Genomic DNA, 551,946 nt, shown 5'->3' on the forward strand with positions numbered 1-551,946 from the left:
TTTCTGAACACTGTCAACGTGAGTCTGAATTTAAGGTGTTGAGCTCTGTTGTGGGCTTTACTAACCACTAATACTAATACTTCTGAACACTGTCAACGTGAGTCTGAATTTAATGTGTTGAGCTCTGTTGTGGGCTTTACTAACCACTAGTACTAATACTTAGCTTGTTAGCTGCTAAATGTTCTGCTACTAGCTAGCCGCTAACTGCGTCCAAGATACTATGCTAAGGTTAGCGTTACCAGGCAGAAATGGAAGTTTTACTCCACTAATATAACAAATTCAGTTCCTTCTGCACACCTGCTTATTGAGTGGGCTATGTGTACTTTTTGTACTTTAGGAAGGAATTTTAGTGCTAATACAGTTGTACATAAGACCAAAAGGTTTTATATTTCTCCTCAAACCTTTTATGTGAGACACACATGTAAAGACCCAGATAGGCCTAAACACTTTATTAGTGGAGTATTCGTACTCTTGTTTTTAAGCAAGTACTTGCATTTCATTATTGATTTTTTTTTTTTTTTTTTTTTTTTTTTTTTTTTTGTGTGTACTCTTCTGGCACCTTTTGTTTATTTGATACAATGAAAGAGAGGAGCCCAGATCATATAGGGGGGCGAGAAAAATACTACTTATTTCCACTGTGGTCTGATGATGAAAGATATTTGTAATGCACCAAAATGTTATGAGATAAAGTAAAACTTAAACGATGACCTAAAATCTCCTACAGTGGAAGTAAGGAGTTCAAATCTATCTGCAAAGAAGGAAGCTAATACAAACAAACGAAAAGAAATCACCACAGAGTTGCCTGTTCTCCGCGTACTTCGAGTAGACTCTAAATTTAGGCCTAAGCCAAACCAGGAAGTCATTATTTGGCATGACGAACGCACGTAGGCGATGGTCAACTGAGATCAGATGAAGGCTGAGAGTTACGGACAAATCAAAGCAAATCAAAAATAAGCGACACGATGGGAGGGTGCAGCTCTGACATTGACAGACAGGGGAAAATGAAGGTGCCGGGGAGTGATTGCTCCACGAGGTAGTGAATCAGAGGGGAGAGTGAGTCTAGCCAGAGGTTAGATGCATGTTTTATAGGATTGGTCTGTATGCACGGCTTTCACCCGCCACTCAAGAGCATATTACAGTTCAGAAGTAATGATCTCACTTCTGTTTCATGTTTGAACCTCCCATGTTTTGTCCTCCACTGTATTATGCCACAAGTGTAGCAATCATAAAATCTAAATATAGGCCATTGTAAAGCAAAGGACAAATAACAAGATGCGTCAGAACCATAGTTTTTTTAATTTTTTTTACTGTGCCAATGCAAGGTCGTGAACATTGGATTTATTTACAGCAGAAGAAACAAGGTTATTAAAAAAATGGTAGAACAGTAGAAAGAAAAAAAGTTCTTTAATTTCCACCAGCTCAGTTGATAATATCTGACTAAAGAAAAAAATCAGATAGCCTAATGTTGTTCTGATAAAGTTAATTAAAGTTGTGATAAAGTCCTCAGTTGTGTTATTGTAGTAAAAACAGCCTTTCTTTTTAATAAGATCCTTCTGAAATGTATATTGATTTATGAATCATAAAGTTGTTATCACGTACCCAGAAGTTTTTTTTTTAAATAAATGCATTTATATAAAAAACCCAAATAAAAATAATTAGGGATCGAAAAAAAATGACATTGTGCTGTATAAAATAACAATAACATAATAGCTTGCAGAGCCAGTAGTAAAACGCTGGCAGTAACCATGCTAGCACATTAGCTTGTTAGTGTTAATGGAATCCTAACTACAGTACACCTGTTTGTCACACGAATCTCAACATATGGTCCCTCTGCTCCCCTTTGTTTTACCTTTGTCACTGCAAGTGACGAAATCCATTTCAGAAGCAAATTTGAAAATTTTGAGGAAAAAAAAACCCCCAAAACTTCTCTACCTTTCCCTTGGCACTAAGGATCAACAACTTCAAAACCAATTTCAGACCATAAACCAAAGTGCAATGTGCAATTCAGATGGTGTTTGTAGCCAGATGCCATTGGATAATCCCTATGGAGGAGCTAGACAGTGTAAGGAACAGGAGAACAAATGAACATAGCGTAAGTGTTTCTGAAGTACAACAAGCTTCTTGTAGCAAAGAATTTGTGCCTTGATATCTTCAACTGTTATTTCTTTGCTTTCAGCGAGAGGAGTCTCAGAGTTGGAGGGCAGTGTTCATCTCAACCAATGCAAACCTTTGCTCCTCTTTGTGACGTTTTGGGATCTGTTCCCTCACGCAATCTACGAAGCCATTTTGGCCGAACACTCCAAACAATTGTCCAAGTCCAGTATTGCAGGGCCAGATGTGAAATGAGCGAATCAAAAGTAATTTGTGAGTGTACAGTGTGGGTGGATTAAAACACGTGAAAAAGGAAAACAATTATAGGAGATTTACCGCTAAGCCACTTGTGTTGTTACAGATGGAGTGGGTGAGGCTAGCGATCATGCCCTTGTTGAGAGCATCCCCTGTTAAGAAGCAGCAAGTCTGTGGTAAAGCTGGTGTGTTGTGTTGTTTGTGTGTTGTTGTCCTTGGGAAGTATAGGAACCCAGAGCTGTGTGGGTGAAAAGCACCACCCATCAAGCTCACTGCAGATCCAAGAGCCTTACAGTCCATTGTTTAATGCACTTTACGTGACTGGTTAATTGGTTATTTATTTTTTAATTTTTTTTTACTGTATTTCAGTTCATGAGCGTGCAATGGAAACAAAGACATTATGACTGGAAAATGGTCATGCTATCAGTTGGTATTTTTTTTGGGTGGGGGAATCATCTCATAACAAGTTTAACATCTTTTCCCAAAGTCCATTATTTGTTATTTCCTTCATAGTGTACTAAGCAAGGTAAGCCGCCTCCAAATATTAACCTCAGTGCCCTCTAGTTACTTTCCACTAAGCACCAATTACATTATTGTAAATGTATACCTATTTATTGTTTCTGTTCTCACACAGGACATATTTAGTTCATAGAGTTGGCCGATTTAAAGTACTTAGTAATTTGATATTCCACAGGGCCTAAGCAGTAGTAGGTAAATGCTTGTCAATTCTAGACGCTTAATGTGAAACTGAAACACTGAGCACCAGTTGATAATCCATGTAGATGGCATTCAAATAAAGATGCACCATTGTTCCTGTATTGAAATCAGGGCTGGTTAGTTGTAGGGGTATGTATAAAATAAGAAATATATCAGACTTTTTATTTCAGTTAAAGTCAGTGACTCAACTCATATCTATGCTTGTACAAGCACCATTTACTGTTTGTATTTTCAAATTGTCTCTGACATCAGGAACAAAACCTGTATTTTAAAATTCTAAACATAATTATATGGATTCAGTAAGTGATTCAAAGGGCTATATAGCTCTGCAGATAAGATCATAATGTTAATGAGCATTGTGAAGAGGGATATGAGAGGACCTTTTGCTCCTTTGCTTCTCTCCATTTATTGTGCGATGTAGATTTGCTGCTTTTTTAGAGCAGGGAGTGAATTATTGACAATAGAAACTCCTCTGCAATCTTTTATGTGTGCCAGCCTGTGTGCTTTGGTGGTTTTGTCCTCGGGTTTCGGGTTGTGCATGTGTTAGTGTGTATGGGCTTGCATTCAGTTGATGTATGGAAAATATCACCTTAAATCAGACCCATTCAGAATCAGAGAACTGCACATCAGCTACTGGACCTTGGGAATGGCATTTACTGTTATTTTGTTTGAGCAGAGACAATGTCTCTTTATCTAGCAGTGTCATTTTAGAAGGTCATCTTTCTTCACAAAGCCTAAACTAATTAAATTTATTGTGTAGACAAACTGTCCCAGGCATCATACAGATGTGTGCAACGGGCCCCAGTTCCAATTTTCTGGTTGAAATTAGCAATTAAGATTTCAGGACAAAGTAAATTTATTCTAACTAAAATAAAGGAGTTCGGTTACACGTTCAGATATTTGGTGCCCAGGTGCTTCGAATATTTGTGTATTAGGATAGTTTTATTAATCCTTTCTTCTAACCTTTCTCCCCTAAGTTGCCACACTTAATCATTGAAGTGGTTTGGTGTGATGGGATTTTTAATATCTCCATTGCATCATCTTTTATGAAAGCTGCTCAAACACTAACATAGTGTAAAATTTCATTCTTGGAAATAATTTATGAAAGTGGAAACTATTGGAAATAATTGCTGCAGACCATGCCGTTGAACAAATAGCCACTCTAGGCTTACTTACAGGTTACTGTATGACCAAAGATAAAGGAGAAGATTATTCGTTATTATCAGCTGGCTTTAAAGCCAATGCTTTACCATTTAGCAAAATACGCTTTTGTGCTGAGAGTTAGATGAGAGGATTGATAACACTTTTGAGTCAGTTTCTAAATATGTCAGTTATCTTAGCTTAGCATGTGCCGTTTCTATGAGAGAATAGAAACACGTATCTCTTCCTTATCTTTTTTGTTTAATTTGCACAAAAGGTTCCAGGAACTTATTGCTACTTGCTTGTGGCCAAAAAAATATAGCCTAAAAGATGAACCATAAAAAACAATCTGTTGTTTTAACACTTTGATCTTTGTCTGAAACAAACAATTAGGGTTTTTTTGGAGTTGTCTGTTGTCATTGGACAGAGCCAGGCTAGCTCTTTCCCTCCATTTGCAGTACTCCTATAATGAACTGTGAGAAATGATTTTGCCTCTTCATCTGATTCAGCTCCTTACTTATAAATATTCATTATAACCAAAACTCAACAGACAAAGGAATCTCTCTTTTTTTGTTGGCTTTGCTTTAAATGTATGTATTGATCTGAAACTCCTACTACTAAGTACCACAGGGCCTCAGTATACTATGGATCTGATTTATTTACTCAGCCCACCCATACTTTTCACTCACAGGATGCCTTGTCATCCCCCTCATTTGAAATTAAACAGCTACTGAAGGAGCAGAGCCTTGGCTCTTTTGCTATGTCTTTAATGTCCCTGCAGTCCATCATCTGCTCACTACTGGCCGCACGGCTTTGAAGTTCATAAACTGTGAAGCAAAGGATGGCTGATCTGATGGTCATTGCAGCCGAGGCAGAAAGGACCCGCTCAATAAAGCCCGAGAGTGAGATGGCTTTTGCAGAACTGCAGGCAGACATTTAAGTAGGGCCGTAAAATCATGCATCCAAACACATTTTACCTCCTGCTCTTTTTCTGTCACTCTGTGTGAATGTGTTTGGGTGTGGTGTGAGGACTCTTCAGGGCTCCTTGATGGTAGCTGAACACTTATGAAAGTAGGCTCCTGCAGCTCACCATTGAGCAATTATTGTGATTTTTATTCCTTTATTGAAACTGGAGGCTGTCTTCCTTTGTGATTTTATCAATCTTTCATGAAGATTTTATACACAAGTGTTTTGATTTTTTTGCCCCTGAGATCATCAGCAGTCATATCACATGTGTGATTACTGATATGGAAGGTGGCCTAAAATGATAAGACAAACGCACAGGTAAATGATGTAAAAAAAAAAAATCTTTATGCCTTTTCTCACATTTAGTCAAAAAATGGAATGAGGGTTACCCGGACGACTCCAGCACTATCCCATATAACATAACTGCTGCATGAATACACCATGAGAGCTTAGAAAATCAGTATTCAGGACTACGCCACAAGCTGTTATGGGGTCGTTGTTCAGACATAATGAATGTGTTAGAGACCAGACTTCATGTAAAGTGAATGTGGGGAAAAAATTAAGTTCACTTGACCTCAATATATTCCCCCCAGCTCCTGGAAATTGCTTTTGCTTTGGTCCTTCCACTTGATATCTTTTTGCCAATCACAAAGAGTCACAAAGATCCGGCGAGTGTCCTCTCTGTCTGTGCACTGTCAGCGCTGCTGTCATAGCTAAGATTGTGCTTAAGAGCATGATGCACATGTGCCAACTCAGCAGCTGTCACCTAAAAGTGAGGAAGGCCAGAGTATGAAAAGAAATCTGTCCTTGCTTGACACTTTTCAAGTTGCAAGAATGGCAGAACACATTGGAGTGTCTATGTGGTCCAGTGGGTAAACAGACTGTCTCTCAAAACCCAGTGGCAGACTCAAGTTGCTGTTTTGGGAAGTGCCCACCCAGCTGAAGTGTTCTTGACCAAGACCCCAAATCCCTGACTGCTACAAGGTTGCTCTGCAAGCACCACAGCTACATACAGATGCCAAATATGAACTCAGCAGTTTTTTCTCCATTTAGGTTTGATAACTTAAAAGAATTGGAATATTTTAAGACCTTTGTTAACTTTACCTGACAAAACATTTATTTATAGTTGTTTAAAAAGGTATTGTTTTGTGAATATTTCTTAAATTAAGGTATCCGTACTTACTACTACCCTCACTGCAGATTTATAGATACGGTCTTCTATTAAGGAAATCTGAAAGTTATTTACATACATTATGTTATGTGTTTTATTGACAGATAAATCAACTTATTAAGTTGAGCCATGATGGATTTTGCTCTGCACCCAGACACCAGTCTTCAACCCTGACAAAAATGGCGGTAAGTACTATGTCTACTCTATGTTCAGAATTGAAACAGCCTCTTAAGACGTGTATGGATTTTATCACACATAATATATTATCTTAGTTCAGTAGTTAGTGAAATAATAAATATGCAGAAAATTGGACAGAACACAATTTTTGTCCATCTGAGTTCAATATTAACTGTTGGTTATTGTTTTTGGGGTTTTTTTTGTTTTTGTCTTTTTGCTCTTTTTCAACTCCTAAGAAAAATATTCACCTCTTCTTGGTTAAATGCTCCACTCTTTACTAGGTAGTTGGGCAGTGACATTGTCTCTCTGCAATTTGGTGCTTGGTAGGAGGGTTTATAGAAATTAGTTTGGTGGTAATTAGCATCATGGTCATCTCTTTCATAGTAAGCAAGTCATTTTGTTAGTGATTTTGAAGGGCAGCTAAGTTCTACAGGACACAGGTTGTTGCAAATCAAATAACATCTAAAAATATTTGCTTTCCAAAGATGATCGGTTTAAATTCTAATCTACAGGTTAATTTAGCTCAATCAGGTTTGGTTAAATCATTATTTAAATAAATGTAATGAATTTAAATATTTAAATGAATTAGACAGGAAAAGGACAAGTTTTTCATCCTGCACCGTGTGTGGAAGCATATTCACCTGCTGCATTAAGAAATGAATATTTTTTTAATGAGTCAAAGCAGCAATAAAAGAGATTTTATGGTGAAGAGCTGTAGTCAGTGTAAAGCTCAATTATAGCTTATTTCAGTGGCACCTATTTAATCCATATTTTAGCCCCAGTGTCTCCTTAAAATGCATAAGTCACCCCTGAATACACAAATAGAACAAACTGGAGACATGAATGACCTGAATGCAAAATATAAATAACATGACCGCAAGGAATCAAAAACCCTCTAACAATCTGGGATCATTGACAATCTCGTAAAACACGGAGCTACCTGGACTTTGAAGCCCAACGCTCTGTTGTTTACAAGACAAGTGGCTTTTACCTGCCAAGTCAGAGCATCTGCTCCTGCTCCATTTTCAAGTGCCGACTGAAGCAGCAGCGAGCTTTGAAGGATGATCGTTTCATTTTCTTCTGCACTGATTGACCAAGTTCCAATGCTTTGATTTTGGATTTCAGTATATTTATAGAGCGAGGTTTAACAAGTACTGCACACAGTTTGATCACATTGCTTTAGAATAAGAAAAACTGAAACCCAAAAGTGCAGACTTGTGCCCAGAAGATCTTACTGTATGTAATCTTAAACCATTTGGTGTTATTTTATTTATTATACTACATCAATCACAACCATCATCCTCATCACCCTCATCCTCTCCTACCCCTGCTCCTTCAATGCCCACATTCTCCACTTCCTTTTATTGTTTCTCCTTATCATGTAAGTTAATCACAGAGTGACATTATCATTTAGTGACAGTGTATTTCCCCTGTAAGAGGCTGCAGTGGCTGGTATGCTCATGCTCATTACCCAGACATATTGTGACAGCGTTAAAAACAAGCTGTTGGGAGGTTGTGGTAGAGTGTGACATCTGATGATCAGCTTGTCCTTCTCATGCAGCATATAACAGATGGGTTAGGGTTGCAAGTGATCCAACTAAATGTTTTAATAGGAAGTACAGGTACTTCTTACACTATTAGGCCAATAATGTATCCAAATGAGCAGCTGTATTGTTGAGGGGGCACATTGCTCTCCACTGATTGCTCAATGGATTTAAGACACAAGAAAAGCAGAAATGGAGGTGATGGAGACTGTATTGACGAAAGAGAGAGAACAGAGCTTGTCTTATTTTATAGCAAAGATAGTGTTAGCCTGGGTGAGGGAGAGCCAACAAACCCCACCGAAACCCTGAACTTTCTAATGGAGTCAGTTGCTGCAGACCCTGAGCAGTGATACAGTGATGAAACCCCCAGCTAGATTTAAAGTGTTTATTGTCATATGCACAGAAAAGCAAAGCATGTTTCCCTGCACAATGAATTCTTACTTTGCCGTCCACACTAAATGTCATACAGTAAAGTAAAAGAAAAATAGAAAGAAAAATTGAAATAAAACAAAATACAAATGAAATAAAAAAATAAGAGCAATAAAGGTAAGGTAGTGCAGTTCTTAATAATTCAATAAAAAGTGAGGTAGTGCAGTTCTGAAAAAATGTGATTCAATGTAAACAGTTATGTCCATGGTTGCAAACTCCTGTCAGCTGTTTAGGAGTCTGATGGCAGAGGGGAAGGAAGAGTTCTTCAGCCTTGAGGTTCTGCATTTCACACTTCTGTACCTCCGTCCTGAGGGTAGAAGTGTGAACAGTCCGTGCTGGGGGTGGGAGGGGTCTTTGAGGATGGAAGCAGCTTTCGTGTAGACTCTGCGGTGGTAGAGAGGGCGGTGGAGTCCTGGTGATCTTCTGTGCAGTCTTCACACCTCTCTGCAGGTGTTTGCGGTCTATGGCAGTAGTGCTGCCGAACCACACAGTGATGCAGTTGGTCAGGACACTCTCGATGACACAGCTGTAGAAGTTGCTGAGGATCTTAGGCAACATGCCAAACTTCCTCAGCCTCCTCAGAAAATACAGCCGCTGTTGGGCCTTCTTGACCAGCTGCGTGACGTGAGGTGTCCAAGTGAGGTCCTCACTGATGTGGACACCCAGGTATTTGAAGTTGCTCACCCTCTCCACTTACAGCTCCCGCATGTACAGTGGCTGATGCGTTCTCCTCTCCTTTCTCATGTCCACTATCATTTCCTTTGTGTTGTCCGTGTTGAGGGTGAGGTTGTTGTCTCAACACCATGACACCAGACTGGCCACCTCCCTCCTGTAGGCTGCCTCGTCACCACCAGCAGTGCGTCCTATCACTACGGTGTCGCCTGCGACTGTGGGTGAGTTTGTGGTGGATGACTGTGTTGAAGCTGTAGTCTATGAAGAGTATCCTTAGGTATGAGTCCTTATTTTCCAGATGAGAGAAGGAGTAGTGGATGGCAGCAGCAATGACATCAGAGGTGGACTTGTTGGGCCGGTAGTTATACTGCAGGGGGTCGATAGTGTCTGGTATGCTGCTCTGAATGTGGGCCAGCACCAGTCTCTCGAAACACTTGATAATGATTGGAGTGAGTGCCACTGGCCTGTAGTCATTCAGGCAGGTAGGTGGGCTCTTCTTGGGCAGGGGGACGATGGTCGTGGTCTTAAAGCACAAAGGAACGGTGCACTGGCTGAGGGAGAGGTTGAAGATGGAGGTGAGAACATCAGCCAGCTCGTTGGCACATGCTCTCAGGGCCCGCTACATGCTACTGTACATATTGAGGAAATCTTAAAGGAATGTGATGCAAAGCATGTAGAATATTTCATGTTTCTTTTATATTCTTTGTTAGTATTATGTACATCCTTATTTCAAAAGCATGTTGTGAAAGGACACTAACCTTAAGACTTACACAGATCAGCCACAACATTGCTGCCATGTGGTAGTTTGAATAATAAAATATAATGTTTTTATAAAAATGTTAAGAACTAATAAATGCGGATGTATCATTATGAATTAACCACCTGTCACCACATAATGTAGTTAAAATAAGCGTCACTTCTACCAATATTTGACCCATATTTTTTCATTAATGACCGTACATGTTTAGCCAAAATTACAGTACTCTGTATTGTTTGAAATACATTGTGTTCTTAGTGGAGTACTGTTACTTTTAGACTTTAAATAAAATTAAGATAATCTCCTTAGTAATTTTTCTTGTGTAAAAAAAAAAAAAAAAAAAAAAAAGTGGTACTTGCACTATTTCTCCAGTATTGAGTTTTTTACTTCTACCACCTCTGCACACAATGTTTTACAGTACATTTAACTGCATGGGGCTGTGTAGCTGCAGATAGCTCAGAGTGGCCATGCTTATCTTTCTCCTCCATGACAACACCACCAGGGCTAATGGTTGTGTCTGATCTGTGTAAATGTAAATATACTCAACTGTATAGATGATAGTAGTTTAAAATGTCCTGCCATCATTTAGGAGACTCTGGTAAATATTTAGAATGTGATAACATAATCAGAATATTGCATGCATATATTCTGCGAAGATAAGAAGTTGTCAGTTTATATATATATATAGAGAGAATAGTAGAATATAGTGTAAAGAAAGACCAGGAATACTGATTATATGTGGCAGTAGTCATTATGATTTAGTAACTTTTTATTATTAGGTATTTTTATGTTTGCAGGCTTGCAACTTTTGTATTGCTGTATTGCGGCTTCCTTTTTTTTAATGGCAACGTATCGTCTAAAAAGTAGCTCTTTTAAGCAGCAAAATACTGTGGGTAAATGTAAAACCCATTGGCAGTGCTCAGAAAGTATTGTACGTTCGTGTCCAAATACCCACATCAACTAACGACAACGGTGACACATCCTTTTTCTCTTGTCTGTATATGAGTGCAAGACACTGATTTGAGAGTCGGAGCAAGGGCGGCTTTTGTGTTCCCACAATCCAACAGCACTTGCTGTCTGGCTTCCTCAAGTGGAGTGAGTAGGGACAGAGGTGGTTAGCTATTGTTGCATAGACAGGTATAGTAATTACATTCTCCACCATTCAATCCCTATCTCTGTACAGCACCGGCATACTCCTCTCAAACTCCATTATACGCTTGCCAATTGGAACAAAAGTCTAACATTCAGTGGTTCTGGCACTCAAAATGAGACACTGACCCCTTCTAGGGTTAGACGTGAAATAGTGTCATGCTCTCAGCTGCAAACTATGACTTTTAATTTATGGTTTCAGAGTGGGGTGTTGTATCAGCCGCTGGATTATCCTCATCTTGCCACGAGTGCACTTGAAGGCCCTCACCCTCACTTTAACTGGTCACTTAATATGTAACTGTTCTTATTTTTAATGGTCCTGAAAGCGTTTGGGTAAAATTTCTCCAGTTATTGTGTAAAAACTTCAATATTTTACAAATGTCCTATAAGAACGAAAAGGTACGTTTGTGATTTACACTTCTAAATATGTTTAAACCAGCCTCTTATATGACCCTGTGTATTGTCAAGCCAATCTATAACCCCAATTCCAAAGAAGGAGGGACCTTGGATAAAAGCAATGATTTCAAATTATATTTGCTCAAAAAAGTTGAAAATGAGGCAACTAAAGGCTGGAAAAGTATTTGCTGCAAATCAAAACAAATGGAGGAGCATTTGACTACTAATTAGGTTAATTCACAACAGGTCAGTAACATGAGTGGGTATAAAAGGAGCATTTCAGAGAGGCAGAGCCTCTGGAACTTAAAGATGGGCAGAGGTTCACCAATCTGTGACAAAGTGCGTCTACAGACAATTGTTAAAAGAAAAGGGAATATTACACAGTAATAAACATCACCCTGTCCCAGCAGTTTTGAGATGTGTTTCTGCCATCAAATACAAAATGAGCTAATATTTTGCAAGAAATTGAAAAATGTCGAAATGAGTTTCAACATGTGATATCTTTGTGTTCTATTGTGAATAAAATATGGGTTGATGAGCTTTGCAAATCATTGCATTCTGCTATCATTTATGTTTTATACATCATCCCAACTTCTTTGGAATTGGGGTTGTACTATGACCTCTTCTGCCTGTACATGCTACATAATCTTCTACTCTGCTGTCGTCGTAATAACCGTGATTGGTGGAAGGCAGCTAACTAAAACGCTGAACGATGTGTTTTAATACCCCAGTCTATTTACAAGTGTGACATTTTAAATTCTTGATGTGTAATGTAAGCCAAACACACTGCCCTGTATTACAAGCTCAAAGACAGTTTGCACACCTGTCATGAGAATAAATATGAGTTGTTTTTTTTATTATGGCTGAAAATGTGACAGAAAAAAAAAAAACTTTAGACTAAGAACACTCCACTCTTGATTGTTTGTCACAGCCTGCTTTTCAGATGCGCTCGAAATTACCCTAAATTGAACTGTTAGGGCTCAGTAGACAATTCCTAATGAATACAAGGGCGACACACATCTCATGCACAGTAGCTTGAGAGTGCACAGATGTTATAGTGGAGCCTGAAGTAGCACACATAGCAAGGCACTTGTCTTGTCTGATGAGAGGACTCATTTGGAACTGCCATTAGTAGACATATGATTTATGGCTCTGTCTGCATCTCCTACAGAAACCCCCACTTTTAGTTCAGCAACACTAGCTCAGAATAGAGAGTCTCTCGCTGCTTCTGTCTTGTTGCTCAATTGTAGCACAGTGAGCTTTAGTGGTTTGGATGGATGGTAAAAAGAAGGCGTCGCATACCACTAAGGATGACTTTTTATCAGGTGATAAGATGGTGAATGGAAATGAAGGTACAGGAGCTAATGTTTTTTGTATTGGGTCATAGCTGTTGGGGCATTCTCTGCAGGCATTTTGTTAATATTCCACCTTTACAGAATGATAATATGAAGAGCAGGTGTAAATTGGAAAAGCGCAAACAAAGGCACAGTTCCTTGCTTTTGTTGAAGCTGTGTTAGATGCTTTCTTAATTTAAGAAGCTAATTAAAGAACTGTTGTGGGATGCACTTTGCTAAGTTGCACAGTACTGGCACAGGAAAGGGGGGATTGAATTTATAGTTGATGATGACACTTATGTACCAAAAAGAACCATTGCCCTCTGACCATCATAAGCAGAAACAATGAGTAACAGACAAATTACATGTCGTGACATGACATCATTTCATCTTGAATACAATCTTATCTGTGACATCCTTTGTGTTGCCAAATTCTGCACAGACAGGCTGTGTTTTTCTATATAATCAGCATCTCAAATCCCCAAACAACAAAGCTGTTATTTTTTATATATTTTTTTAGAACAGCATATTTAAAAAATATGTCAAACCGTAATGGTAGTTGCTTGTCACATCACCTGCTTTTATAACATACGCTGTTACCAATGCAATGTAAGTCTGATGTTTATTTTTATTTTTTCACAAGATTCTGCTTATGATATTTCTGATTTTATGTGTACAGGGGTAACAGGAAGCTTTGGGGTTTCCTTTAATTATAGTATGTTTACATAATAAAAACTAAAATCACAAAAATAGAAAATGACCAGATTTATTTTCAACCCAAGTGCATTTAGTTTTTTTAGAAATATCTTTTGTAGTCTCTCCTCTGCCTCTAGTTTTTCTCCCAATTTTTCTGTTTAGTCCCTGTGTAGGTGGTTTACTGTGTCCCTCCTATAGTTAAATTAAGACAAATATGAACCGAATTCAACTGCAAATGATTTTTGTCCGGCATGATCTGCATACTTATCGTTATTGGAAAGTCATTGTAATGACTATTTATGCCCTTAGGATAGTGTACAGGAAATGATTGTACTTTAAAGATTAGTAAGTCGAGACACAACTCTGGAATGACACCAACAATTAATCTTCATAAAGAGACAGTAAATTGTTCTCCAAAAGATTTAATGTATTTTGTTCTTGTACTTTTTTATTTGTTTTGGTAGTGAGTGTTTCACCACCACCACCGGCAATATATTATAATTTTGCAGTGGTGAGAAGCTTCCTGCCTTACACTATGGGACAACACTGTCCACTTATCCATCATTTTACATGCTGAAAACCGGCTTATGTTGTTGTTTAGTGAGGTAGAACTGTGAGTACCTGGCCAGCCCCAGAATCTGATTGGCCAGCCCAGGTAAAAGGTTGAATCTACCTACTGTAGCATTTTCCGCACATGGTCAACTGACCAAGTCTGATGCTAAAACAAATCACTATCATCACAAATAGATAAAACATAATTATTTTCTACTATTCCTATAGTTATCATTGTATTGTCCTACATTAAGTTTTAAGGAATATTATATATTTTCTGTCACATTAGAATTTAGTAGCAGTTTTAAAACAGTTTCCAAATGTGCTCCCAGCTTTGTATTGGAGGTAAAACTGGTAGATAACATATAATACATAGGTTACGTATTTGGCTTTTCTCTATTAATGCTATTAAGGCTTTCTCTATTAATGTTTATTATTACTAAAAGGGGTTATGAATATGAGTATCAAATGTGCCACCCTATTTTGAGCATATGCTCCAGTACGGTCTTGAGGTGGTTTTTCTTTTCTTGTCAGCCTCCTGAATCAGTTATTGAGTCCAGCTCTAGCAAGCCAGTGTTGTAAACCTAGGATGCACTTGTAAAGCATGCGCTATATCTGACCAAGCTACCGGAAAGCTCAGGGGCACTGCTTTTCAAAAAGCTTCATAGTAAAAAGCTGCCCTCAGGGAGCACGTAAACCAGGTCACCTGTCCCTAATATTTAATGTTTTCTCTGTAATATTTGCTCAAAATGCCAACCTGTTTTGACCAGCTCATAACAGGAAAATAAAAGCTGAGATATGTGTACTTTGAAAAACTAGCTAAAACTAATTCACATTTTATTTTTCTGGATGTCTTTCATAATTTCCTCTCTTCTTCTCTCTAAGTAGAAAGTGTATGCTGATGCTGGCGGGACCGAGGTGTTACTCGCTGCTGGGGTGCTTTGCCATGCCGCATCTGTCCCCCTGTCAAATATACAGGCCCATCAATCAAAAAGCTGTGAGCAGGTGAGTGTGAGGTACAATGAACAACCATTAATCACTCTAAGACACGGACACAAGTGAGGTGTGCAGAGTGGAGGGTGTTTAAGTCCTGTGATTGTGCTTGTGTGTGAGGTAACCCATGATGGGAATGTTTCATACCATGGTTTATCTCTTTAGCCTATGTTTTATTTTATTTTTATTGGTTCAACTGTGTAAAAATTAAGGGTGCTGCCACCACAAGCCTGATGCCCAGCTGCTTGTCTAATCCTGTGTCATCACAGCATCAAAGCTTCACAGTGTGACAGAAAGCAAATGCATGTATTATTGACTTAGTATAGTTTTGGTTATGATGATTTTTGAAAAATAGAGTAAGTGTAGCCTATTATTATGGTCCCATGCAAAGGATTTGTATGGATAACTAATTTGTTTACTCAATCCAGCTGCTATCTCATAACTGTGATGACATGGCAGGCAGGATTCTGGGGTCCACATGTATGATGGAGACTAGAGTGACAGGGACGTCAGGATAGCACATTTTTGGCAGTAAGTTGATTTGGTTTAACCATTTATGAGTAATTTCTCTAGATCATATTTTTAATAGCCAGCAGTGTTTGGCTGTCATTTACTGTAACACAAGCCCCTAAAACTTTAAATGGAAATTAACTGTGGTGGAAGCTTTGACTTCATCACCATCTGTGTTTGCACATACTGGGGGGTTTAAACTGCTTTTCTCTCAACCCTGTGGTATTTCTGTCCTCACACTGCTAATGGCATTGTCAGGACCACGTGCAGAGTCACAAGATAAATCTGCTGATTAACAGGGTCGACTTCAGCTACAATGAATGACATACATTTCTTGTGGACTCTGTATTTTGCGCTTATTTTTTCTGTGAAATACAGGATATTTTTTCTTCTTGAATCCTCCAAAGATTCTTCAAAGTAATGTGAGAGGAGAAAGTCACACATTGCATCCCCATGGATATATGCTGTGTGTGTGATTAATAGATATTGCTTAATTTTAAAAGTAAAACATTTAGAAATCATAGACTTTTATGACCTCGCTGTTATTTTAATTTTTGTTGTCCTAACAATTTGATCAAGAGACCCAAAACAAATCAGGCATTGGTCAATGTGAGCAAACCACAAACACTGTTTCTGTCTCAGGTTTAGTTCTGTCAGAAAAGCCACGGAGCCACATTTTATTCTGTTGGTATGATTCAGCTCTTGGGGTTGTTTCCTGCTGCGGGAGTTCAACATAACAGCATGAAATCTATAGCAAAATGTTAACTGACACTGTGGTAGCATTATAATAATCCACCAGTGGGAATTAACGTAGACAACACAGCCCTTCAGGGTGCATTCAAATGAAGCACAGCTGATGTAGGTGGAACATAGAGGTTTTTGTAGGTAAATGTAGCTGTGAGCAGACTTCTGTAGTAATGTGAGTTTGAGAGAGACTAGAGAGCTAGGACATGTGTGGTAGGATTAGTTTACAGTGACATGACATGTTAGCCAGACAGTGGTATCAGAAACAGTTAAAATATCAAACTGCCTTCTAGAAGTTCTTTCATTCTCCCCAGATTTACTGTACACACACCATTTGAGCTATGTACTGCACTTTTGACCTCCTCTCATGGAGCACAGAAGAGCCTTTGATGGCCAAAAGAAAAAGTTTGCTTACTTAAAAACAAAGTGAAGCTGAGCTTTGCTGGAATAAATGCAGATGCTCAGTCTCCCCTCACTGAGCTGAGGAGAGAGAAAAAGAGCTGAGCAGTAAATAGAGATGGATAGACGTATTTGACTGCTTTATTTCTGTTGTTATTTCTGCTCTTGTTGTTTTGTGATATTGTGGCATTTGAAGACAAAGAGTGGAGCGCGCGCACACACACAAACACAAACACACAGACACACACAAAAACAGTATCTCACTGACAATGTGGAATTTTAAAAAGGCAACTTTTTTCTCACAAAGTTGAATTGCTCACAGATTTGCTGCTGCACTGTGCAACAGTACTTAACTTTTTGACAGTAACAATATTTTAATGAGAGATTAACTGCCACACAGAATTTGCTCGGACTCTATTTCAACATTTAAAGAACATAAAACATTTAATATTATGTTAGAAATGCTAAAATGTTTTTTATTTGATATTCTGAAAAACGTTAAGAACTCTGCTCGCTCCCTAAATTGGCAGACGTAAAGAATTCATTTATTTAAGCAGTTACATATGCACTTTAGCAGTTAAATCTGCTTTGTATGTTTCTACCTAAGTCATGAACTGATGCCTACAAGTACAGTTTTAAAAAAGGACCAGGTCTTGAATTAAATTGTTGCTTTGCTATTTTCCTTCACTTAGACTGCTGTATGTATGGAATGTAAAGCATGGTCGTGCAGTAATTTGGTATGCGGGGAGGTCAGTCCTACCTGAGAATATTTTATCTTTAATAAAATAGACACCATCCAAGTTGGGCATCTTTCTAGTTGTAAAACAAAAAGAGTGAAGACAGACTCTGTAGCATCAAATAAGTGCAGAAATATAAATGTCAGTATTGTTAACATTTTAACTGTTACTGATGCCCTTTGCAATCTGTAAACATAATTGTGTGACTACATGTGTCAACTTGACCATTGGGGTGACTTTTTAAAGATGTAATGGTACACAATGGCCGATTAGCTGCGCTGATTGAAACAGTAAATTGCTGATAAAGGACATATTCATAATAGTAAAATGTCTTCTGCTGTGTAACTTGGAGCTCTTGATTTGTATGGCAAGAAAAATTGTGAGAGCAAAAAGAGAGAGATGGGGAGGGAGCATAAGGAATAGTCATTGAATAGAAGTGAAAATAGAGTGAAATGCAATTAATTTAGTTTATCAGTGATGTATAACTTTTATCAGGGCCCATCAGGTTTAGAAAAGGCCCTGTTATCTGCTTTTATGACGTTTGTATGTGTTATTCAGATGCACATTTGTGGCCTCTTTGAATGTCCAGCTGCTAAGTATTTGAATTATGTTCTTTTAGAGGATCTAACTACGCTGAGATCCCAGCTGGAGCTGCGTGTATTTTTCCCATCAACCATGTGTCCCCTATTCAGAAAGCCAGTGTCAATATTTTTGTTTAGCCAAGCAATTTGAAGCCAATGTTCAACCGGCAAAACTTGCAAAGGAACATCATGGTTTAGAGCACAATGGCTTTAGACACAGGCAGAAAATGCTCTTAGAGCTTGGTACTTGTGGGAAAAGTAAGTAGGAGGTTTAGGCTTGAGTTGTATCTTGTGCCATTCAAGACTTAGAAATAAGCAGTTGTTTTTATTGCGGCAGAGTAACAAAGAGACACAGATAATTCAGTGTCCATACAGTATGAGCCCGTATGAAGCTGTTTCATATAATAAAAATTCCTAAAACCAGACTTTATGTAAGATTTGTAACACTTTTACCCTCATTGTCTTGAGCAAGAAAGTTTTTGTGTTTAACAACCTTTGATTTTTGGCTCTAGTCTTTCCAGTACTGAGGCACGTCACACTAGTATAAGAGGGAGTACGGGCAGGGTGAAAAGGCATAGGAAGTGAAATGTGCTAGTGCTTGTTTGAACACCCATCCTGGTAATTGAGACGTGGAATGAAAACAGTGGTGTCAGCCCTGCAAAATCCTCAACCTATAACCATTTTCATAGTGGATTCTTTCAGAAAGGTCGTAATGAGGTTGCACCATGTAGTTTCAGCCTGAGTGGGACTCGTATCAGTGGCCTTTTTATTATAAATAAATGCAGCTGCAATTTAAAGTCTCCCCACATTCAAGTTCTGTAGTGCAGCAAAATTAGTATGGAGAGTAGTTTCTACTTAGACTTTCCAGGATGTGGCCCTGATTACATCTGGTTTATAAAATGTTATTGTTCATCAGTATAAATATAAAAACGTTAAAAAAATAAATTATAACTGAAATGTCAGTTGTTTCCTCCGTTTATCAGTTAGTTGTGTAGCAACTTCTGTAGTAGCTTCAGCTTTAGTTTTTTATATTTTTTGTTTGTGGGGGTTGAAGACTTCTAGGGATGTTTCCATAAAGTGACTCAGACATACTGTACTTTGGTTTAATAAACCAAAAATCTCAAGTACTGTTCTGTTTTTGTTATTACCAATGGTTTAAGAATTGTGTGGTTTAACCTCCAGATGTTTGTAAGATTAAGGAACCATCTCTGATTTGATTTTAACAAACAAGATTTTGGCCTGATGAAACCAGAATAATATACAATGACAAAAAACTAACCTTCGTGTGCACCACTCTTGATCTACTCAGATATTATTTACCTGTGAGACTATGGATGCTGTTTGTAACACAACAACTCAAAACTTGTGTTCAAGTGTCTTATTCAGAGCTGTCATCACGGAAATGTTAAGGCACAAGAGTCTTTGCATGAGTAAGTGGTATTAATCATGAAATCTGATCAATCAGTTAGTGGGCTGGAGATTAATAGGATTTAAAAAAGAAAACCAACGATCTCAAGCACTTTCAAAGTTTTGATTCACCAAGGGAAGAATAGATGTTCTTTCATTATTATAGTCCCGATGAATGGTTATAGATGTTACTCAAGGATGTTTTTTTACAAGTTTAAAACTAGACAACATCAGAAATGAAAGCCTTCATCTGAGGTAGTTTCATCAGTGTCGAAATCAAGGTCTGTTCACATAATATGCAGCAGTTTTTTGAAAAACTGTGAAGAGCAGAGGTGTATTTCTTTTGAATGGATTGACCTTCATTTCCTGTAACAGAACATATATTTTACTCATTTAAAATTGTCTCTCTGTTTACACACAGCAAATATGTGTGTGTGAGTGTGTGAGTGTGTGTGTGTGTGTGTGTGTGTGTGTATATATATATATATATATATATATATATATATATATATATATATATATATATATATATATAATTTTTTTTTTTTCATTCCCTCCCCCACTTTGGAGGGAAACTGGTATGTCTTAACTATACAGGGCTGTAAATCTGCTAAACATCAACCCACGCTTTATTACTATGAACATGTTTGCATGCTGACATTATCATTTAGCTCAAAGCAAAGGATCATTTAGGTTTAGAGTCTTTTCAGCCTGTGTCTTTTTAGTCTATCCGGGCATGTAATACTGTATTTATTTATTAAATGATCAGTTACTTACATGTCAGACAGAAAATGAGCAGTGGACATAACTGCAAAGTCCCTCCATACATCTGTTTGCCATTTTGGAGAAGACAAATAACAAGATCATTTCATTGTTTGTTTAACATGCTTGGTCTTTTCCTGTCATTACACTTAATTAAAACATTGCCTGTATTACCTTTTAAATTGCTTGGGACCTAACACTGCTTGCAACATTTACTCATTAATATTTTGCCCTGAACCTAAGACAGTGCAGACTGTTGCAGTCAGTGCAAGTTGATATTTAAGGCTGACTTGCACTGCAACTTAAACCCCATAAACTTAAAGCTGCATGAACATGATCATGAACATCACTTTGTTGCAACAATACTTGCTTGAAAATATTTTATTGGACTGTTTACTTGAACTAACAATAAGTTTCACTGTAGAAATCAGTGAATTTAGCGATCCTATGGTGAGTTACTAACGCAAACTACCGAATATTTCTGCCTTTCAACTCTCCTACTGCATAATCGAACTTGCACCATCTGATTTTCATCACCATACTTGCAGTTAGAAGTCTGTGGAAAAACCCCTGAATATTAGAAAGGCTGGAACCCATTTAGTAAGCTTCTCCACGCCCAACCTACCTGCCCTCATTGATGTAGCAATTTCACACAAAAATACAATAATAACACACGACCCAGGCCATCCACTCCACTGTCACTTCACAAAGGTCCCCTCTGGCAAATGATGCAGAAGGTTCGGGTGGTAAAGAGCCTATTTCTGCTGAAGCTTTGCACTGCCTGAGCGATACAAATTCTTAAGAGTGCCTTTATAACGGAAGATTTAATGGAGAGTTTTCCCATTTTAGCAGCATCACAGTGGATGGAGCTAAAATCTTTAACACACTTTAGGATATTCCCATTTTAAAAGGTGTACACAAAGGCATGTAAAATGATTTACCAGCAAACTCAACTCAACACAGAGAATGCATAAATTCCATTTTTTGGCATAAGAAAACCAAACCAAATATTTATGTGAACATAAATAGCATTTGAGATATACAAATGTTTACACACAAATTGAAACGACCATTTACCAAACATTATCTGTACTGCAGTTTCTGTACAGACAAATTCTCTCAGTATAGCAAAAGTAGTCTTTGTAAGGAAAAGAATACATTATTCATGTCCCTACATGCAGATAACCTCACTACTGTGTGTCTTTAGGTAAAGGCTGCAACCATTTATTACTTTGAAATGTATTGTTTAGTATATAAATGTTACAAACCACTATAAACCTAAAGAGATTGAAATGTTACGGTGAATGTAAGGTTACCTCATTTGAGAAACCATTGTATGAAAAGCAAAGTAACAAAATATTTGCCTGTTATGTAACTTTAAGATTAATTTTTTTTTGTTTCTTTTGACCTACTAATATATAAATAACTAATTATTTAATAATCCATGCGAGAGTGCTATTCTTCTGAGATATCTTGTCATATCTCAGCAAAAAAAAAAACAGTTTAAAACACAGTAACATGTTGGTTTTAAAAGCATATTCTTGTTATAAAGATAAATTATGGTTGATTTTTGTGTCTTCTCTATTTTTACAAAATCTTCAAGGCCTGCATAGACATTCATTTTCTCTGCTGTTGTGTCTCTTGCATGGTGAAATTCACAGCAACATTATATCACGGTTTGTGCTGACACTTGTTAGCAAATACACGATGAAAACCACCTACTGGTTCTACCTGTTTCATTCTTTTTGCTCCCAACTAATTGTTCTCTTGCTTGGACAGCATGCGCCCAGTGTTGCAAACTCAAATAAGGAAGCTTTTAATGTCCAAAATGCCTTTCACAGCTGGAATGACTGTAGCGTGTTCATCCGAGGCTCCCCAGGGGCCAAACAAACTTATCTAAACCCAACATTCCCTCCACAGCCGTACAGTATTGTGATGATTGTGGATGGTGGAAAGTGAACTAGTTTGTCACAGCTGGATACAACCGTACGGAGAACACAGAAGGAATTAAAAGATGCCACCTATAATTGAAAGCTGAAAATCAGAAAGGAAATTGTTTTTGAGGACTGGTATTGCATTGAAATGATTAGCTACTGCAAATAACGAAAATAGTCAAAGCCTAAAAAAAGCTATAGTAAACAGTGTTGGATATGCAGTGAGCTAATATTACCAATAACACATTATAAAGATTAGGTGCATTATAGCCTTAGTTTGTTGGATTTAATGTGTGAATTCTGTGCTAACATGATTTGATTGAGGTTGAATGCAGAACTTAATTTGGCCTCCTCACTTTCCGTTTCCAAGGGTCCACATTGATGTTAGTTTAATGACCATCAGCAGGGGATCACTCATTTGGAAAAGGAAATTCTGACTTTGGTCACCAGTACCACATAAATTGTGTTTATATAACACTGACACAACTTTACAATCAGATTGATTTGCTCCTATTATATAATTATATGCATTATAATGCATAAATCCTGCAATTTAACCCAGTGGATCTAGCATTGCAGTCATGCACCAATGACCTTTTGCACTTACCCAACTGTTTTGCAATGGTCCTATGTCACATAAAACATTAATTATTGTATTTATTGCAATGCATTGCAGCATTGTGGATGCAGTGCAGTTTCAGAACACCTCATGGTCTACACTAAAGATTTGAAATATACTGGCTACCCTGTAGTCCAAAATATATACAACCACAACCAAACACACTCACAAATACAGTATATAACCCCATGTTGATTGGCAGGCTTGATACATGGGCTACTAACAATGCACAGCATCCAACCCTAAACAACTAAATTATTAATACAACTTCATGCAGGTCTAGGGTCGTATACCTTAAGTTTGAAACCTTATTTTCAGCACTTATTAGATGAAGCACTGCACATCTCTTTGTCTCGCCGTTTCTCTATTGATTTAACATGTGGAAGTGTAAAGATAAAAGTAAATGGGGGTAAAATGTGAAAAAGAGCCCCAACATGAATGGAACTGTAGAAGATGTGGCAATGGGGTACTTTTTATACCCACTGGGCTAGTGTTTGCTCCTCATTGCAGGAAGAGAAGCTGTCACTACTGAAATGAAATCTTCCATAGAAAATGCAGCACAGCTACTAATCACGTAAACATGAACTGTACATAAGGTCCACAGATATTAAATCACCGTTTACTTTAGATTATTTTTAGCAACATTTTAGCCCCAGGCTTTTGATGTAATGTTTGTGCTTTATATTTGTAAATAATTCAGATCATTTTGTAGAGATTTTTGTTCTTTGACCTTTAAGAGTGTTTCCCTGTTGATAAGAATAAAACTATTTAAATCTACTTTGTGAATACTTTTTACCATCTTGCCTGGAATGAGTCCTCACAAAATGTGTGGTGCTATGTACATATAATGTAAATGTATGAAAGAAAAGATGGAAGGCAGTTCAGAAAATATGTTTACACAAGGTATCATATACAATTGTTAAATATTAAGGTTTTCAAAGTCTTTCATAGGAATTCTATGCTGCAAAACAACATTAACTTCATAATCTTGATGTGTGTAGTTTTTTTATGCTGGTAATGTGTTGCTTGATGAATTACCAACTGGGCAGCAGTTTGAGCCTTTAAGTGTAGAAATGCATACTTGCAAACAGTAATGCAGATGTATTGTTCTGTATTATTGCATTGAGTCACATCCTGTCCTGTGCTGTTGTTGCAGTTTGAGCTGGAATTGTGAGGGTAGCAATTCTGCAGTAAGAACAGACACTTTTAATATACACCAAGCTGAGAAAAAAAACATGCTGTTGTCCTGAGGTTGAACTTTCAAGGTCTGCTCCAAATCAGTTTATTCTAATTTCACACTGTCATTCTAAGTTGGAAGAAGGAGCCATCAAACACAGCAAGGCTAATGTGTTGTTTCTTCTCTAATGGCTGACTGCTTTGCTCCGATCTGGCCGCCTTTTGAAGTTGTGCTTCCCTTGAGTTGATATGTGTGACTAACAACCAACAGCGGGTTGCCACTGAGGAACAGCAATATGGTTAAAAGTAATAGAGGTGTTATCTCACTAATGCACTTCATACTTTACAACCGTTGAAAGGAGGAGGGGGCTGGATGGTGTGGAGGACAACAACTGATGCCTGTTAGCTGCATTTCAGATGCTAGTGTTATTTTATGAAGCTGCAGCTTGCCCAGCAGTCACTGTTTACTGAGGAGAAATAAATTGCACAACAGCAGTGCCATGTCTAATGAAAATAAATCATAAATGATGACTTGGGAGCCAAACTGAATTATATGGAGCAGCATCAATCCCAGCCTTTTGTGGGGTCGCAGGTTCTTGAACTCAGATCCTCTAGATTTAAAGTAGCTAATAAGTTTCTGGTTTCAATTCTGCAGAGAAATATGATGTAAATCAAAAATGACTCAGGGGGAAATGGTAGTACCAGAGCAAACATGGAAAGTTATTAGAAATGCCGCGTGGAATATTTTGGATGGCATTATGTAAATACTCATCTGGAGAAAATACTTAACGAAATTTTGTTCCTCTCTTCTCTCTGGACTCCACATTGCTTACAGCCAAGACAAGAACAAAAACTCCTTGGTAAATATTGTAAGTTTTAAGCCTCCTAATACCCGCTGATGAGCTGATCTGAAATTTTAAACATATATAATTCTGGAAAAACATGCAAAATATGTCACTAATTGTATGAAGTATATATAAAGTCTGAATTGTTTCATGATCATATTTATCAATATATTGATGAACCACATAAACAAACATTTGCTGCATGATTTCTTCAACCTTTGAGCAAAATCATAATGTTTTCCTTCGATTAAACAAATTGCTTGTATTGCCTAAACCTAACATACACAGTAAAAAGGAAACAAATTTGAAAAATTCTAACTGTAAAAATAAAATCTCAGTGTCCATGATGAATTACTTGTGGCTTGATCTTTAGGTTATGGCTCTCTTTTCCCTTTTTCTAGATGGCTATGTGCTAGATCAGAGATAAAACCCTCAAAATAAAATATGTATGTTCAATGACTATAGAGACGAGACTGCTGTTGTAGGTACTGTTCTTGGTAATAGAAATTTTATTAGCAAATTCAAAAAATGAAAAACAATCATTAAAAATAACCCTTGGGGTTCGGGCCTGTGAATGAGAAATGTTGTTGACACAAGTTGATCCTCTGGCAAAGCTTGGCACTTCAAATACATTTTAGATAATTCTTAATGACTTTTAAATCACTAGTTATTCAAATAAACCCCTTTTCATCCCCATTCAACCCTTTTTTACTTCCTGATTGGCTTCTTCTCTCAGCCCTCCATCTCGGTATGGTTGAAGGTGGGAGGGGGGGAAGTGGCTGGAGGATTACATCCCAGCCTGAGTACATATGTTGACTATGATTAATGACTGAGAGAGAGGTTCAAACAGTGATTACTCACCAGCTGGCATGCCTCCACTTTAACATCAACCCCTCTTTACCTGTGTCTGGGGGAGACATCTCCTGTACTGTCGTAATCTGTAAAGAGCTGAAAGGAGACAAAGTGAGATGGTACAGTAGGTTTAAGAAAGGGAAAAGCAATCAAGGCCTTTGTTGCCTTCTTTGCAAAGTGAGCATTGCAGCTGACCATCAGCTAAACCCCTCGTTCAAACAGCAGGGTTTATTTCTAACTTATACAAATACACAAAACTTTTTAGCTATTATAAAATATAAAGAATGTAAGGATTGATTGGTTAAACTGTGTGTTTATCCGCTCTAACGTGTTATCATAGAATTTCTGAGTAACTACTATGCTGCCTTGTAGCTAAGCCAATGAGAACATCATTGCCTAACTACAAAAAAGATTAGAAACAGAATATGGAAGTAGAATATTAGCAAAATTATTTGTATGTGTACAGGGATTTGTGCATCCGTACTTAGACTTGTATGTTTCAATCTGTGTGTGTGTACTCAGACCGGTTCATCTCACAGTGCGCTCACACTTAGTGAAGAACCCTGAAGCTCTGAGGTGGGTCAGCAAAGCCAATGCTAAACGGTTGTGCTGAGCGCAGAGCCGCCGCCACAGTCCCTCAGGTGAGTCTCACCTTTACCTGTCTTTGATTTGGCCGTGGTGTTTGGCTCTTGACTTTCTCTTGCTCAGCCAAACAGTGTTTCTAGTGTTTCTGTACTGTTAGCTACAGCAGATAAAGGTCAACAGCTACAGCTAGTGTAGCTAACAGCGAACAAACAGCAGAAGCTAACTTTACTCCTAAAAGTGCTGTTCAATAGCAACTGCAATTATGATTGAACAAACCTTTCAGAGGACAGAGGACACGGTCTTGGAGAACTACTAGCAGAAGTCCAGTTTCCACTGAACAGCACTTTGGGATAACCCTGACTTGGATGTCTCCCCTGGAGAATCCCCACAGACTGGCAACTTTACTGGTTTTTGTGACCAGTGACCAGATCTGTGTTTAGTCAACCTGCTTATTGCAGCTTTTATGGCCATTAACTCATCACTGAGTCTTTGCAAACATGTCGCTGAGTACAATTAATCTTACATCCAAAATGCTGTAATCAAAATTTCATATTTCAACATCAAGTTTATCACAACACTGACATTTGTCTTCCAGAGAAAACTGTCACTCAGAGCTCACTACCTGAAAAATATTAACAACATGTGACTTTATGACTCAGATATTTCCTTTTATTTTGCATAAACCAAGTTAACATTATAATGAAAGGAGGGACACATGGTTACTGTGTTGATTGTACCACATTAGTTTCTCATTTTATATTTAGAGTTAGTTTTTTTGAGTGAATACATTTGCTTATTATTTTACATACACACAAATATTATTTACAGTTACAGATTTGTGTATAGACGCACAAGTCTAAGTACGCGCAAATACACACAAATCTCTATACACATACAAATAAATTTGCTACTATTCCCCTTCCATACAGAATAACAACACTAGCTCTCTACTCTGAGTAAGTCAGAGCTGGAGGGTAGCAGAATTTAGACTAACATTAGCAGCTCAGTTCTTGTTTAGTATGGGACGTTTACCCTCATCCTGAAATCTCCAACTCTTGTAATGTGATCAATGAAAAATACACAGTTTGAAATATGAATGTAAGCTAAGCAGAACAACAGCAAGATAAAATTTTGCTATAATATTGATGTTTCATACCAGGACCAGAAACCAGGACTGCAGCTTTACATTGCATTTCAAGAGCAATGCAGTTTTTGCAAGTACATGCCAGTTGCTAACTGGTGAGAATGGCCCAACTTTAGTGTTGGTCTTTTAGCATAATAGTTTGTTTAGCGATCAAGTAGACATTTAAGACATCACAATATCGTTTTAAAACCTCTTAGTATTTCATCTGACATTGTTTTAAAAAGTACCACAAATTTTCGGGGATAAATTGCTCCCAATACAGTATGTTTGTAAATGTGCTGAGCAGGTACAGAGAACCTCATAGACATAGCAAAAGCTAATATCTTAGGGGAGCTTAATCAGAAATAAGAATAAATAAAATAAAAATAAACATTTCTTAATAAGAAATACAGATACTGCCATTTTTTTTGGAATATGAAGAAACCTAATTAAAGTACATTGTATTTGTTGTATTATTTGTGCTTCAAAGCTTATTTGTGATACAGATGTATAGAGCACAAGACAAAGGAGTAGTTTTGAGAGTACTGAGATGAAGACGCTTGACAGAGCTTTCCTATGATTAGTCTTGTTCAGCTAAACTTGATCAAAGTGATTGATAATTCCCTCATCAGAGCTGTTCCCATGGAAACCATATTTCTAAGCAGCTGTTTATGTCTGAGCTTATTCATATCCTAGAAATCATTACCTGTAGCACATACATTGAAATGGTCAGTAATCCATGTTGAAGGGGTAATTGGGGGTTTTGTCATGCCATCCTTCTCTGTGGCAGCTGTTTCGCTGTCTGTGTTCCTCAACCTGTCTTTGGTTATGGAGGAAAAAGGCAAAAGTATCAGTAGGTAGGACAGAATTTTTAAATGATAGTTCTTAACAGTTTACAAGGTGTAGTGTTTTTCAGCTCATTACCTTGGAAAAAAGCTCTTTTCTGACCTTTCAAGGTTCATTTATTAGCCTTTTCTGGAGTTTTCTCACACTATGCACCTGAAACCCCCAAAGAACGTAATAAATAGACCTTGATCCACAGTAAATGTATTCTGCTAAACACATTTGTTTTAATTATTGTCCTAATGAGCAGGTTTATGATTATTAAATATATTAAATCCATCCACCTAAACAATATGTATTGGGGCTTTTATTGCTTATGACAATAATGTTAAAGTTGAGTTCATCTAAATGGCACTGAGCTAGAAAATATTCACAGATTATCTTAAGGAGCTGTCCTTTTAAGAGTAACAAGTAATTTTTGAGAATGCCGGCTGATTGTTAACACTGTTGCTATGCTGATATTAGCATTTAGCTCATAGCAACATGGTCACTTGTTACGTTATGGAGCATTCACATTTATTATAATTTCATAAAGACCAATACCTGAAGCACTGGGCAGTGTGGCAGATTTCTAGGAGCTAGGTCTAGGTGCAGCACGGTGAATTAAAATTTTGATTCTTGTGCTAGAACTAAGAGGATCCGAGGTTTGAATCCTTAGCCGACTTTGGCCTTCTGTGTCGTTGGTCTCCCTGTGCTTTCCTCCAGGTGCTCCAGTTTCCTCCCACAGTCCAAAGACATGCATGTTAGGTTAATTGATGGCTCGAAATCGCACTTTAAATTTGAACGTGAATGGTTGTCTGCCTGTGTAGGGCTCTCGGTGTTGGCCCTGAGAGAGACTGCCTGTTCCGGGTGTACCTTGTGTCCATTGACAGCTGGAATAGACTTTAGGCCTTTGCGACCCTGAAGAGGATAGGCAATTACAGATAATGGATGGATGGATGGATGCAATGATGCTGGGACTAAGCTGCATATTGTAGTTTAAACTAACGCATTTAATCTTAAGATATCTTTTTTTTTTTCTCTTTCCATCTACCGACATGTCACCTATCCCTTATTTAGGGATAAGCTAGGAAAGAATGCATAAATAAAATGTGTAAAGTCTAAACTAGATTGAAAAGAAATCAATAAAAATCTTGATATAGAGAGGTGACAGAGCGCAGAACGTGCCACGAGGAATGAATTCACATCATGTCTCTCCACTGACTGGTCTTGTTTCTCTGTCAGTGATTTACACAAGCACGACATGTATAAGCTGGGGAGCAGGGAACAACAGCGTAACAGGAGTCTGACAGTCACTCCCTCCCTCCTTTTCTGCACCCATCACGCCTTCCCTCCATCCCTCCTCTGGTCATTCTCAAAGGAGTTGTCCCCTGCCCAGTGGCATGTGGATGTGTATAATGGAGATGGATGGTGGCTGGCTCTGCCGCGGTGTGGAACAGACGGACTCCTCCCTAAACGCCTGTCTGCCAGCCTCCATCAGTCTCCCTCCGACAGCCCCCCGGAATAGAGCCCAGTCTCGATATAGGCCTGCTCAGGTGTTTGTGTGTGTGCTCTTTTAAAAGAGATATAGGATTATGTTAACGTATTTTGTGTTTTAAAGCATGACTTTAAACATGGCTGTAAAGTACAGCCCCTTGTCACTAAGGTGTTTAACTAGAAAAATTTCAGTTTTCACTGCTAAATTCTTATAACATTTTTTAAGGAAATCAAGCAACACAATTAACGTGCACAACAAAAAGTGATGCCAGAGCAATCCCGGGCTGAAAACTGCAGCAAGCTCCCAAAGAGTCTATTTTGCAAAGCGATATCCCACAATCCTTTGGGAGCTTGTACAGTTATTGTTGTCTCTCCTCCTACACTTTGCTTTTCCCTCTTCAACTGCCTTCCTTAGCCTTTAGCTCTGTAGAACCATGAACTGTGTGTGCATATGCAATGATGGGTGAGTGTGTGTGTGTTTATTTGGGTGTCTTCAAAAGGCCGTAGTACCTCCTCTTGTTTTAATGCATTTGTGCCTTTGTGTTTTCTGTCTGGTAGGGTTCATACCAGATGCTGTGAACTTCAGTCACTATTCAGCCCAAGAACAGACACTCAGTCTTGTTTAATTAACCTGCTGGATGAATAAACTTTCTCCCTTTTAAATTTTTTTTTTTATCAATGCCAGCTATTCACTGTGGTTCAAGCAACATCACTAGAACCTTTCTTGGATTCACTGAAATACCCATTAAAAATCTATTAAGACAGTACTGGAAGAAAGGTACTGAGCTTTTAGTCTAGTAGATTAAATAACATTTTTGAAAATGTGGTGTTTTTTTAATGTTTTTTTAATTTTGCTTTTTTGTTATCCATAGAGATCTCAGACCACATAATTGTATTTCTCACTTTGTCACACATCCTAAAAAACTTATATAAACGCTGATGATTGGAATTTTTAGCATTTTCCTTCGTGGCAATAAGGTGGGTGGTGTTTTTCTTACTATAATCACATCCACTGTGTTAGTTTGTGCCTTTTTTCCATTCTCACTTGCCCAGCAGGATCGTAATATTGCATTCCAGGCCTTTTTGTTCCTATAAATCACGGCTCATAATAATATCTGTTTAATATTTTAAAAATATGTATTTACCTGGCACTGTAGATTAAATAGTGCATTTGCTGTGGAGTACTCTGAACTACAGATTAGCATAGTAACTACAGTCTGGGATCATGGTATCAGAGACACACGTCACCAGTACAACATTTTGGTGTGGCAACAGAGGTCCGTCCAACTATGACAGCATGGATGCACCTTTTTAACTTCTGTAAAAGGGAGCAATACACATAGACTGCTGCCGGTTATTGAGCATTAATTGTGCAGTAAATAGTGTGTCATTTTTGTAAGTTTGCGTGCGTGTGAGACAGATTTGAGAAGTGGGATGACACAATTCGCACATACAGTACATGAATGTGTCACTTATTATTTGACAAGCAATAAGGACTCCACAGTTGTTACTATAATTGGATGATGAGCGTTGTGTTTAAATGTCGGCTTGCTGTCAAGTCCTTTAGTTGTCTGCCTTTGTCTTTCAAGCAAATACAAAGCCAGTTTGCTTGAAAGACAAAGAAATTAAATTGATCCAAAGCCTGTTATTTATATTAATGGTAGTACAGCTACAAGTATTATAAAGGCTGCCATTTTGTAGAATAAGCTCATAGCTGTACTTTCACCTGTTTGTTTTTGCTTGCACTTGCCCTTAATATAGTGCAGCAATAGAAATTACAGACCGTCTTACCAGTGGCAATTGGGGTGTCGGTAAAGATGACTATTTCAGTTGATGGGACTTAAACAGTACCGTTTGAATTTTGACCTTTCATAGCTCAACTTTTAGCAAAAAAGGAACAACTGGCACAACTTCAGCTACTGTCAAGGTGCATGGATGAGGAAGGGCAAACTGAAAAGATGAAACTGCCACCAGCACTTGCAGATCATTAAACAACTATATTAATAATCCAGAATATTTTAGCATTGGTTCAAATATAATTGGGTATGATAAAGAAGAAAATATAGTTAAAAATGAAAGACATACAGCCATATACAAACGAGCAGAAACGCTGGAACATGTTGGTCCAATAAAGTTTGAAAATGTGCAAGTGTGCTCATAGTTTGATCTTTATTTGCTCATAGTTTGATCTTTACAGCTCAACTCTTTACCTGCATTTCTGTTGTTATATTTAATCCATGCTGATGAAAACTTTTCCTACATTCTCTACTGAGTGTTTTGTGCTTCCAGATACTTTCCTGCCAGTTACAAACTGGGTTCATGTAATGAGATTTGGAAGTGGGTGGTGGAGATCAGTGGTGCTCCAGGTACTTACTGCATGTGCTTTTGGCTACTAAATGACTCATGATAATTAGTCAAAGTTAGCTGTGAATAAAAGCCCCAGCTGTTAGGCATTGAGAAATCCAGTGTTTATTTGTGTGGCTCATTTGAAACTCAAGTACATTTTTGTGCTTTACGCACACGTTATTTTTTAAACCGTTGAACAATGAAAGATCAAGCAAACAACATTTACCTAGGCTGCACATCCCAAATAAATGTTACGTAACTTAAACACGTACTGAACACTTGTGTACAGTAATTTATGTTTGCATGTATGTACAGTATGTAGCATAAGATTAGATTTTGCTGCACATACCTTACGGTAAACAAATATTACTTTTCATTCACGGTAGAAGTTTCTAGTTTTGGTGGGTTAATGTGATGTCCAGTTATTGCTGTAACACAAATCAAGGTATTCTCAAAATCTTGTTGATCAATGAATTATAATACATAAGCCTGTGTTACATCATAACTTCATTTTCATTGAATTGGATATTGGTTATTAGCAATCCAAGGTAATAGCGTATATGAAAAGTGTTCACCCCACTTGGAATTTATTTTAATTTCATGCAGCATTAAATTATGGTCAATTTAATTTGTTTTTTGTTTTTTGACAAAACATTATCTTTACTTTGGATCTCTACAATGTAAAAAAATGTATTAAAAAACATTTAAAAAGTAAATAATTGATTGTAAATTTCACTTCAAACTAGTTTCAAAAGTCACACAGTTGCTTAAATGAAGATCACCTGAGTGCAGGGAATGTGTTCAAAGGAGTTTCTAACTGTGTCTGGACGGTACACTTACTAGAGAATCAGAATCCTGGCCAAAGCCTACAAGATGAAGACAAATGAATCACTCCAAGCAACTCCACAAAGCATAAGTCAGGAGATGGATAGAAAAGCATTTCCAAGTCCCTGAATATCCCTTAGAGCACAGTTAAATGCATTATTAAGACATGGAGGGAATGTGGCATAGGTAAATCTGCCTACAACAGGCTGTCCTCAAAAGCTGAATGACAAGGAGGAGACTACTGAGGGACTCCACCAGGACACCTATGACTCAGGGTTATAGCTTCAGTCTCTGAGATAGGAGAATTTGTTTTCCCTAGATTCTTCTCTCGGTTGAAGCTTTATAGGCAAAGAGGAAGCTACTGTTGATGATAAAAAGGTCACATTAAATCTCATCTCAGTTTGCCAGAAGGCATGTGGGAGACCCTGAAGTCAAGCGGATGAAGGTCTTGTTTTCTGATGAGACCGAAATTGAACTTTCTGGCCATCTGATTAGACGCTTCGACTGCTGAACGAAACCCGGGCAACCTGTAGCCAATGTGCAGCCTTTCCCATCTCAGCCACAGAAGATTGTAACTTCTCAGAGGAGCCATGGGTGTTGTGGTGGCCTCTTCTACTAGTCTCCTTTTCGTCATTGTGATTCAGTTTTGGAGGATTGCTCTAAATAGATTTAAATACGATTAGAAACATAGTAAATGCACAAATTCTATGAACACCTCACTGTGCTAAGTTGATTCCCATTAATCAATTTGAATTTGAAAACCAACCAACACTTTTATTAGTTTGTAGAGATCTGTTTTCACTTTGACAAGAAATAATCTTTTCCAGTCAAAATGACATTGACAATAGTGATTCAATGTTGTAATGTGATTTGGTGTAATAATAGCAATACACAACAAAACATATGCAATGGTACAATTACATCAACAGAACTAAAGACTAAACCATCTCACCTTCATAAATGTCTGAGTGATGCTGCATTTCTTCTAGATTGTCTTAGATGTTCTCAGTGGACTTGTTCAGTTCATAAATCTGTTTCTTCCACAAATCAGTAATATCAGATATAGTGTCAGAATGTTACTTAGTGCAGCAGGTCAATAAGCTAAATCAATCTTTGATTCAACAGTTTTTAACTGATCAGTAGCTGCACTTTGTGATTCCACAGATGCTACAGGTTGTTTCATAAGATTTTGTGTTGAGATGTCTAATGACAGATGTAAAATGATGTGAAACATATAGTTCTTGCTCTCAAAAGATTGTTTTAATTTATAAAAGTTTTATTTAAATTTATTAATAGTATTTGATGATAAAACTAACACTGGCAAGATGTCCTGTTGTTATTAGGGCAATTAGGAGCATTAAAAAGTCAGTTATAACCCCTGGAATGCATGCAAACACAGACTGATGGCATTTTTGGTGATATTTGAGTAGAATTCAACAATGTTCAACAATGGCATGTGGCTAATAGGCCTGCTGTCAGGGATTTCTGTCCTTCATCTGCCAGGCTAAAGACACTTTTGTTCATAAAAAACCCCCAAAAAACGTTTTTGTAGGAAAGGAAAGATTAAAAAAGAATGGAATAAAAATGAGAGCTGTAAGTGAAAGAATGCTTCAAATAGAGAGAAAGAGAGAGGCATCACTGACTTATTAGACCGGTGGTCTCGGCACTGGAGCAAGGCCAATAAAAATGCCGTCTCTTCTGGGGGATAATCCCAGCATTGATGGAACTGACAGGCCGCCTCTCGCTCTGGGATTCCTATTTGGGAGCAAAGACGACTGGTTTCTGTGGTTATATTCACTCATCCCTCCTGGACGCTCTGTACCCAAATAGGCCCTGCAGTTTCAGTGGCAGATGAGCTGCCACCTCTGTAAACACACAGCTTGTGTAAAGCAACTGAACGAATAGCAAAAGCAATACAAACATTGAAGGCAAGTCCTGTCAGCAAGTTTAGTCAAGAGAATAGACTAAATTGCTTTGTTTGTGGCTCTGTCTGTGTTTCTGGTGAGATGTCGGCTTTTATAGAACTCAACAGCCATCAGAATATCTGACTGCTTTTGCTGAGAGGCTCATGATTTTTTTCTTTGTTTGCTTTTTAATGTTTTTAATTATATGGGCAGTGGAAGTCATTTGGAAATTGTAATCAATCGTTCATTACACATTGAAAGCAGAACCTGCTTTTAATGATTTTTATAGCAGCGCAGCAAGCTGTAAACAACAACTACGAAAAGACCTATTATCACCTTAGCCTGTTCACACGTTTGAAAGACATAGAAACACCAAAAGCTGCTGAAAGTTTCAGGGCTGAACTGAAATTGTCAAATTGTGATTTGCTCTTCTACCGAGGGGTCAAAACCCTCAGGAAAATAAAGCCAATTAAGTCACTGATATGTCAGAGTCAACAGTCACATTTCAGGCTCACGTTTCTACACATTATTTAAAAGTCTCTTTCTGCTCCAATCTGATTGTTCTGCCGAAAGAGACTTTTAACGTGTCTGCTGTTGCATATTTGGATTCCTGTTTGTGGCCGTTCGAACAATATATGGCATTGGAATTGTTTTGGTCTCTATCCGACTCCTGTGGGAAATGCCTGGCTCTTTAGCTGCTATTTGTTCCACAGTGATTACCAAATAGCTGTTAACTTCTTCTGGCTGCTGTGTGGTTCTCGACAGGCAGCGCTTGGTTTATTATTTAGTTGTCTGCCTTTGAAAAATGTAGTACCAGTGAATCAAAACCGTAAAGTCACCATTAAAAACCAAACTTTGAACTGGAAGATGCTGAGAAGCCGAGCAGGGTTCAGGGTCTGTCAATATAAACAGGCACTCTTTTAATAAGCAATTATTGAATACATTAGTTATATGTAAATATCGATTAGTGTGGCTTAATGGTAGTGGAATTTCAGTTTATTACAGTCTGTTAGTCTGCTTTGTCATCTATTCTAAAAATAGAAACAGGCAGACAAAAGTTTATTTCAGAGCATAATGTTTGGCATTTCCCATTATAAAATGGATTTACTCATTGTTCACTGACACTTCCCCTGATGAATAATGGCACTGTTGCCATTATTATGTCTATTAAAGCTAAAAATCACGATTAATTAGAAGCATGGAAAACAACTGATAAGCTGCTAAATGTATTTATTGATGTGAATTGTAGAGTGTATGCTTGTAGGCCTGTGTGAACTCATTTTTGTTTCAAATGTTAACGGTTGTAACTCAGGAGAAGATCCTTCTTTTTACTTCAGCCATTGTGTGAGTTATTCCATTTGCAGAATGTGGGGATCATCCTGACAGTCACAAAATGAATACATTTTCCAGTCTGTGATTGCATTTTAACCTATTCTGGGGCTAATGCGGTAAAGTCTGTTAATACAAACACTGTTCAGCAATTTTCCCTCGCAAATTTAACTCACTCGCACAAGTGGAGCGCATCAGCTGCCAGAGCCCATGCAGGGAATTCACGAACCATGATTTTTTTTTTTTTTTTTTAGGTTGTACTTCTCTATCACAGGGTCTCTGGATTGTATTGGAGTTCACACAGTGATCTCAATGTCAAAGCTCTTGTGGAAAATTGGCTTCACACAGTAATGGTCCTTAACTGGTGTTTTCTGTATCATCCATCAAGAGCACACAACCTGTCCTCAAAATGCATCATCATCTCTACAGGGCATTGGTTGGCATTGTTGTTAGAAATATACAGTTTGAAAAATTAATGGAATCAGCTTTTATAGTACAGTTTTTATAGTAGGCTTTTTCATTCCACCCGGAATCTTCCTTATACATCCACATATGTAGTTGATTTTACCATAATTGAAAGCAGGCCCTTTGTTTGACATGCTATATCTAGCAACACTGCTAATAGTGCTACAGGGCTTGGGGGGTTCCCATCCCGTCATGGAAAATGGACTCTGTGGTAACACACACAGCATCCCTTCTGCTTCGGTTAAGCTGCCTGGTCTTTGACACAGAAAGAGAGCGGCTCTCTTATTTCAGTGCCAGACAATTTTCTTACCAGTTTTAAAGAATACTTGATGTGTGGTTAGCAGCTTCCGGCTTCAGAATGATTTGTGGATAGCAACTTTTTAAGACTGACTTTCCTGCTTCTAGTTATTGGCAAACCAAAAAAAAATCTAATTATTGATAAATGCAAACTATGGGTGTATGTGTTAAAGTAACTACATTCAGTTATGGTGTTAGTTCTGACTTTTTTGTAAAACTGACTGACTTCTTTTTTTTTACTACTTACTGCATTCAGACTCTAGACTAACACATAAAATTGCAAATACATGACACTAAATAAACACAATCAACTAACATATTTTACAGACTAAGCCTCTGTACTGTCCATAGTATACAAAGTAAAATGTTGACCTATCATGATAAGACATAAAACGTGTATGAAGAGACAGCGGATGGTATTAAAGTTATTCAGGTTTTTGGTTAAGTTATGTTAAAGCTCAGAAAAGAGTCACAGATGTCCGTGGATTAGAAAAAGGCTGAATTGCTCTTAAAGCTGTAACTTCACTTTGTGTTTAATTGTAAGAGTGTGAGTGTAGAAAGAGTTTTCAGCACCGTGCTGCAGTGAGACAGACAGACAGAGACTAGGCATGACAAACAGGACTTGTAAGAAAGCAGGCGAGATTACACTGGTTGCTAAACTCTCCATGGGGAAAATGTTAAGCAGATCCAATGGATGAAGTAATTCAATTTGAGCCCCTGAATAATAGCATCATTTGCCATGGAATTAGCATCCGCCACTATCAATCAGCATGGCGAAAGACTAACACAAGCTGCGCCCACCAAGGACACAGGCTTTCTGTGAAATTCAACTCATTTATCAGGTTAACTTGACTCTAGTCACCAGTCACAGCAGGAACACTGTGCAAGTATTTATGCAGATTTTTAATAATGAGCGCATTTTTTAGGTCATGTGCATTAGTGCAGCTGTGAAGTTGGGAGTGTACTTTACTCTTCTCGGTACATTTCGAAGCGGTATATGTATTTATTTTGAGCAAATCCTTGTCTGTAACTGTAGTAGTTATGTATCAAAACCACAAAGTCTCAACCTGTGCTTTCGGTGTGGCATCCTGAACTAAAAATGAAAAGTGAATAAGGAAATGGTATCCCACTACTTTCATGCCACTGTTGGAGTTGCCAGAGTTCACATCCTAAAAGTAGGCACTTGATGTTTTGAGTTATGATGATAAAATTCTCTAATCATGAAAATATGCCACGGAAATGGCCTAGTCAACAACATAAATTATTCTTGTAAAATCTCCATATTTTATGAGTCAGGTCTGTCCAATTATTATGAACAATGTCAACATCTGTTACGCTGGCAGTGTGCAGAAACCTTATTACATAACTTCGGCTCATTTATTCCTGACAACGTTTTGTCCCAATTTTGTCTTATGGAATTAAACGGGTAAATATGTCACTTTAAAAACCGTTGATAATTATAAGACAAGGTATGACCAGAATTAAAATGTGGCATGCACAGTAACTATGTGACTAGCAGGGTGCTCCATCAGTTAATTATCTTTTTAAGTTACTTTTTGCATTTTGACAATGCTGTCACTATACACAGTATTGCTTTATCTGAAGTCCCTTAGTTTCTTTACTTCCTCCAGTGCTTCCATGAACTGTATTGCACTCTTCCATGGGATCGCTATCATGTGATCACTGACTTCAGGGGGCTGGGTTTGATGTTGCAGAGGCGGACTCTTGATGTGATTTCTGCTAAATTGAAAATTCCTCTCCTGACTCAACAAATTGGTACCTTTTCAGTGGTGAAAATTGAACAAATTAGATGGTGCTGGCTGGCTTCAAAAAGCAGTAGACATGTTCCTTTGTAAAGAATTTATTTCATTGCGGAGAATGCAGAGTTGACAGATGTCTCAACACAAGGCCATTATTAGTGTCACTTTCTTACAGAATGTACCGCTGTGCATTGAAAGGCTGTTTTCTCTGCTTTCTTTTGAATTAAATAAAATCTAAAAGCACAAAGGGGCATGCTCTCTGATTTTGAACTAAGACCACAGCTTATTTTTTTTCAGTATCCTACTTTGGTTCTACATAGTAATTCTCAAAGCAAGTGACTTTGTAAACTGGACCAATTTGCTGGCCAATTGGTTACAAACTGTTACTGCTGAAAATCGCTCCATGTTCGAGCATGGAGGGCAATTTGTTACATTTGTGACACAGCTCTATGTAGGTTGCAGAAGTTTTTAAGTTAATAAATGCATTAGAAATTGGGAAGAAGGGAAACGAAAACCCTCTAGTTATGCTGCAGCTCCTCTTGGATTTCATAGCTCAAATATTGCTTTAATGGTTGCAGTATGCTTTTCTAAAGCTTCTTTTATCTATTATCAGTATGTTTTGAAGCTGGAACACAAAAAATATGTACTTCATTTTATCACTTAGTCCACTAGTAAACAACAAAATGAAGATCAAAACAGGCACAAGCTTGAAACGCTAGTCTCAGATTTGTCTTTTCTAGTACAGTTACTGTCACAAGACACTGTTCCTTTCTCTGCAAGGGCGTCCAGTAAGGACAAAGCATGTTACCTTATGCTTCAAAGAAAAGAAAGCGTGTAGAAGCTTGCAGCGAGATGACCGGGTCACCCTTATCACTGACCGTGGCTGCCAAAACGTGGCTGCCCCCCCTTCCTCCAATCCGCTTATGAGGAGGAGGATCAGCGGTGGTAAAATGACTTGCACTGCCCTTAGCAAGGTTTGACAGGACTCAGCAAAAGGAAGCTTACCGAAAACAACTGATGTTCAGAGGAGTTAATGATTAGCAATGCAGGTTTGAGGATTTCTAGATTTCACTAGCTGTTAATCATCTTCAGCGGTGTACCTGAAGAAAGGTTCTAGTCTCAGTATTTTCTACTACAAATCAACACTAGGAGCTAATTTAAGGGGGTGGGGAGTCCACAAGCATCTTGAGGGATGTATCTTAAAATGACCCCTACTTGACCGGCAGTTTGTGTCAAAAGACAAATGTTTACAGAGGCCCTCTTTTCTAGACCGAACCACTACAACACCGTCTAAATGATGAATGTCTGGGAGCTTGTGGTAAAGTTGTAAAATAATTATACTTTTTTAGGCTCCTCATTTTATTCCACCTGCCAGTCAGACATGTCAGCTTCCTGGCTGACAATTTGTCAGCCTCTGTCATGGCAAGAATGAGATCATCCATGAACAGAGGCATGGCTGAATGAAAAAGTGCAGCCTTTGTGTGAAATGGTTGCCAAGTTATACTTGGATAGGAATCTGACAATAAGCCTTCCACATCCAGAGAGTTTCTATTTTTGCAGCGGACAAGTGGAGACTATGTGAAGTCTAGATGCTCTTGTCTTTGTATCACTATTAGTGGTTCCACAGATTCGACAATTTTCTGTCACAAGTCAAGATGTTGCGGCGTGCAGTGACAATCCATGCAGTATAAAACAAAGGTAAGACCTGAGGGCATAACAGAGCTTACCATTTGTTTCATACTTTTACACAATTGTTGCATTAACTAAAATCCATGCTAAATGTGGTAAAATTAGGATGAGATTTCACGTAATTTCAGTCATTTCACGTAAGAGACAAACGTTTGTTATTTATAAGTCTTGGTCAGAGCAATGGGAACAGGAAAGCAGCACATTCGCATGCTGCTGTTCGATTTGACAAGCCAACATGTTCAGCCACAGTGAGACACAATGAGACACAGCAAGGGTGCAGAACTTTATCGCAACATTTATTGACACAGAAGCAACAAACTCATACATCATTCACAGTGAGCTGGGTGAAGCAAAATAAGAGAGACGCTTCACAGGCTGTTTCAGTGTTGCAAAGGAGAGAGCGCGGCTCATGGCAATAACAATTCAAGTTGTGGTTTGGCTATTTTTAGACTCAAAGTTGGGCTGTTTTACTTTTAAAAAGAAAAAATGTCACATTGACAGGTAATGAAAAGTTCCATTTGTAAAGTATTCAGGATCACCTTTGCTCAATTTTTCATACCCAGGTGTTTTTGGTGTGCAGCTAAATTGACTAACTCTAAAATAGATGCACCATTTATATTGATGCACATGTTGGCTGACTTTTTGCCTCTTGTGCACTACTACAATGTCACAGAAAAACACAAAGGTGTATTTAGAGTAGCTGCTGTACCCCAAGATAAGTAAAGTAAAAAAACTGGAAATCAGTAAGTCAGAGTAATACTGGGTAAAGATGCATTTAAGGTCGTTAAACGAGCATAAACGAGTAGAAAGCTAACTTGGAAGAGTTGGGACTAAAGCCTGGGTGATTGAAACCTAAGGCAAATCTTTATCTTTGCTGTCTATGTAGTGGACAGTTCCCTGCAGTGTGAAAGACGGGTTCATACTGTCAGGCATCAGATGAGAGGTCACTCTCACTTCTAGCACATGCGCAAAACAACAGAATTGACGGCAAAGGTTGGTGCTTTGTAACATAAACTGAGACAATTGTGTGTAGTTTAACTAATTAGCTGGAATAAACTTAACACTCTTTCTCCAGGAGAAGCATACCCTTGTCCAAAATGCTGGCCCTGCACTTTTTAAAACATCTCTGCTGCCTTAACCTCCCACTGTTTGAGTCACTCTGGAGAGATGATAGGGTTTAGGCTAATTGCTTTAATAGAGAAACTTGTGTTATTTCATTAGTATTTGAGTTGAATTAATTGGCTTAGCTCTGTGAAATAAATGGTGTTAGTTGGCATTGGTGAGACTTCATTGGTTACAGAACTGAGAAATGAAAAGTCCCAAACCCTGGCTTCCACCTGGTGTGTATTATTATCAAAGTAAATGACTTCAGATGTTTCATTTCTACTGAGAGATACAAGAACAGCTTACCGTTCACTTCTTCTTATAAAAAAGTGTCTGTGACAGACACTATGATTTAGCCTTGTTTGCATGTTGAATGAGTTTAATTTGACTTTTGCAAAGGTTTTAGGTTTCATTTTCATGCAGCCATATTTAAACATTTTATAGAGCTAGAGTGTTTGCTCTATGTCAGACTCCCTAAGCTATTTTAAAACTAAATTTGGGCCACAGAGGAAATGTAGGAAATCTGTAAGCAACATTTTCTTTGCCGGGGAATTGCATTGTGCCTCTGTAATCCTGATATGAAGTCGCTTGGTGAGCAAAGGCTGTGAGAAATATTGTTTATGCATAAATATGAAATGGACTCTGTCTTTTCTGTCCAGGCTGGTGATATCCTATAGTGTAGCATCTAACAGGAACCAGGCCCCTTCATAATTCAGCAGTTGATTTTAACTATGACACAGCTTACATGTACGTCAGTGTTGATGTCTGTCACTTCATCTTCAAGTTTGTCAACTGTCATATTTACTGGTATTTACCATCTGATATACTGATATTTACCATCATGTTGATTCTAGATGACCATTTGTTCATTTAGCACCATTATATGGACAAAATTTGTGCCTATGTGAACTTTTTGTTTTATGAATAAATAGCAAATTTTGCAATAAAACACACTGATCTAAGATGCCGAACATATGTTAAAAAACAGTTAAACGGCAGCATTTTAGCAGTTTGGGATTATAAACAGGTTAGCATAATACGTTAACACATTTGTTTTTAAACATCAAAAAAGGTAATATTGGTAGTAGTATAAAGATAGCCAGTTAATATGTTAATTAATAAAAAAAAAGAATGATGAACATGGGGAAATTTGCATTAGCTTGCTAATTGCTAATCCTAACATGCAAAACTAAATTGAGAAGCATAAAATGCAAGTCTAAAAATGCATGTTATCATTGTTTTTGCGAACATGTTCATTTGCTAACGTTCAAGATTAAGACCTGGTAAAAACTGTACTTTCTATTTATGAGTTTGAAAGCATAATTGTCAAGATTTTAGCATGGTAACATTTCATTCTGCTCAGGCTAGAAATTTTGTGTTTATGGTTGCAGCTGTTCTTTTTTCATTTACCTCACTATAATTTAGCAAAATGCTTTTTCCAGCTTGAACACAATCTTCAAACATAGAAGAAAATATACCAATAGGACATTTGAAAAACTAAACAATGCAGAAGTCATATCACACGGCCTCTAAAGGGAGCTTTTAAAGCCTCTTTCTCATCCAAAGTGCTGGGATAACTTGGATGATGCTTTCTTGTAAAATGAGGTTTGTAATTACCAGTGTTGCTGTGACCTGGGGCACAAATGACTTGCTAATTATAAATAATTGGAGCTATGCAGATTGAATAACTTGGCACAAACAAGTGTTGTTGTTTACACTAACAATATGAGTCAACCGTCCATCTCATTACGTTGCCAGTTAGCAGGGAAAATTGGCCAGATACTTTGGAAACTGTGATGGTATTTAAATAGATTTTCATTACCAGTTATTGACCTGTGCGAACAGATAAAGGTTGTTTGAATCCCTCAGCTTTTTTAGAGATGGATATTTGCGCCATGACAGACTTTATTTTTTACTTTTACATTTTATTCCAAAGTGTGACTTTTGGCTAAAGGATGAACCGTAATTAAAAAAAATACTGCCTGTAAGAGTTGGAAAAAACAACTAATATTTGGAACTGCTGCCTAAATATAAATCAGCACAAGCACATTTCACATATGAATTAAAATAAATACCCTTATACACATATTTTAGAACCTATGGGAGTGAAAGGCAAATCATCTATAGCAGAATTAATGTGTTATTTTTGTAATCTTAGCCTAGATTTGCAAACATGAGCACCAGAGCCAGGAAATCATCAAAAGGAAAAAACTGGAGCTTTCCCTTCTGTGCTGTCAGAGGAAGGCAGACCAACTTTTGTGGATACAGTGAATTTGCCTGAGGAGATTTTACAGGGATGTGGGCACATTTTCTGGTAAAAATAAGAACTCGAAGCAGTATAATTAAAGAAAGCTAATTTTAAATGGAAGAGCTCAAAGATTCAGGGGGTTCAAAAAGTCAGCGTGTGACTCATCAGCTCACATGGATGAATCTATGGTTTAAAATGTTTCAGCTGAAGTGACTAGTTGTTAAGTTATCATCTTGCGGGTAGATAACAGAAAAATATAGCAGCTGTTCACGCTGTCTGTCCATATTGATATTTGTACCTCTGCATGCTGTCTGATGTTGTACATTTGGGCTGAGCATCCTTGCTGTAAAATCAAACTTAATTGTTGACATTTCAAAATTTACTTGCTTATAAAAACAAACATATGATGACCTATGATATTATGATCAGCCTGGCAAAAGTCAACATTTGGAAAAGGTCTTATTCAGTCCAATTCATGTAGCTTCGCATTTGGTGAATTAAAATTTTTCATATGAATCAAAAGGATCCTTTCGTTCCGTTCATTTATTTAATGCTTCGAAAGAAAAATAAACAATATATGAACTCTGGATAGAAAAATGTGTCCTCATTGTTAAAATTGATAAACATAATCTTAAACTGAAATCCCTCGATCGCCCTTTTTGTACACACCTCTCAGTTTTGTTGCGAGAACTGCTCACCTGTCACTGTGCTCATGCTAAAGCAGACCAGACTGGCAGGCAGGCAGCAGATGTGTAACATTTTGGCAAAGATTCCCAGTATTTTAATACAGTATTGCAAACTGTTGCCCGGTGACATTGTAAATTTGACCCTGTTTGTAACTCCACATATCCGCTTTGCAAAAAATTGCCCTGTGGATTATACTAATCACCTATTGATAGTTGGCGTGGACACACCCAGGCCTAATTCTCACTCTGGTATGAATAGCACTGCTGCCTGGCAGTTGTCATTTTTTGGTGACATTTATAAAAGTTTTATTGCAGGAATATAAAACATAACATGGCATGCTCTCATGAATCATTTGTGTCATGGATCATTGCTTTAGAGCTAGACCAGAGTGCAAACGGGGGGGCGGTAATAGGAAGGAACTTTCTGTCTCCAAGCAGGTCTGTGTTTCCCTTTGTGACCGACAAACTGGATAATATGTCATACAGAAATAGTTTTTCTTCAGGTTTTGTTTAATTAATGGTTGTAATTTCCTCGAGTGCTTCTGCAAATTTCACATTTGTTTTACGGCCGACCCAAACGGAGCAAAAATGAGAAGTGAGGGCGATTTTCCTAGATTTTATATCATTCTTTTACAGAACGAAGAAGGTTAAGCATGTCTAATAGTGGGGTTTGGAGTTCAGAAAGAGAATAAATGTTCTCTGTTTGAACATCAAACAAGAAACGACTGTGTGTAACTTTACTTTTCAAAATGTAACCAACCTTGCATCAAATGTTTTATTATGTCAAGATCAGGGATGAATTAAGTATATATATTTGTATATATCTATATATCTATCGCTCTCGCTCTCTCTCTCTCTCTCTCTCTGTATGTGTTTTTATATATATATATATATATCCCAAATACTAATTATATATGTAATATAAATTTGGATGAATAAACATCTTGTGTTTGATATTGTTTTGATATTGATATTCTAGTCTATTTTTCCACAGTTTTCTACTAAGCATACAAATATCATGAAAAACTTAATAACACTGTATACACTACCAATGCATACTGCAAGATCAGATATTTTGGCAGAAAAGAAAATATGTTTTTGAACGATTTACTGACGTGTTAAATATAAACACGTTTGCAACTTTCCAAATGTATCTTGACATTAATAGAAAACATAAATTCCTCCCAATCTCTTTTGCCTCCAAAATGGGTTTTATTCAGTTGTATATAAGCATTATTTCACAGAGTTGCCCTGACACAGGAGCAAGGCTTACAGGGTTTGTAGTCATTTTTATGATCATTTTGTAGTCATTTCTTATTACTTTGTAGAAAATTTGCATCAGTTTATGATTGTTTTGCTGATTGTTTTGATTGTTTGGAGTTTGGTCGTTTGCTGTTACTTTGTGGGTGTATTTTTTTGTGATACTGTTGCTTTTTATAGTTCCTTTATATTATTTATTTGCTATGCATCTACTACTATGATCATTTTGCATTTCTGTGTAGTCCTTTTGCTTCTGTCTGTGATCATTATACCAAGACAAAAGCTGTTTTCCTTAATGTTTCATACATTTATTCACTAAAGATTGAGAGGAGATTGTGTATTTGATCAGATGTGACACTTTCAGTCTCTACCTTTTATGCACAGCTGCAGTGTGAAAAAAACATATAGATTGCCGGCCTGTGTGTCTCAGTACATAAATAAAAGAGAAGAAATGACCTCAATCTGGCATTAGATATCAAAGGTATTACTGTTTAGACTTCAAAAGTAATACAGTTTCCTTCAAGTGCCACATTTCACACCAAAGATAAAATTTCCGTTATTATCTCTTCCTACTACACTGGCTTTCCATCAGTGACAAAAAAGACACATTAGTGACAGTGTGGCCCTGTAAATGGCAGCCAAGCATGTGTGAGAGAATCACCATCCACTGTGAATGAGAAGAAAAAGGCTCTCTCATTTCTGAACTTTATCCCCTCCACTTCTGTCTGATCTATATCAACTACTCCGTTGAGAGTACGGCCTGCGAGGAAACGTTTAAGGGAAAACTACGAGATTCGATTTAGATTGTTGGCCCCCAAACTGCATCCCCAATGCCTTTATCACATGAATGGAATGGAGCACACTTTACACACAATTACATTTCCATTTGTGTGTTTGGTGGCCCAAAATGCATTGATGCGGGATTAACTTCAGCTACAGGAAAGCAAATTATTACAAGAAACGTAACTCATTCACATTCATTTCTCTCATTCCCAAGTGAAAAAAACATGAGTACATGCTTTGCTTTTGGCTTTACACTAAGCACAAGCTTGTTTTAAAGCACTCTATTGTTTAGTTTTTCTCAAAGACATGGCATGAAAATTAAAAGGGAGAGGGGTTAGAAGAAGCAGAGTGATACTACTGGAAGAGAAACACAAGTTTAACATACTGGAAAAAAAAAGTTTTTAGGCTACCATTGAATAAAAAGATGTTTGGAGTTAGACAAATTACAATTATATGGTTGGTTAAAATAATGTAATGGACATGAAAACTTTGGTTATTGAAATAACTCTCTCAGAGTCCGTTCTGTACTCCACTCTTTAAAACCCTTGCAGTCTTTGCATACATTTTTGTCATGTGTGATGATTTATAACATCCAGTTTTGACAGTAGGACAAAAGAATGGGAAACTAACCTTTTACTAAATCCTTGGGCATGTGCACCGTACAGTCTGTAACTAATATCTGCTGCTCTGCTGTAGTGTCCTTGAGCAAGAACTGACCTGTGTGCAGAGGCGGGCAAACATAAAGAGAATTTCTCTACAAGTGTCAGAGACGTAGCTGCAAACTATTGTTTTGTATTTATTATTATCATAATTAAATAAGCTGAATTTCTGCAGGTGTTTCTCTGTTAGAGATTTTTGTTGCATGTCACTTTAGAAAAAAAATCTTACCTTATTGTTTTTATGTATTAAATATTGTGGTGTGGTCTTAGAACTTGATGTTAAATCTGAGGTTATGTGTAGAGGGCTTCTAAAAGGTTGGCTTTGGTTATGTGTTGTGCAAGTAAAAGTCTATTCTTGTTCTTCAACTCACCGTTGCCTTTTTCTGTATTTCATCAAAGCCACACTCTTTCCCTATAATCATAACCATATCCTGTTGGTGCATAAACACACCATGATAATCATTAAACAAGCTGCTGTTTCTCTGAGCATCCTCCAAATGGATTCTGGAAACATAACATCTAAGAGACAGGAGTGTATTTTTTGTTCATCACATCTCTATTACACATTTTTATTGTTGTGACGGTACAATTACACCATATTGGTTATTAGGGATCACAGCAAGCTTAGGACATTGCAGCCCATACCTCGTTTATCGACTGCTGTGATAAAAATGATCCTTGGTAGTTGAACGGACTTTAATGTAAAGTCTGCCTGGGAGACTCAGTTCAGGGCAAAAGGTTGCAACGTGACTTAAATCTTAGATCATTTGCTGGATTTGGATTTGATTAAGTTCCCCTCTCTAATGTTTCAGTATTTACTGTTTAAACTGAACTTGAATTCTGGCATATTTAAAAAAAAAAAAACTTTATTAGCATTAGATGCAGATTATAAACATCTTGTCCAACCATAGTTATCAATCAATGTTTTATCAGCAAAATGTTGGACACAAATTTTAATGTTCACAAAAATTCATTTGCTTTAATATGCTCCACTGAATGTTTCAGCAACACAATTTTAAATATTCTTTTGAGGCAATTTCACTTGGATTTATCATGACATTTTAAACGTGCACAGATATATACAAGTGTGTACCTGTACCAAATAAGATTAGGCCTTAAGCATCTACCAAATTCTTTTTTTTTAAAGATTCTCTCATTCACTGTTTTCCTATATAGCATTTATTCTTAAATATTAAGATAATCTTTGCATACTCATCAACATACAACACCAACTGAGAGTGCCATGATTCCACTAATGGCCTCCGATGCACTGCTCTAGCTCGAGTAGTTGTTGGCAAGCCCGTGCTCCACAAGAGAAGTGTCTCTCTTATACATCAGTTGTTCTCCCTGTCCTAAACCTGAAAACTGTAAAGTTTTTTTTTTTCAGTTAGGAGGCCAGTTCTCTACCATCTTTAGATCTTAGATTTTTTTTTTTTTTAATGTGTGATTTGTCTCTACTTTCCCTGTCAGTTTTCTGCAAGGAATAATAAATAAATAGGAAGAATTAGAACACACCATCAACTTATAAGGACAAAAGGATTAATCTACGGTACGAACAAATTTACAGTTTGAGTCATGACTTGGACTTTTCTGAGGACTTTAAAAAAAAAAAAACAATTTCAAGAAAAACGAAATATTGCTGAATGAGGCCCATTGTCTTCCACCTTCATTTTAAGTCCCATTAAAATGAAATGGTGATGGTGATTTGGATTGTTTAAAAGACTGAGCAACAAGTGGATTTGAGGTAAAGGGGTATCAGACTACCATAGAGACCAAATTGAGTACTTCTCTTTAAAACTTGCGTTTCCAAATAACTTGAGCAATTACATAGTTTATTGTAAGTCACCCTCACACCTCAACCCTAATGTTAAAGAAGCCTCAGCGTGAGCTTGTAGCCAACCACTTAGCCACTGCAGGTCAAAGTAGGATTTTCTGTGCTCACTTAGGAACCAGGTAAGACTTTGATTACATACAATTTGATTTCTATACTGTATGTCACCCCATGATTACTTTGATTATTCCACAGTGGGTGCAGCTATGATTAATTTCCATAAAATTAGCTTGTGAAAATCTGTTTCCACTGTACAGACAAAATATTCGGTTCAGTAGTAATTCAAAAGAGCACCAAAAGATATGCAGAATATCGATTTAAAAATTGGTCAAAAATAACTTAAAATTAATCCGTAATAAAAAATAATAAATCTGACATTTATCTGTATTTAATTATAATTTTCTGTTCAGTTCTTCTTCTCTATATTTCTGCTGTGTTGGCTGTAGTCATCAGATGTGTGTTTTGGCTGTGGTGTGCAGCAGTGGCAACGAGAGACGGTTGGATGAGCATGTTTGGGCAATTCTTGGGCACCAGCTGGCTGCTTACAAGACTTGGCCAGTGTAGCTGATAACCAGAATGGACTTCACAGATCACAACACCAGAGAGAAGACAGAGTTTGGATCAGACATCTAAGATTCTTGTTTGTGGCCCAACAAATGTCACAAATAACATTAAGAATATTTTATCTGCAGCGATTAACCTCTTTAAATATTGATAATCCTGCATTTCTCTGTTGGGATCAAATAAACAGGAGCACATCAGAGGAAAAGAACACAAATGTTTTATTTTGTCTAAGGAAGAATGGTGCAGAATGAGCCTTTTAGGGACACTCAGGAGTGTTCAGCCTTTTGTTCTTTCTCTTCTCTTATATCCCTCATACCCAAAACAGGCTAAATTCTATCCCCAATATTATAGAATACTGTTCAATGCATTTTTTTTCCCCAGCATTTTGTTAGTGGATACATTACATATACATTTATGTTTAGCAATTGGAAATATTTTTTTTGTTTGTTTAATGTAGTAACTATATAGATCTATAGATGTATTTGACTCAGACCAGCTGGCAGCCATTGGGTAAATCAGTTCAAACATCTTTGAACTGAAAATGTTTATAAACATTGTTCTAAAGCTGACCGTATTATCTTAGATTTCATATTTCTAAAGGCCTGTCACAAACTAGAGACCACTGAAGCCTTTATTCCAAGAACATAGAATTTAGGTGATAAAAGTCTGAGAATAGGTGGAGGCGTTTCAGAGGAATAAGACCTGCACACTATCAGTCAGCTGCTGCAGGTTCGTCTTCTTCTTCCTCTTCACATTTATTCATTAGATCATAATACTACTTTTTACACTTCATAAATAAATAAAGCTAATTTTATGGCTGATAATCTGTCCTGCCCATTAGGAATCGCCAATTATGAGGAACAACCCAGTCCAAGGGTTGTTTAGTCATGGTGTAAGACATTTGATATTAAATACAATACAGTATAAATGTCAACAGTGGCTAAGTTGGTAGAGTGGCCGGCTACCGACCACATTTCAAAGTGTCCCTGGGCAAGACACTAAACCCCCAACAGCCCAGCCCCAGCCCCAGCCGAGCAGTGCCGGTCCCAAGCCTGGTAGAAATTGGGGAGGGCATCCGGTGTAAAAACGGGGCCAAATCAACATGCCGACAAATGGTATATGGTCTGCACTTATATAGTGCTTTACACTGCTTCTTATTCACCCATTCACACTCACAATCACACACACACTGATGGGGGAGCTTCTATACAGCTGGCCAACACTCACTGGGAGAAACTGGGCTTCAGTGTCTTGCTCAAGGACACTTTGACATGTGACTGGAGGAGATCGGACCAACCACTGTGAGATTGGTGGACAACCACCTTACCATCCTGCACCACAGCCCCTCCTAAAATGATCTGCTGTATTTGAAATATGAACTACATAGTCCCATACTCAGATGAGTCAATGAGGGAGGATATAAAGTTTGTTATGACTGGGTATCTGAAGGGATTTATCACATTAATATAATGTATCTAGTTATGTTATATCAGGCTACTAAATTCCTTTTGATGGTCTTCTTGGTTACTGATTATTAATTGAAAGTGCTTTTTACTCCTGTGAGATGCTTTTACAACTGGTATATCTCTTGATGTAATATTCTTCAGCATAAACCCTCAAAATATTTTTTACAGTAACTAGCGTTGTCTTTGACTCACTCTTTGACAGTTTATCTTAATTCTCTCATTTCCCCACCCTGTTAAGCATGTCATTGTCATTTTTTCACTTCACTCAGTTTGTATTTTTTTTTTTCTTTTAGACAAATCAGCTCCTCAGTGCCATTTATTTCACCCTTCCTTTTCAAAAAAAGAAGCAGTGTCAATTCTTTGGAATTTCCACTTACTGGAATATTTAAAATAACAGAACCTTTCTGAAATGTCTTACAGACAATGTACTGAGGGGTTTAAATTGTGTAAATTTTCAACAAGGCTGCTGTCACTAAAGTAAAAAACAGAATAATAATAACAGCTGGATATTTAAGTACAAGTGAAGCCCATTGTGGCTTTCAGGGTGAAAGTGTTTAACAAGATGATTTTTTTCTGTTTTTCCCAAATGCAGCAGCTTCTGTGTTCCCTTTTCCTCAGTGTTTGAAGCCAGTGATGATGATAAAGGTAACGTAAAGTTTCTTAAATCTACATGTATAATACCATATTCTCTTACTATTATTACTTTGGCTTTAAGCACTTCAATCGATGTGTGTTTACTGTAGCTTTAGGGCATTTTTTTAACGGGTCTTGAAATTAGATGTTGACTTTCGGTTTGACTTTTGGTTTGCAGTTACATTGTAACCTTAAATACACGTAGTTTGAATTTCATTAGTCCATAATACAGTTAATACAGTGCTATCACACCTATAATGATGGTTCTATATATCCATAGTAGTAGATCTGAAAATGCATTGTCTCACTTATGTTCCTGATAAATAGAGAAGTAATGAAAATAATCTGCTATAATATTTTATTTTTTTGCAGTTATTTACCTTAGTGGAAATAGAAAATGATAAAATTACAATCAAGAATGTAGTTGTCTTGTTTTATTGTTGTTGTTGTTGTTGTACAAATTAGTACATTTTGTCTTGGAGACAGGGTTTGTGTTTGAATGGATTCATGACCAGCAACACTTTGTTCTGTTTAGCTCATTCCCCACAATATGCAAAGACAAGATCCTGCTGTTGCATTCTGACAATCTAAAAAACATTCCAATTGTAGTTACAAAAAATGTAATTATAAGTACAAAGCAGAAACAATCGCATATATATTGTAAACTAGTTGCACAAGGAGAGGAGACTCCTCACCTGCCCTACTGTGAGACATCAGTGCACAACTAGGGACATGCAGCATGCAGGAGGAACAGCGGGTTTTAATTTTGGGTGTAGATCTACTCTGTAGGGAGAACTGTTGCCTCTTTATGCAAGTTTCAATAAAAGCTATTTATTATGCATACTGCTTTTTGGATCACACACAGGATCCTCAGATGTGATATTAGTTTTGGTTTAGGTTCTTACACCTGCTGTTCATGAATGCCTTGTTGCTGAAAACATTTCCTGATTTTCATTCAGTTAACGGCAGATCGTGCATGAATCTCCCCCTCTCAGTTTCCCTTTCCTTTTTTACTCCAGCTCAGACTTATAGTAAATCCCATAGTAAATACATTTGTGTAGCAGAAAAACTAATGTCAACCTTAAAATGTTCCAAAAAAATAAAATAAAATCGGATTTCAGTTTAGTTACATCGTAAAACAAATGTTACCAGCTAAAAATTGTGTAACTGGTAAGAGCAGCAAAAGAAGCTGGTGTTTTTTGACTGCTAACTTTTTTTTTCTGCAGCTCGCATTGTCTCAGCCCACACCTTTCCAGTTCAAGGAGATTATGAATACAAGCAAGATTAGTGTTGGCCCAACAGTGGACCAGTGAGTTTTAAATAATGCTGTAAATATAGAGCAAAGAGCAGCCTATAATGCACCGTCTGTACATGTATATAAGCCCCTCACTTAAAAAGTAATATACAGAGACATAGCTACATTCATAAGATTGAACTTCAGAATTTGGTTTGCTCTTAAATGCAGCATTTTATCACATAATGTCACATGTTTTTGCCTTGATCAAGTGAGTATTCATGCAGTTCCTTCATTTACATAACATCATGGTGAGTTTTTCCCTAAATCTGGCATTCCACAATTTTGCAAATAGCTCTTGTTTTATGGTAATAGAGCTCATTACTTTGCATTGATTTGTTGAATAGTTTCACAACTGGAAAATGCATGCGTGCCTTTCTTCTCAAGTGGTTTATTAGGAGCGTTTTCTCCTGATTTTACAATATGCCACATGATGATTTTACACACTAATCGGGAGCATTAGCTGAAAACAGCATGCTGTGTTTTTCACCACAACTTGCATGCTATTATTCATGAATAAAAATGTATAGGAAATGGGATAAACACATGTAAATTAAGGTGAAATAAAACAGCCATACAAAGCAAAGCATAAGAAGCAGCTTCATATGGGAGATCCATTTGTCTGCATGTTGCATATGAACCTTGTTTTAGAGTAAATGACAAACACCAGCTGAAGTTGCAACACAAACGGGTTGAATGTGTATTACAGAATAGACAACATAATGACTTCTCTCTGTTATAAACAATTCATACTTTTCAAATGTGACTTTCCAAACATAATGATAGGATGAAAGCTGTAGTTTATATTCTCATTAGGCCAGTGTTAAAGTAGAGTTGGTTGTCTTAACTTAAAATAAAGACTAGAAGCAGAGAGAGAAACGGCTTAGATGTGTCAGGAGGCATACGTTTATGCCTCCTGACACATCTAAATTTATGCTTACTAACACATCTGAAGTGAACTAATTAAAACCTGCTGCGGGTAGGGGATGAGTTCTGATAGCCGGTTCCAAGTTGGAAAAATTTCTAGACGCCTAAAACTCTGCTGTGAGTCTCTTATTGAACCTTCCAAAACCTTTGTTTAGTTCCATTGGCTTTGGACAGAAAAGAGAAGAAGTTGATAAATTGAGAATGACAGGTGCATCAGAGAATAATTTAAAAATTTGAACAAATTTTATTTTCGTTGTGCTGTTTTTACTTTTGCTTTTGCAATGGGGGGCGTAAAAACTAATGCCAGATCAAGGTGCGGAACTTGTTCCGCTGTGGCCCACCCCTGAAGGGACAAGCTGAAAGCCGTTGTTGTTTTTTTCCTTTCGCTTCAACACAGCCTCCCAAAGAGCAAACACTGTTCTCCCTCACAGTTTTCCTCACAGTCCCTCAATTGCTGTTAAATCCTCTACGACCTGAACCTTTTAAACCGAGTTGGATTTAATAAACAGAGTCAGCTTTAGATTGAGATTTGGTAAAAATGTACCTCATACCTACTGTAGCTACAGGTCTACACAAACAAACATGACTGGCATCGAGCTTCTCATCTAAATCTTGGAAGAATTTACAATTCCAACATGTACAACTAATTTCCTAAAAACTGAGACAAGTAATACTTGTTAAAAGGTAAAACAAATGCCCAATTAGTTGTTTAAATGACAAATTGATTCTGGTTTTCCCAGATGGATCTTGCAGATGTCATTTCCAGTTAGCTCATATTATATTCTCGTTTTCTTTGGTATCATAAATGGGTAGTCGGATTTTTAATGGGAATTACACTGATTAGTCTAAAAGTTATTCATGACCAGGAAGACTTTCTGGTTTCACAGAAAACATTTTGGTTTTGCTTTTGTACTTTTTTGGATATTCTGTTAAAGACAACAACAAAACCCTCATCAAACGCCACTGATAAAAGCAATTTGATGAGTTTTTTCTTCTTCATCTGTATCCTGCACCAACCTTTAATAATATTAAGCTGGACACTAAAGCCAAACAAAATGACAGAAATGTGAAATATGTTAATGCTTCTCATTAAGTAGTGTCACTTAGCTGTTATTGGTCTTTTGGACTTAATAGACAATATATCTTACCTGTTGGTAAGTATCATATGTTTGGGTAGTAGTAAAAAAAAAAAACAACCTCTCTTTTAGGCATTTAGTATTTCATGGCAGCAAAAATAGTCTCTATTACGGCTGACTGGAAAAAAGTGGGCATCTTGCTGTACTTGTGCTATACTAGTAGTTTTTACTTGTAAGAAAAAAAAACTTTTGTAGCAAATAACAGCTTGTATTTCTCCCAAAGGGAAGACAGTGCAGGCATGTGCAGCTTGTTTTTGTGTATGCATGTAGGCACCTGTGGTCTCTCTTTTTAAATGTTTGAACGGTCTTCCCAGCCAAACCGTAAAATAAATATTTAAAAGGAGTGGATCAAATCTTGTGCAAATCCTCTGTGAAAGTCCCTCATAAGTACAAAGAAAGGTCACCACACTTTTGTGACCGCTGCATGCCGGACAGATTAGTCATGACATTTTCTGGACGGCGACTTATTTGGTTGGGCGGAGGGAAATGGAAACAAGAATGATGGACGTCAATAGAATACAGTATACCAATCACTGTGCCATAGATCATTTCCTCCCAAAGAGAAAACTGGTTGCCATGGCAACACGGCCATTCGGTCAAAGTGGAGCTGATAACTTTTTTTGTTGCTCAGAGCTGGGTAATATCAGTGTAATCAGGTGTTTGAGTTCTGTCTGCTGTTTGCCTCAGATGTTCTCTTAATACGGAGAGCGATGCCTGACACAGTCACTTACCAAGATGTAAGTGTATTGTTTTTGTTTTTTTTTTGTTTTTTTTTTCTTTTGTTTTTTTTTTAAGCAGGAATTGAATAGAATTGCATTTACAAGCCTAGTTTTGGTCAATTGCAGTAGATGTATCCACATACCACAGCACTGGACACAAAATATCATATTTTCTGCCTAGATCGAGACACCTCTGATAGAAAAGCAGTGTCCCCTTTCAGATTGACATATTTCTTGCCACGCAATGTGGCTATAGTACCTTCGCTTTTACTATTTTGTGGTGATGTCTTCTTTTGGGCTCTTTTTTGGGATAACAATGGGCAAGAAGGAATTTATTATCAGTCCTGGTTTTAGACAATATGAAAAATGACATTTGCTTGAGCAATAGGCTCCTCTGGTGAGAAAACAAATGAAAGGACTCACATGAGAACAGAACTGGTGCAGCAGTTCACATTAATTTATATACATGGTACATTATAAATTACATGCTTCATGTGTTGTGTGTTTAATGACGCACCATTTAACATGCTGTTGCACAGCAATGGGTGGCAATGCGTTTTGGACTTCCCTTGAGATCAATCATACAGTTTAGTTCAAATTATGCAAAAATCTGCCAGCTGGGGAAGTACGGCTTGTGAATCCATATACATTATGATGAGGAACAGTTGAAGAACTGAATAATTAATGTTTTTTAGTTCTGCACATTGTTTCAAATACTCAATTGCAGTGAAAAAACCCCTTCATTTAATTTCATAATTAAACAAAAGGAGAGACGTATTATCAACAAAGTATGCTTTACATACATATACAGGAAAATGTTCCCTGTACATGCTTTATTATTGACATTATTTTTAGTATGAGTGCATTACTGTTAAAGCAGGAGCTTTATATCACTGTACTTTATTTACAGTCATATAGTTTTTATTCAGTGGTTCCTAACCTAAGGGTTCGACTCTTTCAATGGGTATAAATCTAAGAAGGTTATGAGATGATTTGAAAGTTAAGCTACAAAAAAGTACATTTATTCATTGGACATAAATAGTGTATTGCATTTTTAAACAGACTATGCATTGCGTTTCATCTACAGTTAAATAATGTGGAAAACATTATAGAGCTGTAACTATTGGCACTTTCTGCCACTGGTGTTGCACTTTTTATCTAGAAATAAGGCTTTAACCTGAGAAGATTCTAAAAAGAATAGTGGATGTAGGAGCTCAGAGGTCAAGATATCCTGACTTCACACTCTCGTGTTGGGCAAGCTCCAAAAATGCTGAATCATCCAGTACATTTTCCATAGTGGGTTGTACTATCTGTGTTGAGTAAAAATCACCTTTTGTGCATAAAATTGGTGAAGTTGAAATACAGCAGTGCTTTACATTTTCAGCAAATCCTCTAATTCCATCACTATAATCCATTGATGCGGAGATTTTCTCCACTCCAAACAGCAAGCAGAGATTCTGTCGCCACTGCAGACAACAGCATCTCTCCGCCATGATTTGAACCTGGCGTAATGACTCACAGTGTGTAATGATACCTCATTTAACCAGACATTACTCAGTTTCCCGTCTGTGGACCAGATAGATTTTACATCTGCTGTACACGACAGGGGACTGCACCAGTTTGAGGAAAGACAGACTTTAAATTGTGTTTCTGGACAGCACCCAGATTTAAAAAAAAAAAGCCTTTAGACTTCGACATATGGTCTCAAGCTCAGAATTATTTATTATATTGTCATTAGAAGTCAGTGTTAACATCTGTTAGTAAGAATACTTTAAGAAAACGATGCTTATTTTTGTTACTGAAAATGACAAAGTTTGGCAGCTTCAAATTTGTTGTTCTTACATTTAATGATTTTCAATTTAGCCATTACCCACTTTAAAACCTTGTCCTCTGCCCTTTGTTTTACTATATGAATGAAGTGCACCGGTGCAACAAGAAAGAGCAAAAAATTTGTGTTTAGCTTTCACAGCTCTTTATTGGATTGTTGCCACTTTGAGAGATAATTGATTTTTCTCCTCACTGTTTTTTAGCTGTTAGCATTAAGGCAGACAATTTCCCTTTTTATTTTTCCTCCGTGCACTTAACCATTAGAGAGATATATGACATTTTGGCAATTTTAGCAGGCAGTTTGTCTTTTTGAGATGCATTTTGACAGATGTCTGGTGTGACTTTTACTTCAAACATATTAACACTTCCATTTTAAAACACTTTAACATTGAAGCACAAACTATTATTTAAACACTGTGCTTTTTTAATCGGACTTAATTATTGTAGTAAATGAGGTATGTAATAGCCCATTTTTCCACTCAGGAAATTCTCCCAAATTATCACCAACCACTTTCCTTACTTGACAGTAACTTGAAAACAAAGGTTAGATTTCAAATCACCTCCTTGGTATTTTATTCTTATCAGTTCACGCTGGCATTCAGATAAATCTTTATCCACAACAAGATTTTATGTGTTCAATAAAAAGGCATACAGCCAACTGAAGGAAGCACTCTTTCTGTGTGCTGACTAGTTGAGAGGCAAACATTACGCTCTGATTGGTTTAATTAAATGTGCCAGAGTGACAGCACATTCAGGGATGGTCATTTTGAGAATGATCAGTGTAATCACACACTTGTTGTAATTGGCAATCTGATGCGACAGCAATTTCAATCAAATCACAGGATAGGCTCACTGGCACTTTGTTTATCAGATGCGTGTGAATTGAAAGTGTTTGTGTTGATTTTTGTTTAAGGGTGGACCTGATTGTAACTGGTGTTTAGATGCAATTTTACTTGCACTTTGCTTCACATTTGTGTAATTCAGAAATTGACTACTGCACAAGATACATTTTATCTCTTCTTCTCGGTAACAAGGAAGGTGGTGGCGGGTTTAAATTATTTATTTATTCCATCCATGCTAAATGTGAGCATGGGGAGACAAACCCACTGGGCCAAAATCCACAGTCCTCTTCCCCTGTTAAAATCTATTCCACAGTTTAGGTGAAGGCCTCAGCTGGTGTTAATGTATTGTGTGTATCTGGCCTATGTGGCCTTTGCATTTACATTTTCTAACAAAAAATGTTGCCAAGTCTTTGTTCTTACAACTCAGTAAAGCTTAGCAGCATCTTTTATTCGACCCTCCCAGATGTCCAGAGCTTTCAATCTTCCAGTTTGTAACACGTTGTACTTACATCACAAGTTGCGCCGCATAGGCTCCACACATTTCAGCTGCGCTCAGAGGCCAACAGAAGAAAAGAGACTTAAAACGTGCAGAGACAATGCAAGCGTGTGCAACTTAACAACCCTTTATGCAACCAGTGTAGACAGGCATATTGTAGCTACAGTGTATTTGTCGTCAGACGCAGAAATATCTTAAGTGATGTCAGGTTAGTATTTTTTCCAGACAAGGAAGGCTGTTTTCACAGGTGGTATAGTGCTCCTCCTGACCTCTACGCTGACTGACAACTTTACAAAACTGACTTGGCGGAATGACAAAATGACAAGAAGAGTTGTGTGTGAGTTATATGTCTTTGATGCAAACAAAGGAACAACTGTAGCTTGTTGTTCTTACGGCATCTGTAACTTATGTTGATATTTTTATCATTCATAAATACTGTTTGTGTAGTAACCAGTAGTAAGTAATCTGTTTTATTAAGTTTAAAGACTTGAAAAATGGCAGAAATCGTTGTGATGGTCGTTTTTTTTTCAGCAGTCTCTTATATGCAGTTGTGTAGTCTTACTTTTCCCCCTCGGGCCAATACGTTACGTGTTGGCATGTGGAGACAGTGTTGCTGTACTGTAAGTGAGAACATTGATTCCCGTTCACCTCTGCTGACTTTCTAAAAAGAGTTGGGTTGATTGGTTGATTTCACAGTCAAGTCACCCACTGCTCATGTAACAGCAGCTCTGTCCAGAAATAAAGAAAATGATCTCTTTGCACATTTCTTTAGTCATTTATCTGTCTAATGATGTTACAGAAAATTAGTTCTGCTTTTAAGCTCAGCAATGTATTGCAGTTTTCCTGCCACTGAATAGCCGGGACACGGGTCACTCTGCCTTCAAGAGTTTCTAAGTCATCAATCACAATTTAATTAGTTTGGGTTTCAGTAGACTTCTCCTTCCTGCCAGGAGCAGAAAAATCGAAAGAAACAGTGAAAGATTTGGTGTGAAGTTGGAGAAAAAATTCTGAACCCTGGCACAGAATATAGTCTACTGGCAGCTGAATACATATTTCTGACATACAGTACTTTTCTAAGACGACCAGTTTTACAAGCAATGATCGACTGTGACTGCGAGAACAGACGAGGAGACAGAGTGAGAGTGAATGAATGAAAGTCCCTCTGCAGCTTTTCAGTATGGGATTTTGTGGAAAGACCCTGAAGCCCACAGTGAAACCTCTGTTCAACTTCGATACGGCTTGAACTTCCACCGTGACTCAGTTTAGAAGCTCAATGAGGACTTAACGGTCGAGCTAAAATACAATAATAATGGCTCTACGTGATATTTGCTCAAATTGGATTGCATCGAGTACTAATTAAACTGGGTTCAATTAAATTTGTTCAGTCATTTCCAAAGTGGATTGGAAGTGCTGTGCTATCACACTATTGTTTTGAGTTCTCTCCTGGGTGTTGTTTTGATTGACAGGTTCTTGACTGCTGGACTGGCAAGTGATATGTAGATTAGAGTGCAGAGATCAGCTCATACATACAGTGAGGATATAAAACAAATATGGCTTTCAACTCTTTTTGTGATACTTTGTGATACCAAATGTGTAAATTTGAAAAACAAATCGTTGTACCACAGTAAAAGAAGTAACAGTTATGTAGTGAAAACCCAGAAATGTTGAGCGGACAAGTTTAAAAATGGTTTTAAATAATAAAGTTATCCACACAAAACATTAATAATAATTTGTGATAACATTAGTATGTTTTGACATCAAAACTACATTTTTACAAGACTAAATAGTCCGTGGGATTATTTTTGGCAAAAGCCTAAATTCTGTGTAACTGAACATGCAATCTGGATGCTGCATCCCACCTTGTGTCCAGCACCTTTAGATAGTGGAATGGTCCCCTTAACAACTCACCACCTTGGCACAACCCATTATTATGATAAACAATGCCTCCCTTCCTCCACATAATTACTGCTATTTGTATATTTCTTCATGTATGTAGTTGTTGATTTACTAATTTGTGATGTGGAAGTCTTTGTCAGAAGGCCAATTTTAGGATCCTTTATGATAAATGATGGTATCTTTCGGAGCCAGCGATGTGAGACCGGGTTATGACTAAGGTCGCTCCAGATGGAGTTTGTGGGACTATAGGTGCTTGCAAGTCGGTGTCATCAACATAGATCAAAGAGCCCCCCAAATGACCGAGCCGCCCCATCGCTTTTTAACTGCTGCCTACAAAGACAGAGAAGAAGATAAAGGAAGAGGTTTGTGTTTTTCTGCGTTTGCAGGTAAATGAGACAAATAGGGGAAGATGGAGAGACAACGGCAGCTCTGAGGGACTGCGTTTGGTGTGAAAAGTATAGGTAGTGGACTGGCTTGGCCTCCCTTCAGTGCCTTTTTGAATTATCATATAAGTGGAACATGTTAACTGCTACATTTATTGTAGCCAGATAGAATACCTATCTTTTCCTCCACCCCTACTCCACCTTGTGATCGTTATGTCATTTGTTTATGATCCACAGCTCTCTCGTAATTGCCCGTTTGGTGTAATGCTATCCATCAGTCTTCCCAATGGCCTACTTTCACATAGACACCTTTCTGTCTCCAATGCAATAACACAAAAAGTGTTAAACCAACGATTGACTTTGAAATAGTGATATAAGGACGTAGCTGTGTTTTCAGTAAGGCAGAGTCATTGCTGCTGAAAAGGACCATAAAGCCTGTTTGGCAAGTGCATCTTGCCTTATGTTTTTGCAAGAGGGGAAGTTCATTTGGAAAAGGCTCAAGGGAATCCAATTCTGATTCATCATGCATACCTGTAGATTACCAGGCTAACCAAGGCTTGTACTGTAAATACTTGTCACTGCAGCACAGACATCAGCTGGATGAAAAATTAACTTTTCTTTTGTATCTGCTCAACTCCCCGTGTGGCATTTAGAATTTTAGTAGTTTGTTTTTGCCAGACTCACTCAAGAAGGTACCTTCTCTTATCCTTTATGTTAGGAAATGTAGTTTGGTAACCTTGATAAAATTCCTCATTTCATCCAAAGGCCGTGACTTGAAAATGTCAAGGTATCACATAAATCACCGTACTATCTTACAGGGCGGCTAACACACCTTAAATTGTGCATGGGCAGAAATAGCTCCACATGAGCACAATATCTACTGACATTTGGTGCCAGTAGCCCAGAGATCAATGTCTGTTTTCTAGTAATGACCCACAGAATTATTTGAGCCTTCAAGCAATTGTATTGTATGTACCAAGAGGTGTAATATCGTGGACTGACTATTTCATTTGCAGGAACATGACCTGCCTCGCTTTACAGGTCCACAGCCACTTTGGATAGTGGAAATGTCATAATGCTCATGTGCTTATTAGCCACACTCAAGTCGCAGTGCCTGATAGGGCGGGGAGGCTCAACAAAATAAACCCAACCATTACATGGAGATGAGTGATGGCAGGGAGGGAGGACATGTGATACTGCAGTAATAACTAAAAAGGTGTAACTTTGTTTTATACATACTGAGTGGAAGCATACTAGCTCTTAGGGCAGACAATTAACAAATAAATATATATAAGTAAATATTCTTTAGCTGTGGACATTTGTAGGCACTAGATAATAATGGATTTCTCTTTGAGCCAAACTCATGAACTTCAGCTTACGCTGTGTTCTCAAATCACTGGAGTCAGCTAGCAAGCCGGTGACATCTTGCATATCACACACGAGAAGCTTTCATGTTTGGAGCCTGACAGAACTGTATCACGCTGTCTTGTAACTGGCATCTCACTGAGACGATGCCACTGATTACACAGTAGGAGTGATATGTTTCTTGGCTTTTCATGTTTCAAATATTGTGTGAGGTTCGTGTATCAGTGCAAAAAGTAGTGCTTCTATTTGGCAGTGTGGAAAGCATAGGTGTAGAAGTTGTGGTACTGCATGAGCCTGTATTGTATGATTGGTAGCAATGTCATAATTGCTTGTTTTAAAGTTTGCTTTATTTTAAGCTTTCATTTTATTTAATATTAGGGCGATTATAATTGATATGCATGTCTTTGTATGTAAATGTAGTGGAGCATTGAGAAACTAAAGAGACAGAAAAGTGAGAATCGGAGTCAAACTTGAAAGAATACAATGACAATTATGTTGCTATGCTTGTCATTCTTGGTAAAAGGGTCAGAATAAAGGATTTTCACCGCTCATACGAGAAAAATATATAACTACAGCTTCAGGCATAAGTTAAGTAGATGGTCAGATATTGTAACATGACACAATTACATGTATAAAAGGAACACACGTGTAAAAACTTCGGCTTTGATGTCTCGTTATCACTTGGAAATGTCAGTATCGACTCCTTTGATCGCTGGAAAGTCCAGTTTGTGATCCACATGTGTTATTGCAGGTGTGGGGCCATAACATCTGCAACGTGACATTGATGTGTGACTTCACTGACAATTTCTCTCTCTCTCCTTTTCATCCCTCCTCCATCATTCCCTGCAGCAGGGTTTTAAAGTGACCCATCTTGGAGTAAGATTTCATCTGGTGCTCTAGGTGCTCTTTGCTTCAGTGTTGGCCAAGATGTAGTGGAGCATGCAGGATTCCATGGGCTCTCATTAGGCATCCCTTATAAGCTGCTCTAGCCAGCACAGATGGTCGTTCACAGGGATGGAAACTGTGGTGGGAGAGTGTTAAGATGAATTGACATGTTTGAGTGGATTTACAGATGTACGCCAATACTTCCCATTTGGGGAATACATCCATTGGCTTTTTGTGCAGCAAACGTTGAGTTGAGGCTAGAAGGACTTCCTTTGGGTTGATTCATGGGCTGAAAAAGGACCCATAAGGACATTGTGTGGCTGCCAGATCACAATCCACTCAAAGACTGTCAAGAACATCCTGCCAGCATCATACTGTTGGTGGGGCACCCTCTGTGTTTGACTTCTTTGACTTATCCATAAAACAGCAGGGCAGCAATTGGTTTATGCCAAGGTATATACACCCAGACTTGGTGGGTCTGCACATCTTTGCAGCTCTGAAATCCTTCTACTTAGCCCAGCCCATGTGGGCTGTAGAGAAATGTGGCAGTAGTCCTATTGATTGTGATGGCTGTTTACCCGTAGTAAACACAAGAGCTTGCCAGCACCAGCAAGAGTAAGGGGAGGGCTGTAAGCAGATGGGCCCCAGGCTTGCACCTTCATTCTGCCCCATAATACATCATAACACCATCATGCGGTCGTCTCTCTCTCTCTCTCTCTCTCTCTCTCTCTCTCTGTATTAGGAGAAATGCAGGCCTGATCTTCCTAGAATCTCCCATTTTTAAGTAACATACAGTAATGCTTGAATGTATCTTCCAAGCTGCAAGTGTTTATTATGAATGTATCAACAGAATGTTGAGTTTCTTCCTGTTATAATAAACACAGCTAAAGCATAAGTAGGATTATACTGTATGGTTATGTTTAGGCCATTAAAGCATTGCTGCACTTTAAGATTCTGAAAATTGTGGTCAGGTTTGATAGTTGAAAGTGAACTCAACACGAGACACAGAATTCTCCACATAACTTTAAACAAAATAGCTGTTGAAAATGATCACATTCCTTTAAATACTCTGCAAATACAATTTAACTTATACACTTCCTTACTAGAAGAAAGGCTTGGATAGTTTAAATTTCAAATGCTGGAGATGTGTGTCTGTGTTACATTTAAAAGTAATAGAATGTGCAGCTTGTCTTTGTAGAGACAATGTCCTAGTTTCCTCAGAGCTACTGTTAACCCCTGTTATAGACCAACTTTACAGCAACGCAATACAATTCATAAATTACAAATGTTGCATATACATCTTATTTATTGTTGAACTGTTTCCCAACAACAGATGAACAGATTTGTATTGATAAAGCTCAGCCTTGTACCATGCTTGCTGTGTTTGTAAGGTAGTGTGAGATGCCCACATTACAGCGTGTACGTGCAAAAATATCAATTCTCCCGATAGATGATACAATATGGGACAGCCCTAGTAAGAATTTTTATTTTTTCCTCCTTTAAAAAAAAACACTGGAAGTCACTTTATATTCAAGGACAAAATCTTACATTTCTTGTCGGTGTCTTTCTCAGCCTCGAAACAGTTTAGTTATCCTACTTTATCCTACAGGACTCTCTGACGTCTCATGGTTATGCATTTTCCCGCCATAGAGGGGAGAAAAAAAAAAATCACAAGTGGTAGATGAGTTAAAGTGTCTTCCGGTGTCTTAACTGCAGAAACGGACCATGGACTTAATCATCTGTCAAATAGCTAAGATCTGTCACAGATGATGAGAAGCTCAAAAACACAAAGAGACAGTCTTAGACAGATTTACATTCTGCCTTGGTGGAAGTTTCGAGTAGAGCTTTTTATGCAAGAAAAAACTTCAAGGATGAGGACTCTCTTCTCTTTGGATTAAAAGTGTCTCAGGAAAACTTTCCCAACAGGATGGGTGGAGTCGTCTTATAATCAGGGCTGTCATATACTCGGGCCATTGTACTTTATGGCAAAGAAATAGCCGCGATCCATGGAAAATCTGGTTTTCTGTGTGGCCCTATTAGAGGATGAACTACTACTTTCTTTCCCAGTATGTATTTAACTTACTACCTTTCATGCTGCATAAGTAAACACTGTACTGTAGAATTTTGATATGCACATCAAATCAGACTGTTGAACTATAATTTGTTTGTGCTGCTGATGCACCATCACCACAGTAGGCTGCGCACTTGCTGTGACAGGCAGGTGCTGCTGTGTGATTTAGGCCAGCCTGACGAGCCTTAGCAGAGGCCCAGGCAGCTTTAGCATGTGTTCATTAGTGAATGCTGGGGAAGCTTATAACTCTGAATGGCCTCATTAGTGATAGGGATTAATATGCTGCAGGTTCATTAGAGAGACAGGCGGAGGAGTGTGTTGCCAGAATTGCAACAAGGCTGCTGGTCTGCACGAGCCCTCGCCTCTCGTGTTGTTACAGCTATTAACAACAGAGCCTCTGAAGAGTTTTGATCAATTTATTGTAGCAGATGACACACTGTGTATTAAGGCCGAAGATAAATAATAATGAACACTTGCTGAAGCGAAAACAACAAATTTTCCTATTGGTTTAATGTAGGTGCACTGTAGAAATTATTCTGGCTATTATTTCAGTATTAAGGTGAAGCCGTATGTGGACAAAATGCCTTGTGTTGTATGTATAATTGCTGCCATGACAGTGGGGGGTAATTGTAACAAATCACAGACATCACACTTTAGTGAGTGGAATATGGCATAATAATTTATTGGTGCATGTTATTGTGCTATTAAATCCACTAGGATTTATTAAGCAATAATGAAAAAAATAAAACATTAATGAAAATGTGCTATAGTATACTTGTGATTTCTTGCATCAGCCTTATCCCATCTTTTTCTTGCCATGCTAGTGAAGGTAAAAGTGTGAAGCACCATTAAATGATCCAGAAAATTTGGTGCATAATGGCACTTCTACTTACGTGTATGATGGCAGAGAAATATCTTTGAGCCTTTAGTTTCTTCAAGTTCGAGATCAAAACTGTATTTTACCCCGATGGAAATTCCAGTTACAGCAAAGCCATAAATATTCTGAATGTTAGAACAAGCTCTCCATACAGCAAACTCTCTTGTCTCTGGATTGGAATGGCTCAGAGCTGCTGGTGGGCCACTGCACACTATGCTAGTAGCATGCTGAGAAGGGGACTTGTGCTCCCCTCAACTGTGTGGCACATTAAATATTAATTGCAGCGCAACTGTGTGTTCTTCGTGTTCCTTTATTTATTAAAAATCTTACTAACTGAGAGTCAATGCCTGGCTGGAGTTAAAAAGTTCAGTGGAGCATGTACAGGGCTTTAAAATGCCCTTGGGTCCGAAAAAGCTCCATGGATACACTTTGCTCCATCTGTCTTTAAAGTGGACACAGAGGAAAAACTGCTTTTTTACTGACATATTGATCTAATGTGTTGACTTATGTTGTACTTCTGATTTTATCTGCTCTATTCTATGTTCCATCTGTTCTCTTTTATTGTGCATACAATATTGTGATACCTGTAGCTCTCGTAGAAGAGAAATTACAACTCCATTATTCCAGTCAGTAATAACTGCAGCATAATTAGGATTAAGATATAAAAAAACATATAAATGATGAGAGAAAATGAGAGCACCTAAGCTGCAAAGTGTGCAATGCAAGAATATATTTTATTTAATTATTATTATTAATTTAGAATTAAAATCATTTTATAAAATTGCTGAGTAATTATTTCTATTAAGGGTACAGTATCGCTGTTATTCAGAGAATAGCAGAAAAGGGTAAAATTGGTACTAATTAGTACTGACATTTGTATCACAATATTTTAAAAGGCTGTGTTTATAATTTTAAATACATTATGTTTATAATATGGCATGTGAGAAATTATGAATGAATACTTACAAAACACGCAATGAATTTTTAAAACTGGTGAAATTGCTAGAACAAAACATATGACTAAGTCTGTAAAGATGAACCCAGAGCTAAAACACAGCATCAAAAACTAGGTGTATGTATTTAGAAACGCAGATTTTATCTCCTTCATCTCCTAATTAACAAGCATATTCTGACAGACACACTTTGCTTTATTGGACATCATTCTGTACGGTGAATAGTTCGACCAGTCACCTTTTCTTTCAGGTTGTATTTCTGTGATGTAGTGTCAAATGTTTATAACATAGTTACAGTAAAATGATGTACAGTATATTCAACATCTGTACCTTGTGGTTTTATAGTAGTTATTGCACAGTGATAAAGCTATAATTCAATTTATTATTTACTCCCACAATGAAACCGTTGTGCTGTGTTCTACAGTTTTCATACTGTGTTTGAAAAAATACAAATCCATTATACTAAATAGTTTTGGTGCTTAGTTTTTTTTAAATTTACATTTATATAAACTTACAAGTGTTGATAGATTATTTTTTGATCCACTCTATGATGCTTGCATTAAATGAACTGTACTAGTGTTAGGACTGTAGAAAGACGAGCAAAACATTAATTCTTAACCTTCACCTCCTCTGTTCTAAATCAAAATACTCCTATTAGCTTGGTGTCACTCCCAAAAAGTGCAGAAAACCTCGCAGCCGCCCACCACTGAAAAGACATTAGTATGCTACAGATGTTGTGTGGCATCAGTGTTCCTCTCGCTCAAAGACTGCAACAGAGCATCAAAAACAAACTCAAACACAGATGTACTTTACAGCAGAAGCGAGAGCAGAATGAGGTTGCGGCAAGCCGGTGATGCTGGGTTCAGCGTGTCTGATAACTGTCTCTTTCCCAGGCAATGCAGTACATTCAGCTGCCAGAGGTAATACACTTGTTGTGGAAGAGAGAAAGCAGCTCAAAGTGATACAGATTTACGTGTGAGCCTTTCATAAATAATCAGCGCATACCGCATTGTGCGTAGCTCTAGAGCTGGAGGGATGTTTCTACAGTGTTTTAACGTTTACAAGCAGTGTGTCCTCCTTTTGCTTCATCTGTTATCTGCCCTCCGTGATTATGTTCTTCCCCTGATGCATTACTTTTGGTCACTACAAGGCACACGTCATTTTGGACTTTCATATGACATTCGGCTATGTCATGGCCTTCCGGATAATCCAACTTGATCCAAATTTAATGTGCACTGAGCGTCTTTAAGAGATAGAGGAGCAGTTTTTCATGCATAATTCCCAGCCGTCAGCATGAAGATGGAAAGCCAAAATGACCACTCAGAATCATTATGTTGGCTGTGATTAGTGGTGACCTTTCCTTCTTCAAGATGCCAAAACACAAGCCAGAGAAAGTGATTCATGCTAGTTAAGAGCTTCCAAGTCGTCTTGGAAGCTGGTGATGAGGTTATTTTGGTCACGGCCTGTATTTTGATGGAATTTCAGTAGCAAACAATTCCATGATCAAATGTGATGAGCTGCTATTTTCATACGTCCTTAAGTCTCTGGCTTAGTTACACTCTGCATCTGTCATGATCATCTACTTTGTGGCTGAACACAGCTATGATTCATACTGTTATTGTTTCAACAATTTTGGGTAACAGCATTCACATGGAAGAAAATGTGCCAAACATGAATTAAATATAACAAAAATAACGAGCAGGCAGTGGTTGCAGTAGCTGTATTATTTATTTATTTATTTATTTCACAAATAATGGGGGAATATTGCAGACAAACCTGCCTCTAGATTGAATTTAAATGGATGTGCTTTATTTATATGGAAATAAACTGCATGATCGGGAATGTTATAAGTTGGCAAATGAGCGAGTGATGAAAGTGCAGCAGCGCCTTGCTTTTCCAGCGTGTTCTTCCTCGGCAGACATATTAGCACTACCAAAAACTTTGACCTGAATAACAGCAACATGCATCTCTGCCATTGTAACGTGAGCATAATGGATTTTTCCCTCATAACTGTTTTAATGGACTCATTTGCATAAAGAAATGAGTAAATTCAGTATATGTGCTATCTAAAAATAGCAGTGAATGAGGAATTTCATTGGCTGTATAAAATTGAATTCTGAAGAAGATGAGTGAAGCTGACACCTGTGTCAGTTTTATTTTCCCTCTAGCCAACATGGAGCTCAGCATGTCTGACTCACAGGGATGACAGATAACTTTTTTATATTTTCCCCGTCGCAAAGTTAAACTTGCCGAGACATTTAACTGGCTTTCCCCCAGTTTCTCATGAGGCGGCGGCCTGATGAAGTCTGTTACAAGACGCAGGCCAGAGTTTTACAAGATTTGCAAGTCCTTTGGGAGCTGAACCTCAAGACAGTTGGGTAAGGCTGTTTCCTCCGCCGTGTTATTTCTTTTAAATTACACCTTCTTCTTTCTTTTCTAAACATATTTATTACGTGGGAATAAAACACATATTAATGTTGTGGCATTTGGGGTGATGAATGACTAAATCTTGCATCCATGTGGTCCAAATTAACGTTTCATTTCATTAAAAATTCAGCAGACTCTTGTATTATCTCAAGGTCAGGTTTTGTAATGGAGTACCCACTAAATATCGCCCCGAATAGTGATTGTGAAATCACGGCTTAGCAATACAACAATTATCCAATGTTAGTTCAGCAACCATAAAGCATTTTGTAACCTTTCTTTGATTTCTGCACGTTCTGAAACTGTTTACACGTGTAGTATGAGTAAAACTGAAGTGTCGGTGATTTTAACGGAAGCATGTTCAATGTTGGCATTTAGCTCATGGCTCCACTGCATCAAGTTACCGTACAGGAAAACTGTGTAGTGTTCTTACATTTTCGAACTATAACAAGGGTTATGCAAAAATAACCCTTTTATTTGGTAAATAATATACTGCAATTGTGTTAGCTTTAACTTTTGATCATCATACCATGATGTTTTCAGTGTCTCCATGCTCAAGAAAAATACGAAGCACAAAAGATTTGATATGTAAAGTTTGGTAAAAACATGATGTCACTAAATCAAAAAACTCTGTAGATACGTGTCTTTATGACAGGAGCGCTTTGAATTTCAGTCACTGCTGATGAAAAATGAACAAAGTAAACAGCTTAAGCTCGGTCAGAGAAAAGCTCTGTTTGCTTATCTGTGTGTACACATTTGTTATAGCAAACACAACATGAATTATAGAAACAAACATTTTGCATGTTTAACTTTGGAGAAGAGAAAATGGAATTCCAGCTGTTGAAGTGAAGTCAGAAAGACCACTGCCAAACAAAACCATTAAAAAAGAAAAACAGTTCAACACAAACAATCTTTGCAGCGGCAGAATTGCTTGTCTTTTACTAGTGCGGTGTAATTTATTTTGAGAACGTAGAAGATAAAGAACAGATCTATCTCTTTGGCATGACAAAAGAGGGCAAAAGCACAGATACGGACTTCATTACTAGCAGGCAGAAGTTAAGAGGGATAAGAAAGGACCGAAGCACAGCGACTCCAGAAATGTCCAAACACGTTTAAGCACAATGCACAGTGTCAGTAAGAGTTACATCATACTTCAAACCGCCTCAAGAAATTTCAGAAACTCTTATGAACAATGGTGTCCCCATTAATGGGTTTTGAACTTAGTCATTAAAGTGCACACACACGTTCACCTCATATTTTTACAGCAATGTGCTAATTTTGTTGTATTTTAAATTAAATATATATCTTAACACTGTTACTGTAACAGTACACAGCATCGTTCCTCTTGCTCTTCTAGTGACTGTTGTACTAGAGAATAAATCATTGTATAACGAGCAACAAAACCTTTTTATGTTTTTTTTTTTTTTTTTTTTTTTTAATATTGAAACAAAACCCCAACAGTTCCTCAACTTCAGCCTCCGTGTACTGTATTTTAGATCCCTGAACACATTTTACATTCCATTTAACTTACAGTTAGTCATTTAGTTAGGCGCCTATTATCCAAAGCAGCTTACAAGACCGGTACAAAGCACGAGCACCACAGTGTAACGTTTCGAAGACAATGATGGCATAGCCACTGTTCTCAGATGGATTAAGGGGGCAGCTATGGCTCAGGAGCTTGAGCGGTCGTCCACCGCTCCCCCGGTTTTTAGTTTGATCCCTTGTTCCTCCGGTCACACATCAAAGTGTCCTTGAGCGAGACAGTGAACTCCAACTTATTTGCTCCCGTTGAGCGTTGGCAGCTAAGTTGGGGTCCCCCGTCAGTGTGTCATTGTGAGTGCGACTGGGTGAATGACAAGCAGTGTAAAGCGCTTTGACTACCAATAGGTATGAAGACGCTATATAAGTGCAGACCATTTACCATTAAAGGAGATCATTCTGCTTTATTTCCACATCACTCTTGCCAAGGCTCTCCTGTGCAGTCTGACAGCCTATCCCTGACCCTCCATTACTGACAAAGTACAGTGTACTGTCACTGAGTGGTTTGTACACACAACAATGAGAGGATGAATAAATGCAGGAAGATAGAACAGCTTCGGGAAGATAGCTAGAGATAGATTAGAGATGTGGGATTATATTTTAAAGGACTATGCAATTGTTTATGTTGTATCTTTTATTATTTTTACATTTACCCCCAGTCCAGATATCTATGCACTGGTCTCAGAGTCTTAAAAGGCACATACAGTCCCAGATGACCGCAGTGCCTGCAATTCAGTTCCCAGCTGGGGGCCTTTTTGTTGCATGTCGTAATTCTATTGCTCTGCCCTCATTTCCTGCCATTCTCTACTGTCATCCACAAAAAAAAAAAAAAATGAAAATAAGCATTGGATTGGGAGGTTCCTTCAAAACAGTTTCAGAGAATAATTTTCAGAGCTCGTCTGTAGATTGTAACAGTAGTTATAGATTCCAACACGAAATTTGCCGTTTGAAATTAACCGAAAATATTATTTTTTATTGCTCAATCCAGTTTTTGGGCTGTAGATCAGAGATTGTGGTTGATTTGCATCTCCTTGTAGTCATTTTGCCTATCTCAGCAGACTTACAACCGACCCACTGTCCAAAGCTGTCCATTCATGGGTCCAGGTCACATTAACTGATTAAATATATTACAGTACACACAGCTGGAAAAAATACATAAATAAATAAATGCCACTAATTAAAGTAGTCTGCACACAGTGCAACAACCCTGACAAATGAACACTCGTCGTGATTATTAACAGTAATAATTTGCATAAACACTTTATTTATGGTGATTTGGTGCATTGCTGTTTTGTGACATCAAGTACAATGCAACACAAAAATATAATTCTCTAAAAGAGACATGCATAATGCAACAATTTGCACACATCCTATGATGAATACATCTGTAATCCTGCCTCAGAAATTATGGAATTACACTTAATGGTGGTGGATGTATCATCCAAAACACTTTTAGAACAGCTACTTTTGTTTGTTTTTGTTCTTTTCTTCCCCTACTAATGCAAAACACCATGGTTCAAGGAACGGGAGCAATTTAGTTTACCTCAATTTGTAATTACGCTTTTGGTGCTGCATTCAGAAATGTTTCAAACATGGCCGTGAAACAGCCATGGTTTTATTTTTTTGTAATGAACAAAGTTAATAATGTGAACAATTATGATACACTGAGCTATGAAAACAATAATTTTCCAAATCCTTGATACATGCTTGAATTATTAATTAGCACTTAAATTATTGAAAATATAATGTTCTGTGTTTTGCTTTCTGTTTTAATCTCAGATGGTAGAACCGGTTCCTGTGGAGGGTAAAGCCTATCCACGATCGAGCTTTCTTCAGGCATTATGTTTTTTTATACAAGTGGTTAGAAAATTAAATATGCAACATGTATAGCTCCTCAGTTGTTCTCTAAAGAATTAAATTGTTTACAGGTCTGTGTTTGCCAATTAAAACCCATTAGATCACAACAAATGAGCAATTTTCAAGCATTTGTAACTAATTCAATTGTAAGTCATGTTGCAAGTGCAGTTAATTTACACTACTTCCCCTCAAGGCAACCGGTAATTTGCACCCAGTCTTCTCTCTGCATACTGTGCCCCTTTGAGAAGTTCAGTACAATAGGCATGAAGAGGAGGCAGCGAGCAGAGAGGGCTTCTAGGCTGAGGTAATTGGTGCAAAGGGGAACGAACATGTTGGTGTTGTTCAAAATGTGCCTATGGTAAAAGTGCTTCTTTAGTTTTTCTAAAGTTGCATTTTGGGCCAAATAGGCTGAATCTGTATTTGAAAACAGGCTGTTTATTTTGGCAATTAGAGAAGGGCGGATTGTGCCAGCAGAAAATATCATTTTTACAACTAAAAGTAGTGTGTTGGTAATGAATTATTGTTTATAAAAGACAGAGAGTCTCCAACCATGTTAGCAGCTCTGCAGGACTGTATTAAAAGTCGATTTTTACCATCGTGTTATTTTCAGTTTGACAAGGCTTAAAATGTTATTCCTGGGTTTATCATGTAACCACCTGCACAACATTTTTTGCCAACTTCTTTTGCAGGTTTTCGGTCAGAAACTATTAGAGTAAAGTATTTGATGATTCTGCTACTTCACCAAAGTGATTATATATAATATTCAAAACATCATGAGAATCCGTCCACCAAAGTCATTAGGATTGATGCCCTATGAATGGCTGTGAATGTCTTTACCGTTTCTTTTTCATGATACTATTTATTCCTCAGTCAGTTGCGCGTCAGTGTTGGAACGTGGCCGGCCGTGTTCCTGTACCTTCAAGTAAATCTTACAAGCCTCTTTCTAACAGAGGTCAAACTTCAGAAGCACCACATAAAACATCCTGCAGCTGGACGATACAAATGATAGGTCAGATGGAAATGAGTGATGAGGGATATTATCACACTTCCGTACAAGCAAGGAGAGATGCTCCTTGGCTACATTATGGGCAAAGATGACCATCATGGCTGAAGTTATATTGATGTCAGTCAATCTAATACAACCTTGTGTATTAAAGTGGTGTTTATTACTGTCTTTCCCACAGGGTCATTGATTTAGAGTGTAAAAAAAGAAAGTTGATGTGCTACAGTTTTGACAAAATATTCTTTCATTTAATGCAAGGAAAACCTGTAATACATCAACTATTAGGGACAAAAATGGCTTTTGCTGATTTCAGGTTGGCAAACGTTTTGTTTGAATGCATTTCTTCTATTCCAGTCCCATGTTTCAATGGTAAATTATAGTTATTTTAGTTATTTTAAATGTTTAAATCAAATCCTATTAAAACATGCAGAACAACAATGACTTTGATGTCTCATTTAATAAAAGGATTTTACTGAAAAGTGTGATAACGGCGGATTAATTTATAAAACACCCTTTTGAAGGATTATAAAATAATGCATTTTGTTGGTGCATGATACGACCGCAGAGTTCCATTTAAATGTAAATTGTAGACTCGGATAGTTGTGCATACAAACCCAGGGAAGTGGTGGTATTTTCTATTAACACAGTGATGAAATGGGTGCAGTATTTCTCTCTGCTGTTTTTAAGTGCTCGTCCGGCCTCACGCAATGGTTTTTGAAACTCTTGCTCTTTTCTGCTAGTTAAAAATTAGGTGTCAATGAAGGGTACTTCTGTGAAATTAATGACACTGAAGGCAAGACATTCCTTGTGCAAGTGTTTCTCTTGTGTAAAAGAAGCTCTTTAATGCCATATAGGTGATCTGCCTTATAGCCTCTTCAGCCGGAGTTGTAAAATATTGAGTCTATGAGTATGTGTGAGGAGCTTTAAGTTATCAAATCACAACCTAGATTGCAAAATGAAACTTTCTTAAGTCCTAGTGACCACCAAAAGCAGCACATTTACATAATTCTTTTTCAGATCAGCTGGAATAAAGAAATTAACACAAACCACTTTGGCATATTGCAGGAAATGACAACAAAGACAACAATGGCAACATTAAGTACTGTTCATTTGTTGATAAGACAGTTCATGTTGCTATTTTTACTTATTTTAGCCCAATTTTGTACAGAGCTTTACATCCCTCCAGCAGATGGCATTAGTTGATGTAAATGTGGATAAAAGAAACAAACATTACACTTGTGGTCCACCCTGTACAGGTGGGATGGGAAGTTGCTTTGCAATTATAGAACCAGTCAACATTACTTCACGCTTGTAAACGCTTGTTAATGCATTGCAATCAAATCAAAATTTGAATGCATTAAACATATGGAACACATGACATTGTAAAAGTGGCATTAACCTTATGGAAGGTCTGGTCCCCTGTCAGCCCATTGTTGGCACATTGTGGGCAAGCTGATCACAATGAAAACATAAGTATCTTAATACAGCAATCAGTTAAGTGAAGCAGAGGTTTGTTTGGTATTTATTACCATGACCTTTTTTTCTAAAGGTGAAAAAGTTCAATTCTTTCACACTGCATAGTGTCCAAAGAAACTTGGATGTGTCTATAGGCAGACATCTTGAAATATTTGGAGTACCCTGTGTCCATCAGACTTTGGGTTTGGCAAGAAACCAGTGGCATTAAATGTTTTGCTCAAGGCCAGATCATCATTTCTTAATTGCTTTTTTCCCTATTAATGGTTTAACTAAAGGCAGGCCTGAGCTGTAAAAGGACTCATCATAAAGTACACCCACTTCACTGAACTACAGCCCCCCTGGTGCTTGTCATATCTTAGGATATACTGATGTAGGAAGATGATCTTGTACAGTAAATTTGTAATGTTGATTGCACTCTTCATTACTCACACAATGCTGCAGTGATGTGCACCCAAATTGGGTATTTGTTACTCCCCCACACGAACACTTGTAGACTAAAACAACAAACACACAATTAGCAGGTATATTTATCAGAGAGAGTATAATTACAAAATTGAAGCATGGAGTGGGCATTGTAACAAATTACCTACAGCACCACAAACTGTAACAGAAACTCCATGGGTAGAAGCAACCTGTCACAACCATCTACTTAAGGGCCCCTGTTTGGACAGAGGTGACATCATGTGGGCTGCAGGCATGCTAGACATCACAGCCCCTGTTCATATGAAGAACCGTAATGTCCCATATAGGTGCCGACAACATGTCCATTCTAGTCATGGGAGAGGATAAAACAATAAAGTCTGGAAATATGTCACGAAGATGTGACGCATGAGACAATAAGGGTGTTAATGTAGGTTTTCCACAATCAAAGCCTTTTTCATAAGGGGTAAGTCTCTTTGCCACATATCTCATTTTCCTATACAGTTTTGCTCACATTTCCTTTTGTCTCATATCCTTTTGTCTGTAGCTGATCCTTGGTTTCAGGCGACTTCACTAAGATTGACTTTTACTGTAGCTCCCGTTTCCTCTAGAATGACATATTACAGTAAGGATATGTTGACATTTAATGTAAATAGCAAGTTGCAGATATGTGTATATTAAATACATCAATAATATTTTCCAAGAACAATGTTTTTTATCCAACAGAATATAGGACTTTTCTGTACACCATTTGCTTTCCTTTCTATTGAACTATGTGGTCTTGTAGGACAGCATCCAGTTTGTCTGAGCAGAGCCTTATAATACTTTTGAAGGTTGTATTGCGATGCTCATGGCAGTTGGTTAGGGTTAGAGTAAGGTTGAATTCTGGCTTAATAGAGGCAAATATAACAAGCACATCACACACAACATGCTTATTTGCTTTTTAAACAAAGCCTTGATATTTCTATAACCTTAACCTAAGGGCTCTTCTTGCCTGAACTTAACCACACGTGGGACTCTGGACTTGAATGTAGATCTGTGGGAAGAGAGTCCTGTAGTTTGTACGCCCACCGCCCTCCCAAACCAGCTCCTTGCAATGTGCTTCCTGTTACTAAATGTAGCGCTTTCTTCATTGATGCAATTGAACATAATTATTCACTCATTATGTTTGCTTCAAAATCATAATCACATTTGTGGTTTTGATTGCATGGGAATGCACATTTTAGGAAACAGGGTTGTAGAAAGAGCTTCAGGTTGTTGGTTATATAAATGTTGTGCATAAACTGTTAGTAAGTTAACATATGCCATGAAAGAAAGAGTTTATTATCAAGCTTTAAAAATGACTTTTGGGAAGACAATTTATTATGTTATAAAGCTACCAGTGAATTTTAAAATCACTTACTCATTATAGTAGACTCCCAGACTCATACCCAGTGCTATTGTATATACTGTATTTTCTAAAGTGTTTACAGCCTCCTTGACTTCACATTAAGCCAGTGGTATTTACACACCTGGTTCACTGTGATAACAATTTAGGATCTAATGCTAAAGGAAGCAAGGACACTTTTTTTTTTTTTATATATATATATATATATATTTACCTGTACCATCGTCACAAGAATCTACTCTCCTCTCAGGGATAAGGCCATCAATCTTTCTCTGTCTCTTTTCCACTTTCTGTCTGCCTCTCTTTTTTTCCCCTGTTTTTTGTTCTCTTTCTCGGTCGATGCAAAGATGGACAAGGCTTGTTTTTCAGCCCACACTCATCCTATGCTAACACATACCAAAAGAGTACCTGGGATATTCAAGAGTTAGTGAGACCTGTTTTGTGGACCCAATTAGTTAATCTTCTATTTCAATAGGCCATGGTTATGAAAAGTAATTGCTGATATATTTTTATTACTGTTGCAAAAAGATTATAAAAGTATGAAAAAACTAAGCAGAGAGTAATACCCTGTATTGATTTCCCTTTTTCTTTCAGTTTGTCAAGGTGAGGGAAGATGTAGCAAAAATACTTAACCTCAAAAAATTACATTGCACCTACAAATCATGTCTCTGCTTCTCATTTGACCTTTTCAGCAATAACAGTAATTATCGGCAGTGTGTAGTGTAGTTAGGGTTTAATGGTACAAATGCCACAGAGATTTATACCTGAGATAAATGCTGCCAACATGCCTGGTAAAGAAAACTAATTAACTTCCTATGGCGTCGTATTGCTGCATCTTTCTATGAGATAGTAAGTGGGACAAATTCTTGCACATGTCCTGGCATTTCGACGCCACTGTTTTATCTAATTCATAAATATACCAGAAAAACAGGTGGTGGGGGTCACATTAGATTATCCGCCTAACAATAAAATGTGGAACCAGTTTGGCAACATAACAGGTTTTTATGTACGCAGGTGCGGGAGAGAATCATTTAGTGTTACATTTTTAAACACAGTTACTGATTACTCCTGCCAAAGGTGCTGCATCATTTTGTCCGTGTTAGGATACGCGCCTGTTGAAATGGAGAAAAAAGGTGGACACATGGAAAGAATTCTCTGTATTTCCCTTGACAGTTATGCAGCCATTATGCAGTGAAAATTGTATTTAATTTTGTAAGAACATTGTTTTAAGATTACATATCTTTATATGATGTTTATGAACACAACTGACAGCAACAGCAGCTGTGCTGGCAGCTGGATTCCAGTAAACATACTGTTTCAAGCAAAGCAAAACCTACTGGCACACTTCCACGGCAGTTTAACTGACATCCATCATTTTGTCTGATTTGAGACAACACACATATTGATGTTTTTTTCATTTTTTTCTATTTCCCAAATACCATTTTTACCACTGTTATAGCTGCTTTTTTATATACATTAGGTGTTTTGTATATTTTAATTTATGAGTAAATGTTCCTGTGACCATTTAATTGCCAACCAACCTAACCATTATTCTAGTACAACAAAATTACAACTAAATAAATAAATGAAATTTGACTGTTTCGTTAAATTCAATTAGATATATCTGAAATTATGGACATTTTAGTGGTTTGGTTATTATAAAGCCTTGCTGATTTCTGTGTTAATTGTTTTTGTGGTGTAAAAAATATTTTACTTTTGTAAATGCAGTTTCCTTGTTATTTTACTCTTTTCTTTTTACAATGCCTTTACTGTGTTTTACAGTAAGTGTTGGTCATGGGATTTCCTCTGTTTGTGTCATTTGTAAAAAACCACAAAGGTAATTGGAAGAGTGCTTAGCCTGTGTTCATTATTTTTTGACACATGTAAACATTGTCTGTGTATTAATGCAACTTTGTGTTACAATTTATTGTACCCTGGTGCGTACAGCAAGCTTATCAACCAATTAACAAGGTCAAATCCCTTGTGCAGTCGTTAACAAGTCAACCTAGCTTTGATTAAGTGGGCAAGCTGGAATTTAAAGGAGGTTAGTTAGAGCAAAAGGGATGTATTGAGAGAATGTGGACCTTTTATATCTTATTTATGAATAAGATATGAATATAAATATAAAGGAATGAACTTATTCACTCGGCACAAGTTACACATGAAAATCCCACATTTTGTTATGAGCCGAGAAGAAAATGTATAACTCATGAATATTCCACCAAAATGTAGTTGATTTTAGGAGCATTCATTGTGCAGCAATTCAAAACAGAGACAAAAAGATCCCAGAATGTCTCTATTTCCGAGCTTATTTCGTTTTCTCAGAGTAGATACTAAAACACACATCTTATTTGGCTTTGTCTTCACTCAAAATCTAACAAGTGAAAGAATTATGGAGTTTATCCGAAAAATTTAAGGAACAAGGGTGAGGCCATTACAGTTTAATGTCTGCTCTCCTCACGATTCCCTGTACTAAACATCACGGGTAGGCGGGTTGCTTACAACTTTTCCCCAAAGGGTGTTTTCTCAGTTTGGCATCCCCAAGGTTAACATCCTATTAACAGATCGGTTCATTTGAGTGCCAATGGACCAGAAGAATTTTGGAAACACACAGGCACAACATTATACTGGCTTCTGGTGGCAGCCTGTGTACTCCAGACCGTCCCAAAAAGGTTTGGTGTACACAAAAGAAAGGCAGACAGTGGAAGCCTTATGAGGGAGGGGAATTAAACCGTCACCTCACAGCATGTTTTTTGGCCATTTGGGGCTTTTCTACGTGAAGTTTACATGTGGTGGTTAAACTGTGGTTTCTTCCTTGTTGACAGTAAAAACAAACCAGGTCGATACTTCTTTGTTTGTACTCTTATCAGCACCAGGGAGTCTCATTTGCTTTCCGATTGAAACCTGAACTCACCCTTTATCGAAGCAAAAATTAATAAGCAACCATGAGTTTTACCCCCGTTTTAAAAGTTGGAAAAATAATTTCATAATAATAGGAATGGAGATGGGTTAAATTTGCTGCCCAAGTATTGTTTCCTCTGGCTGGGTTGTCGCCCACACAAAAAAACATTGTGTCCACAACACTGAGCAAAATATTTCAAGTCAAATAAGAAGATATGCCTTGTTGGCAGAAATGTTGCCGTGTTTAAGAAGATGTAGTGTAGTGTTTCCTACATTGAATCGTTGCTGTCATCGCAGTGTGCAGCGTGTAGAAGCACTAAATTCAGCAAACCAACTTTATAAATATATGTCTTTACCATTTGATCTGGAAAGTTCTGCTGTCAGCTTGATTTAATCCGAGCCTGTCATCAAAATGGCAAAACAAGCTTCTGGCATCCTCTGCTCATTGTTGAGGAGATGTCACAGCTTGCACACCAGCATATTCCCGACACTGAGCAAACAGGAGGGTGAGCAACTGGTAATGAGAGGGGAGCTCCAAGTTTCCTGCCGCTTCTTACCTTAGCTGTCTGTCAGGAGCCTCGTTATCTCAGCTTTCTACCCCTGGTTGGCCTTGTTATCCGTAAGTCCTGTCTATTGTCTTATCACTTCTAAGGCGAAAGAACTAGTGTCATATTAAAAGACTGGACAGCATCTATTCATAGAAGCATGAACCTAATTTCATCACAGTACCTAGCGTGTAGAGATTAGGCTGTAGAGCCAAAATTACCTGTTGTGTTATGGTGAGGGAACATCACTGGGATCTTGATAATAGAATCCAGCAATGCCCAGACATTGGATCCTCAATCTAGTCATCATCAGTCCAGTGTAGCAAGAAATGTCCCATCTGACACTAGATTAAATGTGCTGCTGTGTTGTCTGGCAAGATCAAAACCTTGACATCATCCTTCATTGTGAATGATGTCACTTCCTCTTCTAGGATTTATTTTGTAGCCCTTTCTCCACTTCCTGTTCCCAGTTGATTCCACCAGCTTTACCGCTCGTCATTGCTCACAATTTTTTACACCTGTTCCCTTATTTTGACCCAGCTCCCCCCATACTTCCCTGCCAGACGCTCGTCTTTTCCCCTGGATGGAACATCCTGCCCTCTGATTTGCCTGACTTGTCATCATTTGGACTCCTGATCCTGTTGCCTGCTTACCTTTGGTCTGAGGCTCCTTAATTAGCCCTCTTTGTTTGCAATGTTTGTTTTTTGGTTTTTTTAGCCCTTGTTGATCTGTCTTGGCTATCCACACACCTGGCTTTTTCCTTATACCTGTTCCCGAACTGCCCCGTTTGTCTGTACATTTCAGGTAATACCAATTTCCCGTGACAAGCTCTTTAGGTTATTTGTGTGTGTATATTTCAGATCTGCTCAGTTTGTTCCCACATTTAGGTTACTGTTCAAACCTGCCGTGGATCCTGGTATTTTGCCTTTGCACTGCCTCCCCGTTCTTATGAAAGGTCTTTTAGCCATTGTGTTCTATTTCCCTCTGATCTGTGTTTTTAGACGCACTATTATGCTCTAGGTCAAGTTAGTTAGTTTTTCCTCCTTTTCTGTAGTTAACCTCATCTAGACGTCCCGTGTTCTTTTTCTGTTTAACAATCACAGCCCCATCCTCTGGTTTACCAGCTTTTAATCAATGGCATTCTGTAGCTTTTTTATTCATAGTCCCACTACGACTCAGACTGTCAGTATCACTCGCCCTGGTTTCCCTTCTTAGTTCATATTCAGATTCATTGTTTCAATGATTAACGAATTATTAATTCCACGAGATCAGGTTTTTCTGTTTTTTTTTTTCTGAGACCTTTATCCCCCCGTCCAAGTTTCATGTTTAGTGCCTTTTAGTAGGTGTATTGTTTTTTTGTTTTTATTTTCTGAATCTACAGTCACCTCGTTTTTGTTAAGTTTTGTGAATATAGTTTTCCTTCCCTTCCCCAGTTGTTACACAATAAAGTCCACTATACTATAATCTCTCTCACAGCATCTACTCTTGGGTCGATTGTCAACGGTTAGATGGCCCACCCTGCAGGAGAATTTCACATATTCATGCTGTTTTCAGCATTGAACCAAAAAATATACCTAAAGCCAGGAGGCATTAGTTAACCATATTATTTAATTGGATGTGTTGAGGACTTTTGAGATGCAACTCTAAAGAGTGTAAGTAACATTAGCATCTTCACCTTGCTGTATATGATGCAACAATGTTGCATCATATTTACATTTGTTTTTCTTGTTCTTGAACTGAATATTTTTTTTTTTTTTAATTTAATTTCAATTTTTCAGATCAGCTTTGGCCTCAGTTGTTAGGACTTAAACAGTGTATCTTCTGTACCTACTAAATGGGTATAAAAGACTGCTTTTAAAAGGGTCTTTAAAAATGAGTTAGAAAATATAAAAGATTAATATATATTTAAGAGTAGCATTTGCAGACATCTATGCTTAAGATAAGAATTTAAAGCTTTGTTGAGGTATAAGTGAATTTAAGCCCAGGATACGTTGCAACTCATTTCCGTAACAGGAAGCATTGTTCCAAAAAGTAGTCAGTATGTGTGTAACACGTTCAAAGTTATGCACTCAAGTGTTTGAGTATTATAGTAATGTAATATGCACGTATGCAAGCGCCTTTTAGAAACTAGTGAGGAGCAACCACTAGGGTTCACTATGGTGAGTACTATAGTTATCTGCTAAAGCACTGTGGCAGACAGCAGTCAGTGGTTTATGAGTGAATGTGCTAGAATGAAGATACCAAATGGCTCCATAATCCTAAGAAGACATTATAGTGGCTTAAAAAAGAATGTTCTTGTAGCTTTCTTGCAATTTTTCTCTCAACTTTCTTATAGTGTTGGGCAGTTTCAATTACTTCACCCTCAGTTTCAGTTATTCAGCCCTATAGATTTGGTTGGGGAAATTTCACTACTAAGCCCTAGTGAGGACCACTCATTTTGTCTTATTAGAGTATAGAATAAGCTTAAGTTTAAACAGATGTTTGCAAACCATCAAGGGCAGTCTGAAGTTTAAAGAAAGCTTGGCTGACAGCAGAGCCAATGGCATAAGGTACAAGCATAAAAATGAGCAGTTTTGAATAGGAATTTAAACTTCATTAATCTACAGTGCAAAAAGTAATAGGCCTAGAAAAGATCCTTGTAATATATTGTTAACAGTGTCAATAGCTTTGGATACAGTAATCCACAAAGACGGCAGCACAGGGTTGGTTTTGATCTAGTGCATTTACAGTACAATGGCATCAACTGTAGCAGTTGCAACAGTCATTGTTAACCTCAAAACAAAAAAACCCTAATTGAGAGTTCACAACTGCTTTTACAATTTTAGATAGACAAGACAGTTTGGATATTGGTGGGTAGTTGTTGAGATTGCGTGGGTCACCACCTTTATGCAGTGGGAGCACCTAAGCACTTTTCCAAGATGGAATTATGCCTTAGAAATTGCCAAACAAAAAACTGCATTAAAGATGTGAACAAGCAGTGCAGCGATAAAAGGAGCACTAAGGCAGAGAACACATAATTCGAGGTTTCTTAACATTTACGTGATATCGGAACGATGCCATCCATTGCTGGTGGGTGCTTTGTCGACGAATTACTTTTAACATCTGAAATCTGCTCGGTTTTATTCACCACTGAGTGGATTACTGTAGTTTTGTGTTTTTAAAAACGCATTTTAAGAGGAGATGCATCTTTGCTTCTTTCTAATCTTCTTGATTATTTCCAGAATTCCAATTGACCCGGTGCCTGTGTGCGAATCGTCTAAGGTGGACTATCCCTTTAAGGCCTAAGTGTCACTGCTTTGAGCAGTGTTTGCTCAGAGAAGCAGGGAGCATGCCAGGCACTTTAAATTAGAATCATTTTCTCTGACAAAACACCAAGCCAATCATTTGAATAGCACTCAGACAGACTACATGTTTGATGAATGCCTTCCCTCAGTTTTCATAATAAAATGGATTTAGTACTTACAGAACTATTTTTTAAATTGATTTGGGTGCTTTTTTTTTTTTTTTTTTTTTTAAATAGTCACATTCACTGCTGCCAAATGCACTATTTAATATTTAAGTTTTTCAAAGCCTTCTTTATGTGAAAAGGGACTTTAATAAAACAAAAGGCTAAAACACTAGGCTTAAGCTGCTGTATGTCTTCAATGCTCACAGTCCTCTTGGGTTATCACAAACAAGCCAGTTGGAGGAGCTCAGTGGTCTGCTGTAGTGCATACAACACAACAGAGGTGCTCAGGTGTGCTAGATGGGCGCATCTAAGAAGAAATGAGCTAATCTTGAAACCAAAATTGAACGCATCTCCTAACTCTAAAGGCCTGGGAGTCTTTTTTTTTTTTTTTTTTTACAAGAGAGGCCACAGAGGAAAATAGTCCATTTAATCAAGGACAACTTTGTTGAATTTAAGTCAACGCCACTGATCCACATACCACCCAGCAGCTTCCATTCCAATTAGGAAACACATTAATTACACATTGCCATATCATTTAGCCCATCACCCCCTAAGTCTATGTTTCAGTGAATGTCTTGTCTCAAACAATTAAGCCAATAAAGATGGAAGTTAATTAAATCAAGGCCAGTGACGTGTCGTTTGTTGCAGTCAGGCAGCCTGGAGGGTGGAGGTTATTGACGGCTGTCTTTTTTGGGGGGTAGGTCAACCACCATGACTCACATTAAATGATGACTTGCATGTTGAAGAGTCTTGATTTAGCTTCGTGACAGCACATATTTATCCTTTAGCTCATTGCAGTTCACACTGTGAAACCATCTGTCTGTGTTGACCTCATGCCCTTGCTTTACATTTTGTTGTTTTCATATTTTAATTTCCAGATTTCACTAAGATGTAATTACAAATCCTGCCCAAAACATTATGACCCACATGTATAATTAAATTATAATCTTTCTGTTATTTTAGTCTGCTATAAATATTTGAAGAGAGAAAGAAGTCATAAAAAATAAAAGAAATATATTAATGTTCTGTCATGCGAACTTTTGTCCATGCACCAGTTAGTGAAAATAAACATCTGGTTTCATTATAAAAGTATAAAATGGGCTTTTTAAAAATAAAGTAGTAAAATGCCGTTTTTAACAATATATTCTATGCATATTCTAATGCAGCTTATTGCGGAGAGCATAATATATTTTTAATTAATGGACAAATGTTGATGCTATTTTAAATATATTAGTAATAAATGAATATTTATTGGGAGAAGAATATCTTTTTTTTCACTTTTAAGATTTCACATAAGAAAATTCCCCCCCACATTGTTTTTAATTTTGTATGGTATTTTCATGCTTGCAGTCGGACATTATGGGCCTTAATGGCAGAAATAGAGGAATCTATTGAACTACATAGGTTATAATATATTACCAACACATCATAAAGAATTAATAATGACTAGAATGCTGAGTTTGAGCAGCATGTTGGTGGAGTGATTAGCGATGCCGCCTCAGAGACAGAAGATCCCTGGTTTGAATCCTGTGGAGAATGCATGTTTTCGCTGTGTGTGGTTTGTTTCCTGCTACAGTCCAATGACGGACATGTTAAGTTAATTGGTGACTCTAAATTTCCTGTAGGTTGAATGGTTGTCTATGTACAGTATGTCTATCTTTGTCTGCACTGAGATATACTGGTGACCTGTTCTAGGTGTACCTCACCTTTCACCTTTCGCCCAAATGACAGCTGGGATAGGCTCCCGCTTTAAATAGGATAAGCGGTTACACATGATGGATGATGAGTTTATGATACTTATTCATATGTTCTAAGGTAATATAATGGAATTCCTGGTACCACACATCCTTAAAGAACAGATGTTGGTACTCCCCTGTAAGTGCTCCCATTTTTTTATCCATCATCTCTATTATTTAACACAATTCACCTGATATAAGTGTAGAGACTATATATTGGTCTACAAAGTGTAAAAAAGTCCATGACATCATTACATTTTGTTATTCACTTAAAGCCTAGCTGTGCAAAAGCAAGCCAGGACATTTTCATAAAATCAGTGGTACACGCATATTTAACCCACATATCAGTCGTATGCACATATTCCTAATTGGAGTTGAGAAGGATTAATGAATGAATTACATGCTTTAGTGATCCCTGCTGGGAAATTCTGTTTTTGCTCACCCCTCTCTGCAGGAAGGTCAAAGCACAGGGTCAGCTGCAGAAAAACACCCCGGGAGCTAATCAGGCTTCTTTCTAAAGGACAGTAAGGCAGACTGGATCCCTGCCAACATGTTGGACTTGACCTTAGTTTCATATGTGGACAGCTGGTCTCTCAAACCATGAGAATATCAAGAACCTGAAGCAAATATCTCCAAACTGAAATTAATAATGTAGGGAATATAGTACTTTTGCTTTTAGAGCACTGACTTTAATATTAATGCAGAAAATAAACCCTTCTACAGTCAACAGTCTTTCTGACATGTTAAAATGAGGTTTCCACCTCATTAAGGGAGGAACTGAACTCCAGGAAGTCTCAGTAGGCCTCCCCAGGGTTTTGGTTACCAGGGTTGTCCGCAGGTTGTTCAGCATCATCATGTGTCTGCGTCTCTCTGTGTCACCAGGCAAGGGAGTCCCATCTGCTGCCACACAGGGGGATAAGAAGAAAAAATGGCGCACCGTTTTTCCACTCTCCCACTTGGGTCTGACTCAGAAAAGCTGGTTTTGACACTGCCAGCATGCCGGTGAGAAATCATAATGTAACACACATTGTTCTCACTGCCTCTGCTCCAATTTTTCCCTCCAAGGCTGACTTTTAACATCTTCCATCTGATAAATTCCCTTTTCTTACGTTTTCCTGTTTCAAAGTTACTGCTTTGTGAACCATGACAAAATTCCCTAAACACCCTAATTTGCAATATTCTCTGTCAGCGGTTTCAAGTTATGGCAATGCATTTTATTATTTATTTGTTTTGCTTCGTTTTATCATAATCATCTAACCAGGTGGTTTAAACTGCACAGACATAAATGCAAATGTATTAATAACACTGTCTAAATAAGCAGCGAACATTTGCTGCAGTGACTGTAGTTAATGTTATGTTATACAAGTTGTTTCATATATTAATCATGATTCTACTTTGCAAAGCTGCATTTTAAGAAGGAAAGTTGAGCCAAAGGCTTATGAGACAGCTTGCGGGTCAGTGCTGACTTTTCATGAAAGTGAAGTCCTCACTCGGGTGGGTGGGTCATATTTGCAGCAAAGAAGCTCGGTCTGTTCTGGACAGAAGTGACATGTGGTGCCGTGGGAGGAAGGTTAAGGCTTCTGAAGCTGCTATTTCTTAGTGCTGCTATTTCCCTTAAGATTTTTTTGAGATATATTCTGCTTATTTTTGATGTGGAGAGGGAAGACTAAGAGAAGTGATAGGTAGTATAACGTGCAATAAATGTCCAAGGCCATACTGAAACTAACATCCACCTGGACACAAGAGTTGAGATATTTTTATTTTTTTTGTTGTGCTAAACAAACATCACTAGAACTGGCTTTCAAATAGACTTGGTTCATACCTCAATGGGCTCGGTTTGGCTTCTCTAAGGTCTCTGAAGACCCATATGTTTTTGACCAAACGTTTGTTACTGAGTCGTCTCAGCCTGCAGCACATCTGCAGGATACATTGTATAGGTTTCTAGAGGTTTGGGCTGCTGTTTGTTTGATTGTTAGCGGCTTTATCCAAACATTGTGAGGCTGCTGATGCGGAACTTTTATGTTTTTTTTAATGTACGTTTTAGGCAATGTTGGAGTTTCTAACAGTTCTCAGTTGCTCCAAACAAGTTCACACATCCACTACAGTTTACAGGCTAAAATGTTCCTTCTTTCTGCCTTTTATTACTTACAGTAAATGCATATGATGCATTAAACAAGAAGCTTTTCTTATTCAGGACTGTCGGTTCTGAAATGCTCTTAAGTGCACATAATTGCAATAAAATTGTTGTAATTGTGAAGTACCAGTACATATAAAGACTGGAGACTATTAAAAGCCTTTGATATAAATGGATTATAAGTGTCCTGAAATTATGAGCTTCAAAACCAACGCCATCGAGCTTTGCGAGCCAGACATTTCTGCACCTGTCCAAATAATTAAGGCCCAGGACATCACAGTTTTCATGTAGTGAGTTTTTTAACCAGTGCGCTGTGACAGGGAGCCAGAGACAGCGACGCTGAGAAGTCTCGATAAAGACTCCTCAGTGTTTCCTACTCCTGTGCGTGTCAGAGCGAGTAGGAGTGAATAAAGGTCCACTCCTACTCGTGCCAGTGTTGCAGTCCACCATGTTCTTCAGAAAAACAGGAGCATGTACAATTCAGTGACAAGTGGGTGAACATTTACTAAGGAATATCGTGTGACATGGTCAACAGCCCCCGAACAACCATGTGTTGGACATACTGTTGTGACTGTTTTGCAAAGCCTTTTTTCCCCCTAAAGTCAAGACCAGCTCATTATGTTTACCATGCAAAAAATGGGTTTCAGATCCTTTCAGAACATTGTACTTGCACTACAAACACTACCGATAAAGATAATTGTACTTTTTATCATTTTTATTTTGTATTTTATTCGTTTTTCGTCCTTAGACATTTATCCAGTAATCACAATAATACTCTTACTCTATTTCACACTTGTGACTGCCACATACTGTAATTTAAGGTCCTCAAGCACTTACATAGAAAACTAATTTAAATGCTAAAGTAATCATTAAACTGACTATGCTTAGTGCCTTTGCTAGTCTTTTGATAGTCTGCAGTCTTTATCCTGTTAGTTCCCATTAATGTTTTTTTTTTTTACATTGGCAGTGTGTTTATAGTCCTGCAGTACATCCTGGTGTTAGCTCACATCATGTTAGTAACCCCAGGGAGCTTGATGTACAGCTAGTTGGTCCTTGTTGGATGCTGATCAAACTTGCAACAGTTGCTGGCAGATTCCAAGCATGATGGAGCTGCACCAAACACCAACTGCCACGCCATATCAAACATAGTTCCTTGCCATTAACTCATCATATCCTCTCCACGGATGCCCACCCCTGGAGTCGCCATGCATGTAATAAAGATTGTGTCAGTCTTTGGCTTGATACGGTTGTCTGAGTCTATCAGGGTCCAGGTTCCATGGGGAGAAATGAAAAAGGATTGCAAGAAGCAGAGCTATAGAAGCTGGGTAAAATGAGATTGAGAGCTCTTTTCCTTTTTATGTCTAGATATTTTGAACTGATGTTCCACTTTATAACAGCATAATGACATAAGCGCTACAAATTCATAGGCATTGGGAGATAAGTGGAGGGAGTCATTTAGGAGATTTTAGACATGATTATTATAAATTAGGATTCTGGAGATACGTGTGGGCACATTTTTATAAGGTTGAATCTCTTCATTTGGAATCCCATAAATACATTTAAATGAATAGCTGCTGTTGAAGTTAAAAATGAGGGGAGGAATACTGATACCACTTAAAAAAACTACACTGCTGATAGATCTACATACAAGTAGATAGTTTTTATGTGCTCGACCTCCTCTTCTCAACACACGCCCACAAATCCACTCTGAGACAAAGTTGTTTGCCCTGAGGTTACTTGCCTCATTGGCTACGGGCTAATAGCGCTGACCTCAGCCACAATGAAAGCCTTTAAGTGCCTTGTACTTTCCAAACTCAAATGTTTCACAGACCTCCTCCTTGACACCAGTTTGCCTCAGATGCACATAATACAGTTGGCATCGGTCTAAACTTTATTGCACTTTTCCCCCCTTCCCTCACGGCTCTTTCAACCCTCCCTGAGAGAGGGAGGCATAATGTTTCATACAGGCGGGGAGAGTGACAGCAATAACACCAATTTTAAAGTCAACAAGCAGATAAGAGAGTGATGATGTGTCGAGCGGCAGGTTGTTCAAATTACAAGAAAAGCTGTCAGAGAAGGCTGACACATCAGTACAAACTTGCTGTAGCGCTTTTGTAATATGGTCTACTGAGACTGAGCAATGTATATTGATGCAAAGTGATGACTCTAGAAACATGCCCCTGCTCTTTAGTCTGAGCTGTTGTCAAAACTGCTACTTATCTTTGATGGGTTTTTTTTTTTCTGCTGTAGACTTCTGTTTTATAAAATATCTAGAACAAGGCATGATTCATAGTTTTTTTTTTTTTTTAAAGTTACCTTTAAAAAGCCTACATGATGCCTTTTTAACACTTTGCTAGACTTAAAATTAAAACAATTCAATTAAAATATGCCCACTCATTACAGCACTGAGAGATGCACCACTTACAAGGAAAAACATGTTAAGAGGGTGCATGTATAATTATTAGCATGATTAATGACGCTAAATTTCTGCTTGCTCTACTTGCTCCAGAGATTTCACAAGTCCTCCAATTTTAACGCCTGTCACAGTCCCCGTTTTTGGACTCTAGTTTCCTTTAGCTTTACTTCCTGCTCCTGGCTTTTATTTTGTTAATCCCTCTGCTCCACCTCCCAGTTAGTTTCTTTACCTTCTTGTTTCTTGTTAACTCTGATTGTTTTCACCCCTGGCCCCTTGTATTTATACCCCCACCGTTCGCTGCCAGATCGTCTCTCCTTGTCCCTAAACCCTTCCATGGACTGTCAATATGTGTGGACCCCGCTCTTTTACTTGTTTCAGTGTTTAGGTTTTGTTTTCTCTGTTGTTAGGTCCAGGTTTTGTGTTTCTGTCTTTTCCCTGTATTCCTCTCCCTAGCTTCTTAGTTAGTTCCCTTGCTTTCCTGGTAGGGTTATGATTTAGTGTTTAAGTTCTCGGTCTGTTTAACCTAGTTTATGTTTGCACTGCCCCTGTAAGTTGCTAGTCCATATTTTGTCACGTGATTGTTTCTTAAAATAGTGTCCCAAGGCAGAGAGTCAGGCTTCTGCAGACCTTGCAACCACTACGCATTTTGTGTATCGTGTCCGCATTTTGATTTGTCACTCTGAAGTATGCAAAAAGTGACACCTCATGAACAGGCTGGAAATGCTGCCCTTGCCCGTACATGTTTATTAACTGCTCTTTATTTGTAGAAATCGCACGGTTCCCTCACCAGCTCTGACAGAGGTCCTAGAATCAGTCAGATCCTTGGATCGATCTTGGCTGCAAACAACAACAATGCTGTAGGGTTACAGTCAGTGTTAATACATACAGCACAGAGAGTGTGTGAGTTTCATTCATCTATTAATGGTCTGCTAGTAACGGTGCATTTATAGAAACATGTTTTCTGGCAAACCTGTTGCCTCTACCCTTAGCTGAAGAACAGGATTTCTCTTACCACAAAATGATGCCCATGCTAATTCTGCTGTTCTAAATTATTTGTTATGTACCTGCATTATTTATAGTCAAGTCATTTGATGTGACATTCGTCATAATAATTTAGTTAAAACACCTAAAACAGTGGAAGGCTTAATAAGCAGCCATCATACATCTATTTTCACGGTGCTACAAAGGATGCTTCTCCTCAAGATGGCAGAAAATGGAGGAAATTTTATTAAAGAGACTCTTTGTTGTGAGTACAGATAAAGTAGACACCCTTTGTTTCGTGTATCATTGTCTAGGGAAGAACACAAATGGCCAACATGGTACAAGATGCCAATTTGTCTATTGGCCTTAATGCCCAGACAAGTGGCTTGTTTGCCCTCCTTTAAATTAGAAAATTTAAAATGCGCAATACCCGAAGTATAACTTCAGTTATTTTCTAAATTAATTGTATTTTCCACAATCACCATAGAGATGGTGAAGCCAACACTGGCTCCTTTCATCTCATATCTATTCATAGTTGTTAGTCTGCAGCCTGGATTTACTGGGTCGGTGGTGCCATCGACCACTACAAATCAACCAGACAGACTGCTCCACGTGATGACATATTTCTTCATTTCAAAACTGTTGAGCTTAATATTTTTTACCAAGGTCAGCACTATATGCTCCCATTTGACACATCCTCGTATTGCGACCAGTAAACTGCTCATTTGCAATAGTCTCATACTAGATCAGATTCTAAAACAGATGTTATCATTGTTCATTTAGCGACCTGCAGAAAAATCAGGCAGAAGATACTTAACTGTTGATATGCAAAGATAAGTTGCTTATTAAAAAAAATATCTCTTTGTAGCATTAGGTCATATTGGAGTCACTCTCCCTTCTCAAAGCACATTTGTACAGACAGGCTGGTTTATCCGAAGTTTGCTGGTGACTTCTCTCATTTGGTCTGCGACTTCATAGCTAGCTTTTTTTGGTTTGCTTGTTTTATTATTTTATATTAATCTTTATTATTTTCCCACCTTTGAGAAATACTAGACTTGTCACGTATGAGTCAGTTGTTGCGTCTGGGAACCTACTCGTTTGTAGTTGGGTCCCCCTGCTGCGGCTCAAATTCACACACGGCTTCTACAGTGTCAAAATCCTGCTAAACATGGTGTTTCTTTGAGGTATGATAGTAACAATAATGTAGTTATTAGCCATGATACTATAGAATAGATTGTACCTATGTGGACTGCAAACACTTTGCACATTGCACACAGGAATTTTCATTTACAATTTTCATGAGACGCTTGCTGTTGCTTTGTTAGTGCAAGAGGCAGCACAGACAGACAGAAGTCTTTAAAAAGACTTCAGACAGCTGGAGAGAAATTGCAAATCCATCTCTTCACTCTTTTCATTATCTAACATCATGACGAAGTGAGAGCACCCGAGGGACGTGGCAACAGATAGAGCGCAGAGTATCAATAATTCATGTGTTCATATATTGGACAAATATGAGCTCACTATTGTCAGGCAGTTAGATCTAATGTTACTGAAATGGAGAGGAAAAAGCCAAAAGCAATCTCAAATGGCCCAGTGATCATTATTCTACGGTGGATAATTGTGCTAATTCTAAGAAGACTAAGATAGGCCTCTGCTGGCCAATGAAATTAATGTATAGAGGAAGACGTCTTCTGTTGTGTAAGAAATTAATGTCAAACCTCCAGTGAAAAGTGTTTCCTTTGCATTTCATGCCTTCAATGTCCAGTGAATCTTGTGCTAATATAGATTGGGGTTTTATTTCTACCACGCGCTAATGGGACTTGCCTTTTACATGACATATTTAGCTGTACTGTACATAATGTTCCTAAAAATCTTTTTCGATAGCACTTATCCATAATTTAAATCATTTCCTCCCGTATTCCCAGCCATGCACCTCTGACAGGGTGCTTTTACTATTGTTCAGACATTCAGTAATGTTCCTTCCTGCTGTGCCTGGACACGTCTACTTCTTTTTCAACCCTAAGGGCTGCGCGCCTGGAGTTGAAGAACCATTTTCAAGCATCCAGGACATTCCAATGATGCCACAAATTTATGAAGATGTTGTTTTGAGAGCTGTTTTGACCCTAACATGATGGCAAAATACCCTAAGGATACCTGGTAATGGATCACATGAAACGTCCGCAGACCCACGCAACATCAGTCACCACCCGAGAGGGGAAACGAGATAGAGGTGCAAGGACTCTCATTTTGATTAGGAGGGCCTCAATCTCTCACTTGTTTTTTTTTTTTTTTTTTTTTTTTACAATGCCTGGGGTCTGAGTTTTGAGAGCATGGGACCTACAGTGATCTTCAGCAGTTTGTTTTTAACAAGCAATGACAAACAACATCAGCTCTTTTGCTCCTCCTCTGCTCTCACTCTCCAGGCTTTTATCTTTACTCCGCCTTTGAACCAGACCTTAAGGCAGCCACACTGAAACAGACACAGCCCAGAGGAAGCCTGATTCCTGAAAGGATACACTCTAATTCTGGCTTTTGTCTTACAACAAGTATATATGTATATAGATATGTGCAGTATGTGTGTATGCATACTACCGTGTCTTCTGTTAATCACTTTTGGATGTTAAAATGTAGACTTTAGACAAAGTTTTTAGTTCGGCCACAAATGTAAAGTCTTTGCCCATGCACCTTCTTTGGATGTTAACATAGCATTTAGTGTCTGTGACTGTTGTTATCAGCTACCTAGATGTTAGCCAATACTGTAGGTACCTGGTTTATGTGCTAGCAGCCTCAGCGGTTCATTTTATTTGGTATAATACACAGCAGTGTCTGTTTGGGGACAAAAAAAACACACATTATTGATTAGATTCAATCACAAAAACAGGGCAGTGGACTAATGATATTAGGACAAACTAATGTTTGTTTATTCAAAGTGCTGTAGTTTGTCACCTGCCTGTCCCCACTGATCTCCTGCCTGCAAAGACTTTGTTGACTATGAATCATGTCACCAAATGCAGCTCATTCTACTACAGGTGGTAGATGTCGCCAATTGCACACACATCTTGTTATTATTAATTATGACAGTTGGTGGCATGTGGCCTGCCAGAACATTAACATGGGCTGTTGATGACTGATATCGCTCCAGTCATTGCCATGATATTGCTAGAATTGTCTGGCCCATGCCATTTATCAGTTGCTGCTCTTTGTGGAGAGGTTTGTCCATTTTTACATTTCAAATTAAAAATTCACTCAAAGCATATACCGTAAGCTATTAAAATATAACACATTTTTCCAAAGAAAGCAGAGGGTCAGAATCTTTTTAAAGTGCTAAGTGTGTGGCAGTGTTACGTTTCCGATTTCTATTAGCTGCTCTTAACATAACTTCTTATATACCGTGAGTAACTCGGTCCCTAGTCCAAAGTTTCAAAGAAAGGCAATGATTAGATAATAATCATCCTACAGGTGTGATGCCTTTGATTTTTAGCGTGAATCACTTGGCATGTAACCCCTAGTTTGCGGGTTTGCGTCTCTGCTTGACCGTGACAGCTCTGTGTGGACCTTGCCTGTTCTCCACGTGCTTGTGGGGGTTTCCTCCCACAGTCCAAAGACATGCATGCTAGCTGAACTGGTGACTCTAAAGAGTGTGAATGGTTGTCTGTGTATTTCTCTGTATTGGCCTGGAGACAGACTGACGACCTGCCTCTCGCCCTATGACAGTTGGGACAGGCTCCAGCCCCCCCCAGCACTAAATAAGTGGTTTCAGATAATGGAGTGATGGATAAATAATTAGTTTGGACATTGTTTCATCATGGTCTAACATCGTCTCCCTCTCATTCTCGCTTTCGGAGCAAACGTCACCCTTTCCTTCTATTTTTGTTTTTTTTTTGTCAATGTCAGTAATTTCTCTAGTTAATTACCAGGGTTTAGCAGAAGAGGAGGGCTTGTGTGCTATTAGTCTAACATCAAGAGTCACGTGGAAAATTAAAAGGAAGTGCAAATGTGAATATTTGCATTGAAATCAAAATTAATGTCAATTGGTAGTGTGTTTCTGTCTCCCTTGTGCTTTTTGACTGACATTTAGTGTCACTTGCCAAGAAAGATATGAATATATTTGCCTGCAAATTGCGTGTAGTGCTTGGCATTTATCAGGGTTTGTGGAAAACAAATGTGTGTGTAAATTTGGCATAAGTCAAGAGAGAAAATAAATGTTCAACTGATTTTTATGAGGAATAAAGCAATAAGTGTAAACATTGAAAATCTATGCTTGACCTTTTGGACATAAAAATATGTTTAGTCGTCAAGCGTTCGTGTAATTTAGATTAATCTGGAGCCTTTAGGATGCACATTTATTACAGATGATTGAACGTGTTTTGCAGCTTCATCAAAAAACATTTTCCCTCAGTATTTGTCTGGAAATTTTAGCCAAAAACTGTTACATTTAATTGAGCATAAATCACTCTAAAAGCCTGAGCTAAGTAGTTAGTCCATTTAAGACAAATCACCAAAGAGCTTATGTACCTTGATGGATGCAGAGCCAAACAAACCCTAATGCTTCTACTATCATAAATCAAACACACGGCACAAAGGGGAAAGAAGACAATTAGTTCATTAGCTAGAAACTGTCAATGACATAGTAATTGCCAGCAACTGCAGTTGTATTGGTTTGCTGCTCACTGATAGACCCAACAAGTCCTGCAGTCTAAATTACTATAGTGGGTATTGTAAAGATAGGTGAAGGTTATAATACTATAAGTACTTTTTATTGTTAGAAATTAGAATAAAAAAACCCCCACATTGTTAAGGTTAAAGCACAGTTGTGCTAAAGATTAAAAGTGCTATTTTGTCACCCCATAGTCCTTCCAGCACAGACATCACGGACACTCCATTTCTCCCTTTGCTCCTGCCATAATTGCTACCGCTGCTACAGGTCTGTGTCACTGTTTCAGGCCATTGGATAACTCGCTCAACTGCTAGATGTGTCTTAACAACGGTGTAACAATGAGAGTTACACCCACAAGCTGTCGGATTTTTTTTTATAGGCAAAGTCAATCTGTATAGGCAACAGTGAATCAAAACCATATGTTATTTGAAGGAATGTTTCTGCTCCCAATCAGAACCATCTGTCATTTCTATATTTGCTTTCTCTGAGAGTTAAATGAGAGAATTAGTTTAAATCAGAATAGAGGTAAAATGGTCAGATGGAGAACTCTTCAAAACATAATCGTTTTTATATTTCACTTTAGAGGTGCTCGTTGGGGGATTTTGTTACCCTGAACTGAGCCAGGTTACTCTTTGACCCTTTTTCCATTCTTTGTGCAATGACTGCAACACAAAATCTAAAGTCAGAATGTTTTCCGAAGCTTTCAGCCTCGATCTTTATATACAAAATGACTCCGTGTCATTGAATGACTTAATCAACTGACAATACTTGAGCCAGTACATGTATTTGAACAACCTGTCTCCTAAAAAAATTACGTTGCTAAACTGCAAGTGCAAATATGTTTTTGTAGAGAATTTAAGGCTTGTATTCCAAGCCAACGTATTTTTTGAGTAAATACAGCTGAAATTGTTTCTAGATTGGACGCATTTTATTATGTATTATCTATACTCAACCCTAATTGTATGTGTTTTGAAATATTTATTTTGTTATTTCACACTTCTAATAGAAACTTCATAATTGTTGAACTTAAACTCAAGTATGCTGGATTGATTTCAGTGCCAAACATTTCAAAGCCGTTGACACATTGGCCTGGTACATACCTTTCTGTAGAGATGAATAAAATGCAAGGCGAACACTCTGAAATGGATAAAAACACATTAGCCTGAAATTGGCTGTTTTCCTTGATTTTTGCTCTATTGATGGAAGCCTAACATTCTTTCTGCATGCAGCTACTAGCTCCTGCTAGTACAAATCCTATTATTTGGATCAAACTAAAAAAGACTTCAAAACAAGAGCAGCCCTCATTTGAGCTCGGCAAAGGGAGCTTTAGTGAGTTCTCTTGTGGTACCTGGCCCACATATTTCATCAAGATATCTCAGCTTGCAGTGGACTCGCCATGCTTGTGTCTGATGTAGTTTGTGCGTTTTTTTTTCTTCTTCAAGTAGACATATCGTAATATTACATGCACAGGGACTTTACTCTATGTATGAAAAGCTTTTTTTTTCTTGATGCATTAAGAAAGAAATTTCCTATTTGGTTATTTGTACTTTTACTTATGCAGAATTTGAGTGCGTGACCTGTATTTTGTAGTATTTAAACACCCTATTCAAGTAGAAGATACAAAACCTTCTTCTAGCCTGTCTAGGTTTTTCCTTTTCAGAACTCCATTAAGTTTGTAAGTGAAATCCTTGCTTCTGCTCTGGACAAACATTCAAATCAAAACTACCCTTGAATGATTTTTTTTTTTTTTTTTTTTTAAGCAGAGAACCAAAATCCACTTTTGATATTTCTCATACCCCTTATTTCCTTGTCCCGCAGTTTTGCTGTATTTGACACGGACGGCAATAACTGACAAACGTAAACTGTAATTGAGAAAGCGGTGTAAAAAAACAACTTTGTTGTTGGTTAGATGTTAAAAGTGTACCCAGTAATGTAGAATGATATCATATATCCTATGACTCTTCCACCTGTGGATGCTCAGGCATTATTATATGCCAGCAATTCGTCTATAATTCCCTTTAGCATCCAAGTGAGTGTATTTTAAACATGACTGACTACAGACCTGCACAGCATGCTGGTCTAGTGAGTCTACCTGAAATTTCTGTCTGTGCCTCCACGATGATGGATTTCTCACTGTGTGATAATTGAACACTGGTGTGAAATGGCGGTTTGGAGAAGACGCTCTCACTCTGACACTCGAAGAGAAAAAAACAAAACATTTTTCCATAGATCTTTTAGAGACACTGCTTTAGAATCATCTTAATATGATGCCATGTTGTCTGTTTTTTAAGTTCTCTGCATTGCAAACCACAGAATAGACTGAGGACTGTGTTTCTATTCAGATATGGCAGTGTTAATATTTTGATGCTTTCTCCATTATTCCATTCCATTTTTTTTGTAAATAAATGAAAAATATATGAGGAAGCCTGAACCCTACTTTAGCTTTTTCACCTCTAAAAACAGTTAAAATGAGTTTGTCTTTGTAGGGCAGTAATAAAGAGCCTCCCGAGCTCTCTGTTTGTGTGTTTATGCTGATAGATGAGACAGGCTGCACCTTTATGTAAAACAGTTCAGCTTTTCTTTTCTCTTAGAAGTAAACCATATTGCGGATCATCACTAGAGCCAGCGTAGCTTGGATAGGGTCAGCTCCTTTACTGTATTCATGTATGCGTGCATTTCCAAATAAAGACGCACAAAATCGCCTTTATAAAAGGTCATTTTTCCACTTTAGGTCTAATAAAGATGTATGGGTTATTCTGTCATGTCTTTCAGCAGCTGAACAGGATGGAGTTTTGTGGTCTGTCTTTCTTGCGAAATCGGGCTCAGTGAGAAGACATTAGCTGCTGAAGAGGGAACTGACTTTTCTAACTTACTTCCTTCCATCTCTGATATTTACACACCGAACACACACTCTGAAATTAATTAGAAAACAACTTAATGGAGTGGCTGAGGGGTTCATAAGCAGGCCTAATGACGCTCGCCTACACCAGGCCATTTAGAGATTGAAATCTAATTCACACAGTACCTTAATCTAATTCAAACACCACTACAAAGATTCTCATCATTATGACTGGCATCTAATTATAGATGGTGAACGCGGTGATCGACTTAGATAGAAAATACTTGGCGAATTAAAAAGTTGTGTGGCATGTAAATCACGCTCTATTGAGGCTTTTCATCTGTCAGGAAAGGATTGTCTAAACAATTTTGGCTAAATGGCGATAAAAAGCCTAATGTCTAATTTGTCTTTAGTAAAGGAAAATAGATCCAGGCTGATTATAGGGCCTGTCACATTAGCAGCAGGCCCCAGTAGATATGTTGTTATTCACAGCTCCGGCAGAGTCAGAGGAAATGGAATAAAAGGTGGGAAGGGAGTGCATGCTTTCTAACGGGTTGTCAGCCGTGAACGATGACGACAGGAGCTCGCCGTGACAACAACCGACAGCATCATCCACTTCACCCTGTACTGTGTTTTCTTATCTGCTTACCATTTTGCATCATCTGAATCTTTTTCCACTCTGCAGATTCCAGTGATGTTGCAGCCTTTTAAAAAATGTTCTGGGCAAATAACAAGCAGCAGAACAATTATTTTTACAGTTTTATCCTGCATTTACCTTAGTTTCACAATTTTAGTTTGCAAAAGTTTGTTGCTTTCATTACTGAGATTAATGTCACTGTGGAGTTACTGTACTTGTTGCATTGGTTGTTACTATGACTCTAGGACATATTATCACATGTTTGTGACAGATTTAGCCAAATGTCTAGGTTTTATCTTTAGTCCAAGGAAGGTATAAGCGTTCAGTAAGAGAAAGAAATAATACACTTATATACAGACGTGTTCTTAGATACATAACAAACCCTTCGGCAGAAAGTTAAATTTATTTTTGTTCCTCTTGGTGGCAGCACAACTGCAATAGTGACTTATTATCGCCTAATAATGTTAATTATTACCATTTACTATTGAGGTTTACTTGACCTTTGTTTTGCTCTCAATGTTGGATGTGTCACTGAGTGGAATGCAGTGCAGAGCTACTGTTTGCTACGTTGTTTTACTTGTCGTTCCCTTTTTTTAACTGCATTTACTGCTGCGTAGGAAATAGTTGGCCGATGACTGGACTTATCGTGGCAACTTTTCTGGCAAAAACTGGCTTCCTATTTTTAGTCTCTAAAGTCCGAAATTTCATTCCGAGAGGATTTGGTAAATCGACTAGTCATCTTAAATGTATAATTTGGGCCAGATTATTTGTGAGAGACATTCTGACTCGTTCCCTGTTTATTTCTGCAGCAGTGGGAGTAAACCGAGCGCCGCAGCTCACGCAGCTAACAGGAATGTAGTCGTTAATTATGCCACTAATTACACCTGTGCTTTTTCTGCAGCGGCATGTCAAACTGTTTGATGTGAAAAAGCCTTTAAAGGAGGGCTGCACACACAAGTGATTACGGACAAATTAGACATGCTGCGTTGGCGAGAAAGCTCGATGCAATAAGATACATTTTATTGTATGGGCAGATACAGTTATAAACATTTATCTGCATTGAGCCGTTATGAGCATAAAAACCATCACAACACCTGTCATGGCCTGATTTTATAGATGTGTTGTTTTTTCTTTTTTCTTTTTATTATTGCCCTTCGCTTACCAGATGCATTACACCTCACGACAACAAAAGAAATGTAAAAATGCTTAGTGACAGCTAAGTAGTGATGCTGAGAGACTAACTAGGGCACAGTCAAGGGCACTGTTCAAAGACACCACTGAGCAAATCATTATTTTGTGTCAAAGCCCTTTTTAGGAACAACTCAGCTGCTTTGCCACTGTGGTTACTTTGTGGAGAATTTGCACGCAAACATTTTGAAAATTTACTTACAAGACGGCATGTGGCCCAGAGCAACACTGACCTGTATGATTCTCTTGTGTCAGGAACGGCCACAGTGAAGAGAGAGGAATGGTGAGACCTTCATCTAAAATAGTCTCAGGCCTTCTTTTCTGAGCATGCTGTCATGATTTTGCTCCCTTTCTGTCTCTCTGCTCTCTGTCTGGCATTATCTCTTGTAAAAGCAGCCTTAGTCTTTATGGTCGCTCCTGTCTGTGCCTTTGACTTTCTTTCGAATAATTACAGTATTTTTTTATTTTTTTTATTCCTGACCTTGCTGCGCGAAGGTCTGTGTTGTGTAAAGTCAAGTAATTGATGAGAACATAAATTCTGACTCCGGTCATCTCAACAAGTTCTCTTCGATCAGATCAAAGTATTTCACGATATTACTGTAAGAGGAGTGTTTGGACATTTTTTATTGATTGTGAATGATAAATTGGTGAAAATGAGTTGGCTATGACTCATCGACTCATCAAGTCAAACATCCATTAAAGGACAGGAATATTTTGCCTTTGGCTGATTGCCGGCTTCAGTAAGCTACACATCGCAGACCTTCTTCTGTGTCCTTCTCCCACTTTACAGTAAAAATCCACCCTTGCATATGGAGGATATGATTGTGCTATTATAATGGTGATTTTCACATTTGGTGGCTAAAACTGTCACTTGCAAGGCATCTGCCAAGCTTTTTTCTGAACTCCTGGTAACTTAACGTAACTTAAAAATATCTACGCCACACTTTTAGCCCATAGCCTGCAGAAATTCTGAATGCCATAAATATGTATTCATATCCAAAATATGTAAACATATTCATTGCTTTACTCCCCTCTATAAAGTGGACAAACTCTATTGTTGCTGTTCATTCAGAATAGTTGTTGAAGCTAGGCTAGCAACCATGGTGACAGGCTCTCCTCTCTGTAATTATTATGTTACATTATGTTTATGCACCAAGCTGTTTTGCTCTGTTTTTTAAGGGGTTTTACTGGAGTGAAAAGCCTTTATTTGCTCATGTCGATGTTTGGTAACACTGGACTACACACGGGCCAGTAGGTGGGTGGACATTTTTCCTGCTCTCAGCCTTTGTGCTCCCAATAATGAATCCCATTTCCTTATTCATAATCAGAAACGCTGCTGTATGAGTGAACACAAAAGCCCCATAGTAACCAGCTGCCGTTTTTTTCTTTTACTGTGACTTGATGAACTATTTATTCCTAAATTAGCTGGACAAAATCTTATGCTTAAAAGCATTTATCTGTGAGCACCTTATGAATTAATATTAACGTCTTATGTTTTTCTGAGGTGTCCTTTTGAATTGAATTTGGTGTCTCCAGAAAGTCCTGTCTTCTTCATTAGTTGCCTAGCAACTGTAGAATTGTTCCCCCCCAAAATAATTATTTATTTATTTACATGGTTTTATTTATTTATTTTCTTTACCTGGCACCAGTGCCTGATACACCTTGTTCAACATAAACAAACTGTTAAATAATCAAACCTGTGATTAATTTTATCCCCCCGAAAAGAGAAAATAAAAGACCTGAGTGTCTATTTTACTATTTTAATGACTATTTGAATTTAGGGTTATTGTTAATTTGGCTAAGCACTACAGCACATCCAAGTTCCAGAGTTTACTGTCAATGACAAACATCTCATATTTAAATTAGTAAAGTTGTCTTCAGGCTTGTTTCATCAAAGTCTAGACTGTGTAATGCGGACTGAAGAGACGAGGCCAAAGTGGTTCAGTAAAACAAGTAGAGGACATTAAATCACCGATGTAGCCTCAAACTTTCAAATGATTATATACTGTAAACCTCATAGTCAGCTGTAAATCCGGTTGGCCACAAAAGCCAGACACTAAATTTAATGTTTACCGATAAATGCAGTGATAAGAAATAATGTTTGATGTAAACACCAGCATTTACAATCACTGAAGCTCATAAAATGCTTCTAATAAGCAGTTAATATTTAATGAGTAAATGAGGCATGTGAGGACAATTATAAAGACAAAAGGAAGGAAATGAGATGCACAGCACAAACAGCATCTGATATTTGCCTTTGTTTTAGTGACATCTTTCTAATTAACAATGGATTTTACTAAACTCACTTTGGATGGCACGTGAAAGTTCACTTTCCTCATTTGTGCTTAGCACTTTATAGTACTACTAAAGGGCTTTCTGACTTTAATTATATATTTGCAAAAATGTGTTAAAGCTGCTTTCCTATTGCCAGGGCTTTGAGAAGGCACACACAAGGGCATGCACCACTTAGTCCCGAGCTGTATAAAATTATGAGTGAATAAAATAATTTAAAACTTGTTGTACATTTGATATTATATTAGAGTCTTTGTATTTGGGGTCTTTGGGACAATATGTTTTAATAATAAATTTTTTTTCTTTTTTCCTTTGTGTAACTCAGAAAGAGAGACATTGTGCTTCTCAATATGAAGGGATATGAGTTTGGCCAATCTATCGAGTTGCTAGAATGGCATCATTATCTGGTTCATCTTGTGGTATCTTCTCCACAACAAAGACTGCTACCTCTGCTTTTCTGAAATTATTAGCCATTGTTGATCGGCTGATGAGGCCTCGTGTGCTGCCCGCTCTCCATTAAGAAGCAACACAAAGCACCACTAAACCAGCTTTAACGAATAAGAGATCCGGGCAGCGATTCAGAGGTCTGAGGCTGTTCTATTTGGGCCTGTACAAAAGTACACGAAGAGTGTTTATCTACAATATGCATTTATTTGCAATACCTAGTTTTGTGTCAGCGTAGCAGGATTAAAGCCAATATAGCATATTAATGTTAATAAAGGTGAATTAAAGTCTGATTAGGTCTGAATGACAACTGAAGGCTCTTTTGTCTTGGACTTTACATGGCACCTTCTCTCAGAAGCTCAGTCTGTATTTCTGCTAATTGCTCAGTGTTGGCCTGCGAGAGGACTGCAGAGAAAAAGGAAAAAAAAAAAAAGAATGGAAGTATAATCACCATCTGTTGTCAAGGTCATTTGCCACACTGTAAACACATCAATCATGACCAGAAAATGTTCACAGTTAACGGGAAATGGAGTCGTTAGTCTTGGTGACATTTCACATTCAATATTTTGGATCATTGTGCAGTATAACAGTGTAGTAAAAACCAGATATAATCACCAGACCAGATATAATCACGTATTTGATCTTTTATTCATTATAGCTACAGCGCTGAAGTTTCTTTTCAACTAACAAAAAAATGGTGTGTTGATAAGTCGGCAGCACCAGTCAGTCTTTATTCTCTGCTGCTGTCAGGGTCCAGTACTACTTCCTTATTTGACATTCTTTATGTAGCCTCTTCGAGAAACATCTAGCCATTCAGGAGAATGCTCTCAAATCCACAACATCCTCTCAGTCACGCATACAATATTTCCGCTTTGTTTCATCTCAGATGCTAAATCAAGGTTGTGTTGTACTTGTGGCGAAATGCAGGTTATTTGGTGGTAAAATGTGCTGCAAATCTTTGCACATAATTATACTTTTGTTTTTCGTACCGAAAGAGCTATTCCTTTGGATCTGATTAATTTTAGTTTTACCCTACCTTATTAAAAGCAGAGCAGTGTTTGTAAACCCAAATGCGCATGGACCCGCACTTGTTTCATTAAACGGAGTTTAGTGACCTGCCATCGTGTGTGAATTAGAGATTTTCTTGGCAGGGATAGTCGAAACAAATTCTGTTCCAGGCTGTGTAACTTTAATTGAGCATGATGGACCTGACGCGCTCTTTAACATAATTTTCCTTCTTTTGTGTTCATGTCATGTTCGTACCTCTGCCAACGCAGTCAGGAAGCGTTTCACCTCAGCACAGTTGGACTGAGTTTGTGCTTGGTTCATTTAGTTGTTAAACTTATTTCCATAAGTAGAAACTTATGGCTGCTGATAGTCTGTCTCCTTTTTCTCTGGCTGTGGTTGCTTAGTGTTTAACATTCGGGGGCTTATGAGTGACTGGGGTTTGGACAAATCATTGAAATCATGCTGTCACTGGGTTTTTCTGTTGCTACTTATCTTCAGGTTTTTGGAAGTCCACTAATCTTTTGGATATGTAGTAGCACGTGGTACCAATAAGTGAGATGTTGTAGAAAAATGTATATGGCAGCCGGTCATGCTGTCTAGTGAGTATAGATAGAGTGGCAAAGTACCCCAGTTTCCTTGTCTGAGTACTTCTCAGACTACTACAGGCACTACTACTTTTTTAGTAGGAGCTTGTTGGGTATTTAGTGTAGGCGATGGCGTCACATTGGACGGACGACTGAGACCTGACAACATTGGAGTGTGCACATAATTGGTTTAAGTGAGTTTTGAGATATTTTACTTGTGTGGAACAACTTACTGGCATCTACAGTGTGTTTACCAGGGTTTCATTACAAAGTACTAAGTTCTACATGCTGTATCAGCTCCGTCTCATACATGCATAATTAAGGACGCTATTGAGTTTCATTATGGTGCCATACTTCAGAATAGACGTCAGGATATCTTAATCTTTGCTGCTTCAGTTTTGATTATTTAAAAGAAAATCTGTCTCTTGTGAGTTTCGCAACTTGATGGAGGTGCAATATTAAATCTGTGGAGTGCCCTCTAAATAATAATTTAGAAGTAAATGGAGTGTGGTTACACGACCAATGCCAATCCAAACCAGCAAAATCTAACCTGCTTTCTAAAAAGTCTAAAAAAAAAATAATAAAAAAATCCCAAATTAAGAGACCAGAATGTGCCTTTCCTTTCTTTTTATTTCGTTAATTACACTCAATTCCTTGCTCACTTAAGCATTTAATTTCCCTCTAACATTCAGTGTCCTCAACAAAAGCCAACACTCCAATCTACAAACACCATACAGAATGTGTCTAATTACTCCGTTTAGCTCTGCATTGTTTCTCTAGTTTAAAATTCATACATCAATCAATAACAATCCACACACCACCTATTACCTTTATATTTCTTTGGCACAAACTCAAATTCAGTCATGAAGCATCACTTACACAATTGGTTAAAAAGTAAGCCGGCTCCTAAACTGTCTTCTATAACCTGCTTTTAAATGTGCAAACATCGCTACAATGTCCTGCTTACATTTAGCAACAATGATAAATTGTCCAGAAACTTGCCAAAGGCTCTCTGTTATTGGTTTTTAAAGCAACATAAAGTCCCATCGGGGAGTGAGTCTGACCCAGTAACAACAGAAATGGATTTATGATAAAAAGGTGCAGGAAATGCTGCTGTGGGAAACCGAGTGATTGAGGCAGAGACTCTTCAGGGAGACGAAACAAACTGAAAACATAGATTTTTGTAGCGCTTCAAATTTTCCTTTATAATATCTTAAGGGCCAGACAGAAATTTAGCAGCCAATTTCAATAAAACATTACTGTCCATCATTATTAGCTATTGCTGTACCCAGAGAACTAGTTGCCTTTTGTTGTACTCTCCTGTTGCTTGCCGACTAAAAACATAACTTTAACTGGAGCCATGCCTTTATCTTGGCATCTGTACCTGAATACTTTTTAATTGTTCTCTTTAAAAGCTTTGGTCTTCATTCTTGACATAAATATCATTTTATCAGCTGCTAAATGATTTACGAAATACTCCGTTAATTGGAAACTGGGTCTGTTTGCTATTAGGTGTTGGGCAAAAAGTGTACGCTAGGATTATCACAGCTTTTTTCTTTTTTTTTTATTGCCTCAGCTGAAAACAGTTTGATGAGAGCCAAGACATGGTACCAAAACAGCTCATTTCAACAAAATCACTTAGCTGAATCAATCTGTAAAGCTGAGCTTTGCATTGCTTATAAAAGTATTACCCCTTTTAAAACATCATGGCACAAATATTTTGCAATGCTGAAAAATATTCAAAGTGACTAATCCAAAGCATCACTAGTGCAGCTAATTGCTTTTAGAAGTCACACAATTAAACAGTTAAATGAAGTTCACCTGAGTGCGGTGAATGTGTAAATATACCTGAATCCTGGAAAAAAAAAACTATACAATAAATAACATACGAAATATCTACTGGAGTACAGTTAAGTCCATCATTAAGAAAATTAAGGAATATGGCACAAGTATAAATCTGCTTAGACCAAGCAGTCTTCAAAAACCAAGGGAATTTTCAAGAGAAGGACTAGTGGGTGAGGCCACCAAGACCACCATAACTCCTCTGATTTACAAATTTCTGTGATTGAGATGAGATGGGCCAAGCTTTATGCGAGAGAGGCAAAGAGAATCCTGGAGGAAATATGCATTTTACAAGAAAACGTGATGTGGGGGATGATTTGTTTTCCAGCGGAAAAAGTGACCCCAAACATAAATTTTAAAGCTGCATAGAAATGGCTTAAAAAACACAATGGTAATGTTCTGGAGGGCTGGAGTTGTGCAAAGAAGAATGGGGAAAATTTGCTGTGTCCACAGTAGATGTTACAGCACTGCCAAATGTGCATCTACTAAATATCGACTTGAAAGGAGTAAATACTTACGCTGTCATTTATTTTCTGCCAATTCATTTAGATTAATTTGTACTTTTTCTTTGGCATGAAATTATATTTTTCTGTCGATCAGTGTAAACAGGCTGGCTGTAGCTCTGTTGGTAAGGGCAGTCGTCCACGGACCACAAGGTGAGTGGTTCGATCCGTGGCCCTGGCTACATGTCGAAGTGTCTCTGGGCAAGACACTGAACCCCCAACAGCCCATTCCCCTCCCCAGCTGTGCAATGCTGGTCCAAGCCCGGTAGAAATTGGGGAGGGTTACGTCAGGAAGGGCATCCGGTGTAAAAACTGTGCCAAATGAACATACGGACAATGATCCGCTGTGGGGACCCTGAACTTACGGGATAAGCCGAAAGGACAAAAAAAAAAAAAAAAGTGTAAACCAGGCTGAATTTTTAAAAAAAAAATGTAGAAACTCCCAAGGGGTTAATACTTTTGACAAGCACTGTACATGGGTGGGTTCATCAATAGCGATGACTCTCCCTTCACTCTTCACTCTGGTTTGGGATTAAACTTTTGTCACATTAAGTTGAAAACAACAATTTTAGATCAAAAACACCCTGTAAAATATTACATTATGTACAGTAACTCTCGACTTGTTCAGTTGCACGCTGATCTTTAAACACAATGATAAGCAAAAATAAGAAGCTGTGAGTACGCGTGCCGTTAAGACTATCTACTCTTAGTGCTCTTAAAGTAAATCCACTGCTTGCTGTCTGACTGAGGGCAGCGTTATCAAGCTGTCACCATACACTGAAGCTTAAACCCCAGCCTGACAAACCCTTGCTGCCCCTGGATATATGGTCAGTCAGGAAATAGCTCTGTCACCCACCACTTTCCCCTCACTCACCCTGTGTGCCTGCACTGTTAATGCTAAGTTGACGTATGCACATTAATGAGTGCTCTGCTCTGCCGCTCTCACAGTGGTGACACACGACTGTGAGCCGGTCGAGAGCGCTGGTCACCACATCATAGTATAGGTCAAACTATTCACTGACAAATTATGTGCACTGTGGCTGTCACACCGTACCGTTTCGGATGCATATGCAGGAAGATGTGTCTTGCTGACCCGTACAAACACAAATATATACACAAAGTACTACTGATCAAACACCCTAACACTTACATTCATGCACATCTACAACTCTCGCCTGTACTGTACAATAAACTGGCACTTAGAATAACATAATGTAATCATAGAAACATCATAAAATGCACACTTAGGCACACACTGAAATGCCAACACACGCTACTTAACTCCGAGTCATACCATTTCTCAATAGGCAGTCATGCTTCATCCCCCGCTGTGGAAGAGTGTGTTGGCATGAAAGTTTGATTTATCCTGGTAATATCCATCAGGTCAGTGGGACCTTGGGAAGGCTCGGTCATAAAATCGGGGCTCTGGCTGGGCCTTTTTAATACAGTCTCAGTAAAATGGCTGAAGGTCAACTGCACTCACACTCGATCAGATAGAAACAGTTCCTGCAGCTGGAAAAACCGGTTGTTGCGTTTAATTTGGACCTATAGTCAGCAGTAACACTGGCCTAAATAAAAGTTGTTTGTTCACCTGGTAGAAACAAAGGCTGTAAGACATTGTACAGTAGGAACACAGCTCTTAGCAAAGGATGTCTTCCCCACGGTGAAGCCATTACTCTAAGGTAAAACACATCCGTTGTGTAGTGAGAACACAGTTATAGTCGTGTGTTTTGCTGGAAACACAGCTCTGAGTAAAGACACTGAATAAGGGCTGTGTTTCCCAGTAGAAACACGGAACGTCTGTAACTGCATCTTAAGGGAAATTTGAGTTGCTTATTTACGTTTTCGCCTCATTTTCTGTGAAATGAATGTGTCAAATTCACAAGAGAGCTCAACATAAGGAAATAGATCCTTCATTATCAGTTTAACGTGGAAATCCTCAAAGAGACCGAGCTATTGTCGAGCTGTACGTACATGACCTGAATTTGCCTAAAATTCACTTAGAGGCATCAGCCGTTGCAAAGAGTTAATCAACTGGGCACAGGCTGGATGCGCAATGCTTCTCTTAAGGATTCATTTTGAAAAGAGTACATTGAGAGGAATGTGTTATTTACATATACATGACATTAGCAGACGCAATCGGGTTTAATCACAGCATTTTAGTTATGTTTCTGTTGTGTTTTTCACTCTAATACATTTAAGTCATTGTAGAGCAAACAGACTATTTATATGTTACTGTATGAGCCAATAATAGGAAGGAACAAACCTTGAGTTTCTGGATTATGAGAAACCTCGGTTCCTGTTCAGTCAAGAAGTGTCAGAATGTCACAATTTCTAAGAAGACAACTTACCAGAAGTTTTTACTAAAGCTTGTCCACAAGTAGAACCATCCTTGCACCGTAGTCATGCGATCATCTTAACTGTGTGACCATTTGTTATGTGTGTCTAACAGTAAAAGGTTTGCTCCATAGTAAAAAGAACAAATAAAATAATTGGGGCAAAATTACCTTTTGCGCTGCTTTTATGGTTTTGTTTAAAATCTGTCTTGTGGAGACAAGTAGAAACGGAAAAATAGGACCGACCTATTCGAAATACCAAACAAAATTGGTCTGTTCCATAGCAGGAACCCCGAATAAGAACTTTTAGTGTGAACCGGATAAAATGGGCTGGAGAAAAATCTACCTCATTCCAAATCCATTTAATTAATTAACTTGTAAGTTGGTAGCATCTGCAGAGAAATGGAAACATGCGTTTATTTGTTTGTTTTAACCATATTTTAATTAGGACACAGTTGGAATGACTCCTCATATTATTGAAATGTTTGTCTATGTGAAAAGCCAAACAGCTTCACTGTTTTCATATTCTTCTTTCATACTGCTATCTGATGACTTACTGAGGAGTTTCTGTTGGTGGCATCGTGTTTTGTTTTGGTGAAGAAATTAACATGTAATTCATGTGCTGAAAGCACACGCTGAAAAGTGCTGGTGAAAAACAAACCGAGCTGCAGTGAAGGCAATAGTTGTGGTTAATTGTGCGTTAATTTGCTTCCGTTAAGTTTTGGAGTGCCTCTGACAGATGAATAATGTCTGATGTTGCCTAATTATATATACAACGTGACGATCTGGCTGCCTTCAAATGTTCTCTGATCCATGATTCAGAAGGAATGAAATATGTTCTTAACCACAGCTGCCCTGCTCCCAATCATTCCCATCTCAGCCAAAGAAAAATGTGTACACAATACAACCTGTGAAATCCTTCTGCTGAATATTACACTCTTTTAGGTTCTTGTGTTTTCCAATCTGTGGTTTCAGGAAATGCTAACAGTTACGTTGAATTACTTACCTTATTTGTTTCAATATACAGCCTGCTACAGGCTCAACGTGTAGCTCACACCTAACATTCAGTAGTGACTCCATGGAAACAGCATGCGCTGTGCTACTATTGAAACTCGCAAAGCATTATGGGACTTATAGTTCCAAAATTAAGAACAGGACTAAAGCAAATAGAATTAGGAAAAGGGCAAAGTACTACATTAGTAATTTCACATTTGTAGCAATAGTTTTGACATGGCTAAGAATACTACAATATATAATAAAACAGCATATTTTGAGCTATGAGTAAGTTCCTATATCTGCATACGATCATATTATTAAGTTAGAAACTATTAATTGCCATTTACGTGTCAAATTTTTAAAATGATCCAGTTAGTTTATTGCTGTATATAACATGAATTATTAGTTTTTAGTAGCTGAAACTTTGGGAATTGTTTGCATAGTTGAAGACTAGTTCCACAAATCGTAACTGTGATTTTGCAGCAGTGGAAAGGAACTAACGAGACAAACGTCGGGTGGCAGTATTAGAGAAAAACTTGCCCGTTGTTAAAGGTTCAATCTCAGCAGCAGCCAGTGTCATTAATGGTAAAGTTTCCTTTTGACATTAAACACCTGCTGCTGACGAGAGACAGCTGAAACTCTAAAATCTGAAAAACATCAAACTATGGATGGCGAAGCTAATGTACTCCGAGAAACCATATGTTAATGAGAAAACTGCTGCTTGCTGCTGGTTGATAAAAGCGCATTAGTCTTGGTTCAGCATGGGAATTGTGCTACTTTGAGTGATCGCTAAAGAAAATGTATATTCCGCCTTGTGAGGAACTGTCAAGTCTGCTTACTGTCATTTAGATTGACCTTGTCACTCGCACTCAGCAGATCTTTGAATTACATCCCACAGCGTCCCCCAATGCTATCATTACCATTGTTAATGGGACATGACACAAGTCATTGCCACACATAACACTCTCCCACAACCGCGGAGTAATGGCTTTCCTCTGATGTAATGCTGGCGGTTTCTTAGTCAGTTTGTCAGGAAGTCATGCTGCAAACCTAACAATGCCAGTGTGGTGCAGGGGCTTCTCACACAAGCAATAAAATACAATTTCATCTGTGGGTGTGTGGCTTTGAATTAAATGCCCCCCATCTGCAATTTGTTTCAAACGCATCAGCCTTACCAATATTATGTGGACACTGATTGAAAAGGTGCTGCTGTCCGTGGTGCTGGAATTCATCAGTGGGCGTACAGTCGTGGCCAGTATCTCTGTGGGGCGTGTTTTGTCTGACTGTAAATCATTCGTGATTACATGTAAATTATGCAGCAGATCCGACATTAAATTGCTCTTTAGACATGAGGGGGAATATATCATAAAAATAAAACCTTAAACTGAATTTTAAACACTTCACTGCCTATGTGCAGATTTGTCTGCACACATGTGTGTGGCTCTCTCTCTCTCTCTTGCAGTGAAATTAGAAAGTAACAAATTGCTCATTTTCCTACAAAAATAGGTCAAATTCTAAACAAGCCAATATCAAATACATGTATACACTGTATTTTTAAATAATTCACTATTGAGATTGTTAATTTTGCATCACTGGGTAACTATAAAGTATGAAAGCCCACTACAACATAGATGATAAATAATAAATAAACTAATATACACATATAACCTAAAACTATGTGTCTATATTTATTATTTAGCAACTTAGCGAACTAGCTTTTGGAGTTTGTGATTGCAGAGCAATGTTTTTATGTGCGAATCCTGTTTGTGCTTGCGTTTGGAAATGCATTCAGCACCTTTGTTAGACCTCAAGGCATTTTGATGAGAAAACACTGAATGTAAACACAGGAAAACAATGTGTGGTGCCTTTAACAGAAGCTGAAAGTCTGTTTTTTTTTTTTTTTTCTGATCTGCAGTTGTTTAACTTTTCACCTTCCTTGTGAATGTTCTCCTGTGTTTGTCAGTACACTGTGATATCACTGGTGGATGCAATGCAGCACAGCACAGCTGACTTATGATCACCACAGTCACACCTAACAGTGACGCCTGTAGTGTAATTCTCCGGATTATACTCAATATCCTGTGATATTGTGTCAAATGGTGGCTTAAGACAGATAAAGGCATGATCACAGTTTTGTTAGAGAGACAGTTTTAAGCCCCCACATGAGTAATGCACATACTGCACCAAAATGATTAGCAACCTTTTGAGGGCTATGTTTCAAATGACAAGGCCCCTCATTTTTAATAATACTAGCTAAGTATTTCATATTAAAAGGAGAATACTGCTAAACTTCAGGATGGGAAGATTTGAACAATGTGCTCTAGGCAGTTTTTAGGTTGGAGTGAGCTCTCTTCGTGTAGGTGGGTGAAGGAAAGGGTTTAGGGATCGTGTGTTGCTTGTGAAAGCCATTGTGTTGCTATTCTCATTATGGGCTACATCATAGTGAGTGCACAGCTGCTATTTTTTCTGTGGTATGTTAAAGGTCAGATGCAAGCTCTTGCCTGTGATCCAGATGCAAAGTTTGGTCACTTAGATTAAACCCACATAGAATGTGGGAGCCTGCAGAATATATAAATGAATTTTTATGTAATCACTCTTCATTTAATTAAACTTTGACATTGGTGCAAGCACCCGTTGCAGGGATCATCAACATCAGATGAGTCTATAGCCACAGGCTTTGTCATAACTTTATCAGAACAGCTTCAGTTCAGCAGTTTTAAGAATGCATGTTTGGTGTGCAGGAAAGTGCAAAGAAAGACTGTTAAGTGCTGACATGCAACACAGCCCAATGTAGGAGGATAACTTGGCAAAGGCATGAAGAAAGCTCATTGATGATGATCTGTGTGTGATTTTAGTTTGTGAATAAAGGGCATTTTTCTAGGAAAATGTGAGTGATGGAAAAAGGTTGGCGTGTGAGGAAGTACCAGAAATTCACCTACAGATGAATAAATGCAAGAGATATTTTGGTTTTGCAAAAAAAGAACAACAACCAAAAAAGAAATTTCACTTTTGTTCATGAAACTTAAGAATGTGTGTACCTCCTTTCACCACATTTGGTAAAACAGCGCCTGATTTATTTAAGCTTTGGATTAGAAATGTCTTCAACAGGCAACCATGAGAGCCTGAGCCATCCATCATTTACATTTTTAAAGAGGCTTTAGACTTGGCAGCACTTGTTACAGCACATACCAGTTATCATTTCTCTGCCAGATCATAACACCCCGAAGATTCACCGTTGGAGATTGTTGCCGTCACTGTCGACCGTAGTTAAATGGGTGAATGAACAGTGGAGTAGAAGTAGCAGAAATTTCTCTGAAACTAATACCATGAAAAGTCACATCTGTAAGCAACAGATGTGGCTGCAACAGCCTCAATGCAGCAGTAAGCTAGAGGGTTTTGACTTTGTCTCTGTATTTTCCTTTTACCTTTGAATTTAATGCATCAGGTACATTTTACCAGACACTCAGATCCATTTCTTTGTTTAAATAAGAGGTTCAGTGTTCAACTTCTGGCGTGTTTACTTTTCAATTTAAGACTAAATCACACATGCATGCATGCAAGTACAGTGTACAGTGTAGCAGCTAGTTTATTCTCTTTGGGCTTGTCGCCCAGGCTCAGGTTCCAGCCTCAGTAAAATACACATCTCATCATTTGAAGCTGCCTTCCTTTACCTCAGAGCCTAGCTGCCACTCCAACACAGTAATTACCTCGTCCTCCTTTACTGCTAATGAGAAGGTAAAATATGAGCGTCTGGCAACCGCAGTCATTTGCGACCATAGCTTGCTCCCGGCAGGAGCAGAGAAGGAGCGAAAGAGAGAGAGAGAGAGAGACTAATTTCTACCCACAAGCCACCTCTGAATGATGCCATCTATTCTCAACCCACCTGTACAAGTTATCCTATGTAACCCTGGCTCTTTTCCGCACAAATAATCTACATTGTTCCCCATAGTATCCCCCATGTTTAAATGTGCTTCTACTTGCTTCTTTTCAGCGTTTTAATTTTTCTCAGAAGCAAGTATTAATACATAAAATGGACCATCCACTATGCTCTTCCTCCCCACTGTCAGGCTTTCTGTTCTCTGAGGATTCATAGGGAGTTTACAGTGATAACAGGGGCAAGATACAGTACATTCTGAAGTAATTTGAAAAACAGTGGGCCCTTTATTTTGGAAAGGAAGCTCATTCAGGCTTTTAATTTGTAGGCATTTGTAGCCACTGTGTCATGATAACAAACTGAAGCTACAGCAAAGCTGCATGTCCCAGGCAGAAAATACCATTGTTCGTGCATGGCAGTGTAGAGCTACATTATTTAGGCCAAGTGTTATGTATAAGTACTATAAAGGAAAAGTGTTACTAGAAGAAGAATGCTAATCATGTTGCTTTTTTCCCAGTCTTTTGTGCAGATGCAGTTTCTTAAAAAACTCCACTTTTAGACAGACTGTAAAATAATACCTTACATGATTTAAGAGTTAGCATAAATTACCTAATTGTGTGAATATGTCTCAATTTTGATCTCTCAAAGGCACCTTTCACCTCCTATCAGCAGCAAAACATGAACATTCAAACACAATCAAAATGGAATGCATGCTTTATGGGCCCGTTAGACTCTTCATTCACCAGCCAATACATATTCCCATCTCATCACGGCTGTCTTCTATTCCATTATCATTTTTTATCTGATAGGAGACAAATCAAGGTTTTTCCCAGTGTCAGGAACAAAAGCTATTTTCATGTTGAAGGTTATAGAAAAACACAGTGATGTAAGGGAAAAGATTATATTGGTGCCCTTCGGATAGACTCCAATGACACACATGAGGAGACAAAGAATTTCATCACAGCGGCAGTGGTTTTTGAAGGCAATCAGAAACATTTTATGCTTTTTTGCAGAGCTTCATATTTGCAATAAAATCTTAGAGATCGACTCCAAGCCCTTAACAGAGGGGTGAAGAAATCCTATTAGATTGAAAAACAGCAAGGGACATTGAAAACGTATTAGCAATAATAACAGAGATTGCATTTCAATGCATTCAGTATCACTATCTTAGGGAAATGATACAGCAAGGATATGATAAAATTGAATTCATTTCAGAGTATCATGTAAATGCTAATGTTTACTGGTTATACAGGCACGTCCATTAGAAAAGCATTAGCGGGATGATTACAATGATTAACTAAAAACTGACTTACTGCATCAATTCACTGATTCACTGATAGGGACTGTTATGCGATGTAGTTACCAGAATTTGAAAAGACTTGTTTCAGTAAACTTCCATCTCAATCTGTAGTAAAGTGGTTTGGAAGGAGGGGTCGGGGTAACATGATTTAGAATCAGAGATTGGTAAACGCAACATGTCAATATGATTTTATTACACTAAATCTCTTGGCCCCAACAAGAAAGGATTCAGCTCGGCCAATGCAATTACATGGATTTTATTGGAACAGTAAAGATGTTACTGCAGCTTTTTCTGCAGCTATGACACTTGGCTCATGTGCACTTGAACACATTTCAGATGAAATCATGGTTCAGTTCTCAGAGGTCATATGAAGGTTAATCCCTTATTGTTCCTGGCAGATCAAAGTGGACGCTGCAGCCTACTGTACAAACACAAACACACACACACATAGCTTCAGGCCCCTCTTACACAAAGACTGCACAAAACCACCCCCTATTTATTAAAGTATGTACTACTTTGAATGGAAAAATAGCTAAACATACATGTGTCCGGCAGAGTTGGGCCAGTTGTGGCAAAGTCTCATTACATTTGGCTGCTGCAAATATTGGGTTTCATTCATCAGGGTAGGCTGAGTAAAATCATGGAGGGGAGCCATTCAGTGAACAAGAGCAAGCAAATCGAATCTTCTCAATTTTATGCACAAAAGCTGGTAGTAAAAGGCAAGAAGCACACGCACACACAAAAAAAGCTTCCACCGGCAGCTACTCTGGTTATGGTTCAAACTCCCTGCTCTTCAGCAGGCAGAATAGCTTATTTATGGCTCTTGGCTTTAATTATCACATCACTTGCTCTATTTATCTTATTCATGAAGACATGTCAAAAAGATGCCAGCGTACTCAAACGGTGCGTGCTGGATTGCTCAACTATGTCTAAAGCTTCTCCCGCAATGTTGGAATTGGGTGTGCTGTGTCAACAAATTTCTGTGGCTTTTAAAAACCAACAATCCTGCATTCATGTCCACTTCACACAGACGTGAGGAGGTAAGAACGTAAGCAGAGTTTGAACTTATCTGGCAAGCTCTCTATTCATTCTTCACACACCTACTTCTATCACTTTTCATGTAACACTACAAATGTCTCCCTGGGATAAATGCCCCCGGTGTATCCACAAAGTTGAGCATCTATTGCATGTCAACTGCCTGTGGCTTTTCATCGTCATAATTTCCCCTCCTCTGTAGCAATAATACAAGATACACAATGCACACTGCAATATACAAGCTTGTCCTTTTTGAGTGTTCCCTTGCTGTAAACCCCTTCATGCTGCTGATGAAAGAGGCCCACTCGCTACCATTTAAGGCCTTTTTTGAGTCCTTCTAGCCATGAAAAAGTCTGTGCATTTGTGCACAAATTGAATGGATAAAATATATGGAGTTAACCATAAAATACTTTTTTCCTTTGTGTATCATCACCATCTCCTGTATGGGTCTGGTAAACAGACGCATGTTATTGCTAGACTGAGCCACTTTGGACACTAATGTTGGTGATACTGTCCATAATAAAAGTGACTTGCCGCAAAGTGCCTCAAAAGTTATTTTTGTTAATGCACTCCAAAACCTATATGCACTTAATGTATTGCCCCGCCTACCTTTTTACAGATAGTGTGGTATAGAAGAACTCTGTAAAGGAAAAACTGGTCATCTGTGGCTTTGTGATCACCTTGGCTCAGAGTGGGAGAGTGTGAAATAGCCTGATTAAAGTTGGCTGCATTTGTGCGAAAAACAAAATCTAAATTCTTAGCGAGAACGAAGCTGCTTCATATTGGCTATAGACACTGTACTGAACACAACAGGTGCTACTACTCTTAGTGAAATGTAAATGTACTGTTTACAATCAAGTGCTACTGACACGCTCTTTGTGGTCCCTTTTAATTATTCATCTGCAGGTTTATGCAGTTTCCCACATCTCTCGAGGCAAATTAAAAGTTAACAAGCATTTTAGAGAGAAAAAAAAAAAGCCTTTTCACAGACAAGCTCTAAGGTGTTATGCACTGAGAAAATAAACCGTTTCTCACTGAACCTCCCAAAGCAACCCCACCCCCACAATGCTTGTAATTAAATGGGAGCTTGTACATCATTGTGCGTTAGCATTGTTCGACTACCAATCAATTACCTGCACTTACCTTTGTCTGTCTCAGCTTTTTATCAGCCAGTGGTTCTCTAGTTGACCGAAAGTCCTAACTCTGCTGTTAAACTTCTGAATATAAGCAATGCAGATGAAGAAAGTCCAGTAGAAGTAAACGCACAGTGGCTGCTTCGCCTCAAGTGTAAAATGTTTCAAGTGGAAATGTTTGTTTTGTACAAGTAATTAATTCTGCTCAGTAAGTTTGGCCATTTTAAACCAGCCGGACAGTATTTTTCTGTGTATTATTTTACGTTATTATATATGTTATACATTTTCTTTTCCTATTTTTCTTTGTATGGGTTTCTACTACATGACATAATGTAAATGTTGCTTTATATGCCTTTTCACCCTTAATAGCTATTTAAGTCACTAATGTAGTCATTGTTGCATAACGGGGAGCAGTTGTTAATGGGAATATTTTTTCACAATTCTATTTAAAGTTTTTTCTATTATTATTATTATTATTATTATTATCATTATTATTATTATTATTATTAATTTTTTTTTTTACCTAATGCGACACTAGACGAACTGCTTCATTTTTAAGGGAGCAGAACATATAAAACACATTTTATGGCAGTTAACTAAAAGGTTAAAAACTAAAAGCAACTGATTTTGCCTTTAAGGTATGTTTGCTTTTTTATAGATTTAATGATTTGGAAAAGGTTTTGGTTTTGGGAGTTTAGTGTTAATCCCTCTTCCTTAAGTTTTAACACGTTTTAAAACTTTACAGGCACTTATTTAGTTCTCAAGGAAATTTCAGCTTGCTTGTATAGCCAGTCAAAATTAGCTTCTTATAGAGAGATCATCATTACGGTCTCCATCACAATTTAATTTGAAAATTGTTTAGGGCAACAAAAAGCCTCCAACAACCCGAGTGTAAATAAATTTAATCGCTCAAAAGCAAACCAAATCAGAAAATGACATCTCCCCATTTCGATTCCTGTCAAGGCTCGCAAATGAAATGCGCACAACTCTGAGCCGCAAGTACAAAAGGCTAACGACACATAGATAAGGCAAAACGTGACTGGTGACATGCCCGGCTTGCATGGGAAAGCAAAGCATTTTGTCACTCTACTCCCTCTGCTGCTAGTCACTTTACTGCTGTCAATTCAATACTGGCTGCTCTGGAGCAACACGGTGGCCTGTGAATACTATTTCCATATAATTATTCCTACATAAATGGCAGACCGCTTGCTGTTTCATCAACCTTTCGGACCACATGCTGGCAAATAGGTAAATAAATAAATAAGGTTCTCAAGTAAATATAGTGAAGGGGTGAGGGAAAGCTAATGGAATCGAGGGTCCTGCAAATAGGAAACAGGAAGTCTTTTGTGGCCGTGGTTGTGTTCATTGTTGGATGGGGTGACCCCTACATGGGGAAACATTTGACACTGGTAGAACATTTTTTTCTTTTCGGGAGACAGAGGTAAGACTGTGAAATCAACAGCTGGCACAAGGAAGATAATGGGTGCCTGGTATTAGGCAACATAAATACGCATTGTAAATGCCTTAGGCTATCAGGGTAATGCAGCTTGTTGTTTTTCCTCTAGTGCCGTATAGGCCGGCACTTACACAAAGTACTGTGTAACATGAGTTTGAACTGTGTGATCAAACAGTTTCTGAGGTTTAAAGACAGTTTGCTTTTAAACTCTTGCCCCCTCATCAAGACCAGTGACTTTTTCCTGCAGACTCTCCCCTGCTGTGAAGTTAAAAGCATTTGCATTTCACAGCCACACTGGTGTGACTGAAGCTTTTATCGACCTAAACGTCCTTTTGAATTTCTTAACATATGATTTGAGTATAAAACATCCTTCCCATCTGTCATTCATGGCCCAAACTCCTAACAACATGCTTCTAAAACTCAGTGCCTTTCATTAAACTTACATTGATGGGGAATAATTTTCTTCTTAGATTTGTCTCTAAGTTTCAAAAAAAAAAAAAAAAAAAGTCAAATCAGTCACTTGAGGCAACCTGCTGCCCACTCCACTAATTTCACAGTATTTGAGAGGCAAAGTGCAAACAAGCGTACATTTAAAGAAGAACAGTGACAGGTGAATCATTGCAGCATTAATCATATATAATAGAACCATCTCAATTAATTATATTAATAATTCTGCATTTATGCAGCACTTAAGTAAATGTCAGATTGATTTTTGTACAAACTAATTTGTACTGAGGGAGAAATTAAAAATAAAGTTCTGTTTTTATGAAGATGTTTGATCAAAGAGCAAAGATTTAGGTAAACAGATTCAGTATTCGTATAAATAGCACAGCGATTCACCATAAACCATAACTTTATTTGCATGGGCTTTTTTGCAACTAGCAGTGGTACAGAGGTCAGAAATTAATGTTTTATGCATCACTTGCTTTATTTTTTTCTTCATCTTTCTTATTTATTCTGAGATGGACAGTTTGTTTTGTAGCTTGATATTCAAAATAACACTTGGTTTGTTCAGTTGCATTTGCTAAGTCAAGTCAACTCCTAATTCCTAAACAAATAAATCACAAATTAATTGCTTTGCTTAAGTTGTCCCTTTCGTGCTGGTAAATGCATTTTTGTCAGGTAATATTACAACCTAGCAACCGTTAATTCGACAGTATTAATCTAATAATCTGAAAATTAAATCAAGACATCAGAGTTTTTATCGGTTCTTAAGGAGGCTTCAGCAGCCCTTTAAAGCATAACATTTTGATGTTTATTAGTTTTCTTTTAGATACATATTGCTGTAGTGCTGAAAATGAAATCCCCTACAAACGCAGTCCCCTGGCTTACGTCAGACCATAGTACGAATTTGTGGCAGTTTAGAGCATTTAGGCAAACATTCATGAACATTTTCTCAACTCATTTTGGAATAAAGAAACATGTCACCCATTCGAGCAGTGTGTCTGGCTAAAGTTGTACTTTAATTAAGGAGGTACATCAAAAGGGTTGACTAGCTGAATGTTAAAGCTATGACTCAGATTCAGAAGATTTTCATGGAATCAGACCACTTCTTTGATGCTGTTTTATCCTCACTATATCTTTCCTTGTTGCTTTTCTGTATTTATATGTGCTAATTATTTGTGTGTATGTAAAATAAATGCAAATGAAAATGTCTAATGCCACTGAACAGCACTTTGGGATAACCATGGGACCTGGATGACTGAAAATCCTCACAGACCGGCAACTTTACCGGTTTTTACAAAATGATCATCAGCTGTTAGATCGGCAGCTTACAGGCTTTTAGCTCATGCAGTTTCATGGGTCTTTATCGTTGTTATGTTAACCTGGTTATTGCAGTTTTTATCGCTGTTACCTATGACTGTTACTAAGTCAGGGCATTTTCTTTGCCACGATCCACATGAGGCTTAGTAAACAAAACACACACACAAAAAGGTTCTGGGATGATTAAATGTGTGACTGGACAAGTTCCAGGCTGTACTGTGCTGTGTGTCTTCTAACCTGTTGCCAGTTTTATCCTGGTTGGTTATCACCAGTTTATAAGGTGCAGTTGTGTGCAGCGTCAGTAATCCGTCCTCCATTATGACTGTCAGGGTGAACAAGTTTCTGCATCAGCTTTCCCCTGAAGAATCCGCCTACAAACAGGACGTAAATCACGTAGTACTTTAATTTACGTACCTTTTATTTTGGTGTACAATCTGCATCCGCAAACAATGTTGAAAGTGTACACATTTATGCACCCAAGGCTTAATAAATCAAAAAAAATACAAGTCAACACGCCCTGATTTGAATCCTGAATAGTTAGTTAGTGATAGTTGGGTTTACTGTTACTCTATGCAGCAGTGGCTAGAAAGCCAATTTAATCATATTACAGCATTTATGATCATTTCTGTGGCGAAACTAATGTGGAACATGTCCCTCCGTTCATTATAAGGAGGGACACATCTGCCCTCCTCCATTAAGCACTGGCTTTACTGACTGGCCTAAGAGCTTCACCCGTCTTCCCTGCAGCCTGAGGGCGGACTGTAAGGCACACAGTGAGCTGGACCGTGCTCAGCCTGTACGGGTGAGCCTGGGAGCCCGAGCTGAGGGCAAACAAAGGCTGGCGATTCAGACAAATCACTGTACACACAGACAAATCTCGCAGACGGCAGGATGGTAGCAAAAATCTATGTGTAAAAACACAGGCAATTGTGAGGCTTTCCAGCACTTTTAGTTAAAACCTAAGTGTTATCTTAGACAATTAGACATTTAGATTTAATTTTTAAGGGAATAGATTTGCACATTATTCTGCATACACACACAAATATTATTTACAAGTACAAATTTGTGTACAGACACACAAATCTGAGTGCGCATACACAAATCCCTGTACATACACACAGATTTAGAAACACGTCTGAGTACGCATACACAAATCCCAGCACAGACACACAAGTCTAAGTATGCATGCACAAATCCCTGTACACACACAAATAGTTAAGCTACTATTCTGCTCCCATACCTAGGGTGGCCCAGCCAGAGCCCTGATTTGAAACCTATTCTCTGGAGAGACCTAAAAATGGCTGTCCACCAAAGGTCTCTATTTATCCTGACTGAGCATGAAAGGATTTGGAAAGAAGAATATCAGAAAATTCCCCTGCTAAGTTTCTGCAAAGCTTGCTGCATCCTACCCAAGAAGACTCAATGCTGTAATTGCTGCCAAAGGTGGTTCAACAAAGTACCGAGTGAAGGGTCTGAAAAAAAAAAAAATATATATTTGAACAGCTGTATTATCAGGTTGCAACACAACAAAACTGAAAAAAGAAAATGAAGGGGATCTGAAAACTTTGCAAATGCACTGCAGTCAGTAAAACTTTATCAAAATGACTTTTGACACCAGTCATACATTTGTCATACTATTTTTGGTAATGTGATATTTTGAATGCATAACTTTGAATAGCATAGATGATTTACGTACTCGAGCTAATGATCTAAATACCTCTTCCACTACGGAGCAAGGAGAATCTAAAAGGTGCATGTGGTTATTTTTAAGTCCATTTTAAGCAGTACACTTGTCACTTACCAACACACATGTGACAAAACCGCAACCTAACAATATGCTTAGTCAGTATTGCACAGACGACAGATTGTGTTTGGCTTTCATATCCGAGTGATCTCCCTCTCCATCACCCTCTTCTCTTTCTCTGTACACACACACAATTATGTACTCCGCTCACAAACATCATTCACCACTACTCTTGCTGGCAGTCATTAGAGTCCCATGAGCTCTTTTGCTTGTACCTCCTCAGTCCCCTGGATCTCCATTGCCAATAATCGTCATAATTGATGTTTCCCTTCTAAGCCTCTAATAATGTTTTTAGTATTTATGGTTACGGACAGCCAGAGAAGCTGATTCATAATAGTTTCTTCCTGCCATTTTATTGGCATGGCATTTCTCACATTCACATCAGTAAATTAAATTTGACCAGGCAATGCCATATATCACGGCAAACCACTGCACACTGTCTCTTCGTGACCAGGTTTTCTTAAGCTGTTGTCGTAAAGAATGGTTTATCGATCCTCCCCCGCTGACGCTTTAATAAGTGCTTTGCATAACAAGTGTTTTACTGCAGGATAAATCACATGGGGCCGGCAGCAGCTGTCAGATGCACAACTACACACATATGTAGTCACAAAACAGTGGCAGTATGCAGAAATGAGTGACCAGTTTCAATGAGGAGGCATAAAAGTTTTTGCTTCTTTAAAATGAATAAAATTGTTCTCCAAAGGTGTATATATATATGTATGTATGTATGATTTTAAGCCATAAAAGTTTATTTATATAGGAAATTATATATTTGTGCAAAGTCCAGAAAACAGAAATACATACTGTGTCATAGTTCACACACTTAAATAATGTTCTGGCTGTTGCAAGTAAGCTACACAGTGCCAGTGGATCTGTTTAGGAATGGGACAAATTCAATCAGGGAGATCCATGGGCTAGTGTGAAGGACACTGACTGATATCGATGGCTTGAGAAGCAGGTCGAGAAGGGGGGAGCTCCCTTGGTTCAATGTTTCATGCCCATCCTGTTGCCACTCCTGTTCAGGGAGCATGACTCCATCTAGGAGGTGAAAAGGGGCGCCACAAGCACCATTGCATCCAGGTCGCACAGGCTCAATCCACAGTAGGCTTACCAAAATAACATCATTTTATGTCAGCAATGAGTGAACGTTTCTACGAGCAGGAGACGGCTGATTGACGGTTGGCGTAATGTTGTGAGTGCTACACTAGATTTTATAGCTAGGGGCACTGGTATCAGTGATGTACAATTTATCCAGCTCTCTACCTTCCCCCTATGCTTTTACCTTCTTTTTATCATTCAAGTGTTTCATGCTTTCTGAAACAAATGTGCATTTGATACAAACTGTGTGTAACATGCAGAAAGTAGTTTCATCCCTATGAAAATCTTAATAAGTCATGATGGTGTTCGGGCCATTTTATATGTATGTAAAACTAAAGGTAACAAATGAGTAAATAAAGAACTACAAATGACCATGTTCAGTAGTTTTCATACTAAAATCTGTCTAAAAAATCTAAAAATTTGAATGTTTTGTTCTTTTGGCTTATCCCGCACGTTTAGGGTCGCCACAGCGGATCATGTTGATTTGGCACAGTTTTTACGCTGGATGCCCTTCCTGACACAACCCTCCCCAATTTCTACTGGGCTTGGACCGGCACTGCACAGCTGGGCTTTTGTGGGTTTAGTGTCTCGCAAAGAGACAGAGACACTTTGACATATATAGCCGGGACTGGGGATTTAACCACTGACCCTGTGGTCTGTGGGCGACTGCCTTTACCAACTGAGCAACAGCTGCCCCCTCTGAGATAAAATTGGAATAAATATGTGAATTTAAGTGACATTGTTTGATTCCCCATTTAACATTGTTAGTTTTGCTAATAAATATTAAGAGGCGGTTGGCTCCAATTGCTCAGAAATAAGAAAATTACTGTGAAAAGCCTTTGAAAGTCCAAAAGAGAAGTTGATTGAGAGATCAATACCAAAACCTTGTAAAGATGCACAGCCTTCCCTTGAAGTGATCAGCAACCACTGGAGAAAAGCAAAAGAAATCAAAGATTTTGATTAGTCTGTTGATACAGCCATCTGTGAAGTTGAGAGTAAAAAATTAGGGCTTATAAAAATCAATCAAGCTGAAGGAAAAGAGGAAAAAAAACTGACAAGATGCAAGCAAAGGAGAGAAAAATAAAGAGTGTGGCAATGTGCATGTGTGCTTGTGTTTTCAAAAAGAATAAAAACAGGAAATATAAGGAAAACAACTTTTGATAAAGTAGAACTAGTCATTAGGTTAGAAGAATAGTATATTACTATTTTTATTGTTATTAAAAACGTATTTTTTTTTTTTTATACCCAGCAAACAGCAGTAATAATTTGTGTGAGATAGCATAGGGAAAATACTTTTGCTGCTAATTTGTCTGATGTAAGGTGCGGGCTGACTCCAGGGGTTATTGGAATTGTTGAAGAATGCAGATTTATGAGCAACTGAATGCTGTTTTATGCCCCTCGAAAACAGAAACATACAGCAAACACTTTGCTTTACAAAAACATGATTGATAATTTAGCTGAAAATGTGCAAATATTAATCATTTTGCTTGTATGGAACAGGGATAAATGGGTTTTGTTTTTTTGTTTTTTTGCACTGTTGAAATGTTATTTGTGACAGGTAGTAAACCTCAAACACTTCTATGCCCTAGTGAGGCAGAGAGCAGAAGCCTTGTCACAAGGCCAGTAAAGCTGAGACAAATAGGTTTTCATTTTTTCAGAATAAAGTATAAAGGTGGTAAAAGAACTGCCATATGGTCCCAATAACACCTACAAGGTGCAGATAATACACTGTGTTTACATAATATTTACAGAACACAGCATCCAGAAATTTGAACCGCTTAACTTTGTGTTCTACAAACATAACCCCATAATGAAAACGTGAAATAAGTTTGTTTGAAATCTTTGCAAATTATTGAAAATAAAAAAGGAAACTCAAACACTACTGACACTCAAAATTGAGCTCTGGTGCCTCCAGTTTCCACTGATCATCCTTGAGATGGTTCTTCAACTTGAGTGGAGTCCACCTGTGGGAAATTCAGTTGCTTGGACATGATTTGGAAAGGCACACACCTGTCTATATAAGGTCCCACTGTTAACAGTGCATGTCAGAGCACAAACCCAACCACAAAGTCCAAGGAATTGTCTGTAGACCTCTGAGACAGGATTGTATCGAGGCACAGATCTGGCGAAAGGTACAGAACAATGTCTGCAGCATTGAAGGTCCCAATGTACGTATCTATACTAGTTCTCTGTCTCATATGTGCTCTTCATTAAGTCCCTGATGACTGTTTATTGAACTCATTTCCCAATCAAGCAGCATGCGTTGCAGTAGTAGTTGGCTTTGCTTTGAGAAAGATTGTTTTTGTTAAACAGGATGAATTAAGAGTTTCTCTAAACTTTTCATTCAGCTCAGTGTTGTTTCCTATGAAACCATGATGATGGAGTTGAGTAGAATGCTGGAATGTGACCACCCCAACCCACTGAGATCCCTGACATCCTAATGTCAGGTTTTGTTTTTTTAAGATTAAAAAAATAACATTTGCCTAGAATAACTATATAATGACAATCACGTTTGTTGCTTTACTGTGGGTAATATTGACTGCTTGTGGTTTAGTTGTTACAGTGTAACTTATAGACTCAATCTCCCAATACATACATAGCAAGATCATAGTATTATAGCCCAGTGTATTAGCTATTGTACAAATATATTATTTCACAAAACACAATTAATCATGTACTGTGTAAGTCACATTTCTATTATTCAAATTCAAAATGGTGCAAACATGGCATAGTTTACTAACTTTTACAAACACAGGTGAGACAAGTGAGGAGGCAGAGAAAGGGACAAGCGGTGAAAACAGAGGGACTAATCAACATTAATAATGTGATGTTGACAGGGAAACAAAAGGACATAAAAAAGAGGAAGTAGGTTACGTGTGGATTATTTACTGCAACATTTAACCTGATTCTCTTGAGTTACTGCTTGACAGTTCATTTATTCTTCAGCCCACTGACAGGGTTTTATTGTTACCCAATTTTACCCCCAAAACATTTTAAACATTTGCTCGGTTTTTGGACCTTGGTATTTCTAAAAACCTGTGTACGGCCATGTACTTGAAATCCTGATCTCCTACGGTGACTTTTTATCTTCTGGTCATTGATCTGCATGGTATCTTTCCGTTTACTATTTTTTAGACTATCACCACTATTTCTTAAAGGACATCTGAATTAGTGTATGTATTCACCTCCATCACTTCTTTTCTTTTCGTTATAGCTGCCATTCAAATGTGGCCGGATAGGATAGAGTCTGTACAGTTCAGTGTAGATAAATATACTCAATCAGCATGCAGTGCAGGAAGAGGAGTTTGTTATAAAACACTGAGATGTGTCGGTTTATTGTGGCAATATTCTGCATGATTGTCCTGAATGTCCTTGTACGTGTGGGTGAGAGTCTGAATGTATAGCACATACACGCTACTAAAGTGGCTATTGTCAGTATGTAATTCTTTGTAAGGTTACAGTACTGTGACCAGGTTCACTGTAAATAAAACATCTAACGCAGAATGCAGTACAGCACTGTCATAAAAAGCAACAGTTATAAGTAGATTTAGTTGGTGGAGTAGGTGGCTGTGGATATGGAAACTAACCTGCCAACTTAATATGTTAATCTAGCTGTACCCTGCAGGCTATGTCATAATTTTGGTATTACAGTTAATTAAACTTATCGTGCTCGGCTTCATCGTGTGCTGATAAATTGTTATCAAGGAGGTATTAAGTTAGAATTTAAGTTACAGCCTAAGGTTTTTTTTTTTTTAGCCAATCCCCATACACACCCCACACAAACACACACACATATTTGCAGACACTGTTAAGTGATTGAAAATGCAGCAATTTGGTCATGAAGCTTTGTCAAGCATCAGATTTACATTATTAGGGGTAATTTATGCCAGAGCAACAAGCTGCAGAAACAGTAAGGCCTACACCTGAGGAAATTACCATTTCACTCACTGTCGAAAAATCATTTCTGAAAAAAGACAAATGTTTCATCAATATGTTGTAGGAAGTGAACACTTATGTGTGAGGCTTTATATTTATGCCCTTTACACCCTGTGCACTTCAAGTTGTTGCTTTATTCTTTGGATTTTGAAGAAATAGACAAAATCTGTCAACCATGCAAGCACTTCTAAGTTTATTGATCTTGCTCGTCGTATTTTTGTATTTGATCAATTTTCGATGTAGTTGTAACTCCTTTTGTGGTTGATTGTTGTTGCTCGGTAATTTATTAAAGAAAATTGCATTTTCATTGAAACTGTGACGGAGAATGACTTTGCTCCTGTCAGGTTACATATACAGTAGAGGCTTCCTGCTACTGCAATAAAATGTACATTAAATCATATTTATTACATAGCTATGACAGGACACACAGTGATAGTAAATGTATCATTTTTGGCCTGTTTGATGCATATTTTGCTTTTTGTGCTTTGTGTTGAATTTTTGTTTAAAAAGTATGATGGGTCATTATGGCACCTTGATTAAAATCTAAAAGCTTAGAAAGAATTTAGTTCCATTAATACACTCTTGCAATTTAACGAATTTTATGTTGTCATTCATTCCATCTTTCACAGTCACACAAGTTACACAAACAGACACACACACACACACACCAAGTAATAATCTTTCTTACTGCATCTTGCGATATGAGGAAAGCTGACTTTTCCACATCAAGATGAGTTGGGGGGGAGGCATTATCAGCCTCAGAGAGAGATAAGAGTTATGTCAGTGGGCCAGGAGTCCTGTGTAAAAATCCAAAGGTCACCCAAGCTTGACTTCACACCAGCAGACATGGAGACACTGAAGGTCAGAGAGACTGAAACGGTAATCCATTCACAAGGATGACAAGCAAACCTTCAGTTTTACTCAGGCCGATTGCTCCACGTCACCTTTTTCCTCTGAAGTTACACTTGCAAGATTGTATCTTTTTGTGTTTTTGTTTATGCCAGGTAGATATTTTTGTCTTTGTAAAAAGGACAAAATTACAGCTATTATCCATCTAGAAAGGTGACCAAGAAAAGGAAAAAGGCAGCAGCAGTGAATAAAAGTACACCTGAAGCAGATCACTGAACCCTGCTCGTATCAAGTAGCATATTAACTCTAGTGGAGCACCCTGGATAAGTGGGGCTCCTGGGTACTGCACACTCCGGATATAATCATAAAGTCAGTGCACTTGATAAAATAATAAAATATACAATATAATGCTAAGCTCGGAAATGAATCTTAACAATCCAGCCGTAAAGACAAATTGGAAATCACAAAGGTTTTATAAAATAGGGATATATTTTTCAGCTTGGAAATGAGGCATCCGTAATCCACCAGTCGTCATTGTGTTGCGGCCAAATTGAACCATCCACACGCTCGTAAAATTAAATTCTTGCAAAAATTTGAAGAAATGACTTTTCACAAACCACTTCCACAATTGAAGATGATCTGCATGTATATCCAGGTATGCGTTTATTTGTCCTTTGCTTGCCTCTTTTGCCTGTTATGCCGATTGTAGCAGTAAAACTGTCAGTTACCGTATAAATTATATTCTCAAGTGACACCTTATAATAGTCTACATATTGTTTTCACAGTGGAAAAGTTCTTTGTGTGCCTTCACATCCGGCATGTTTGCAGTATTTTTTGGACCCACATTATGGGCCATTTACTTCTTTAGTGCCGTTTGTTTGTGCCGGATAGGTCATTCAAAGCAAATAACAGCATTGAAAGGTCTGACAGTACAGATCTCAGTGCTTTTCCAAGCACACTGTGCTATGGTGCAGTTTGTCAGAGGAGAGAATGCAATACAAACTCCCTCAGTTTGAACTGAACAAACTGCATATATCCTCCATCCCTGAAATAGTCCACAAAACACAGATTTTTATGGGTGAAAGATGGATGTTGACTTCTGATAGCCAGCAATTGCTCATATTTGAAAAGCCTGCCACGAGAAAATTAATTGAGGGCACGTTGGTCTGGACCAATGATCATATTTAGCGATTTCTTCCCTGTGGTCTTTAATACTCTGAACGCCAGTGCAAGTAAAAAAAAAAAAGAAGAAGCAAATCTATAATACTCTCCAAAAGTGGGTATTGAAGTCAGCAAAGGCTGTCACCATATCTGGGTTGGTGGTTTTCATGGGAGAAATTCTGTAGTGCAGACAAGGATTGGTGAGACTTGGATCTGCCAGGAAGCTGGAGGAGGCAGAGAGAAGGGCTCCTAGGTTGCAACGGATGGATGAATAGATGAATCCATAATGCTTAATTACAGGGACTCCGTTACCAAGACAAGTTCGATAAGCAATCTACCAGTGAATGATCTTTTCTTTAAAAGTCACTGGTTTGCTTCTAATCAGACACTGTGAGCTCAAATAAAGCAAATACAGAACAGACTGCTTTTTCCCTCTGGTTTAAACCAAACAAAAACTAACTGCAGGTAAAATCAAACCTTTAAGGCTTTTAGTCTGGTGCACCACATTGTTAAGTGTCTTTAGTTCCTGGCCATTACCTGTGACATCGCTCCCAGCTTTCTGCACACTGTGGAGCCATTAGTAATGAAAAGTTCTCCAGAGGCTAAAACCCCTTAAGGATTTTCTCAGCCTTCTCTCGACCTATGACCGTGCATCATGTCGGCTGAGCCTAATCCGACAGGATGCTAATAGATCGTCTAATTAACATAACGTCCACCCATTAAGAGTGGTTAACCTTTAACTTATCACCCCGACAGGGATAATAGGAGAAGCCCAAAGAAGCACAGATGCTCATGTACTGTGAACTCATACTATTTGCACACTTCACAAACTCTGTACATATATGCAAGGAGGAATGCCAGTAAATCTTCTGACACACACACACACACACACACACACACACACACATTACTGTCCATGACTTCACGCTCACTAGTTTGTCCTATAAGCTATGCTATCAGCTTGAGCCACCATTGATGGTGGGAGCACAGAGCGGTCAGGCCAGTGTCATTTCACCTCACTGATCCACTGTCGTTTCACACAGCGTAAAAAACAAACTTGACCAGTTTCCACAGCCTTGAACTTTGGTTCTTCCTGTGTGCGTGCAACGCACACACACACACACACACACACACACACACACTCACACAAGTGCGCATACACAATAGCGCACAAACACGATGATCCTTCATGACGTCTCATTCCACCTCATTTCCTCAGACCCCTGCTTCTTTCTAATTGAGGCGGTAGCGAATACAATTATGGTGAGAATCATCCCGGACTGATGTGAGGACGGATTAACGGGATTAAGAAGATAATCTGCTGACCCTCTGGCCCCAGCACAGTATGAGGCTGGGAAGGCAATTTGAAGGAGAGAGAAGAGATAGGGGGCTTTAATGAGCGAGCTGACGAAAGCCTCTGACCACCGAGAGGCTCGCTTCGCGTGCCGCTGGGGGATTACTTTCTTCAAGTCTGCCTTTCACAATCTCACCTAACCCCTCACATCTGCCCCGCTGCCCACACACTCACTGCTGCATCAAGGATGTTCAGGAACAGCCCCGTGTTTGTTGCTGAGCGTCTTTTACATTTAAAGTAGTTCCTATTTGAATGATGAATGTTTAGATGTACGGCTGGATAAATAAATTGACTTTGCTAAATGTTTCTTGTTGTGAATTGAGTTCAATGTATGAATTGGGATCATTCTGAATAACAGCAGCCCCCCAGGTAATGGATATTGAATTTTGATGAACTCTTTCGGTTCAACTTTAAAGTTGATCTCATCTTTTGTGAACAAGCAGATTTTTCTCCGACGTAAAACACACGCCAAAATAAACATGCTAAATATGACTTTCACATTGAATCTGACTTCCATACTGCATCGGTCGGGGCACGGGTTAACAATGACCGCCACCAGTGCTGTTGACCTACAGGGTTGCAGGTGGACATCGGGTTACTGTTGGTTGAAGAAGGTGAGGAGGAGGCGTTTTAATAGGATAGGAAGAAGAAGAAAGCTAAGAATATAGGACTGACAGCAGGGACTTTCAATGTTGGGACTATGACAGGGAAGGCTAGAGAGTTGGTTGACATGATGCAGAGAAGGAAGGTGGACATACTGTGTGTCCAGGAGACCAGGTGGAATGGTAGCAAGGCTAGAAGCTTAGGAGCAGGGTTCAAGTTGTTTTACCAGTTATTCAGAGAAATGGAGTACTGAAGAAAAGACAGGAGGCAGAGCTGGAGGTAGCAGAGTTTAAGATGTTGAGGTTCTCTTTGGGAGAGACGAGGATGGACAGGATCAGGAATGAGGACATCAGAGGGACAGCTCATGTTAGATGTTTCAGAGATAAAGTCAGAGAGGACAGACTGAGGTGGTTCAGAGGAGAAACTGTCCTGCCAGGCAGGAGGTCTAGAGGAAGACCAAAGAGGAGATTAATGGATGTATTGAGAGAGGACATGAAGTTATTTGGTGTGAGAGAAGACAATGCAGAGGACAGGGTTAGATGGAGGTAGATGATTCACTGTGGCGACTCCTGTAAGGGAACAGTCGAAAGGAAAAGAAAAAGATGCAACTTCTTTGACATCACAAATAGAATTTCAACCTGTTGATAAAATACAAGTATTGATTAGATTACAGAATTAGATTCTGTATAGAGTTTGTGTGGGTTTATGTCCTGTACATTATCTTGTTTCATCAGGAAATACATTACATACAGTATCAAACCAAAATCAAACTGATACATGCTGTGTGGGTTGTGGGGGAAAAAAAAGATAAATGTATATTTGTAAAAACATAAATATTTGTTGCTTGTAGGTGTGTGACTTGAGGTTTGTAAAAAAAGCTTCACAAATGTTTTATCCCATGCCTCTAAATTGCTGCGTAATTGATGAGAGGATCCAGACTGCTTAAAGTCCTAATTGTGGAGTTAAATTAATAGCACAATTACCCCATAAACCGTGTAAACAAACGAGTTTTACCAGACAACTGACACACTGTAAAAGCTATTTATGGAGTCACAACAAAGGTTGCATTGCCACACACCTGAACATAATAAATACACTTGGAGTAGACCCTGGCAGCGTGTCATGGCTATTTAGTGTATTTCCATTTTTTGTTTCTATAAAACAATGATGCACTGTTGTGCTAAAGTGCTGAGACAGGTGCACCAGAATAAAAGATGAAGGGAAAAAAAAAAAAATTCTGTTACATATTGCCTGATAGAGTATTTTAATAATACACAGACAATTCAGTGTGACAATGATCCTCCTCGAGTTGTCTGTTCTGATCTTCAGAAGGTAAGCAGGATTCCCTTATCTTTTGTCCTGTAGTAAGGTATATTTCGGCTTCCTTTTCAGCATATGACCCGCAAGGTATAATCCAGTAGATAAAGTTGTTGATCTGTAGCACTTTGGATGAATGGAATGAGATTAAAAATGATGTTTAATGGATGTTTAATGGGTTTAAGTGATGTCCTCGACTTAAGCTGCAAATCATCTTTCTTTTGCTGTCTAGAACTGTCTAATAACACAAGAATAAAAGGCTTTCCTTCAGTGGGAGATTTTCATCCTTTGACACCTGTCATCTGCTTTTCAAACAATAATAAGTACTTAAAGTCCCTGCTTGACAAAATTAGCAATAAATGCACAGACTGGATGCTCTATTAAAGTGCCAAAAATCCTGACTGCGTCATTCTTTAATTAGAAATACACATCAGACAGGTTGATGGTAGTCATACATCCTCCACCTACAACTTTTACTTGTTGCTATGCCAACTCATGCTTTGATGATCGAATAAAATCAAGGTGGCGGTTGTACTGAAATGTTAAGACAGCTATCAGCAAAACGCATTCACAACTTTATCATTTTCCTTCAAGGTCAAAATGCATTCTTTAGTTTCCATAGTTTAATCTGATTATATATATAAAAGTATAGATATAAAAGTTACAACATATACAGGCTCCAAAGAGTTCTTAATTATGATTAATTATGATTTATGTTAGCATTGTTTTTAGTTGTACAAAAGATGAATTTAAACAATTAAAGCAACTTTCTTGAAAATTCAGACAGCAGCAACAGATAATGTTATTACATTAATTTATAGTGTAAATTGTTGTTATTTTCTGAGGTGTTTCCCTCATAATTATGGGTCATGCTAATGTAGCTCTCATTATATCTCCTGAGATTCGTAAAATAGCGATCACCAGCATAACAAAGCGAGCAATCTACAGTGTGCCAACATTCGAATTGGCACTTGTGAACAATCTCAATTTCGTCACACGTTTCTCACTATGTTCAAAATTTCTACCAACACAAAACAAATGATTAATCTGTAATTAGTAAATTAGCATTTGTTGGCTGTTGAGTTTTAAAAAAAAATGTTTAAAGGAGCTTCATCTTAGCTACAACTCAAAACTCCTGGGTTTACATTAATGAACAAGTAATATATTTTAATGAGATATTGTGCAGTATGGGGACAATACTTTTTATTTTACATTTTTTGTGATAGCCCTTCTGTGATATATTTACACAAGCTAACAATTGAAAACATTTCCATGTATCTGCATATTTTTAAAATACAGTTATTACAGCTTTAAACAACTAATTAATGTAAATAAAGTGATGATAATGCAGTATATGCTTTTGAGGTGCAGTGTTATACGCAATTTGGATGACAGCAAATGAGAGAACGCTCATTACAAAATACAGTAAAAGACTTTAAACTAATTTACTTTTTTTCCCTAATTTTTTAATTTAATTTAAATAATTTACCTTTTTTATTGTTTTAAATACATTAGTTGCACAAGAGTCGTCTAATGTTAAAACTGTTAAGGAATTGTTGGTGTTCCAGCAGTGACTGCTGTCCTGGGCCAGCTGAGGAAAAACCTAACCACTTGTCGGTGACAGACGTGTGAAAAAAAAGAAATGAAATGCCTGCAAGACCAACCTGTCAGCTTTTCACACGGTAAGCAACAGCATTTAAAACTCTTACAAAGCGAGGCAAAATGACAATTTTGTCATATTTTGGCTTATTATTGTCCTAAAGATTTTTGAACAAGACAAGCATAAAGAAAACGTGTTTATGTAACAACTGTGTTGTTTTTACATGTTTTACTCTCGTATACAGTAGAGATTGCAGATTTTTTCTGAATATCTAACATTACACTGGATATGGTGGGTGAAAAGTTTAGCATGACCCAAAGTCAGAGTGACCACAACTGTAAGAAAATGATACTACATTACGGAAATAACAAGAAGAATACCCTGATTTTGACTTGGAATAACACTGAAACTTCCCAAGTCCAGTACAAGGTTTAAAGAAACCACAGCTACATAGAAACATCATGTTATTCTGGTGACATTAGCTGAATTTATTGTGTTAGTGTAAATAATGTATTCAGTTTTGATGCAATGTTTCCCAGTTTTTTTTTTTTTTTTTTGGGAAACCTTGTTTTAACTCTATTTCAGGCTTTGGAAGTAAGAATAATGTGATGTTTGTTTCCTAACTTACAGTAGCCTGTATTTACAGCTGAAATTGGCACAGGTGGAAATGTACTGGACCTGAAATTCTGAAACTGTTTTCAATATGCACTCAAGGAGAAGTGTGCTTTGGACAAAAGGACAATAAAATGCAAGTGCTAGGATTCTGAGGCCTAAATCGAACTGATAAAATGTGTATTTGCTTCCGCACCGTGCTGTTTTGAATTTAACGTGAGAACTATTTGAACTCTAATCAAAAAGCACTTTGCTTCAAACTAATTTGCAGTAGTAGTCGCATAGCAACAAAGAAAGCCACCGGCAGCACTTCCCACAAGCATCTGTTTGGAGCATACAGTACTCACAGCCTGTCCAAATACAATTAGCAAAGGGATTTTGTAATTGATTTATGTGTGGAGGACCGAAATGTTGAGACAACTTATATCAACAGATGCTTTCCACATTCGTAGCATAGCCCAGCAGAGAGCAGGTTTGAGCGTGTTTCACAAGTCAGACAAAGTAAAAAGTTGTCTCTGGTGTTTATGGTCATTCGGGTGTCCGCTGTGTGCTGAGTCAGGAGGCAGTCCTGCGTTTTGTCAGTCACAGTCTGAAGAGAGTGACTGGTCCCCGGACTTGGCCAAAAATAGGATTGGTTCACAACTTTGTTTTTTGTTTTTTGCAAGTAGATGCAATACCCAGAGGGCAACACCACAACTGCACTTGAAAACAAAGAAACCACACATTTAGATCCTTACTTTGTTACTGCTTGAATTCGGGCTTCACGAAACAATATGCTGAGGCTGACAGTCGGAGCTAGAAGTCCCTTCGAGGCTGACAGACATTCAATTTATCTAAGTCTACATCACTTTGGTCCATTTACTGTATGCACACAACATAACCATGTGTAATTTTTCTGAATCAACAATGTTCCAGTGGCTCTGCTTTGTGTCATTTGCTTAAAAACATTCATGCACCACATTAATCATAATAACCCTGCTTTTCTTGGATTGAATATAAAGTGTTTTTTGTTTGAGGCGTAGCTGAGGCAAGCATTTTTTTTTTCCCCCTTGTTTTTTGCTGCTTCAATTTCACCAAATACATAATGTTTTCTTTGCACTTGAGAGAGACATTTGAGACAATGATGTGCATAATTGTTTGTTTAAAAAAAAAAGCGTCTAGCTCTCTTTCCATGCAACATCATAATGCCTAGTACTTTATCAACTGATGTTTTGACAGACGACATCCACAACCTCAATCCTCACTATGAGATTGCATTTTATATAAATTCATACTTTTCTGTAGGGACATGTTTAAAGATGAGAATAAATCTAAAATATTTTGACTTTATTGTGCGTCCAAGCCATTTTCTCATACCGGGTGAAGAAATCAGTGACTCTTTGTTGAGGATTTCTTAGGATTGACACCAGCAACACAAGTTATTTCACTAATGTACTTACAATGGAGTATTTTAAATTCAAAATACACTTGTCAATGCAAAACTACCACATTGAGAATGTAATGTTGATTTTGTGGGTTTTGTTGGGAGCCTTTCTGTTGGTGAGTAGGATCCTGTGTTTTCACTTTCTTTGGTGATTCGGAAAAGTGTTGCCACAGTAAGTCAGCGCTGCTGCCATAGCAGGTCAGTAGAGGAGGGCCCCGTCTTTCTTTTGCAAGTATGACTGTACTCGCAGTTTGCTGGCCGGTAAATTAGATCCTTTTTCTTCCTCTACATCTATTTCCATCTTCCGCCAATTTGAATAATAGTGTTTTTGCCAAACAAAAGATATGCAGATAACCCATTCTAATCATTGTAGCATGCACAGGTAAAGCAACTGCAAACCTCACAAGATGTGTGTTAGCCATCATGACATGGTGGTGCTAATGTTAAATACCCTTATTTGCTGTTGGCTGGGTTAATTTTGATCAAAATGTCAAATTTACCTAAACGTTTAGAGGTTGTGTGTAAAATCTTAACGACAAAGTAACAGTTTGCTAAAGCTGCTGACACAAAAAATAAGCACAGTGTTAACATTAAAATGCAATGAAGAAATACTCAGGTAGATGTGAACATACAAACGTTGGTGATTAAGCAGGATAACTAACATTTGTTCAGAACTAAGTATAATGAAAGCTTTTGATACTTAGCAAAAACTTTGCTGACTTTAAACATTATAAACAATTTTGTCACACTTCAAACAATTGCCATTGTCCAGATAGAGGCCGACCAACATACAGGATCCGAAATGCAACTGCTGCACTACAAATGCGTTTGATTCAAATCGCAGTGTGTGTCCATTCCTCTTTGAGGGGTTGACAATTTAAGTTGTCTAAACTACACAAAGAATTAAACAATGCATTATTTGTGCATGGGACTCCAGCATAAAGGCCACTTTAACTTGTTGCTACGGCAACTGAGTTCGCTCGGGTGACAGTGGTGATGACGGAGCGATCACTGACAGTCTGACTTCAAGACAGGCCACAAGTTCTTCCACTTGGTGCAAAACACTTAGTCTTCTCCCCTCAGCACAAAGGAAACTGTATTACGCAATAGCTGGCAACAGTGCAGTGGCGGTTCCATGCCACTGACATATTTGCTGTGAAATGGACTGTGCCTTGCAAACACATTTGGACATACCCTGACAACAGTTCATAGATTATTTATTTAAAGCGTGTGGAAAATGGGCCTGTTGGAAATACTGTAATGATGCAGATCGGAGTTTTTTTGCTGATAACACTCGGCCCATCACTGATCTGATCTCAGGTACACATTTTCTATGTCAAAGACACACAAAAACTTAAAAGAGATGCTTATATTCTAATGTTGGCTTTTCAGTTGGCCTCACCTGCACATCTTTGTACAGTATAAAATCAGAAGGAAACCTACATCAATCCAGAGAAGATATACAACACACTTAGATCTCCCATTTGCGCCCATGACCTTCCTATTGCAAGCAAACGTTCTCTTCCTTTTCAAACAATCTCATTTTATAAATGCCGAGTAGTTAATGTCAGGAGTATTTCACCCAGAGTTTGGATTATACTGCATTACAAGGTTTTTTTGCACGTTAATTGTCTAGTTAAAGGGCAGGTAGACGTTTTACATTACCAGATAGAAAAAAAAAAACCTTGAACTTTGCTGTTTCGATGACTCACAGAACTCTTAATGAAAAAAAAACAAAAAAACAATTAAAAGTATAAATTTGCCCTAATGCCATGTGGAAGCTAGTCTTCAGAGGGAACATTGGGAATTTGAACTTGTTCTGAAGCACTATTCTCTTTCTTTTGTAACGATCACACCTGAGAGCAAGAGAGAAGCTAGAAGAATATTAAAGAATTCTTAATGCAGCTGTATAAGAAAAAAGGAGGGGAAAAAACTAGTCTGACTTCAACAGGTCCAATGAACTGTTAGTAATTACAATTCTAATTAGATATTAAGTCACCTGTATTTCTGTTCACTTAAATTTGATCTGTAAGTGGAGCATTGCTAGGCAGATGCTCCCCAGCCAGGCCTGACTGGGAACAGTTGTTGATCTCCATTTTCACAGCTTCCCAGTTTCCACTTAGAAAGTTTGACACAAATTGTACCGTAACAAACTCTTGAGAGCCAACAATTCACCTCTAGACAGCTGTTAGGCAGGTCAGGACTTTTCCTTATCTGTCACAGTTACCTTCATTGCATCAGTCTGTCAGGCGACTTTGGGGAATTAAAGCCATGGAGCCCTTTTGACATGTGTCCGTTAGGAGCACAGCAATATGGGTCGAGTCACAGACCAGAAAATGAGTTGTTGTCCAGAACTGAAAACCTCAGAGGGTGCTAGGGATTGCAGCCCTACCAGTAATCAAACAGCACATTTCCTCTCAGACATTAATGAATGATTTCGACTAAATGTGCACAAATGATCTGACTTTTATTTTTTTTGTTTTTTTTTAGCTCGGCAACAGCATCTCCCCCAATTTTCAACCTGCATCATTCTCATCTGAGAGCTCAATAGATTTGATTTAATGTGTTACATCAGCTTGAATCCATGGCTTCATTTTCTTTCAAGAGAGAGGCCTCTTTCTGCGATTGTTATAAGCACTACCACTTCTAATATGCCTTGTTTCAATACATTATTTTTGATTTAGTCAGGTGTCGTAGCTTTGATCGACCATAACAGGTATTCAAATTGTGTTCTCTGCGGGTCACTTACATTAATTTTGTGGCGTTGAATCTTGAACAGGTGAAACTTATTTTGCCTAAATAAGTGATTTAAGACTAGTTTGTGCTGTTCAGAGCATTTAGTGAATCCGGCTTGACTCATAAGGCATTTATGATACAATACAAAAAATGTTGGCGATAGGTCTTTTGTGCTAATTGAGTTGAGGGAAAAGTTGGCCCTGGGGGCACCTGCATTATTCACAGAGGGCAGCATGTTCTTACTTTGCATGCTTGCCTGGACTTCACACGGAAATACACTCTGCTGTTTGAGGGATTATGGGAGGTACAGAGTGCACAGTGGGAAGGGATCCACAAATATTATGGAGAGCCACACTCCTGATAAGAGGCAACTAGAATTTCTAGTCCGTGTGACTAAATAGGCTTTCTTTTGCTTAAGATCTACCTGCTTTAACTTCAAAACATGTTTCCTTGATTTTCCTGCCTCTTCTGTTTTCCACCAACAGCTTTCAGCAGTGAGGCTGGAGAGAAGTGATGCTGGTGGTGGTGGTGGTGGTGGTGGTGGGGGGGGGGGTCCTCAGCGCAGAGCAGGCGCGGTGAACGAGCAGGGAGCGGGAGCGCGCGTATAGGAAGGAAGGGAAGGAAGGAGCTGGAGCAGATCACTCGCCAGCGGAGCTCAAGACAGCGGATGAACGGACCCGAGAGTGTGTGTCGCCCTTGCCGTTTTTTACAGCAGCTGAAAGCAGCGTCCGGCAGCCCGAAAATGATGCTCAAACTCGTCCATCTCTTTGGGGTTCTCGTCTGCGGCAGTCAAGGTAGGGATGCGTGCGGGAGTGTGTGAAACCCTCGAGCTTAATGACTTTGTGGACAAGTTGAGTGTATTGGCCATCGTGATCTGCAGCAGGCACAGAGGGCTGCTGGAGAGGGAGATGAGGGAGAGAGACATAGAGGAAGCGCCGAACTGAGAGAGAGAGAGAGAGAGGGGTGGATTGTTTAACTGGACGATGTTTTGTAGTTGAGGCACGTCTTGCAGGGGACCAGAACGCTTTCTTACTAAAAAGGGGGATTATGATGGGGGTTCTGTTTTTGGGTGGGTGGGCTGTTGAGACATTCACTCTGTACTCCCCGGACACAAACTGTTACCTTCTTCACATATCATTGCTCTGGAGTTTTTTTCTTTTTTTCTTTTTCTTTTTCATCTTTAGGAGCAGCCTTCACCGTGCTGCGTCTGGTTGTGTGGATCTTATTAGCAGCAGAGCCCTTTCCTACCTGGTTTAATCGCAAAAATCAATGTTGTCTCACAACTTAAAGTGGCCTCATACACGGAGCCAATCATTGAAATTCCATCATCCGAATCATATTTGTGAACATCGCTGCCCATCTTGTTTTCGCCCCATAGTCCACTCTCTCTTGCTGTATAGCTTATTGGAGATAACCTCTTTCTACAGGGTCTGCGCAGGCTGTGCATATTAATATCAGGCCCACGGTGCGGTTACAGAGTCTGAAATGCTTTGGAAAGTTTGGGAATATGAGCTGCGTTTGTGACAGCGCAGGGACAGTTCTCCGTTAATTGGATTTGGTGTGCGTGGCGCACCTGATCTCCCACGGAGGCACGTTGATTGTCTTTGCGTGCGTGCGTCCGTCCGTGTGCGCGGATGGAAAAAGAAGATGTTACCCGAGTCACTGCCTCTAAAACGCACCGATTGAAAGTGTTTACTCAGTCGCCCTTGGTCCTTTTTTTTTTTTTTTTTGACTTTGGTTTCTTAATTGTATCCTGGCCAGTGGAGCGCGTCACCGCGGGCTGAGCTCCGCGTGCACTGGCAAAAATGCCCAACTCCTGGAGCTGCGAATTCACTCACGATTCGTTTCCTTAAGCGAAAAGGATTTTTCTTCTTACAGCATCCGTGTACAAGCACGCACAGCAGACGGGTTAACAACGTGTTGCAACAAGTTAATTTGCATCGGTCATTAAACGGGTTATGTTTTTCCTGCTGCGAATGTCTTCCACTAGTTAAAAGTGAACTAACGCTCCCCAGACTGTAAAGTAAAACGATACTGTTGGTACACGGACAGTTTTTTGCAGCGCGGCCACACTGGCTTCCTGGCACACAACGGCAGGTGGGGGTAGAGCGCTGCAAAGTGGTGCCAAGAATGAACTCATAAGCCACTAGTCGTTAAAGCATGTTACATCTCATTCACTCACACTGCTTTGCTAAAGTCCTTCAGGGCACGGGGTCTCAAAGGGGCCTTGATGAGGTTTCAAAAGTTCCCCAAGAAACAAATGGAGAATCATAGAGACGTGTCTTTGTTTTACATGTGCTAGACATAATGCACGTTTGAGGACGTGTAAAGGGACAATGAGTTGTTTTTATCAAGCCACTCTGGACAGAACTAATGTAGGCCAATTAGCCGCGTCATAAAGACCACCAGGTGGTGTTAATGTTGTGGAGGACAGGGGTCAGCATGGACACTCTGACTGGCGTGCAGCCCCTTACACAGCAAGCTGTGGTGCTGTATGTTTACATAGATTTTCCCCATGCTGACCCAACATTAAAACCACAGTTTTATTGTTTTGTGTTTCTGTGGCTGATCACTGTATAATTTTAGCACTTCCAAGAAAAGTGGCATATAATTAGGATTATGAAGTCACGTAATGTGTGTTGTTTTTTTTGGTGGATTGTGGTATGAAAACAACAGCTGATTCCTAATATAAAGATACATAGAACACTGGAGTAAGATGCTTCTGGTCACAGAGACACAGACTTTGATTATGCCAAAAGTTTTATTAGCTCTGTAGTTTATTGGCAGTTCACATGTACACTGAATTTGTGTTTTCACTCATTATTATATTTAATCCCTATAAAGTAAAACAATGAGACTTAGGCTACTGTTCACAAACTGGACAATACATAGCTTTTTTTTTTTTTTTTTTTTAGTTTCCCTTTGTTGCAGTTGTGTTACATCAGCCTACCATCCAATTTCTATTCTCATCATGCTTTTCATGATGGCAAAGTCCACACAAATTGACCTATTAGATAATGCAGGGAACCCGCTGTAATGTGAATAATAAAGGTAGCTCTGAGTTGAAGGTTTGTGCTCGAGACTGAGGGATGCTCGTTGCTCAGTGTCTTTTATCACTGTAGGGCCTTGGAGCCGACACTAACCCATCAATGAAAGGACCAGAGCTAGAAAGCGCTTTTACTTGCTTTCGCCAATTCATGACGGCAACTTGGTTTTCTGACAGGAATCCGCTAGGTGCCCAAGCTGCCACCACGCTAACTGCAGATATCCTCAGTTCTACCGCCTTTGGCTCCTGAAGGAAAACATTTGCTTTTGAAGTCCCAGCTCACCGTCTAGCCTGCATTTGAGTGTGCCTCCTTGAAGGTTTATGTATTTGGCTTTTACTGATGCTTAGTACAATGAATTATATGCTTGCCTGGGCTCACCCAGGACTCGCTGATGTGATGTTAAGTGGCATAATTAAGATATTTTCTGTATCTCTGGGCGGAAATGTCAGTGGCTCAGGGTTTAAAAGATTTATGCCCCAGCGCTTAAGTGTCTCTCAAGGCACCCTGAGCACGGCCTTAAGCATGTTTCTGAGGTTTGCTTACACAATATCCGGTAGTGCTGGCACATGCTCATGTCAGTGAGCATAAATGCATGGACACTCTCACTTACCCACAGATGCATGCTGTACTAAGTACTGTAATACGACTATACCTTATGTCCTTTAAATATTTATGAGGATTGTACTTTTTTTTTTTTTTCCAGAAATTCACACAACTAGTGTTGGAAGAAAGTTTTTTTTGTGTTTTGTGTTTTTCAAAATCTACTCAAAAGTTTTGCTTTCCTACATTTCCTATCATGTTTATAACTTTATACTGGAACAATACTCTGAACAGTGCAGCGCCGGTCACAAACTCTTATTAAAGACATGCAAAGCTGTTAACAAAAGAAATGGCCTGTGTCTTGGTCCTGCAAGGTAAAATTGATTGTGTTACTTGATTAATAGACTAGGGCAGAGAGCACACATATACAGAGCCAGTGTGTATATGAAAATGGAATCGCCCCTTCGAGGCAGCTGCATATGAGAAATCAATTTAAGGAACGACTAGAGTCAGCAGGCCTCAGAATTGTACAAAGGGCAATCTCAGTGTTATGGATATGCTGTTTATTTGCCTGCAAGCTTTTGATTTCTCATGTGTGCCCTTTAACACTCAATCCACCGAGTTTAGGCCTTAGCATTGAAATTTTACACAGCATATAAGACAGGAGGAGAATGTAATATTCTAAACACCTGGATACATGAAAAAAGCACTGGCAAGCATCTGTGCTGCAGGGGTTGTTGTCAGCTTGCCGAGAAAGAAATGGCAGAAATAAGACTGAAAGGAAATGAGCAGTCATTTTAGATATGACAACCCCATATTTTTCAAACTCCTACCTGCATATGTTCCAGTCTATTTCCAAAGTCAGAGACTGAAGAACTATTACATTTTTAAAGAGTAGGCTGTGTCACTAAAACTAAATGCCTGGGTTCAGCAGTTCCAGAAGATGTATTTGCACTCCTTATAAATAACCATATCACCTACAAATAAACACGCATGGATTATAGATCAGGCTACTAGATGCAAAAATAAAAAAAAAAGTGACCGCAAAGAGACAAAAAACGACCACATTCAGATGCTGGTAAAACACACAGACACAGACATGCGTAAAAGACATGAAAACAAATACAGACACAACTACAGTACTAAGGTTTTTTCAGCTTATAAAATCTGTGGAGCAAATGTGCATACTAAGCGAAATTTACTGTTTTGGCACATTTTTAGCTTTTTAATTACCCCAGGCTTTAGCACGGATACTGACAGGTGAGATGATGCTCCAGCAACAAGCTTCAGTAGGTGAACATTTGGCATATTTTGAAAGACATTTAGTGATTTGTGATTCATGGAGCACAAACAGCAGCATGTTCAATAATGGCCTCTGCCAACCTCGATCTATTTTCACTCAAATTACCCATTATTATCGTGGAAGTGAACTAATGTTCTCCTCGGGGAGTCTCTCCAAACCAGAAGCCAAGAAAATACAGATACGCTAAGCAGTCAGGGTCCTTTTGTAGAAAGATTTTGGTGGTGCTCATTACGTTATATATTCTGAATCCCAGAAAGGGGAAAGTGGGAGGACCAGAGTGAGCAACCAGAAGATTTACACAGTGGAAGGAAGAGATTATGTTTAAAAATTCATTCAATTCAAGTGAATCTGATTGCATCTAGTTAAATTGTATTGCCAGAGATTGAATCAAACTCTATGGAGTCGCGCTGTGCCAAAATTAATAAAATGTAATTGAATCCTGTCGAGATGGAATCAAATTAGGCCAGAGTGACGTGATTGGAGGAGGCAGTTGCTGCATGTTGCCGTGTGCTCCTGTGGGTTTGTCTACTGTTTTGCATCAGTTTGTTTCTAGCCAAGCAGGAGACCCTTTGGCTCCTGCTTATTTGTGTCCTGCCAGTCTAAATGCCAGTCTAACTAGCAGGCTAATAGACAGAGCCAGGATGCCAGGGTGACAACAGAATCAGTGGGCACACTGGCTGACTGACAGATGGATGGGGGAAGTAGTTGTGTGGTCCTCCTCTCCCTCTCCAGTTGCTTACTGCATTCACATACAGACACGTTAATACCCTTCGGTCTGCTCCTTCGCAACACATCCTCTGATGGGACACAGGACTTTTGATCTGGGGTTTTATTTTTGGGTTTGGGCACTGACAGGCATGATTAAGTGAAGAACTGGGGGACAGAGACATGGCAGAAGAGCTTCAGAACCACTCTAGTTTGGGCTGCGCATGTCGAGTGACCCACTTAGGCCATATTAATAACTTCACTAAGGCCTTGGGGTTTCTTCACAGTGGGCTGATGTGAAGCATTTGTGAAATATAAATGGCAGAGGAAGTTTTCTGTGACATAATACGAACATTAACATTATTAAATAGTAGCAGGCTGTCTGCTTGTCCTATCCGTCTTCTTCTCACTTGGTTCAGTTGGCAGGATAGACCTTTCTATACAGTAGCTTAAAACCACAATCCCAGATTTCCATTTTATCAGATTTTTAGTGACCGTTTATAGATGTATGCATTAGGATTGGAGGGGTGAGAGGGGCAATAGTAATATCAGATGTGTTAAATAAAGTGATGTGTACAAACTTGCGCTTGACTAAACTGTCAGTATTTTAGGAGAGTTCGATTATCACTGACAGCATTGGCGTGTGAACTGGCGTAAAAATGGAGAAAACCTTGGCAGATGTTATGGAAAAACATGGAGCTGCTGTATGTTCTGATGTGAAATGTTAGTTGATTAGGTTATTTGAGATGTTGCAGTAATAGCTATATGCAATTACCATTTAGCTAATGGATTTTTCCTCCCGCTCAACATTTCTTTACACTGTAACAAATTGCCTGTAGAATTTAGAGTAATTACGTGGCAGAAAAGTTGCCGACAAAGTCTTGTAAAATGTGCGCTTAGTTAACGTAAAATAATAAAAATGAAAAAATAAAACTGTAAATGTGTGGGTGTTATTGTTTTTAAAATGACAGCAACGTATAGTTTTCCAACAGAAAAACAACAATCCATCTTTATCTTGTAATCAGTTAAAATCACAGAAATTACCTGGCAAATAAAGTAAATAGCTGTTAGTAGGTCACAAAACAATATGATGTTGTAAAATTGTTTGCTTTTTTTACGTTAGCAGCTTTTACAATATATATTCAGAAGTGTGTTAAATAAAACCTTTGTGCAAAAGTAATCGAAGCTCAACATTGGATTAGTGTCTCTTCACCTGTTAAATAAAACAGGAATCATAACTGCAATAAAAAAACAACAACTTTTATTTAAAGTCAATAGCTTTGACAACCTGTGATGAAAGAGTCATTATCCTTTGTACAGTATATGGCTTCTGCTAGAAGCCATTCAAGACCCTTTGCCTGAAAAAGGAAAGAGATTCCTCTTATGCACTTTTTCCCACTTCCTATGCTGACGCACTTGCAATGAAATATCCAAAAATCACATAAAAAGAAAGTTACTGACAAAAGTGATGACAGCTATTCTACATGTGAGCAAAGGCAAACTAATGATTTGCGCTTGCAAAATGAAAATTGGGCTGAAGCAGGAAGTAGCTCTGCAATACACTGACTTAATACAATGGAAATGTGGGGTTCTTAACAGTTAAAGGGATCATTTGAGTTTTGAGTATGAGTTCCTAACCAATAGCAATGTAGTTTTATCAACCTAAACTCTGGCTGGAGATTTCTCAACTAGCCCCAGCTCCGAGGGACAACAGAAGCATCAAACAAGTGCACCAACATATCATTTTTAGTACGCATTATTAAATATATATTGTTGTCAACGTTTAAATTTTTTTTAAATTTTTTTTTCCAGCTGTCGACCTACTTTGCTGCTGCTGTTGTTGTTGATGTAGAGATTTTGGTGAATTCTCTAACTGGTGAAACCAAATGACTTCTTTAAAAGCGGTCTCCTTAGTATAATGAACATCCCACACACAGATATATTTTTGTGCAAACCTTATACAAATGTTAAAACTATTTCAGAAGTCTTTTTGCAAGTTAATTCACCTAATTGTTCAGATTGACCTGTGTTTCTGTGAAACTACTTCCAGAAGTTCTGCCATGCCCTTGTAATACAAGTATTGCAAGTATTGAGTATTTGTGTGAACAACTGCAAAAAAATACCAGTTTTAAATGTGTGACAGATCATCAAGCTGCATTTTAACGTGCAGTGTGGACACAGGTCAAGAGCTGCAGAGTCACTGCCATGGTAAATATCATCAGCGACAGTGTGACACTGAACCGTTTAACGGTTTAACTTTTTAAACTTTAACAACTGAAATAAAAAAAAACTTTACCGATGATGCATTGCAATACACTGTTAAACTTTGTTAAATGACAGATCAAGAAGTTGTAAAGCTTCACTGTAGACATTACAGCAATTTGTAACAGTGTATTTATTTTAAAAAATACTACAAAGTAAAAAAAAAAAAAAAAAAATCAGCCGGATGGCTCATGTAATGTGGCAGTATTTGTGTTTCCATATTGCCTCCGATGTTCCAGGATCATTACAATTTATAACATTTAATTTGCAATTAATTCCAGTTACAGTATAGCATTTAAAATGTCATATTGTAACATATACTTTGGAGAAGTGATTGTTTCGCAGGTCATGTATGAGTTGGTTTATTTTTGACACCACTAGTTTGTGCAAAACTTAAGATAATAGTGGTACTGTATGTTGGTGCTTAAACTGATGGTGGCAGTAGCATGTCATTTCACATGTAAAAGCAGTTTGACTGAAGTCTGATTGATGTTTTATTTAAGCTTTTCCTTGAAGCCGTCGTCTGATTGTTCTCTGACTCAGCTGTAAATCAAAACATTAGCTGAAATATGCGTAGTGTGCTGGTTATATATATGCTGAAAAAGAAAAGCATTTCTTTTTGCTCTTTTTTTTTTTTTTTTGTGGATGGCTTTATGGTCAGTCCTGCTTGCCTGCCTGAAAGAAGAAACATTACCTATTTTGTAGAAAAAAGCTGATTCACCTTTTGTGCGTATACAGTATGTTGTTCTTTGTAAAAATAATATAGAAGAAGTTTCCTCCAAGTAAATGAGAAGCAGGATCTCCTTTAAATTGGGTAGATATATGGAGACTTTAAGAGGCTTCACTGCTCATGCACATGAAGAAATAATAAAGCCCCTTTATGAGTCATCATTGGAGTTTTTCAATACAGGACCGGATGCACAACAACACTGCAGAGGTACCAACACAGCGACAGAGGGAATTTACACTTAGAAGGTAGTAAGATGGACACAGACGAATGACAGGAAGTGGTGGCTGGATGACAGAGTAACAGACAGCTGAATGTGCTAATATTGAGACGTAGAGTGATAATAAAGGAAGCCATCTACTGACAGCAAACTGACAACATTATTCAACTTGTTCCTTCAAGATGTGGGCCTTGTGTCAATTAGGCATTAGTTAGGTTGAGCCCAAAGAGGCTGCTTGATGTCCCTGTGGTTCATCACAGTGAATCAGAAAGAGGATAATGCTAATTGTAGTTGTGCTGGAAAGCAGACACTAATAGGAAAGTGGCACAGGCTTTCAGACACACCGATGGGTGCGGTGAAATACGTCGTTTTATAACCGCTAGCAATCTAAAATGTGTGCGTGTGGTGGTAAACTTCTCTAAAAACCTCTTGTGCGTTTTGTCTTGCCGGTGTTTTATTCCCCCAGGCCACAGGACAAACCTGTTTAAAACTTAGAATATAATGTAGCAGCAAACAAAAGATTCAGTCAGCTCTCAGAAAATAAATGATAGCCGAAATGTGTTACCCAAACATTATGAACCACTCTCTATGTTGGCGTGTACTCAGCTGCTGTGTACGCTTTTCTCTGCTGGCTTTGCAGTCTAACTTCCCCTTTGGACGTACAGTATTAAATTATCTTCTGCCATATTGTGCTGCATTGTATCCATCATATTTCTTTGTTTCCATTCATTCATCCAGCCTTCCATTCAGACAGTGGGCCCTTGTCTTGTCATTCCTGCTGGTTAATTGAGCCAAATTGTGATTGATGGACTCTCAAGTGAATAGAGTGTGGTCTGGTTGCTGACCCACCAAAAGAAATCGGCCCAGCTGCCAATCATAACTCACAGTGGCCTTGTAAACAGTGTCTGTAACACTGAGGGCCTCTCCCACTATTACTTTTCATCATGAAGATGACATCAGATTTTCGTATGTCCTTAGAGGATTGGTTCTGCTTGGAAATGATGCCGAGACCATCCTGAAAAGGGATCAGTCTCCTCAGATTTCCTGTTTGGTGGCATATCTCTGTGTTCATGGGAGGCAGTAGTTGATCGAGTATAGAGGAGAGATGTGAGACGGGTGGGGAGAGGAGGACAGACACACTTGAGATGTGGTTGGGGTGCAGTAGAATAGCTCGAGTGAGACCAAACAGCCCCTGTTCTCCTGATTGCGTCTCCATGCAGAAGAATCTTCAAACAGAATCTCCTAATGTAATGTGGGCTAGCTTGTTTTTGTTTCAATCTCTTCTTGTTTGACTCCTCTCTCCTGCTTTTTTTCTTTCCCCCTTTTCATTTCTTCCTCTTTTCATGTGCTCACTCGGCTTCGTGGTCCTCCCACACTGGGCTCAACAGCAGTGCCTGTTGGGAAACGATATCCTGTCCTCCCCTACGTGTGAAGGTTTTCAAGCAGCACCGATGGTTAATGTCATTTGTTCAATATGCTTAAGAGCTCAATATAGTTAATAACACCTATGGATTATATGTTACTTGACTCTTCTGTAACAATGGAGGTCAGTGATTTTCAAGTCTATTTCCGGGTTGTTCTGTCAAGCGTGTTATTATCTCTCAGAGTCGTAATGATCGCCTTGCAAGCACTCAGAAGACGCACCAAGCCAACTGTAGGCGTATTTTTAATAACTCTGTGTATATGCACAACTCCCTGTGATTCCTAGTTGGCCCTACTCCGATTATGGGCAGTATGGGATTGTTGTTCCCCCCCCCAACTATTCGAAGAGTTCCCAAGGACGCGTGCCTCCTTGGGAATAAACAAAAGACTTCTCAGTAATTAAAAAAACCTGTCTCATATTTACCTAGATGGGATGGTGTATTTACTGACGTGCTGCCTCTCCAGGTGAAATAAGTTTACTCACGTGTCAGCCCCAGTCCTTTCTTTGCCTTTGAAATCAGTAGCTGAAGATATTTTTGGATAGCCTTCATTGCCCTGTCTACCCTCACGAGCTGCACAGAAAAGCTGAACACCAACAGACATATATACTGTATTTCCTGCTCAAACCTACCGATAACTATTTTTCACTAGTTGGACCACATTCAATTAGCTAATGTGTATTTAAACAAAGTTTAAGATAAGCAAGAAGGATTTGTGGAAAGTGCTCGGTCCTGAAATGATATCCTTGAGGGCTCGAGTCTTAGGAGTGCCTCGTGATCTTACACATGCTTTTGTTGCCTGTAACAAACATCAGAACAACAAAATACAACTGTCGCATTTAGAGAAATAGAAACATCATAAGAGTTTTCATACAGTTGTAAAGTATATCATGTAGTTTTGTTTCAGATTAATTCATAATTCAGTTGGTTTTGTGGTTTTGTATTTGTCCAAATTTGGCAACTATTTGCAGCACGTTGTGGTCCATAAAACCCCCCCAGCACCATCTTGTTAGCTTGAAACGCCTGGTATTGGGGATATTCTTCAACAGGACCTCTAGGGCATTGTAACAGAAGCAGATTAGATTTCTCAGAGCATGTCGTGTTGTAGCGAAGTGTATTCCAGCTAGCTAAACCCTGTATATTGCTCCAAGAACTAAGATTACTTTTATTTCACGCTGCTTTTCATCCATCCTGTAGAGTCTAGAGTAGGCGACCAAAGAAATGATAGATCGTCTCAGCACTTGAGGCGAAGCCACAGTCAGAGAAACATCGCAATGCAGCACCTCAGTCAATAAGCAACAAGTCGATTTGCTGGAAGCTGCAAAGGGAATGCAGTACTGACTGTGGCAGCTCTCTCCCCAAGGAGGCGGCCTGAGCCACAAATTAATAGAGCGCTCCCACATGATCAGGGAGTTTCATTTGGAACCGTCACGCTACATAAAGCCCCACAGAAATGAGGAGTTCACTGAGGTCCCCCTCCACTTCCCCAAGAGTCCCCAAATAACCTGTGTGATTGTAACATTCTGTCCGCTGCTCCAACAACTTTGCACCTCCCTCTTTGAAACTCCGGAGCAAGGTTTTACCCATGTTCATCTTACGACAACTTATTGTCTCCTTTTAGGAAATCTTGGATTACATACCATTCACCCCTTTACTTTGCAAATGTTTCTCTCATACTCGTACGTACTCATAAGAAAGTTCCTGAAATACTGTAATTGTTGTGCAATTTTTTTTTATATTCAAATCAAAACTTCCACAAAAAAGTAGGAAAATCTTTAAATGATAATGATTTATGAATTAGAAATATGTATGAAAAATTGTTAAATCATTTCATTAGGCTTCAAGTTGAACTTCAAGTGCATCTTCACATTTCTGCATTTTCTTTCTCCCATAAAAAGCTATTAAACACTCGTTTGACAACAGCGTGAAATTCGTAGTGACAAATGTAGAGAGTGGCGCGGCCCTGAGGCCTGCTTTGCTCTTATCATTATCTATGCAATGCCCAAGATTAGACACAGCAACCAACTCTCACAACAGCCTGCCTAAGAGCGAGGATTAACACAATGACTAATCACTAAACTCACTGGACACAAAGCACACAGGACTGACTCATGTTTTCTAGTACAAATACAAATGGGCGTAGAACATTTGCTTGTAGCATAACATAGCACACAAATATGTATATACTATAACCTGATCATTTTTGCACAATGGTGCACAATACAGTTTTTAAGACTTTTTGGCATCAATTTGGGACATACATTCTTGGTCTTTCAAAGGATTAATTGGGATTAATTTGGCTTTCGCTAAGTTTTCCTGTTGTGACACTAGACCCTTGACTTGTCTAATAAACCAAACTAATTTATGTTTGCATCTGCCTCAACTGTACTTTGTTAAATACTACTAGACAAACTCTGGCAAGGCAGCACAGTAAACTAATAATGGAAACCTGTTGAAGGTTTAACTGCTTATGACACCAATCAATAGGAGCTCATCAGCTCTTATCAGCCCACATGTATGGCTTAGAACGTGGCCTACTATATCCAGTTAGAACATCACCTGCTCTGCGAGAACTGTGGACTCATAGCTGATAACACACCATTGAATAGGTAAACATTAGATCATGACATTAATCAACAGATTCACATACTTATGCCAGCGGTTTGCCCAAAGCAATGTTGAGTCCAAATAGAAGTAGTAGTAGTAGGCTGCCAGCACGGCTACAGACTTCATCTTGTTTGAATGGAATTTTTCAGAGTTTTTAGAATAGGAAAAAATTCATCTATTTGTCTGACACCATTCTGTGTTATCTTTAAATAACAATTATACCTGCTTCATAAACCCGAGTAATATCCTGCTTTTCCGTAAACGCTTTTCTTGTAAAAAGGGGGAAAAGGAAATTTGAAACACATTTTGTGTTTCATTTTTTCCCTATTGAATCTATTCTCAGTGGAGAAGATCTTGAACAATGCATTATAAATCATAGAACATCTCTCTTTTTTGATTCGCAGTGCCTTTTGCTTAAATTGAAAGGAGCATGACTAAAAGCTGTTTTCATTATGCGAGAACGCTTTAAGGTGGATCATTTCATCACTTACTATTTGTATCAAGTGTAAACAATATTAAAATGACTACTGGGGAACGGCAGTCTCACGAGAGCCAGTGTGGTCAAGGTCACAGTTTTTTTGTTTCCTCAAGGCTTTACATGAAATAATTTTTAGTGAGTTTTATGAATGTGAAATGTAACCCAACAGAAACTAAGTGATTGTGTGACACAAAGAAAAGGGGACAATTTAGTGTTTGATGCTTTGTGTTGTGTGAGAGACAGTACATGGTAACAATTTTCACTGCACTACACGCTGGCCCTTTTGATCTATTGCCTCAAAGTGTAGCAAAGAAGTTTGCTTTTTTTTTCTCTTTCACTTTGGTTTTCCTTCTTCCGAGAATGACAATCTACTAGGTTTATGAATACTGATCACCGCTCCCCGCTGCTTCCGCCCGAGCTGTTGTCAAGAAATCTCAGCAATAAGAAAGGAATTGTCTTTTCAAAACAACAATTATTGTTGAAGTCCATCGGAAAAGTCGGTGCTGTAAAACAGAAAAACAGGACTTTGCCTTTTAATACTCACGAGTTGATGATTGACATGTCTTTCGTTATCATATATTTCATTTGTTACCTACAGAATGTCTAGAAATGTGGAAGCCATTATTTTATACTAACATAACAAGAAAGTGCGGCTGTGCTCCAACTTCCCAAACATAGGAACCTTGTTACAAACAAATCTAAGCACATCCCATAGATTTGTGTCTTGTCAAACATAGGGGTTACCTGAGTGTTACTGCTCTTGTCATTGTTTGTATTGTGGCACTGCTGCTTTGGCCTGGTTTTAGCACAGATCCTACATAACTGCTATAAACATGGGTGACCTGAGGAAACAGGAAACAGAGACAAAGTCACTACAGCATCCTAGGGTGCATCGCGTCTCTCAAACAAAACCATTTGTTAGGAGGAAAGGGAGCACACTTTTGGGTTTGTGAGGAGCTTGGTGTGCTGCACGGTCCAGTCTTTAACAGATGCTGTGTCCCTCCAAGGTTGGAGGACAATGGGAGTGTTTTGCCTGTCACAGATTTGGTGAACGTGACTTTGAGGCCTCAGCAACTGAGTGCTGCATCCTACTGACAGGAGCTTCTTTATGGGCCTGTGTGCAAGGGATATGAGCTCAGCTCGAGCTCATAGGTCATCCAACTGTGAAGTCTGACACAATTTGTGTGTAAATCAAATATGATTCTTGCAAGGAACTGCTAAAGTAGAAAATGACTTATAAAGGGGAGATAGAGCAGCTGTGAGTGTGTTTGTTTGTGTGTGTATTTATTTCAGGATTTTGCTTACTCTTTGATTTTTTCTGTTTTGGGTTTTGCCCCTTTCTAGCTCGAGGCTCTGAGTGTTGACTGAAGATGCTGTGTCTGTATCTGCTTGCATCAGCAAAACTATATGCAAAACAACATACCCACAAGCATGGGAGAATAGTTATGAGCACACGTTCATTTCAGATTTCCTGAAATCCCTACATCTTACATTACACTCCTGTCTGGTGTTAAATCTTGGCGTAATTGGGAAAGTTTTAATTTCATTTTCAGTCATGTGACGTGTGTCCCCCCCAAAATCAGTTCAAGCACCGAATGAAAATTCGGATCTACCAGCTAGCTTGCGTTTATAGTCCAATCATAACATCTTGGCGGGATTCCTCTTTGAGTAAGTGATCATCAGAAGGCCTGAGGGGGATGGACTGCTCATGCTCCAAATGATCAGACATCTGCGGTTTCTTCCTGGCTACACTGAGGGGCACAATTCCTGAAGTTCTGAGGAAAAAGTCGAAGGAGGCTATGAGGAATACTGTTTGAAAAATGAGTGTTAAAAGAGGTCAGCAGAACAGTGCTTACCACAGAACTCTGTGTGAAGTGTAAATGTCTAAATATATGTTATACAGTAATCGTCCTTTATCTTCTGGCTCATCTCTGCAGCAAAACTAAGCAGCAATTACATAATTTCAGTATTGCACAGTAATCCTGAATTCCACAGTATAAAGTAGTGAGCTTTTGATTTGATATGCTTATTATCTGACGGCATCAGCTGGGTGTAAGTTTGTGTGAAACAGGAGGCGTGAGTCGTGGCTTGGCATAAGCCTTCACAAAGCAGCTTGACATCTGAGCAGCAGGAGCAATCAGCTGCTCCCACCTCTGTTGGAGCTTTAAATTTCACCCTCGCCTTGTTTTTGACAACTATCTTTTAGTGCTATTTCACCTGCTGCTGCTTGTTGAAGAAACAGCCTATGTGCGATGATATCAAAGTTTCACCTCCTGATGCTCAGATCAAATTCTGCTTTACTCCGTTCGGCTCATAAGGAAATCCATCAAATTGAAAGTTTGTGTATGATAAGGCTGCAGAAGGTGAGAAAAGTTGGGTAATTCTTGAAAATTTGGATTTCTGCTTTCATCTGACTGCACTGCATGTGCTTCGACCCCTGGTATCAACTCAGCTCTGTGTGATTGTGTACTTGTGTGTAAACAAACGTTTGCCCGTTTTACACGAGTGAGAGTCGTGAGAAAAGCCGTGCGTAAATGTGTTAGACAGTGACAATGGCCATTGTTTGATATGCTGGGCCACTGATGCTATCACTGCTAATCTACTGACTGGGTTATTGTGCCGGGAGCTGCCAGAGGGGACGGCACCGGTCCATGTGAACTTCAGTGGGAGCCAGTTAGACACGTTTGTGTGCGTTGCATATAAGCATGGTGCAGAGCACGTGCACGGTAGTTGTGTGTTGTCACAATATGAGGCAAGATAATGCATAGTGTAATGAACCAATGGTTGGTGTCAGCTGAGTTTTGCAAAACATTTGAACATTTGTTACAATTTGCTACAAATGTCAGGTATTTTCATCAAGGTGTTTGATTTTTTTACTGACAGTGCCGTCATAACCAGGATATTGGTTATGAACTACTTAAATATAAGTACTTGTATGCGTGCGCAGTGTGGGGAAAAATGGTATCCGGACATCCCTATCTTTAAGTGATGTCGATAGAGAATTAATTCCCATGTATTAATTTAAAGCTACTATATGTAATTTTTTGGTAGAAATATTAATGTGAAGATGCTTCAAACCTCCAGTGATATAGATTCACACATCAGAACTGGTGGCACTATAGGGATATGCTCTTGTAAAGCCTTTTATCTTACCAGAAATCCGAAAAGCCATACTGTGTGTCACATACGGACATGAATGTGCTATGAATGAATGTGCTATGGTATCTCACGGGGCTTGACTCAGCATCAATATTAATTAATAGACCAAACATGTTTGTAATAATGAAATATAATGTAATAAACTAAGAAAATATTTGATAAGGATAAAGATCAGTGCAGACTCAGAGATTGTCCTGTTGCAGCCACCAACTTTCCACTTATTCTAACATTAAGAGTTTGCGTTGGCCCATTCGACCTGACCTCCTGTCATCCACGTGTTCCGTCACATGATCATGTCCTGATGCAGCAATTTTAGGGAGATGTAAACAATAAATGAGGCTGGTGAGGAGATTCAGGGCGAGAGTGTAAGGGGGACATGCATTAATGAGCTCTCTGCTCATCAATTGAATCACTTTGCTGTTGCAGTTGCAGTTGCTGCAGCATCTTGACATTATTGTCCTCTTTGTATTTTTATTGCCTTGTTATACGTACTAAAGTGCAAAATTAACTGTGGTGGTTTTTACTAGCACATGCATGTAGAGTATATTGTATAAAAACTTCTCAATATACCCACACATTGTATAAAAGTACAAACAGCCTAATATGCAGTGGGTTTATATGACAGCTAGACATGATGTGTAAGTACAAGTGTGTGTGTCCTTCAGGCCATCAAATTTGTTGTACAGTATATTAGTGTGTATTAAAAGGATGTGGCTGATGGCTCTATTTGAGACTTTGTGTGTGTGCGTCGGTGTACATGCGCGTGCATGTACATAGACCCATGTGAACAAGTGATTTATGGGCTGTTTTTAATCAGGCGGTAGAAAATGTTATTAGACAGCCTTTGCGCACTCCCTTCGCCTGCAAATGAGCCGGCCCCCGCTGCACCCTGGGATAGCCTCCTGTAATTAGTTCTGGGAACTCACCTGTTACAGATTGAGACTGAGTGAGACAGAGAGGGAGGGGGTGGGGGCGGGGGGGTCATGAAGGGAGGACAGAGTGAGAGGGTAACAAGCACACAGATAAACAAACAGAAATGAGAGAGCCTGGGAATGAGGAAGGTGGAAAGTGTACAGGAGGTGAGAGAGGTCGAGGGTGAAAGAAAGGACCATAGAGGTAGAAGAGGAAGGAGTGCAAGGATGAGGAAAGATGGAGGGAAACAGAAGCTGACCTCGACACCCCTACAACTTTTGGTTTGCTGGTCTTTTAACAAGCCTCTACCTGACTTCTCCAGCATATATTAGGATTGGCCCTTGCTAAAAAAAAAAAAAAAAAAAAACTGTCTGTACCACCTAATTTTGAGTACAAGATGACTTGAGGAAGAGAGGTGAAAAATACTCTCAGGTGTAAAGAACTGTTTTTAATTTCATTCACTAATAAGATACCCAGATAAACAACTGCCAGCAATGGTTTCGGAAACATTTTTGTTTGTCTCGCTCTGAAAAAGTAGGCAAGACTAAACTGGCTAAGTAATACTGTGCTATTGTTTATTGTTTGACTTTTCATTTTTGCTGGTGTTGAATCTGAACTCTAATCAACACCACTACAGAAAAGTAACTACTGCCTGTTATAAAAATTCCTGGGTAATAATTTAATACTTTAATTAAACACCTTTTAGAAGAATATGATAGTATTGATTGTTTTGTAGGGTTTTTTTTTGCAGATGATAATAATATCTCACATAGTATAGAATTACATTGTCAAAATGAATAATTCCAAGCAGATTGTGAATCTAACGCAGAGAAAATGGCTAATTAGGAGTTTGATATTAACAGTGGATCAGGTCATCTCTCTGTTTTGGTTTTACATTTTTTTTACTTTACTGTTAGAGCAGTAAGCAGCTGCTTTTAACAAAAATGCAAAACAAAAAAAAAATGGAAAAGCTGGTGGATTATTCAGCCGCTAAAGACTCCAGTATTTCTCTTTTGTGATTTGAAGAGATTAAAAAAAAGAAAAGAAGAAAACATTTGTATATGTGTCGGGTGGTCAAACATGTATCCAAATGCTAATGCTAATATTGCTCTGTGTGTGACCTGTTTTAGAAGAAGTTATGTGCATTTCAACATTATATGCACGTTTTTGGAGCACACATTTTATATTTTATGTGATGTGTCCAAAAATGTGAACACTTCCACTCTTGAGCAAAAGTTTTCCACCCTGTCAAGGCTCTTGACAACCAGTCACAACAGCAAGCTGCCACTCTCAGCCCCAAGCACACAGAAAATCCTAAATACAATATCCAAAAACAACAAAATGGTCAGAACACATCTATGTGATTTAAATCTGCACATATGCAAACCCAGGTGCAGTACAAACAGATAAACGTACGCTGCAGTTCTCAGATGTTCCTGACAGGCCAGTAAAAACATTATGAAATATTCAGTAAGTCTCACTGTAGTTTGGGTTTTACCTGCCTCAGCGTTTCTCGATGCTTTGTGTTTGTGTGTGCTTGCATGAGAGAGGAAGAGATACTGTCTGTGTGCATGTTGGCATCAGCTCCATTCAGACGTTTTCCTCCTCGTGGATATATTCAGTGCAAATATGTGTTCTTGTAGGAGAGTGCGTTGGTGTTTGTGTATGGTTGCACTCATCTCTCTATTCTTGCTGTCACGGTTGTGTGTAATTGGGTCTGAGCCAGCCGAACCTTTTCGTCTGTACTTTACCTGGTGCTTACATCAACTGTGTTGCTTCTCTAAATAGCCAAGTAAACAAACTTGGACTCAGACTTGCTTCCTCTTTGTTCTCAGCTCCAAGCTTATACCGAGTACATTGTTTTTCCTAACATCAGAAGGCAGCTATGGAAGCCAGTGACCATTTTCAAACTCAGATACACAAGATATTAAAATAATTACAGGCTTTGCTCAATATTGTGTGCACTATTGACAGATTTTTGTCTACGGATAAGATTTAGTTTATTCATTTATACATGTTCAACCGTAGCACTCACTGACCACAACTAACTCTTTATTGGCATTTGTGAGTGTGGATTCAACTGTGTTTAAAATGTGAGGATTGTTCTTTGATTGCAGTTTAATTTTCGTCAGGTTAAAGCTGTTATCTCCTCGTCCATTCGGGTTGGGAAAATTACAACCCTTCTATCCTCAGTGGCCATTGGAGAAGGCCTTTTGCCCAGTAATATCCACATGATTACTCATTTGCACATCTGTTCCCTCCCCCTTGACTTCACACTTTCTCTGTATCTGACTCAGACGGCAACTACCAGGGAAGCTGCCTGCTGATTAACAGACCATATCACCATTTTAGCACAGAGGAGGGAGCCACCTCATAGGTGTTTGTAAGAACACCAGACGGTACTTGTTAAATGACCACTGTAATATTCCTTAATTGAGTGGCAAAATGGACATTTATTTATAAGAAAGAGTGAAAGACTCGTAAATCATACTGCATAATAAAGCATTATATTTATACCAAGCTCTTGAGGAACCAATATAGAATGTAAATTCTAGTAGTAGTTAAGATAAGAAAGAGAGGATAAGTCTAAAAAGACAAAGACAGGAGGCAGAGCTGGAAGTAGCAGAGCTTAAGATGTTGAGGTTCTCTTTGGGAGTGATGAGGATGGACAGGATCAGGAATGAGGACATCAGAGGGACAGCTCATTTGGAGATAAAGTCAGAGAGGCCAGATTGAGGTGGTTTGGACATGTTCAGAGGAGAAACTGTGAATATATCGGTAGAAGGATGCTGAGGTTGGAGCTGCCAGGCAGGAGGTCTAGAGGAAGACCAAAGAGGAGATTTATGGATGTAGTGAGAGAGGACATGAAGTTAGTTGGTGTGAGAGAAGAGGATGGTGAGGACAGGGTTAGATGGAGGCACATGATTTGCTGTGGCGACCCCTGAACGGGAACAGTCGAAAGGAAAAGATGATTCTGCTCATTTATCTTAACAAACCTAATTTTGCATTTTATAAGAATGTAATATTTCTTCAGACATTATTTGGTGGTGCTCTTTATGCCAGAATATATGTTTTCATTATAAAATGTTACAGGAAATATCTGCAGCAATTTTCAATATGGGTTGGGGAAAGTACCAACAAATGAATCTTAAACTTTTAACAGCTGTGTAGTTTTGGTGGCAAGTCGTTCCTGGGTTTCCAACCTGATGTTTCCACGTTCCTCCATCTAGGTACTCCAGTTTCCACCAACAGTTCGAAGACATCCAGGTTATGTTAACTTGGACTGCATTGCATATAGACTGGCAACCTGGGTGCAACTCTCCTCTACACCCAGGCTAGATTGGCCCAAGCCCCCCAAAACCTTTACCTTTAAATTCTAAAGATAATGGATGGGAGGAAAATTCGGGAAATACACATTCATTTTTTTTATTTAGTTCTGTAATATTTATACCAGTCTCACATCTGTATGCTAAATATGATGCTAGGTAATAACTTAGCTTAGCATAAAAACTAAATACAAGTGGAGACTGCATGGCTTTGTCTAAAGATAATAGAACCCACCCACCAACATTTCTAAAGCTAAATGATTAACATATCACACCTTGTTTGTTAAGTCTTTACAAAGTGTGCATTTATGGGGGCTTATGTTCCAGACTAATTCTTGGCAGACACTTCTTTGAATGTCCTCTGATTGCTGGCAAGCGCTCCTTGCCAAGAAATAGTTTAGCACCTAGGCCGTAAAACTGCAAATTGTCACTTTTACTGTTAAGTCTCAAGTATGTATACACTTTTATTTAATCTACATTTTATCTGAGTAAATCAACAAATCTAAAAATAATAATGAGAGTGATTCAGTAAATCTGCAACAAGGCAAACACCTTGAAAACTATAGAGTCATCTCACTATAAAGTCACTCTGTTAGTGAACAACTTTGTTTGCTTTGTGCATGTTAACAGCTACATGAAATATATTCCAGACCAGACCATGAGGCAACTAGGTAACTGAACGTGTGTAAAATGTGAATTTGGGAAAACCTTAGTGAATCTCTGCACACACACACCGTTACACACACACAGACACATGCATTTATTTCTATATTAAACATATGAAATACAAACTACAGTCAAAAAGTAAAAATAATGTGTTTGAAAGAATCAACATCCCCGAGGAGCACAATGAGAGAGAGTGTACTGTTAAAAAGCCATCCGTGTCTGTCTCCCAGCTCCTGCTGTGCTTTGAAAGCCTGTTCCCATTCACTAAGTCATATCAGGCGGCAGAAGGCAAAACAAAATCTGTCAAAGGATGTAAAGTAAGTCATAGAGAATAGCTGATTTCTGCAGACAGTCTGACCAGTGTGTGCTCATCTGCCAAATGCTAAGGTTTTTAAAAATTTGACACCGTGTTTGTATTTGAGGTCTAGCGAAGGTTTTTATTCCACAATGACTTTCCCTTTGCAAGAATCTTTGCAGACACGTCAAGACAAGCAATGCCAAAGCACTCAACAGAGTAAAGACTGAACTTTCTGGGATTTTCAGAGTGTGGAGCTAGTGAAAAGGTTACAGACACACCTATTGTGTTTATTTGTTGTACAGTTAAGCATTATGCAAACTTTGCCTGTGCATCTTTTTTTGCTGAGTGTTACACGACAAAATCAATATAACGCTATACTGTCTAATAAAGTTATACACCAAAAGCAATTTTCTTATCTTAGCACAAAGAAACAATTACCCTGCGAATGTTCTTATTATCATTAAAAACATGATTTGAATTAACTTAGACAATAACCAAAATAAGGGGATATTAAGTACAGGAGAAAACCCAAGTAGTTGCTAGAAGCAGTAGTCATTATGTACCGTATATGGAGAAAGATCGCATACTAGTACTCAGTGTCAGACTGATGACACTTAGCTGCAAGAAGACAGCAGGGGGTCTCGCCTGATACTGTTGTCATGTGTGACCGGGAACTTGTGTGACCGGGAACTTGTGTGACTTGCGTGTTTGTCTTCAGTTCACTTCTTCATTTTAAACAAAAAACAAAACAAAACCAATCTTTTTATACACAGGGATGTTTTCCTTAATTCCTTAAAAGTAAGCATTCTTAAATAAACCGCGCATTATCAATTTTACCTTTTGCTAATGCTCACCTGGAACATACTCCTAGCTAACTCGGTGCCAAGGTGCAGAAGCAACGTATCCATGTAATGGGATTATATTGATCTACTATAAAAATACCAACTGTAACCACTAAAAAAAAAAAAAAAAAGCTCAGTAATCACATAAGTAGCTGATAAAAATATTACCTCTCCGATTAGATATTGTCAGATATATGCCATAACATAAAATGATAGTTTGTAGAGTATGCAGAGTGGCCAGTGCTGTATATATTTGCATTAAACATAACACATTGATTACTAGTCTGCATCTAATATGCTTTCACCAATCATTAGTACTTCTGGCGTAATGTCCGAGACCCCCTCCTCAAAGACAAAGTGATGGCTGAACACGGTCGCTCCATCCCAAACACATGTCGAGGAGCGTTCATTAGTCGCACCATTCTGAGAGGTTCATAAATCACAGCCATCTGGAAAGCTCTCCGTGCTGCCGAGTGCCACGTTCAGTGCACAGACCCCCCAGTACCTACCCTCCCTCCCAGTTTGTGCAGTTGGCAAACAGCCAATCAGATCGCTCATCCTACAGCGGCGCTTCGTGGCTGAGCCAGGCTGTGAGCAACATACAAACAACCTTAGGTAAAACTTTTTATTGTGTTTATTATAGACAGAGTTACAGTATACTTCATATGGATAAGCTGATTTCGAAAAGAGAAAAGCCTCGAACGAGAATAGATGCTGATTTTTAATCACAGACAAGCCAAAGCTGATGTCATTAGCAAAGGCTAATAACTTTTTACTCGAGACGCCAACACAGAGTCCGTGTTAAATTCCACTTTTAGTGCCTCATTTAACCCACATTGGTTGTCGCTGAATTGGATCACGTCACTTGATTTTTTAACTACAATTTGTTCAAGTGAAATTTTCCCAGGCACATTCACGGAGAGATTTCTTTTTCAAGTCCCAACACAACACTATGATGGCAGTATATACAAAATATACCAAACACAAAATGTGGAGGCTAAACCGGTTGCCTCCCCTCTTGTTGTATCCTAACTTAAACTATGTATAATATATGAAAAATAATGAATATGAAGCTCTAGAGAAAAAAAAACATTATGCTTGAGTCAATAATTGTCCACGTTACATGTGCATAAACGTATAAATACATATAATAAATGATTAACAAATGGCAGTAATGGCTGGCCACTTGATAATTGTTATTAGCATTTATGGCAAATCATAGTAGAACTGCATTCTTACCTGGAGCTTTCAGCTGCAATTAGAAATTTCTTATATTTCAAACAGAAATGATTAACAGCTTTTAAAACAAACAGATTTCAACAGACGCCGCACTTATGTTTCTACCTAATCCTCACAGACCAGCCCTATAAATCTAGTGACATTGTGAGCATGGAACGTTTACTTTCTCATTAAGAGTGGATAAAAAATAGTTGCTAAACAGCCATTGCCCCAAAATCACAGGACATTGTCTACAACTTCTGATTCATTTATTATGTTAATTGTACTGGAATTAGCATCAACACACACTGCACATTGTCTGTAGTGTTAGTAGTACTGGAAATAAATGATGGTAAGTAAAAGCCAGAATTGGGAATATCTGTGTTTGTGAAGCTCCTGATTTTTGTGTGAATTTGTCTGTCACTGTGTATGCGTATTCAGCCCAACACCTGTAGCTCATGCTGAGCATGAAATGGCCTATTTGCTTGCGGAAACTCAATCCTGATGTTTGTCATATGCATGGCATGTTTTGGGAGCTGAGCTTATCATTTGGCAAACAGAGCTATCTGACTGGGAACCGGCACACATGCACATACAGCTGCACGTATTGCTTGATATATATCTGCTTGATGTAATTTCTCTTTGATGGATCGGGCTCTGTTGACATTTGTGTGTGTGCTCACGTTATCTTCAGATCTGCAAAGCAAACGCCAAAGAGGAAAACAAATCAACGAAAGTGGGAAATATTACAGTATTAGGGTTTAAAACAAGCAAGAGTGAAAATTTTTATTTAATCTGACATATTTATATTGTTCCAGTCCATCTGGATGGCACTACACTGAGTGGAGCTTGCAAAAGACGAGGATACAGCACACAGACAGACAGAGACATTTTCAGCCACGAGCAAATCCTTTCTCTGCTACTGCTTCCCTCCTCCTCTCTGGGGAAATCACCGATAGGGGAGAAAGGAGAGATGTTGTTTTCTTTTCACTCAAGTGCTGTGTTACCCCCACTTTCTCTCTCTTCTCCGTCCACCTGTGCCCTCCTCAGCCTTTCCCGAAGCAAAATAATAATCCACCCATCTGCTGTAATCAAACTTTTCCCTCTTTCTCCTTGTTCCTCACTCTTTGGTGCCCTTATTCTTATCCACCCTTCATCTGACTTTGCACCATTCTGTCCTTTTTCTTTTCTTCTGTCTTTTTTACTCTGACCCCTCCCTCGCTCGCAGCCTCATCACCCCTTCCATCTTCTTCATTATCCACAAGCACGTTACCTCTTCTTTCCCCCAACCCTCATCTCCACTTCTCCCAGTGTTGCAGGCAGAACTCCAACAGGCGGTTATTGATCAGCTTAATCGGAGGCGTTAGAATGCAATTCCACCTGTCTTCTCCGCTTCATAGCTCCGTGAGCCATTCAATAGTGTTTAGATGCTCGGATGCAGATGTGGCTGTGTTGGTTGTCAATAACAAAGAGAGAGAAGAGGAAGGGAGGGATGGTGCTAACGATGAGCCGCTGTCTTTTCACTCCCTCAGTCTTTTTCTTCCCCTCCTGTCAAAACCAAATCTTTCTTTCTCTGTTTTCTTTTTTCTCCTCTTCAGTGTGTGTTTCTCTCCTCTTCCTTTGTCTTATTTACCCATCTGAGTCAGTGCATTTATCCCCGATCCCCACTTTTTTTCTTTTCATCTCCGATTTTCCCGTTTCCTTTCTGTTAACCACAAATACCCCGTGTCTCATTGTAGCCGAGAGGGAATATTTCCAACCGACCTATTGATATTCAAAAAATTTGTCTCTAGGTGATAAGAAATAATTATTGTCTCTCATCCTTGATGTGTAAACTACAATTCTCATTTTTCTCCCATTTACATTTTGCACGCATCAAATAAATCCCAGAGAGGCTGGTCATAGGGAAAGTGTTTTCCTTTCCATCAGCATTTTTTGCGCATGTACCCTTGGGCAAGATATTTAATCCACAGATTTAATCCCCAGTTTTGCACAGTACTCAAATATATAGGATTAGCAGTGTTTTAGCCCGCTTTCAGGTATGAATGCTTGTCCTTTTTTAGTATTACCTTGCGATACATTTGTATAAATCAGCATCTGGGAGCTGACCACAATCTGCTGCAATAGTGAGCCAGTCATTGGGCTGCTTAAACAAAGACAAACTTTAAAAAAAATGCTTAAAAAAAATGCCTACATATGTTTTCAAACTGTGATAAAGATGCCAAAGGCCTATTTTGTGTTGAAGAATTTAAATTCATTTCATGTCCTCATTTTCCCTCTGTCTGCATTATGCCTCCATTTTTTGCATGCATAATAATGTGATAAGTCCATGTGTATGTGTATATATTGCATTCATTGATGAATTACATGTTTAATCCGGAGGCAGGCATATATCGGGGCAGTGAGTAGGAGTTTTCAACACTGCATTGCTTTCTGGTGTTCTGAAGGCAATGTGCAACATTCTTCTCTTCATTTGACACAAGGGAACGAACGCAGCAGATAATTAGAGACACCTCTCAATATAGTACAGTACCATGACATATATGTTGGATTGCAAAGTGTATCTACTATAGACAAAGTACCCACTGGTTGTATAAATCAAAAGCCCTTGAATGTACACTCCGTAATACCATATGCCCAAATCTGCCACTTGTAAATCCCATGCTATGCTGTGCCTCTCCACTAGCTTTTAGTGGAATTTTCTTTTCAAAACTGATGCACAGTCTTGGTAAAGCCAGCAAATTACAGACCCAGTCCCTGCTAACACATCTCTTGTTTGTTTGTTTTTTCCCCATAGAACTACCTTTAGTGCAAATGCAATCACAGGAGAGACACACCTTGCAAAATAAATGCATATTGTGTATGTTTTTAGAATGCATCACATCAAGGAACAAAAGGAACAAAAGCGTTAGTGAATCTGTTTCAATTATTGTATTGTACTGTACTGTATTGTCAAATATCATGTCAGACATGTCAATGTCTAACATGAAATGTATTTGCAGATAATTGTTTTATGAACAAAGGTTTGGTCTTTATAGAGCCCTTTTCAATTGCAGTATTTCTGAGATACTGACACAAAAGCTGTTGCTGTCTTACAGAAATGAGAAAAAAAAAATCTGCAGTTACTGTCAGTTTTAGCTGCACTGAAAATTTCTCCACTGAAATCAGACAGCGCTTACAGCAAGAGCTGTTTGATAGCATTAATGGGCTTAAGGCTGTATTTTTCTTCAATATACTTCAATACAGACAGTAAACCCAAGCAAATGAATGATGAAACACACTCTGTATTCCAGTTAGAGTCACAGCAGTGAGCTTTTTAGCCTCTAACTTTGATTTCTCAGAGATCCCAGGCAACCCCTCTGAAGTGCTACTGTACTCGGCTCGCTGGGAGGGCCGGGTGGTGGGCTGAGCCTTCGCAGTGCGAAAGAAGCAGGTGTGTCAGCTTACGACGAGCCTCACTTTGAGCCTAATTCATGTGAATGCCTGTGAGAAGGCTCTGTCTGTTTGCATCAAAGCACACACAGCCTCTTGTTGTCTCACTGTCTGTGGTGATTAGTCTGACTCGCTCAACTTCACCAACACTTAACTAACTGGTTGAATCCTGCAGTTGACACTGTATGTTCTACTTGACTGCATGCTGTTCATGGCAAATCATAGATGGGGGGGGGCATCCCTTCACATCTTGGTCAAGAATAATCCCCAGCTTAAAGCATCTGTAAAACAGGTTTTAACCAAAGTTAAAAAAAAGAAAACTTAAGGAAATCTACTGTAGGTTCTGACAAGCCCGTTCCTCGTATGACTTTAAATCAACTCAAGAACCCTGAGCTAAGAGATTTATTGTATCATAGTGTTTAGGCTTCAACCAACTATCCATTTTTTAATTTCCTAATGTGTCTAAGCTTTTTTTTGAGAGTAACTACTGATGTGTGGAATTAAACAAAGCACAGATATCCCTCATGTATATTTTAAAGTGCAAGCACTTGACAGATATTTGCTAACTCAGAAACCCAGTCCTTTGCTCTTTTGTTATTTTTATTTGATTCTCTTTTTCTATATTCCTATTTTACCTAGGCTCATCTTTTTGTCTATGTACTTTTGCTCTTTGATTTCACACTGTCACTTTTGTGAGTTGCATTTTTGCTAGGCAGGCAGGACGCAGTGTTGCAGCAGGTTGTCCTTGAACCCGGCATTCTGTTGAAATCATTTGAGCTCCTCTCATTATTTGTTAGTCTCAAAGAATAGCAGCTTCCTCTTACCAGTTCTCATCTCAGTGACTTAATAAAAAAAAAAAAAAAAAAAAAAAAACCCTTGTCAAGGGAATTTTGACCGAGCTCTCATCCTCTGTTACAACTGTGCCCTCCTTCACACTCGCACTGTAACACGTAGTGACACCGTTGCTGCTCTTTATAACTGCCTCCTACTACTGTCGGAGACTAAGCTATTCCCCCTGGAGCCAAGTGGGGTTCAGTATGTTGCTCAAGGGCACCTCTACAGTAGATGCTAAGGGAGTGGAAAGCCTTTCTCACTCAATTTCCTCACACAGATTTTCCCAGCTGGTCTGGGACTGAAAAAGCTGACCTTGGCGTAGCAGGCTCAATGCTGAACCTCCAGGCCACTGTCCCACTGTACCACTGTCCCCAGACTGTGACTACAAGGTTCATAGGAAGGACAGCACTTGGTCTGCGTGTATAAATGTGTCTGTGTGTGTGTGTGTCTCTTCAGGGTCTCTTTTGTGTTGATATTTCAGATGAAATTGATAGTTTGCAGTGGAAGTCTTTTACGTCCTCCACACTCCACAAGTGTGTATAGTGGGTGATAACAGTGACCTTTGAGTTAATAAATGTTTTGTTTGACACTGGATACGAGGAGGAAGAGCTGTTTTTAATGTAAAAAGCTAACGCGACTTCAAATGAGCAATAATAACATGGAGATTATTGCTAGTTGAAAGAGCTCAGTCAAAAGAGACAAATTGACCAAAATGAACAACTACAAAAAGATGAAATGCATAATCTAAAATCCAAAAATAGCCAGAAAATTACCAAAAACAAATGTGAAGTATCAAAAACCTGACCATCAAATGTACCAAAAAATTCAATATAAAATTACAACAAACAGACTCTGACCAACTAAATGAAAGGGGTCTTGGGCCTTGTCCATTAACATAGAAAGTTGCAGCTTTTCACTTAAATGGTCAGTAATATGAAGTATCTCATATTGAATGTAGATGAAACTAACACTGTTTTGTTTTGAGGGTGTGGACTAGTATGTTTCCCAACAAAGGTATAAGGGTGAAAAGGCGTCAGTTCCACAAAAGAGATTTACTGTTCATTATCTAGCGAAAATGCCAAACTTCTGATTTACATCTCACTTTTTAAAATATCTGGCAGTGAAACACCACTAACAGCATTAACAGATGGTAAATGGTCTGCTTATATAGTGCTTTTATCCACAGTGCTTTACAATCTTGCCTCCTATTCACCCATTTACACATACTCACACCCACCAACCGGCGGTGGCTGCCATGGAAGCAGCTCACCTGGGAGCAACTTGGAAATCTGTGTCTTGCCCAAGGAGACTTCGATAAGTAGCCAGGAGGGGCCAGGAGGGACCAGAAGTCGAGCGACTAACATTGTCTTTAGTATGACACCATCATAGCTGGGCCAAACAAGGCTAAAGTTAGCTCACTTTACACAAGGTAATGTTACTATAGCTTAATTAAACTACTAGCAAACAAGGCTAAAGCTACTGTGGTTTACTTCACACAAGGTAGTGTTACTACAGCTTGAATAAACTATTAGATAGAATAAACCGCTCCTCTTCTTTACCCTCTACGCGGATATGGCATTTGTCATAGTTTTTGTTCTAAATGTCAGATTTCGCCCATAGGCACATTGAAGATCTGTCCGCACCATATACAAAAGTGCAGTCGGTGTTTTCAGGGAGCCTGAAAAAGTTTGGAAAACATTGTATTAGTGCAGAGCACATACACGGTGATACAGAGTTAGGGGAGTAAAGAATGTAATATTTCTTTAAGATTTTTTAAAAAATCCTTCAGTTCTTCTTCTTGCCTATCCCTGCTACGTGTTGGATTAGCTCTGTTTGTTTTGTCTTTATCTTTGATCCGTCTTCCGATCGTTTCATTCCCTGGCTTCCCCAGTGCCCTGACAGGTTGAAGATTACATATCTTTGGACCAGCTGGCCTCTTCTCCGCCCTGGGCATGCTAGGAGGCAGGCTGGAGGGGGAGCTGTCCAGCTGCCAGTGCTGAATCACCCCAGCGCGCAGCAGCGGTGCTGTCTGTGGTGCTGAAACACAGATTCCTTACCCTCAGAGACAGAGAGGGGAGCAGCTCAGTTTGCTTCGCCCGGCTCTGCCTGGCCCTGTCAGTGATGACGGCAGATGGGGAAGGGGGCGGATGTTCTGTGATGCTATTTTCATGTAACTGTGTGGATGACATGAGCAACACAAGCGCAGTCTCTTTTATTTTTTTGCATGTGGGGTGTCTTTTTCAATGGAACGATGGAGGCAAGGAGCATGAGGGAAGAAAATGTAGGAGGAAAGGCTTAAAGATTTGACAAGGATGTGTAAGTCTGACAGGAATACAGCATTTCAAGGCAGGCAGGTGAAACGGGTAAGAAAATGTTTCCTGCCTGAACACAGCGACTCTGGAGTCGGTGACACATGCAGCACTAGAACACCTCACTCACAGTAAGAGCTTGGCCACTTGTGTCCTAAGCCAGGAATGTATATCTGTGTGAAGAGGAAGAGCAAAACTTTTTTTTGTATCTACAGTAGAGTGTGTAGTTTCTTAACCTGAAAGTCTCGAAGAGGTGAGTCGCAGTGTGGCGCTGTGTCCTCAGTTTGACCCATCCTTCTGCCATCATATCTCATCTCTGGAGTGAAAGGTTTTAACCTTGTGACACGCTGTCAGAAAAACACAGGGAACATTTCAGTGCTGCTCTCCACCTTTACAGGTTTGTCTCATCACCAGTGGGACTCTGAAAGGGAATTGCTGGGCATTTCAGGAGACAAACTAAGCTGCTCTTCGATTCCGTGATACCGGAACGACAACTTGCTAGTGGAAATTGGTTGGCAAAGAGCAGCTTTGGAGCGAATTCCCTAATATTTCACCATCACATCATAAATATATAGATATATGTCTTGAGCTGTTCAGGATATGGGTTGTAGCTGCACTGGTATTTTTTTGCATTGCAAACTAAAGTTGCTTGAGCAGACTGAAACAACTCCCATTACTTGTTACTGGCTCCTTAAAACTAACATTTTCCACAAAGCATGCATTTTTTTCTGTGTAATCCATGTCATTTCTGCTTCTGGAAAGAAGTAAAGAGTGTCATCGGTACAAGAGTGACAGATTAACCCCCTGCTGATAATCAAACTCTTCTAACACAGAGGATGCCATTAGCGTTGACTTTGATTTACTTTGAACCGTCATCAGTTTGTACCAGAAATCCGTTATTTTTAACCACACACACTTAGATTTTTACACATCACAACCAGAGCCACATGTGTTGTGTCATCTTGTTGCCACAGCGTCAGCAAAACATCATTTTCAGATGTATTTCCGTCTTCAAGGAAATCGTCAAAGCTGTGTAATCGGCTCAGCCTGTTTGACTCATTTTGTTTCTCTCCTTCTGCCAAAATCAAAAGTCTCTATGATTACCATAATCGTACAAATCTGACAAGATGTTTAATCAAGATCAAACAGGGAAGAGATTAGTGTTTTCATTCAGATGTTAGTCTTTTGCACTTCATGTGTGGATGCGTTTGGCGGCAGAGGTAATCCATGAAAAATTAGTGTTGCTGAGCTGTTTAACGCTACAGATGAAAAGTCCTTAAAAACCTACGCACACATGCATCTGATAAAAACACGCAATGCCAACACGCAATTGTAAAAAGTCACAAATGCAAGCACACAAAATATTTCTTCAAGCTGCTGAAAATGATAAGGCAAAAAAAGGCAAAATCTGTGAAAGTGTAGAAGACCAAGGGAGAGCAGAGTAGGACTTCATTGATATTAAAGTTCTTGTTTGAATGTTTAATTATATGGCTCAGTGGTTTCTAAGCTCGTAACTTTCAAATGGAATCTGGCAGTTGAGTCCAGCAGAGCACACACAAAGCACATTTTATGTTGTTCAGTACAACTTTATACGGACGCAATAAATGTCACAGACAAGCGCGACTTTCACTTTAGCAATGAAATGCAACCCTTTAATCATTTTTATTTTATGAGGATTATTTCATTGTGTCTTATCATAAAGCAGCAGATTGATCTGCAACATTTATTTTAGAAATGACAGCCCCCTGCTGGTGTTGATAAACATGAAAGCAGCTTGTAAAAATTGGGCAAACATGCAACTAAGAGCAACAGTAGCTGTGAAAAAAACCCCAAAAAGGCTCATCAATCAGTGTCATCACATCAGATTAAAGGCATGTTTTGTGTTAGCTTCAATGACTCCAACATTTTCCAATTCCAAGCACTTTTTTTTTTTTTTTTTTTTTTTACAAGTTTTGCAAATTGCGTTTAATTATTCTTCACTCTTTCAAGTGAAGCTTGAAAATCTATGATGAGCAAAACTTTTTGACTTCATCGCTTTAGTTGACTTTGAATAGTAGCTGATATTTTATCACAGAGACCTGCGTTCCACTTTTTTACTGCATCTTTGTCTCAGCACCCTGTTTTATTGCCTTCAAGGGGAAAAAAGTTCGTACTGAGCTAATAACCGAGTCCGGTCGACACCCGTCCTTACTGGATTTACAGGGAAACAGAAAAAAAGAAAAGCTTTTCGAGAGGTTATCCTGGTATTAAAGACCGTATTTTATAAAGCCGTAGCAGACTGAAGCGTCACGAGAGGACAAACAACCAGTAGACTCCACTTGAAAGACAAACAGTTGCTTCAAGTGTGTCGTTCACTGACAGGTGACAGAATGGTGAGAATAAAAACAGATGCTCCCTTTTCTATTAGGTTGCCTTATGTAATTCTTAACTCCTAAGCAGCTTTGTTTCAGAAAGTTCTCTGGAATGGGGTTATAAACTTTGTTTTTGTTCTCTCTCTGAAACATCTACTGGCATCTTTTGCTCAGTTTGAGTCCCTCACTTTGAGGAGCTTAAGGAGGGATCTTCTATCATACTGGCCTGAAGTCCCTGTATTCACTTTTGTGCACAAACATAAGCATTAACTCTCAGCACACTGTTTTCTCTCCGAACCCTCCCCTCTCACTAGAACCCTCCCCACATGCTGGGGAGCATGTAGAGCTGCTACAAGAAGGTGCAGTGTCAGAGTCAAACAGGGCAACAACCGCAGTCGGCTCAAGGGCAAGCAATCGCACTCAGCCGAGCTTAAACTCCTGCATGGGGTCACCAGGGATAACTGCCCACCCCTCAGTACACCACCGCTACTATCGCCCTCAGAGCCCTCGCTTGTCCCTCTTCTCCCTATCATTATTAGCATATGGGAAGACAGGCGTAGTTCAAGGATGCAAATAAAGCAAAGTGCAGAGATGCATATTTATTTGGCTGCTGACGCTACGGTGAAGCTGATGGGGAAGGTTTGAGCACTGACCCTGGAGTGGTGTTCAATTTTTACATTAACCCAGAGACACTCACACGTAACCAGGGCTGTGTAGAAGGGGAGCCGGTCTCTTGGTGCTGCGTGTGATTCGTGACCCCAATTACCCATTCATGTTTGTGCCTGAGTCGCTCCTCTTGAGAGGTTACTTGCGTTTGTGTGGATGGTGACATCGTCGATAGATGTTGTGGGCGGAATTGCATGTCCCCTGATTGACATCACTTCCTTTTGTTTGGTGAATAATAGAGTCCCTTTGCATTTTATCCTAAAAACAGGACTTTGTGTGTATGCAACAGCTGGCTTGAAATCAATTATCTTTAGTGCCAAAAGTAATGGATTATTTCTAAACTGATTCTACAGTAACCAGTTTAGAATAACTCAGTATCCAGTAACAAGTTCTGTACTTCACCTGCAATATTTGGTTGTGGTTTCTGTGTTTTGCTGATTTTGTTGTGTGTTGTCCGATTGCAGTGGGCTTCTATTGAAGGGCTTGTGCTTTGATTTCAAAACAAAACAAGGTTTCAGATAAATTCGTGTGATGTGTGTGACGGCAGGTGCCCTACTGTGCTGTAATGTGCGAAAAAAAAAATTCTCTTGAGTCTTTTCAAGTTATTTAAAATTTTCAAATTTCCACCTCAAGTGCGAGCGTTTTTGAATCAGTACCCGTTGTGATGTTACTCAAACGTGAAATCAAATACGCGAGGATGAGCCCAACCCCTGCTAGCACTATGCTGAGTGCATATCTAACTTCTAGCAGTCAGTTGAGGAGCAATGCTGTCACTCGTATACACAAACAATTTCAATACTTCACACGCTGTAATTTTCTCTCGCATGTGCAGGTGAAATGTTCAGGGTTCAGAGCCTGGTCGTAGTAAATGAGAGAAGTATTGCAGCACTTTACCTTGAGATGAGAAGAATTATAGTTTATGATAGAGTTGCCAGCAGCAGGCAAAGAGGCATTGGACTCTCTTCGTACAGTATGTCAGCTAGCAGCTGCCCTCCACAGCAGCTTTGCAGACTCTGGCCGTCTCAGCTCTCAGGCTGTTATACCATTCATCTCCTTCTCTATATAGTGCTTCATTCAGCTGCTGTCAAGCGAGTGAACTAGTTCTGCTTTTCTCAAGTGAATTTTTAGACAGTGAGGCATTGTCTGCTGCCAGACTTGAATGAGAAAGCATGGGGTGACACCCACCACATTGGCACACTTAAATGAGGTGAGAAGAAGGGACTTGAATAGGCTGGATTGGTTGAAAGGTTTTCAAGCAGGCACGGCACTATCTCCTGTGGTTTCTGTGATTTCAAAAAAATGAAAGGGTCAGATTTAGATGGAGATGTAGCACTGAAGCTTTCCTTTTAATTCAACGAGCGAGCGTTTTCATCCAATGCACCTTTACATAATGGAGGAGGAGAAGTTTGCTACAGCACCACTAAAGAAATAGACAAATGCAGCATCCCAAGATACAGCGAGACATTAAAGAGACTGAGAAAGAAAAAAAAATACAATTTTACAATATTTTGACAAGCAATTTGTGAATAGAAAAGAAGAAAGGAGCAGGAAGCAAACTGAAGGCAGAAATCGTAATGTATAATGGAACATGTAGATAATAATTAATACTCTACAGACCCCGTTTTATGATGTTAGTGGGAGATTGCTGGGAAAGTCTCTACCCCTTTGAGACTGATTGAAAATCTTCAAAAAAAAAGTGCTGTATGAAACGGAGTATATATTTGTAAGTACCTATAATAAAGTACATCAAGATCCCTCCTCGGAGTATTAGGAAAAACTTTATTGTAATTTGTATAACTTTGTTTTCTCAGTTTTCATTTGTTATCCACTTGCTTTACGTAATCCATCACATGGGATTAAATATGTGTGCGTAGGGATGTTTTACACTGCTAACTTCAACTGCTGATGTCGATTTAAAATGTATATGCTTTTTAGTTCAGTCAAATCACAAATAGGGCCAAAATGATTTTAAATGATTCATAATGGCTAAGTTTAGCATCATTTTAGCATCACGTCAGCTGCCATTAGGACAGGGCAGAGACATCTTGCTGCTTGCTGACAAAGTTACACTTGGTAGGACTAATGAGTATAAATGTGTTATGGAAACACATGCATTTTCACCTTTTCAGCATCTTGCTGGAGTGCATCTCAAATGACCACTTTGATGCTATTTGTGTTGTGTTTACACTTTAGCTTTTTTGATCACGGACAGTTATCCAATCTGTCTGAGACTCAAGTTGAATAAGTCTAACGGGAAAGTGGTCACTTTTGTTGTATGTGTCATACAGTATGACAGAGTACAGATCTGACGCACTGTATATTACACTTGCAGGGTAATAAATGTTATTACCGTGGACCAGGATGGAAACTGTCCTAGGTGGTGTTTTTACTGACAAAGCTGGAACCAAAACACAGCCATCACAACGAGACAAATGTGTTTCTCCCAAAGGTTGCTGTCTATCAAATATTTTCAATTTTTATGTCTCCATGTGAAAGTCTTCTGCCTTAATTTTGCATCTATTTGTCATTTTTGTTTCATTTGTCTGAGCTCTGTCGCTCACTTCTACTTAAGATATATCAACAGTATTTTTAAAAAAAAGGAAAACCTGACCCCTCAGCACTCTGGGCCTGTGCCTGATCGCTCTGTTCTGTAATCCATCCATCCATATGGCTGACTGTGATCGGTAACTTCCTGCATCTCAAGCATGCTTCAAGTCTGATAATGCATGATAATGATACTGAAATGAATGGAAATCATTTTCTGCCTGGAACGACTAAAATCAATGTAAAACTAGAGAGATGCTCATGAAAATGGTAAGCAGTAATCTGAAGTAGACATACATAATTACTAACGTATCACTCCTTTAAACCGTGTTTTCAATCGCTTGTATGTAAGAAAACACAACTTTATGCATCTGGTAATAGTAGCTTATGCATATATTTACTGTACTGTTTGCTGATAACACAGTTTAAATGGAAAGTGCTCCATTTGCAAGCTGCAGGGCGCTGCTCCATTTTTGTGCTGCGCGGCCGCCGCATGTGGGCTGCAGCGTCCCTTTGATCGAAAGCTTGGGGAAAGGTTTTGGTCGGAGCAAAGATACATCAGTGTCTCTGTGGAGCTCCGAGAGGCGTGTGACTACTCTAAATTTACTGCTGAAAGTCGTTGTTAGTTATGCAATATTGCACAATATGGTAAACATTTGGACATGCATATCATTGAAGTTAAGGGACAAATGCTTACTGTACGCTAGGTGAATGTGGTAGAATGCAGATGTGTAACACTGCAACGACACACACACACACACACACACACACACACACACACACACAGAGTTAGAGATCATCATCAGAAAGAAGTCCCTGGCACTGTAATAAATCAAGCCAACAAGCTGCACGTAGTCATACGGCCCTGGTGCCCTCATGATATGATGTGTAGGATATTATCACCACCCAAGCCGCAGCATTTTTTTTTTTTTTTTTTTTTTTTTTTTTTAAAGTGTCTTTGGTCACATGGCTGGCAAAGAGGTGAAGCGCGCGAGGCCAAGGTGAGACTGATGAGGAGCAGGGCTTCACATGTCTGCACAGCCAAGGTGACTTTAAGAGGCACGAGCTGAGGCTGAGGACACAGCAACTCTACTGATCTGATGACCCAAACAATAGTAATACTCTAAGATGGGACTGCATCAAACCAAAGAGAGAAAAGGAAAGAGAGCGAGAGAGAGAGAGAGAGAGAGAGAGAAAGAGAGAGAGAGAGAGAGAGCATGTATAATGGAAATTTACTGAGTGGGTGTTTTTCTTAAATAGATATATATAATATATTAAGGCCTCGGATTAAAGCTTTTGTGTTTGCTGATTTTATGAACATATGAATTTGACCTGTGACTTGCCTGCTGGTGGCCAATATTCATTTTCTTGCAAGGACTTCTGCATATTTACTGTCTTCAGTACAACTGATGTCCTCATTCCTGATCCTGTCCATCCTCATCACTCCCAAAGAGAAGCTCAACATCTTAAACTCTGCTCTGCTGTCTCTAAGCCGAACAACATGTCTGGTCTCACCACCGTCTTGAACACCTTTCCTTTCATTCTCGCTGATACTCCTTTACCACCTTCTTCACCTCTGCTCCCTGTAACCTCACTGTTCCACCTGGGTCCCTGTCAGTCACACACATGTATTCTGTCTTACTGCGGCAAAGCTTCATTCCTCTGTTTTCCAGAGCAGACCTCCACCTGCTCCACCTGCTCAGAGTCGATCCTTGATGCAGACCCACCTCCACCTTGAACTCTTCTGTCACACCTACACCACACCTCACCACGGTCCTACAGCTCTCACACATGTCCTGCACCACTTTAACATACTTCTCTGCCGCTCCAGATTTCCTCAGACAATACCACAGCTCCTCTCTCGGCACCCTGTCATACGCTTTCTCTAAATCTACCAAGACACAATGCTGTAGTTGCCACAGCTCTGCACCAGTACACTTCTCCTCCAGTCCTCAGCGTCCTCTCACTCTCCAAGATCTTGTTAAACATCTTGTCAGAAACTCTACTGCCACCTCTCCTAGTCACTTCCATACCTCCACAGGTATGTCATCAGGACCAACTGCCTTTCCACTCTTCATCTTCTTCAATGTCCTCCTCACTTCACTCTTACTAATCTTTGCTACTTCCTGCTCCACACCACTCACCTCTTCTACTCTTCCCTCCCTAAAACATTACAACTACTTCTGGAACGTAGTTGTAATGGATATTGCTTTTTGTCTTGTCATAAGGGGACCAATTATTTGCCTTTGTGCCATGTGCCTGCTTGAGATGTGTTCAGGGACATTGTATATCAACCGTGTATCGAAAACTCTCATTTACATTGCAGTAAAAACAATACAAGCCTTTTAGCTGAGGGGTTAGTGCTTCCGGCCCACAGCTAGAAGGTCACCAGTTCTAATCTCTGGGGTTCCTCATTCTGTCCAATGACATGCATGCTATATTAATTGGTAACAATAAACTGCCTGTAGGTATGAATGTGAGCATGAATGGTTGTCTGTCTCCCTGTTTTCAAAATCTAACATCCAAATTCCAAAACTGAAACCAATTCCTAACCAGCAAACACATATCTCTATTGTTTTCCTTAAAACATTTTCTCAGGTGTATGTGTTTGCATATGTATTGTGTGTTTCAGTGATTGTTGTGTAATTATTTGTTAGATACCCTTTGTTTTAAAGACAAATAAAGAGGTAAGGAGTTTTGGGGTGTTTTTCCTTATTTAAAGGTCGAAGGACACAGGTTGTCGTCAGGCAGGTTTTAAAGACCGCTGATCTAAAGTGTACCTTTAACATATATATTCCCACTTTACTATCTGTTTTTGGTTTCTATCAGTTCCTCAGGGAAATACCTGTCTCTTTAACGGCTAAACACTCTAATATGCCACCAGCTAGTCTCTAGCAGTGTGTGTCTGCTGTTTCATGAGGAGGAATAGGGTACGCTGGGCTTTCTAATCCTAATATATCAGTGTCAGTATACAGCCTTGTAGTTGTGGAAAGGTTTTTTTTTTTTCTCTCTATCACCCAGCCTTCTCTTAAATGTCTTTGAAAGACACCGGTAAATGTCACCTTTGTCTCCCTGTGTTTATGTGTCTTTTTGCTTCCCACTACAACAGTTGTCGGATTTGATGTCAGAGAAGAGTTAGTTGAGGAGCTGATAACGAAACATGAAATAATAATTATTAGATTTGTATTCCTTTGCTGTTGCTTTCCTGTTGTGTGTCAAGTAAGATTAATGTTACAGAAAGTTGGATAGTCTGCTGTGATGTCTTGCACAGCTGACTGAAAGAAAAAGAGTGAACTAATCACAGAGGAGCATTTATATTATCTGCAAGGAGTAGTGCGAACAAATCCAGCGTTGTACCTGATGTGTGACTGCTCACTAACTTTGAATTCTCACTACAAGGTAGTACTTTTCATAAGTGTAAATTAGAGACACTAGACGGTTGCAGCTTTGTTAACGCGGTTAGAAATACTTTGGTATGGATTAATCATGCACACGGTGTAAAATAGCCTTGTGGTGTTAGAAGGTTAAAGCACGGTTAGCTTGAGAAGCTGCAAAGATCTGTTGTGTTTCAGGGGATTTTTAGCAAATGTACTGATAAATCATTTATAGCTTGTGACTTTGTGAGTACAATTTAACATTCATGACTAATTAAAGAGGCATTTAAGCATTACTACTTAATGTTTGATAAATTATTTAGAAATCATTAGAGAAAAAGAAACCTACAGCTTGGATTAAGGTCAGATTGTACATTTATTTAGGTTTTCTCAAAGATAAAACTGCCAACGGAATAGCACCCATTTGTCAAATTTCTTCCCAAATCTATTTAATGGTTACATATTTTTTTTTTTTTTTTTTTTTTTTTTTTTTACATTGATCATCATTTTCTAACTATTCTGAGCTTTGAACCAAAGGTTTGCACACACATAACTTAAAAGTATCAGTGTCAGGAGAAGATGGAAAATATGAGGCCGAACCTGGAGACATTTTTATACACTCCCAGATGGAGTTTATGGTCACCTTGTACTGTGCATATAGTAAAGAAACAAAACATAAAATTGACAGCTGGTAGATAAATTTGACAACCAGTGAAATAAAAAGCCAATGAAATAAACGGCAACAACCAGCTGTCCCTCAGCATGCCCTCCCTCTCCTGATTTTGCCTCGTCTTTTACCACGCGTCGGCTTGTTTCTCCACCCGTGCCCTGCAGATGAGACAGGACAAGTGTGACTGATTCAGATACATTGAGTCTGGGTCCCTTTGCAACCAGCCAGAACCTGCTGTCAAGTGTGTGCAGGATGGATAGGACAAGGAGAGCAGTGAAGAGAGACATTTGCCATGAACTCCCAGTGAACCTTGCACTCCCCCCTTGACATTTTACACAAACCTCTCTGTCCATACACACATTTTTACACACACTCATTTTTGCACTTAGCCGCTTTCTCACTCCTCCAAATAAATCACATCATTACACGTCACCCTGTCCTACACGCCCGCGTTTCACCTGTTTTTCAGCAGTTCAGAGCTGTAAGACGGTTAATAGGTTCCAGTGGTTGACTGTTCGAGCTGCATTTGAGTGTCATTTAGCATGATCAGGAGTGACAGTCTGTCCTAGTGGCACCCCTTGCCCCACTGATGGAGTAGGTCAGGTGTCTGTCAGCCACGGTCATTTACGAAGAGGCACGGGAGGGCAGTATGATGCTGAGGGTATTAGGAAAGATATACGATAGACGAGAGACGACCTGTAGCCTCCTACACTAGGAGTTTACAGGCAGATACACAGCTAAAACAGAACACAATGTCGGTGTTGAGGTTTTGCATGGAGACAAAGCTCCCACTCGGTGTCAGAACCACTTTCATCAGTTCAACTCAAATGAGTAGGATGAAGGCTCGGCAATGGCCTTGATTGTTGATGATCATTGCCAGTGAATCACTTTCTGGCTGCCGCTGTGACGCTCTGACTGTGTAATTTAAAGCACATCAGCACCACTGCTCGGAAGAGACGAAAGGCAGCTGACGCAAAAATGGATATGAGAATATTTTAAGGAACTTTGGGGACTTTTTAGAAAGTAACAACGGAGGCAATGAGCATGGAAATTGGTTGAAATCCTTTTTTGTGTAATTACCAAGTTTTTGACGTAGGTAAAGTAGGTGAAACATAAAATAAAGACTGGGCTAGGTATTTACAGCTTACCTTTTAATGATTTGCACTCATCATCTCTACGGTATCTCACAAAACCCCAAAACAGTTTTTGTTTTGTTGTTATTGTCATTGTTAATAGGCCTATGAAAGGCACGTAAATGTCTTATGGTTAGGCACATTCAAATTCTCTTTGAAGTTAAATTCATATTTCTATTTGGTTATTTCAATCTTTTTTAGTAATAATAAATATTAATACTATTTATTAGTTTTGTGGTGTTAATGGGATCTGTAACATAAATTCTTCAAAAAAAAAACACAGTTTACAGTGAAATAAAACTAAAATACTGGAACAAGATTTGTAGCATTTTTGTTGCAATCAACATATTTTCAGGTGTGATTTCTTTTTGATTGATTAGCTAATCAACTGATTGTTTGAGTTTTGGCTTTTGGCCTCATTTGTGAGATTTTAAGGTCTGAAAATCTGAACTAATAAACATTAAATTGTATATGATTTTTTTTAATGTTTATCATCATTGTACATTTCAAAAGCAAAATCATGGCTATTCAAGGTGTTTGCATTGTGTATCTGAAGTGATGTCTCTAAGTTATGCAACAAAGAAGAAGGAATGAAATTTGTGATTCAGAATGCATTTGTCACGTTCTGAGGGTTAAATACATTTTGAGTTTGGCTCGTACTTTATGTGTTTTTAATTGTTTTTGGATGACTGTGGGTGCAATGGGTGCCAGCTTTATCTCTTTTCGGCAGAATAAACTATATGGCATGATAAATTCAGTGTTGTTTCAGGTTTTTTAATTGGGTTAAAGTTAATAAATAAAGGACCATCTTTAAAATAAAACATGCTCAATCAAGATCTGAAGTGCTTTACCTTCCCTGTTGATTCAAAGCAGCTATTAATCAAATAAGTTCCCAAACAAGCCCAGACACTGTCGTCTTTAATGTCAGTGCACAACCATATGGCACCAGGCAGCACTTTGACCCCTTTTTGCATTTGAGATGAATCGGCACATTTGGTAGCGTGCAGCATATCCCAGAGTCCCTTGTTCGCTCTCTTCACACACCCACCCACAGGGATCTCTTTAATACTGTTCAGCGTTAATGAAGATGAATCATCCAATGAAATCAATCGATGATGGAGTCGCTGTACTCAAAGTCTCTAGGTTGTAAAGAAAGACACAAAAGATTACTTGCAGCATAACATGCTTGGATGCATATACAGAGGAGACAGCTGGAGGCCCCAGGACATACATGCACACAAACACACACACACACACAAATACTCAGAGTTGTGCAGTTTCACAAACTTCTCCACTTTCATTAAATTTAGTGGCACAAGCACATCCCGGATGTATACTAAAACTGTGATTTAAATTCACACTCAGTCTTCAACCTGTGGTTTCAGGACACCAAAACTCTTTTTCTACTCTTGAGTTGTGGCTGGTAGTCAGGAGGAATAAAGCATCAATGCCAGATCAAAGTGAACTCAAACTGCAGTGAGGGAAAGTAGGGATCTGAGCTTCAACCTGCTGCCATTGTGTCTGTGTGTGTGTGTGTGTGTGTGTGTGTGTGTGTGTGTGTGTGTATTTAAGAAAGTGCTTTTGGAAAAGTAACATTTTTGTTTCTTATGGAGTTTGGCACCTCTGTTATGCAACATGTTCATACCACTGTGTATGTAATCACATCACATATGATGGAAAGGTCTGACTAGCTGCCAACACTACAATAACCCAAGCATGAATGTTTTCTTTTTAAAAGCATTATTTTTGACAAAATCCAATTCCATCTCACACAGGAAAGTAAAAGATTGATTTCTTTCTCCAGCTTTTCTTGGTCGTTTTTATCTTTTCGGTTGAGATGGAGGATATGTTTCCTCCTGCACACCAAATGAATCAGATATTTTGTTATATTTGTTCTGTAATAACATATTCTCCTACACACATATGGGTAATCAAACTCAGAGGCACCAAAAGTGGGTTCTGGGGCCACTTGAGCGCCCTTGTGCAACCTCAAACAATGTGGGATGAATTCAGTTCAATACCATCTTATTAACTTGAAGTTAACAGTACAATGACAGAAACCTATTGTAGGAAGATGTTTCTTTCTTTACATTGTTATCTTGCCACCAACAGAATGTCCACACATATCACTTCTGCTTTAGCTGCAAATATCTTCTGTGAGTGGTTTCTGGTGACAGGCCTTTGGGCTTTTTTGATGTAAAAAAACAAAAATGCTGAAAGTCTTGGCTTACAAATGCAACTTTTTGGCTCACCTAAACTTTCTGGCTCACTAGACAGAATAGGTTTAGATTGTGGTCACAGAAGCATTATATTGTTAGAGGGAAAAGCACTGCCTACAGCATTTTATTAGGAGTATAAAAGACGAAGAAGAAAAAAAACCTTAGAGCAACAGACTGCCTTAATGAAAGGTTTAGAGGCAATAACTACGGTCGTAAACATTCTTCTTTAATTGTTTAATCTATGGATTGCTTTCTTGATCCCCTGAGTCCTTTATTTTGATAGCACACATTCTAGAGAGACAGCAGAGTAAGGAGAGAAACAAAGATGACAGCCCATGCCACCAGGAGGCTTAATAGATTCCCAAACGGGCATTTATGTTGAAAATAAGGCTGAAAGCAGTTATTTCCACCATAGGTGTCATGACCACAATGTGCTACAAGATTGTCTTTCCATTTGTGTTACTTGTGTGGTTCTCCCCTTAGACCTAGGTTAGGGTTAAAATGAACTCGATTGTTTCTAAGCCACTTACAATGAACGTTAGGGCTTCTGAGGACCGCTGACTTTCTCTACTGTGTTATTCCTTTATTGCCAAATGTTCATACTCCTAATGTTGTTTTAAAAGATTTAAAATTGCCGAGGTATTTGCGCGTCAAATGTATTTGCAAAATACAGGTGAGCTGTTCAATCCTGTGAGAGTGCTGTGATCATCACCTTCAGCGTACAGTGGGAACGCTGTAGAGATGATTATAGATTTTGCGTGAGTTAAGAGCGGATAACCACCTCATGAAATGGTCGCGGAACCAGCTGATGATGTGAAAATGTGAACATATGGCTGCTCTTGAGGAAATTCAAGTGTTAAAGCTGATTTTATTATTTTTTTTTTTTTTTACTGTATGCTGCAAGGGTTGTTTTGCTTCTTTTCATTTCAAAAACCATCAAAACAAGGAATTTGCTCAGTAGAGCTTAGGCATATTGTAAAGTCCTGAGGCTGTTCGACCTTTTTTGGTAATAACCTCTAGCACAAATTCTTTATAGTTTGATGTCTTTGTAATTATATATGGTTCCAAAATTATCCGTTTGATTGGGCTGTTTAACCACTGAAACACAGACCTTATTATTTCTAGCTTTTGTTTTTATGGTTCAGTGTATTTTTAAAATTTAATATATATAGAGGGTTTTAGTGTGATGTCAAATGTTTGGTGTTCACCTCAAATGAAGCCAAACTTCAGGCTTGATAGAAACAAGATGTTGAAGTGTTTCTTTACTGTAAGTCACTGTTGCCTGTATTGATTTATTCACTAACACAAATGTTCTGGACATTTAGTGCTTGGCAGGTGTTTAATTTAGAGACTGGTGGTTCACAAACCAGATGAAATTAGACTTTAATGATTCCCTAGGGGAAACTGGTTAAAGTTTACATGACTGACCTCTGTGTTATGGACATGTTTCCATTAAGCAATGTGCTTTCAGTTTTTTCAGGTTTTCATTTTCTTTTCTCACCTACCATACGCGCTTTACAATTGCAAGTCAGTCCAGGAATTTAGTGCCGGATTCATCCCAGCTCATTGTTGCCTGTTTTTCTTTCCAATCACAGAGGTATTATCCAAAACAGCAGGAATGGCCTTTATGCAATCAGAATCGCAAACTGTTCAAAGTCTGCTCCTACGTTGACACACTGTTTACAAAGTCACGCCAAACTAACCTCGAGCAATTAAGTCAGAACTGTGACAAGGAAAATTAGGAACTCAGAGAGCTAGAACTTGAATGTAATTAAATAATACAATAAAAATAATAATTAAATGCGTGTGAGAGATTGACAGTGTCTCTCATTTACACCTCACTGTTTCACTGATGATAAACTTAGGTTATTAAAGGCAATTAGTCATTTCTGAACAAAGGCATTTTTTATTTTATTTTTTCGTCAGTGTGAAAGTTTGCTCTTGTGGTATGATCTGTTTTTTACCATAAAACCTTTACAGTGTGACGTGCAGATTGAAGGCAGAAAGGATGGCAGAGCAGCAGGAGGCAGAGAATACTTCACACAGCTCGTGTGGCTGAACAAAACCCGATCTTTGTTATGGCATAACGAGGTGATTTCAGGTGAAAGCTGTGATTCCACATCACCTGTTATATTAATTTTACACGTCAGTGTCAGTGAAGATGTTGGGCACAAAGATGGAGGCATTGTAGACTGTTACTTTCCACAGATGTCTGCACTCAAACTGAAAATCGCTAAGTTGTTAAAAAAAAAAAAAAAAACTATGATGATAGCGTGCCAAGAAAAGTGTTGAGGCACAGCCTTCAAATGCACTCGAAAATATGACTTTTGCTTGAGTCTTCAAAATAGCTTCTTCTCTGACAGTGTTCTAACTGCCACCTTGAAGTAGTACAGATTTCTCCAAGATAAAGAGCCCCAAAGCACCTCAGAGTATAAAAAGAAAGAAAACCTCAAGGGAAACAAAACTTTCAGTTAAGATGTTGTAGGTTAATTCATTTCAATTTACAGTTCTACGCTTTATTACAGCATAGAGTTCACAGTTAAGGTGCAGCGTTCTGAAAAAATAGTGAGTGGGATGGAGGATGTTTAACACTTGTAAAATACTGCTTACAACAAAAGAACATTATTTACTGCTACAAGAACACTATGATTAATACATTTTACAGTAAACAGGTAGTAGCTAATACATACAAGGAAAAGTAGTGTAAAATACCCCTTTCCTGGCTTTGATTCTAACATAAATTACTTTTCTTTCGTCAGGCAGTGTTACTGTATATATGCATTTAAATTCCCATTTAAAAAGACTATGAATATGTCTGCGTCCGACAACTAGGCGTGAAAGGTGAACTCTGAGACAATTTTGTGTCAGCCAAACCGTACCTTCTCACCTCTCCATGGCAGTTAGGTTGCAGTTATAGAATCATTTTATTATGAGCCACTTAAACCAGTAACGAGGAACAACCAGGTCCTTTCTAAGAGCAGACTGTATTCACAATGAGGGCAACATTTTAGGAGAAGCAATGTCTGAACACACATCATACTGCAACATTGGAGGGACTTTGTTGTAAAGCTATGAATCATTTCAAAAATGTTTGAACAGAAATCCAGATAAATGGGGACACTGCTGATGCCGGGTGCAGTTCCTAAGCCTGGAGAGAAAAGTCAGTGCAATGCCAGTGCCTGGGAAATCTCAAAATCTTACCTTTGATCACATCCCTATATACCCATGGGTAGAAACTGCCTGAGTCCAACATCAAACACAACACACTGCTGAACTGAAAAAAGATCCTTCCTATAGCAGCGGGGAGAGATTTTTGAACATGAGGGGGCAGAAAGACGCTGAAGGAAACAACTACACATCCCCTGCGGGCCAAACCTGTGTTTATGGGTAACATATTTGCATACTATTAGCTCCTACACATCGATCAGAGGCACAGCGATGTGTGGTTCTTTTTGCTTTTGAGTCTTTGTAGCTTTCAAAAGAATGCAGGAGGGATAACCGTGACATTTTATGTGGTGTGGTTATCAAAGTGATACAAATAAGCCACTCTGTTGTTACACAAGCTTGTGTTGCCAGTATTGAAGACATATTGGATTAAGACCTTGATGGTCACAAGCTCTGTATTTGCAGACCTGACCTGCCATAAAAATAGCTGTATGTCCAGCTGGAGCCTCTGGAACACACGGAAACTATTTTGCTACCCACTGTTCTTAAGAGTTTGGCGCACAGGTAAACGAGCTTCAGGAATAGGAAAATGAATTTGGAGATGCTCCAAGTCAAAATGTGATTCCTATACTTTTTCAGGTTAGTACTTTCAAGGTACCCTACTAGTGGCATGTTTTTAACTCCAAAGCAGTCATAAAATCCAACCTGCTGTTCTCCCTTTAGCCACCAGGTGTCACAAGGTCACTTCCTTGTCCCCCAGTCCACCATTTGTTTGGACTATAGTCCACTTCAACTTGTTTTTGGAAGGAATGAAGTGAAATATTTATCTACAGACATGTAATGTATGACAAGCTTGTTTGTGCACTGTGCACCCAGAGCTTTTGATTTTTGTGAGAGCAAAACTAGACACTGAGTTTAAATGCAACCTCCGAGGTAACTTCAGGATACAGGTAAACTCGAGTCTCCCATATGAAAGAGCTTTACACTAAAAACACGCCAACATGCTAGATTTCTTTTTTTTTTTTTTTTTTGTAAATGTACAGTTCTACTTTATTCAATAGAAAAAGTGAGGCACTTATGACTGTTGTTGCACAAGAATGTTCTGGAGACAGGGCATCTGAACAAGTAATGATAAGTTATTGGTCATTTCTATTGTCTGTGGGATCACTTGATAAAGTCCTCTTAAATACAACAGGTTTAGTTGCTTTAAAACTTCTAAAACTGCTATACTGTATATATAATCTACTACCTTTTTAGTGTACAAATGCCGTGCTACCGGTACAGTACATTATAGTGGGGACAGTGATATGAACATGCATGAGGGCCACCTACAGATGACATACTGTAATAACATGCCATGCGTGGTAGACGCGGTAAACGGAGCAGAGGCCGATGCTTTGAAGGCCTACATCTGTAACTTCACTCAACTTGCAGTAAAAATACATGGATACATATTTACGGTAATTCAAAATTCAAATAAAATCTTCATTTGTTCATGTTTCATTTGTTCAATAATCTTTTAACTGTCTATCAGAACCTCTGATAGCACCGACAGAAGCATCGTTTGAAATAGGGCCCCTCTGCAGTTGGCGTACTTGATCTTGATCTTGTTGTTGTCAATTTCAAAACACACGGTTATGGTAATCGACACATTTTCAAACACATTTTGATTTGGTCGCAAAACTAAACTGGTACAGAACTCCTTTTGTTTAGTTCCATGAAAAGAAGCTAATAGCTACTTAAATAGCTACTTAGGTTTAGAAGGCCTGTGTCATCCTGGTTACAGTAAAAAAAAACAAAAAAATTGTTAAGTTATAGATTGGTCAAGCATATAAAACACAATGTTTTGCAATGGAATTCAACATCAGTCTCCTAAGGGAAAATTTGGGTCCATCCACCCACCACAGTTTCTCAAGCACTTTCTCACACTATAACTAAGCCACTTAACTTCTTCCTTTGCTTGTGTCACAATTACTCTTTTCACTTGAGACTGCCTAAGTATAACAGATTTCTAATAACTGCTGGCACAGAGAACATATAGACTCATTTTTTTACAGGAGAAAAAGACTCAGTCATTCATTAAAACCTTAAAACCTTGATTTTCACTGTTCCCCGCATAAAGAACTTTAATTCCAAGTGGGATTACCTGGCAGAGAAAAAAGAAAATCCAAAAGAAAAGCATCTCGTCAAACCAAGCACCCACTGTCTTTATATTAATGAAGAAGAAGAAGAAAACAGAGAAAACAGAGGAGTTTAGTGAAGTCAGCTTTAATCCATTGGGGTTTTTTTCCTCACAAGGCTTTAACACAGTTTTAGTTGACTAAACACCAGTCTGTCAAACTCATGAAGTTTGCAGATGACACCACCCTTTAGTCAATCTCTGTCTACATACTTCATATTTGTTGTGTGTCACACCTTTGCATTTTAACTTTAAATTATAGATTATGTTTATGCACCTGACACCAAGACAAAGTCCTAGTACTGTTAGGTGTTCTTAACAGTGCCTGGCAAATAAAATGTTTTTCGATTCTGATTCTGACATGGCTTCTTAACACTTTTTACATCTCTGTCTTCCCACACACACTACAAACAAAAGGGCAAGCTCTTGTTTATTAAATATAGTTGTCACAGCTAGAAGTGATATCAGTCAAAACCCCACAAGACCTATACTGGAAGACTGGCAACAACAGCTCTACCCGAGGAATGAGAAGTGATTGGGAGGTTGTGTGAGTATGAGTAAGTAATGGGAGTGTTACTTTCCGCCTATGACGGATTGATTCAGAGAGTGTCGAGTGACTAAGGATGGATGAATGTGTTAAAATCATGCATATTTTTGCAATGATGTCATACTTGTTTTGTCTTTATGTCAGCTTTCACAGTTGTGAGACTCATTTATTTTCCCTTTGTTTGCTGTGTTTTTAGAGATCACTAAACCATTGCTTAAATTAGGCTTATGTTATGTTTATTGCCTGCTTTATGGACCTTTTCTTTAGGTGCCTCTCTTATGATTACATTTGATTTATGAACTGTTATAATGTTCTCTTGTTTAGAGGCTAGCCAAGTTACTGTTTTACTATTATTGTGGCAGTATCTTTTAATTTTTGTAACAAAACATGTGAAGTCACAGCTTGTACCTGTGCGGGATGTGAGCACCATCTTGTAAGGATCCCTCTACCTCTACAGTCCCTTTCTTTTGGTGAGATAAAGGCTGTGCTTTGACTTTCTGTCACGATACTGAAAAGTGTCACTAAAGTAGGTTGTTGCTACTAACATCGGTTAGTAGAGAAGTGCCATCTTTCTTTTGCGAAAGAAATGTCCTGCGATATTCATGTACGGTGATCAGTGTGTTGTTTGGACAGCATATGCTTCAATTTCTAAAATCTAAAACATTTTTAAAAATTTTTGCTAAAACCTTCCCAAAGCCTACATTTTCTTGTAGTCTCAAAATCCTACGCAACTTTTTCTGTAGAGTTCCATTTTAAGATTCGACTCAAACGGCTTTACACTTCTGGATGAGTGTTACAGCGAAAGCACCCCACATCCATAATAACACTTGGCAGACACGAGCTGTAATTTACTTATACTGAGCTCCCTCATTTGCATACAAAGATGTCTCTCTTGCATAGCAGCTGTAATGAAATTAGCATGTAGTGTAAAGGCCCTTGGAGAAGTCTTATTGCGCTGCAGCAGCATGTTAATACTTAATGCATTCTGTCAACGAACTCCTTGATGGGTGTCTGTGGCACGTCACTGTAAACGTGGAAGGACTTAGCAATCTCCACTGCCTCTAATCTTCCTCCACTAGTGTCTTTTTCTTTCTGTCCTTTTCAAATCTGGTTGCAGACTTTCTGAAATCCTACCTTGTCCAAAAAAATATTGCCTTCTGTTTTTCCTTTTCTCATCTTTATGAGAAAAGTAGATTTTTTTTCTTCCTTTTCTCTTTCTTTTATGTTGTCTTGCGTTGTTTGTGTCAGCTGATACTTTGCCCTCAGGGATATTGAGTCGTACTTAGCTGAGTTCTACTGTAGTTATCAAGGACACACAGCTCCATTATATAAAAAAGCTGAATTGCCTCTCGGTAAAACACAAATTTGACTCTAAAAGGCCACGACTTGCCCTTGGCTGGTGTTAACATTATCCTGAAATGTAAACCTGACCTCCTCTAGTGTCAAGAGAGTCTTATTAGCTGACAGCTCAGTGTGTGTGTGTGTGTGTGTGTGGACTTCGAGAAAGTTTCCAGGAATCTTGCAAAGCAATTCTTTGTCTATAGTTGTGATTTTTACATCTTTATGCTGAGACTGAACTGATGCCATATTCTGTTGCTTTGTCTCCATCAATAAAATGTAATGTGCTAGCAAAGTACTTTGAACATTAAGATAAGTCATTTGAACCGATGACAACAGTGATGATGGTGTTATCGTGTGTGCTTTTTCGTGTTGGATTGTGTTAATTGATGTGTATAAGCTATATTGATGTGGGTGTGTCAGTCAGGATGCTGAGATGATGAAATGCAACCACCGGTTCCCATTTGCTAATAAATAAGTCCAAAGGTTTAAAGTGACGAGTAGGTTTGCGTAAACTTTTGAGAGATAAGCGAATCAACGATGTCTGCAGTGGCCGGGTGAGTGTAGACTCCCTAAATGATCTCCGCCTGGAATTATTAGGGTAGCAAAATTAATCATTAAACTGGGTCAACAGATGCCAGCCTCAGACTGCAGCGAGTAATATTAATTTGTAACAGCTATAAAATAATGAAATAACTGTCTTCCTGAGGCTGACAGAAATGATTGTGATTAATAGCTGTGATCATTATATTTAGCAAAGTAATCAAGAGTAGCATTTCTGACATAATCATGTAGTCCTGCATTCATTGTATGTCGGATTATAGTTAGATCTTTCAACTCTTGTTCATTATTTTGATAATATTGTAGTAATGACAAGTAGGATTCATTAAACTCTGACATAATGAGATGTCACCAAACACATGCTGTATTCTGAGACAGGGATGTGGACGAGAAGGCGAGAGGGAGGAGTGAAGATGGAGGGGGAGAAAATGTGAAATGACACACTGACAGCTTCTCAACCAGGCACAATCAGCACTGCACTTTATCATATTTACCTACCAGCTCTACCTACGGCATTGTTTCCATTATGGACCCAATTTTCTGCCTCAATCAATAGCAGCTCACAGCACCTTAATACTCAGACTGCTGGGCTGTGATGGAATGAGCCGTGGTCTCATGTTGCCTTTAATACTCCCTTAGGAAGACGTCAATATCCTCAAAAGTTTGGTTAGCGGTTGCTCTGTGTTAATGCCCCTTCAGTGCACTCAAGAAGGTAAGAGAATATGCGAGATGGGTGAAGGATAATGTGTTCTGTGGCCCATTAGTGGAACAGAGGGTTTGAATACTAGAACCTCTTCTGAATATTGCTCTTCATCTGACCTCCACATTAACAGCTCAAATGAATCGAGATATCCTGCAGTGTTTCTAAAGTGATTAGTGATGGCTGCCACACTATAACCTGAGGGCCGACATTTCACGGTGTGACAGGGAAGCTCACAGTGCTCTAAGCCTTTCTTACAAAATTAAAAGTACACACAAGAACATTTTTCAGTGCACGCTAACAAGTGCTGTAAATGTCCTCATGGTCTGAATTCCGTTCATTTATAGGAACAGAAACTTTACTGGTAAAGGCTAAAGCTGCACCTGCTAATGTGTACTTCTGAGATTATAGTCAAAGTTCATGGTTCCACAAAATTTTCCAGTTGCTGAAACCCAACCACGGTCAAGTCGGGTTATATACAGTCCAATCGGTGCATGTATGGTGCTGCTGTATTGCTTCATGTACTGTATGTATGTCAGTTGCTCTCATACTGGCTTTCAGCTCTGATCACATTGTTTGACACAGTCATTACAGGAGAAACATTTGGGAAGATCAAAACATATTACTCCCATTTTCAAATGAAACATCATGCCTTTTAATTCAAATATGTTTTTTTTTCTTTTGATGGTAATGCCAGTGATCAGCCGATCAGTTCACCACTTTGGTTCCAAATATAGTATTCCAATAGCTTTTGGATTGATTGAAATTACATTTGGTGCTGATGTGGTGTTCACAAAAGTAAAACCTATTATACTGCAATCTTTCAACTTGCTGTTTTGTTCAGCCCTTTAGTGTATGACCCCATATTTGCAAATCCAGTGACACTCCACCAGCCTCATCTTGCTTTGTTTTTCTACGTGAACTGTTGCAGCAGTCCATCATGTGAAATAGTTTAACTAAAATGTTTGGCCAGATTTAGTAATTAAACCTAAGCTAGTAATGACAGCCAGTGCAGAAATACCCAGCATTATACATTGCTCCATTCATGGACACAAACGTGTAAAAGCAGAGCACAGGGAGGTAGGCAGACACATTTTAAAAATGGACCCGATGTGAACATGCAATGAAAATCAATGTGTTGATGGAGTGCAATTTGGTTTTTGGAGTTGACTACTTTTGAGTGTCCATTTGCTTCCCGAGATGGTATTTGAGAGCTGAGAGCATGCACTATAAATTGCTCTACTGAACCCATCGACGAGATACTGGTCAGAAATGATCGGCATGATGGAAAATAAATGGGAAAATCACACCCAATGGCAAATTGACAGAGCAGTGCTGTAAACATCAGAATCCACTGACCTGTAGCCATGTTGGAGGTAATATTGTACAGGCCTTTGGGAGTAACTCCTAACAGGGTTGTAGTGTGTGTTTTAACAATGTAGTTAGGATTTCGGACACCACTGCCACTACAGGTTAGCCTTCTCGCGACACTCACTTGGTTTCTAGTTCATGTGTTCCCTCATTCCCAGGCCTATCAAGTCACCAAACATAACTGACAGGCAAAAGATGAAAGATCATCGTCATAATGAAAGCAGCGGAGATGATTGGACGGAATAAGCAGCTTTGTCATAGTCAAGAAAAAAGGCACATGGACCCAGGTGATAACTGAAGATGTCACATTTGTTCAAGAAGCTATTAACTCAGTGACTCATTTCCTTTAACTATTACTCTCTCTCTCTCACACAAAGGTGAGAGGTGAGTCTTCTGAACTTGTCTCTTAAAACTCCCTACTGCCGTTACACATTTTTAATATGTTAGAACTGAAGTTCCAGATTTAGTGCACCCAAATGTGTGAACATGAACAGGAGGTGTTGCCGAATAGCATGTATGCTCATTTTGCTTTCAAGTCACTTCTTAAAACATCTACTGCTACACCTCTTAGCTTGTGTTTTTCACGCAAGTGACAGGGAAAGAGCATAGGAAACCACACACTGACGAGAAAGAGTTACACAGCACATCAGCAGCATTATGTCTTTTACTAAAAAAGTGAAAACGAAGTGAGAGGAAATGTGGCATTTTTTTTTTTTTTTTAACCCACTGGTACTGTTGCTTTATACATACACACCAGGAGCTGTTATACATTTGCTACATGCATAAAAGCAACACATTTGGGAAGCAACAGCTTAAAATCTTTAGCATGCCAGAGGAGTGCATAGTCTTGTGATGTGAGAGTTATGTTGTGTTTCCATAGTAACCTGAAGGATAACTAAACAGAAAGGAAAAGAGTGATGTGAAGGAAGATGTGAATACTCCAGACTACTCCAGAAGATGGTGCTCCTTTTGTTGTCCTAGAATAATATTCTTATTTAAAATGGACATTGGAATTAACGTTTGCAGGCTCGGAATTGTCCTGTACTTTTTCCTACAGATAGGAGATAAACAGTAAAGATTGGTGGAAGTAGCCAGACGCTTTACTTAAAGGGCAACTTCATCAATGTTCAGCTTGCTCCTCATGGCTTTAGTTTACGGTGTGAATATGCAATAATGCTTTTGATGTTCCCTACACTAAAACATCTCTCTTGTTCTGGCTGAAAAATGCCTCCAGATGACATCATTTCGAGGAAGCTTCAGTTCAGATCATGTCCTCTCGTTGCTCACACTATGGAGGTTGTGATCACGGTCAACCTGCTTTGCCAGAGCTCCCTCAGATGATAGTATCTAAACTCCTAATGATGTAAAGGTCACAGCATATCACGAGATTTGAAAAACAATGTGATGCACACTTAAAATAACTATATTTGAACCTACAAAATAATAATATTTAATAAATGAACATTTTTGTCAGCTGCCACTCTACAGCATTGTATAAGAATGAAATGATCGAGCCTGTGAAAACTTTAATCTCTGTTTAGCATTAGTACCTCTCTAACATGCCCGTATAGCTTGGACACTTTCAAACGTTACCACGGTGTCAATTTGGCAGTTATTTTTGCAAGTGCTCCTATAAAAACTGAGAATAAACTGAAAGAATATAACATGTCTATGTCTTAGAAGTTATGTGATAGACTGAGAGGCGGTGTAAACACTGAACAGGTGTACAATGCCTCTCTCCTGGTGACAGCTGTGATTGGCTCCAGCCCCCCTGCGAGCTTTAACAAGATAAGTAATACAGGGGATGGATGGATGGATGGATGTCTTAGAACTGGAACACAGTTTGCTCACCGCCACAATTTGCCGTTCACTGCATTAAGTGGTGATTTATACCGGCTCTGTCACCACTGTTGTTCCACTTCTTAAAACCTGTTTGGCTCATCTCACATCCACTCAGCTCTTTCTCTATACATCATCTGCAGTTTCTCTCAGTCTCTTCCGAACAACACAACAAGGACATCAGAAGTATATCGGCAATCATTATGCCGCCTGCCTTGCTTCATTTTACAAGTTTGCTAATTACCACTTGTGCCATAGCCCGTTTCCCCCTGGAGCCCTCTCTCTCTCCACTACCTCAGCTCCTCTCCCCTCCATCGATCACGACTCGGAGAAAAGTAAACTTTCCAAGTGCTTATTCTTTTCCACTCTGATGATTCCCAGTTGAGCGGCCTGATTGTGAAAGCACTAGCAAAGATGCTAATTTGTTCTTGACTAGTGGAGTAAAAATCATTAAGGAGTACCTCAACACCCAAGAGGGGGGGAGGAGAGGACAGGTATGGGAGGAGGGATGCATGTACACTCCCCTGATTCCACTGAAGCTGTGGGACTTCCAAAAACAGTTTTAGATCAAAGATTGTCTAATATTTGAAAAGTATATCGCACTTTACTTTACTGCCTGATCGGATCATTGAACTAACACTCTCCTTCTCGTCTTTCTGTTTCATGCTTTCTTCACCATGTGGATTCTCCATGTAGGTAAGTCAGCCATTGTTCTTGTCATATACAGTACTTACACGGCCCTCTAGCTTTTGTTTGTCTTTGTATTAGCACTCACCAAATGGCTGTCACCGCTTCATAGCATCCACACCATCTGCATTGGAGAATCTGTCTTTCTCTAATGCAGGGTAATTGATACCTGTACGGCACATATGGGTTCGACAATAGAGAATGGAGGTCGATGTTCACATTCGAGTATGACAGATGTGTGTATCCTGTTATGAAGGAGCAGGGACATTTTGGATGCATGCAGAAAGCAATCCATCACTGACAGCTGTGGGGGTGAACTAGCTGTGACTGGGAGGCTGTCGGATTGAAGCGTGTGACATTTCTGGTGTATGCGTGTGTTATGGCAGTGTTGTCACATGTAATGAATTTTTATCAGCCATGAAGGAAAATCAACAGGGTTTATCAGAGTTTGTTCCAGAAATAAGCTTGTGTACTTTCTAACATGAAGCAGATTCCACTAGTGTTGACGGCAACAGCTGTACATCATGGTTTTTATTAATGGTATTTCTTCTTCTCCTAGCAAACTTTTAAACAAATTGTTTTTAGATTTAGTGAGTTTATGCAAGGTATCACATTTGTACCTGTAAAACTATGCTCAGGTAGGTTTTGCAGAAAAAGAAATACTTTAAAAAACACTTTTTTTTATTGATAAAAACCTTCACATTGTTTGTTCTATACTCATTAATCTTTCTGGTTCACCAATTAGTTTGGCACATATTGATTTCGGATGAGATATTTAGAGGTTTTCCTTCATTCTTTTTGTATTGGCCTGCTGCTGCAATAGATCTTAATAAGATCTTATTTAAAGTTATCCAATTAACATGAATATTGTGGAGATGAAAATATTTTGCCAAAAGTGCCATGACACACCTCACTTTGCCTGAGGTGTGTCAATGAGGAAATGTTATGCCAATAAAATGAAACTAAATTACTATGTATGATCAATTACATTAGCAGAATAAGATTTTTCTACATGTATTTCCCTTTGACAGGACAGTTCTACAGATGTTTCCTGGCAAACAATTAACATGTTACTTAAGACATTTCTTAAATTTGAATGATTTATTAAATTTTAGGTACACTAAAGGAAGGATACATTTTTGATACATTTAATCAATGTATCAAAAAATATATTACTCTAGTGGTCGGTGGCTTATCAAAAAGTTATAATGGCTAAAGTCGAGGACAACTGCCTAAAGCTCCAAAACGCTTGTTACGGCCTTGTACATTATTTACACTAATTTTTGTTTTTATTCTTCTTATAACACACACATTTAAATATTTGAATATTGTTATTGCATTTAGGGTCACCAATTACATAACGTGCATGTCATTTGGAGTAATTGGAGGAACATGCAAGCTCCGCAAAGAAAGGCCGCAGCCGTCTGGGTATTCAAACCAGGGTCTTTCTAGCTTGTGTGTGTGTGTGTATAAGGTTACATATACCAAAACAAAAATCTAAATATGTCACCAGTTTTATTTTTTTCTATAAAAACAAACGTGGTGGTGGTTAAAATTTTTTTACTGCAACTGTCTCCCTGTCTCTGTCTCTTCCTTATTTAGTGTTGCATGATGTCCATTTCTTTGCAATGATACAATTAGTTTCTCTAAACTCCCCGTCTGTGATTTGTTGTCAGCTAAATTGTGGTCCTGAGAAAGACCAGATTCGTTTTGCTGCACTCATGCAGCACTCCCTCAGTTAATAGCAACAGTAATCACTTAAACCACCACTGGTGCTCATTTGGCAATATGGTTGGATGGGCTGCAAGCTGTTCTGGAGATATTTGTTGTGCTCCTGACATGGTGCTTTAGGGATGCACAAGGAGGGGGATAAGAATAGGCTGTTAGACTTTTAAACGAATAAAGTTGATCAATGGACTTCTTCTGTGTGGATGCAACTCCTTCAAAACATCAAAAGTAAATCTTAAAAGAAATATGATTATCCCAATCAGTGGCATGAAAGCAAAATGTCTACATCGATTACACGGGAAAAAGCTTGTTTTGAACAGATATTCGTTCAATACTGATTCATCCCACTTTACCCCTGAATTTCTTTTGTGCCATACTTCACTCAAACATAGCCAGTGTAATAGCTGATCGTACCAGCCCAGAATTTATTGTCTGCCTTGTAATTTCCTTCCCCAGAAGTTAGAGAGGTTACCTTTTATCCTCAAAGATCGCACATTACTGCACTAAGTGCTTTTTTTACTGCCACCCGCTATCATCCAAGCTTAAACTGGCTGCAGATATATTAAAAGCCCTTTTTTAAAGTATGCTGGGTCATTTGAGGAAGCGCTGTAACTACAGCACTCTCCTCCCTTGCACTTCTGTCAGCGCTTTTTTGTTCTTGTTTTGTTCAGAACTTATATCTCACGTTGGCGAGGATTCTGTCTTGTCTTTATCGTGTGTTAGCAGATGCATAAAACTCAAGTGTTCTATCATAAAGGGTTCTGATTACACATTTGATACTGATGTTAAAGCAGGGAGAGGTGGATGAGAGCTAACTTGGCAGTCGCTGCTTTTCCTGTATTGGTGAGACACAAAATACTTCTGTTCACCTTGTGATTTTGTATTTACGTAAAAAAATTTCTAGGTCATTTAAAGTTTCTCTTTCATGCGGCAGCAGGTTTGCCTGGAGGTTTACGAAACAGTTGTGTCATTGATGATAGATCATTAACTTAACCAATGTGAGCTTAACAAGCAGCATGTGTCTTGTTGGACTTCTCTTGAACAAGACACACATTGTTAGTCTCACTTTCAGCTGATTCTCTCACCAAGCTTTAGCTAAATTCTCCAAAGGTCACTTGATAGTAACTAAATGAACATGTTGTACCTTAAAAGTTATGCAAATATCCCTTTGGGATAGCCTGAAATAAGTTTTACTAGGTCGTCATATGTGGTCTTTTAAATGCAACAGGAAAAGTGCAGAGTTACCATCACCTGCCCAAAGATAAGTACAAAGGGCCAAATGCTGTTCTCAGTTAAATTTCTCTATCTTGAGAAAACTTATATTAGTTCCCGCAAGAGACGCTTACTGTATATCAAATAATGTGATTTTTAGCACATGGTTAAACCGCAAACGGCCATTGTTGTGAGGTATCCGGTGAAGTCTCAACCAAGTTAGTAGTCCTCTGTAATACCTTGCTGTTTTCACACCTTGTTTCCATTTAGATTAAACGAAAAAGATATGCTGTATTAATTAGACAAACATTCGGCACATTTTCTTACATGTGGACCCCCTGTTTCTAGTCTGCATGCAAAGCTATCTGGCTGTTAGCTGTAACCTTTTATTACCAAAGAGATACAAGAAGACTGGTATCTAACTTTCAGCAGCCTTTCCATCTCACATTTGATGCATGATTTCACGTACTCAAAGGCAGATCATCTGCTGGCTGTCTTCTCAGTGGCATATGTGCAGTGCTGTCCCCATACCCGGGTTAAAAACTGAAACTCTCTCGTCTTAACTTTTCCTGTTAGCTCAATCTGATTGCACTGTTTGGAAAAAAAGTACTTACGCTGAAAACATTAGTGAGTTAAGGAAAGTTTCTCATCCACTTTACTCCAACAAGTATAATTTACTCAATATAACTTAATTAATTACATAACAGAGTAAGAGTAGCACCTTTGCACCCAGTAGTGCTCCATTTTGTCAAAATGTCTCAGTGCCGTGGTTGAAAAACAAATGCTCCTGAAGAGCAAGGTTTTAAGATCACCTCTGCCCTGGGGAAGGAAGTCACCATTTTCTGATCCCCAGGTATTGTATTGATTGAGGTCTCAGCTGGAGAGTAGTTTTCTCACCGAGTTTTCTGCTTCTCCCTTCTCATAGACGGTGAAGGTCAATTGCGACGGGGCCTGACTTTGTGAGTTTGACACATTTAAAGGAAGGATGATTTGAGGAATGTTTCTGTGGCCAAACAAGAGAGACGGATCGAACATAGCAATTTCTGACAGCTCCTCTACCGAAATGTTACAAGATAGAAAATCAAGCTGTGAAATAGACAGAATGGCGGTTTAAAGACGGAGAGATGTGCGAGGTTTGGAAGGATATAATGAAGGGCAGATTTCACTGGAGAGGTTTCTGGAAATTGGCTGGCCCTTTGGGGTCGGTGACATTTCTCTGAAAGTGCTTTGGGCAGCAAATGAAAGCACTTACCTCGTTGGCGTGTTATTCAGACGATACACTATGTCGTGCAAGAATAACCACCTTTTTATGGACTTCATTAGGACAAAGACGTGCATACAGTTCTTCAATCACACTGAATTAGTTATTAGTTTAGACATCATGTCGTTTTTTTTTATCTTCATGCACAGAAATAATTAAATAATAAAATACAGGTACACTGCATTTGTATTATTTACATGCAGAAATCAAAATAAATGAATAAAAATCAATTTGCCAAGCAGATAAATGCCATGTGATGGGTTATTAGTTTTATATACTCCAGCTTATAGTTTTGTTAATACACAATTTGCGGGTTTGGCAAGTGTTGTTGCAGACAAGTAGTAGTAGGTAAACAACAAAACAATGTCATGTTTAAATTAACTTTAAACAATTTTGTGATAGAAATACATCAAAAAACATTGTGAATCTACAAACCAAGTTATTTATCTCCTTTTGTTTCACATAGTGGATGTCGAAAGATGAAAATGACAGACATTCATGCTTTAGCCCTCAGGCTGTCTTCAGGGTTATGTCCATCAACCTAAATGCACTGTGCCCTGCAGCATTTCCCACACTGTGACATGCAGTCATGTGCAGTTTTTCCCCGAACGCGTTTGCCCCTGACAAGTGTAAACCTGCTCTTTTTTGTCACCATGCTGCACTTGGGCCCCGTGGCTATGGGGGTTTCCTTTAGGAGCGCTGTAAGTGCTAGTTTGAATTGGTCATTTGTTACATTGATGGTGCACTGAAGGCTTCCCATTGATTTCCCATCTATGTGTAGGTGAGCAGTAGATAAGCCAGCAGACGGGAGGAGATAAGCACCTGTCGTTTTCCCTGACAGCTACGAACGACACAAAGGACAGCACAAAGTCAAATGCCTCCCAAAGTCACTCACTGAGGATTGTAACCCTCCCCACGCCAACTTACATGCACGTACTCTCAAACAAAAGCTTTCGACATCTTCAAATATAGTCCAACCTCTTGCCGACGAGCGCTGCAAAGTTGCTATATTGAATTAACTATCGTCTCTGTCAAATTAGTAGTCGTCTTCCTGACAGCGCCGTATCAATCAACTGATTCATTCTTATTAGATTAAACTATGGGGGTGTTGTGTCGTTAATGTGAGAAATGGGTTGTTAGAGTGAGAGGATGGAAAATCTATTTCAACTAAGGGCCAAAAGTGAGAAGAGGAGCGTCAAACATTACTAATGGTAAAGTTTGAAGTCTGAGTAAGGATATTGATAGTAATTCAATGACACGTTATTCTGTTTTTATACATGGATTTCAGGTGTCAAAATTTTAAAAGACAATACAGTACAAACTTTGGGATTTTGTACCTGTTTTTACAGCAGTGAATTCAACCAAATTCAAAATAATTCCAAATTCCAATTCCAAAAAAGCTGGGAAGATGTGAAAATGTAAATTAAATCAAAATGCAATGATTTGCAAACCTCATTAACCCATATTTTATTCACAATAGTACATAAACAACTTATCAGATGTTAAAATTCAAAAATGTCACCATTTCATGGAAAATATTAGGTCATTTTGAATTTGAGGGCAGCAACATGTCAAAAAAGTTAGAAAGAGGGGCAACAAACGGCTGGAAAAGTCATTGGCGCAAAGAAGCATTTGGCAACTAATTAGGATAATTGGCAACAGGTCAGTAACATGAGTATGGGTATTAAAGGAGCCTTTCAGAGAGGGGGAGTGTCTCGAATATAAAGATGGGCACCAATCTGCAACAAACTGCACCAAAAAAGTGTGGAACAATTTTTAAAAAGTCTTCCTCAACGTAAAATTGCGACTTTGAGGATCCCACCCTTTTTGGAAACCATGAGCTCCGTGTCCTGTAGACTGAAGAGGACAGGGACCACCCAGCATCTTATCAGTGGACAGTTCAAAACCCAGTTCACCGACACTTGGCAGATCATAAAATGGGAAAATCCGGCGACAAAAGAGCAGCTGAAACCTCGCAGCACTTCTCTCCTAAACTCCAGCAACTGGTCTCCTCACTTCCCAAATGTTTACAGACAGTTGTTAAAAGAAAAGGGGATGCTACACAACGGTAAAAACCACCCTGCTCTAACGTTTATTCCAGTTTTACAGATCTTTCCAACTTTTTTGGAATTGGGGTTGTAAAGTACATCTTTGCCAAATGCAATGGTAAACCCACTTATACGAGTATAGTTTGACATTTAAAGATGTTGAAATGTTCAATACTGATAAATTTTCATACAAACCAACAGTTGGGACCATGAGGCATTTTTCTCAGATCAGCGATGTCTTACAGCAGATTGTACTGTGCATTGTTTTTAACCCATTATGGTAAATCATGCTTTTTAATGTGGTATTGATTAAACCATCCAAAAGTATCTAGCTACTACTGTATCAAATTTACTCATGTATGTTTTCTACATTTTTTTGTACTCAGAAGCAGTAGGCAGACTTTGCCTAAAAATAGTTGTCCTTAATATCTTTTTCTTATTCACATACACCAAATCTGCTTAGTCTTAAATCACTGAAAAGGCTCTTTTTGCCTGATGCATTATTCAAAGATTATCCTGCATGTTTCATTCTCAGCAATGCTAATTTTAGAGGAGAAATAAAAATATTTGACGCAAGTGTGTAATTAGATGTCCTCAAGCTCAGTTCAGAGACTTGAGAATGGCAAACCTGTCCTGGTATGTGTAGACAGTGACTCTGAAAAGTCAAACCACTGCAGACCAAGACATCCTCACAAATTAAACACAGCCGCTTGTCAAAGCGACCCGGCAGACGTGCACAAGAACTTTAGTCTTGAGTGGTTTTTGGCAGCTTGAATCATAGCTGAAAAAAAATGGCCACAGGCTTCTGGAACAAAGCAAGTTTCATACTGTGTTTTGTGCCAAATTTCACAACCCTGTAAATGGCCATTAAAAAGTGTTGTGAATAATGCAGAGGAAAGCTGGCCAGTTAATTGTTTTCCTCTGTTTCTGCATTTCCTTGGGCTAAATAATGGTGACTTGGAATCACAGGGTCAAACAAACTCAATCAGAGGCACTTTGTCTCTTCTCCTAGCTGGTATTGTCAGTCTAAGAGATGCATAGACATAACTTATTTTACCCTGTGTTTTTTTCAGTCTACTTGCCATCTCTTATTGGACTTAAAGACAGAGCTGGACTTTAGTAGAACAAAAAAAAAGGAATCTGACATCTGAAGTCTTCTGTCACACTCTCCTGTGGCTTCAGTGCCGCCTGCGGTGGGTGTCCATGTGTCTAATTTCCTCCCCTGGGTGAAGTGAGCAATGTTCGCCCACCTGGGCCTGCGCGAGAGCAAAGGAAGTGGGAGTCAGAGGGTGGTGATTAAAGGAATGGCAGGTTGGGAGAGAGAAAATAGGGTGAGGATTGGTGAAACAGGAAGAAGAAAAATGAGGTGGCTAGAGGGAGCTGCAGTGGGAAGTGTGTTGTGGCAGCAAAGAGGCTTTGGTAGCTCTTCAGTGGCCTCTTTTTTTTTTTTAATATATATATCATCCAAGTCACCACTCCCTGAGGGGGACTTTGAAAGAAGTGATTTGCCTCTTTTCTTCGACTTTGTTCCAGCCGCACACGCTGTTGGTCGGAACCACAGGGGAATTCAACATAAGGGAGCCAGGCTTTGTTGCCATATTTAAGCCATTATGTAGAGCCTTTTCCATGTACAGAACGTATGGACTGGATATTTGAAGACTTTCATGTCCAAAAATAAAGCTATTGCTGAAATTCGCTGGTGTATTCTAATAAGTGCGTTTTCAGCGACAGTTATGCGTTCAGTGCTATCAAAGTTTCATTCCAAAACAAGACAATTTGAAGAAATTGGAAATTACACTCCATCTGCACCAAAAACAGAACCTTGCACGCCCATCAGGAGATGCAATACTACTACAGCCACAGTGAAGTGTGTGTGTTTTCAGACTCGTTTAAATTAACTTGGACACTATAAAAAAAATCATGTGTTGGGATGCAAAACTGAAAAAAATCTTTAAAATCTTTCCCATTATGCACAAAAAAAGCTAAGTAAAGCTTGAGCTGTTACCGTAAACAGCTGACTTAATGTGCCAGATGTTTTCCTGGGTGGTGACAACCTATTAGCAATATACAGGGTTTAAAAGTGGCAAAAAGTGCCTTCACTACATGAAGAACTGAAGTCTTTCCCGGGAGTTAGAGGTTGTCCGGCACATTGTGATGTGTGTTTTAGGGCAAAGCCATAGCTGTGAGATTAAGCATTTTGGCGCGATCGTCACCTTTTGTGCCATTTGGATGTGTGACATTATAGCTGAATAATGAAATACAAAGCTATTTATGAAATTCTTTGGTTGTACCTTCCTTATTAGTGCTATTTACAAGATACACTGTGTTTTCAGTCTCCTGTACAGTTGACTGGCCCATTACCCCTACCCTACTTCTGTGGTGATATTGTGTAATTAGTGTTAGGTATGTAGCTGTTGGTTTGAATAAACAAATAAATAAATAAATAAAGCAACTGTGATTCAAAATGCCATTTACTGGTTGGAGCATATTAACATATGATAGAAACATGACTATAGTATTTTGGTCCTACAATTTCTGTTGTATCATCAAAGACATGAGCATTCTTTCCCGTTTTAGACAAAAAAGAAGAGACTAAATCTCTGTGTTCAGAAGAAGCTGCGGTTTTGGATTTTTTTACCTCTTTAGTCCCTCTGGTCTCAGTTACAGTAATCACAGACTGACCAGTGCGGTGAAGATGATAGTGTGGTTCACTGACATCATACTACACATCTTAAGGGTATTTGAGTGGAAATAGCTCAAACAGTTGCCTCTTACTACAAGCAGCCAGCATGGAAAGTTGCCTAGCGCAGCTTTAAATCCTTATTTGATAGATAATAATTACAGACAGAATCCTCTGTATTACAGGGATACAGCACAGCAGTTGCTCAGTGTGGCTCACAGCAAAATCCAGGACTCCTACAGAGGCTACAAATGTACAAATTGTATAGCCGGATCTCACACACAAAACACCCCTTCCTGGTTGCTAGGGAATAAAGGGCAGGTGTCCATGTGGTGGAGACACAGTTGCACTCTTGGCAGCCTCTGGCAGGGTTATTGATGACTCTTGGTAGCAGCAGTGATAGGATCGGCTTCATTGCTAAGCAGGAGGGACCTGCTGCTGCTGCAAGCGCTAAATCCCCTCATTGCATCGCACACAGTTCAATCTAGAGAAAATATATCCACATACTGTACATGCAGACGGAAGAAGCTTTCGTTTCTGTGGTTTCGTGCATTGCATTTACAGGATAGCTTACTTTGCCTCCTGCTTTTCTGTTTTCCATGCACACACACACACACTCCTCACATAACCTGCAAAACAAATTAAAATCACGCACACAGTCTCGGATAAGCACCACTAATCAGATGATACAACACACATGGGTTTAAGCCACTGTCTCTCATCGAACGGATTCCCTGTATCCAAAAAGCCAGATTCTTCTCATCTAGGGTGTAATCAGAGCTTTGGTCCCTCTATATGCTTCGCCTTTACACTGCCTTTCTGATTTCTGTAGCGCAGCTACGTCACACTAACTCCCCCACAGTGTGGGTCATTACTGTAGCTGCACTACAGTGATTTGTTGCACCGTCTTCCCCACCAGCATTACTGCTGTAATTGTGCGGCTTTAGACTCCAATTAGCATAGGTTTCCATATGTATGGAGGAAATTTCCATATATTATGACTATCGTCAGAAGAGCCCAGCATTCCAAGAGCTTACCTGTGATACTGTAATAGTTACTGGAGGCCTAGGGAGGGTTGGAAGTCGAGTGCCAGGGATGCAAGCTAGTGAAAGATGTGGTTTTGATTCTGGTTCCTGTCAAATGAATCTTGGCCTTGGGTGACCTAATTAGGCCAGTAATAAATCAAAGCACCCCACAGGCTCTCGGGTTTCTGTTGGTGTGAGATATGTCAGTGACCCTCAGGGGAGGCCAGGGCAACCTTCATCACTTCCTAAATCAAGGTTAGAACTGAAAATCAAGGACAGCTTTTAGTCAGACAGCTACACATAGCGGAACGGAACGTGTATTCTTAGTTAAATCCTGACATAGAAGGGTGGGATGATAAACAGTGCCACTGCTGAAAAGATTTTTAATTCAGGTAGTCAACTTCTGAAAGCTGTCTTAACTAAACAAAACCTTCACTTATCACTTTTTGCATATTAACACAGGGTCAGACAACTTTGTAGCTTGACAGGTATCACTCATAGTGATAAACCCACATAGAGTTATCACCCAATTCTGCAGTTCCTCTCAGCTCTGTGGAGCATTTTAGCACCTTTCAGTTCATTCTGTAGTTCAGCAGCATTGTTTGGAGGAGCAACAGGCAGCAATTTGCCTTAAAAAAAAGAAATTCAAAGACAATGTTGGTCCTGAATACACTTGGATGTTGTAGAGACAAATTGTTTCCCCCATACCTGAGCTAAAAGGAGAATAAATATTGGACTTATTTAATATTAAATTCATCATGATATGAACCTAGACATTGACAGAAACGTGGGTAAATTGCTTTGTGTGTGTGTGTGTGTGTGTTAGTGTGGATGCCTGTAGATACTGTGTATATACAGTACTGCAGTAATCAAGATGATAAAAATTTTTTCACACTCCATTTATCATATATCGGCTCCATATATCAGATTATAGTTTTTTTGAGAGAGAGAGAGAGAGAGAGAATGAGATAATTCTTTATGTTCACAATGCAGATGTTAAAAATACATCAGCATTTCTTTTTTTTCAAAAATGTTCTTCCAGTGCTTCAAATGGCTCATAGCAACCAAGATCTGCGTTTTGCTACTAGCTAAAGATAGATGCCCTGTGGGCATAGGAGGCTATGTGCACTATGATACACACAAGGTTACTACAAGCCAACAATTTTTAGTGTTTTACAGTTATTTCCAAAACAAGTTCTTTGTTAATAAAACCAGTTATGTCCTCTTTTGTTATCCAAAAAAGAGCATTTTTTTGCCGGTCTTTAAGCTGCATAGTTCTCTAGTTTGTAACCTTTACTGTAACACGTTGGGTTAGGGTTAACCCAGTTCTTAGCAGCTGTGTATAGAAAGTAAACAAAGTTAGAAGCGGTAAAACTTAAAAAGCCAAATGGTGAGACTTACGGAGAGACAGCTTTTTAATGACTGAAAACAGCACAGCAGCGCTCCTCAAGTGTAAGTCACTTATTGACTGAAGCCTCACCTACCCACACACAAACACACACATCTGCAATATGGCTCTGGATGCTGTATGAAAACTATATCGCCGGGAGGCTGTTAGCATAGATGGCGTTGTGGTGGGCTGACAAGTGTGACGGCCCTTACTCCCGGAGGAAGGAGAAGAAGGAAAAGGCAGCTAACAACCCTGATAGGCCAATACCTCAGCCCTAAGTCATCTGGGAAATGTCCAGCTGCTGGTCTTACTGGTGGAAAGATGAAGCTAACAGGCCTCAGAGAAGGGCGCTCAGTGGAATGCCTTGTCTTTTCCACTTAGGGTCTCTCTTCCTCAATCTCTTCTCTGTTTCTCTCCTCTTTTTACTCGCCTGAAAGTCTCCTGGTGGGTTCTTGAGCCTTTAAAGCAGTATTAGCTGTCATGTTGATAATAGAATCAGAAGCTTAAGTAATTGTCACGTAGAGGATATCTCATACGCTGACGCTATGATTCACAGTGCTAACGTTGCCTTAGTTTGGTATGCAACCTCTAACAGCCTTGTGGATTTGACTTGTTTGGATCATTTGCATATTTGTCTGCTGACATCAACACCAGGGCCCACATCATCCAGTATCTGAGAATCATGCTTAAAAACTCAAAGAAGCATGCACGAATACATATTAAATTGACTTTACTCATCACAAGGCAATACAATTGGCGTATAAAAGCAGTTCTTAGTGTACTAAACTTTAGGAGCACGTATGAGTCACCTAATTGACTGTAAGTAAATGAATCTTATTATACTGTGTGACCCCTTTAGCCCAAACGAACACTAAAAGTTTACTCAAGACCAGCTTAAGAGACCTGGATGCCTATTCTTGAAAATAAATAAATAAAAATCCCACTGTATTGTACATTATACATTTGTTTCCTAGGTGTTTGTGTGTGCGATTTTACTGCAGTTTGTAAAATAAACCCTTTGTAACGCCATTATAAAGTGTGGCTAATGTGCTATCCTACGAAATATTCTTCCTATAGAAATCCCCTCTGGTCGCACTTAGGTTCAAATTCTATTTGTCACATACATTTCAGGCTTCCGCTGGAGTTGGATTGTTCTATAATAGCTGTAAATGCTACTCCCACTTGTCAGACAAACACACAAGCACATACCAACACCAGCGCGTCATGCACGCACGCTTTACCCACACCGACCCATTTAACCTCTGGCTACAAGTTCAAGTATCTGACTCTGAATGAATTGTAAGAGTAGAAGCCACAATGAATTACCGTGTTGTCACTGGATGTTTGTCTGCTAATATCACAACCTCCAAAAGGCTTTCCCTGACTATAAATATGTGTACACAAGCTATGAAAAAAAAGTAAAGGTTTGAATGATTCATATGTAAGGTGAGAGATGCCTCAACAAAGAGAGGAAATGTATTCCAAAGTTGCATATCTGTTATCTCGACACAAGGGTATGTAAATGCACGAGTGCATAGTCAATAGGAGTAGACGTCAAATGACACTGCGGCGCATTGTGTCTTCCTCAATGTCAGCTAAAGCGAGCTTGTTTTCTCACAAACAATCGTGTTTCTGGGAGAAAAACGCTCAAGGTCGCTAGCTGCAAGTGGGGCGCCATGCTCTTCAGTATCCTTCACCGGGTTGGAAATCTGTGGCTCGCTGCTTAGTTTACTACGTAGCACGAAAAGGATGAAAGATAAGAGGCAGACAATAAAAGTAAGTAAACAGAAACGGTGTGAGGAAATGGGAGTAAGGGGAGCACTTGCACAGAAACACCAGTAAGACATTATGTCCTCATCTTTTGTGAACAGAATCCAAATATGCTGCAGTTTTTTTTAGACATCGGAATTTGACTGCAGAAAGATTGTTAACACATGAAGCAGCAATGAAAGATTGATGGGGACTGGATGATTCATTTACTGCATGTTTTAGTAGCTCTTTTTGCAGAAGAGCTCTCTTTTGGGGGCCTTAAGGGAGGCAAAAGTGACAGTGAGTATTTCTTAAGAGTAAAGTTTAATGCAATTGGTGAATATTAAAGTCCGAAGTAAAATTAGATGCTTTGAGTTATATTTTTCAGGATGTGAACCCACTTTCTCCCCTACAGAGAATATAAACAAGTGACATCATCTTCCTCTTGTTTTGCCAAGCCCCTCCCCTGTGGCTTTGAGTGACGGCACCTGGCGGCAGGGCCCCCAGGCAGCGAGTCTTAAACACAGTGCTCCAAGACACAGAGTCCCAAAGCCCAGGGCTACGCCAGCTGCCATGTTGATACCCCTCTGTGGGGTGCCAGCTGCATTGCTGAGTGGGTGTACGTGCACAGCTGCAAAAGTGAATGCGTGTACATGCACGTGTATGTTCGTGCTTTTTTTTTGTTTTTATGCGTTTGTTCTTGGCCTGTGTGTATGAGGTTGGGTTTGTATTTGTGTGTTTGAGCAAAGGATCAGAGACAGAGTGGCTGAGGCAGTTCAGGGTGTTTACTTTTAATTATGTTGTTTTTTTTACCCCCTTTCTCAGCAGTGAATGGGGGTTTTTATTAATTATACACAGGAAATGTGCTGTGGGTTTTCACTGAGATATGCCTTTTGTCCAGCCCCACATTTTCTTTCCACTGACGTTGAGCAGATAAACAAGGTATGTTTGGTTCCTATTCAGCGGCTGTCAGTGGATCGTGTTTAATGTCTGCTATTACGAATGATTAGCTTTGGATTAGTTGCAGCTTTTGTCTGGTCTGCATGCTTTGTTTTTCCTGTCCCTTTCAAACCCAAGTCATTTGGAGAAGTGCCTCTTTAGAATTGTATCTAAACCCAGTGAAAAGCAGAGACAAAAAAACCTTTGGGGCTCAGCTATTGTCACGGCGCTGTTTCTGATGGTGAGTCTTTGAAGACTTTGATGGTTAGACATGTTGGCAAACACTGTGGAACTTTACTCAGAGCTGAATGTTTGCTGAATATAAAGCAGGCTGCTGATACGGTCATTGTCTGCGGGTCTGTTGAAATATTGACAGTGGTAGTTGTTTCCGCTTATGGGTTGTTGTGGAATAATTTCTCAAATTAAAGACTAAATCAATAAAAAACTTTAAATGTATCCTGATTTACACAGCTAAAAGTGAAAAATCACAGATTATTTAGTAGGTTGTGCACGTACACAAGCCTTTTATACTGCCCTATTAACTCCTACAATTAAAAATAAATGGTTAATGAAAGGGCTATTGCGAGTGTTGCTATGCATATAAATCGGCTTGTTATTGATGGTGAAAATGAAGGAAATTAGACTAAAACTGGTAATTATATTGGCTTTCAAATAGAGATGAAAGATGAGCTAATATGTTTGGCTCTCACCTGAATTTTAACGTCCACATGTGGCCTATAGTGCTATCATCTTAAGAATATATGAAGAATGGAAAAACTTATGTCTTCAGCGGGATTTAGAAAACAATAGTGTTCATTACCTGTCTTGGTTTGCATGAAACATGATTAGATTCAGCTTCATAAAGTGGTATGAAGGCATCCACAAAAGTGAAGACCTGGCACAGTTGGAGCTTGAGGAACTACTGAAGCAGGCCAGTCTATTCGCAGTGCCATAGCAATGTGAGAGAGTGAAATCATTTCTCTAACAGTCAGTCCTGGGTTGTGTACACACACCAGCAAAATTGAATAAGTCACACAAAGCGTAGTAATGTGTCATTGTCATTCACTGCTTCATAACAATGACGCACCTTTCAGATAAGACACACAGGATTCTGCCCTTTTGCAGCAAATATATACTAAGGTGTGAACGTGCTGCTTGTGGTCTGTCGAGGCTGTTGTTTGTCAGTATTGGTGACTCGTTTCCTGTGATGTATTTCTCACCTCCATCATTCAACAATCATACATGTGAATCACACCGACCGTGAGTTAACAAGTTAAGAGCCTATAAAAATATGTGGGTTTTTTTTGTTTGTTTGTTTGTTTGTTTTGTTTTGTTTTTTACATTTTTGCAACTGTTAATTTGTCTGAGGTTTATTGGCTATACACAATAGCCAAAAGCATAACTCCATAGATCTGTGTAGCTACATGCCGATTGGAAGAACAGATACCCTTAGGTGCTGTTTGATAAGTAGTTCTCCATTGTAAGAGAGATTAGAAGCCATTGTTTGGAGAAAGTGTGGTAATTGATACAGCAGGCCTTGTTAGATAAACAATAAGATGACTTGCTTGTAGCAAGAGATGGCCAATTTAACTTGCGATTCAAATCAAAGTAAAGCAATTGTGAATTTCATCAGCGGATGATGTGGTAAACTGCACCCAGAAGAGACCTTTTTATTTAAAAGCATTCATAAAGGATGCTCTGTCTGTTTTAGAAAGAAATCTTATTACCTATATTAGTTAGTAAAAAGTTTCACAGAAGCCACTTTTATATTTGTATATTTGTTTTCTGCTTTTTCATATCTTCATATCTTTCTAATGTTTAGTTATATGTTATATAGACTTAGATGTTGTCTTTATATTGAGAGCAATCCGAGCCGTGGCCTGGCGTGTGTTGCCTGTGACTTCCCCTTTAGTTCAGCCGTAGCTTCATCCCCTGTTGTGTCGAGTCAACAACCGAGCTGCTATCATTGCAGGTAATCATCTCCATGCTCTGTTGCATTCTGAGAGGCGGGCCAAACACCTTTTCCGAGTAGCGTTAAGGCCACCTGACTGACCGACATGTGGCGATGTTCAGTAAACACACTCCTCTGTGTCGAAGAAGGACGCCATCCGCTCGGCGGGGGGGGATCCAATTACCTGAGCTGCGATTGGAAGTGAGGGGAAATGCCGACAGTGGTTAGCACACACATCAGTACCTGGGAGACAGTGAAATGCTCGCTTTTCCCAGTTGACTCTCCTTCCCATATATGAACACATGCACTAACATGCAGAGTTTAAGTTTATTTAGGAACTTGTTCAGTGAACCTTAAAGTCCCTGCGGGTCCTCAGTGCGTGGGTATGTCTGTCTAAATGCTTGTGTGTATCTGTGAGACAGAATGATAAAAAAACAAATATAGACTTGCTCAAGTGTGCATCACTGGAACGCATTTCAATTAGACTAACTTATCAGGCCTACAAATATTAGTTTCCAAGGTGGGACACATTGACATGGCGGCCGTTGGCCAGTTAGCATGTTTTCCGTTGTCTGATCTATTAGCTCTTGATGCTTAGATACTGATGTCATAGCTTCCCTCCTTTAGAAAGGATAAGCGTAAAGGGGAGGCCATTGTCAGTGTAAGCACCGTGTTCTATTAATGGTCCAAAGAGTTTCGCTGTGGCCATAGTTTCACATTCCAAGTCAAGGAATGTGCTTGTGTAAACGGGGACATACCAGTAGACTTTGAATATTTTTGATATGGTTGTAAGGCACATAGGATGCAGTTTGAATATTGGAGTATATTTTAAGCTCTGCAGAAAACAGAACAGAGTTCGTGTTTGACATATATATTGTATCCCAGAAAATATTGGTAATACACGATGTAGACCTTTTCCTAACGAAAACCGTTCACACCATTCAAATAGAGACATAATTTACATTTCCATGTTCCCATAGCATTTTCTGTTTTTTACTTTTATTTTTTGTTCTGTCAGTAGATTAACGTGGTCAGATCACATTGACTCAGCTGCTGAGATTCCCTTGAAACTTGCATGCAAACATCCATGCAGACACAAGGCATGGACAGGCATGAAACGTCGCCTGTTGTATGACCAGTCTAAAAGAACATAAACCCCTTTGTTTATTTAATACAAGTCTACAACTAACTACTGATGACAGGCGACTTAGATGACAGATTCTTCAAGGTACGATTGAAGTATGTCTGTGGACCCTACCAGAAATCACCAGATTGGAATTGTGTTTCTATTTAAGGAATTAAGAGGTTTCTATTTCACTTGAGAGCACGGACGACTCTTCTCTGTTCTCTTTGTTCGATGATAAATGCACAGTGTCAAACACTTGTATGGCCAGAGAAAAGTCTATTTAAACCCAATGCAGCGTGTTTGTGTTTGAGGGTGAAGGAGGGTGCCCCGGGTTATGCACCCTCTCCTCCCAGTGGTACAGTTACCAGTGGCCCCTGTCCCCACCAGTCCAATTAGGACGGTCATTTAAGAGTGCTTGTGCAGGTCATCAGACTGTCATTTACCGAACTGGCCTGTCTGTGGTCACACAGGTTAAATCGTTGACACTCACTCTCAGTGTCACTCACCCAATCACGTAAAAAAAACGGGAACTCACATGCAGCCTTTTTGACCCTCTGCTGATTATGTAGATTATGTGTGTGTGTGTGTGTGTGTGTGTTGGTGCAGATTCCCCTCCATTTCTCTAATTGCTTACAATAGTAGATAAAACTGTAATTACCACTCGTCTCTGAGAAAAGAACTCGTGGTGTCACTCTTCTTCTCTGCTGCTATTTTGCGGCTGATGGCCACTTATTTCAACCCACCACCATCATATAAAAGGCGGAAGAACTGGCCTGTTTATCACTAATACATGACAATTTCTTTCTTTTTGTTTAAGGAAACGTGTTTTCTTCTTCTCCTTCAATTCAGCTGACTGAGACGCTGTATGCAGTGTGAGGTGCAATCAAACGAGACATCAAATCAGACAGAAACAATGCGACAACATCCTCGTACATCCAGGAATGTATTACAAGCCAGGCAGATAAACACGTTGGTTAGTTTTACTTCATGTGTGTTCGAGCTGTGGTTTCAACACTTGATGTTTGTTTTGAACTTTCCAATGAACGTGAAACCATAATTTGGAATTTTCTTGCGACTGATAAATATTGTCTTCCAAGTCTTCCCACACCGACACTGGCCGTTAAGGAATTGTATTCTAAAAAAAACATATTTTGGGACTTTCATTGCAGAGCAGTTGCTCAATGACAACAGTGTAGTACAGTAAGAAAACATTGTTTTCGAGTGTCAGAGAAGATTACTCACAATATGAGACATGAATAGAAAATGTTACAGTGTTGACTTTGTTTCAGGTACTTTCTCTTCTCTGTGGTTGTTGTCTTCGCTGTTCTTCAGGCAAAAGGGCCACTTTATTCGCAGTATAGAAATAGGGGGGAAAAAAACAATGCCAACATCTTTAAAGTCAGTTTTCTATTTAGTTTCAGTGGAATGAGAAAGTTTTTAAACTTTTTACTTAGTAATTTCTGCTACATTTGATATTTCAGTTTGAGTCCAAGCCTAATTGGAACTGCAGGAGCTGTCCTTGGCACTGAACTCACAGCTGTAATGCTGGGCCCACCTCGGGAAAACATACTGTACTGTGACACACACTGTGTACACACTTTATAAAACCTCTGAAGGCTCTCTATTTCCTCAGTGCTGTCTGTACAGTACTACTCAGCCCATTACACCACTTCTGCAGCTTAATAGATGTCAAATTTAAAGACAAGCCTTATTTCTAGACGGTTATTTCAGCACAGTGTGTGTGAGTGGATATCAGGTGAATGTAATCAATGCTTTGATCTGTCTCAATGATTCACTGGGGGAAAAGTGATTCCTACTTTTGTTCCAGACCTGGCAGACGGTCATCTCTGATTGGCTTCCTTTCCCATGTCTGTCACATCTTATCAGTTTAAAAGCTGTGGCTCATATCGGTGTAACAAGGCAAACTAGAAATAAGACTAACAATACACATAGAGCCCAGCAGATTTGAAGATGGATCAGTTAAAGAATGAACATATTGATGATTGTAATTCCCATTTCACAGGCACAGGATTGTGAACAAAGTGAAAGTAAGTGTGAAGGAAGGTGTATGTGTGCGAGTGCCTGCTTAAATGATGCTGACAGATAAAAGGAGCTTAAGAGGGTGGTTTGTGGGGGAGAACAGCGGGTGAAAGGGGCTAGAAGGTACCCGCCTGCCGAGAGGAACCATTTGTAGTGGGCAAGAGCAGCGTGCGGCCACATTTCTGCACTTGTTTTTCTGCACTTGTTTTTGAAAAACACCACTTGTCTCAATGAAGAACACAATTGCAGAAGAAGCTGGATGTCCACTTGTGTTGACAAATGCACATTTATGCACCGCAGAGGCTCTCATGCACCCACACACACAGCAGGAGTAACATTTTCAGAGATGACCATGTGACACTGCATAGACAAAGTCACACACGGGAGGGGGCTCAGAGTGATCCATCAGTGGGAGTGGATGGAGTGCACATCAGACAAGCAAAATGACAAAGGCATCTCAGACAGATGAATCAGCCCAGTCCCTGTGAAAAGAGCGTTAAAGAGATGTTCACATTCATCCATCCATCCTCGACAGCAGCCAGCGGGCCACCCAGCCGTCCCCCAGCCTGACGCCTGACATATTCACCCACATACACACTACTGCGTTCAGACTACAGGGCCATGCACTGATATCTGATATCTCACTCAGTCACACATGCAAACATACTGTGTGGTTGTAACATCTACATGCTCGCAGACACAAACACACACACACAAACTGTAATGGGATGAGCGGAGTTAGCCACATCTTGTTGACATTTTCATAGGCACTAGGAGTAATTTATGTAAGGTTAGCTTGCTCCCAGTGCACTGGGCCTGAACACAGTAAAAGCAAACAGAGGGAGAAATAGAACAAATTGCTTTTTTTAAAATTGCTCATACAAGGGTGCTCTTTTTGCTCTATTAGGACAAAGTGCAAACACTGCTACAAAGCAGGGGGGAACCACAGGAGTGTGACTAAATCTAATAGAAATACCATTTGACAAGGTGGATACCAATGGGCTGTTGGCACCTGCAAGGAACCAGTCTGATCTGGAAGGCAAAGCGCTAAGCTAATCGGAGGTAGCTTCTACCTAAAATGTTGTCTATTTTCAGCCCACACAGCCAGAATTACTTTATCTCAGATAGGTGACGCGGGGAAGAGTCTTAAAATATCACGTGAAGCACATATGTTCCACTTCACATCATCTAGCTCAAAATGACTTTTCTGTAATATCTAAACATCAGGCTTTAAAAATGTGTTTGGTCTGAAGACTGTGAACAAGAACTGTCTCTTTTCCATTATCATTTGAGGGCCTCTCTTCTTGTAACTCACTGTTTTGTATTTACATACTGTAGATTTTATTTTAAATAGGCAACATGCACTTTACTTGGATGTAAATTTGATTGAATTTGAATTTGATTATCCCCGGTACTTAGCACACCCACCTGAATGTGTTCTTGCGTGGATGCTACATTTTCACTTGACCCCATGCTGTAAACACATCTGTTTCACATTTAATTGCTGGTTATCAACGTGTACTTTTCTCTCATTAGAGAGAGGCATAATTGTAAATAATTACAGAAAGCTATGATGCTTACAAGGTGCAAAGATAGTGATGTGCCCTTTGTGAATGCAGTACTTAGTTAATGACATTCTTAGGGTGCCCACTTCTGAGTAACTGATGAAAATAAACACAGGGACACATATAATCTTTAAAGAGGTTCCTAAAGTACAGTTTTGTGGTGTTAAAATCCATTAAAATCTTATGAGTGAAAACAAAGTAGTGCTGTCTTACTCAGCACGTGGTATGTTGAAGTTATTCGTTACCATGTAGATCACCAGAATAAGGCAGCACAGAGGACCTACATGCCAGTCATGCCTGGGCCGCAACACAGATGCTGCGTTGAATAATACTTGATCATTAGTTACTTTTTGCAGCAGACAAGAGAACAAAGCACGTTTCCTCCTGTGGAAATTAAAAGTGGCAGGCAGATTGAGCAACAAACAAAGCTTATTTTATTTTGTGGAAGCGGCTGATAGCCATGTCCATGTCCACACTCCCCGTCCCTCTTTGGCTGGTCGATAACGTTCAAAGTGGCCTGTTTCCTCTCCCTGGTTATCACAGTGCCCAACACCCCTGTGGAGAGGGAGTAGTATTGGCCCCCGTGTCCTGTCCGTGCCCCTATTTGGGCCAAACCTCAATGGATGGATGTAATCCTGCTCTGCTCATGCGCTTTTTTGGCCTCAGCAAGGACCCCTTTAGAGGGACCGTGACGTCGTATGGTGGCAAAAAGGACAAATGGCTCTCCTTGCATTGGACCATGCTCAAAAATGGAGGTCAGCACACTCACTGAGCGCACAGTAGAGAATCAGTGTTCAAGTGTAAAACGCTTTCCCAAATCAAATTAGACACAGCACGGGGCTAAAAGTTCTCACAGCTGACATAGTTTCTTGTGTTTTTCCTTCAAGGAAGAGTTTCAAGGAATTGCCAAAGAAGACTTGTATGTATATTAAGTAAAACAAGATTCTTCCAGGAAATTTTGTACGCGTTTCCGCAGGAAAGTATTTTTCATGGCTTTTTCACTGCAATTTCAAAAGCAAATATGCTTTTTTGCGTATTTGCTCTGGATTGAATTCACGCACTTACACTTACCAATGTTTTGCTTCAAGTGTTTGCATGCACATAGACTCCTCTATAGACCCAGAGTCCCTGTTTTTTGACTGACTCATTTTGATGAGCTGCAAAGCGTTGCCATGCACGGGCAAGCAGATGATTAGCATTGACAGATACTTCTCTTACTGGGGCAAAGACAGGCTTTCATCTCCAAAAGCATGCTAACGTTTCCCCACTTAGGCTGGTGTTAAAATGCCCTTGTGATCTTCCTTGCTAAACCCCGAGCTCTCGTGCAAGGTGTCATAAGTCCATCAATGTGTGCAGCACTGTCACTGCAAGGCTACGCAGTGCATTCTGGGTAAAGATGAGCTACTAAAAGCTTGGAGATTTATCTTTGCAGGTGATGAAATATACATTTATCAGAGGAGGACATACAGCTGGTCCCAGCGAATGAGGCATTTGTAACGATAAGACTATGATATACTCTGGGTGAAGTTCAAGAGGGCAAGTCTGCAACACATTAACTATGATGTACTATCTACTCTGCTAAAACAGAGCTGTGCTGCAGCTGAAGAGAAAAGTTTCTGTAATTCTTATTGGGGTGATTCGTTGCTATCAGATAGACGGGCTCATTAGCAAGATTAAAACCTTTTTCCCATAAGCATTTTTATATGTTTGAGTCAACAAATCAGCTTTGACCATTTGGGGACCAGCGTTTTGGATGTCACTGCCAATGTTCTTGAAATATGGATTGTGCTTGTGCTTTTAGTGTTACTGAAGTTAATAGTTTAAGATACTGCGAAGCATTATTTGCTTTTATCCATTGATCACTGCCATGCACGTCCTCCATGGCTCTAAAAATACTTCAAATATTGAAAACATATTTTAGAAAAAGCATACTGGTAAAAGCATGCATTACTTTGAGCTGTCAGTCTGTGCCTTAAAATCTGCTCCTGCGTGACTGCACATACAAAATCTGTTTACAATTTATAAACACAGTGTACATGGAAATTTTCTTCTAATATTATTCGTATAAATAACTGATTTTCTGTACCAATACTGCAGGCTTATATCTCAAACCAAAGGAGCTTTATTCCACATCTATAAGCCAGTCAGACAATCCTTCCCTTAACAAGGGTGATAAGTGTCCTGCTGTATGACCATGTTGAGGTAATCCTTCTCCCGCGGTCTTTTCCTCACTCTGCTCCTCCTGCTTCTTTTATACCTCCATCTTCCTGTCACGTTGTCGATTCTTCTCTTCTCCTGGAACAGTATGTTCCCCTCCGGTCTCTGTGGAAATATGAGGAATGCTGTTTTGCCGACAGCCAACCTGCATCAGAGAAAAGTGCTGTTATTTTTTTTTTGGTCCAAAGTAGACTGTAAAAAAAAAATAAATAAAAAAAACCCTGTTGGTTGTTTTGTAATTCTTGAGTTGGTAGCAGATTTGCTGTTAACAGATATGTTAGCTTTTCATGTATGTTTGTGGAGCCAGAAAGAGAGCTTTCGACTTAAACGATGTCCACCTTTTTCATTGAGACATGAATGTGGCAATGTTAAAATTGATTAAATTATACAGCACTTGACAAGTGCTATTTCATCTGCAGTAGCCATTATTGGAAGCGTAATATGCATTAGAGGGGAATTTAAATAAGGGCTTTCATAAAGTAGGTGGGCGAATGTCAATCAAACATACATTTAAGTTCTAATAATTGTGTATTAGTAATAATTGCTGTCTTTCATCATCAATTCTTGCCACAAATGTGTGAAATTATGTAGCCACTTGATGGTGACAGCCGTATTTCATTCATTGCCTCGAGTACTGAGTAATTGTGAGTCATAATTTCTTTTATATGGATTTGCCCCCAGAACTCTGTAATGTGGGCTTTCTAGACACACGAGGAGTGGGCCCCCTGCGCAGCTAAGGTGCCCTGTTGTTTTATGGCTGTCCACAAAACAAAGACAGCACATTCCTGACTTGGATATCAGTAACCGCTCACTTAATCCGCACCTTGATTTAAGCACAACTGAGCTACGCCATCTCTTAAACTAATGGCATCTCTGCGCATTTTATTTTATTAGGTTTAATGGCTTTAACTGTGTGAATTTTAGAAACCGAGGAACCAAAAGTTAGAGAGACCTGCATACTGTAGGTGGACCAGCAGGTGTGCACAAAACATGCTTTCCAAGCGTTCAGGCTTCCTTTGTGATTAGTAGGCGTTGCTTTCATCCAAGACAAATTGCATTGAGTGTGCATCAGGGTAATTATATTAAAATTACAAGACTACTGGCTTTACAGTGCAAGAACAAAAGCGACCAACACCGTAATGAAAGAATGGTTACACACCACAGAATGTGTTAAGTGTGAAGTAATGAATTTAAACAGAATAGGTAAGAGTTTTTTTTTTTTGACAGCAAAGCGGAGGAACTTGTGAAAGAGGAACACATTGGGGAATGACATACACAGAAGAGTGTGAAGCGTTTCAAAAGACGAGTGCTCAGCTTACATCTCTGTCTAACTGAGGAAGCTACTAAAGGCTGCCCACTCTAATGCCGTACTATCTCTTATTAGTTTAAAAATGACAGCCGCCTCAATACTGAAACGTTTGTGCACATCCTTTCAAAAGCTAATCGTCCGACTATAGCGGAGCATCAACAATTGCAGCTGAATTGATTGTCGCAGTGCAAACCAGTTTCTCATGCAAGCCTTCACTCATGGTGCCACTTGAGTGTTCACATCCACACATCATGCACAAAGCAAATGATAGACCTGCTGGAAATGTCAGATAAGAACTAAGGTGTCTATCAAGGAGTTATTCATGATTTCCATAATGGAAGGTTCATTTTGTAGCCACATTGTACGCTGTGTCTTTTCTAAATGGAAGCAAATGTCCAGAGTTTTACCAAATATAATAGCTCCATGCAGCTATGTACTTTTCATCTTTCCTGCTTTTGATCAAAATTTATTTTAGGCAAGTTGGTGCAAGTTCACTTCACATCCACAATTTAACAATTGCCTTAACCTTTTTAAATGGCAAAAGGAGTCTGAAGGAGTCTGACTAGCCAGTTGTTTTTTGGTTTTACTAGTTGTTCACTCGTTGTTAGCCACCCATCAAACTGTGTTATATTGTTGATTACAGCTTAGTCTGATTGATCTTCTCCCAGTCAAGCACAGGCTCTGTTCTGATTGCTACCGCCAATGATTGTAGATCATAACCTGATGTGTCCAAAACAACCTGCACAGATGTTTGGAAGACACTAAGGCAGTCTGATTGACACTTGTTTAGGACACCTAAGTGCAGTACAATTGGTCCCAATTTAGTAAAAACACATTTTAGCACAAAGAACCGATGTTCGATTAGAAGACTCTAGTGTAAAGCACTTTAGAAGCTATGGACCTTTAACAAGGCTTGTGTCTATATTTTCTTTCCTTCTCTGCCAACTTCAAAAGTACATAATAATTAATTGATGTTTTTGGCCACTTTCAACTATGCATCAAACTTTAAACTTGGCTGAATGCAGAAAATCAGCTTCACCTAGAGTCATTCGTCGCCACTGGAGAAATATAGATCTACTTTGAACTCATTTTATCCCGGTTTTAGTTTCCAACATAAAACCAATATACAATTCCGAAAAGTTGCGGTGATGAACCTAAATAAAAACAAACTTGCAATGCTTAACAAATCCCATAAACTCTCATTTTTATTCAGTAGAACATAAACAGTGTATCAGATGTTGAAACTGAGACATTTCACAATTTCATGGAAAATATTTGCTCATTTTGAATTTGCTGGGAGCAACACATCTCAAAAGAAGTTTACCATTGTGTCGCATCCCCTCTTCTTTTAACAGATGTGTAAGCTGCCCACGCTATAGGCACAAAATCTACCCCCATACCATTAGAGATGCAGGCTTTTGAACTGTCCGCTGATAACAAGCTTCATGGTCCCTCTACTCTTTAGTCCACAACACGGTGTCCATGGTTTCCAAAAACAATTTAAAATTTGGATTAATTTGACCACAGAAAAGTTTTCCATTTTGCCTCAGAGCATTGTAATTGAGCTTTGGCCCAGAGAACAGGCACCGTTTCTGGATCGTGTTCACATGTGGCTTCTTCTTTGCATGATACATTTGTGGTTTGCACAGCAAATTGTGTTCAGACAGTGATTTCTGGAAGTGTTCCTGAGCCCATGCAGTGATGTCAAATAAAAATTCATACCTGTTTTTAATGCAGTGCTGCCTGAGGCCCCAAAGTTCACATGCATCCAGTTTTGACCTTTGGATTTGTCCCTTGTGCACAGAAATTCCTCTGATTCTCCGAATCCTTTGATGATATTATATACTGATCTTCAAAGCCTTCACAATTTTACAATGAGGAACACTTCTGAAATTCTTCCACAATTTTTAGGCGCAGGTTGTCACAGATTGGTGAACGTCTGCTCATCTTTACATTCTAGAGGTTCTGCGTCTCTGAAATGCTCCGTTTATACCCATGTTACTGACCTGTTGCCAATTAACCTAAGCAGTTGTCAAAACCTCCTCCTTCTGTTTTTGATTTGTGGCAACTACTCCAGGCTTTTACTACTTTTTATGGTGTGTGTTGCTGCCATCAAATTTAAAATGAGCTAATATTTTCCATGAAATGGTAAAATGTCTCAATCTCAACATCTGATATATGTTGTTTATGTTCTATTGTGAATAAAATATGGGTTATGGGTTTCAAACCATTGCATTCTGTTTTTATGTACATTTTACATGTGGTCCCAGGTTTTTTTTTGTATTGAGTTTATACGTATACAGGAAATGTCTGTCTCTTTTGTGGTTACATGCATAATTACTAACCAGCTAACATTTGTGTCCACACTGTTATTTAGAGCAGAATGTAAGGTAGCACTTAAAACTCCTCCAAACAGCTTTGGGAAATGTATAGTGTTTATTTTAAGTGGGTTCTTCACTGCAAGTGCACAGTACACATCCTTTGCTGATACTATGTTCGTGCAGGTTTTATTTACATTACATTCATTCATTGATTACTTGAGTGTAGTCAGTACATCAGAGATACATATTACATAAAACTGTTACTGATCTATAATACCTTCACCCCTCACAGTAAAGCGCAATAAACTGGTTTGTGTTTGTCTTTTTAGTTTTGCTCTGATTGGTAATTCACTGCACGTCTACGCACCCAATAGTGGATTTTCCTTTAGACAACTGTGTGGTGTTCTAATTAGTAAGGATGGGCTGCATTCCCCTGCTCCTACCACACTCATTTTCATATGTTTACGTATCAAAAGTGTATGCTTCATTGTGTACAGCGCTACCCGCACACGAGCAAAAAAGCACCGGTCAATTTAACATAAACACTTTTTGTTCCATTTCTGTTTCTCCGTGCATCAATCTCTCCCACTCTGCTCCCACTGACATCAAAGACAACTTGCACAGCCACAACGGCAAGCTGGAGAGCTTTAATGCATAGTTGTAAATAGCAACCCGAAGATGAATGTTGCGAGCATACGTGGCATTATTACACTGATATTCGCTTGTCTATTGGGGACTATTTTCAGCAGCAGCACACGGTTATTTATTCCCCAGTGCTTAAAAGTGGGCAAAATAAACTTAATGTAACAAATACTAGTGAACGAGTCATATTTCATATGTTGCTTCTGTGTCTTTTATTCCAATAATAGATTACTGCTTTTAAAGGAAGCAGTGTCTCTCTGAGGTGGTTTTGATGTTGGAATAGAGCTCGAGATGCAGTAGTCTGAAATAACAGAAAAGAAAAATATAGGTGCGTGGGAAAATCAACAAGATTTTTTTTCGTTAGTACCCTGAACCACAGTGCTGTATCACTGAGTGAAAATGAAATCCCATTTATTATAGAGTGAGGATAATTTAATTTAAAAGTAAAAACAGCGACAGGAGTGCTCACACCATGTGTGGAGCAGTGGGAGAGTGTGGAGGCATTATTAAAACATCAGAGTTATGACTTTCAATACCTGAAATTTGCACTTCACAAAATGAATAAAAGTTGCTACATGGATTATCAACTGTGTGTGGCTGCAGTTGGAGTGATACTCCATTGCATTTAAAGATCTTGCTGTGGGAGTCTATTAGCTACTGTACCGCGCTCTCTATTAGACTTGCGAACGTTTACACTTCGCAGCCAGGTAGCGTCGGGTTTGCCAGGTTTGTAAGCAGTATAGCATATTTAGGACACTTCTAACAAGATTCTCGTAACTTTGGCTGATTTTCTTATTCTTAATTTACATTGTGGAAACGAGACCTTTTCTTTACCATTGACTAAAACAAAGGCCCGGTAGTTACTTACAAATTTCCTTTAGGTTTAGGTCTGGTTAAAATCCTGTAAACTGCATGCTTGAGTTGTCAGTTTGTGTGCGTAATCCACCCACATTCAGAACACATGTACTGTATATTAAATAGCAATTCAGCGTCAATTGTGCTGAAGTGCCTTGTTCAAGAGCACTTCAGTTATGTGGATGATGCAGTACTGGCCACCCACCAGTCTTGCACTAGCTGCAAAAACCATTCTGTTTTTTTAATGCTGCAGATGGTACCAGCAACCTTTTGGTTACTGGTCAAACAGCGTGTCTTGGCCAAGCTGCCTCCCACACGTTCAGCCATTGATTAAGTCTTCCTGATGCTGTAGCGTTTATCTGCACAGGCAAATTCAAAACAAGCTAGGAGAGAAAGAGACAGAGAGGAAGAGTGAGTGGGCAGAAGCTGTAGAGGGAGGAGGCATATTGAGGATGAGAACAAAGAGAGCAGAGAGGTGCAGTGAGTGAGGAAGAGCGTGAGAGACGAATGCAAAAGAACAGAAGTGAACCTTGGTTTCTAATCCTTCCTCCTTACCTAGTTATCCCATCTATAGCAAATGAGCAAAAACAGAGGAGGGCTATCTCATTTACATCCCAGCACATGTTCGCCTTCCAACAGCCTCTAGAGGATCTCTAATCAGACACAATTGGAGAGATGGATTTTTCCAAACGAGTCTTTGATGTGAGGGTTTAACGTTTGTTTTTTTGATCTAATTATATAATCGGCAGGCCAGCCATGTCAGGGGTAAAGCAGGCACATGCCTCTTCAATGAAACGGCATATGAGAACAATGCAGGTATTGTCTACTGGGAAACAACTGTGAACTTTTGTTAGGTAACACAATGATTTGCTTTCTTTGAAGTTTTTTGTTATGTTTGCTTGTTTCAATGCTTTTTATAGGTTAGTACAATATTCCTGGTTATTTAAATCAAAAAATATTAAACAGCAGCATGCAAGGACATCTCACATCTTTAAGGTTCCATCTTCTATTATTTTGTAGTTCCCTCTCAAACTAGGGTTTAGGTGATGATGCGTTTAGGACTAGTTCAAAATTGATAACGCACTAAAGAAAGTAGCTTTATTAATCTGTATTATTTACAAGTAATCCAAAGAATTAGAACAATATAAAGATTCTCTACTGCTCCAAAGTTTGCAGTTGCCTGAAAATGATTAAGAACACAGACATTAAATAGCACTAAGGAGCAAAGCTGTGGGTTTTGAAAAGTATTTTCTGTCTTTTTCCACAAGCTTTGTCTCTCAGTAAAGTGTTTGATCTGTGTGCTCTTTCTCTAAATCCTGAAGAATTTAACAACAATTGCTAATACTTGTGTTTTCGCTCAGTGCTAGAGCTCATTGGAATGATAATTCATACTATTTGTATTGTTTTTTGTTAGTTTTTTCTTTGTGTTAAGTAATTTCATCATTTTGGAATTAATATCTAAACAGCACAGGTATTTGTTAAATTATATACAGTAGAATTAATTGTGGTTGTTTATTTTTGATGGTGAGTATGATTATGATATAAATTAAATTGGATTTATTATTACACATTTGCAAAACGCATGACAAATCTGTGGCACGTGTGAGTTGAGAAACAAATAATATTTTAACAATTGGCTGTAAGAAGGTCGGTTTTTGATGTAACATTTGGATGCAGAATCAAATGTAGCAACTGTGAGTAAATTGCAGAGAACTACTAGAAGAGAAGTAAGTCTGCAAAATGTGGATACACTCAGTGTATTCAAATATACAGTATAGCAACACTAACCGAAAATATATGTGCACGAAAATGAAGAAATCCACTGTGAAATGTTTTTCTCATCATATTCAGCAGCTGTAGATTATGTATTTCACTTTCAATGAATGAATAACCTCCAGACATTCAGAGCATTTCCTCAAGGAAATGTGGTTCAGGGTGCAAACATCGTATACAAGATATTACAAAATGAACAAATAAGATTTCTGTTTTTCAAACAATATACTGTTTGTTACTATAATGTTGAAAAATGTCATTGCTGGAGGAATAAACTTTTCTTAGTCTTGCAGGGGTTTCCTCAAGATTTTTTTTTATTTTCTCATGTTGTCTTCAAGATAGTTGTAAACACGTTGACCCAGAAGAGTAATGATTCATTATCTCAATTATTGCAATCCCCCAAGTCACCTTTTTCTTTCTGGCTACACTCAGACATCAGATAATCAGATTTACTAAATCTTATTAAACAGTGAAACAAAGAAAACATGGAAAGTGCTTGTGATGTCAAAATTCAGTCAATTCCATCAGCTTTCCTTGAGCTTTGAAAGATTATGAATAAATTACAAAAAAATCAAACACAACTATTAACAGGCTTCTAACATACTTGCGAAATGGAGCTTTATTGATTATCTTTACCACAGTCGCTTAGCATTTACCAATAAATCCTTGTTTTTCAACATGTTCATTAACTCCTGTGTTTAAATCTTCTTGTACTGTAGGGCACGGAGTGATTTACATACCGTACTGCTATGTCCATTGCTGCTAGTCTTTACATATTCTGAATTCCTTAATATTTTCATCAATGTATCAAAGGCAAAGGAAGCAGACATTTTACTGTGGCGAACTCTGCTGTATGGTCAGTTAAGATTACGAAATTATAGGTTTTATATGGTAGGATGCAACATCCGTGGTGGTACATTTAAATACATAACAATACTGGAACATCCCTTGTAAAGATAAGATAAACCTTTATTTGTCCCACAGTGCTGCTGTAATTCCACAGTCATCACAGCAGCAAACATGTTTGCAAATGTAAAGTGACTTCATAAATGTCAAAATGCTTCAGAAACCTAACTAGTAGCAGTGGTTCCCTAAAGGATTCAGCAACATTCAAATCAAAGACAGTTGTGTCAAACCAAACCCAACCAACACAGACTGTGAGAAGCAGGTCCTAACCAGAATTGAACTGTATGTTACTGGGGTCTTGAACCTTTAAAGGGGTTTTAATGGGTAGGACATTGCTGTAGAAAGGCAGCGCTAAAAGAGGAATTTGTGGCAAGGTTATATAATTTATGTTTTTCCATATTACAAAAGAATGATGCTGCAATGTATGTAGCTGGAGGTTACAAGCTCCCTGCATTCCACTGAAACTTCTCTGCAGTTCACTGCCAAAGAAACAAATCAATTTCAGACACAAGGCGACCACACTCCCTCTCAGACCTCTCAAAGGAAACCAACTCAGAGCAACGCAATCTGTTTAGTTAAGTTCATTAGAGACAAAAGTTTAGGAGAGTTTTACTGCAGTTTTTCTTTTGTTTGGGTGGAGCTTGGGGAAAAACCCGTTGCTATTGTTTGTTAGCGCCATTCTCTTTTATCTCATCAGTGGTCATCTTATTTGTGCACGCTTTAATCTTGCAGTTTGAGTCAAGGCAATTATCCAAATAACTAATTTCTCAGCGGTCGCTCAGTGGGAACATAAAGTTTCAAGGATGATTAATGGAAGATAGAGATCTGTGGAACATTAGAAAAGTTTCACCCCTGTGACAACAAGTAATTGAAACATTTGAGGTGAGAGTGGCCGCTCTTTGTTAAACTGAATTTCTCATTTGCCATTATGTATTTCCCTCTGCTTATACAGATGCCACCAGTCAGTAAATTGAAGGTTACTGGAGCAGTTCACAGCTTGTTTGGTTTGCCTTTGCATTCACTTTCTGTTCTGTTCATCGCCTTCTTTATGAGCCTCACTTTGTTTGTGTTCTTACCAGTGCAAGAATCTCTGGTGACAAGTGCTGTCGATAAAGCAGTGACCTCGCCTCGCTTCCCTAGTTTGTTCTGTAGGAGTGAATGTACAAGGAATGAACAAGGCCTATGTATGTGATGAGACAGAGCTTTGTGACAGAGTCACACAAATATATACTGTATATCAGTATTTTTCAGAAGCTCACTTGAAGGCACTGAATGGAAATGGACACTGTTACACTCTTGTAACCGATATGTTGAAACCCTGTGTAGGACCTCCATCAGAAAAAAAACAAAAACACAAATCTGTTTTACTGTGCAGTCTACTTATAGATCTCGAAGCCAACTTGTCAACGTTCAAATGTGGCAAAAAATATCTCTTCCTCCCGATACGGTGTGCTCATGTCCTCTAGTGTAATTGGAAACGATTCTTGTCCACTAGTAATGTACAGTACAAGATTTGCACATTATAAAACCTTACATAAAGGATGCAGCTCCTGATATCAGCTTGGTCACTGGACAACAGGCCCTCAGCATCTCCCTCCCTTGATGTTTTGGAGATTCTCCATAATTCATGAGGAGTGCCAGAGGCTCCTGAGTGGTGTGGGTGGAATAGGGATCTGGTTGTGAGCCAACGTCAGGGTGACTAACCCAGGTGCTCACATGCCTGCAACGCTCCTGCTGCACCACTGTGCTCCTCAGACTGAGAGCATCTTCCTTCTGTGGCCTGTGTTTGTATGTACATAAACACGTTTTCTGTGTTTAGGTATGTGCCTTCCACACAGAGTGGAGTTCGCCTTTTTCGCCTCTTTGTGGTTAAAGGATACAAAAAGACTACTGTTGTCATAGTGACAACCTGTAAGAATTGGATATGTGAATTTGGTTGAGGTGAGATACACGTGCTATTTTTATCACCTTCCTCTGCAGCAATGCAGTTTTACAGGTTACACTTTGTGGCCGTTATGGTTTCACACAGGCATTGTCTGCATTGCTCAAGGGCACTTAAGCAGTGTTAGCGTTTGCCATCCCTGGGGCCTGTAACCAGGTTTATCCAGTTGAGGGATGGGACGCTCAGCTCAATTCAGCTCCATTGATCTCTCTGTCTGCCAGCTCCCTCCAGGCTAACATTTATCAGTTAATTGGGCTTAAAGCCGCTCCTCTTGGCGGCAGCACATTCTGGCAACAACTCAATACGGCCCAGGCGACTGGCTACAATGCAGCAAGGTTCGAAACAAAGGCCGGTCCAAGTCAACGGCTCCTGCCTTATGTGCCTAGAGTGGAGTCTCGTGAAAGTTTTGATCTTATCCAGTGACCATAAGGAACACTCAGTTGTGATAGGAAAGCATGATTCTGTGCAAAGCTTTTTAAATCCGTAGATACTCCCGATAGGCTTCGCAGCTGAACGTGGACCAGATTTTAAACTGATCTACATTGTCTCTAAAAGGGGATCCTAGTATGAACTGAAAATGTTGCTAAAAGTCCGTACAGTTAATGCATGATTAGTGGATGTGAAGCTGTTTAGGATTCAACACCTTTTCCCCTGCCCCTTTAGTGAATACCATTCAGATAGTATCACCAAATGCACTCATTGTCCCTGTTATTAGCTCGCTACTGAAACAGTCACTGTGTCATGTTACTCATAACAAGCAGGCAAGTGTATAGTGTGTGGTGCAGTCACAGTGGCATTTGGACTGCATTTAAATGCACCCAACATTTTGGCCACACTTACGCTCTAATTGCACAAACATAAATGCAGGACGCGTGGCTAATGCTAATCTACAATAGGACACGGCTATCATCCCTAATATTGTTTGCTGCTGGTACAGAGCAAACCACATGAGATTTCATATCTTGTACCCTTCACATTTGTCATGGCCACAACATGGTGTAACTTTTTAGCTGCTGTTTAAAAAGGATTATTCACATCAATGGAAGGTTGCCTTATCCCTTTGTTGCAGTATTGACCCTGACAACCACATAAATATTCTGACTGTGTTTCTCTTCTTGAGAGATTGTCAACAATTTCATACCATCAGAAATTATCAGTGGCTGGTGTGGTGAGAATGCATTTGTTGAATGGATTCATCAATGATTGATTTGTGGGTGGTGTGGAACATGCAGGCCCCTACGGAGCTCAGATTGTGTCTGCACTTGGCAGAGTTGCTACTCCGTTGCCATGGAGACAGCTCGCACTTCCAGGGGGCATCAGAGATGACAAGAGAAACAAATACAAATTAAATCACTGAGAATCAGCCTCGTTCCAATTGAGCCCTTGAGACAGGAGGCAAGCTTGAAATGCTTAGAAATGTTCTGAACAGCCAACGTATTTGTACTTGTGTTGTCAGCTGGGCATTGTCTGTACATCACAGGAAAGGTGTATTTACAGGACATGAACAGTGACTTGTAGACAGTGAGCTGTACCTGGAAGAAGTTTAAATTGACTCCGTTTTCCTGCCAGTAATTTCTTTGCCTTTGTCCCCTTTTGTACCTCAGCACAGTGCTAAAACTCTCCTTAAAGAGCAACTTAACTCTAAACATGCTTCTTTTTGTTTTTTCTTTTTTTTTTTTAGGGAAATGTGTATCCAGTCACTCTGTCAGTTAAACCTGGCCCAATGCTAAAGTGTCATTTTTCTTTTCTCACACAAAATTCCACAATTCTTTCCACACGACCTCCCAAATATTTTTGAAAAATCAAACATTCCCTGCCCCACCATGCCTGACAGTATTAAAACCTTTATCCATTGTAATGTGAATTTAAAAAAAAGATGGGAAATGACAAGAGAAAGACTGGATTACTATTAAAAAATATTACAACTTCTTCTTAAAGGGTGCTAGGTAACTGCTGTGAATATGGCTTGGACAGCCAAAATCACAGCTGTAGTTACTGTAAATCACAGTGCCCTAAATGTCATAAAAAGATATGAGCAGCCTTTGTTTTATGGCAACATAAAATCTGATGATTCTGTCTGAGGCTAAAACAGCCACGCAGAGGACTTTTCATTTTGAAAACCATGAGGTAAGGCTAATTCTGTGGGAACCCCTCATTATTGTGCACTGATGAATAACCAGATTTGAAACAGCAATATATTTTCAGATTAGTGTACATGTGCAGTGTGAGTGGGTGGTGTTTTCATTTGCTGTATGGAGGATGCATGTTTGTATGTTCAAGTCACTTCCTTCCAGTATGTGTGTGTGTTGCACTATTTGTCATTTATGTATTTTCTTTGAATTCCACTTTGTAATTCCACTTGCTAACATTTTAAATGGACAATGTGTTTGCCTGTTAATTGCTTTAGAAACATGTACAGTATCAAGCTTATTAAATACGATGCCTTTCGAATAGATTTAGCTGCCCAGCAGTGTGTATAATTACATCTGCAACAATTAGTTGATTAATCTATTAGACAGTTTACAGAGAATGAATTGGCTTCTATTTTTATAATTGTTAAGGTCATTTCTGTTGGAAATTAGTTTTTGCTTCGAGATACTTGTGAGAATCTGATTTTCAGTGCATGATATACAGTATTTTTACGTCATCTCATTGGCGATTTTTGTTAGATTAGAAAATAACAGTTAAATAGAAAAACCTTTGCAGCTATGTCCTTTTATCCTAATATTTCCTATTAGTGTATTCAGGAGGAATATTTCCTATTAATTCTCCTTACCTGAAAAAGTTAAGTGTTAAGTGAAAAGATTCAGAGTTTTTGTTTGTTTTGATTAAATGGTGACAGAAATAGTGAAGAAAATACTGATTATTTCATTAGTCTGCGCATTATATTCTAAATCAATCAACTAAATAAAAATATTAGAGAGCAAGGGATGACAAGGAGGCTTATTGGAAAAAAACACAAATGTTTGAAATCAGATTCGAAAAGCAGCATCTGGTGTAATGCCAAAGGTGCTATTTGTGTATATAGACAAACGTCGTGTTTGTACATGGGGCCAACCGTGAATCGATGAATCGCCATTTGTAGTAATCATTATAGTGCCTCTGCTTGGCCGTTTCCCTGGAATGACTTTGATTTCTCCGGCTCAGTTGCACAGATGTGTCACTTAAAGGAATTGCACCCGTTTTAATAAGTTGCCGGTGCATTGTGAAAGAATGAGCTTGTTAAGCCACCATCAAGTCCTGAATGTTGCGAAGAGACCATCTCTTTCCATTCATCACAAGACCCCGCTTGTTCTGCTCCCAGGAAACATAGCCAGGCACACCGAGATTCATTATGAGCACTTGTACTTGGTGAACAAAAAAATGCTCATTACTAATTGTGTCAAATTCAGCAGAAAATCTCCCCAGTAGACCAAGAGGGGAATGTTATGATTAGACTTAGCAGGCAGTGCTGCCATATCACCAGCGATTGCTTAGCTCCTCTCCTCAGTTTTTGTGGGGGGGAAGAAAACTTCATACTAACTTGTTAATACGCCAGCCTACACACAAACCCCCCCCCCCCCCCCCCCCCCCCCCCCCACACACACACACACACACACACAGGTGCTCTCATACACGTATACAAACGGACGCACACGCTCTGATCCCCATGCAGTCTACCAGAATTTTTGAACACTTCCACTTTCCTAGGGCTTGCTGGTGTGAAGCAAAAACATGAATCAATAACACATCTAGGCTGATCTGGGAAAGAGGGATGCTGCCAACTGAGACCATTTTTAACCACCGAGCAAAGGCAGCATCGGTCTCTTTACCATCCACTGCCTGCAGTGTTTGTCTTCTTCTGCACACTTGCTTTGACTTTTTTTTGATCAGTCAAGCAAAAGCACAGCCTCAGATCAGCGTTCTTTTGTGATTCTGCTCTCAAGTGTGCATGCACATGTGTTTGAGTATGTGTATTTGTTTGTGTAAGTGACAAAAAATGTTGCCAGGCTACTAATATTAAACCAGAGGAGTGCTGGAAATATGACCTGTAGTGTTACCCAGCAACACCTTTTATCTACCTGTTTTTCAGGCGTACTCATTGAATTCTTATAAAAAACATGCAATTCATTTAATTGCTCCGTACCTTCAATAGTGTAATTCTCCCCTGTAACCCAAAGCAGAATAGGAAGAGTGATGTAATACTGTGTAGCATCATGGAGCCAACTGTTTGCTTTGTGTCCCAGGAGTTGGGGTATAAGCTTTACTCTTACTCTACGCTTTTTAATCTATACTGAATACACCCAAGAACACCCGTGGCAGCATAAAGCCACTAAGCAGGTATAAATCCACCGCAGATCAAATGCTGGGCCAGCATATCTGCTGGGCGATGTAGCCTTTCAAGGTGTCTCATTGATTTAATTGTTTTGGTTACGGTGAAATGAAGTTGTTCGCCTCATTTTTTTAAAGAAAAGTCACAAATCGGAATGTGTTTAATTCACCCTTAACATATAGGACAGCGATCAGAGTTGTTAGTAGTTGAATGAAAAAGCTCATTCTTGACCTTGGAAATAGTAGTTAGTAGTAGTAGTAGTAATAGCAGCAGCAGATAAAAGCCACCAAATAAGCTAATGAATGGACCTTGAGTTAAGACTTTTACCGCAGTTATATACTGAAACATCATCCATGTTTGATTTCCAGGCTCAGACGTTTTCCCTCCACACCAGAAAACACCGAGCACAGACTGGGTTAATGTAGACTCTAAATCTACAGGCGGTGGAAGTAGAAGCCGATGATGTAGCAGTATAAGCAGGGATAGCAACAAGACATAAAATATAAAAGCACATGGGATCAAGGAAAAATATAAAGACTGTCAGCAAAATGTCTGAAGGATGAGTGTACTGTACCATTATAGTACAATACATTTGAAACTAGACAAGCATAGAATGCACACATTGATCACAAGGTAAAATATAAACCACAACTATTAATCTTAATAAAACATTAATAGTACTGGCATTAAGAAATGCAATATCTACCATATGTGCAGTAAGTGTTGACTATTATTCTATTTTTCACAGTTTGCAAAGGACAACAACTCTTAGTTTATTCACCATCCTTAGCAACTGTGGGATACTGGGATATGAATGCACAAACAAGCTGAAAAGCTTTATCTCCGGCGTATTCTAGGTCACGCGTGACACTCGAGAATACATCGCAGGTATTAATAACAATAACCTGCAAAGACGTATTTTTCTAATTTGCTGTGGATACAAAGTACTGTGGATTTAGAAGATTTTACAGCAATAGAGGACTGGTGTCCACTGGGACTAAATACTACAAGTCAGGGAGGATTACTGGGGCATTAGTAAGGTATCTGTAGCCAAACACACTCCAGCGATGTCTCTTCCTCCTTCCTCCTTCCTTTATTTTGCTGCCTGTTAGCCGGTGGCAGTGCTCGGCCCGTCCTCTCTCATCTTTTCTCTCACTTTTCATTCTTTCTGTCACTTTCTCCTTCTGCTAGGATTAGTTGTAATATCTACTACGGAGACTGGGCAAATGGAATTCCAAACTACACAAGCTTAATGTTGGAAAACAAGCATTGGAAATGGGGGTGGGGGGAGGGATTCATTATGAAACCATTCTGAGAAATGTGCACACATTGCTGTGTATGTGTGTCTTTGTGTACGGTTGTGCAGGACCGAATGATACCAAACACAAAGGAGTTGCATGAATAGGTAGAGACTAGCTAAGTAGCAAGCAAAGGGAAGGGGATAGTAAAGTGCTGCAGCCCAACCTGTTGTGCACTCTCTCATGTTCCACCACACACACAGTGTCACAGAGCAGAGACACCTGTAGGACGAGTCTTCTCCCTGACTGTATACAAGTCTGTCTATTGTCACAGACGTCTTACCCACACTCACTACTCCCCCTCCTTACTGTTTATTTGTAATAATAGCCTGCAGATACTATTAATTTCACATGGAGGGTGTAGGTGGAAGCATTCTACCCAGAGCAGTACTTCCAAAAAGACTCTACACATATACTACGGCTTAGTCTTTCTTATGCCAGCAGCCTTCTGTTTCTAATTTTTTATTTTTTTTTTTATTGGCCCAAGGTTTTGTGTAGTCATCTGAAATATCTGTTGCACTGATGACGACCCAAGTAGCAACACAGCAAGAGGGGGAAAAAAATTCAAATAAAATGTTCTTTGGAGCCAAAAAAGAAAGAAAAAAGCAAGCAACATAGATTCAGAATTAGGATTTTCTAATGAGGTGTCATTCTATTGAAAACAGCCACAACTGAAAAGATGTGTTGCCTTTTAGAGGAATTTGTTTGTGTGACACCATCATAAATTACTGGGTAGATAAAACAATATGGCACACGTTGCAGTGCCCAAATCAACTGAACAAGTCGACCCACTGAAAACGGCAACAATGAAGGCTTTGTCAATGATACTGCACAACTATTCTCATCAGTTTAATTACATCTTACTGTATAATGGTCTGTCTACAAATAAATGATTAGCTCTCAGTGGTGATACAGTGTCAGCTCTTTCACTGTTCAACCTTGGAAGAGAATAGAGGACAGGCTGAATGGCTTCTTTGTCTCCCAGTCAAGACAACATAGAGATGTGGTAATAGTGGTCATCTAACAAGCGACACTGAATGACCTTGGGTTGACAAGTGGCAGTAATCAATGGTTGCCTTAGAATAGCCTCATTTAGCTTTTGTTAAGATTTTTTATCTGCACATAAAATGTACAGAGAGAAATTAAAAACACAAGAGAGTAGTGGGTCAAATGTCGCACCTATTATTGACAGCTGCAAAGCAGTTGCTGTAGCAGTGTCCACACTAATGTTATTAGTGTTACCACAGGTTTCACCAAACAAATCAAGGATGCAGCTTAGTACACAGTCTCGTATTATGTAATCGAAATGTCATTCTTAATCGCTACAGAAAAAACCATTTGTTGATAGATCCGCAGGTGTGTTGCTAAACCGCACTGTCTGTATTTACTTATATGAGGATGAGCGCTGTTTATTTATTTATTATCATGTGGATTTTTCATGTCGTGTCTTAATGTTCTCTGATATTAGTTTGTGTTATCATTTGTCAGTGTTTTCCCGTTGATTGAAAAGACAAACAATACAAACAAACACAATATAGCTCAAACAATAAGTGTGAAATTTAAATTGTTTTCAACGATGCATTAGCTTGTTCCTTAATATCGTATGACTCACCCAACCTGTCCGCCCCAAACCTGTTTGGTACTGAAGATGTAAATGTTTATGATTGGATTATATGTACTTTCATTGTTTTCCATACAAATTGTGTAAGTCTAAAGCTCAAAGTATTAAACTATATCACCCTTTTTGTTGCATATTTAAGTCTCTTTTATGGGATTTGTTAATAATAATAAAAAAATTGGAACATCAACGGATTATCATTCGTAAAATATCAGTTATTGCTGTCGCTGTTAATATAAATATTACCACTCTGTAGTAGTCAAACAAGGAAAAAGAGAGAGGATTATTGTGAATAAATTTTAGCATATTTAACCACGATAGAAAATACATTGCAAATGTCAGCCGTTTATTTTCAGCTACGACTGGATTACAGTACTGTGATTAGAAAGCACAATATAACGGTACGAATGTGACAGTAAAAAGTAGCAACTAAACAGTCTATTAAACACTTGTAGCCTTGAGTTTAGCTTCGTGTAAACAGTGCGTCAGTACATAGAGAAAGTGGATAGAGCTCATCAACGTGCTGATGAAGTGTGAACGACATACAGTGAGGACAATGGCATTTTTTCTCAAAAACCAGAGCTTTTAATGCATTGTGTAAAACTACGAAGGCCTTTCTGTCGCAGGTTTGGCATCACATAAATCACAGTGAAAATGTATTTGTGTAGCTCACACATTAACAAATAAGGATTAAAGAAGAGGGAAGACATGTTGTGCTCTCACAATCAGCAACACATCCACCAAACAATCAAAGGACAAAAACGTAAAAAGTAAGATATGTAACCTCAAAATACCACAGTGAGAGGACGCCCACCTGGAGCCACAGAATGCAGAGGACAATTTTCACTTATTCTTCAAGGGTTCATTACTCTTTCCAAAGCTGCACTCCAGTGACTCAGTGGATGAGAGAAAGGACACCTGGAGCAGCAGGCTGTCCGATCAATACTCACCAGGCTTTGGCAATACCAGGGGTCAGGGTGCTGAGCGGTTGATTGGTGGAAAGCCCAAAATAACTTGCAGCTTGTCATGACATCTGTGACCCCATCATTGACACAGCACTTGGCCAGATTGGAGCAACATCAACAAATACAGACGCCAGAATGGAGCTATATTGGATTTTCAGCACCTCCGTCTTTTGAGTTTTATCCATTTTACTTTCTGATTTTTAAGTTGACATGCTCTGCGGTGCTTGATAGATTGTGCTTGTTTAAATTGTGCTTGTTTAAATTGCTGTGAAATTGTTATGTGTTTTTATGCCCACCGCAGAGAGGAAAATACATACCTTTATTGCATCCCTTTGTAAACCTGCTGTGATGTACAGCATAAAAGTTGACTCACTTCTCTGGATGGAGGGATCCCAGGATCCTTGTATAAACTTGTAACATGAAAGGAGTACACCGCTGTCCGTAGTGTTTACCTGATTTTGCACTGTTGGCATACAGCCTTCTGGTTTGTCTGTGTTCAGCCTCCAATGGCAACAAAAATCCCTTTGCTATTGTCAAAGGGAAAGCAAACATCAAAGCCAGGCAGACTTAGACACAGAGATTGGACTTAGATTCATCAAGCCAACAGAAACCCAACTTCAAAAAAATGCGAAGTGTAACTGTGTGCATCTGTTTGTTAGCATCCGTGTCATATTTATAAAGTTAGCATAACTTGCTTTGATGCTCCTGAGCGGCCAAACAATGGCAAAAAGCCAAAACAATGGAACAAATTATAAAAGTCCTAGTCCTAACTTGTGAAATGCTCTGTTGGGTAAACACGGAGAAGAAAAGGGCAAAATATGACCCCAAACTAAAATGCAGTGCAGCCATTAGGAGGTAATTTGTTTCATCCCGTCTTGCGTTGATTAGAAGTGTTTTATTCTGACGTAGTGAGACATAAAAGAAGCTAAGAAGCCAGTCCTCAATGAAGACAACCCACCTAGCTGTTTATGAGCCCATCACGAGACAGCCATCCTAACAACCAACACCCCCTTCCATTCTACTGTCCTTAACACTTTAAGTAAGTGTCTTGTCCATCTCAGATGACAGGATAAACACCATCTACCTTCCCACCCGTCAGAGGAAGCTGTCCACCCCAGGGGAGCAAGCAGTCACTTCCCTAAAGGGGCGATAAGGATAAGTGAGGGTTTATAAAGCAACAGAAGCTCTTTAGGATAGAGTGAAGAAATAAGCTCTGGACTTCATAAGTGAGCATTTGCCCCCAGATGAAGGGCAGTTATCATTACAAGTGTGTATGATAGCTGATGATAAAGCCATGCTCAGCTGGGTTTGCTGGGGGATTATTTTACATTTATCTGCATGTAATTATTTTTTAATTTATCAGGACAAACAGCCTCCCAGTGCTGGAATATGGCCAAAACAGTAAGGGATAAACACACACACACACACACACACACACACACAAACAGATACAGTACTGTGATTTCAAATACCCCCAGCAAAGCTATGCCGGAGTTTGATAACAGGAAATAAAAAATCAGCTATCTGGAGAAATCTGAATTTAAAAAGCTGTGGAGGGAACCATTTTCTCCACCAACAGTAGCCTCAATATGCAATTACGGAGGAATGATTTATTTTTCAAACAGGAAGCCAAAAAAAAAAAAAAAACAAGCAAAAAAAAAAACAAGACATAAAATCACGCACCCTGAAAAACAGAATGTCAGAATGTAGAACATCACCTATTTGAGGAAAAGTAGATAATCACAAAACTAAGTCAATCATTGCAAAGTGATGAATTATTACAGCTCTGGAAGCGAATGGGTTAAGCCACATGCTACATAATCGCAGCATCCAGTTTTAGGATGGTCGCTACATATTGTAACCCCTCTCCCCCCTGTGTTTCCCGTTAGCTCTCCGCTCGTACGCCTAATAAAGGCAGAAACGCAGAGAAAAGAAAGAATACATGAGGGTGGGATTTTACTTCCCCCTCGATTCTGTGCTAAGAAGTACCTCAGTGGCAGATTTACAAGGACATTGATCATTTCGTGTTCAGTCTCCCCACAGTCCTTGTTTTCCTTCAAGCCTCCAGTCTCAAGCTTGTTTTTAAAATCCATTTCCCTTCACACTCCTGCCTCTAAAGTCAACACATAAATATATTTTGTCATCGATCTGCCTTTGTGCTTTAGCTGAAAGACTGTCAAACATGATTAAAACACCACTGCCTTTTCAGTGTTCGCATCTTGCGTGATTTTTATTTTTATTTTTTCCCTTCAGAGACACCAGGCAGTCATTTGCGCTTGCAGATGTGAATTGGTTTTTGCATTTTTTTACAAATATCAAGCTCGAGCAGTTAAAAGCCCAAATGATATCCCTTGGTGAGGGAAATGTGTCATTTTCAATTGGGATTGGATAGTCACACAACACCTGTTCGAAATCTCCCCCAACTGTAATGAAGAGCAATTAAGTGTGCCAAATATGGGAGGAGAAGCACAACACAGTAACAGCAGATGTGAAAGATGTTGGGATGACTCGTGTGGGGATGTTCATCGGCGGAGAAGATCGGGTGAAGGACCGGTCATCTGTAAATGCTGTAAACAGTCATGGTGTGGGTTTCATTAGCTACTAAAGCAGATGTGACTGTCAGCAGCAGCGGTCATCACAGAATAAGACAGAAGCAGAGAGCTGAGCCAAGATCTCTAGTTAGATGTAAAGCCATTGTGACAGGATCGTGTGTTCCCTTTGCACAAACACCGTCTTCATTTGTTATGTTGGAAATTGACCTCTTTATACAGTACAGTAGCAGATGCATGGATCATTTAACACAATCCCTCTTGTCAATCTCTGGGTCTGTTCTACAAAAAAAACATTTGTATTTTAGTTTTTAACCTTGCGGATAAAAGGGTGTATTAATCCACTGGCAAAGATATCTCCCAAAGTTATTGTTAAAAGTTTTCACTGAAGTAATGGCACCAATCAGAACGATCTTTAGTGGACTGTTCAAAGTAGATCAGGATTTATGTTTCTGTGCTTGAGAGCAGAGATGCAGCTATGTGTTTTCTGCCATGAAAAACAATATCTTAAATCTTAAGATATTGTGCTTTTGAGAAACCTGTTTTGCAGCTTGAAAGATGAGTCTTTTCGAAAGGCCAAAATAATTAGCTATATTTTAAGAGCAATTACAGACATTTAAGATTTCCAGGTTTTGGTAGTTAGAAAAGATTCTAACTCTTTGTCTGCGCGGGTTTAATTTGACCTTGGTGTGGGGCCCACATTGGCACAGCAGGGCTGCTTAGACAGCGTGAGCTTGGGAACAGAGGAAACAGTTTGGTAGGCAGGTGTAGGCAGGGTGCCAGGACAGAGCTTCTTTGATATTCACAGCTCATGAGGTAGAGGCTTCGTGTTGAAATAACGACGAGGAGGGAAGAAGCAGACACAAGGAGAACTTGGAGGAAGAAAAAAAAAACCAGGGGAAGATGGGCGAGGAAATGAAGACAGGGGGACAGGCAGAGAGCAGGAAGATAGAGATCTGCTGTAGTTGGTTTGACAGCATCAGTGCCTGCGGTGGATAGAAGGAAGGGAAGATGGGGGTAAGGGGGGAGAGGGATGATGTTCACTGACCTGTTTCTAATATTATCTTTGCCTTCCCACTTGCCCTTTCTACTGTTTTCTCTCTTGTTTGTCCCTCGTGTCTTTTGTTTAATTTCCCCTCCTCCGTCAGTTCTTGTCCGCTATTCGCTCCTGTCTGCTTTCTGTCATCATCCATCTTTAATTTTAGTCAGTTTTATTTGTGCACCATTCTTGGATCTGCTGTCTAGGCCGACGCCTACATGTTCTCATTCATTCCCTTTTTACTGGCCCTGTTTCTTTCTCCCTCTTGTCATTTCCTCCATCTTCTGCTGCAGTCCCACTCCCACTTTATTACTGCAGAACAATGGCCTTGCACACTCCAGGGACTAGTTGTCCTTCACATACATAGGGGTCATGGAGGTACATCGCCCCCCACTCTCCCTTAACCTTTAAATACCTGTTAGCACTATAATGTTGTCACTTGGTCCACCATGACAAGAAACAGTGTCCTTTAAGATGACATCATTTAATGATACTTTAAATCCTGCATTACCAGTTGAAAGTGACTTGGTTTGAAAGTTAAGATTAGCACCAGTCATATTACACACTCTGCCTCACTGCTCAGAGTTTAGATATGTAGTTTAAACATTATAAAGGTAGTAGACTGGGGTTGGGCTATTGTGGGTTTTATGGAAAGACTGCAAAGCTCCAGTCTAGATCTCTAACATTTTCGAAATATATTGTATTTTCTTGGTCTTATTCATGATATTTTGGGACAAATGTATGCATTTGATAATGAATGTGTGTTAGTACTTTCTCATTCAGTTTTAATGCAGTCAACATCACAGCAAAGCAAAGGTTAGCTTTTGTTTTTTTGGTCTGAAATAGTGCGAGCCAGCAGATTTTGTAGTCACCAAAGGTCTAATATAGAAGCGCCCCCCCCCCCCTCATAACTTGCCAATGACCTGATGGAAGAAATACAACATAGTAAAAATATAGTAGTAAATGTTGTAAAATGTCCAGGTGTTGCTTTAATTTCGCAGAGGAAGCTGAAAGTGAAAGCAAGCAGCAGTGTGTGTGTGTGTGTGTGTGTGGAACTTTTGCACAGGGACAGAATCAAGGGGCGAGGCGCCAAATAAACATAGACAGAAAGCAACAAAAAGCACAATGAGGTGAGACAGCAGCACTGATGGAGGATGGTGTGTGTGCCCGTGCGTGTTCATGGTTGTGTGTCTTTGCCTGCAACTCTCTCATTAAGGGTTCTCTCTGAAACACCGGCCCTACTGTGCTTGCACACACATGCACACATGCAAAGAGACAGCACCCAATCCTGACGCATGCTGGTTGGCTAATTCTGCCGCATTAGTGGCTGACATGTCCCCCTCACTTCTCTTTAAGTTACAGAGTGAGGCAACTAATTAATGGACTCCATGTCCTCTCTTCTAAGGCCATTAGATTCTCAGCTTATTACTATTCAAGCTTACTCGTTTTCGGATATACAACTTCCATTATGGCTTTACGCTTTCTCGATAATCCAAATATGCTGTAATTATGAGTCAATGGTTTTGAAATATCTGAAACCCTACCAAGCAGTACCATCATCTTAGTATGCGTGCAGTGACATAAGCAATGTGTTTTCTGCATGCTGATGTGCATATGGTGCGATTGCTGTCAAAACACATGCACACAAATTGAAGGGACATGGAGTACATTGCAGTTGCAGGATTTGAATTGGGGTGAGACCTGTGAATGAGTTCTTAAAGAGCCACAGCATCTAATGCTATAAAAAAATACAAAAAATAGAACAGCGAATGTCAATAAATCCATCAAACTAAATGCCAGCCGCATGCTATGGAAATGTCATTTGCTGTTTATAATGGGAGTCCTATCCAGGGGGGTGAGGCTGCAGCACATGCTACCTGCTTAGATAGGCATTAAGTATGCAGAGACGTGGCAGGGGTGGAAACGCGCTAAAAGATGGCAGCTTAGGAGGGGGCAGCAGTTGGTGGTCATGTGCGAAACATTAAAGGAATAACTTTAAAAAAAAAAAAAAATTCATAGAAACGCTTTCATGAAAGTCGACATAGTCACATTTTTGAGAAACTTTCCAGATTGTTGAACATGTTTAAAAACTTAAATATTGGATTTAATTGAGATGGAAAGACATAAGAATGCGCCATAATCCCATTTCCATCCTCATGTGACTCGTCCCTGTCACGTTGGCAACGTGCCTGCCTATCTACGGGGCACGAGCGCTCATTGTTTATTTTTTCTTTGATTTATCACCTATGTGCAACAGTCTGTATACTAAAGTGCTGCAGCCTTGCTGAACAGAATAAATGGTTGGACGTGGTTCATGTATTGAGTTTTTTGGTTTCACACCACACACCCCTTTGTTTGCAACTAACACCTTCCTGTCCCCTGCAATTATATTGGGTGTCACACTGCCCGGGTCTGTGAACAACACAACAGTTAACTGCTATCTCATTAGCTGTTATTAGCTACCCTATGTATAAACAAAAATGCATAACACCAACCTTTTTAATGTATACACTTGTCTTGGGGGCATTTGTAACAGTGGCAGAGAAGCTGTAAGAAAAGGAATATTTGTGTGTTTGTGTGTGCATCCACACACAAACGGTTCTGTCATTGCGCTTAAGTGTGTTCACCTCCCTCCACCTGCATCAATGGCCTTTTTCACATGATACAAACCGACATCTACTGTAGCAGGTAGTGGCATTAATATGCAATGTGTGGGTATGCGCGTAGGCATATTCACTTGTGGCTTTTGAGTGTGTGTGTGTGTGTTTGCCTATTATCAGGAATGAATCCTTCGCAGAGATACTCAAATCCTTTCGCTGTCACCATCTTCGATGTGTATGCATTCGGTCACAGCAGTCACATCGCTCACTATGGATGTGTATACACGTTTACAGAAAATGCCAAGCCACATTAGCACTGTGTGTGTGTGTATGTGTGTGTGAGCAAAAGGAGATAGTAGGCTCAAAACTACCATGACTTTAGGCATGTACAGTACATTAGAAAACCCGAACCCTTTAGGAATTGAGGTCATTGAGAGTGCTGAAAACGATACAGTGGAGTATCAGACCTTAAAGCTGCTGTAAAATTATAAAACATTCATGTGTGAGCGTTGAGCCAGCAGCCGTACAAGCGACTTGGTGAGCAGAGCTTACATGTATCATCTTCAGGGATTATGCACAAATAGACTGCAGTATGTTAACATCGCAGCATGGTGTTCTTCATGTTGTTCAATGAACTAGATGTTTGGTTATTTGAATAAACGCTGCTGTAAAAGATTGCATTTGGGGATATTTTAAGAAATAATGGCGTCTGATGTATTTGCATTTCCCAGCACTTATTTTGATAGTTGACGTACAAAGAAAATAAAGTACTTTGAAAGAAATGGGGGAAATGTTTTTTTCCTTTTGTACCAGTAGAAAGATTAGTTTCATACCACTCTCTTATCTGTTAAACATGTCTCCTGGATGAAAATAATGGCTCCTGCATGGCTGCAAATTACAGACATTATCATTTGAAAAAAAAAAACAAGATTTCCTTTATTTCATTTATGCTTTAAAATGTCTATTTCCCTTTTCCCCTATGGCCTGGTCCTTCTAGAGTGTACATGTAGCATTTGGTCACATTACATTAGCATAGCGTGAAGATAGTGAACACCTGGCCTGACTCTGAAAATAGTTAGTATAAGTGCTGCTGGGCGGATTTTGTTACCTTTGCACATAGCCGGACTAGTTTCCCCCCTTTTTCAAGCTAAGTTAACAACCTCCTGGCTATAATTTCATATTTAGTGTACAGATATTAGTGATTCATTAGCTGTCAGAGAGAAAGCCAAAAAGGTTTTTCCTCAAATGCTAAACTATTTACCGCAATTGTCTTTTATTTTGCTAGATAAAGCCAACAAGTAAACCTGTCGGTGGGCCACGCCTATTAGAAATCAGTCGTCAATGCGAAGAAGGTGGCGGCTGATGAGGTCAGCCCAGCTGCGCGTTCTCCATCTGGCTTTCCAGAGCCGCTTCCTAACACCCGACGATTAGCAGAGAGTGTCAGTGTGGATGTTGTGACAGAGTGCAAGCAGCTGACACCCTGCTGTGCATGTGGAGTGGCTGCACTTGTTACGAAACCTACCCACCTCCGGGGCATTCTATCTTTGAAAATAAACACTCTTTGGCGAATTGTTTCTCTGATTATATCTCCTAGAAAAATAGACAAGCGCTTATTTGGAAACAACAATAGGCCGACTTAAAAGTCTCAGGGGTCCAGCATTCCTTTTGACACCAGATTCTGTGGACTGTGTAGCACGAAGGGAGGGGGGGGGGGGGGAGGGGGATATAGAGGCAGCACAGTCAAAGAACATTAGAGCTACTGGCTAAAGTGTTGCCCACAGGTCAGATTAACAGAATGTAAAGCTTGGAACCCTTACACTGCACTTTGAAGTGAGGCTTACATCCTCAGCTTTATCCTGTCAGGAAGTCACTGGTGAAAGGAAGCATCATTTCTGATGTATTTTATTTTTTATTTTTTTGTGTGTGTGTATGACATGTGGGTTTGCTTGAGGTGATGAGCAATGAAGCATCACAACAGTAAGTAAGAGCTGGCAGTGTCTAGGTCGGGACTCCAGCTGTCACTGAGAGAAGGCAAGTGTTAGCTGAGGGTAGGGAAGTTATCCCTGCGTTAAATATGATCTGCCTGTTCCTTTGTGCCCCCTGTGTTCAAGTGATAATGCATTACAGTACACATTTTAAATCCTCTATAAATACACACTGTATCTCTTTGGATCCTCCCGAGCCATCAAGCACCAAAGCCTACATCTCCTCAGCCCCAGAAGCAGCGCAAGTTTTCCGCACAGGTTTTTACCTTGAACAGGATTAGCAAGAAAAAGGAGCGGGGCTGATAAATGTATTCCACTTTGAAATGAACGGTACTTTTCAATCCCTCTATCAAAGCTAAAAATAGGCTTTCCTTCATTTTGTATATTTTATTTGAAATGCAATGTGCACTTTATGTTATGTTTAAATTATTCATTTGTTCAACTAGGCTGCCTTAGCTGTACACTATGTATATTGAAGGCGATGTCTGACGCCCGTGTCGGAAAAGTTGATATTCTTGCATTTCTAGTTGGTAGTCTTGCTCCACTCATTAAAAAAAAACAAAAAAACTTTAGACTTTTTATAATCATACCTATTATTATGCTTGGATATAATTTGAATTCTGAAAACTGGAATTATGTGAAATTGTCCACACTAATGTGGTTGACACAACAATGATCTTTTCTCTCCGTCTCTCATGATAATTTCTTTCTTGTGATAATTTCATCAATTTGACTTCCAAATGAGTTTTGATGCCACATGAATTCCCTCCCATGTTAACAGTGACACCGCTAACACGTTATTAAAACGCTAACTTTAGTATAGCACCAAATTATGACAACAGGTGAACTAATTTCCTGTGTTCATGTTCAAACATAATCAAACATTCTGACCACGCACTTAGACAGCTGTGGCGCCTCAAATAACTGCTTGGGGCCAATGTAAATTCTTCCTGACTCTTGTTGGATCCCAAGGCTCAAGCTTCCTAACCCAAATGACACAGTGTCATGACACATATAATAATGTTTTTTTCCCTCTAGTTCAATATCAGCCTCTACTTTGAAGTTATTGCAAAATAATGTGTGATGAATGTGTCCCATGAAGCGCAGCTTGGTGAAATAATGGTGAGGAAACTGAAGAAGAGCCATGACATGAGGCCTCAGTGGGATAATTCAGAGAAAATGTTTTTTTTTTTTAACTGTCCACTTCTTTTGTGAGCCTTTCTGAAATTTTACATCATATCCAACATATGCTATGGTAAAGGACAAAGAGACACATGAATCACAGCATGGAGAAGTTTTGCATCAATATTTGAGAAACGAAAAAAGTGGCATGAAAGCAGCAAACAGTAGAAGTGAGACTTTAATTTTATAAGAAGAGACAGAAGTTGGACACACTCCAGTGCCAGTGAATTAGAAATTGGCTCTGCAGATGACTAATGTAATGTTTGTTTGAACTGTCTAAACATTTGAGTGAACTTTATTTAACTATAGTGGTTTGAGTTCCTCACTGAAGAATGCAGCCAGATCTCTGTGAAATTACCTGGCTTTGCACATCCAGCATTGGACTCTCATTCAGTGACATTTAAGCAGCTTTAATGATGCATTTATATTATGTCAGTAGATGGGAAAATCGGAAGTTCTGTGTTTTTTATTGGAGAGATATGGAAATGTGCTTTCTGTTCTTTTGTCACTTTTACTACACAGTAACGAACAAAGCCACAAAATCCTGCTGAATTGCTGTTACAGAGTTTCCTTTTAAAAGAAATTGCTCCATGACTATGCAAGAATAAGAAAGCTGACTTCATACATGACTTTTTAATTGGGACATTGTGCAAACAAGAAAAGTCAGATTTGTGCTTTTGCTACAGTATTTGAATGAATTCGTACCATAACTTTAGAAGGGGGACCAAACATGGATGGAGGGGGTGTTTTAGGGCTAGTATCATGTTACAATTGGTATTAGAAGTCAAGCTTCAACTGTTAAAGCAACCACTTTTTTTTCTTGCTCTTGTTTTTTCAGTGACATTTGTTTTAATTTAAGACAGCTGCTTTCGTTTTCCTTGTTCGTGGGTTTTCGGTCACAACCTCCCCTGACTGTTTGGTGGAAGGAAGGAAGCCACTCTCTCCTCAGCCCCCTTCCTGAGCTACCGTCCACTCAGTCTCCAGCTGCTGGCACACAATTTCTCTGTGTTTTATTCATGGAGCCGAGCTGGGTTAAAGTTAACTTTTAACTAACGTTGTGCTGCTTTGGCAGAGGCCTGCTGGCACAAGCTCTAATGTTGACCACACACCTGGTGGATTTAATGTTGAATTGGGGTCAGCATGGTATCTGATCTGTCTAGGCTGCAGTGTACCGTGATCTGACACCTGCCGATCAAAGCCACAATTACATTTTCCTCCCCCGACACCTGGTCACCAAAGTGTGTGTGTGTGTGTTTGTATTTACAAGTTATTTTTCTTATGTTGTGCTTAAGTAATGCTGCAAAACTAATGCGCTTTTGTTTTTCTCTTCTTCTCCTCCATGTTCTCGTTGTTTCTTCGCATCTTCTCCTTTTGTCGGCCCATGGTCATGGTCCATTTCTGCTGACATCATTAGGTAAGACAGAAAAACTGAGCTGCTGCTACGCATTATTTATGCTGCTGCTGTCTGTTGGGTTATGACGATGCTTGACTAATTGCGTTTGTGTTTAATTTAAATATTCTCTATATATACAACACAAGGAGACATGGATTATTGCTGGAATTAATTTTTTAAGAGAGATGTATTAGACAATTATGGGTCTTTTAGTGAAACAAAAGCCCAGGATGACTTCACCACAGTTGAATCCTGAGTGCAGTAACTGGCAAATCAAAATTACAGCAACATGCAGGCTGAATAGCTTTTTAATAATTTATGGTTTGTTTTGCTTTTGGCTGCACTGATAAGCTGCCCGCTTAACATATTGAGATCATGAATAAGTGAAAATCTGATTAACACGAGCACTGCATTCTGGATTTACAAGCTGCAAAATCATCTAAGAGCCGCAGAGCACGGCTTGGAGGTAAAACACATTTACAAGATCAGAAATCTTCGGAACAGCTAAATCCAAATCCAAAATGGCTGAACATTGGCACTGATGGGACCTACTCATGCTTTTCACCCCACTGCCCATCAACAGGTTCTTTTTTTTTTTCTGACTGCCTCAATCGTCAGTAGCTCCATTCTGCACAGTTATTCGCTTAAAGTCTGATCATTAGCACCACAGGAGCAGCAAAGTACGCATTAAGGAATCAATCCTAGCTCCAGTAGTTTTTGTTCGTAGTGTCTTGGACATTGTAGCAGTCAATCTGAACATGTTGCAAGGAGAGAGCAACGTAATGATCCACTGCTATAAGTTGTCTTGTTTTCATGTGTTTGTTGTTTGGAGAACAAGAACTTAGATGCCCCCTGTTATTTTTCTTTTTTCTTTTTTTGTTTGTGCTGTTGTAATGTATCTTTGGAATGTGTCTGCTGATTTTGGTGTAATATCCTACCACAAATTTGGAAATGACTGAGATTATCCGGAAGTCATGTGTATAGCTGAGAGGCTTAAACAGCAACTGCCTGTGTTGTTGTTGTTGTTGTTGTTGTTGTTGTTTTTACGCGTTTGGAAGAGGTTTCTTATAGTTTTATCCTTCTCTATATGAAGCACGTCCAAGATGAAAAATGGGCTTTAAAAATAGTGCAGTACGGCTGCTCAGGTTTAGAACTAAGGTCAGTTTAAGGTCACTGGAGTTTAGAGTTGTTCATGTAATAGTATTAAGCCTGGGTGTAGGGTTAATGAGCAAGTGTAAGTAAGAGGGATGCTCCCAAACAAACTGTTAGTGTGTGCATGTGCATGTGTGTGTGCTCGAGCCCTTAATCCTTTAACGGGATTACAAGCGGCATTGTCCTTTGTTCACTTGTTCCTTTCCGCCCACATATGCTGGTAGAGGAGATGTCAGAGCCCACATTCAGGATAACAATGTAATGGGCTCTAAGTAGCCTGGGTGAGAGGGAAGCCTGCTGGTTAGATTGTCACTTTACCTGCTTCCCCTTAAATTATTATAATTTTCTAATGCAACTTGAAATGTGAATTTACATTGTTTTTGCTTGTTTGACTTAGAGGAAAGTGTGTTAAACCAACTGTGTGATTGCACACATTTTACACGAACATTTCTTCATGAATTTCACCTTTGGAGCTAAACTGGCTTGTGAGCTGACCTCTGCAGCAAGTTAATGAGTCAAAAATGCACGTCCCCCAGTATAAACATGAATCCTAATTACTGAAATGAGGTAGAGAGGAGTGGATGGATTACTGATCAGTTTTATGATTTATTGCCCCGGTGGCTGAAGAGGTTAAAGGTTCAGAGTCTCTCTTTGGAATAGTTGTTGACGGTTCCTGTCAACCACACAACAAATGCAAAATTACAATAAAATAATGGCCACGAGGAACACAAACCCCCAGCTAAGAGCTAATTAAACCTTTATATGCACAGAAATAACTGTAAATTGATATCAAAGAAAAAAGAACCCACTTCAAAATAAAAGAAACTCTTAATGACCAAAAGAAGCACTAAACAACTATGAACTATGAAGAAAACTACTACTGGGAAGCACCAAGCTACTGCGAACACACAATGTGTTGTTTACATCAGTATGTGGTTTCTTGCTCTTAATGCAGGATGGGAGGGAGGCCTTTTATATCTGTATCCAGGAACATGTTGTTTTATAATCTGTCCAGGGGTGAGAGTCAAGGGTGTCAGCTGTGCCCATGTGTGTTTAGCAGCTCGAAAGATTAAAGGATCACTGAGCTCCCGCATCTCTTCATTTCAAAGAGGGGAATGTGCACAGTTGTTTCACAGCCGGGAGGGGCTATTACTCCATGTGGAGATGTGTGGGATCCATTAAAATATTCGTCGCTTTCTTCACTGGCCTTCACCAGCACACTCAACCATTGAAGGGGCCTTGCTGCAGATTCTTTTTTTGCGGTGGGCTGTCCCTGCATTACCAAGCCTCAGATGATAGAGTGAGTTAAATTACTCCCAAAGATGACAATATGTCAACACACCTGTCTGCGTTTATCCTCATTGGACAATGTTTGTAGCTTTGCTTATCCTTTTCAGCAACGCCATGCACTAACATAGTGTGTGTGTGTGTGTGTGTGTGTGTGCGTGTGTGTGTGTGTGTGTGTAATTTATGGGTTATTTAAAAGAACATGCCAGCAGTTTTTACACATTTTTTTTAATTGTGTTGTAGCATTAATTTGAAGCAGACAGATGAATTATGTATTGTCCATTAATGCTCACTCATTTTGAAAGCGTGCAAGCAAAAATTAGATACACTCAAAAAAATCAGTTTCATCCATTCTGCATTTGATCAAATCTAGTAAACATGATTTGTTTTGAATGTGTTAATAGTAATAGTAGTAATAAAATTAGCAGACATGCATCATTTACAATAAGCACATATGATCTATTCTTATTCATTGTATCAATATAACATGTTTAAAACATTATGTTTACTTGGTTTGATCAAAATCAGAATGATGCACATGAGCTTAGAGAGGCGCTAGATACATTTAATTACTACCTATTGGAATTAAAAGTGAATGTCTGTAATGAGCAGTCTCAAAAAACATATAACATGCTTTAAAGACAGTCCAGTATTCAAATTATATCTTTACATTGAATTTAAAAACATTTAAGTAAATGTGTGTGAATGGGAAGCATTTCTGTGTGTATAATTAAATATATACACGTTTATATATTTACAGTATTTTCTTGCATGTGATTTCAGTGATTTCATGCAGGTCTTTGCCCAAGGAGCAGATGGCTGTGTTTCCCGAACACTGAAAATAATGGATATGCCCATGAACACAACATTGTCAGAGGAATCAGTGTCAAGTGGCCACTTAGATAGGGTCTAGATGCTGGTAGATGGAGGGAAAGAGGCAGGTGAGAGCCACACTGGTGAGGTAATGACAACTTGGTGTTGAAGGTAAAGTCAACAATGCTGATGGAAGAGCCCAAATTATCCATGTGGAACGGTGTTGTGTGGGTCTGTCAGTATGTTCGTGCATATGTGATTGAAACCTAAGCTGGAAGGGTTGTGTTTTTGTAGCATCTCGACTGAGCAGCCAAAAGTCGATAGAGGAGGTCTGCACTCATTCAATAGTGCACAGTGGCTTATGGAGACATAGATTTTTTAGTAGATTAAAAGAGCTCAAAAGCAAAGTCAATATCATTTAATGGCTCACTCTGTGTTATGTTATCTGATGTTGAGAGTTTGTTTATGTCTGTAATGCTTTTAAACACTGGAGTGAACATGCAAAATGTGGGGACGTTTGACAAAACCACTATTGATGCAAAACCACCATTTGTTTGGAAATTTAACAACATGAAGACGACGATACAGATATTTGTAGATGGTTGGGGATTCAGCATCCCTCTGTTTTAAAGTAAACCATTGCTAGTCAGTTCCTCAATAGCTAATTCAGCATATACTTTGTGCACAATGGCTTAAAGTTACTGATTGGACCTGGAACTTTAGTTTAAAGAAGGAAACATTTTAGAGTAAAAGCAAAACTCTTTCAAATATGACACACACCACAAATTAGGACACACAAAAAACTGACAATGCGTAGTAGATGAGACTTATTCTTACCTCTCTGCAAAACTAAATCGTGTAAATGGTTTGTTTGTCAAATTTCCCTCCTCTGCTCGTCATGCCTGCTGTGTCCTACTTTCAGACTACTTTAAACCACAGTGAAAACATTCTCCTGGTAAATTCTCTGCAGTGTCAGGGAAAAAGTAGACTGCATCTTCTGTCAATTAGTGTGTTTTCCACCATATGTGATGTTCAGTTATCCTGTTTGTGAATTGCAGCATGAAAATGTCACATTTTGCCTGGCCGTGTGCTGAAGGCTCAAGCCTTTGTGAACGATAATTAAGAATGCATTATATTCAGACATACCTGAAATATGCTAATATGTGTACATATTGTGTATTGGGGCCTTTGTCAAATCTATTATCTATTCATATCCATATTCACCCGTTCAGTTTATTCTTTAACAGCTAATTTTGAATCCACTTTTGTCGTATGTAATTAGTTGTGTAATGGTAACGATTAGCTAGAACATTGCGGCGGCCTTGTTTTTGAATGTCGGCACCAGAAGTAGATTCAGTCAGAACATCACAGAGCGGTGCTACCTCTGGTAAAAGCAGATGACATAAATTGATTCCATCTAAAATCATAGCATCAAACATTAATGTGTCACTGGCTTCTGCTATATCCATAACCACACCCAACAATCGCTCGCACCTCAGCTTAAATGCATGCTGGATTATGCAACAGAAACCTCGAAACTACATTTAATCTTGTTGTGTTGATAGTTAAAGTTTATTCGAAGTTTCGTCTGCTGCCAGCTGTTCACTTCGCCTCCATTTCCTGAAGGAATTTTAGGGCTGTTTAGCTGCTAAACGCTCCACAATGTTCACCAACCCATGCTAACTGTCAGTGCTGTTTGATGCTGAACAGTGTGCATAAACCTTATAGTGAGGTTGCAGGACCATAAAATGAAACAACATGAGCCGAAAAATCCTAATATGCTCAGCTGAGCTAGAAGTGCAGAGTGGATGATAATTTTCCGTGGATTCCTCTCTACAAGTGACTGCTTGCATTTGATGCAGGATCATTTGATTCCATTGTTATTTTACGAGTATTGAATCAGGCTGCTTTAAAAGTGTGGCGTTGGAGCGGAAGTTCAACAGTGTGATAAAGTAAATCTTTGAAACCTTTATCGTAAATTGCCATGCCACCAAACTTCCAACTTCCAAGTCCAGACACAATATCAAACTTTAATTGGTAATGGTATCGAAATGCATATGCATTGGTTAAATGTTTTTATAGTCAATACAGAATGTTGAGAAGCCAATTCAATTACATTTTGCTTCATGTTCAGCGTGGACATAATCTTTTTTCTTCACCTCCTTGTCAACTTGCACAAGGAGATCAGTTAGGACAGGGTGTCAGGGCCATAAAAGGAATTGGAAGATGGATTCTGAATTTTGTGGGGTAAATTAACCCTGGATTCTTCAAGCGATGAAATGAAGAAACCAGAACAATGCCGTGGCAATCAGCAGCCAAGAGAGAATCCACATCGAGTTTTTTGGACAAGCTAGCAACAGGCAGAAGAGGTTCAAAGGAGGAGGTGTTTGTATGATAAGGGAAAAAGAAGAAGGAGACTGTTGTTCTTAACTGAGACAAACTGGAGCTATTAGAAGGCCTATTGTTGCCAGACCAGACCCTGAAAGAAAAGCTTGTCCTAGCACTTATTCAGTGAATAGATGTGGCCAGCACTCCTGGCTATCTTAGCTGATCGCACAGATCAATCTGGCCAGAGAACCTTCAGCAGCTGTAGAGGAAGCCGTGTGTGTTCTTTGTGTGGATGTGAACACATGAACAAGTTGTTTGATTAGTTCCATCTTTATTTATGTAGATAGGTCTACAATTAAATCTAATGTAATCCAAAGTAGACACCAGCATAATTTAGCATTTGAATATCGATTTCTCTCAGCCTGCCATGATTTTAACATACCGTAAACAGGTTTTCTCAATCAGCTTACTACAATAGAAAGAGGTTCAGCAAAACAGTTTCTGAAATGTCACATGGAAGGTTTCTGACTTGTTTGATTGAAAAGGAAAAGATTGTGTGAAACACTTTAAAACAAATGTAATCTCAGCACATGTGCACAATCCTCAACTAGGTTAGTAGAGTCTGTCGAAGTGTAAATATATATATGTATATAAAAGGAGAATTTTTTAAACCTTTATTTGGCTTTGTCCAGTGAAAAGTTAGTCTGTTACAAGCTATGTCCTCTAATTTCCCCCAATTTAAATATCTTTCAGAATCATGTGGCCCCCTGCATCGTCTACATTGAAATGCATGTGTATTTTTAGGCATCGTAAAGCCGTTATGGATTTAGTAAAGACATCAAATGCAACAGAAGTTGCTGATATATTAAGTTATTCATGAGCTAATGTTCGCAGGTTGTTTCCTTTTTGTGACAGTTTACATGTCGTGGCACACGCGGCTCTTTCTCTTTTTGATACAGTTAGTTGTTAGTTCTTTAAGCCTAGATGCTGCAGCAAAGCCAAATTGCAGGTTTCGTATGAACCTGACCGTTCGAAGCAAAGCGGTTACTGTTGCATCAAACCTAGAGTTCCTAAAGTACATTATGTTCAGTTGGTGCAACAGGCTACAGGCGTAATGAGATTAATCCTTCAAACGACTGTTTACTTCATTCACCTCACAGTCTTATAACAATGTGCTAATGTCCAATTTAATTCCACCTCTTCCCTAAACACACTGACACACACATATTGCTTCCTGTCCACCTGTACTCGTTGCACAACTTCAAAGATGGCTGATTTAACTAGTGCTATCTCCCACTCCAGTAAACATGTTCCAAAGCAACTTTGAAGTAGCATCAATCTTTCTTTTGCATCTGTCAAACTCGTCTAACATCCACTTTCCAACCAACCAGCCCATCAGGGGAAAATCTAAGGGGCCTTCAGGCGTTTGACACGCTGTAAATAGACTGGTGTGGGTAAACCGCAGCGCCAATGAGCTCTGAATAGGTCGGGTCTATTTCCTGCCTCATAACTGTGCAGTTTCATCTCCCCCATAGACCATATAGTGTAACACATGCCTCCTAATGGTCCTCTCATCATTCTAAATTCAACTCACAGTGTTTTTATCACCCCTTCCTTAATTTGTGTTTGCATAATTGAAAGAAAATTAGATTTATGGGAAACCCCACATTCAGAAGAGAGAGGCTGCATTTCTTCTCTATCTCTGTCTCCTGCTCTCACATATTCCCACACACACACACACGTACACACACAGACACAAACACACACACACACACACATACGCTGACCTTGTTGCCTCTTTTATTTACTGCACAATGAATGCAATTTCCAGAGTCTAATTAGAGCTGTTAAAGCCCAGCCTTTTGGTCTGTGTCATTTATAGGTGAATACACTATCGGTCCAGTTCCCTTTCGCCCCCCAAGTCAGAGTTTTCCTCCCCACTTTTTGACTCAGGCCCAGAAGCACACACTTCCCCTGTTTGAAGTCAAAAGAGGACCATTTTCTCCACTCAATTTCATTTGGGCTACTTAATTAATCATTTCCCCGCATTTTCAGCTGAACACCCACAAATTGCCCTGGTCAGAGCCCGAAGACAAAGGGATTTTGTGTTAATTAAGCATACAGCAATTCATTTACACACCATCCCCTTCCTCCCACATGCACACGTCCACTAACAGCAACTCTGCAGCTGTCACCGCTTCAATTTGTGTGTTCATTTTTCTTTGTCTTTGTGCCGTCTATGCCTCATGCTCAGGAAAGCACTGTACCTTGATTATAATCACATTCAAGCAAGGAGAGAAAGGATTTGGTTCCAGTTTCGAGCGGGCATCTGCTTGATAAAAAGGTTTTTTGCACAAAGGAGTCTAACCGAGCAGTGCCTTCAGCCATTTTTCTCCAGGACTTAAAACTTTTGTTGTTTTTTTTTTTTTTTTTTGGGGTGGAGTTGGACCCAGAGTGATGCTTCATTTCTAATTTTGACCAAATGAAACACATAATCCAAAGCAGCAAAAATATCAGACTTGTATTTACTAAATTTCTCTGTTAATTATAGATACCATTTAGAGGAGAACATGAAAATTTTAAATCTGTTCAGCTTGTCTCACAGAAACTTTTGTACTTGAAAAATAAGCTAGAAAACATCTTAAAATTTCTTCAAGGAAGTTCTGTTGGCTCTATTTACTTTGGACATAATATATTACAAGCTATTCGGCTTTGATACTGACGTATATTGATTTTTTTTCTCTTCCACCTCTGATACCATAAAGCCCATACATAACTCCTGAACCCAGCCGTCAACCAGTGTAGGTGAATAGATCTTCTTTTTCTCACTGTTGGCAGGGAGATCTGGCTGAGCAATGTTTTATAACACACTGACGTATCAGTCGGTGTCTCAGACTGGAGCTGATGGACGATCGTGACCTTTGTCTCCTCATACCCAGCAATGACCACTGTATATCAGCTGGCCACAATCAATACGCCTACCAACAGCCCTTGAACCACACACGCGTGGCAGGGATTCACACAGCTGGTGCATCCAGTACATGTGAGTAAATCAGGCGTGTAAACAACACTACCAGTCAGAGCGTTTAAACAGCACATGCAGCGCACATTTACAAAGCTATTAGGAGTCATGTTTGCTCAACAGCTGCCGTAATAAGCATCAGTTTGGGCACTAAAAGGTCATTTCTTTAATCGAATGTTGTGTAAGAAGTGCAAAATGCACTTATCAGCCATCCACAGAGGAAGTTTCTTCATAACTTACTTCTAATCAACTGTTCTGAGTGCTGTTAAAATCAGTAAAGGCTCTTATCTGATGTTTTCTGGCACCACAACAATATTAAACAGATATATTAGGGCCTCAATGTCACCGGCTATTAAATTGTGTGGCACTGAGAGGAACAAGCTGTTTTTTCAGACCCAAGGAAGCAACCACTGACTGAGTTATGCTTTAAAACAAAGGCAGATGTTTCTGGTGGTCTCACCGTCACCATGGCAATGCAGATAGCGGATTTCAATAGGCATGAGACTTCATTAATTCCGGGCAAAATGTTGCACTGATGGACTGTGTAACTGCAATGCATCTCTCCCCCCCCCTGAAATTAGATAAAACAAGTGAATCCACTCATCTGCTAATTGCAAGAGAGGAACAGAAGGAGAGATGAGGCAATAGAAGAGGGGAGCCAAAGAAGGTGAAAATTACCCTGGGGTTTTTTTGTTTTCTGTCTTGCGCCACTCCATTGTGTAACTGTCAGCAAGATGTGAGGTGTGTGCACTGGTGCAGTGAGGTAGCCTCCAGTAGCGTGACAAGATTATCTTTATCACCTGTCACTCTGACATTAGGTGTCTCTGCTCAACCCCAAATCCTCCCTGCTTCCCTCCCTGTGACTAAAACATCCTCCATCTCCCCACCTCTGCTTCATATGTGCTATGCATAGTGTGTGGGTAGTTCTGCTGTTTGTTGTCAGCGCCAGACTCAAAGCTGGCAACAAAAGGGAGGCTACACATAGCTATAATACCAAAACTACCCTGAACATAATCATATGGACTCGCTACAATATGGTGCCTCAAATAAACATATGGGGCTTCTCAATAGAAACCTAATAATAAATTCTACAGCCATGCAAAATGCTAATATGCTCACAGTGGCTGTGCTACAATACTAGCTAGGCTGCTAACTAAACACAAAGTGTGGTTGAAGCTGATACAAATAGTTTTAGACAAATCTGTCCAAATTAAATCTGACACATAAAATGTGAATGGCTCACCAACGTATTTATTTTTCCTCCCGAGAGGAACGTGAGCATCGGCATCTGTACTAGGTTTATGAAAAATCGATTCAGTAGGCACTGAGATGTTTCAATCTGGATGAGGGACGGTTCAACCAACCAACATTTCTATTGCCAAACCACTTTCATGCAAATTTCCTTCAGTCTGTCTTCAAATCCAACCTCAGCAACAATGGCATCTTGGAAACATAGTAGGAGCTGAGAAAACCAGAATGGGAGGAAATAATAGCCGTTTGTGGAAAACTTTCAAAAGAGTGAGCTTAAACAAAATGACACAAAATAAAAACAGTATTCTTTCATAAGAAAAGTTGTTCCAGTAACCCACATTTGTTAACCGCACTGGATCTCTACCTTAACATGGAAAAAAAAAAAAAAAGGTGGTACCACACTGGCAACAATGAAGGCCTTCATTTTTGTTTCCCACCTCCTACTTTCACCACATACTGTACTGTGTATACATTTAAAATTCAATACCTGCTTCAAGCTGAGCATGCAAACAAACAAGGAGTAGGCAGACCCACACTGAAAGCAACACAGTCTAAATTGAATATTGATTGTTGCTAATTCATGCGCACCGACTCCGTATGAAATAGCAGTAAAGAGACAAAGCGCGTTGTAGTCGCCGATCTCCTACAGCAGGTTTCCCTGAGCTGTGCTGCTTTGGAGTTCATCGTGACCATAGTAATCTGATCATGGTCACTTTACAGGACCAGCCGGTGTCTTGGAAATCATCACTATCACGGTATGATGACAAAATTGAGGCCATTTTTTTCTGAATCTGTCATCTTTACTGCCACATCAAAGAGAAGATATTCCACAGTGCATGATGGTGGTTAGGGAAATATACCAGGGAGTAGTTAATGAAGCACATTACAGTAGAGAGATGACATGGATTTTGAGGGCTTGAAATTGGCACCACAGATGCTCATCAAGCAATAAGCGCTATTTGGATGTAATTTTATGGTAATCCTTTCATTTTCTGAGCCATTTTGTTCATTTCATGGATTGTAGAGGCAACTCTAAAGAGAGACTAGAGGAAAATGGCACATGGCACACAATAAAATGAGGTTCCAAATTCAAATGAGCATAATGCATCATGGTTAAAAATGCTACTCAGAGTCGTTTAGCAAATAATTGGGAGTAGCATATGAATAAATGCACAAGTTTCACTTACCAGAAACAGCAGTGATTGTATTGATGGAGCACACGGACAGCGAGACGGAGAGTAAAAAATACAGACTCCAAAAAAATGTTTTCTTTTATACAGGCAAGCATTGTGAAGTGTAATTGAGTGGAATAGTTTAATAATCTCATCCATTGCACAATCCATTTTTATTTTTATCATGCCAGGCACAGTCTGCTGCCCTATGATGAATTCAGGATCAAGGTTACTTTGTACTGTAAATGAGAAGTTCAGCTGACTCTTATTTCCCCAAAAGCACAATTATTTTCTTTAATTGTTTCATCCTACATTGTGTAATTGTGTGTTAAAGAGCATTACCGCAGTGTTTATAGAAACCCACACATCGCTAACATTTGTGTTCATTCTGAAGAGTCGCCAAGAGACATATTGCTCTAATCAACACTTGCCAACTGTACTTGTCACTGAAAAATCTAAAGCTATTAACACAGGAAAAGCTAGTGTGCAATATCAGTCATCTTGATAAAGTAGCTGTCATTTTTAAATGGTAGTCATCAGAGTGAGGCTTGTGTGTTACCCCCTGTGCCACCTGTTATACTGCTAAACTTTTATTAAAAGTTTGGTGAAACTAGGAAAATGGTGTTGTCTTTCCAAAGTCGGGATTTGCAGCATGTCTTCGAATTCAGACAAAAACAAGCTTCTTTGTCAGATTGATTGTTAACATCAGTTTCTGCTGTGTTGCATATTTCTTTGAGCCGCTACCTGCTGGGGAGCACAAATTATTTCCGCCCCCTGCTAATGTGCTAATGTTCACCTCGTTGGTCTTCGCAGGTTACGTGGAGCATTTGATTAATTTCAATGGAACGATGCCCGAGGTCCAAACGCTGTCAGGAAAATTGTAACTTGATCTTCATCCTGATGTTTTTTGTTGATGGATCAATTAGTGACACAAACATCTGGGATTCTTGCTGAAACCAGTAATACCTGTGTGTCCTGAGTCTTCAGTGTGAGGAATATTGTGAGGCTGATTGCCCCACTTTGCCTCTGACTCATGCTGTATTTTATTAACCAAACAATATTGTCTTTCTTATTGTGCTTGTGCAAAAATCGGTCTATTAAAAGACTAACACTAGCATTGAACTGTGTGTCCAGCCAGAGTCAGTGTGGATCCCTCATTACTGACTAGTTCACTAAAGGTTTATGAATCCACAGCAGAATATAGGCCCCAGCAAATACACTATTACACTCGTTCATATAATAATCATCGCTGAAAGCTAGAGCTCCAAATAATTTCACTGTATGAAATCTACTGTGTATATTTTTGACTCATCTTGTGCAACTTCCACCATGCAAATTTCATCTTCCATACACTGATTTGCATCATCTATCATATAACACTATCAGCATGAGTGCAAGATCTTTAGGGGTAGCACCTCTAATTAATATCTGATCAAGGTTAAATGTTTTTTCCTTGTGTTGGTCTACGCTACACTGCACCAAACATACACCAAAACGTACGGTTACGTTCAAAAATTCTCTGCTTCACATTTAACCCGTTTAGAGTTTGACTGCAGCAGAAAGTGGGGAAGTATTTTTAGGATGAATCCGTCTGATTTAATTTTGTCGGGGTCCGCTGTGTGTGAGCATTGTGTTCTGCATAGTAACTGGGTGTACATTCAGTGAACGCAGGAGAAGTGTGTGACTGCACTTCTTATTCAAGATGTGATGTCTATTATGTTGTCAAGATGGTATGTCATTTTCGCAGCATGTCATTAACTTCTTTCTCCTTTTTAAATTGGGAAAAAAAAAAATCAGCAAGGTCTCGCTATTCCCGGGTCTCCATTTAAGAAATCAATCTCATAAATAAACATTCGAACACTTTAATTAACTGAGTAAGAGGCTTGGGTCTGTTATTCCCGGAGGTTCGCATATCCCAAGACAGCAGGATCATTTACAGTGATGCGACACATTGGGGCATTTTCCCCTCAAGTTTGTTTTCCAACAATGACAACAAACTGCAGCGTGATTCTAAATATAGTTGGTTTTTCAAAGCCGATGACCATGGGCGATTTGCAGCCTGCTTTGGAATAAATTGCTGATCAAAAAAAAAAAAAAAACAGTTCATATACAAAGACTTTGAAGTACGAAATGGCTCTTATCAACTTTTGCCAGCTGTTTTAAAGACATCCGCTCTTTGCATGTGTGTGTTGCATTTAAGGTCTGTAAAAATTGCTTTCATTCATGCAAATCCCCATCATTGAGATTCAGTACGCATCAAAAGTGCACTTACCCCAGAGACAAGATGTACAGTTCAGTATCATGAAGTCAGAGAAGAAAGTTTTGCTGCTGACTTTTGTTAGCTTTAGCAAGAACCTGTTATTGAGAGGGATATCAGCTTTAAGACTAATGGTTTCCGTGCTGATTAACGCTTCATTTTTTCATGGTAAAAAGCTTAAGGTAACCAGCTCCCACAAAGACAAAATTTGACATTTTTCCACTGGATTGCAAAACCAGCATGTGTGAGAAAGACATTTCAACGACTAAAAGATCAGTGCTGAGCAAAGAGTCTCATCCTGGTAATACATGTAAAATGGGTTTTTAAGACAGGATGGCAGAGATATTTCCAGGTTGTTGGATTATTGGCTGCAGTTGGAGCAATTCAATTAGCACATGGACGAGATTAATCAGAGGCGCGGCCCTGCTCCCTCACACCTCGGTAGTGCGGTGTAAACCTAGGCTGCAGCCAGAAGGATTCATTATGGTCAGCCTTAATCCATTTTCAACATCATAGAACATGAAAGTGGTTTGAGTCAGAAGTTGGAGAGATTTAATTAAGCGAGTTCACCAGATAGTTATCTAAGAGCTTTATCAGACAGACAAGCATTGAAATCTGTTAGTGTGGGGCATTTTCAGATGCTGAGATTACACTCTGTCCCTATATGAACTCTCCTCTCTTGGAGGAATAAGTTAATGTTTTTTGACATTTTCGTGCCTGACAGGCAAACGAAGACGTCTAGTGCAAAGTTATAGATTCAGGATTAGATACAGAGCGATGCAGATTAGATACAGTGGGATTGAAGCTGTGCATGGTGCATATGTTGGTTCCTATACAGTATTTCTTCAGTAAGCACTTTAATTCCACAGTTTAAAAAGCGAAAGCCAGGTCAGGACCACTTAATGTGTAATATTAAGTTTTAGTAATTTATTATATGTCATACTTTAGTGTTTGCATAGAACCTTTATTTTCACTTTACAGTACGTTTCTGCATAAAGGCAGAAGGGTGGATTGCTGTCGTGTCCAAACTACATTCGCATTGTGATTATGTTTTCACATTCAGCAGCTGAACATATTCCCATTACTCTTCGATTTTGTGTTATTCACTTGTAGAGAAACTGTGTTCATAATTACATTAGATAATTGAGAACATTTGCAGCAAGGTTATGAAATGAAATCCCTGTTTGTTCAGAATATTAAGCAATGGATGTTACAGTATATGTCCCAAAATGTGTCATTGATAATGATAACACTAGGTGCACAGTGACTTGTGTCATTATATTGTCACTCCGCAGTCATTTTACAAGCTTAACCTCCATTATCTTAAGTGTTTAAAGATTGAAAATGTCAAAAGTTTGGTTCCAGTTTTAAATAATCTCATCAATAAACCAGGTCACGTGGACGTTTGAAAAGCAAGATGCAATTTTATGGCTTGTCTTCAGAAAAGAGCTCAGTCAATCAAAGCTTCTCAGGGGGCGCAAATAACAAGCCAAGGTGCTTTTATTTCCATGTGGAATTCAGCTCTGTGTAAATGTATTAGGTATGATTCTTCTGTTTGCTCTGTGCTGTGATGCGATGTGACGAATAGAACTGTCAGATATATAAAACGATGCCAAATTAATTTATCACAGGAAGATAAATGCATGTGACTGTATTTGTGTTAATGTTTGTGTGAATGGTGTAGGTTGCGGTAGTATTCTTTCAGGATGTTTCATCAGTCTGGCTGCTCGCTGAACAGCAGGATGCGCTCATTCACTTTCACTTTGATCGGGTGAGACCCCACATGAATACACTGAAGATCAGGGATATATTAAGGGATTAATAGAAGAGGAGTCAGAAAAGGAGCATCTGCTGGTGTTTAGTCTTGGAGCTGTGATCCGTGTGCTGTTGCCAAAGGGTCCAGTGGGAAGATGAGCCGTCCTGTGTGACTGACCAGGTGATATAGAGATAGTGGACAAAGGAAGGAGGAGCGCTGTGACAGCACACTGACTGGGACCATTGGGGCTTTGAGAGCAGCTTAGGCAAGTAAGCTGTTGACAGTTGCTGCTGCTGTCTTCCCTTAGTCACCAGACAATTTCTAAGCTATAGAGGCATATTAAGTTTGAAACATATGGTTATGTGGGGTTTTGACAACACAAGACATTTAAGTCTGTAGAGAATGTTAATGGCAGTTTTTCTGCTATTTTCTGACATGCATCCAATATTTTATCAGTTAATTTAAAATAAATGACCAGCAGATCCATCAGTAACAAAGATATGTGTTAGTTACAACTCTAGTTGTCCAGTTGACCTTGGAACCACCGAGTGCCAAAATAAACAGCTGAAGGCTTTGAGAATATCGAAGTCAGGGACGTGAGCAGTAGAGACTTTTCAGGTGAACATGTGCCTTTTGCCAAAAGCTTAATTTCTAAAGAAACTTCTGGCAGAGTTGGAAAACACGTGCCATATTTCCAGGTGTGACCCAAATCCCTCATGTTAGAGAAAAATTCCCCTCTGACTTTGGTCATTGACAGCGGCCTTGGCATCATCACAAAGCTTCCGCTTTCAGTCAAACAGGGATCATAACTTAATCCTAAGCCATCACAAATGCCATCGATTTCCCGTGTTGCTCCGTTTTTTTTTTATTTTTATTTTTTATCTTCCTTTTTCCTCTCTTTTTCCATCCTAGCTGTGAATTGTGATGGCTGAGGGGCTGTCAGGAGCTAAGGGGGGGGGGGGGGGGGGGGGGGGGGGGGGGGGGGGGGGCTGAGTTTTTACCAAAACATGCACATCAAAGAGCACATCATCAACGTGAGCCATCTGTCCTGGCATGGCGTGGTCTGTGCTATCACCCAGCTGATGATGTACACACGCTGTAAAAAAGATTACACAATTCTGCTGCACTAGTAATACTGCGCTTAATAACACACACACAAAGAAAACAAAAACAGGAAGAGTTTTCTAGTGATGCACTTTGTCGTGAATCAACCTTCCTTCCAGTCCTGCCTGCCTGTTACTTGCTTCTTTAACTTTCTGACATAACAAGCTGCCTTTTCATTAGTTTTCTTGGACTGCACTCTACAACGCCTACCCTCTTTCATACACTCATTTCAAATTATTATGTCAATACACTAGCAAGGAAAAATTGAGACCTTCAGACTTGGTGAAGGCTTTCATTTAACAGCATTGGCACTGTATATTTGACAGACAAAACCCACTTTGTTTAACTATTTTCCACTTCACACTATTCAGATGCAGAGACTTGCTAAATAGGACATGACACTGAATTAATAATCCAATAAGCACAGTATGTCGGATGATTGTATTTCCAGAATGATGAGAGCTAGAGAAACTAGTAGATGTTGTTTATAAGTTATAGTAACCTAACTAAACATGATTACACAGTTAAAAGGCTGATGATGGTGTTCATGGCTGGCTGGTATTGACAAAGCCTGACCAGGAGTTATTTTTACCATTACTGATGCTATATAACAACACAGACTGAAACAGTAGGTGCATATGCAAAGCCCTAAAAGGAATTGTTTTATTCTTCCATCATTACAGCTGAGAAATTGTATTATACCATAGTGTAAGATTAGAAGGCGCCACATTCCTAGAAAGTGGGGCTTCACAAGGATCATCTGAGTGCTTCCTAACAGAAACACGAGAGTTATTCTAGCTGAGTAACTCACACAGGCTCGTGTAAGAATCAACAGTTCAAAGAGATAATTAGGGTTAGGTCATGCAGAGCTGTTAAATCAATCAGCACACTGTCTTAATGAATTCTGAGAACGTACAAGCAGCCACTGAGTAGACACTCAAATGAGGCTGATACAGTCTTGCGCTATTCGTTTTTTTTTTTTTTTTTTCCCATGCATAGTTTTAAACACATTATTCTTCCCTTTGTATGGTTTCCTGTACAATCAGCTTTTTACCTCCTTTGGCTGCGGTTTTAAAATGATGGGCAATTTTGAAAGAGCTGTAAGATAGCGGGAGGATCCAGACAGCTGCTGACACCAGGGAACAAGACAGGTCTTATAGTATCACAAGTCCGATGTCAAGGGAACAAGACGATGGTATCTAATGTGACTTCGTCTCCCTTACAGTTCAGGAGAATTCAGCCAAATTGGGCTCAGAGTAAAAATATACACTTACTCTATTACTGGTTGTGTGGATTTGTTGCTAATGGGGATACATGTTTTATCCTTGATGGGCTAAATCTAATTAAAATAGAAGATTATAATATTCACACACTGAGCATTTCATGAAATAGAGGCATTAGGGGAACAGGGATTGCAAAGCAATCAATACTTAAAAAAGACAAGCCAGGGGTTGTGCAGATTCATAGAGATTAGTTTTATTATACTAACAAGTAATTGGTCCTTCATGTTTTGTAATAAACAAGTTTTAGTTGTCCCACATCGGCCTGCCTCTTCTTTAATCTATTTTATGCAATGGACGTGTTCATTTAGCCACAATGATGTATGGACAGAGGGGATGGATGGACAGTAGAAATGAGTGTTGCCGAAGCATCTAAAGGTTAAAAGAAGAAGGGCAAAAAAAAAAAACCACGAAACTTTGCCACTGGACAGGCCCTGAAGTCGTATTCTGTGACAGCATGCAAAACAGATTTGACCACAATACACTAGTGATCATAGACATAATTAGATTATAGCCAGAAAGTATATGGTTGTTGTCAGATGAATATCTTGAGGGCTGAAAAACATTTCAAGCTTTGGATTTCTCCACACTTTTAATCATTGTGCGTGACACAATGAGGCTGGCGTGTTGTGGTTATTGCTAGCTTTTCAAAAACTAAAAACCCAGTAGCAAAAGTATTGGATTGGATTGGTGAGTATGTCCTGCTGTCTGTGTGAGACGCTGGATCTATTGCTACTTTTGTCAAACACATAGGTTAATCCGCATTCTGAAACCTTGCTCTTATAATATTAAAAGCAAAACATATGGACTTTCTTTTGTAATCCATTGCTCTACTCTTCTCCAGTTTGCCTAACTGTATTTACCCAGCAATATTTGTCTTGCTGCCTGTACAGCATGTGATCAGTCTGTCAGAGGTATCATGAATTTTGAAAACTGTTTTTAAAAAACAAGTGAAAACATACACATTGTTCTGTTTTCTTTATTTTATATCTGCTTTAAAACAGTGTTGTCAGCCAACTCATGGAGCTAATTGCTTAATTAACTTATAAATCTGCCAGCAGCAGTTTCCCATTCAGCAGACCAAATCAACCATGATCAGCTAGAAATGAAATGTGTCCACCCTTGTCTGAAGTCAAATGCCCATTGTTGGAACACATTGCTCAGTAATGCCCAGTGGGAACTATATGTTTATGATTATAAACTGCATATGAGGTAAAATGGATTGGAGGCAGGCCAAGATGATCAGTTGAAGCGCTACATACTTTTACAGCAGATTTGTTTTCTTACCCTACTGTCGCACAGACTGCAGGTCCCCCCGATTGACGAGGTCGTGTTTCTGTGGTGATAGAATGTTGTAAGTGTGAAAACTAAAGTACATCTGAGGTCGTCTCGCCTCTAAATGTGCTCCAGCACCCAGAGAATTTGAGTCCACGTTGTTTGTGTAATCATTTTCACTTTAACAAGAGGAGATGGCTAAAAGATTCTGAGTCATTCATCAATTTGATTTCCTTGAGCAATAGTACTCTCATATTTTTTTTTGCAGAGGCGTCCTTTGCAATATTCAGCTCCTTTCTTTTATTGAGGAGGTGGATGTTCTAAGTGAAAAAACAAATCTGTTGTTGTTTTTTTATTCATATACTTTTCTTTGTTTACATCCTCAAAAGCACATTTTGTACACAATACTTGGTGTGTGTGAGTCTTTATGAGGCTTAAAGTCTATGAGCTTTCCATTTCCTTTTTTTTTTTTTTATTTATTTATTTTTTTTTTTATTTGCAGGTAATTGTGGCCTTTCATCAATGTTTCATGTTCACTCCTGGGGGTCAGTGCTGCAGTCCCCATTCAATCCATTAGCAACCAGCAGAGCATGCTCGACTTGGTCCAGTCTTAGGCTTCGTATCTTTTGCCCCTGTCGTAGTCATGCAGAGGAAATCACAGTGGGTTAAAGCGCCACAGCGTGATGTTTCAGAGCAGGTCTGGCAGTCTTTGCTCAAGTCAAGTGGCTTGTTCAAAATTGACTCTGCTCTGAGAATACACCACGGTAGAGAGTAAGACCACATAGCTCATACAAGGCAGCAGAACCCTTTCATTTCACTTATTTCACTCTGTAGATGGCAAAAAGCACAAATTATTTTTTAGGGTCATCAAAATGCAGTATATACTCAATTTTAAAAACATTTCGGGGAACCTTTTAGGCTTTTCACTGAAATTATGAAACAGGAGTAAAAATGCATGTGGCTGTAAGCCTATGGAAAAGGAAAGCTTTCGTTTAGATCTTGAAACATGGCTGTGGAGATTTGTTCCCTTTCGGGCACAGAATCATTAGTGAGCTTGGAAAATAACGCTGGTCAATAAGACCTAGCTCGGCGTCAGTTTTTCTACGGTCGCTGTGTGGTCGCAGTGGGCGAGGAGGTATTGCTATGTTGAAATGGGAAAGAGTTTTCTCCAAATGTTGGATAAAGTTGTATTAAACAATGCATATAATGCCATCATATCAAACCAAGGCTTGTACTCATGCCTTTTAGAGAAAATGGAATGAAAGTATATTTCTGCAACCTCAAGTCTTAGTAGCAGCTAAATATCCATCCAAGGTTGTGCTGTCAATTATTTCTTCAAACGTTTTACAAAATGTATCTGAAACCTGTCAAGTGAGCTATTCTGTCCGCTATAAGTAAAGTAACCACATTACATCAGGAGTTTTATTTCTAACTGACCCAGAGGCCAATAACTTATTCATCCACACATAATCAGCATTAAACAGAATTACCTGCCGTTCCTGCCGTGCAGCTCTCCTGATAGATACTGAGCTCTCTCGCTTGTAACTTTGGCTCTGTGGGTTGACACAGACGTTAAGACAGCTGACAAGCAGAGAAAGCAGCCTGTATCATTAGGGGTCGTTGAGTTTAATACATTCATTTCTCACTGGTAAAATACATATAATACTTAGATATAATTCATGGTTGTACAGCAGTGAATTCATTTCTTCATCCAGTCGGCACAAAATTCCCAGCCTCCACCCTTATGCAGTTAACTTTTTTCTTGATGTTTGACAAGGCTTTCTGTCTGTCTTTGGTCTCGGCAGGGCACCCTTTGCCCTCCGCAGCTTCGTCTCCGTCCTAGCTGACCTTCCATCCTTTCTTCCTCGTGGCTTTTGCAGGCTCTCGTGTCTTTAATGAGACAATAAGGCACAACTCAACAAACATTCCATCACATTAGCATGGGGGACTGGGGCTAGGGATTGTGTTAAGCTCAGCATTAGCCAGGCTGCCGCTGCCTTAATTACGTTTGCTCAGCACTAGCTACGCTAATGGCTAGTTCCGTCCCACATTTCCTCGTTGGATGAAAGGCAAATGAGCCAGGTTTCAGGTGGAAGATGTTACAGAGCATTGTAGCCCTGAACAACAGGGCACACATACAAAAGTTGTCTTCTAATTTCACGTATCCACCATTTAGATAAAAGACTCATAGTTGTCCAGTAAAAGACATGGCACAAAATGATTGAACTGGGGACTCAGTTGGGATCAAGTAATGATGATTTTTTTTTTTTTTTTAAGCCAATGTTTGTTTTTTAAAAAAGTGATCAAAAAAACGATCAAACTTGGTGTTATATCTTTTCTTGTCGCAGGTTAGACAGTATTAGCCATGGGTTATATTTGCAGTATATTTGTCTAGTGGTGACAGTTCCTGAGACATTCAGTATGCAGGCGTTGTTTGAGTAAAGAAGTGCCAACTGTGATGCATCAGGCTTTGTTATTCGTATAGCTCTTTTACATCACCACCCTTCATTTCCAGTTGTTACCTTCTTGATTGTGGCTGTTTTCTCTTTCTTGAATCTTTCTCACTCGGTGTTCCTTGTTGGTGCGGATAGTTATCCCTGTGGGTGGGGAAATCACTGAGATATCATCTCTTCCACTGTTACATCTGCTCTTTTCTCACTGCACAATAAACACATGTAGCTGCCACAGATATGGACTTGTGAATCCATAATGCATGGATCAGCCTTCTTTTTATTTTTATTTTTTTACCTCTTGGTAGATAATCCTTTTCTCATTGATTTGTCAAAGCATTCAAATCACGTTGTAATTTAGAATGATTAGGTCAGGAGCTGCAGTTTGTGCTGTATTGTCCTTATCTCTTTCTGCCATGCCCCTAAATTCAGAATGATGAACTAAACTTCAGTAGATTATCAATTTGGAAATGAAACAGTAAATGCTACGTTAGTATCTATCTGTATTTTCTAATTGCTAAATAACCACAATGATATACAGAGTTAAATATGAATACAAACATAATACAAACAGACCGTTGCTCACTTTCTACCCATTCAACAGTTGTGGATTAAAAGTAGTAGAACATTAATTTGTAATTGTGTTTATGGCCATCTGATGAGTCCAAAGATTACTCAATTACTTTAGCTTATTTGTTGGTCTCCATCAGCTTGTGTTTTTTTTTTATTTTGATGGCAGGAAAGTAATTTTTAGATATTTTGTTGCTTAAAATAGCTGCGTGTTTGGGCTTAATATGGTGCTATGAGAGGAATGAAGCCAAATATTACCGTTGCCAGCCAGTAAACCAAAATAAGAACTTGAACATATTTTTTTCAAATTTCAGTCGTGCTGGGAGAATTTAAATTACTCTTGAGATTATCACTACAAGCAACAACAAGTTAGTATGTAATAATCAATATAATAACAGCCTTATATTTTATTAAGTTTCATTTTTAGGCTCAAAATAAAAAGATTTCACAATCAATAGAAATCAATTTAAGTTGAGAGCCCCTGTCCCTCACACGAACAAGTGCCACTAACAAGGTGCAGATGACAAATTGTTTTCTTACCAAGGACATGATGGACAGCAACTGGTGGTTAAGTGCAGTGAAGTAAACCTCTTTAGTTGAGGCAAAGCATTTCTTCTTCATTTGCCCGAGCATCAGACTTCCCATCTGGCTCGAGGATTCAGGCCATTGCCCAGATTCTCAACCCTTAGGCTGCGGCCTCCACTAATAATAAAACAGGGCTGAGGCAAATGCCACATGCTCGTGAAATTATGGGATTTTATTTCTGGCTCGTCACCCATGAACCACATCACGACCCCCCGTGCCATCATGTACCTTTCTATGTCGTTTTTAATTTAACAATTTCAAATGCATCAGCAGTAAAAGGATTTCCTAAAGCAGGTATGTGGATCATTCATGTTAACGCTTTTTTAAGCTTTAAAACATGCAGCATCTTTTCTACAATAAATGCAAAGCCTGTTTTGATGTGTGAGGTCACTATTCTACAGCTAGTAGGATCACAGATAGCACATAAAACACAGATAGCAATGTGTTTTTCTAACTTCCTTGTAAATGTATGTAGGTTAATTGAAGGTTAACTTTAACCAAACCAAACCCTTGCCGAAGTTTTGCTAAGGATGTTTTTTGACAGTAAACTATGTGTACTTAACAGAACTTAGCAAGGAAGCAAGCATGACATGAAATTTGATGGTATCCCAGGTTAATTAAAAGATGATCTTCTCTTCAACATCTGGCTGTGAAATTGTCAAACTCAATGAGGAAAGTGAAACCAAAGAATTTCCCAAGAGAGTATTCCAGCAGAGTGGGTGAGACAAAAAAAAAAAACATCTCAGTGTGCGTTGGTTTGTGTGCAAGCCTGGGGATGAGATGCTGTGTGATAGAGACAGGAAGAAGAGACACAGAGATTTTGTCAAAATGTTCAGCTGTGCAGTAGTAACAGTCATTGAGTGGGAAGTTGAAAGAAAACGGCTGATTGAGACACTTTTGCGGGAACCTCATCGAGCAGACTTCGTACCTCAGTGTGTATCATTAGGATGTAGCACAGAAAAAACGTACGTCTGTAGTCTTTTCTATGAAATCTCGTCTTTGCACAGCTATCAACAAATATCAAAAAGAAGTTTTCACACACTCGTCACTTCATTAGGTGAATCTGTACAATCAAAGGTAATCAAGTATATTTACTATGCAATTTCTCAGTTTGTAAGTTAACTATTAAAAAAATGTGATTGTTCTATTTTGTGTTTAGTACTAGGTTATATTGGGTGTATTAGATAGAATAAAGTGGCCAGCAAGTGTATTTTGAAGTTCAGATATTTCTAATTGTGTCTACTTGTGTCAGTTATTTGTTGCTTTTGTCAACGCTAAGCTTTGTGGATGTACCAGCTACTTACAGGCTACAGCGTATGCTGAGTGCTCCATTTTTTCCAGCTCACCTGGGTTGAGTTTTGGTTATAAAAAAACCTTTTGTAACATACTTTGTGCATCTGACCGCAGTATCTGTAGTCATTTCTTGTATAGTGCCTGGGTTCGTCCTAATCGCTGTAAGTTTCTGTGTCTGTTTGCAAATCGTCTTAATGCTGTAATTCCCTACAGTATTTAGCCTGCCCCCACCCCAAACACACACAGCCACACTTTCTTTTCCTTTCTCTCTTGTTTACTGCACCTTTCCTTTCTTACACTCGGCAGTCACTCGCTCAGCCAACAGGTAGGCCTAGAGCTGCTGACAGGTTTGATACAGATTTGATGACATGTCATGGCCCGAGGCACAAGGCTGCGAATTGATTCTCCTTTTCCTTCCTTTCCTTTTTGCTCCTGCATAACTCTTCATCATCCCAAATCATCTCAGCTCCTCCTCGTCCGGTTCTCTCTTCATGTCTCTTTGTGTTTTTCCACTGGGAGGTGTCAGCCATTGCTTGTTATGCTCTTCTTACACTAATTGGGGCCAGAGGATGTGCAGATTGAGCCTTGATTGCTGCCTTTCCCTTTGCATTTGTGCCATCCTCCCTCCTGTCCCCATGACACCCACTTTCTCACCTTTGCATACACACTCATTCCAAACACAGCCATTGTGTTCATGCTCTGTCTCCCTTTCTGTCAACATCAAACACAGTGCAAGAGTGGGCACTGACACAGTTACATGGGTTTGGCATTGACGCACCACAGATTATGACTCTATTAACAACCAATTTCATTATCACACCCCAACAATGGCTGAATCTGCTGCCTTTCCCTCTCACTGGCCTAATCCTCTTTGTTTTTGGTGGCCTTTTAGGGGTCACATGTTCTTGTATCTGATAAGTTTATAATGACTCCTAATGAGCTATTATTTATTCCTGGTTAATCAGCTGCGTACTGGGTGTAAAGGGTTTGCTGACAATGCTTGTTCAGAAGACTTTCATTTTTCATGCTGGGAAAATAAAGAGGGTTCTTTCACTGAAAGTGTTTGAGGGAATTTAGGGAGGAATGTTTGCACCAAGTGAAGAAGATTGTCTCGTAAGGTTGTTTTGATCCTGAAGCCAAAGCAATAAAGACAAACCCTTAGTAGGAATAATCAGATTACTGTACATGCAGTGTCTGTCTGTACAGATATACTTTAGATTTAAACAGTTCATTTCAGGAATTACTATGATTACAATTTGGTATTTTCCCTTTTTTGCTATTAAAGTGTGACTAAAAAATTAATAATCCTCCATTTTTGTTTCTAATGTTGCCAACAACTAGTTTTTTTTTAAGTTTCACTTTTTTTTTGTTTCTGTTTTTTTTTTTTTTTTTTTTTTTTTTTTTTACCAGCACCAAACTCCTGCTGATTGTGTATTGTTTACTTGAATGTCACTGTCCTTCTTTTGATTTTCCGAGAGTCGCTGTAAATAAAACAGGATGGTGCTAGTTGGAATCTGCCCACACTTGCTTTACTCACCTTCTGCATCCACAGATGAGGTGCCGCCACCATATTTTCTGACACTGCTGCTCATTTTGCAGACTTCTACAGCAGTGTCCACATTTCAGGCCCTGGACCGCACATTATGTTTAAGTATGACAATGTTGTGACGCAGCTTTGTGATTGGGGCAATAGAAGGCGGGTTACACACAGTCAAACACATTTGGAAAGTTTTTTTTTTTTTTTTATGTAGAATTTTTATGTAGAATTGGTTTGGTTGCATATTGATTTAACATTCAGTTCATCTTCAGAACAATTACATAAGCAGAACCAGCAAAAATGAGACAAATGTTGCTCGAGTAAATGATTAAAATCTCTGACTTATATTTGCTAAAGTCTTGTTGATAAATCAATCACGCTTATGTTAGCTTATCCATTCACACATGCACACATCCACATCCACAGTCTTTTATGATCTGATCTTGACTGGCATGCACAGGTTGTGCTGCCTTGGCTTATTTCTTTTTTTCTCGCAACTCTATTTCTTAAGCGGCACCATGGTGGAAGAAAAGACAACAAGCACTATATCAGAGGGAGACTAAGAAAATTGTGCCTGGGGGAATGGTGGTACACAGTCCTTGTACTCTCACCTCATCAGCAAATACTGCTTAATCTCCACAAGCGTGCACAAGCACACACAGACACACACACACACATGCCATGACACTTGACTCTTTTAATGGTTTACAGAGAACATAACCAGTCTTTGCCCTGAATATCAACCCCTGCATTACAATGCCACTGAAGTGAGGAAAATAGGGAATTTATGCAAAGGTAATGCAACACCTAAACAAAAGCCTGCAGAGCGAACAAAATATCCCTACTAGGAAAAAAGGGCAGTAATCTGTCAGCTCTCCACACACAATGTCCCATTCCACAGAGATTAACTTTGCATTGATAAACCCAGACATTTGTAACTGATCGATAAGTGAAAGAAACAATGCAGGCCCAAGTGAGACTCCCAGGAATATCAGATCAGTCCCAGTCTTGCTCTGCAGGAGCACACTTGACAGATGAGTTTTGTTTTATACAATATTGTAGGGGCTTAATATCTTATGCAGGTCTTATGCATTTCTAGGGGTAGGTGTACTTTTTTCTCAAAAACAAATTATGCTGAAATTTCATTTTGGTGCATTTCCTTCATTTAAACACAGCCAAGTTTAACTAGGGCATTAAATATCTTTACTCAAACATATGTGTTTCATTTAAGATATTCCTACTTATGTGTGGCGTCGATGTCAAAGTTGACAGAAGCTTTGATTTGCTATTCATCATTTATGAATCTAATGTTTATGAATCTATGTGCAAAACAAGGCTTTGCCTAGGATTTCTTTCTCAGTTTACACAAGATCTGGCTTTTTCAATCAGCTTCTCTCTGTTTGTCATGTAAGCCTTGTTTATATGGGAGTAATTCATATGATGTAATCAGTGCACGTCACTAGGCTGAAGTTTTCAACATGATACGCTTTTTGTTTTGGGATGCAGCCAAATGGAAATTTGAGAATGCACTCAACTCAAATCTGAAATTAACCAAACACAAGGCCAAGCCGAGACCACTTTAAAGTCCCTTAGCTAAGTGGCCATTTGATGAAAAAAGTGATTGTTGCACCCACATTTACAAATTCACTGTGCTCTTACATGTGTGCTTATGAGTAAAGCAGCGCTTGGGAATTTAGTGTCAACTCTGCTACTGTAATTATCTCGTAGCCCGAGGATAAAAACATTGTTGGTCTGTAGGGATGGGACAACGGCTGATGATTGCATTAATGTCCTGCTAATTTTACATCAGAAGAATTAGTGCCAGGTCTGAAGTAGATAAAGTTACAAGCACTTAGGTTCAAGGTATTTAGCATTATATTCAGCATGTTTACTGCACTTCTGACATATTTATGTGAGCCATGCATTGAAATGCATGACCAAAGAAATTCACTCCAGCCAAGGAGCACACATGTTGAGAACAGTTCCAAAGTGACTTCCTTTTTTTTTCTAGTAACTGAGCCGGAGGTAATACTGGATGCTTTGAGAAACAAATTAACATTTAAATATTGTAGTAATTTCTGATCCATGCATGCATTATCCACTGTTGTTGTGTTAAACACTGGTAAGTAATTCTAAAGCCCAAATAAATTGCTGGTTTAAAGCCACTGTAGTTCCAGTGACAGCAGTGCCTGAACAGCTTTTGGGTGGATTGCTACAAAATGTAGTACATATGTTCATGGTGCTCAGAGGATATATCCCAATCACTCTGCTCAGCCTCTGCTTGTGGTTAGTGGTTAGCTTGTGGAAAATTAACACTAGTACAATCAGCATGCACGCTAACCTATGATGGTGAACGTAGTAATCTTTATTGATGTGTTGATGTGTTTTAAAATCAGTAATCACTCCATGTAGCACATCATATTTTACCATAACATTTACTTAAAGACAAACATTAACCTTATGTACTAACTAACTCCCAGCGTCCTAAATTTAGGTCCACATTTATGGTGGAAAGTTTGTCCTGACCAGTAAAAGCTTTGATTCCCCTTCTTGCGGCCTCGAGAACCTGTCCAATGAAGAGCGAGTTAGAAAAGTGAACGGATCTTTGATCTTAGATGCCTCCTTCTCTGCTGCACATGCAGACATGCTACACATGCACAGACTTTGGAGAAATGTTCTCCGCACAAAAAGAGGAACCGTGTGGAGTGGAGATAGTGGCATAGACTGCTGTGGAGTGCCACTGATAATGGACATCTCCTGGCAGACCAAAGACCCGTGACGGGCCGCCATTCCCTGCCACCGGCTCCCTGCCACCGATAAGGATGGGGCAGGCAGAGAGACACTGCAATGGACAGTCACTTTCTCCCACAGCATATTCACTTGTTCCGCGTGCTAGCCAGATAGCCGGCTGTAGTTTACTAAGTGCGCTCTCACTCAGTGTAGGCTGTTGATTTATGGCATATGTGTACATGCATCCGCTCTGAGTGCTCTGATTTCTACTGGAAGAAACATAATGGGAGTGGAGAAAAGTGCCTGTGTTTGTAGTGTGTGGGTTGGTCAGAGTGAAGGGTAAATTTGCTTGCTTGTGCTATTTTAAAATATTTGCAGATAAATACCGATGTGATTTGCTATAATGATCCAAAAAAAAAAAAACTTATTTTGCAAAGTAATTAGACTTTTGACAGCCAGACATAATAAATGCACAACCCAAAGTTCAGCATCAGCTGAAATCAATTAAACTGTATTTAATCTGTAATTAATCAGTCATTTATCAGTAGCTTGCTCTGACTCTGCACTCTGTCCTTCAGTGTTATTTCTTTTTTTTTGCTCCCAACCAATTTTCCTACCGAGTTCAATTAGTAAATTAGCCTGGAAAATTAGCATGGATAAATTATCCATTATCGTTGAATTATAGTGGCAGTGCGCTTTTGTCAGTTTACTGCTCGGTAACAAAGCTAAAAGATGTCATGCACACCACAGCTTAGATTCAACACTGAAAACAGGCTGGGAAAATATTCAGCCTGATTATCAGTGAGAGCCAGGCTCAGCTAACAAATCTCTGAGAAAAGGGGTCTGTTTCAGAAGCCACTCATTCATCCTGACTGCAGTTAAATTAAATCACTTAGTTTGCTCAATGTGATGTTCTTAACTTGTATAACAGCTGTGCACACTTACCAACTGATGTTAGCCACCATGGCAGCACATTAGCTTTTGTTGTGTGTGTTTTGTGAGCAGACATTTGTGTGTATTTTTAAATATATTTCCATCCTTTTTGGCTTTTAGAACCTTAAAATAAATCGGTGTTTACCTGTGGCCGACAACCACCACAGGTTCTATGAGGTTTTTTTTTTTGTGCAAAATTTTGGTTTGACAAAAACAGAAGCAAATGTTAAGGGAAGAAAACAGAACCATTAGATAAAATTTTGCGTGGCAGAAAATTGTTTCAGCTTTCATGTGCATCTGGAAAACATTTTGATGTCCAAAGCCTTTGGTTGTGATCTCTTGCATTTTTCGGACATTAATAAATAATTTAGAATGTAGATTACTATTTGGGGTAGCTTCCCTAAACAGATGAGACAGAATCACAATTATACAAGTAATAATGATACCAAACATTTAATATTTTATCCGTGTGTCGACATGATTGTTTCATGTGTGTGGCACATTTCTAAAGATAAATATGCCTCAAGACAGAGACAGAGCGGAGGAATTTTATGTCCAAAACAGGAGAGGTTTCATGATGGATAGTACTCCACTCGGGCTAATAAGTTTGTTGGCATCATGACAGACATCAGACAACAGCAGGCTGTGGTTGAGAAGTGTTGTTTCCCGAGAAGAGAGTATAGCTACCACATGAGCCATGGCTCCGTGTGGCGCTGTTGGATCATTCCCCTACTCTAAATGGTAATGCCTCCCTAGGGCAACACAGCATGGTCCTACATATGGAGCTACAACATGCTCAGCAGTGAGCGTGTGCACGTGCGTGGAGTCTCCACTCCTGTGTATGTGTCTGTCTGTGTGCGTGCGCATTGTCTTAGGACAGAGAGTCGCGGGCGTAGAGAGCAGCTGTGTCGTCTGCATTCAGCTGGTGGTCACTACACCCAATCAAACTGGATCTCACGCACTGTTGATCCAATCACCTCGGCCGTCACGCGCCATTGAGCCAATCAGCTCGGACATCGCAGTCTTGTCGAGCTTTGGCCCACCCGCGAAGCTGGACCGAGTTCAGGCTTACACTGGGGCACTTCTTTGGCACCAGAAAGAAAAATTCTAACATGCAAGCGAAGAAAGTGGAAAAAATCTCACCTCACTGCACTGTTTTTACACCATGTTCTAACACTTAATACAGCTGTTCTCTCAGTTACAAGGGAGCATGTGCAAACACACACACCGAGGCCTCATTTTCAACTGCGTAAGCTTACATGCACCATGATCTATGTTAATGAGAAATTAACGAGACCCTGTCAGATATCAATGAGTCATTAACATGTTCGTGTTGGTAGCAGCTGTGGGGCCTGGATGACACACGAACAGAAAATTAATAGAGAATCTGTCAATTTAATGAAGCCATTTAGTCTGCCTGTCTGTCCTCCTTCTATCCCGTATCTGTATCTTTCATCATACCATTTACACAGTATGGCCAGAAGTACATTCATTTGGGCCTATGGGTTTTTTCGTCTTTTGGTCTCAAGTTGCTCAAGTTTCACCTAAATGTGGGGGAATGTTACTGGTTCAGCATTCAGTCATGCTACTGGCTTCGTGGCAACTGTTTGGGGAAATCCCTTTCTTGTTTCAACATGACTACGCACAAAGCCAGGTCCATTAGGAACTGTGAGCCAGCAGCTCATTATCACTTGAATTTCAAGTTCATATTGGACAAATCTGCAACACACAATTTATACTTACTGCTGATGTATGTAGTAAAGCATAAGCTGAGGATGTAACACATCCCACTATTACATTTCTTGCTCTTCTTAAAAGCACTGATACTATAATTAAAAACAAAAACACTGGCATTGACTATAATCTGAGCTTTTGCAGAGTTGTCCAATCTCACTGTTGTCTTTCCTGGTGATATGGTTGTAGCCGGGCCGTATTACCCAGCATCAGCTCCATACCTCCCTAATGCTCTCAAGGCTAAATGGGAGCTAATCCCTGTAGCCAGCTTTCACAATCTTGTAGAAAGCCAATCCTAGAAATACCCCTGGATTGTGTCCCAACGATTAGATAGAGGTGTAATATTTAGTTGTCCACATACTTTTGGCCTCTTACACTCTATAAGAAAACGTATAATAATCAGAATAAAATAAATATCCTCGACTTACAGGTAAAAACCCAAAAGACGAATTGAATCCATCTGAAAACTGCTTTCACATAATGAGAAGTGGTCTCGCAGGTTTTCCCTTCACTCGTGATATCCACATACATATTTGGCAGCCGAAACAGCTGTTTTGCTGTTTGCACATTCCATTTATGCTAAGCAGAATTTCAGCACATGAAGATATGATAACAAGATGCTATATCTCTCCCAGTATAGCACTTAGATGTGTCTCTGGTTCTGTTTCCCAATAGATCAATACTGGATTGAAATGCTGTTGTCTTACGCAGATGCTGACTGGTGTTATTTCCTATGGATAATGAGATGATACAGTACGTGTGTATACAAAGATCATCAGGGGTCAGCATGAGCACTCTGATTGGTCTGCGGCTACGCGGTTTGTTCTGACACCTGCCATGGTTAGCGTTGAATTTTTCCCGTGCTGACCCCTGTCCACCCCAAGATTTAAATCACCAGGTGCTATCAATGTTGTGGCCGTTCTGTCTGTCCCTAACCCATTAAGTGGACATTCACGGACTTAAATTCACTTTATTTCTGCTTCTGTGACCACCAGCATCCATATTAGTTTAATACATTCACTGAGCTTCTTGAACTGTGAAGCCAGAGAATTGAAGAGAAAGCCCACTCACGTTAATGACTCACCGAATCTAAAGGCATGACTTAATGGCTAGTGTGGTGCCTTTGCATTTCAAAACAAGGTCACATTGGGCTTCTGTGGCCAGCTCTGATCAGAGTCATGTGAGTTATGAGTCAGCACTGCTCTACAGGGGTCTGGTGGATGTTTTTTTTCCTCCTATCTGGGCTGTAATAAATGGGATCTAGAAGGCGTTAATTTGGTAGCTCAGAGGACAAACTGCCTCATCTCCTCTTCCCATGGTGATGGCAAAAACACCTATTTAAACAAGCCCATTAGTCCAGTTCTCACCATTAAACACTAAGAAACAAAGTTGCAACAAATACCCTTAATTACTCTAGGTACCCGACAAAATGCCTCCTATTTTGCTATAAAATGAAATTGTTTAAAGGGGTAGAGCAACATTTTTTTCCTTAATTTTGATTTGACATTGGATCCAGTGTGACCATTTATATAAAGTAAATGGTTTATATATATATATATATATATATATATATATATATATATATATATATATATATATATATATATATATATATATATATATATATATATATATACACACACACACACACACACACACACACACACATACATATATTAAGTTAACAGTTTGCAGCTGACATAGGAATCTTGCTGTAGTTGATTGGTACCAACAATTCAGTCTGCTACTACCAGATTTCATCAACAGACAGCAGTTTGTTTAATCTACCATCTATCATCAAGCAAAATTAGCTAAAGTAGCAAAAGTAGCTGTGGAATTCAATTAGATTTAATTACATTGAGTGCCTGACTTTTTTTTTTTTTTATTAAAAATGCAGCTTATTCCTTTTAAAGAATAAGCTGCATGTAATGCATGTATTAAAAAATGTAATGTTCACCCTTTTGCAGCGAAGTAGATGTATCACACATCCGCTCAGAATGTGGCTGTTGGTGCCACAGAGTCCACTTTTGGCCCCACCTAAACACATCCTTTGGTGATCCTGGGTGTGGTCAATGGTGAAGAAGACCTGAAACTTTCAGCCAGACAGTATAGCTGACCGTTTCATTTCAGCCTGATTAAGTTACTCTGGAAATAATTTCTTGCACTGCACATTTTGCAGCTGTGGTAAAAAAAAAAGGGGAAAAAAAAAGAAAACATCAAGAGAGTAATTTGTCTTTGTCCTGTGTGTCTCCACTTTGCTTACTTTTTTATCCTTTGTTCTTTAAAGTTCTAGGAATCTGTAGCTCAGTCTTTTCTCTCCTGTGCCAACTGTGTGTGTCTGCATGCCTGTGTGCGGCCATTATACAGCTTATTATGCCAGCAGGCCATCTGTTGCCTGCTTAGTACTGGCCGACTGGGAAGGACAGTGAGCATGAGGTTGTCCCTCTTTACATTTCATAGACAGCTAATGTCCCCAGCTCGCTCATTTGACTGCCCTCTGTCTCTCTCTCTCTCACAAACACACACAGACACCTGAGCATTACGCTTACTTACATTTCCAAAACACACACGCATGCACATGACTAGAGCTGGAAATATATTCATGCACACCACACACACACACACACACACGCACAGGATCTAATTGAGCCAGGTTAGGCCCGGGTGGGGACTTTCTAAGCAGACGGGCGCACTGTTAGGTCACTGCAGGTAGATGGGGTCTGGCAAAGCCACAGGCAGACGGGGTGGACACGTCTGCAGCCAGTGCCGGCCCTGCAGTGGTCTGCAGGCAGATGGTCACACATGTCCATGGGAGTTATTAGAAAGGAAGTTATGAAGTGACAAAACTCTGCTTCCCAGTGTTTCTGTGTGTATCTTTGTTCTCCCTTGCTCTTGCTCTTTCTTCTTTTCTTTCTCTTTCCCCGTTCTCTCAATTGATTTAATTATTCTCCTTTACTGCCTACAGTACACATGCGTTATCTCCCCCGTTTTTAAGTTAACCTTCTTAGGAGTGAAATCAGACTATTCCAGCCCATCAATCACAGCCTCTGCTTGCAGCGGCCTCACTTCTTCACAAAGACCGGGTTATGACAGTGTTACTTTTCATCTTCAGCATGAATAAACGTACATAATTTTCAGTTTCCAATTAAGGCTATAGGCAAGAAAGTCATCTCACTTAGAAGTTCTCTTTAATCTCTTCATGCGTATGCTTTTCTACAAAGAAAATGAGAAAATGCATCATTTCAATTTGCTTTAAGGAACGGATCATTTACTCTGCGGTATTTGAAATACTCAAAGTATTAGCCTAGTTTGTTTGGAGGCATACATGACACAGTTTCATGTCTTCTTTCTCTGATGTCAACATATTTGAAATGCCAGCCATGAGAAACATCTTCACTCCTGCTGTCAGCAATGATGTGTTTGTTATATCATCCAAAGGATAATAAACAGGTTTCTACTGCAGTATTTTGTTTTTTAGCATGGTGGATAAAAGCAAAGCTTTGAGGCACTGTCCATCACAATCATACTTAAAATGTCTGTGTAATATTAATAACAGGATTATCTTTGATTTTGTTTCTTGCAGGTTTCAATTTAAAATTTTGTCCTTTGTATTTTTTTTTATTTTTTATTTTTTTATCGCCCCTTCAAACATAGTATCAGGGCACTTCACATTTGAAACATGAGACGTGTCAGTTATTGTTGTGAAGTCTGTAGAACACTCTAATGTATCAGCCAGAGCATAACTTCACTTTGACACTTCCTGTAGTTCAGACACTTTGCTTTGCTAGATGAAATATAAGCATTTCACAGGAAAAGTAATTGCTTACATTGTTGTTGGGCTGCTTCGAAAAAATAAGCTACTGTCAGTGGAAAGATATCCTGGCATGCTGCTTTGTTTGTAGTTTCAAAACAAGTGGCAAAATGCTAATTGTCTGTGAACATTGCAGTAACATGGTTTTTTGGTGTCCAAGCTGAATCCAAGACCCCATAAGCAAGTCAGAAAAGAGGAAATTGTGCGGTTCCTTTTATCTTTTCACAGCTCCCTTTAGTGCTCTGGTTGTTTAAACACTCACCAGTGAACCTGAAAACAGCCCAAGTGCTGTGGAGGCACTGCTGAAACAGTCACGACTTCGCCAGCCTGTGCGAGACTGACTCCAATTGATGTAGCTGTAGCGGACAGCTCCCTCTGCAGTGTCCATTCTTCTGCTGCTGCTGCTGCTGGCTGCCCAGCTGGACGGTGGTGGCTGGCAGGGAGGGGAGGCTGTAGTTTAGTAGCCCAGAGAGGGATAAATAAAGCACAAGACAATAGAGTCACTCTCCACGGACTTCAGCCTCTGGGCGATGCTCCAGCCATACTGGCCAGTCGCTCAAATGGAAATTAGAAGCAAGGAGACAGATTGTGAATAGTACATTTACTCCAGTCAGCCTGGACAGATCGATGGACCAGAGCAAGGCAGACCACTGACAGAAATTGGGGTGAAGGGGGCATACAGCATGCGTGGGTGCGTGTATGTGTGTGTGCATACAGTTTCTATGTGCTTAGACTTCCCAAAACCTCATAAGGGACAGGAAATGGACATCCAGTCACACATCCGCTGTCATCTACCACGTTGCCAAGCAATACAGTGGCTCTCTCACCGCCTCCATCATGTCTTCCTTACAGTCACTTTGAGCCTGAGGACACACAGTCAAGGCTAGCGACTGGAGAAGCTGCCTCTGCCTGCCAGGGGGTTGTCACAGAGCAGAACAGCCTTAAACAGGAACATTGTTTCCTTTGTCCCCAGCCCCGAGCACTGTTTCAGTCACCCATAAGGTGACCCAAGGTCGGCCAAGGTTCAAGACGGGAAGGGATACAAAACAGCCACAATTAAAGACCTGATAATAAAGGTAATCATTGTTTAATGGCCTATTGGTAAGAGGTGTCCATATTGATTGTGCATGCCAAACAGACGTGTGTGCAGTCTTGTGGTCTTGAGGGTGCAGATAATGATTCCACTTTCATTTTTATGTGTGTATCTGACACAAAGTCAGAAGAAAGAAGCAGCTGATTGCTATGTGTTTAATCCACCTGAGACAAGTGCAACCACACATTGTTCAGTGTTTACCAGAGATCTTTATTTCAGCAACAGATCAGATCGGTAAAGATTAGAGCCTTAGAGACACACAGACATCAAGCCACGAGAGGGGAAGTAAGGTAGGCAGACGCCATAGTACACCATTCCCCCATATTTGCCATGCATCCATCACTTCTGTTGTGGTGCAGATAACCTCCTGCCACCATTATCTTTACGTGGTGCTAGTAGAGCCCAGTGTTTACAGCCCCTCTCATCCCCACATCACAGCATAGGGGAAAACGACTCCCCTCCAATAAATTGTTCCTGTCAGAGTAAGGCATAAGTTGCAGTTGCTGCATCAGATTTAGTGGTGCCACTAGGCTCTAATGAATTCTCCCTGCTCGCCCCCACACGTCCTTTGAGCCTCTGCAGCAAGTCTTTCCAATCGGCTTGGCTGCTCAGTGCACTGCTATCGATAACGAGCCCTGGGGGGCTTGCCAGTGAGCGCAGTAAGGTCCCGTAATGAAGGAGCCCAAGGCTCTGCCGAGAAAACAGCTTGCGTAATGAGAGGAGTGCGGTGGAAGCTGAGGTTGCAGGGGTTGCTGGGGTCAGTGTTAGGGGAGGTGCTGCTTGAGTTATTGCACAGACAAGCTCTGGAAGTTGCTAAGGAGGGGTTTAATGTCCGATTTGTATGGATTTGGGAAGCTACATAGGCATGTATCAGATAGGTGTTGTTTTTTTTGTATTTGGCATGGTGCAGAAGGGCAGGCTATTTCAGGCAATGATGACTGGCAGAACAGGTTGTCCTTCATCTATTCAAACATTCCACATCTGTCGTGTCTGTCATCACTTGCACTGGATAGTCTGGTTAATGATGTGTTACTCACAAAGACTTTATTTTATAGTGAGTTGGGACAACAAAATGACTATAGTAGGCCATACAATGATTGACTGCATGATCTATTAAGAAACTTGGGAGCTATCATGAAATAACCCTGTTGGACATAGACAAGGAGTTGGCTCAGTTGAAGTTACATCTACGTTGTTGAGTCTCTTGTTAGTTAATGGATGTCTGACCATGGCATTAATTTACAATTTGTTTTTGTTTTTTTGTCTTCAGTTTCTTTTATTTGCACTGTGATTATCCAAACGGTGGCTAACGGTGAAAAAAACGTAGATGACGCATTGTTTTCCACATGGGACAAAACTGCTCACATAAAAAATACTCAACCACAATACATCCAGCGTATCGCTCCCTAAGCAGATTAAAGCCTCCATTTAAACATCATCGACCTGCAGTTTGTTGGCCTTTTTTTCTTATAATTGCCTCCTCAATCTCACGGTACGCAGCACCGCTCTTATCGCTGCTGTCCCACTAAAAGGTCTGAGAGGTCAGCATGTTAATTTGAAACAATTTTGGATCATTTTCGAAACCATGAAATATCTTAGTCAGCACAACAACACAGATACAAATCCACAATTCCTGTTGGAGCTGGATATTGCCAATTATCTCCGAATTCACTTCGATTCCAATTCTCTAACTCCCAATTAGATTTAATTCAGGTCGATTTTTAAAGATATTGCATACATATTAAACACCAGATTTTATACTGGAACTTAATAATCCTTAATAATTCTGTTTCCATAATATGATATTCCTTATAGTACGGTTACTGCAGTAAGCTAGCTAACTGTAAACACTTTTCCCTGAGATGAGATAGCTACATGTGTTTAGCATAACGTCAGTCGCTCGCACAGATTTAAAAATTGATCTTATCATTTCAAGAATCGAGACCGAGAATCACAATTGATGGAAAAATCAATATTGTTATCTAGCACTAGTTTCTGTACTACCTCAGTACCTGTACAGTGTATATTATTATAATATTAGTGTTTCCATCTGTTAGTGTCAGATTATTCACAATAACAGGTTACGAGTACACAGGCAGTAATTAATTGTGCAGTAACTCTTAATTATGTGGATGTTTATGGAGCCCCGTTGCTCTCTATTTTGTAGCATGTATTTACACTTTGTCTAAAAAGCAGCCTTCCTTGTCTTTCAGTACTTAGAGTATAAGATGAAATTACACTAACAGATGATGAAAGGGAAATGCTTGATGCGGATGGATGTTCTGAAGCATTGGGGGAATGGTGTACGTAGGCATGATCCTGTGAATTAGGATAAAATGGAAATCCATCTCTGTGGCTTGTTATCCATTTAGCACATGCTGAATTGAAATGGGTTAAAGCTTTAATAACCTGAATAATTCCCCCCTGCTCGCTGCCAACAGGCATGCATGTTCTATTTTGACAAGTGTCAGCTTAGCAAATAATCCACAACAGTCATCCTGTAAACCTAATTAGAGTAGGTTTATCAAATGCTCCCTCAACTGTGAGAGAGGCAAGGTCACCTCGTACACTTGCCCTGCTGGCTTTGTTCCGCTTTTTCATTCGCAGGAGAAAACACTTTGGTCTTGTTGCAAATTTGGTGAAAGAAATAGCTGAATACATGCTTAAACATGCTTTAAAAAGGCACAAGGTGAACTGGGCTTATGCAAACATAAAGAAAGACATTTGGTTTTCATTGTGAAGTGTCTGAAATAAGTGCATCTTCAGCCCACTGAAATGAAGGGCCAGATTCAGGCATAACAGACTTGTTTTCTTTGCATGAGCAGACATTTGCCTCTCTGGATGGATGCGGGTTACCCGTTTAACGGTCCCTTGAGGGCATGGTTCAGTAGGCTGTCAGGCTGGTCTGCAGCTGAATACCATTCACCTGTTGCACCTTAATTGACCTGCTCACAGGGCCCATTTCCCACAGCTGAGCTCCAGATATTTCGATATGGACTTTTGACTCTGGCCTTAGCGGTAAACGTCTCATGTCCACTGTATATTTGTTCACCATTTGAGCTCAGAACCTCGGTACATTTGTGGTTTGCTGAGCACTTGGTTAATTTGGCCTCATTTCATCCATTGATTATTCTAGCCTCATACAAAGAATTACCATCAAACCACTGATCTGTATCTTTGACAGTGTTGCCCTTTTTTGACAAAGGGCATGGGGCCGTCATTGTAAAAAAACAAATTTGCTAATTAATCTGAGCTTCCCCATCCATCTTGGATCAGTCAACAATTCTGTTGGAGCTAAGATGGTTTTCACAAATTGAGGCATAAAACAAAAGCCAAATAGAATCAAAGGATTAGAAGACTGGGATGAACATATACTTAAAAAGACAATTGTTTAAGAAATTAACATATTGACTTGTTGAATGCATGCTAGTATAAAGGCTCATTTTCATTTTGAGCTTTATTAGCTACAGCTTATCCCATATGTCCCATTTTATTGATTGGGTTTCAGCATGATTTATGCTGCAGAGTGTTTTATTTCTTGCATGCTCTGATCCTAAGCAGTGGTTTGGATTTACAGTGGTCTTGCCAGTTTCTGTATGTCTATGAACTAAATCCCAAATAAATCTGCAGTATATTGTGGCTGCAATTGATCCATGACATTGAAACCAGTGTTAACACCACCACCACATTACTGCCTCAACAATCTCACACAAGCTGCCTCTTATTGATTAGCATAGCATGTACAGCCATGCTTGTGTAATGCCTCTTTGTCAGTTGTATGCCACTGTACGCTTACAGTACAGTCGCATAAAGCGACATGATGCTATGCCCCACACTCGACTGATGAATCTCCGCAGTGAGAAAATTCCCATTAGATATTGTCAGCTACAGGCAAGGCTGCTGAGCTGTTGCTTGTTTGGAGGGAGTGATGCTCTTCCAGAAGTCTATCCAGTGGGGAAGGAAACTGCCATGAGAAAAGAATGCATGGGACAAGACCCAGTTTCTATGGAAACAAAAGAAATCTAAAAGAGGCGCTGGGGGTGGAAAAGGGGGATGACAGAGAAAGGAGAGAGGAATAGGATGTATTGGAATGTTTTTGGAGATAGATGATTGTGAAAGGAACGGCGTATATGAAAAACTGCAAATCTGAGCCTCCCCTGTGGTAGCCAGTATTATTTATTCATCAATTAAATGCATGGCCAACAGCACTTACTGCAGCAGTGTGTGGCTCCATTCATACTCAACTATATCAAAGTATTTGCAGAACTTATATGTTCCTACCTTTTCCTACTACTTCTGAATGTTCTGTGCTCACCGAAGCAATGCTTTGCTGTATAAAAGACTGGAACTTAAATTCCTCCTCCTTTACCTACAAACAAGGAGCTTATGCACTAAACGTGTGTGCAAACACATGACCGAGCCCAGCCAAGCGCTAGTTGTCATTCAATCTGTCATTCTCCAGGCTGCATGTAAACAGAATTTTGTAAAAGCAAAAAAAAAAAAAAAAAACTAAAGGAATTAGGATTCCAGGCAACAATGGCAGTAAAAACACGTTCAGTATGAATAATTAAACAGGCTGTGCCATTGATAACGGCGGCGAAACGGCAGCTCATTAGCACTGGGAAGTGAGACGAGGGATGACTGGAAAACTGAAATTGTACTCTCTTTTCCACTTATGGTGAAAGTTATTTTTGCCCCTTCATTGTAATAGCCGACACAATGCAGCGCTGACACCCAGGAAGTGCTGAAGTCACAGTTTCACACAGGTCCTTTTTAAGACACCTTTTGTGCAGAAACATACACTTTCATTCAAACAAACTGCTCCATTGATTCATACATTATCAACCTGTTTGCCTGTTTTTTAGAAGCCCCCCACTGGCCCTGATGGTGCAGCTCATTTCCATTGCTATTTAAAAATGAAGAGGTTGTGTTCTCTCTACTTGTTTCTGTTCGTTCCTCAAACAATTGTTGCATTGCATCCGAGGTGCAGGATGCCCATTGTCTCCAGGCCACTGTGGCGCAGCTGTGGGAGCCCTGTCCCCCCACATGCTCTGACAACAAATAGTATTATCAACCACACCAACAGCAGGGGAAAAAAACAAGTAAGCCCTACCGGAGCAGCCGGGGACACACTGGCATCTTCCTCAAACCCAGCAGGGACTCCATTTCTAAATGTTAACATGGGCCTTTGCCAGTGATTGTGTGGAAACAGTCAGCCTCCGCTCAGTCACCAGCACAAAGGTTCGTCACAGTCAGCTAATTCAATGCTCACCCACCAGTCACTGTACACAATTAAATGCAAAGTGGGAAATAGGAAAACAAACAATAGAAGTAACACCGGAGCATTGTTATGAGTCTTCTAAGAAGTGCTTTCATAAGAGCGAGGGAAAACACAGTTCACCGTAGCACTTGAATGAAGTAGTTCCACACATTTGTTGTGAAGCATTGTGATCTAGGCATCCGGCACATCTTTCGTTCCCTTTTATTTCAGCATTTTACTCATGTACTGTAAGACTGACTGACTTAATTGAAATACACGGGACGGGACTGAGGAGAGTTCATATTGCACATGACAAGCTGTTTCCAACAATCACCCCTTTGGATGGCACCATTTACCACCTCTAATTAAAGTCAAAACTTCTGAAACCCATCACTGGTTGCTCGAACATGTGGGCCGACTGCAAACAGGTGGTGTGGGTTCGCAAGGTGAGCAAATCTTTACGCACAACTTCATGATGATCTTCTGAAAACTGACAAAGAAGCGGTGGTAAGGAGTATTTAGAATTTATGAAAAAAGAGAATATTGTTTTTGTTGTTTCCTCTTTATTGTGACCCCCCAGCACCCAAATTTACAGATGTACACAAAATGAGGTATATTGTGGCACAGGTTTATATGCCCCATACTAATGTGCAAGCTATTTGCTAACCTTTTGAGAAATGAGGAAACCACATTTACAGTTGAAAGGTCACAAAGACAATTCTTTCACTTCCAGTTTACTTTAAAACTAATTTATAACTTCTGCCTCAGTGTGCCAGAATCAATAAGCCTTTCTCTCTGATGGCAGGCTGGGGTGCCTTGCACCCATCCCAGCAAAGCACCAACTTTTTAAAATGTACCCCAGCAGCAAGCCAGCAGTCACTGTGGCACAGCAGCTACTGGTGGTTTGCTCCTTCATCCACACAGACTTTCAACCCTCCCACTCTGCTGTACCACTTCCCTGCTGCTCTGCTACCATTAGCCTGGTGCTCTTTTGACGCCGCCCCGCTGACACGCACGTCACCTTTTGTTGTGCATCACAAGTAGCAAAATTGCCAAAATGGATGGGGAGCATTTTTGGATGGAGCTGTTTCAGCTTGGTGCCAACACTCTAGCCCGCATTTGTGAGTCATTTCCTGTTGGCTATCAGATGGGTGTACATATTGAATGAACCCCACAATGTCCTCTGCAGAGGAAGACTAGGGACTAGTGAATGTGGGAACCCATCAAAGTTTAATATTCTCGACAAGGATCAAACAGACCTTGATATATGGCCTGAGAGTGTGTGTCATTAACTCAAATGAGCAGAGACGGGAATCGTGGGGGCATTTTTACGAGCACGTCCAATCCCCTCCTCCCTCCTTTCTGATTTAGAAAGCTGACACGAGTCACTTGGCTTTGGCAGTCCATTAAAACTGGAGTACCTGCACCATAACTGAGCTGAGCTTCTTGGAGAGTTTAAAGTTCGCGGCGCATTGGAAGCTGTGGTCATTGTCGCTGCGTTTTGATGCATCTCTGTTGAATGTGCAACCACTTTATGTGCACATAGAGTCCGCAAAGCTGGTACACCTGCGCAGTGGCAGGGCCTAAGACATACTTTGTCACTTTGCTTATGTCTCAAAATGTATCTTTTTTTCCACGCTCATTTATATTAATTTCCTTTTTGGGTATTTTCCCCAGATTCTATTTAATCAAATTCTGCTTTTCATGTGAACATTATTGAAAGCATTTCATTTGCCAATTAGCCAGCTGCTCCCCAGTTAAATAATGAATATGCTAATTCAAAAGCTGGGGGATATGTTGTCTTTTGAGTTACAGCAGTGACAATTATCCAAGTCAGGGATACTTACAGTGGTGTAATGTGTTTATACTTGTGTGTTTTTGATAATGTTTGTGTGCACATGTTCATGGAATACATACATGTGTGAACGCAATGCTTTACAGCTGAATATTTTGCACAACCTTTGCCCCGCGGTTGTCACTGTAGCATATATGTAAGTTTAAGTACGATTTCAATGAATAATACATGTGGCATTAAATGTGTGTTTGTGTGTTTGTTATTAGTGTTAGTTTTGGAGGAAGGCTTCCCTCCTTGCATATTGATTTGTTTGCCTACCTTTATCTCAGTGGGGCGCTGAGTGCATGTTCCTGACAGCTCTAATTGAAAGCCATGCAGCGCTGAGCCTATGTATGCAGATACACACCCTGCTATCATCCATCAGTGGGGGAGGTGGGTTGAGTGTGGAGGAGAGAGCTAGTGTACTCATCCATGAGCTCAGTGACAGATCTTTCCTTAATGTGCTCACTGCAATGCTCAGTGCCACAGCAGTGTTTGGAGCAATCATTCACTACACATGTATTGTACTTTCATACACAGGGATCTGTCAGCCTATTAATTATAACTGTCACCTACTTACAGTAAGTGACAGCTAAAATGCCCAAGAGCTTCTTTCTGTCTATTCATGCATCCATCCATGATTCATAAACAACACAATTACTACCGATCAATAGGCACATTTATTAGTAACATTTCCCAGTGAAGGTCTTGGTGATGTTCAACTTTGTGTTGCCATCTTAGTTTTGTTTTTTGTCAAAGACACAGCATCAGACTGAATAATGACTTGACCTTTAGGTGCACCACAGGAGAAGCTAGTCTCCCATGGCAACAGAAGAAAGATTCCAATAATGATCTCAGAAAGACTTAGCCTAAAGTGGGATAATTAGTTTCTGGTAACTACAATATATATTTTGTGTCATTTTGTGGCTCCAGCAGATTAAATATTATGACGTTTAATATGCAGGCATCACCGACACAATTACACACCTATGTTATTGGTGTATATGATTGATATGATATTGGCATGCTTTCACAACATGCTGGTGAGCAAATTATAGATTCTAGGAAAACATCTTTGGATAAATAAAGGCTAATTTATAGATGCTCACTTTGGACATTTGAAAAGTAGTAGTAGTAGTAGCAGAGCAGGGTTTATGATACCAGGATATATTCACTGGATTTATGGTGCTCTTCAAACGAGTGGTTGTAAATTGTCCATTAACATAATGGATTCCTTTATCCATTCCCACTAAAGGTTTTTCTTTTATATATACAACCATATTTTGTGCCAGGTTAGCGGCATGACTTGGGAGGGCAGTGTGGACGGTCAGTCCACACTCATCTAGAGTATGTTCACTTTTGGATTGATTGCCATAGGACAGTCATTCAAGTTACATTTTCTTCTAGCAGCGACAGCACAAGTTTGACATTTATGATTTAGGGTGAAATATACGTGGGCAACTATTTGATTAATTGCCACTTGATTTGTATTAGATATTGCCTTATAGAGACTAGTTTGATGGTGAAGCCCTGACAATTTATGCTGGTTACATTTTTGTTCAGGCAACACAGAGAAGAAAGTATTGTGTAATATGTATGCTGGCATGCTCAGACTCACCGGTGGTCGGTCCTGCCATCCCAAGTTCCTGGTTAGCCAGGCCAGTGTGACAGTTGGTGGCAGCGTCTGTCACTCACACCGCATGGACAACCACGAAGCTGAGAGAGAGAAAGGGCGAAAAACAGACGTTACATCCAAAAGGAATCAGAAAAGGTGAACAGTCAATTCATTGCACAATGAAGCAAGAAAGGGGAAAGATGAAAGGCTGTGACTTGAGTAAAATTAAGGTTGATAGGTAGAGAGGGAAATAGAAATACAAAAGTGTCGTGGAGTGGGTGGAATTGGACAAGCTGAAAAGTGAATAATACTTGTTGAGCCTTTGAAGCAGTGATCTGGCAACCAGAGAAGAGAATGACATTAGCTCAGACTATGCCTTTTTTGGTCTGCCAAGCCCAATAAAAAAAATCTTCATTACTACCTTTGTTCTTTCTAAAAAAAGTACATTTTAGCCATAGATTTATGAATATATCATAAAGTATTCATTTCATGCTATACATTGTATACCTTCTTGCAATGTAACCCATATGAAATTGCAACTGTAATTGAACTCTGCTTCAATTCGAAAGCATGCTGCTGCCCGCTTTCTATACATCAACTCCTTTTTCTTGCTGTTTGCACACTGGGAGTTCAGTGTAATTGGGATTTAGAATCGAGTCGGATTCATACTTGAATTGGGAGAACAGCATTATCCCATTCAGCAGCTAATTTCACTAAATTTGTCTATATCAGTTCGCAATGCAAATCACTTCCCGGGAAATTCCAGCTTTAGTTGTCTGCATTAATATTGTCATGGGATGTGTCCTCCTAATTAGGGAGACCGTTGAACTTAAACCTTTGAATTTCATTGAGGCAAAGCAGAAGGAAGACATTTCTGCTTTGCCCCATTCCCCTTCATCTAATCCCCAGAGTCTCCTCTCTCAGGCTCAGCAGGAGCCAGTGACCTCTCCTTTGTGACTGAATTAATCCACAGGCCTGAGATAATGGCCATCTTAGAGCCAGCGGCAGGATGTGGCAGGAGAATAATAAGCCCACCACTGTGCCATTGCAATCCTCGTGGCTATGATTGCTTTGCCACAGAAAAAAACATGTTGCTTCACTTATTCTCCAGCATGCATGAAATGGGAATAAGGATTATACAGCCCTTACAGGCGTAGCAGACAGAATCACCTCAGCGATCAGTTTTGATGCTTTGCTGTAGTGTTTGGCACAAAAATCTCGATTCTATACTGAGATGGGAATGTTTGGAGGCACCCTAGAAGGTGGGAGTGTTACCAGTCTGTTAGGGCTTGGATGTACTTTCTATGGGCATCATACATATTAAAAAAACTGATTTACCAGATATAGAAAAAAAATGTTGCTTCCATAACTTGTAATGTACAAATGTACTTTAGGGGTGGTCTGACTGGCAGAATTGCATTTTGTCAAAGGGAGACTGACTGGCCAGCTGGGACCAAATAACAGTCTCTGTTCCAAGAGCAGAGAGTAGCTCTCAGCTGGGGATGAAAGCACAATTGTGTGTATCTTGTGTTAGGAGAGAGCAGAATTGTAAATCTTTTATTTGTGTTAAGGACTTATGCTTGAGCTGTTGTTGGAGTGCAGTGCACACTTGAGTTTGAACTGGAGAAACAAAAAGCTTCATGTTGGTGCAAAAGGAAAAACTGCAGCAGCAAGGGTTCATACAAACCATCAAGCTCCAGTCATCTGCTGCATCTGCCTAACCCTTTGTCCCAGGAAAATGAGTCTGAATTTAGTACTTTCTCACTGGAAACCTTAGGCCATCGGTGCAGATGAACTTGGAGTCTCTGGGGATGAAAGTACAAAAGAAACCGAACAATATAATAAAAGCTGTCGAGGCTTTGTGACAAAAGAGAACTAACCAGTGCTGTTATATAGCACACACTATTCTCCTGCAGTGACAAGCAAACACAAGTTAACCAGACCTGTAATTACTGTGATTCGTTGGCTCTAAAAATGTTTATCAATGGCAACAATCCCACACAAAGAGCAAGCGGAGGGGCATGGCAGAACAAAGAAATGGTTTAACGTCTATTTTTATTTGCCCCTTTTCTCAGAGTAGTGAGAGTGGAAAGTAGTAGAGTGCAGAACGGAGGGAGAGTGATATCATGAGAAAACCTCTTCCTTGCTTCATGTTTTAGTAAATCTGACAGGCAAAACGCCTACATGCCTTCACTTGGAAGGCTCTTTATACTGACTGTAGCACAACGTAATTCATGATGTTTGAGGCTGCTATGCCTAGTCATGACACTCATCCTCCATTTGCATTTTACTTGTTGGATTGTCTGTCGTTAGAGTGCCGTTTGTCTTCAACGAGGGCAAAATAAGGCACATACAGAGAAATGTACAGGATACAATAAGCTCTTTTTTACGTAAAAAATGACTATGCAGTTGATTATGCTTGTCGGCGAGTCTTTTCACGCCAGCTTCTGCAGACGCAAGCTGCATTGCTCATCCGTCTGCCCCATACAAATGTTGGACCTCCTGCAACCTACGCGACTTCCCTCAGCAGTGCCAGGAAATCAGATACTGCCTCCAAGGCCTTTAGGTTTTATTACTGAATCACTCTTCACCGAACTCAATCGAGTCACCTACTCCCACAGAAGCAGAAAGCCTCCCATCACTCGTGCGTTTGCCCATCTCAGTGGAGGGCCAGTGAAATAATCAGCTAAGCTTAGCCAGTCTGTTCGCAACATCACTATATATAGTTTGTTTGAATGGCAGGATATTTTGAATTTCACAGGGATCATCTTAAGCAAACCTCTTGCCCACCTCTGCATGAGTCCATTCTCTTGGCCAATAAAAAACACATTTTTACTCCATCAGCTCCACCAGTTTATTGGTATGACTGATGCCTTTCCAGACTATTTGGAGAAAATTTGAGCAGAAATATAAGACACAACAGCACCAACCATGAGAATCTGTGACAGCTTCCTGGCCACCTCTTAGCTGTTGCACTGTACGGTGGGTTCCTGCCAACAACAAAAAAACATGTATCAGTCCAAGATGCTGGAGTAATACCGACGCCTTTTAAGCCTTCGATGGAACATATGCTGATGACATTAACCTATGATTTTCAAAATGTTCTTTTTTCTGTTGAGCTCCAGTATGGTGCTTAAAAAACTACAGACCACAGTGAAACATTGCAGGGTGACACTAAAGTGGCAGGAGTGGCCTCTCATTAATATATATTTAATTAGCTTGTCTGTATTCAGAAAAATGGCCACTCATTTTAATTGGCTTTATTACCCTAATCATTTGACAGGAACCTTTCGTTTTGATGGATGACCTTATTAACACGTAGACGAAACTGCGGCAATTGTTGAAAATGGAACAGCTCGAGTGACTCATTAAAAGTGTCAGCTCTGCACCGCTTATTCTTTGCTATTTATGTTACAAGCTTCCACCTGATCAACATATCATTAGCCTGATAGGGTGATGAATAGACACCTTAATTTTGATAGTCTAGTGTAGCGTTTAAGGGAAAATTTGTAATTCTACTTTGCTTTGAATGTTATTTAGTAAAATGTCCGAAAACAAACACAGAATAAATGGCTAAATTCAACTTTATCACTGCAAGAAGGAGGTAGGGAAAGTAGTGACAAAGGCAGGGAAAGAACTGGAGTCAAATGTGGTGCTGAGCAAATCATTGTGTCTAAGTGACACATAGACTTCGCGTAGATGCTTGCTAATATCTGACTTTATAGAAAAATCACACTTTGCTGATGTTGCATTACTCGAGAAGAGGTTTAAGCCCAAGGAGAGAGAGAACATGAAGGCATTCTCAAAAGGGAAGAAATCAGAAAAGTAAGGAAAATAGCACAGGGTGACAGGGAGATAAGAAAACAAATAAGACGATTAGATTAGAGAAAGGACTTAAAAGCAGAGGAGGAGAACAAATATAAATACACCTTAGAAAATGTTGACACTCCGTTATAATTTTCATTGGCACCTGATTCTTTTTTTGGAAAAGGCGACATGCATAAAGGCTTTATCTTGCGCCCATGTTTACAGGCCCCATTTTTCTTGTGTTTCCATAAATATGAACACAGTATCAGAGCAGATGGGATTTACTCTATTGCAGCATGATGCTCCACTTTCTGTGCAATCTGAGATAGAAATCATTTTTGTGATGGAGGATAAAGAAGAAAGGGGTTATGAGACAATACCCAGGTCATACTGGAATTTATGTTTGTCTGAGAGGTCTATGAATATTTTTTACTATTTCACATGCTACACTCTATACGTTAAAAAGCATGTCATCCTGCCTGTGCATGTAGTGCACATTAAGATGTAATTTGAGGGAATCACTTCCCCACAGTTTTAGGCACCTTTGACATCTAGTAGCACTGATTGCAAGGTAGGAAATGAAAACTGAATTGATGCCCTGGCCTGTTAACCCCTCTTGTTTCTATCATGGATGATGATTTGATAGCCTCTTGGACCCCTGCTTATATTCTTCTGACAGCTCATCTGCTCTTGAGGCTGTTCTGTGAAAATAAATGACCCCACAGGTTGTCTGTGCAAACAGCTTATTATGACCCATAAGTTTATTGATGAAAACGTCTAGCAGCTATAGTAATAATGTCAGAAGCAAAGAAGCATGTTTGTTGAAATAGAATAAAGAGCAAAAAGGTCTGTGTCAGGAAGAAAAGGACAATGTAATGATCATCTCATAACCTTAACTTCATGTTCAGTATTGTTACCATGACAACAATGCCCTCTAACCCGAATAATGTGATTATTTTAATCCGAACCTTTTTCCATAATCTAACATCATATCTTTTCTCTTCTAAACCTGACCAAACTGTGAATGTTTCACATGTTTATTATGTCCCCCACAATGATGAAGTCATTAAGTAATCATTAATATTATACGTTAATTGTCTTTTAGTGTCTTAGAAATAATAACAATTTCATACTGTATCACCTGTTTAACATTCTGCTTGGGATGTGGATCTCACTGGCTACATAAGTAGCTAATTCTGCCTCCGTAAATAATAACTACACACTCCACTGCATGTCACTAAAGAACCCCAAGGTCTCTTTAAACAGGTTCATACAAAGGATGTTTTCCTACCAGGGTTTATAAAGCGCTTTATAAGCTTTTTCAAAGACTGAAAAACACAAAAGGTTTCCTCAAATACTTTAAAGTTTTTGTCGTAAGTTGTTTCTTCTTCTTTTTCTTCTTCTTCTTGTGGGCGGCTGTGCAGTAGCTCAGGATGTAGCCAGGTCGCCTGTCAATTTGGCGGTTGGCAGTTCGATCCCCACCTTCTCCTGTCCATATGTCAAAGTGTCCTTGGGCAAGACACAGAGCCACAAATAGTTTCCCAAGGGTCTGGCCACCACACTGTATAGCAAAAGCCTTCATCGGTGTGTGAGGAAAAACTGTGAAGTGCAATTTAAGGTAGAAACAAGCTCTATAAGTGAAGCCTATCTTATTATTTTGCCTTGTAGAATCCCTAAAGACCAGTAACATTTCATCAGCTGTAATAAATCAAATATCCCCAGCTCATACATGAGCGTCTGCACTATGATAAATGACAAGCTCTATTTCAAGTTTTGATCTCAGAGGGAGGAGCTGATAATGGGCAGATAGAGGTACCTTGTTCTGTTCCTTGAGAACAAGACGAATCTTGTGACCCTGTTATGGACCTTGCTGTAGGGTTTATCGTTATCACTAAGGCTCTCTCTAGAAGTGATGCGTCTTGGTTTTAAAATATTTATGGCCGGATAAATTTAAGCAGTGCAAAAGATTTATTGTGTAATGCAAAATTAACATGTAACAATAATGTCAACTGACTTTGATAAGGAAGTAAAGGTAATGCACTTTCATAAAAATTATGAGGGGATGGAAAACTTTTGTATTCATCTTTGACTTTGTTTTGAAAAAGTGGTTTTCCTTAAGGTTAATTGGATTAATTTACTGAGTAGCCCAAGGGCTAACGGCATCATTTCTCTAATAATGTGAAGGCCAGACGAGAAAATCCAATTGATCAAACTTGCAAATTCAACAAGGCCTGCAAATGTTGTACTGTATTGTCATGTGTGTGGAGTCATGCTTTAGATATCCTGCAGCATGCAAATTATGTTCACTGAATTGCATTGGCTTTGTTAATACGAAACACGTGGTGACAGTAGCAATGAATTTGTCCACATATGTAGTCCAATTTCTTCCACATATATGGAAAAGAGAAGGAGAGAAGCAAAACAAGTAATTTTATCCACCTGCTAGATACAATCAAGTTGTGTTTTCTTGGTAATTAGCAAGAGATTTCACATCTGTCGGCGACTGAATATCCGTGCATTTGCATGTTGCTGCACATGTGTGTGAATGAGTGGAGTTTTATGGTTTTAGATTTTACATAGAGAGAGGTCCATCACAGCCACAGCAGCCTGAGGCATAAGAGGCTTAAGAAAGGAGACATAAATCACAAAACAATGGGTGAGCAAAAAGCAGGTACAGAGAGGGCGTGAGGGAGCGAGGGGGAGATATTAGGTAGCTGTGGGTTGTGCCTGAGACTGTACACGTGGCTTGATACTGTATGTCGGCACGATTGGATATGGTTGGCTGAGCAGCACTCTTCTCTCCAGCATGAAAGCAGGCTTGTTATGCAGCCAGACAGATATATGGGACTGGGGACGCAGGGAGTCAGATTGGCAAACAAACAGGGCTACTTTGACAAGAACAACTTTAAATGAATCCATAGGCAAAGTTGGCAGCAACTAATTCACAAGAGCTTCCTTTATTATGTGAACTCAAACATCCTAAAATAATATCAAGCAACAGCACTGTCCCTTTACTCTCATGGTTCAGTCTCCTTTATAGGATATTTATGTGACAAGAATCTGTTGTTATGAAACATAATTTACTTCTCACTTCCCCCAAATAATATTTCTCTGATATAATGTGTGGCCTCAGAGGCTCAGGTCATCACGAGAGATGGCTCATCACACATCTCTCGTTTAAAATACATTGTACGCGATTTTTTTTCTATGCTCGCGGCAAAATCCGGTTATTCTCTTACTTTAGAAGGAAATATTTTAACAGCTTTAAAGTTGTGAGCCTATCCGATTCTAACTCTCATTAACATGCTATCATGTATTTTGGTGAAAAAAAAAAGGGCTAATTGTAATCATGGTAATTATCACCTAAAGGGTTGATTACATCCATCACACAATGGTTTACAGACTGACTGCTCTGGCTCACATTTGGTCTAATACATTTACAATTGTTGTGGTCACACGCGGTTTTACAGTAACTCCAAATAAAGCGGTTTAGCTAATCTGGTTCAACCGTTATTTCACTGCCCATTGGATCATCTGAACACTTTTTTTTTGCACCATCTGACTTATATCTGAGGTTCCTTTGTTTTCAGATCTTTCAGATCTCTGCAGCACAGACGAGGTTCGGGTGTGTTTGGCCTCCCTCTGTACTTACAATATCTACTGCATTTTCGTCAGTCCCGCAATAGGGACCCAAATTAAAATGGACAGAATTTGGTAGAAACGATGTCCAAAACCAGAAAAATAAGAGCCAGTGTGCAAGGAAGAGGACTTTCCCATAAACAAAGGAATCAATGACTTGTGCACTATCCACTGAGAGACTTTGCTTCTCTACAGAATACTGGCTGCTTAGTGCTTTTGAAGCCTTTGCTAACACCTTTGAAGAAATGCACAAGGCACACTGGCTTAGGTGAACATGAAATATAGTAATTAGTATTTTATCTTCTTTTTCTCTCTCTCCTCTTTTACTCCCTTTCTTTGTCTGTCTCTCCCTCTCTCTCTGTCTTTGTGGTTCAAGGGAAGAATTCCCTTCAATTCCTTCACCAAATCACAGACAATTAATGCAGTGCATTTTTTTTTTTTTTTTTTTTTTTGCCTTAGGGCCTATCTGTTCTGTGTGCTTGATAGATTTACTCACACACACAGCCTCCCACCCACCCACACACACTCACAGAAATAAAAACATAGTACACATTCACCCCCACACACTGTTACATGTACAAACAAACTCACAAAGGCACGTTCACTGTGGTGCAATTTATTTGGCCATGGCTTTAATGGGGCTTTTTATGGAGCACAGGATTACAAAATCTCATCCTTCTCTCCCTGCCAGCTGATTGGACAATCTCCACTCTGTCAATCAAACATTGGATTTGGGCTGCTGCTAAATGCAACGGTGCGTTTAGTCTGCTTTAGTCTGCTCTAGATTTAGTCACACTGACTTAACTGCTGGCAAGTTTTGCTCACTGTTGCGCTGGGTGCAGATGAGTTATGTCACAAGGCCAGTTCAGTCGGCACCTCTTTTTCTTGTAAGCTTAATGACAGAATATTAGTTTGAAGAACAGTTTGGTATAATTTTACAGAGGAGATATAGGCTTTACTGTACATCCAAACGATGGTGTTAGTACTTTGCAGAGCTTTGCGGAGCTTTGTTTGTTAGAGGTAATACGTTTAGTATTTTGCAATAGGCTCGTTTTCAAGGCCAGTCGCATATTGTTTGTCACATGTCAGTTTTCTTTTTTATTTCTGTACCTCAACTCTGTCGTTCAGGAGATTCCTATGAGCACTGCATATCCTCAGATCTTCCTCCGTTTTTTAGCTTCTCTACTTCCTGGAGTAATTTCTGTTATTAAAACCAAGCTATTGCTCCATTTTCCCTCAGTCTTGGGGTTAGGAGATAAAGTTCAGACTTAGTACGCTTAGAATAAGTGTGTGATTTACTTTTTTGGAGACTAAAGAAAGACAATTGGGAGCAGCACAGCTGAATTTACTCACTGAACCCAACTCCCATGGGTTCACTGAGTAAATTGCACATTGTACATTATATTTTTAGAAAACCAGACAAGCAGACGTATCAGAAAGAAGCTCTAACAGTAATTACTTTTAGATTTATTTGGGCCACTTGCAGCTAGCTACATACATTGCTGTATTCCCAGTCTATAAAGTTGATATAATTGATTTGACTCTGGTGTTATGAAAAGCTAAAAAAAAGGTTTTATGAAGTTAAAATGACTTCTCTGGACACATTAGTCCCACAGTTGTTCCAGTTTATGATCAGACATTATGGCCAACCTCCAGTGTCTCTCACTCTTGTCTTTTGAGTTTAGATTTCATAATTGATGCTGGAATTATTCAGGTCTCAGTGTTGTTAGGGGAGCTGGCAAGTCACGTATCGACTATCTCTGACACATTACAAATGGCAATCAATGGTTTTGTTTGTTGTCTTATTTTGCTTGTCTCCAAAGCTTCTCAGAGGAGCTAATAATTGGAGCTGATAATTGCTACCAGGCTCATAACATATTGACCCAAGCTCTGTAATAAGCAGGTGAATGACGGTGAAAACATTCCATTTCTGGAAAATTGATATAATTAGCATGTCTCTTTGTGTCCCCAACAGGCCAGACAGTGTTGAATAAACAAATTCTTCCTTGTCATATCTCAAACCCAGGCAGGCAGCATTCTCATTAAAATGTCAATGTATATTTGCTGTGGGGACTGCTGTGTATTTCTGCTTAAAAATACTAACAGAATAGTAATATTTTCCAGGTTGAACTTAATTACATGATTCACGCCGACGACTGCAGCGGCACAGAAATGGCTCAGGTCATTTTTCTTTCTCCTGCTGGGTTTTGTGAGAAACTTATTACGTGATCAATCAAGTACAGCATGAATGGACCAGGATCAATTAATAATTGAAAACCGCTAAACTACTTGAAGCGCCTATTGGAACCTGCCTTAAGTCAGAGGCAGACAGTGTGGAAGGGCACCAGGTTAAATAGACATGATTAATCAACCTTGCGAACAGTATTTCCATTCATCTGAAACAATGCACGTGATATTAAACATGAGCAGGTTTTGAATGTGTATAATGTACAGTGTATAATGTAAGGTGTATACGTCACAAAACTAATTTTATGTGGTGGTGAGGTGGCTCCGGGAACACCTCGGAAACCATAAAAGGTATTAAAACTTTATTAGCAGTTCTGTTTCAAAGTCACATTTTAATAGATGTCTTCTATCTTTTCTATTTAATAAAAAAAAACTGAAAACTGTGGCAATGTGCACAGTTCCTAGAGCAACTGTCAGTGTTCGGTAGTGTGCATGACAATGTGCAGGCGTTGTGCATTGTGGACTTCTTTTATATGAGTCCAAATGTGTGGAAGTATAATTCTTATATACGTGAGCATCAAGTTCTTCATTCATTCCAAGCTTTGCCTGTGAATAAAATCATCAAATACTTACATACACCTACTGTACATGGCAGTGCCCCTCTACTGCCATCTATAGGTGGATAAGTTCATGACAGATGGCTCCTAGTGATAACTGCTGGCTGTAGCCGTTTTCCCTTGAGAAGCAGAAGATAATCATTTCATCATTTCCTCAATTATTGACAGGCGCCCTGAGCTCCTCTGTTAACTTTCCAGCATTGCAATGAGAATTAACATCTATTAGAGTATAATGCAGCTTGTGTGAACATGTATAAGTGTCTGTGTGTGTGTGTGTGTGTGTGTGTGTGTGTGTGTGTGTGTGTGTGTGTGTGTGTGTGTGTGTGGTATTAAGTTTGATCCTAACTAGACTTGCAGCTCTAAGGGCTAAGAATGTAGAGCTCAGATATGACAGGCTCATCAAATAGCTTGTTTCACACGGTGCTGTGGCGAATCTACCGCTGCGCCGAGAGGCTCTGGCCTAAAGATGACCCTCTCCCCACTGAGTTGCCAATCATTATTCATCACATTAGACACCTAGACACATTGTCAACTCCACCTTGCTGCACTGCCATTCAAGCACTCTGTTTCTCTGTCTGATTCTTCTTCTGTACGTTTCTCCCATTTGACAAAAATTCTTGTCAGCCAAGATCGAGACACTCTCATAGTCAGCTAACTACCTTTCACTTCAGCCTCCACCAGAGCCGCCTTTGTGTAGCGTTATAATAGTGCTTACAATAGATGAGCGCAGACAAATGGCCTGTGATTGTAGCTTGACTCTGCAAATTCTGTGGTACTGCCACTGCCTGAAAGATTTTTGTCCCTTTTTTTACTATGTCATTAAGGTGAATGGATGTCTTTCGGTGACATTTCCAGGTAGCTTTTACTGCACAAGAGTCTAGGATGTAAGAGTCTTGCTTGACTGGTTTTTGTCCCCAAAGGGGAATACTAACACCACTGAGTCATTTACTGATATTTGCCGTTATTTACTCTGTTTCTCAGCGTCTTAAATTCCCTTTTCACTGTTGTTCAATGCAGATACCATTATTGAGATTGATAACTGAAAATAGCATTACAGAATTGTACCTCTTGTTGAAAGGATCCCATTCATTCTGCAACTGACTGACAAGCTTGTCACAAACCGTGTGCCTAATAGAAGGTATCAAGTCAATCTGTCACAGCGCTTTGTATGGGGAACTAGCAATGCAAGTTTGAATAAAAATATATAAATTGTTCTCTTTAGCTGGAACAATGCGTCTTATGCAGTATTAGCAATAGCTGCAAACAAGCTGTATTTCTGCTACATTTTTTCACATTGTCGAGTACGTTGCATGTAGGCTGCACACTGCTTCTTACTCAAATACAATCATTCCTTATGCATTTTGACTTTTTACAACTGCAATTACTAATTCATTGTCCTTTTCTCCTGTCTGCCTTCTCTTTCTGTCTCTTTCATTCTTTATTACAGCCGCTCTGCAGGTATCCATTTCCTTGAACAAAGTGGAGTTAAGTGTCGGGGAGTCCAAGTTCTTCATCTGCACAGGTATAAAATGCCACACACTGTGCACTTCTATGTGGATTTTCTATATGTATGTGTGTGTGTGTGTGTGTGTGTGTGTGTGTGTGTGTGTGTGTGTGTGTGTGTGTGTGTTTGGAGGCTGGTCAGATATGCAGCAGGGAGTCTTTCATCAGCACTTGTCAAGTCTGTTTGTTGTGGTATGACAGTGAACACCACACAATCCATGCTGTCCATATGGTAAGTGACTCTTTGACCCAATGGTGACTGGTTCCACACAGGGGGTGCAACTGCCTCTCTCGTCCCTCCTCCACATTGTCCTCTCTGAATGGTATATCAACACTGAGCCATAACAGAGAACATAACGCCAGTGCCAGTAGCCCGGTAGGGTGGCAACACACTCTGGCAGGACCAGCCCACCTCCTGCTGCCTGCCTCTTCTCTCCTGCCAAGCCACTCAGCATGGAGCTAACAACCAGGGGAGTAGAGGTACACTGGGAGGAGTGTCAGAGGGGTGTGGAGGTGTAGCATTTGCTGTGGAGGACAGAAGGGGGGTATGAAAAATAGGAGCAAATGGAATCAAACTGGCAGGCATTGAAAAGCAAAGGTAGAAGCTTTCACTGCAAACCAGCTTAAAACAGAGAAATGGAAACGGCTTTGAGGCACAAGAGTGTTGGAGGTGGGAGATAAGTTGCCACCATCCACCATCTAAGTGCGTAGGAGGAAGTGTTTGTGTCACTCGTTCTTTTCTTTTGCCCTTTTCCATCACGGGCATTTACACCGAGCCTGATTTATTTATTTCTTTACCATATTCACATGCAGTCCTGCCAACTGGAGTGGGCTGAAAAGCAGGGCAGAGCAGTCAGATGCAAATACCAAAAGCCTGGTGAAACCAAAGTACACCTGAAAACATAAGTATTTTAATGGGACTTTTTTAACTTTAGGCAGCTTTATCCCATCGTATGAAGCAGGCATACGTACATACAAGTACATATACATTTTGTTTTGTTGATTCATGGGTTAAGCTGTTTGTTGGAAAAGGCACAGCAGAGAAGTGAATGTCTTGTTCTTGAAAGAAAGGAACCTAGGTAAAATCAATTGTGCTTGTTCGATACCAATCTTTGTTATTTTAGAAGTTTGCCAGGAAGAATTGGCAGCAGGGTAAAATGATAGAACACCTAATTTTTTTCAAAGATAGCAACACTTTAAAAAAAAAAAAACTACCCAAAACAAGCTGTTTTGGGTCAAAGTGAGGTTAAATGATGGTCAGCAAAGTAGCCTGGAGGAAGAAGAGTTGTGTTACATCTTGGTTTTGTATCCAGCTGGGCTCCTTTTATGTTTATCTTCCATATCTGTTCCCAAATCTTTTTTTTTCTGTGTCTATAAATTGCAGTTAAATAAAACAGGGGACATTTTGGTTAACATTTTGGTTTGTGCCTACTTTCCATACGTTTTTAGCTGTTTCAGAGCTTTGAAGCATTAGCACACAGCACATTAAGGGCTTGTCCTGACAGTGACCAAAAGTAAGATTTGTTTTCTCAAGTGCTGTTTCCAAGATTGAGAATACCTGCCGTTGTGAAATCCAGCTTTGAGTCTGTTCACACGGTGCCTATTTCTTACATGCAAGCAGATGCATAATTATTGTGCAGGTGTGTGTGGACGACCAAAAAAATCGCTACAAGTCTACAGAGTTCACTGGAGTGGAGTGAAGATGAAGACTTTTATTTCTAAACTGTCCTCTCCTTTAAAGCCACTTTAAATCTTCTAACAAAATTATTCATGTGAATTTGGGGAATTTGGGGTGGCTGCACATGTGCAGCAGAAAACTCCTGCAGATATATCAAAACAGCCTCCTGATGTTTTGATGATGGCGGTGGAGTCTGCTGTGTAAGTCCAGCGGCCCGCTATTGGAGCGGCCTAGCCCAACACTAGCCTTCAAAAGCGGTATCCAGGTTTTTGATCGCCTGTTTATAGTTGGGTCTTGACGTACCACCATCAATGTTTTATAACAACTAAACAATATTCAGTATACAGCATCAGGCCTTCCCATCCTGCAGTAGCTGCTTTGTATCAGAGTACTACAGGTAGCATATCTGTTTCTAAAAGCCATGTTAGGGTCTTATCTATGTTTCTCAAGCCAAGATAAGATGTTCATGATGTTATGTTTGTAGATACACCAAAACAATGGTTGTAAGTAGGATACTAGCACATGAAAACACTGAGGTTTTGATTCAGACTGATATAATAAGCCCTCACCCACAGTTTCCTTGTATTAAATGGCCATATTCTCCCACTCGTTCTCAACTGTGTAGAAGGCATATGATTCACACCTTATTCAATCTAGCCAAACCCAGAATGTGTTGTTTTTTTTCACCTATACTTTAATTAATTATCATTTCTGCAAGCACCCAATTATAAAAGTATTTTTACTTTAAGTCATCTTTGCATTCGGTCTTAAAATGGTCAATTAAACATTTGGTTAGGAAACAGTTAATAAATAGAACTTTGGTCTCCTGTCAGCATTAAATGAACCTGGACTTGTGGCGTGACAAATAAGGAGGTGGATAAACGGGTGTTTAGGTGTGTGTTTAACCTCCCCTGTACCTGAAGTGGCAGAGAGCCAGAACAAGTGTTGGCTGCAACAGAAAATCGAGGCAGCTACAAAAGGAGATGCAGTAGTCAAACAAGATCCAACAGCTCTCATGTTTCCAAGGATTTTGGTTTTTTTTCAGCATCCAACTACAGCAGGGTAGCTCACATCACCTGTCTATTAGCAGACCTATTGGCCAGACATTACAAAATAGACTGAGATGGAACGAGAGACAAAACTGATCATTTTGACATCATGTCAAGCCATGCACATGCTGACCAGTGTGATTCCTCCTCTGTTCAGTTCTTGTTTCTTCCCTGCTATCTACTTCCCTGGAGACCTGAATCAATTACTACCATGGCTCCAGTGCCAGCCACCGTGGGGACGTGGGAGTCTTTTGGCTTATTTTGACACCAAGGGGCACGTCTACTCAATAATCTACCTGGGAAGCTAAGATAGCTTTAATATTTCACTGGCTTTATATTGCTCTCTCACCGCTGAGGATGGATCACAATCATTGCCTGCAATACCTTTAACACATAAAGCTTTGTTTCTTGTCTTCGCCTTGCTCAAATTTTTATTTCCATGTGAATTTTCAAAAACCAGAAGTTCAAACTAGAGGAGTGGAGCCTTCAGCAGTTTGTAAAAGCCGATGGTCGATCATCCCGGTTGTTACTGTCACTGTTGTAATTGTCTTACCAGTCACTGCTCACAAGAGTCACTCACTGACCGTTCTCTCTTGCCAACAATCAGCAATAAGGCAGCAGCTTATGCAGATTTGAGGAGAAGTGCGACGGAAATTTTCACCCACTATTCATCCAGTCGTAAAGACGCACAGAGGGAGGCAGGGCTCAGTGTGGAAAACAGGGCAGCACGCGGCACACTCCTGTCTTCTCAGATCATCTGTGACGAAAATGGCCTGTCACAATGCTAGCTGCATCAACATGAACATATTTAACTGTCTTTGCTGTCAACTGACTGTAAAATGGTAAGAGATGATAACATTGTAATGCTAACAGGTATAAAGAGACGCCTGTAGTGATGGTAGTGACTTATCTATGAGGCTCCAGTGGGCGGGCCCTTGCGAAGGAAAACAGATCGAGAAAGGAAAAGTGCTTGTGCTGTGATAACATTTCAGCAATGCCTATGTTTAATTGCCTCATCTGATTTGTTGGCCTTGAAACGTCCCCAGCAGCAGATACACACGGCACGAATTGTGATCCCGATGGTTTACCAGTGGAAATATTGTGATGATGATCAGTGTTAGCATGCCATCGTGTGAGTTGGAGCCTGCATGTTTTCCTAAGTGCAGATGTCAAGAGGTAAATCAACTCGTTTGTCATCACTTTCTGTATCTTCATGTAGCAGTGTACTGAGAGATTACTATATCATTGTAATAAGGAGTTCACATAAGCACCAAAGTGCAAAGCCTTTCCCCACATCTCCTCACATTTCCACCTGGGAGCTCTTGAGATTAACCATCACAGCCCTCTGCTGCTGACTGCTGAGCAGCTGGAGGTTAAAAGCTGTGCTCAAGGGCATTTTGTGGATAGCTACTGAGGGAAAAGAGAGCATTCAAAGTGCCTCCTCTCTCTCTGGGGTAATCTCTTGCCGGTGGCAACTGCCATTTTCCTGAAGCGAAAGTGTGCCACAAACATGTATTACTTCTATTGTCTATACCTGTTTCTATTGTTTCCTTAATTAAACCCAGAGACCTGTCTCAAAGGAAGTGGACAAGCCTCTGTCCATTTTTCTATGTTGAAGTCTTTGGTTGATTGATTGGCAACACTTCACCCTGACACTTTAATTTGATTGAATTTAAAGGCAAAGGTTACCTGCTGGTTCAGTCATCTAAAAACGTGGTCAGTAATCAGGGATAAGTTAGTTTGGAATGCTACCTGACATTTGTCTCTTTGTTAAGTGTCTGTGTGTGTGTTGTATGCTTACATGATCTTTGAAATTAGAGTCGAGTTTACATCCTACATATGTATCTATTCCCCTACAGACATATTAGTTATGTAAATGCAAGATTATGGCATGATCCTATCATTTCAGGCCGTCTGTTCTCTTGATAAGTTCCAACAACAACAACACTGAATGGTCCTCAGCTGTTCAGTGGAACAAAGCAAAACACTATTCAACTGACATGTAAAACCGTAGTGGAATTATTGATAGGAATATAAACTGTAAGAAACCAGCACTGTTTTTGCTTGCAATATTCTACTACAAGCTCTGATTGAACTATAGCTAGTTATAGCTGTGGTACATCAGTTGTTTTTTTTTTTTTTTTGCTCACTCTCTTTCTCTCTGTCTGACCTTGTTCCTAGCTATTGGCGAGCCAGTGAGGCTGGAGTGGTTCAACCCCCAGGGCGAGCGCATTGTGCCCTCCAAGCGGATGGCACTCCACACAGAGACATCACGATCCAGACTCATCATTTACAATGCCATCATCGAGGATGCTGGTATCTACCGCTGCCAGGCCACTGACGGCAACGGTCACACTGAGGAGGCCTCAGTCGTGCTGGAGATCTACCGTAAGCCTGACAGATAACGTGTGCTCACAGATGCCCGGATGTCCAGATGCTCTGTGTTTGCCTCCAGAGGAGATTTAAACATGAAGACATGAAGAGAATAAACCTCCCACATTAGTGTTTGATCACAGGGATAGCCAGCTGATTCATATTCCCATCCTCACCACAGCCACAAGCTGTTAGAAATGTTAGTTCTGACTTCGGGTCCATGTGTACCTTTGACTTTGTGTTTGAGCTTGTGTGAGATTGTGTGCTACACTCATTCTTCTGATTAAAGTATAATGACAGCTAGTAATGCCATGGGACTCCGATCCTGCCAGGCATAATGAGGGATGTGCCTCTGGGGCTAACCTGCCTTGCTGACCCATCACTATTTCCTGGGCAAAACCTAATGTTACAAGGCGGGGGTGGCTCAGTGGTCACAGATCCTGTCCCATCACAGGTTCCTTCCTCGCAGTGAGCAGTGAATTAACTGCCATTTGTGCTGTTAATGTGTCCTTGAGCAGGACATTTAACTTAACCTTTACCAGCCGGTTGCAGTGATTTGCCGTGCACGAGGATTAAAAAATACACCATGTACCACTGAGGACAATAAGTGTTCATTTTTAGTAAAATTGGGCTTTTAGCAACATCAGACGAGTTTTACAGCTCAAAAGGATAAAATGAAAGGATCTTTTAAAAGCTGATTATTGTATTAAATAGTTCTGCTTTTCAACCAACAAAAATATCAAAGTACTCAGATTTCCTCTACTAGAATTTTACTCCTGGCAATGTGGAGAGGACTTTGAAACAGCATTGAGGGTGCCATATTTGGTAATATAATGAACTTAACAGAAAATCATCCTGAGGAAAGTTTTGTTAACAGAATAATGTTGCCAATGTCAAGTTGTTTAGCACCGAAACACTAGAGTGAAACAGGTTATGATGCAAGCTTCTAGCTCTGGGAACCTACCGGCTTAACCATATGCATGTGACAGTTCTGTGTAGTAAATAAAACAGCATTTGCGGCTTATATTTAAAAATAAATAAATAAATAAACTAGCAATGTAGAATATGTTGCACTGGAATCACAAACGCACTAGCAAATAAAAATGAATCAACGTCTATTTAAAAGCCGATGACAACTCAGCCCATTATGTTTTTCAGCTAGATGGAATTGTAAAAGTTCAACAGGAATCAAGAAGGTCAAACATCTCTACAGGCATTACATTGTTATTGCACACATTGAGAAGTAGGATGCCACCACTACAATGACAGATTGTTTACTTTCGCCCACAACCACAAACCATTAGTCTACTTCCAAAGTCTCTGCTGGACCTATGTTTATGTATAAAAGGCAGATTTCCCAATAGTTACAGCACCTTCTTTCGCAGGTAACACCGTGACAGGAAATGGATTAACATTATAATGCATGAGGCACACTCACAAAAAGATTACATAAGAACCAAGTGAAATCTGAGATGTGAATAACCCAAACACCCAGATACTCTGAGACTTTGATCAGTAGTCTTTTCCAAGTATAATTGGAGAAAATGTCAAGGTAGAGGGATTTTATTCCAGGATGCGCGCGCGCACACACACACACACAAAATTACATGCGCACATACTCTGGAAATCATTGCCTGCTGTGTGGTTGCCTTTTTCATCCTCTGCCGGTGAAGCATTAGGGGAGACATCACAGCCTCAATCACACCTGCCACCACTCAGCCCTCACCTCATTCACAACATAACCAGCTCCCTAAAACCATTGTTTCCATGGCAACCGGGCGTCACTCAGTCGGGACCTCGGTGTAGATTGCCTGAGCAGCATGCGGATGAAAACCCGCCTAAAGCTCCAGCCGGCAATTCTGCCAGCGCACAGCCGGAGCAGGCGAGGACTCCTCAGGCGGTGCACAGGCCTGTGCACTACATCGTGTTGTACATGAAATTCATGACCGGTTGGAGGGAAACTGTTGACATCCTCTCAGTAGTTGCTGACACCTCCATGATGGCCTATTATAATCATGCTTCCTGCGAGCCCAAATCGGTTTTGAAGACAAAGAAACGATGATGAACTTCATACAAACATACAAGAGCTGCGTGGCTGTAGTGATGGCAGTGTCAGTCGGTCAACAACTGTTTAACGAGATGATACATTTTTCCCACTTCAATGATCGCTTTGACCTTTCCTCTAGCATTACAATGAGGTTGACCTTTTGCCTTTCAGTGACATATGTTGAACGAACTAAGGGAATGAGTAGCCATGAAATTTGGTACCAACATTACTGTTTCCGTAAGCATTTGGTGTAATAACTTGGTGTTCACTTGCCTGATCATCTAGCACCTACCATCACTTTCTGTTTATCCAGAACTCTAAGACTCGGAAAACTTATTTCATTTATGTCTTTGCCTGCTTTGTGTTTATCGCTAACGAGCGTTGTGTCGTCTTCCATAAAAACAACTTAGTTTTAATTTCACTGATGGCAAAGTTTAAATTCATCTTGGAATTAACTGCTGTTGTTGGGCACCCGAGTGATGTGAAAGAAAAAGCACAGCAATGTCTGAAGCTCAGGTCTTTCTGTATTGTCTCAAAAAAAAAATAAAATAAAATAAAAGTCTGCACAAGCCAGTTTTCAAACAGTTACCAAGACTAGACAGTACGGACCTGAACAAACCCACCTGAGACAGGTCCAGGAAAATTAACTCATCAATATATCAGACAGTTGTCCTTGCAGTGATAAAAAGGCGAACAGTGGGAGAGAAAGTCCAGAGTAGTGAGTATATTCTCAGTTCGCCAGTGTCAGGTGTGTAGTAGAGTGTTACTCCACAGAGGATGTTCCCCTTACTGATTCGCTTGTAGAGCAGTGTGACTACAAAAGAGACAGGAAATGGATATAAACAGAAGGAACAAGTGACAGCAGAAGTGTCAAACCTGATAGAGAGACGGAGGGAGTGAAAGAGCAAAAGATTTTGAAAATGCATTTTATTCAGGAAGAACACAAGGGGAAAATTGATAAGAAACCAACAGAGTGAATGACAAAACATGCAAAGGCATCCTTGAAGTTAATGAAGACACTGAGATGCCAGACACGTTCACAGGCGGAGAGTGCAGTCGGGGAGAGAGAGCTCATTTTAGGGAGCAGCCTGGCATAAATCACACAGCAAAATGCTAATGCCGAAGCCTCACTAACGGAAGGGACTGATATGGGAGCTGTCATTGATTTATTCACACCTTCGCAATACAGCACAAAGATGATAGCAGGTGGCTGAAGCCCTAGCTGTGCCAGCCCCAGCGGACATCAGAGCTGGCTGTCCGAGCGAAAGCAAGAGTTCGAAGAAGGATCACATGCTGTGTGGGGAGAAGTGCTGATCCAAGAACAGTGCCTTCATAAAAGCAATTTGTCAAAACACCAAATGTTTGTCAAGAGGGAGGCCACAGTTTCAAACCAACACAGTGTGGGATGTATCATTGAAGCATTTCTGAAACCAAAATTGAGTCAATCAAAGGTTGTCTGTATACTTGTCTAATTCTGGAAACAAAGACACCACAGAATATCTCTTCCCACTCGTGTTTTTTTTTTTTGTCATGGTTCTGATTGGCACCAAGTACAACAGCTCTTCTGTCTCCTGTGCTTTCAGCACAATTACCTTATCTGTGTCCCAGAAAACAGTCGAAGTGGAATTTTGTATTTGTTTTGTTTGTGAGTGAAAGCTACCCATCCATGTCCAGTGCATTCGCTGTTTCTCATGTGCCTGTGTACTGCTGGGCTCTACTTCACAGCTGTGCTTTTTTTCTGGAGTTTTGGTCATACTACTGTAGCTGCATGGTCTTGTGGATGGAAATCCTGGTGTGTCTGTCCATCAGTTTGTCAGCACTGAAATATTTAAAAATGCGTTGTTGCAAAACCTCAATTCCTTCCTTATGAAACTGTGGTGATCCCTTCAGTTTTCACCAGGTTATAATTGCCCCATTTGCCCATTACTTTGGTTTAAAACCACATTTCAAACATTCTCATCAGCCGTAGTTGTACTTTGTGTTTACTGTAAATTAAGAAGAGTACATACACATAAATAAACATGTTCACATTTTTATTGCAAGCACGTTAGCAGGTCTATTTGAAAAGTAAAAGCACATCAGTTGTTTCCTAATTTTCCTTTTGATGCTCTGATATGCTGTAACTTGCTCTGAATGCTCTAAGATAATAAAGCTGTTATGTCTCCATCCTGTTTGATCTTGCAGAGAGGCTGACGTTTCAGGATGTTCAGTCACCGCAGGAGTTTCGCCACGGTGAAGCGGCAGAGGTGGTTTGTGATGTCATTAGCTCACCCGTGCCTGTGGTGGTTTGGTACTACCAGGACAAAGAGATTACTGAGGAGCACCACAGTAAGTTTTCATGACTTCCTTTCACTGTGACATTGTTTATTTTAAAACATTTTCTCTTCTTATTCATTTTTGCGGAGGTGAATGGGGATCGAGACTGCAGTTTTTAATAATGACGGCAACATAATTTCGGTTTTGGGGAAGAAAATATCTGTGGAATCAAATTGGTTAAAAATGTGATGTTAATTTATTTTAGTGTGCAAATGTTCCCGTGGTGGTTTTACTGAAGGCCCTGGAAACATGTTTTAATCTGCTCCAACTGTAATTGTTCTTACATGAAGACACAGAAAAATAACACTTTTTGCTATTTTCCTCAAGAAATCTGTGTTTGTGCAGCAATAAACTGGTCAACTCAAATGCCCTAGATTGAGCAGATTAGCTGAGTTTTATATATTTTTTTCTGTTCTCTTTTGTTATCCAGAAAATCGTCAGACTTTAGTGAGGCTGACAGAGTTGACTTTTGTAATATAATTAGCGACGTGAGTATCAAGTACTGCACAAAGTAACCTCACCAAACTGTGTGACCGATCTAGATTATTCCAATAGTAGGTTATAATGCTACGAAAAGTTGCAAGTAAGCAGAAATCTCCAAAGGATTACATTTTGAATTGAAGTCTGCCAAATGCACTTGATTATTGAGAGGAGGAATTGTCATGAATCCCAATGTGCCCAATTCTTTCTCTCATTGAAAAGGCGCACTAATGTGCCAAAAATACAGTTCTCTAGGAAATGCTATTTCCTTCTTTTGTATGGGCTCACAATAAGACAAGGATATCAAATTCTATGAATAGAAACCCCATCAGCCCTGGTGGAGGCGTGTAACTTGGACAGAAACCATGTTAACAAGCGACTGAGAGGATGGATTATAGAGCAGTTGGATGGTGACATTTAATGATGCCGCTTCGCTTGAGACGAAGCGGGGGACTCTACAGTAACTTACAGTCATATAGTCTATTGTCTTCTGTTCCATTTGATCCAACATATATCCTTTAAAAGGCTGTAAGCACACCCTCTCGGTTGCTTTATGGTGTCAAATATAAGGAGGAGGGTCTACTTAATTGGCAAAGAAAAGAACGATGGAGGTAAAGAACCACTCAAAGGACAGATTCACTTAGTACATTTCTGTCCTAATAAAAGCCATTGGTAATAGTTGGAACCAGTAGACCAGTAATCACCATTGCCTCTTCTCCTCCTCCCTGATTTACAACTCTCTACAGCAACTCCCCCTCCTCCTTCCAGACAAAATGCATTCCTGAACACTGATTAAAAAGACTGACCCCTTTGAATCTGTCATATTTTTTAATTGAAATTCAAATCTTCAGTAGCACAGTAATGATGAAACATGGAGGAGACAGGGCTATGTTTTAATCATTTCACTCTAATTACGATGCACGGTTATAAATATCTTTGCTTGAGAGAAATGAGATAGAGAGCCTCATCACTTCTGGCCAATCTTTCAGTTGCCACAATAGGAGCGAGTGGAGACTATTTGAAACTGTAATTGCATAAGTGTTTATCTGTGTGGACTTTATCAGGTAAATGTGTTGAAGTGAAGATTGACAGTCTAACTGCTGAAGAGTGGAGATGGCAATTTTCTCCTGCTGTTTTCCCAACTTTCTTATCTCGCTTCTCTCCCTATCATACGCTGTTGTTCTTTTGTCTTTTCCTCTCCCCGCTCTTACTTTCTGGCTTTGTCTGGCTTTCTGTCTGTCCTCCTCTCGTACTGTGAAGGCAGGTTCCAGGTGCTGCCAAACAACAACCTACAGATCCATCAGGTGACCAAAGCTGATGAGGGCGTGTACCGCTGTGAAGCCAGCGTAGAGGCCCGGGGCGAGATTGATTTTGTGGACATTGCTGTGGTGGTCAATGGTAAGTAAACTATAAAGTCATGGCTTGAAGGTTTGGAAGATGTGGGGAAACAAGCTGTATAGACCATGAAGAAACGTTTTTTATACAATCATTCAACGCAGGATCAGAAATCCAAACAGCTCATAACCCTGAAAACTGCAGAGCTGCGAGCAAACTTGATGTAAAAATTTTAATAAACATAATTGGCATAAAACGTTACAGCTGGGCACATTCAGGTTTCGCTTCAATACTGTCGACCACGGCGGTCGCCGTTTTTATAGTGTGAATCTCCTAAGTTTACAGCTGAAAAAAATAAAAATAAAACAGCTGCTAAACTCAAACTTAACCTTATCATTATAGTCTTTGGTCCAAACATTCAGCTTCTTGTGAAACTGTTCTAAGGATTGAAAATGTGCACATTAAGTTGTCCTGAATACTGTAGCTTAAAGGTCTTCAGCGCTGAGCTTTAAAATAAGCTATGCACAAAGCTTCCTAACTTCACACAGGGACAGATTAGCCTACATTAATTTCTTCTCCATATACAGAATGTGTTGTTTCCAAAACCGAACTCGCCTATTCCTCCTTTATTGCGGAGCCTACAAGGGATTCAAGTCAGGTCTTCAGGTGCCCAAATACTTTATAGTATAAGCAAAGTTAGTTCATCTCATCTACACAGAAGCAGCAATGCCTGTCCTGACTCCAAAAGTATATAGAAATAATTGTTAGTCAAATTGTATTTGCAATGATTTGTTACCTTGAAAGGAACCTATGTTTTCTGCAAAAACCTAAGCGACTTACAGGAAGGTAAGCAGACACCTTTCAGAGCTTCTTCAATGAAGACGTTGTTAGCTTAGACAGGTTGAGCTCCACTGACTGAGGTGCCGTCCAGTAAGTTCATCGCTGGCACACTTGTAGCTGCCTTGCTCTTAAAATTATCAGTATTCTTTAGGGTGATTGAGATTTTCAATTAGCTATGGCTTTGGGCTCCGTGGCCCAAAAATCGAAGGATGTCATTTTAATTTTCTCATTTGTCCTCATTTACTGCGAGTCACCTGAGACAGCTGAAGTGATTGAAATGTGATTTTACTAACGCCACCAGCGTCTAGTAACGGTTGAACAACTGCAATATTGTCTCTGCCTATGTAATTCACTGCCACGTAATGTAATAGCAGAGCGGCCCTCTGCCCAAAAACTATGAATTGCATTCAATTTAGCACACCACTTACTTCACTTCTGAGGAAGATCCAATAAGCCTGCTCAATGAGGCACAACCTATTATTACAGAGACACGACACTTGCCATGTGGTGCTGAGACAGGACTGGCTGCAGAGTACTTTGCACACTGTCCTGTGAAGAGCAGCATCTCTGTGGGAGCCATACGCAGAGGGACACACATTTTAGAGAGGACTTTGCCTCAAGGACACCCATCCTGTTGATGCAGCCAACACCCTACATTCAGCAGTGAATTCACACTTTATTCTGAAATTCCTAAAAAAATGTGCAGCAAATTTAGAGGTAAAAACAACATATAAACATGTGCAGCCAAGTAGTCGTAACAGATTTTTATACTGTCACAGTCTCCACTGTACCCTTAATTTAAACACACTTGCCTCGTGAAATGCTGGTTGTCCAGATGTACTTAATGGATAAGTAAGGCCATGAGCTTTCTTTCAACAACCAGCTCTGTCATTCATTGTGACAAGTCTCCAGATTTCCCCAGTCACGGTGCTCTTGCGTTTCCCCTGTTTGCTTTGGGGCAGCTCATTCCATTAACCAGAAACGTGCAACTCGAAATATAAAGACTGTCTCTGGAAAAGGATCGAAAAATCGTTCGAAAGCGTTCACAGCTCCGAAACTAGGGGAATCTTTTTTCGCCTCCTCAACAAGTTTCTCACAGTAAAGTCAAACCCTTTTATTTACTCTATCACTCATCACAGCTTATGTCTCCGTCCAAATCTGGCTGAGTTCATAGCCGTTTAAACAATCAGGTCATAAATGGGACTGAAAATGGACACATTTGGGTGTTTCTGTCTACTATATTAAACAGGCAACTAATTCTGAGGTCAGCAGTCATCCCATTGCCCAGGGAGACATTTAGTTAAGCCTCTGTCATAAAACAGCGTACTGAGAGCTGGTTGCAAGATGACAGAGATGGAAAGGACACTTACTTGAATGCCACCTACTATCATGGGGCAGTCAAATATGAGCTCTCCACAAAAGCAAAAATATGTTTTGTCGTTCAGAACCACTCAGCTACTCATGCTGATGCTAAGAGACTTCCATCACACCTGCCTCTCTTCTTTTCGACACTTTTTTTTTTTTTGCCAGCATGTGAAGTGAAAATTGAGATACAAGAATCTGCTGACTTCAAAGTGGCTCTACTGTCTTCACACCAAATCGGATCTCAAACTAATAAATCTTACATTCAGGTATTTACTTGTTGTGCAGCAGCATCTCCTTTGCTCTCGGGAGTCTACTCAGTCCTCTAGGAGTTGTTTTCAGTGCACTGAGGCCTGTGATACTCATGAAAGCCATGTTGCATCTGCGCCCTAGCCTATAGGCTTAACAATTTACATAAGCAATCCCATGTGAATCTGGTGAAGATTTCCATTTCCTGCCCTAAAGCTAGTAGAGGTGTAAATCCCTTCTTACTCTGAAGAACTATTTTTCGAGGGAAAAGGGGAGAATTTGAATCTTATTCACTCTCTACACCACTGACTTTATATTTAGGGGGCATGCCACTTCCAAAATTCACTAGCTTTATCCGTCTTCTGTGGGGTGCAGTTGCGATGGCAAGGTGGTCTAAGATGAGCTTTTTTAGTAAAGGATTTCCAAAGTAACAGTGTGTCACTGGGGCCAGCAGAGAATATTCTGTATCGACAACAACCTAGACTGGTCAAACAGCACAGAAGCCCTGAACACAAGCAGATAGAAATAGAGTAGAATGCTAGAAGGCTCAGGTATGTCAATGAGCCCAGCAGACCACACTACATGTTTTATCAATCAGTTGAGGTCTGTTGTGCTGGTGGATATGAGGTAAGATAAACAAACCGATGAAAAAAAGCCAGAAACAAAGTCTGTGTCTACAGACCCCTGGAGGAAGAATAAAGACGAGAGGACGTAGACTAAACGGATGCAGCTACAGGGCATCTTCAGGCTGCACCTCATCTCCTGAGGTCTAACACAGAGCACTTAAAGCCTCCTTTTGTGCCAAAATCTGACTCGATGTCGATTCTTGTCCGTACAACAGCAGTAACAACAAACAGGGAGGCTGCTGAATCTGGACACTTTTCTAGACAAATCAACGTTGACTGCTCTTTAGAGTCTCGTGCTAGTTCTTTTTTCTTTGCTGTTACTTATTATTTGCTGCTGCAACAGAAAAATATTCACAATGGATCATCTGGTTTTACCCCGTTGTACGGCAGTGTTTCCCAAACCATTAGGTTTTTGGTGTCCTAAGAAAATATAATACTTAATTATGAAATATATATAATACTGCAATTGAATGTGAGGCATTAGTAGTTACATTTGTCTAACAGACACCTGAATGATAAAAAGCGCTTACTTTACTAGGTAGATAAAGCCAGTATTTCCAAGTATTGCATTTCTGCAGAAGATGTTAAATTAATCTTATAGCACTTAGTCAACTTTATTCTAAAGACGTAGTCTTGGCCATTGTCGTGATAGAAAAGGACTCTTTGTGAAACCTGTGCAACAGTGGCCTCGTTAAATATTTTGAATTGACATCTTGAAAAATGTCTCACAAAAGCTTTGATTATTTTGTAAATTACTAAATTTATGCATTTGTCAAGTGAACAGTTGCCTCTTCAATCACTAAATTTCTGTTTAAATAAAAGTCAAACAATGTCCCTCTACAAAAGGTCACACATTGTACTTTTAAATTGGCCACTCTGCGGCCAGCTGACAACCAGCTGAGCTGATTGAAAGCCGCAGTGTCTTTATTGTTAATTTTTATTGTGAACGACAATTGCACTTGATCACCATCTTTGAGTTGGGTGTTCCATGTAGTTCTATTCAGTTCATAACACCAATAAGTCACGCTGTTCTTTTTGACACGGCATGTCAGAGGAAATGTCAGTTCTGACTACTTCAGCAATGTGTTAACAGACATTGCTTTAACCAGCCATGCACAACAACATTTAGTCTGAACGCTGGGCTGAAATAGCTTACTGTATACTTTCCCCCATGTGAAGTCATAAATATTCATGTGTCAGTTGATAAAAGAGTGGTTTCTTGCCCATAAGCATGCAGCGAATGAAACTCAGCTGACCTGCTGCAGCTCCCAGTCTTCAGTGCATCTTCAAAGCAAACCACAGATGAGGAAGATAGTCTATCGAGGAAGAGGGCCACCCGCTGAATGGCTAATCAACCCGAGGCCAAGGCAGCTCAGCGTCTACAAAGGTGCCGAACATTTCAGGAACTGTTCTCAAAAGCTAGCACAGAGAAGTTGTGTGTGCTTTTCGTCTACTGTGCTGTATGTTAATACAATGTAGGGGAAATGAGAGAAAAAATTTTTCTATGCAACCAAAAATTTGGCATATTAATATTAGTTTACAGGTGTACTTTCACTCTCTGCGTGCTGTCAACAAGCTCAAAAGAGGCAATAAACAATACAAAGGGCAATATCAAGAGTTACATAGTTTCTCTCCCTGTGACACAGTTGCGTTCATCATGCTCATGTTTGTCCTTCTTGCCATGACTTGCTGTAATTTTTCATCCCTGACGGGAATCCCATGGAGTGGCACTTATTTGAGGACAAACGTGTTCTTCTTCCCCTGAGAAATAGCTATATCAGATAGACACAGACATACTGTAAATATCAGAAGGGCAAACCTACTGACGATGCCATAAACCCGACTTCCTCACTCACTGCCAGAGTTTCAAGCTTTTTCTAAAGCTGCCTGTTTTCATTGTTGATATTATGTTGATATCACTCTTCATGTCAAAAACACAAGGACAGAGCTTTTCTTGTTTAGTCAAATATTTATTCTTACATTTCATTTGTACTCTTTTTATGCATTTTGCAATCCTCCGTACACCTTAATGGCAAAAATGTACATACAAATTTTAACCTTTTTAAATTCCAGTTTACTTATTTCAATCAATTATTTATAACAAAACCCCCTCCACAAAAAAATCTATTGTTTTCCATGTAATAAATAGTGCGGGGATGTATAACAGTATATGGCAGTATAAAATCATACAAGTAATTTATGAAAAAAAAGCAGAAAAAAATGTTGATGTATGATGATCTAATAGCAGTTTTTTTTTTTTTTTTTTTTTTTTTTTTTGTGCGTGTACATTTTTGTCCAGAGGGTCGTAAATTTGAGGAGGGCTCAAGGGTTAAACAATAATTATCTGTCTCCTCTCATTGATGGCCAGCTTTCCCACTATGCATTGTGTTGTTTTCTCTTTGTCAGTATCAAGGACCTGTCCGTCCTCCATTTTGATGACCCTTGTAGTCTCAATGTGTTCCTATAGAAACTGATAGTACGACAAACTGAAAATAACTTCCTGGTTTCCCCTGCATCCCTCCTCAACACATCCACTTAATTGGTGGTTCACTCACTTACACAGCAGACCCACAATTTTCCCCTTTTCAGCTGTCAATGGAAACTACCAGCTGTGTCCTTCAAGATTTTTTAAAACAAATTTTCAGCGACATCAATCATAACCGCCTGGTGTTCAAGACGAGAATATAAATACAATGTTCTCTGTTACATTAGATTGCCAATTATAAATCAGGGCTGGTTTGATTCCAGCTTGTGTGCTAATCTAGGAGGCAAAACAAATCCTTAATAAGCACTCAAGGAAAGGTCTTGTCTCAAAACATTCACTCGCTGAATTTCTAGTAGGTGTAATATGATAATGACATTTACCAGGAACATTCTGCGACTTCTAACCAGGCGTGATCCCCACTTCATTGGATTTTATTAGCGCATAACAAGAAAGTCCTCTACCTCCTTATGGATGTATTGAAATAGGTCCAACGGCGTTCTAGAAATATGTTTGCAGTGTATGCTCTCGCTGGTGGGGATGTCTGTAAACCTTACATTATCTCCACCAAGCCTCTGAAGTTTCAAGGATATGACTAATACATGAAGAATTCATGGAGCTTGCCAGATTCGTTTTGGATGCTAAAACCGTGTTGCTGATTTGGCCTTTTGAAGTATTTCTGCTTGGCAGTGTGTCTCATTAACAGCGCTGCTTCAACAAGGCTCACCAATGTGAGAGTGTATTGCATATGAAAAGAAAGATACATTGGAGAACACTGGAGAGTGGAGATCTATTGGTGTGGAAATCAATGGTTATCATGTCAGGCAGATGCTTGTTTCTCTCACTCAACGAGTCAGGGCTATTGGAAAGGACTCATAGGGTTTGATTATTGCTTAGGCCATTTTATCCCTCAAAAGCTTTCTGCACCTTGATGTGTATCTCACTCAGGCTCATGTTGCTTGGTTTGCGTTCATTGGACGACAAAAACACAAAGTGTATCTTCATTTGTTGTCACATGGTAATAACTAAACGAGAAATGGGCATCAGACCCTGTAGAGTTTAGATTTCCTGTAAGGAGTTATTAACTTGCACAGTGCTACACACTGGTGTCGTTGGTGTAATTGATCTTTTATGAAAGACTGCAGCACACTGCAGTGGTTGGTTCACTCGGTATCTGCAACAAGACTTTTTTAACCCGAATTCTATCCCCATTCATTATCTGTATGTAAAAGTATGTTGTTGTTGTTTTTTTATGTTTTCCTTCTTCATCAACACGTCTAAAATACTGGAAAAATACTTTTAAGTCCTCTGTAATACTTTATTTACTACTCTCACCACATTGTGAGGAATAAGTGTCCTCCAGATGAAAACACTTGAAGGACAGACTCAGTTCATTAACTGTCAATAGTTCTACACAGAAATGAGCTCTGTTTACAGTCTTGGAATATAAAACAAATCAGTCTGAAGCAACACCTTTAAAGTCTTTGAACCTTTTTTCGTACTTGAGTTACCCAAATGGTGCTGAAATAATTTCACTGTGCAGCTGCCAGTTACAGTAATACATATTTAACACAAGTGCAAACATCTGTTAAGTAGGGATTCACTTACAAGATAGAAAATAGTCGGCTTTTCAGACACAAAATTCCAGATGTCTTTAGAAATGATGTCTCTTCATTTTTATGCTTGTTGCTATTTGTGTGGGTTGGGTTGATTTGTTGTTGATCCTCGTCTTAGATACATTAAATAGCTGAATTCTAAATGAAAACGGATGCAAACAAGAAGCCACTGCCATAGTTAATATGTTTTCTGGCCTTTGGTTTGAAAATGAGGGTGTGCTATTAAAAGCAAACCAGGTTTTTGGAGAGATTTGGAGACATTAGAAAAGAAGGAGGAGTGCGTTGTGAGGACACTTTGATACCTTGCATTAATACATGATGTCTCGTGTAGATAATCATATCTGATCCCAAGCTTTTGCATTTATACATAGAATTCACATTTGTCATCTCATTGTGCCAAATGAAGTAGCTGAAGCTACACTGATTGACAAATAGTTTGTTTTTTAACCTCAGTCATTTTCCTTTTACTGGGAAGAGGGAGAGTATTTGGCTTCAGTGAATCCAACAGCCTGTCACTTTTTAGTTTTAATTTCAGACAATGGACAGATAGGTAATGACACGCAGCTAAGAACTCAAACCGGCGATGTTGCTGTCAATGCGTCTCACTGAAGTGGCCAAGAACATCCAAAGTGAGCCGTCCATATTGTCTATATGCCCCACGTGTATCTTACAAATGTAACTCGATACGAGCATTTTTCTGAACCCTAATCTTTGTCATAGTGTGTGCTGCGCTCTTCCCGACCACATGCCCACGTGTCCCTGGGCAAGACAATGAGCCCCCAACAGTCCATCCCCATCCCCAGCCGTGCAGTGACGGTCCCAAACCCGGTAGAAATTGGTGAGGGTTGCTTCAGGAATAATAAATAAATCTTGGTCACAGTGTCTTTTGTTGAACTGTGCTGGCACACGTGTTTACATTTCCCTCGTATTTGCGTGTCAATCTTGCTTCACAAGAAGCAAATGGAAGGAGTAAATGATTCAGGTCTCCAATAAGCAGCTCTGAACATGCTTAATTATACCCTGATATAGAACAGGGTCACAGCAGAGTGGTTAGAGTAGGAGTAGAAGTATAGCATAAGTGCAGGCTTGAGAAATGGACCAAGACGCTTGATAAACACGCTTGTGCCTCAGAGCTGTCATTGCCTTGTCACCGCGCAGGCAAACGCAAAAAAAAAAAAAAAGTCTAGGCCTGCTCTGCCTCTGCTCTCCTTTTTCGGAATGACAGGATGACATTCCTCAGCTGATTGGATGGCAGGGACACCCGATGTGTTCTTGCCAGCAAACATATGCTGTTGATAACGTCATCAGGAGCTGTGCTTCTTATCAGTACTGCTGTTTGTATAAGCTTAGCAAGACATACTGTGTTTACATGTACACCGTATACATTTAGTTTCTGTGTGATGAATTTCACCACCACATTTAAGCATGCGAATCTCAACGTAGTGATAATAAGTCACTTTATTATCTATTAATATGGAAGGAATAGTGTGGGGAAACAAATAAAACAAAGAAACTCAGATGTGTTTTTTGTCACTTGTGTTCCTTTTAGTTGTAATATACCATACAAACAAATGTGTTGCTTTGCATTTACATGTTTAATCTAACAGCAATGAATAGCTTCTAAATTTGACTCTGCTGAACGCGACCCGACAAAACAATCAATAGCCACGGCTCAAGCACTTGACGGGAAATTATTAGTTCATTCACAAAAGAAAAGCACAGTTTTTCACAGATGTAGTACAGTTGTATTTGATGTTGAAAACACATTTTCTGTTTTGCTATGGTTTATGTGGGTTTAGTTGAGCATTTCTGAATCAGACAACAGTATTATGGTTTCTCATCGCTGTGTTCAGGTCCTTTGTGTTTTCACCAAAGCTGGGTCAAAATGTTACTTGAAATCCTCGTGGGATTACCAACAGAAGTAGCAGTTTAAAGTGCATACAGGCCTCTCACAATAACTGATTCCATTTCATAGTCATTCAGATTGTAGCTGTGAGTCTAGATTTAGTCTGGTCTAATGAAAGCATTCCTGTCTGATTGTGTTGTTTTCTGCTCTGCTTTTGTGTCTGCAGTCCCTCCAGTGTTGTCAGTGCCCCAACAGTCCTTCAACGCCACAGCTGATTACCAGGAATCAACCACGTTTACATGCATCTCGTCTGGGTCTCCTGACCCTGTGGTCACCTGGCACAGGTACATTCATTTTCCTTAACACGTAGCATTGGTCTCTGACACTCAGCTTAAGGAGACAGAAAAAAAAAACAACCGTCAAATGTAGATAGCTAGTGCATACACACCAATGGATACTGTAATATTACATACATAGAGATACGCTGAAAAGTTCTTGGAACCTGGCTCCAGGGATTTGCTCCCATTTATCAGCAAGAGCATGAGTGAGGTTGGGCATTGATGCTTGGCAGTGATGTTTGGCTTGCACTCCCATTCCAATTCATTCCCAAAGTGGTAGTTTAGGTCAGGTTTGTTTTTTTTCATAAAGGTATACTACTATATTATCACTTACTTAATGTAATTGTTAAAGCGATTGTCTTAGCAGTCCTTTGCCCCCTGATGAATCAGTAGCCATACTACAGATGGGCACATGCTTCAGTTCTCACATGAAAACTCCTACGATAAAGCATCAGAGCTGTCACGTGAGTCGTTATTACTGTACCTTGAGCCTGGAGGCCCACTGGTACTTGGTGGCCTGTACTGTTCAGTTATATTGGCTATTTCATCCCCAGCAGCCACGAGTACAGTATGTATGCTGATGACTGTGTAAAGACGAAGTAACTGTACTGTTGCATCACAGTCTTGCATATCTTCCAAAGTTACAAAGGACCAAAATATTACTGTGGTTTTATTCACAAAGTAATATTTATTCATTCATATTTATGGTTGTGTGATTATTCTAACCATAGTGATATTATTTGCATACTTTATGTAGTATGCTTTGAGCACAGGAACGCATGATAAGCGACTCATGATAAAACAGGAATGGTCCCACACACTCATGTCTAAAATATCTTTTGCTGTAGCACTGAGGTCTTACTTCATGCAGCTAAAGTTTAAACTACACTTCGTACAACAGCCTTTTGATGATAAAGTTAAGTTGCAGATTCAATCCACTTGCAAAACAAAAAAACATAGAGACCATGTGCTTCTACTCATAAAAATTACAAATGTATTTATATTCATTTGTGCCTGGATCTATGTTATTACATCCTTGAAAAAAAAAAAAAATACCTATACTCAAATTTTGAGGTTAGAGATATTATTTCGCTGTAGCTGAGAAATTTATAGTCCGCCTTCACACATTGCCCTCAGCAACCACACAATAATATCACATGGCTCATAGCAACAGTGTGAAAATTTGCACCTGGAGAGCATTTGACACCCCACTATACACTCCACAGCTCAACATCAAGTAATTAGCTTGCACCTATTCAGCCCACAATCGTGGCAAACTATTTGCACCTGAGCATCCATTGATAACACTTTACTGGCATTCCAGTGTTCATGCTTTTAACCTTTTCATGCAATGCACTTTTTGGTCAATTCATCTTTCGGCCCAATGCAATACTGTTTTATATATTTGCTGATTTAGTACAAATCGATTATAATGTACATTTCTGGGCAACATACAGTACATGTTAAATTTAGTTTTTACCACGCAACACCAATGTAACTTTGATGAGAAGCATAGTTGACAAGACACATCAGACATAGTTTATTGTGTGACGTATTTCATTCCCCGGGCAGATTTCTGTAAGTTGTTTTTCATGCTGCACTGAAACGGATAAAAATCTTTGGCTGCCTGCAACAAAATATATTCAAAAAACACATGCTTTGAGATACTGTATTATTGTACAATTAGATTAGTAGAAATGGGCCGAAAGGATGCAAAATATGCCAACACTTCTTAAAATGTCACCGTTGTTTGCTATATTCTGTAGAATAAGTCTGTTTTTCTATAAATACAGTTAATTACAATAATTACAAAGAGAGAAGCAGTAAAGTGACGCCTGGTGAAATGACACTTAAATATAGCTCTGAGTTGAACATATTAACACATAACAGCTTTCAAGTGTGAAGCCTTAAAATCCACATTTATCCTCCTTTTGTTGAAATGTCATGTTTTTATTTTCTGTCTCTAATTATGTTTTGTAGTTTTTATTGCCGACTAGAGTTTGATTGCTTTAGCTGTTTCTCTAAATTTAAAATAATAAAGAGGTATAAAATTAATATTAAAAGTATATCAGACCCTGCCGGTGTTCAGGTTCATTTAGAAGCAGTCTAAACTGCCCTCTTGTATTTTATGTGACTTTCTCCCAAAGCATAATACAGACTCAATGAGTACTGAAGTGCCTGAGTAACATTTTGAAATATAAGCATAATCATGGCAGAAAAAGGGAAGCACGCGTGTCACATTGTGAAGTACAAACAAAATTTGAAGATGCAGCACAGCTGGAAACAAGCTCAACTCCGTAGGCCTCATTCATCTTCCTCTCTTCTTCCCAACCCTAACAGGAGAAATTACATTTACTCGAGGGTGTGTTACCTTGTCTTTTCAGCAATAGAGCAAACCAGGAAAATTTGATTTTAATGATTTAACAGCATGCATAATATAATGCAGCAGATTTCACAGTGATGATGGGTGAGAGCTGATGTATTGATTCATTTTCTCTTTTAATATTGAGACCATCCATGTGACAGCTTTGTCCCTACAGTAGGTAATTATTTGACTCACTTGCTCTTTTTTTGTATCTTAATAGGAAATTGACTTATAGTTGGCATGGTAATTGCAAAAGGGAAGTGGAAAGAGAAACCTGCTCATCTGTAAACAATGACATCTTTATTTGGCTTGCGTGTATTATCCAGTAAGCCAGATTTAGAATAAAAAAATAAAACCTTACCAAAAGATTCAAAGGATTGTTGCCCAGTAAAAATAAGGAATCTATGTTTTACCAGTGTCCGGTGTCAAACTTTCATTCGCAATTTAAATGAAATGTTTTCAAACCAAAAGGAAGGTAGCCCAACAAATTTAACGGTGACGTCTTCAGTAGTTGATGCAGCTGGTGAGCGAACCACCGTTCGCTGTCATCACGCCAATAAGTTGCACTGTAAACATCATATTGTTGTTTCAACGTAAAAACACAAGTTCAAGGGCTCCCTGAAATTTATTTATTTATTTATTATTTGCTATTTATGTAAAGTGCTGTATTAGTTGGATTGATTTCGATGTGTTAGTTCATTGGATTAGTCACTTAGTCGCTTGAACTGTGAAATCTGTGGCAGTGTCATTTCAGTGGTCTTATGTGCAAAAGTCTTGTTTGTTTCCATGATTTCATTTAATGTGTTGATTTACCTTCTTGATTATTCTTGGTATTAGAGTTCTGTAAAATTAAGTATGCACCAAATTGTCTCCGTCAATTTGAAGAGTCAGCTCTTTAAGCTGAGAAACAGAGTAGCTTGACTGAACTCAACCTTTGTAATGGTTCACATTTTTTATTGGGTTTTTAATTTTTTTATTGTGAAAACAACCAACCGTTTCCTAATCGAACATATAAAAGTTAAAGGGTCGGCATATAGTGCTTTGATGCACTGATGGGGGAGCTGCTATGCAGATGGCCAACATTCACCGGGAGCAACTAAGTTAGGGTTCAGTCTTGCTCCGACCTAAGGTGCCATCTGGAGTGTAAAATGGTGATATATTGTGCTATTATCAATGAATCTATTTAAAATTTACAACAGAATTTATATTTCAAATGTATGTCATTTGTTTGATTTTACTAAGCAATATATAGAAGAAATCCTTAGCTTTTTTACTACTGGATTAATGAAATGTAACGCATGTAAAGGACATTAGAGATCCTCTTAAACAGATCATAAAGCTCTGCAGTGTCCACTAACTGACTTACAGTACACTGTCCTTCATTTCCCAGGTCAGTAAGTCCTGTGTGTCAATCCGAGGCCACGGAATTAAAATGCCTACACCACAACAAAAGAATCAGCTTGGGCGCCAACAACAATCACAACCCAATTTAGTTTTTCTTTTGATGTTAACACCCCCAACCCCCACCCCCAGGTATCTCCTACCTCCCAGTTGTATTTCCTGTCAGTGTGAGGTTTCGCTTCATCCCCTGTGCATCTTGCGTAATGGACTACCTGTCAGCAGTCAGTCAGTATAATGACATTCAGCGCTGCAGCCTGCGCTGCACTGTCCATTCCAAAGATGAGGCCTCTCTTCATTTCCTCTTTGGCCCGCCAGAGTTATTATTACTTGGCTTTGGTGTTTCCTCTGTCGACTTTCAATTATCCTCCTTCTCTCTTTCCCTACAGTACAGTGAGACAGGAGCCTGGGCCTCTCTACACAATATTGCTGTGTATGTTTGTGTGTGTGTTTCTGTCTGAGTCTAGAAATCTCCACATTTGAAATCCCCAAAATAATAATGTTTTGTTTTTCATTTACATAGCCTATATTGTGTGAGTCCATACAGAAAAGCCTCTAAATATATTTAGAGTAAGGCATTATACTAAGCTCTGTGTTCTCACTGGTTTTGAATTCAATGTTCACAAAAGCTTATAAGGTTAAAAAACAGGGTTTGAGACTGAGGGCATTATCATTCATATTGAATGAACAGGTGAAAAAAAATATATAAATGTGCTTTCATACAAACTCTTCATGTTTCATATTCAAAATATTGTATGGGTAGATTCATAATGAAATGCTTCAAATAATGACACTAATGATGTAATAACAATTTCCTTAAACTAGAGTATTTTCATTTTAGACATGGTTTTCATTCACCCAGAGAAACTCAGTTGAGAATCCAAGCTAATGTCCAGCAATGCTCCACCACACATTCATCCAGTACAACCACCAGCATTGCACTGCATTCCAAATAATCGTTAGACCAAATATGTCAAAATATAAATATATTGATTTGTGCAGCTATAAAAACACATTCACATTCGTCCAACATGTCCGGGCAGGAAAACATTATAAATCTCAGTCCTTTAGTAACTATAGTAATGTCTTAGTTAGTTTCCCATCCCTGTTTATTTTAAGGCGTTTAAGACGCATTTCCATTTACTTTATTTCAGTAATTGAGCTAGTCTTTCGCTTGAGCCTTCATGCAGATAGCGTTAAAAAACTGTTTTGAGTTTGTCCAAATCTTTGTGAGCATGGGGAAAAAGTAAAATTTTCTCCAAAACTAAGCAATCTCTTTAACCTTATAGATTACACGGCTGGTTAAGCGGCTGCAAATAAACAAGCGGGGGAGGCTGCAGACCTGCTTCACGCCATTATACGTCTGCTATGAAGCTTAAATATAGACACGGATCAATTTAGCAGTTGCTTTTTTCCGAATAATTTCCCTACAGAGTCCAATAAGAAAAGGCATTAAGTCAGCACTGCATTCCACACCACCCTGAAGTCGTTCAGTGAGAGCTGCAATCCATGTACACAACAACAAGTGAGTGCGGATGAGACGCACATATTTACTGAGAATATGAAGACGAAGCTTGAGAAGTCGTAGCATGTTAAGAATTTTAAAGACACGCAATAAATGATTCACTGAACTATAGTTGTTTCAATTAAAGTATGATGTGTCTATCCAAAATGCCTTCATCATACTTAAAAGGGTTTCTATAAAAAGCGCCGTCATGTTTTCTCCTGTTTATGTGCTATAAATAGAAATTGTTTCAAAGTCAAGCTGTCTGGCCTAAGTCTATCTTTTATAGGATCAGCTGACATACAAAGTGCTAAGATTAGAACTCTATAACATCAAACATGTGATGCAGTGTGAATTTAGTGAAGGTCACGCTCAGGTGTGAATTAGTTGCCATATTTTCCTCTCCTCATTCGTCTGTGCCGTGCGCATTCTCTGCTTTTTTAATTTGTGCAGGAAAGGGCAGCAGCTGGAGCCGTCAGAGCAGTATATTTTCAGCGTGCTGGAAGGTGGGTGTAGCATGTTAACCATCCGCAACATCCGACAGGGCGATGGGGGTACCTACTCCTGCAAGGCCACCAACAAGGCAGGATCTCAAGAAAGAGAGCTGTTCCTCAAAGTTTTTGGTAAGTGTCTCAAGAGCATAAAGCTGAAGAAGCTGAATTTGAAAAGGCAAACGGAGAAAACACTGAGCTACTGGTTCAATATGTCCGAATGTGACTGATGTTAGTGAAAATCTGGATTTAAGATATACTGTACTTAATTTGCCCTTATTGTCCCACATTGGCTGAAGGTCTGATCCACATTCACTCCCTGCTAATGAGTTATGCATATTCTCTTATGCTCCGGCTAAGGCTATGTAATGGTTGGTAAAATCCTAAATGTGATTGTAAGTCCACTTCCAAAGCCCTGCTTCGCTCCTAACCTGGCTGTAATTCAAACTCTATGCTCTGTAGCACTCTGTAACTCTCAGCATTGCTTTGGGCAGAGGGCTGGGCTTTTCCTTCCCTATCCCTTGGGTGATGTCACGGTGGGAGTAGCTTTTACACTGCTCACTCTCTCTAGGCGAGAGATTTACCATTTTACCTTAAAAAAGTTCAGATCTTGGACAGCACAACAGGGCCCTCGCCATGACCCTAATCCAGCCCACTGCGGGTTCTGTTTGTTTGTTTTCCATCATACCAACTCTTTAAAGATTTAACAGAGATGTATTCGCCTGAAAATGAATTTTAACCTCATTTATCAATGCAGGGTCTTCAGATTAAAGTAGTTTTAAGTCACAACTACCTTCACTGTGCGGCTGTGACAGCAAAATATCTTCTACACAGAAATATAATATGCACGGACAAATTACGCTCAAACCATCTAAATGAAGAAATAAGTGCAAAAAACAGTTTTGTTGTTGTTATTTGGATGAAGTAGCCCTGTAAAAAAGTTTTATATCATTTTAAAATTTTTCACTTTACATTATCTGTTATTTTATAGTTCACCAAAGATTTTATATATGATAACACCGCCCATGACTGTAAGAGTGTTTTATGTTTATCCATAAAATTTTACGGTAAAGATCTCCACAAATCCTATTTCATAAAAATAGTTTTTCAGAAGCACAAATGTCCAAATATGGTCCTGAGCCCACCACAGTACCAGCTGCATTAAAATGATGTATTTTTGCAGAAAGAAAATATTTCTTTTACTGCTTCATATTTAAATTACGGCGCTTTTTCGATTTATATTTTCATAAACCTGCTGGCTATTTCCTCACAGATCACTCTGATGTGCGTACTCCTCTCATGAAAATGTATGGAAATGTGTGCTCTTCTCATCAACATCGTTGTTGATGTGAGAAGTGAGAAGCACTTGTTCCTCAAAAATGCACATTTAAATGAAGAAGTTATTAAAGGGGGAGGGAGGAGTTCTACTGTCTATGATGCAGCAGGGCAATGCAGTTGTAAGTTAGTTTTTTTTACACTTGACAGCACAGGCAGGAGGAGAACAGGCCATTTAAATGTAGACAAGGTGTGTGTGCAGGTTTGTGTGTTTGCTTGTCATTCATGTTTACACACTGGGAGTGTTGGTGCTTCATGTTTAACATCAGTAACTGGGTTTTTATTGTTTGTTTTTTAATTTTCCCAAAAAAGAATATAGCCGCCTCGAACTTCTTAATACTATAGTTCAGGCAACATTTGCCGAATGCTATTAAAATTATGTAGACGTGATGTTTACAGTTTACACTCAGCTTTTAACCTATCATCATATCCAGTGATTTAAACACTCATTTACAATTGAACGTAAATTTAATGATTGCAGTAGGCGAACGTAGACAGTAAATCCAACATTGTCTTTTTTTTTCTCAAGTGTGTATGATTATATGATTATAGGTGATAAAATGATCTGAATGTAATAAACTCTACATTGCAAAATGAGATGAAATATGTGACCAAAGCTGGGCGGAAAAAGACGAGAATTTATTTCTTCAAGAGACAAATTCTCATTTTGCATCAGAGGGCAGGGAATGAGCTACAAAGCTGCAGCAGCTGCTGGGTATTTATTTTAACAGATGGCTTTCTACATGTAGACCAATGGCCATGTGTTGCCACAAGCAGGTTATTGTGGCAATTAATTGCTTGAAGACTATTCATTGCTTTTTCACATCCCTACACTTCAACACTTTCACATCTGGGGGCCCACTATCGCTACACTGTGCCGTCTGGCTGCTGTGTCACGTAGCAGCCCCTGGGCCACAACTGCAAAAAGTGGTTGGGTCTTTTAGCTATTATCAGTCTTCAGGGATTATGTTGACTTGTCTTACCCTTTAGGCTGGGAGTCAGTCAATGCCTCAAATGACAAATCTACTATTTATACTTTATTGGTTTAGTTTGTTGGTTAGCAGCATGTCTGTGGGGATGTTTGATCGGTCTAACTAGACTGAAATATTGAGTTGATTGCTGTAACGTTTTGTGCAGGCATTCATGGTATCTATGCATCGAGTATTCTGATTTTGATCACCTGACGTTTCTTTAACTACCAACTTGAAGTTGACATTTGTGATTTCTAGTGAAATCTCTCAATTAAAGAAAGGACTGACACAACTTTGTCATCCCATCACTTTACTTCAAGTGCTATAATCCGGTGAGAAAAATAATTTGTTCTATACTTTCTATATTCCCTTAAGCCTAGGCTGTATTTTGTATTTGTGGCAATTAGCAGATGTTGAACCAAAGTCAGAAGGATGCTCCTTCTAACGTATACAAGCATGCATGCAGGCTGCTTATATACTTGGCTCAGTTTTTTTTTAAAATGGACCTACATGTTTTAATGCAGTACGTGTCCTGATAGAACAAACAATACCTGGCTCGAACTGCAAAACCAGATAAGACAGAGTTGAAATTTGTGAGGTGTGAATGATTAAAGGGCGACTTTACCAATTTTCAACTTGCTTTCTGTGGCTTAACTTGGCGTGTAAATGTACTTTTAAGCGTCCCTCTGACTTCCCTGTATTAAAAAATGTCTTTGCTTGTACCTGAAAAACTCCTCCTGATGGAAGGCCCGAGCAGTTTTTCATCATTAGGAGCTCAGATGATGTCATCTGGGGGAGCTCTGGAAAAGAGCAGGTTGACCACGATTACAAACTCCATAGTGTGAGCAGCAAGATAACATGATCTGAACTGAAGTGATTTCATCTGGAGGCATTTTCAAGCTAGAAGTAGACAGATATTTTAATATAGGGAAATCAGAGGGAAGTTTAATGGTATTTATGTACATATACTACTCAAACTAGAACCAAAAGCAAGTTCAAAATCAGTGAAGGCTTCCTTAAGTGTAACGTCAGAGAAGCGTAACTCCACTGGAAGATGGTGAGTGTAGTAAACATAAGCATGTTAGCACTCCTATTAGCATCAAAGCACAGCCTCATGGTTTTAGACCATTTGTCGTGTGCAATCCAGCATTAACTCTTAGCGACATTGCATATCTGGGTTTGTTTTGTTGGTGGTGTATTTTTCATCGTGCTAAATGTAGTCAAGAGTCAACAATGCGGTTTGATAGCAGAGAATATTTCAGCTATCTAAAGCATCAACAGTAAATGTCAGCTTCTGGCAAAAGAGCAACTTGCATCTTTCAAAACTCTACATTTCAGGGGTCATACAGGGAGAAATGTATCATAGAAGAAACAAAGATTACCATCTCTCTGCAGACACAAGCCTCCCAGTCTTCTAAAACTGGCTGCAGTTTACATCTTATAAATTTGTTGTCAGTAGTCTGTGAAATACAGCATCATCTTTAATGGGTTTTTCCTCATTTGAACAAGTCGGCTGAACACATCATGGTACTTTGCTTTCAATTTGTTTGTTTTTTTGTTGACTGTAGACACATAATGTAGGCTACTATTCATTGTTCCTTATGGAAAATGTAATCAGATTGAGAGGAGACAGCACAAAACTGTAAATTACATAGTTTACCACTACAAAACTACTGAATAAACAAACTGAAAGTCACAGACTGATAATTTATATAATACAAAATTGTCTGATGGTGTCTTTTTCTATTAAACCCTCAAATTTCTGCGGAGCTATATAGAGCATTGTGGATGACAGGAGAGAATCTATGCTGACATTTGCTTTCTGGATCAGTACAGCTGAAACAACAAATACACACATTATCGTTATCAGATACAGTCAACACCATGCTTTGTTTTCTGATATCTGTCAGTGGGAGGAATAAAAGCTTTATGTAAAGTCCTATATTACCATGGAGGGGATGCAAACACAGCATACGGAGGCATTAGCTGTATTTACAGCTAAGACGTGTCAACATAAACATTGCTAAATCTGTTCCTGTAGCAAAATTGTATTTATATACGTTCAAGTGTCAAAAAGCTCCTTCAGTTGTGTCATTAACTCACTTTCTGCTCCCGCACTGAAAACAGGTAATGCTGTCACAGGTTTAGGACAAGATTGAGGAGTGAGTCTGTTTTTGTATTCAGAGAGTGTCAGGACTGACAGAGATAGCTAAATGCAACATTTACAAGTATAATTATTATAATACCTATAATTAATATAATAAGATGTAATTATAGTTATTAACAAATGCTAGAGTAAAATACCCTTGTTTTTAAGTAGACTGGGTTAAAGAGAAACTTACAGAAGCTTAATTTTATAAATCAAACTGGCTGTCAAAATAGCCCAAACCTGGAAGGTCAAATTAATTATGGATTTTTATCTTCTAGCACACAAATGCTTCTCAGTTCTTTCTCATTTAGAGTTGAAATGTTTTAGATAATGTGTTATTAATAATGTTCCCTGCAGAGTGGTTTTTGGACCATGCTTGATAAATGAAACATTTTCCATTTAATATTTGCATGATGAAGGGCATCTGGGGCAAAATGGCTGCAGATAACGTTATGATGAAGAACTAGTTCATACCACTCTCTCTATTATTGACATTTTTATATGTGCATTTGTACAGTATGAGAGTTTGATAGTTTCAACTGCATATATATGTTCTGTAATTGAGTGGAAAACACATGGTTTATTCAGACAAAAAAAAGTCATTACATGGTTTAATAGATTGGGACAATCGTGTAGAGTGCTTCCTCTCTGCACACTTCATCTTTACAAGCCATTTCATCTCATTGGGAAACTTTAAAGCTTCTTTTTCTTACAGCAAGAAAAACTCAAGTGTGTTGAGATCAGTTTACTTGTTTGCACTGCAGCTTCCCTTTGTCCCAGCACACACACACACACACACACACACACACACACACACACACAACATAATCAGGCAGATTGTTTTACAGGAATGTAGAACGTGCCACTTCAATCTGGGTAATTTTTCAACTAAGTAAATTAGTTTTACAAATAAGTAGAAATTGTCAGATATGTTTGAACTGTTCTAGGACAGGACCATTTTAAAACTCAGTTATAGACTAAACTCATTAGGTTGACTATTTTTGTTAGTGTTAGCACTGGAATTATGGTTTATGGTTTTTAGCCATCATTTATTCTGGATAGAAACAGCAGCAGTCATATGTCCATACAGGTTTTGAAGACATTCCCATGTTGTCCAAATGTACTTAGTTGAGAAAATGATGGGAATGCTAAAATGGTCGCTAAGTGTTTTTATTTTAAGCATCCATCACAGTTTGAAGACTGACTTCCCACTACAACCTTGAGTTGTTATGCTCGAGCACCCACAGTTTTTCTGGGCAATGAGAGATAAATGTGTTGCAGTGCATGCAGACCACTGACTTTGCACTTACATATTTGCATCAGTTGATTCATTCATCTTGTACCGGCAGTTGCTCGTTCATCATCTGTTTAGGGAACATCCAATCATATTCATTAGAGTCCAACTTACACCCGATGTCATATTGATATTTGCATATATCACAAAGAAGAATCAGTGCTCTGTCACCACTGATTGTTATCCTGTTTTTTACATTGCCAGTACTCATATGCTTTTTTATTAGGTATAAGAGCATATTGTGCAATTATGTGTAAGGTCCTGTCACATTTGCAAAAAAAAAACAAACTGCAGCTTTCTTAGTTGCTGTTGTTTAAAATTGACTGCCCCCAGATCATCGTGAGTTTAACGATATTATAACTCATAAAAAACACCACAATTTCTAAAAGAAGTCTTAATTATCCTTTTAAGAAAAGACTTTGCATTATGTTTAGAGATTAGTTTAACTATAGCATAGCTGTACACACTCTGGCTAAGTAGGTTATTCAACTCAAGATTTTCTACAGTTAGTAATCCAAACTTCTGTGTGTGTGCCTGTACGTATGTTTGTGCAACCCCATGTTTTGACAAGCTCCCAAAATCCCTGAGATATCCTCCCCACCCTGAGGTTGGAGCCATGTGAAATTGCCAAACACTGCCTACATCCCCTCTGGGCAGTGTAATAAGCATTCAGTACCATAGTGGCTGTTTTCCATTCACCTCCCCTTTTCTTTTGGATTTTATTCCAGACTACTTTGCCGGCACCCAGTTACACACTACACTGAAGTGCGTGTAAGAGAAGCAACCCGTGATTCGTATGTAATGCTCTGTGCTCCTGACATGCATGGTGTCTCAGGGCTTGCTTGGAGCAACTTATCAGGAGGAGGCGAGCAGGAAACAGCACCCAGCGATACGCTTTTCAGCACTTATCGCAGTGCTCACTTTGCATCAAACGCTGATCACAACGTAGAGAGGCATCCTTGCAGATAAAAATCTATATTTATTTAAAACAAAAAAGGTGAAGCACACACTGAGCCGGCTGCAGTTTTGATATGTTTTAGACTTTAAAACTTTTGCAAAGTCAATGCTTTGTGGCATCTACACCAAGAAATCTACACAAATGCACTATACCAAACTGTATGACTGAAGGGTAGAAATGATCTTGGCCTAGACTGTCAGTACCAAAGTGATGCGTCAGCTCTGTGTTTAAACCCTATGATATAGTCTCCATGTCCCCTCCCATATGAACTAGATCTTGGGCAGTTCCTCTGCTTTTACTTACTCACTTCCCCTCCTCCTTCCATGTTCCTGCTGCCTTTCAATCTTTTCTTTCCCACTTATCACATTTTTTCTCTCTTATTGACTTCCTCTTCCCTTCTTATTCTCTGTGGCCTGCAGTCCAGCCCCATATCACCCAGCTGAAAAATGTGACAGCCGTGGAAGGTAGCGCCGCCATGATCTCCTGCGTGGCTGAGGGCGAGCCTCTGCCCGACATTTCCTGGAGGAGAGCCACCGATGGCCAGACCTTCGTGGATGGAGACAAGGTAGAAACTGCCAGAAAGTCCATCTGGCTCTCATGGTGTGCGTGTGTGTGTGTATGTGCACGCGCATGTATCATCACAAAGCAGGGCTGGGGCTACGGGTTGAGCACACAGAACTCAGCCTATAATATATACTGTACACAGTATAGAGTATTCACAGATCATTTTCCATGTTTTGATTTTCCCTAGTTTGAAAAATACTCCGAGGAAACAAGCAGCCCCTTTTCTTTTCTTTCTTTTTCTTTCTTTCTTTCTACACAATTCTATAATTAATATGGAATAGCAACTAAAAAGAAAAAAAAAGATTTGTTCCCTTTTCCCACTTGTCTATCCTGATTTTTATGTTGTGACCCCTCATTTATGTTATGTTGGTTCCAGGAATCACTGGATTGTGTGTATACAACACAGACACACAGTGGGAGTAGAGATGTCCTAAAATTACCTCTACTTACTGTATAGGAGAACATGCCGTTCAAGTTAACCAGTACAAGTGATATTACAGGGTTTTAGTGCAGCACTACACGTATAATGTTTTTCTTCTGTTTTTGTCCTTATGGTAACCATTAAAATGTCTCTCTTTTTATTTATATAGACAAAAATGGGCTCTTTGTGCTTAGTCTGGTTGAGTACTAAAAGAAATAGCTGACATTAACAGGTAATTACTCGTGTATGTCCCCATAAAAATAAAAGCAGACATTATCATTCCCATCTGCCATACATGAAGTTGCGATTACAGCCATTTATTGCTAGCAGGGCTGTTCAGAGCCTGTCTACAGGCATATGCTAAAAACATTACATTCAAGAGTTGATAATTGATCCTCATGTTTCCTTTTGACAACACTGAATGGATGGATGAGCTGCTTGTATAGTGCATTTGTGACATGTGAAACCTCAAAGACTCATAACATCAAAGCTGCACTCAGATATTACCTACACATTCACCTTGGTCGTTGTTGTGTAGACAGAGTGTCTAAATCTCTCGACTTTGTGGAGAATGTTATCTCAAGGGAAATCCGCACACACATTTATTTTGATTAGCTCTCAGCACAAAAAAGCAACAAGAACCTTGAAGTTCTCAGGACACACTTTTGACTCCAGGCATTTTACGTAATCCAACTTAAGAAATGGAAAAGATGCTAAGTTTCTGTTGTGTATTTTTCTCTCGGCATCCATTATTCACTCTGGCCGTGAGGAGAGCCTCACAAATCATGGATGGAATGAGCTGCAGCCACATTTTCTTGGAAAAGTAATTATTCTTAAACAAGCTCCCATCAATGTCAAACCCATATGCGCTTCCATCACAGCTTTCACAGAAGCAGTTAAAAAAAAAAAAAAAAAAAAAAAAACCCAAAGATGGCAGCCATTCTGTTGTTCAGGAAAAAGGTCACCGCAGAGATAAATGAATGTGTGCATTGGCTCGAATCGCTCGGATTGATAAATCACATCCGAAAATGAGAGTAAGTGCTTCTCTTCTCACAGCAAATGCAATTATGGAAATGTGCAGTGCAAACCAACACACATAACATATGCAAAGACAAACACAGCTTCTGCAGCACGAGGCATGATGGACGGTCGTAGTCATTTAGGTTTAAGGCAGGATGTTCCTCTCTCAATTTACTCTGCAATCTGCATATCCAGTCTGCACACTCTATGCTTGCTGAGACGCCGTTTGCTTCAAAGGGCTTAGTTTTGCTCACTGCATAATGTTGCTTCTGTTCTTCTCATTCTTTGTAAACGAACACTTTGACCCTCTCTAAGAGAACATAATGGGATGCAGTTCCTGGAATTTAATTATGAACCGAGGTGGGATTTGAGGGGGGTATTCTTGCGCTCTTCCGGTATTGTTTCACTTATGAGCAAGGTTAGCAAACGGCACTGTAGCCTCTGTTGTATTCATGCAAAATATCCAAGGCTGAAGAGCAAGTGACATAAAAGTCTGTACTTTTGACTGACTCACTGCATAGAGTAATTCAGTAGACCTTAGCCTTTGTGCAACTTTTTAACCTTTGCCTCAGTCAGGCTTTGAAGTGTACTTCTGTTTATTTGAGCTCTTATCACAGAACATTTGAGAATTAAACCTTGATAAAAGCAGACTCCCAGGCCCACTGAGATTATTGTTTTGTTTTTCATTTGGTGCTCGGTCACAAAAACGGCAAACGGTGTTGCAGAATAGTTGAATAGATAATAGTAATGTTTTGCTGAGGGTTTGTTGTTGCTTCCTCTGTGAAGCCCTTAGTTGGCCTCCATTTCCTTGAACCAGAAAACCATTATTAAATGTCATTTTGTTGTTGTCATGAGGATGCGGTGATACAATAATCATTAGATTGGTGCAAATATGAAGACCCTGTGGTCAGCCCCTGTGCAAAACGGTTGGAATAAGCTGCGCTCGCCAGAATTAGACTTCAGTGTGGTTCCAGCCTCGCTGACATTTACTGCTGACATTTTTAATATCTGAAAATTCTCCAGCATTTGGACTCAAACAATAACAGGAACAGTCACTAGAATCCCATTTGAGAGATTGCAGATTTAGCTTCATGTGTTCACTGTAAACGCACACACATTCTCATTTTTAAGGTCTTTTGGATCAGATGGGGGCAGGATTTCATTTATTTTCTCTTTTTCGCTCCCCTTTGCTTCTACTACCTGCTTATCCTTTCATCTCCTCCAGTCTCTTTATTCCCTCAACTTCCAAATTCTTATTCTTTTTTTTTTTCTTTTGCTTTTTATCTTTGCTCTTGTGTTGCTGTCACCACGCACACAGTATGTGTGTGCGCCTGGTGCTGCAGGAACATGCATGTGTCTGTTTCTCCTGTGTGAGCATGTGACTCGCTGTTGTGTTCACGTCTGGCCACTTGCCTTGTCGTTCCACTGAGCTGCATATCAAACAGGCTGTGCTTTAGGGGGTGAGTTCGTCTCTAGACACAGACCCTGTCAGTCGGCGGGGAGGAGGAGGGGGAGTTAGCGAGTAATTTCCTGACTCAGAAGCTGCCTCTCGGAAGATTTCCTTGCTTTCTCCTCCTTCTCCTCTTCTCTCATCCCCCTGTTCCTCAGCATTCCCGTTCAACACACACCCTCCCAATCTCATTGACCTCAGCTGGTGAGGCAAACAACTAAAGTGTGCAGTGGCAGCACAAAGAGACCAGAACCAGGCCTCATTGGTTGATAGTATTGCAATGATAACAGCAAAGATAAGCCATTCTAAACAGGATAATGCTGAAGCAGCCCAAAAGCGACAACATAAAAAGAGTGTGATTCAAAAGAGGGGGTTTCATGGCTTATGAGGCTTAGACACATAATGAGCATTAGCAGAGGCAAAGAGGGGTGGCAGGAGGGCATTAGAAGGAGCTGGATGTGCATTGATTTATTGGGGGAATTTGTGGGTGAGGTGTGCAGACTGTGCACACACATAGAGAGCAGATGCAGACAGAGATACAGTACATCCTGCAGACACAGTGCTCTGAACATTGTTGTATAAAACCACTATTTTCTAGTCTTTATTGCTCTATATGTAATGTTACTCAGTAATAGATAGAAAGAAAATACTGAAAAAATGAAATCTGATAAATCTGTATATCTTGAATGACAGACTTTGTCTTTACTTTTCTAAGCCAGTTCTCATCCTGCACTTTTTTGGAAAATATGTGTATAAGTCATTTCTCTCATTTTTCACAAGATGAATGTACTGTGATAAAAATATGCAATATGGAATAATTGAGAACTGGGCAGTTAGCGTGAATGGAATACTTAAAGTGATTTTAGCTGAAACAATCTGTTTTAGTTACAAGATATTACAGTGCTGGAGACACAGTTTCATTGTCAAGAACATAATCTCGGGGATCTGCTGTTCAAAATCACCCGAGAAATCGGTGATTAGAATGAAAGATGCTACACCAACAATACACAAAATGGACTTTTTCTGATTACAGATATAGCTGGAAAACGCTCCCAAAAATGTGTTGGCTGCTTTCTGTATTGGGAAAGAACACAACGTAACTTCAATTCTATTATTGAAGGTTCACAAGTTTACTAATTAGATAGCAGCAATGTGGGAACACATTTAGGACTCATATGGATGTTGAATTGATCATGGTGGTACATATGCCTTTGGTGGAACTCTTTTTTTGTTTTCTTAGCCACAGAGCTTCTGGCCATTTTTGTTGTTCTGCTCCTAAAATAATTTAGTGCTCATGAAGCATGTGCATATCATCAGACCTCTCATAATAAAATCTTGTTTTCCTGCAACAAGGACGTCATGTGAACGAGTGTCTCCGATTACACAAGTCAGTCCATATCAGCATTACTTAGCAGCAATCATGAAACGCTGCTGCTATCTTTGACAGCATTGTCTTTTTATGAACAAAGACTTCAAAAGCCCAGGATTGATGTTGGCCCAATATATGCCATGTACATTTTGTTAGGTACTTATACTCAGCTAAACGTCTGTGTAAATGTCGAATGGTGAATGTCAACCAAATTGATTTTATCGTGTATATGTATACGTGTGGATGCAAATCAATTTTTGTAGCCTCTGTTTAAGTTTTCATTTACTGAAATAAGACAGATACAAGACTCAAAATGGGAAAACAAGGTATTTCAGGATAAAAAGCAACTAGTGACATTGTTTGAAATTATTTTACCCAGTGCGTCTGACCTTCACATCTTGCGGTCACAAAAAAAAAAAAATAATAAAAATAAAAAAATCTGCTCCAATCACGCAGCTCTCAAATGTATCAACTCCGAGTCCATGGGCTGTGCCACTGAAAAGTAGTTTCATGGGGGTGACAGAGGTTATCTGTTCGGTAGCAGTCTGCAGGCTACAGCTGTATCATGTGTGGAACAACGATGATCCTGGGGTGTTTTTTCTCATTACGAGTGAATGTCGATTCCTAGAGTGATAGCCTCGTCTGCTGTAATTGACCCGTTGCTTCAAATTGATGCTATCTGTCTTCATACAGATGTAATGACCTTGTAATAAATCGACAGTTTATTGCATTAACCCTGACTCTGTGGGTCGAGTGACGGTTGCCTGCAAGGGGGGTCAAACTGGATCAAGGGACTGCCATTGAGTCACGAGTACAAAGTTGGATGAAGAACCTTCTGCAAGTTACTTGGCGGCAGCGATGGACTTCGAGGGTTTCTCCTTCATTTTGTTTTGCATTACCTTTATGCCATAATCAACCAGTCATTTCCTTACGTTTTCATAAACATAGACTTGGCTTATATTTTAAATGCAGTATAAAAAAAAAATCGCAAATAAAATGCTGAACCCTATTAGAAAGGCAAAACGATCATTGATCTCCCTCTATTTCTGTGCTTCTTAGGTCTGTCTGAGCTGCTGTTCCTTGCTCTGTTGTGTTCAGTTGCACATATGATACATATAATTGTGTGAAATTTATCGGCACGTTAATGCCACCTCCCACCCTCTGTGCAAATGAACCTAATGGCTAGAATTTTAGAACTTCTCTCTTTGAAACCCCAACAAAAAAGGTGACTACAAAAATAAGGTGGGTGTGTTTGTGTCTACAGAGTCAGGATGGACGATTTGAAGTCCGTGGTCGCCATGGAAAGTCGGTGTTGACAGTCAGCGGTGTTAGGCTCACCGACTTGGGTCGCTTCGACTGTGAGGCACTCAGCCGGATTGGAGGTCATCAGAAGAGCATGTTTCTGGACATTGAGTGTGAGTATTTTAAAATTCCATTTGCTCTGAACGGCTCTGTACAAGTCTTTTAGTCCTGCTAATTAGTACCCGGTTTCTAATATTCTTGACTTCTCAATTAAAATGTGATTATCATACACTCCTCTTTGACACTCACGTCATTTTCCTTTGACTTTGTTGTTCAGTGCTCAAAAGGTTGGAAATTCTCCATTGCCTGTGGGCTAAATGAATAAGATTGTTGGACTTCTGGTCACCTGATACAACCTCATCCAATCCTCTTTTGATGTGAATTGAATTGAAACACATGCACACATTAAAGCATCCAAACCAACAAGCTTGCAACAGATGCGTGAAATGGTCACAGTCGTGTATAGAGTTCAAAAGGTCAACCGGGCTTAGTTCTAATAATTTCTTTGCACTGTGGCCTTTAATTCTTTCTGAAGATCGTTATGTTATTATAAACAACTCAGACCCCTTTCAAAGCCCTGCATCCACCTCACCACACACACGTAGCCTCCAGAAGGGTTAATTACTGCGAGGATATCATGCATTGCCTTTCGTTTCCCCCCTCCGACAGCTCCCTTACTTCCCGATGAGAGCGGCCATTCCTCATTGCTGGTTGTTTGGGGTTATTTGGGGCGGGCTATCCCCTGCCTAATGAGCTCTGAAGCAAAGATCTCCATTTTGGCCTTGAAATGATTAGGTTCATTATGAGAGCAGCTCTGTTGCCTGAACAAGACCAATAGAAATTTCTGTGGCAGTATTTCCACCTTGAAGCTGGGAGGAACAACAAAGGGAGAGGGCAGACTAATAAATATATTCAGAAAGACAGTGAGGGGAAGAAATGAATTCTGTATCTCTGTTGTCATGTGGAAACCAATTTTCTCCTCTTCTGGCTGAGGTGACTTTTGGGTTCATGGATTCTCTTCGAAACCTGTTTTGCATAGTTCTTGAAAAGTTGACATTTTGGAAAAAGTTTGATGGCATCCTCATGTAGAAAAAAACAAATCTCACATGCATGCAACCCACTCTCCAACCATGAAGCAAAGTTGCTGTCATTATACTGTAAACTTGTTTTGCTAGAGCCACAGCTGACAACTTGCTCTCAAACTTGACTCCCACTCTGCAGAAAGGCACAGGCTGTGTGTCTGAGTGTGGCGAGGCTGAGCCAGCCGTTGCCACCGAACTAATGAACTCATTTACTAAGTCACTGCAAGCTGCAGGGGGATAACACGTCCTCGCCTGTGACAGAGAGCCAGGCATCAATCTCTTTAATGGAATCCTGCAAGCGAGCATAAAACAAGCATAATGCCTCTCCAACTGAGCTGGGCTGACTGGGCCAAAACAAATCCGCACGACAGCTCACCCCCGCGATCGTCCATTACTGCCCTTCCTATTTGCTGGGGCAAATGAGCTTCTCTTTGCATCCTTTATTTTTATTTTTCTGGAGATGATTGTAATTGAGATCCCCCCCCCCCCTCCCCAGCATGAGGTGTCTTCAATTAGGTTTGGTTTTAGTTTTTTTTTTTTTTTTTTTCCATTTTACCACTGCAGAGGGAGTTTTGGGAGCATTTATGAAAGGCTTTTTCTTCTCCCATTGAGGTATTTGTTGGTTAGTCCTAAGCAGGTCATTTTTATGTCTTTGATCATCTTGCACAGCTCCCTTTGATTTGAAGGTTTAATTGGCTGCCACAAATTCCAGACACACAAGCAGGAGCAATTTAGGTCTTGTTTCAGTGCAATAAGCTGCTTTACAGTATAAATGAGGCAAGCGTAAGAGGTAACATCTCGATTTTTTTTGGCAGATATACCAAAGTTCCTGACCAACCACACCATCTACTATTCGTGGGAGGGGAACCCAGTGAACATAAGCTGTGATGTTATGTCCAACCCTCCTGCCACCATGCTGTGGAGGAGAGAGCGCTTCACCATCTCTACAGAGGGCACTGCCAACATGCGGGTACACGGTGCAGAGGGCAAGTCTGTGCTGGAGGTGGGTACAAGTCCTGTGATCAAAGGTGTAGTGGTGGCATTGACAATGAGCGATCACAGAACTTGAGATAAATCTCCCTCTACCTAGCTTAACACCATAAAGGAGCGTTGGCACTAATCAACATTAGTCCTGAACAATTAAGCAATTTGATGACAGAAAATTGATCCTTAACATTTCATGTAACCAATTAATAAATCCTGCAGACACGGAGCAACATTACTACATCATAATAGCCATTTTTTTCTGTCAACTTGATGAAGTGCTGTTCTTGGTCTCTGCCAACCCCTAATGGAATCACCCGGTTCTTTAGCTGCTAAATGTTCCTTATGTTCCACGGATAGATGCTAACTTTAAAATTAGTGTGTAATGAGCTTCATTTGACTTTTTAGCTCTTTAAACCACTAAGATATTCTATTATCATCAATTGTAGTGGAGTAAAAGCAGAAACCCAGAGTGGGATATCCAAAGACAAGCTAAACCAAAACTTTTTGCACGAATGGCAACTTTATTAGCATCACTTTTGCAATTGATTAAAACCATTTAACTTGTTAACTTAACCTTTTTAAATGATTACTTTCTGCTTCTAGGTGACTCCTATGTCGGACAGGGACTTTGGTCGCTACAACTGCACAGCCAGGAACAACATTGGAGTTCGATATCAGGAGTTTATTCTGGCACAGGCAGGTGAGTCTCGCAGTGCTGCTACTGTTATGTGGCCACTTACCTGAGCTAATGAGACTGGCGAATTAATTTCAGGTCCAGAATGTGTGGAGTCAGGGATGTCACACCTTTTGAATCACTACACTCACAGTAACTCTAACCATTCAACTACTTTGTAACCTTCTACCTCCACACTAATGGTAATAGCCTTATTTGCAATTCTCACAAAGATAAAGTCCAAAGCAAGTCCCAACCCCTATTCAGGCTAACCTAATCTCAAATAGTGCCACCTGATTTACCATAGACCTTGCTATTCACTGAAGTACTCTCTAATTTACTGTAGCACAGTCTAATACACAATAGTGCAGTCCAATTATCTTTAGTGCAGATTGAATTGCTCTGGCTAAGGAGGAAAGTAGTGAGTAGAAAAGCTGACCTAATATGTACTCTTGGAGGAAACAATGTGTTTTGGAAGTTTTTGTGCCACTTGCAATTTTGCAAAAAGGCACGCACACTCACACGAACACACACTCACACACACACACACACACTGACAGGGAAACACACATACAGTGCGCAGGTTGTAGTAAATAACTGAGTCAGTAATGGAGACTCAGAAGGAGCATTATCTCCAAAGCCGCCACTAAATCTCTTAATATAGCACTGAAACTTTAGGAGAGAAGCATCACTATAGACAATGTGAAGTTAATCATTTTTGTTTTCATGCAGCATGTTGTGAGGAACCCCCTGCCTTTCTACTGGTGATTTGGAGGCTTTGTTTTCTCTTTCTGTCTTGATTCTGGAAAGCAGTGTCACATTGGAGGAGCCAACGCCTTATCTTGTATAACCAGTTTAGTGTGGCAGCTGGCCGGCTTGTAAATGAACGGATCTTGCACAGAGCCACTGGGAGACTGTATTTATTTTTATTTGTTTTTCCATATACCATTGCTTGCTATTGCAATTTAATTTCTCCTGGTAGAGTACCTTTCTCTCCGCATCTCCATTTGATTTGAACCATTTAAACAACTTTTATCCTTTATCCTTTATCCTTTACGCTGTGGAGATAACACAATCTGTCCACTGTAGCAGACATCAGTTAAACAGACTGATGGCCCCCACGTCCTCAAACAGTTAACCCAGTGTGATGTACATTCACATTCTCTATAAGATGAATTGTAATAATGTTGGTGATCCTTTAACTTTTCAAAACCAAAATGTATCCAGCGCTTTAGTGTATGATCAGATGCTTTTCTCCCGCTGTCAGTAGAACTAAATAGCATATGTTAGCATGGTACAGTAACTATAATAACAGATTATGGTTGCTATACATATAAATCCTCAACATTTTCACATCTTTCCAGATGTACCATCAAATCCATATTCGGTGCGACTCTCAGCTGTTTCCCAACGCTTGGCAACCGTCACCTTCATGAAGCCAGATTCTCATGGGGGTGTGCCCATCAGCTACTACCTGGTGCAGTACAAGGAGGTGGGCTCACAGGACTGGAGGGACGTCAAGTCACACAGCATCCAGAGTGAGTTTTTTTTTATTTTTTAAATTTCGCAACAGTAACAGTAACACCGTTTTTTTTTTTTTTTTTTAAACTCCTAATACTATAATACTACAAGACTCATTATGCACAGTTTAAGGAACATTTGTCTGCTGTTGAGGTGTACAGCACATTCTGGTGAAAGCTGACAGCTTTTATGGACAGAGCTAATTTACTTAAAGTTTGTTAACGTTCCAAAGATTCTGCCCCACGGAAGAAAAACTCACATCATTATCTCTAAGTAGCTTTTTTAGGTCATTTTCTTAGTGCCCCTTGAACATAAAGTGGTGGTAAATGATCAGACCAGAGATTATGCATGTTTATGACCATTTAATGCACTTGCTGCTGTTTTTTCTATTAGTGCTGCATATTTCAGTTTTTAATGTGTTCTTCCAGCTTCCTGGACAGATGCTGATTCCCTTTTATTTTGGAAGACTCTTGCCACTCAAGCTGTGAAATTTGCATGAGCAGTGAGTTACAATATATACAGTGTGAGATTTCATATCAATCTATATGTTAATTTACATCATTATACACGCTAACAATAAAGGAAGTTTGAAAAGTCTTTTACTCAAAATAATTTACAAATTTAAAAATGTAAAACAGAAAAATTATATATACAGATAAGATTCAGTGTTCAGGGACTATAATGGACGACAGTGCTGGTCCATTACAGTCCCAGTGACCTGATCCTGTTTTGACTCCCGATTGACCAAATGTACACATGTAGAGTGCAGTACGTAGTTGTCAATGAAAAGATAACTACTGCAGTTTTTCCTTTTAAAAATTATATTTAGAATTTTGTCACACAGTCAGTTCAAAAGATGCAGCTTAGACCAGTGAAGCCGTGCCAGATTAAGCTCCTATCAAGCTTTAACCAGCATTACTGTCTGTTAACCCCGCACACATTGACCGACACCAATCGAGCACGAGTAGAAGCCGTGTCAAATGATCTGTCATGCGATGTGTCAAAGCCTCGGTTCGGAGATGTTGTTGGGTCATGACGAACCTCGAGCACCTTGTGGAAAGAGTGCCTGCACGCTCCTCTTCTTCTTATGCTTTATGACTCCAAATTGATTTCTGAGCCTGTTGGTGGAAAAGTACACCACAAGGTGAAGGGTGAATGGATGGAAGACGTAAGCCAGAGGACGAACGGTTGGGTGATAAGCAGGTCTGACAAACCTGAAGGGCTTATCACTAATATCCCTTATTCCAGAGTCATTACAAAATGGAGATACAGTGAGGTGAATACTAAACAGCAGCTTGCACTTTAATTGTATATGTTAAACTGTGCTGCACGTGTAGAGGAAAGGACCAAGGGAAATGCATAAAACACAAAGGCAGGAAACAGAACTGCGAAAACAGAACTGGATAAATAAAGCCTAATTGTAAATGTAATTTCATTTAATGTGTCTCCTTATTCAAGATTGGGGCTAGAATATAAAAATAGTGAGTTGGACTAATTACAAGCCAGTTAAATGGCATCATATAATCATAGAAGCCACTCCAGATATCCTCAGCAGAAAGTACTTACACAATAAACTCTTCAATATAATGAGATGCCTGGACTCGTTTCATTTGAATGCTTTTGCCCAAATTGAAATGTCTGCTTATAGCCTGGAAAGTAACCTAGCACGGCTGCAAATTGCAGAATTTGTTTTCAGTTCCGGGACTAAAGAACTGCAAAAGCACCTATTACCATTCAAGTATTTAATTTGTGCAGACAGACAAAAACAACAACTTTCACTGCTGACTCTCTGCTGGCTTTTTCTGAATAGTCAAGATTATGTAAATGGGCTCTAGTGACTGTAGAATTTAAATAGGAATCTGTAATACGGTGTGATAATGAGATTTTCAGTTTTTTGATAATTAATGCAATTTACAGTTCGGATGCAACACATTTTTTATTGAATATGTTCATGTTTGTTATAGTTTAAATATTCTTCATCCTAATGTGCTGGGAGCTTATGAGAGTCACACTCCTATCTCATTTTTAATGCCTTGTTTACTGTTAGTTACTGTTAATATTATGATGTCATGTCATGTGTATTACTTTTTTCTTTAGTAATTTCTATCTTGAAATACACCATACTGGAAAATAAATGTTTACATTGTTGCACTATATATACTGTTATTCTGCATGATATTACTCATCCTCTCATATTATTTATTATTTGTGTTTTACTAAATTACTGTGGCTTTATACTGACAAACTTGCAACAAATGAGATGACAGACAATAACTTTCATATTGCTCAACTACTCACAAAATGTACATTTATTATAATAATTTCATCTTGGGGTATATTTAACCTCGGATGTATGCAAGTTTACCTTCAGACTAGAGAAAAATCAAGAGGTTTTTGTACGTAACTTTGTAAATCTGATGCTTTTTTTGATACAACATAGTGCAAAACTGGTACAGTGTCATAAAATGAGGTCACACTCACAGTTAGAGTAAGTCAGGATTCATTTATTGACATGATCTGCTGTCTGCATGATTCCTAGTCGTTCTTTTGTCCTGTCTCTCTCCAGCGACAGTGGTGCTGACGGGACTCGAGCCTAACACAACTTACGAGGTTAGAGTGGCAGCTGTCAACGGAAAGGGTCAGGGAGAGTTCAGCCACACGGAGACCTTCCAGACTTTACCCATCCGTACGTCCGATTCTCTGTTCTTTCCCTCAGCTCGTTTCATGAGACCTGAGCTTCTCAGCTCATTAGGAGCCGACCCAACAGGGATCTTCAGAACTGTTCTAACAGCCACTTAGATATATATTTATGAGATGAACTTCAGTCATAATCACTGGAATTCGTTACAGCAATAGGTTTTCGTTGCGTGGGTTAATTGTTAATTATTGGCACATCCCAGCAGTTAACAAACAGTAGATAATTAAATACTCTGCTGCCCACAGTTCAGAAATGTCACAGTTATCAAATGGACAATTAATACATAGAAATGTGTTTGTTGATATTAAATATCTGTGCTCAGATTTTATGAACTAATATCAATGATAAAAATGCAAATGTCTATTCAAAGCATCAGCACCTTGCCAAAATGAGACCTCTTTGCTGTATTATGAAGCTCCAGTCTGCTTATTTGTTACAACCTCCTCATAATTCACTGATATGAATCCAGATTATTGGCGCTTGGAATAGATTCTATTAAATGTGTGTCTTTTTGTAAAACTGCAGCATAAGAATTATATACTGCAGGGGTTTTATGATAAAATTTGTATTTATTCTAGCAATCTGGCACAACATGATTGCTGTAAATCCAGGCAAGGCCATAGAGAAAGAGTTAATATTATACAGCAGTGCAGCTACTAAGAATGAATGGTGGAAAGCAGACCCAATTAGTAAAATACAGTGAATAATAAGAGCCTCCAGTCAAGAATACTTACAGCCAAGCAGTGGGAGTTGCCTTGTAATATGAATTTAATTCACCTTAAAACCTTCTCTCTCCTTGTACTGCATCCTTATCTCATATCTCATGTTGGCACCTGCTCTCCTCCTTGGGAATGCACACACACACACACACACACAAACACACACACACTCTCACAGAACAAACACACATTGCTTTGCTTCTTTGCTGAAGCCTCCTTCACTTGTCTCCCTCAGGAGAGCCAAGTCCACCAGCAGTCCATGGGCAGAGAGGAGTGGGCAAGGCTTATAGGTTGGGGCTGGTCAAGCAGGATGACGGAGGGATGCCTATTGTGGAGTACATAGTCAAATACAAGACTGTGAGTATTTCGCAGTTAAACACGGCTGCTGCATTCACGTGTGTTCTCAGAATTCACGCCGATCATGTGCCATTAATGACTTGACCGAAGTCAAGATCAAGCCAACGTAAGACGATAAAAAAGAAAATGCTTTAATGTGAAAAGAGATCCTGATGAATTGAATTAAAACTGAAGCATTATTTTCTATAAGAGAAAATCAGTGGAAGCAAAATATTCTCTTCAAACATTCATAAGGATGGAGAGAAGTCCAGATTTTGAGGATGAGTGATAAATCCAGTAAGTTGTAATGTTGTATCATAAATACCCGTCGTTTCAGTATTATGGAGGATTTTAATAATTTATGCAGGTGTGTTACTCTTTACTACCTTAGAACTGATCCTTAATTGCCTCAAGCAGTGCACACATTAGCCCCAAATCCAAAAAGTCTAGGAAATAAAAATGTAAAGGTATCTGTTTTTTACATCTATGACTAACATATATGATGCCTTGATATGATGCACTGTGCAGACAAGCGTTATGCAGCTGATAAATTGCTTACAGTGGCTGCTTTATCAAAACTGGATAAAAGAAGTATTTACTAAATTAACAAAATAAGGATCATCCAATTTAAAGGAGGCATTTTCTTTCATTTTGAAGTGCTTGTTCTTTGTGTCGACACACAGGATGTGACACTGGGATTGCTTTTCCTCCCATCACAGTGTGTATGACTCACTGGTTTGATAGATTCCTGTTGATTGTGTTGAGCGGGTGCGTTTGTGGCAAAATAAGAACGTTTTTAAATCCATGCGCCGCTTACAAAAGTGTTTTAAACGAGAGTACACAAACTCTCAGAATTCACTCATCTGTTTAAGTAGTACATTTTTTGTGTGTGAAATAGTAAAAAAAAAAAAAAGCAGCTTAAACTCTAAAGATAAGGCGAGCAAGTGAAATAACACCAGGAGGCAGAATAGATGGCACTAATACAAAACTCCCCACCGGACTAAGTGGATTTGAGCTGGTCCAAATCTCCTATCTCACCATTTCCTAATGTGTCCAAGCAGGCATTTCTCTGTCTCGTTGAGACAGTGATAATGGTTTAAAAACACACTGCTGCAGACGACGGGGTCAGGAAGTCTCTGGGGAAAAAAGGTGGATGCTTCACATCCCCAGCAGTCAGGAACACACAACATGGAGGATCATACATCGGATGATCCTGCAGACTAGACATGGACGCGGCCCACCATAGTCGCCTGACAAGCCAGAGAAATATTGTATACATATACAGCGCAAATCTTGACTTTGTAAAAGCCTATTTTCTTCTGTCCTTTGTCCTCTAACATTTGGCAGAGAAAGTGCCAAGGAGCCAAGAATGTTAAGCTCACAATACATTTGGCTTGAATTCAATGTACAGCTCTGAGCCTGACTCTTGAGTTTCCCGTCCTTTGTTTGCTATTGGTCCCAAGATGAAGAGGGTGTAAGGAAGAACATAAAAAATGATGTAAGGAAGGGAAAACAAAAAGGCACAGTGGCACGTAAAGGTATCGGAGAATGTGTGAATAATGTTCAACACAGGATTACCCTTTTTTATTCACTTGTGCAAGGGAATGTGTGTGGGCGTTTCGCAACCACAGCTCAGTTTCCAATTGTACTAACTCTCCCGATCCCCAGATTAAACACACAAACGCGTAAGCTGTTGTTTATCACATAAAGCAACTTCTTCCGCTCCCCTTTGATGCTCGCAGACAAAAATGAAAGAGCATCGATTGAAGTTGCAATTCATTCAAGGGTAGCGTTGGGTTTTTTTTTGTTTGTTTGTTTGTTTTGTTTTTTTGTGCTCTCTCCTACCATTCTTCTCTGCTCAGGATAAAGAGGAACAGTGGATGACCAAGCTGGTTCCGGGAGCAAATGATTTTGCGATGCTTCAGCCGCTGCAGTGGAACACAAGATACGAAGTGGAAATCACTGCGCGGAACGTCAAGGGTCTGTCGGAGCCGACCTTCTATCAGTTCTTCATGCCACAGAAACCTGACATCACAGGTAAAAGCATGATAAAGGAAAACCTTGTGTTGTAATTTGCCTTTTTCAATATGTTCACATTTCCTTTCCCTGCCTACTTCTGCTTTTATTGAATGTCTTTTGAATGCCCCCGGGGAACATTTCTAAACTTGTTTTATTAAGTGGCGTGTAATTCCTTCCACTGGAAAATGTGATAGCACTGGGAATAACAAAAGCAATACAGCAAGATGTTCCAGTAAAGATAAAGCCAGCCTCAGATCACAGCAGGCCTTCTTGCTGCATTTCTTTCTGGACAAATGAGACCGCTGTCAGCGGAGAAATCGGTTCCTGTGCCTCTCCTTAAATGGATTTCTCCCTGTATGATTGTTGAATGCCATTTAAATCTCGGAGACCAGAGAGAAGCACTTTGCTCTAAAGTTGTTCTCCAGTGTCACAGTAAAAAGCGGAACATTTTTCGGTTGGAAATGTCACAGTAGCGCCACTAAAAACGCGGTTTGACAACATAGTATCTACATTGGCGACTTATCTGCAGGTTTAAGAGAAAGAGACAAAAAAATAAGCCAAGAACTATTTAGCTATTTTAGTTTGACCCCTGATTATGTCCACTTATTCACACCGTCATATGTTACGTGGTGCAGTTTTAGCTGACACAGCACATGAAATTAAGGTATAATAAAGCCCTTTAATTACTACAGTTTGCATCAAAGATCATACTCCTTCTCAGAGTTAGAACATATTCAAATGTGGACACAATATTACAATATTACCAGTGTTTTTTGATTCCGTGAGACTTTCACTTTTAAAGCTATTAAAAGTGAAAGTCTCAACCAAGTGGTGTTAAATGGTTATTTATTATCATAGTGGCAAGAATTTGCCAAAAAAAAAATCTACTACTTTACTCTGTGACAGACAGCAAATTGTGCTGTAAATAACAAACACCGAATCAATTAATAGCTTGATATAAGCGTTGGGCGAGACTGTAATTGGAATTCATTCATGAAGGAAAAGACCACTTAGTCAAGTAAAATTGTTTATTTCTAATTCTTCCTTGTTACAAAAAAAGTAACTTATGGACAGAAAATGAAATAGCAATTATTTTGATTAAACATTTGAGTCACTTGTGAAGCAACGAATATTCTGTGGTTGAAGCTTTTCAAATCTCCTCCCCTTCATTCTCCTCCACACCAAATCATTATCTATAGGCCCTCGTACTGTCGGTCAAACAAACCAAGATGCTTAAAAGGTCACTTCAGCTTCCAAGAACTGTGACAACTTTTTTCTTTTCTGAGACTGAACAATTATTTGAGAAAATAATCAGCATACATGCATATAACATGCTGATTATTTTGTCTGGAATCTCATATACTTTTGTGGTTGGATTTTCACCACCAAGTCCTTGGAAGCCTGGAAGTGCTCGGAGACTTTCCTGTTCAGGCGTTCTCGGTGTTTACGTCCACACTAGGGATTCATTCCTACCTGTTTAGATAAACAGCACAAATGGTGCAATCACACCAGGGTTGGCTTCAAACAGACCCAACAGACCACAAGTAAAAATACCCTCAGGCTGCAGATTTATGCTTTAAAATATGATTCTTTGCTTTTGTGTGTTTATCACGTGATGCTCCTGTGGTGCCACTTTGCAATTCTGCACCAGAACGCAGCACAGACAGAGTGCTTCTGCATGGCTAGTCAAGCCCATTTCTCATTTGGCAGATTGAAACACAAGACAGTCATACAAGCCAGTACACAAACACGGACATCTTTTTCCGTCTCAGTCCTGTCTCAGTCTCATGCTGCTGCTGTTGCTCTTTTTTGGTTGACTCTGGTGCTTAATGTTCCAAGAAAAAGGGATAGAAAGCTTGGAAGCTTCTCATCCAGTCATCCAGGCTATTTGGGCTAACATGAAAACATACAAATGCACACACGTGGGCAGATAAGGCGAGCGTGTGCAATATGTAGCTACAGCACAGTAGAACGCACACAGTTGCAGTCGCGCAGACGCATGTATTGTTGGAATAAAAATGTCCCCCTGAAGACCTCACATTCAAAAGAGAAAAAAAACAAAACAAAACAAAGGGAGGCTGTTTAGTGTGTTTTTGTTCTGCTTTCCAAGCCATTTGTGCTTTTTTTGGATTGAGCAAGTGTTTGCCTCTGTCATTACTACACTGGCTAAATGGCCTCTGAGAGTGTGCGCTGCTTCTCAAATAGAAAACAAGATCAGGGGAACGGCAAGCTTAAGGCGGGTCACTTCGATTGGCTGTCCTCTCTTGTTAGCGAACAGCAGTGCATCGTGGGAAAGAGCCCGGGAGAGAGAAGGGAGAGGGAGGAAAAAAAAAAACACTTTTCTCTTAATGTGTTTGTTTGAGGAAGAGTAACAGCGCTGAGCTTTTTGGCTATGAAGGCAATAAAGGAGCGTACAGTAGACAGCGACAGTGCTGTGCTGCAGAAACAAAGCAGGATTTCCAGTATCTCTCTTGCATGAACCAAACTCACCCGAGAATCAATCGGTTATTACCTCAAACTTTGTTTCCAAACTTCCCTATCTCCTTCCCACACCCAGGACTCTGCAATTACTCATTTTCATCTGACATCCCTCCCATACCAATTTACAGCCTAATAATAGCAGTTTATGTTTGCTGCATTTTCATTAAGCAAAGTCGTCAATCTCGATTTTTTTTTTTTTTTGGCCAAAATGATGTTCAGTTATTTATATAATTTGGGAGAATCATGCAGGTTAAACTGCAGGGGAAAAAAAATGACTCACATTTTTCTGCTACACCAAATTAAATTGGATATTGAAGAAGTCTGGTCAGTGTTAGCGCAATCAACAGTATAGGATTTGAAATATCTCAATATTTTAGTTTTTGCCTCTCATATAAATGCACGTTTGATGAAAGAAATGTCGCTTTTGTTTCTGTTTTCTTTTCTTTTTCAGACATAAAATGTTTCCACGGCTCACCAACCAATTTCTCTCCTCCATTCTCTCTCTATGTATTATCCATCTGCAGGCTATTGAGTTGAGTTGGGTATTGAGAGCTACTTTTTTCCTTCTTTTGATTTTTCTGTCCTATTTTAGTTTGTAACAGGCTGCATAACCTTCTTCCCCTCATGCTCGCAGAGAATCCTTTAAGGAAAATGCCATTGATTGCAACACTGCCCTTGGTTCCTTTTCAATTTATTCTCCTTCCTTCAAGTCTTTCTCTTTTTTTCAAATCAAAGCTTACTTTTCACATCCTAAATCGCTGCAACATCCCTATGCCCTCCCCAATTATAACGTTGTGTCTCTAACAACAGCTTTTTTTTTTTTTGCCTTGCCAATCTTCCTGCATCACTCTACCACACTGCTTTAGTGATGAAGAGTGTTCTTGTGTTGTCTTGTGATTTTCCTCCAGCATTGTTGCCATGAGAACATTGTGTTCTGACAGGAAGTTACTTTTATAATAGAAAAGAACCTGTAATACCTCTAGATTTATGATCTTTAGTCGAAGACTGAAACTACAAAATGTAAAGTGCATGTAGTAAATGAACTCAAAAGAAGCTAATGTAAAAACATAATCGCAGTGATGCAGTTTATTCAGGTGTTACATTACAGTCATTATGTAATTGCATTTTAGTTGAATGTTTATATTCTTTGCAACTTTATGCTTCTTCTATTTCAGAAGAAAACATGTTTGTATATAATTTATCTAAAAAGCTTTTCACTAGCTTTTTGCAGATTCAGCATTTATACACAAAACACATGAGTAATTGAACTATAATATGTTTTAGTATTATTACCTAATTTATCCACCAATATGTAAAGTAGTACACTGTGCTCTTCAAACATCTTTACTGGAGAAAATAAGACACAATGGCTCAACTCATATCTGATACAGCATAGTTGATTTTGTGCTGAGCTTTGTTGTGACGGCTGTATTTTTCTTGGCACTCTCCTCTCCCTCCTGTCATGCGCCATAAAAAGCCATGATTGAAACAGGCACCATAGATTTTGTTTGCAATAATCTCATCAAAGCACTTGAAGAAATAATCTGGAGGGGCTTCTCTCTCCTCTCTGGAGAGCTCAAGTAAAACTTTTCCTGGAAGCAATGCCAGTAATTCAAAATAGGAAGCGAGTGCTTATACAGCTGTTCATTACATTAATCAACTCTCTCATAAATATTCGAAATGAACGCATTATTTTTAAAGCGCTGTTGTGAAAAAATGCATGACAATCACTCTATTATAGTTTAACTGTCTTAGAAAAAAGCACCAACTGTCATTTAGATTGTATTATCAAATTACCAATTGAATTTGATGAATTTTCCACTAGGTACAGCAAAACACATCACCCACATCCTCAGACAGTAAAGTGCATATCTAAAATGAGCAGCTCAATATTTAGCAAATAAAGTAACTGTGAGGTTAAAGAGAGCCTGGCAATAAAGCACCGACTCAGTTATGTTTACTGAGTCCAGTCAGCTGTCTCTGAAGTCTCTTTTCTTTGAGGGTTCAGATGAAAAATGATTGCTTTGTTGGATATAATCAGTTGAAGTGTTCCTGCTGCTCCTGGTGGACAAAAACAAAAAGGCATATGCTGCTGAAATGATGTAACTCAGAATAAAGTTCTCAGAATAAAGCTAAATGTTGACTGTCTGAAAGACGAAAGGAAACCAAGTCACAGGGATTTAACTGTAAACATCATTTTCATTATAAGACTTAATTCATTTGACTAATGTAAAGAGTTTTACTCATAGTACTTAGCAGAGCAAAGGCTGCCCCTGTACATGATCAGGGTTGATGTTTACATGTTTATTTAACTCATTTATCCATGAAATAAACAAAACATTGTTTAAATTAAATGAATGTATTTCTGAAGGAGCAAAATTAATATCACAAAAAGTCTCCGTCAACAACATAAATATTTTATGGTAAAACAAGCAGACAGCAAAGTGCCTGCTGCGATGGAAAGAGAGCAGGAACGATGGTTCTCTTTCTGAAACAGCTGGTTTATGGCATTGTGTATATTTTACATGCAATCCCGCACTTTAGTCATTAAATCCTAATTGCTTTATTTATTTTCTGAAAAATAAGTTAAACTATTCTTATTTGTACAAGGAAATGGCCAGTTGTTCCAAATTCCATTTGTGTTAGCTCTCCCAACTTCTCTGGATATTAACTTCTTTTTTTTTTTGTAGGCATTGCCAAATATAATCTGCCTGACAGCTGTTTCCTAAAATTAAAAATTACAAATATAAATCTTCCTGCATCGTTTGTGATTAGCTTTGAACCCTTGTGTACATCTTTGTAAATTGGCACAATGAAAAGTATGCTGGATTAGGTATTAGCACTTTATGACTATACACACGAGTATTAATGGATTACTTTGATGCTGAATAAAACCTGAAAATGAGATGTTTCTCAGTCCAGCTCTGGGCTTATTTTTCTGCAGTTTCTAGACAGATTTATGAAAGCCCGATGATTGGTCCTAATAAATGTAGTTTAGAGAAGGATTGAGAAGTTTTGCAGACTTCACACTGAGAAAACTTGACTGTACTATGAAGCCTGAGTACTGACACCTTGTTGAAGGTCTACTTTGTGTCGGGGCATAGTTAAGAGTTGTAAAGTGTGACTCATGCATTCAAATGCGTGTCTTGCTTTGCTGTTTAAACTTGTATTCAACTACAAAGCTCGAGGGAGAGCTACTTGAATTACCCCTGAAATAGGCTGTAACTCCAGACAGCAGCAATTACAGAAAAGTGGACAACACTTCTTTGAAGTCTTTTAAGGTTCATTGTTAAGGATTTTATGTACTTTTAAGTTAAGAGTAATTTGCCATGGTTTTTCATATGCTCTACACTGACTCCTAAGTGCACTCGAGTCGCATCACAACTCATCTTCCTCCTCCTTGGAAATGGACAGTATGCAAGGACTCATCACTCTCCTTCAAACTACGCAGGATTTAATGATTATATTTAATTCTCTGAGGGCCTCCTCAGACAGACTTTCCCTATCAGGAGTCCTCATCACATCCCAAAGCGAGACCATAGGAAGGCTCCTAACAAATGTTTATGTTTATTCCCCCCCGCAGATTAGCACCTGCTACCTACCCAATCGATGAACGCCCATTTGGTCGTCATTAATCGAGTCACTTCCTCTTAGATCCAATTGAGAGACAGTCAATCACTGCTCTGGCCTAATGAGTTTACATTGTCAAAGTGAGATGTATATGAATTGCTTCAGGTGCTTCACAAGTTGGATCTCTAGCAATTCATTGATACAGCTAATGGGCCTATATATCAACTGGTAATCACAAGAAGTCAGTTAAAAGGGTTAATAGAGCAGGAAAATAAGAATTAATGACCACTGTGAATCAAGAATAAGAGTTTGGGAAAACTTTAGTCAAACAAAACAAATTAGTGATTTCCAAGCAGCTTTGAGAACATGATGGCGAATAGTGAGACTGGATACACTTAGTTTGTTACTTGTGCATGGTGGTTTTACAATATATATTAATATGGCAGTAATCACAACCTGGCTTCATAAAGCACTACAATTATCCATCCATACTGATAATTCTCCGCCTCCAAGCTTCATGTCATTAATCATCTCTGATTATGTTTTAAAGAAGCGTGTGCCCACCAATAACCTTGACCGGACAATATACGGCATATGTCTCTATATAACACATGAAACAACATGGCAATAACAATGCCATAAAGAAGTATAAAGTATATGAAGACTAAGATTGACAGCCCTTTACGAAAACCGAGCGAGAATGAATAAAGAAAATAGTGATTAATACAGATTAATGCTCTGATAGGAGTCCATGAATTATGTATATCAGGCATTACTAAGTTGATATTGGGGCTTTTGAGCCATAAATTAATTGCCAATATTTGCTTTTTGGCATAAACAAACATACTTGGACGACAATCAGTTATTACCCTCAGTCCAAAGTACAGAAGCAATGACAGTGCCAAGCACAATAAAGTTCCTGCTGTCAGTTGATGTTTATACTAGATTGACCTCCAGCAAGAGAGCATGAAATGGGGACGGCAGTATGGACAGTTTAATAGATACAGGGGGACAGCTGAGTCACCACAGAGGACAGATCTCTGTCTGCTTTTCCAGTGGAACAATGAAGATACACTCCCTATTTCTCAGGATCTTTTTCGGGGGTGGGGGGAGACGGGACACATAATAAACTAAAATGAAAACACAGATATTCATAACACAAAGAGGACATGTAAAAAATGTTGCAACTGCAAGACACACATGACAGCAGGAGCTTGATTTTCCCCCTGGAGTTTAAATTGTGGCAAAAATTCCACCAAAAGCCTATTGGGGGTCAGTAATGTACGATTTTTACAGGTAACAAGCAACTTATCTCATAAAAGGTCCAGGCGGTGCCTTTTTCACGCATGGCTTGAAAAGTTTCGACTAAAGTAATGAATACAAGAAGGTTTCATCTTGATTTAAGTACCACCATTGGTAATTCTTCACTCTGATAAATTAGAGTATTTCCATGAGAAATTTGCGTCACACTCTTTATGCATCTAAAGTTTATTTGTATGATGACAAGTAGAGTATGTAAATCAAAGGAAAATACCACAGCATAACCCATTCCTCTCCCCAGATGGGAATTTAAAGCACATAAACGTGCACGTGAAAGTTTGTGAGTATACAGATTTTTTTTTTTTTTTTTTTTTTGAGTATGAAAAATGGCTTTAAATCTCCATACAATAAATAAATATAAACACTGTTGCCCATAAAGTTGGAATAATTTTGTCTTCAGACACAGGTATATATATATATATATATATATATATATATATATATATATATATATATATATATAATCATATAGATATATAATTCTTAGAAAAGGGGATAAAATCTCCTTTTCTGCCCATAACAATTAGATTTTATCTTAAAAGGGATTTATACACAGCTTTGGTCCTTAAAGCCCTGTAGGCAATTTATCACTCTAACCTGTGGGTTATTACAGAGGATGGTTTTCACAGCCACTGTTGCCTCTTGCATCTTTAGTACATGAGCAGAAGAACATCGCTGCCTATTTTCTGATAGAGCCAAATAATGTTTTTTGTATGTGCACAATCTTTCCTCTGTTTGTAGATTTCCTTACATCATAAAGTTTTAGTTGTTGGAAGACAAGTTGGCTGCTAGTTTCACCTGTATTCACGCACTTTGCTGTTTCATCTCAGTTTAATACATTTAAATGTAAGCGGCTTTTCATGCATTAATTCCTTATGCAGAGATCTGAGCTGTTTCATCTTGTTTCTGGTTCAAAGAATAATGCAGATTAAAAACTATCCAGGCTAAAATACTGAAGGCAATGAAGACAACACTGAAGCATTTCCTCCGGTTACTTTACATTCTGTACCTTTTGCAACCGCTACATGTATAGTTCTCCATTCACAAATCATAAAGGCACCAGGGCATTTAATAACCCCATGTTTAGTGCATGGATGCACAAGGTACTTGGTACATAATCAGTGACACAATTAAAAAAACAAAAAAAAAACAGCCATTAATCACCTCAACCTTATGACATAATTACCACTGAGGAGTTGAAACATTTTGTTGTGTGTGACACAAGTAACTTTAATAACTAAAACCATACATCTACTAGAGATTGTGTTTATTTGATTATTTTGTGGAACATTTTAAATAAATTATAATTGCGACCAGATTAATTAACCACTTACTTATATACTTACTTACTAATACATAGATGTAATTTCTAGAAGACAGGGATTGGTCATGCAGCTTACTAAGTATTGTATTTCCAGATAAGGTTGATTTTTTAACATGATTTAATTTAATATTGCATTAGTTGCTTTATTCAGGAGTGGCCATCAGCCCCAGAGCACTGCAGGGTAATGACTCAACAAAAGAGTCCACGAGTGAGTCAAAGGGGTTGAGTCAGGCTCAGACATTTTTAGAATAACAGCAGGACAGAAGAATGAACAGTGTTCAGTATTGACGTTTTCAGACAAAAGTCCCTAAAGCTAATGGAACAAAAGCTGATCTCGGTGTGACGTCACGGCTTTAGCTCTCTTTTGTATCACTACATACTGTATGGTAAAGTGACATTAAATAAACTATGACATTTACCAGATTTTTATGAGCGTCGGTTCGAAGGTATCGGGCACAACAAGCCTGGGCCGCACACATTTAAAACATAGAAAACACAACATCATTATGGGAAAAAACTGTGACATTTCGGAAAACATTTTAACCAATCAGGAAACACAGGCAAATACACTTAGATAAACACAGTAGCTTTTTGAAATGAAATGAAACGGGTATTTATCAGAAACACAAAAGACATGAAAAATGTGTCACTTTAGAAAAACATTGAAATGTCACTTTGTTTTTATGAAATCATGCAGCTCTTTGTCTTTTGTTGTTGCACTTTTATGTTTTCTATTGTATAAATGTGTTCGTCTAGTGTTCCTCCTATTTTACACTTCATCCATGTCTTTGATGCATTGTCTTAATATATTGACGACAGTAGGTGCAAATATTGATTTATACCATGTAGGTGCTCCTTCAGGCAGTAATGTATTTTTCAGGGGGCTCTTTTTCTAAATTACATCCAAACTTGGGAATCAGTCTAATAGCATGGCTGGCAAAATGGCTACAAGAAAACAAGCATGTAACATATCAATCCAGCCCCAAACTGTCAGGCTGCAGCTAAGCACTTTAGAGTAATACTCCTTATCCGATGAAAGACTGATGTTTATGGATTTCCGTCTTTCAGGGTAAGAGCTTTGCTGGCATCCCAGAAAATGGCAATTTAATAAAACCCGGGCCCTCCTAAATACTTTGGGCGTCCTTCAAATGAAAAAAAAGATTTCTATTAGTTTTCAATTTAAAAGTAAATGCTTGTACATTAAGGTGTCATCAGGTCAACCTACAACCATTTTGCGGTTCACTGTTTTATTTAAAAAAACGCCTACAGTTATTTACATGCTAGTTGATTAGCACTGTGATGAAGGCAGACAAAGAGACAAGGGCCTTACGTAATGTGAATATGGTAAGACTCCTATTAAAGCTTAAGGCCACAGAAGTGTTTCGATGGACGGCTCAAATAAAGGACTATTGTTCTGTCTCTGCTGGAATATGGGGACGCTTCAGGAGGGCTGTTGTTTCCCACCTCTGAGTCTGTGGCTTTAGCCGCCAAATTAACTCAGATAAGCTGTCAGAAGGTGAGACACAAAACATTTGCCTGTGGCTTTGAGAAAATATTGATCCAGTCTACAAGTTTCAAATTCCACATGCCCAGATTCATGAAAACGCAAAGTGATTTAATTAGTCCTTTAAGCCACAAGGTTCACCCTGGCCTCTGTTTGTCTCTCTGTGCTTTGACTCTCTGCCAGTCTCCACTGTCTGCAGTCTCAGCTCTAAGTCAAGAACAAAGTAACTGACATGAGTGTCATTTGTGACACAGCTGCAGCTTCCATTGTGGTGCAGGTTGTCACATATTTGTAGTTGGCTCAGAACTCACACTCTGCACAATGGATTTAAAATGAAAGCGAGTTTGAGGTCCAAGTGTTGGTTTTAACTTGAGCTCTTTTCAGTCAAGACAGTGCAGGAATAACACTCTGTTGCACTATGCTAAAACTGGGCTCTGCTGTTATAATTCCTGCAATGGAAGGGTTCAACTAAATCCACTCTTAAAGTCAGGCTTTAAACTCAGATGGTCGGGATCAAAGTTAAACTAAGCAATAGACAGTACTCGCGGTTTGTTTTCACCCATGATCGGATCATTGTCACCAATGTTTTACATCGACATAAGGCACTGAAAATGTGGAGTTTACTGGAAAACATATGGACAATTTGGTTGGCAAGTCTTGTCTAATGAAACATGCTATTGAGCTACATTATGGAAATGAAAATTGGATCCAGCCTACATTCTCCATCCATACAGGCAAGGAAATTCAGTTTCTGCTACATAGCTTCTTGCTTTCATTTTAAGTTTCTGGGAACTAACCTTATACAAGTAAATTAAAGTAAAATAAACAGTTTATCTGTTTGGAACTTAATACCAAAACCAGAGTTGGTGCAAGTGCAGAGACACCCAGCCACAGACTTTTTACACCATTCTTGTTCACTACAGACAGACTGATTTCATCGACCAGACCACCACCGATTAAACACGCCAAATTAACTGAAAAACAACCAAAAGTGGTCCAACTAGTGCAAAGGATGTAAGACCCACCGTAAAAAGTAGGACAACAGACCCTCACTGTTCAGTTACTGTTTTGGAACAATCACAAATTGCAGTTGTACTGGAATCTTGCAGTAGATGGTTTGTCAGAGTTTTGTGAGGATTCAACTGGAAGCCGAACCCGCTCCTTGGAGGTTTAAATGACATTTTTATTTTATTCAATTTCATTTAATCTAAAGTATACAGTGTGTAGTTGGTAATGTAGAAAAACTGACTGGAGACCCCCACTGCATTCAGCTCACGTTTATCCACTGCCACACAGAAGTAAGCAGTCAGTACAGAGAAGCTCCTACAGCATTTGGTCCTTGTTCACTGGGGGATTTCGAGGTGCCAGACTTCCCCACTACGCTGTCTCTGGGCGCTTACACCTTCATATTAATGTCTGATCCCCCTTTTTAACTCACAGTCTACTGAACACCCTTATGAAAGCATTCTTAAGTAGAAAAGTTCATTCGCTCTCACTCTTCCGTTGTTGATTACGCCTGGCAAGGTCTGACCTCCAGCTGTCAGCACTGATCCTACAGTGGATGTTCAGTTTGCTCAACCCTAGGATCACTTAAGGGCACAACTCTATTCAGCTGTGCCCACTGGGAGCCTCTCTTTACTGCAATGCCTTCATTTTCTCATTACTTTCAATTGAAAGCAGGCCCCGCTGCTTGTTCCCAACTGAGCTGAGAGCTCAATGTGTTTTAGACTGCTGACCGCTATGAAAGAAACTGTTTTAACTTTTAGCTGAAAATTCTTACTCTGCTTCCCATGTGTATCTGTTTAGCACTGCGAGCTACGAAATAGGCGGCGCCCAGTGGACTTGAGAGGCTGAAGCATCAGCGCGGCAATGCTGATGCTTGCTACCTTGAGCTGCAGTGTGATACCATACAGCTAAAGAAGTGTACACTAACCCCTGTACTTGTGGAGACACAAATGTTGACAGCTGGCACATCATAGAGACGGAACAGTAGATGCAGAGCCTGGGGGCAAACAGAAAAAGAAAAGGGGTTTGTTGTGTAGTTTCAGATAAAATGCTCATGAATAAATTCTGGCAGAAGATTAGTGCATTTTTTTTAAAGTTCTTAAACAGATAGGAAACTACAGAGCTTTTGATAATACAAATAAATCACCCAGTAAAGCCTTTTCCACCTGTTTCAGAAAGCCGTAGATCCTCTTTTCCTCATTTATTTAAGTCTTTGAAACGTTTATTCTATTTACTGTATAGCAAAATAGGGCTTCATAAGTCTGGAATTGATCCGTTATGAATAAGATTTGCTGGATTCACGCTAATAAGATCCTCCACTGAGGATTGTGTGGAGTCGAGGTGTTGTTGATTAGGATTTATCTACGTGTTGGAAACTCTCCAACAGGCTCCACAGGAATTCATTGACCTTCAACTGGTTTAGAGAGTAACCACAGTATAAGTTTTTTGAGGTGAGTGTGCTCTTGTTTGGATTCTGGTTTTCTAGCCTTACGCTTACAGCGGCTTAAAACCTTCCGTGTAAAAATGTAGGGGGGCACTGCAAGAAGCTGACCTTCAACTGACGCTCAGTCCTCGTCTCAGCAGACATCCAGACTGTGGACACGCTTGTGTACAAACTCCTGAACCCAAATTTTTAACAGTGTTTTCGTCTTTTTGTGTGTCGTGTGTCTGCGTGTGTGTTTCACTGCCTTAGCAGAATCCCTGTTCAGCGGCCTGGGGCTGGGGGCGGTGGTGGGCCTGGGCCTGGGAGCGCTGCTGCTGCTCCTCGTGCTGGTGGACGTCAGCTGCTTCTTCCTGCGTCACTGCGGCCTGCTGATGTGCATCACGCGCACCGTGTGCAGCAAGAAAACGGCCACGAGCGGCAAGGGCAAAGAAATAGAGGAGGGCAAGGCTGCCTACCTGTGAGTTCTTTTATTTATATAATTTACTTTAATTTCTATCATACCAATATAAGTGTTTGTGAGCCACCAGGTCATTCATGCTTGCAGAGGGAGCATCTGCTGTGGGTGTATCTTGATGCTTGTGGGTTACATGGGATCACTCTAGCAGCTACTGTTTTGTGCTGTATAATATACCTGACTGGTTGAATACAAACTTATGCAACATGTCAAGACAATAGCTCCAATATGTTATATAACCACCTTTACACAGATAGAACACTTTGCTATTTTAATTTCTTCTGTTAAAAGGTGCCAGTGATATTTTGTTAAAGATTTTGACCTATTACTTTAAAAAAAAAAAGGGTCATAAATTGTGATCCGTTTGTCTTCGACTCATCTTGCAAGATTAAGCTTCACCTTTCAAATATTTATGAATCGAGTAATTGTGTAGTCTTAACTATTCGCTGTGAATGAGAAAAGGAGATTTCTTTTTACCATTTACTGTAGGTACACCTACAACAGCCGCCCAACCACCCTTTCCAACACAGTATGTTTTTGATTGTCTTATTCAACTAACATCAGTGCGTTCCATAAAATGTGCAGTGAGTTCACCTTTGAAGTGTCTCATTTGCATGCATTGTGCGTCTGTGTACATTCACATTGTGCATGTGGAACAGTTTCTGTAATACACACTGTGACATTTTAACCTGCCTCACTTTGTTTTTGTGTGTTTGTCTTTGTGTTTCTGTAATGTATGCATGCAACTAGTATGAGTGAACGCACACATTTCTCCCATAAGTGCGTGTGTAGGACACATGCGTTGCCTCTTTTCACTCTCATCAGATGGTAAGCCGTTTGAAAGCCTTCCCCCACGAAATTCATAGTACAATCGATTTTCAGATTTAGGCCCTGTACTATGTTATGCAGGGTGCGAGCCAAACCAAGGTTTTGTGAGATAGCACCCACAGAGTCTGATTCATTGGCCTCAGCAGTGCCATTTTTGTGTTAAAGCTGTCAGCATGCCAGCCCAGTGTCTAGGATGCAGAAAGAGGGCACAGAGGAACAGGAGGAGGGGGTGGGGGGGCTGACTTTTGCTGAGTCACTAAGCTCAAAGTGCTGGAGGGCTGAGTGACTGGCTGCCCAGACAGCATGCAGAATCTGCGTCAGTTTTATGTTAGAGCCGGCACAGGAGCAACAACTCACACTGGCTTTTACAGTCTCTCTGAAGCTGCACTGTGTGTTACTGCTAGAACTTCTTTTATGGATATATTAGGATTGATAATTCAGTTCAGTCGTGTCACAAATAAAAACAGTGTCACAGACATACATTCTGCACAGCAGAGAGGTGCAAGATGCTTCTGACAGGCAAATGTGGCCGCTCTATATTTCCTTTATGAGCCAAGTCTTACTATTAGAGTTTTTGTGCATCGTTCACGGGGTTTATAATTTTCTCCTGAAGCTATGTTGCCGAGATGCAGGGGCACAACTGTACATAACTCATTCAGATGGATCTCGGGGATCCAAATGATCCTTTTATTGCTATTTTGGGGCAATTTATGCAACACTATAAAGATGACAGAAAGAGAGAAGAGAGAGAGAGAGGGATAGAAAATGACATAGGACAAAGGGCTGGTCAAAATCAGATGTTGCAGATCAAGGCCAGCACCTTAACGTCCAGGCCACCAGGGTTTACTCCTGCACTTACTCCAGAACTTTTACTTCTGTGAAGTGCAATTAGTTTGAAACCAGTTATCTAAATGATCTATTTTATAGAATAAAGGTTTATAATAAGTTTCACTGCACAATTTTAACCAACTTTTCCCTTGTATTTGCTCAGTTTTCACCTTAGCATATATGATGTACAAAGGTTCTTCCCAACCAGGGGTATGTGAATAATGCACAGGAAATGTCTCCCACCTACCTGAGCCACACCATGTGCAGCAGTGCAACAAATCTAGTTAGCACACAAACAGAGCGGTCAAAACAAATCCTTAAAATCTATGGATAAATTGTTGAAACCTTCAGGTTCTGCTGCTTGAAGTGGCAGTAGTAGAAATGCAATGAGACAATGCAAAGCTCAAACACTCGTATTGAGTTTGGAAAATGTCAATAGTGCAAGTCTGAAGGTCCTGAAGGGTAATAAGTTGTTAAGACCCGCAAACCGTGCACAACAATATCAATAACAAAATGGGAAAGCGTGTACACAGTGATAAATAGCATGAGGTAAACTTTAAATTGGGAAGTAGATAAGTGGCACAGATCAGAGGCTGTTGCCATGGGTGGGGGCTGGTATTCGACTAGAAGGGCAACTCTGCAAGTGGTGTAGTTCTGACCTTATACATTTTAAAGCCCGAGGTTTCTGGGTTCAGCTGGTTTCAGAACAGTCTTCACTGCATGTTTTCTCAGCATGATATGGTACCGAAGCTCAGCCGGAAACGGTTTTAAGTCCAAATCAAACCAGGACCCACCGATGTTGGAGAATATGTGGGTCTGTTTCTAATATGAATCTGGCAAATTGTGCCAAGGTCAGGAAGGACACTCTGGGCTTTGCAGTTTTCTCAGGCAAAGTTGAAAGAATCGGCATCAGAACCTGGTCCTTACGTCCTGGTTTCAGTGTAAGTTCTCAGGTGTCTGCTGTGGTGCCAGTGGAGATATGGACAAAGGCTTGATCCTTGACCACTTATTAACTTAAACATACATTTTCATAAAATTTAATTTTAACTTACACACATCTAAGCAGTAAAAATGAAGGGAGTCAAAAAAGGTATTATTAGTCATTATAGTATCTATAATTTTTATGCTGTACCCATTTTTTTTTTTTTTTTAATTCTGTGCCTCTGTTTTTACTTGATATTCACTGCTGGTGACAGTCACAATGGAAAATACAGTCCCATCCTGTCAATCAGTGATCCAGGAATAGATTTGTGCACCTGTCTGGTCCTTGAGTAACCTCCCAGCAACCACCTCAGGGACAGTGTTACTTTACTCTCTGACTCTGAGAACTAAATTGTCACAATATGATACGCTATTATGACACAATGACATTTTAAATGCTCAGTGATGCAGGAGAGGTTTGCACTGACGTCGGTGAATAGTTTCTTTACTCAGATCTCAGGAGGTGAGCGTAGAGGCTTGCAGACTTTTTTTGTGTCTTGTTACTCTGTGGATTGAAAAAAAATATATGTAATAGTGAGGGCTAGAATAAAGTTAAGGCTCTGATATCCCACAGTCATTGGAAGATAACATTCCTACAACAATAAGGAAAAATCAAGATTTTTGAATTGAACTTTAACTTTAGTCATATTTATCATGTTTTTCAATGTGCCAGCATTTTTTCTGATTCATTCATTTTAGATGCCATGTTCTAAAGTAGCTGCGAGAATGATTTTGTCAATTTCTTTGTCTTATCTCTGAATTTAGCAATACTGTCTCCATTACTTGGTACTCTGTCCGTTTGACAGCGTCCACATAATGAGGTAGACTAGAGTCCAGGTGGAGGTATACACCAACCAGGATTACTCAGTTAGCCAGATAACTGACACTTAATATGCTAGTTTAGTTTTACAAATTAAGACATTTATATAAAGACTGTAGGTATTAGGTAGGTAAGTATTTTTCAGAGGGGAATTAACAATAAACGCATCTCAAGCTAGATGAAATTCCCCTTAAAAAATAAAATAGGATCAAATTAAATCTTTATGTTTCTAGCCCCAAATTGTACTTTCATATAGTAGTGAACTAGACAAAAAATGGTCAAAAGTAATTTACCTACTTGAATCATTATGCAAATATACATGTGGTTGAATTACTAGCAACAAACTGCAAAACACATATTACTACTTTAACTACTCGCATTTCACTACTTTGACTACTACTAAGTACACTACACTACACTACGTGGAAGGGTGCTCGTATCTCGTTTTTTGGATCTTGTGTTGCAGAAAATAATGTTAAAGGCAAAGTGATTTAATTAAAATGTAATGTAACTACTTTGGCCAGTCATCCGTGATTAGATGCCCTACTGTAATTACTGCTTTCACATTTTGTGCTACATTTCATTTTATTGTGCAAGCCTAAGCATTCCTTCTCACTGTGCAATACTAGTCAAAAAATTAAAATCCTGTAATGATAAAAATCATTACAGGATAGGAGACAATGCCGTTTGTGTTATTGACATACAGACAGCAGTTAAATTACGTTTCTGGGGCCTCAGAAGTAGAAGTATTGCACTACTCCAGAGCAAGTAGAAAAAGTGGTGTTTCTCAAAAAGGGAAAAGGGTTTGAAGTGACTACACCTTACTTTGTAGAAGGTAAAAAGACATGCATGTGTTTGCCCTTGGAGATTGAGGTCATGAAAACAGAAGCATGTTTCTGTGTGAGGCAATAATGTCTCTGCGTTGCCAGGAGAAGTGTCCATACGCAGCTCTGTCAAAACGTCCTTGACTAAGACCCCTGTTCACTCTGTAAGATCGCGGGTGTCAGCTATGATCAAATGTACATGCTGAAGAATATAAATGCAAATCTAAAGATTTAGATAAGAGTGTAAACAGACGCCCTCGGGACTTGCTGTGGTTTAGACCCCAGGCCACCTGATTTATCTCTGTAAGGCAGGGACTGGAGCGAGCCTTTGTGCTTTGCCATAGATGGCCTTGTGCTTAATTAACGTCAGCAAAGGAAAGAACAAGTCACCCATGCTGTGCTTTGGTGTCACTTAGAAGCTTACAGATTACAAACACGCATCTGCATACACACTCTGATATCCCCCCCGGCCCACCATCAGGTGCCCGCAGCTGCTGGCTCTTGCAGCATAATCAAAGAGGCTTGTCAGAGACCCAGTGGCAGTTCTGTTTGCTTTGTGTCCCTAACACTGTTTTAAATGTAACTTCTGAGGGAGTGTGTGTATGTGTGTGCATACATAGCGTATGCTCCTGAGGCTGTGCGGTGATGAGTCCAGTAGAGGTGAGAAGACAAAGAGACAGTAATGCACAAAAAGTGAGTCTATTATGGTATCTCCCCCGGTGTTTAAGGGAAAACCCACATCCTGATTAGCCCTGAATTAAACCTGAATTGGTTATCACACGTCTGCTGACACTACAGCTTGGTTCAAACTATACAAACAAACTTGTCTAGACAGCTGATGACTGAGAGTATAGCTGGGATACAAAGGAGTCATCCATCCATCATCAAAATCAGACAGACTCTTTCTACTAATTTGGCTCTTTTGTTTTTAATTCAGATTCAGATTTCAGATGTGAGACATAGGCATCTCATGTACGTACACCCAGCACAGCTCAAGTGTCTCCCTCACTGCAGCCTGCAGTCTTGACCATTTACTGGACAAAAATAGTTTTCAGCTTGGCTTTGAACAGTGTATATGTTCATTAATGTTTTTGTTCATTAATTGATTTCACTGGCAGCACTAACAGTCACATCACTCGACCTGTATTTATGTAAGTGAATTGTTCTACAGTTTCCTTTGGCACATCGACCGCAGGATAAAAATGGATCCGTTAACAATGATCTCATCAAGTGGAACCAGACACTGAAAATATATAGTAGTAATACACGGTAGTTGAGTTAACAGGACGTACTTAGCGCTGTTTGCTGGTGTTTTTGTGTATCTGCTTTGTTATGTTGTAGTTTGTTCCTGAATTTGTCAAGCAGATTTCCAGAGTTATTATTTCACGCGCTTTTACTTGGGTTAAATCTACAAGTACTAAAAATTCTGATTTTTATTTCTTTTTAATTTACTTCAAACTGACTTTTAAATGCCTCACATGCATTGGTATCATTACATATGAATTGTTGTAATTAAAATAATTACATTAGATAAGCTACTAGCCTCTGCAGCCACCTATGAATTAGTTATTTTACGTTATTCACTCTCCACAGCTCTGTTTGCCCAAAGTGAAACAGAAGAGCTTACAATGGGACTGGGGGCTTTGATCAGCTGTTATAGATGTGTGTTAAAGATGTGCATGTGATTCGAAACTCCTGCCTTAATGCCCTAGACTGAAAAATGACACTGAGTGGAGCAAACACAGGAGGTCAGTGTGTATTGTTGCATTTGATTAAATATCCAGTTACACGCACGAGTAAAAGCTGAAAAACTTGTGAACAAGAAAGTAAAGAGTGTGTTATATTTAGATTACTGACGCTTCATTGGTCAGCTTCAGCTTCAGCTCCCGTGTGCTTCTGTCAATCACCAGCTTTTTAATGACAAACTGTATCGATACGTTAGACTTAGTAAATGGATTTGCGATGCCCTTGAGTCCATCCCCAGTGAAGAAAATGGAAACGGTGAGCGGCAGGACCTTCTCGTATGTTGAGAAAACCTCCCCATGTGAACATAAGTCCAATCTGGGTTTGCATGAAGCTAATGGGACATGAAATTGGTTCAACTGTGCAGGGACTCCACCAATCAACCAAAGGGGAACCCCCTCTGGCCAATTGCAATATTTGGGCTGATTAGGTACAGTATCACGCAGGGCTACTGTTTTACATTCATGACCTCACTCACAAAATGACTCCTTTTCAGTTCGTAAACATCCTCCTGACTTTGAGCTGGTAAAGACCGCGTTTTGAACGTGAAAATTGCCTTTTTATGCAATAAAATATTGTGAAATAGCCCTTTAACCACGAGTGGACACAAACACTTTCCTCTGGCACACAATAGGACTGTAAATAATATATAATTCGGGTACAATAACGGAATTAAAAGAATGAAACTCTATCACATCAGTCATTGTATTTTCAATATTTCGTTACTTTGTTTTGTATTTGGAGTCTGTTCTGAGTCAGAGCCTATGAGACCGTGCACATGCAACGGATAGAGCGAAACTCCAACTCAAAAGCATTGATGGATGGTTTATGTATCTCAGACAAGATGATGAATGAGCGCTGAATGATTAACAGGAGCTTGAAATGCAACAAAACAACCGGCAGCACAACCCTGTGAACTCAGGAAATGAGTAGCCCTCAGCTAAAGTGTGTTAATACCAGCCAGCTGTGAGCCTGGCACAGCCTAAAGCACACGGAGCAGGATCAAGTCCACAGCACCTCGGCTTTCTCTGCTTGTGACCCAGTTGGACAATTACCTGGCGAATGAACAAAACACAAGGGACACACATGCGAAGATAAGGTGAATCCAAAGAACAGACAGTTTCTTCTTAATTTGCCGTAGTGACTCTAAACAAATTCTAAGAGAAGCACTGTAAAAGAAATAGTTCTAAGCCCCTGTGTGCAAAAACACTACAGCTGATTATTTTCTTTGTATTTGGAACTTTTAGTGTTTAGTTACGAGCACATTTCTGTTGAAGGACAATTTGCGTCAACACTTTTCAGCACAGTACCTTCTTTTCAAAATTAAATGACAAAGGACAGACAACTATGGTCTGTGCACATTTTTGTTTTTTTTAATAAGTGGGTTTTGATTAGGCTTTTGTATTCTGGTGGCTACAGCAAAACAAAGTGAAATAGCTGATAAATCTGTGTGTGTGTGTGTGTGTGTGTGGGGGGGGGGGGGGTGCGTGCGTGTGCCCTGTCGATGTAGCATAAAAACAACAGTGAACCACCTGTGATAGCGCAGACAGAAGATTGATATCGTTCTCTTTTTAAATAGCTATTGTCGAATTATGAGCTATTTTAAATGTCCTAAGTCTGTGTGACTGTGAGTAAAATCTGAAAAGAAATGTGAGTCATTATAAAAGAATCATATACCTCCTCCCTAATATTAGAAATTGCCACTGTTTAAATCATGCTGTGACACTATGTTATTTTATTCTGACTTTTGCCCAGTGACTGCATTAACTGCATTAGGATAAAGAGGTTTTATGTGCCAAATGCAGATAAAAGCTCTCATATATCATATCAGTGGAAACACGGGCTTGTTAGACTTTCATCTTCTCCCCTGATTAACATAAAGATAAAGCTGAGATGATGAAGACTAGTGGAAGATGAGGTGAACAAACATGTCTGAGAACAGGCAGTCAGCCAATCATATGGCTTATGCCTAATAACACGTGCATGTATATTTTATTTCTTTTTTTCCTCCCTGCCAAAATGAATCAAATCAAAAGCAAATGGGAGCAGCTCTGAGGTAATGGTGTCCAGGTCCACACAGGATGGGAGAATGAAAGCACAGCACTGAAAAAGCAACAACCAGCCAAGCAAAGAGAACTGCGGGCAGCCAGAACTGAGAGGAACAAGAATACTGAGGATATTTTAGGATCTGGTTATAGTCATACTAATAGGTTAAAATGGAAGGAGCTGTTGTTTCCATAGACCAAATACGGAGTTATGTGATTGGTGAGGTATCTTGATGTGTAAATGGACAGTTTGGTTAAAACACAACGTAAATCTTTGAGAACTAGATTTTGATGCAAACTCAGAGACAAGTCCGAAAATAGTTGTCTACTTACTGTACTGGTGTTAATACCTGATGAATTGGTGAGACAATTAAGCAAAAAGCAACAGACACTGCTCTGTCCTCCGCCTGCTGACATCTTAGTGTTAGATAAAAGAGCGCATATAAAAAAAATGGTCATATTTTATGTTTGATCTCCAAGCATCCAGGCCAAAGAGAGATGAGGTTATGAATAACATGCCTTTCATAAACCGTATGTGCAGACGGGTTCAGGCTTTTCTACTTAACATCCCTCCTGCTTTTTCACTTCTATTATATTTCGTTTTATTAATCCCAGTTTGGACAACTCATTCACTCTCCAAAAGGTCTAAAAGGTGATTACTGGTTGAACCCAAAGCGGGAAAGTACGCATTTTGTTGAAAAAAAAAACCCCCATTAAGTCCACACTCTTTCATAGCAGTAATTAGGTTCTAATTTAGCTAACATGTACTGTATGTGCCTGCTTCATACAAAAACATCCTTTAGATTCTCACTTTGAGTCTGTGCCTGGTCACATTAATTGTACGTGTGCTCTAAGTTCTTGTAATTACTGCTGTAATTACACAACCTGACACCCATTTCTGTGCAATTTGTCTTTTTTTTATTTATTTATTTTTTTTAATACCGCAGGAAGCTACCGCTGAAGGAAGAAAATGGAAAAGAGTCTCTCAAACCAGATACGATTGAAATCAAAGTGCACAGTGACAACAGCATTCACACAAAGCCCGACGACAGCAAAGCGTAAAAAGAGTCGGCCCCCACCCGCCACCAAAAGAACATTCGGATCACGAGACCAAAACCCAGAGAAACTACAACACTGGAAAATAGTGGAGTAAAATACCATATCTGTTTATAACAATGCCCCAGTGAAAGGCATGTGTAAATACAAATACTTGAGAGAAAATAGAAAGGAGGAACGTGTCAACCTTTTAGACATCCTGAGTGGTAAATGTATCATGTTCTGACAAACATGGCATCAATGGAAAGCTCTTGTTGATCAATGATTGTATATTACTTCTTTTTTTTGTTTTTTTGCTTTTATTTGTCAACTCATTTCCCGAAGTCACTTTCGCGTTTATTTTCTTGTTTTACACCCCACATAAACTTTCATCTTTCATGCAGGTAAAAATCATTCGGGTATAAATCACCAGCCTCACTTCTATGGTTTCTCACACAAGAGTCACAATCACAAACGCAGACGTACACTAGTACACCTGTTTGACCCGTAGCTCACACCTTATGTTCTTATTTTGAGTATGGGCAGAATATCACACAGGTTTAAATCTTATCACCTGTTTCCGTGCCTGGGGGTTACACTACGGCAACCTTGTTATGTCTTTAATAGAGCTCCGGAATTCACGTGGCTAATTCGGTGCACGCGGCTTTTTTGGCAGGAGTAGATGCGGCTATGGTGGATTTAAATGAATGGTGCTTGTATGGATTTCAAGCCCTGAGAGTTCATTCCACATTTTAGTTCCAAATATATTGAACACAATCTTGCAATACACAATAAAACTTTTATCCTTACATTACCCCTGGTGTGATTTTAGAATAATTGAACCCGCTGAGTAGACAGCAATACAGACCTGTGAATCACCCGACATTTTCTAAATAGCCAAACCTTCAGCCCAACTTTGAAGGTATTTCTTGAATCCTCACAGACTGGTTTTACTGTTTGGTTACTGTAATTGAATAATCTCGGCTGCTGGTCAGCATTGAATCCCACTTTTTTCTTTCAACGAAGAAAACGTTTGTTCAAATGATGACGGTACAGTACCTGAGAATTGTAATTATAAAAACTGTTTTTGTCCATCAGCTTTATTCATTTGTTTGGCGATTTTTAAAACGGCCCCATGTACTGATCGGTTATCAGCGGGTTATGTCTAGAGTGTAGGTGCCTGCAGTTGTCAGACGTTTTAGATTGTCACTTAACCACAGCTGTTAGTAGCGTGAGTAATGGTGTCCTAACCAGCTGTGGATAACTAGTCTGTGATGTTAAAGGACTAAAACATATATTCATTTGAAGTGACAGCTTCACTGATATTGAACTTGCTTCTTTTGGTTCTACTGTAGTTTTGGTAGTACGTGTACATAAATGCCATTAAACTTCCCTCTGACTTCCCTATATCAAAATATCTCTGTACTTCTAGCTGGAAAATGCCTCCAAATGACATCATTTGGAGGAACCTTCAGTTCAGATGATGTCATCTTGTTGTTCATACTATGGAGTTTGTAATCCTACCTTTCCAGAGCTCCTACAGATGACATCATCTGAACTCCTAAGGATGGAAAACTGGGTGATGTTATCTGGAGGAGTTTTTTTTAGCTAGAAGCAGAAAAATATTTTAATACAGTGAAGTTTAAGTAAAGTTTAAAAGCATTGATGTACATTTACACTCTAAACTAAAGCCATACAGAGCAAGTTGAAAATTGGTGAAGTCGCACTTTAACTGTGGTATTGTTGTAGAAATGAATTTCCAAAGGTACCACCTCATATATGAAATGATGCCTTTATAACCATCATCCATCCTTGCTTTGGTCAAAGTCATCATGGGAGTCATGAAATTTTGTATCACAGATTGTTCGTTCAAATGTCATTACTCCTGCCAAAACGGTGGTGTTGTCATTCAACTAACGGATTGTGGGATTATGTGACATCATCCCCCCCAGAGCTCTACAGCTGAAAAGGGTGTTTGGCTGATGCTGTAGCATTGTGTTTCAAGCTAGCTGGCTTCAACAGAAAGAGACAAACTGCTCTCAATGAGAAAAATGAGGACACCAGTTAATTTGACAGGCATTTGCGGTTGTCACTTTATGGAGAATAAGTTTTATATATATATAAATAATTATATATATACATAACAAGAGCAAAATATCAATTATTAGGAAGTGAAGTGACAATAATTGTGTTGGAAGGGCTGTTGTGAATCATAGTTTGTGTCACGGGAAAAAAACAAAAAAGACAAAGATTGGTGCAGTATAGACAGTACATAGTATAATACTGCATATTGATGTCATTGTTAGCCAAGCCTTTTATATTGATGCTGAATACTGCTGACACTCTTTAACTGTCTCATTCTCTAACAATGTATGCATAAGTATGTTTTATTCATCTGTGCTCAGATTGCATACAGCCAGGGGTTAACGGCACTGCAATTTATGCTTTGACACACAACTGGGAAAAAATGGATGTGAAAGGCGTCCCCACAAATGCCCCGGGCGCTGTCATGTGATCATCATTATCTGGAAAAGCAGGAAAAAGCAGTGAATGGCAGGACTCGAGGCATGGGAACAAACGCTGAGGACGAATAAATCACATGTGTCATGTATGTTTTTATTGATAACCACTGTTTTCTTTATTCATTCCTGTGTCGAATGTGTCTTTTCAAACCTTTTTTTTTGTTTTTTTTTTTGTTTAGTTTCTCAGTCTGATCACTGTTCTCTCTGATGTTGTCATGTGTTGTACATAGGTGAAAAAAAGAATATTTTACAAAGCTTTTATGTAAATATACCCTAAAGGATGTGTCTTTTTTCAAAATGCAACAGGCTTGGCTTTCTTTTTGTGTGTGAACGCTCCTCAGATTAAGAAGCTGTTTTCCTTTTTTTTTTTTTTTTTCCTTCTTCTTATGTTGTGTTTTGGTCCAAAGTTCAGTGATGGTGTAATATAGCTTTTTCTAGTCATTTGCTTTCCCTTAAGAAAATCCATGGCCTAAGGCTATTTCACAGCATTTCAATGGAGGCAGTAATTACAGCATTACAGTGCCTTCTCTTTTTTTTTTCCTCCCCCCATTGTGGTCCAGTGCCACTGCAGCAGTGTAGAACATCAAATGAACCCCTGATTGGTGACATTGCTGCATTTTTGCCACAGAATGCCAGAAAATTGAATTTTATTATTGTGCTGTGAATTCTGGGAAATGTATTCTTAGCATTGTGGGTCATAGTCGACAACACTGGGCAGAAACAAACGCGTAGAACAACCTGCCAGGTTGATGCTGTAACTCCTGAATACAAACTGTAGCTGAGTCATGGGCCTGCAGCACTCTGGTTTTAACGCCATGTAATGTATCATCATATGAGGGTGTGTGTGTGTGTTTGTGTGTGTGTGTGTGCGTGCATACATGCATGGGTGGGTGAATACACTAGTCTACATGAATCAGGTTGCATGTATGTCTGTTGAATGTATCTGCACGAACTGTAAACCAGTCTGTGTGCGTGCTTGTGGGAAAGTGTGTGCCAGTTTTTTTTTTTTTTTTTTACAAAAAGATTCCCCTACTTACTAACTATTAATGTAAATTAAAGAGTTACAAACATAAAATGTTTTCCTTTCCAGCATTTATTTTGTTAGAATATATCTGTTAATTATTTATATGAGATAAACGTGTATTAATAAGTACACTTCTCAGCTCTGTGATGCATTACGCGGCTCTGCAAGTCATGTAGGTAATGATGACCACGTGCCAAGTGTGAATGTCCAAGTGCTTTGAGCGTACAAGTCTTTCTCTTTGAGTGGGGAGTGAGTTGGCGAGAGCTCTCATGCTGAGTTTCAGAGTGCGCTCTGATAGGTAAAACCTGATTATGTAGTTCTCGACACTGATTAATTCCCCAGGCTGCAGCACTCCATGCATGTGTCTCCCCCCTGCCCCCCCCTCCCCCCCCCCCCCCCCCCCCCCCCCATCACCACCACCACCACTATTCCCTGCCTCTCAGACTCCAGTGTTTAGTTTTTTTTTCTTCAGACCTCGTAGCACTGGCTTTGTTTTCTCCCAGCAAGCCCTTGTACCTGCATATCTCAAACGGATGGTCCTGCCATGGAGTGGTTCTGCTGCCTGTTACGATGACTGTAAATATGGGAGCACAGTGCCTGGAGGCTATACGATTTGTACATGTTCTTTTGTATTTGAATATGAGTGTAAATCCCCAACCTCCGCTCCCCTCTGTCATCCTCCCTTCCCCTTTGTCTCCTCCATCCTTTTTCTGTAGGGGGTAAAACAGGTGTGTTTGAGCTCAGTGTACAGTGTGTGTCCTCTTTGTCCCCATGCTCCCTTTGTCCCTTGGACTGCCCCGCTGAGTGTGCTTTGTGCAGGAGGTGGGAACTATTGATGTCTCTCTGTACGTACCTGTGGAACACTTGTGACTCCTGTCATTTGCCGCTGTAAATAAACATGTCCTGGTAAAAGAAGCCATTCATGTGTCATTTTTGCCTTTTCTGGTTCTCCAGCTTACACTGAATGTGGGTGTCCTGCAAATTCATACACTTATGTTTTAAGCTGTAGCTGCTATCAAAGATAATAATTTTGTGTCTAATTTTGCCAGGAATGTGCATGTTCAATTTTTAACATGATCCTATTTTAGTGGCGAAATTGCAGGGACAACTAGTGAGTTTCACAGGTCCAGGCTGATGAATTCAGGCTGTCTGTTTTATTAGATTTAAGCCAAGTGAAGCTCAGCTCTGACCAAAATAAATAATTAATGTCAGATGATTCTTGTGAAGTTTGAAACTTTTTTCTAATACTAAGATAGGTCATAAATGCATGTTTGGTAAAGCTTTGTGGGGAAAATGTGGATTGTCTTTATTTATTCATAAAGGACAACTGATTCTTACCCAGTGAGAAATCACCTTTGAGGTATCAGCACAAGAATGTCATAAAATAATGATCAACACATTTACTAAAAAATGTTATTTAATATACGCATGTATGTGTGTGGTGGGGGAAGGGCAACCATACAGATGCTGGTTGAAAATTATAATCCTCTGCTTTATAGTGGGCTGTGATATGAAGTCAGTATGGAGCAGTTGTAGGATAAAAGTACACTTCTCCACAAAGACTCTGTAATAGCTTTTAATTTTTTGCAATTGAAGTGAGTAGAGCTCAATTTTCCAGAGGACAGTGTTGTGTTTCATCAAGGTCACTCCTAAACCTCCATTACTCTTGTTTTAAGTAGTGACTGCGTTGCATCTAAATCTGGCTTCTCCTCCTTGAAACGGAACAAGTGCTTTAAGACTGAGAAGCTCCACTCAAAGGAGGAATTAAGACAATTCTGAATTGCACGGAGGAGCCACAGTGTTCCCTAACAAAGCTGCCCCCTCTTCACTGCTCATTTGAAGTCTGCAGATAACGTTTCTCAGACGTGTCCATCCCTCGTGTGAGGGAGGGAGGGAAGCAGCAGGCTGCCTGTTGGATCCTGGCTGCAAGGGCCTCTGGTAACAAACTTCGACTTCATCTCTCAGAGGGACTCAAAGGCAGTCTGCACATCAAACACTGCGTCTCATTTGGATTAAAGAGATGCAGACGGGAGGGATATTGGCCACTCTAGGGGGGTAACGAGGTGGACATGTGATTGGAGATGAGATGAACAATCTCAGAAGGAGAAGAAACAAGAATGATTATTTTCTTTAGCTTGTCACATGGTAGCCTGACAGTCCGGTGATTACGTCTTTGCTACGCAGGAAGTTAGACAAACAACAGTAGCGTTGGACCACATACAAACACACACATAAGCAACAACAATCAAAGCCACACACACCACATGACAAGATAGCACAGTAAGCCTTCAGGTGGTATTTCTCCCCTAATCTTTCCTTTTGCAGAGACTCCCATGATACTGTGTACTGACAGCACCTTAATCCCAACTGGGAGAGAAGTTTGGGAAGTCTGGGAAAAAAACTCCCTGCTATTGTTAAAGTTAGCTCTCTCGTACGCCCACGTGCACGTAAACGCCTCATCCTCTCACAGCCTTGCACACAGAATTCCACAGTGACAAACAAACACACACAGAAACTAATTTGTGAAAATATGCCAATATGTAAGCGAGTGGAGCTTCCACCTGGGCAAACCCAGCAGAGAGCATCTTTGGCAGGTACAACCCTGTGCTTTCTTAATCTGCTTGGTTTCAGACTCCCCCAGCAGAGGTCTGACTCTGCTGCAGTTTGACAGCAGAGAAGATGGGAAGCGGCAAGTTCGTGAATTTGAGCTGTATTCTTAAAACAAAAGTGAGGATAAAATAAATCTGTTGTGGTAGAGACGTGTAAACTGAATCACGGACCCTCTTGTATGCAAACACAAGCACAAGAATCAAACTCAGAGAAACAACTAACAAAATGCTGTTCAGTGGCAGCTGCAGTTTTTAAAATCTATAGAACACGTAGTTTCACCGTAAAGTACATGCCTAACCTTTTTCTTTCTAGAGGAGAAACAGTTTTAGTAAAGAATAATTTGCTTGATGTGTTAAGGTCTGTTTGCGCTGACACACTGGTTTGCAGATGAATTCCTGAAGGAGCTGAAATATCACCAGAAGGAAGGTAAATAATGTCATCCAAAATCATTTGAACTGTTGGAAATGGACTTGACAACCCGCTATTTTACAAAGTAAGCATCTGGAGTTGACTCTATGACAACTGAACAAACTCCAGCTGACATCATTTTGTCTGGGGTCAACATGTTTTGACCATTGCAGTGGCTATGTGGTGATAAGCAGCTCGGACTTTGGTGTTTTGGTCTGAGCGTAGACATATGCTCATAACACAGAAGTCGGTGTATTTAATTCATTTCCATACTCCAAGGAAACTTTTCTAAGCAGCAGAGCAGCTCAAGGTACGAAGTTTGCATTTGTTCAAACACAAAAAGCAGTGACTGGTATTTTTAATAATTCAAAATTAGACCATCTTTAAATACAAATTTTAACTGCCTTTTGAAGGTCAGGCTATTTCCACAAGTGAAAATGTTACTTATATAACCACTTTCTTCACCTTAGTTACTTAGCCCAGTAATTACATTTAAAAATAATAATGATTGTTTTTACAAGTGTTAATATGTTAAGGTAAATCCTTTATCCTGTACAAACGGATTGTCCTTAAATGCATCAGGTGACTCGCACCAAGTGGGACACCGAAACAGCAGTGCTAATGCTAACGCTACTGCTAACAAAGAGGATAAATGTCCAAAGCAGAGAAAGTAGCTTGTAGCTGAGTGTGTGTGACTATTATCGACAGTGGACTTTCTGGCAGTTCCGAAGCCCGTTAGCCACATTCAACTCGGTCCAGTGGAAGCAGAAACGGGTGAGTCGCTTCCGTGAGCTAACATACGTCAGCTAACTGCTAGCGTTTAAACGTGTTTAAGAATGAACTTGGCCTTTGTGATTCACGAGCAGCATGAGAAATATCATTTGTCGAGTATTTTGCTAACTAGATTTGAACTTAATAATTTTAATTTTAAACAGTACTATTGACAAGGACATAGAACTAATTGATTTCACCTGTTTTTGTGTTGTTTTTTTAAATGACAAATCACTTGTTGTTGGCGTCCTAGGGCCTAAGCAGTGGATCACTGTGCACCAAATTTTAGGATGAATATTGTTTTGACAAGTCATGTCAGAAAATCAGTGGTTGGCCGATCGGGCCCTTTGCAGGTGAAGCACTGTTCTGAAGGCTCGGATGGAAAGCAGCCGCTGAGAGCGGAGCAATTCCCTCCAGATTTCCAAGAAGAGTTGAAAAGGTGAACACACTTGGAAGCGCGCCACAAGATGTGTTTGACTTTTCAGCAGATTCTTGTAGCCGGGAACGAGGGACATTTCCCCTCAGTGTTTCTATTAGAAGCATTTCTATCAGTAAGTTCAGCAAAGAAGCAGCACTTAGCATTTGTATGAAAGCCATTACATGCCCACTCTCTTATTCATTTGGAGCTACAGCTCAATATGCCACAACAGGACTTCTCCCGCATTCGCATCTGTCAAACTCAATGTAACCCTGTTAAACGTTACTCGGCTGAGAATTTTTACATCATCGAGAAGTTGCTGACTTATGTTTTAGAGTTGCGAGTTGAGGTCGTGGCCCCTCGCTGAAGCTCATTAAAGTGGCTTTTTTTGGAGCAGCGCATACCGGAAACATTGCACCGTAACAACAGGCAGCACAAGAGGAAGCACAAATTTGCTAAATAATAGAAGACAGTGCTGCACCATCTTTATTTTTTCCCTATTAAAAGCAACTGCACATCAAGTGATAAAACAGTCCTCACGCTGTCCGCTGCTTTGTCCCAAAAGGTGAGCTCTGGAGGAAGCTGAGGCACAATCCAGATGACAAATGAGAGCTTTACGGCTGTTCGCACTGCAGGCTTAGTGTTCAAGGACACACTGGGAGGATTTTCCAAGGGAATGGGCCTAAATTACTCCGGGTTGTAACTCTTTCAAAGCGATGCAGCGCCTTGAAAGAGAAACACGAGGTGTGTTGAGCTTGTGTGAGGAAGGCCCTTTGATATTCAACAACAGACACAGATAAATACACTCGGATGGAAATCTGGAAGAAGTCACGTTTGCTGGTCACTTTATCTCTCTGTGCGGTGATTCCAGGCGCTTTCATTACAGAGCTCAGTGCTGCAGGAGGCTATTGAGTCTGTGCATGTAAGCTGAGTTTATATGCACTCTATCCTGCTGGATGGGGAAAAAAAAACACTTGCAATAAAGTACAATTGAGGAATTTCAGTGCACCACTTGGCATGAATTTCTTTGCCCACTGGAATCATTGCTGGATCACATGCCAGTAATTGACTTTTGAGCCGTTTACGCCTAAATTATAATGCTGTGCAGTTATAGGCAGTCTGTGATGATGATGTTCAAAGCAAATTTAAATTTCAGCTTGGTGAAGTCATGCGTTTCACGTCACTGCTGCAGCTATAGCTACGCAGAAACCAGTGTTTTATCACTGATTTTAATAATGCTACAATAATGCACTATTTAAAAATGTAAAAACTTCTACAGCTGAATTGAAAATATGGTTTTTAACCTGAAATGTGTCATGGCATTGATGTAAGTAATCTGATCTACTTATTTAACGTCCAGCCTTAACAGGATTAAGCTACCTGACTGTTTTTGAGATAATCATATGAACGCAGATTTGATTAAAGAATATATATTTGATACAGTAACTATTTCATTTAGGAAAAGTGACACAAGCTTCAACCTTAGACTTTCATCTCAATTAACCACAACACCCTGCTGCACCCCAGGCCCTAAAGGTATGACTCCCGACACTTCATTATATAGTGTGACTTCCATCATATAACAACTGGTATCACTCGTGTGAGTTTGAGAGGTGTAGCTGACTTGTTTTCTAGCTATTTCACAGTCAATTAGTCAAATTTAACCTTGATAATCTAGGGAAAACACAATGCAGTAAAAACTAGGAGAACACTTGCACTCTATGTAGTTCCACGTAGTTAATTTTAGGCTCTCTGCAGTCACTTTGGTTTTAGTCATGCTGCAGAAGGTGTGGTCCCAGGGATGGCCCACAGTTTTTGGAAGTATTGCCACAAAATTTGCTGCCCATATTCATGTTGATGTACTGTATTTTAACTACAGCTTGACACTTGTACTTTTGAGTATTGTGTTTTGCCATGAAATTTGATGAAGTAGCTCTACTCTAACTTTAAAAATATTTTGTCAAATACTAATACGAGTGGTAACTTTTATTTTTAGGTTTTAATGACAAACTTTACTATGCTAAAACATAAACGCGGAGCATTTGGCATGCTGATTAACCTGTGAATGTGTCCTAATGATCTCTGATTAAAGACTGAGTGAACAGAACTTTTTTGTGATGTTTTTTGCCACATCAGTATTCCCTTACTTATGCCGATCCTTTCATTTTACCAAATGTTCTTTTTAACCGACGTTAGTTTAAGATTGAAATGTTAAAGGGCTTACTCCCAGTTTTATTTTAATCCACCCATAAATATTTAACAGTCCACAGTATCTGGTCATATGAGTAGCCAAGCTTTCCCGTCACATTGAAACATTTCTGTTAAACCAGTTACATTAGTGGCTTCTTCAGACGTCTCGGAGAGTTGTAGCTTAATCTAACTGTTGGCGATTCAAACCAGAAGCCTTGGGCACAAAGAAAGTAGCTGTCTGCTCAAGCACTTCAATTTACATTTATGTTTTGTACATTATGCTGATGTGTGAATAGTGGTTTAAAATTTTGCCCACTGTTCGGGGATTTGACATGTGAGCTCGCAATAATGAAGCTATCTCTTTTAGCGCTAAGCACATTCTTTGGCCACGTAGCATGTGTTACAGTGTCCCTTACAGCCTATATGGATTATTACCATTTGCAGAAAGCACCATGCATAACTGAGCAGAGCCTAAGGATAAAAGTCTCACCCAATAATTGAGTGCATGGGAGGGTAAATGTCAAACTATTTGCAAGCCATTCGTGAGCTGTGGTATTCTTCTCTATTAGCCTAATGTGGCAGAGTTACTCCTCTCGGCTTTGTGCAAATTCATATTGGATTTTTATTAAAACTCAAACCAACAGTAATAGATGTGCCTCTGGGGTAGCTTTAAAAATCAATTTGCTAAACAGCACAAAATTACCCCCATAATTGTCTCCTTGGACCACATTACCCATCGAAGGTGATTCTCATTCGAATGCGAGTAAACTTTGCCTCATTGACCAAATTGTTCCCTCACTTTTGACTCCAGAGCCATGTGTTCCCTCATTACTGTAACAACCCAAACAGGCAAACGGGATCCTGTGCACACCACTGACAGGAAACCTCAGAAAGCAGATCCTGTCTGTCAAATGGCCCTCCGGCGATTCCTGCTGCTAATGAAGTGAAATATTCTGGCATCTGAATAAGAAATAGAGCTGTATATTTGGACACATGAATATGAATACAATCAGCTAGACTTGGCTCGTTAATGAAGCAGGGTGAGCAACCAGCAGACAGGATTAATTAATTACAGAGTGACATTTATGGATAATAACCTTCTGGTGGATATCGCGACTAATGAATATGCATCAGACTATCAAAGGGGAAGCATCCAGCCAAGATGAAATATCTATATTCAGATCCACGATAGGGTCACTGCTGCGTCATCTGAATCAGCAACAGATCATGGTTTCAGAGCAGACGATGCTTTAAATGTTTTGTTTCACAACTCACCATGTGAGGAGACAATATAACTGTCTTCAGTTGAAACTCCTCTATAGCTTGTACACCACTGATGTTGGAGTAACACTTCATGAATAAATAATGTTAAAGTTTTTATGACACAGCTACAGAGCTAATTGAATATTCTAGTAGTAATGCTGGAACAGTTGTTTGTCTGAGATGTTGTTGACAAAATGTGTAATCTATATTTTTGAGTTACTTCATTGTACAGTTTCTGTACTGCGATAACTTTCTTGAAAATCTCTGGTTGTATTAGTTCATTGTGAACAGCGCTCACAATCAGTGAGCAAGTCTGATTGATTTATATGATAGTAACGTGATGAATTAGTTTAATTTGTGTGCAGATAATTTGTCTGAACTGACTATCCATGGATCCACTTTATCTATAAATGGTACATTTCCAGTCCTATACTCGGCTTCATAATCCTACAAATGTGTTTTTTACTACATCTGGAGTTGTTAAGTAGCAGAGTGGTCTTGACAGATGCATTGCCTCAAAATATTATGAGAGAACCCGGAAGTACAAAAAAAACACAGCACATTGTAACTGATTGAGGACTTAATACATGAAATAACATGAGGATTTGGAAAAGTAGAAACAGACATTAGAGAATCTGTTTAATGTAAAATCAAAGGTCTAGAATCCAAATTATAAAACGCTGAATAGAGGCACTTTAGGAAAACGCCATGAGAAGATGAGTGAGCACCTCTGATGTGCATGTCTGTGCTTGTTTCGTAATGTTGTTAAACTTAAAGATGTTATGATCACCTTTTATATTAGCACTGGTTTACGTGGCTGCTTGTATGTAAAACGTGTGACTTGTAGTGATGAACCCACTGAGAAATTTCACTCTGAACTCAGAACTGCAGTTATTTCTGCTGCCATTTCTCTTTCTCCCTGCTGGCAAAATTATTTGGGAAAATGTTTCTAATTTAATGAAAACCTTACGCATAATGTGAGAAAATCTATGGTTAACTTTCAAGAACTTTCAAGCAAATGTGGCGTCATTTTATCCACATTAAAGGTTGAGATCATCGCATAATGTAGTAAATAGCACTTCAGCTAATGCATATCTGCTGGTGTACAGCAGGTAATTAACCATCACAGGGAGGCAGTGCAGCAAATGACGGATAAGAGCATGAAAATATTCTTTAGTAGCAAGGCGCTGCTGGTGTTTTCATTTATGTTGAATTCCCTGGCTGTACATTGATGCGATGCCCCATTTGGTCAAATTAATTAAATGGCCATAGTCAGTCTGGGAGGATAAAACACGCTGAATAGAACACGCTGTACACAGATACAAAACCCTCATTTAAGAATAATTATCATTTTGAGGTCAAGTTAATATTTGTCCCTGTTTCATCATTGTGGCATCTTTTTACAGTAATGTGCAGACTGGATGTTTAATTTAAATCTGAAGTGAAGGGACAGAGCAGTTTTAGTGTCCACACCAAAGACCTTCTGCCAATGATGATTAATATTGTCCCACTTAACTCATTTTCTCCTTCTGGTTTGTCCATCACTCATGAGAAACGATATAAAAAGATGATCATTGTTCTTTGAGAATATGCATGAGACGTGTTTTTTAGGGTTTAAAGAGGCACATTTACTGGCCAGCAGCAGAAACGTTGTGAGAACCTAAAAACTGAAAAACCAGATCAGTCAACAATATACAGTAAAACTATGTACACTGAAAAAAAAGAATAGGGTCAGCTTCTGCTTTTTAGACCAGCTTCAGTCCTCTAACAGCTGTGCAGTGGGATTTTGGATCATTCCTTCAAAGGGAAAAGCTTCCAGTTCTTTGAGAGATTTGGAATTGGAAATCTGCTCTACACCCTGTGCTCCACAACATCCTGTGAAGGTTCAGTGATATTTTGATGTGAGGATCAGGAAGGACTTGGACGGCTTTTCACTTTATCCTGCTGTTCGTGAAACCCAATTTCTTCTACAGATGTCCTGAAATGACTCTTGTAGGTCTTAGTGTCTTAACATGATGCTCTTAGATGCAGGAGTTTATTTACAGTCCTGTGTAGTTTCATAAAATAAATAAATTAGTGAAAGTTGCATGAAGGCATTAGGGAACATATAAAGACTACATTGTGGAGAGATTATGGTTGTTTTTGAAATACAGTTACAGTATAGATTCATCCATCCCATGGCAAATTACTCATTTGGATTTTTGAAGTGGAAAGAAGGTAATGACTACTTCTACCAACGTGTTGTTAGAGGCCCTTTTCATTTCCTAAATGTCATACAGAAAAACAGAATTTTTTTTTAGGCATGCACAAAAGTTTATGCATTCTACTTGTCATAATAACTTAGAACTTCATTCTTTTACACTTCTTTTACCATCTGATTAGCTCTTGTGAGGCTGGTGATACATTTTCATTAGTATTTGTCCGCAGATGGTACACAGCTAATGATTTTTCTGACTCTGTGTTAACATTCAGTTAACAATGTATTTTGTATCTAATAAACACAAAACATACTGTATATTGCATACTGTATATTATCTGTTGCACTGAGGCATTTCTTCAGTTTTGTCTATTTTGAGGTTTGAGGTTGTGCTTTGATGTTTTGGTGCACTTGAGCATTTTGGTCATGGTTACTATCAGTTACAACATGATAACATTTTGGACGTCTCAAATGAAGTCGAATCCGGCAGCAGCCCAAGCAGTCCAAGGTTTACAGTACTGCGGCTTGCAGATAAACACCAGACTGACTATGCTGTACCTGTAGTATCTGGAGAATTATAAATTAAAAAAGTCAATCAAATTTTTAAACGTTGATTTTAATACATCTACAATTAAAATAAATAAATAAATAAAACACAAACTCTTAGACTGCATTGCCCCGTTTTGTTCTGCAAATCAACAGAGAAGCTTGTTGTAGAGATGACACATAGTGTTAAGTATCAGTTTAAAGGTCCTCTGTAAATGCTTCATAGCTTTGATTTTGTTGCTTTATAGTGAAAATCCCTTTTCAGGTAGTGCTGCATTTTACTATTGTTGCGAACACACACAAAATCGATAGTGATCACTCGTGTTTCCTCCTTCACATTTTGAAATGATGCTAACATTCAGAAAGGGCAAAGTAACTTGTTATTTTTGCGGACGTTGTCGAGTGTGTTATTGATATTGATTCACCACATTATCCTATCCACATCTAATCATAATATCTAACTATACACTGCACATCTAAATTTCAGACTTGTCCAAGTTAGTTCATTATGCATCATTAACATACCTGTTCATTTTGGGGTTTGTCCGTGAGAGCACAGAGTCATTTCATTTTGCAACACACATTGGTTTCGGTGTACATCCCCGGAGTCCTCGCCTGCGGCCAACCCCTGCACCTGGCGAGAAGGATGAAGCCTGTCACCTTTTGGTGTTTGCCGAAGGTGAAATGACATTTGAGCACTGTGCCAAATGTGAGTGCAGTCCCTACTCATACGCTGCTGTCAGGAGTGATCACTGTTATTTCAGCTGCCGGTCCAAAGAGGGGTTCCGATGGCTCTCCCTCTTTTGCTGCATTAAAGGTGGTCTCGATACGAGCGCTGCGTTTGGCCTGGCTTGGTAAATCTGATTAGAGGTGTAGGAAAGAGCACTATGAAAAGACGGAGCAGACACACCAACCATCTCTTTGTCCTCCCCCTCTCCTCCCCCTTTACCCTCTCCTGCCCTGTCTTCAAAACAACATGAAGGAGTATTACACAGCATTATGCTGTCACCTTGGGATGTGTTGGGAAATAGAACGGACTACTCAATAGACTGCTAAATTAACTTCCTTTAATTTTAGAGGCCATGCAACCCACTAAGACAGAAACACACAAATACACATCCATTACTTAATAAGTTATGGATCATTCTCCAAAAAGAAATGCCCAGCCTCTGAAAAGGTGACATATGCTATTTAGATATGATCACCGACGCACAACGTGAATAAATAGGTTTCTGCTGTATGTCTCCAAATGCACATGAGTCATCCAGGTGTAGCTAACCAGGAGATGGAGCCGGTCTCCCTTTCTGTTTGCTGTTTGTTAAAGACATCCAAAATAAAATCAGATCCTGCTGGAATAATCCAATATCATGCAGAAACTAATAAAATAATGTCATATGGACAAATGGATTACATTTAAACAACAAAGTTCATTTTCTGGAACATTCAGTTGTTTTAAACAGTGTACACAAACTGTATTACGATTATGCTGATGGCTAATAATTTATTTGTTTGCTTTGAATTGAAGAAGAAATTGCCAAGTTATACACAGTTGGCACATTAGCATGAGAAGGTTGCAAATGTCATTTGAATCAGAAGAAAACATTATCATTTTTTTTTCCATTGTTGGCTATAACTAAATGTTTACAATGATGGATCATAACAAAAAAAGCAAGTTGGGACTGTGCTATTATCAAGACATCCTTTTGCTTGTAGGTTTCATGGGGATTTATACTTGGATATTTTAATTATAGTCCTGATTTATTAATGCAATTGCTTCAAAGAGAAATGACAGCATTGAGCCTGTGTGTACTTTCCAGAGCTGCTGTATGTAAAGCTCGTCTGTTCAACCTTCCCCACTTCATGTCAGAGACTCCATAGGTAATCATGCCAGTGGTATTGATAATACATTTTAATGCCATATTCGACAGAGAGTGTAGATTAGTAGACAGTGTAGATTATAAAATACAGTAACTTTACAGTTTAGGCTCCTTAGTCACCTCACTGAATCTATACAAGACATTTTTAGGTTGTGCTGTGGTGCAGGAAGGTAGACCGCTCCTCCACCAATCCCACAGTTGTTGGTGGGTGAGATTGAGTGCAAATGGGTAGAAAAGTGCTATATAAGTGCAGACCATTTGCTGGGTGGAAATTTGAGACTATTAAACTGTCTGGGTATATAAGCTATACTATGAGATATACATGTTACATAGGCACACATATAGGTTGCGCATCATAAATATCTGATTGTTAAATTCCAACAGCGTTGCCATAAAGGTCAGCAACTAAAGGTCACTTTATTCGAAATGGTTTTAAATACATTTTTCTTAGTCTTTCTCAGTTGTGTTTTGTACTGAGATGACGCACTTTCCACCGAGTTTTTAGGTTTTTTCTTCATTTAGGTCATTTAAATTGTTCCAGTTCCAGATACATGTATTTCCATTTTAGACAATTTTTCCCCTTTCAAATTTACAGTCATGAGTTCTTTGTAGAATTTTAACATAGCATTTATAATTCTAGAACCCCATTGTGTCTTGTTTGATTTGGAACTTAAAGTTTCCTTTTTAGGGAGCACGGTGGTGAAGTGGTTTGCACTCCAGCCTCACAGCTTGAATCTGTTGGGTTTTCTCTGGGTATTCTGGTTCCCTCCCATTGCCCAAAGACATGCATTAAGTTAATTGGTGACTCCAAATTGCTCACAGGTATAAATGGTAGCGTAAATGGTTGTCTGTCTCTACATGTGGCCTGTGATAGACTGCTGACCTGTACAGGGTGTACCCTGCCTTTTGTCCAGTGACAGCTGGGATGGGTTTCATCAACCCCGTAACCTTAACAGAATTAGCAGTTAAAATAATGGATGAATGGATGTTTCCTCTTTTGAGTTTTGTTATGGGCAAAACCCTCTTCGGCGCGAAAGGGACCAAGGAGACAAAGAAATAATTGGGAAACACTACCTGTCCACTGATCTTTTAACCCCAATCATTATTTCTCACTTTCATATTACCCCCAGTATTTGTTACTCTCTCTCCTCTTTGTCCGTTTCTTGTCCTTTCCCATTCTGTGCCTTTCCCTCGTTCTTCTCAGTAGGGAGTCACGCCTGGGGCTTTTACTTTAATTTGATCTTCACTTTCATCACAAGTACATTTTTCAAGCTTCCGTTCTTCATCTTATAAATATTTCAAACCAGTTTAGCTGACGTGCTAAATCATATGCCCTGCTCATCTTGTGTGGGATTTCCTTTACTAAATACTGCTTCTTTTTTTTAAATATTATATTATATATATTTTTTAATTTGTTTATTTAAGCAACTAGTATCATGTCAGACTTAGATTTTGATATGCTTTGAAATAATTAACATCAGTTTGTGGTGTCTGGGCCAAGTGAAAAAATAAATGGTTCACAGCCAAACTGGATATTATGCTATTGAATCAAAATGGTTTCTAAAACTTTAATTGTGTTGTCTTCTAGATAATAAAGTGTGCCTGTCCTCTGTTAGCAGGTTTTCATTCAGTTACCATGTGGGCATTACTGGTTAGACATTGTGGCTTTGTCTGAATCATATTCTTGCCGGGCTCCTATTGTTAGCTGCACCTACAAACAACCAAACTGTATTACTGTTGGATTAATGAGAGCCTTGGATAAGAAAAGCCATGATGTCCATATTCAAAAAGTGCAGTTCAGATAAGGTGTTGCTGCTTATTTTACACTCCAGTGGAAGTTGTACACCACACAACTTCTATCAACCCTAACATGGCCGCAAGGAAAGCAAAGGTGTGCATCTCAAGTTAACTTTTCAACTTGTGTAAACAAACACTTCTTCTACTTGCCCAAATCACGTTTGACCATGAAATATTTTTAAAATAAATAACACCTCCCCTAGAGCATCACACCCCATCATTTAAGTTAATCAGTATGTAACATCTGGTTTAGTTGGCCGCCAGCCAACTTGAGATGTGTGTCCATTCTTTTCTTGTAGTCCACCAGCATGCTTCATTGATGGTGCCCTCTCTGGCTCTCTTCCCTCCCTGGTCCCCACACCGCGCTTCCTCCCAGGCCTTTTGGTAAGCCAGCAGCCAGCCAACCCACCCTGGGGTCACACACAGTCACAAGTAATGTGACAAAGCCAGCTGCTCATCATTGCCTAACCAGCCGCTTACCAGCTGTGATTGGATGTAAGGGGTCACCCAGCTTGGCCCGCAGGGGCCCCGGGGCGGCTCGCCCAGCTCAAACATGTCCTCTACACAGATAAGTGAGCTGAACTGTGTTCCCAACTTTGAAGCATCATCATGTACTGAAACAGCTGATCAGAAGTTATTTTTGTTAGGCGAGTACAAAAAAGTTTATCTGTATGATCCATCTTTGCCACATGAAAGTGGACCAGGAGGAGACATAAAATATGAAAATGAAAGGTCAGCTAGATAAGCAGCGGCGAAACCGCATGAAAGGAAAAGGATAACATTTTAAATGTACAGAGGAACAAATGATCTTTCAAAAATATAACGGTTGTTGTTTCAGATATTTTATTTCCTCTGCCTTTTGAGTAAACTTACAGTATACTTACAAGGTATAATGTCCACAGACATCCTCAATTGCAGTTTTAATAATGTACTGGTATTTCTCAGTGTACATTTGTGAGGTCAGTAGGAGCCAACAGTTTGTTGTACTTAAATATATAATGTACAAGCCAAATGAGAATATGTTACACTTTCATAACAGCATTTTACCATAATGTTATATGACAGTTATTGTATTTGCAATGGAAGCATGTTGACTGAAATCTTTGTAGTCCACTTAAAGTCCTGATTTATTACCTAGTTCAATCTCTAATTTAACACTATTTGGCTACCTTCTTTGAGTAGTAAATTAACTCGACTGGTGTGCAATTAAGCACCAGTTCAGAGCTAAATGTGGTACGGTAGAGAAAGCACAGTGAAAGTTAGTCATCCCAGGTTCCTGTGTTCTAATAGAACTGTTACATTACAGATTGACAGCATGCTGTGTTTAAAGCTGTTTACGCGTACAAACTACACCAATGTGTTAATTTAAAAATACATAATTTTCAGAGAATTATACACTACAGTATTAAATTTCATGCTTAAATGCATTTACAGTGAGAATTAAGACACGCTCAGAGTGTGACATTTAAAGGTCTCTCAGCTGCATATTACTACACTGTTATGAGTAAACGCGAGTAAGAGCCACACAGAAAACTACATAAAATAAACTAGTAAGGACTTATGTTTTTGTGAGTTTACTGGTTGCTTAAAGGGTCTTCATTCTGTGGTGTTTGCGTTTGCTCCTGTAAAACTTGCAGACCTAGAAATTGTATTTGTCAAGATGCCCCTTTGGGCAGTCACAATCAGTACTGAAGACAATAGTCAGACAAACAACCCCAGCTGCGTAGGATGCCACTCTCAAAACAATCAGCCACAACAAAAGCAGGAGAAATCCCCTTCACCAGCACTAATTGTTAATAAGGGGGTTTGGCATAATTGATTTTCTTTTATTCAGTTCCCAATTTGCTCATGTTGCAGTGGTGTTTGTGTCCCTCGGGTCTAATCTAACGTTTCTGTTTGAACCCTCAAATGCTTTTGCAACAAACAACCCTGAGGAGGAGGAGGAGGATGTTGAGCTCTAAGTTGCTTGGGAACCTCGACAAATCAGATGTATTTCATATGGTAATGTCAGAGTGCCTCAGAGACTATGCTCATGATGAGGATGGAAATGTTGACTGTGTTGAAGCCTAATGTTCTTTTGAGTGCTATGTGTGCATCGGCAGAAATTCGGCTTTTATTGTGCAGATCTGAACTAGCTTTTTCAAATCAAAATGTTCTACAGGTAGTTTTTTTTTTTTTTTTTTTTTAATTAGGTTTGGGTTACGTTGTGACAGTAGGCGATACTGGCCACCTGGGGACTTTTCAAGCCTTAAAAACCCATAATATTTATAATGTGTGTTTAAAAGATGCTTGTAATATTTTATTGTAATGGTGTACAGGTGGAAAATGCAGTTTAGCATTTATGAGCTTTTACAAACACTGAAACTTAATACTGTGTAATAATTCAAAACAAAGCACATTTAAAGTTACGTAAACAAAAGTGTCATGATAAGAAGTGAAAATGCGCTAACGAGACACATTCCATGTTAGCTTCTTGGGATTTACATGAAAGACATTAGACATTTAAGGCGTTTATTCATGTTAATTTTAAAACCCCTCAAAGTTAAATGGGTAATACCTGTTAATGTCAATTTAGTAACTGACTCTGTTTTTTTTCCTCCACGGACAGTGTTTTGGATAAAAGAACAGATGTCTTCCTATTTTGTGCTATTTTCCCTCAATAAAAGGAGTCTGAAGGAGGCAGCAGCGATGGTTTTCCTGAGGGCCCGGATGAGCCAGATGCTGCTTTGAATTGTGCTTGAATTCTTTGATAGTGCAGTGGGAGATAAGCCAGTGCAACTTATCTTGGCGCTGCCACACATAAACAAGCATGGCTGTACATATGCATCGATAAGCAGGCCAGCCTTCGGTACTATCTACCCTTGCTTTCGTTTATCTTGGTATCACATGACTGAGTTACTTTAAAAATATCACCGAAACTATTTTTCCTTGATTTCAGTCATATTTACCCCTGTGTTCCCACATTTGTAATTGAGATAAACTTTATAGGGATTTACTGTATGTAGTGCAAGAGGAAGAGCTTCTGTTTAAGTTACTGAGCTGCTTAAAAGTGCTGCCACATATATATTTCCTCATCTACAAGGGGTCACTCCCTCAAAGAATGATTTCCTTTTCGGCAGTCAAGACCCTTCTAATTCACACTCCATGCTTGAAGTGCTGTACTGTGGTAGAAGCAGATTGAAGTGCTATATGAGATTTTAAAATGTATTATTAACCTACTGAGTTTGACTGATGAAGCTACATAGGCTGCACTTTGATGGCCTGGACCATTTGGTGAGTTATTGTAATTACACAGCATGTGAATGATGCCCAGTAATTACAATAAACACTAATTACCATTGCAATTATCACATCATCAGATAATTTAATTGGGTTCTGAAATAAATAGAAATCTTCGTGGTGTCATAAATTGAGAATTTTATAACTCTACACCACTTTCGATCCCTGCAGAATCATTATGTCATGCGATATTTGAGCTATTAGGGTAGAATACCAGACCCAGAAGCACTCCTGGAGCTGTCTGGGATCTGCTTCCTTGCCAAATGGCATTTTACAAAGATGAATACTTGCCCACATTGATTTACACAAGTCCCACTTCAGTTCCAAACCAATGAAGGGATTTAACACCATCAGTTATTTGAGCGAATGCCTCAGAGTCAGCCGTAGAAATGTCTGAAGCCTTGTGTGAAGGAAGCGATAGACCTGACTTGAGTTTAAACATTGACAGCTGTGAGCTTCCACCTCTGATGCTGGCCTTCTCTGATTGGTTAGAAGGTCCAGTCTTAATCAAAAAAAGATAAAAAGGAATATGTCTGCACCGTTGCCATGCCTGGTTAATAAGTCTGTATGACATAAGCAGCTTCAAGCAATTAAACAGTGACTTCTATGATCAGATTGCATTCTATGACCTATTAATGCAGAAAACAAGGAAGTTTCTAAAGGTTCACATCCTTCCTCTTGTTAATGTAACTAGCTCCATAGGGGCCATATTTTTTTTTAAGAATGCCTAAGTTCTTTCTACAAATTTTTAGGCTTCCTACAAATAGCCTTTGTGACCTATTGTAAGAATCCAGCACTGGGTATGAAGTGCAGAAGACAGATTTATTACTAATAGAAAATCTAAACTTACAGCCCCGCAGGTACAGGAAATAAAAACGGAAAACGTTTCCTAGGAGGTAAATCAAATACAGATGACACACTAGCAACAAACATTAGAATTCAAATCCTTATAAACAAGAATAGATGAATAATGTGAATCTGGTGCCAGCTGAGGAGCGGAAAACCAAGAGGGGCTGGAGACAGACTGAGGTGGTGGGAAGCCTCAGCTGGCGGGGAGGAGAACTGCGGTGACACATACAAACACAAGATGAAAGAACAAAAAGACACAAGAACAAACTAAATCTGACCAAAGGAATGAAAAACCTAACTTTTGACACCCCTAGCTTTTGCCATAATAAATACTTTTTCACTTCCTGAGTGCTTGAGACAAGGTATTCATGAAGTTGTAATGAAAACAAATTTAAATCGTCCCTAAAATGTCCCTAAAAAAATAAACATTGCAAGATGCAGACCCCCCATATAACAAAAAATCTGACCGCAAAATCCCAGAGGGTCTGGAATGTGTATTACTGGTGACACTTCACTAGTTTTATTTACTTTCTGTATCTGTCCTAGAAAATGTGTATGGTTTGAATCTAGGTTTTAAAAAAATAGGATAAGATGAAACCAATATCATAGACAGAACAGAAATCCTTCAGTAAACACAGGAACACGAAATGTTTGCAATAATGAATGTATTTTGGAAAGATTGAAGTCAGGTTAAAGTGCAACTGGTTTCTCTTTTAAGGCAAGCACAATTGCAAAATAATGCATAACCAAAACAAAAGGAGCAGAATCCACCCCTCTACCTCTGAAGATGAAAGACGAACATTAAACAGATGTATTTACAGGCGCTTTTCTCTTGGGAGCTTGTTACTCAATCGCACCCTGTGAGATGGAGGTCAACAACCAGTTCTGGGAAACGTAGCACCCTGTGGTGAGCTCATTTTGCCAACGCTCCTAACATGATTTCTTCTTTTTTTGCTTGCCTTTTTTTTTAATCAGCCTATTCTAATAAACAAAAGTCTCACTGGGTAAAATAACATCCCGGTTACTAGTCAGTTCACTGCTTTATCGTTTGCATTTAATTGGATGATTAATTCATTGGATTCATTAAACAACCCCTGGGAGATCCCTTTTTTTTTCCTTCTAGAAGGCCTTGGAAATGCACCCATGCACTTTTTTCATTTTAAGATTGGGGGGGTGTCTGCCTTTGGTGGAGCTTGCCAGTTTTTGCATTTTGTTTTTTCCTGCTGCATCACATCAATCAGGTTTTCAGGCTGTTTTAAAAATTCTGGCCAATGTGCTGAAACTGTTAGGTGCTCGCATGTAAATTTCATCATAGCAATCATAGTTACAATTATTTGGTTCATTATATCAAATTCCATTTTTGATACTATTTATTGCCAGGGTTTTCCGTAACAGTCATTTAGTGCATTTGCATTCTGTAATTGCCTCTTTATTTTGTAGGTTTTTTGGTATTGGCAATGACTTTCATGCACAGGATTCAAATTGCACTTTACTATTCATTTTTTTTATCTTGGAAATGACAGTTTGACAAAAAAACTGTATGATTCTCTAAAGTCATGCTAATTTCCTGGATTTCCTGGTTCTTCAGGAGATAGAAACAGGTTGTCCACAGTAAAAGTGAATGTAACAATAACTTCCTAAAGTTGGCTTGTATTTAGCAGTTCAGTAAGTAATTATGACGAATCTGAGGAGTGTTATGCGTTAGTTATTTTGTTGGTGCTAATCATTGAAAAATTGTCAGGAAAACGTTCAAAATTATGTTTTATTTAAGAGTTCATTAATAGAAATCATTATCTAGTAAAGTGTGGCTAAGAAAGACAAACAAGTCATTGTTTTGATCCATGATGACTTGGGAATTGGTAATCATTTTAATTGAATTGATGTTTATCTTGCACATTGATGCATTCTTATCTTCAGTTTTCAGCTGCATTTCCTTTCCTTCCTTAGTTTTTGTATTTGAAATTGATATAGTGTAATGATGAACAAATAAGGACGACAGACTAGATCTGTAAATTAAGTAACTCAGTTACACAGAACATTTTCTGTCTAATCAAGACTCAAGATGGTTTTTGTCTTCTATTTCTTTTCTAAATTGCCTATCCACCTGCTAGGGGTTTACATGAAAATGTATGCGCACCCAGTGAACCTGATCCAATCAAAAATACCTTGGTGTGTTCGCCTTATTTGGTTCTTTTAGCAGGGTTCATACGGGTGCTTGAAAAATATGAAATGTGCTTGAATTTTGAATAAAGTGCTTGAAAAAGCTTGAAACTGTATGTCTTTTACAACAGAAGTGTGACTGAGTAGTTTGCTTATAAGGAGGAGATTTAAACTAGTCTAAAATTAGGAATGTTACCTGTTTGTTTATAGCATATTGACAGGTTTTTAAATATAAAAAACGTTCTAATTATTTTCAGTATTTAATTATTTGTGCACATATCTAATTTACCACAACTTGTAAAGTGCTGAAAAAGCTTGAATACCGACCTTGAAAAGTACTTAAATTTGACCTTTTTAAATGATGTATGAAGAGTGTTTAAGGCAGCTGTGAAAGCTGTAAAAGGACTCTGGTGTGGTTTGATGTAGTGAAATCAAAGTACCAACTACAAGAGTATATGAAGGTAGATTTTTAGAATGTAAGAACTAAACTATTAAATTAAGCAGTTAAATCCCATCTGCTTACTGTGAGCTGCTAAGGAGACAATTTTTATAAGCAGCAAATGTATTAATGGAGATCATTTGGTAACCTTGGCAACGTGAGAAGAGAAGTGGTGACTTGTGCCTTACTCTATATATGTTGGCAGTTTCTTGCTAAAAGTGAGTGAAAATCATTCATTCATTTATTCATTCATTTAATGTAACATTGTCTGATTGTTTTTATTTTCTGATGTCAAGTCAGCATGAGCAGGAGAAGACACAGAGTGGAGAAAAGTTCCTATAAATTGTATTTCATTCTGTAGGATGAAGCTTGGAGAAAGGCTGCAGCCACAGCACTCACAAAGGATTCTGACTAGTTTATCACAGTATTCAGAAAAAATATATACTGGTGCAATGATCAGTCAGTCCACATTTACATAAAAACCTAAATTAACAACTCGATTAACAATTTTACTTCTTCAACAATCTTGTTTAAAAGTTTGGCAGTCTGATTATAACCCACATCGAAAACAGTATGACATTCACTGCCAAGGGTTCGTTTTTATAATTATAGAGGGCAATTGCCTCATTGCATAGGCTAGAGAGAGAATGGCCTCAGTGGGCGAGAAACAGAGAGACAACCAGTCAGACACTGAAAGGGTTGCTGTCTGACTCGGAGAGCAAGATTGGATTTTCTGATGCCTTATGCACCACTGAAAACTGTGATGATGAAAACATTTTTATACTGTAGATGCAGAATGATTAACTCTCTTTTTCAGGTGTGAAACCATGAAGCTGTAGGAACCATTTAAAATATATTTATAATGTATAGGCAGATTGTGCTGAGGAAAGTACTTAACGTTGCAATACAACAATTAAGAGGACCTGTAGCGTGAGAAGCATGGTAGCCTGGTGCCAGTGGCCGACTGTGCCGCTAATCAAGACCTCTTCAATGATCTGACCTCGCTTACAGATGAATTCACATAAGGGCTTTGAAGAAGGTCCTTCCTCTTTTGGGAAGCGTATATTATGTCACTGTTAGTGTGGAGTCCGTTCATATCCCCGTGGTCCGTATCCCCACGCAGATGTTTGGCATCAAATGGTTTTACCTGCAGGATGGGAATACATTGTTTTCATGTTTTATGGTGTTTAAAATAATAAGTAATGAATGGATTAGATTGGGCTAATATAGCTGTCAACATTATATTTTCCTTCCTGCAACCTCCTCTGGTTTCATTAATGTCCCCAGCTCATATCAACACAGTGGCACACTATACTTGCAGTGTTTGAGCATTCATTAAGGAGAAATTCAAATGGCGTTCTCTGGGAAATTGTCAGAACAGATGGTAACTATTCCAGGCCTAAGGACAGGGAACAGACGACAGTGTTTATCTGCTTTGATAACTGACTTGCTAAATTGAAATCACGTAAAGCCTTGTTTTATTTATATTTTTAATTTTTCAGCCACATTCATTTTGAATGTTTCCTCCTCCAGTAACGCCTTAGGAAGCAGGGAGAATTTGACTCCTCTAACTTCATTGTATCTTGTTTGAGGAATGAAATGCGGTTGCTATAGCAACGCGGCAAACGGATGACAGTTGGCCAAAGTCAGTTTAACCTGGAATAGCCTCTCTAAAGAGCAAAGCGATGAGTAGCCAAACTATCAGATTCTCGTTGACGGTGGATTATTTTTGCTTGTGAGGGCCACCCCTCAGCTGGATGATTCAATCAATAAATCTCTTCACATGGAATTACCTCTGAAAAACATTCCCCCGCTGAAACAAAACATCTATTGACAATACAAGTCTTTGAAGGCATTTTTAAGATGCACTCGGGAACATCTCTGAGAAGAAATTAACTTGCTGAGGATGAAAGTGTAACACCACAAGAGACCAAATTATATGTTTTGCCTCTCAACATGTAGACCCACAGCTGTGGCATTATCAAAATAATGACGATGTTTCTCTTTTCATGAGAAATAACTTCAGACTACACTAAAAACTACTTATTCACAATATATCAGACATACTAGACAGATTGTTTTCTGTATTGGGACTGTGTGTTGTCAATAAAGAGGAGACCTCATTTGTACCAGTTCCAGCCTTTCATTAAGTGCAGTTGTGTCACGCATTTCAAAACAGAAACTCCATTATCTCTGAATGTGTATCATCAGTTTGCAAATGAGCCAATTAAACAACATGAAATACACTATGCTGTTGTACAAACAAATCCAGCCGAAGCCTTTCCTACCACAGTCTATTCACTTCTCATTACAGCTCAGTGGGGATTTTTGTAGGTTGAAAACGTTTGCCCCATTTTGCAGTGCAAAGGAACCACTGTGTATCTTTGCTCACGTCTAAAGACGGCTAAGCTTTCGTTTCCTCTGAGCCATGAGAGAGAGTTATATATTTTTGTTGCCTTGGTGGTGATCTAGGGTGCGAGTAAGACCCAAGCCAGGGCTTAGCCTTTCTGTGTTCTATTACAGAAAATAGGCGATCCTATTACATCGCTGGTAATCTCACCAGGGCCAGACAGGAAGCGGGGGATATCCCATCCACCCCTTCGGCTCCTCTAGTCGGGGGCACACACGCTGGCCACTGACCTTCAAGAGTCCATTTCCCAGTAGCAGATCCACTTCTGTAATAATTTCTTTGAACTGCTGTGGTGCTTTGTGCAGAACACACAAGCCATGTTGGGAGTCCATGTGATTTGAAGTAAAATAAAAAGTTAAGGAAGTAATATATAACACATGAAGCTGCTTGTAGTTTTATACTGTACTTTAGTACAATTTCAAAATGCTGTCTGTTTATAATATTTTCATGCTTTTACTTTTACTCCACCAATTTTTGTATATGGTACATGAGGCAGCTGACATCGCGCCTCCTTTAAGATGTTCTTAGCGGCTCTTATGTGAGATGTTCAGGGACAGTACGAAATTATGTAAAAATTTGGAAAGGAGCTTGGGCAGAATTCACTGGCATTCGTTGAAATTGCATTGCATAATTTTTGCAATTGCAACATCACAAATTTCTGAAGAGAGAGAGAGCCATTTTCTGTTTTACATTTGATGCATACGTTATACCTACCTAGCTATACTTAACTAACTACTGTTAAGCATCTTACTTCTCTTCAAGAGTATATTTGTAAAAGGACAGAGTGCCAAGTAATTCCCTGGATTGTCCTCTTTCCAGCACCAGATGGCAGGCTAAATTACATGTGAAATAGGAAAATGAAATGTGAAGTTAATGATATGAATTTTGGCAGCTTCAGAACACAAGCTGGGTGGTGAGATTTAATAAGGATTAAATTAATTTTGCTTTGAGTTCTAATTAATATATTGGTTAAAAAATTTTTTAAAAAAACAGCGATTATACTCCAAGAAAAAAAATATGATTTTCTAATCAGACTGCAGTGTGATTTGATACAGTTTCAGAGTGCCTAGTTTTTTTTGAGGAATCATTCTCTTAAGCTAGAAAGAAAAGGCTTATAAAATCTTTAATCAAAAATAACAGCTTAGAATTTTTTCTCGTGGGGGTACTGAGCCTTATTTCTTCAGTTTTCAACTCCTTAGGCACCTAGAAATTATAGAGAGATGGTTCTCTACTTTTTTGATTAAATTATTATTATTTTTGTTATAATTACAGTAACGTGCCATAGTCCTTAGGCAGACCTATAAGAAGTACATGTGGGGTATTTTTTTCAGCAAGCTCTTCATCTTTGCTTTTCTTATTGCTCACACTTTGCTAATTCCTTATTGCTTAATCAGGTAGACTCTGTTGATTTTTTTTTTTTTTCTGTAAATATTATCACACCTTATTCAACAACCTCTGTCTTGCATGTGGGTCCTGGATCGTTGTGATAGCAGATTATTTGGTATGTTTGTGTCATATGTCGCTGTACAGAATGACTCGATACTAAAGTCCAAATCAGCAGGCAGCGATTGAATTGTTTTGAACCTAGAACTATATAGCTAGATATAAGAAGCAGTGTGCAGTTAGAATACCAGCTTTCTATTTTTACCTTTTTTGTTGTCTTTCGGTTGACACAGGCAAATGTTTCTAGTTTAAGCTACCAGAATAAGAGAAATTGTAGCTCATCTTGCCTCATAATTTCTGATATCACGCCAATGTGCAGCACAACTCCACAAGGAATCAATTAGAAAAACTGGGAGAGAAGACTTTGATACTAAGTAGGGTGACTTTTATTTTTTTTTTTTTTAGGGATGTGAGAACATTTCTTGGCTCAGCTTCAGTGGTGTTAATGTAGAATCAAAAGCTCCAGCTTTAAGCCTGTAAATTCCTCTGACTGCTGAAACAGAAGCACACAAAGAAGTTTATTTAGTTTAGTGTACTTTTGGCAACAATTTTCTATGTTTGCAAATGTTAATAAGACATTCAAAGAACATAGGTATAATTGGAATTATTTTTAAAATCCCACATTATATATGCTAATTTCTCTCCATTTACATCTTCCTGCCTGTCTGTCAAACCTTTCTCGCAGTGAACTTTCCCATTATCTATTTGAATCAAGTCCAACCAAACTCATTTGCGCTGCAAATCTTACCTATATTCCCATCTGCATTGGGGAAAAATGACAACAGCTGACAACATGCACTGTGAAATTGATAGCAATGAAAAACCTAACTGGCACCCAATGGTTTGGCCTCCCTCATGTAAGTCATATTATTAGTCAGTTCAACGGACTGGTTAATGACATAGTGGTCTATTACACTCATGTCTGTAAACAGAACCACACAGAAATCTGCCCATCACAAGTTTGTCTTTATGATGAGAGTTTCCTCAAAGAGCTGCAAGTGTATTTCCACCAATCCAAAAATTACTGAAACAGATATTTTCAAAAACACATGCTATTGTTGGACCTTATCAAGATTTGAAGATCAGTTATGACACAGTATTCCCTCTAATTGTGTTATACAGATGAGTAAAAAAATGTTTTTTTTTAAATCAACTTAATATTTAGTGCACATTCATCTAGAAGAAATGTTTCTTCTTCAGAAAAAAAAACATTGTCTACAAGATGTTTATCAAAAGAAAATTACAGTAATATAGTAAAAATTGTATTAGTGCATTAGTTTGCATTCCCCTTGATTACTTCTCTAGGTAAGTAATGTGTGTTAAGGGGTACCGGTATTAACTGTGAAGACTATAATCCAGAAAAGGGAAAAAAAGTGGACACATTATGTGGACAAGGGTTCTATGTGAAGTTGAGGACTTAAAAACAATTAAAAAAAGGAGAATCCAACAAAAACAGCAGGGGACCTAACAAAGTCCCAAGTCCACAGCCAAGCATAGTCTGCATAATTCTGAATTTATTTGGAGAAAAGCATTCAGGAATCTATTTCTTACCTCCAGACATATGGCACCACGCTTGGAGTATGCTAAAGGGCAGTCAGGCGTCGACTAATGGTTTCATTTCTGAGGAACTGAAGTATAAACTGTATGATCAGGCAAAGAAAATTGTTATATTTGATATGTTAAGTTGATCAATTTCCTAATGCATTTTGCATTTATACCTTTTTAATTCCTAGTGCTGATTCACTGAGTGAGTGCAAAAGTATAAATGAAAGCATTTAATTCCCTCCTTTGCCAAAAACTCACCAGAAAGTAGTTTTAAAAGCTGATTTTCCACAAGTTCTCCCAACGGGAACATCATGCCCTAGAGCTTTTCAGTGTAAATGTCTTTGTAAACACTATCTTCTTGGCACTTTATTAGACAGTCCACATTAAAAAGAAGCTAAAAAGAGCTAAAAGTAACAAGCAGTAAAAGTCCAGGGCAGGTTTTAATGTGAGAAAACATCTTTTACATGGTACATACATTGACAAACTAAAGGAGGGGGACTACCTAAAAGTAACAATTCTAGAGAACGTACCCACTGTGAAATCATACACTGTAATATTCCATGAATCAAAGTAATTGTTAAATGGTGAAAATGTTTTCTGTCAAGGTGACTTGACATTAAATCTATTCATCTGCTGTCAATTTACAGTACATTTTACAGTGGTTTGCTTGTCATTTACAATATGTACGGCCATTTTAAAGAATGTATCATTCACAATGGAGGTGATCTATCACCTCTACCTCGTTTTTAATCCCAGGTGACTGAAACATCTGTCAGGATGACTGAATGTCGATAGAGCACAGCAGGGAGAGCGGAAGTGGAGGGAAAGGAAGAGGGGATGCAGATCCAGCCAGAACTGATGACTTAGGGCCAGCCAGAATCTCATATCTAGATGTGATGACTATCACTCAACTGTGTGTGTGTGTGAGTGTGAGTGTGAGTGTGAGTGTGAGTGTGAGAGAGAGAGAGAGACAGAGGGGGAGAGAGAGACACACACACAAAGTTTATATAATACATAAATAGATGGTCATTCCTCCACTTGATGGATGCCTTTATCTCCAATAGTATCATGGTTGCATGTATTAAAGTGACCCCATCAAAGCTACAAGAGCTGCAACATACACCATCTCGTGGCATTTTGTGTGAAAGGGACCACAGATGAGTAACACAAGCACCAAGACAAAAGCATGGTTCTTTTGAGGGCAGCTACACAACAGATCCTTCCTCCATCTTTAAAAGAGAAGGTTATCAGATATTCATAGAGCCTAATTAAAAAAGTTTAGTCCCAAAGCACTTTTTTTTTTTTTTTTTTTTTTTTTTTTTTTTAGTAATGACATATAGACCTAATTAATTTTCAGTTTATCAGAGTATGATTTCAGCTCTCTGGCTCCCTGGTTTATCGGCTGCTCCCCTCACTGCTTTAAAGAAAGCAGCAATTTTAGGCTTTGTCGCTTGATCCTTTTTGTTGGAGAACCTTTCTTTACTTATCATTGTCCTGAAATAGGATTTGGCAACTACAGCATTGTTTTCATGCATTTTATTTTCTCAGTCTTTGCTGGTCCTTTGCTGCTTTGGCTGGTACATTACTGCCATCACCTGTCAGTTAGCTCCACATTCATGTTACCTACACCCATGCAGATTCAGTGTCTTGAAGAACACTTCGACACTGAGGAGACGGGGATCGAACTGCTCACGCCTGCGATTGATGGACTTCTGCGCTATCTCTTGAGCTCTGTCCCCTTGAGCTCCTAACTAGACCTTCTAAGAATGAATACAAGGCTTTTAGTCAATTTTGTAAGCAAAAATCGCAGTGTTTGTGTCTGATTAAAGGTGGGCGTACACGTAATGACTGCACAGCCATTTATCAATGTGAATTGGTCGTGAGGACTGTAAGACCTAGTTGGTCGTCGCCCTATTTTTAAAAATTTTATTTTTTTGGCACAAGAAGTGTGTGTCTATATGCACAACATTCACTTGTTCCTGACCAGTCATTAAGTGTGTTGTCCCCAGTGCCACGTCCAGACTGTCAAAGACTAGAAATACCTGCTAGTTGGTGGAAATTATTCCATGTGTAAACTTTGACAGACTTTGCTAGTCTTCAGGTGTCTCTGGTATAATTCAGTGGCTCTTCATATATTTTATTGTGTTTACGTTACAATATGCAACTCATGCCAACGCTAGCATTTGACTTGAACTTGTCCCAGCCCTTCCCTCTCCATGCTCTGCTCTTCTGTCTGCATACATATTTCTACTAAAAACAATTTTTAAAAAGTTAAAGAAAAATTTAGGGTATTATTAAGTATCTAATGAGTTTCCATAATACAAAGAAATGATAAACATTGCCATAGAATTGTCAAGTATTTCAGGATTTGGCTGATTTCTATATTATGTTCCTGTGTAGTGATAGCGTTGACTTTTTTAAGTCTTTATTTCCATATAGCTTGAATACCTTGGTGTTTTATCAGTGATACCTTACTCTTTTACTTTGATTATATTTCTATAAGTACACTCGAAAGAAGAGGTTCAAGATGTGGTGGGGGCGGGGGGCTTAAACTCCCTCTTCCCAAGGTAATGTGTTGACAAGTATACAAGTGAAATGCAATTTAAAATAACTGATACAACATAACACCGTAACCATTAGCTTGTAAATAAATGACCATCCATTACAGTTATTAAAATGATGAACTATATTTGTAAGTCTGCTTTTACAGCCTTTAATCCTCCCATCTGCTCCGGTAAGAAATATCCTAAAGGCTTTTAGATTTGTCACAAACTAACACTCACACACCTGTGGTGCAGTACATCTTTACACTGCAAATTCCTCTGGTCAGACTACTAAATGTAAATGTCATAAAAAACAATTTGACAACTTGACAGATATTAAAATTCTAATTACATTTCCTGACATTGCCACAACCCGCTCTTGCGCTCCAACTGCTTGCACAATTGATTAATAACAGTAATTGCTAATGCATAATGGATAATAATTGTAAAATCGTAATTAGTAATGAGAGAGCCTGCAGCAGTTTCTCCCATTCAGCTATCGGTGTTAAGGACTGTGCATACGCAGAATCTAGAGCACCCATCATGTCATGTTTACCAGAGAAAAGTGTCACTCTAAAGGTGATTGTGTGGTTAATAATTTATTTACCTCACCTGTGCAAACAGCCACTTATTTAAAGTTCAGTTTGCACAAATGAAAGAGATACATTAATAGAGAAAAGATAGAGAGATAAAAGTGGAAAGGTATTTGTTAAACATTTTCTATGGATATTTAAGAAGAAATATCTTAGAGTTTTACAAGAACTACACTAATCCTTCAAATTTTACATGTGATCCATGAACAAACCATTCCATCAATAATTGACTTGAAAGCGGATGCTTAAAACTGATTTATACATCCAGTCTTCACTAGCCTTGGGTCAGATAATGTTTACAAGGTTATGGGCAGATTTCAAAGAGGAAAAAGGCTCAGGGTCATGTAGTTTAGGTCAGTGGTTTAAAAATACTGTGTCTTAATGGTTAAAGTATCAAACAGAGCTCAGTATGCCAGAGCTCTGACTTCCTGAAGGTGACTTCAAGGAAGTCACCTTCCTGTCTGAGCTCTGGCATACTGAAGCATCCAAGCCTGATTAGCAATCCAAACAGAGAGCTTCTTACTGCCTAAGTACCTTATAAAAGATGTTAAGATCCCAATAAAGGTGAGAGGATGCCTGGATGCTTAAATGGCTGGTCTGGAAAGTCACCTGCATCTATTCCTGTCTGCTTTTGCTTAATTAAGATACAGATGTCGTTTAATGAAAGCGGACTCCACTAATGAGTGATGCTAAATCCAATGGGTCACAGTTGGCAATGCCACATGTGCTGCTTTTGATCATGCTGGCTGTGCCTCCCTGCCTCTGGAAATATACAAAAATTAGACACAGCCCAGTCTATTTACTTAATTATTTCTGTAATCATTCTTTGTCTTGTTTTATTTTCCTCCCATGGCAGTAGATTTTTTTTCTTTTTCAGATTCACCTTTCTTTGCCACAGCTCTGTTGCTATTTTCAGTGTTTAGGGCCATTTAAACTCATTATTTTCTCACCAAAACGTCCCTCCTGCACAAACACCGTGGAGCTGCTTCATATGACAGGATAGAAAAACTCATTTCACCTCTCACACACATTGGAATTAAATGACTTTTCCCTTTTAAAGTGCAGCACAGCACTTTTTCTGCTTCCCCCTCTTTTTACTCTGCATTAGTTTTTTTTTTTTTTTTTTTTTTAATAGAAAACAGTAAAGTTGATGTAAGTATTGCATTAAATTGCCTGTAAATATAAGTGTCAATGCATGCAGCTAAGTATCATGCCAAGTCTAAGGTGGATAAATGAGGAAATAGTTTTTAGGAAAATGGAAAACTGGCTGTCAAGCCCATGTTTGCACACTCTTCTGTATTCCAGCCACTTCCAGACTGAGCCAAACTGTAAGATGGCATCACGATTCACATGGTGTCCTCCGAATCACGGACACAATTCCCACTATGCCGGAGAGTTCTGCCTAATCCAGGACCTTCATAAAGCATGTGTTGGGCCTTAGCGACACATCTGTCATTCTGACGTTTGCTAGCATGGTCTGGACTGTCGGTTTCTAATCCATCTGTGCTCTGCAGAGACAGTCTGCTGCCAACTGGATCTTTGCTAAGCCCCTTGCAGAAGCCGACTGAACAGCAGCTCTGCCAACTTGCTGAAAGTTTTTATTTATATCTTAACGTTTATTTGACCGTTTCCTCAATTTTTTTTTTTTTCTGTTTCCTGTTTTTTAAACGCTTGCCTGGTTAAGTGAGTATGTTTAGAAATGTTTTCTGTGATGAATCAGATGCTTGTACTGTTTGCTTTGATATTGCCAGGCAATCAGGAGTCCATGGAAAGAGGGTAACTTTAATCCCAAGCACCAAAGGCAAAATAAGGCCAATGACTTTGATCTGTCTCATGCAAACCCCAGTAATTTTCCACTGCAATGCCACCATGCTGGTAATATTGGATTAAAAACTCCCTCTTTTCTTCTGCTGTCCAGTCATGTATGGCCTTAGGTGTGGATGATGCCTGTCTGGAAAAATGCACAATAGGAAAAGAGATTCAGAGAAAAAGAGCCAAGCAATTTTGACATATCTTCTTCAGTGCCGTGTTGGGGCAATTCAGCACAGAAAAACGACATTTTCATGAGGATATAAGAACTTAAATGGGCACAGTCTGGTGATGGACAACCTATTGGCGATATTGCACTTACATACATCAAGCCAAGGGGAATGTTTATGTGTAAATAATGTAATACCAGGCCAGATGTAAGGATTTGTGTGTGTGTATATGTATATGCCTCAGGCATAAGCATGCTGCATTTCAGAACGATTCTAAAGGGCAGCGTCTGTGCTTTTCCCAAGCAATCAGAGGTCAGCAAGCTCATTCACAGCCACTCAGACTCCTATGAAAGAGCAAGGCAATTATGCAGCAGGAAAGTCATAGAGCCATAACAGTGTGAAGTTCAGATAATGAGTCATTACCAAAAATTAACAGCCGTGGTGATGGGCTATCTAATAGCAGATGATGGATCCAGTAATAGGTTTCCAACAAGTGTTCATATTGTTATAACCAGTTTCATTACCAAAAGTATCTCTTGCACATCTCAACCTCGAAGACTGACTTGTACTCATTTCAAAAGACAAATGCCTCAATTTCACAGGAATTTGCTGGTTGTGAAGACAGTGACATCTAAGTTGGCGCCTACGTCGCTGCTGAAGTGCATAGTCTTTAGTAGCTGAAAGGGTGATGAAATGTCGGTGTTGTGTTTACAGGTGGCCAAAAACTAAGACACTTTGGTTTACCAAAGTACATCACATGATGTTGTACTTTAAGATGCTGAAAAACCAATGTTTTGATTTCAGTATGTGCACGTGTGGAACACCTAAGTTAGTATACAGAGCCCTCTGCGTGTGAGCAGTTGATAGTCAGGGTACAACAACACTGTAGTGTATACTGAAGTGGAACCCCCACCTTTTCTGAGCATGTGACTTGCCCTTGCATGTTTTTGCACCCAGACTCTGTCAACAAATTTGCTTACACATTTCTTCAAAGAGTTTCACCCTTAGTGATGGTGGCACATATCTATTTAAGTATGGCTTTTATCAGCCTTTCATCCCACAGACAAGTGACAGGGGCTGATCCTAAATTCAGATTTCGGTGTCAGACCTTAAAAAAAGACATGTAAGGTATGTACAGTCCTTAGTTATTAGACATGTACACATGTCTAGCTCCAAAGTGATGTAAACAGATGCAGCCTATGCAGGAGAACAATTATGTAATGTATGTTTAAGTTAAGATTATATCTTCAAGCAATATGTTGACAACTTGTTGATCCATACCATGCTGTAATATTAAGCATATAGCTGTAAAAGTGTTTTATGAATTGTTGCTTTTTACAGAAGGTGAATAAGATTGTGTTTCAGAATGGGAGGGAGGCTTAACCTCTGACGGAGCTGGGGTACATAGAGTGAGCAATCTTTTCGTCAGTGTGAGTGGTTGTTTGAGGCCAAATAAGATATTCTGGATGGCTAAGGCCACAAAAAAAAAAATAGAGCTGAGAGACAAAGAGGAAATTGGAGAGGCAGAGTTTGCGATGGTGAGGTGAGAGAAGTGTGACAGAGAGCGCAGCAGAGACAAAGATCAGGTCATATTTCATCACTGTATGAACAGTGGAGAAGGGAGAAAGTGTTGAAAGGCCATCAGAAAGACCATGAGGGAGCGTCACTCGAAAGCTTAAGAGATTGTCAACACTTAGTTTGTGAGGCCAGTTTGCTGTGTTGGCCTGTTCACAGAAAAAGGACAAGAGGTTAGGACTTGACAAACACACACATTAATTTTCTCATACCTGTGTGAAATGCCAAAGTTAGCTGGACAACCTACACCTAAAAACCAAGGTGTGTGTGTGTGTGTGTGTGTTTGTTTTACTGTTCACACACATGAAGTATGTGTGTGAACAAATTAGTTGGTTACCACATGTATTGTAATGTGAGTTCAAATGAGTTGTTTTGCCCTTAAATCACAGTGTGGGATAAATTAAACAAAGGCAAGTGGAGTTGATAAAAGGGTAAATGCTTTTAAAAGTACCTCCCATGTTGTGATCAGATTAATGCCAAATGTATTATTTATTTATTTAACAAATAAATAAAACAATGGGTATTTTATTAAAAACCCCATATTGTACATTAATGAGGATCCATCCTCTAATTTAGCAAATTGTATTTTCAGCTCATTGTGAAGCTTTGTTTTTTTAAATAGTTCTTTCAGTTGTAGACCACAACCATGGATTAGCTGCTGCTAAAAATGTATGTTTTCAATGCTCTAGACAGAAATGTCGCCATATTGATTAACAATTTCAGACACAGACTTAGACCTTGCCTCACTGCTATATTGTCACTTTTCCTTTATCTTTCTAACTTGTGTGTTGTTGTTGTTTTTTTTATTAAAGGTGCACTGCAGCAATTTATATAGTATAGTGTACTTTCATTGAGTTTTAGAACTTATAAGAGGCAGATTTTAAAATGGGAGGGAGACATATCCTGACTATTGGTATCTAATAGCTTTTGCAACACTGTTGAATCTTTTTAACTCCAAGGTTGTTACAGTATGTGTTTTAAATGTATGTCTCAATCCTGATAAACAATAACTAAAACACTGTCACTATAGCTTTTCAAGGTTCAGAGTCACACAGGATATAATGCAATAAGCTGAATGACACAAATCTGTAATGTTGCTTTGTTAAAACCGTTTTTAATCTTTTTGAATGTGCACATCACACCTTAAGCACTAATGTATGTATGTTTAAAATGTCTTTTAAAATGATCCAATTTGACACTTTTTCCATATAGTCTTTCTTTCTTCTTCAACACCAGGCACCTATATTACCCACAATGCAACTTAATTGTTGACAGATTGGAGTGTGCTATGCTAGTTACAGCTGATGTAGCATGGTCTAATGAGCTCACATGTTCCTAACTCCAAACCCCACATTTTTTTCTTGTACTTGTAATCTTCAGTGTTACCCGGCGCTGACTCAAGTGACACCAATTAAGGCCATTCAAGGCAGCGCATCCATAAGAAAGTCACAGTCATCTTTATAAAAAACTGTTCACATATGCAGAAGTGCAGTCTAAGACCAGTATACAGACAATGATAAGTCAAATTCCCCTTTGAAGCTATTAGCGACACCTACAGTAGACATAAAATCAAGACACAAGGCAAAGCAACACAAAGAAGACAGCATCATTTTTCTCCAAAGAACAGCTCATGCAATCAGTAATTTTGAAGATGCCATAAATCTTATGTGTAAATTTTTCATAAGTCTTGGTGTTTTTATTTAGCTTTGATGTCTGTTACTTCAGCTTAATCATTTAATACAGTACATGCAAATAAACTCTTGATGTCTTAAATTTCAAAGTAATGAAATGTTACTGTAATGTGAGCACAATATTGATATAGAAAGTCATGTATTTAATTCTAATAAATATGTAAATGTAAACCACGTAAATGTAAAGTAAGCTCTAGAACTCCCAGCTGTACACAGTTCCAGGGGTTATGTTTCTATGTGGAAGTGTTATTTAAAGACTGAAAGGGACAGCACAGGCTTTTAAATTGATCGCTGTCTGATTCTATAGCAACCAGGTTTGCAGCATTGTCCTGTGGTCTTGCATTTTTCTCATCTATCCCCCAACACTGTATCGGCCCCCATCGATCACAGTAGATGGTTGGGTCCAGATCTCGCCTTTTAAGATAGATGAATTCACTTTCCTCACACTCTTTTTAGATGTGCTACCTTCCATACCACATATAATAAAACGATCGATGAGGTGCACACAGATGTGTGCTCTTTATTTCTCACTTCTTTAAATTAATCTATATGCACCAACGCAATCATGTGCATTCTAATTTGTTGCGAGAAGTTTGAGCAGTGTCGAAGTTTTGACTCAGCTGCCTTTCTTCTTCAGTGGAGCTGGATTGGCAGTGACGAGAGGCAATTTGTTGGCGAGCAGCAGGTGGTTGGGTTAATTGCCCATGGTGCTGGTTGGAGAGAAAGCGTCTTGCTGAGTGTGGAGTGCCTTCTGCACTGGCAGAGCTCGAGTCCGGATAAAGAACAGCAGTAAGCATATTGTCATCTCCCACCTCACCACCCTAATCAGTACTGCTATGCACTCCCATTGTTCAACTAAGCTGGCTCACTTCCCGGAGGAATTCTCTTTCCCTCTCCCCCTCTCTATCCTTTCTCTTCTTTTCCCAGTGCCACCCACCACCCACATCCTCTTCTTTTTAGTCCTTTTCATCGCCAGAATTACTCCTTTTCTCTTTCGTTAATGCTGCTCAAACCCCCGCCCTCCCCCATCTTTAGCATTGAACTCCCACTTCTCTGATCAATCCTCACATCTCCCCCTGTTTATTACCTTTTCCTCCTTCATCCTTTTTCTCACCGCACCATCCCTTATTTCCTGTTGTGTCAACCCCACATGGCTTCTGCCCTTTCTTCCTTTATCTCTTTCCCTATCCCTTGTCTGTGCCCTTTCTTTTCTTTTTCTTCCCAGAGGAGTGGACTATTGATGTAAACTCACACAGAGCGCTGAGTGGTTCTTAAGCTGCTCTCACCAATCTGCAGGTCTTCCTCCATTGTCCCAACAACTGTAGGAAGAGACTTGATTTCCAATAGGCTTATCCCGCCAGTCCTCCCAATGCCACATCCATAAAAAGATGGTAAGGGGGGTTTATTAGATTGCTGTGGGGCTTGGCTGGACTGAGCATGACTGGCTGTCAGTGTCACAGCTCCACTGTGGTAATGGATCAAAGAGATGTAGGCGGCGGGTGAGAGGCAGTGCTGTAATTAAGTATTTGAGACCATGCTGGCAAAAATAGAACTGGAACTAAAAGGATGGTTATGGCAATGAAGGGTAAGGAAAGCAATGCAGCCTGGCAAAATCCAACAAAATCAACTCAAAATCTGATTGTTGATTGTAGTGTATTTAGTTGGAGCTATGGTCCAAAAAAGGGGAGAAATTATTATTGGATAATAAAATAAAGCGGAAACAATATTCCCACGTGTTCAAATCTGGAAAACCAACAATGTGTTTTTCAAAGAAACGGTGACATTGCTAATTTATAATTTTGTAGTGACCTAAGTGTCTGGGTATGGCATTTTATTGCTGTTAATAAAACACATTAGGATGAGGTCAGGGTCAACAAAGTGGATGATTTTTACACAGGAGAGAATAGTTTGCACAGTAACTGCAATCTGCCCGTACATCTTTTTTACTTTCTGAACATCCTTTTGAGGGACTCAATAAGGAATTTGAGACTAATTAGGCAAAAAAAAAACTTTGTCATCATGGTTAGAACGCGGTAAACGTAAAATGGTCACGATGAAAAGAAATCTAGATTAGTTCCTTCCATGTCTGAAACGACCTCCTTTTTGCTTCTGTCATAATTTGAGGCCACTAGAAATCTTTACTATCTCACTTCAAAGCTTTATCAGGACTATGTCATGTTAACATTCAATGGCACATTCAAGTGCAGCTTAGTACATTTTCAAAGCCATTGACTAAAGAGTTCTGGGCAGGAAAAGTATGGTCAATCTGATACGAGAAAAGCCTTTGTCTAACCCACCGTTTTATTTAATGTAAATGTATTGTATGTATTAAGCTCATTTAAATGTGGTGAAAATTTAGCATTCAAAACATAAGTAGCTGCAGATGGCTACCTGTGGATATTCACCCTTTCTCAAGAGCCAACAAACAACCACATTCTGCAGTCGACTGCCTATGTTTAGTATAGAATGGAAATGAATTTTGCGGCGTGTCTGCACAGTGACATTTCTTTTCACAGCAGATGGGTTCTGCTTGTGTATTGATGTTGTTTATATGTCCCTGTATTTTTTTTTTTTTTTTTACTTAACACTTTGTCACTCTATTTTTCTTCCCAACCTTTCACTTCAAAGTGGCATAAAAGGCACCCGTCATGCCTGGCATTCAAAGAGCCACAACCAAAGCACTGGCTCTCTGTTGTGCCGCTGTCAGTTTTGCTCTTTTTAAATGACAAAACAACATAGACCTTCAAAACTCAGGGCCATTCTTGATGACCATGTAGCAACTTCACACGGTTGGGAGATCTCGGCATCATCCCAGGTTTTTGATTTTACTTTTAGTGTTTTGATATGAACGTGTCATAAAGTTTGAGTTGATCCTGTAACAAAAATCACAGTCATTCAAGAATCTGTCATCATTGCCAGGGATAAAAACAAACTGTACTACAGTTCATTTTCTGATTCCATGAAAAAGTCCATCCTAACATTTAGTCCATCCTACCTTATATAATGAAAGAGAAAAGCAAGGTCAAAAGCAGTATACTCATGGTAAAACAATTCTAGACATGAAATAATTTTCAAAACAAATGATATACAGAAAAATAATGTATCCTACTGTAACCTAGATGTTTGTAACACCGATAAATCCTTAATTATTTTTCATTAATATAGTTGTTATTGTGTAAAGAGCCTTTGTTACTTAGAAACAGAAATGACAAGAAAATGAAGAGAGATCTCAGAAAGACGCCTCTATTTTAGCCTACATTAACTTTTAATTCAATCTTAAACTTGCTATAACTGATGTCGTTTTTTTTTTTTTTTTCATCCAGCCCACTTGAGTGTAGGAAAATTAAGCAGAAAGCAAGCAAGTTGAAATGGCAAGCTTGTTGAAAAACAGTTATCTACATATCCAGCAGCCACATGATGACTGTAAATCTAATATTTATATTTTATCTGGCTCACGAATTGCTACATACTCTACCCTGTTCACCAGCTATTCCTTTACTGTGTCTGTCTGATTTTTAGTGCTGAGACAGTGTGTAGCGGGATTTTAGAGGTTTTTCTATGAAATGCTGCTAGCAGCAACTGAATGTCACTGTGAGAACTGTAAAAGTACAACGCAGCGGTAAAGGCTAGAAATATCAGCAGTAAGCTGAAACTTGCTGTGAAAACCTTGTGAAAACAAATCTGACTTGAAAATAACCACTATGTCTATGAAACTTGAGAAATATCTCAAGATACCTACTGAGATTTGAGAAGCCGAAGCTTCTCAAATTCAGTCATGTTTGGTGCCACCGATGACGGGTCTATCAGTGGCTGATCCGTGGTCCCGACACCAGTGACTGTGATGGGAAGAGTTGCGGATAGAAAGACCTCATCGCAGGATTAGGTCACCTGCTCAGAAGGGCTTTGTATTTATTGGCAATTACTGGAATCTAAACACTCAGCAAGATGTCGAGGCTGGGCAAGGGAATCATGGATTGTTGAGCAAACATGTCAGATACCGTCTGTCCTTTCCTGAAGTGCAGGTTGTCTGCAGAGCTAGTAAATTATTTACCTGTATAGAACTTGCCCTCTGTCCTCGCATCCATTCAGCCATGTATATAAACAATTATCATTCAGTAAATATGGAATGATTTCACTTTGATAGTCAGGTGAGCTTGTGGTTTGGTTGTGCATTTCACTACACGTTGTGGACGGCGTGGCGCTGGAGTGGCTGTCAGTGGTGACTGTCGATGTCAGAGAGGATGTGGATTTTTGCAGCACTGAACAAGAATCGTCCATACATTGAGGAGCCGTCCTGTCAGAGATGCATCAGAGAGGGATTGTGTAGCTCTGACGGAGACACAGAGGATAGAGACATGCTTGAAAGGTTGAGGTATTGAATTTTACTTCCTGACAGCTGAGTGACCTTTCGACTCTCAAGGGGGATGAGACAGAGATGGATTTCGCAGGCGTCCGCCTTGCTCTCACTACTCCTCCCACAGGGTTAAGAATTAATGCTCCCTTCTACCCCTCTGCTGAGCAAGGAGACACAGGCTGAACTGCTTCACCAAGCACCAGAGTGCAACATGGCTGTACACATGGGGGTGGAGGGGGGGGAAAACACCTCCCAAGTACAAGTGCTTATTCTCATGGGAACTTGGGCAATTAAAGGAGAGTTGTATGAATTTGCCTGTCATAGGAGCAACTCGTCTTGTAAATTTGCATGGCGACAGCTGCAGAAAGGAGCTTGGCACAGTGTTGAACTTGGCAGCATCAGGACAGTTCAAGAGAGAGGGCAGCGCACCCACACAGTAAATTGCACCCTGTTCTTACCGATGCCCTGTTTTCCCTCTTCACACCTCAGAAGACCTATTCATAAATATATGCAGTATGACTGGGCCAGGTCCCATGCTAATGCACTGAATACCAATGAGAATTGGACTGTGATACTGCTCTCTTCTACTTTGGTGCCTCGGGGCAGAATTTACAATCTTACATCCTCCTTCTGTGGCTTTGAGGTGAAAGTTACAAATCACAGTTTCATCTGGCTAAGTCTCCACCAGATCACCTAGTGTCTTAAGGAGATGTGAGATAAGAATACGGCTGAATGAGGGGGGTTGCTTTATCTCAGTTGTAATGCATCTCTTCCTAAAACCAGCAGAATGAGTTCTTAGCTGTATTTTTCTCCTTTTGAGTTCACTGGCTCTTGGCTTTGCTGGTGCTGCCCTGCTTTGTTCCTGCAGAGTATGCAGTTATGGTTGAGAGCTGCTTATGCGGTGCAGTCACGTACCACTGGCACGTCTTTCTAGCCCAGTGCTGAGAATGATGAAGTTGAAATGACAGCAAGTGATTTCATTCTCCATCTATCTTTCAAGGCATCACATGTGGCGTCCGTTGGCGTGGTGCCTCTCTATGCTCCATTACTTCCACTAGCCAATGAGCCATCTACATTAAGGCCCTCATTGATTCCTCTTTACTCATTCTTTGTGAAAATATACAGTGCTGGAAGGAAGTATAATGCCCATTTGTCAAGAAGGGGTTGACTGGACATAGAGAAAAACCAGCAGGTGGGACATCAGAATGAACAAAACCCCACTTTTTTTATACTGGGGTTTAATTGGCAGCTCATTGAGGTCTGTGTTAACGATTCACTGTCTTGCTCAGGGACACTTCAGCAGGAGAGGTGCTTGCCAATGCGAGGGAGTGAGCCCATATCATCAGCTTGAAAGGACAGTCTCTGCTCTCGCTGAGCTGTCACACACTGCTGCTGCATTTACTATTCACAGTATTCAGAGCATCCCTATAAATTCTTCATGAGCGTGTCAAAATATTGTTCTGAAAAAGCACTTCTATATTTCATACCTTGTATTCATTTGAAGATCTTGTCTGCTACAATATCAATAATGTATAAAAATTTTTTACACTCAGTTCTTAGTTTGGAAGAAAGTAAGAAATGCTGCCCAAATTTTTCTTACACTAATGTCATATTAATATCAGATTAACAACAGTGTGACACTTTGTCACAGCTTTGTAAGCAAAATTTGCTTTTTTAAATGCCAAAAATAAAATTATGCGACTTACTATGACCGCAAATGAACAGCTGCGGACACTTTGTTTGCTTTCATGATTGATAGCTTTCACACCAGCTTAAACAACGTCAAGTAAACACACAATTACTCTTAACTGAACCACACTGGGTAAGTAAAACATGTTAAGAATGATTCTAGATAAAAGCTACAATAAACATTGACATAAAGGCAGCATATTTGTTTGGCATTGATACAGGCTTTGTCTTGCCTGTTGGAATTGGAAAGTTAATAAATGTCAAGTGTTGTTACGGTTATTTTTTAATGTTGACAATTCCCAATAAAAGACCAAAATCAACAATATCTGTGTGTCAATTTCCCTAAGAATAACAACTACATGAAAAAGTTGTTTTTTTCTGGCATTTGTTTGAATTGTAAGAAATGAAAAGTATGGGATATCAGTAGCCTTATTTTGTCAGCAGAAATGCCAAAGAATTAATGGGTGTACCATTATAGTGGCCCTAGAAAGATAAAACAATCGTGTTAAGGTTAGACTCGTCAGCAAGTTAACATTGTTTACATAGTAAATTTGAGTTGTAGTCTGTAGTAAATGTATGTTGTTTTCTGTTTGTCCCCATCAACCTCTGAATCTATGCGCTTTATCTGCTCTGTGTCACTGGCAGAACAATAGATTCCCACTGTGATCTGATGAGAATGCATAGCTACGATGATAGAATAGAACAGCTGGAAGGATGACTGTTGCTGGCATCAAGTAAAATACCACCTCGCACTGGCATCCTGCCCTAAAAATAACCTGCCAACCTCAGTGTGACCTGTTCCCCCTCACAGCTTTGACGGCCACTTTACGCACACCATGAAACATGTCTGATGAAAGGTTAAAAAGAGAGGGCAGCAAGATTGATGGAGTGTCTCAGTGAGGGTGGGATGAGGAGGAGAAGGGAGAGAAATTTCTCTTGTTTTTTATAGTTGTGGAGATATTGCATTGGTCAGTGGTCTGGCGGGAGCTTGCTGAGAGCCCCGTTTCCCCTAGGATCAGAGAGTCCGTGTCACGACCCCGTCTTTCTTCTCTCCTTCAGGATCAGCCTCTGCTCTGTCCATTTGCGGTTTACACTCAGTCGAGTTAGCTTGTTTCGCACTATCCAGGAACTAGGAAAACTCTATGATTTGATTTATCCCTTATCATTCATCTGTGTTAAACTGAGCTGTGTTGAAGGCTACAAGCAACCTTCGTGCTTATACAGCAGTTTTCTCCATTGATGACTAACATTATGAATAAGTCATGGACTATATATTATTTAATATGTTTGATCTACAGCTCTATGCTGTAGAGCTAGGAACTAAATGTGTAGCTTACAGTTTTAAAACATTTAAAATGCTATGGAGGCACTTGTAAGGTTTTATCACAGATACTTGGATAGATACATTTTACTTACTTAGTGACATTGTATTCAGTTCTACTTTATATCTAGTCTTTGAAAAGTGCACCACCAAATTCCATAAATCTATATGAAGCACACTAGAGCAATTATTTGAAATAGAATGGTAGAAGTGTCCTTTTTTTAATATGAAACTATAAAAAGCAAAACAAAAGCTACCAAAGAGGAAACCAAGGTTATGTCCTTGATTTGAGAAAAATTTCCAAGTAACATCTATAATGGCATTCATGCCCAGTGCTGTATATTGATTTTCTGGGGTTTTTATGTTGTTGTTTTGTTTTTTTTTCTTACTTGTTTTTCAGAGTCAAAGAAGAAGTAAAAGGTAAAAATTTGTCATTTATTTTACTAATGCTAACTAAAAAGAAGTCTTTTTCTGATGCCGCCTCCCCCAATTAGGATCAGGTAATAAACCACAAACACATCTTAATTTTACATAACTACATGTCAGTTGAGCTGTAAATTATATTTTTCAAAATGTATTAAATGGGCCTTAAACAATATGATAATTGCTTAAATGTTTACTTCTCTAATTTAAATGTGAGCCTGTCCTCTACATTAATAGTGGCCCACGTAGTTGTTAATGTGCAAACACGATATTACAACCCATAGTTAAAGAGTTAGCAAAAAGTAGCCAGCCCCCTTCTTTGGCTTTTGTCTAAACAATATTGCTACTCGAGAGTAGTGACAATGTATGTGGTTATTAAGATTGAAGTTATTAATTAAAATCTAGATGCTAATGCTTAAGAGTACACTTAAAAACAGCACTTTACTTACAGTACTTACTTCTGAATACCAGGATCAGGGAGCTTAAGTTTTATAAACTTTGTTTAAGTAAAAGTTCACAGTCACTGATCCAAACCATAACAGTGTAACTGTCATCTTGTTTATATGCTGTTTTAATGTTAAGGTTTTTCTTTTTTTTTTTTCATTATTTTCTAGAAAGTGTGAAATCAAACCAAGCTCAACAAAGGCTTCTGCAAAACTCTATTACATAACCATTTTCAAGATAATAACAAAATGCTATTCTGTTGAGCTGGGGGTGAAACACAATTTTAAGAGAAAGTGGTTTATGTAAAAGTCCCTTGATTTAATTTTTTTTCTGACTATTGTCTCACATGACGAATGGCGCTGTCTTTGTTTCTTGAACTCTCCTTTCTGACATGTTTTTTTTCCCTCTCCCTAAAGCCCTGAAACATCTGTAATTACATTTCCCCATATGTCTTCTCACACAATCCCCCATATATCACCATCACACAATTTCATTAACTCCCACCGCGTTAAATAAAGAGAGAAAAAGCAGGGTGCATTGATAAACAAATATGAGATGATGCCATTCAATTGTTCAGAGGAAATGTTTGATGAGGTTAATGCCTCAATGCCATTTGTTTGGAGATGAGAAAGATGTTTTATTTTAAGAAGGAAGGAATCAGTGGGGCAATGTGTCATCCTCCTCCCCATCCTCCTCCTCCCTTTTTGTCTTTGTCTCCATGCCCTTGGCACCATCCGAATTCCCCCACAGGATGGTTAGGTGTAAGGAACAACCACAAGAGAAGTAATTACGGCGAGCTTAAAGCACGGAAGTGTTCAAATAAAGAGGAAAAAATAAGTTGATTGGACGACAGAACCAATAATGACCAAATTGTTTCAGACGGTAATGGGAATCATCACTGTTAGTAAGCGGGCGCAGACAGAGACAGACACACACACACACACACACACACACACACACACACACACACACACACACGCAGTGTGCATGCTACACCGTACAATTCCCAGTTCTTTCACTTGAGAAGGTGCCTTCAAACTGTTTGACATGAAATATATTTATTTGCTGACTTGAAGAAGTTAGATGAGAAAACTGATACCACTCACATGTATGTTTAGTAAAGAATATATATATTTCTACATTTTGCTATTACAGACAGCTCACCATACACCTTTTTATATGGACACAATGTTGCTTTCTAAAGGTAAAACCTTTTCAAAAAGGCAATTGATAGGTCATCTTACACAAAGAACAAAGGAAATATCATCAAGTTTTTAGCTTACTGGTTAAAATTTTTGATCATCGGCAACCCACTATTAATTAATAGACTTAAGTGTTCTAATTTTGTTCTAATAATCTCATTTATTTATTTATTTTTACAACAGTTTGTAAGTGTATCTTTAAAGCATCATTTACAGACGTCATGATTCCAGCTAATCAGATGGCCATTTAATTGGCAGGTCATGGATGTGGTGCTGCAGTTAGCTGAGGTCACCTGAAATTACACACAGCTGTAAGAATGAACGAGACCTTTTGGGTAGTTATAGTAGGGAAAGTGTTACTAATCAAGTTAACAAGTGCTCTGTTCTAGGTGTGTGTCCCATTGAGTCTTGGCAGTGTGATACACATCATTAATTTCATTCTTAATACCTGTGCTTTTGCCTCCTTTGACACTTGTCAATGTCTTAATCTAAAAAGGGCCTGTTTGTCCCATACTAGCAGGTGCAACAAGACTAACAGGAGACTGAAGTGTGCACACATTGACACAGCACTGAGAAGAGGCCAATTAGCCAAAATAAGTGAAATTACCTGTGTTGGCTGCTCTTAATTAACCATCAAACAAATGACTAAATTGTTATTTGCAATGGCAGGGCAGACATTTAACTTGTTGGTTTATTAATGTAGCCTAATTGTGACTTGCTGTGAAACTCAAGCTCTGGTTCATTCATTGATATTATTTAGTTCAAAATCCATGATACATTCAGGTTGGGCCAACATACAGTGTATTTGTCGCACAACAAAGTGCTTGTGGCTGACAAAGGGGTTCACATAAGCCCCTGGGTACTTGATACAGTATCACACACACAAGCTTTCTTTCTTTCTCTCTCATATTGATATGTGTGTGTGTACAAATAACTGATTTAGGGTGTTCGTATGCTTTCTTGCTTTACAATCTGCTACTTTTACAACGGTTACCACTAGCATTCAGTACTAAAAATTGAATATGAATTATAAACCTAAGACAAACCCCAGGTTAACATTTCTGCTCTTCACCCATGGGAACCTCCAAGACTTAAAAATATCGCACATTTCATAAATTCACTCTCACGCACATGGAGATGGATAGTTGGCTTAATATGGTGTGCTTAAGACAAGGAGGGAGAGGGTACAAATTGAAGACAGATGTACAGTCCGAGCCAAAATCCATAATAAAGACTTTTAATTTTCAAACAAGATGAGGCACCTGGAGCTAATGTATAGACATGGTGCCTGATGTATGGATTTGGCCCCTTGCACGTCCATCAGAGAGACAGGAAATCTGACCTGCCACCAACATATGACAAATGACTGACAAAGCCAATGCCACATTAACTCCGTATTGGTAATCGGATCAGAGTCGGGCCACAGGAGCAAGTAAATAAAGATTTGTAGGAGAACAGTTCAGGCTCAACTTTCCAGTGCAGTCTTCTAGTACTGTTTTTTTATGCTTATAAATGGTACAATGGAAAACTTAAGCATACTTGTGAAATGCATTGTCTTCAATGATCATGTAATCTTGCTGCAGGCAATTTGATCAAATAACAATTTTACAATGTAGTGGAAAAAAACAAACAAAACAGTGCTTTAAGTTCTTTCCCTGACCGTTTATGCGTTTCTCTCTGAGTAGACAAGATGTTTTGTTACGGGCTTTCAGAGCTTTCCAGTCATGGTCAGGGACGACTAAATATTAATTGCTTTCTTTAATGACTGCATCAGTATACTTGCCATAAAGGTTTTGGCCAGTGGTTGCATCTATTTTTGGAGTTATTAAAAAGCTTTTAAGTCATTCCATCTACTTTTTCTGTTCATTTCTGAGTGAATCAGTTCAGTCAGTAATGGCAGTAGCTTAATTAATCAACTCAGTGCTACATTAAAAACAATAAAAGGTGAAAAGCATAACAGGCCAATAACAAGTCACTTTGGTTGTGAGTGATTATAACGTAAAAAGATCACTACATATACTGTAGGTATTGCATGTATAAAACGTGTTTTTACCATTCATACAAAAGCAGAAACAGTCATAATTATAGAAAATATATTCCTGCTGTTATGTGAAATGGCGTGTCTTTGTGAATTTATACAATAGTGCAGATTTTAAAATCCTTTTAAAATATACACTGTCATTTTTAAAGTGTGATGGAGTAATTACAGGACCATGGCCAGTTTTGTCCATGGCCACAGTTAATAGAGATTAATAAGATAATTTCTACATGCTGAGCAAAATTAATTAATGTACAATGTTCTGACCTCAGTGTCTGCAACCTCTAACACCCCTTCCCCATCAGCCTCTTAAATTATATTCATAGAAGCTCTGTTCATTTTGTGTATTTAATGATGAGAAATTTGATTCCAGTTTTTGCAGCCATACATACAATTACACAATTTTGCCTTCTGTGTATTACTTTTTTTTTTTTTTCAAATTTTTACTTCCATTTTTTTTTTTTTTTTTGTACTATCTGCTTGCAATGCATGGAAGCTTCAGTGTCTTCAGCATGGCTTCAGTATGTCCTAACACAGAATCAAAGTGTTAACAAAGTCTTGCTAAATGTAAATACTATCAGAGCAGATGACAGCAAGTGCATGTTGGTGCAATGAGGCATTATTTGAAAATTGCGATGATTAATATTAAAAAGTTCAAACAAATCTCAATACGTTTTATTTTAGTGCTTAATGAACTGACTAGAAATGAAAAATTTGGAGATCTTGAATGCTAATCTTTACCCAATTATATTGTTTTCATTTGAAAACTGAACTTATCATATGTTCATTCTCATTTTTTCTCTTTATAGGAAAAACTAATTTCTTTGACAGGAATTGTGTGATAAAAATCCTAAGTTGGAAATTAAAGGTACCTGGGGGAAATGATGGCAAAGTGATTAAAGTATGGCAATTAAGTAGTTTCTCTTTATTATCCACTGTATTTAGAGGGAAATGTTCATGCTCTGCAGAGTGAATGAGGTGTTTCACTGTTTGAAGTAAATTAAGTGATTTTCCTATTTGCCGTCTGAGGCAAATAGGAAGGCTGTGTGTGTGTGTGTGTGTGTGTGTGTGTGTGTGTGTGTAGTATACCTCACCCCCTAACCCTAGCCACTTCATACACTCATAGACACCGTATCACTTCCATAATGCTCCCTATCACAGTAAGCCTCTCATCCCCATTCAAACCCAGCGCCTTCTTGCTCTTTTCCCATTTCAATCTGCACTCAGTGTAATAGAGTTCACTATCACCGTCTCCCAATGGGACAACTTTGCCTCCCAGCCAATCTCTTTAGCTGTATGTTTTATACTTTCCATGGGTGTGAGTCATGGGTCAACAATGAAACTGTGAATACTCCTTTCCCCCGTCCCCGCTCTCTACCGTTGCACTGAGACCTTGGCACTTTGCAGAACGTTGGCCGCCCTGTGTTGGACTGTTGGAGCGTTGCAGTGTCAACAGACTTCTCATGCTGTATGCAGGGGTTAACACCTCTGAGCATCACATCTCTGATGTGTTTTACTTAATCACACTGTTGGGTTGTAAACAAAAGACCTCCAGTGCTGCTATCTATCTCCAAGATGCTGGTAAAACTGTGGCAGAATCCTTGAAAAAAAAACCATTATCATTATCTTGAAAAATACAAAATACCGTATTTTCTCTTAGTGAGAAGATAAATATAACCATGAATAAACATATGTTGGAGCCAACTTTTTAAAAGATTCCTTAGCAAATGCTGCTTTATATTTTGACCCATAAATACATGTAAATTTACAAAGCAACAAAAGTGCTCTGTCAAACTGATTTTTATTTTTTTTAAAGATGCAATATACTCAAATCTTTCCATCTTTTATTATTTAAAGATTTCAAAGTCAGTCTCTGTCTTAACCAAAGCATTTTTCTTGATAAAGGTTTCAAATTTTCTTTCTCATTTTACCCTACCTAGCTTAAAGCACCCTATATATATATATATCTAGAATGCCTCATTTTTATCAAGCAACATGTCTGATATTGTAATTATCTTAAACAGGGCTGGCTTGGCTCATAATTAGGTATTGTCGTGATCATATACATGTTTGTTTGCTCATGATAATGAAAGGTTTGTGTTCCCAAGTTGTTGTTTTTTTAAACATATTTTAGAAGAGCAGAATAAAAAAAACAACAAATTGACTTTCATTTTGGACTTTTAAAGGCTAAAATGTCCAGAGTATGACAACTCCTCGTGGAAATTTCTTTGATTAGTGGTTGTTTCTTTCGCATCACATCATGCTGGAAGAGAGGCAGCCTGATCGGTTGTCACAATCAGCTGATTTTTTTGGTAGAGAAGTCATTTCTCTTACCTCTTACTTCATAGACAATCTATGAGCTTTCAGACAGTGTTGTTATATTGAAGTCCCTCTTACTAAAGACTTACTTACATTTTCACCATAAACAGTTAATTGAGAAACAATAACAGAATTAATAATTATCATTACACCTATCATTCCTATTACTTTGTGATACATAGCAAACGTGGGCCTTTTCCGACTGGAGTTACATCTAGGTAATTTTTTTTTTTTTTTTTTTTTTTTAAGACATCGTACAACTTAATGGGAGACCAACACAGTGAAATCACTTTGTTGACATTCATATAGTCATAGAGAGAGAGAGGAGTTTATGTCCCTCCACTTTCCAGCACTTGTGCTTAAGTTCCCACTTTTCTGCGTCCGTGTATGTGCAATCATTGTTAGAAAGTGTACGGATTCTAACAGCTTCCTGTTGGTTGTATGAAACGGTAAAAGGTCGCTCCCTTGTTTTAGAAGCTGCTGCATGTCTTTTTCATGGTGACAGTAATGTGTCTGGTGTCTTCGAAGGGTGTTTCGTGATTGCAAAACTTGCCTTGAGAAGGTTGCGGCTATTTCTGATTCACATGTGATTCTGTCACTGTCATCTGGCAAACAATCCCCATTTTCAAAATCATGCAAAACTGATTGGAGTCTTTCCAGAGGGTGTGTCACTGTGAAAGCAGCGAACCGAGCTGATTGAAAAGATTTATTGTTGTTTGGCAAGGTGTGCTGATCACAACCAAAGGCCATGCTGTGATGTGTTAATCAGAGCCTGTGTGAGGACAGTTCTGTCACTGATGAAAAGAAGACTGATAGGTGAAACCTAAAAAGTGTAACCTTTTTTGGACGGGGTCTTCATTAAGCACTTTGATCTAAAATATCCATCATTAAGGCAACATCTGTGCTACGTGTTAATGGCCACTTTAAAGAGTGATATTTCAGTGTGCAATGCACATTTGATCCCACTACACTGTATATAACCATATCCCATCATCTAACCATCCACCAATTTCCACTGCTGTTTTCAGAGCTACATTATAATTTAGAAACTACTGTGGGAAAATTTAATAGTTAACATCTCAACATAATGAAACACTGATTAAAGGGAAATACCTCTCAACATATGAACTTATGAATAGTTTACTGTAACATGGGAGGAAACTTAGTCTGTGGTTAGGAATAATACAAGAAATAAAGAGAAATTAAATCTCTGGCCAAGAGTTTGATACCATTCACATGTCTGTATAGTACGTGTGCTTGTTGATGCCAGCATCTATTTAGCTTAGATTATTACCAAGAAACTGTGGAAACCCACAATATGCGGTGGCGTTAGGGTAATTTAAAATAAAGATGCGCCACGTTCTTTCTTCAGCTTTATAAGTGCTGTTAGGTGGATTTTATTGCTTGACACAACCAAACCAGCTGTTTTCAAGCTAACTGACTGCTTGTGCTCGCTTACATGTTTACTTTACAATCAACAAAGTGGAATCCTCATCATTTTAACTTTTAGCAAAAAAAAAAAAAATTGATAATTGTGTTTCCCAAACCTTACAGTACTCCTTTAAACTGAACTATGAAGTTTGCTTACAAAGGGGAAATTTTAAGTGTTTTCCAGAAATAGACGTGTTCAGAGCAAAACCCCTCAAATATGCTCCTGTATTTCCTCACGTCAGTTCTCTGCGGTGAATAAGCTTTATTCTTCTCTGTCTCAGGAAACCTCCCCACATAAAGCACAGCATGGTCTCTTGGCAACTGGCACATTATTCTATTCCATTAGAGGCTTCAGGATTAATAATTATGGTGTTTAATCTGAAGCATGGCTAGTGTCCAGCCTGGCTCCCACTGCTCCGTTGTGTTGTCGTGCATTTAGGTTTCGAGCGGCAGACGAGGTCACCCAGGTCTCCTATGCAGCGTCCGTTTATAGAATGTCAACAGTGGCGGGGAAAAAAACAATGAGGAAAGAGCAGGTTTTTGCCGCGACTCCAAATGTAACAATTTACACACAACTGGGGACCTTGAGTCAAATCCTCCTGAGCTGGGAGCTAATTAAAAATGTGACCTCGCACAAAGGGGATCATAAACAATTTTTATCCCCTTTGCTCTGCTCTGGTAGCATTTCTTCCTCGGTCTCTTATTTTCTGTATACATACACGCCCTTCATTGTATGGGTCTCAAGGGAGGCCGACTGGGAAAAATGAATTGCTGATTTGTTTCTGACAACTTGGCTGAGTAGTTTAAGCACCAACAATTGCACTGTTGAGGCTCTGGCTGCAGGACATCACAGTAAGGCCCTTTACTGATAATTTATGTCTCCTAGTTAAGTCACAGGTTCAACCTGCTGAATTTGGGCCCCTGACTTTTGTAGTGGAAAAATGTTTTAAAGTCTGGTGCCATACTGTATTTACAACACACCCTTAGCATGAAAAATGTTATAGCACTAAAACAGCTTTTAAAGTTCTTGGTATTCTGAAGTTATTTCCTGCTGTAGTGTTTTCGCTTTGAAGTTGATACAACATCGACCAATAGCTTTGGGAGAAATATTGGAATTTGTCTTCGTACATTACTCACACAGAGACTGATTATACTCTGTAAAAAGTGGCCGATGTTTGATGAATACCTCGATCAAAGTAGATTAAACTAGTTTCGTGCGCATGTAAGAGTGCTTTGATGCATCTAGCAGAGACCGTAGGCTGTGTGAATGAATGCAGTTTGTTTTGCTATTGTCAAATGCTGTATAGCTGAGTATCAGACTAGTTCAGTTCATAGTTTGAATGTTTTACCTTTTAAGATGTATAGCTTTCAGTTGGAGGAGCAATGGGCGACCAGGAAGTGGTTTTGTGTCATGCTGAAGGACATTTGGAGAGGATAAACAGCTTTTAATGGATACACACTGGCTGTCGACTGGGATAGAACCCATGACCTTTCCGATAAAGGAAGGTCTCTGCACCCACTAGGCCACCCGGCAACTCAGCCACCTCATTTTTTTTTATAGACAAGAGCCAAGGCTAAGAACATGTGTGTTACATTTGCAGTCCATGAACATGTCAGAGAGAAGTAATGTAGAATTTTGACACTGATCTGCCCATGATCTCTGCACAGAGAAGAGGGATGACTTTCTGCAAAACGAACATGTCTTCCTAGGTTTGAAGAGACAGTTGGTCATTACCAGCAGTAGAAGAAACTGTCAAGTACTTTCTTTTCTTTTTTTCCTCATTTTCTTACTTTGCCATTCTGTCATTCTCTAAGTAACATTTTGATGCAGTATTTTACACAATAATTTTTTAAAACATGATTACAGTATCTATGCTGTTAGAAAAAAAAAAAGCTTCCATTTCAGATTGTTTTGAATTTCTCTTGTCCACCATTGTCTTTCCAGCCTCTTGGGCTGATTTCAGTATAAATACAATACCTGCGTAGAGGATATGATATTAGCCTTTTGACTGGGAATGATTGTAACTTTGAAACCGTGCTTAAAAAAAAAAAAAAAACATGCGCAAGCTACTTATCATGACCCATAGTTGTGTTTTATTGTTGTGTGAGCTGTTCTGGCTGCAGCAGATGTGACGGAACCAAAACGATTTTATTTAAATAGTAGTAAAGTTTGCATGGAGAGGAAGTTGGGGTATGCATGTCAGAAAAACAAAATGTTCTTCATCAACTATTTGGAAGCAATGATCATTTCTCTTAACCATCATAGTTTCATAAAAGAAGGTATGATTCCCAGGTCCTCTTTTCATCACCAATTTCCTTTAACATACAGTAAATCTTATTCTTACTGGCAAAGCTTTACCAATAACGGTTCTATCTGCATAAAGCAGGTTTAATACGGTTGGATGCTGGGCTACACAGTGACATTTCAAGGAAAATACTTAATGTTTTAGCTAATATTGATGAAAAAGAAAATCCACCACCTGTTGTAAGACTTGCAGTCCCTGTCTTGAGGTTTTCGGTTCTTGCATTTGGCTTAGGTGCATCCCCATCCCCCAAAATCGAGACATTTGACCTTTGGCGATAAATCCCATCTTTTGTAGACACAGCCTCACCTACCTGTGGTAATATTTACAGGCCCTGTGTCTTCTAAGTAGACTTTTATTAAAAGTCATAGATTATTAGAGTAGGGAGAGAAGCAGAGAAACAAGTAGTTAGTTGTGAAATGTCCATAGGTGGGTATTCCAGCAGACTCATTTCCTACCTGGTCCTGCACCGTCTTAATGAGACACCCAGTGAGTAGAAAGGAGTCAGCTGGGAAACAGAAAGTACAGAGAAATCTTCCATCGAGCCATAGATCTCAGGAATACCCTGAGAGGCTTCGCTCTTCTGGTGCTTATTAAGCGTGAGAATGAAATGAGGTTAACAGCTCTGAGTGGTTCCGAGACAGCCATCAGCAGTTATGTTTTTTTTTTTTTTTTTTCCCGTATTTTGATCCACATATAGAGGAGACTCTTGAGTTTTAAGATTCTGACAGGCAAAATGAGCAAAGATGTGTAAGGCGAGATATTCCTGATTTTAAAAAGTGATTTATGTTCTTTTAAAAAAGACTGACAGCAGTAAATTAAAAAATGTAGTGTTTGATTGATTGATTTTAAGAGCTACTCAGCGATGGAGAAGATGTCCTACATAGAAGCTTGGGAATTTACTCGTGTAAAAGTCGAAAAGTAAAAGTTCCATATACATGTTTTTGTTTTCTTCAATCTCACTTCAAGGTACATATTGTACTTCTCAAGCTCAGTCCCCCAAAACTGGGGAAACTCTGCAGATTAATTATTAGCAGACACAAATTTTAAATATATTTATATACAGTATGTTACTATACTATACAGTACTTTGTATGTGAAATTCAGCCACTACAATAGCAGATAAAGATTCAATCCTTAAAAAGTCTGCCTTCCTATTGGTACTAATAAGGTATAAGGCTAAAGGTCAGACAAAAAAAATAAAAAATAATAACATGATAGGAGGTTTAAAATATAAAGTATTTTAAAGACTTGTTTCATTTTATACACCATTTGCCAAATGTGTCACCCAGTATTTTACCTTTCCTTCTCATCCTCGTCTCTATAATTGTCTCTGTTTAATCCAATCAACTTTTCATGGACAAGTCAGTGTTTTTGTGCAAAATCCATATTCAAAGTGTCAGACTATGTTTCATGCTTTAGTTTTATGCTCTAATGCTTTTTAGTTATTTGTTTTATGTTTCTTAATGCATGGCATTAAATGGAATTCTGTTCATCCAGGCGTGCCGCTAACACTGCACAAATTATTGCTTGAGTAATTTGCATTTCATCGTCCTTTTGATTTTTGTTTTATTTATTTATTTATTTTTCATCTGCAAGACTAAATTGAAGGCCCACAATTTTATGACTCATAAATATCCCTTTTACGTTTAATCAGATTTTATGGATAATAATAGAGGAGCCCGCAATATGACTTTTGTTGTTTTTATTTATTTATTTTTTTATGACAGCTCTGGTGCCAAAGTATTTAAGGCAAACAGCAAAAACATCAGGGATCAGACAAACAAATGTTTAGGTGTTACTGTGACGTCTCACTTTGTTTATCTTTAGAGCTGCTATGATTAGGATTTTTTTTTTTAATAGCTATAGCCAAAATGATATGCGCACATATATGATTATTACCCTTCTGTGCAGCACTTTAATGTCTTTCAGCTCATTATTTTGGTTTCGTGGCCTGTAAATGTTTACTTTCACTCTCACAAATCTAATCACCTTAGTTTCTGTAGCAGCATGTGGCAGAGTTTAGTATAAAAGTTTGAGAATGTACTGTATGTTCATTGCCCAGAAATTAAACACTATAGAAAAGAGCTGCACAAAATAAAGCATTACACAGCTAAACATTATTGAAGTCGTCAGTGTCCAGAAACCAAATGCCTGCTGAATGTGTACATAGACAGCTGTCTGCTGACACAGCCAATCAAAAATGATGTTTTCACAGCTTGTGTCCATTACTTCCAAGTGACCTGCACTGCTTTGGAGTAATTTACTCATATTGTCAGAGGGAAAACTTTGAAATGGCTGTTGCTGCTTCCACAAACATTCACCTCATTACCATCTTGTTTTCCTGAGGATCCAAGACTATAAAGGGTACAGCAAAAGATGAATTAGCTTCATTGTGTATTAACAATCAGAAATGTGTTAAAATAATAATGCAGTGGATTATTTCTTGAAAATAGGTCCTTTTTAGGGGGAGCTGTTTCAAAAACGCTAATAAAACCACTGAAACTCTGTACACGGTTATTACAAATTAATAATGAATCCTGTCATTTTCGTGAATGTAGAGGTGGTTCAGCAGCTTAAGACAGAATAAGTTTCATGCTGGAAAAATGTTCAAGGGCCACTTTGAAGTCTTTCATAGACTGAAAGTGGCCCCTGAGTGGGACTTTGAGTGCCACAGATCTACAGTACCATGTGTCAGCGAGACCATCTGAGCACATAATTAACTGAAGGAGTTGGCTCCACTCGCTCGCCATGATGGCAAGAGTACAAAACTTTTCTTCAGTGCATGTTTGCATAGTGATAAGGAATATTTTATTGAAGGTGTGATATGGCCTTCCCCACAGAGAAGGGAGGTAGTCTTTGCTTAAATCAGAATCACGCATAACAAATACAGGGCGGTGAATTGCCAGTGCTGCAGGCGAGATTGCTTACGCTCTCTTATGTGTCTGAACTCATCCAGGAACACGTAAGTGAAATAGGGGTCATCACACTCTTCTGTAGTCACACAAAGTTCCCCGTGTGTGTGTGTGTGTGTGTGTGTGTGTGTGTGTGTGTGTGTGTGTGTGTGTGTGTGTGTGTGTGAAGGGCGCAAGTGAATAAAAATGTGAGGCAGCAAATCTCTCAGCAAATCCTTTGCCATCTATTTATATATTCTTTTGAAAATCCCGGAGCTCTTCTCTCTTTCACTTTCATGGTTGATACAGCCTAAAAATTTAGTGCTGTCGCAATTCTGCTCACTGGACTGCTCTATACTATTTTTATGGACAATAACAATAGCTAACCATCATGGCCAACAACCATTAACAGCAATGGCACACACAGTTTTGTGCTATGTCCCCTGTAGCGTTTGATGAGAGGTGCTGCCCGGCTGAAACACTGCAACAAGCAGACGGTGATATTTGTTACCTGAATGATGCTTCGGGGCTTCAATATAGTGGCCAAGAAATATGATGGTGCAGGTTTCTGCCCCATTGGCTAAGAGGAACATTTCCCCACAGTCTCAAGATTAGTTTGCCGGCCTCTACCTCCCGTGAGGCGTGATTCTCCCCTACAGCTGTTTGTCATGGCTGTGTAAAGTATTGCCCTCCAGTTGCAAGTCGCTGCACAAAAATGCATCACACGGCAAGTTTGTCAGTTCAGAAAATACGAGCATACGCGGTGCTTCATGTGCCCGCCCGCCCGGCTGCGGGGTGTTAGGACACCTTAAGCCAGCCCCGCCTACAACCGAACAATGGCAGCTTCTTCCAAATCAGGTTGTAGCATTTGCATAGAAATTGGTTCTAGATCAGTAGATGGGGCCCCTTAAACTCTCTCCCTCTCTCTCTCCTCCTTTCTGTGACACACACACACACACACACACACACACACACACACACACACACACACACACACACACACACACACACAAAACAACAGAGCCATACAGAGAGTCTGTTCCTTTGAGGCCTAATCACTGCTGAACAATGAGCCCTACTCAACGAAGTCATACGGGAGGACATGATGAGAAATAGATCTAAGGTGACGCTTCATGTTTACCAAAAGGCTGAGTGGCAACGAGGGAGGATTAAACATGCATTCTGTGTACGGCGTTCTGCTTTTGGGATATCAGTGAATTACATGCCTTTAGTCCCCCAAACTGCATCCACAGTCGTTTCATATTTATATGTTGATTATTTAAGGAGGTAATGATAGTTTACCAGCATTTAACTGCAAATGTGATGGTCATTTAGAGTTTGTTGAGTAAATAGTAGATGATCGACTGGACCAAACTGGGAGAAAGATGTGGCCACAGCAACAAGTGCTCCAAAAGTCGGTTTGCCTCAAAAAGCAACATACTGGATATGAGCAATTTCCGAGCAGACGCCACTTTGAAAAAAAATCTGCTACAGTTAAATGAATAGATGAGTAAACAAGCTTAGTTGCTGTCTTGCTGAGAGTTGAATGAGAATGTTGAAACCACAGCCACTTAGCATAAAGACAAGAAATGGGAAAAGTAGCTAGCAGCAGCTTTATATTCATCCTACTGATATGGGAATGATCTTCTCATCTTATTCACTTTGAGGATGTGGGCACAAAAATACTGAAGTGTGGTTAGGAAGCCGTAGATTGTACACACCATCTGCTGTCTTCCTCACATTAATATCTCTGTCTCTGTGTTGCACATTAACACGTACAGTTTAAAGGGAGTGGAATAAAATGGCTGTGATGTGATGCATTGCACATGGCGCTACAGTAGATGGCGGACTACTGCCTGTTCCAGTTTTGATGTTAGACACCTGGTTTCTATTAGTTTAAAAAAAAATAAAATCTCCCTTTACTGCTTAGGTCTTGAGGCTTTATGGTTAATGGTGTACTGTATCTCCAGGTGGGTTTTGGTGGAATGCTCTTTGTCAAAAGTCCAGAGATGGTTTTTAGAATTCCAATGCATCCTTGGAGACTGTGCACCCTCCACCCCTGCCTTCAATGCCAAACACTCAGAGCCTAGGCAGATTACCGAGACAGGTATATCAGTCTCCATAAAGGTTTTTGAAGCCTCCCTGATCTTGTAGCACTTCTTCAAGGATAGCGAGAAGGTGTTTTTGAGGGGCCGGGCTGGAAGAAAGCTGATAAATGTCAGAGGTTGATAGCTAAACTGCAGACCGAGCAGCAGGGGTCTGGAGAAATGAAGCAGAGAAAATGGTGTTCTGTTGGGGAGACACTCAGCTGTAGTGACAGCTACCACAGCGGGCATCATGAGCTAATGCCAGGCTGTCTGATACAGGTGTCTGAATGTAAAGAGCACCTTTCAGTCACATCTGCCATATCAGAGTGCGAGAGCTCCGCAGCCACGGCAGCTCGGCCATGTCAGAGTTGAAGTGGTGCTGCAAGTTAAGAGACGGAAAGTTTTCTGCTCGCTTTGTGAATGTCATGTGTGTGATTTGGGGTGTCAGTTCCACTATTTTTGGCTGACAGCTTCAGAAGAGAACTCATCACCTTTACGTTGTGATATATGAGCAAGGAGCAGAAATTGTCCCGCTGTCAGAGAAACCTGACAAATGTCTCGCAAAGAGGAAAATCAGCCAGCTCAAGCAACTTTATGGAACATTATCTGCCAAGGACAGTTTGTTTTTGTGGCTAGGTAATGATGTATAGCATTTCACTGCTAGCTTCATTGTTGGGGAAGGTGGAAGACAAATCTGATCCTGGTTAGATGTGATAATGGGCAACAAACCATTTTTGCCACATTATGCGCGCAAACCAAAACAACAAGTTCATATCAGACATTTGTAAACAATGACTTTACTCCTTATGTATAACAATACATGAGTACTGTATGATACATGATGTAGTATTTTATAGTAATAAAACATGTCACGCTTTCCTTTTGTGAGTTGTTCCTTGTACGTATTTTTTTGAAAACGTAATTTAAAGTGGCATATGATTTGATATGTATTCATGAACGAGCTGTGAAGCTATTACAGAGCTTTTTCAAGCTGTTACAATTCTTTTTCATGCCAAGTCCATTTTAAGTGTTTCACTGGACAACAGGAGCTTCGAGAGACTGTGATTGAATTTTTTTTATGGAATGGTCATATAAATGTTAAGCCTTTTTTTTATCCCTAGTAGGTACGTATAATCTTATTATGTAGACCTAAATCTAGTAAATAGACAGATTCCTTCTCCACTTCGCTAAATGATTGGGCTTTAAACTCTGCCAGAATGTAACATAAATGTGTATCTTTTAGCTTTACTAAATTTCTGATGATATTAATTATCTTTATTTTGATTTCAATTTCTGCTGATGCTTAGCATGCCAACTCCAGGTGCTCCATCACGCTGAACACGGTATAATAGGTTCCTAAATAAAAGAACAGTAAGAGGAAAGAAACCTTGTAGTTGTCATTGAAAGAACAATCTGTGCCGTGCAGTATTCACTGGAGAGAAAAAGCTATTGATGGGATTTTGAATAAACCATAAAAATCATAGGTCTTTGACAACTGAGCTTGGCAAGAATAGGATTGTATCTCAGATCCAGCTATGTTTCCGTCTATGATTTTAATTACCAGCAGATCGAGATTTTTGTGACTTGGACTCCGAACACAGCTCCATAGAGCTGCCATTTAAATGTTTCCTGGAGTGCAAAATTCACATTATATTTGACAAAAGACAAAAATGCTTTCCTCAAGTGTTCTCGCTGGTTATTTATGCACTTGACTTTTGACTTTTAAAACTTTTATAGCAGGAAATGAGGGTACATGCTGTCCTTCTGTAATAACCTGTATAAAGGTAAGCTAACAGCATGAAATGTTTTACAGCTTGAAGTGAAGAATATAAGGCACAAATCTCGTAGACCCCATGGTTTTGTATCGACCCTTAAATTTTACAGCGCATGTAGAGAAGTGCCATGGATGCTGCATATAAAATAAAGCAGGTCCAGGTGAATTCTGTCCAGAATGGACGGCTTCCAGCGCTCTAAAGAAATTCATGCCCTGCTCCTGTGCAAACGTGCCAAGATGTTAACACTATTGACATTAGCGAGGTAGGCACACCGTGCAGGGGAGGGGACGGCTAAATGTGTCCCTCTGGCAGCATTCGACGTTTGTCTCTGTGACCCAGAAGTAGCTTCTGACAAAAGTGCTACCTCATTTCAATGCTAATGTGCTGTTATGGGTATTTTCAAAGCGTCACTGCTATTTATTATGATTCAGTTTACCTGAGCGGCGCCAGTTAATCCTGTAGATCCCTGCAGAGCTGCTGTGCACCAAGAGGTCATTGAGATAGTGTTTAAATAGACTCTGCCTCTCTTATTATTCCAAGGGGATGATACATCCTGTAAACAGATGACAGATTGACTATTTTCTCCATTTTACCCGCAAATCTGTTACATGACATTAACTACGTTGTTTTTACGTTACAAGACCTTTTCTGGTTGGTGGTTTGAGACTTTTTTTTTTTTTTTTTTTTTAAGAATTCGACAGCTTATAGCAACCAGTCATGGCTTTTTTGCAAGGCTAAGACTGTTATCACAGTACAAAACAACAGTCTGTGCAGCTATAGAACAGTGAAATATGTCATTCTTGTAGAAAAGTTAAATGTTGCCTAAAGTGCAGCAGATTTACAGTCCTCATTTAGGGTTAGAAAAGTCATTGCTCATTAGACAATTAAACAATTTTGGTCCGTTTTTGTACATTTACAGCTAATTTCTATTTCTTTTAGAAAAGACACTTTGTTGCTGCAGATAACTTGTTTAATACTGTACTTAATGTGTAATTTCTTTATTGCAGTGTCACAATTCCTCTTTCTACACATTTATTTTAGGTGTTTGTGGAATTGTTTAATTGTAGTACGGCTACTCTCAAATATATTTTTCAGCAGTCTGCAGAAGTCCAAGCAAAAAATGTAAAACATTTTGTGAAATCTTTATGCCAAAATTATACAAATTACTTAATTACAGAAAACATGTATAGTGCAGCACAGGACAGCAACATAGGACAGCTGGGAAAGGCTCCAGCTGTTATAAGACGCAACCCACAACCCTAAACAGGGTAAGTGGTTACAGATTATGGTTGGATGGATGGATAAATAAGTATTCATGTTGACAAGATTAATAGCGGAGCCTTGATGTTGATTTCATAATAAGAAAACCTTACCACAATCCTTTCAACATTTCAGCATCTGCAAATGGCAAAAGGTGACGTTGAGGCAAAAGCTGTCTGTGAGAAACTGAGACAGCCTCTCTGTTTCTATCTTTCATCCCAGACATGTGAAGACTTTCCCCTCCTACCTCATCTCTCCATTGACATGCTTCATATCAGCTGTCGGATCACGTTTATAGAGCCCAGTCACTTTTAATCACACTCCGCTTGTAGTGCTTCCAGCAGCCATCTGTGGAAAACCAGGAGGAAGTGAAGGTGAGACGAATACCAACCCGAAGTGAAGTTCATGATTACACACGCACTGACAACTGGTCCTAAATCAGCACAGATAAAGTTACTGTAGGGAGGATCAAAGCAAGGTGGCCAGGACAGAGCAAAAAAAATGAGACCTCCTTAATAAACCAGAATGTTATAATCTGATGTGCAGAGCATTTTGGGATGTGTTCTTTTAACACTTTCTACCACCAGATGGCATTGTGTAATGTCTGGCCACCTCCTGACGTTCTTTGAGGAAGAGCCAGTGTTGCCAGTTTGTGCAATTAATGTCAGAAATAACTGGGAGTAAATTGTCGTCTTGTGGGAGTCCTGATTGGATTGTTTGGAGCTAAGTGGACTGAATTCGGGAGCCTAGTGAATTTCATTTGTCCCATGTGAAACCTAATGACCAAATTTAAATTTACTGATGGTGTATGGATAAAAGTATTGCTTGCTGCGTAGAACACGCGATTTGTCACAGGTACAATAACTATCTGCTCTGACCGTCTGAAAGTAAAATTGGTGTAAAAATAAAGCCCGACAACAAAAAGGAAATTCTGATTGTAATGTAACTGACCTTTCTTCAAGAGCTTTTTTCTCATGAGAACATTAAGGTTCTTTGCTCTCTGTACATTTCACTAAGATGTCCCCTTTTCATATAATATCTGTGCATGACACAGAGGAGGAGGCGGCCATCAAGCGGCACACATGCTGTTTCACCAAGCATCAGCGTTAATGACACCACATGTCTGTTTTACCACACGCTGTATGCTGCGCCGCTCCCTGCTGCATTCAAATGTAGCAACACTGACATCTCTTGGCTTGTCATAGGACTGCAGGTGTCTAAATGTGGAGGGTTGTGTACAGTTTCAAGTGAAATACGAAAAGTTATTTATGTTTATAGGGAGGATGGCACCTCTACTTCAAGCAGTCAGGGGGAACTGTGCAGAAAATTAGGATTCTGCTGCAGTTTGCTAAAGTTTTGTCTGTGAGTTAAACGTTTCATTTCTTAAGGGGATACACAGTTGTCTTTCTTACAATTAGGGACATTTTCCTTACCAATCTGAAATTAAAGGTCAGTAGTAAATCCTTATGATTATACAGAGTGCATATTTGGGTCCAGAACTGACAGTAACATATGCTTTATTATTGAGCTATGAGCTTGTGTGATTTTAATATTTCACTTTGAATGAATAGTTTACAATAATTTATTAGGTGACCTGTACAGTATGATGGCATTTTAAAACACACTGTAATACAGGCATGTTATCACACAATGCATGCATATGAATACACACAAGGTAAACATGAAAACAATCATTTAAAAAAGGGAAAATTATTTCAAGCACACCGTGCGCAGCCTCACTGAGTTTGCAGACAAAGGTGGTGCACTGTTAGTTAGTTGATGTTAGCCAGTAGCTGTTAATCTTAATAGATGGACTAGGATTAGACATAAATTTTTTTTTATGAGTTATTCAAAGAAAAACAATCTATGGGATAAACTTCTCGGAAAAGTTGACAACTTCCTGCTAAGGTTAGAAGTCGACCATTTTGTTGGGGGTTTGTCCTCTATCTGCATGGGGATCCAGCTCCCTTCACTTTGACAGTATTTTGCAGAACCCCCCCACCCCCCACCTCGCTGGAAGGATACCTTTTGGACTTGTATGTGTTTGTTGTATCTTAACATAGTAGCACTTGAGTTTGCGTGACAGATTCAAGGAAGGAACCTCTACGAGTTTTTAAATGGTAATTGGTAAATGGTCTGCACTTATATAGCGCTTTTCTACCTATTATCACTCAAAGCACTTTACACTGCTTCTTATTCACCCATTCTCACACACACACACACACACACACACACACACACACACACACACACACACACACACACACACACACACACACACATCGATGGGGGAGCTGCTATGCAGCTGGCCAACACTCACCGGGAGCAACTATGTTGGGGTTCAGTGTCTTGCTCAAGGACACTTCGACATGTGACCTGAGGAGCCGACAACTCAGTGTTCTGCATGTGTTTCGTCTGTAGCGTTTATCTCTTTTGTCAGGGCTGAGTGCTGCCAACGGGGGCGCTGGTGATGACTCTGTCTCTGTTTGCCTTGTCAATAAAGCACCGAAGAAAAAGCCACGTGTAGCTGTGCGCATGCGTGCTGCCTGCTATTGTTTGTTGTCGGTTTCCTAGGGCATTGGTGAGAAAACACCGCTAAAATAATTGTTAGAACTGTACTGGCAAACGTGAAAGTGAATTTTAATGCTTATTAAAATGAACATAACAATAAGATGTTTGGTATCACCGTTGTCTCTGAGTCGTTTTAGCCATAACATTTGGAAAAATCTGTTACAAGAGGCTAACTTTATATTTACCTAGATACTGATAATTATTTTGAACCAATTAGGTGGATTTACTGTAATTGATGAATAAAAAACTATCCTTACACAACCTTTAAGCACATTACTCATGTAAAATTATGACATTGTGTAATTATAATGTAGACTCTTGACTTTCCAGCTGATTTTCTCAGATGGAGCCAGTGTGTGAAAAAGTCCAAGGAGGCAATGATGAGAAGGAGCAGCATCAGGAAGAACCTGATGAAGAACTTGATGAAGAAGCCATGCTGTGGTCCATTCAGGAGGCTCTGGAGAGGCAGACCCTGCAGATAGGAGCATCAGCCTGTGGCGCCACAGCAGTTGTAGATGTGCTGAAGGCCCTTGGCATCAATGTGGCCCCAGAGGAAGTTGACAGGTGTGTCCAAACACGCCAAAGAAGGAACGAATCTCCGCTGCCTGACTATCTCCTGTCCCGGAGCGAAGCTGGTAAAATTCTTGATGTTTGGGTGATGTCACATGTCCCAAAAGTCCAAGAAGATTCAACTAACCCAAGCTAATATGCTGTTATCAGTCTAGAAAGTCAATATACATATATATAAGTCAATAAGTACTTATTGTTCTGTCAAAGGTTCCTGGTGAATTTTAAACCTGTTCCAGATGTTTTAGTAAAATGTAAACGAGCAGTTAAATATTTACAGGTCCTTAAGAAATGTGAGAACTGTCTTCACCTTTCACAAAACTTGTGCTCTCCATTAATCTGGTTTTTTTTACAGTATAAACCTAGAGTACCAACTCTTGCCTATAATTTTCTTGATTAATTTATTAATCATCTGGTTTAAAACATGTCAGAAAATAGTAAATAAAATAAAAAATAAATAAATTTCCCTCAGCCCTAGGTCATATCTACAAAGTCTGCAGTTGCTAATGTGTAAGACAAAAAGGCTACAGCTACAACACACATGAAAAGCTGGAATAAACAATTTAGGTTTTATTGAAAAATACCTGCAAAAGTTATTCCGTTGTTCCAATAGATGTCAATTATCTTTCAAACTGGTTCAGATTGTTGCAGAGAAGCAATGAAAGTATTTCGAAGTTTAACTAAAATCCTTAGGTTTGTCCTATAGTACAAGCCTTTTCGCACCTGACTTATTTACTCAGATGTTCTGAAAGTGCTTCTAAAGTTTTCCTGTGTAAAACTTTGTCATTTTATTATAGTACTAACTCTGAGAAATGTGTCTATAGATGGTGCGTAAAAACCATTCACTAAATTGGCAGATATTACACTATAAACACTTAGCGTGAGCTCAAAGCTACCTCTCCCTGTTCAGTGACATTTCGGGTAATGAAATATTAATACATGAAGGACGACTTTGTATAGGTGCATATTTTAACAAAGCTCCACCGGCAGTGATATTTCAGGTGTCACAGATGCTAGCAGGGACTATAACTTCCCCGCTGAATGAGCCTCTGTAACGTCTTGAACCCATAAGCGCAGCTCCCTGCCAGTGTGACAGCTGGTTGCACTGCCAACCAGGCAAATTCAAAAGTACCCTCTTGAATTAGACAAAGAGTTTTATGTCTCTCAGAGGAGTGACTGTAATTGACTTTTTCAGCTCTGTTACACAGTTTTTACATTGACATTTCAGGCATTTAGCTCAAGCTGTCATCCCCCACGAGGTTCTAGGTGGAGAAGAATCACATTAGTTCAACTTAAGTATAATATAATAAACTGATATTGCTTTTCCATTGGGATTTTAGGTGCAACTCACGCTCAACTCATCCAAGGAGCAGAGGAGGCCAGTTCAGGGAAGGTAATGGGTCGTTTTTTCCACTTTCACCCTCGCCGCCAGGTGAAGCTTGTCCCCTGGCTTGCAAGATGGATCCGTAAAGGTGCCGTTCCTGTGGCGACCATGAACATGCAGCTGGCTGTGCTGGACGGAGAGGAGGTGCCCGACGCCTGGCACCACCAGCTCATATTTGGTGTCACATCTAATGCCGTTTTCATGACCAACCCTTTGGACGTGGGTGAGTAAAGGGAAGAAAACAACTCTGCTGTATTTCAAGAGAGTCGTGACATCTAATGATGCTTTTTCTCTTTCTAATTCTTTCAAGTTAGTGAAAGTGTGTTGCACCAACGACTCTGCAGTGAATCCGTTCTGCTGATTCGCCGAGAAGACGTCCTGCAGCGATTAACACCTGACTGCTCGCTGTCCAGCCTCTCACAGAACCAGTCTGATCTGCGATGGAAAGCCCTAGATGTTGAGGGTAAGTCCATCGTTTATGACTTTGTTGCTGCACTTTTCACCATGTTTTACACATTTTTGTCCTGCTTTTATCAGGTCAGGTGAGAGAGATGGCCTTAGAAGAGGAACAGGAACAAGATCGGCCCAAGTTAACGCACATCACGATCCCTGCAGCATACAGTTCAGGCATCACACTCTTCACCCAACGACACTCTGAGTTAGGACAGGAACTTCTCAGTGCTCCTGAACTTCTTTTGCTGTGACTGGATGTGCACACATGAACTCAAGACTTATTTATTGTGTGACAAAAATGTAAACGGATTAAACGTTGATCCCAGTGTTGAGAAACAGACATTTTGATAAATAGCAGTTTTCTGCCATGATTTTAATAAGGACATTTCTGCTGCGTGTACTTGAAAATGTCCCATGTACTTTTATTAATTTTAAATCGTATGTTACGACATAAGCAAGGTTGTTGATGCCTTCTTAGAGTGACATTACATACTGTTTATAAGTACTGACATTACTTTGTGTTTATCAAATAATAAGAAGATACAAATTCTCTGGATTACTGGCCATATTCCTTATAATACATCTATTCCATCACATACTTGTGAATTGACTATTGTAAGCTTTTGTACAAAATCTCTCCCTTATCTGCACCTCATTGCATCCAGACTTTTATCTAGAGCTATAAAAAAAAAGTTAGTCCTCTCAGTCCCCATTTGGCCACTTTACACTCTCTTCTAGTTAACTTTAGGATTGACTTTGAGGATTTATTGATTACTTTCAAAAGCAATAAATGGCAATGCTCCAGCTTATATTTCAGAGCAGTTATGCTTGTATCAGCAGGCTAAACTCTCTTGATTGCTCCAAAGGCCATATTAAAGGTGATGGAGTTACTGAAGCCAGTACACCCCAGTATTGGCACAGTAAAAGAAAGAATAGCCGGCTCAGTTTTTCATAATTCCATTAGGCCCTCGGAGTGTTTTAGGGTGCTAATAGCAGCCATACATTTTAAAATAGGAATTGTGTTTAATTCTGAATCCTTCCATCATTTTCTGCTGTCTCTTATTGCTGCTTACATTCTTTGGATGATATTTTGGGCAATCGTGGAAAAGAAAAACAGGTACAACTATATAATGCATGTTATACATTGTATATTTATAATTTATTGTGCAAAAACTATCCATGAGTAGTTGAGTCTTTGATTAGTCGTTGTTGTAATATTGAAATATTAGCCTTAGATTCCATTCTTTCTGCATAGTCAGTACTAGTACATTAGTACACTTCATTAAAAATATTAACTGCTTAAATAGAGCTTTCATCCAAAGAATCATTTAAACTTTTCAATCTACTACTGCAAATAATATTCTCACATATTGTCTATAAATCCTAGTTACATCTGTCTGAAATCTATCTTTATCTAAAATGTATCGTACAAATAAATGTATTTATTTATTTTCAGGAAGACTGTTTTTGGCTCGACTGCTGCCGACGTTGCTAGTTGACTACAATTCCCATGATGCACTCTACTGTTGCAACCTGAGGAAGTCGAAAACTCCGAAAGTTTTACCAAAACAAAAAAACAAACAAAAACCTCTCGTCACATATTAAGGTGAGAAACAGCAATATTTGCGAACAAGACAAAAAGCCTGTTGTGTGGTTTTTAAAACTTTTAGCAAACTTTGAGCTGCGTTTGTTCTGTGCGTCGCTTTGCTACGTTAATCAGGGTGAAATTGAATCCACGTGGTGCGACAACACTGACCGTGTCCACGGCCAGTGAGCAGAGGAGAAGCTCCCGACTGCTGCCCCAGCTGGGTCCCGACTAATTCCTGCTTCACGTTTCAACTAAAACCCGCTGGTGAGTGTCTTCAGGAGCGTCGTAGTTGGTAATTTCTGTGGTAATGTTGCTTGGAAAAAGTCGACTATGTTCAAGCCTAAACAAGGCGGAACTTTTGTGTTTCATTCGTGCTTTTTCAGCTTGTCCTAAAACGATGAAGAGTGATGGAAGTAATGAATTGCACGTTGGCTTATTTTGGTGACTGCATCAAAAAATAGACTATGCTATTTTTCACTGAATTGCGGTATAAGTGCGTGTATTTTCATTCATGTGCAACCATATTGCAGAGACACACTGTTCGTTAAATGTTTGTTCAAACATTGTTTTTTAACACTTAAACGTAAAGTCTCAATTTAGTCCTTCATTCGTCCCATGTCACGAAGTTGTATACTTCGTGCACTTATGTACTGTATGATTAATGAAAAATGTGGCTCAGTTTCTATAGAAACAGCTTTTCTTTTTACGGGTATTTAAAAGCCTGCAGTGTTGGACTAATGCATTTAAGTTGCTCCCTGTCATGTGAGTCACATGAGTGGAGTGATTTTAATCAAAGCCATTGATTTGATTTTTGTGCAACATGTGCCACCACTGTGCAACACTCGTTTAATACAAATTAAAATGAGTACAAAGGTGGTTTTTACCCAATGTGTGCAAATACAAGGCTTTACTCTAGCAAACAAGGCAATTTTAACAATTCTCAGAGTTTGATATGAAATCTGACCCGGCTTTGTTGGAGTTGTAGGGAACTCAAACCCGGAGCAGTTTATCATAAATGCTGCAGGGATGGAATTAAGAAAACCATGTTCAAAACAACATATTTGCAACCAAATCGGTTGAATCATTTGTTTTTATCTTTGTGATGAGAACCCAATGGTCCAAATGTGTTCAGATTTCTGTGAAGCGCGTATGCTGTGACACTTACTCTGGAAGTTGTTTCAAATACAGCTAATCATTAAATCACATTTCCAGAAATTTGAGATGGCTGCAAAAATCAGCAGTGGATGGGTGCATGTGTGGAGGGGGGGAAGAACTTCCTTCCTTCTGTTTAGCTCTAAAATTAGCATATGTGGAAATAATAAATACAATATTTGCTGAACAGAACATTAGTTTGCTTTAAAAACGAAAATATGATCCGGTCACTGCGTTCAGTGAATGAAACGACAGAGAGAATGACTGCACTGCCACACTGATGCTACAATGAGTGGTTGACTGTACATCAACCTGATAATGGCTTTGTTTTTCTATGCAAATGAGCGCCTGTTGTCAGCTGCTGGTGATTTGGCCTTGCTTGGTGACCATGGCATTTAATTGTTGACTTGTGTTATTGTTCTGGTTGATTGGACCCTTGTTAGGGTGGCATTACAAATAATGTACGACCCCAGGCCTCAGAAAAGGTCAGCAGTCCCTCACAGCTTAGTAGACTCCAGTTATAGGTCAGTCGTCGCATGCAATTAAATGGTTCCTTTTATGAATGATTAAAGGTGGATGAGAACTGTTTGTGTTCTATAGAAAATACAAAGGTGTGAAGGGTTTAATACTACATGTTGGAATTTAATGTTTCGTTCAGGTACCATGGCAGAACGGGTGCTGGTTGTTGGGAGCGGTGGACGGGAGCACGCCCTGGCCTGGAAGCTGGCCCAGTCGCCGCAGATACAGCAAGTCTTAGTGGCCCCGGGTAATGCCGGCACTGCAAAGTGTGGGAAGATCAGCAACTCTGGTAAATACAATCACTGGGGCTCTGTGGTGCAGTTTAGAGAAAACTGCAGACTGAAGGCAAATTAGTTGGAATATAAAACCTTGAATAAGTAATTATATTTCTATTTATTCAATCAATTCATGACTGGAATTATAATATGTACAATTAATGACTTAATTAATTGACAGCTAACTGTTGTCTTATTGACAAAATTGTTTAGAGAGAGAGAGATCTGTTATGAAAACAGTAAGAAAGTCAGTACATGGGGTTCTCCTGTCAACCAGGTTATATTTTAATTTCAAAGTATGACAAATCCGTTTTTCATAAGACACAACACTTTCTGTTTTGAACTCATATCTGCGGCTCAGAAGAAAATGTTTGCATTGACTGAATTAACAACATCACTGGCTTTATTGAAAAATGTTAGTCACACAATGGTGACTATTGGGGTCAGGCAGAGTGTAAAGGATGTCTGTGCTCACCCCCCCCCCCCCTTCCTTCTTGCAGAGGTGTCAGTAAGTAACCACTCCATTTTGGCTCAGTTCTGCAAGGATCACAATGTGGGGCTGGTTGTGGTTGGGCCTGAAGTACCACTGGCAGCTGGTAAGTGACCACTGGTGTTCAGGATGCTGCTTCCTGTGTCATCGTTGTATCTTTGTGTCATTCCTTTCTGTTGTGACATGCTCCAGGTATTGTGGATGACCTGACGGCTGCAGGTGTGCCCTGTTTTGGCCCTTCTGCAAAGGCGGCTCAGTTGGAAGCCAGCAAGAGCTTTTCCAAGGCCTTTATGGAGCGTCACGGCATCCCCACTGCCCGATATGGCTCCTTCACCGACCCCCAGGAGGCCTGCAACTACATCCGCATGTCAGTACAGTAGATGGACTCAAAGTCTGTTGTTGTTTACAAATGCTGCATCTGTAATAAAACAAGAATAACACCGAATGCGCACTGTTTATGGTAAGACGGTAACATCATTATTAGATTTGTTTTTATAGCCATTAAACACACAGGGTTAGTATCCTAATGCATAGGATAATGCTCAGGATTAAGAGTTAATGATGTGAGATGTTGTTTGTCACGTGAGAGGATGGAGAAAATGATTAAACAGCAACAGACTTTGACAAAGAATTAATCCTTTATACTTGTTTAAACTGATTTTTCTGGTCAAATAAACCATCTTGGGCAAAAAAAGCAGCCATATTCTGACAGTCCATTCTGCAAATGTTAAATGGTCCACATGAAATATTATATTATTTTTGCCAGTAATTCTGTGGGTGTTTATTATTACCATGCGACTGAGTTTGTTTGGTTGTTTTGGGGTGTGCAGGGCTGACTTTCCTGCCCTGGTAGTGAAGGCTAGTGGTCTGGCAGCAGGAAAGGGAGTCATTGTGGCACGAGACCAGGAGGACGCCTGTCAGGCTGTGATGGACATCATGAAGGTAAAGAACCTTCTTAAAATAAACATCAGCTCTTTTTCCTTCCTACACTTTCAAAAGCTCTTTATAGCTCATTGTCAATCTACGTTGGGAGTTTACCCGTTATAGGTGTGAAGCTGTGTCGCTCTTTTTGTAACAGGACAGAGCCTTTGGAGCTGCAGGGGAGACGGTTGTGGTTGAGGAGCTCCTAGAAGGAGAGGAAGTGTCTGTGAGTGGAGGGTTTTGGTTTTTTTATTTTTTCTACTTTATACAATTTCACCAACTTTAACTTATGATTATCAGAGAAATTGAGGTTGTTTCTTCTCCTTTTCCTATAGTGTCTGTGTTTTAGTGACGGCTGCACAGTGTCTCCGATGCCTCCAGCACAAGATCACAAGCGGCTGCAGGATGGTGACCTGGGGCCAAACACGGGTGGCATGGGGGCCTACTGCCCCACCCCGCAGGTACGTTTCTGTCCAATGAAGTTATAAGTGTTCAGGAAGGATCATAGTTAATATTTCCTCTCCTCTGCACCCTGGCTCCCCAGGTTTTGTTTTTGTTTTGAGATAAATTATAATGTGACACTTTTTTTCTCAATTCTGTGCAGGTGAGTCAGGAGCTGCTGCAGCAGATCAGAGAGACTGTTCTTCAGAAGACAGTGGACGGGATGCGGGAAGAAGGAACTCCTTACCGGGGTGAGAGCGCTTTCCTTTTCATGTCCCCTTTTATCGGTTATTGACTTTCAGTGCTGAGTGTAAACTTTTCTAATGAGTTTTTTTTTTTTTTTCTTCTGTGCATTTCCAGGTGTGCTGTATGCAGGATTGATGTTGACCCAACAGGGGCCAAAGGTGCTCGAGTTCAACTGTCGCTTCGGAGACCCCGAGTGTCAGGTGTGTTTCGCTGACTGTTGTCTGTCACTGGGTCTTGTGAATATAAACATAAAATTAAGCATTGATGTTAACGTTCACTCCTGTTCAGGTGCTGCTACCTCTGCTGAAAAGTGACCTGTATGAAGTCATCCTGCACACCATGAACGGCAAACTGGCCTCCAGCGCCCCCGTGTGGCACCAGGGCAGCTCTGCAGTGACCGTGGTTATGGCCAGTGCTGGTTACCCTGGTTCCTACAAGAAAGGAGTAGAGCTCACAGGTGCTGATGACACCTGCTAAAACAACAAGAGGGGAAAACAGCTGAAATATAACGCGAGTTAAATATTCTGTGGGACTGATGTGGTCAACAACCCCCCCCCCCTCCTAAAATTTGACTTAATCTGTAAAAGATTTCCTTTGCACTCTTGTGGAAACTTTAAGGTTTTCATGAAGACTGTTTCTATTTCTATAAATGTCATCACTCTAACTGATCACTCTCATTATACAAAAGTTGGTTCAGACATTTTCTTTAAGCTACCACATTGTATCTAGGATTTGATGACTTAGAAGTTAGTTAGTTTGATATCACAATAGTTTATTAGAATATTAGGGTAAAATATTAAAGGTGGGGGGGGGGGGGGGGGGGGGGGGATTATCTGATGTGAAACTTGGTGTCCCAAACTTTGAATTTCCACAGTAACCCTTGTGTTCCTCGTCAGGTCTGTCCCAAGTTGAGGACATGGGGCTGCAGGTTTTCCATGCCGGCACAGCTCTGAAGGAGGGAGGCGTGATCTCCAGTGGTGGCCGGGTCCTGACAATCACTGCGGTCAGGTCGTCTTTGGAAGCAGCCCTGCAGGCCGCCAATCAGGGGGTGGCAGCAGTTGGTTTCCCAGGCGCCGTGTACCGCCGTGATATCGGCCATCGGGCCATCGCCCACCTCACTCAACACAGGTGTGTGAGTGAGGGTGGTACAGGCCATAAAGTCACACTAATCAATTAAAACAGCAATCAATTTTTTTTTTGTTTCTTTTCCATGTTGTGTTTTCAAATATTTTGATTAATAAAACTATGGAACTGTGTCAAAGCTGTTCTTTAAATTATAAGTTAATAATTACAGTAGTGTGTGTGTGTGTTTGCACGTGAGCCCTCATTCAGAAATAGAAATGTAGTGAATTTTTCATCTGAAGCCTCATCAGTAAAAGTTGGTGCAGAAGCAGTGTAACTGTAGACGGGTGTGATACTACACTATACAGCTCATGAGTTGGTTCATTTCACTGTCTCTCTTACAGAGGTCTGACCTATAAGGACAGTGGAGTGGACATTGCCGCTGGTAACAAGCTGGTGGACATGATCAAGCCTCTGGCCAAGGCAACTGCTCGTGCTGGTAACTAAAGACTGTGCAGAAAAAGAACCTTTTATACATCTGAGTGATCAGACGTTTCGGTAACATGTTGCTTTTTTTTTTCTCTCCCCCTTGAGGATGTAATGCAGAACTCGGGGGCTTTGCTGGGCTGTTTGACCTGAAGTCAGCAGGTTTTGTCGACCCAATTCTCGTATCTGGGACAGACGGTGTGGGGACTAAACTTAAGGTGGGATTTCAGTCGTTTTCAATTCTTCACTTGCCTTTTTTTTTTTTCCCAGGATGGGGGTAAAGATTTGCCAGTGAATCTCTAACAATCATTATGACTATAATTCAGGTTTTTCATTCAAACTTAACGATTTGTTGTTACCAAATACAAATGTGGTCCCCGTTATTAAGCCAAAGTCCTTTTAACAAATTGGATTTTAATGAAAGTAGAAAACTCGTAGACAACCTAAGTCAGAATTGGATCTAAATTTGGATCTGTAATAAAGCAGCAGCAGAAGAGACACAATAATCTCAACACCGATTCACAGAAATGCAGATTTCATTAGTGTTTACGATGCGTCGTTATTCAATGTCCACTTAAACGCTGGTTTGACACCCCCAACACAAACACACACACTTGATAAGGCTAAACCTGCAGCAAGCGAGCCCACCTAATTATGGGATTTTCTGTTCCAACCCCTTGTAACTGTAAACTATTAATGTACTTTTACAAGTCTTCTCTCAACCAGCTGTTCACCCATCTGTTTTGAGCATATATTTATTTTGTATTTCTCAGATTGCGCAGGCTTGTGGGCAGCATGCAGGCCTGGGTCAGGACCTGGTGGCCATGTGTGTGAATGATGTACTGGCTCAGGGTGCTGAGCCGTTGTTCTTTCTCGACTACTTCTCCTGTGGAAGCCTGGATGTAGATGTGGCTGCCTCGGTGGTTGGGGGCATTGCTAAGGCCTGCAAGATGGCTGGATGTGCTCTGCTGGGTGAGATGAATGACACGTGACATGAGAAGAGTTATTACTACAAATATTGTATTTCCACTTTGAAAAGTTAATGATTCAGTGTCTTAAATCAGCATCTCTTTCATCTAAATGTCTCACATCTCAAATGAAGCGTTGCAGATTTTATACCTAAATCTTCTGCGTCCAGGTGGCGAGACAGCAGAAATGCCAGGGGTCTACGCTGCAGGTGAATATGACCTGGCTGGGTTTTGCGTAGGGGCAGTGGAGCGTGGAGCCCTACTGCCCAGGCTGGGGGACATTGCTGAGGGGGACCTGCTGATCGGAGTGGCCTCCTCTGGGATTCACAGCAACGGCTTCAGCCTGGTCCGCAAAGTACTGGAGCAGAGCAGCCTCAGCTACAGCTGTCCTGCTCCTTTTGGCAAGCAAGGACAGACTGTTGGTGAGTCACTCCACAATGTCTAAGGTCCTGCAGCTGGATATTTCGGTACAGACTCTTATATCCCATATTATGAGGTTAATATGTGAATTTGTCCAACACCACAATTGATATTGCAAATGTGAGGAGGTTTATGAAAGATTCTTAAACCAGCATCTTGGCATGGCCCTAATGATCAGGTTAGCTCCACTGCTACGTAGATCACTTCTTCTTTAGCAAAGCTTAGTGTAGGTTAAATTCCTGTTTTTGTAGAAGTAAGGTCCCTTGTGCTTCTTCCTACGAAGCATCATATTGGTTTTTAACTAGTCATTCTCTTTCAACAATAGGCTTGTTGACAGAAAAAAAAACATTTTTTTTGGCGTCCTCTCAGGTCAGGCCTAAAAATAACTTTAACCGCTGACTGTAACTCTGCTCCCAGGGGAGGTTTTGTTGACACCGACAAAGATCTACAGTTGTCTGCTTCTGCCAATCCTGCGCAGCGGAGCTGTCAAAGCCTACGCACACATCACAGGAGGGGGGCTTCTGGAGAACATCCCTCGGGTCCTGCCACAGCAGCTGGCAGTCGATTTAGGTGAGATGAAAGCACACTGACACTCCATCTTCATGTGTAACACAGGCATATATTAGTGTTGACATCAATCTGCAATGGTGGTTTAACTCCAGATAAAGCTGCATTTGTTAAACTCATTTGTGAGGGGGGGGGGGAGAGTCAGAATAAGTTTCATAAATATATTTGCTTGACCTTCATTCAAGTGTTTCCATTGCCTTTTAACATACAAATTGGAGAGGAACTGTGTTTTGTTATTAGAAACCTCAGCTGTCATTAATATTTACGGTGTTTGTTCATGGCTAAGACGCCTCTCGTTGGAGCATCCCCCCAGTATTTTCCTGGCTCCAAAAGGAAGGGGGTCTGAGCGAGGAGGAGATGGCACGCACTTTCAACTGTGGCCTGGGGGCAGTGTTGGTGGTTGCCCCCCTGGATGCGCAGAGGGTCCTACGCCAGCTTCAGGCTCATGAAGAGGCCTGGATTGTGGGTTCACTGGCCCACAGGCAGCCTGGTGAGCCACTCATCATTCTTGCATAAAAAGCGTAATTTCAGAAAGTGCAAAAAATTAACACCTTTTTTTTTTTTCTCTTAAACCCCCCTCCCTCCGGGTGTATGCAGGTGCTGAACCTGTGGTGGTCCATAACCTGAAACACAGCCTGAATGCAGGACCAGCTTCCAGAGGGGAGGTGGAGGCTGAGCAAAATGGTGGTTGCCATAGAGACAGCAGCATGCTGAGCAAAAGGACCAGAGTAGCTGTTCTCATCTCTGGCACAGGTGTGACTTTGTTAATGAATTGAGAGTAGATTGTCTCACCAGCTTTCAGAATTGTATTTTATTACAACAGTTTTTGTAAGAACTTAACAAACTAGATATAACATGCTTATAAGTGAGCTTTAGATGGGCCAACTGTGTTCACTAAGTATGTATTGATATTACAGGCACCAATCTACAAGCCCTGATTGAGCAAAGTAAAAGTCCATCCAGCTCAGCAGAGATTGTGGTCGTCATCTCCAACAGACCTGGGGTTCAGGGCCTGAAGAGAGCCTCCCTGGCTGGCATCCAGACACGGGTAAGGATGATAAGCAAAATCTGTATGACCCACAGTTAATGTTATTGCTATAAGATCTGAGGCTTTTACAAGTCAGGTTTATTGAACTGGCTACTGTACAAATAAGTAGTTGGGTTGTCTTAATTTGCAAAAATGTCAGACTTCAGTAATTTATTGGTCACATTAATACTTGAAAATGCATATTTTGATTTGAGTACTGCTACTTAAAAGTTGCAGTCAAGTAATGAGGAAACATTGACAACTTGTTTAGCAGGTTATTGTGTGTATGTGTAGGTGGTGGACCACAAGCTGTACGGGAGCAGAGCTGAGTTTGATGGCACCATTGATCGGGTGCTGGAGGAGTTCGGCGTGGAACTGGTGTGTCTGGCTGGATTCATGAGGATCCTCACGGGAACTTTTGTCAAGAAATGGAACGGTATGAACGTGCTGTTTGGAATAATATGTTTATAACTCAGTCAAAAGGAAAATGTATTTCACTGTGTGTTTATTACTGCAGGAAAACTACTCAACATCCATCCATCCCTGCTGCCCTCCTTCAAGGGGGTGAATGCCCAGAAGCAGGCCCTGCAGGCTGGGGTTCGCATCGCTGGCTGCACTGTCCATTTTGTAGCGGTAAGTACAATATAGTGACTACATCCATCACACCCCAAATGTCTGAATTCAGGAATCACAGTGCAGTTGTTTTCTTCTGTGTAGGAGGAGGTGGATGCAGGGGCCATCATAGTCCAGGAAGCAGTGCCAGTGCTGGGCAATGACACTGAGGAGAGTCTCTCTGACAGAATCAGAGAGGCTGAGCATCGAGCTTTTCCTGCTGCTCTACAGCTTGTGGCCAGTGGCACAGTCAGGCTTGGAGAGGATGGACACATTGTGTGGAAGTCAGAGTTAAAGTGAAATTTAACTTGCTTCTATTATTTACACTAACCATGCAGATTGATAAACATTCAAAACTAGTATAAGATACATTGTACTTAAATGCACTACTTTATCTGAAGCCTGTAAATGCTTAATAAAAAAGGTCAATTGTTGTGCTGCACTTATCGGTATAAAATCCTGTGTTCTATTACACCATGTACTAATTGTAAAGGATATTGGTGTAACTTCATGTTTGGTGGAAGCATAGGACAGACAGTCTCTCATTTCCAGCTCTTGTGGACAACGATGACTCTCCCTTCAAGCCATACTTGCTCAGAAAATGGATGATCTCCTCTGGTGAGGAGAAAAAAAAAAGGGGTTAAACTTATTACCAAGCTATAAATGTTACACTTGTTTTACAGCAAACTCACCAGGCTTGTTCTCAGCAATGGTAATGAGGTAAAACACTCCTCTACTGGACAATAACTGTGATACAATGGGCAGAAATCTGTCAATCACCTCTCGCCCTCGTTGCCCACCAGCCCAGGCAGCCTCTATGCCCGTCTTGCCAACCTGTGGGGAGGGGGAGACAAACTTATTACATATTGATATGTTTCATATCTCTGAAATTCAGATAACATGGCGCAAAGCTCAGCTACCTCTTCAGACGGGGTCACCACATAAGGAGGGTTAAACAGGAGCACATCAACCTTTCCACGCAGCTGGGGTAGGAGGCCATCCACCTTAATCAAAAGGAAAATAAATAAAGACAACTGCATTTTTCTGATCTTAAAAATTGTACAGAATCCCATGTTTTCATATATTCTAAACACTTGTGGAGGCACAAGGCGTACAAGTGTGATCTTTTCAGCTATGAGCATGTCCGTGTAAATGAAGCCTCATCAGAACTATAAAGTGATACCTAGTGTCTTGTAAATAACATAACCCCCAAAAATAAGTTGTTTGATACATAAATTAAACCAACTGCATTTTACTAAATCAGTTTTGTTGAGACGTGGTTCAATAATGGGGCAGAGAAACAAGAGTAGATTCTTTGTGCAAATACAATTCAGGTAATCATCAATAATTAGCTCTGTCATAAAAATCTATGAAAAATAAGTGAGTCCTACCAAGTCTGTGATGACAGGCTGCAGTAAGACACTGTTGCAGGACGCTGTCTGTGCTGTGCACTGTGCTGCTGCGGGATTCACATCAGTGCAACTGGAAGATTAACCCCAACACAAATGAACATTACAGCATGGCCACTGCTTTTACATTTGTAAAATTGATATAGGACAATATTTTAATCAAGAAAGTCTCTTACAGATATAGAGCAGCTGGTCCAACCACTGATGCCAGAAATGCTGACACCACCCCGGAGCCACTGCCAACCTCAAGACACACGCACGGCCTGGACATGGTGAAGAAGAATGCGTGTGAGACTCATAGTCTGGTGAACTAAAGAAAATAGGTTTTGAAAATGCAGTGAACAGTGTGTTACCTCATGTGCTGCAGCTTCTCTGCATCTTTCTCCAGAGCATCAATTAAAAGGAAAGAATCCTCCGCAGGCTCGTAGACATCTCTGAAGTCTCCGCGTCCAGCGTGGGAGTAAAGCGGTGTGGGATAGTTTGTAGACATGGTCGCTTCACAGCTGGAGCCCAGAAGTCATTAGCTACTTGTTACCCGTCTGCACGTGTTTCCGGCTCTGTAACATTTAGGAATTACTGTTAATTGTAACGTCGGTCTCGTTTCATATTTAACTCGGGTTAACTTAAGTCGAAATATCGCTAATATTCTCAGGCCACTAATTAAGGACACATGGCTGAACAATATGAATGTGAAGTTAGCATCCGATGCTCATACAATCTACTGCCGTGTTTACTGACCTCGTCACGGTGACGCACCCTTCTTCTTGGCGTTTATTGGCGGATAGCAAACAATGCGCATTACTGCCACCATGTGGTATGGAGGCTAATCTCACACCGCTTTTCCAGCCTAAAAGCACAAAAACGTAAAAATACATCTTCCTCATCTTTCACAACAAAGTGCAGATGAAAGTACATCATGTTTGGTACTTGAACTGTACTTAAATTTCTTAAACAATGTACTTCAATCTGTAGTAAAGTAAGGTTTTATATAGAAAAGATTAACTTTGTTTTTATTTCATTATTTTACCAATGAAATTATTCAGATTTCTTTATTAGCAGAATTTCACCAAACAATTCTAAACAGTATTTCACGTTTCATGTTTATAATCTACCCAGAAACACATGATTTTGATGTGTCAAATGTGTTGGTGTTCTTTATAACGGACCTCCATCTAACTAGTTTATGCAATTTTTATGTATTTTTTTGAGTGATTATTAAAAATTGGCTTAGTGCTAAGTAGACAAAACAGTAGCCCAGTAAATTGTATCAGTGGTACAGTTTTGACTTATTGTTGGTTCGATCCTGAGTTCTACGTCTGGTTGTAAATTCATGAAACAGAGGAGAACTTGAAGAGGGGTCAGCGATGGGCTGTGTGGACAAATGGACCTAATCATGGTCAACACAGGCTCTTGATATGGATCAGTTCCCAGTCCTCCATTGCTTTTTGGTGCAGACTTAAACATTTTACTGTGGCTAGACAAGGTATTGTTGGAAGGTAATATTAAAGCTGTGCAAACCCGACCTAAACACCTAAACTCCTGTTGTCAGTGGGGATTAAACCACCAAACGTATCAGAAAGCACAGTTCAGCACAGTTCTGTTTGACAGTTGTCAGCATGCACTGTGACAATGATCAAGATCAAAGAGAAATCTGGAAAAACAGCAGACTGAACCTGTGTTGCACATCACTGCCACATGAGTCCTCTCTTAAGATTCTTCAAGTTTAGCTTTGACACATGAAGGATTAAACTCAGTGTAACCTGATTTGTTCATGTACCTTTACTGTATTTGTAATGTACTTAAAAAAAAGGTTAATTCTTTAAAAAAGCCTTATGAGAATCAGTAAATGTACATTTTTAAGCCTAGGTTAATATTCAGAGGCGCTCAGAGAAGACACGCTGACAGTCTGAAGTGGTTTATTAAGTAGTAAAGTAAAGAGTAAAAAGCTCTGAGAAACACTCAGTTGTCCTAGTCAAATCGTTCAGGGTGTTGAGCTGGAGCTTCAGAGGATATGAGTTCAAACCTCATTACATTTTAGTAAATAATAAAAGAAGATTCAGATGCACTCAGAGAAACCTTTGCACTTGTCTGACCAAACAGCTCAGGCTGTTAAGAGTAGTGTTTGAAATCTCTGTGGATGTTTGTTTGATTCCTGTGTCCAAAGTAAAGAGTGAAAAGCTCTGAGGAAAGAAAAAAAAAAAAAAACTGTCCATTGAAATGTCTCAGGTTGATAGGGGTTTGCTTGATGGTACTTTGGATGAAGGATACGTTCTTATTGGGGCTGATTTTTAAAAGGCAGGTGTCCAAAATACAGAGGGAAAAGAATTGAACCAACATCCTCTGCATTTCCAACCTGTTCTCTAACAATCCGAGCTACTTAAACAAAACAAGGAGGTTTTTACTCTTTACTTTTGAGACCTGCCGTCAAAATTCTCTGACCCCCACAAAAAGCAAATCCACATGCGCAGAGATTTCAAACACACCTCTTAACAGCCTGAGCCCTTTGTTCAGACGAGTTTCTCTGAGTGCTTTTAAAACTTCTTTTGTGTGATGGATTTTAATATTTACTTAATGTAATGAGGCTTCAACCCATATCCTCTGAAGTCCCAGCTCAGTGTCTAAGCCCCTAAGCTATTTGCCTGGACAACAAAGAGTCTTCTCTCTAAGAGCCTGAGCTATTTTATATATCTGGTGTTCAATTTGTAAATGTTTGGTGGTTTGATCCCCACTAAGAGTTTGGGGGCTTTAGGAGCTTTACCATATCTTCCTACTGTCATCTAACAAAGCACCCAGTTATCTGCAGAAACTGATGGAGACCACTTTATACATTTACTGACCAATTGCTAATTTTGCATTTACCTTAAATGACACGGGTTGTATATTTGACTTTAATGCAAATTCTTATTTGTCTAAACAGGAGGAAAGGAGAAAGACAACTTTGTTGCAAAGAGTGAGGCCTGAACTTGACACATCTAGATGTGTCCACAAAATCCAGCTGTGTTACCATCTCCATTGAATTTACTATCCAGGAGACTGTTTCACATAATTTAAATGAATTGGAAGATTGATAACCAAATGGTCGATGCTCCATTAAGAAATCAATAATAGTTCTAGTTAAGTACTATTTTGATTTACAAATGAATCAAACAATTAAACATTCAAGTTTATGTTGTTTATCGGCAGATGATATATATGTAGTAAATTTTAATAGTCATTTTTATTAACAGGTCACCTAAACACTACTGTAAAGTTAATACATGATGAAACCTCTATAATGCACTAACAAATCAAACAAAGCACATAGACACAGAGACTAATACCTCTGGGATCAAATTATAGCTTCTCACCCAAACGCTAAACTGCTTACATGTGTCTCATTAGCCAGTTTTCCTTGTTTATGACTATAAAATGACACCTCTAATGCCCTGAGGCACCGAGCCAATCTGAGGTGTTGAAACAAAGTGCAATGACGCAACATTAGGATGAAAACAAGTAAACAAGTCAAATGGCTTTGTTTCCTCTACTTGTTCAAACTAAAGAAGTTTCAAAGCTGTGTTGTTCAACTCATGCAGTCTTTCATCCACCATCAAAAGACAAATTTTTTTTTTTTAGGGCAGTTCACTTTCTTATAGAGAGTAGAGAGCAGAACACAACTAGAATTGATGGTAATTGTGTGTTTAAACATTGATAAACAATTTATCCAATAACCATCCATTTACCTCAAAACTAAAAGTTTTAAGTTAAGGATGACAGTCTACACTTAAAGCACATCTTGATATTTTTTTATTCCAGTATATTTGGTAACTATTTGAAATGTCTCCATTAGCTAAGAAAGGTGAGTCATTTGCTATAGCTCTAATCTTTTATTTCATAATTCTCACATTCACCTGATACTTTCAGGTACTTTCTGAAAATAGTAGATTCCTGTGTCTTTGGTGTTAAGGACTTTTCACACAGAGTCCACTAGTATTTTCACCAATACATCCTACAAATATAGAACCTTCACAGACCTTTTCATTGCAGACAGACTGGAGATCCTGGGCCTTTAAAGATCTGCAGTGAAGGCAGGATGAAGGAGGATGAACGGAGAGGCCTACAGCACCTCTGGCACAATTGGTATCAGGATCTTCTCAGAAATTAGGAGTCTGAAGCTTCTGGCAGTCAGAGTCTGACAGTATCTAAAGGATGGAATAATTCAACACTTGAAAAACACTTAAATGTAAGCGTTTAGACATTTCAACAATTTACTAAGGTTAAAACAAAAAGGTTTTTGCTCTTCAATGATAATGCTAAGAGTTAATGCTACTGAGTAGGTTTGCTCTCACTGGTTAATCGTTAAAAAAAATACGCCTTCTGCAAAAGTGGCATGTAAAAAGGATACATGAATAAAAACTAGAAATAAATTTGAGGAACAATGGAGGAAGAGAAGGTGGAGAGGGGCTGATGAAGTTACAAGGTTAAAACGATGAGACAGAATTTACATCATCTCTTGGGGTTCACGGAAAATGGGAGGGTGAGGAAGATAAATTAACTGTCTGGCAAAGAGTTCGATCACTTGTCCTCTCACCTCCACTCTGCTTATTTTTTCCCTGATGGATGGCACTGGAAGCCCACACCTCTGCTTCCCCAACCTTAACACCTCCTGCAGGCGACTGCTACGACCACCGTCTGAGGCTGCTCTGCTCTACACCCTATTTTTCGCTCTCTCTCTGCTCACCGTCACACTCAATTCACTCGTCATCTTCTCCATCTCACACTTTCGGCAGCTTCACACCCCGACCAACACCTTGCTACTGTCTCTGGCTGTGTCCGACCTGCTGTTGGGTTTGGTGGTGATGCCTATTGAAGGCCTGCGTTACATTGAGACATGTTGGCTGCTGGGGAGGTTACTATGTGCTCTGAGTCCTTATTTCTTTTACTGTCTTATCTCTGCCTCCTTGGGTCACATGGTGCTCATATCCATAGTTCGCTATCTCACCATCTGTGACCCTCTGAAACAAAACTCTAAAATTACAATGACTAATGTTAAAATCTGTATCTGTGTCTGCTGGGCCTCTTCAGTTATCTACAATGGGTTCATTCTGATGGAGCACATGGGGAACCCAGACAGATTCAGCTCCTGCCACGGGGAATGTGTTGTGGTAATCAGCTACATCCCGGGAACTATTGACCTCTTTGTCACATTTGTTGGGCCCTGTACTGTCATGGCTGTGCTTTACATGAGGGTGTTTCTGGTTGCCGTTTCTCAGATGCGTGTCATTCAGTCACAGACTGCTGCCACTAATACGAAAGCAGCTCCAAATGTTAAAAAAACTCAAGGGAAGGCAGCCAGGACTCTTGGCATTCTGATAGTGGTGTATTTAATGTGTTACTGCCCTTACTACTACCCCGTGGTTGCAGGTGAGGACACTTCCACTAACTTGTCTTATTTCTCCATATTGACTTGGATCATGTTGTTGAATTCGTGTTTAAACCCTCTGATTTACGCTCTGTTCTACCCCTGGTTTAGAAAAAGTATCACGTTTTTCTTCACATTCAGAATAATGCAGGCTCACTCTCGGGAGGTTATGATCATGTAGGCAGGAGTTGAATGCATCAGTGAACGGTCATTTTTCAGTCTAATGGAAACAATCTCACCTTTCAGACTGTTCTGAAGGATAACAGAGATCCACACCTGACCTCAAGCCCAGAGTTTCCTATTGTGTCACACACAGTGTCACACACTTCTCTCAATTATAAGTTGTATTTTTTTTTTAATCTGCCAGTAAAATGTTATTACATTTGTTATTATTAACAATGCAAACATGCATCTTCAAGATATATAGAGATGGATGTTTTGTCATTTCTAGTTCTTCCCGTTTAAAAGATACAGTGATACAAAAATCATACCAACATTTTTATTAACAGATTTTAGTTTAGTGGTGCAGTATAATTGCACAAATTCTGACTAAACAGGCCATTGACTTGGTTTAATGTGTTTCTCTGTTATTCGTGTTGATTAGTGTTTTCTGATCACCGTCACTATTATTAAGGATCTGAATGTAGCTTCTTTACACTTCTCTTCCCCAGCGGTGCAATTAAAATAATCTAATCATCTTGGAGTTTATCTGTCATATTGCTGTAAAATATACTTGTGTTTTGCTGGAAATTTCTGTGTCTAAAGAAAACAGGAAATCTGATGTTTTTTGAAGACCAACGTGTAACAAACAGCACTTACTCTCCCTGTTCTCCAAGGTTCCTCTGTCACAACAGAAAGGAGAAATTACAGATGCTCTGTTATACATTTGGTTTTTACTGCACATGGCAAGTTCAAAAACACTGTAGCAAAGAAGTTATGACAAAACACAAATATATTATGGAGCTGAAAATACTGTCTGCCTTCAAACAAAATTTAAAAAATGCATTATGATGCAAAACAAAACCGAAGTACTGGGGCATTGAAATAATATAAATGTTTAAAAACTTATTTGGAGAAAAACAAGTTTCTCATTATGTGTAGGATGTAGGTACATATCAGATGTTAACTAGTTAATTCGGAGTTCTGACTGCATTGTCCTACAGAATATCATAGTACAGAAATGGATTTAATGTCCTAATGGGAATAAAGACATAATTACATAGTCAACAGTGAGATCTCAGGACATTTTGAGCTTCTTATAACCATTGTCAGACCCTGTATTGTCATAAGTTAGTGATTATAGACAACATTACTGTCACTGCAGCTCAAACTGCTACATAAAAAAAAAAACACAGCCAGGACTTTAGGGATTGTAATGGCTTTGATTCTTACACATTTCTGCCATTCTGCTTCTCTTGCTTATCCTCCCCCTCCATATTGCCTTATGAGCTCCTGTGTGAAACAAAACAATACAGAATATGCAGTCACTTTAAACTTGGCAAAAGGATCCTGACATTTTACACTATTGTATGAAATTCCAGACGAGATTGAGAAAAGGGTGATTCAAATAATTCAGTACAGTACGGCAGAGGTTGCAAAGCCATTTCAAAGAATCTAAGACCACACAAACACCAGAGTCAGAGCCCTTATCTCCAAATTGAAAAAAAACTTTGCATCATGAAATTTCACAAGGGTGGCCATCCTTCCAAAAGTCACCTATGAACTCAGATATGACCCGAGCAGTAAATGAAATACGAGCAAAGGACAAAAAGGAAATTTGAGAAGCTGCAGGGCTTTTAGATTAGATATTAGGACCCCGACATTTCTCTTTCCCTTCGGTTCAAAGCAAGAAGCTGCACTGCTCTGCCTCTTGGCACCTTTTGTTGTTTTGCACCTGTCACTTTCAAATCCCTCCACAGGTGAATGGTCGACCTGTTACAAAAGCTTGGCATCAAACTTAACTGGGCAAGATGGGCCTATAGTTAGCCTGGTTGCACAGATCAGCAAGTTCTGAGTACTTAAGCTTATTCTTTTCTTTAATCAAAAGGTCAGGTTTCTTTATTTGCACCCATATGAAAATGAGTTTTGCACAACAAAAGAAAAGAAATCATCATCCAATCATACTGCTCATGTAACAATATTTAAAAAAACTAATTCCCTAAACCAAACTCTTATGGGCCAGAAGGATGTAATGACAATCTCAATGAAAAACTAAAGCTGTGGCAAACGTTATGCTCCAGTCCTTTGCCAGCTTTCTCAAAACCTGATTGTGGCTCCATTTGTAGCCCCCTTGTGAGAGCGTAGCCTTGCAACCTGACAGAATGTGTTGGAGGCTTAAATTCGAGGCATCACACACAGTAACACTCCTTAACACAGGTTCTGTGGGCAGGCGATTACAGCGTATATACTGCCATGACAGTGAAGTTTGCCCAAAAAATTATTATTTATTAAATAATTCTAACTTTAGACAGTTTTTTTGCTTTAAGGAAGTTGTATTACCTTTGCTGCCTTGTCTTCATTTTCATTACCCGAGTTAGTTTTAGAGTCAGCTCAATTTAAATTCTATGCAGTTTACACCTTTTAATGGTCAGGATTTCTGTGCAAGCAGCAATATTACTATATTGTCAGGCTTTTAGCATTTGCTTCAAAGTAATGTACTGTACGCTAGCTGTATTTCTAAAATGATTTCCAACCGGGTCGTTTAACATTTTGTTTTTTTAAGATAATATTGGATTAATTTATTATTTTCAAAGTAAAACTTTATATATTCTTTAAATAATACAACTTTACAGTTTTCCTGATATATGAACAAAAACTACAACTATAACAAAGATATTAAAGGGAGGGGAAAGATTATGATGACAGATGTTACATCATCTCTTGGGTTGTGGAAAATGGGGAGGTGTAAATAGATAAATTAACTGCTTGGTGCGGCGGCTAGTTCGTTTGCCTCCACTTCCATCTCTGCTACTCCCCTCCCTCATGGATCAAACTGGGAGCCCTCAACTCTGCTTCCCCAACTTCAACACCTCCTGCAGACGACTGCTACGACCACCGTCGGAGGCTGTTCTGCTCTACACCCTGCTCGGTTTTGCGTCTCTGCTCACCGTGACACTAAATTCGCTCGTCATATTCTCTATCTCACACTTCCGGCAGCTTCACACCCCGACCAACACTCTGTTACTGTCTCTGGCTGTGTGTGACATGCTATTGGGTTTGCTTGTGATGCCCATTGAAGGTCTGCGTTACATTGAGACATGTTGGCTGCTGGGGAGGTTACTATGTGCTCTGAGTCCTTATATTTTTTACTGTCTTATCTCTGCCTCATTGGGTCACATGGTGCTCATATCCATAGTCCGTTATCTGACCATCTGTGACCCACTGAAGCACAGCTCTAAAATCACCATGACTAATGTTAAAATGTGTATTCTTCTGTGTTGGACATCTTCAGTTATCTACAATGGGTTAATTCTAATGGACCACATGGGGAACCCTGACAGGTTCAGCTCCTGTCATGGAGAATGTGTAGTGGTAATCAGCTACATCCCAGGAACCATTGACCTCTTTTTCACGTTTGTTGGGCCCTGTACTGTCATGGCTGTGCTTTACATGAGGGTGTTTCTGGTTGCTCTTACTCAGATGCGTGTCATTCGCTCACAGGCTGCTGCCACCAGTGACAGATTGGCTCCAACTGCTAAAAAATCCCACATGAAGGCAGCCAGGACTCTTGGGATACTGATAGTGGTATTTCTAATGTGTTACTGCCCTTATTACTATCCCACATTTGTAGGTGAGGACACTTCGACACGCTTGTCATATTACTCTATATTAACTTGGATTGAGTTGTTGAATTCTTGTTTAAACCCTTTAATTTATGCTATGTTCTACCCCTGGTTTAGAAAAGCTCTCAAACTCTTCTTCACATTCAGAATACTGCAGGCTCAGTCCCGGGAGGTTATGATCATGTGAAGTTGAAAGGAGTTGAAAAACACTGACCTTTGACATAGAGATTCAGATTTTGTCACACAGATTATAAACAGAGGTGTGTGTCCAGGTTAGGTTTTCTCATGAACACAGACCTCAGTGCTGAGTGAGGCGCATTACTTTGTTATGTCTGTCAGCAGACTGTTATTACAGTAAGTATACAATGATTAAACACAACACAAAGTTTAGAAGTGGACTGGTGTCAGAACAAACAGTGCATCGCACCTGCAGAGTCAAAATGGTCAGAGTGTCCATGCTGACCCGGTAAACGTTGTGTTTAATGTGGCTGATCTATGAACAAATATAAAGCATGTTCATAGTAAAAGTTGCTGTTATTTCAAATGTATCACCAATAATCCTTTAGTTTTTCCGTAACCCATTTGTCATAAGCCCTAGGAAATCATGGATTTAATTTAGTTTTTATGCACTTGTATTATTAAAATAGTCTCAACATTGTTCACAGCATGTTCTTTCATGTTTAATTTTTTTTCATTTGCACTCAAATTTAAGTTTCATCTTTTATCACATACAGTTTGTTAGTAGTATGTGATGATGCTGAACTTTAAAGAGCCTTTCTGATTTGTGTTCTGATTTACTAACTCGTTATCTAAAATACTTGATGTACACTCAAAAATAGCATACAAGTAGTTTTCAAATATTTTGATAAGTTCTTAGTAAAACCAATTCAATCACATGACATATATGGAATAATACATTACATGGTCTGAAACAAAAACCCACGTGTGATTACTGGCAAAGTTTAGGTAGATTACGTTAAACCACATGACCGAACAATACCAATGCATACGATGTAATAGAAATAGTTTCATTCTAGCTTACTTTGTTCAATCTTATTTTAGATATTTTATGTGTGTATTTATAACTTTAAAAATAAGCCTATGTAAATTCATATTAGTTGTGAAAAAAACATAAAGGCCATTTTTCACTCGTTTTTATAAAATATTGAGTGTCTTTTAATCTTATGAGATTAAAATTTTTTATAGTTCTACAAAGCCATCGACCTAACAGGTCCAATTCCTGTGTGTTCTCAACAGGCTGTGTCAAGCTGGAGGAACTTGATGTGTACTTGACAGCACTGTAATTGCCAGAGACAGCTATCAATATGTTTTCCAACTCTTTTGCAAGAAAGTAAACAAGGGTTCCTTCCAATAGGTGGAAATGTTTAACATGTTGGATTTGTAAAGTTTTGTGGCTTTATAGATTATTTTAGCATGAGGTGTCATTTATTTTTACGTGAGACAAAAAATATTTTTACTTGATTTATGGAGATATGCTCCAAAACTATGCACGTCAGTGACACAGACTGAGAGAACAGCCCTTCTGACTGATCAAAAAACACCTAAACCTGTGGGTCAACTCTAACATGGAAGGTACCCTTTCATATCTAAATGCCCATTTATGAAAAGCCAGGAGTTTTGACACACCGTGCGTATATTTCCAGCCCCATGCAACAGCTAGCCTGAATTACTAAAGTTGTGTATTGTAGCTCTAAACAATTACTTGTTAATATTTAAAGTTATAAACATAACTTCTTGAAGTTGCAAAGTTGACAAAACAATATAAAATGGTTCTGTTAAACATTTATTTCACTTGGACAACAATGCACCTCTGTTGCTCGTTTATTGAACTGGATTTAAGAGTTAGAGCTGCAAAACGGATTAAACAAACATTTTAACTTTTGACATCCTGGCCAGTAATAATAATAATAATAATAATAATAATAATAATAATAATAATAACAATAATAATAAAAGGTCAATGAACGATTAGCAAAGGCACTAGATCTGTTATGTAAAAATAGTATGTGGTAATAATTCATTAATAAACACTAAAGATAAATGTGAACCATGTTGGAGAGAGTGAACAAAAAGTTTGGCTGATGAAGTTAAAGATTATGACGATGACGGGAGACATAAGTTACATCATCTTCATAGAAAAATGGGAGGGTAGCTTAAAAGGACAATAAATTAACCGTCTGGTGCATCATTACTTCATTTCCCTCCACTTGATCTCTCCTCCTTCCCTGCTTGATGGACGGTACCAGTGGCCCCCCACTCTGCTTCCCCAACCTCAACTCCTCCTGCAGACGACTGCTACGACCACCTTCTGAGACTGTTCTACTCTACACCCTGCTCGCCTTTGTCTCTCTGCTCACCGTGACACTCAATGCACTTGTCATCTTCTCCATCTACTACTTCCGGCAGCTCCACACCCCGACCAACAACCTGCTACTGTCTCTGGCTGTGTGCGACCTGGGAGTGGGACTGCTGGTGATGCCTATTGAAGGTCTGCGTTACATTGAGACATGTTGGCTGCTGGGGAGGTTAATGTGTGCTCTGAGTCCTTATCTCTTTTACTGTCTGGTGTCGACCTCCTTGGGTCACATGGTGCTCATATCCATAGTTCGTTATCTGACCATCTGTGACCCACTGCAACACAACTCTAAGATCACCATCACTAATGTTAACATCTGTGTCTGTCTATGTTGGGCCAGTTCAATTATCTACAATGGGTTAATTCTGATGGAGCACATGGGGAACCCGGACAGATTCAGCTCCTGCCACGGGGAATGTGTTGTGGTCGTCAACTACATCCCAGGAACTATTGACCTCTTTGTCACATTTGTTGGGCCCTGTACTGTCATGGTTGTGCTGTATTTAAAGGTGTTTCTTGTTGCTCTTTCTCAAATGCGTGTAATTCAGTCACAGACTGCTGCTACCAATGCTAAAGCAGCTCTAACCACTAAACAATCACAAGGGAAGGCAGCCAGGACTCTTGGCATTCTGATAGTTGTGTTTCTAATGTGTTTCTGCCCTTATTACTACCCAACATTTGCAGGTGAGGACACCTCTACCAACTTGTCCTATTACTTCATATTAACTTGGATTGAGTTACTAAACTCTTGCTTAAATCCTCTTATTTATGCTATGTTCTACCCCTGGTTTAGAAAGGCTATAAAACTAATCTTTACACTCAGAATACTGCAGGTTCACTCTCGAGAGGTTTGCATTGTGTAGTTGAAAATGAAAGAATGTGTCATTTTTTACACTTTTTAAACACTGTCTCACCTCAGAACAGACTGTTTTGAAGCACCACAGAAAACCTAACCACCGGCCTCACACAGAAAATACACATCTAAATGCTCAATGAAGTGCAATAATGCACAAAGGCTTATGTCACTGCAAATGTCTGATTGTAAATCATGTGTGCGTGTCAATAAAACATTACATATACAAATATACATTTAAAGGCAAAGATTCATCTTAATTTTATAAAAGGCTTTTCTTACATTTATCAGCTATGATTCCAGTTTTGTCTCCAGATTGTCATAAGCTCCATGATACAAAATAACCAAACATGTTTAATGTACTATAATAACTATCATACAGTAAATACAAAGCCAAAAAATACACATACAAATAATACACGTTAACTGGTTGTAATATACAGTACAATAACAGTACACATTTCTGGTTCTCTGTGTATTCTCATCAGATTACTATGACTTAGAAAGTGGATGCACTGCATTCTAGACATCAATGCTATTAAAAAGTCATCTATCAGTTACTTTAATGCAACGTTGCTGTTACATTAACTTGTCAATTTTCCCGTTGTCTAAATAAACATGAAACTGTGCATGTTCTGTCCACCTAAAATAACAGCACTTAAAAATGTCCACACACACTAACACTACCTCCTCGTATTTATTGTGGATCATCGCACTGGCCACATAATGTTCCCACTCAGCACCTTGCATTACATTGCTTTCTCATCAATGAATTCCTTATACAACATTTCAGTGTGAAGATTAACATGGTTAAAAGCAGTCACACAGTAGAAAAAAACAAATATTGCTGTAATGCCCCCAAACCAGACGTGCCCCCAGTGGACACTGTAAGTGATTCTTACAGTGTCATTATAAATCTAAACAAATTATTCATCCCTGCCAATTTACATACAGTGACAAGACATGTACAATCTGTCTGTACCCGGAGGAATACATGGGACCTAAGGTAACTTCAGGTGCTTGGTACAGAAGAAATTCTTAATGGCAACATGTTTTTTATATTACAATAATCCATTTTTTAATATTTTTAAGATATATCACTTGATCGTGTTTCAACTGAAGCTAACATCTATCTGAGCAGCTGGCACTAGGCCTGCTTGCCAACTCGTTTTCTCATCAACAAACTCCTCACATCCTTTCTATACAGCGAGCCCCTAGTGTGATCAAGTTCCAGAGTCAGTAGGCCTCCCTCCAGCTCTGGAGCCAGGCCTTGACAGTTTCCCACATAAGCTTTATGGGGACTGTTATCAGCCTACCTGGGTAGTGGTAAGGGAAAGTAGGGGGTACTGTCTCTGACTCTGGACATAGAGGAGGCTGCTTCAAACCTACGGTCAGCAGTTAAAACCCCAGCTCTTCCAGCTGATGTCAAAATGTTGTTGAGCAACACGCTGGAGGTTGCTACTATGTGTTACTTCTCTTGATTCTTCAGTTGCTTTGGATAAGCTCCCTAGATCATAGCCTGCCTAAGCATTGGCTCCATCTCCCGTTCAACCTCCAAAAGGATTTCATCTTCAAAAAAACCTCAAATGCTACCTCTGCATCCAACACTGGACTCCTGCTCGCTCTCCTGACCTATGATACCGATGACAGCATAGCAATGTAGTGGTCCACTTGTCTAAAAATAGATTTATAATGGGTATGATGAAGAGTTTATTAAAAAGAGTGTGTTCTGTAGTTTGGAAATGGTTCAGCAATAATTCAGATGTGGAAATCCATGATTTACAGGTTGTTTTCCAAACACAGCATGTTAAGGCAACAGTAAGAAAACCCCTGTATGTCTCCATCAATTCTTTACAGGAGAGACAATTTAGTTCAGTCAAAGACATGTCGGACACACAAGATGCCTTATGAATGACCTATTAATGTTGTAAACTTCAAACTTGAATGCTGTTAGAACGTAAAGACTTTCTGCAGCTCCTCGGTTGCCAAACGCAATTTACAGAAGTGGAAATTGGAGAAATTAGGGAAATGATATACCACTAAAACTGAGGCTACATGTGAAACGTAATAGCAGAAGAAAAAAAAAGACAGATGAAGTGAAAAATTATAATGATGACAAGAGACAGAAGTTACATCATCTCCTAAGGTTCCTAAGAGTGACGTAAGAGGAAGATAAAACAACTGACTGGTACAAAGTTTAGTCAGTTGTCGTCTTGCCTCCACCTTATCCCTACTTCTCTCCTCCTCTGATGGATAACACTGGGAGTCCTCACCTCTGCTTCCCCAACCTCAACTCCTCCTGCAGACGACTTCTACGACATCCATCTGAGGCTGTTCTACTCTACACCCTGCTCGCCTTTGTCTCTCTGCTCACCGTGACACTCAATATACTCATCATCTTCTCCATCTCTTATTTCCAGCAACTCCACACCCCGACCAACAACCTGCTACTGTCTCTGGCTGTGTGCGACATGGGAGTGGGACTGCTGGTGATGCCTATTGAAGGCCTGCGCTACATTGAGACATGTTGGCTGCTGGGGAGGTTAATGTGTGCTCTGAGTCCCTATGTGTTTTATGGTCTGGTCTCGACCTCCTTGGGTCACATGGTGCTCATATCCATAGTCCGTTATCTCACCATCTGTCACCCACTGCAACACAACACTAAAATCACAATTACTAATGTTAACATCTCTATCTGTCTATGTTGGACATCTGCATTCATCTACAATGGGTTAATTCTGATGGACCACATGGGGAACCCAGACAGATTCAGCTCCTGCCGTGGAGAATGTGTGGTTGTCATCAACCACATTCCAGGAACTGTTGACCTCTTTATTACATTTGTTGGGCCCTGTAGTGTCATGGTTGTGCTGTATATGAAGGTGTTTCTGGTTGCAGTTTCTCAAGTGCGTGTAATTCGGTCACAGACTGCTGCCACCACTGCCAAAGCGGCTCCAACCACTAGAAAATCCCAAACAAAGGCAGCCAGGACACTTGGGATTCTGGTAGTTGTATTTCTAATTTGTTTCTGCCCATATGTCTACCCCATTCTTGCAGCTGAGCAGAATTCCACTAACTTGTCTTATTACTCCATTTTGACTTGGATCATGTTGTTAAATTCTTGCCTAAACCCTCTGATTTATGCTCTGTTCTACCCCTGGTTTAGAAAAGCTATGAAACTCACCTTCACATTCAAAATACTGCAGGCTCACTCACACGATGCTATGATCATGTAAACGGTGATAAATCATGTTAGTCACTGTTTTGAAAGCACTGCCTCACCTCTGAAGCACCACTGAGACCCCGAACAATCACTTTTGACAGAGATCTTATTTTGTCACACGATCATGTTGTAAACAAGATTTTCTCATAATAACACAGCTCAATTTTTAAGTGAAGCAGAAGAAACTGATTTTTAAACGTTTTTCAGCTATGTGTTTATTCATCGTTCAAGTACGTTCAAGTAGATTAACATGTTTTTGTTAACTCTGTTTAGTCTATGCTCTTTACTATAATATTGGGTTATGGTTTTTGAAAATATTTAAATCTCTGACATCTATGCTCTGTTTAAGTATGACACTACCTATTTGTAATAAAAAGGAAAGAAAATACACAATCCTCCTATTGCTATATTGCAACCAAACAACACTCCCAATGGACAATGGTAACATACCGTGATTTTCCTACATTATGTAATTCTCCAGTTATAGATGTGTCAAAATTAACTTAATATGGAAATCTCAGCAAAAATCCCTCGTCCGTATGGAAAAGCCTGTACTCACTAGAAATGCATCTGTCTGTAGTCATGCACAGGCATCACACGAGTCTTAAGGGGACAAGACACTGAGTAATCGATTTTCTGAATATACACCAATTGCTCGATAAATAAATGTCAGCAGAAATCTGCCCATTGTCATTATTAGTCTCTAGTCACACAGGGGAAATTCAAGGGTCTTAAGATAAATATACTATATGTATTAACTACTTCTTTGTACAACAGAAAAAAAAAAAAACTTTAAATCAACTTTTGCTTTTTACATGCATCTATTTTCCTACCATTTTTAAACTAAGTTTAACTGATTTAGAAAAGTTGTTCACATTTGTTTTATTTATAAAACTATAGTTTGTATGTGCATGGTGCTAATATCCATAGTCCGTTATCTGACTGTTACCCCCCTGCCACACAACACTAAAATCACAATTACTAACGTTAACATCTTTGTCTATGTTATTATCAACCACATTCCAGGAACTGTTGACCTTTTTATCACATTTGCCCTTTACAACACATCATCTCTCTTATCTTTTTGAAGACATAACAATCCATTGTAACATTGATAAAAACTTAAGCTTTTACTCAACTTAAATTTGTTTGTTTAAGGTTGTTTGTAAGGTTGATATTCTGATTAACTGATAAAGATCTCTCTAGTCTATGACCTCACAATTGAGTAGCAGTAGGCAGGATAATGTAGCTGCCATCAAGCCTCCCAGTCAGCTAGCCCCATTCCCATTAAGTCTCATCTGACCAGTGACAATGAGTCTCAGCTATCCAGAAACTATACTTGAAACTATGTCAAAGTACTGGCTCATTTTAGTGCAACGAATGGCTCTTAAAAACCTGACTAGTTACTTGAAAACAGCTTTTTGTAAGTCTCATGGATTTCATTGCTCTTCTCACTATCAATACCAAAGCTCAACAAGGTCTATTTGACACCTTGGTGTTTGAAAGAAAGCATGCTGTTGAACTGGAGATCTGACCACAAATAATGAAAATTATTCTACAATGTTTTTATGTCTAGGGGCACAAATGTGTCCTGAAATACAATGGTAGCTAATCAGTATCACTAAACACAATCCTAAATTTGCTTTTCACTCCATATCTGAGATTTATAAAAAGCAATAATCTCTTAGCTGTTCATCCTTAACAGCTTGTGAGTTTCCTGATTTTTTCTGCAGTAAAATACATGGCATTAGATAAAAATCAGTTCATCATCAAAAGTAGGGTGGTGTGTCTGGCTTATGTGTTATAAATGTTGAAGCAGAAAAACTAATCCTGCAGGATTAGAAGGAGCGTTTCCTTTTTGGTCTTGTTGGTTATTAAAAAACACCTTAAAGAGCTGACAATAGTAATAATAAATAATAAAAGTCAATAATTAGATCACAATTTACTGTAAACTTGACTGAAAATAGGAAAGAGTTTAATTCCAAACACTGTTTGTTTATGGGGTCTTTCATTGTGATTTATCATTGAACTACAGCTACAAAACCGATACCTGAAAAAACCTATAATGTTTGGCTCATGTGCAAGTGGTAAATAGAAGATAAATGCCAAAAATGAGGGAGAGAAAAACGAAAGGTGCTGATTAAGTTATAGATTATGACGATGACAAGGGACAAAAGTTACATCATCTCTTAGGGTTCTTGGAAAAATGGGAGGGATAAATGAACTGTCTCATAATAAGATCAAGGAGTTGTCTTCTTGCCTCCACCTCTACCCTGCTTCTCTGCTCCACCGATGGACAGCACTGCAGGCCCCCCTCTCTGCTTCCCGAACCTCAACTCCTCCTGCAGACGACTGCTACGACCACCTTCTGAGACCGTTCTACTCTACACCCTGCTCGCCTTTGTCTCTCTGCTCACCGTGACACTCAATATACTCATCATCTTCTCCATCTACCACTTCCGGCAGCTCCACACACCGACCAACAACCTGCTACTGTCTCTGGCTGTGTGCGACCTGGTAGTGGGACTGCTGGTGATGCCTATTGAAGGTCTGCGTTACATTGAGACATGTTGGCTGCTGGGGAGGTTAATGTGTGCTCTGAGTCCTTATCTCTTTTACTGTCTGGTCTCGACCTCCTTGGGCCACATGGTGCTCATATCCATAGTTCGTTATCTGACCATCTGTGACCCACTGCATCACAACTCTAAGCTCACCATCACTAATGTTAACGTCTGTATTTTTCTCTGTTGGGCCTCTTCAATTATTTACAATGGGTTATTTACAATGGACCACTTGGGGAACCCAGACAGATTCAGCTCCTGCCACGGAGAATGTGTCGTAGTAATCAGCCGCATCTCTGGAACTGTTGACCTCTTTGTCACATTTGTTGGGCCCTGTACTGTTATGATTGTGCTATACATGAAAGTGTTTGTGGTTGCCGTTTCTCAAGTGCGTGTTATTCAGTCACAAACTGCTGCCAATGCCAAGGCTCCAACCACTAGAAAGTCACAAACAAAGGCAGCCAGGACACTTGGAATTCTGATAGTTGTGTTTCTAATGTGTTTCTGCCCATTTTTCTATCCCGCTCTTGCAGGTCAGGACAGCTCCACTACCATGTCCTATTTCTCTGTACTGTCATGGATCATGTTGTTGAATTCCTGTTTAAACCCTCTGATTTATGCTATGTTCTACCCCTGGTTTAGAAAAGCAATCAAACTTATCTTCACACTCAGAATACTTCAGGCTCACTCCCGGGAGGTTATGATCATGTAGGCAGAGTAGGAAGTGTTAGCAACAATTCATTTTCACTGTATTGGAAACACTGTCTCGCCCTTGACCCTACTGTTTTAAAGCACCACACTCAACAATGGCCTTGGACCAGGGTTTCTCACAGCTTTGTTGTAATTAGATTTCTCTCATGAATACAGATCTCAATGCTAAGTGAAGCACATTGACCACTTATATAAATATTGATGGCTCTGTATGCATAGCAGGTGAGTATGTCAGCAAAATATAATTACTTAAACAAATATAAAGATAAATTTAAACATGCAAATTCACAACAAGCAGGATTGTGTCTTATATTTTAGCTTTATGTTTTTGAGTTTTATCTCAACTAGACTCTCATAAGATATATAAAAATTGTGTTACTTCACATTGACAAATATTAACATCATAGGACTATATTTTAAATATTGTTAATTCTAGGTGATTGTGATACAATGTAATAATCCTAAATTCAACAGTATTCAGTAGATTTCTTAGTTTTTCTAAATGTTGTTTAGACTCGTCTGTACACTATTAAACTACTTTCCTTGCGACATCTGCAATTAAAAATGATCTAATTGTGTGGCTATTACCTCTGTTATGTTTTATACAATAGTGGTTTATTAACCAAATAAATAGCTAAAAAAATCATTTAGTGCTCATAACTGCTATAATACTACACATTTATACCATTATTCTGGATTATAATTTTGCCTCTGTAAGACTTACCCTCTCTGCAGCTATACCCAGGTCTTCGTGTGAATCGGGCCTGTAAAAAAAGAGAAATAAAAAAAAATGGTAAAAAAACATTTGAGCATGAGGGTAGAAAACAGCTGGTACTTTATACAGTGGAACTTATGGTCAGGAATTTATATTGATTTTCTAAATATACACCAATGGCTCGATAAATAAATGTCAGCAGAAATATGTCACCCGTGATGAAATTAGCCCACAATCACTATCAGTCTGTAGTCACACAGGGGAAATTCAAGGATCTTAAGATAACTGTACTATGTGTATTAACTACTTCTGTCTACAACAGACAAAAGAAAAAAAAATTTCACATTTGTTTTATTTATAAAAGATTTTTATGTGTTGTGCCCACCCAATGCTAACATATAGGTAGGTTTAAGTTATTATGATGGATTCTCAAAAAAAAACTGTCATATCCAAAGAGGAATACAGAACACATTCAAAATTGTTTTTATTGTATGTAACTGATGTAAACTGCATTATAGTAAAATTAAATAAAGCTAACTTTATTAAACATGAAAATTAGAGAAGATCTTTGACTGAAAAAAAATGCATACACATTTACTTTCTACACTAAAGTCAAAGTTGTCATTTAGTGCAAAACTGAACAACACTGGACACTTGATGTTTTGAAATTTGTTTTGTATTCACCCTTTTTGACAATCATCTAGTTCAGGGAAAATATTTTACTAGATTATTAATATCTACATTTATAAAGTGTGTTTACTGGTCTCTATATGCATGTAAAGATCAAATGTTAGATCAAATTTGAGAAGTCTGACTGCTAAAAAAAATATGCTAATCTGTGTGATATTTATTTCGGTCCTTTTTAATTCACGTCAGTATTACACAGTTATCAAATGCCCCTTTTGTTTAATTACTGTCCAAAGAACAAGAGAAAAAAAATTTAAAACCAAAAACAAACTGGATTAAAAAGAAATATAAAAAACAAGAGATACAAATACTTAATATCAGTAGAAGTCAAAATTCTGATTCACCCTGATGGGGTCATTTTAACTTCTATTCTGAAATGACTGTGCAAGGATTATTTTTTGGGGGTCCAGAGCAGCATAGTCCGGGATCAAATTGGGGGACTAGAAAGCTGTAAATGTTGCTCAAATTGGTTTATACTTGCAGCTGAGCTTGTCAGATAAAAAATGCCATCAGTGTTCCTTTCTGATGTTACATCATCTCTTTATCTTTTTTATTTTATACCTATTCATCGTTATTACCCGCCAAACATTTCCAGTTATTAATTAACAAAGACACTGTTTATACTATGAGAAATATGCCTTATGTAAGACTGATATGTGTAGTGAATACATAAAAATTACCAAAGTAATAACAAAATACTGTAAAAGAAGAAGACACAGAAAGGCAAAGGTTACATCATCTTTTCGAGTTTCTGGAAAAAAGGGAGGGTGGTGCAGGAGGAAGATAAAATAACTGTTTGGTGAGGACTTTGATCATTTGTCCTTTTGCCTCCACTTCGTCCCTACTTCTCCTGTCCCTGATGGACAGCACAGACGGCCTCCCGCTCTGCTTCCCCAACCTCAACTCCTCCTGCAGACGACTTCTACGACCTCCATCTGAGGCTGCTCTACTCTACACTCTGCTCGCCTTTGTCTCTCTGCTCACTGTGATACTCAATTTTCTTGTCATTTTTTCCATCTCACACTTCCGGCAGCTTCACACCCCGACCAACACCTTGCTACTCTCTCTGGCTGTGTCCGACCTGCTGTTGGGGATGCTGATAATGCCTATTGAAGGCCTGCATTACATTGAGACATGCTGGATGCTGGGGAGGCTAATGTGCGCTCTGAGTCCTTATGTTTTATACTCTCTGATCTCTATATCATTGGGTGACATGGTGCTCATATCCGTAGTACGTTATCTGACCATCTGTGACCCACTGAACTACAAGTCTAAGATCACCATGACTAATGTTAACATCTGTATCTCTCTCTGTTGGACATCTTCAACAATATACAACAGATTAATTCTCAGGGAACACTTAGAAAACCCTGAAAGATTCAACTCCTGCCACGGAGAATGTGTGGTGGTCATCGATCACATTCCAGGGACTGTTGATCTCTTTGTCACATTTGTTGGGCCTTCTACTGTCATGGTTGTGCTGTATATGAGGGTCTTCCTGGTTGCCGTTTCACAGGCACGTGTAATTCAGTCACAGACTGCTGCTCCTAACGCTAGAGTGGCTCCCACTGCTAAGAAATCACAGGGGAAGGCAGCCAGGACTCTTGGGATTCTGATAGTTGTGTTTTTGATGTGTTTCTGTCCATCTTATTATCCTACTCTGGTTGGTGAAGTCATCTCCACTGGCTTGTCCTTTTACTCAGTATTAAATTGGATCCTACTGATGAACTCTTGTTTAAACCCTCTAATTTATGCACTGTTCTATCCCTGGTTTAGAAAAGCAATTAAATTAATCTTTACATTCAAAATACTGCAATCTCACTCCCGGGATGTTATGATCATTTAAACAGAGCGAATAGTCATATCAAAGTGGTATGGAAACAAAACTGTTCTGCAGCTTAAATAAAAAGGTACCTGTAACGATGGTCCCAGGCAGAGATTCTCCCATTTTGTGACACAGTCATATTGTCAACATTTGCAGACACAGCTTTTTGCCTTGTTTTACATCTCACTGCAAATGTTGATACAAACACCTATTGTGAAACATTGTGCACAACAAACTATCTGGGCACATCTACAAATTAAACATAAACGCATCATCATGATGAATCAGGATTTTCTTGAACCACTTTATCATTTTTTTTCGTATGTCTTGTCTGCTGATGGCATTTTGATAACAAAATGGAATGCTATCTTTAGAACATCATAAGCTCTGTTGATTTTAATAGTGCAATAATTTAACACATTGTAACTAAACACACTATTTGGTAGTTTTCTGCTGTAGGCTGTTTAGTTTCTTCTGATTACTATTATTAAGAATTTAATTTCAGCTTTTAGCTTTTGTGCTGTTGAAAATATTCTAATTAGTGTGGTATTTATTTCTGTCATGTTCATTCATTCACATGTTAAATCACTATTAAACTGCTTTTCTTTTATCTAATTGTGCTGTTATTATCTTGGCGATGTTTTGTGTAGTTTAATACACCGATCAGACACAACATTAAGTAGACCTGTGCAATTCAATGTAATCAAATACAGTGGCTCTTCCATGAATTCTACTTTTACAATGTTATAAGTTCTCAGTTTTTAGGTTGAAAGTCAGAAAGGTGATAATTTGACTATGTATATATTATTGAGATCATAGTGGGTATTAAAGTCCTACTGGACTGCATTAAAACAAGGTGAGTAATGTTTTGGCCGATGTATTTAAAATTAATGAGGTGGCCAAAACATTAGAACCACCTCTTAATGGTTTACTAGCACAGCAGGTGTACTTAAAGAATATAAAAATATAACATGAATAAAAAATAGAAAGAAAGAAATTTGAGCTTGAGGGTAAAAAAACTCCTGCTACATTATACAGTTGAATTTATGCTTATAAATATAAAAATTAAACACTGAGTAATAAATGTTTTTAATATACACCAATTGCTCAATAAATAAATATCAGCAGAAATCTTTCACCCCTGATGAATTTAGCCCATCTCTCTGTATTCACAGGGGAATTTTAAGGTGCTTAATATAAATAACTGTACTCAGTGTGTTAAAATAGACAAAAAAAAACAAAACTTAAAATCAACTTCTGCTTTTTATGGCACAACATGTATCTATTTTTCTACCATTTTTAAACTAAATTTAACAGATTTAGTAAAAATGCTCACATTTGTTGTATTTATAAAACATTTATATCTTTGGTGCCCACCCAAAACTAATATATAGTCAAGTTTAACATTATTATGGATTCTCAATAAAACTGTCATGTCCAAGGAGGAATGCAGAACACACTCTAAATTTGGTTATTATTGTTTTTGAAGTAAACTGTAAAATTAAATGAAGACAAACTTTACTAAACACGGAAATTAGATAAGATCATTGACTATAAACAAACAAGCACTGCATATACATTTACCTTCCACAGTACAAGGCAGAGTTGTCATTAAGGGCAAAATTAAACACCGGGACATTACAATTTTTATTGTACTAACCATTTTTTGACAATCATCTAGTTAAATATTTATAAGATGTATTTACTGGCCTTCGGTGTGCATGTAAAGATCAAATGTTAAATCCAGAGTCCCTCTGCTAAAAAAATATTCTAATCAGTGTGGTATTTATTTCTATTTCTGTTTTTAAATTCACTTCAGTATGACATCAGTTATCAATGCGACTTTTGTTTCACTTGAATTACTGTCTGAAGAACATGAAAAAAAGTTTATAAAACTGAAAGCAAGAGCAAGAAATACAAATATACTGAATATCCGTAGACATTAGGTATAAGTGCACAATTTTCTCCTTTACACCTGACTATTGCTGAAGTGGAATCAAGACATCCTCCAAATGGAGAATGAACCTTATTGAGAGACAAGAGTATAATATGGAGATATTTAAAAATTGTTTTAATGCAGGGATATCAAACAATGGCATTGTTAAAATTTCTGCATATACACAACTTGCTACATAAATAAATATGAGAAAACATCTGTCATCCCTGCTGTTTTAGCCCACAGTCACAAGATACGTACTATTCCTCTGTAACTACACGAGGAAATTACAGCAGTTAAAATATATTAAAAAAATAAATAAAAATCATGCATGTATGGTAAATGGCCCCTTATGTAGTGCTTTGGTCCAAAGCGCTTTACAATAATGCTTCTCATTCACCAATTCACACACTTAAGGCAGCCACTGCCTAGCAAGGTGCACACTTGACCGACCGGGAGCAACTTGGTGGTCAGTGTCTTGTCCAAGGCCACTTCCACAAGTAGCCACGAGGGACCGGAAATCGAACCAATGACCCGGTGGTAGGGGATGACTGCCTTACCAATTGGGCTACAGCCGCTTCACATGTATGCACCGACTCAGCTGAACATTATCAGGACACAAAATACAAAAAAAATGATAATTTTAAAAGCATTGGATTCAGTGAAAACACAAAATGAGTCACTGTATAAAAATGGGACTAGTGAGGGAGGCACTCACTTTTGAAGGACTTACTATCCTACAGCAGAGATTAAAGACACTGCACAACAACCATTCATAAGCTTTACCAGTTAAAACTTTATGGGAAATTGACTAAAAGATAGAAGCGATTTTACCACTCAGCTAATTTTTCAATCTGAAGTCAACTGGAAGAAGAGTCTATGGTCTAATGAGACCAAAAATGAGATGTGTAGCATCAGACAAGATGCTACGTTTGTCATAAACCAAAAACAGCCAACCCCAAGAATACTAACTTGGGGGGGGAGTCGGTCATTATTTCATCACTGGATTACTGTTGGTTTTTATTTAATTTAGCTGACTTTGTGATGATCTCTTTTCAATGTGACACATTCTTTGAGTCAAAGAGAACCTCAACATCTTAAGCTCTGCTACCTCCAGCTCTGCCTCTCATCTTTTCTTCAGTTCTATTGTCTCTAAGCCGAACAACATCTCTGGTCTCATCACCGTCTTGAACACCTTTCCTTTCATTCTCGCTGATACTCCTTTACCACCTTCTTCACCTCTGCTCCCTGTAACCTCACTGTTCCACCTGGGTCCCTGTCAGTCACACACATTTTCTGTCTTGTTGTGGCTAAGCTTCATATCATTGTTTTCCAGAGCAGACCTCCACCTCTCTAGATTTTCCTCCACCTGTTCCCTGCTCTCACTACAAATCACAATGTAAGTATAAATAAGTAGGCTGCCATATTACTCATATGAATGAATATTGATTTATTTATTTACCATTAAGCAAGCTTAAATGGTAGGTGACAAAACACTTAAGATAAATATGAAACATTCTGGAAGTAGGAAAAAAGGAAAGGCTCTAAAGTTAAAATAATGATGAGGATGATGATAACGATGACATGGGATAGAGGTTACATCATCTTACAGTTTCTGGAAAAAAGGGAGGGTGGTGTAAGAGGAAGATAAAACAACTGTTTGGTGAGGAGTTTGATCATTTGTCCTTTTGCCTCCCCCAGTCTCTACTTCTCCTGTCACTGATGGACAGCACCGGGAGCCCCCCACTCTGTTTCCCCAACTTCAACTCTTCGTGCAGACGACTGCTAAGACCTCCATCTGAGGCTGCTCTACTCTACACTCTGCTCGCGTTTGCCTCTCTGCTCACTGTGACGCTCAATTCCCTCGTTATCTTCTCCATCTACTACTTCCGGCAGCTCCGCACTCCGACCAACACCTTGCTACTGTCTCTGGCTGTGTCTGATTTGGTAGTGGGACTGCTGGTGATGCCTATTGAAGGCATGCGTTACATTGAGACATGTTGGCTGCTGGGGAGGTTACTATGTGCTCTGAGTCCTTATTTTTTTTACTGTCTTACTTCAGCCTCATTGGATCACATGGTGCTCATATCCATAGTTCGTTATCTGACCATCTGTGACCCACTGAACTACAACACTAAAATTACCATAACTAATGTTAAAATCTGTATGTGTCTCTGTTGGACATCTTCAGCTATCTACAATGGGTTAATTCTAATGGAGCACATGGGGCAACCTGACAGATTTAGCTCCTGTCATGGAGAATGTGTAGTGGTCATCAGCTACATCCCAGGAACTATTGACCTCTTCGTCACATTTGTTGGGCCCTGTACTGTCATGGTTGTGCTGTATGTGAGGGTGTTTCTGGTTGCTCTTTCTCAAATGCGTGCAATTCAGTCACAGACTGCTGCTACTAATGCCAGCGTGGTTCCAACTGCTAAAAAATCACAGAGGAAGGCTGCCAGGACCCTCGGGATTCTAATTGTAGTATTTCTAATGTGTTTCTGCCCATATTATTATCCAGTTGTTGCAGGGGTGAACACCTCCACTAGTTTGACCTATTTCTCCATATTGTCTTGGGTCATGCAGCTTAATTCTTGTTTAAACCCTCTGATATATGCTCTGTTCTACCCCTGGTTTAGGAAAGCCATTAAACTTATTTTCACACTCAAAATACTGCAGGAGCACTCCTGGGAGGTTGTGATTATGTAGACATACATGAAAGTGAATAGTCATATTCAGGGCTTTAGAAAGACTGTCACCCCAGACCGTATTGAAGCACCACAGAGACCCTCAGCAGCGCCTACAGGTAAAAAGGGGTTATTTTGTCTGAGTTGTGCTGTAAACAGGTTTTTATACAAAATACAAAGAGATATTATAATGTGAATATGTGGATAAACAAGATGTGTCAAACATCATAAATACTTTGTCTTTGAAATAATACATTCTAGTTAGTTGTGCTATAGTATAATAATTTAACACATTGTAATTATTTAAATTGCATAACTAATCAGCAGAATATTTAGTCTCTTGTAAGAAACAATTTTACTACAAACATGCAATACACTGCAGGCTTATTGCAAACAGGCAAAGTAACTAAGAGAACAAAGAACTAGGGCTGTAAATAAAGCTTAGAAAATGGGCTGAGCATAAAAGTTTACATGGTTAAAAACACTTATTTGAAACAGAAAAATTTACATAAGATGTCCAAAAATGCATCTTCTTAGACCTAACAATTCCTACAGTGGCCTCAAAAGACCCATTTGAACATACCCAAATGAAAAATGAACAAACAATATAATACAAATTTTTTTTAAAAATGTCTTATTTGGGGAAGTCAAATAATGTTATAAAGAAATTTTCTGTGTATATCACTTGCTAGAAAAATAAGTCTTAGCAAAAAATGTTATCCCTGCTGCATTAGCCATCAGTCACAAAATATGCGCTACCTCTGTGTAGCCACATAGGGGCATTACAGGGGGACTTTACTCATGTTTGTCTTTGTAAAGCAGGAAAAATCCATATAGTAAACCACTGCATTTTATGGTACAGCATTTATCCATTATCTTATGTTTAAGTGAATTGTTTTGAATGAAATTCACTTTTTATTAAAACTAAAATTTCTATTTCAGAGAAACAAGTGTGTGACTCTCAACTGCATTTTAACAAGCTAATGTTATTCTGGTTTAAGTGCACGTGTAGGTTTCTCATCATCTTAAATGGGTGCTGTAGCTTACCTGTAGGAGTGATACAGGGGGGCATCTCTGGGTGGCAGGCCTCCAAAACTTCTTACAATGCAATCCAGTATGACTCCACTACCCAATTTGACCTCAATAATAAACACATAGAATTATCACCTTTCTGACAGTTTCAACCTATTAAAAAAACGGACAAGTTTTAATATTGTAAAAGCAGCTTTAATGGCAGAGCCACTATATTGGGTTGCATTAATTTGCACAGGTGTACTTAATGTCCCTATGCCTGATCGGTGTATGTAAGCACATAGATTAAATTTAAACAGTCAGCTTTTAACTATAGCTCTCGTGGACTTCCGATTAGAAAGCACTATCAAGATTTACATAGGTACCATCCTTAAATGTCTCAACTTGGAAACAGTGCTGTCGTATATAAACTGCTCAGGTTTCTACTGCATTCAAGGGCCACGATTAGTTGATACAGCATAGTTACCACAGTATATAAGAGTTTATAAAAGGGGCAGAACTTCAATATCAAAACAAATTAACAAACCAAAGACCATGGTTAAGTTTTGACTCTCTTCTGCACAAATACCAAGGAAGCAATCGGCTGTAGTACAGCCACCGCAGCAGTAGGGGGCAGTGTCGCATAATAACACAACAAAGCTCGATGACAACCAAGATGGAATTAGTGTTCTGACAACCTACAAAATATTAAAGTTGTTTTAACACTGCTTTTATTTAAAAACATGTTACGCACATTGTATTGGTCCAGGTGCGTCGTTTTAAGGGTATGGCCCCTTTTAACATGTACTGTCAATCATTCTGCAAGCGTATTAGTTTACGTTAGCCTCAGATAGCATATCTAACTCTCCGATTGAATTACTGTGTGTTACCAATTTTTTTAAAAGGAGTTTCACCAATCAAATATGATTCTTAAATATGCATTTGTAACTGCAAAGTAAACAATTTCGCCAAAGCAATATTACCTGCAGGAAACAATAACGTTAGCTAGCTAACACTAGCTGCTCTAGTCAAATTCACCGATGGTAACACAAGCCTGTAGCCCACAGTGACTGAACGTAAGCCGTAATTAACCAGGTTAACTCAACGCAGCTGTGTATTGGCCATGTGCGTTTCCTCTGAAACTCGTTAGAGCACAACAAGCCCAGGGCATGAGTTCCGGGGAGGGGATTACTCCAAACATCTAGACTTTAATCCCCTCCCCCAAAGCAGGTAAAAATAAAAAGTTTGCGGGGCATAATATTTACACACTTTGTAATATTTACACGTGGTTTTTAAGAAGCAACACAAAAATATAACTGCAGTGAGAAAACCACATACGTTCTTGTATGCAGAGCTGGCGGAAGTGCATAAACGTTATGTACCGAAAGCTGTTCCATCCATAATAAAACCTCGGCTTTTGGTGTAACTACAGTAGCTGGTAAAATAAGACATCAGAACTACAGCACTGTTCCTTTTCGCAATAAAGTGGTGAACATGATGTTTCCCACTGTCATCTGCAGTGGTACTTTGTTTTATAGTAACGTTAATTATACATTACAAGTCAAAGTAATTTTTTCAAAATGATAAATATCCTACTTATATTAAAGCTAAACTTAAACCATTAGTTTTAAAATATAATTTGGAGTACCAAGAGCAAACAACTAATTATGGAGATAATAATAATCTTGCATACAATGGATAAGCTATACTAAGGAACCACTATCTCTAATATTCTGCACACAGCTTAGAGTTGACAGCTAAGAAAAGAAGTGTTTGTTTTGGGTAAAATCCATGGATGTGTAATAAACATAATTTTTTATTCTGTCTGATTGTCTATGTCTAGAACTCCCAGCAGACTGTGCCCAGGTTGTCGGTGGCTCCAGCCCAACAACGATGGGCCTCACGCTTACCCATGAACACTGTGGTCCTGTTTGTGCAACAGCAGGAAGCCTGTGTGGTGGAGAGGATGGGTCGCTTTCACCGGATCTTAGAGATGGTAAGTCATAGCAACTAATTGCGAAAACAGTTGTGTTTGTATAACTATCTTCATGGCTAAATATACTTATACTGATTTTCCTCACACAGTTCTTTATTTAAGAATCTTAGACCCCTTTTAAGGTATGTTGGTAAGAATTATTGTAATATTTGTAACTGACATTCACTGTAGGAAATTGGTGTTGCTGTTTTCATTTTTTATTGCTGAACACTGGTTTATGTTTTTTTACCCAGCAGGTGGCAACCGTTTGCTTTACCAGTAATTAAATCTTTTCATCAACTGTGTCTTTCCAGGCTAGTTATGGTGTAGAGGATCCATAATATGCAGTGACTCAGCTTGCACAAATCACAATGCGTTCAGGACTAGGCAAACTCCCACTGGATAAAGTATTCAGGGTAAGTACCATCCGCATTGGATGGTGCGTATTTAATTGCAACATAGTAGGGATAAATACCTTAAGCCTTGAATGTGTTTTCAAGGAAAGAAAGTCTCTTAATTCCAACATTGTCCACTCCATCAATCAAGCTTCAGATGACTGGGGAATCCGCTGCCTGCGTTATGAAATCAAAGATATAAAAGTTCCACCTCGTGTTAAGGAGTCAATGCAGATGCAGGTAAGACACAAGCAACCATGAATGTCATTCAGAAGGGCAGTCAGAATTTGCAGACATCACAGATCATAATCACTTCAACCTGTTTTTTAATGATATGAATCTCTATTTTCATCTGTATAATTTAGGGAATATCCTTTGCAGAACCATATTGTTTTAATGAAAACATAATTTGTATTATATACATCTTCAAAATGTGTACACATTGTACATTGTTAAGTAGTGAGCCAATCCAAGACAGTTACTACACCTGAGAATTCCAAGAGGCTAAGAAAATGGTCTCACCCGACAACAGGGTGATTTTAGGATTATTTGGTTTCCTTGGAGGAGAAATATTTGACATCCCTCTTTGTTCATCGCCTTCTGTGTAGGTGGAGCCTGAGCGTAGGAAGAGAGCCACAGTACTGTAGTCTGAGGGGACAAGGGAAGCAGCCATCAATGTTGCAGAGGGTCACAAGCAATTCCAAATCCTCGCTTCAGAGGGAGAGAAAGCAGAGCAGATAAACGAAGCAGCTGGTTGGTGCATTTTACTTTGTACTTAAAGAAACAACTGTTTAAACTGGGATTTTCCATGCAAGAATCCTGTGAGCACATATGTAATTGAAGGTCTTGTTAACTTAGGACTTAGGCCTTCATTACTCTAAATCCACAAAGCATTTAATTATGTGCCTCCAGACTGTGTTACAACACTACAAAAGGATCTGAACTCAGACTTCAAACAGATCAAGCAAAGTTACTGACAATTTGCAAGTGCATCTGAATTGAAGTGAGGAGGAATGCTGAAAAAGAAGGTCTAAAGCCTCTAATATACCATAAATCCAAAGCAAATCTACTTTTGTTATTAGTTTACATTTTGTTGACTCTAGGTGAGGCCCAAGCTGTCTTAGCCAAAGCAGAAGCCAAATCCAAGGCCATTCGCATGTTGGCAGAAGCTCTGGCTAAACAGGTATAAAGTAGATTTTAATGCCTCATTTATTATTAAAGGATCAAAAGGATTATAGGTCATTTTTGCTATTTGGAAATGTTCTTTTGGGTTGTCACAGTAACCAGATTTCTGGTTGTTCTTGACAGAACGGAAATGCTGCAGCCTCATTGACCATTACTGAACAGTATGTCTCTGCTTTCTCAGGCCTTGTCAGAGAGTCCAACACTGTGCTTCTCCCCTCCGATAGTGGTGACATTAGAAGAATGGTCACACGGGTGTGCTGTTTTCAGCCTGCCAATGAACATTCAGATTCACTCTGAATAGGTAATAAGAAACACAATTTCCCATCTTAAAAATACAGTACAAATCTTGGTAGGATTTTGGTTAAGCTAATATGTTGACATTTTAGAAATGATGCTGACATACCACAAGTCAGCATCCACCACATGAAATCTAAATTTTGGACCCTTTGATGGAGCCAGGTTAGCTCCTTCCTCTGTTTCTAGTATTTATGCTAGACTATAGTTGCCAGCTGCTGGTTTTAGTTTCATATTTAGTTCTCATACCTGTTGGCAAGGAAGGGAATAAGCATGTTCCCACAATGTCACGCTATTCATTTTCGCCGTAAGAAAAGAAAAATAGTTTAAAAAAATGTAGAAAAGGACTAAACACTATAGTGCCTGCTGTTGTATCGGTTTTCACCTCCATCTCATCCATTGTTTTCTAATACAGGACAGCCTTATCACAAAATATCACTTAACTATTATATGTCTCTAACACTATTCAACCTGTTCTTGTGCACTCAGCCCATGACCATTTACAGCACGCTATCCGAACCGAGTCTAAAAGTCGACAGCATAAAGACTCCCACCAAAGATACTCTGGTCCAATCAACGCCACTTCAGTAGCAGAGGATGCCATTACGGCTCCAAATAGTAGCAGACACAGAAGAAAGAAGAAGCAGTTTTCCCCAATTACAGGGTACAATGACTCTGTTATGTGCAACTGTCTGGTGCAAAGGGCACTTTATCTGCTGCAGAGACAGAGGAATAGAACATGATAAATAGAGATGATGCGGCGCAAGGACAGTTTATAGAGAGAGAAACCGAAGCTTTATTTTGTTAATTGGGTTGGTCAGGGGCTGTACCTTGTTGTACTGCGGTGTGAATAAGGCCAGTAAGGAATCTGCAGCTTTCTAAAGGCCTAATTGTCTGTTAATGTAACTTTAGTGGCTGATGTGACTTTACATTTTAGATCAGAGTTATGTTATGACATTTAAGTTATAACATTCAAAATAATTTCAAAAGTGTTCATTTTTATTAATTTGGAGTGTGGTTAGACTTTAGTTTCTCTTTATATGTGGACGTGGAAGTATATAATATGAATAATTTGTGTATTTGTTGTGTATCTGGGGGCCATGATAATAATGCTGCTACAAAAAAGGAATAATTAAGAGTTTCTATGGTAAATTTCAAGGTTTATCCTTCTATTTTAGAGAACAGTGACTTATTGTGGTATGATATTGCAATGGTGTGGTTTCCTCACTAAAGATAATGAAATGAATTTCTTCATTGCAGATTTTCAGCTCCCTACAGCTCAGGGGGGAGCTCTCACTTCCCGGTTCAGTCTGGTTACACAGATTTTTAAAGTTTCATATGCACATTTTTAATCTTGACTGATTCCGCCATTTACCACAAATATTTCAATGGCATGAGACATGCCAGTATCAGTTTATTTTGAACTGGTTCATAAAGTTAATCTGTCACAGACTGGCATGGCAGTTATTTCACTAACAAAACAGGGATTTCTGTGAATCATGCCTGTGTATCGTGTAATATTTATAAATATTCCAATAAAAACTTTTTTAAAGCTTCTTTTTTAGATGTTTCCATACTCTGTGTGTTTTTATATACTACAAGTAAGAGGCCCTATAAAAAGACATTTTAATGTGTTTTTCTGACTTAACTTCACAGAGAATACAGCCGGACACTTATAAACTTCAGTGACAAACTTCCCTCTCAATAATGTATAATTCTATGTTCCAACCTTACATGATGAAATGGAGAAAGCAATGACTGGAATGTGGAATTTGGTTACAAGGATTTCAACACATAAAGCATATGGCAAGCAGACACTTGCCACCCTGTGCGTGCATGTGTGTGCGTGCCTTTAATCCTTGAAAATGCTGGCAGTGACTGGCCCAAAAATCGGATGTTTTCTCATTCGATCGTTTCCCAGACACACCTCTTTCTCCCTCCTCGTAAGCCTCCCATCTCTCCTCTTCTTCCCTTTCCCATCTGTCTGTCTGTCCATCTTCCCCATAATTTAGTTTACTGTTCTCAGTAACTGGTTTCTCTTGGGAGAGAAAAGAAGTGTATCGTAATTTAGACGAAGATTTAGGTTCCTTCTGCTGCTCACCTTTTTTACCCCCCCACCCCACCCCCTTCCGCTTTAGGACATAGACACACATGCCCATAGCCTTGAGGCAGTATAGTCAAGGAGGTATGTGAAGTTTGTCTTTTTTAGGACCTTGAACAGCAACACCAGACAAAGATGTGAGTGGTGGAGGAAAAATACAAAGATAGAGCTTGATGACATGTGAAGGAGTAATGGCAGAAAAGGTGTTTTTGAGCTGCAGGTGTGAGACTAACTTCTGTGACCCCCTCCGTCTCTCACATAGTCTTGACATTGAAATAGTGCTTACTGTGGTAAAGAAAAATCAGCGGGAACTGGGGGTAGCTGAAAGCTGAAAAGCAGAAACAACCATAGGGAGAGCAAAGAATGCATAAAAAGGCACTTAGAGCTTGAGTTAGACATCTAATATAGTCGTCATTGGCTGCCACTGAACACACACATTATATACCTCTGCTCCCATTTCGTTTCTTGTTATCATCAAGATAACAAATGTGAGCAAAATGAAATAATAAGGAATGTGGGAAGCTAATCTGATTTTCTAAGTGACAGTTGAACCTGTTTTTTTCACTGATAATCAAGATGGCAGCAAAAGACCAAAAAAAAAAAAAAAAAAACCTCTGGTGAATTCAGATCCCATAAAAAAAAGCACGATTGCATGTGTTAACAGAACGTGTGACAGCACCAAGGCGCGGTATTGTCTGCAATTTCTAGAGAAATGAAAAAAGATTGTGCCATTATAATCAGCTATTATGCATGAACACATCTTTCACTCCGCCCACAGGATACAATCCTTCCATTCTTGTATTTTTTCTCATTCACTCCAGCAGGACGTCTATGAGCAAGACACACATTCACTCTGTTTGGACAAGAATTCAATACCAAAAGCTGGGTGTCTTTTTTAAATCTACGGCTTTCCTTTTTTTTTTAAACTCCACGTGGGATTTGGAAGCTTCTTTTTGCTCTCTTTGATGCTTGTCTGAGGATCAGACAGCCTGACAGAAAAGTTGTGACAGATTTAGAAAACCGGCAAAGAAAAACGTCCAGAGAGAGAGAGACAGACATGACTGTTTTGCCCTGAAGGTTTCTGACGAAGAAACAGGAGATAGAGATAAAGAGGCCACGATAATCTAAGCGAGAAAGAAAGAGACATAGGCAGGGAAGAGCACAGCTGTTATGTGAAGACAGCGGAAAATATAGATAAAGAAAGCAAGGGAGGTGCACGTGTGAAGGGCAATGAGGAGAGACTGAGGACAACCAAGGCTGGAGGGAAGAGGAAGATAAATGGGAGAATCAGCAAATAAAAGACAAGGATAGAGAAAACTGTTCTGCGGGTAGTAAAATATACATAGAGGAGACAAATTAGATTTGAAGAAATGAACAGACACCTGATATCACATTAACAGCAAGAATGGACGTGCAGCTACTCAAGAGGAAAGATTTCCTCTAAAGAAAAAGGAAAAACGAAAAATGTGCCTCTGAAACTGTGAAGAGGAGACTTCCTCAACATGATTTATTTAGCTGATTTTCCAAATTCAAACAACCTGTGCCGGAAGAGAAACTTCGTCCCAGGATAGAATGAGGAGAGGAGAAAAGAAATATCTCCTGAGTCTGTGATACCCTCCTGCTCTTCCTTTTCCTCCTCTTCACCTCATACTTCTCCACCTTCCTTTTTTCCATCCTTTCTGTCACTTTACATCCAGCTAAAACTGTCCACTTAAATTCACCAACCTCCTCCCCCTCTGTCATCTTCTCGCCTCTCTTCTCCTCACTATGTGGATACCAGCTTTGCTCCTATGGATTCTTAATATCAGCAGTTTGTGCTCAGGACAAGACTATACGGACTATTACCAAACTGGAGACATGGGCACAGAGGTGAGATGTTTCATTTCAATATGATGTAACTGACCGGAACACATTGCTGTACCGTTTCACAATAGCTTTGGGGCAGCATGTCACTTAGTGAGAACATTATGAAAGCATGACAAAGTCAGAAATGGTATAAATGAGTGGAAAAACATGTAGATTGTGTGCTATGTCCTTAGCAGATGCCAGATTTCATCTATGAGTGGCTTTGGAATGACATGTCAAATAGTGCTCTTCACCATCATCATTAAAACACCAAATATGGGAATATCCTAAGCTAGATAAGCTGTAATTGTTGAGGAAATCTCACTGAGATCAACATCTCTTTGCCAGGAGAGACCTAAAACAAAAATCTGTATACTGTAAAAAATCTGTACTTCCAGAGGAAGTTCAGTCACACAAAGTAGTCATCACTGGCAGACAGTCATACTTCTGGTACTTGGAGACTCACATAAATTCATTTCCTGCGAACTCACCCAAGCCATAATTACACAATGATATAATCAGTGGACAATGAACTGCAGAAAAAGGAAATCAGGACATTTCAAGTATTATCACTTAAAATGATCAATCCATCTATCCATCCAGAAACCCAGTGTCTAATTTAGGGTCACTGGGTGGGTGGAGCCTATTCCAACTGTCACTGGGTGAAAAGTGGGGTACACTCTCGAAAGGTCTCCAGTCCATCAAGGGTCCAGTTAAAATAATGTGGTCCCCACAAATTATTATTCATAGAAGTGGTCTAAAATTAATTTCTTCAATCACAGCGGGATGTATTATAGATCCAGTATGTTACTTTAAATATCTTTTTAGTTTCTAATCTAATCTGTCAAACACCCAGATCCAGAGAACACCAATGGCAGGGGGGGTGTTGATTAGTTCCGCATCTTGTGCTGTGGCTAGCTTGATTCTTAAATCTGCATACTGTAGCCTAAAGGCATTAAATATGAAAGTCAATTGCAGTAGGTTCTTTAGTGATTAGCCCTTCTTGTCATGGTCCTTCCATGTTTTATAATGTATTCATTTTGTCCTTGGGTTTGCAGTAGACGTACATATGTCTATTTTTATTAAGCTTCTAAATAAATAATCATTTATTGGAATTGTCAGTACACTAAGAGCTTTTTTTTGGATGACTGGATTTGCATTTATGGAGTAGAAAAACCAATGGTTTGAACACTTGTGAAATGCAATCACATTGACTTTTCTCCGAATTTTTTGAAATAATTAAAAGGGATTAAAATTTCACTGTAACCTTAAAAAAGCGAGAAAGGCCCATTAAACACCAAGCAGACATCAAAAAAGCTACAAGCAGCGCCAACCATCTGCGGCATCAGCTCACATCCCTTTTGGTCTTGGCCAAGAAGTGGCAACTGAACACCACAACTTATAATCACAGGTGTTGGATTATAAGTTTTATTTTAAAAATATACTGGTGTTGTTAATACTGTGGACCCTTTTCGTGCTCTTATTTGCAATGCAGAGTCACACTAGAGTTGGAGCAACAACGACCAACATGGATTCAATATGCTGAATTGGCTAAAAAGCCACTAACGTCACAGTGTGTCACACATACAAGATGGTGTCATCAGTGAATGTTGTAATGTTCAGCTGGAAAGTTATTTAAAATAGGTTACGGAAGAACTAATATTATCAAATGCAGTTATTGACAAGATTTATTATCATGATTATTATTATTATTAATTATTACTATTATAATCAATTGAGATATGTTAAAATATGTGAAATCTACAATTTAAAGCCACACGCAGTAGTTAGATACACAGATTTTTTTTTATGTACTTAGATCCCTTTAGATGGTGCCAAACATGTTTCCTTATTCTAATGTGCAAAATCCATCATCGTTGTCACTTCCCTTGATCTCAAACCTTATCGTAAATTCTGTTTACGGGCAAACCTGGAAACTATTTGGTTTTCTGTTTCATCCTCTGGTGAGTTCTGACATGGGTTCTCTTCTACACTTCTGTGGCTAAGTTAAAAGCTTCAAACTTGTCAGAAACCTCTTTGATAGCAGTGACTAATGATACATGTTCAGTGATCTATCAATCTTAACATAGTGGGATCTGTTTACCACCAGGAATTAGTTTCACTTCTTGCTTAAGAGATCTTAGGTAGTACAAACCTCTTGAAACCTAATCACTGAATAAATTCCCATTTTAATGGGGTTGGACAGTTAGTGAATTGCAAAATAGATACATCAGAGATACAAACCTCTCTGTACATAACCATAGCTTCACATTATTGTGGGAAGAGACTAAGTGACAAATGCATGGGTGTCTGCATGTGTCTGGGTGCCACCAGTATCTAAAGATGGACACACCCCGCTGTACTGGACTTCCAACATGACCTCATAGTCCCACAGCGATGACCTCATGTTATGTGACGACTTAAAAATACAGAGGACATAAAGGGACACCCAGTAAAAAATAGGAATCCTGGGCTAGCCTTAAAAGACCCATCCTCCTGAGTTTAGCTGATATTGTCCAGAATTTTATTATACATTTTTATTCATTCCAAAACAGCAGTGTAATATTGGTATCGATCTGGTTGAAAAACTAACATCAGTAATGGTTTAATTTTCAATACAAAGAGAAATAGCCTTCTATTATCATATCCATTAATGGACTTCACCATGTGTTTTCTCTTATTTATATTTTTATATTCGTCCATACAATGTTTGTACCCATTGTAGTCCAAAAAGTGACTTTAAAGTAATACCTGGTCAAAACAATGTATACAACTGCAAAAAATGGATGTTTGGATTAGCGATGATATAAGGAAGGATAAATGTATTGCCAACTCAAGCCTTTGTTAAGTATAACAGCTATACAAGTAAAACAAATCATTCAAAACTAAGCTAAAAACTAAATTGATTAGATTTGCTGAAGTAGCAACTGTATACTAAAAGCACCAGTCTTTTTTTTACCAGTGCCATTAGCTTATACAGTATATACAGTGGATGGATGTTCAATATGACAACATCACTTTAAACCATTCACCAACTAAAAGAATATCAGGTAGTGTATGTTGGTTAACATTTGGTAAACATATTTACGTCCTCTTTAGAACTTATTGTAATAACTGGATTCTCCTGACTTCTTAGGCAACACCTAAGGTAAAAAAAATTACCTTGCCCACAATATTTCTGCAAAATAATCACAGTCGTCCTCAGCTGTATTTTTTTAGTGCTAATAGGCAAACGTTAGCATGCTATTGTGCTAATCTAAGGTGGTGAACATAGTGGTACCTGCTCTAAACCTCAGACTTTTAGTCTGTCACTCTCCCTTAAAGGATGCTGATGTTAGCATTTAGTTCGGCCACACATTCATCTGATACTCTATGTGATAATCACTTCTGGTTTTTAAAGAAATGTTAAAGTCACACTGAACAAATAATTGTACATTTGATGTCACAGGTGACCGTGAAAGAATAACAGAAAACAAACCAAAAAAAGACAGGGGAGGTCCAAAATATGTTGAGACAGATGAGGTTGGAAACAAGCATAGCGGGGGGGTAGTGCAGAAAAAAAACGATAACAGGAGAGACTGATAACGACACAGAGATCTGGTTTCTGTTTTGGTAATACCAGCTGTGCCAGTCTGTTCCTTCTAAGCCTGGGAACCTAAACAACCACTCAAACTACTTGGAAAATGAACTAATATGTGACATTTAAAACCATTAACTCCCAGGCGACATTCAGTCGCCACGGTTGACTAATAGAAACAGTGGTCTCTATTAGCCAGACTGTTACACAATTAACTTTTCATCTTCCTGCTGCCTCATTGTGTAGAAGAGAACAGAGTCATCAATCATGACAAAAGAAAAATCATTAGGGGATGACTCACAATATTAATGGCTTATAGAGCTGTAACTACAGTAAACTGTATGTTTCCCGGATGAAAGAGATTATCATAATAATATAGCGATTGGCTTATCTCCAGTATCTTCACTCCATTTAAGCAGGTCTGATGTTGCATTTAAAATCTCAATCTAAGGTTGAACTAGTCATGAATAAACTCATTTGGGCTAGCACAGCATTTTTATAAAGCAAAAAGTGACTGATAAACTACATAAGCCACATGTTAATACAACATATGGAAAATACAGATATTACCCAAAATTGGGTCAGATTGGAAAACTTTGCTCAAGGGCACAGCAACAGCAGGGCAGGTAGATTACAGTGTCACCCCTTTGCCTGAGAGTTTTTTAAAACACAGACTCTAATTTGCGTGTGAGAGCATCAAAAAGAGCAAGAACAAAGACACAAGGCATAAAGAAAAAAGACTTTGCAACTTCCCTGTGTGCTTGAATAGTGAGTCCTTCTAGGTGAAGAGAGGACAAACGTCTGCACAATAACTAACAGTAGCCAGCAGCAACATGTTACAACACATTGGAAGCTGAGGTATTCACTGTTTATCCAGGTAGAACCAGCAAAGCTGACACAGTAAATTATGCAAGTTTCCAGCAAAAAAACATGACGTAGAAACAAATCCCCTTTAATTATAACACATCAAAAAATAGAAGTAGAGAAAAAATAGAAGTATTTGTATTGTTTGTAACTAATAAAACAATATATTGGTCCTGACATTTCTGACTAAGGATCCAAGTGATTTTTCAGATTCTCTTGGAGTTGTTACGCCTATTATAAAGTGGCAACATATGAAAAACTATAGTCACATAAATTTTCTGTCTTCCAGGCTCCAGTGTTGTCAGATGACCAGCCCGGGTTGGAGACAGTAACGAGTGTGGATCAGCTTCTACAGCTTCTATATCCTGAGTACAGTTTGCTTCAGCACTGTCTGAGAAAGAAATCCTGGCACGCCTCCTCTTCCTCCTCTTCCTCTTCTTTTTCCACCTCTTCAGCGAACCCGTTAACCCACACTAATGATGAGGATCTCTGGGGTCAGCCAAGGGAGGAGGCTCTTTACAAAGTCGATGGGGCTTTAGCAGGTAAACGCTAAGACGGTTCCCAAAAAATTCATGCGGAAATTTGCAAATAACTAATTTAGACACAAATACATGGAGCAAGATACAAAACAAACAAGCTCATGCCAAAAGGCTCTAAGATGTTTCTTAGTAAACTAAAGAGCAAAAAAACAAAAAAAAAAAGTAAAGTCTATACAGTACCAACTCATTGTCATACCAGACAGATTTCATTGCACTGGAGACAAAAAATTAAGTGGTTAATGAAATAAATGGGAAAACAAGTCTTGGAAAGAGGACTGGTAAATAAAATGACAAACTAAAATATAAATAAAACTATTAGAGCTGTCTATAATTCCCTGCCATTGGCCCAGATCTTCTAATAACAGATCAATTAAAACCCAAAGTGCTATTGTATGTATTGTATTGTATGTAAATACCGAGAGTCGCCAAATAAGTCTAGTTACTTATTCCAATATGTTTTTTAGTCATCCTAGAGGAGATCCAGCGGACCTCATGCCAGCCTAGGGAGGTGTGTGTTGAGGTTACCAAAGAATACCCGGAGTCCACCAGTCAATTCTACCTCCCACGCTGTGTGGCACTGCATCGGTGTGGTGGATGCTGCACCAATGAGGCCTTTTACTGCACAAACACGAGTCACACACTTGTTAACAAGACAGTAAGTGATGGATATTTTTTTCTTTCTTTCATTTTTTTCCCCTGTTGATTTTCAGGTCAGGCACTTTAGCGCTTGAATTATTTACCACAATTCCATTACACCACTGTTTTGGCATTTTCTGATCTGCAAACTGCCTCAGGAAACAGGAAATAAACCAATCTTCTCAGTTTTGTAAAGTGCTCATCTATATTACAACTCTCTCTGTTGCAAAGGCTACAACTAGGTATCAGTTAAATTCAACATTGGTTCACAAAGTTTCACAATTAACAGCTAAATCAGCTTCATTTAAACTACTAATCGTTAATACGGTATTAATACACTCAAACACACCTCTAACCTTCATCCTTCTTCCTGTCAGTTGATGGAACTGTCCCCACCGAGGATGGATCGGACTGTTGTCATGGTAACTTTCATCAACCACACCTCGTGTGAATGCCTCTCCAAAAGGCCGCTTCACTCCATCATAAGACGAGCCGCAGCAGATCACCTGTAAGTAAGAGTCAAAAGTAACTTGCGCATTCAATGACCATGACGAGCCATTGTTCTTGTATCAATGCAATTATAATGTGTGTGCAGGTGCTCCCCACCTGATGTTCCCTGTCCCTCGGGGTCATTATGGGATCCAGTGAACTGTGTATGTGTCTCTACAGATGCCATTAACTACTCTGAGAGAGAGACAGGTACAACTTTTTCAGTTTCTGCTGCTGCACAATTGGTCTGGGTCTCCCTCAAGGGGACATAAATCTGAGAAGTCACAAAATGATTTAAGGAAGAAATGACCCAGTTCTTAGACCACTTTTTCAAAATTCTGGATACATTCAGTTCTTGAGGCCCATAAAGTAGGTCCAATGAATTAAGACAAAACTCTGTTTCACTTCAAGGGCAAAAACAGTAAAGTCAGACTCGGCTGAGAACAGTAAATCTCTTAAGGCTGATTCTGTTTTGGGTCTTATTCTTTAACAAATTATAAAAACAAGCTTTGGACTCATCAAATGCTTGAAAGTAATGTAAATATAGGCAAATGAAAATCAAGCAACAATTCAATAGAATAACTCAGTCACAGTTTTTACAAGCAGTAACATTATATACTCAATAAAGGGTTGTTGGCAAACAGATAATATGCCAAATTCAAGTCAAGCAGTATTTTACATTAGAAAAAAACTGATTTTATCTTTTGGGTAAAACGCTGCTGTCAGACAGAGTGTTGGTTCGTGAGAGGACATTAGACACCCAAAAAACACCTACTACATCAAGTGATCTCATTGCTGCATGTGGAAATAAACAGCTGCAGAGTTTGGTAGGGCTGAAAAGCTGCAAACACAAATGAAAACTCACAGATCTGACCCAGGATGCATAATTGGAATTAAACCTTGAGCAGGTTTTAGGATGTAGGCCAAACCTAGGTAAAGAAATTCTTTCAAAAACTCCATCACCAAAGCCAGATGGTGATGGAGATGCCTGGGCAGTGAATAAAATGAGTTCCCCTTGAGGGAATGTTTATTTAACTGTAACACAAGAACTGAAAGTGTCGTTGTGGCATTTCACTTGTACAATCATGTAGTGAACTAGATCGCCTGTCATCTCTTCTTTTTTTTCAATACCTGGCAAACCTCACTTACTGTAAAAGCCTGCTCAAAAGAAGACATGGGAAAGAGTCTGAATGAGTGGAAATACAAACTAATTATGGATTGTTTCTGAGATTGGAGATTAAAACTTCCCACACACAACATTAGTGTAATAAATGTAAACATTTTGAGGCTACACTAAACCACCAATAACAACTGAATACCTTTCTTTACCTCTTTTCCTTTGTGGCTTGCAGAGGTGCTGGACTCAGGTCTACTGGCTCTCTGTGGACCCAACAGGGTTCTACAGGAGTCCACCTGCGAATGTGTTTGTCGAAATGGACTCACCAAGGACAGCTGCGATTCAGGATGGAAACTGGACCACAAGACCTGTAAGCAGGGCTTCAAATACTGAGAATGCATTCAAATGGGTTGTTCCAAATGTAATCATGGCTGATAGTTGGAAACGGATGCCAAACCATTTTTCTTATGTCAATCTCAAACGAGGATAAGAAACAGAAAGAAATGCTGGGAAGTATATGCAAATATCTAACAAGCAGAAACATGACCACGAAATATTTATTCCAACAACTCTGCCAGAGGTGCCAATGCAAAGTCTGATAAGGTCTGGTTTTTAATTCATAAAATAACCTTTTTGGTTTTATTCCAGGTGAATGCCAGTGTGAAGGTCAAGCTGAAGGGAAGTGGTGCCCCGCTGGGCAACGGTGGGATGAAGACCTCTGTGGCTGCGTGTGTGCAGCAGAATGTCCTGGGAATCAGCCCCTCAACCCGGACACTTGTCTGTGTGAGTGCAGAGAGAGTGACCAGTCATGTCTACGACAAGGCAAGAGGTTCAACAGAAACAGCTGCAGGTACGGGTAAAAAAAAGGCCAAGTTTCAATCCTAGTATCAGTTCTACTTAAGTGTCCCTGAAAATAACACAGAATTTCTCTGCTTTGGACTCTGATCTCCTTGTAGAGTGGGACCATAAAAGACAGAATGTCTCCTATGGGGGAAAAATTATCCCAAGTATCCAAACTCTGGCTCTCCCGCTACTCCACGCCAAAATAAGCAAAAACCAAACATACCAAACATTTTTAGTCTTAAATTTGATTATTGATTCTTTATACTTGTTTATTCAAGTACTTCATAGTAAGGTTTATGAATTACAAAAAAAGTACAATTATTGCAACAGGAGTTTATTCTTTCACAGATTAAATGTATGACAACCCTGCAATTATTACAAAGTCAGTATGTCGCTATGCCAAATATATGACAACGATATCTGTTACTGTCTCTAAACCCTCCTCCAACTTTTCAGTTAAAGTTGTATAATATATTACGCACAAACCGACTCGTGTGTTTATGTCTAAAAACTGTATCTAAGTAAGGTTTCCAAGTCTGTGTCAAAACAATTCAGTGGAGTTATTGGTTCCTCCTTTCCTACTTCCGCAGTTGCATAAAACAAAAAACCCATGACGTGATGCAAAACCGACAGTTACAGCCAATATCTAGCCAACAGAAAGGTACCTAGTTTGGCACAGAGTGCACTTAAGCTCCAAGGCCAAATGAGGCCCTTATTTCTTGGTTAGTCAAATCGACAGTGTGTTTCAGCCCAGGTTTCATACACTTTTTAAATTGCACTTATAGCTGAATTAGTTGCATATACTGGGAAAACTGGTCTTAACTGCATTGGTGTAGGGACTGCAACAGCCTTGCTCAGCGATCTATGCAATAGAAAGGGGAACTAGCTTTGAGAGAAGGGCAAAGTAAGCAAACTCTCAAAAGACATGCTATACATTCCAAATTTAAAAAAAGATAAACTTGCGTACACCATATGACCTTTTATGGACATATGGAGTCCTAAACGTCTGTCCATGGTCTCAGCTGTGTGTGCATGTTTTACATGAGTGTCACAGTTCCCACAGTCAGCATTCAAAAGATCAGGCTTCCTCTGACCCCAGAGGGCTGCACACAGACAGACAGAGAGACCGGGTGCTATTAATGACAGTGTGCAGAGCAGCCATAAGACTTGCAGGCAGGCTCAGAGACTTTTGGATTGACAGAAAAAAGGAAAAAGCAAAGGCAGACATAAGAGCTTTGAGATGACTGATTCTAAGTGGGGTTTTATGGTTGTGGGAAAGTTCACGAGCAAATTAATATTTGATGGCAAACTCTGCAGCTAAAGAGAGTCACTCAGTTTGGATCTCAGGTCATTTCGCATCCTTGATTGTGAAGTGATAGTTTTAATGTGTGTGCCACTCTCAGTCACTTCAGAAAGCATTAAAGAAATTTCACTGGGACACATTCCAAATTTTGCCAGCCCGTCTCAATAACATGTAATGAAAATCTAATTTTGGAAATTTTTGCAAATGTATTTAAAAAAAACAGACTTTATTTATTTTTTAAAGTAGTCATATCCTTAAGAGCTTTGCAGAAAGCCTTTGGTTGGTTGGTAGTGATTACAGCTTTGAGTCTTCCTGTATACGTCTTTACAAGCATCTCACATCTGGAATTGGGCACTTTATCTCATTCTTCCTGGCAGTTCCATTAGATTAGATAGGAAGCATCTGAGACATGCCCTTTTCAGGTCTCTCCACAGATGTTCTGTGGGGTTTAAGTCTGGGACAGTCAAAGACTTGAAACCAAAAGGCAACCACTCCACCACTGACTTGGCTGTATCCTCCAGGCCATTAGCATGCTGAAAGGTTGCACTTAACCCTTCACTCATTCTGGCCAGTCTTCCTGCCCCTGCTGCTGATAAACGCCTCAGACTATGAACATGCCGTCATCACCCTGCTTTACTGTATCAGCAGGTGATGAGCAATGTGTAGTAGTGGCCACACACAGAGCTCAAAGTTCTGCTCACAAATTTCAATTTCTGTGCCATAAAAGCAGAGAATCAGTTGCTCCTAATCTAAACATCCTGGCAAACTGCAGAAAGGCTTCCAACTGACCCCTTCACCATAAAAGTATGATTGATGGAGAGCTTCTGAGATGATCGTGTTTATGGAAGTTTCTTCAATTTGATCTGCAATAGGTGGAGACCAATCCGTATCTTTACAAATGTCAAGGATAATTGACGCATTGTTGTTTTTAATATATGCATGAACATGTGGAAATTTCTATTTAAAATTAGTCTTCAGATCATTTAAATTCACAGAAAAATACAGAATGGCTTTCTACAGCCACGTTTTTTCCATGTAATACAAGTTATTAATCCTGTTATCTTTAACCTTTACCTAGACATAATTTTGTTAAGTGGGTATTTCTAAATTAAAATAATAAAATATTTACAAATTTATGCTAGGTCAAGCCATTTATAGCTTAGCTTAGCTTCAGTAGCTAGCTAACCGAACTAGCTAATTAGCTCACAAACTTTGGGTTGCTAATGGCAATTTAGAGTAAAAAACTGCAATAATATGTAGCCGACTTCATGTAGTTGAAAGCTGATTAAATGCTGTTTGAAAATAACGTAAAGTCATTATATTTAGACTCAACATGACCTCGATTTCTACAACATTCCCCAACATTAAATGATGGTTTAGCTAATGCTAGCTAAGATACTTATTTATGTCAGTAGTGACAGACTACTTAAGACTTTTGGATGGACATCATGCAAACTTACATGGATTTGTGAGGAGCTGCTGAAATCCAATCCAGCTGGTCCACATCTGGACACAGGAGGTGGTACACAGAAGGCCATGCACCTAACTGTGATTTTCAAGAGGACAGTTCCCAGAATTTGGCCTTATTCCTCCTCTCCCTGGAGAAATGCTCTCAGAACTAGGATCTTTTTATGCGCACACAAACAAAACTTGGATCAGGGTTTATCCAAAAGGGATATGGATATGTGAATAATGAACAGTACGTATGCCAGGAGAATAATCTCCCTTGTGTTTCCTTTTTATCTCTGTCCCCTTCTCAACCTCACCCTTTCCGTCCTACATATTTTGGTCTTTCGGTTGCATCTTCCTCTCTTTCCTGTCTAGCTGTTACAGGTTGCCCTGCAGAAAGCCAAGGCGCGTGTGCCAGTCTGGGTTTTACTACAGCCACCAAGTCTGTCAGTGCATCCCCAACTACATGAGGCCTGAGTGGAACTAGGCAATCGAATGCCAACAAAGGAGCAAGACTGACTGACTGCGCCTTTGAGGCTGCCACCTATTTACCCTGAAAACAAAAGGCCCAAGATGGTGAAATGAGGACTCCACATTTACAGGTATTGGATTACAACAGAGTTGCAGCAGCACTTGGATGAGTATTACTGATACTGTAAGTGCTCTCACACTCTTAGGGGAAACTCCCCACCAAAAAAAAAATAAAAAACCAACAAGACAAAGGTGGATGGGATTTTTATGCTGTGAACCAAAAAGCCCCTGCAGCCACTGAAATACACTAAACCAGTAAAATGGAAATAAAATAAGAAGGGATACTTGACTCTTTGGGACTCAGTCTGATGGTGCCGATTTGTTGGCTTTCTATTCGACACTAATAATACGACCTCAACGGGAACCAACCAATCACAATCATGCCTAATGGCACGACAGCAGAGGTGGGATGGACCAATCAGACTCTGAGCAAGCACTCATCCCTGATGCAACGTGTTTGAGCACGAAAATGAACCCACCAATCTGCTGCAGAGGCACCGCTCCCGACTGGGTGAAATGGAAAGTGGAAATGGATCATAATAAAAGTCCATGCTTTTATATAAGTACAGTGAGCTGTAAGTCGACTTCACGCTTTGGCAGCCTTGAGTCATGGGACATTTGAGAGGCTGAAGGATTTATTTTGCAGAAACCATGAGATGTTGCAGGGCCATATATTCCCTCTTTTAGTGGAGGTGGAAATGTTGACAGGAAATTTTGCTGCTCTATTTAGGGCACCAGGGGCTTCTGCCAACACTAGGTTTTACTGTTTGTGAGCAGATGTGTGTTAAAAGGGATGGAGTGGATCTGTTAGGCTACTGAGTAAAATATCTTTTTACACAAATCTTAGGTGTTGCAGGCTTCCTAACAGTTCTTGCCAGACCCTGTTTAATTAAATGCCAATTTAAACACTCCCAACACTTATTATATGCTCCAGTTTCTACTTGCCTCTACTAAAGTGCTGCTCTTCAAAGATATCATCATGGCTGAATACAATTAAAGTTCATGGTAATACTCTGTTACACATCTATATCTACTAATTTAACTTTGCAAATAATATTATTTGTAAATATTTCTTTTTATTCTCATATTTAAAGCAAGGATTGAATCGTGTAGTTGTAAAATACTGTATTTAAGTCACTCTCATTACTAAAAGTTTTGGAATAAGACTATTCTATGTATTCTATATATAGTTTAGTCTAAGACTAAACAATGTTTTTACTCCAGCCGGTTTAATTATTATGGAGAAACAGAAATGCGTGTCGATATTGCCTACACTACAAAAGATTCATTTACACACCTTCGTTTTAAAAAGGATCATTTTCAGGTTTGAAAACATACTAAATGTTATGGTGAAGATTTACTTCAGTGTAGAAATGATTGTTGTATTTGTGTTATATGGATGTAGAGAAAAACTGAGATTCTTTTATTATGCCATGATTAATATTTAAAGTAGTTTTGAAGTAATAATTAAAAACCTTGTAAAACTTATGTTTGTTTACTTGTTTTCTAAATGATGAATATTATTTTAGTACCATTTTTTTTGGTGTCAACAACCTGTGAGTAAAAGAAAAAGCACTATACAGTATATTATGAAAATAGACAACAGAACTGATTCCAAAAAATAAAAGCTACATTGGGTAAACAGCATAACTGTTACCACTTTCAGGGCTACAACCATTTTGAGTTTACATTGTAAATTCTTAATTAGTAAACCCTAAACAAGTGTGTGAATCCATTGCCTTAAAAAAAAAAACTAAGTGGACTATGAATTGTAATTTATAGTAACAAATGATTATTTTTCTCAGTGGTAGAGCACTGGGTTGGGATGGAGGGTTTGAATCCCACCACACCTGGTTTGGCCCCACCGAGCCACATAATGGTGCAATGTAAACTAATTTCTGTATAAACTATTTTTAAAAAAGATTTGCCCAAACAAACGTGTAATGTGAGTAACATGGTTCACAGAATGTAATCCTTTTAACCTCATGCTGCAATTGCAATACCTATAACACATCCATACATGCAATCAGTTTCAAATGTGTCACTGCTCCGGTAAAAAGCCAGCTGCACATTAACTCATTGGCAGCTAAAGCATGAGAAAACTGAGAAGAACCTCCACCCCTCTGCATGCACAGGCACACACGCACCTGTGGGTGGGAACTTGAGTCCTTATGTGGTCTCCTGTTTCTTCTTTTCCCAGCTCTCCAGCCATCTCGCCTTCCCTCAGTCTGTGTCTACCAATAAACAATATTGACTCAGTTGGAAAACAAAGAGATCACTTTTCTGTCTGGACCCTTTGACCGTCTCAATGATTGTCTGTAGTGCATGATTACAGGGATTAATGGCCTTTACAGTAATTATACAGTAACATCAAACCCAAAACACCTCTCCTACTAAAACATTTTTTATTCTCCGACAATGTATATTTATGCCAAATTAAAAAATTGTGTCGCTCTACGAGACCTAGGGTTGTCTACTGTTGTGTTGAAGTTGCTGAAAAATTACCCTAAAATGTTTTAGGGCAGTCGTTTTTCAATCTAAGCCTGAGGCTACAGCGTTTGGAACCCAAAGTCTTCCGAGTGAAGCTGTGGGATCTGCTCCCTTTCAAATTAGCAAATGGTCATTAAATTTTAAACGCTGCAATACAAAAATGATATATTGGGACGTGATGGGACTTGATACATTACTTGACTTTCACTATTATTACAGGGCAATGCTGAGAGCTTATTTAAAATTAGATTTTTTTTTTTCTATCTATAAACATGAAATAATAGTGAGACTTGTTAAAGATGAAATTTTGCACACCAGATAACATTGCCGAACCATTTATCAACAAAAACTTTGGTTGTATGGTTCCCCTTCTCTGCTGTACATGTTGGCTTAGAAAATGTAATGCTGGAAAGATGGCACAGGTCAGAGGTTGGCAAAGGTGAAGGGAGTCATTCTACTGGTTTATAATTTAATACTCTCTCTCTTCATCTGCAGCCTACTGTTTGACAGTCCTGTCTTATTGGTTGCCAGTGCACTGACATATCTATTATTTACCTTTGTAATAAACTGCTCATCTTCGTAAAGAAAATATTCTCTCTTCTGGGTATTATGAAGCCAACAACAGAGACCATTTTAAAATTTTATTTTTCTTCAAGAACAAAATATAAACCCACCTCCAACACCCCCTTATATAATAAGCTGCAGAAACTCTTCAAATATTTACAAAAGATAAAATATAAAACAAATATAACCTGCTGCTGTCCATTAAAGACGGTTGCGGCCTCATAGTAATGGTTAAAACTGTGGTTTATGATGATCACATTGTGTTTCTCTTAAGGAATCCTGACAGAGAAAACTAATCCTAAAAGAGAAATCACAATGGTTTCATGGTCTTGACAGCTCAATAAAAATAAATATGGAAAGTTTTCATTCTACTGAGAAAATGTCAATCATCAAGTGCTCCACTAAAAGCAAACAATAGCCTAGACAGAACATGAATCAGTGGCAGAATCCAGCTAAATATTAGTGGGAAACTGGCAGAGTTAGGGTTGGTGTTATTGCTGAAAGAAATATAGCTTGATGAATGCCATTGGAAGTGAAGCCATTCCTTGAGTGCATACAGTGATAAATGCAGTGGAGCAACTGTGACTGTAGAAATGTGGCTGCTCAAGACTGGTGCATACTGACACCTACTGGTTAGTCATGATCAGGACGAGCAGCAAAGAACTATTCCACCCCAATGGGGAACTGTGTTTAAGAAATACAATTAGTATTTAAACAATAATTACATATATAAAAACTTCCCCAAGAAGAATCTGTTACAGCAATCTTACAACTTTCAAAGTATAGACTTAGTCTACATTTTTGTGTCCTCAAGGTGTTAAATCAGCATGTTTACATGCTTACTTCACTGTACAATCCCCTTTACTGTGAGAGCTTAAGCAGAAAAAAAAGTTAGGAGTGCAAAAAGCAAGATGTGTAATTTTATGGCTTACTGATGTGGGAAATGTGTCCTAGTGATAGCAGACGCGGCCTTGTGGTCTAGCATCAATTTATTTTTTTCACAGCTTTCAAGAGTCCAGTTTTTAAGCCACAATGCTTAATCTCCATACCAGGTGAAGCAGCTGGAAACAGCACGGCAGTTCCAGAGCAGGCACTTCAGTACTAGCTGTTCTACAGTCTGACTGGGATTCAGTTAAGTAGTCTTTTTATTGATGGGCTATTTCATGTGTTCTGACCCTCCTGGGCCTTGCAAACACATGCTGCAGCAAAAGTCAAGTAATGCCTTTGAGTTCTCAATCTCTTCCAGTGATGACTCCTGAAGCATTAAGTCTTTCACTCAAAATAATGATCTGTTGAGGTACGATCCATCCAGGGTCCGTGCTAGTCCCCAGGTCAGTCTATTATCCAAAATGTCAGTCTACTTTGACTCAGCTATTGCCTAAAACAGAAAAGCAACTCATTAATAACTCCAGTACACAACAATACAGTTCCACAAGTTCACCTATGTGCTTACAATATTTATCATTACATTGGCCTGAATAAGACAATACCATGATTCTTCCCCTCAACACAATTTTGAAGGAAAAAAAAAAGAAAAAGACAGTAACGGCTTTCCTACAGTGTTGCAAACCTTTTTTTTAGCTTTCCTGTTGCTAAGCTAATACATGCTTCAAGCACAAGTTACAGGGATGCCTGCTTATACATACAGGGGTTTTCAATGGCTTGTGTTGTGTCAAGGTTATCTGGTATTTAAACCAATACCGTAGTTTAAATGTCCAAACATGCTGTTGTGGCACTTTTGTCTAATAAAGGCTTCAGACTCACCCTCATCATCAGAATCAAACCCAAAGAGGTTTGAACACTTCTGCAGCTCGAGATGGCTCTGCAGCTCCTCAGCACTGTTGAAGGTAGCAAAACAATTGGCACATCGTTGTCTCTGCAGAGCTGTAGTAACACTGGCCTGCTCTGGGGGGGAACTTTTCTGAGAACATTGGAAAAATGATATCTCCTTCCTTCGTTTTGGCATCGTGATGTACTTTTCATCAAGGTATGCTGTGGGAGGAAGACGCATGTATGGCCTCCTACTATACTTGGCAAGAATGTCCATACGCACTGTAGATTTCACTTCCTTTTCGGCTTGTCCATTTACGACTAAAGAGTAACCAGGGCTGCTACTTGATGATTGCAGCGTTTCAGAAAAGGTTTTTGTCTCTTCACCTACTGAGGTCTCCTCCACGTCTACTTGGACCTCAGTCAGCGGTTGGACTTGGCAATTTGACTCGACTACTTTTGTGTTACGTTCTATATTAATGTTCTTGCGCTTCTGATTTGCTTTGTTGGGGTCAGAGGCTTTTTTAATATTAGTTTTCTTCAATTTCTTCTCTTTTGTTTGCTTCTGTGTGCTGTCTGCATTCAAAGGCGCAGGTGTACAAGTCTTTTCGTTCAAGCTGTTGGAAACGGCAGGCAGGGAGCGATCGGCACTGTCAGGTGTTGTATCTGAGGCCTGTTCCGATGCAGTTTCTAGCTTATTCAACTTTTTTACCAATTTTGCATTGGCCTCAATCTGTTGTTGGACTTCAGATTTTCCCTTTATCTTTTTTGTGACAGATTTGTTGTTTTTGCGTGCCTGTTTTCCCCCACCTCTTCCTTTGTCCCCTTCTTTATCAGTGTTTTTGTGCTTCCTCGCTGCCTTGCCTGAGTCTGAAGAAGCAGTTTGAGTTTTTTCTGTCCGTCCTTTTATTGGAATGTGGGATTTCTTTGGCTGTTCCTCGGTTGTTATTCTCTGCGTTTTCTCTTCAGAAGCAGAGGGTGGTGTACTTTGCTTATTTACACTGTTAGTTGAAATAGCAGACATGTGAATATCTGGGTTTTTCGGTGCCGAGTCCACGTTTTCCGTTTTTGCTTTTCCCTCCTCATCAGTACTTTCTACAATTGCTTCTGTTGCTTTAAGCTCAACAACAAATTTCGACTTGCTAGGCTTTTTCAAGCCCAACTCTGATTCTTTGAGATCTTTTTTCTCGATCACATTTGTGTTGGCTTTGCCACTTGCAACCTTGTGCTTCTTTGACTTGCTGGAGGATGAAGAAGCAGTTTGCCTACTGTTGTCTTTAGAGGGGAAGCGTTTCTTCACTTTATGCAGTTTCTTCATGTTGTGAGCTGAGGTGGCAGTGACTGACTGACTGTTAGCCTTTAAAACAGCTGTGTAGTTATTTTTTGAAACCCCTTTTTGTTGAATGTGATTTTTCTTGACCTGCTTGACTAGTGATTTGTTTGACTTTGATTCATCAATTAAAGTTTCAGTAGCTTTGTCTACAGGATTCTGTTTTTCTTCTTCTTTTCTCACACTGGAGGACTCTGTTTTATGGTTGCTTGCAAGCTGAGTTTTCTGTAGAGCAGTTTTGTCTTTAATGGTGTCGTGGTTTTGACCAGCAGTAGTCGTTTCATCGCCCACAGATTTATTGGATTTTGGAGGACGCCCTCTTTTTTTAGGACCTTTTACTTTTACTTTGACCAGCTTTTTCTTGAACTTGTGTCTCACTTTGTGGTGTTTTAACAGTGATGATGAGACAACTTTGTGAACTACTAGAGTTGTATTTACCCTTCTTAACTTTTGCCTTGATCTCAGATTAGGAACAGTAGACTGTGCTGAAGCATCTTTCTTTGAGAAATTGTTTAAAACGTTTGATTCCTTTGCATCAGTTCTTCCTTTCAAATTCTGCTTCAGAGGTGTAGGAACAGGAGCCTTATGTTTTCTTTCAGTCTGATTTACAGCCGCTGTAGTATTAGCATCTTTTGACTTGTGATTTTGATGTTTCTTCCCAGTTTCCGCGTTGCTGTGTTTATCATGCGTTTGTACGTTTGTGCTCTTTTCAGGTTTAATAGATTTGGAAGCATAATGCTCTCTTTCATGAAGGTTCAACGCCCAGAGACAAATAAATAGTTGAGAGCAACCAGGGACGCAGCACACTGCCTGCAGTGGACTGTGTCTCCTTGCGTGACGTCTCATTTCCATTCCGGTTTTGAACCTGGCATTACAGCCCTGATGAAGGCAAGGATGCCGTGGATATTGTCTGTGCCTTTCAACATGGTGCAGGAAATGTTCAAAACTCCACAAAACCCTCATGCAAATACTACATCTACTATTTCCAACACGGAACGCCAGTTCTAAAGGTTGGACCTCACCATGGTGGTCTTCAAGAGCATGGTATAGGAGCGCAACACGGTTTTTTGCAAGGTCTGTAAACCAAGTACATCCATTCACAGGACAACAAACCTTTCCTTGCGTCTCCACATGATCGTCCTCAGCATCTTTACAATTTTGTTTTTTGGCAGATTTCAGATGCTGCAGAGATTCTGTCTCCATTTTATCTTCATTGTCTACCTGAGCTGAAGATGAAGATGAAGAATCCATCTCTACGTCATGGTTTTCTGGCAACTCAGACCCATTTCTTGTTTGGGAGGTTTCCTGCCGTGACTGCTTGTCTTCCAATTCTTTCTTTGCTTTGAGAAGCTTTTGCTTTGTGTCAACATGCCGAAGTTCTTTCTTTTTGCCAAAATGTCCATTTACCTTACTAACAAGAGGTTTACTATTAAGGTGTTTTAATGTATGTGGTTTCTTTTCTTGTAAAAACTGACCATCCACAGGCTTGTCATTAGATCGCAACTTCCTGGATTCAGATGGATGTGAATCTGCAAGGCTTAATGATTTAGGACAGAAGTCAGATTTTTTTAGTCTCCCACTACGACGACCACAACACATTTCTGGGGCTTCAGGTTTAGAGGTTTTAGGTGTCGAAACTGTCTCTTTGCTTTTCTTTAGCTTTTCTAAATGATCAGACAGGTGCATCATGGCCAGGAGGTCATCTTTGAAAACTGTCCCACAGAACATGCACTCATCTTTACGATAATGGAACATCGCATGTGCTACAACACGACTTCCCTTAAAGACCTTGTCACAAAAAGTACAAGAGAACTCCAACTTGGATTCTTCTGATTCTGGTGGCGTTTCCATGGGCTCGCTGTTTCCCGGGGTTTCTGGACCAATATTCTGAGTTCTCCCATTCCCTTTCTTTCTATGAACATCAGCAAATGTGGAAGCCTCTTGCTCTGGTACAGAACAACTGGAGCTACTCAATGTTTTGTGAGGTACTTTAGGTTTATGTCCAGCAATTGAGTCCCTGCAGTTAATTTTCTCTAGAGCTTGCCGTTCGTTACTCTCAAAAACTTGAGCAGGTCCCTCATGTGCAAGTTCAGTAACCATCTCTGTTACTAATGCCAGAGCAGATGTTTGATTTGTACTGTCCTGGTCTGTATGTGTACAAGTACCCTGCATCTCTGATACTTTACTTAGTGTCACCACACTTTCTCCAGGGCTTATATCATTTTCACAAGGCACATGTCCTCTAGAGTACTTTGGTGAAGCCTCTGTAACAATTCCCTGGTCAGTGCTGTTGCAGGATTCTTGGTTACCCTCACTAAGAACATCATCTTGGGACTGAGATGACCCAGCATCTGAAGATCCTATGTTTGAAATACTGGCCATACTGGATATTGGAGAGATTTCATCTGTAACTACAATCTGATTTTCGTCTGAAGTTGTGGTCTGTAAAACTTTGGGTGAAACTGTGATTTTTGAAACATCTTCTAAAGCTGGAACTTTTTCTAAATCTGGGGATTGGGTCACTTTAGCCACTGTTGCAGTTTGTGAGGCAATAGTGACTTTCATTTCAACAGCAGGCTCTACACAGAACTCTAACACTGAAGCTACTGTTTGTGCTTGTGCGAGTTTATTCAACATTGGAACCTCTGTGACTTCAGATGCTGCTAAAGAAGTATGTGATGCAATGGTAATTTTCATATTAGCAGTAGAGTTTTCTGAGACATCTCCTGCTGAAGACGTCTTTTGTGGGACTGCTTTTGTAGTTTGAGCTTGTAGGCCTTTTTCAAAAACTGGGGACTCTCCAATGTCCCCTTCTACTGGTGTCTCAGAGGTAATCCCACCTTTAATCTCAGTGGCTTGCTTTTCGCCAAGCTCTCTTGGTGGTTCTTTAGGAGGACTTCCCTGCACAGAAGAGCGTGTGATTGTTGATACAGATGCCTGAATATTCAACCCTTTACCTTTTCCTTTCTGTCGCCGAGCATAACAGTGCAACTGTAGTACAAACATACTTGCATCCCGTGCTCTAAGAACGACCTCTCTGCGATGCACAGTCTTCACAGGTTGCGATGTGGCAGGAAGCTTCACTGTAGGTTTATAAAGAAGCACTTGAGGGAACCCTCGCTGTCTGTTGCAAGTGTCTTCAGTAAATGTACCCATTAGTTCATTGTCTGGTAGGGAGAGCTCAAGAATTACTTGTGGAGGGGTAGATGGTTTTGGAGAGTCCAAAGAAAATCCTCTCTGTGGCTTGTTGTTTTCACTTGCCTTTAAATGAGAATTCAATGATGGTTTGTGTTTTACATTGTTCTTGATCTGGCCAGGTTCAGCCCTCTTTATAACAGAGGATGGATGGTACTTTTGATGTTTCAAACCATGCTTTTTGATCCGTGGAGAAACATTATTCGCTTCAAGAGTTCCTGAGTCTTCCAGAAGCCACTTGGGTTTTCTAATCCTCCGTTTTGGTGGATTCTTCTCTGAAAGTCGTGTGGTGCGTCTATGTTCCCCATATGCCATAGCTCCATTGTCCTGAATTCTGTCCAGCTGCCAAAATGATCGCCTCAAGGGTTTAGATGATGCTTCTTTCAGAGGCCGTGAACTTTGTTTACCTTTCTTCTTTAGAGCTTGATCAGCATTTAGCTGTGTTTTGCCGGGGCCGACCTTGAGTCTTTTGGATGCAGTGTCAGTAACCTCTTTATGATGCCGCTTTTTTGCTGCTGGTTGAAGTGCCCCTTTACTTCCTTTGGGACAAAGTAATGTGCTTGATTGGGAAGCAGGCTCTTTGGTGCAATAGTTAGAAATCCATTTGTCCTCCATGATCTCTTCATGGGCAGCACTAACAACCTTCTCATTCATAAGTTTTAAACAATTAGTCCGCAAAGTAAAGAGGTTCCAAAACTCCGGGTCAAAACAGAGATCCTTCTTCAACACCTGAGTAGAGATAGAAAACCAAGTGTTTTAGTACCACAAAAAATAAAGTTAAATGTACCATGTATTATTTTCAGCTTTTTTGAACTGAGAATGTCACAGAGTCTTCTCAGAAACCTGCTTTACCTGTAGTGTCTCAAAGCGAACGTGATTTCTAATGGGGCTGTAGTCCACATGATACTCTTGATCAGGATGCATGTAGAGAAGGTACACCATTTTGTAGGCCTCAAAAGTGCGTTCCAGGAAGAAGACAAGAAGAGCACACGCCCGGGAAACCTCTAGGTCATTGGGCAGCAGGCCAGCAATGGTTTTGTAGATTAAAGATTTGGTGACCAAATCACAGGGAAGGCAAGACTCCAGGGCACTAGCACAAAGCTCCACGCAGAACTGGACACCATCTTCACCCAGCTAATAAAATACAAACCAAAGACTATTCAATTCAATACAGAAACCAATTTTAATATCATAACAAATCAAATTACAATACAATATAATCTTTTAAAAACTATTTTCCAACTTTATTTCACCTCTTGCAGTATGGCTCTGATGAATGGGAAGATTGAGTTGACATTGGTGGCAGACAACATCAGCTGATGACTTTCCTCAAGTAGAGTTTGCTTGGATGTTTTCAACCGACTATGAAGTTTACTCCAAATGAAGACAAGATCGCTGAAAAACAAAAAACAAAACAGATATAATAATTGTTCTTAATGCATTAAAACTTGGGTCCTATGAATTTTACCTGGCTCAGATGACATTTTAAAAGGATGTCTTATTACATTACTTATTTAGAAATGTACTTACCACAAATAGTACGTGTCTCCCCTACGAAGCTGCTGAGAGAGAAAGGCTCTGCTTAGAGCTAGTAATAAATCATCTTCTTCCTCACACTCCAAACTACAGATAATGTGAACTGCATCGTTGCCATTAAGGTCAGCCACCTGAAAAATACTGAGAGAGTTAGTTTTTGCCCAAAGTAGTTCTCATGTGTATATTTTGCTATGGTTGTGTAGTAGCTAGTACAACATACTGAAGCAACAATTCTCTCAATCTGACTGAAAGACACACTACTCTTCCTCGTACAGTCACACCACCCACCTCTTTCAGTAGGCGATCGTGCTGTGAATTTTTGTATAGCCATGTGAGGTAGACCTGGAGGAAGAACAAGTATTGTCCTGCCGTGGGATGCCGAGCACAACACTTAGCCAGGGCCATAGCCTCACTGATCCTTTCACAGGATAAAAGGTAGCGTACCCGCAGCTCAAAGAACACTGGCACCTCAGAGCTGATGCAATCATCCACTAAGAGAAGGCCAAGCCAGAGGAGAGTTTTAGTTTACTTTGATAATACCAGTGGAAAAATAAGCTTAAAAATAAAGTGCATATATTTGCATGCATCCAAACATTTGAGTCAGTACAGACTGCACTGCCAATGCAACGACTGCACATGTGCCAGAAAAAATAAACTGACGCCCATTTTACACACCATCAGTGCATACTGTTTATGTCATACCTGACAGGTTTAGCTATTTTCACATAATCTAAAGTGGAATCTTGTTTGTGATTTTTTATGAGAAGAAAATTACATGAAAATGTATCTTTTGTCTAAGAAAATATCTGACACAAGGCTGATCAAGTTTTTAACACTCTGACAATATTTAAACATGATAAACTTAAATTTTCTGTAATTGTTCTGTAATATTTTTCTGAGACAAGGTTAAATAAACAAAACGAACAAAAACAAAAAACTGTGACAAATAGCTGACAGAAAAGGCTAACAATTATCTGCAGCTGCCATGGCTGAGCAGTCAGTGTGTCATGAAATGATTTAGATGTGCATTCAATGTACAAGACTTCATGGTTAAACCCAGTGTGACATACAGTAGGTGAAATAATACAAGGCATAAAATGAACGTTCAATGTACCTTCATTCTGAGGTAAAGTGGACTCACTGAGGATTGCCTGTAAGGCCATGCTGGCCCAAGGCCCACCATCCTGAACCAAATGCTCCACCTGAAGTAAGTGAACATTCTGATGCCTTGCGAGGACCAAATGACATTCCTAAAATATTGGCCAGAAAAGTGGAAGGAAAAAAAAAAAAGATTTGTAATAGTACTACTGAAAATTAAATGAATTTCAGAATCTCCAACAGCCTGTGCTACAATAACTGCCTGAACAGTTTAAGGTTATTTAAACTTGTTAAAGGAAAAACCACTATGAAATATAAAATGAGGTCCTTAGGTTTCTAACCTGTAATTTATAAACAAAAACAAAATGTATAGTAAATGTAAGGTGAATTTTCTGCACTTGCTTCTCACCTGGAATGTAGCAACGAAGTGTTTCAGTGGCTCCTGACCGAAGTCCTTCTGGTCAAAGAACAGCAGCAACTCAAAAACACTCCTGTGATGAGATTAAAAAGTGTTTTTTCTATCCTAAAAAACAAATCTACATTTTGTACAATGTAATCCTTTTCTCTACGTTGGATCTATAAGCCCAACTAACAAAAAATATGTAATTTGTGTGGATGCGTAATAAAAAGATAATACAGTTAACTGGGAAGCTGTTTGGATCCCTGGTGAACCCAGGACAGAGGGTTCATGAAGTAGGATTAACAGCTGGCAGCATAACAGGGGCTTTTGTGGTTTATAGATGTGCTTGTGTAAACCAGCAAACACAATCAACTTTCAATTCCATCAAAGTTTTCCACTGACTACTTCATGGGGGGTCAACAAATACATCAATCAATCACTTTCCTTATTTAATCATGTCTTATGTGTTTTTTTCCTTTTGTAGGTGCCAACTAATATTTTATGTGTGTTTTTTCTAAAGGCATATAGTGCAAGGCCAGCTCCCTGAAGGACAATAAAGAATTTAATTGAATCATCACAATTATGCCAATTTTAAACTTTGACAGTGAATCCATTCAAAGCAGGAGCCAAAATCATTAAAATATATATCCAGACTACTCTCTCTATTATGGAAAAGTGAAATTGTTCTTAAAAACAAAAACAAAAAAGATCTAAGCAATTATCCACATTATGATAAATTTTGGGTTGTTAAGAAGCAGTACTCAAGAAAGGCCTTTTAACAATATTTCTGCCACCTGAATCCATTAGACAATAACGCATTGTGTGTTCAAAATATTTCTTACTAAACTGGCTGTATGCAGCCTTCGTATTTAAAATAATCAAGATGCAATTCTGAAGCATTGCTTTAGAAGTTTAACATATTTATTGCTCAGCCCACATTAAAAAGGACGAGACTCAAGAGACTGTGGCAGCCTTAGAGATCTTACAGACTGCATTTCTGTCAGTAGCCCACTATGCTGCTACCACGTAGTGCAAAATTCATAAACCTGTCTATAAAGGTGTTGTCTCATCACAAGTTAAATGATCATATCTGTCACTGCACATTTATGCGATAGTTTATGTGACTGAACACCATATGTTGCTTGCAAATGACATTATGTTGACACCATGTTGCTAACGTTGCTACATTGAGTTGGATGGACAACAACACTAATGGCACTAATGTCTGCCGCTTTACAAACTGAAATATGTATAAAAAGCACAAGAAGAAGAAAAAAAAATGACAATTTGTCAACTGTTCTAAATTACACCTTTAGGCGCCATTTGCAAAATCTGACTTAGTCATTGTTGTCTCAAATGAAAAAATAAATACAGTAAACAATCATAGCATCAGTAACTTAAATCAGTGGTGACTGAAATCAACTTATTGAGAGGACTGTGTACTTACAAGGCCAGGCTACTGAGTGTGTGGAGCACATGATCACAGTTTGATGTGAAGAAGATGGAGGCTCGAGCAAAATAAATGAGAGCTATCTCAAGGATCCTGAGCTGAGGCAGTGGCACCTGCCAGTGAGAGGCATGCTCCTCCACAATCTGCATAGAGAAAAGGCAAAACAAAGATGAGCCAATATTAGATGTTTTGACTGCAGTTGTAGGTAGACTGAAAGGCTCTGTCTGTTCACATTGGGCAGTGTTTTGCAACGATTAATGAACTGTCAGAGACATAATGGATAACCATAGTCAAATGACAGTTTAGTAAGGAAAAAAATGCAAAAAATGATTGCTATTATTCTCTTACACACAACTCATTTACAACAACTAAAACTTGGAAGCAATCCCAATGGGGGATCCACCTTTGTTCTTATGTTGTTAAGTCAAGATACTTATTGTGCATGAATGAGGTCCAATTACATAACTCAATAATAGTCAAAAAGGTTAGATTTAGTGCCGCTTAACACAATACTTCAAGCTCCATCTCATTTAATGTTGTCATACTGCCCTCTAATGGAAAAGAGCCAAGGCATCACCTCTTGTGCACAACTGAAATCCTGTGAATGTTAGCTGTCAACACAAACAGTGTTATTCTCCTCTCTATTCTCAGTCAGTACATCTAGTGTCATACTAAATAAAATGGCAGCATGTTAGGAAGCAACACACGAATAAGGTTTTGCAGCTTTCTAGGTTGAAAACCCAAATGAAACACACTCCCTTCTCACATCAGTTCATGAATTTATATTTTTGCGTGCCTAATAAACGTTTTTATTCAAAAGCTTCATTAAAACACTGTATGTAAAGTTTAAATGGCATACCAATAGCCCAGTGCCAAGATAAGAATTATTATTCTGTATTGGGCAACAGAAAACAGCAAATTACACTACCTCACTAGGTTAGTAATTAGGCAAGGTCATTAATTATCGCTGCTCGGTGACTGTCGAAAATGAAATGTGCCTCAACAATTTCAATTTAAATACACTACTCCATTAGATGCACTGACATATTATTTGTCTCAAACGTTATAGCACTACAAATCCTTTAGTATGTGAGGAATCCGATTAATGCGGGTAATTTTGTTATCTATTATACCTACAGTACATCTACAGTTACATTTCCAATTGTTGTTAAGGTTATCACAGGTCATTAAGCCAAGTCTCGCACCTGGACTTGCTTTATAATGCTGACATCAGAATACATGTCAATCACTGATTAGAGACTAACTTAGCTAGCATCAGATCATTTCCCCACTAATTAAGTTACTTTTTTAAAGGTGTTGTCTGTCGGCAAAAGTTGCCCAGTCGACAGCTTAGTTTAGTAAACATTCACCGTACTAACTATGCTAGCTTACGGAGCTAGCTAACTGGGGGAGCTGGATATAACGCTAAATCCAGTTAGCTTGCTAGCTGTGCGGTGAAAAAATATTGCTTAAAAAAGCCTAGAATGAAAATACTCCAGTAATATAAAATATCAGATGCTACGGTGGCGCCGCATGAATCCTAGCCTAGGTTATAAGGCATAATGTTCAAAAGGCGTTATGGACATATATTTGTTTTCAAAGCGGCTGCAGCTCGTTGGCTAGATGCTAACGAACCTGACTGCTAATGCTAGCCGTATAACGAGCAGTTCTGGGGGAGGGGAGTCTGCTAAATGCTCCCGTCTTTGACAACAAGCCTGTCACCAACTTCAGCTTTGGCTCCTACCTTACGAAAGTCAGAACAGAATGTTTTACTATCGGCTCGCAGTCCATCATCTGAATAGCGGCTTAACAAACTCTGCAACTGGTTTTCTAGCCCCTCTAACTCGTACGTTCTGCCCTCCTCCGCCATACTGCCTGTCAAGCCTGGCTCGTAGCAGCTACCACACAACACATACATCGCCACAGTCAACGATTTGCATTGACAGCGCTGATTGGCTACTGCTAACGTAAAGGGGTTCGCTTCTTTGCTACACCAGAACACAGAACATGGAGCTATTGCGGGGCGGGCTGTGGATTCCTTTGTTATTATAGCTACTCCGCTGACCATGTATTGAACACGGTGTTAGGAGCAGAACATTACAGGCGCCTCAAACCACATGGCAGACACAAACAAAGTGCGTTAATTGTTAATATTTGCGGTCACGTCCCATTGTAAAAACTTGGAAAACTCATTAATGAAGCTAATTGTAAGTGATTCATCAGCTGTTGGAAAATACTTGAACTCGTACTTGCAAATCATATAAATTTGTAACATTTTACTCGTTTTTGACATATTTAAAACATTATTAGACAAATTACACTGTCAAATGGCTGTGTTTAACTCTGTAATGAATATGCCTTATAATCTTAAACGCATTGTTTTTTTTACCCATATGTGCGACATAAACTCAATTCTATAGTAAAAGGGGCATTGTGTGCTTTTAAATATTCAACATGTAGTACCACTTTAATAAACTAAATTGAAATTGAAACACTTGAATTGAAATACCAAAGGGGATTTATTTATTTATTTTTACATTTAAGTGCCACTGATTTGTAGGCATCTTATTGTTAAGTTTTTGACTTATATTTCAAACCCCAAAGAGGGGTATCAGGCCATGCCAACATAAAGCTGCTTGGCCCCATGATGGGAGACATCATTCTCTAGCGTCAATCTAACATTCTTTGGACACAACACATTAAGCTGCTTTGTAATCTCAACCTGGGGGCAGATAGTTGGGAGCATGACCCTGCTTTGTATCTGCTGTATGCAAGTGTGAGAATGCAGGCAAGTCTACAGGGTCATCAGATAGGCACCTTCTGAATACCCTGCGGCCTTCTGCTTCCCAACCCAATACTTTACCATTCTTTAAGTGAAAACAAGTAACTACAGAAACAGTTTAAGACTTTAATTATACACAACCATTAAAGAAATATTATGCAGAGATGTCTCCCTCAGACACAGCTACCATATATTGCTCAAGACAATTTTACAGTTCCGTCGTAGGCACTGTGCTGAGACAGGAGAGGGAAATAATACTACATGAATGTTAAAAAAAAATTAATACACTCCACACAAATGAAAAAGCAGCAAAGGGTGAGCAACCCTAGAAAAATAATATGCTTATATACAAAAACGCATCTGATGAGATGTAGCTTTTGTACAATTCCTATTTCTAAGGACTGATACAAGGCCACAGTGAAACAATCATGTAAGTCTACAGAAAAAAAAAGAGAACATTAAGAGACTGATACAAAACAAAAAGCAACAAATTACAACCCCCCCCCCCAAAACAAAAAAATAGTTTTAAACACTACAAGATATGCCAAGTAATAATTAGTTGCTTCAAATAATGTCACTAAAGTGGCAATATACCTTAAGATTCAAGTTCAAACACTTAAAAAAGGATCAATATTTTTTAAGTGGGGAAAAGTTATTTTTAAACACAAACTTGACTTTTCTTCCCATTTTTGAGACATTTATCAAAGCCGTGTTTCATGCATTTCTTCGAAGTATGGTGTTGTGGACTGGGTTTTTCAGTCTGCCAGTCACATTTCATCAGTAGACTCTGACATGGAACGCTCTCTCCTTTCCCGCCCTGTGACGAAGTTCAGCAGGTCAACGGCTGTCACCACCCCAAAAACCATCTGCTTCAGACTGGAAGAGCCGTCTGTCAAGTCTGGTATAGGAATAGAGAACAAAGAGTAAGAAACTAAACAGTTTTTCCCTCCAGATAAATACTACTACTTTAAAAAGGGTACTAAGATATATACTGATTCACAAAAAATAGAAATAAAAAAAAGAAGCTTCAGCTACGATTTTGTAAACATCCAGCACATTTTATTCAAATATTCACTCTTTCAGCTCTGGTATGGGGTCCAACAACTTCTGAGGGAAATATCTCTCTCTTTGACAACTACTCTAAATGCTCATTTTTGTGCTGGGCAAATGGAATGCAGAGATTTTATTGAGAAATTTTCAAACCAAGTTGCCTGTTGTGGGAATGAATAATAATTAATAATTATTAATTTTCACTGCTTTTATTAAAGCATCATAGCTGCAGTTATGTTTGCCTATTTCCTATTTCAAGTCTTCCTCAGCTAGGATTTTTTTATGTGTTTTATTTGATCATGTAACTGTGTTGAAGAATTTGTACTTTTGATTTTTTTTTTGTTTTTGTGCCCATGTAAACACAACCCTGGTTTATGAGTGAAACTAGATAGAAGACAAACAAGCAGCTGTGAGCTGCTTTCTCTTTCAGATTCTGCTTTACAATCCTTCTCCAAAATCCACTCCTCTCCGAGATGCTCGCTCTGCTCCTGGACTTTGACAACTATGCACAATGAACAATGTTTTCTTATTAATGCAGTTTTGTGTGACCACGGTTTCAATAGTGGGTCCTTGAATAGCGACATTCACCCTGCACATGTATGTAAAGTCTAATTTTTTTTAATAAAGACACCAATTGACTGATTTATGGCTGAACTCAACATGGGTCCTAAACAGAAGATGTAACATTTAAAGTGAAACACATGGGGGCGCTGAAGTTATAGGAGTATGAACTCCACTGGAGGAAGTTTCAGCTGAAGAAATAACTGAAACCAAGAAAAATACAAACTGACGACGCGTGTGTGCCTGTTTGTAATATTAAGCTTTACGTACATTGGATCTGTTCATGTACAACCAAGGCAAAGTGGTCCGTCTCCAGAATGCGAGATAACTTTCCCAAGTTATCAGTGAGACGGATCTAAGGATGAAAATATATATGTTTTGTTAGGGAATACAAGAGAAGTAGTCAACCAATTCAACAGTATAATTATATATAACATTTGTTAGTAACTCAGTCTTGCTTCACACCCTGCTTTACAAAAAACTCTCTTGTCCAGCCAGCAGCCACCCTTTCACTTGAGGTTCCACCCTTAAAGTCACTTGCGTCATTGGCTACTGCTATCAGCCAACTGGATTTAATTTACCAATCATAAACCATTAATAAAACATCGAGAGAGCATCACTTTCACACTTTAGTAATTTTCTTCGAACACAGCGTCTCACCTGTTTGAACTGCTTGTAGAGCACTTTGCTGACTGGGTCTGACAGCTTGATTTTCCCCGCCAAGATAGAGCTTAATATGTTGCCGAGAGTCACCATGCCCAGGATCAACCTGCACACAAGTACACACACAGAGGTTAAAGATTCCAGCTATGCATGTATTTCACTTTTATCCTTTCATTGCAGGATACTCACCCTGCCTGATCCACCACAGGTGCCTGGTCAAAACCCTTCTCCTTGAGGATCTTAATGGTTTTCTGACAGCTGACACTTGGCAGGACGGTGAGGGGAGCTGACATGTTCAAACCTTGCACGTTCAGATTCCACCACCTGGAGGGCAGAGAAAGATAGGAAGGGGTTGCACAACAACATAGGTGGAGCTACAAAAAAAAAAAAAAGACGACAAACAACTTTTACTACACATACCATGGTTTGTTCACAATGAGGTCCTCCTCCCTCAAAAAGCCCTTCTCAACCATCCACTTGTCACACAGGAACTTGGACCTTGAGGGTGAGAAATAAAGATTTTCATCACGTGAAGGGCCCACATCTCCTAAAGTGAGATCTATCTATCTCTCAGTGATGCGACCAAACTTCACTCCATTCAGAAGTACTGATCTAAGAAAAATTACTAACAACGTAATAACACACTGTCCTTATTTCCCAAGAAACTGACACCAAGTAGCTCAAAAACCATTAACTTCAAAATGTTCTCACTTTTAGGGAAAAAAAAAAAAAATCTTCTAGCCATTAGAAATGAGGGGATTCTCACATGTAGTTGCGAATGGAGTCGGGCAGGATAACCACGCAGCGCTGGCCCTCCTTCAGCTCTTTGGCGACATGCATTGCAGCAGCCATGGCTGTCCCAGAACTTCCCCCTGTTGAACAAACAGAAACGTGACTCAGATTTCACCCACACCCCCACACACACACACACACACACACACACACACACCCCCACACACACCCCCACACACAGAGTTCTATATTAGCAGGAAGCATTTACCGCACAGGAGGCCTTCCTCTCTGATCAGCATACGAGACATGTTAAAGGACTCCTCATCGTTTGATTTGTACCAGGTATCAATTACCTGAAAATAAATAAATACATACAAACAGCATTAAGTCAGGATCAGTGAGAAACACATGAAAAAAAAGCAAAATCAACGAAAGCCATTTGAACTCACTGATCTGTCAAGCACGGTGGGGATGAAGTCGTACCCGATGCCCTCCACCTCGTACTGGGTTTTATCGGTCTTGTTAAGCTCCTCAGGCTCAGCCAGGATGGAGCCTTCTGGGTCAACACCAACAATCTGAACACAATACACATCACGTATGAACAGCAAGTAGCCCAGCAGAGTTAGCCCACTTGTTGTTAGTAGTTGCAACAGCCTCAGGACTTTTAGTCACAGAAATATAGACTCAGAAAACAGCCATGACTTACTTTGACATTGGGGCATTTTTCCTTCAGTTTGCGGGCGATTCCTGTGATGGTACCCCCTGTGCCTGCTCCTGCAACTAGCATGTCCAGTTTACCTGTTGGGAGGAAAGAGTAAAAAAAAATCAGAGGTATGATGGACAAGAGCTAGTTCCTAGTTTATAGTTTCCATTTTTTTTATATAATATGTTTGGGACAAGAGTTTGGGTTAAAGATCATTGTACCATCACACTGCTCCAGGATCTCTTCAGCTGTAGTGTCATAATGAGCCAATGGGTTGCTGGGGTTTCGGTACTGATCCAGGATGTGTGAATTTGGGATCTCGTTCTTAAGGCGCCAGGCAACACCCACATGGGACTCTGGTGAATCAAACCGAGCGCTGGTTGGTGTGCGAACGATCTCTGCCCCGAGAGCTTTTAAAACATCCACCTTTTGAGGAAAAAAAAGAAAAGTTTCTAGTAGGAAACATTAAGAACAACAAAAATTCAAACTTTAAAATCAAATAATTCTGTTAAGTCTTGAGAAATCCATTAATGTAATGAAAAAACTAAATTTGACTTCGCTTTTGATTCAAAAGAACATGGCAAACACAATAAATGAAAATGTCGCTGACAGATTTGTTACAAAAGAAATAACTGGACAAAGTGATCTGTTAATTTAAGTTTTTCCTGTAATTTACGATCCCCCCCACACATAGTATTTACAGTTTTAACAACCAACTTCTTAAAATAACCATTATAATTATGATATGTTGGAAATGATAATGGTCCAGCAAAGCAATCAATTACAACATGAGAAATTTCTTTCCATAGATCATGTCATGTTTCTAAAGTTTCACAAATAGATTCACATATGATAAATGTTTCAGTGCAGCTGCAGTGTTAGACAGTAGATATTCCTTCAGAATATTCCTTTAGTAGATATTTTTCTGAGCTGAGAAGTTTTTAAATTTAAGTACAGATCAACATTTTACAATGACTGATCTATGACGGTAAAGACCGGTTTTACAGTAAGTAATAAATAAAATTAAAACTCGTTCTGATCTGCGCTTCGATATGAACTGTATGAATAAGGAAATGAAGAATTCTATCAGACCTTACAGGACGGGAGGGGACAGAGGGAAATTCTGGATTTGTTGAAGAAAACCTTCTAGCAAGCAGGTTTGACTCAATGAAAAAATGACTCAAAGGCTGGTTACTGAAAACCCAGAGTTTCCCCCCGACTCAGGGGGAACAGACAAAACCCACCTCCTGCAACACCCACCTCACCAGAAGCCAGAAGCTGAGACAGGTGTGCTTTTTAATACATTGTATTTTATTTGTATGCTACATGCCCCTCCACAAAGCCCTGAAATTATTTAATTTACTCACAACACACTCAGGAATTGCCAGTGGTAAAAAAAAGCTGAGAATCAGTTGTTCATCACTTCTCTGAAACTGAATTTCAAAACATACATTTCACTATGTGTCAGCAGCTTAGTGGTTTTATTAGTTGAAAACTGAAATCTCAAAATGATTTTTGACTGGCCAAATACTGCGTTTTCCCACTATTTGTTTGAAGGTAAACGATCACACTGCTAAAAAGACAAAAAAAAAAAAAAAAGAAAAAAAAAGTAAAATCACAGACTGCATGTTATAATTTAATAAAATATGCCACATCTTTAGTTGTCTAACACTATAGCATCAATTTATTTTAAAACACACGTGAGGGATGTGGAGTTATAGTTTTCTTACCTTCTCCATGCTCATTTTCTCTGGCATGACTATAATGCAGCGGTAGCCTTTAACAGCCGCAGCCAGCGCCAATCCGATACCTACATTACACGAACACACACAAACCTTTAACCTTTAAATTCCTTTCCCCTCAGTGCAACACTTGGGTTCACAGACACAGGCGCACATGCAATGTCATTACCAGTGTTTCCAGATGTGGGCTCTATGATGGTGTCTCCAGGCTTGAGGATTCCAGCTCTCTCAGCATCCTCCACCATTCGCAGGCTGATTCTGTCCTTCACGCTGCCGCCAGCATTAAAGAACTCACACTTTGCCACTACAAACAGACAATGGGTCGATTGTTTACATTAAAACCCACGTGGTGAAGAGATGATGGAAACGACCAATGAAATATCCACAGTCCTCCCCTTTTCCAAATGAACACACAACACACATCTCACCCTTACACCTGTATGTTTACATGGTGTCAGAGGAGTCAAACTCTACCAACCGCCACAGCTTCTGCTTTATACGTGAGCGGGTCATGACTTGAGTGCTGGTTGACTCACATATTTCGCACTTGAGTCCAAACACTCTTGGAATCTTGTTGATGCGCACCATGGGAGTGTCACCGATTCTGAGCAGGATGTTTGGGAGAATGGTTGGAACAGCTGTTCTGGAAGTACAAAGTGGGAGAACTTGTTTCATCCAAGAGGTGTTAGTGTCTGTGTACCCAGACGCAATGACACTTGTGACTGTCAGACTAACCTTGGAACTTGTGTATGAGGAGAGTCTGCTTTCGAGGCTCCCAGCGTCCATGTGCAGTGGCTGGGAAGGTCGGGCCGGATCCATTTCCTCTCCGGAGAAGCGGTGTTTGCGTCGATCTGAATGGTACTACTGGCTTCCTCTGTGTGCTCTGCCACCGCCTTCTCAACCCCCTTCAGTGGGAAGGATCCCTCACAAAGTTTGGCTTCTCCATTGGAGTGATTGTGCAACTTGGCAGAGTGCGGGCACTTGACGGCGTCTTTGGTCGAGGGAACTGAAGGCATGACTTAACCTGCGAAAACAAAGGAAAAAGGGTTTTTGCAAATATCAGGGACGTTATTCTCCTACAGACACATCTCACGTTCTACTTATTTATAACTACATTGATTTAGTAGCACAAAACAGAACACTTTCCTTTCATTAATGCAAAGTCACCAACACCTTCAAATAATGCTTTATCATGGTTAAACAGGATCTTTGGCAACACAGTCTCCTGTTTCTGTCTCCACCCTTTGTTTTCATACACAGATTAAATCCTACACTTTTTAAAAAACTAAAATTTTAACAGTCATGATGAGAAGACATGTTCCGCTGTAATGGCACCCTGAAAGCAGAAGAGGGATATCGGGGAGCTGCATGTAGGGCAGGCTGATTAAGCTTTAGTCAAAGTTGCATCAGCCACTCATTACAGGAAACAATGACTTTAGACTTCTATAGAAACCAGTGGGGAGTGTATTTTAGGACAATGAAAGTATGCTGAGTCATGATTTAAGATTTAAGAGCATAAGGGCACAAGTTACAAACGCTAGGCTAAATCTTAAACCTGACATCAAACAGGGATAGTAGGTGATCAATCGGTTTAAACTAAATTAATAAAATAATACACAATATAAAAAATTATTCCCTTGAACCAGACAATGAGGACTGAACAACGATGTGCTATAATCTAATGATTTGCAGTTTTTTTCCCCATCTTCTAACAATTTATAAACCAAACATTTACCGATTTGTCAAAAAAATAAATAAAAAATAGAAAAAGATTAACTGCTACATAAAATAACTTCTAGATGTTGCCCTGCAGCTTCAATTTGTTTGACGAGAGAGCGTTTCACATTTTAAGGCAACAAAACCTGCTATCTGATACCTCCTAATCCTTCAGCGGCCTGCTCAAAACCTACACCCATTAAGATTCTCCACCTTTCAGCTCAAGTGGCCGTGCATGGACCTTCACTAATGCGCAGTGCACACACTGGGGCCTGCTTTTAAAACAGGGGCCCCTCTCTGACCCCACTATGAGTTCAGGAGATGTCCGCAGAGCGAGATAAAGATCTTCTTAAGCAAACATCTATGCAATGGAGTGTAAACTGGACCGAGATATACTGCTTTGAAATTGCTCACGCACCGCTGCATAAAATACTCTGTACACAAAGATGTCTGACAAAAACAGCAATCACTCCAAACTAAAAACCAGAATAAATGTATACTTTCATGATTTCTAACTTTTATGGTTTTTCACTGTTAAAGTAGTAGCCCACGTATCTTTTGTGAGTTCGAGGTGTTAGCCACATTGAATTCTTGGCGCAGACCTTTGTCACCACTATTAGTCATACTAGCTATTAAAGTTAAACCACCCTCGATTGCTGTGGTAAATGGGAGGAAGACTAGGTGGTGTGTGTGTGGTCGCCTTGCTGGGTTCAACGAGGCAATGTGATCCTCTGTGAGAACACCTGTGGCTTTGAGCCCAGGGCCTAAAGCAAGAAAATAGGCTTGCAAGAGGATTTAATGAAGAGCACCTTCGATTTTTGTTTAATAAGCTACACTTAAGCCAAGAACTAAATCCCCAATTACCCAACACACTGAATACATAAAAGACAAAAATCACCTGATCCCAGTCTGGCAACATCAAACCCAAGTTATGAACATTCCTTGTAATATTCTTACCTTATCAGACTTGATTATCCGCTTAAAATCATTCCTAATCTCATTTATTCCATCTCTGTACAGAAACTCTTTTTATTAATCTAAACATTTAAAAACTGCCTGCTCCTCCAGCAACTAACACAACCAAAGTATCAGCTGGCCACAACAGTGGGCTATAGATATTCACTCAGCCATAACAAATGCTGGGCCAAATGTGAACAGCAGGAATGCTCCCTGGAGAATCACAATTTAAACCAGCAGAAATTTGCACCCAAAATGTTGCCATATGTTCGAGAAGCCAAATTCTGACTCTTGCGCTTGTCTGCAAGTCACCATGTATGCAGCTTTTCTGATTGAATGTTGTGAGAACTTAGATGAAACTACAAATTTTATAATCCCTTCGAGCATCTTTCAAACAAAGGGTTGATAATTTGCTGATATTCTTCATTTATTTGTATTAATTTGAATATTTGCATAATGTATCACACCTTGCTGAGATAAAACATTGGATGATGCAACCTTGTGCACAAGGCAAGGGATCTTTTTTTCCCAGTTTTCCGGTTTTTTTTTTTTTTAGCGACTAAAATCTGGACCGACTATTTTTTTAGATTTTGCACAGTTTTTACGCGGGATACCCTCCCCAATTCCTACCGGGCTTGGGACCGGCACTGCACGGCTGGGGATGAGAAAGGGCATTTCGGGGTTCAGTGTCTTGAACAGGGACACTTCGACATGTGGTCTGACAAATAAAATAAAAAAATAAATTGCTAATAAATACGATTCAGCCCTGATTGAATGCTTGATTTTATATATATATATATATATATATATATATATATATATATATATATATATATATATATATATATATATATATATATATATATATATATATAAAAATAACAACAGGAATGAAAGAAGGACAATTACATAAATTAAGACCACTTTCAGTAAAACATATGCGTGAACATACTGTGAGGTGTTAAATCAGCTTGAAGACATCCAATAAAAATCTGATCTACGCAGTGAAAGTATTGCATCATATCAGCGTTTACGCAGTTGGCACCAATAATTAATTAATAATAAATTAAAACGCATTTCTATGTACCGGCATTATACGTTTTCCAACCTATATATCTATTTCCACTCACCTGATAATTTCAATGTGCAGAGAAAACGTGTAAATAGTCAGAGAGGACTCCGAAACTGACGCTCACCCTGAACAACCCCGTGCATTGGCCAACTTCCGACACACAAACCGGTTTTCATGACGACAAATTCTCACCCACAGAGGAGGGATGTGTTTTTAGAACGCTCCCCTATTGGCTGCGGCGGGGGCGGCTGACTCAACGGCTCCACCAATCACAGCAGAGATTTCTCAATAAGGATTTTGGGAGTTCAACTTGACTGCACTGTTTACCTTTTATTGACCAAACACGCAGTGCATGTACTGTGGCGCATGTGACAGCTTGACAACTTCCCACGAGTAGTTATTAAAATGATAATATAATGTGGAAAAGTCGTTCTTTATAATGTACTAAGGTCATTTTAATAAGATTTTTAAGTTTCTCAGGATAGGATGTCAGCATCCCAGAGGTTTTGGATTAGCTGTCTTTTTAAATAAAATCTTTGTTGGCATATTTTTTTAATAGCTGCCATGCTTCTATTACAAAGGGTGATCACCTATTTTCCAACAATATATAAATATTTTTCAATACTTTGTTCCTTTTTCTATTGGTTTTGTCACCAATTAACCACATTTTATTTGCATAAAAGCAAGCTGAGGCACAAGTCAGGTAAAGCAAACAAAAGTCTTACTGCAAACCAGTTGCCTTTGTTTATCTCAAACTAAAGCAAAATTGTAGAGATTCTAAAATATAAATGTATGACTTTACCTTAGACATTTGTTTTCTACTATTGTGCTTATTAATTGATGGTAAACAGATTAGCACTTTTCAGCCTTATAGGATAAAGTGTGTTAGAGTTGGCCTTGGGTCAACTTGAGGGGCCAGTAAATCTTTGACATGTAGAGCAAATAGGAGCAGGGATTGGGTCACTGACCCTATAGGCAAATCCAGTGCCACAGTCACTCGATAATTGGTGTTCTGTGCCATTTATGGTGCTGCAACTACGTAGCACAGTACGAAACAAAGGTGGTGAAATGTAACCAAGTATCTTAACCACTCAAATAAAGTAGTTAAAATGAGAGAGTTGAGTTTGTTCAAACGCACACACATTGATTGATTTAAGCAAGTGGTGCAAATGCAGAGTTACAAATGTGTTTTATTGAGAAAGCGACATAAGCTTGTCTTAAAAAAAGAAAAGGGAATAAAAGAAAAACACTTTTAACAAATTCACCAAAAAAACAAAACAAAAACGAAAACAGAAAACTTGTTTTCACTGTTAAGAGGGATGGATTTGGTAGGACATCTGCTCAGCCTTGGCTTCCTTCAGAATCTTCCAGAGCGCTCTCTGTCCCTCGACCTCCGCCTTTCGCGATCCCGTCGTCGTTCCCTGGAGCGGGAGCGCCGTTCCCTGGAGCGTGAGCGCGAGCGGTGCCTTGTGGATGAGAAGCAAAGATTGACGTACAAATCCATGTTGATCCTCAAATTTAATATTTCAATCGAACAATTTTTATACCTTTTCCTGCGGCGGCCGTACAACTCCCTTCGTAGTTCCCTTGATATGGGTTTCAGATGCATGAAGTTACAGAAGCCGCCTCGAGTGCACTCTCTTAAAAAAAAAAACAAACAAAATAAAAAACTTAAAGTTAAAACTTACTGGACTGGTCTATGTGAAGCAGTGTCATATGTAAAATAGAGCATGTCAGGCTGCCAAATTAGAACATCTGATGTTTAAGTCTCTCTACCCTGAGTTAGAGTCCAATAGCTGGCATAGCAAACCCCCCAATCCAATGACGTGAATCACTGAAGTACTCGTAAAGGAGAGGATTAGAAATTCCCTCCCACTCTATAAGGACAAACTTTATCTGCATTTTAAAAAATGTGATAATTGACACGGTCTCTGCAGCTGACATGGGTGGAGTGCCCTGCTGAGGGACACGTGCAGGCTGCACACAGTCAACAGTGAAACTTTATACTAATATACTAAGCTGCTGACACGGCACGATCCACCTAGTAGGGATTCTCTAGGCAAAACACGCCAATGTGCCCTTCACCTACAGCAATTATTCAATAAATGTGTATCTAAAACATTGAAAAAACAGCTTTATCTCTGAGACACCTTTTGTTTTACAAGCAGGGTAAGCCCAGCCATAACAGTTATGTTAATATTACTCAAACAAGAGACAGGGACAGATGATAAGCCTATCAGGAGCCTTGATTCCTAATTCTAATGTCAAGCATTCCGACAGTTTCCTGATTTTTCTATTGCCATTCGAAGAGATTAACTTTACATTTGAAAATTGTTTTTATTAACAGTGAGTGTTACTCACCCCATCTCATACTGGCGGCAGCAAGCTTCCCTGAAGTCCGTGACTGGAGAAAGCTCTGCATGGATGGGTTGGCCGTTAAACCAGCGGTTATTCAGGTCCATGACTGCTTTTTCTGCATCTTCCTCACGACGAAACTACACAGAGGATACACACAAATTAGTTGACTATAAGTGGCTTTAAAATAACTGTTGACGATACATCTATAGTGAAAAATTTTCAAATGATCCAAAGAAAAGCAAAAATTGTGAATTTAAATGTTTTAGTATTTAATATAAAGTCATCTAACAGAACAATTTTCTTCAAACACTGTGTCTGTCACTCTAAAGAGACCGACTGATCCAATCTTTCCACATATTCGTGTTAGCACCACCTGTTGCAAATATAGTCAGATCTATCACCAACCTTAACATAGACGTTTCCGACAAGGTGATCGCCCAAGTTATCGCAGACATTCATCTCCTCCACCTCTCCGTACTTCTCTTCCATCTCTGTGAACACTTCCTTTTATAAAGAAAACGAAAAAAAATAATATGTCTAACAATGCCTAATCAATTTTTTACATGAGGGACAGCGGTTAGAGCTGTTCCAAATTCCTTCTGTGTAGACATTAGCTCTTAAACCACGAATGGATGCTTGCATTAGCAAAAACTGGACACATTTGGACAATGTCATGTTGCACCTTACAGCATCACTTTCCAACAGACAGCGCATGGAACAAAGACACAAAAGTAACAAGCACAAACAGTCACTTACCTCAAAGAACTCATCATAATGCTCCTGCATTTCCACATCGCTGACAGCACCTACAAAATGATAACAAGCAACAGTCAAGGACAAGTTAGATGGATGGCAGAAAAATAACTCTTCAAATGGACCCTTTAAAGATGAGACTAACTAGCAACATAGCATGATAACCCTTACAATAATAGGAACTCATAAATTTAGATTATATATATATTTTTGGAGATTACAATGCAGTCTTCTAGCGCTCATGGTAATTCAACCACCTTCACAGAAGTAAATAAAAACTGGAGCTGACCTCTCAGCCTTATCCCTGTTTGGTGGAGTTTAACATTCTATGTTTTGCTTTCTTTATAAACTGTTGGTATAACTACATTATGTAGAGAAGGGATATAAAACTACAAAATGTATTTTTTTTAAGCTAACTACCCAGCTAGTTCATGACTCCTGGCTATTCCACAAAGAAATATTGCTTAGACTGGGGACAGAAGCAGTCGAAACCTGCTTCAGTGAAACACAAGCAATAATGTGTATTTAATGTGAAACTCTTAAAACACAGGAAGTCAATTGTAACTTCTCAGTCTTTCACGTCAACAAAATGAAAGATGTTGAACCAAAGTTGTTCTGTGCACATTACCACACCATAGTGTTTCAGTTAGTTTGACTTAGGCCAGGAAAACATGCAAAAGAGCATGGGCCAGGAAAGATGTGATGCAATAGACATCTCTAGAGGAACAATGCCTACACTAAGCCAAATTTATGTGGGGAGGTGTGATGCAGTAAATTAAGTGCAGTCAGTGCTGGAGGGTCCTGCAGATGAAGGGAGAACTTACAGTGTAAACCATCAGCAGACTGGGCAGAGATTTGAAGGTTATGAAGGTAAATGTTCAAGAGGGAAATGGTCTGAAATACAAAACGTAAACTTCTGTGATATAAATACAACCAAAATAAAAAGCTGGGGAGGAAAAAATGTGATTAGATATTTATGTGTCAGTAAACTGCTGTCCTTTACTACTGTCAAGTTCCAGTTTTGGACAGTTGCATTCACAGAAACTTCAGAAATAACCATTCATTTATTGGAAGTGCAGCTTATTGTCTACAACCCTCACCAGTTTAGATTTTTGTACTTTGTTTCAAAATGTATTTTATGAGAGATTTATACCTGTAGTCCTACAGTACAGGTAATTATTGGAGAATAGACTGCAACTGTGAACTTTCAGTAAGTTGATTGAAGGTTCAAATTACATTTAATGTTTGAGACTGAAGGTTTAGCTTTTGTTTGAATATGTTGTCATTTCCAGAGGCAGGTTTAAATGTAACAAAATGCTTATGATTACTGATTCAAGGTTTTATATTAATTGAACACAATGATATGGGCGAACATTTCCTTACAAGCTTTAAGTCAACCAACAGTTGGCTTATAACTTTTAAAAAATTCATGTGATATATTAAATAGTAAACATCCTGCTAATTTTTAACTTTAACTAAGCTACCCTTTTAGTGAAGGGTCACCTTTACCAGCTGGTAACTTGTCCAGGGGTGAGATTTACGCATTGAATTGCAGTTAATGGCCTCAAGCCATATCTCTTGAACTGAGGCACATGCATGCAACTTCATTTACATACAACATTCAAGGTATAAATACAAGAAATTACAAATGCCCACCTACGATTAGCTGAATTTTTCAATGGAATAGTTCAAAAAGGCCTGTACGTCATTGTTTAAATTAAGGATTTAACTCCCTTTAATTTGAAGAAAGAAACTTAAGGGTGTAATAAAAGTACTACCATAAGTCGTATTGAAGTAACACTTAAAAGAATGTCTCTTTTATCAATGGCTGTAATTCGCTGTTATCAAATTTCAGAAGAAAAATGACAAGTTAGTTCTAAGTTTCATTACACACCTACCTGTAGCAGAGGTTCTACTTCAGCTTCATTAAACTGGACTTAGCATGTTTAATCTACACCTATAACAGACATTTTGACATATTCTACCACCAGCAGTGGTCTGTGAAACCTGTTTGTTTTGTTTGTGCTTTGGCATAACTGATCAGATTCATGGATGACACTGAGAGTCATGTCAAAACTCAGCTATGCAAAGTTGACAATCAGATACCAGAAGTTTGTGCCTGGAATACTGTTTTTAACGACAGGGTGTCAACAGGTTCTCCAGCTAACAGGGCTGAAGCAGTACCTCACATCTGTTGCTTTTAATGAGCACCACTTTCAGGAAACAGAACAAGTGATTCCGATAAATGTTTTACTTACAGCGAGAAGCGTCGGCTGTCTGTGCACTGTTCTGGGGATTACGGTAGATGTTTTGAATCAAGATGGTCTGCAGAGACAAAAAAGGTTTATTCGGTGAGACACGATTGGCTGATAGATTGGATAGTTTTGTGCTTTTTGAAAATTGTGCACATCTTCTAAAATCATTTTGACAGGCCTACTAAGCTGTAATACAAGTTCAACATAAATCTGCGTTGGTGTGCTAAAGTTGTTCTACATTCCCTTGACAGCTTAAAAAGTACAGAGTATTTACACAATTCTTAGTGGAAATTTAAGTGATTGCTCTCAATGTTGCAGATTGGAGGCTTTGTTTTTGAAGACACTCTCTAATACAATTCTCACCTGGCTGAAGGTTGGTTTGTTGTGCAATCTCGAGCAGCGGTCTCCATGTCTGCAAGCTCCAATTTTAAAATAGAAAGAACAATTGACCCTGACAATAAAATAGAGGGAAAAGTCATCAACATCAGTACTATTTGCCATTGTTATGTTAAAGCGAATTACAAAAACGGTAACTAATTATCATTTATTGAAAGCTATGTTCAGACATTTACCTTTTTAGTAAAGGAACTGTGCAATATGTTCATATCTTTAGCTATTGATTGCAAATCATATACACAACTATCCAGGTTATAATCAAGTTTTTGAATATCTTGTTTAGGTTCTACACGTGTAATAAAGAAATCACAACTTCACACAGGTGTTCAAAAATAACATCAATAAGCAGATTCCTCATGTTCCATGTAAAAACTATTTATCAACTAAATTCGTTCGTAGATAGACGATAAACCAGACTAATACAAAATTGGGACTAAAGTGCGTGCAAATATACTTTTCCTCGTCTTCGTCTTATTGTGTGTCGTTAGTTCCGAAAGCATAAAATAAAGGTAAGTTGTCTCTGCTTGAGTTTCTTAATCACTGCTTTTTTTTAAACTAGCGTCGACAATGTTCTCAAGTACAACCACTTGTGCGTATGACAAGTGCCACACTCCAAATAAGTCACATCATATAATAACTACACAGCAAATAGATTGTCTAAAGTTTATTAAACTCAGAGAAGTAGGCTGCTTTAATCTGCACTCCGCCGATGAAACTCAACAGAGTCCGACTCAGAGAGGCAGCTAACGTCCCTGAACTTACTCTAACAAGCTTCTTAACTCACTAAGTTACACGCTGTGGTTCCAGCATTGAGAAGTGCCGCGTCAAAGTGGTTATTATATTGTAACGTAAATTATTTTGGCGAAAAGCTGCAGCACGGAGTAGCTGAAAGTTATCTAGCTAATGTTAATGTCTTCATGAGTTTCATTCAATGCGTTAGCTGAGGGTTAGCTTCCTCTTGCTAAGGCAAAGCGCCACTGTTACATACAGAAGAGCTACGGCTAAACACTGAGTCCCGCTGACAACGTAGAAGAAAAACGGAATAAAAAGGCTTAGTCTTAAACTACTAGTTAAGGTGGCTATTACAAAATCTATTAAATAAAACTTACTTGTCTTTCTCTGTGCCGAAAATGGACGCCAAATACTCCGCCATTTTCGGCTCGTTGGAGACGTAAGGATGTACGTCATTACGCTACAAATACGTATGTCGTAACCGAGCGAAGACCTGCAGTAACGTTTCAAGCCACCTACCTGCGCTGTTGTTCCAAAAAAAAAATTTTTTTTTATTTCTCAGCAAAGGTTTTACTTTTATCTAACAAACTTAACGTTATTTTTCTTGTGGCCAATAAAACGTCAAAAAACCTAGTAAAAATATATTGCAATTTCATAACTTTTATTTTCTAGGTGATAAAGTAGGAAAGGCCATATAAAATTAATTGCTTACATCAGTGTTAGAAATGATAGATGTATATAAAAGTTGTTGCCTACAGTTGACTATATAACACCTTGAGTGTGTCTGTTCTATGTGATTTTACTCTTGGGTACATATTGCTTATATAGTACCTAACAATTTAATACTTAATAAATAGTTCACATTCTACCTCCACTAAAATGACTTCACAGTTACAGAATAAGGTTTTAGCCTAAACACAGAAGAAACTATGGAATGTTAAGTTACATGACAACTTGCTTAAGACTACTTGCTGTAATGAGTAGACCTGCTTTCAAGTCGGATACTGAGGTGGAATTAAATTTGACTAATGCTAGTTTATTTTTAGATGAATAAAAGTCTGAATGAAGCACTTTCAATAGGAGTATTTAGTTTTTTAAGATTTGGGTACTTTACCAAGACCACACTTTAATCTCACACATGCTCAAATGCCTCTATAATGACGCAGTCATGAAGTATAAATATACATGTTGATCTTACCCCCTAACGTGCACACATTAAATATTTCCATTTTGGGGGGATTTTCTCCGCCGCCTTGTATTTAAAAATATTGAAGCTGTCAGCTCACTATAAAGCTACACTGCCGAACAATATTTTGCATGTAAAAACTCCAGATACGGTTTCAGACTACTGTATTTTTATTTGGATAATACAGTGAATGCAACAGTTTTAGTGTATTTTTTTTCCTCAAGATTTAGTCTTTTTTTTTTAAAGGAATGTTCCAGCTGTACAGCAACTGTCTCAATGGAGGTGACTACAGCAGTTGGACTTGTCAAAATACTGGGTCCTACATTTACCATAATTCGTTTTACCATATTGATATAAGCTTCAGATTTTACAAATGTCCTCTTGAACTACAGAAGAAAGCTCTTTTCATTGGCTAAATGATCGTTCAAAACCCAAATGAGGTCTACTCATTGAGAGATAAGCAGTCCACACACAGGTTGAGGGGTTTTGTGTCATAACAACCGCACACAACAGATTTGGCAATGAAGCTCAGTAGGTCACGGCATCCCAAGCTCCTCTTCAGTGTAATGTATATCTTCCCCTAAAACCACACCTCTGTGCACAAGGTCGCTCAATTTTGCAGGAGACTCAGACGGTGAAGATAAAAGGAAAGAGAGAGGAAGTCAGCTTGAAGAGGGCGAACCACAGACGCTGCTAAGAAGTGATGATAAAGATGTAAAGGTGCACAGACTGAAACAAGACTCGGAAATTAAAAGTGTATGAGAGGGAGGGAGATTGTAGTAAAACATGAGAACTCTCTTCTATAGCTGTGAGGCAGCACGGTCAGCACCTGAAACTGTGGGAACCCCCATCTTGATATGTTTCACTGCATTGGATCCTGCAAGATTTGCAGAAGCAAGACCACCCACCGAGTTACAGTCAGTTCCACTACATTCAACACCCCTACTTTGAAGGAGAGAAAGGCAGAGGTAGGAAGGGGGTGAGCAGTAAAGTAGAAGGAGGAAGCAGCTACGATCTCAACAGTTCTCTATTTTGTTTAACAAATAATGATGCATTTAGAGGAACAATTCCTAGTCGGATTGGCTGTGACTGGAAGATGGTCGGATATTTTCTGAGTGTTCACATCATGAGGCCTAACCTGTGCTGGATCGTCCTGCATGTGTTCATCTTGTCAGTGCTGCTTCTCAACTTAAATGCTGACAGTAAGTTCATTTTTTTTGCGCTGCCTCTGTGTAGTGTTACCTTTTGTACCTCTGTAGGTAAAACGTCAGCATATTTTATTTTTAACATAGAACGTTATGACCAAGATCAAAAGTATCTGGTACAAGCTGAAGGACTGATTTCTGTTAAGGACATGAACTGTGAAGTGTTTTATAATGGATTCACATTTAAGACGACTGAGCTAACTTTAAGTCCCCAATAAATCTTGGCCTAGTTTACTGTAACAGACATCAATTAGAAAAGTAGGTTGATCACGATTCTGCCTCAAGCGCATCACATTAAAAGATATTATTTGGCTTTAAAAGTGTGTGTTTTACCATAAATGTCTTTTCATTTAACAAAGTAAACGACTTCTGTCTCAGAGTCTAAAAATGGTACTTTCACTTTAATACTTACACAAAAGAGGGTGTATTTTACATGTGTGGGAGGGAAATAATTCGATTTTACTTTTAAACAACACATTTTTTAAGCAAACCGCAAAACACGTTTTCCCCAAGAAGTCAATCAATAGTTTTACCAGTTGTGTGCACACTTCACTTCACACTTCAAAAAAATATGATTTAATTAATTTCTTTATTTGAGGGACAATTCATATTAATTGTAATTTCGGTAAATATGCCAGAATTAGCCAATTTTACATCTGCAGTCCCTGGATAGATGTTAAAAGTCACCCTAAAAGCAACAAGAAAAGTAACATAATTATAAAAACATGACAACATTCATTAAACAATACCATGTACTAATCCACACTAAAAGCAACAAAAGAGTAAAATAACACAATTTAAATACATTGCAAGATTCAATAGAAAGTACCACATGTTAAAAACTTACAATAGAAACACAACAGAGACTAAGCACTTCTGTTTTTAAAGCACTGATTTGGGCCTGGAAGGTGATAGTTTCTAATATTTCCCACAATTTCCTGTGATTTCTTATTTTAGGAAACAAGAACGGCTGCGTATGAATGATGTTATCACAGGTTCATTTACGTATTTATTTATATTCTCCGGTCTGGTATAATTCAATGAGGACTCACTGTGAGCCAGTGAGTTACTAAAATTATTTTCAAATTTTGAATATGTCTTATTCAAATATCAGCACTAACACCAGCAAAACCACTTATTTGAAACATTCATTCAGTCAGCTCTGAATATAACAGCCCACTGAATCTCTCCACACTTTATCAGCTCTAAATATTATTACGCATGAGCCACAAGTTCCGTTTTTTGGCAGTTCTGATGCTTTTGATCACTTCACACACTATTCTTCAGCGTCTATATGATTTGAGAACATACCCAGGTGTCTTAAATCCTGCAAAACTCTTATGATTTGAGCAAACCTGAGACCAGGGGACCACGTATATGTTTTTGCCCAGAACAGTGATCAGCCCAGTTGCTGTAGAGATGGGGGCGCTTCCATTTCCTGTTTTTTGAGCCCTTCATTACAGTACGATTTCTTTCAAAGCTCCAGATCTGTCACTAAATCCGACTTGGTGTTGAGATTGCTGTTTCCAATGTCCAGAATGAGCCTAGCTTAATATTCATGGAGAGTGAATTTTTTTACGGACAATTTTTTAAACAAACAGTGTTTAACCGCAGCGTTTAACTGATGGATAGAATGTCGTTGAAATTGTTGTTGAATGTAACAGGTGGAAGTGAGATGTGTGCATTCACGGTTCCCCCTGAGACTGAGTACTTGACGTGGGGTTCACTTTCAGTTCCTTCAATCGCCTCATCTCATGCAATGAGACTTTTAACTCCCTACGCAATAAAAATCACCAAGTGTGTTTCATTTACTTTTATGCTTTTATTTTGCCCCCAATAAATTTACTTGAGCTTTAACTTGTGGTCTACGTTTTCTTTTGTTTAACCAATCAAACCATGTCACATAAATACGGTGCCGTTGGTCTCTTTGTTCAAAACCTTTGTTCAGAATCTTACATAAAATACTGTAACTAATGAGAATCACCTTCAGATGTTACTATCAATGTGGATGAATCATTTTCTTATTTGGGTTTTTTGTCATTATCTCCTGCAGGTCAAGATTCTGACCAGTGCAGCCCAGAAATTAAAGTACGGCGCAACACATTGTATAATGTCTCACTCGGAGAAGACCTCAGGATTAGCTGCCCACTTACTCTCTGTAACAATTCACAACCAACAGTCACCTGGTATAAACTTGGTAAAAAGGACGTACTAGTCAACGTCAGCAGTGCCAGTCACATTAGACAAGAGTGGGAACCGTTACAACATTTAGAAGGGGCATCATTTCTGTTCTTCGAAAACATCCTCAGCAATGACTCAGGACAGTATCGATGTCAAAGTGGAAATAGTGTGGGTCACTTTATCACCATCTCTGTTAATGGTGAGTGTGAATGTGAGAACTTTAATGAATTTTTCTGGACTGAAACCTGTGTTCAAGCAGCATTACACTGTAAATTACAGTTCTAAATGACGCAGAAAAATAAATGAGCAGATGCAGTGATGTATTTTGGGTTTTATTTTAAAATGTAACATAGTTTCATCCTCCTATGTTCATATAATTGGGACTAAAGATGTGGATTTTCTTTGTTTTACAGCTGTTGACAAGCATCACAATGATACATTCAAGAGCACCACAAGTAAGAAAATTGTGTGTTCAGGCAAAACTGTTATCTATTAACTTTAATCGGAATCCTAAAACATTTGTTCTTGTTCTTGCAAACACTGCAGCCTATTGTACATAAGTTTAAAAACATAAATAACATTTTTGTTGAAAACCTTTTTTTTCCAGATACCACAACTTCTCATCCTTACAAACCAGAAAATTTATGGATGTACATCTACTCTGCTGCTGGGATTGTGGTGTTCGTCTTCATAGTGATAACTATTTCTATCATATCATTGCAAGGGTGTAAAGGTAAGATAAGATTTTTAATATATTCATTAGGAGTAAATTGTCTTTTTATAGATAAAATATAATCACATATTTAAATAAATGTGTCATGATACATACAAATGAGTCTGAAACCCATAACTCACTTTCCCCAAAATGTCCGTCAAGCAGGAAAATCAAAGAAAGAGACAGAAACTGAGAGTCAGGTAAGACAAAAACATATTTTATTTACATTTTTACATCTTTATTCCTTTAATTCTTGTGTATATGTTTGTGTTTGTAGTACATTGAAATCCCCATGGTTGAGCAACATCCCTTGCATGCCAGGATCCAACCCTCGCCAAGAGGAAGCCCCTCGGCTCCGCCATTGAGGAGATCCACCCGGAAAAATACACCACCCTCACAACCCAATGAGGTGCCATTACCAGGAGACAATGAACACGTTCAAGGCAAAGCAACAGAGGACAGAGGAAGACAGATGAATAGAGGAGAGGAGGAGGTCGGGGGCTCTGTTGTGTATGCTGCCCTCAACCATCAGCTGCCAGCGCGGCCTGCTGCTCGGCCGTGGGTAATTCAGGAGGAGTGTTCAGAATATGCAGCTATTCGTTTGTCTTAACAGACCAATGGATTAAATAACTTTAAAGTGAAGGACATCTTAGGCACAGTATGTGGCGCAACATGTGTCTTGACACTTGATGGAATAAATTCAACTCCTAAGACCACTCGCATCTGAGGACGACTGAGAAAATTTTCAAACTGGTACAAGAGCTCAAGAGGACAATTAGAGGGAATACACTGACCTTTTACAATAAGGAAGCCCGTCAGACTTACAGGTGTATCTGTTTTAAAGTGGGTGAAAGAAAAGGAACTAAAGACAGGAAGTGAAACTTTGACTTGAAGTAATTTTGTTGCAGTTGTAGACCTCTAAACTAAATGTGAACGTACGTGTGTTGCCTCACCCCTTTTCGCGAGTCATGAGAAAGTTTGCATGATAAAAACTGTACTAAGTTGCAATCTGCTGTTGAATTGTTGGTGCTTTTAAATCCACAAGTGCAAATCGTAGGAGGCTGTGAGCTGCCAAATTACAGGTGTGTGTTCAGTGTGGAAACTTGCTCTACACATTTCTTCCCATCAGTATGAAACTAACAATGTCCAATTACTGTTTGTGGGACCAAAGCCTGTCACAGCTTCTTCCTCTGTCATGAAGCTCCACAGTCTAAAGATCATGTAAAACACTTTAAATCTCCACACTGGTTGACATAATGCTTCAGTAACATGAATGAGAACCACTCAGCACACACCCTCCTGCTGATGTGAATCTTTACCAGAGCAACAAATGTGTATTAATCCACTTCTGAAAATAGTCCCCAACAAATTGACTCTTTACACCTGTGCCCACTTGTCTTAGATGACTTTTCAAAAAAAGGGGAGAAAATGGGACAATGTTTGAATGATTGCACTCTGTTTTAAAGACTAACATCTTCTGTAGGGTTAGGGCTTCATGGCCTTATTGGGTTTCATACAGTAGGAAAACTATTGAATTACTATGACCTTATCCTCGTGGATAGAAGTGCAGAAAAAGGGTTTTAACTAAAGGCTACTAACTAAAATTTGTATCTACAACTAATATGGGATTGTTTGTGGTCTTGGTTTGAATGTTTTGTGTAATGGACTTATCGTAATGGACCCACCACACATTAAAAGTTTAACTTGAATTTGCTCTTCTGAGTAATATCACATGTGAAGACAGAAATGCTTTCATGAGTTTATATCTTATGTCATTTTTCATTGTCTGACTATATGAATGATCACAAGGCTTTGTTGTGATTGTGTGGGAAAGACAGAATGTAATAATGTAAATATAACCTGATTATTTTGTGCAATCTAATAACAATTTGTTTATGTAATGTATGTTTGATTTTCATTAAGATTATGATGTCATCACTGCTCACTGGCTTCTGTAGTGTTTTACTCTAAACTAGTGTACCACCATACTCAAACGTGTAGGCTTGACCAAGGTTAAAAAGTGTGTGAGAGTGTGTGCTTGTGTATGTGTTTGTGAGGTCTGAATGTGATATGTTGAGTGTGTTTGCCTTTACAGGAAAATATGTTGTACAGACCACCTAAACAAAAGCAGGAAGTAACAATGACAGAGTGTCTTTTACATCTTCGATACCAATAGTTATACGGAAGTAGCTGCTTCCACCCTGAGATCTAACATGTATCTGACCATCCTTCATGTGTCCATCCTGGTGGTACACATCCTAACTTTGGCTGCTGGCAGTAAGTTACTGTTTATTCTTTCTAAACTTTTCAAACTGTCTCAGTCTGAGCAGGGCTCGGTTATTGTCTGTCTTTTACTTCCGCTGAATGCATTCACAAGAATTAATAAGATCAATAATATTTTACTGTCATACAAAGTATAAATACTAAAGTCTCAGAATTATGCATCACAGCCATGTTTAGATTAGATCCAAAGCAGGTTTACAGGACACATATTGTCCTCGACAAACCCAGACTCAACAGTGTAACATTAAAGCTCATCAGAGACATGAAATACATTTGTGGTCTATTACTTCCTAGTGTTCACAATAAACAATGTCATTATTGCACATTACACAGTTTAAATAGGATTTTTAAAAAACTAGAACCGGGAAGTTGTAAATTTAGTCTGATGCAAGATGCAAATGTAATTTTCTCCTGCAGGTGACGATTTCTGAATTTCATATGTCTTTTTCAGCTGTTTTTTTAAAGAAAAATATTCCATGCGATATAAAATATTGTGATCTAGGTTTAAATAAAATCTTCAAAATCTTACATAAACCACTGTACATAATGAAAATCACCTTCAGATGTTACTATCAACGTGGATGAATCAGTTTCTTATTTGAGTTTTTTGTCATTATCTCCTGCAGGTCAAGATTATGACCAGTGCTTCCCAGAAGTTAAAGTACGGCGCAACACATTGTATAATGTCTCACTCGGAGAAGACCTCAGGATCAGCTGCCCACTTACTCTCTGTAACAATTCACCACCAACAGTCACCTGGTATAAACTTGGTAAAAAGGACGTACTAGTCAACGTCAGCAGTGGGAGTCACATTAGACAAGAGTGGGAACTGTTACAACATTTAGAAGGGACATCATTTCTGTTCTTTAAAAACATCCTCATCAGTGACTCAGGACTGTATCGATGTCAAAGTGGAGATGGTATGGGTCACATTATTACCATCTCTGTTAATGGTGAGTGTGATTTTTCAGTAATTTAATACATCAAAACTGGACAGAAACTTGTGTTTCAGCTGATTCACAGTAACTGACATTTGCTGCTAAATATTACACGAACAGATTCAGTTTTGCATTGTTTTTCATTACTAACTATAAAACAGTTCTAAAAATGTTTCCCCCTTTTGCCCCTTTTTTGTGCATCTCATTAAGATGATAGAAAAATATTTTGAAAAAAAAACAAACAAATTTTGTGGTACAAAAACACTCTACACTGTATAATTCAGGTAGAACTGAGCCCACAACAGTCACATGGACGACTTTGGAATCAGGTAAGAAGTTAATTCACTCTCTCAGACTGGTGTTGCTGAGATACTGTTTTTTGTACATGAATAAACATTTCATTCTGTACAGCACGCAAGCAAGCGAGAGTTTAATTCTTACGGCTTCTGTTAGACAGTTATCACATGTCTCCTTTAACATGCTTTGTAATTTGTATGTAGTTTGCACACAGTACATAACTGATTCATTGATGCATCTAATGTCCTCTGTTATCTTGCAGGGATAATGACTGCGGACACTTTTGGTCCCTATGTCCCCTGCATTGTTGGAATCATGGTGTTTGTCATCGTAGTTACAGCTATATATGTTACACCAAAGAGTGTGTGTGTTTATATTTGCATTCACAGTAGCTGAATGATTCCTCAGGGCCAGTTGGCACTGATGTGCGTGTGTGGTATATTATAAAACTGATTTAATGTGATGTCATTCCAAGCTGATCTCTGTATGAGACAATCCAGGACCACAGCAGATCCAGATTCAGAGAACAGGGTTGGCGGCTCAATCCCCGGGTCCACTGTTCCCATCTAAGGACCTTTGGCCAAGATGCTGAACCCCAAGTTCGTGCCTTGCATTGCAACTACAGCATCTGTGCTATTCATAACTGAATCTGTGCTTCAAAGTGCATTTTGCAAGATCAAAGCTATGATTACAAAACTTTTTGTATTCATTTCAGGACTGTAACCTATATCTGATTTATTACATTTTTATGGTTGTGCTTTGTGTCAGGATGCAATGATACTGATATTTTTTTTTATTCCTGTACCATAGAGCTCTATTGATCAAAGACGAATAAAAATACTCAAATGAGACAGAGTGTTGCACTGGGGGACATATGTCTTCATTTTAATACACCGGGACACTGTAGTTTAGTTTGAGTCAGTCAAACACACACAGTCCATCTGCTGTAAATACTCACTTGCAAATGCGTATTCATCCGCTACTGAAAATAATCCCACAACAAATTGACTCTTTGCAGCTGTTTGAGTAACTTTTGCTAAAATCCTAAAATTCACACTTGTTATGGTTAATTACATTTTATAGAAATGAGACTAAATTTTGTACATCTGTGCTGCACTGGATTCAATTTGCTAATAGCAGAAGTATTGACTCACATTGACATTATCCACTTAGGTACTAAGTCACCACCCCCTCTTTTAGTGCTGTGGTGTAGGATGAGTGTGTTTCCTTTTGCAGCATAACCTGTAATAGTGATATGCACACACACCAGAGACCACCATGATCAAAAACAGGAAGTGACAAGACATTTAGCGTGATAAAGAGCACACCAACAGTCTGAGTTGTTTTATAGAAGTGGTTTGCTGGTTCTTCAAGTGTCACCACCAGGAGATTTAACTGCCTGACCATCTTTCATGTGTCCATCTTGGTGGTACTTGTTATCACTTGAGACACTGATGGCAAGTTGTGTCTCTGCTGCTTGACATAATGCATTCACAAATATCAGATAAATTATGTTTTCCAGTTCAGAAGTTTGTAAATAGCAAACTACACACGACCGATTCAATTTAAATCGTGTTAGTAAAAAGTGTGAAACATGATTTACAATTAAAAACCTGTAATAAAATATGTGTTTGATGCTATAAAGCTGTAGACCTCTAAACTAAATGTGAACGTATGTGTGTTGCCTCACCCCGTTTCGTGAGTTCAATTTGTTTAAACTCCCGAGTCTTGAGAAAGTTTGCATGATTAAAACTGTACTAAGTTGCAATCTGCTGTAGAATTGTTGGTGCTTTTAAATCCACAAGTGCAAATCGTAGGAGGCTGTGAGCTGCCAAATTACAGGTGTGTGTTCAGTGTGGAAACTTGCTCTACACATTTCTTCCCATCAGTATGAAACTAACAATGTCCAATTACTGTTTGTGGGACCAAAGCCTGTCACAGCTTGTTCCTCTTTCATGAAGCTCCACAGTCCAAAGATCATGTAAAACACTTTTAATCTCCACACTGGTTGACATAATGCTTCAGTAACATGAATGAGAACCACTCAGCACACACCCTCCTGCTGATGTGAATCTTTACCAGAACAACAAATGTGTATTAATCCACTTCTGAAAATAGTCCCCAACAAATTCACTCTTTACACCTGTGCCCACTTGTCTTAGATGACTTTTTCAAAAAAAGGGGAGAAAATGGGACAATGTTTGAATGATTGCACTCTGTTTTAAAGACTAACATCTTCTAACATCGACTAACAGGGTTATGAATGCAACCGCAAGGGGGCACAAGCCAGTGTCTTCTTGTGCCAGTCCCAAGTCTGGATAAATGCAGAGGGTTGTGGCAGGAAGGGCATCCGACGTAAAACACATGCCAAATCAAACATGCGAATCGTGACAAAGACTTCCATACCGGATTGGTCGGGGCCCAGGTTAACAACGACCGCCACCGGTGCTGTTGACCTACAGGGTACCGGTGGAAATTGGATTACTGTTGGTCGAAGACGAAGAAGAAGAGGAGGAAGGTGTGTTCGTAGGCAGAGAGAGAAGAGGAAAGCTAAGAATGTAGGACTGACAGTAGGGACTTTGAATGTTGGTACTATGACAGGGAAGGCTAGAGAGTTGATCGACATGATGCAGAGAAGGAAGGTGGACATACTGTGTGTCCAGGAGACCAGGTGGAAAGGTAGCAAGGCTAGAAGCTTAGGAGCAGGGTTCAAGTTGTTCTACCATGGGTCAGATAGGAAGAGAAATGGAGTAGGAGTTATACTGAAAGAGGATTTTGTGAGGAATGTTCTAGAGGTGAAAAGAGTATCAGACAGGTTGATGAGTCTGAAGCTGGAAGTTGAGGAGGTGATGTTCAATGTTCAGTGGTTATGCCCCACAGGTAGGATGTGAGTTAGAAGAGAAGGAGAAATTCTGGAGTGAGTTAGATGAAGTGATGCAGAGCATCCCCAGAGGTGAGAGAGTTGTCATTGGTGCAGATTTCAATGGGCATGTAGGTGAAGGGAACAGAGGTGATGAGACTGTTATGGGCAGGTTTGGTGTTCAGGACAGGAACGCAGAAGGTCAGATGGTGGTTGACTTTGCAAAGAGGATGGAAATGGCTGTAGTAAGCACTTTCTTTCAGAAGAGGGAGGAACATAGGGTGATGTACAAGAGCGGAGGTAGAAGCACTCAGGTAAACTACATCTTGTGTAGACGCTGTAATCTGAAAGAGATCAGTGACTGTAAAGTGTTGGTAGGGGAGAGTGTAGCCAGACAACACAGGATGGTGGTGTGTAAAATGATGCTGGTGGTGAGGAAGATGAAGAGGACTAAGGCAGAGCAGAGGACGAAGTGGTGGAAGTTGAAAAAGGAAGAATGTTGTGTAGCTTTCAGGGAGGAGCTGAGACAGAATCTGGGTGGTTTGGAGGTGCTTCCAGATGACTGGACTACTAAAGCTAATTTGATCAGGGAGACAGGTAGGAGGGTACTCGGTGTGTCATCTGGAAAGAGGAAAGTGGACAAGGAGACTTGGTGGTGGAACGAGGAAGTTCAGGAGTGTATACAGAGAAAGAGGTTAGCTAAGAAGAAGTGGGACACAGAGAGACTGAAGAGAGTAGACAAGAGTACAGGGAGATACAGCGTAAGGTGAAGGTAGAGGTGGCAAAGGCCAAACAAAGAGCATATGAGGACTTGTATGTTAGGTTGGACACTAAAGAGGGAGAGGTGGATTTGTACAGGTTGGCCAGACAAAGAGATAGAGATGGAAAGGATATGCAGCAGGTTAGGGTGATTAAAGATAAGGATGGAAATGTATTGACAGGTGCCAGGAGTGTGATGGGAAGATGGAAGGAGAACTTTGAAGAGTTGATGAACGAGGAAAATGAAAGGGAACAAAGAGTAGATGAGGTGACTGGTGTGGAGCAGGAAGTAGCAAAGATTAGTAAGACTGAAGTGAGGAGGACGTTGAAGAGGATGAAGAGTGGAAAGGCAGTTTGTCCTGATGAGATACCTGTGGAGGTATGGAAGTGTCTAGGAGAGGTGGCAGTAGAGTTTCTGACTAGTTTGTTTAACAAGATCTTGGAGAGTGAGAGGATGCTGAGGACTGGAGGAGAAGTGTACTGGTACCAATTTTTAGGAACAAGGGAGATGTGCAGAGCTGTGGCAACTACAGAGGAATAAAGCTGATGAGCCAAACAATGAAGTTGTGGGAAAGAGTAGTGGAAGCTCAGCTAAGGGCAGAGGTGAACATTTGTGAGCAGCAATATGGTTTCATGACAGATGAGGTTAGACAAGAATCTCCATGGACTATGATGTTTGCAGATGACATTGTGATTTGTAGTGAGGGCAGGGAGCAGATACTCAAAAATTCCCAACGTGTAGGCTTGACCAAGGTTAAAAAGTGTGTGAGAGTGTGTGCTTGTGTATGTGTTTGTGAGGTCTGAATGTGATATGTTGAGTGTGTTTGCCTTTACAGGAAAATATGTTGCACAGACCACCTAAACAAAAGCAGGAAGTAACAATGACTGAGTGTCTTTTACATCTTCGATACCAATAGTTATACGGAAGTAGCTGCTTCCACCCTGAGATCTAACATGTGTCTGACCATCCTTCATGTGTCCATCCTGGTGGTACACATCCTAACTTTGGCTGCTGACAGTAAGTTACTGTTTATTCTTTCTAAACTTTTCAAACTGTCTCAGTCTGAGCAGGGCTCGGTTATTGTCTGTCTTTTACTTCCGCTTAATGCATTCACAAGAATTAATAAGATCAATAATATTTTACTGTCATACAAAGTATAAATACTAAAGTCTCAGAATTATGCATCACAGCCATGTTTAGATTAGATCCAAAGCAGGTTTAGAGGACACATATTGTCCTCGACAAACCCAGACTCAACAGTGTAACATTAAAGCTCATCAGAGACATGAAATACATTTGTGGTCTATTACTTCCTATTGTTCACAATAAAAAATGTCATTATTTCACATTTAAACAGTTTAAATAGGATTTGTCATGGCTAAAAAACTAAAACTCGGAAGTTGTAAATTTAGTCTGATGCAGGATGCAAATGTCATTTTCTCCTGCAGGTGACGATTTCTGAATTTCATATGTCTTTTTCAGCTGTTTTTTAAAAGAAAAATGTTCCATGCGATATAAAATACTGTGATCTAGATTTAAATAAACCTTTGTTCAAAATCGTACATAAACCACTGTACAAAATGAAAATCACCTTCAGATGTTACTATCAACGTGGATGAATCAGTTTCTTATTTGGGTTTTTTGTCATTATCTCCTGCAGGTCAAGAATATGACGAGTGCTTCCCAGAAATTAAAGTACGGCGCAACACATTGTATAATGTCTCACTCGGAGAAGACCTCAGGATTAGCTGCCCACTTACTCTCTGTAACAATTCACAACCAACAGTCACCTGGTATAAACTTGATAAAAGGGACGTACTAGTCAACGTCAGCAGTGGGAGTCACGTTAGACAAGAGTGGGAACCGTTACAACATTTAGAAGGGACATCATTTCTGTTCTTCAAAAACATCCTCATCAGTGACTCAGGACTGTATCGATGTCAAAGTGGAGATGGTATGGGTCACATTATTACCATCTCTGTTAATGGTGAGTGTGATTTTTCAGTAATTTAATACATCAAAACTGGACAGAAACTTGTGTTTCAGCTGATTCACAGTAACTGACATTTGCTGCTAAATATTACACGAACAGATTCAGTTTTGCATTGTTTTTCATTACTAACTATAAAACAGTTCTAAAAATGTTTCCCCCTTTTGCCCCTTTTTTGTGCATCTCATTAAGATGATAGAAAAATATTTTGAAAAAAAAACAAACAAATTTTGTGGTACAAAAACACTCTACACTGTATAATTCAGGTAGAACTGAGCCCACAACAGTCACATGGACGACTTTGGAATCAGGTAAGAAGTTAATTCACTCTCTCAGACTGGTGTTGCTGAGATACTGTTTTTTGTACATGAATAAACATTTCATTCTGTACAGCACGCAAGCAAGCGAGAGTTTAATTCTTACGGCTTCTGTTAGACAGTTATCACATGTCTCCTTTAACATGCTTTGTAATTTGTATGTAGTTTGCACACAGTACATAACTGATTCATTGATGCATCTAATGTCCTCTGTTATCTTGCAGGGATAATGACTGCGGACACTTTTGGTCCCTATGTCCCTTGCATTGTTGGAATCATTGTGTTTGTCATCGTAGTTTCAGCTATATATGTTACACCAAAGAGTGTGTGTGTTTATATTTGCATTCACAGTAGCTGAATGATTCCTCAGGGCCAGTTGGCACTGATGTGCGTGTGTGGTATATTATAAAACTGATTTAATGTGATGTCATTCCAAGCTGATCTCTGTATGAGACAATCCAGGACCACAGCAGATCCAGATTCAGAGAACAGGGTTGGCGGCTCAATCCCCGGGTCCACTGTTCCCATCTAAGGACCTTTGGCCAAGATGCTGAACCCCAAGTTCGTGCCTTGCATTGCAACTACAGCATCTGTGCTATTCATAACTGAATCTGTGCTTCAAAGTGCATTTTGCAAGATCAAAGCTATGATTACAAAACTTTTTGTATTCATTTCAGGACTGTAACCTATATCTGATTTATTACATTTTTATGGTTGTGCTTTGTGTCAGGATGCAATGATACTGATATTTTTTTTTATTCCTGTACCATAGAGCTCTATTGATCAAAGACGAATAAAAATACTCAAATGAGACAGAGTGTTGCACTGGGGGACATATGTCTTCATTTTAATACACCGGGACACTGTAGTTTAGTTTGAGTCAGTCAAACACACACAGTCCATCTGCTGTAAATACTCACTTGCAAATGCGTATTCATCCGCTACTGAAAATAATCCCACAACAAATTGACTCTTTGCAGCTGTTTGAGTAACTTTTGCTAAAATCCTAAAATTCACACTTGTTATGGTTAATTACATTTTATAGAAATGAGACTAAATTTTGTACATCTGTGCTGCACTGGATTCAATTTGCTAATAGCAGAAGTATTGACTCACATTGACATTATCCACTTAGGTACTAAGTCACCACCCCCTCTTTTAGTGCTGTGGTGTAGGATGAGTGTGTTTCCTTTTGCAGCATAACCTGTAATAGTGATATGCACACACACCAGAGACCACCATGATCAAAAACAGGAAGTGACAAGACATTTAGCGTGATAAAGAGCACACCAACAGTCTGAGTTGTTTTATAGAAGTGGTTTGCTGGTTCTTCAAGTGTCACCACCAGGAGATTTAACTGCCTGACCATCTTTCATGTGTCCATCTTGGTGGTACTTGTTATCACTTGAGACACTGATGGCAAGTTGTGTCTCTGCTGCTTGACATAATGCATTCACAAATATCAGATAAATTATGTTTTCCAGTTCAGAAGTTTGTAAATAGCAAACTACACACGACCGATTCAATTTAAATCGTGTTAGTAAAAAGTGTGAAACATGATTTACAATTAAAAACCTGTAATAAAATATGTGTTTGATGCTATAAAGCTGTAGACCTCTAAACTAAATGTGAACGTATGTGTGTTGCCTCACCCCGTTTCGTGAGTTCAATTTGTTTAAACTCCCGAGTCTTGAGAAAGTTTGCATGATTAAAACTGTACTAAGTTGCAATCTGCTGTAGAATTGTTGGTGCTTTTAAATCCACAAGTGCAAATCGTAGGAGGCTGTGAGCTGCCAAATTACAGGTGTGTGTTCAGTGTGGAAACTTGCTCTACACATTTCTTCCCATCAGTATGAAACTAACAATGTCCAATTACTGTTTGTGGGACCAAAGCCTGTCACAGCTTGTTCCTCTTTCATGAAGCTCCACAGTCCAAAGATCATGTAAAACACTTTTAATCTCCACACTGGTTGACATAATGCTTCAGTAACATGAATGAGAACCACTCAGCACACACCCTCCTGCTGATGTGAATCTTTACCAGAACAACAAATGTGTATTAATCCACTTCTGAAAATAGTCCCCAACAAATTCACTCTTTACACCTGTGCCCACTTGTCTTAGATGACTTTTTCAAAAAAAGGGGAGAAAATGGGACAATGTTTGAATGATTGCACTCTGTTTTAAAGACTAACATCTTCTAACATCGACTAACAGGGTTATGAATGCAACCGCAAGGGGGCACAAGCCAGTGTCTTCTTGTGCCAGTCCCAAGTCTGGATAAATGCAGAGGGTTGTGGCAGGAAGGGCATCCGACGTAAAACACATGCCAAATCAAACATGCGAATCGTGACAAAGACTTCCATACCGGATTGGTCGGGGCCCAGGTTAACAACGACCGCCACCGGTGCTGTTGACCTACAGGGTACCGGTGGAAATTGGATTACTGTTGGTCGAAGACGAAGAAGAAGAGGAGGAAGGTGTGTTCGTAGGCAGAGAGAGAAGAGGAAAGCTAAGAATGTAGGACTGACAGTAGGGACTTTGAATGTTGGTACTATGACAGGGAAGGCTAGAGAGTTGATCGACATGATGCAGAGAAGGAAGGTGGACATACTGTGTGTCCAGGAGACCAGGTGGAAAGGTAGCAAGGCTAGAAGCTTAGGAGCAGGGTTCAAGTTGTTCTACCATGGGTCAGATAGGAAGAGAAATGGAGTAGGAGTTATACTGAAAGAGGATTTT

At 39.2% G+C, this 551,946-nt stretch overlaps 16 protein-coding genes and 2 long non-coding RNA genes across 25 annotated transcripts; 14 read left to right on the forward strand and 4 right to left on the reverse strand.

Moving 5' to 3' along the window:
* The first annotated feature begins 140,373 nt into the window (after nt 1-140,373).
* On the forward strand, nt 140,374-377,968 carry LOC137126042 (neural cell adhesion molecule 2-like). Of its 2 annotated transcripts, none has more exons than XM_067502442.1 (17): nt 140,374-140,594; nt 302,910-302,984; nt 307,874-308,080; nt 312,297-312,440; nt 314,169-314,306; nt 323,491-323,608; nt 329,323-329,492; nt 336,487-336,632; nt 342,156-342,306; nt 344,091-344,278; nt 344,866-344,962; nt 346,300-346,473; nt 349,023-349,142; nt 350,109-350,230; nt 352,072-352,246; nt 365,126-365,333; nt 374,347-377,968. In XM_067502442.1, the coding sequence occupies exons 1-17, from the start codon at nt 140,468-140,470 to the stop codon at nt 374,459-374,461; spliced, it is 2,475 nt and encodes an 824-aa protein (XP_067358543.1). In that variant the 5' UTR covers nt 140,374-140,467; the 3' UTR covers nt 374,462-377,968. The 2 variants fall into 2 exon arrangements, with proteins under 2 accessions (XP_067358543.1, XP_067358544.1); XM_067502443.1 differs by having other exon boundaries at nt 365,129-365,333.
* Nucleotides 377,969-440,602: 62,634 nt separating this feature from the next.
* On the forward strand, nt 440,603-443,634 carry LOC137126160 (uncharacterized). Its single transcript, XM_067502648.1, has 5 exons — nt 440,603-440,684; nt 441,005-441,309; nt 442,582-442,848; nt 442,936-443,088; nt 443,163-443,634. Exons 2-5 carry the CDS (start codon nt 441,018-441,020, stop codon nt 443,327-443,329), a joined length of 879 nt encoding a protein of 292 aa, XP_067358749.1. The 5' UTR covers nt 440,603-440,684; nt 441,005-441,017; the 3' UTR covers nt 443,330-443,634.
* Nucleotides 443,635-444,556: 922 nt separating this feature from the next.
* gart (phosphoribosylglycinamide formyltransferase) lies at nt 444,557-454,471 on the forward strand. 2 transcript variants are annotated; one of them, XM_067502640.1, is made up of 24 exons: nt 444,557-444,684; nt 444,799-444,930; nt 446,477-446,626; nt 447,113-447,208; nt 447,295-447,469; nt 447,933-448,044; nt 448,181-448,249; nt 448,359-448,484; nt 448,628-448,715; nt 448,825-448,910; nt 448,999-449,167; nt 449,607-449,838; nt 450,177-450,271; nt 450,367-450,476; nt 451,032-451,230; nt 451,397-451,648; nt 452,064-452,216; nt 452,500-452,703; nt 452,811-452,966; nt 453,131-453,261; nt 453,535-453,676; nt 453,758-453,873; nt 453,958-454,129; nt 454,350-454,471. In XM_067502640.1, the coding sequence occupies exons 3-24, from the start codon at nt 446,482-446,484 to the stop codon at nt 454,379-454,381; spliced, it is 3,060 nt and encodes a 1,019-aa protein (XP_067358741.1). In that variant the 5' UTR covers nt 444,557-444,684; nt 444,799-444,930; nt 446,477-446,481; the 3' UTR covers nt 454,382-454,471. The 2 variants fall into 2 exon arrangements, with proteins under 2 accessions (XP_067358741.1, XP_067358742.1); XM_067502641.1 differs by lacking the exon at nt 454,350-454,471 and having other exon boundaries at nt 453,958-454,294.
* Nucleotides 453,006-485,961, reverse strand: n6amt1 (N-6 adenine-specific DNA methyltransferase 1). Of its 4 annotated transcripts, none has more exons than XM_067502651.1 (12): nt 485,920-485,961; nt 485,478-485,574; nt 483,064-483,155; nt 474,891-474,930; nt 459,272-459,439; nt 456,000-456,108; nt 455,615-455,818; nt 455,438-455,524; nt 455,244-455,334; nt 454,773-454,856; nt 454,545-454,686; nt 453,006-454,467 (listed from the first exon to the last, which is right to left on the reverse strand). In XM_067502651.1, the coding sequence occupies exons 7-12, from the start codon at nt 455,749-455,751 to the stop codon at nt 454,361-454,363; spliced, it is 648 nt and encodes a 215-aa protein (XP_067358752.1). In that variant the 5' UTR covers nt 455,752-455,818; nt 456,000-456,108; nt 459,272-459,439; nt 474,891-474,930; nt 483,064-483,155; nt 485,478-485,574; nt 485,920-485,961; the 3' UTR covers nt 453,006-454,360. The 4 variants fall into 4 exon arrangements, with proteins under 4 accessions (XP_067358752.1, XP_067358751.1, XP_067358750.1 ...); XM_067502650.1 differs by lacking the exons at nt 485,478-485,574; nt 485,920-485,961 and adding exons at nt 462,052-462,111; nt 484,011-484,178; XM_067502649.1 differs by lacking the exons at nt 485,478-485,574; nt 485,920-485,961 and adding an exon at nt 484,011-484,178.
* LOC137126159 (trace amine-associated receptor 13c-like) lies at nt 459,448-460,840 on the forward strand. Its single transcript, XM_067502647.1, has one exon. It carries the CDS (start codon nt 459,854-459,856, stop codon nt 460,838-460,840), a length of 987 nt encoding a protein of 328 aa, XP_067358748.1. The 5' UTR covers nt 459,448-459,853.
* On the forward strand, nt 463,556-464,827 carry LOC137126044 (trace amine-associated receptor 13c-like). Its single transcript, XM_067502444.1, has one exon. The coding sequence runs from the start codon at nt 463,642-463,644 to the stop codon at nt 464,626-464,628; it is 987 nt and encodes a 328-aa protein (XP_067358545.1). The 5' UTR covers nt 463,556-463,641; the 3' UTR covers nt 464,629-464,827.
* On the forward strand, nt 466,513-467,768 carry LOC137126085 (trace amine-associated receptor 13c-like). Its single transcript, XM_067502526.1, has one exon. The coding sequence runs from the start codon at nt 466,695-466,697 to the stop codon at nt 467,679-467,681; it is 987 nt and encodes a 328-aa protein (XP_067358627.1). The 5' UTR covers nt 466,513-466,694; the 3' UTR covers nt 467,682-467,768.
* LOC137126194 (trace amine-associated receptor 13c-like) lies at nt 469,921-470,907 on the forward strand. The gene has a single exon (XM_067502706.1). It carries the CDS (start codon nt 469,921-469,923, stop codon nt 470,905-470,907), a length of 987 nt encoding a protein of 328 aa, XP_067358807.1.
* Nucleotides 473,187-474,167, forward strand: LOC137126204 (trace amine-associated receptor 13c-like). Its single transcript, XM_067502718.1, has one exon. The coding sequence runs from the start codon at nt 473,187-473,189 to the stop codon at nt 474,165-474,167; it is 981 nt and encodes a 326-aa protein (XP_067358819.1).
* LOC137125989 (trace amine-associated receptor 13c-like) lies at nt 476,304-477,504 on the forward strand. Its single transcript, XM_067502319.1, has one exon. The coding sequence runs from the start codon at nt 476,428-476,430 to the stop codon at nt 477,412-477,414; it is 987 nt and encodes a 328-aa protein (XP_067358420.1). The 5' UTR covers nt 476,304-476,427; the 3' UTR covers nt 477,415-477,504.
* LOC137126158 (trace amine-associated receptor 13c-like) lies at nt 481,052-482,038 on the forward strand. The gene has a single exon (XM_067502646.1). It carries the CDS (start codon nt 481,052-481,054, stop codon nt 482,036-482,038), a length of 987 nt encoding a protein of 328 aa, XP_067358747.1.
* On the forward strand, nt 485,487-488,596 carry LOC137126162 (uncharacterized). The gene is made up of 4 exons (XR_010914287.1): nt 485,487-485,637; nt 486,006-486,150; nt 486,764-486,883; nt 487,366-488,596. It is a non-coding gene; the product is annotated as an uncharacterized lncRNA (long non-coding RNA).
* A 1,175-nt stretch (nt 488,597-489,771) lies between these two features.
* Nucleotides 489,772-503,658, forward strand: LOC137126157 (vascular endothelial growth factor C-like). Its single transcript, XM_067502644.1, has 8 exons — nt 489,772-490,846; nt 495,553-495,805; nt 496,267-496,457; nt 496,816-496,946; nt 497,034-497,137; nt 498,280-498,414; nt 498,693-498,894; nt 502,015-503,658. Exons 1-8 carry the CDS (start codon nt 490,745-490,747, stop codon nt 502,124-502,126), a joined length of 1,230 nt encoding a protein of 409 aa, XP_067358745.1. The 5' UTR covers nt 489,772-490,744; the 3' UTR covers nt 502,127-503,658.
* A 1,629-nt stretch (nt 503,659-505,287) lies between these two features.
* On the reverse strand, nt 505,288-517,916 carry LOC137126154 (titin homolog). Its single transcript, XM_067502639.1, has 10 exons — nt 517,748-517,916; nt 516,001-516,146; nt 514,563-514,644; nt 514,170-514,305; nt 513,344-513,546; nt 513,050-513,186; nt 512,773-512,914; nt 512,372-512,653; nt 506,989-512,248; nt 505,288-506,602 (listed from the first exon to the last, which is right to left on the reverse strand). Exons 1-10 carry the CDS (start codon nt 517,871-517,873, stop codon nt 506,592-506,594), a joined length of 6,525 nt encoding a protein of 2,174 aa, XP_067358740.1. The 5' UTR covers nt 517,874-517,916; the 3' UTR covers nt 505,288-506,591.
* Nucleotides 517,917-518,897: 981 nt separating this feature from the next.
* On the reverse strand, nt 518,898-528,191 carry cbsa (cystathionine beta-synthase a). Of its 2 annotated transcripts, XM_067502642.1 has the most exons (16): nt 528,040-528,191; nt 524,972-525,260; nt 524,773-524,879; nt 524,406-524,540; nt 524,225-524,304; nt 523,862-523,927; nt 522,716-522,920; nt 522,498-522,589; nt 522,241-522,366; nt 522,060-522,144; nt 521,826-521,931; nt 521,480-521,557; nt 521,249-521,383; nt 521,057-521,165; nt 520,667-520,751; nt 518,898-519,683 (listed from the first exon to the last, which is right to left on the reverse strand). In XM_067502642.1, the coding sequence occupies exons 2-16, from the start codon at nt 525,250-525,252 to the stop codon at nt 519,553-519,555; spliced, it is 1,821 nt and encodes a 606-aa protein (XP_067358743.1). In that variant the 5' UTR covers nt 525,253-525,260; nt 528,040-528,191; the 3' UTR covers nt 518,898-519,552. The 2 variants fall into 2 exon arrangements, with proteins under 2 accessions (XP_067358743.1, XP_067358744.1); XM_067502643.1 differs by lacking the exon at nt 523,862-523,927 and having other exon boundaries at nt 528,040-528,190.
* A 962-nt stretch (nt 528,192-529,153) lies between these two features.
* LOC137126202 (splicing factor U2AF 35 kDa subunit-like) lies at nt 529,154-534,930 on the reverse strand. Its single transcript, XM_067502715.1, has 8 exons — nt 534,853-534,930; nt 533,711-533,798; nt 533,351-533,417; nt 531,096-531,145; nt 530,745-530,843; nt 530,343-530,476; nt 529,529-529,621; nt 529,154-529,447 (listed from the first exon to the last, which is right to left on the reverse strand). The coding sequence occupies exons 1-8, from the start codon at nt 534,894-534,896 to the stop codon at nt 529,339-529,341; spliced, it is 684 nt and encodes a 227-aa protein (XP_067358816.1). The 5' UTR covers nt 534,897-534,930; the 3' UTR covers nt 529,154-529,338.
* A 1,414-nt stretch (nt 534,931-536,344) lies between these two features.
* On the forward strand, nt 536,345-541,703 carry LOC137125303 (B- and T-lymphocyte attenuator-like). Of its 2 annotated transcripts, XM_067500563.1 has the most exons (6): nt 536,351-536,863; nt 538,920-539,246; nt 539,461-539,502; nt 539,655-539,780; nt 539,928-539,962; nt 540,040-541,703. In XM_067500563.1, the coding sequence occupies exons 1-6, from the start codon at nt 536,758-536,760 to the stop codon at nt 540,370-540,372; spliced, it is 969 nt and encodes a 322-aa protein (XP_067356664.1). In that variant the 5' UTR covers nt 536,351-536,757; the 3' UTR covers nt 540,373-541,703. The 2 variants fall into 2 exon arrangements, with proteins under 2 accessions (XP_067356665.1, XP_067356664.1); XM_067500564.1 differs by lacking the exon at nt 539,461-539,502 and having other exon boundaries at nt 536,345-536,863.
* Nucleotides 541,704-547,653: 5,950 nt separating this feature from the next.
* Nucleotides 547,654-550,641, forward strand: LOC137125801 (uncharacterized). Its single transcript, XR_010914209.1, has 3 exons — nt 547,654-547,917; nt 548,561-549,201; nt 549,432-550,641. It is a non-coding gene; the product is annotated as an uncharacterized lncRNA (long non-coding RNA).
* The last annotated feature ends 1,305 nt before the right edge of the window (nt 550,642-551,946 follow it).

Source organism: Channa argus, chromosome 4 (genome assembly GCF_033026475.1).
Source record: "Channa argus isolate prfri chromosome 4, Channa argus male v1.0, whole genome shotgun sequence".
NCBI classification, from domain to species: domain Eukaryota; kingdom Metazoa; phylum Chordata; class Actinopteri; order Anabantiformes; family Channidae; genus Channa; species Channa argus.

Coding starts and splice junctions, on each gene's coding strand:
- LOC137126044 (XM_067502444.1), top strand. CDS start 463,642: ATGGATCAAACTGGGAGCCCTCAACTCTGCTTCCCCAACTTCAACACC.
- cbsa (XM_067502642.1), bottom strand. CDS start 525,252: ATGCCTTCAGTTCCCTCGACCAAAGACGCCGTCAAGTGCCCGCACTCT. Junction 523,928..524,224: donor AGAAAATGAGCATGGAGAAG/GTAAGAAAACTA, acceptor TTTGAAATTCAG/TTTCAGAGAAGTGATGAACA. Junction 522,145..522,240: donor CCACCGTGCTTGACAGATCA/GTGAGTTCAAAT, acceptor ATTTATTTTCAG/GTAATTGATACCTGGTACAA.
- LOC137126159 (XM_067502647.1), top strand. CDS start 459,854: ATGGATGGCACTGGAAGCCCACACCTCTGCTTCCCCAACCTTAACACC.
- LOC137126042 (XM_067502442.1), top strand. CDS start 140,468: ATGAACGGACCCGAGAGTGTGTGTCGCCCTTGCCGTTTTTTACAGCAG. Junction 323,609..329,322: donor CCTGTGGTCACCTGGCACAG/GTACATTCATTT, acceptor TAATTTGTGCAG/GAAAGGGCAGCAGCTGGAGC. Junction 346,474..349,022: donor CAAGTCACACAGCATCCAGA/GTGAGTTTTTTT, acceptor GTCTCTCTCCAG/CGACAGTGGTGCTGACGGGA.
- LOC137125303 (XM_067500563.1), top strand. CDS start 536,758: ATGGTCGGATATTTTCTGAGTGTTCACATCATGAGGCCTAACCTGTGC. Junction 536,864..538,919: donor TCTCAACTTAAATGCTGACA/GTAAGTTCATTT, acceptor TATCTCCTGCAG/GTCAAGATTCTGACCAGTGC. Junction 539,503..539,654: donor TACATTCAAGAGCACCACAA/GTAAGAAAATTG, acceptor TTTTTTTTCCAG/ATACCACAACTTCTCATCCT.
- LOC137125989 (XM_067502319.1), top strand. CDS start 476,428: ATGGACAGCACAGACGGCCTCCCGCTCTGCTTCCCCAACCTCAACTCC.
- LOC137126085 (XM_067502526.1), top strand. CDS start 466,695: ATGGACGGTACCAGTGGCCCCCCACTCTGCTTCCCCAACCTCAACTCC.
- gart (XM_067502640.1), top strand. CDS start 446,482: ATGGCAGAACGGGTGCTGGTTGTTGGGAGCGGTGGACGGGAGCACGCC. Junction 449,168..449,606: donor GAAAGGAGTAGAGCTCACAG/GTGCTGATGACA, acceptor GTTCCTCGTCAG/GTCTGTCCCAAGTTGAGGAC. Junction 451,231..451,396: donor GGCTGGATGTGCTCTGCTGG/GTGAGATGAATG, acceptor TTCTGCGTCCAG/GTGGCGAGACAGCAGAAATG.
- LOC137126160 (XM_067502648.1), top strand. CDS start 441,018: ATGGAGCCAGTGTGTGAAAAAGTCCAAGGAGGCAATGATGAGAAGGAG. Junction 442,849..442,935: donor GACCAACCCTTTGGACGTGG/GTGAGTAAAGGG, acceptor AATTCTTTCAAG/TTAGTGAAAGTGTGTTGCAC. Junction 443,089..443,162: donor GAAAGCCCTAGATGTTGAGG/GTAAGTCCATCG, acceptor TGCTTTTATCAG/GTCAGGTGAGAGAGATGGCC.
- LOC137126154 (XM_067502639.1), bottom strand. CDS start 517,873: ATGGCGGAGGAGGGCAGAACGTACGAGTTAGAGGGGCTAGAAAACCAG. Junction 514,645..516,000: donor ACACTCAGTAGCCTGGCCTT/GTAAGTACACAG, acceptor ATCTCATCACAG/GAGTGTTTTTGAGTTGCTGC. Junction 514,306..514,562: donor ACTTCGTTGCTACATTCCAG/GTGAGAAGCAAG, acceptor CCAATATTTTAG/GAATGTCATTTGGTCCTCGC.
- LOC137126194 (XM_067502706.1), top strand. CDS start 469,921: ATGGATAACACTGGGAGTCCTCACCTCTGCTTCCCCAACCTCAACTCC.
- n6amt1 (XM_067502651.1), bottom strand. CDS start 455,751: ATGTCTACAAACTATCCCACACCGCTTTACTCCCACGCTGGACGCGGA. Junction 454,857..455,243: donor AGCCTGTCATCACAGACTTG/GTAGGACTCACT, acceptor CTTTTGATTAAG/GTGGATGGCCTCCTACCCCA. Junction 454,468..454,544: donor CATTGCTGAGAACAAGCCTG/GTGAGTTTGCTG, acceptor TCTCCTCACCAG/AGGAGATCATCCATTTTCTG.
- LOC137126158 (XM_067502646.1), top strand. CDS start 481,052: ATGGACAGCACCGGGAGCCCCCCACTCTGTTTCCCCAACTTCAACTCT.
- LOC137126202 (XM_067502715.1), bottom strand. CDS start 534,896: ATGGCGGAGTATTTGGCGTCCATTTTCGGCACAGAGAAAGACAA. Junction 533,799..534,852: donor TTCGGCACAGAGAAAGACAA/GTAAGTTTTATT, acceptor TTTTATTGTCAG/GGTCAATTGTTCTTTCTATT. Junction 530,844..531,095: donor ATTATGATGAGTTCTTTGAG/GTAAGTGACTGT, acceptor TCTTTATAAAAG/GAAGTGTTCACAGAGATGGA.
- LOC137126157 (XM_067502644.1), top strand. CDS start 490,745: ATGTGGATACCAGCTTTGCTCCTATGGATTCTTAATATCAGCAGTTTG. Junction 496,458..496,815: donor ACACACTTGTTAACAAGACA/GTAAGTGATGGA, acceptor TCTTCCTGTCAG/TTGATGGAACTGTCCCCACC. Junction 498,895..502,014: donor TTCAACAGAAACAGCTGCAG/GTACGGGTAAAA, acceptor TTTCCTGTCTAG/CTGTTACAGGTTGCCCTGCA.
- LOC137126204 (XM_067502718.1), top strand. CDS start 473,187: ATGGACAGCACTGCAGGCCCCCCTCTCTGCTTCCCGAACCTCAACTCC.